Source organism: Ictidomys tridecemlineatus, chromosome 4 (genome assembly GCF_052094955.1).
Source record: "Ictidomys tridecemlineatus isolate mIctTri1 chromosome 4, mIctTri1.hap1, whole genome shotgun sequence".
Classification (NCBI taxonomy): domain Eukaryota; kingdom Metazoa; phylum Chordata; class Mammalia; order Rodentia; family Sciuridae; genus Ictidomys; species Ictidomys tridecemlineatus.
Genome location: NC_135480.1, coordinates 112,301,739 through 112,846,928, shown reverse-complemented (window position 1 = coordinate 112,846,928; position 545,190 = coordinate 112,301,739). Strand labels below are relative to the sequence as shown.

Sequence of the window (545,190 nt, the reverse complement as noted above, 5' to 3'; positions counted from 1 at the left end):
AATAAAATATACTTTGATTTGAAATTTTTTAAATTTATTGAGACTTGTTTTATTGCCTTATTTTGAAAAATTTCCTGTACACCCTTGAAAATGATGCATAACCCTCTGTTGTTGGGTAAAGTGTTCTACAAATGCCAACATGTCAGCATATTAGTGTTGTTCATGTAATCTACATCCTTAATAATTTTCTGTTTGCTCCATCAGTTATTAAAATACCATGTTAAACTCTACAATTATAATTGTGAATTTAAACAGTTTTTCCTTGAAGTTCTATCAGCTTTTGCCTCATGTACTTTAAAACTGTTATATTAGGTTATATTAGTTTCCTTCCAACTTGGAGGATTGCAATGTCCTATGATGAATTAGCCCTTTTATTTTGAAAAAGCCCTCTTTTTCCCTGATAATACTCTGCCCTAAAATCTACTTTGCTTGATATCAATATAGTCACTTCAATTTTATTTTAACTAGTAATAGCATGATATAACTTTTCCTATTCTTTTACTTTGAATCTAGTTTTATCTATATATTTGAAGTGGGTTTTTTTATGAGCAGCCCGTGATTGGATTTTGCTTCTGTGATCCAACCTTAACAATATCTGTTTTTTAATTGAAGTGCTAGAACTATTTACACTTAACTGGTAATTATGCTTGAAACTTTCATTTTACTATTGGTTTTCTCTTTATTCTACTTTCGTTTCATTTTTCCTCTTTCGATGGCTCATTTGTTTTTATGATTCTATAGGAGGGGCCTCTCACATGATAAAAGGGTCAATTCAATATAGGGCACTATAATCCTATGTATTTGTGAGCCTGATATATATTAATAATGTTTGATATGCTATATATAGTATGTTAAAATGTGTATGCACAATGATTTATTGTTTTTTAGGGGTTTCTTTAAGGCAAGTAGTACATCTCTTTAACTTACTACACAGTCTACCTTCAAATACCATTTTACTACTTCACATGAATTGTAAGAACTTTATTTTAATCTCCTTCTTCTTGGTCTTACAAATTATTTTTGTCATACATTTTCCCCCATACATGTTAGAAATTCCACAGCACATTGTTATTATTTTTGCTTAGTCCACTACCTTTTTAAGGGTTTTAAAAATAAGGGGAAAATGCCTTTTTTACTTATCCACACAGTTACCATTTCCAGTGCTCTTTAGTCATGTGTACAGATCCAAATTTTCATTTGGCACCCAAAGTTTTTTAATAGATATATTTTTTATTTGTTTTAATTAGTTACACATGATTTAATAGATATATTGTAAACTCTAAAATACATTATATTTTTGTTTTGCATCTCTTTTGTGGGGAGCGGGGATTGCTGCGAAAGAAAAGTATATGCACCTTGTACTTACTAAGCAAAGCATGCAGCTATCACTGAGCTACATCCTCAGCTCCACATTGTCAATTATCTTCTTTTTTCAACATATTTTATTGATGCATCATAACTGTACATATTGATGGGATTTGTTGTTACACATCTGTACATGCACACAATATAAAAGTATAATTTTACCAATATCAACACCCAGCGTTCCCTGTCTCCCTCAGGTTCCTTCCTCTACTGGTCCTTTAAACACACTTAAGCAATAAGAAAAATATTTTTATTGATCTGTGAGGCTGCCATTTCCAGTGTTCTTCCTTCCTTCGTGTAGATCCTGATATTCATCGGGCCTCATTTTTGTGTCTGCCTGAAGGACAGGTTTGCTGGTGATAAATTCTTTCAGCTTTTAGAGATCTTAAAATGTCATTTTTGAAAGAGAGTTTATTTGCTGAGAGTAGAATTGAAAGGTTCTATGTTGTTTTGTTTTGTTGTCAATATTTCAAATACACTGCTCCGATCTCATTTCTAACAAGAAATCTGCCATTGTTATCTTTGTTCATCTGTATATAATGAAGCATCATTTAAATTTTGTTTTTATCATGTTTTGATTAATTTAACCATAATGTGCCTTGTGCTTTGATTTAGTTTCCTTCATGTGTTTGGATCAATGGACTTAATGTTTTTATCAAGAATGTAAGGAAAATTTCTAGTCATTTTCTCCTGCTGCACACCCACTCCTTTCCTTCAGGGGCTCTAATTACACATATATCATTCTGCTTGAAGTTTTCCCATTGCTCCCTGATGTTCTGGTTTGGTTCTGTTTTGCAGTCTTCTTTTAATGTTAAGCTATCTTGGATAGTTTCTATTTCCATGATTTAAAGTTTGCCATCCTTTTCTTCTGCAATGTCTAACTTGCTATTAATCTGATTCAGTGAATTTCTCATCTCAGATATTGTGACTATTATAATGACTACAACTGGTAAGTTTTGACTGAATGCCATACATTTCATGTTTTATTTGATGCAGTATAGTTTTATATTTCTATAAATATTCTGTAGCTTTGTTCTGAAATTCAGTTAATCTGATCCCAAGTTGGTTTTTTTTTAGTTTTTGGCTGACACAACATCTTTGTTTGTATGTGGTGCTGAGGATTAAACCCGGGCCGCACGCATGCTAGGCAAGCGCACTACCGCTTGAGCCACATACCCAGCCCCATGATCCCAAGTTTTGCTTTCACCTTAGTCTGGTGGTATCAGAGCAGCATTTAATCTAAGAATAGATTTTTCCCCATTACTGAAGAAAAACCCTTCTGAATATCTGAAAACACATGAATTATGAAGTCTTCCACTTTGGCAGACAGGAATAGAATCTGTTGTTACCCCGGTGTTAGCTCTGAACGTTGACCTCTCATCCTTTTGTATGATTCCTGTCCCCACTGCCCCTCCACTGTTCTTTAGTAGTTTACTCACATGCATTCACTTACCTTTATTCTGGTGAAGACTCAGAGGGATCCTTTGTAGATCTGCAAATGTCTTTCCCTCCATGCAGCTCTTTTCTCTTGGTACTTTCCTTTACAAACTCAACTCATCTTCTCCCTACACTCCCAGCTGTGTCTTCTCAACTCAGGGACATCTTCAAATTTTTCCTGGTTTCTCCCTCCCTTTCCCAAGCGAGACTTCCACCAAAGCTCTCTCTATACTGTAAATTGATGCAATCATAGGACACTCCTCACTTCCATTAATTTCTCATTTTTAAGAATTACTTATCATCATTTGATTTTCAATTTTTAAACTCATTGTTTCTTACATTTTGTTTCATTTTTTAGATATTTTGGGTGGGATGGCAAACTGGTCCTTGACGTTCCATTCTGGCCAGAAATCAAAGTCTTCATTATTTGCTATTGAACCTTAGCTGTTATATATGCCAAACTTGCCTCCGTTGGTTAAGTGCTGCTACTTGACCTCAGCCTCCATACATTCCCCATCATCCCCATTCAATGAGAAAGTTGCTTTCTATGGTTATATCTTCCACATGCATCCTCAGCCTACAGAAAACAGCTGCTACAATACACGATACATCAGGCTCCCTTCTCTGAGGTCATATCTCAGGGATTTAGGAAATGGAGTGCATTTGGGCTCTCAAGGACATATTAATGGTTGTGTAAATGGGTCACACATTAAATTTACTACAACATTCTTTTTCTTGCTGAACTAGTAGGATTTCTTCTTATCCACATTTTTCTCATGCTATTTAGCATCTCAATTTCAATTTGGCATAGATTCTACTAGACTAAGTTTTAGTAAACTAAACAAAAAAAACATTAAAATCACTACTATCTATTTCAACCAGCACATTATTCAAAATCTTTATGAAGTGAGTTCATATTAATAAATTTAATCAAATCTAAAATTTTATTTCTCCCCTCTGTTCTCATCCTGCCCCTTATCCATTATTCTGCTTATTTCCTGGCTTTTGACAATATAAATTAGAAAATCCTTATATTGACTTTGTAATATCCTCTGCATATCTTCATATTTGATTTTAGGGATAGATCAGGAAAGTGCTTAATATAGTACATGGGGAAAAATATTGGTTTCCACAACCATGTTAAATCCTTTAACAAGGTAATTACAGATATTCCATCAAGGAAAAAAAAAAACTCTCTTTGATGAAGAAGGAAGGAAGGGTTCCTCCTGTTGAGACTTGGGAATTGATTGCTCTCAAATGTCCCCAAACTAATTTTTTGTATCTCACTCTCAGTCAGTGCCCATTCATATAACAATTCATATGAATTCAACCTATCTTATAATTCAGCATTACACTCGGAGTTGGATTTTTAGCTATTGCAGCCTTGTGGCTACAACAGGGACAATAGAAGCTATCTGATTATAGGATAGTCTAAGGAGCTAAAATTTTTAACTTTTGACTTATCCTTTTTTTTCCTTTAAAACTCATAGCAGAAGGGCTGGGGTCCAGTTCTATGGTAGAGGGCATGCATGCAAGTCTGGGTTTGAATCTCAGCACCAAAAACCAAACAAACAAATAAACAAAAACAAAACTCCCAACAGAGTGAAAAGCAGCAAGTTCAATTCATAGTACTTGCATTCCCCAGCCCCTCCCTGTGGGAGGCCACCAAAGCCTTGAGCAGGTCAGTCAGGTGAAAATTTAGGTAATGTTTCATCACTGTCTGTCATAGGCTACCAGAATCCCATCCCTTAATGCTAATTGAAAATCATTGCCTTGCCTTCAAACACAGGCATTTCAGCTTTCCAACCAGCAAGTCTCCATTTCCTTGAGGAGCTGTTGTTGGTCAACTTTCCAAGTATCAATAATGCATCTGTCAGGGTCTTTAGGTGCAAATAGCAGGATCTATTCTATCAACTTAAGAAGAAAAACTTAAGAATATTAGGTAACTCATAGATTCTCCTGGAGGCCAAGAGAGCCACGCTCTGTAAATAGGTAGCCAGAAAAAATGTGCAAATCCTTGGCCTTGTAACAGTTTACTGGATATTTGAAACTCCACCTCTGCCACTCCCAAAGATAGGGACCTCTTCAACCACACCTGTTTCAAGACTGATCACTCTTGTGTGGCTGTTCCCTCATATTGCTTACTTCCAAATCCAAGTCCCACGAAGGAGTGTCTGATTGCCAGAATCTGACTATATTATTTTACTCTACCTACATAAGCTCTGCAATTGTTAATTTTCTAGCTTCTATATTGGGAAAAGGGTATTCATAATATGGGAAGTTATCAAAATGCAAGGAGAAGTTCATAATTATGGAATTTATAGCCATTGTTAGTGTACACTTAGGAGTTAATGCATTTGTGTGTATACACACGGTAATTTCAGTTACCCAAGAGCTCTCAACTTTGGGGATCAATGAAAACCTCAGTTTAAATTTTCAACCCACATGCTACTTTCCTTCACTAAGTAAAAGTGTAGATGACATGGAAAGAAGCCAGATCAGCCCACAATACAGTCTTGCCTGAGACAGGAAGCCTACATCTGATGCCAAAAATTCCCCTCCCCCTTGGAAATTCCATCACTTTGTCACCATGCAATATACCTCAGTGACCCTTGCTGCAATCTTGCGTACTAGGTCCTCTATTTATAAAACAGAATTTCTGGGTAGGAGAGCCCTGGCAAATATCAAGCTCTCTCTGTGCCAAGATAGGATTAGGGTTTTCTGCCTCTTGGTCATACCAATTGCTCTTAGAAGAGACAGAGGCAAGCGGTGGCTAAAATTATAGTGTCCAGCCCCACCTGAGCCCCAGCAACCAGCCCATTATGCCCCCTTTTAGAAGAGCTAATGTTCCCTGCCCCTTATGGGGGTCAGGTGGCTGAGGACTGAAGCCAGGGTTCTTCTGATGGTGATGTGGACTCCAGGGTTTGCAGCGGAAGCAATATCACCTGGGATTAAAGGATTGCCGCCTCTTTAAATCTGATCTGAGTTATTAGTAGGCTGTTCTTTGGCCCATTCTTCTACCATCATTCATTCAGGACTATCATTTGATCCAGAGAAATAGATCTCTGGGTTCAGGAGAATCTTTCCTAGTGAGTAGGCCTATGTGGAAGGATCATCATTAGCAAGACACATTCATCAAATACCTTATTATCATCTGCTCTGCCAGGACTCTATAAAAGAGAAGCAGGAGGCACAGCTCTTGTCTTGGGGGCACATAACTCAACACAGACATGGGGGCTTGGACAGTTCTGAAAAGGACGAACATGTGGCGAAAAAGAAGAACAGGAAGCAGCTGACACATAGAAGAAGCACCAGCTATGGTGCTGACATCAAACCCTCTGTGTTCCCCTCCATCCAGGTCCTCATGAGCTCATCGGGGAGCTATTTGAACAGCCTCCTCACTGTGTCTCCACCTTCAGCAGCTCCCTTCCTGGGTCCACCCTGTGCATACATTGTCTTTTACTCAGAAAGCATAGGGACCCTCCCCCCACCCGGCTTCCAGGAGACTTTCTTAACCTTTTGGTTAAAATTTTCAGAGCCTCCCACAAAACGCAAAATAAATTATAATCTTGTGATTTGCTAAAAATAATGAAAAGCCATTTATAATTTAGGAAATCTTACAGTTATATTTTATTGATTCATACAGTACCTATGTCCATTCAAAATGATACATATTTAAGTAGGATTTTATTTGTTTTGCCCAAGGACAACAGATCGTGGCCTATTAGAATTTCAGGAATCTCTTTTTCTTGTCCCATTCTCCATTGGAGTTTCTACTATCCTCAGTATAAAGTTGAAATCTGTTACAATTTAGTCACCACTTATCTTTCCAATTCAACATCCTGTACTCTTGTTTGCAGCCATTTATCCCATTTGGATAGTCATTCGTAAAGCGTGGGGCGTCTCCACATCCACACTTTTGTTCATACTGCTGATGTTCTGAGAACCTCTTCCTGCCACTCTCTCCCTCCCATCACTAGTTACCCAAAGCTTCCCCATAGTTTGGAACCATAACTTAAATGCCACCCATCATCCAATAATCTGTAGATTTTGTTAAGAAAACATGGATTTCCTGAGTTCTTGGCTCCCAGTTCTTTACATCTGTGACAAAGCCCAGGAATCTGTATTTTTTAATCTCCCCTAATAGTCTTCATGGACCACAGATTTAGGAAACACCTTCTAGAGCTACGGATTTTAGACTGCTGGATTTCATTATTCGGATGACTTGAACATGTATGCGTGTACATCACAAAGAGGAACTCACTGTAGCTGCCAACTTCATATTTTGCTTAGTGAGGATATTATAAAACATCAGAAGAAAAGGACATTGCCCTTTATATCTCCAGGATAAAAGAAAAAAATAACGTAACTCCATTAGCATTACTTTAAGGAGCCCAGTGCATGGGCATAGCCCTGACCCAAGTACTGAGAAGTGGAGAGTGTGCAGTCACAGACTGGAAGAGGAAGCACAGGGTAAGATTCACCAATTAGGAAACAACCAAACTCCATTTCAGGAAATGGTAAGGTCAGAGCAGGAGCTGGTTCTCAAGACCCAGGCATGCCTGGACCTTGGAGGAAGGACGTCATAGAGAAGGTAGAATCCTAGCTGAATCGACTAATGGGAACACCAGAAGGTGGGGGGAGCAAAGTGATGGTGAAGGGGCAGCCTGAATTCACATGGGAAACCAAAGAGCCTGTCCTCTCAAAAGAGAGCTTCATTTGCCTTGTCCTGAGAAGGAACTGAACTAACCAGGTAAAGAGGGAATAGAGGCAGATTTCAGTTTTATCAACGGAACTCTAAGTTTGAGCTCTGTAACTCTGCTGTGTACTTTCCGTTTAGCCACCTGCATGACCTGAGTGGAAGTGTAGAAGAGCAGAAAGTGCAGGGGCCAGGGTCTACGCCCAACTCTGTGTGGATGAGTCACATGGCTTCACTGAACCCCAGGTTCTTTGTCTGGATGTTGGGAGTAACATCTCCCTCCCAGAGATGTCAGACTTAGATAAGATTTGTGACTCAGCTCCACCATGTCCCCTTCTGTGAACCTATACAGATCCCAGCCTTCTGATCCCCTGGTCAGAAACCATCATGTGGCCCTTTGTGCTCTAGCATTCTACAGACCAATTTCTAACCCATCTTTTTTTACATGCTTCTATCCTTGTACTAAACTAAGAGCTCCTTGGGAAAAGAGCTGTCTTACTCATGTTAAGTTCTAATACTTAATGTTCCGGCTGACTGGCACAACCGAAAGGTAAATAAACACCCATTGGATGACTGAAAGAATTAATGCATTTTAAAACACAGGTAAAATATAATAATTCATATAAATAATATGGTATAATCAATTATATATTGTAATATATGATTATCATAATTATTATATATAATTATATGTCAGATATAATTATATATAACATAATTTATTATGATATAATTAATATGATAAATGTATATTATATAATTATATATTATATAAAATATAATTATACATAATAATTTTATTATATAATATATAGATATTAACTATTATAATCAATTACATAATATATAAAATAATATATTATTGATTATTCATTATACTAATTCATTATAATTAGCATACTAATTCATTGTAATTAGTATAATGAATAACCAATGCTTTATTGATTATCCATTATGCTAATTCATCATAATTAGCATAATGAATAATCAATGCTAATATAACATGTAGTTGATGGTTACTATGATTAATATGTCAATTATATTTATTTTTATTAATATATCAGTATAAATAATGTATATATGTCAACATAGTAATATTATATAAAAATATAGAATAGATTATAATAGATTGTGATATATAATATATATTATATAAATTATACAATAATTTATATCTATAGTATAAATCACTATTAAAATGGAGGTAACCATTTCCACTCCTATGAACTTCCCCTTTGTGGTATTTTCTTATGCTCTTAATGGATGACTGAGTCTTTAAGAACCAACTTTTCCAAGAACAAGGGAGATCTTTCCATCTTCTAAGGTCTTCTTTAATTTCTTTCTTTAGTGTTTTATAGTTTTTCACTGTACAGGTCTTTCACTTCTTTCATTGATTCCCAAATATTTTTTTTTTTGAGGCTATTGCAAATGAGGTAGTTTTCCTCGTTTCTCTTTCAGAGGATTTGTCACTGATATACAGAAATACCTTTGATTTATGGGTGTTGATTTTATATCTCCTATTTTGCTGAATTCATTCACTAGTTCTAGAAGTTTTCTTGTGGAATTTTTTGGGTCTTCTAGGTATAGAATTATATCATCAGCAAATAGTGCTAATTTGAGTTCTTCTTTTTCTATTTGTATCCCTTTAATTTCTTTCATCTGTCTAATTACTCTGGCCAGTGTTTCAAGAACTATGTTAAATAGAAATGGTAAAAGAGGGCATCACTATCTTGTTCCAGATTTTAGAGGGAAAGCTTTCAATTTTTCTCCATTTAGAATAATGTTGGCCTAGGGCTTAGCATAGACAGCTTTTATAATGTTGAGATAAGTACCTGTTATCCCTAGTTTTTTCTAGTGTTTTGAACATGAAGGGGTGCTGTATTTTGTTTATTACTTTTTATGCATCTATTGAGATGATAATATGATTCTTATCTTTAAGTCTATTGATATGATGAATTATTTTTATCGATTTCTGTATGTTGAACCAACCTTGCATCCCTGGAATAAACCCCATTTGATCATGATGCACTGTCTTTTTGATGTGTTTTTGTATTCAATTGGCCAGAATTTTATTGAGAATTTTTGCATCTATGTTCATTAGAGATATTGGTCTGAAGTTTTCTTTCTTTGATGTGTCTTTGCCTGGTTTGGGAAGCAGGGTGATATTGACCACATAGAATGATTTTGGAAATTCTCCCTCTTTTTCTATTTCATGAAATAATTTGAGGAGTATTGGTAGTAGTTCTTCTTTAAAAGTCTTGTAGAAATCAGCTGTGTATCCATCTGGTCCTGAGCTTTTCTTGGTTTATAGGCTTCTGACCCCACTAACCCATTCCCTGGTTTGTACCCAAAGGACTTAAAAACAGCATACTACCAGGACACAGCCACATCAATGTTTATAGCAGCACAATTCACAATAGCTAAATTGTGGATCCAACCTAGATGCCCTTCAGAGATGAATGGATAAAGAAAATGTACACACACACACACACACACACACACACACACACACAATGGAATATTACTCAGCATTGAAAGAGAATAAAATCATGGCATTTGCAGGTAAATGGATGGAGTTTGGAGAATATAATGCTAAGTGAAGTTAGCCAGTCCAAAAAACCAAATGCCAAATGTCTTCTCTGACATAAGGATGCTAATTCATAATGGGGATGGGGGTAGCATGGGAGGAATAGACAAACTTTAGAAAGGGCAAAGGGAAGGGATGGGGAAGAGGGAAAGGGGATAGAAAAGATGGTGGAATGAGATGGACATCATTACCCTAAGTACATGTATGAAAACACAAATGGTGTGACTCTAATTTGTGTTCAACCAGAGACATGAAAAAATTGTGCCCTATTTGTAATATTAATTGAATTGCATTCTTCTGTCATCTATAACTAATTAGAATAAATAAAATTTAAAAATTAAAAAAAGAACCAACTTTTCACCTGATAAGGAAAGTTCGCTAGTAAGAATTAAGGGTGAGGACTGTGACAATAAAATTTCCCCTTAAAGAGGAGCTCCTTGAATCTCTGGGATGATGAAAGACAATTTTCTATATGAAATACCCCTGATATTTTATAAAATCATTTGCAGGAGAAATATAGTAGCTGCCTAGCCATGAACACCCCCATTGAACTGTTACTTTGACAAGAAATAAATCTTGTATTTGTTATCAAGGTGCTAAAATTTAAGGATATGTTATACATGTCATCCTACCCTGATTAGTTTACTTCAATTATCCCACCATTCATTTCCCTTCCACCCCATAAGCCTAGTTTTATTCTCTGGTCTCCCCCACAGCATCCAATCTTTAACGTGCAGCTGTTCAGACATTAGAAGACAACTGCCATGCATCGACCCACTCTTTTTCCTTTTTTCAAACTAAATATCCACAATTTCTTCCTCATATTTTCCATCCCTTGCGTTTGAAATCTGCTTTTTCTCTATGAATATGAAAGATGAGAAGAACTGATTCTTTGGGTTGGCTAGAATTTTTCAAAATGGTGTTATAGAAATTTTGGCTAAATAAAATACCTTCTTAAAAGACAACTTTCTGATTTTTATCCCCTCGATTTCCACTTGAAGAAAAAACCCTGGGTTGATTGATACTCTCACAGTAAAATCAAAGCAAACAAGGATTCATTGTTTGGGCAAAACAGCATCAAGTTTATTTTTATTTTTATTTATATATGACAGTGGAATACATAACAATTCATGTTAACTATATAGAGCACAATTTTTCATATCTCTGGTTGTATACAAAGTATATTCCACTCCAATTTATGTCTTCATACATGTGCTTTAGATAATAATGATCATCACATTCCACCATCATTTCTAACCCCATGCTCCCTCCCTTCCCCTCCAACCCCTCTGCCCTATCTAGAGTTTGTCTATTCCTCCATGCTCCCTTTCCCTATCCCACTATGAATCATCCTCCTTATATCAACGAAAACATTTGGCATTTGGTCTTATGGGATTGGCTAACTTCACTTAGCATTATCTTCTCTAACTCCATCCATTTACCTGCAAATGCCATGATTTTATTCTCTTTTATTGCTGAGTAATATTCCATTGTATATATATATGCTACATTTTTTATCCATTTAGCTATTGAAGGGCATCTAGGTTGGTTCCACAATTGAGCTATTGTGAATTGTGCTGCTATAAACATTGACATGGCTGTGTCCCTGTAGTATGTTGCTTTTAAGTCCTTTGGTTATAGACCAAGGAAAGGGATAGCTGAGTCAAATGGTGGTTCCATTCCCAATTTTCCAAGAAATCTCCATACTGGCTGCACCAATTTGCAGTCCCACCAGCAGTGTATGAGTGAGTGTACCTTTTCCCCTACCTCCTCGCCAACACTTATTGTTATTTGTCTTCATAATAGCTGCCATTCTGGAGTGAGATAAAATCTTAGAGTGGTTTTGATTTGCATTTCTCTAATTGCTAGTGAGAATGAACATTTTTTCCAATATTTGTTGATTGATTGTATATCATCTAAGAAGTGTCTTTTCAGGTCCTTGGCCCATTTATTAATTGAGTTATTTGTTTATTTTGGTGTTTAACTTTTTGAATTCTTTATATAGAATTAGTGCTAGAGATTAATGCTAGAGATTAGTGCTCTGATGTGTAGGGGTAAAGATTTGCTCCCATTCTGTAGGCTTTGTATTCACCTCACAGATTGTTTCCTTTGCTGAGAAGAAACTTTGTAGTTTGAGTTCATCCCATTTATTGATTCTTGATTTGAATTTTTGTGCCAAAGGAGTCTTATGAAGGAAGTTGGGGCCTAATCCCACATGAAAGCATCAAGTTTTGAACAAACAGAATCATATTAAGCTCTGTGATGCCTTGCAGAAACTTGAATTGATTTTTTGCAACTCTGTCAGATTAACCAAACAACCAGTGCACACAGTTCTAAGGTTATTTGGTGCACTGTATAGTCAGCAAACGACAGTCCATAAGATGGATGAATAGCAAAGCCTTTGGTGTCAAGAAGATCGGAGTGGCAATCTTCTTTAAAATCCCTTCTCCACATCTCCCATATCAATAGAATTTTAGCTGGGTGTGTAGCCTCTCAAACAGTCCCAGCTATAGTTTGGATCTGGAATGTCCACTAAAGGTCCATGTGTTAAAATCTTGTTACTGAGCCCACAGTGCTGCTGGAAGGTAGCAGAACCTTTAGGAGGTGGAGCCCAGTGGAGGGAACTTAGGTCATTGAGAGTGTGCCCTTGAAGGGGATTTGAGGACTCAACTCTTCGCCCTTCCCTCTGTTTTGCTTTCCCAGTTGTCACAAGGTGAGCAGCTTCCTCTGTCCTGTGCTGCCACCATTATATACTGCCTCACCAGGGCCCCAAAAGAACAGCCAATGAACTATGGACTGAAACTTCCAAAACTGTGAGCCAAAGTGAACCTTCTCACTTTTTATGGCAAATAATTTAAGAATGAAAAATATCATTTAAAAATGAAATACAACTAAAAAAAATAAAGATACTGCTTAAGACATGAGCAAAAACTAAAAAATATCAAGGAATTGTTATAATATTGATGCAGTTGATGTAATAGAGAAAATATTTGTAAATTATTAAAAATAACTTTTAGAAGAAGACTATATTCTCCAAATTAATGTACAGGTCCAATACAATTTCAAATTGCCAATGCTTTTTTTCAGGTAACTTAGATCAACTAACTTTAAATTTCAAATTTTAAAAAATACAAAACAATTGCATAAATGAAGAGGCTGTAGGGGAGAATTAATCTTACCAATTAAATGAGCATGTATCGTCACAAAAATAGATGAAAACTAAATGAAGTGAAATGAAGCTCACTACAGACCTAAAAATACATAGAAGCTTGGAACAAAATAGAAGTGTCATTACAAACCAGTGAAAAAATAGATTGGCTATTTAATGAATACTTATCCATCGGGAAAGAAACTGCCCACCTCATGTGATACACAGAAAAGTATAATGCACAGGTAATAATTCATTCAAAAGAAACATTTAAAACGTATAAAAGAAAATAAAGAGTTTATAAAACAGAGTGAAAAGAAAAACCACAAACTGAAAAAAATGGCAACATAATTATGACTCAAAAAACAAGGATTATTGCTTGTAATATGTAAGAACTACTCAAATCGGGAAAGTGGAAAAAGGACGTACATGGACAATTCTCAGAGAAATAAATCTGAGCAATAAATATGTGAAAATATGCCCTACCTCACTAATAAACAGAGAAGTGCAAATTAAAATGACCACTAAATACCATGTCACACCAATTAAATCGCAAAACATTAAGCCTGATAACACTCTCATTCACTACTGTGAATAGGTACACTTTCCAGATCGAAAAACTACCAGGTACTTGGTAGTACCTACTAAGCTGGAGATATGAATGAATAACAGGCGGTTCTTCTGGGTGGTGCTCTAGAGAAACCTGCAAACATGCTCAAGCAGACACACCCAATCATCTTGTCTAGATTCTCAGTGATCTAAATGTGTTTGACCATTGCTTTGATATGGCTCTTGTCTTATTCATGAGCTCGGTAAACAGTAACTTCTTACTCCAGAAATTTAAGTTCTTAAATTCTTGGCAATGCCTTGTATTATTTCTGATAAACTTCTTCATTTCAGAGTCTGTGCCCACCCCTGTCCTGGTTGCCCTGAGCTGATAGTTTTCCTTCCCCACACCCTTCCACCATGATGTTTTGCCTCACCTTGAGCCCAGAGCACTGGAGTTGGACTAAACTTTTAAAACTGTAAGTCCAAAATAATTTTTTTCTTCTCTATTAAAAAAAATTCTTCACTTCAAACAACTTAGAAATACAGTTTTTCCAATAAAAAAAAAAAAGAGGTCAGGTCCACACCTGAAAACTTTAAAAGTCCAGCAGTTGGTAATGCTATTTACAATTTCCAGTTAATTACCAGGTGCGTCATTTACATAGATGGTCCAACATTATCCTCACTTGAGGAAAATTCCCCAACAAGAAAGGTAGAGAGAAAGCAAACTAAAGAAGGAAAGAAGGCAGAAAAACACAAATTCTTCCCCTTTTAGCCCCAAACTGGCAGCTGTGCATGGGACTTGGGGCCTGTTAGTCTGCTTCTCCAGAGAAACAGGATCACAGGACACTTTACATATATGTGTAGATATTTTGTGTAGTTATATATGGTATATATGGTGTGTATCGTTATCTATCTTTCTATTTATAGGTGGGAGGAGGGAGAAACAATATAAATAAAATCTCCCCTTTGCATCTGTTCCTCTGGAGAATCCTCACACGCACACACACACTCTCTCTCTCTCTCTCTCTCTCTCTCCACACACACACACACACACACAGAGAGAGAGAGAGAGAGAGAGAGAGAGAGAGAGAGAGAGATTTTAAGGAATTTTGGGTTATGCAATAGCAAGGACTAGCAACTTCTAAATCTGCAGTCCAGGCTGGCGGACTGGAAATTCAAGCAGGATTTGATGTTGCCGTCTTGAATTTGAAGGCAGACCAAAGGAAGAACTTTTTTTCCCTTTCAGGAATGACCTCAATGGTTTTTCTTAAGTCCTTCAACTGATTGGATTGGGCCCACCCATGTTATGAAGATAAAAGGCTTCACTCAAAGTCTATTGATTTAAACATTAACCACACCTAAATAATATCTTCATAGCAATGTCTAGACTGGTATTTGATCAAACAACTGGGTACCATGGCCTAGACAAGTGGATACACAAAATCCACCAGTATAGAGCCTCACCATTATTAATGTCTGAAGGGGAGAAAATACGATTTTTGTTTAATTCTAAGTTTGCAATTTAAATGGATTCTTGCTACAAAAGAGATTAACAAGAGAAAAACAAGCAAGAAAAACAAGCACATATTATTAACATGTGCCATGCTCATCATGGAAGAGAAAAGTGACTTGGGGCAGTGGCTTAGAAGGCTGCCTTAAATAGTATTTCAACAAAGAACAATAAATCTCAGAGAAGTAACAAGACAAAGGAAAGCAGTCCCAGGCCTCAGAGGCAGGAAAACTGTGGGAAGGTAAATTTATGGGACGAAAGTCTGCTGGCAGATTCCTCTGGCGCCACGTCCCTGAGCTGAACAAGCATTGTAAAAAGACTGTGCATTTAGTCTTTCTGTGAGAAAAAGGAGGAGGGACACAGAAAGACCTTTTGTCTTTGTGAATCTCTGTCCTGCTTTTACACGAACACAGAGAAGGGCGAGGGTTCTCCTACATCTTGATTGCCTTGCATTCGACAATTTGGGCTGATATTTTATATTTATGTTACATAAATCGGGAAAGAGATGTTTTGATTTCTTTTGGGTCCCACTAAGCAAACACACAGCATGTACTCAGCATTAGGTACTTTTCTAATCACTTTACAAATTCTTATAACAAATCCCTGGGGTGGAAGTTGAGCATCCCATCCCTCATCTGAAAATCTGAACTTCAAAATGCTCCAAAATCTGAAAGTTTTTAATTCCCATGTGACAGCCTGAGTGAACTTCACATGGTCAAACTTTGTCTCACACACAAAATTATTTACAGTATTATATAAAATTATTGATAGGTTATATGTGTAATGTGTGTATGAAATATAACTGAATTTCACCTTTAAACTTGGGTTCATCCCCAAGATATCTCATTATGTACATGCAAATATTCCAAAATCCAAAACACTTTTGGTCCAAGGGAGACTCCATGTATATTTACTATTATTATGCCACTTTTCAGAGAAAGAAACTGAGGCACAGAAAGTTAAAGTTATACAGCTAGGTATGCCCAAGGTGTGAGCGCCTCTTCTTAACCTTCAGACTATGCTCTTTCTAAAAGGATCAGCATATTCTTTCTGTAAAGGATAGACAATATCTCTTTTAGACTTTGTAGGCCACATGCAATCCCTGTTGTAGATTTTCCTTCTTTCTTTACAACTCCTTCAATATGTAAAACTATACTTAGTATGTGATCAATACAAAAAACAGAGGTCCAGGGCTGGGGACTGTAGCTCAGTGGCAGAGTGCTTGCCTAGCATGTGCAATGCCCTGGGTTTAATCCCCAGCACCACAAAACAAAAAACAGGCCCAGACTTCACCCACAAAAGATTTGTATCTTTTATCTTTTATTTAGAAGGTCTGGCAGTTATATGCACCTTTAATGTGCTTGTAGGTGATTTTGTGGTGTTTGTTTTTGAGCCGAGTCTCACTGTGTTGCCTAGGCTAGCCTCAAACTCATGATCCTCCTGCCTCAGCCTCTGAATCACTGGGATTACCAGTGTGCACCACTAAGCCTGGCTTCAACCTGTATTATTGAGCTTCTGTCTGAGGCACACACAAGTGAGGAAGGCAGACATAATCCTTGCCCTGCAGTTGGCCACCTTGTCAGAGAGACCAGGCTTTCAACATGAGAACTTCTTCAACCTGGAGCTTCAGACCATTCAGGACTCAGCCCATGTGGACTGTACTCCTGAGGTGTCAGGAGCTCTTCGGGCCAGCAGGATCCACACGCAGGCCCTGCTAGATTTCTGCTGCTCCCTCACCGTTCATGTCGTGATTTGCATCTATTATTTTAATACATAGGGTTCTGGGATCTTCCATTCCACTTTGCTGTCCAACTTGATCTCCATTTCAAATCTGCCATAAGCCTGAAGGTGGTATGGTATGATTTAAAAGGAATTCTACAGAGTGTGTGTGTGTGGAAATGGCCTGAAGTAAATTCATGTGAGATGTAGAATTTAAAACCAAAACACCTCATTTGTCTTCTGTTAACTGTGGTCACTTCTATTCATCTTTGGTAGTCAGGTTTTCATCCATTTTCTTTCAGTTCTGAATAAACCAGGTAAAAAGACCCCACATAGCTTTCTGAGGGTCTTATGAAGGTGGCTTCTAAGCAGAGTAAAGTACCTGGTTATAACTTTCTAAGCCCTTGCTTTACCCAGTCTGCCCTAAGGCTAGCTTTGAAAATCACCAACTTCCCCTTTAAAATGTGTACATTAATTATAGCACATATGTAGTCTACACTCTCATCCAACTGAGGGACAGAAAGGAACATCTTTTCATTCGACTTTGTTTGAACAGACAGTCTGGGGAGTGAGGTCAAACAGACAGAGGGACCTCACTCTGCTGGAGATGCTTCCAGAAGAGCTATGTGCAAGTCAATTTCTTCTCAACCCAGGGCTCTTTTCCCCTTGACTGTAGAATGTCAGGGTCATCTTATTCTTTTATCTTCATGTAAAATCCCTAAGTGCTCAGGACACAATGGCCCACAGTGGGGTCATGGTAACTTGGCTCTGTCTGGTTGTCTTTGTAACCTGACCTTTATTCTTTGTCTGCAATATTCACCTGGCTATTAGTCAGAAGGTACAGCCCAGGAAGGTAGCCAGTGGCCAGTGCCTGACATGCTACATTAACTGCTTGTTATTCACTGAAGGTAAGTGGTCAGTCTGTCCAGGAGCGAAGGGGAGAGCCTGCTTTTAGTTCCCTCTCTTTAAGTTTTGCTGTTTCCACTACAAACAACATTAGCACCGAAACAAAACAAAAACCAATATCACAGCATTCCGTTTCTGTGCTGCTAGTTCACTATCCTTTTCACCAATTAAATTTTTAAGAACTTCCTCTTCTTCCACCCAATCTCATTTTAACCTTTTCTCCGTCTTTTTTTTTTTAATTAAAGCATCAAAGGTGTACGTAGTAGCTGGGTTTATCCCAACAAAATCATACACACGTGGAATCGGTCCCCTGCCCCACTACTAGTCTTCTCATTCTTTAATCCATCCTTAATTGGTGCTTTCCACATACATACAGATCTTCTCCTAAACCTGTTTTGAATTCAAACTATGTCTTTCTCTTGCCTCAACCCTCACTTGCCTTCTGCAGAACAACAAAAATATCAAACCTTTATCACGGCATGTATACCTCCTTTCTTCCCTCTCCCTTCTAATTTCTTTGCTGTTCTATATGGTTCACATCTGAGCCACATTTCTCTCTTCTGTATCATTCTGTTTCCTGTTACAGAAAAAAAAAATACACTGTTGTGATGGAAATGGAGCTAAGAGATTCACTGGCCCAATCTCCTTAGTTTAAAATGAGGAATCTCAGGCCGCATGACAGCCACCACTTTTAGGCAGGTAATTGGTGGAAGCAGGATCAGCATTCCCGTGTGTGTCCTGACTGCCATTCTGCCCCAGGCTCTCTCTGCACAATCAAGGACTGGATTTAGAAGAATGGGATATGCTGAGAAAATGTGGGAGACTCTTCCCAGTGCTCTTCCCACGCCTCTGCCCAAAATAATTCGCCATCTCTCATCTGACATCAACACCACTTTTGTCCTCAGTAAAGGGTATCACTGTCACCTTGTCCCATTCACTTATTCATTATTCCTTCAGCAAACATTTCCAGGCATAGACATGTAAATAAGTAATGGAGACACTGGAGCCCAGCAGGTATTTGAGGCAAGTCAGGTATCTTAAGATAACTGAGAAGAAACTTAGACCTGAAACTATATGGATATTCAAGGAACTCCAAATAGTTTAGTGTGGCTGGATCATAGTGCGGGTTGAGGAGTGGGATGGGATAGGCAAAGTATATAAATCCAGGAATAGGAAGCAAGCAAATCATGAAGGCCTCATGAGTCTTGCATGGAAATCTAGACATTACCTTGCAGTGTATCAGGAGCCGTAAATGTATTTGAGCTTTAGAGTTATGTATCCAGATATGTATATTAGAAAGATTACTCTGGGGGAAGAGTAAAAAATGAATGAAAAGGCAGTGAGACCAAAGGCCACAAGACAAATTGGCAGGGTACTGTAACACTGAAAATTAATGAGGGTCCAGATAGACATGAGAACCAGCAATTGAAGGTATATTTAAGAATAACTGATGGCATTTGGTAGCAATTTGGATGTGAAAATATAATAAGGAAAGAGGATTTGAGAATAGTACCCAGGAGGGGAAGAAAAAAAATCATCTCAAACTTAGGTACCTGTGGGACATCCAGCTGAAGATATCTAATGGACAGATGGACATAGTCTCTCAAGAGCATGATCCAGATTGAAGATGCTGAATTTCAGACTCATTGTAAAATGGATCATAACTGTAGTTTTGGAGAAGAATGGAATTATCCCATAAACAGAATATTAAGGCTGAAAGGGCCAACATTTAAGGTGCAAATCAAAGGAGAAGATTTAGAGAGTGTGGAGGAGAACTAGGAGAGTGTGGGTGTGGAAGAGTTTCAGGAAAGAGGTTGCTGCCAATGATGTGCAAGGAACTAGAAGAATAGATTTGAGCATTAGAAAATCACACATGACCTAAGTAAGAACTCTGACCCCTGGGGTCTTGGGAGCAAAAGGCCAAATGTAGTAGATTTTACAATGGAAGGGATATGAAGATGTGGAGACAGGGAATCTAGGCAACTCAAGAAATTCGGGTTTAAGGGGAGAAATGAGAACCATAGCAGGAGTGCAGAGGCAAGATCAACAAGTTCTTCTTGAAGCAAGACCACACCCTGGAGCACTTCCCTAAGGTCTATGTTCCCCCCAACTCAGAGACACTTAACTAATAATAAATACAGCTTTGGCCTTCATCTTCAAATTTAATGGATCACCACAGATCTCTCCATGGCCATTAGTACACTCTTAAAAACTTCCCAACAGATCAATCCTTAAAATTCCTCTTCATATTTAATCTTTGTCATTTACAAAAGCAAGAACCATACGTTTATCCATAGGTTCAATGCAATCCCAATCAAAATCCCAGCAAGCAATTTTGAGGATATTACCAAACTGATTCTAAAGTTTACATGGAGAGGAAAAAAGAATAGCCAACATACATTAAAAGAACAAAGTTGGAGGACTGACACTTCTCAATTTTAAGACTCACTGTTGAAACTACAGTAATCAAGACAATGGGATACTGGTGAAAGAATAGACAAAATGGAACAGAAATGGACCTGCACACATGTAATCAACAGATCTTTGGCAAAGGAGCAAAGGCAACACAATAGAGAAAAGATAGTATTTTCAAGAAATGGTGCTGGAATACCTGGACATCCGCATGCAAAAACATAAAAGGAAGAAAGAAAAAGACCATTCACAAAATCTAACTCAAAATGGATCACAAACTTAATATAAAATGTTAAACATAAAGCTCCTAGAAGGCAAAATATGGTTACCTAGATAACCTGACATTTGGCAATAGCTTTTATATGACACCAAAGGCAGGACTCATGGATCAAAGAATTGAGAAGCTGGATTTCATTCATTAAAATTAAAAACCTCTCCTCTGTGAAATACTGTCAAGAGAATGAGAAGATAAGCCACAACCTAGGGGGAAAATGTTTGCAAAAGATGTAACTGATAAAAGACTGTTATCAAAATATATAATGAACTCTTGAAACTCAGCTATAAGAAAACAAAACAAAAAAAATAATTAGGGGCTGGGGTTGTGGCTCAGTGGCAGAGTTTGATCCTCAGCACCACATAAAATAAACAAATAAAATAAGTAAAAGGTATTGTGTCCATGTTCAACTAAAAGAAAAAATTTTAAATAATAATTAAACATGGCCAAAATACCTGAACAGACATCTCCCCCAAGAAATTAATATAATTTACATTTAGCCATATGAGATACCCAACACCACATAAATTTTAAAAATGACAGTCTAATACACACCTATTAGGATGGAAAAAAATCCCAAACACTGACAACCCCAAGTGCTGACAAGGATGGAGCAACAGGAACTCCTATTCATTGCTGGTTGGAAAGCAAAATTATATGGTCACTTCGGAAGACAGTTTAACAGTTTCTTACAAAACTAAAAACACTCATACCATATGCTCCAATAACCATACTCAGAAACTGAAAATTTAGGTCCACACAAAACCTGCACATGAGTGTTTATAGCAACTTTATTCATGGTCGCCCAAACTTGGCAGCAAACATAATGACCTTCAGTAGCTGAATAGATGAACTGTGGTGTATCCAGATAATGGAATATTATTCGGTGCTAAGAAGAAATGAAATGTCAAGTCATAAAAAGACATGGAGGGAACTTCAATGCATATTCTCAAGTAGAAGAAGCCAATCTGAAAAAGACACAGAGTGTGTGATTCCAACTACATGACATATTGGAAAAGGCAAAATTATGGAGACATCAAGAAGGTCAGTGGTTACTAGGGGCGAGGGGAAGGGACAAATTGAATAGGTGAAGCACAGAGAATTTTAAGGCAGTGAAACTACTCTGTACCCACCATTAGGATAAAATTTCTCCAAACCCATAGGACACACAACACCAAGAATGAATCCTAACATAAACTATGGATTTAGGTGATAACTATGTGTCAGTGTAGGTTCATCGGTTGTAATAAACGTTCTGTCCTGATGTGAGATGTTGATAGTAGGGAAGACTGGTAGGCAAAGGAGCACTCTCCATAATTGTCATTCAGTTTTACTGTGAACCTAGAACTGCTCCAAAAAATTTAGTCTACTTTTTAAAAGTAAACAAAAAAATGTAAAGCAAACAAATAAATAAAGCAATTACCAAGTAGACAAGATGGTAGTGATTTTCTAACCTCTACTTTCCTAAATGTTATAATTTAGACCATATGAAATTATGTTGTTATATCATGTGCATGTCCAAAAATGTAACCACAAATCCCATCAATATGTACAATTATTATACACCAATTTAAAAAGTGAGAGTGGAAAAAAAACAACTATGCTATCCCTCTATAGGAAATAGCAAAAAAAGCCCTCTATTTGAGGTATTGAGACTATAATGATAAGTTAGTAAACTGTGGTGCAAGATACTGATTTGACATTTCTTGGGGAATCAAATTTGGCTGAAGATAGGAGATCAATGGTAGTGTGACCTGCCAGAGATTATGTCTTCTCATTTGTTTCCACTTTTTATAGAAAGACTCACATAAAATACCTTGGACCCACTAATGTTAGCTTTTATTGGAGAGGGTGGAGCACCTTAAAGAATGAACATTCACCGTATAAGGAAGGTTGGATTCACAGTGAGTGGTCCCTTTTTCTTAGGGAAAGGTGTAGCAGAATCTCTCTGCTCCCCTTAAAAAGGCAAAATCATCCTCAATGCACTGAAGGGGGTTCAGATAGCTGGGTGAATAAAGGAAGACTGGTCTTAAGGAAGAGTTGTTTTTTTTTTTTAATTTTGAGAGCTTAAAGAAAATAGATGTCTTTGTTCAAAGGGAAGTCTGAAGTGGAGGACATAAGTTGAGTCTTTGAAGTAAGTGCATTGAACTTGGCTGGCATTTTAGGATAGCATTTTAGAACCCAAAGCAATGCCTGGAATAGGACCTTCAGACTCACCTTGTTTTGCCTGGCTCTTGCATGTTACTACCTGGCCACTAGGCTACCTCCCAATGTGCTCTTTAGGGAACAAAACTTTCTAAAACCTCTCATCTCCATGCAAGTCTGATGCATGCCCACGCTGGTGCAATGAACATGACTAGTCCTGATTGACTTCTGCTAACAGGAAACAACCTGCTCTATACAACCATGAACACTGGTAAACACTGTGGCAGAGCCTCAAAGCCATATTTTCTAGAGAAACTGACTCCCTAAAATTTTAAATCAAATATATTGAGAGACACTTTAGATAGCTTTAAAAATCATTCACATTGAAATATAATTTATATATAACAATATAAGCTTAATATTGTATTTTCATTCTGATGACCCTGGATATAACTTGCTGTGGGTGCTGATATGTGATCTCAATGGTCATGGTTTTTTTCATGGGTGTTTACTTTTCGAAAGCTCTATGGCACCTAATTAATTTGCCTGTCATTCCCTCTATCAGTTATAATCAATTTTTAAAAGTAGTCACAGGGACTAGTCTGGATTAAAATAGTAACATCTTTAAACAGAATGGATAGAAGCATAGAAGTCTCAGAAAACTTGCCATGAGACACATAATGGGGAGGTGAGTAGTTCTTTATTTCCTGGAATTAATGATAATTAATGGGAGGCCTTAGTATTCACTCTCTGGGAACAGATGGAGGCATTTGGTTTCATTCTGAACAGTGGTTACACGTGGGGAGATTCTGAGATTGTTATAATCTGGGAAACTGTGCAATTCAGGATGCATCATAGTCACAGTAAAATCAATTTCTAGACTGAAACCAAGACTATAATTACCATTTGGCTCGAATTATCAAAAGATGGGTTCTAAATTCTTATTCATTCATTCACTTATTCAACAGAACATTAAGAGCCTACTATGGGTTGGGGACTATTCGAGGTATCGAGATTATAATGATAAGCAAAAGCAGATAGGTTGTCTGCCATCAGGGCCCTTCCAGCTGATGGGAGACAGAAATTTAAGCAAGTACACATACATATATACTTACAAACCATGTTAAGTAGTTCAGAGGCAAGATGAACAGCAGATGAAAGGATGGCCTGGTTTGTGAAGTCTGTGCTGGTTTCCCTGAACTAATAAAGACCGAGCTGAGAGATGAAGCATGAGTAGGGATTAGCAGGGAAGGAAAGATGGAAGGAGGATTCCTGCAGGAGGGAATGGCATGCACAATGAAGAAACAGAGCATGGTACTTCCAAAGAATTGAGATGTGGTTGGAGTGCACAAGAAAGGGGGAGAGTTGTAGAAGTAGGAGCTGGAAGGGTGGCCAATCCAGGTAATGCCAGGCTTTGTAGCATTTTGGTCTTTTAAGAACAACTGGAAGCAACAGATGTGTTTAAAGGAAGAAAGTAATGTAAAAAGAGTTATACAGACAACTCTTCTTGGATTACCATTTGGAAAGTAGATTGCAAAAGGAAAAGAAAGAGTAGATGTGGAGAGACCAGTTATGCAGCTACACAGAAATGCAGATGAGAGAAAATGAAGCTTTGAAGTACAGTGGAGGTGCAGAGTAGGTACATTGGACACAGGAGAAAGGGTTGAGAATGCTTTCTGGATTTCTGACCTGTGTAACTGGAGAGATGATTATGCCATTCACAGAACGATTTACCTTTGTTATCTTTTTTTTTTTCTTTTTAAGAAGGAAGGAAGGGGGTTAGGGTTGTGGCTCAGCGGTAGAGCAATTGCCTAGCATGTTCAAGGACCTGGGTTCAATCCTCAGCACCACACAAAAATAAATAAATAAATAAAGGTATTGTGTCTAACTACAACTAAAAAAAATACATATTTAAAAAAAGAAAGGAAGGAAGGCCAGGTTGGGGGAAATATTGTGAGTTAAATTTTGGATGTGGAGTTTTTGATACACTTTTCAACAGCTAAGTATTCATGTTGAGTACACAGCTAGATTATCTTTGAACCTGGGGCTGTGTAGAAAATGCCTCAGGAAATAAATACACATTATAGAGAAAATAGAGGACCTAGAGAACTGCAAGAATTTAATGACCTTGTACATGAGGGTGAGCCTTCAAAGAAGCACCCCCTCTGCAAAATATGCCAAAGTGGGAGAAAAGAAGGAAGGTCATCAGATCCAAAGAGAGAGGACTCAAGAATGAGGGGTGTTCAGACATGCAGAAGGTCACATAAGTTGAGGACTGGGAATTGTCCCTGGCTTTAAAGTCATTGCCAGGAGCTCGCCACTCTCTCGTGAGTGTGCCTGTGTGCGAGTGTGCCTGCGTGCGAGCCGGTAAGCGGCGCCCGGGCAGCCCAAGACTTGGGGGCGGTGGCGGTAGCTGCGGCGGCGCTAACACCTCCCACCATGGACAGCTTCGACTTAGCCCTGCTCCAGGAATGGGACCTCAAGTCTCTGTGTCATTGTTTCAGAGGCAGACCTGTGACCGACCAGCAGAACAGGCCCAGCGGCCCACCGGCGTGGTAGACACATCACCCCAATTGGAGGAAGGGCCCAGCTGCCGCCCGCAAGGTAGGCAGAACGCGCGTCCTAGAGAAGGGGCCCAGCGGCCCGCTGGCCTAGTTGAAAGATCACCCCAATTGGAGGAGGGGCCCAGCTGTTACCTGCAAGGTAGGCACACCACGTGACCCAGAGAAGGGGCCCAGCGGCCCACCAGCGTGATAGACAGATCACCCCAATTGGAGGAGGAGCACAGCCACTGGCCGCGCCTGCAAGGGAGACTTTGCAACTATACAAGAGCAATATAAATATATAGGGGGAAAATTCAATAACACAACAGTTTCACCAAGCAGAAAGAAACGCGAGCAGTATGAAAAGACAAAGAAAGAAAGGACCACAAGCAATGCAGGTCAACTCAACTTTAGAAGAAATAATATCTGCAGCAGATGGAATGTCAGATAAAGAATTCAGGATATACATGCTTCAGATGATCTGGAGTCTCAAGGAAGACATTAGACAGCAAAATCAGACAATGAAAGATCACTTCGACAATGAATTACATAAACAAATCCAAGAAGCAAAAGATCAACTATACAGGGAGATAGAGGTTATAAAAAACAAACAAACAGAAATCCTAGAAATGCAGGAATCAATAAACCAACTTAAAAACTCAAATGAGAATACTACCAGCAGAGTAGAACACTTACAAGATAGAACATCAGACAATGAAGACAAAGTATTTCAACTTGAAAAGAACATAGACAGCTCAGCGAGACTGTTAAGAAACCATGAGCAGAACATCCAAGAAATATGGGATAACATAAAGAGACCAAACTTAAGAGTTATTGGGATACAGGAAGGTATAGAGGTCCAAACCAAAGGAATGAGCAATCTGTTCAACAAAATAATATGAGAAAACTTCCCAGACTTGAAGAATGAGACAGAATCCCAAATCCTAGAAGCCTACAGGACGCCAAATGTGCAAAATCATAAGAGATCCACACCTAGACACATTATAATGAAGATGCCCAACATACAGAATAAGGAGAGAATTTTAAAAGCTACAAGAGAAAGGAAGCAGATTACATTTAGGGGTAAACCAATCAGGATAACAGCTGATCTTTCAACACAGACTCTGAAAGCTAGAAGATGCTGGAATAACATATTTCAAACGCTAAAAGAAAATGGGTTCCAACCAAGAATTCTGTATCCAGCAAAATTAAGCTTCAGGATGGAAGATGAAATTAAAACCTTCCACAATAAACAAAAGTTAAAAGAATTTGCAGCTAGAAAACCATGTCTTCAAAACATCCTCGGCAAGACATTACAGGAAGAGGAAATGGAAAATAACAATGAAAACCAACAGTGGGAGGTAGTACAGTAAAGGGAAAAAATAATCAAAAGAGGAAAAACAAACCATGTTAAGTAACATAAATAAACAAATATGGCTGGAAGAACAATCCATATCTCAATAATAACCCTAAATGTTAATGGCTTAAACTCACCAATTAAGAGACACAGGCTAGTGGAATGAATCAAAAAAAAAAAAAAAGATCCAACAATATGCTGCCTACAGGAGACGCATTTGATAGGAAAAGACATACATGGGAAAAATCATATCACTCAAATGGACTTTGGAAACAAGCAGGAGTGTCCATACTCATATCAAATAAAATAGATTTCAAGCCAAAGTTAATCAAAAGGGATAAAGAGGGACACTACATACTGCTCAAGGGAACCATACACCAACAAGACATAACAATCATAAATATATATGCCCCAAACAATGGTGCAGCTATGTTCATCAAACAAACTCTTCTCAAGTTCAAGAGTCTAATAGACCAACATACAATAATTATAGGAGACTTCAACACACCTCTCTCACCACTGGACAGATCTTCCAAACAAAAGTTGAATAAAGAAACTATAGAACTCAATAATACAATTAATAACCTAGACTTAATTGACATATATAGAATATACCACCCAACATCAAGCAGTTACACTTTTTTCTCAGCAGCACATGGATCCTTCTCAAAAATAGATCATATATTATGTCACAGGGCAACTCTTAGACATTATAAAGGAGTAGAGATAATACCATGCATCTTATCTGATCATAATGGAATGAAACTGGAAATCAACGATAAAAGAAGGAAAGAAAAATCATGCATCACTTGGAGAATGAACAATAGGTTACTGAATGATCAATGGGTTACAGAAGACATCAAGGAGGAAATTAAAAAATTTTTAGAGATAAATGAAAACACAGGCACAACATATCGGAATCTATGGGACACAATGAAAGCAGTTCTAAGAGGAAAATTCATTGCTTGGAGTTCATTCCTTAAAAAAAGAAAAAAACAACAAATAAATGATCTCACACTTCATCTCAAAATCCTAGAAAAAGAAGAGCAAAACAACAGCAAAAGAAGTAGAAGGCAAAAAATAATTAAAATCAGAGCTGAAATTAATGAAATCGAAACAAAAGAAACAATTGAAAAAATTGACAAAACTAAAAGTTGGTTCTTTGAAAAAATAAATAAGATTGACAGACCCTTAGCCATGCTAATGAAGAGAACAAGAGAGAGAACTCAAATTACTAGCATACGGGATGAAAAAGGCAATATCACAACAGACACTTCAGAAATACAAAAGATAATTAGAAATTATTTTGAATCCTTATACTCCAATAAAATAGAAGACAGTGAAGGCATCGATAAATTTCTTAAGTCATATGATCTGCCCAGATTGAGTCAGGAGGATATAGACCACCTAAACAGACCAATATCAATTGAGGAAATAGAAGAAAAGCCATCAAAAGACTACCAACTAAGAAAAGCCCAGGACCGGATGGGTATACAGCATAGTTCTACAAAACTTTTAAAGAAGAACTAATACCAATACTTTTCAAGCTATTTCAGGAAATAGAAAAAGAGGGAGAACTTCCAAATTCATTCTACGAGGCTAACATCACCCTGATTCCTAAACCAGACAAAGACACTTCAAAGAAAGAAAACTACAGACCAATATCTCTAATGAACCTAGATGCAAAAATCCTCAATAAAATTCTGGCGAATCGGATACAAAAACATATCAAAAAAATTGTGCACCATGATCAAGTAGGATTCATCCCTGGGATGCAAGGCTGGTTGAATATATGGAAATCAATAAATGTTATTCACCACATCAATAGACTTAAAGATAAGAACCATATGATCATCTCAATAGATGCAGAAAAAGCATTTGACAAAGTACAGCATCCCTTTATGTTCAAAACTCTAGAAAAACTAGGGATAACAGGAACATACCTCAGTATTGTAAAAGCTATCTATGCTAAGCCTCAGACTAGCATCATTCTGAACGAAGAAAATTTGAAGGTATTCCCTCTAAAATCTGGAACAAGACAGGGATGCCCTCTCTCACCACTTCTGTTCAACATAGTTCTGGAAACACTGGCCAGAGCAATTAGACAGATGAAAGAAATTAAAGGCATAAAAATAGGAAAAGAAGAACTTAAATTATCACTATTTGCAGATGACATGATTCTATACCTAGCAGACCCAAAGGGTCTACACAGAAACTATTAGAGCTAATAAATGAATACAGCAAAGTGGCAGGATATAAAATCAACACGCATAAATCAAAAGCATTCCTGTATATCATTGACAAATCCTCTGAAATGGAAATGAGGACAACCACTCCATTCACAATATCCTCAAAAAAATTAAAATACTTGGGAATCAACCTAACAAAAGAGGTGAAAGACTTATACAATGAAAACTACAGAACCCTAAAGAGAGAAATAGAAGAAGATCTTAGAAGATGGAAAAATATACCCTGTTCATGGATAGGCAGAACTAACATCATCAAAATGGCAGTATTACCAAAAGTTCTCTATAGGTTTAATGCAATGCCAATCAAAATCCCAATGACATTTCTTGTAGAAATAGAGAAAGCAATCATGAAATTCATATGGAAAAATAAAAGACCCAGAATAGCAAAAACAACTCTAAGCAGGAAGTGTGAATCAGGCGGTATAGCGATACCAGATTTCAAACTATATTACAGAGCAATAGTAACAAAAACAGCATGGTACTGGTACCAAAACAGGCGGGTGGACCAATGGTACAGAATAGAGGACACAGAAACCAATCCACAAAATTACAATTATCTTATATTTGATAAAGGGGCTAAAAGCATGCAATGGAGGAAGGATAGCATCTTCAACAAATGGTGCTGGGAAAACTGGAAATCCATATGCGACAAAATGAAACTGAGTCCCTTTCTCTCACCATGCACAAAAGTTAACTCAAAATGGATCAAGGAGCTTGATATCAAATCAGAGACACGGCGTCTGATAGAAGAAAAAGTTGGCTCCGATCTACAGACTGTGGGGTCGGGCTCCAAATTCCTCAATAGGACACCCATAGCACAAGAGTTAATAACTAGAATCAACAAATGGGACTTACTTAAACTAAAAAGTTTTTTCTCAGCAAAGAAACAATAACAGAGGTAAATAGGGAGCCTACATCCTGGGAACAAATTTTTACTCCTCACACATCAAATAGAGCCCTAATAACCAGAATATACAAAGAACTCAAAAAATTAGACAATAAGATAACAAATAACCCAATCAACAAATGGGCCAAGAACCTGAACAGACACTTCTCAGAGGAGGATATACAATCAATCAACAAGTACATGAAAAAATGCTCACCATCTCTAGCAGTCAGAGAAATGCAAATCAAAACCACCCTAAGATACCATCTCACTCCAGTAAGATTGGCAGCCATTATGAAGTCAAACAACAACAAGTGCTGGCGAGGATGTGAGGAAAAGGGTACACTTGTACATTGCTGGTGGGACTGCAAATTGGTGCGGCCAATTTGGAAAGCATTATGGAGATTTCTTGGAAAGCTGGGAATGGAACCACCATTTGACCCAGCTATTCCCCTTCTCGGTCTATTCCCTAAAGACCTATAAAGAGCATACTACAGGGACACTGCTATATCGATGTTCATAGCAGCACAATTCACAATAGCAAGACTATGGAACAAACCTAGATGCCTTTCAATAGACGAATGGATAAAAAAAAAATGTGGCATTTATACACAATGGAGTATTACTCTGCATTAAAAAATGACAAAATCATAGAATTTGCTGGGAAATGGATGGCATTAGAGCAGATTATGCTAAGTGAAGCTAGCCAATCCCTAAAAAACAAATGCCAAATGTCTTCTTTGATATAAGGAGAGTAACTAAGAACAGAGTAGGGAGGAAGAGCATGAGAAGAAGATTAACATTAAACAGGGACGAGAGGTGGGAGGGAATGGGAGAGAGAAGGGAAATTGCATGGAAATGGAAGGAGACCCTCATGGTTATACAAAATTTCATACAAGAGGAAGTGAGGGGAAAGGGAAAAAAACAAGGGGGAGAAATGAATTACAGTAGATGGGGTAGAGAGAGAAGATGGGAAGGGAGAGGAGGGGAGGGAGGATAGTAGAGGATAGGAAAGGCAGCAGAATACAACAGACACTAGTATGGCAATATGTAAATCAGTGGATGTGTAACTGATGTGATTCTGCAATCTGTATACGGGGTAAAAATGGGAGTTCATAACCCACTTGAATCAAAGTGTGAAATATGATATGTCAAGAACTATGTAATATTTTAAACAATCAACAATAACAATTTTAAAAAAATAAAAATAAAGTCATTGCCATCCTTCACAAACTGCTTCAGTGAAGTGGTGGAGTACAACAAGATTAGAGTTAACTAAGCAATAAGTGGAAAGGAAAGAAATGGAAACTGTAAGTACAGACAACTATTTGGGGGAAGAATGGATGGGAAAGAAAAATGCATGACTAGAGATAAAGGTATATTTAAGATGGTTATTCCTTACAATGGGAGAATTGATATTTAAATATTTATGAAATAGAATTTTACTTTGGCCCAAGATAGAGTAATAGGGACCAGATTTACCCTCCTGCCTGAAAAGACAAAAACAACAATCAGACAAAATACAGGTGGATGTGCCTTATCTGAAATTCTTGGGATCAAAACTGTTTCAGACTTTGGAGTTTTGGGGTTTTGGAATATTTGTAAATACATAATGAGATACTGGGATGGATCCCAAGTCATTGAGGCAAAAGCCAATTATGTTCAAATACTTCATACATACAGTCTCAAGATGATTTTATACAATATTTCAGTATGCCTGTATTTTGACTATACATGAGGCTAGGTGTGGAATTTTCCACTTTTCAGGGTCATGTTGGTGCACAAAATGTTTTGGATCTTGGAGCATTTTCAGATTTTGGATTTTCAGATTCAGAATACTCAACCTGTATATGAAACAAAGGTTTTCCAGATGTTGGAAATTGGAGAACAAAGGACAGAGGGCTCTGAAAGATGAGAAAATAAGCATGTTGAGTTATGGATTGCCCCAATTTACTACCTTGAGAGGGTTTCCAGACTGTGGTGCAGAGAGGGGAACTCCATCCAGGTGGATTTCCTGAAATAGCCAAACAAATTTTGCAAAAGGGTGAATGTTATTTCAACACTTATTATAAAGCTACAACAATTAAAACAGAGTGGCACTGGCTTAGTGATGGAAAATAGATTGTGAAACAGAATAGTGAGTCCATAAATAGAAAGTCTAGACATATACAGACAACTGACTTTTGACCAAAATCTAAAGGCACTTAGTGGAATAAGTATAACTTTTTTCACCAAATGGTTATGGAACAATTAGCTCTCAGCACACAAAAAGAGAATGAAAGTAAACAACTTTGATCTATTCCTTGCACCTTTACAAAATGATTTAAAATAGATCAGAAACCAAATTAATATCTAAAGCTGTAAAACTTCTAGAAGAAGACAGGATAAAATCTTTGTGATCTTCAGTGAGACAAAAATTTCATAGATATGATACTAATCCATAATAATAAAGCTTCTGCTTATCAAAACACAGCTAAGAGAATGAAAAGACAAGACAAAGATTAAGAAAAAGTATTTGCAAAGCACATGTTTGATAATGGATTTGTACATAGAATATAAGAACAAAAAGAAATCTCAATCCTAAGAAAGCAAGCAACCCCATTAAACATGGCCCAAAAGATTGAACAGTCATTTCACAAAATATGGTACACAGACAGCAAAAGGCCACATGAAAAGATGCTCAACATAATTAGTCATTAGGGAAATACATATTAAAACCACAGTGAGAAACCACTACAAAACTAAAATAATCACAAGTAAAAAGAGTGACCACCCAAAGTGCTAGTGAGAACAAGGAGGAACTGGAACTCTTGCCCACTGCTGGTAGGAGCGAGAAATGGTGCAGACACTTGGAGAAATGGTTGGGCAGTTCCTTAAAAAGTTAAACATAAGTTTATCTTTTAACCAGTCATTACCCATGAGAAAAGAAGAAGACATATTCATTAATATTCTAATCAGGCTTCATTTGTAATAGCATAAAACTGGAAACAATGTCCATCAGTGGGTAAATGTATAAATAAATGTTGTTTTTCACACACAATTAGAATACTGTTTAGCAATTTTTAAATGAACTATTTGTATACACAACATGAGTGAATCTCTAAATAATTACACTGATTAAAAAAAGAAGTCAGACAAAAACAGTACATAGTATATAATTCATTTATATAAATCTTTAGGAAACATAACCTATAATGACAGAAAGCAGATCAGTGGTTGCTTGGGAATGTGGGGCAGGAACAGGGAAGGATTAGAAAGGGGCAAGAAGAGACCTTTCAGGATGATGGATATGTTCACAATCTTGACTATGGTGAAGTTTTTTACATGTATATACTTATATCAAAAGCTTATCAAATTATACACCTTAAATATTTCAAATCTGTTGTATGTCACTTATATATCAATAAAGCTATTTAAAATAATGCTTAGAGGAGAGATGCAGAGTTTAAAGAGGAGGGAATGAGAAAGTATAGTCTTTAAGGTAAGCTTCCAAAAATTGGGGAAGAAGTAGTTCTGCTTCGGGGTATGAACACATCTTCAGTAACAGGAGAAATAAAAAGGGAACATGGGGCAGATGTGTGGGCTTGTCGGCTTGGTAACAGGGATTTGAGGGAGTCCCATCTAAGGCCTGTTTTAAATGGAAAGCTGAAACAAAATCACCTGCCAAGGGTGAGGAGGAGAAGGTGGAAATGGTCACTGCACATGAAATGCAGTGTGTCTAGAAAGAGGAAAATGGTTTCCATGAAGCATCCAGGACACAGCAGAGGCTGCTCAGCCTGCAAGGATGGTGGTGCCCTGTGCTCTTCCACGAAATTTGATGAAGAAAATAGTCCAGGTCACCTGGGATTGGAGATTTTTCTAGACGGAAATGGATAAAAACAGAAATGGAAGGAAGTCAAGGTATCAATGTAGTATAAAATCTAAGGTGAATAAAGAGTGAAAGGAAGAGAGGAGAAAAATAATATTTCATGACAAAATAAGCCTATGGAATGGAGGTTTTGTAGGCATTTAAAAATAGTTGTAGGGTAAATAGTTGAATTAAGAATGGGAAGAATTGAAAGTCATGATCCAAGAATAAGATGTGTAAAAATCATTTTCAAGGTAGGTAAGTTTCAGATGTTGACAAGGTTCCAAGTGTGACTGTGAACTTCGACAATGCTAAGGTTTCTATGTGGTATATGTGTGTCCCGAAAAGATTTGTGTATTGAAAGGTTGGTTCCCAGTTTAGTGGTGCAGAGGTGGAGAGGAAACTTTAACAGGTGCAGATGAGTCCTTAGGTCAACTGGGAGCATGTCTGTGGTATGGATTGTTGGACCCTGACCACTCTCTGGCTACAATGACTCCTGCCATTGCCATCCACCATGAGGTGACACAACCAAGGCAAACTCTTGAAAGAGCCTGCTTCAACTGTCAGCTTCCAAAACTGTGAACAAAATAACAAAATAAACTTCTTCATATGTATTCCACCTCATGTCTTTTGTTATAGTAACGAAAAATGGACTGTTACAGACCTCAAGGATGACTTACCTTATGAGAATGAAATTTAAAAAGTCAATATAGATGAGTTATTTTAAATATTATTTGGATATTGTTGATGTGCCCCTGTCTTTTGTCTTTTTATATCCTTATAAATTGATATTTGATGTAGAAGTGTGATCAAGGTTTGGCTTGATATTTTTTTCTTTTGCAAGATTTCTTCGTATGTAGTGTTGTGTATTTATTAGGACTTACGTAAAGTTTGGTTGTCACTCTGTGATGCTAAGATACACTGGTGATCATCACACAGATTCATTAATTCAGTAAGGTTCTGAATGGCAATATTAAAAATCAATCATTTTGGGCTGGGGTTATGGCTCAGCGGTAGCACACTTACCTGGCATGCATGAGACACTGGGTTCGAGTCTCAGCACCACATATAAATAAATAAATAAAGATCAATTAACAAATATTTTTCTAAAAAAATCAATCATTTCTTGTTCAATTATTATCATATTTAAAGAGAAACTTCCCCTCATCAACTATTTAGTTACCTGAAAGCATATTTCATATAGGATAAATGCCTGATGCTTTCCTTTATTTATTAGTTTTCAAAATCATGACTTGATTTCCTAGCATCCTTCATAAAATGGTGAATGACTTTTATTGTTAAAATTCTGAACACATGGATTTACACATATTTGATGTGTTTCACCGTATTGCACTTCTCTTTCTTACTGACACTTGCATTGTTTACTTTCAGTAAGCGAAAGCCTCTTTGAGTCAGCTTGTGTGTCCGTAGGTGTCCATTCCACATGAACTAGCAGTGTGCCATGGCTTCACTGCTCTCTGTACTGACAGGAGGATCCAAGCACACTTATACAGGTTCTGCCCCAGACCTAATTATTTAAGATAAAATATATCGTGAGTTCATATTGATGTCAGTGACTTAAATGTTCATGGAAACAACGCATCTAGTTTACAAATAAATTGCAAAGGGGGAAATTATGGAAGAGAAAGCTATAGATAAAAAGAGACTCAAGGACATAGCAGCTCTTTACTTAGGCTTAGCCCTTCTTCAGCCAAAAATAGCTCTATTTTGCTACCCATCTTCTAAAATTGATGTGGCTGCTTCTGAAAGTCCAAAATTAATAAACCAAAAATAAAAATACCTTTTTCCAAATCTATAAAATTTTACTCCTTAGTTTTATTGACATAAATATAATTCAGAAAATATTGAGAATTCCAAATTGACTGGTTTAAAAAACATCTGAGTGATTTAACAAGATGGTGGAGGCCATTGCTATATTTGCCAATTCATGTTTTTTTGCACAAAACTGAAAAAAAAATGTGAATGTCTTAAATATGGCCTAGGAAATATGGACACAAGAAAACTCTCCTTGGGAATAAAAAGAAAAGATTTTACCTTGATCAAAGGTAAAAAAAAGGGGGGGTGAGGGGGGTGTACAGAATGGAGACTCAGTTTTCACTTTTTTCTCCTAAAATCTACAAAGTGATAAAATTATTAGATAATATGAAAAGTTTCCATATTTCTATGTACATTATAGTACAAGGAACCTCTAGGTTCTACTGAAAACTCTCTGTATATTATTTCAACAACTCTGATTTAATGCTGATGGATTCTGAAGTTTTTCATGGCTAAGCCCTCACTGTTCTCTTGGGAACTAAGTTGTCTGCTCTTGAACTTGACTTGGGACTTTGCACTTGACTTGCCATAAGTAATTGAGATATGCCAAGGTATAATCATGACATCTTGCTTTTGTGCTAAAAAGATCAAAAGCTGGGCATTTATCCTCACATATTCCCAAAGATCAAAAGAGAGTCAAATGTTTTAGCCATGGGAATATGACTCTAAATAACTTTAAATTTGTACTTTGTGTTTTAGCATTTGTAAAATTGTCAAAGATTCACTTTGAGCACCTATTTACAAATCTTAAAGAAGTAAAAATTAAGGTGCATTGAGCATTGCAAACTCACCTGAATTAAGCTCACAAAAATTCTGTTGTTTCTGAAATAGCTTTTATTCACCATTATGAATGAAGCCAGCTGCCTTTGCAGCACTCTATAAGGTATTTTAAATAGAATCTGACACCAAGCCTAAAACTGGCTTGGTCCTGGAAAATAAGTTTTCCAGCAGCCTCTGTGTAAAAGCCTTTTTTAGAAATATGCACTCATTGAAATCTCTGATTCCTGTGACCACACACTGTGTGCCAGGGTCCAGACAAGCACAGGAGCCTTGCTAACAAAAGCCAGTGTTTGCCGTCCTTAGAAAGCAATACAGAACAACCAGCTCCAACACATGTCAAGTTTTCGTATATGTGAATGAACACCCCTTCTTGCTTCATATTTGCGTGCAAATACGTCTGTTTTGATTGGACATTGTGTGTGTTTAATTGTGCTTTATTCATAGTAACTTTTTCATTTTTATGGATTTTATTTGCACTGAACCCAAACTGAAAACAAAGTGCAAAAACAAAAAGAAAGAAACGGCTGAAAGAGAAACCAAAAAAGAAGAGAAGGTGGATGAGGAACAGGAACAGGAAGATTAACTCTGGGACTATGAGGAGAAGAAGCAAGATCCTGGGGCCAGAGTCGGGGCAGAGCACTAAGGCTCCTTGGACTTTAGGTGTCACTCCAAGAATGGCTGAGAAGCAGCATCATTCACATCTGTAGCTAGGAGAGGGTATTTAGCATTTCAGCTATCCCTGAATATTCCTGGGTATGCAACAGAAGAGATGGCAGGGGCCCTGGACTCCGTGTTAGTACTGGTGGGTGGGTGGAGGCCTTGGTCATTTGCATTTGAGGATCAGACTGTACCCCAAGCTGTAATGGCATGCTGTGACAGATGCCCCAGTTTCAGTGATATGGGAGCAGAGGCAAGGGGCACCTGCTGGGGAGGCAGAGGGTAAGGGGCCTGCCTGCCTTGATGCTTTGCCCTAGATTAGGTTTGGCCTCCTCATAAGTAAGTGTAGGTCTATTTGGGGGATAAAATAGACCTTCAACTATGATAAATAGCTGTGCAAGTGGCCTAACTACATTAGGTCTCAGTTTCCCCACCTCCAAAATGGAGACAGTAAGAATACCTCTGCTAAGTGAGTTAATACGACGATGTAAAGGCCTTAGTGCACTACCTGGGATACAGTTGGAAAGAAAGTCCTTTAACAGTGCCTGGCTTATGCATAGTCAGGATACATTAAAAAGACTCTGAAAATTGCTATTTTAGACTGAGCGATTTATATGTGTAAGGAACCAGGTGTTTGGAAAGAAAGGCCACCTGAAGGAGAGAAGCCCTGGCAGAACCAAGAGGGTTTGGCTCAAGGAAGTTGATTTCAGATCTCAAAGGGGCAAGGACTCGGCCTGACATGCCTTGAGGTTCTTGGCAATGGTTTTGAGCAGGTGCACGGTCGCCACTCGGCCTGCCCCAAACTGTGTTCTCTCTGGCAGCCAAGACAAAGGAATGAACTCTAGACCTCAGCATCCCGCAGGAGACATGACACATGTCTTGATGAACAGGGTACATTCAAGGCAACTCTGAGAGCCCTTGTTACATTCTTGAGCTGCAGGAGAAGCCGCCACTGGGTTTCGGTTGTTCTTGGCCTCCTCACTGACCTGGGGCACTATTTCCTCCTCCTTGCCTCTCCTCTCCCCCATGCCTCCCCCACCTTCTTTAAAAAAAAAATGTTTAAAGGGTTTTGTCAGTGAATGATCTTATTCATGAAGCAGGCATGATGACAGTTCACAGAGCTAAATGGGCACTTAACTGTGTGTCTAATAAATCCGCAACAAAAATAAACAGAAGGGAAGAGGGTTTGGGAAAGAAAGGAGGCAGGTTGGCAGGCATAAAAGGAGCCTGTCGTGGTGATTTACACAGATCCCCCTCCGCAGACAGTGTCCGCCCCGGCACCTCCTGGATACACCTGACCTGCAGTCCCTATACTTGACAGCTCAGAGCAGCCATGTAGAGGCCAACTCTGGAGCACACCTGGATGGGGCACAAACAGTGGGTGTGAAAGGCAGCAGGAAGGCCACTCTGTCCACTGTCATCCACTGCCTTCCACTGCCCATTGGTGAGGCAAGGTCAAAATGCAAAGAGGCAAAACAAGACTGGTACTGAGCTATACCTTCCCTTCGGTATCCACGCCCAGATTATAAATGGCATTACTAGGATCTTTCTACTCACCCCAAACTACCCTCCACCCAGGATTTGGGAGACAATCTGGGATTAGAGACATATTCAGGTGAACTTAACAAACACCTGTTGTTCCAGTGTTAATCACCCTTCCAGGTGCGCGAGGGGCCTACTTAAGACATTAACTGTCTCTTAGCTGGCCCAGCCTGGCGAGGGCATGCTTAGGGATGTATCTCCCATGAATCACCTTCCTTGCCCAGAAAGAACTCCATTTCACAGGGTTGAGGGAAGGTGACTGGAATCCCTAGCCCACCCCAAACTTACTAGGTTATAAATTTCTCCAATAAATATTTAGCTTGAGGGCAGAGACACATGATTTTGCCCTCTCTTTTCTCTCTCTTTCCCCCAGAACATCCCTGCAGTGCTAAATAAGACTAGGCACAAAATAGATGTTGAGGAAATGCTTGGTGACTTGCATTATAGCTGATACTGCTCATTCTTCTGTCCCAAGCATTCTCCTTCCTAAGGGCATGACTGCTCTTGTTTCTGACCTTGGAAGGCCTTGGGGACCTATCTCAAGACACTGCCATCTCTCCCAGCTTCCACTTCTAAAAAGTGGAAAGGATGACTCTGGCTACTGTCCTCCTGAGTTTTCAGATCTGACTCCAGTCCACAAAGCTGAGCCCCCAGGTACAGCACAGAGCTTCTTGCATTTGCCCCTTCAGCCACTCCACAACACTTAGACTAAACTCATCTCCCCTCAGCCACCCCCTAACATCAAGGTCAAACCAGCCTCTTGACCCACCACTACTGCCCTGAATCATTTTGGTCTACACAGGACTTTAATTTTAGACAGAGGTTTTTCCCCAGGCTGCCTACTGCAACAGTATATAGGGTCCCCTCGAGGGACAATCCTGCAAGGGCATCTTCAGAGCCCTGTCAGTACCTTTTCTAAAACTAGCACAGTCATATGTATGAATTAAATCCCACTACTATGTATAATTATAATGCATAAAAGTTTTTAAAAATAGCAGACGCTAAGAAAAATTCAAGTTTTTTAAAATAGCAAACTCTAAAAAGTGAAAAAAACAAACAAAATGAGCCCAACGGGTGGCAAATTGCCCCTTGCCCACAAAGGCCTCAAGCACGGACTCACCGACCACCCTTGGTTCTCTTTGCGGCTTGCCTTGGGAAGACTGGCCCAGCCTTATTTCCCTTGGGTGCTATTTTGCTCTGCCATCCTTTTTGTCTCTGGAAAGTCCTGGTAATGACCAAGTCTCAAGAAAGGCATTTTATGATTGGGGGCCTCAGACTTTGTGACAGCTGTACCCACTACTCTGCTGAGAATGCAAACCTCTGGACCACCAAGAAAGAAATGGGCAGGAAACCAGGAGAATCCAGGTCTTCTAATTGCTATGTATAGGCCTTTGGAGACCTCAGCAGAGAAAAAGGAACTGGGAACACACAAACTAAAAAAATAGCCTCAAGGAATTTACGCTCTAATAGGGAAACAAAAGGAATCCAAGTCCTCTTTGGAAAGATGGCAGAACCACAAGGGCAGTTACAAAATGTGCATTAAAAGGAAGAGATGAGAGAGGAATTAACAGGTTGGATTGGAGAAGAGGCAAAGTTAATTGAGGAACACATACAGGAAGAGGTGTCTTCAGAGTATTAGGCTAAGAGGTGCAAGGAAGAGGAAAGGGGAGGCAAGCAGGAAAAAGGACTTTGTTTCTTGGACATGGAGCCTCTCAGAGCTGAATTCAAAGGGTCTACAGAAGAAGAGGGATGCCTCTGTGCCTGGAAAGGATCCAGTCACAGCAAGGGCAACGAAGGAAGAGCAATGGGGGGCTTGGAAGGGAGATATTAATACCAAGAGCACCAGGCCCCCTGGGCTTCAGGCAACACAGATGGTGAAGTGCACAGAAATCGTGAGAAATGAGTTTTTGTGCAAAGCACATTTCAGTTAACCCTGCTTCTTGCCCCTCTACAGTTCCTTTCAAATAGAATGGGGGTAAGATTGAAGTAGCACCCACAGAAAATTTCCAGAGGATCCAGCAATTAAACTAGCCATTGACTTGGGTAGGGGAATAGGGAGAACTCTGGGACCGTCAGTCGCGCAGACTGTGTGGAACTGAGTGATTGATTGCTACATGCCCATTTTCTGTGGATTGAACAATCCCAGAGTAGGCTGATATAACACTACTTTTATTTAGTATAGACCTCCAGACACTCCAGTCCAATTCCAATCCGAACCCAGCCCTTGGGCATGGGGCAAGGCCACACTGAAAATTTGAAAGGTTGGGATAAGGACAGTCAACTCTACACAGTGTGGAAGGAAATAAAACTCATGGAGGACTCAAACCTCCTCTTCAAGACAGTTCTAGAAGAACTCAAAAGTGACCTGTTCAAGGCTTATTTCTTTAATTTATCAGTACATCATAATTATACAAAATAGTGTGACTCATTGTGGTATTTTCGTACATGTGCATATATGTCTGTGTAAGGCACATATTTGTGCACTCAGGAGGATTGCAAGTTCAAAGTTAGCTTGAACAACTTGGCAAGACCCTATCTCAAAATTAAGAATTTGGACTGGGGGGATAGCTCAGTGGCAGAGCACTTGCCTAGCATGTACAAGGCCCTGGGTTCAATCCCCAGTAAAGGAAATAAAGAAAATCTGCCTTCTGATAGGCTGGCTTCTGATAGATGTGTTCAAACTAGTTTGAGGGCTCTTGGCTCATACTTTGAGACATATTTGGTTACTGTCTGTGTCAAACAAGGGCTCAGTGTTGTGTTTTTAACACACCTTTGTAGTTGACATGAAGCAATCTGGAGTGCACAGTGCCCCAGAACATGAACTCAGAGGCAAACTTGGAAGCTTGCTGATGGTCAGGAATCTACACCAGAAATCCTTTGCTCTCTGACAGAGAGATGCATGGAGTCAGGGAAACCTCTTCCCTCTGAGCCCCTGCACTGGGACTGCCGGCCTGCCGGCCACAGGTCCGTGTGCAGAAGAAAAGGCATGCCAACAGTGAAGACTCTGTAGACATCTGGCACCCGACTTGGTTCTCAACACAACTCCTCAGTGACTGTGGGACCCGGGGAAAGACATTTACTTCTTTCTGAATTCTGGACTTGTGTAAAATTGTAAGAAGTGGCCCATTTCACAGCCCAACAGAACAGCAGGGGACCAAAGTGTGTGGTAATGTGCTCACTTGCCATGCCTCCCAGAGCAGAGACATTCCTAAAAGACAGAAGGCCAAAGTCTCTACCTGGTTAGCTTCTCAAAGCAGAGATTTAAGGCCTTTCCTCAGTTCTCTCTCCTGCTCTGGAAAACTTCAAAAATTGGCCAATGATGGAACCCTCAAATAAAACCCTAAACTCTCAAGGGTCACCATCCTATGCCAGAAAAGGGAGAGAATGCTTTTATTTAGCAAGGCCTACAAAAAGAGGTGACCACAGGAGAATGAAAGTCACAAGTCTTCCAAGAAAGATGAGATGCTAAGAGACAGAGGAGTTCACTGAATACCCAATTACAGATCTCACATGGAATAATCTCCAATTCACAACTCAGAGGAAACTTGTGAAGTTGGTTCTGGATGTCAGTCATAAGCCTTAGGAACTGGAGACAAAATGGAAAGATGCCTTTGGAGAAGGAGCAGAGCTTGGTTTGCAAGCAAGTCACAGGCAGAAGGGAACCAATTGCAAGAGGCCTAGCCCTTCCCTCCAAAAAAAATAGGACTATCATATGATCCAGCAATCCTACTAGTGGTGTATCTCCAAAGGATATGAAATCAATGTGTCAAATAAACATTAGCACTTCCTGTTCACTACACTCTTATTCACAATAGCCAAGATATGAAATGAACCTAAGTGTCTATCAACTGATGAATGGATAAAGAAAATGTACTACATATACACAATGGAATACTATTTCAGCCATTAAAAAAAAAGGAAGGAAATCCTGTCATTTGTGACAACATGGATGAACCTGGAGGACATTCATATTAAGTGAAATGAGCCTCATTCACACAGGAACTCTAAAATAAGATTAGAGAACAGAACTGTGGTTAACAGAGGCTAGGGATGAGGACTGATGTATCATTTCTGACAAGGAATAAAATGTGGGTTGGGTGAAGGATACAAACTTTCAATTAGACAGGAAGAATAATTTCAAGAAATGTATCGTATAACATGTTGCCTAAAGTTAATAATCTATTATGTACTTGAAAATTGCCCAAGTAGATGTTAGGTGTTCTCACCAAAAAATAAATGGTTAAGTATGTGAGGTTATGCATATGTTAATTTGCTTGATATAGCCATTCCACAATGTATACATATTTCAAAACATTATACACTACAAATAGATTCAATTTTCTTTTGTCAACTAAAAAAAGTATGTGTGGGTGTGTGGGATATAACTCAGTAGTAGAGCCCTTGCCTAGCATGTGCAAAGTCCTTGGGTTCAATCCCCAGCACTTCCAAGTGTGTGTGTGTGTGTGTGTGTGTGTGTGTCTGTGTGTGTGTGTGTCTGTGTGTGTGCACACGCGCATCTGTGTGATCCATCCTGGCCCTTTTTTGAGTCACAGGGCGAAGTCATGCAGAGCTGAGGCTAGAGGATAAGCTGAGAGCTTGTAAGAGGAGGTAACCTTGGGCTGGGCCTTACAAAACACAAGGAAAGATAATCCGAGGTCTTAAATTCACCAGTGAAATACCTTCAACCCCTAGGGCAAGAAACAAACTAAAGAGGATGAGCCAGCGAGTAAAAGCTGGAAGTCAGAAACACCTGGAACCAGGCACTCAGGAATACCAGCATGGGTGTACGTACACAGAGATCCCTGCAGTGACAGTCACAGTCAAGACAATGCAGAAAACGACACATGAGGGCCCAGGGCAAGAGGCCAAAAGGCAGCATAGGAAACCTCCATCCAAATAAAAAAGTTGTCTGGGGTGGGGTGAGCAGGACAGAACAGCTCCTGAGGAGTTAGACTCACCTGGCACAGATCCATCCACCTTCTTACCTTGGCCACTGTGCACACTCTGGCTCATTGTCACACCACCTGTAGGAAGATCATAAAGCTGTACTGTGGGGTGGGCTGCAGGTGAAGCAGACAGCACTGTGCTGGCTTGGGACAAGCAACCTCATACAGGCAGCTAGGTGTGGTCTGTGTGAACTGGTTCTCAGAGGCCAAATCCTTTGTCTATTCACAAGAGTTCAGAGAAAGACTGCTTTCTCTTTGTTGATTTCTATAGCAAAGAGGGCGAAGGCACTGCGTTGGCAATGTCAAAACTGCAGTCACTTTCTGATTGCTTGCGTTAACGGAAAGAAGCAGGCAGCCAGATGATGGAAAACATGCAGATCTTTCCTGTTTAACTTTGTAATGAATTATTTGATTGTTTCACAGGACTAGTAACAGGTTCTGCTTCCCAGTTCAAGCCCATGTTAAAGCTAGCCAGTATTCTCCAGGCCTGCAGCGTGGCACACTGACTGTTAATAAGTGGCTGACCATCTGCATTATACCCTGCAGGGCACCACAGAGAAAGGACTCTAAAGGTGACCCCTGGGGAATCAAGTGTCAGAGCAAAAAAGTGGAAGAATCAGACAAGAAAAAAGGCAAAGTCCTCCTCTGAGGACATCTGGTGGCTACCTTTTTCCTATACTTATTAAAAGTAGGACATCAATTTTAATTAATTAATTAATTATGTTGGTGGTAGGGATGGAACCCGGGGCTTTCTTTGCACTTGCTAAGCACACACTACCACTGAGCTACACCCCAGTCCATCTGGGACATCACATTTAAATTTAAAATCACAGAACACATCTAGCCAAATTGTTCTCAAATCTTCTTTTATCAAAAGTTGCAAAAAAAAAAATCATGCAAATGGGCACTTACTAAAGAATAAATGGAAGGACAAATAAGAATCCAATAAAAGTGATTACCTACAGGGGATAGGACAAAAGTGTGACATGTGTTTATGCTGTTTTGAATTTTGAAGGATGTAAATTTATTACCTCTTTAGGAAAGTAAAAATTTTTAGAGTTGGAAACCAAAAATGTCAAGTGGCTGACCGCGGAGATGCTCTGGTGAGGAGAGCACAGCACTCTGCTCCTTCCTCGATCCAGGGTTTGGCACTGTTTCCATGTTCCTGCACCTGGGCCAGTGGCCTGGGCTAGTCTCATGTCATAGATGGGGAAAGAAAGCTCTGAGAGTCAGTGCTGTCTCCGGTCTCTCCTTCCACTGGACACATTCAGGTAGGGTCACATACACTCCCCAGAAGAAACAAAACACTTGATCCTTTTGAAAGATTTATTTTTAGTTAAAAAATAAAAGTTATCTTAACATATCTGCATTTGCAGCTTCAGGGTTGGCAACTTATGGAAGCAAGAAAAACAAGGCTTATCAGTTTTTGGGTCACCTGACCATTTTATAATGGGTACCAAGGCACACGTGTCTCCAAATAAACAAACGGGATTCAGAACATTTCTAATAACTCACAACTCTCTTACTCTGAACTTTTTTGTTGTTGTTGTCATTGTTGCCTGTGCTCATCACCCCACCCCACCCCACCCCGCAAAAACAAAACAAAACAAAACAAACAAGAAAAAAAAAACATTAAATTCTCTTTTAAAACTACAGAAATAAGTGCTGAGTCAGCAAGGATCCTGGGCAGGCTGCCCAAGTGCCTCCATCTCTCTTTGCTTTGATGACTGGCTGCCCGGGGGTGGCAAGGAGGAGGCAGGGGCCACCTTCCTCTGCACACTGGCATGGCGCTTGTGACAAAAACAGGCTTCTGGTACCCAGCCCCATTGCCATCACCCTAGATAGGACAGGCAGCTCCAAAGCACTGTCTCCCTTAATCAAGGGCATCCGTGGCTACACAGCCTTCCATGAAGAGAAAGGACTAAGACAAGCAAGTCTTCTCAGATGCTTGTGATGGAGACAGCACTGAGAACTGTGGGAGGGAGGGAGGGAGGTGGCTCTCCTCTCCCCCAGTTGGTTAGAAGTTTTTCTTCTCCTAGTCTCCCTGCCTTCTCTCTCTTCCCTTCTTCCCAGTCTCCCCCTTCCCCCAAAAGAGTTTTATTTTAGCTTAATGGTGGGGGTTCAGAAGAGGCTACTGGTGACTCCTGGGGCTGGCCTGGTGGCTGTGGCTCTGCCACCTCCAAGGGGACATCGTGTGCTTTTGGTTCCTGTGCTTCCCAGGGCTCCTCCTGTCCCTGAGAGGGGTCCAGCTGCTCCTGACTCTGGGCCTGGTTGTTCAGTTTCTCTTCAGCTTCAATCTCTTCTGACGTAGGGATAGAGTTCTTCTTGGGACGACCTTTTGGCTTTGTGGGAGCTTCCTGTCCACCTTTCAGAACCTATAGGAGAGGAAAACAAGTGACTGAGTCTAAGAAATAACTCCTTCCCTCCGCTCTTCTGCTCTCTAGGATGACTTTACACAGCATCTAAACCCTCTCTTAGGGCTGGTGATGTGGCTCAGTGGTACAGCACATGCCTATCACATGAGAGACCCTGGGTTCAATGCAAAAAAAAAAAAAGAGAGAGAGAGAGAAACTCTAAATTCTCCCTTCCCAGCAGCAAAGTTACAGGGTGTGGCAAAATGTATTCTAAACCTCTCTCTTCTGGCCTGCAAAAAGTGCTTCATTCAAGCTTGATGCATTTGTAGTCAATATCATATATTTTAGCATTTATAACATGATTATAAACTCATTAAAATCAACCTCAGTAAGGGAAAAAAATGAAAAATTAAATGTCAATATGGTAACTATCACACTAACAAATCAGAAGGGTAATATTATTTGTGGCAAGCAGGAAAATATAAGTGTAAACAGTACAACCTTTTCAAGACAACGTAAGAATTCAAATCAAAGCCTTTAAATGTGCATCCCTTTTTTGACCCAAAGATTCCTTAGGATAAATTCTAAAAAGTCATCTAAGACTAAAACAAAGGTTGATCCACACAAATATTCATCATAATATGGGTTATAACAGCAAAAGTTGGGGTGCGTACTCATTCAGCCACATAATTGAGTAGGTAATGTAATATATCCTGAAGAAAGAATACTTGGTAACCATTACAAATATTATACAGGAGAGTGTTTAATGACACGGGAAATACTAAGAATGTGTTTTTGTGAACAACAGGTCATCAGATAAGCCTAGTTCAGTTTGGAGACAAGACAACCATATACCACCTAGTTTGCAGTACTAAAGTCATGCATAATTTTTATCTTTTTTCTTTGTGTTCTTTCTGTGTCTTCTAAATTTTCAACAAGGATCATGTATGAGTATTTTTGTTATCATGAAAAGAAAGATGTTATAAAACAGAGTCTTGTATTGTTCAGAGAAGTAGTAGGACATAGCAGAAAGTCTTGTAGCTTTGAAGGTGGGAAAACTAGGTGAAATTCTAACTCTGCCACTTATCAGCTTTGCCTTTGGAAAAGCCCTTTAAAGTCTCTGAGCTTCAGTTTTCCAAATACATAAAATGGAAACAACAATGCCTTATCTCACAGAGGAAAGATGAGAGTGACCCACACAAACTGGATATGAGAGATCCAGAACTGTAATTGTATGGTAGATTTCCTCTGAGCAGAGCGTGCCTCTTCCTGGCTGACTTCTTCTGGAATCCTGCCCTGTTCCCCTAAATAAGTCAACCTCTCTCCACCATGTACACTAGGAGTGCTTTTCATGAGATGCTGTCACTGTTGTGTTTACTTGCCTGCCCCTCACCACTAAGTCCCTGCTCATAGCAGGCATTCAAAGACTGTTACAAAATAAACCAACTTTTCTCAATAATCATTTCCATAGAATTGAAAAAGGATATAAAGCATGCAAAAGCACACTCTAAATGAGCTTTGATGCCATCAAAGGACTTTCACACTTTTTATCCCAATTGTGACCTTCCTAGGAATCCTATGAGGTAGGCAAGGATAATTTTAAAAATATTTATAATTTACTTTGAAATATAACATTCCCTCCTCTGCTGGCTCCAAATTTCAGTTTGGTATAGTTCCTCCCAAAGCCCCTTTTTGGCAGCTACAAAAAGGGGCTTTGGGAGGACTTGGATTCAAGAGAAAATTAGGGATGAGAGAGATTTTTGCTACTTATGTATAGTGTTAGTCATAACACCTGTGATAAAATACCTGAGATAAACCAACTTATAAAGAGGAAAGGTTATTTTGGCGCATAGTTTTGGAGGTTTCAGTCCATGGTCATTTGGCTCATTGCTTTTGGGCCTGTGGTAGCACAGTACATCATGGCAGGAATGTGTGGTGAAGGAAGTCATTCACCTTGTGGTGGTCAGAAGCAAAGAGGGAGAAACAGGAAGGATCTGGGGACCCAATGTCCCCTTCAAGGGCATGCCCTGATGATCTGACTTCCTTCCATTAAGCTCCACCTCCTAAAAGTTTCACCACTTCCCAACCCAACCAAGCTGATCAGCAAGTCTTTCAGGGACATTCCAGATTCAAATTATAGCACATGCCCCACTTAATGTTATCTTCTCCATTTGCATAGAAGCTCCTTGAACGCCAATCCTGTATCTTTCTTGTGAACACTTAACTTCCAAGAACTTTCTAGGCAGTCACTAAATTATTATTAACTATGTCTCTTTCTTTCAAGAGCAGCAGAAGACCTTCAGGTGCTAAACTTTTAACAATGCTATAGTAATTCGTCAAACCATAAGCTCTTTTTGTGATATAATTCACATGTCATATATTTTGTCTTTTTAAAGTGTACAAGTTAATGACTTTTAAGATAGTCAGAATTGGGCAACAGTCAGTGTATGCATCCTGAGGTCTCCCAAATTCCTTGCCCTCAGCCCTAGGCAACCACCAATCTGCCTTTTTTCTTTATAGAGAGGGCTGTTCTGAACACTTCACACAAATGGAATTGTAATACAAAGACTTCTGTAATTGGCTTCCTTCACTTGGCATCGTGTTCTCATGGTTGATCCATGTTGCAGCATATGCAGGAAAATAATACCTCATTTTATGTATATACCACATTTTGTTTATTCACTCATCAATTGATAGACATTTGGGTTACTTCTACCTTTTGGCTAGTGTAAACAAAGCTGCTATAAACGTGGGTGTGCAAGTATCTGTTTAAGTCCATGCTTTCACTTTTTAATTATTATTATTATTTTATTTAATTTTTATTCTGATTTGTTATATGTGACAGCAGAATGCATTACAATTCATGTTACACATATAGAGCACAATTTTTCATATCTCTGGTTGAACACAAAGTATATTCACACCATTCGTGTCCTCATACATGTACTTAGGGTAATGATGTCCATCTCATCCTATCATCTTTCCTCCCCCCATACCCTCTTCCCTTCCCACCCCTCTGCCCTATCTAGAGTTTGTCTATTCCTCTTAACGCTTCCCCTTACAACCCCACTATGAGTCAGTTACCTTATATCAGAGAAAACATTCAGCATTTGGTTTGGGGGGATTGGCTAACTTCACTTAGCATTATATTCTCCAACTCCGTCAATTTACCTGCAAATGCCATGATTTTATTCTCTTTTATTGCTAAATAATATTCCATTGTGTATATATACCACATTTTCTTTATCCATTCATCTACTGAAGGGCATCTAGGTTGGTTCCACAATTTAGCTATTATGAATTGTGCTGTTACAAACATTGATGTGGCTGTGTCCCTATAGAATGCTGTTTTTGAGTCCTTTGGGTATAGACCAAAGGATGGGATAGCTGGGTCAAATGGTGGTTCCATTCCCAGCTTTCCAAGAATTCTCCATACTGCTTTCCATATTGGCTGCACCAATTTGCAGTCCCACCAGCAGTATTGAGTGTACCTTTTCCCCCCCATCCTCACCACCACTTATTGTTGTTTGTACTCTTGATAGCTGTCATTCTGACTGGAGTGAGATGAAATCTTAAGAGTAGTTTTGATTTGCATTTCTCTAATTGCTAGAGATGTTGAACATTTTTCATATATTTGTTGATTGATTGTATATCTTCTTCTGAGAAGCGTCTGTTCAGTTCCTTGGCCCATTTATGTCACCATCTATGCCTAGTGTAAACAATGTTGCTATAAACATGGGTGTGCAAATATCTGTTTAAGTCCATGCATTCACTTCTTTGGGGTATATTTCCAGAAACGGAATTGTTGAATCACATGGCAAATCTATGATTAACATTTTTAGGACTATTTTTCCAAAGCAGCTGCACCATTTTACATTCCAACTAACAATATGTGAGGATTCCAATTCTCCACATCCTCACCAACACTTGCTATTATGCCTTCTTGATTTACAGCCAGCCCAGTGGGTACAAAGTGGCATCTCATTGTGGTTTTGATCTGCACTTTCTTCCCTGATGACTAATGAAGTACAGCATCTTTTCATGCACTTACCAGTAGGTTGTATATCTTCTTTGAAGAAAGGTCTATTCAAATCCTTTACTATTCCTTCTAAATTTGGATGTCATTTTATTATTGGGTTGTAAGTGTTCTTCAAATTTTCTGGACACATGTCTTTATCAGATATAAGATGTGCAAATATTTGCTCCCATTTGGTGGGTTGTCTTTTCACTTTTTTGATAATATCCCTCACATCGCAACGGTTTTTAATCTTGGTGAAATCCAATTTAATATTTCTTTTGTTACTTGTGCTTTTGGTGTCATATCTAAGAAGGTTTTGTCTAATGCCAGTTCACAAATATTTACTCTTATGTTTTTTTTCTAGTATTTGTATAGTTTCAGCTCTTATAATAGATCTCTGACTCACTTTGAGTTAATTTGTGTGTGTGGCTGTGAGGACAGCCAAAGGTTCTCAATAAACATCGCCTATTAGCTGTGAATCTTCTCCATCTATTTGAATCCACCCAAAAAGCTAACACAGAGTTGTGAAGGGACCTTTAACAAGGCATAGATGCTGACAGAAACCACCTCTGGGGAGAAGAGGTCCCCATATTCCTTTTCAAGTAAGTCAGTATCTGATTTTGATTTCAGCATGAGCCCAGGCTTTTGAAAGCACCTAAATGTGCCAAGGTGGAATTTACATGTTGAAAGCAGCTCCACTGGGTATGAAAGAGGTTATACAAAAGTAAGTTGCCCCATGGAGTAATCAAGTTAGAGAAGGGCAGGTCTAAGGAAGCCACCTAATTGGCAAAAGAAAGTCCAGCCCAGCAATTAGAGAACACCACCCACACAGCTTGGATCAACCCCACCTGGCTATTTTCCTACAGCACAGGGAAAAAAAATCAAAAACAATCAGACCATTTTCTAAATGGAATAAAACATTCCAGTGCAAGCAATAATTAGGAGATAACTACCCTCCTGGCTGCTTTCCACACCGACCTCTGGCCCCCTGTCTTCCAGCACATCTGAGACATGCAATTATCTCAAAACCGCCCTGCACCAGGAGCTGCACACATGCATGCACCCTGTGGCCCTCCTCTCAAAGCCCTCCTCCCCATTTATTCCTCTAGGCGATTTGTCCCCTTAGTTCAGAGAGGCTAGACAACTCCTAACACGAGAGGCCACACGCTTCCCTCTGCCTCTGGGAGCAACACCCAACACACCACCTACTTTTATTAACGATGCCTGCTGACAGCTCTCCTTCGAACTCTAAAACTAGGCATTCAAATGTTCTGCTGCTGAGCATGTCAAGATGGGACCTCCTGCCTCCTTCTGGGGGTGTTTGGGTCTGGGACAGGCAGTTTGATTAGACAGTACAGAATGTCAGGGCTGGGAGGAAACGTTTTCCTCTCTCCCTTTTCAGAGAGGAAACATCTGACAGAAAGGGGTTGTCAAGGTCAAAGAGTGAGCCCAGGGAAGAGCTGGGATTTGAACCCAAAAACTCTGACCATTTGAATCCAATACCCTTATCAGTACTTCATTCTGAGTAATGTGCAAAGACACGTAGAAGGTTCACTGTTTAGTCTGTGTCTAATGTTTATCTACAATTACCCAAGCTCCCTCAGACTCCAGGCAGCAGTAGGCTGCTGAACTGAGCCACTTTTTGCTTCTTTTTCTCCCTCTCTTTCTGTAGCTTTATAGAAAAGTGACAGCCATATAACTGATAACAATTTCTATAAAGCTGAGAAACAAGTTTGGATTCTCCAGCATGAACCTCCTCCCATACCATTACTGCTCACATTAGCTGACTGTCCCAGCCTGAAGATGGCATGTTCCATTACACCCCAAGCAGGACACAAATACCAAGGCTCTGACAGACAAAAATCCAGGACGACTCTAAACCAAAAGAAAAAGCACAAGGTCTCGGAAACCTGTAAGATCTACTTTCAATCTATCTATGTTGGCCTTCAAAAATCTGGATTCTCAGCTGGGTGCAGTGGTGCACATCTATATCCCCAGCAGCTCGGGAGGTTGAGGAAGGAGGATCATGAATTCAAAGCCAGCCTCAACAAAAGTGAGGTGCTAAGCAACTCGGTGAGACCCTGTCTTTAAATAAAATACAAAACAGGGCTGGGGATGTGGCTTAGTGATCAAATGCCCCTGAATTCAATCCCCAGTACCCACCCCCCAGGGAAAAAAATTTAAAAATCTGGATTCTGTAGAGATACGCAATTTGTAGACAGATAAATAACAACAATAATGACAATAATAGCTGCATCCTGTGTTGTAAGAATCTAAATGTTTTCAAGAAATTAGCTCAGTTACTACTATAGCTCTGTGAGGTGTATGTGAAGGATTTTACTGATGAGGCGCACTGAGGTTAAGTAACCTATCCAAAATATATAGATAGCAACCAGTAACAATGTCATGGAATTATTTGCTATCTGGAGACTTTTAATGCAAAAGATAACGATGGTGCTTAGTGTGTGGCCTACCCAAATTCTGTGAGTGGGATAGGAAGACCTATCCATTTGGATCCTTTTGAAGAAGAGAATTGTATTTTAAAGCTGGAAAAAAGACCACTAAATAATGAGACGCTTTCAGCCTATTGTGAAACACTGTGGATCCTAATGGAACTAATGCCAACAGAAATGGAATAGAGGGTGAGTGTCCCATCTAATGTGCAAGATTAAATTTACCCAACCCGCTATAGGTTACAAATGCTGACCAGTCAAAACTAGTCCAAGATGCTATCTTGGTTTTGGCAGCGTTGTCCTTGGCAGCTGTGTGAATAAGTCTGAGAATCAAGTGCTAATCTTTTTCCAGTTCCAATTAGGTTACTAGCCTTGAGACATCTTTATTACCCAATTATCTTTCTCTTTTCCTCTCAGTACCTGAAGAGATAGCCTTGAAAGAGGTTTACCAGCAAAATATATGAAGCAATTGGTCTCAACAATGCTCTGCTGTTCTGAGGGAGGCAGAATTTAGACTTCCAACTGAACGAAGTCTTCACATATAGCCCACATTTTGAAGTTCTTAAGCGTCCCCAAGAACTTCTGCCCCTTTTTTCTGCCTGTGATTCCCTTTTCCACCTTCACTGAGTCTCAGTTTAGATGCTGCCTCTTCTATGAAACACTTCTTTCTCTGTTCTGACTCTGAACCCTCTCTTAAGTGTTCTTGCTGTTGCCCTGATCAGTCTGGATAATTTAAATTTCAGGTCTGTTTCCCCCACTTGACTGAGTACCTTTCTAATTCTATTTTTTAATTGGACAGATTCATAGCTTGTCTTTGCATTTCCACTGCCCGATGCAATGAAGTGCTCAATAAATTATCCCCAATGGAACTGAAAGCTCTTGTTTCCTAAAGGAACCTGAATTTGGTGGGTCCTGATTTTAACCCTCTCTGAGGTTAAATCTGCTGAGGTCCTTCCATCTTGACCTAGACGGCAGAGATAACCATCAACCACCAGCCCACAACTGTGCCCCAGCAGAGTGGCTGGGGAAAAACAAGTGACATCAGAGGCTCAGGCACACGCGCACCGTCCTGCGCGTACTGGGCGGTACTGGCAGAGCGGGCTGGCTGTCAATTCGTTAAGCATCTGACTCATGAGAAGATTGCTGATAACCAATTTGAACAATGCCTCTGCTACTCAGGAGACATTGATTTCGATGACGATGATGATGATTGACGAGGAAGGAGGTGGGTGGTGGAACTCGAAGGGAAAACACTGAAAGGACTTGCCCGAAATCAGTCAGGGAGGGGCAAGCATGGGAACACGGTTGGCCTTTCTCACTCCCAAATCTGGTTCTTCCAGAGAATAATCCCCCAAAAGGTTTCCACCATAAGTTATATGTGTGTAGCCTTGTACAGTTTTTGGAATGGCTATCTAACTGAATCTCACTTGTCCTTCAATTTCATCTTCTCTGAAATTCACTACCTCTCCTCTGAACTCATGAGCTTATCAATCTATAACAACCAGCACTTACTCAAAATGTACAACCTTACTGCTTCTCAGACCTTCTTTCTCCAACTAGATCATGAATTCCAAGACAGCTGGGGTTATATTTTATTTCATTTACCTCCTATAGTGCTCAGGACAAAACTTGGTTCATAAGAGACATCAAATATATACTTGTTTCATAAGATATATTATAGTTTATACATGCAACTGGCTTCTGCCTTACTTCCTGCGTAATTCATGAGCCAAGTCACCTCTATTGAAAAACCCTTGCAAAAAAATCTCAAGATCAGGTTCTCCCAGAAGGAATTATGTGACCTTCTCACAGATTCCTTTCTAGGAATATAATAGTTGCTGCTTGTTGGCTTTTCCCCTGATTTTCCCCATTCATGTTTATTTGCATTTTATTTACTTTGGATATTTTCCCCTTCGTTGCTAAGAGACAAAAGCAAGAAATAGCAGAACTAAAGGTTTAATAAAAATATTAATAGACAAAAACATGCATTTGAGAAAAATACCTTCCACTGATTTTTTTTTTAAAACTGAAGAGAGAGACATCTCAGTTATTTGATTATTGTGAAAAACATCATGTCCCAGCCCTTGAAACACCAGGAAATGTGGCTTCTGACCAGAGAGATTAGCAAATTAGAATTTCATAAGGAAGGCATAGTTATGCCTGGTCCATCCAGGAGGAAAAAGAGCCATTAAAATTCAGTGAGATTGTGAGTGAGGCCCTTGTCAGATTACATAGGTACCCAGTATCTAAGGATAGAACAGGGCTTCTTCCTTCATCCCACTCCTCCTTTCTTCTCTGGGCTTGTGATTTATAGAACTGGGAAAGGTAACATTCAACTACTTTTGATATTTTGGATTTAACATGGCTTTTCAAAAAAAGACAGGAGAGGGGGTGGGAGGATAAATAATAATGAAATAAAGTTCCTCAAAATGTAGAGTCATTTAGTCTCAGTACATGTAAAAATCAAAGATGAAAATGCTTATTTGCAAGACACTACAGCCATATTATGTAAGCTGTGATCATTAGACCATATGCTTCCTAATTACCTGGGTGCCTGTTAACATGCCCATTCCCAGCCTTGTCACAGGCCTCTGGAATCAAAACCCTGGGAGAGGGCTAGAGCCCTGCATTTTCACCTGCTACTCAATTAACTCTGACACCCGCCAAATTTGAGGATCCCTGCTTTAGAAGACAACAGTAGCAGAACAGATGTGCTTTCTCTGTCACTATAACCAGAGGGTACTGATTTCTATTCTTAGCTCTTGGTGGGGGAAGAAGGAAGTTATTTGAAGAGGCTAGCAGGTGGGGTTCAAACTAGCAGCTGAGAAGCTTGTGGCCTTCTTTGATTTCTAAGGAAACTGTGAAAAAGAATATCCCCCTTGTTAAGAAATCCAAGTCAAGTTCAAGCAGCCTTCCTCCTAGCCAGCATCTTAGAAACCCTTCCCATCTCACAGCCCAAACCTTCCTGCCTCCCAACAGCCCCATGTTAAGAATTCTTCCCATCAAGATGAGCACATGGTTAGAACCACTCTCTCCTCTCTTACCATTTTCTTCCATTTCATCCTGCGGTTCTGATACCAAGTCTTCACCTGCAGCTGAGTGAGTCCCAGAGACTGGGCTAAGTCCAACCTAGAAGGCACAAGATACAAAGGAAGGATGAGGAAAATGGGAGAGGGCAAAACAGACAGACAGGGGTCCTGCTAGCTCCAGGAACGTGCTACCAAAACTCAAACCTGCCCCATTAAACCAATTCTTCCTTAAAGGGTTTTCCTTTCCTTCCAAGAATCCTATGGAGGAAACTCTGGGAAACAGAGAAACAGGTGTCCACACCTAAGGACACCTGGGGCAGGACCCATGCCAGAAACATCCTCTGTCTTCCATGGACTTGAAAACATTGTCTTATTTTTTGTTTACAAGGTCCTTTTCCTAATCCAATGGTCTTTACTCTGATCCTCTACAAAATGTGAACTCTTACCCAAAATCCAAACCTGAAATGAAAGGTAAGGCATAGGTCTATGGCAATGCCTTTCCTGATCCAGTTCAAGTTATAGCTCCCCTGACCTGTGTCCTCTGCCCCCTCCCACAGACCAACAATCACCACAGTGGCCCCGAGTTCCCGACTGTCCTCTAATCACTTCACAGGTTATTTCTCTCTCTAACTCAACAGCAACTCCTCCACTTTGTTTTTATCCACAAAAGTACATCTCACATTGCTAAATCCAGAACCAGTGCTCAAAAATACAGTGGCAGCCCTAAGCTGTTATAATGATTACATTGTTTTAAAAAAAATTAAACATTATGAAATTCCAAATGAAATGTTAATTCCTTAGCCCCTTCTGTTTTCCACGCTACTGCTCATCATGATCCTGCATTTCTCTGTGCCTTTCTGACAAGCCCTAAAAGTCAAATCTGTTCCCAGAGAGTGTGCAGTTAGGGCAATTTGCAATAACACAGTGACCTGAGCACACACCAAGCCCCTGCTGTGTGCTATCATATATTTTTCTTTCACCACACTGTGCTGTTGGTATAATTATTCCCATTTTATAGATGACAGATTCAAGGCCTGAAGAGATATTAAAATCTCTTACAACTATGACCAAAAGCTGCATGCCACCTGAGTTTTACAAAGGCTTAATTGAACAGTCGTGTTCATTTGTGTCTGTACTGTCCGTGCCTACCTCTGTGCCACAACATCAGAGTTGAGTAGTACTGACAGACCATATGACCCATAAAGCCTGAATATTTACTACCTTGTGCTGTACAGAAAAACTTTTCTGACCCCTGGTAGATGATCCTGGTGTAATAGGTAGAGATAGGATTCAAATCCACTTATGTCTGACTTATGCTACCTCTTGGACGAGGGCTTGTTCCCACTCATAATAATTTTGTACAAGTTGGATCTGTCAAAGGGAAGTTCAGGGAAGCTACACCCTAGGGAGGAGCAACCAACCCCAGTGGAGAAAATGGAATGAGAAGGGAAAGTTTGTAGCTAGGCTCCCAGCCTCAGTCTTGCTCAATATGTGGATAAGAGTGGAGGTCTACCTGAGCACCAACAGGAAGGACCACCTCCTGAGTCAACATCAGCCACCTTCCTGCAGCTCCAAGCCTGCTCTGTGTAAAGCAGCTCAGGCAGTGACCACTATTTTTTTTTAACCACTACTTTTTGAAGGTCCCTAGGTTCCTAAAAATCCACTTGTGGATTTAAGGCCCACTGTTTCCCACAAGCCTGAGCCATGGGTAGCCTCAGATGCAAGTTCTCAGTTGCAACCTTCTCTACCTGATCAGATCTAACCATCAGCAGCACCCATGGGTACTGGCCATGAAGGTTCAGGATGGTAACTCAGGTGCTAGCTACCTAGCCCCCCTGTTCTGCCCAGAGTGCACAAAATAAGTCTCTTATAATAAAAATGGAGCCTGCCTTCAAGGGACTTCAGAGCTTGTCTTAAATCTTTATTCCCATGTAGCCAGTCATTCCTGTAGAGGGACTACCAGCAGCCAATAGTTTTATTGGAAGTAATTAACAGACTGAAGCCAATAAATTCCCAGCACCAACAAAACTTCGCTCTTCTAGTTAAGAAGCACTGCATCCCAAGCAGTCATTCATTAAGAACCAGGAATCCAGGAGGGCCATCCCACAGACTTCAGGACTCCAGGGCCTTTCAGGGCTCTGTGTGCCTTCCCCAGTGTGGGTCACCTGAGGCCATCAGGTGCATTAGTCAATGGAAGATTCACAGCACTGCCACTGCATTAGCAAATGGTGTTAGCTCACTTGGGAAAAATGCATCCTTGACTCACTCCTGGCTACAGAAACACACTTCACTGTCATCAGCTTTCTCTCATTACCTGCCACCGTTACAAATTCTCACTTCCCTGCATATTCGCTTAAATGAAGTCACCTAGGAAACTAGAGAAACAAACACAGAGGAGGAGGGCAGGAGCTGTGGGAGGAGGGAGCGCTCATGGCCCTGGTCACGTAGGGAGGTAAGGAACATCAGAGAGGGCGGGTTCAGGCCAGTCAGATGGTGTCCTCCTCCCCAGGCAAGTGAATCAATCTTGTGTAGGTCACCTAAGAGATGCCTGGGCAGGTATCAGGAAGTCCCAAGAGGTTTATTAAAACTAACATTTCTGTAAAAACATTCTCTGGCTTCTGAAAAATAAGCCTAAAATTTTACACATGTATGCTGACTCTCCTAACTAATGATGCCCCCGTATTCTGGCTGCACAAGTCCATGAGGCTCCCTGTTACCTGCTGAGGGGATCAAAACAGTCACTTAATATTGGGGAACCAATTCACCAATTCACAGTCCTGTCTCCACTGTCCACCCAAAATGTGCACATCCCAAACAGAGCTCCATCTTTTCCACCAAACCCAACCCGTCCACAGCCTTCCCACTTGAGTGAACAGCATCCCCATTTACTGATAATACTTGCAGAGAGTCCTCTCCTTGCATCCTCACCTGTCTGGGGTGGACAAGTACTTCTGTTTCTGGAATTTCTTTTCCAGGCCCATGAGCTGCAGCTCAGTGAAGATGGTTCGACTGCGTCGGGGCTTCTTCTGCCGGGGCGTGGGCTGCTCTGTCTCTGACTCGCTGCTGGCTAGAGCCTCACCACCAGGGCCCTCAGCAGAGGCAACCTTTGTGGCTGGGTGGTGGGATAACACAGGGGTGATTCCCGGGGTGGTGGGGACCAGGTGTGAGATGACCGTGGGCTGCCGGGTGATCACCGAGAGGAGAGGATATGCCCGAAGGGAGGGGGAGCCTGCAAGACAAACAGGGAGGAAGGTCACTGCCAGGAACAGGAAGCAGAAAGAGGTTGGGAAGCCAAAAAGGACCACTTGCTGAGACCTGTCTGACGGTAAGGTCTCCTGCCCACGCGTAGATGTAATGAGGAAGGGGTGCAGAGAAAGCAACTCGAGACCTACAGCTGCAGGGTGTGCAGGCATCAGGGAGATGTGCTCAGCTTGGTGTATGAAAACATCCATTTCCCTCTCAGCCAAGAAGAGGTTCTTGCTAGTGCTCCGGTTTAAAGTAAACCCATTCCCGACCTCTTAAATTCTGGTTTCATGGATACAGGTCAATAGCAACAGCAGATGAAAAGAAATAGTCAGAAAAAGCTAGAAATGCACACTTTTGAATTCCAAAGTAGATGTAGTCCTAGAAAGGTTAAGTGACTTGCTAAAGATAAAACAACTAGGAAAAATCAGATTGAAGGAGACAGACTAAGTTCTGGTTTTTTGATCCTATCCTGCTAGCACTGCATCATGAATCACTTGGATACAACCTTTAAAGGAAGGGGACAAAGAGATTTTAATTCATATAAAAACTTAGCTTAACTATGACGAGCTGCCTACAGCACGGTGTTTAAGAGGGTCCTCAGGCAGGGTCAGAGCTTAGCTGAGGAAAGAATAGTGAGGCTGATAAACAGTGTCTGCCATAAACATGCAGGGGGACAGTGGTATGGTGCCACTCCTGCTTAAGGAATTTCAAAGCAAGAGTATTTTTCCTTCCAACAATAAATCTTTAAAGTTCATAGAAGACCTCTTTCTTTTCATTATTTATCAGCATCAAGTTTTAAATGTCTTGATCATGATTTATGTACCATTTTGTCCCTCTGGTCCTCAGTTTTGTCACATGAATAGTGAATAAGAAAAGCTACTTCCAAGGAAGACTTCAAACCCTAATACACTCATGCCAAAAAAGTACCCATCTTCCCATTGTTTGAGAGTTGATTAAAATTAAAAGACACAGGGCTGCCCTGGCAATGGACTTCAAGGCCAAGATCACAAGAGCCAACCAACATCCATACTGGTTTGGGCTGAAACTGACTAACATCATAGAAGCCTCCGGGAGCTACTTGTGAACCAGAGGTTCTTTCTGGCTTGGCATTGCTCTTCTAATTCATTCCCATATCTCTGTTCTGGATACCAGTCTTACTTATTAAAACAGATAAAACCTTTTCTTGTTCTTTGAGTATCCTTCTAGCAAGCCCAGGAGAAACCACAAAGTTGTTGAATAATGATAAATCACCAAATGCTACAACTTCCATTAACTCTCCAGCCAACTCTGAAACTTGAGGTTTTGTGTTATGGATTCTTTTGTTAAAAAATCATCTGGGGAATACTACTTTATAGCAAGAAAATTAGGATATGGGGCTTGTGGTTTTAGATCTCTCAGCATACAACGTGAGTTGACATCAAGTGAGAAAAAAAATCTCTGAAAGCTTACACAGGCAGAAGGTATTTCTCATCTAAAATCACGTTACTCCTTTAAGTTTGCCATTTCTTTCAGAATAAATTTTATCAGACCAGTTTATAATCTAGAAACTCAGGATTTTACCAGGCTAGGAAATGGCTAACTGCTATAAGAAAGGCTTTTTATCACCTTTCTCTTTTGTAATCTTTTCTGGCCTATCATGGAATACTATTTTGAAAATGTGGTAATATCTAGTGTTAGCAAGGATGTAGGGAAATAGACACTCATATATTGTTGGTAAGAGTGTAAAATAGTGTAATCTTTTTTAAGAGGAGAAACTAAGCAGCATCCCATCTACACATCCATCTGCCCATCCATCCACCCATCCATCCACCCATGCATCTAGCTTGCCAGCCATGTACCTACCATCCATCTATCCATCCATCTACCTGCTCATCCACCTATCTATCCATCCATCCATCTGCCCACCTATCCACTCACCTATTCACCACCCATCTGCCCAGCCAGCTAGCCAGCCTGGCAACCATCTATCTACCATCCACCCACCCATGCATCCATCCACCCGGCCCACCAGCCATCCACTTACCATCCACCAGTCCATCCATCTACCCATTCATCCACCTATCTTTCCATCCATCCACCCAGCCAGACAGACAGACTGCCAGTAATCCACTAATCCAGCCAGATATTAACAGGCAATTTCATAGCTTGAGTTCTACTTGCCTATGTGTACAAAGACTTATAGACAAGCATATTCACTGCATCCTGGTTTATAATAGTGAAAAAGAGGACATGACTCACATATCTATTAACAGGAAAATGATGAAAAACAATGTGGTATATTTATGGAATGGACTAAAACGTAGCCATTAAAAAGAAATATCTATATAAAGTAATATAAGTAGATAAGTACATATATAAACTAATATAAGAATCTATCTAAAATATATCATTAAAATAGAAAAAAGTATGATGTAAGTCAATTTGTATTATCATAAAAAGAATGTGTGTGTCTGCATTTATTAAAGGCATTTTTTAAAGCTCAGAAAACCAGTTACCAATCTATTAACAGTGATAACCTCTGAGAAAGTGGTGGAAGTAAAATATATGAAAAGGAGTCTACATATAATGATCTCATCCTGTGTTCAATCCCGCCAGGAATATTTACTGAGCATTTTCTATGAGCTATACTCTGCTCTGGAAGCTGGGGATTCAGCAATGAATAGGGTAAAGTTCCACCTATAGAGAGCTTACAGTTAAATAGAGATGACAGACAACAAACGAATAAAAAATAATATAATGCCAGAGAGTGATAAATTCTATGAAGAAAAAGTGAAGTGAAATGTGGAGATGGGCAAGTAGTGGGAAGGCAGGTACTTGAGAGAGAGGGGCCGGAAGACCTCTGTGAAAAGGTGATCTTTCGGCAGGTCTGTGACTCTCTGCACAACAGAGCCTTGAGAAGACACAGGGATGAGTTCCCCAGGAGAGGACCACCACACGCCAAGCCCTCCAGGGGGAAGAAGCCTGGCTTCAAAAAATAGCCAAAAAGCTGAAATAAGAAAGGGCACAAGTTTCAGGATAGAAATTCTGGAGCAATCTTCTAAAGTTAGCTCATGAGGGTCAGGGCAAACAACTGATTCGGGGGAAAAAAAAAAATCACTGGCAAGAGTTGAGCCAGGGAAGGACATGATCTGATTTATGTCTGTAACAAGCCTTGCTGCTACTGTGTGGCTGGGACTTCAGGAAAAGAGTGAAGGGCAAGAAACCAGCAAGGAGGCCAGGCCATCTCCCAGGCTAGAGAGGCAGCAACAGTGGCAGTGAGAGGCAGTCAGATTCAGGGTATACTTTACAGTTTAAGTGAGGAGAATTTGTAGAAGGACTGAATGTTGTTGGGGGCGGGGGATACTGGGCAATGGCTAGGATTTTGGCCTTATTGCTGGAGGAATGGAGATGTACCTTAGTAAGATAAGAAAGGTTGGACAAAGAGCAAGATGGAGTAGGAAAACCAAGATTTTTGTGCCAGACAATGTGTTATTATACATCCTGGATGTGTGGAGGAGGTAGCTGGATAAACCAGTCTGGATTTTGGGGATAGAGAGGGGTTGGACACAGCTTTGACTCATGGACTGTATGTGGCATTTTGAGCCATGGGATTGTGTGAGATCACCTAGGGAGTGAGTGGAAGAAAGAATAAGTGATCCAAGGATCCAGGCCTGGGGCACACCCACATCTGAGGTCATAAGGAGGAAGAAGAGCCAGTCTTCCTGGCTGAGAAGGAGAGAACAGAGAAGCAGGAGTAAAGCCATCATACCCCCGGGCCCCAATACCCAATGATACTTGGGTATTATTTACATTTTGTAACATCTATGTTATTTTTTTAACTTGAAAAAAAAAAAAAGGAAAGGGGCTGGGGGTACAGCTCAGTGGCAGAGCACTTGCCTCACATGCACAAAGCCCTGGGTTCATCCCCAGCACCACAAAAACAAAAACAAACCAAAAAAAAAATTAAATGAACTTTAAGGTTTTGAGTTTCATTTTCTTTCTAAAGCTCTAATAGAAGTTCTATTTGTCAAAAAAGAATTATCATTTACTGATCCTTGAACCTACACCTAGTTAAAATTTCTAAAAAGCTGGGCAAAGAAAACCAATGTAAAAATCCTTGAAATGGAATATAAAATATGTTTAAATTTCTGACACCACTAATAAAACATATATTACATGTTCTCTTGGGTAAAAGGGACTCTTAGTCACTTCTAAATCAAAGAATCTAAAGCATTTCTTTTTCTTCATGTTGGGAGACATTTGGGTTCTCATGCTACATAGAATCACACCCTTTTCTTTCAAATAAACATGGTTCAATGTGGAGAAATTGTAGTCTTTTCTACAAATGGTGCTAGAAAAACTGTACATCCATACAGAAAAAAAAGGGGGGGTCACAGAGCCCAATGTAAACTGAAACCTGTAAAACTTTCAGAAGGAAATCTTGTGACTTTGGGTCAGGCAAAGAATTTTAGCTATAATACCAAAAGCACATGCATAAAAGAAAAAAGGCAAACTGATCTTCACCAAAATTGACAACCTCAGCAGCTCGGGAGCCTGAGGGAGGAGGATCAAAAGTTCAAAGCCAGTCTCAGCAACTTAGTGAGACCCTATCGCTAAATAAAAAATACAAAGGGCTGGGGATGTGGCCCAGTGATTAAGCACCTCTGGGTTCAATCCCTGGTACAACACAACAACAAAAATTAACATTCTTTTCCCTGAAAAAGATACAATTAAGAAAATGAAAAAATAAGCTATAGAGTAGCTATATTTTTGCAAATTTCACAACTGCCAAATGATTTGTATCCAGAATATAGTTATTAAAAAAAAAACTTCTCAACAAAGGACAATCAAAAATAACCCCATAAAAATGTGCAAAAGTTTTTTTTTAATTTTTTTAGTTGTAGATGAACACAATATCTTTATGTTATTCATTTATTTTTATGTGGCGTTGAGGATCGAGCCCAGTGCTAGGTAAGGGCTCTACCACTAAGCGACAACCCCAACCCTGTGCAAAAGTTTTTAAAAGACACTTCACCAAAGAAGATATATAGAGGGCAAATAAGCACAGTGAAAGATGCTTAAGATGATTAGTCATTAGGAAAATAAAACCACAATGAGCTCCACTACACATCTGCCAGCATGGTCTAAAATGTTCTATAAACTGATGGTATCAAGCACTGGCAATGATGGAGAGCAACTGGAACTCTCATACATTGCTGGTGGGAATGCTTTTAAAACAGTGCAACCTTTTTGTAAAGAGAGTTGGCAGTTTCTTATGAAGTTAACCATGCAGACAACCATATGAGTCAGCAAAACCAACCCATAGTGAAAACACAAAAACCTATATGCAAATGTTTACAGCAGCATTATTAGTAATTACCCCAAACTGGAAACAATCCAGTATTCCTCCACGGGGGATGGATAAACAAAATGTAGCATATTCATATGATGAAATATTACTCAGAAACAAAAAGGGATAAAGCTGTGGATAAACACACCATTGTAGCTAAATCTCAAATGCTCATGAAAAGAAAAAGAAGCTGGACTCAACAGCCAGTTGATTATGAGATCTCATTTACATGACATTCCAGAAAAGGCATAACTAGAGATGGAGAACCGACTGCCAGAGGCAAGGGGTGGGGTAGCATAAGGGAATTGGTGGGGTGGGGTGCTGAGACTGTTTTGTATCTTGATGAAGGTAGTGGTTATGCGGCATTTTACATTCATCAAAACATATCTGTGTATTAAAATGTGAGCTTTTACTAAATCAAAGGAAATGAAAAACTATTAATAATGTTTTTAGGCAACTTTTATTTCTAAATATTCTCAGATGCTATGATTTTATATAGAAGGAAATTCCTTTTGGCTTTGGTTTTTGGGTTTTTTTCCCCATGTTGGCAATCAAACCCAAGTCGTCACACATGCCAACCAAGTTCTCTACCATCAAGCCACACACCCATCCCTTGTTAAGTGTTTTAGCTATTTTGTTTTATTACTAAAGTAACACATATTTGTTATAAAAGAAATCCAAAACAATTCAGAAATATACAAAGAAAATTCTCTTTACTCTTTTCAACCCCAAATCTTAAGAGATAAACTTACAGAATTGTTCCTGTTCATACAAACAAAAATGTTTCAAATCTAGTAATATGTATGTTAATCTAGTACAATGATGTTTATTTTGTAAAATGTGTTGCTTTATTTTTTTCCAAGTGAATAAACAATAATTCTAACACCACATATTGACTAGTCCCATGACTTAACATGCCAAGTTTAAGATACAGTAAATCCCCAAAGAAATGAACTTGGAAATTTTTGCTTATCAGAATTTGAAGAGTCTTCTAGGGGAATCTTTATTGCCATAATCCTAAGAATCTCTTGCTCTCTAGAAGAGCCTAACTGGGGAGAGAACCACCCTTGCAAAGGGCAGCCTCATGGGAGTGGGTGGGTGGAAAGCACAAAAAGTGGCCCAAGGTAGAAGAGAAGACAGGATGAGAGAGAGTCAGGAAGCCACATGAACCACGAAGAGGGCATCTATCTGAGGCTGTCATGAGTCTACAACTTTGGAGAAAGTGGAAGCTCTTTAGAGAGAGTTTCTGGCAACATTTTCAGAGGAGTATACTGTGCAAAATCCATGAAAATATAGGATAAAGATCATATCCAAAGCTTCTATAAACACATTTCTATTATCTTTGAATAAAATTTGGTACATACACTGACCCACACGGGACCCTAGAGATTACATTGTATATATACATGGGTCCTTCTGGATTCTGTTCTTTTCTACTGAACCAACATATAGTCCTATTATAAGACCACTCTAATCATTGTGGGTTCTTTAGGGAGTTCTATTATCTGAAAGAACAAGTCCCCCCTCTTTATTCTTTTTACAACACTTTCTTGGCTATAGTTATTCACTTATTTTTCTGGTTGACTTTAGAATCAATGTATTAGGCTCTTTATAAAAGCAAACCCCACTAAAAAATTGATAAGAATTACACTAGCCATTTGGATTACTTTAGGAAATGATCATTCTTTTGATAATCCTGTCCTCTGGTAGTTTGAAAATACATCGCTGGTTATTTAAAAATGGTTTTGGAGATTTATGTAATTTGGTCCCATAAAGATTAAACCTAATGAAAACAGTGCAACCTTTTTGTAAAGAGAGTTGGCAGTTTCTTATGAAGTTAACCATGCAGACACCATATGAATCAGCAAAACCAACCCATAGTGAAAACACAAAAACCTATATGCAAATGTTTACAGCAGCATTATTAGTAATTACCCCAAACTGGAAACAATCCAGTATTCTTCCACAGGGGATGGATAAACAAAATGTAGCATATTCATATGATGAAATATTACTCAGAAACAAAAAGGGATAAAGCTGTAGATAAACACACCATTGTGGCTAAAAACTTAACACACACACACACACACACACACACACAACTTCTGATAAATTATAGTGATTTAAGGCAACATCAGAATCACCAAAGTCTATAGTTCCAAGAGTCTTACTTAACCCAACATTCTGGTGCAAATTTAGTGACAAAATCATACTTTCCCCCCATCAGCTGAGAGAACTCACCTGAATTGGGGAGACACACACAAAGCCTTTATGATGCCAAGAAATATTTTGGGTTTCAGGAGGGCCACCATTGCAAATAAATACAATGACAGCATTTATAATTAAGAAATATAACATCATATAAAGTATAATTTCACTAACTTAGGTTCCAGATATTTGACATGTGCTTCTAAGATTTGGAAAGAATAAGCATGGCTGGAATAAGAGTCAGTGGGTCACAATCATGTGACAAAACACTGAATCTCCTGGAAGGCAAACCCACAGGATGCAGAAAAACGAGACAAAATATACTTTAGCCAGCTGTTTCTTGTCTTTCCACTTTTTAATATATGAGCAGGTTTTCGACAAAATAGCTTTAGCCCAGAGCTTTAATTTCACAAAGCACTTGCACATTACCCCTTCCCATATTCCCACCAAAGCACTGAGTTATCCATATATCTTTTTGTGCCTAAAACCCAATCAAACCTCAGTTTTTAAAAATAGAGAAAAAATGAAAATCAATGCATAATTCCCAGGAATTATCACTATGTGAAAATGTTGACTGAAGACAGCTGCCCCTCTACTCTGGATCATTTACATATACTTGTGAAACTGAAACACATTATCTGCTACTGAGAGGGAGTGATGATGATAATAAACCAGAGATACTGTTTAAACAAACACGTTTCCAGTTGACAAAAAGTAGTGTAAACATGACCACACTGAATTAATTTTCTAAGAGTTGTTTTTCTGCAGCCAATCCCCTTAACCAATGTTTTGCTATAGGATAAATATCACATAACTGTGTGTATCAGGTACCTAGAAATACTTCCCTGCCAAATGTTTGGCCTTTTTAAAAATCTGTTCTTAGATCTTAAAACCTGAGTACATTAGTGGTTGGCTGATGTCGAGGAACATGCAGGGGGCTTAGGGAGATGTGGGACATTTGATGGACTAAATGCAACACAGTCACCCTTCACATAGGTTTTTGCCTCTGTAATATAACTAACCTCAGAATGAAATTATTTTTTTCAAAATCACCTCTGTGCTAGATGCATACATATTCTTCCCCTATCATTCCCTAAATGATAAAGTATGACAACTATTTACACAACATCTTCATTGTGTTATACATGATTAATCTAGGATTGATTTGAAGTTTCTGGGAGGATGTGTCCAGGTTCTCTGCAAATACTATGTCATGTTATATAAGAGACTTAAGTGTCCATGAGTTTTGGTATCTCAGAGAGAAAGTGTCCTAAAACCAATACTTCATGGATACCAAAGGATGCCTGTATTTTCTGATTCTGTAAACTATATGTAAGCTCTAGCATGTGAGTGTGCTTGGGCCAGGCACATGCATCATATTCAGGGTTACTGATTCCTGACACATCACCTCAATTTATGTCCTATTTCACAGTAGAAGCCAGTCCCGTTCAGCTACATCTGTATTTGAACTTCAGAGCTATTTTAATCAGCTTTTGCATCACTGTGACCAAAACACCTGAAAAGAACAACTTAAAGGAGGAAAAGTTTATTTGGGGTTCATACTTTCAGAGGTCTTAGATGGCTGACTCCATTACTCTGAGTCCAAGATAAGTCAGCATATCCTGGGGAAAGGGCCCAGTTGAGGGGAAGAAAACTGCTCATCTCATGGTGAATTCAGGAAGTGGTGAGAAAGAGAGAGAGAGAGAGAGAGAGAGAGAGAGAGAGAGAGAGAGAGAGAGAGAGAGAGAGAGAGAGAGGGGTGGGGGAGGGGAAGGGGCCAAAAGAAGAACAACTCGGAGGGCATACCCCTAGTGACCCACTTCCTCTAGTCATGTCCCACCTTTCTACAGTTACCACCCAGTCAATCCACTCAAACTAGGATGGGCTGATTAGGTTTCAGGTCTCATAATCTAATTATTTTAATTCTAAATAGCTCTGTATTGACAGAGGCTTTGGGGAACAATTTACATCCAAACCATAACAAGAGCAAACAACCAAACAACCGTGTCTGCTCGCGCCTACAAATCTCCTGTGGGCTTCTGTTCCATTTCTCCAAAATACCCATCCCCTAATTGATTCTCCATGCCCATATTTCTGGTTAACGTAAGCAAAGGTCAAAGGCCTGAGTAGATGAGAATCTCTAAAGTGTCATCTTGAATGATTTTTGTCCCTGGAGCATGTGACCTCTACATGTGCAGAAAGCTTCAGAAGGACTCAAGTAACATATACAAAGAATACAGAGGTATGAAGATAGCCTGAAAGAGACTTGGGGAAACAACTAGGTAGTGACCACTGAGTTCCTTAGAAAAAAAATAAATTATAAAATATCCACACCAAGTTATTTCCATGGGATTACATTCCTACCAATTAGCTGGTAATTTTGGATAGAGAAAAGAATAGATACTCTACCACTGACTCTCAAAGTGACTTTGCATAGATTACCAAAACTTTCAATGTCCTCATCCATACAAACTCATCCAGTAACAGTCCTCCCTCCTAAATTACTGTACATTAAAACATGTGAAATGCCCAGTGGGTACTTTATTGCTTTTAGTTCCTTTTCTTTTCCTCCCTTTCTTTTCCTTGCTTGGTGCCCTGTGACTGAAAATCCACATAAAAGGGATTTGTTTTCTTATCAAGAAAGCAGACCTACCTGTGAACCACATATTTATCTCCTTAACTTCTTCATTCATATGCAAAGCAAGAATCAACAACACCAGAATTTGCCAGTTTCTCCTTGCCCAGTGGAGGTCCTCAAATGTACTTGCAACCATGTACTGAAATTGACAGCAACCAGAGAGCTAAAAGAAATCAGTGCAAAGGCTAACCTGTCCAGGCATCCTTCTAAAACAGCCAACACTCCAGAAATAGTTTGGCTTTGCAAATCTGTATTAAAAAAAAAAAAAAAAAGTGCCAGGAGCGTAGAGAGCCTGCTTAGCATGCCAGGTCCATGGCTTTGAACCCCAGTACCACAACCGGAAAAAAAAAAAAAACACAGAACAGCTTGAGAGACCTACAGCATATCCTTTCTCAAGGTCAATAACAGGCAAGAAGAATGGATTTGGGGAGACACCAGATAAAACCAGTTAATTTCTAAAAACTGCAGCGAAGGCAGTTACAGGATAGTTAAAATTACTTTGCCCTGTTTTATGCTGAGAGTGAGCTGAGGAAAGCATGCCCTGAGGATAGGCAGGAACTGATCGTGAAAGTTCAGTGACCATAGGACACGAAAGTGGGGGACAAGAGGAGAGAAGACACAGAGGCTCTGAGTGTTCTTTTAACTTTATGACACACTAAATTTCTGGTCCAGGAAGAGTGAATGAAATGGAGGCACCATATACACACAGGTGATAGAGGGGTGTGGCTAAAGAAAAGAGAAAACATGCTAAGAGGCCAACTCAAAGGCTGCAAAATGTCTTAACAACCTTATTGAAAGGTATCAATCTCATTAAAAGTTGATGAATTCAGTAAAAATGAATTAGAAACATGGAATAAATTTATTCCAAAATCTGCATGGGATTGCTATGATGTGGATGTCAGAATAAACCACCTACTTAAGGGAAAAATAAAATCTTTTCCCAAATCTTAAAAAGGTTTAAAAAAAATAAAGGGCAAAGAGAAGATGAATAGGGAAGAAATATTGGGGAGATTTGGAAAAATAAACAAAATTTGGAAACTAAGCAGAGGACTTCAGAGCAACCCTGGCAGGTTGACTGCATAGACTTTTCAGATTTTTTTTTACTTTGTAGAGACAAGCTCAGTCTTATCACATTTGACCTGCAATCTACCTCTAGTCATCAGGACGGTGTACACCCTCATAAATGCTAGGCTTTTCTGGGAGCTGAGATCAATTAAGTTGGCTCAGCAGAATGATCTCTGGACCTTCTCCAGGCTGCCTAAAATGCCATAACATCCCCATGTCATCATGTACCCTGAGCCTCCACTGCCCCTCCCCCTGAGCTCCCTCAGCCAAGGAACACACTAGAAATGGCATGATCTTTCTCCTCCCAATGATTCTGTTGTCTATATTCACCCACACCCGCTTTCGTCCACACCTCACATGCACTCATGGACAGAAAGCTACACTGCACAGCTGTTGTTTATTACAAAGACAGAATTAATCACTCCTACCTCTGTGCACCCACACTTTCTGTTTGTGTCCTTATTCACCCTTACTTAATTCAAACCTTAAATTACAAGTTGTCTACCCATCTGTTTCTCACCAAATTTCAAACTTCTTTAGGACAAGACAAAAGCAAAAATCTTCCTAGCACACACCATGTGCCTTAAATGGACTAATTTTAATAGGAATCCTGGAGACTCGGTTCTGCGATTGGGTTCAATGGCCCAGGTCACGTCATACTTCAAAGTTTCTGTTTTGTCATCTATAAGATGGCAATAATAATACTTCTGTGTAAGCTTGCTGGAAGATAACAACTGGATAACAAGTATGAAAGTCAGTGAGGAACTAATCCAAAAGTAGCACTAATTTTTTCAAGCACCCATTTAGCAAGCCAACTGAAGTTCCAAATTTTACACAAGCCTCTCTTCACTGAGAAGTCAGAGCCCTGCTTCCTTGTGCTAACCTAACCCTGCTTGCTGCCTCATGCCTATGCTCAGTGATTGCTAGTTAGGGTTCTGGTGTTCATAGGCTCTGAGTTTGCATAGCATTTACTACCAGGAATACCCTGGTTCACTGTCCCCATCATTAAAGAACTCAACTAAACTGTCACTCAGTTCTGCTAAACTTGTAGGAAGAGAGGTGATTCTGGATCTCTGCCCTCAAAAAGCTAATCATCTAATGGGGAAATGAGACATTAAACTAAAAAATAAATAGGAAAACAATGGGAACCATAGGAATTCAAGACAGAATGTGGGTTTTTGAGAGCACACCATCCAGCAATGGAATGTTTGAGGAAAGAAGGAGCTGGGTTATAGGAGGGAAGGAAGGCATGAATTCCAGAGGTATTATCAAGGAAATTCCAGCAGGATCCAGAAACCTACCTGACTGGGGTGGGAAGAAGGGCAGGAGCATATAAGGAACTGGAAAACCCAGCACCCTGGTGGTGACTGCTGGACTTGGAGAACCATTGACAAGTCTGAAGTCTGCCATGTGGGAATGTGTGGGAGAAAAGATGAAGCTTGCAGTTTGAGGTGAAAATCAGATATCTACATTGCAGGGACAATCACAAACCAGTTCTCCCCAGAAAGGCTCTGAGATGGCAATGCAGGTTTTACACAGAACCGGAGTTGAAGGGTTGAAAGTAGAATTCATCTTCCAAAAACAAAGCCTTAAGAACTCCAGAGGACAAAGAACTGGGCCTTGGGGTACATCTTCATCAACAGGGCTGAAAAAGGAAATAGAACCAATAGAAGAGACAGATGTTATCACCTCCAAAGCAGGAACACAAACAAAAGGTACAGCTCAATATCCAGGGCCAAAGAGAACTTCAAGAATGATAAACTTTCAGCAAGGTTACTCACTAATGAACCTTTTGACTTAAGTTTTAAAACAAGTTTCTCCTTTTCCAACACTTACGGACCTATATTCCAGATGAGGAATCTCCCCAGGCAGGCTAGGAAGGTGTGCATAATGCCATGCCACAGAACAAGGTTTCCAGAAAAAGCTCCAAGATAGAACCTTTCTGCAAGTGGCCCCATGGGCACACAGGCCAGCTCCCAGTTACCCAGAAGGAGACTACACTAGGCTAAAGCTCAGAATATCTTATGCCAAAATATCATTTTAAAAATCCAAGCTGACTTCTTCATTCCTTTTCTCTACCCATTCTAATCCTGGTTTGATATCTCTATGGCTTGCCTTAGCTGTGAAGAATTAGAAACAAACTACGTAAAGGAGAATTTAAAACAAAAAACAATTTTCACGAATTATAGAATATCTAATGTAGATAAGATGCCAAGAAATGAGGATAAAACAATACACAAAACAAGCCAGGTCTTTGCCCAGCTTATGGTCTGGCCAAGAAGACAATTAAGAGTAGATCAGGGTTTTCAAAAGAATTTTCAGCAAGAGGATCCATCCAAACACAGGCAGTCAAGGATTCCTCTAGAAAAGCAATATTAAATTGAGTTTTGAAGGACAAGTTTGGCTTAGATGCCAATTCAAGATGAACCACAAAAAGAAACAGTTAATATTTTTAGAGGGAAAGGGGAAATAGTGGGAAATGATGTTGGCTAAACTATATAGTTATACTATATGCACATACAAATATACAATGCATCCCACCGTTATGTACAATCACAATACAGCAAAAGGCCTTTGTGTCTTACTGAAGAATATTTAGAGAACTTCTGATGTTGAAATTGGTTTCCTTGAGCAAGAAGCAGAAACTCTGGAACCTGAAGGCTCTAAGTCAATAAAGTGAGCATTCTCAAGGAAACCATTGTCTGGTGAAGTTCCAAAAAGACAGCTAATGGTCAGAATATTTCCCACTGCTGCCATGATTGGCACCACATATTTCCATCAGGATACTTTGAGGTCATATTTCCAGTTGGATGATTCCTGCTTAAATCTTCTCTTCCTGGAATCCCATAATTCCCTGATAAAAGTGTACCCTTAAGGCAATGCAGCTAATGTGGTCAGAGGAACACAGAATTATGTTGCAAAAAGATCCAAACTTTGGAGAAATGTGCCCTGTTGAAGTGAGGAGGAAAGACAATCTCTGTCTTTGATGGAAGGATCTTGTAGGGTAGAATTAAATACTTCCTCCCTCTTCCTCTCTTATTCAAGTTGTTAAGATCAAGTGGCAACCTGTGTATCCCCAGTCATGAAAAATTGAACATCAGATAAATATTTTCTCATATTTGAGTCTTATTCTGGAAAGCACTTACTATAATAAGAAATAACAGCAATAAAATTTTGCAACACAATGAACATCAATTGTGCAGATAATGGTGTCCAACTGAGCAACTGGGACCAAAGACCATTGCTCTCTATAGGAAAAAGGCCCTGAGCTAACCCTGCACTCAGCCAATTCCACCCACAACTCCATTAAGCTTCTTTAGCCTCTGGTACCTCATTAGGTCTCTCTCTCTCTGAAATTTCCTCATCTGTAAATGAGAAAGTCGATGACTTTTTAAGGTCCCTTTTGGTACCCCAATGCAGCACTATTATGAGTAAAATCCCACTGAGAGGCAATGTATCTTTCTTACATTTCTCAATTCAAAGTGTTTGCTTTGTCTTTCTATCCATCTGTTCTTCTTACACTTTGCATAAGATATCAACTGAACAAATATTAGTTGAAATAAGTGGGCGAAGAATAAGATTATAATACATGTATATAAACTACTCCAGCTCTACTAACTCTTCTCAGTTCACAGGAAGTGGGGTGATAAAACTATTTACTTATCTGATATCCCTACAGGTGATCCAGATTAACTACTGAAGGCAAATGACTCTATTTTGCATAATCCTCACCTTGCACAATTAACACTTTGGAGGCTGTGATTTGTAGCTAATGACATGTTGAAAATAGAACACAGATTTTTTTCTAATCTTGCCTTTGATAGATGAAGCAGAGAGTATTAAACAAAATCACCAAAAAAGTCACTGTCTGATCCAGGACCAGGGCTCAGACTTCCAGAGGAGAGGACAAATGTTCTATTCATGCACTGCCTTTCTAGGCAAAGACCACCAAAAGCTGAGTAATGTTTGGTGACAGGCACTATTTTTCTCTTTCATGTGATCTATTTTACGGGGAGCTTGGGTGTGTCACAGATTCACAGCTGATAATCTGACACATTATCAACCAATCCAAAGAACTTCTATTTGGAAATTTCTACTACACAGGGTTAATACATGCTTTGGAAGAGTGGAGGAAAGAAAAGGTAGACCTGTGACTGCATGATAACCCAGCAGCCCACATTACTGACACTGATTTGCTCACTAAAAACTAATAATGACGATAATAGCAAACACCCACGGTGGTAATGGTCTCAGGAAAGGCCAATCTCTCCAAGAGAAGAGAGTTTCAACAAGCCACTAAATTAAATCATGAGACTCTTAAAATGTCTCCCCTAATCTCAAGGCAATGGAGAGAGAGAGGAAGCAAAAAAAGGAAATGTGTTGAACACTACCACAACATGTCTCCTATCCTAACAGACACTATCCAATGACTACAGCGTGTATCTGGGATTTGACTCATGGCCATCCTCCTTCAATGATACCATGCCACCTTACAAAATTCTAAAGCACAGTTTACCAGGGATCTTCCTTTCTGATACTTTAGTATGCCAGGTAACTGATGTGCATTCATTCGGACCTTGTTAAAACATTCTGCTTCTTCCAGGATGTACCGTGAGCCTCTGCCAAGCATTGGCTTATGCTGCTTAAGAACAATTCATACTTATCTCAGGGTCCCCATAATTTGTGTTACATGGTGCCTAATTCCCAAAAGAAAGAGACAATCAAATAACCTATTGTCATTTCTTCTTAGTTCACATTTTTTTTCATAATAGAAAGCAATATGTCTCAATGCAGAAAAAACTACAGAAATATGTACAGCCAAAAATAGTTATGTACATCCCACACATAGAAAGACCAGCGAAGTCCACAGGTTTCTAAAACCTAAAGGAGTCCTTATTTGGAGAAGCTCTGTCCTGACTGGGAGAAAGAAGGCACCTCAGGTTTCATTCCAGGTAAAAAGAAGGCAAGTAGCTGTTTCCTGGGGAACAACCTGAGCTGAAAAACACGACATTCTGAAATCCCTCTAACACAGAAATAATGACCCCATTACCAAGTCCAAAGAACAGAGCCAAGAGACACACACGGGCAATGAACTCAGATTTGCAGCCAAATGCTCAGGTCTTTTCTCATTTTCCATGAGCCATTTCCCCACTGACCATGTGAGAAGCACAAAGGCATTTTTATAGAACTTGCAACCATTATTCCTGGAGATACGTATCAATATTGCTTTGTGTTTCCCTTAATTAGTCAAGTGTGCTTCCCTAGGTGGTAATAAGCTACCAAATGAAGTAAAAAAACAAATGTAAAAACAAACACCCTCTCCTCACTGGACTGAACTCAGGATTATAGGCTCAAAAATTGTCATGCTCCCCACAAAAAAGAGATACTTGATGACCTTCAGTGTCAAATTTTACTGAGATTACTTTAAAGCATACATTTTTAAAATTTAGGATCTCTTCTACTTTTTAAAATGGATTATAGAACAAGGTTTTAAAAGTCTACCAAAAATGGAAAATTATGAAAATGTAATATAATACTTGAAATATTTTACTTCACAAGTACTATTATAAACTGAAAAGGGCATCACAAGTGTAGGCTGTTACTATGATCTGACACAGTACAGGGGACCTGTAGAGGAGCACAAGCCTTCCTAGAACATACCCCTTCTTATAGTCAACATTAAAGAACCCAGTTCCCACACCAAAAATAACCATGCCCTAGACCACATCCCTTCAACTGCTAGGTGTGTTCATTTCTGCTATTCACTTTCAGCTTAGAAAAGAGGGTTTTTGAAAAAACAATTCATAGGTACCAAAAGCAAAGAGTTTAAACATGCAGTTAGCCCTGCAGGCATGTGTTGCTTGAACTGGGCCATGGCTCTCTCCATCCAGCTGCCCACCGGCCATTTCCTGACAGATCTTGCCTTCTCTCTCTTCCCACACACCTGAGAGCAGATGAGACTTATCCAGGGAAGTATCCCCCTGTACTGTGGAATGAAAGCAGGTAGAGCTTTGACCCTCCCTTGCACTCCATCCATGTTATTACCCCACAACTCAGCAAAGGATTGGCAGAGTCAGGAGCACTGAAATGTCCTTTAAAGTAAAAATAAAGATACTGGCTAGACACACTCCTAGGACTCAAAAATCTCCAAAATTAGCCAGGCACAGTGGTGCATGCCTATAATCCCAGTGGCTTGGAAGGATGAGGCAGGAGGATGGCGAATTCAAAGCCAGCCTCAGCAAAAGCAAGGTGCTAAGCAACTCTGTGAGACCCTGTCTCTAAATAAACTGGGGATGTGGCTAAGTAGTTGAGTGCCTCTGAGTTAAATCCCTGATAAACCCCCCAGAAAAGAAAAATCTCCAAATTAGCCTCAAGCAGCAACAGAATTATAGCATGCCAAAATCTCAGTAGAAAACTTCCATTCCAGAGGAGAAGAAAAACCAGTCAGTCTTTTACATTTTTAGATCTACACTGAAGTTATTAGAGTCAGGTTCAAGTTGTCACTTTCCTAAGGTAACAATTAAGTATAAATTAGTGTTGTTACCTTGTCAACCCACTCACTTACTGGTTAGGGTTTCTGGTTGGTCAGAGTTCAAGGGGGGAAATGATCCACCCCCACATACTAATCCTAAGTATTTTTGGGAGACTCCACAATTTCTTAATACTTTGAACTAGTGAAGAGATATGTAACCCTCAAGTTTCAAAATTCCTCAGGCATAACAGCCAAAGATAATCATTCGGAAACACTGAGTCAAGTCATTTCTCCTGAGAAACTTCTGAGAAAGTTTCTGTAGGAAGAGGCTGTCTTGCCAGATTCCTCCATACCCAAGCACTGTCCCTCCTACTTCTCAACACGTGACTATGTGCTAGTCTTTCCTAACCAACATTCTGGCCTCCACCCCTGACCACACCCTACTCTCTCCACAACAACCAGAGTGTCACCCACGGGTAAACAATCTAAGGCCCAGATACCTGCACAGTTCCCAAGCACTGCAAGACAAAATGGCAGATCTCAATAGTCAAGAGTGTGAAGACTGAAAAAATATAGACTCACTCTACATATGAGGCCTTGGCCATGAACCCATCTGCAGACCAGATGTAAAAGCCTTTCGTTTCCAGAGCCCATACGGAAAATGGAAAGCCCATCCAATCCAATCCTTCTATAAAAGACAAAAATGAAGCAAGGGACAGGAGATTTCTAAAGAAATCCTTATCTCTGAGGTTAGATGAGTCTTTCTGGGCATGGACTTTGAAGAGCCTGAGAAGGGAAACAGAAGCCCAAGTCATATCAGACCCAATAGTTAAGAAGCAACAGGAAACAGCACCATTTGAAAGACTAGGCACATTAGTGGTAAATCAACCACCAATTTACTTCAAAATCAAGGGTCATCTATGGCTTCAGATAATATAAACATGGCACGTTGGCACCTTTTCCTCAGGAAGAGTCCACAAAGAAAGGTGGAAGCTGGGGAGAGGTGTTTTATTAAACCAATTTTCTTTCAAAAATTAATTTTTAAATTGATACATTAAAAACATAAAAAAATTGTATATACTTATGGGATACTATGTGATGTTTCAATACACGTACACATTGTGCAACGCTCAAATCGGGGTAAACGTTATCTTCTCAAATACTGATCATTTCTTTATAGTGAAAATAATCAAAAAAATTGTATAGCTTTTTGAAATCTACATACAGTACATGATCCTTATCTATACTCAACCTACTACACAATACCACACCAGAACTTCTTACTCCTATCTTAACTTAATACCCATTGACCAATCTCTCTCTTCACTATCTCTCCAGCTTCTAGTAACCACCGTTCTATTATACATTTTTATCAGATCAACTTTTTTATATTCCACATATACCCCGAGGAAATTAAATCAACGTTTTGAAAAGAATCTACACTCCCATATTTACTGCAGCCCAATTCACAGTAATTAAGAAATGGAAACAATGTAAGTATTTATCAATTGATGGATGAATGGATAAAGAAAACGTGGTATGTATACACAAAGAAATACTGCTCTTCCATAGAAAAGAATGAGGGCCTAGGGTACAGTTCAGTGGTACAGCACTCGCCTAGCTTGCATAAGGTGCTGGGTTCCATTCCAGTATCACAAGAAAAAACAGTGAATGAAATCCTGCTATCTGCAATTATGTGGATGTAAACCAGGGCTTGATAAACGTCTTGTCCAGACATCATATGCATGGAAGGTTACATTCATTCCTCAGCTTACAACTCCTTGAACAATTTAGGACCAAGAAGAATCTAGGTTCCAGAACCAAATGCTCTGTGATCTGGGAAACGGTTTGCAAGAAGCTAATTTTTCCTAGGGAGAAGGAAAGATACTAAAGGTGATGGGAAATGCATTTAACTGACATGTCAAAAGCCACTATTGCTCATCTGAAATCTCTGGACAGCTATAGGAAAGAAAGTTTTCTGCCTAGGATAGTTCATGACATTCTGTAGGTTTTGCTGAAAAAGTAAGATGAAAGGCTTTTCCTGATGCTTCTGGACTAAGAATGAGTGACCAGGCTGACCCTGTACAACAAAGTCATGGGACACATCAAAGAGTCTGTCTTATTAGGCAATACAAACACGCTTAAAACTCACTACTCTCATCAATAACATCATCAAACCTTTTTTCTCCCTGTGGTGGTGCTGGAGATTGAACCTAAGGAGCACTCTACTACTGAGTTACATGCCCAGCCTGTTTTATTTTTTGAGACAAATTCTTGCTAAGTTACCCAAGTTGGCTTTGAACTTGTGATCCTCCTGCCTCAGCCTCCCCAGTAGCTGGAACCAGAGGCATGCACTCATCAAAGCATTTACTAAAAGCCTGATTATGGAGCCTATCTTAGGGAGTGAACTGAGGGAGTTCCAAGGTACCTAAACCACTCTTGCTCATAAAGTTTATAATGTGGGAAAGGGCATTGAGGGATCATCTAATTTTAAAATGAAAAGATTTGGTTAAATAAAAAAAAATTGAAAGCTAAATAAATTAAAAATTAAAATAACACTATTAAATAAAGGTATAAATAAGCAATATTACACTACTTATGATGAGAAGCTGATGGCCTAGGGCCAAAGAGAACAATGAGTCCATTCATTCATTAATTGCTATCTCATTATTTGGGAGTGCTGTTGACAGTGCTATTGTTCACTTTAATTATTTTTGGCCTAAACTCTTTAGCCCTTGTGAAAATCATTAGTAAGAATGTGTTTGAATTTCTCACTCCTAGCTCAGGTAGTATCTCCACATACCTTTGATACTACTAATGAAGGCCCAGGGTCTTTCTTAAGTGAACATGTGATTACAGTCACAACAGAGTTATAAACAAGACTCTGATTCATGCCTGGCTTCTCCCCACTGCTGTCCTTGGCATGCTGTGCTAGCATTTGATTTAAAGTCATAGGTCAGGTATACAAACACAGCCTTACAGAAGCCTGGGGAGAGGATGTGTGGAAGTTTCTCATCCAAGACTTGGAGAAGATCTCATTGGTCAGATAAGGGCCTCCAGTTGCTAAAGAGCGAGCTGTACTCAGCCAGTTGCTCCAATAACACAAAGAAAGGAAAGCAGAGAAATAAGAAAATAGTTTATTGGCATGCTAAGAAATCTCGCCAGGGTCTGATGTTAGAATCAAAGATTGTGTTAACATAATTCCCTTATCTCAGAAGCTCTCAGAAAAGTCATCTAAAATAGCTTAGTCTCAGGCCTAAATTAAATCATATCTTGAAATGAGCTAAATCAAAGGTCATTCAATTCTCATAAGTCTATAACTAATCTATACAAAACATAATTTCAGAAAAATCATCATTTGATTTTTTCTTATTTAAGTCTGAAAAATATACATTCTCAACTCTAAACTACCACCCCCTTCCTTACTGTAATATAAAGTTCACACTAATACCAAACCTAAATGACTCATGATTTTCTGTCCATTCGACTTGCCCTACAGTCTCTGGACATAAAGAACCACGGCTCTTTTCCAAAGTGCTCCCATCCCACACTGCTTAGGCCCCTCAGCTTTGTGCTGGAACACTCAGGCATCTTTTTAGCTGGTCTCCATGTCCCCAGGCTTTATTTTACAATCTTTCTAAATATACTTTCCATCTTCTCATTCTCTGACTCAAAAACCTTCAAGGACTCCCCAGTATCCAGAAAATAAAGTTAAATTCCAGTCAGTACCCCTGACAAATTAAACTGGGCACCAACTCACTTTTCTGCTCAAATATCTACTCAACCCAGACTGCCATGGAGTCAATGTACAAGAAATACACTCCTCTGTCCACTTTAGCCTCTCTTCTCTACTTACCCTATTCCTACAGCTGGTGGTGACAAGTTTGGCTCAAAAGCCAGGCATCCCTTGCTTTTGATTTTAACTCCACCACTAAATAACTTGTGTGACCTTTGACAAATTTCTTTAACCTCGATAATCCTTGGTTTTTCCACCTGCAAACCAGAGATAATAATAACACATATCTCATAAGGATACCAGGAGAATTAAATGAGATAATCCACGTAAATGCTTAGCCTGGTGCCTAGAAAGTAGCACATACTCATTGCTCACTTTTTAAATTATTAAATTACATTAATTCTTTGCAGTTTTTTAAGGCAAGACTCAAAACTGTACCTATAACTAGGAAATTAAGAATACCTCTTCAAATTTCTACTGCACTTAAATTTCCAAACACAATTTAGCAGTAAATAGCTCTCTGTTTTTTTCAAACTCATTATTCTTGTTTTTTTCTACCTAAAATAGAAGTTTCTTGAGAACATGAACTGTGTGTTATTTTCTGTATCCCCTTTAGAACTTATTTCAGGGCCAAGCACATAACTGGCACTCAATTAATAGTCTCTAACTATCCCAAGTACAAAAATATCTCCCTATTCTAAGCTCCTCTGTCCATTCCATTAGATTCTATAAACTACTTATTTGGCATTTATAAATGCCTTATATCATCATTTAAACTTTGAGTGTTAAAATGAAAGCTCAGCTGAGTACCTTAAAAGGACAGGAGTTCTATTTTTTTATCTGATTCTCTACCGTGGAGGCTTCAATCAAAAAAACCTTGGGAGCTTTTAACAATAATTAATTCCCAGGCCACACTCCCAGGGGTTCTGATTTAATTGAGCTTTGGTGGGCTTGCTTATTTGATTGTGCAGCCAACATTAAGCAGTAACTCATCACCAAGCAGAAACTGTCATATACCACATCCTGGCTGATTCCTGGCTAGTACACCTGTGAACTATAACGAAACTGTTTCTGGATTAATAAATCTATTTTTTTCTGAACTTTCCTTTCCAGGGGCTTCGTCTCATTTCTTACTGTCCTCTTCCTGAATCCACCCACCATATCAGCCCACAACTCAGTTACAGAGTTGCCACTGAAGCTTGGCTCCCCAAAGATGCAAGTGCTATTTGCTGACTATAACTTCAATCATATCTATTCTCTGTCATGCCTTTAGACACTCCGCTCCATGTGGCATGTCACCAGAGCACTGAGAGACTGTGGAATCCACGAACTGCAGAACCAGTTCAAGCCAGTCCAAGAATGTACTTGGAAAGAATCTTGTTATAATTCAAGCTCGTCTATAATGTAGTCACACAGCTTATACCGTACTGAGAACATGATTTCAACAGTCAGGATCCCCAGGAGTTCTGGGTTGGGCACAGTGAGGAGGAGCAAAAGGCAGAGAAGTTCAGTAGACTCCCGGGTACCCCGAAATCAATCCCCCAGCAGCTCACTCTCTCAACTCCACCTACCAGCAGAAACGTGGGAGATTCTTCTCCAGAGAAATAAAATTGCCACAGTAAAAGATCTACTGGCCTTGTATTTATGGGTCCTCCAGTAACAGCCTGCTCCCTGCCTGGATACCCTATGGTGAAGTCTAGCAGGTATACACATCCATTCAGGCACACAGACCTTCCCACTCAGTGGCTTAGAGCTTCACTTTCGACTATGAAGAGACAGTCCAAGTCACTAAACTTTGAGGAAAGCCTCAAACATGAAAGACCAAAATCAAACGAAGGGTGGAGGGATTGGTATAATTACAAACAATTCAGGGAGTAAAAGGAAAAACTGATAAAGCTATCAATAGCCAAGCACAGTGGGGCACACCTACAACCCCAGCTACCTGGGAGGCTGAGGCAAAAGGATCACAAGACCAAGGCCAGTCTCAGCAACTGAATGAAACCAACCTCATTCCCAAATTAACAATAAAAAGGCTGAGGAGGTAACTCAGTGGTAGAGCACTCCTGTGTTCAACCCCTACTACTGCAAAAAAAAAAAAAATGTTTTAAAAAAGAAAGAAAACTATCAGTAATATCCTCCAAGAGAGGAGGAAAAAAATAGACTGTATTCATGTAATAGGATGCTATTTTACAAAAGGAACAATTAGAAAACAAGAATGAACTTTTGAATAAATAAAAATATGATAGCTGAATTTTTCAAAACAAGAGTTAAAAGATAAAGTTGATGAAAAACATAAAAAGTGACTAAAAGTACAAGGATAGATAATATAATATTAACAACAGTACAGCCAATATAAATAATATTAACAATAGTGTCAGGTACCATTATAAACATTTGTATTTACTTATGAATGTACATTCTATTGTTTGGATCTGGAATGTTCCCAGTGGCCCTTGTATTGAAGGCCTGGTTGGTTTCTCAATCTATGGTACTATTGGGAAGTAATGCAACCTTTAGGAGGTGGGGCCTAGTGGTCTAGTGTAATTACAAGGAAGTTAGGCCCTTGGGGGGCATACCCTTAAAAGGGATTTTTTGGGTCTTTGGCACCTCCTCTTTCCCTCTTACCCTCCTGGTGCCACAAGGTAAGAGTCTCTTCTACCACACGCTCCCACCACAATACACTGGGCCTCCACATGCCCCAAAGCAACAGGCAAACCAATCATGGACTAAAACCTCTAAAACCATGAGCCAAAACAAACCTTTTTTCCTTATAAGTTGTTTGTCTTAGTTATTTTTGTCACAGTGACAGAAAACTAGCACAGTACATTTACATTTTCATTTGATTCTTATGACAAGATAACATCAATACCTTCATTTTATAGATGAAGTTATGAAATCCCAGGTAAGTTAAATAACTTGTCTACGGTTCTAAGATAGCACACAGTAGGGTCAGGATACAAAATAATGTGAAGATAAAGGCAAGAAAATTAGTGGATCAACCCAGGACTTAAAATATCCAACTAATAAAAGTTACAAAAAGAAAAAAAAGGAAAAGGAATGGAGTAAATTATAAAAGAAAGAGTGTAACAAAATGTTTCAAAATTGAAGATGATTTAGAACTATACCAGATGCCCTTCACAATGAGTGAAAATAGTTACTGAAAGTGCACAATTATTCTAAAATTTCAGCAAACTGAGAATATAAATAAAATCCTAAAAGTTTCCAAGGAGATGGGGACAAACCAGGCCACATGCACTTTTGATATAATAATACAAGCATCATTAAAGAAAACAACTACTGGTAAAAGTTTCCTTAAGCCAGAACTTAACTTTTACCAGCTCTTCCAAAGTTATCCCTTCCCAAAATGGTGACCGGTGAGCAAGTACTCCATCAAACATATCCCATTGTTGCTGAAGCAACTAAAAGATGTTCTGGTTTTCAAAAAAGATGAGTCTATGGTTCAGTCAGCTTAACTACCAAAACCTTGGAGTATGATGTGGTAGTGGGGAGGGGGTTGTTCCAAAACAAACCGTCAAAAAATTGTACTTGAGTCTGTCTGAGAGAGCAAGAGTGAAAGAGGGGATTATTAGTAAATTGAAGAATTCACTAAAGTGCTCAGTTCCCCCTACATTTAGCTTGCCTTCTGATAGAATATACAAACTACCTCTAGCATCCTTAAACTCAAGACAGGGAAAGGCAGGCAGGATGAAAAACAAGAATCCCGCCCTCAAGAATAGCAGGATATTCCAGAGTATCGTGCCTTTCAGAGCCAAGGAAGTTTTCCCATTCTACTTCAATTTGTGAAACATAAATTATTAAAGGGAGAGAGGTTGCTCAAAATTTACCTGACTCCTCTAAAATCTCTTGCAACGTATGTCCCAGCCCCACTAAGTCACTCCAGATTCTAGATGGTGAATCTAATTCCCCTTTGATTGGGCTGAAGCAACAAAGGTCACTGCCTATCTCTCAGGGGTCATGTTCAAACCTATCAGTGGGAGTTCATGTGGAAGGAAACCCTCTCATTTAACACATAGTCAGAAACACTCATTGAGCCCCTCTGGTAGGCAGAATAGACATGGTCTCTCTTCTCAGGGAGCTTACTCTACAAAGAGAGAGTGGGAAAAAAAATAATCCAATAAATAAGTATGTAAATAAACGTAGCTTCACAAGTATCATGAATGAGATTTCTATGGTTTGGATAAATATCTCACAAAGGTCCATGTGAGATACAAGGACCTTTGTGAGATATTTATCCAAAGGATTTGCCCCTAAAGGGTGCTACTGGAAGCCTCTAGGAGGTGGGGCCTTGTGGGAAGTGCTTAGGTGAATAGGAGTGTACCCTGGAAGAGGAGAATGGGACTCCTGTACCTTCCTCTTTCTCTCTTGTTCATACTGGCCAAAGTTTTGCTATGCCACATGCTCTGTCATAATTCCTCCACCTGTCTCACCACAGGTCCAAAGCAATAGGATCCACCAATTATGGACTGAAAACTCCAAAACTGTGAGCCAAAATAAACCTTTTATATTTATAAATTGATTATCTCAGGTACTTTGTTATAGTAACAGAAAGCTGACTAAGGGCTGGGGTTGTAGCTCAGGGGTAGAGTACTTGCCTAGCACATTTGAGGCACTGGGTTTGATTCTCAACCCCACATAAAAAATAAACAAATAAAATAAGGTTATTTTGTCCGTCTACAACTAAAAGTATTTTAAAAAGAAAAGAAAGCTGAATAATACAGAGATAAAGAGAATTGAGTGATAGAGAACATCTTGAGAGGTTAAGTGAGTGGGAAGTCCAGGATAGATAAGTCTCTACCTTGAGAAGACATTATAGAAGAGATTTGATGGTTGAGAAGACCCTGCCAGAGAAAGACTATTCCAGACAGTGGAACAGCATACATAAAGGAGCAGAAACAGAGAAAATTGCAAAAGTGGATGTGAATGAACACAACAGGAGTTTGGAGAGACAGGCAGGGGTCAGGCCACACAGAATCAGGCAGGTACTGTGAGACCAACACATTGCTCACTGACCATCCTAACCCAGGCTGATTAATAGCTATCTTTCGAGGCACATTAGTGGGCTTGGTCATTGTTTTATGATTCCTTTTTAGATATGTTTATCTTAAATTTGTGTAGAAACAAAATGGTATCCTTAATCAACTCTTCCATGCTCCAAACAAAAGTAGACATAATCAGGATTTTGACACCTGGACATTGGGCTAAATCAACAGATCTGAATATCTCCTCCATTGGCTTTGGGGATACAATGCACTCTCTTGAGCACGGCCTGCACTGCTCTTCCGGCCTCTCTGGTTTCTCCACTCATCGTTGAACCTTCTGTTCTAGTCACACATTCAGTTCTCCAGATATCCCAGACCTTTTCCTGCCCTGTGCTCCCTCAAATGTTCTGTTTGCCTAGTTCTCCTTCTTCGCCTGGTTAGCTTTTCTTTGTACTACAGGCGTTCACTGGGGTACGAAATCCAGGAATGCTTCTTTGACACTCCCCGTCCTCTTCCATTGCAAGCGGGGAAGTGGCCTTCTCTGTGGTTGCAGAGAACCGTGCATACATTTCCATCGCAGCACTTAGCACAATCTATTGGTTATTTCTGTTCATGTATCCAAACTGAGCTTGAATCCAGAAATTGTATCTTGATCCAGAAGTATGCTCAAGGTTTACTACATGAGTAAGTCTATTAAATAAATATAACATGGAAAGTATCTGATTAAACAGCTGTTTATGAAGTGAGGGTGGGTGAAAGCAGGAAGAGAAAGACAAAGAAAAGCTACAAGGTTTATGGAAACTGATCAGAGTGAGGAGTGAGGGAGACTAAAATAAAGGACACTACGAAGCTCCACGAGTGTGTGAGGAGGCAAATGGTGGCCCCATTAAATAACTGCTAGATGTCAAAAGAGAAAGGTCCCTGGGAGAGAGGGGACAGGAAAGAAGATGAGTTTGGTTTCAGACTTGCAAACTTGATTATCCAAGTGTAAACTCCTCACTCTGTCAGATAATCAACTCCTGCTGTCCTCCCTGCTCAGCGAGGGCAGCCTCCTCTTGGCGTATTAGAGAGGGTATTTTATTATGCTCTGCAGATGATCCTTGACTTACAGTGCAGTCAGGTCCCCATACAACCATCATAAATGGAAAATATTATATCAGAAATGCACTTAATACACATAACCTACCAAACATCAGGCTTAGCCTAACTTGCTTTAAATGTGCTCAGAACACTAATGTTAGCAAAATCATCTAACATGAAGCATTTTTATTATTTATTTATTATTTAAAATAAATAAAGTAGCTCCTGTTACTTATTGAATAGTGTACTAAAAGTAGAAAACACGGGGGCTGTGGCTCAGTAATGGAGCACTTGCCTAGCATGTGTGAGAGGCACTAGGTTCAATCTTCAGCACCGCATATAAATAAATAAATAAATGAGTTACTGTGTGTCCATCTACAACTAAAAAAAAAATTTTTTTAAAAGAAAGAAAGTGAAAAACACAATGGTTGCATGAGATAGCTTTTGCAACACTGTAAAGTAAAAAAAAAAAAAAAAAAAAAAAAAAAAGTCCTAAGTCTGAACATATAAGTTGGGGGCTTTCTGTAACTGTAATATCTCCCAAATGATCCATGTCCATGGGAAGGAAATGTTTTTGCCCAAATACTCTGAGGCCTTAAACCCCTTGGGTCATTAAAAGACTGGATTTCACTGTATTAGATGGAAATCACTCTTGGACGAAGTGATGGTCAAAAGGATGCAAAAGACAGATCAAGAGGGTCCGTATATGAATGTATACATAACCCACATATTTTTTGCATACTTCCAAATTGCATTGTTTATGCAGCTGTTCGCAAACTCAGCTTCTCTGTTTATTTTTGTCCTTAAAAGAAACAGAGAAGAGAGTTCTGCCTATTAGGCACAAAGAGATCAAAGGGTCCCCTAACCAGCCTGTGAGAGGGCCCCACTCAAGACTTCCATCTGAGCAGAGATCAAAACGAGACTGCTGCCCTCGGGATGGCTCCCCCACCAGAAGGCCTGGGATGGCACCTGTTGGGATCTTCCTTTCACTGCTCCCACCAAATGGAAGGCTTTGTGCTTTCCTGGGAGTGAAACATGAAATAACATCGAAGCTCTCCAAAGAGAAAAAAGGCGCTCCCACCAGGTTTATTAAGACAACATTACTATCACAAAGCAGGTAGCATCAGGGTTCCTTTATAAGCAAAGGGAAGTGGGGTTAAAAATAAAAGAAGGAGAAGAAAGAAAGAAACCAAAAAGGTCAACTGACAAACTAAAGGTCACCCAGCAATTTGCAGGAGGGACCTGGGAAGTAGGCGGATGGCAAACACTTGCTTTCTCTCTTGGGCCAAGAGGAAAAAGTTGACACCCTCTGTGTTTTCTTTTTCCATCCCTAATATGTCACCCTTTTAATTGGCTCTAACCACCTGAAGCAAGACTCTAGAGTGACATTTATTCCCAGCACCATTTTGGTTGGCGCAGGAAACAGGTGTGCCCTTGTAAGCTGTGAATGGCACATTGTTCATTCCTTCAGCCTGTGGCCTCCGTCACTGCTCTCTCCAAGCTGATTGGGGTTTGCTTCAGGATGTGACAGTGGCAATGAGTGCTATAACAAAAACAGCTGTCTGGTTTGGGGTTTTGATATCCCCTTTTTTTTTTTGGAAATTTCAGAGTGAAATCCGTAATGGATTCTCTCTCATGGAATCTGGGATCTAATTGTGATGTAGAGTAGGTTTCCAGTCCAGAGCCTGAACCCTTGTTTTGGTGCTGTCCTTAAACCCACTGACCTTTCTATGCCTTTGGAAAACAAGTTGTCATGTGATCCAAACTCCAACTGCAGTGGAAGCAACCAAGACTATCTCAGTAAGAAACAGGGTGAGGGCTAAGTTACTGCTTTCCCATCCAGGTACTGAAAATTCCACCTGCAGGTAGCAGGAAATGCTAGTCCATTATATGATAACCCTAAAATGGACAGTGAGGTGGGAAAACACTCCCAGAATGCATTGGCAGGACATGTGGCCAGACCCGGTCAGGCAGGTTGAGAAATGAAAGTCCAAGAGTGAAGGCTTAGAAACCAGGAGCCTAACACAGCCTCCCAGATGGACTGTGAACCATCCAGGGACAGACATGGATTCCACACACTCCTTTAAATATGAGCCAACCCAAGGGATCATGCAATTTCCATGATAAAAATTAAGTTTGCACACTGCCCTCTTACATGCACCCCTGTCCTGTAGAAAAGAAGTAATGGAAAGAAACAATTTCTAAGTAAATGATTAACATTGACTACCATCCCAAATAGCCAACTCTTGACTAAGAAACCTAAAGAGACTGAAAGACAACATCAAGCTGGGAACTGTGTAAAGCTGTGGATCTGCAGGCCAGGTCTTCTCAACAGAAGTATTGCTGCCCATTATTCCAAGGACACCTTAGCTTCCTACCACAGTTTTATTATAATGACTATTTCTCCAAACACGCATTTGCACACAGAAATCATTTGCAAGTGCTATCTCCTCCTCTGAGCAACTTATTTACTGCTTCTGTTTGGTCTTCATTTGGCCTCGTCACTTCCTTCCTGGAAGGTCTTAGTTTTTTGATAGACTTTAAGCTCCTCAAGGACAAGGACTTGACTTGTGGAGTTTTTGTGGTGGCTGTGTGCTTGTTTTGGATCTCTCAGTATCTACAATGGTGTCTTAACCTCCTTCAGACAGTCAGTGAGCAGCTGTTGAGTGACTGATTTCTCCTGCAGAGGGCTCACTGGGAACCTGAGACAAAAGGAGTTAGTTAAACTTCTGACTGCTGATGTCTCTCCCTCAGCACTTACAAACATAGTAGAGGAATCCCTTTAACTTCTGAAACACTGAATTTCACAAAAATGGTTTTTTCATAAGTAGCCCACTTTTCTCTTTATTAAAGCCTATAAATGAAAGGGCACTATTATTGGTCCTTTCACAGAGATAGGGAAGTCGTGACATTCTGATATTAAATGGTCTTCCTATCCTGCACTCATTTTTGCATTCACTTTTCCATTCACTCAAACATCTGCTGGCCACTTGCCATGTCTATATGTCCCGGTACAGTACAGCTGATAGCTTACTACACACTTTCTCATCTAATAACCCTAACGATCCTGTGTGTAGTGGGTATTAGTGTGCCCTTCTCAGAGGTGAAGAAACAAATACTCAGAGTGTCTAAGTAATCTGCACAAGTTAACACACTAAGGGACTGGGAATTCAAACCAAGTCTGTGCCTCCAAAGCTGTAGCTATTATTAACACACAATGATGCCTCTCAAAGAAACCTCAATACAGAATCTGAAAGCAAAGCTTCACCACTCCAGAGCAACAGTCATCTCACAACATCTTACACGCAATAATTCATATTTGTTCAAACACTTCTATGTAAATAGATTGTCTCTGCATGTTTGTTTCTTCTTTTAATCATAAATTGTCTTTGATTGGGGTTGTAGCTCAGTGGCAGAGTGCTTGCCTCACATGCATGAGGCATTGGGTTCCATCCTCAGCACCTCATAAAAATAAAAAAAATAAAGATATTATGTCCATCTACAACTAAAAACAAAATTTAAAAATTAAATTTAAAAAAAGAAGAAGAAAAATAAATTGTCTCCCAGCAGCTCAGGAAGCTAAAGCAGGAGGATTGCAAGTTCAAAACCTGCCTCAGCAATGGCAAGGCACTAAGCAACTCAGTAAGACCCTGTCTCTAAATAATATACAAAATAGGGCTGGGATATGGCTAAGTGGTCGAATGCCCGAGTTCAATCCCTGGTACTCAGAAATAAATAAATAGTCAACCACATGTGGTAGAAATTAGCCTTTATTTCTTCAAATGCTCATTCTACTCATTATAAACCTTCACCTACAAGATGCCCTGGCTAATTCTATTCAAATGGATAAACTTGCATTAACCACTATGTATAAAATGCAGGCTAGAGTTAGTTGCTCTTTCTTCTTTTTATGTGTCTCTTATCACTCTATAATCAATATAACCTTTTTCTGTCCACAAAACTTCATCATCAAGTTATTGAAGCCTGAAATATTTATTTAACCACTCAAAGAAATAAAGCCACTTTATTGTAACCTTGATTGCAATCCCTCTGGTCTCTTCTAGGGCCCACTATTATCTATTATCCAACTTCTTCATAAACCTCAACCACTCTACATTTCTTCAAGCCAAAAGGCAGATGCTCAGCTTTCTTCTGTACTTAAATATGCTTTCTTGACTTATATCCCTATAAACAATTTCTATTTATCCTACCTTAGCCAAGTTTCTGGCAAGTCTATATTATTTCTACTTCCTCAAGTCCCATTAACTCCTAAATTTACTGCAGTGTTGAGTCTGTTCCAATCATTCCAATGAAAATATGTCAACAAATTATTATATTGTGTGTATATATGAAATGTAACAACAAATCCCACTATTATGTACAATTATAATGCACCAATAAAAAATGTGAAAAATGAAATGTGAAAGTCACCAACAACCATTTCTAGATCCAGGAGATATCTGCAAGAGTGCAACGTGGGTTTGCATTTCTCACAAGCTCCCAGATGCTGCTAGTGCTGCTGGACCCTGGACCACACTTGGAGTAGTGCTGCTCTAAACACCTTCAGTCTTTATTCAGTTGAATCCCTCAGTTGCATTTAATCGATTGGTCATTTATTCTTTTTGAAATTTTCTTCTTGAAACTCTTCTGGTTTTCCTTTAATCTCTCTGGCTGGGGTCTTACTTAGACTCCTAATTCTTTTCCTGTTTGTTAAATTCTGGGATTCCCCAAGGTTCCATCCTTGACCCACACCACAGCCCTGGTTTATCATCTCTTGCTAGGATGATAGCTAAAGCCTACTAACAGGCTCTCCTGCCATCAGTCTTGTCCTCGCCAAAGTCATCCTCCACAATGACTCTTCACAAACCCAAATCCAATTATATCATTCCCTTGCTTAAAGCCATCTGGTGATTCTCCAGAGTCTGTAGAACAAAACCTCCATGGAACAGCCCCTCCTTTCCAATCTCACCTCTCAACTCTTTCTCTTTATACTTTAGGTTCTATTAATATTGACCTGCCCCTAGTTTTCCCAAACACATTCTGCTGTTTCAAGTCACTTCATCTTTGGTCACATTTTTTTCCACTTCTCAGAATGTGCCCAGATTTACCCCCAGGAGTCTTATTCCCCTGGCTAATTCTTATTCATTCTGTAAGATTCAGCTCAGGTTTTCACAACCAGAAAGCATTCTGTAGCATCTTCCTGTTCCCTCCTGCTCAGACTGGAATAAATCCCATCCTTTGTACTCCCACAGGACCTCTGTTCCCATTGCCTCTTTGACAGAACTCTCCAGAGCAGTTAACACTGACTTCTAATGTGCTTGTATCCCTTTACAACTCCTAAATTCTATGTGGAAATAATTCATCTTTATAGCTGCTCCCTCAACCTGGCATAGAGGAGGCGCTCAACGAATGTTTTCAGAGCTGATCTAAGCCTCCATTTCTCCTCTACCAAATGAAAGTGGTTATGAGTCACTTCAGCTATCAAGGTCTGTGGTTTCAGTCAAAGAACCAACCCTACTTGGAGAGGAAAAGCTGACTTATTACTGAGCTCGGGCTGTGGTTCAGTTGTGGGTACCTGCCTGGCAGTTCTATTTCCAGTCCCAAGAGAGAGAGAAATTTTTTTTTTCCAAAGAAGGGAAACCCATGTCACTCTAGGTTTCATTACACTGGTCGTACCCTGACCTTCCAAGGGAGCAAAGATGAGAAGAAAAAATATGAATTTATAAAGCAGCAATAAGTCAATACTCAAAAACTACAAAAATATACAGCATTCACCCTAACAGTCTTTACTATACAAATATTAAGTTGAGTTTGTGTAGGTTTAAAAACAACTTGTTAAACATGAATTTGAAATCATATTATCATGAATGTATGTCATGAATACTACAGGTCAAACACAAGGACATTTTTGACACTATATGAGACTATATATATATATATACACACACACACACACATATATAGTGATCAATATATATTTATTTTATCACTAAGTATATTTAGTGATAAAAAATAATTACCTTGCAGGTCAGGAGATCCTCAGCCACCAAGAATTGTTCAATTATATTCATCACAGCATTCAGGAAAAGAAACTTGATTTAGAAATGTTCTGCCTCTGCTAGAGCATTCGTTTTATCCTGCCTGTACATCTCATGGGTCTTGGTTTTGAGGCTGCCTCCCCTAACTGTTCCAAGTCCCAGTTGGATAAGGTACCCCTCAGTACACCCACCTTCCCCCATCATGGAATCTGTCATATGACATTTACTTGTCTCCATCTCCCACAAGAACGAGGGCAGGGACTTAACACTCATATCACAGTCACTTCTCTAGTCCTAGCACAGCACCTGGGGAGGGGTTAAATACTCAAGAAAAAAAAATTAATAAACTCTAGTTGAAATGATAAGAGCTATTAGCTTTTTGTTGTTGTTGTTTTAATCATAAAGTTCAATGTGGATCACTCTATCACTCAAGGGTTAAATTTAATTCACTAAGGTTTTAATGCAAGTACAGGTTAAGAATCTCTTTACTAAAAATGTTTGCAATCAAAAGTGTTTTAGATTTCAGAGTCTTTCAGATCTTGGATCATTTGCATAGGCTTTACCAGTTAAGAATTCCTAAATCTAAAATACTCTAAAACCTGATTTTTTTTTGGGGGGGGGGGGTAGGTGGTACTGAGAATTCAACTCAGTAGTGCTCCATCACTGAGCTACATCCTCAGCCCTTTATATTCTTTATTTTGAGATAGTCTCTCTCTAGTTACTAGACTGGCCTCAAACTTGGCAATCCTCCTGTCTCAGTTTCCCAAAGTAGCTGGATTACAAGTATGCACTGCCAAGCCCAGCTCAAAACCTGAAACTTTTTTAAAGATTTTTTTTAGTTGTAGATGGATGCAATACCTTTGTTTTATTTATTTATTTTTATGTGATGCTGAGGATCAAACCCAGTGTCTCACATGTGCTAGGCAAGCGCTCTATCACTGAACTACAACCCCAGCCCTAAAACCCGAAACTTTTTGAGTAAATGTTTCAAATTTGGAGAATTTCAAATTTCAAGTTTTCAGGTGGTCAATACATTTCTCATGAGGGATGGTACACATTTCTGATAAACGTTTAAAATTTTGATTTTGTATGAAATCCCCCCAAAAAACTTAGTCATCTATACAATTTCCTGTACATAAAAAGAGGCAAGCTAACTCACTAATAATTTTATTTCCAAATGAGTCAACATTTTTAAATAATACTATAAACATTTTTAGAGCATTTTACAGTATCTGCAAGCCTAAGTCAGATTTTTTCCAAAAAAAAGATGTTTAATACGAGTTATATATATATTTGGTGTCTAATTCTTTAAGTTTCATATCACTTCCAACTATGAAAGTTTTTAAAAGTTTTGCAGCTCTTATCATCAATCTTTTGGGACAGCCAAGTGGCAGGAACTACCCTGTCTTTATGAAAGTTTAACTTGAGAACAAAAGAATGGCTGATGTTCCACAACAGGGTGTAAAGCTCTATGAGCTGGATGGACTCTTGCTGGTAATTCCACCAGTCTTTCTTCTGGGGTATCACGGGGCTAAAGGTTCAAGGGTTCCGGTCTTAGAAGACATAGTCATTGTCTACAACTGCAAGTTCAAATCCCATGTCCCATAGCTCTCAGTGTCCTCATCAAATTCCAGCATATTCTATTACTGCAGTTCCTTTTTCATGTTCAAGCTGTTGTGAAGAGTTGCTATGCACTGTTTAACAGCTGCCATATAGCCCCCCTTCCCCCGCCCAATAGGTTACACTTCAGTCTTGTAGATTAATTTGAAATGAACCATTATCCCTCATGATGAAGCACAATCAAAAGGAACTTAAAAGAAATTTAAAAAAAAAACAGCAAACATTTTATGATCCATAAATAAGGACCTAATTTTAAGAATTCTCAATCTGGAGCACATTTTTCCAGATAATATAGTCTCTTAGCTAAGTGTGACATATTAGGAAGTCCTTAGATGAAAAAAAAAAAGTTGTTAAGGGGCTTGGGTGGAGCAGCAACTTCTGAAAACCTCAGGCTTGTAAGGGGGACCCCTAGTCAGGAGAAAGTTGCACACAAGAAGCAGGGGGATGTTAAACAAGAGAAAAACAAAGTGCCTACACAGCAAGAAAAGTATTATAAAGGAACACTATGTAGAGACAAATCTCAACAATTTAGTAAGGTTCAAAACCACATTGTTTTTAGCACCTACTAAGTGCCAAGATATATGCTAGATGCCAGGGATAGGGATTGAGAAAGGCATAATCCTTGCCTGGAGGAATCTCAGAGGCCCATAGAGGAGACAATCAAATAAAAAAGAATGTCAGTTTAGTGTGTTAAATAAGCTGGTGCTGCTGACATCCAGGGAAAGAGGATGCTGGTGTATGATTCTGGCAATCACTATTCTAGATTCTTGCACGTTGTATTCTCTGCCTTTTGTTGCAGAAACATAAATAAATATGTAGATTTTTTTAAAATTTTATTTCACAGACAAAATCTTTTCCAGAGAAGATTCAAGAGATTTGACTCATTCGATGCCTACAGCAAACCCAGGAGCATAGGTGATTTTACACCTATTTCACAGTTGAGAAGGAAAAAGCAGCTTGTCAAAGTTTTTGAGCTGCTTCCCCAGGTCACCAAGTGTATGGCAGGCTGGAAGTTGAATCCTCGTCATCGGGTTACGTTCCTATTAAGTTCTTAAAACACATTTTAAGTATTTGAAGATTTTTCCTGAAGGAGAGGAGAAAGTCAAAACCAATCTCCTGGCAAATGCAGAGCTCACCAGCTCCCGAGGGATTAGAGGAATGAATTTCTTCCATGCTGAACCATAGCTATTTCAGGATGGGAGCACAGGGAAAGAGCTAGATATGGCCCTGGAGGGGTGTGACAGGGAGGGTAGGGGAGATTCCAAGAACATGAAAAGCCTCACACTCAGCCCCAAACACATGGACCTCTTTGCCCACTAACCCAGCCTAATCCAAATAACCTCATTAAGATCTCTCTTGCAAAGCTGCCATTTCCTTAAGAAGAAAAGCCCCAGGACAGTGTGTGGACAAGCTGTGGAGATGCCTGTGCCATTATTTGTTGACACAATAGCAGAATCCCTCAAGCCTGGTGCTTGTCTTGAACACCCCTGGCGGCAGGCGAGCGGTAAAACAATGGAAATATTGTCAATGCCAGAAACCAAGCTACCGGATCTAGCAAGATCTCTCTAGGCTCAGCACAGTCAATTGGGTGGAGAAGAGCTATTTTTTAAAAATTGGACCTCAAATTGTCACTATAGATTTTATTAGTGATTTTGTTTTTCAAATGACAAATAATTTAAATTATGATACACTGAGCAAAAAATATAAGGAAGAGAAGCTTTGGGCTTTCTAATTTAAAAATGAAATGACAGATTCATAGAACTATTTTAGAGAAGTTATATTTAAAGGGCAGAGAAGGACTTCGTGACATCTTTGTTAAGTGATTTCATTACTCTAGGCCTTGGTTTTCTTTTCCATCAAAAAAAAAAATCTGAAAGGACAATAAATTCTTGCCTACCCTAAACCTCTATGCCTTTGCATAACTTCCTATATTATTTCAGAATGTTTCTAAGGTTTATATTTTTAAGCAGAAAAATGTTTAAAATAAAATTTTGTCTTCCACTCTACAAATAAACATGAGAAAGGAATTATCTTACCTACATAATGCAATATCTTTTATTTTCTGCTTCACATGAGAAAGGTTATTTAGTTTAGAGAAGAAAGTACTTTGCATTCTAACTAAAATTACTTAATATATTTGAATGCATTTATTTTGCTAAAATATTTTTAAACCTTCATTGTTAAATTGTAAAGACTTATGTTCCAATGATTTTGACCATAAATGCGTTGAATGACTCTCAAAAAATAAAATAAACAAATCACAGTTCAATTTTTTGGGGAAAAAAAACTAACAAATAAAAGCATTAAAACTAAACCCATGTCCCAAAATAAAAACTATACCTATTTGTGCAAAGAATAGATATTACAATTTTAATTAAATTGTAGGAAAAGCTATTTCATCTGAGTCTTCTACATCATTGATTGAGAAAAAAAAATTAGCAAAAATGTTCAAAGCAGCAATATTCGTAACAGCAAAAACTGAACAATCCCTAAATCCATCCAGAATGAGTCAATAGAGTGCTGTGGGCTTACATATTGTACACCATGCAGCAAAGAAAATGAGTGAGCTGCAGCCGCACATGAAGCAAACAGGAACCTTGGAAATGCGAAACTGTGTGACAGAGAAAGTCACAACCAACACCTACAGTACGATTACACCGATAAATTAAAAAACAAGTAATACATGATTTTGGGATACAAACATGATGAAACTACAGACAAAAACAGTCTGAATGCAGAACTGAGACACTGAGACCTATAACTGGGATAGTGACAGGCATGGGCACTTGAGCAACCTCAGAAGAAATGTTCTTTATCCTAAACTAGGCAGTGGGTGCTTAAGTGTTCACTGTATTGGTACTCTTTATAGACTACTTGTATTTTTCCAATACTTTTACCTATTCAATATTAATTTTTTTTTGGTGCTGTGGATTGAATCCAAGGCATTGTACATGCTAAGCATGCCCTCTACCACTGAGCCACACCCTCAGCCTCAATGTTTCATTTTAAAACATATTAACAATGTGATAAAATTTACCTAGTCATATCCATCCTGGAAAGTGCTTCAGACAGTGAAGTACAATGGGTAAGACTTTGAACTATGTCCCTGTCATGAACTCATTTTGCAAATCTGGACACTAATAAATTCACTCAGACTTATGAGAATTTTACAGCTCCAGAAAAAAACAAAGATGTCTTAATCATTCTAGGGATAGTTTGATATAGCCTAGAAATTAAAAAAAAAAAAACTAGGTAAGAAAAATCAAATCAGTAAAAATTAAAGAAAATCAGGATCACTTTTTAAAAATATTGCTAGGGATCTACTCTTTACCTAGAACTGTACTTTTTAAAATAAATTCTTCAGGAGACCAAGATCCAAATTAGACAACAGAGTTCCCTATGTATGACAAGGTTTAGATTTTTTTCTTCTGCCCCTCCACCCATATATTCTAGTATGATTTTTTTCTATATTAACACTGTAGAAATTTGGAATTAACCTCAATATAGCTATCTCTATATAACTCAGAAAGTTAGCTCTGTCTCCTCTTCCATACTATCCTTCCCAAGGAGATGTCCACCCCTAAGCCCTGCATCTGTTTCCTTCTTTATCTAGTGAGAAGAATTATCATATCTCTCTATGATTGTCATAAAAATTAAGTAAGCTAAGTCACATATGGCATTCATAATATGGCCTGACGTAGAGTAAATATTATAAAAGTATTTCTGTGATATGTGCTGGTTATTGTTATTATCACTATTTTGGAAACTTCATCTTAGATTTAGAGTAAGAAAATCTTTAGTACCATGCACCATGTATACTTCTCTTTGAAGCAGAATTTTACTGACCAACATCAATACTTTCTTTCTCTGCAATTGATCCAATTTCCATTTGTGCAAACCCCTCTCCAACTCCATTTTAGTGGTGCAAACAAAAACCTTAAAATTCTCCGCCTATTGGCTGGGTAAACCCAACAATGCATAGGAAGTTGTAGGCAAATCAGATTAATCTTGCATTGCCCACTCCCCTGTGAACTTCACTGGCTCAAAGGCTTCATCCTGACCCAAGTGCCTAAATGTAAATAAGAAAGGAACTGAGGCACCTGGAGAATCATGCTTCATCCTTCTTCAAATCTGGTATCTCCCAACCATAGGTAAGTTGAAAATCTGTGGGCACAGAGAGATGGCATTTCCACAGTAGAATGGATGATATCAATGAAGTCCTTTATCCATCCATGCAAACTCTTTCTGGGCAGGGCTGTGGTGGTGCGATTGTGTAACTTTTATTTTTATTACTCTTATTTCTAGGGATGGGCAACAAGTTAAAGTCAATTAAGAAGCATATTAACTGCCACCCAAACCTCAAATGAAAAAAAAAAATGTTAGTAATGTTAATATTCCCAACCTCTTCAACTAGGTCATCCTCAGATTCCTTCTGCAAAAACCAGTGTGGAGTGCAACAGCAAAGAAAAAGTCCCCAAACCACTTCTTTGTATTCTAACCATTGTATTGTGGCTGAATCCCAACCACCTTATTGTAAATATTTTTGATACACCTCACTCACCAGGTGCAAAAAAGAACTTAAAGTTATTTCTAGAAAGTCTTGGAAATTTATCCATAGAGCAAAAGCCTGACCTCAGTTTAAGAGAGTCCTTGCAAAATTCCCCACCAAACTCCCACTTTTGGTCCTTTCACACATCAGAGGATGACAGCAGAATTCTGGTCTGTGATGGATCAAAGGAGGTATTTTTGTGGCCTGGAATGACATCATATGTTGTGTTATTTCACAACTGAGGAGCCTTGCTTCCAATAGTCTAGTTCAAGGGTTGGCAAATTTTTCCTGCTAAGGCCGGAAAGTAAATATTTTAGCCTTTACAGGCCATACTGTCACTGTCATAACCAATAACCTCTGCCATTATAGCAAGAATGCCATATTATAATGCCATTAAGGCAATACAAGAACCAGTGCACACAGCTGTGTTTCAATAAAATTTTATGTATGAATACAAGTGAATTTAAATTTCATATAATTTTCACAGGTCACAAAACAGTCTTTAGATCACTTTGTAACTATTTAAAAATGTAGAAACCATGCTTAGCTTGCAGCAGTAGAAAAATAATGGGCCAGATTTAGCTAGCCTCTTTGTCCAGTTGTGTACAAAACACAGTAATAAACACAATTCCCAAAGACCACTCAGCTGCTGTCCCACTAAGTCTCTGTATGTTCATTATATTTTATTTTTTAAGCAATAAATTTATACTCCTTAATCATCCATTCCTCCCCAGAAATTATGGATGTGGGTCTTATTTTATCAATAGTAGAAAATGAGGCATGGAAACATCCCAGAATGAGTCAAGGAAGGACCCAAGAAGAGGGGGGTTTTGTTTGGTTTAGATACAGTTTTGTTGTTTTATTTTGTTCTAGGTGCTTGGGATCAAACTCAGGGCCTTGTAAATACTAGGCAAGGATTCTAACACTGAGCTGTACCCCATCCCACGAAGAAAGGATTTTTGACAGGATTTCCTCTCTGAACTCTGCTTGCACACTACCTCTCCACATTAAGTGCACATTCATTAAGTCCTGTGTGGACTGTATGAATACCATGATTGTATTATAACCCAATCATAATGATCTTTTGTGACCCAGGATGATGACACTCTTTAATGTATCATTAATATATATGATAATAAGACTACATGTGTGGCTCGGCAGGCTGTTGCCCAATCAGAAGTCATTGACCGCTGTTGGTTATGAGGAACGCCTCTGAAAAACAGCACGTACTCCTAGGGCCATTTCTAAATGCAATATCTCTTTTTCTTTTTTTCAGTCCTGGAAATTGAACCTAGGGGTGTTACACCTTTGAGCTACATCTCCAGACCTTTTTATTTTTTTATTTTTGAGACAGGGTCTTACTGAATTGTTCAGGCTGGCAACTATCTTGTGATCCTCCTGTCTCAGTCTCCCAATTCACTGGGATCACATATGTATGTCACCACACCCAGCCATTCTCTCATTTTTCAATTTGTTTTTCTCCTGGGGAAAACAAATGCTGAGCAAGCATCTAAGGATCCACAGTCCTGTAGATCAACTTGTTTCCTTATTCCTGACTCTTCACTCTCCATCAGCCAACATTCCTTCTCCACCCAACCCCCACCCCATTCCTGCCTATTCTCCTAGGGGAAGACAAACACATGTACTTTGATTTTTCTGAATTCATAGGTTTAACAGAATACTCCCCCCAAAATGGCCAAAGACCTGTATCTTCAACTGATTACTATTTCATCAAGTCAGAAAATTCTGACCCTATAGTCTGAGGACCCTGAGTTAGTCAGTTTTACTCTTCACAGATGAATGCTACTCTGCCATAGCCATGACACACCCACGTGTCTTATCCCACCTGCTTCCTTCCACTTGCCCCACTCACCCCTGAACCTAGATGAGGTCACTGGAGATGGCTTATAGGAATTATAAATGGTCCAACCATTTATAATAGTACTACCCTGCTCAGCAGGGCTCCCTTTATGCCACAAAAGGTAAAAGCTACACCAGAGAATTTTCTCATCCTTCACCGATTCCAGTTTTTCATCAGCAGACACAAGACCTCATTAGATACTAGTGATCAGCCCAGAAACACAACTCCAGAAGTATCCATGCAGAACCCCTATTCAGGCAGTGCTTCCACGTAGCAGTCACTCATCATTACCACTTAGAATGGCACCACACACTAATCCTGATGGCAATTCAAAAGCTGTAAAATAGGGACTTCATCTAGAACACACTCTGATCACAGAGCCAACAACATACCAGGAAAGCAATTAATCCTCAAACATCTACTTTTTCCCACACCATCTAATTAGAAAAGGAAGTCGCAGTAGAGTTATTTCTCTCTCCCTCTCTCTCAATGCTCTGAGATAAGAGAATATGAGTACTCTGATTCTCCTCTAAAGAAAAGACTACCTTTAACTCTACTCTTCAAATTGGAAAAGAAATCAGACTTCTTGTTGAGAAGTTCGACCACTTTTCTAAGACAGCTCTTGAGAACCTTACAGTTTCATGATGCAACATTTCCCAAGGGCAATTAATCTTGAGCAACTCTTGTAAAAAAATAATAAATAAATAAAGCAACAAAGCGTGTTTTGTGATGCCATAATGTTGATCTGTTTGTGCCACTCAATTATGAATTTACAAAATTCCAAATTCACATTGTAAAACAGAAAGGTGGGAGGAATGAAGCATAGCAATTCAGGAAGACTTGAACTCAAACACATCCCAGACCACCCAGGCTTCCTTAAAAGGCAGCTGGCGCAATGACATAGTCCAGAAGAGTGCCCTAGAGTGTGTGGGGAGGTTCCTTTTAAAGATTTTTAATTTTGCTTGAGTTTAATTTCACCAATGGCCGTAATTTTTCCCTAAAGGGCTATGCTTCAGTCAACTAAGATGATGTTATTATTATAATTCTTTTAATAGAAGCTATCAATTACTAAGCACTTTGTTGCCAGGAACTATGCTAAGAGCTTTGTATACATTATCTCATTTAACTTACACAACTAGCCTTATTATGTAGTTATTATTATCTTCATTGTACAGATGAGGAAATTGAGTGTCAGAGAGGTTAAGTGATTTATGTAAGGTCACAAAGACAATAAAAAACAGACAAACCCAGAACCATCTGACCAAAACCTGTCTACCAGGATCCTTCCACTAACTGATTCCACGCATTTGATTCAAGGGACATAAACTACAATTCATCTCATCATTAAGCTATTACCTCCTCTACAGTGGTTCCCAAACTTGACTTTTCATTGTCATCACAGAGGAAAGTTTTTAAAAATAGAAATTCCCTGTATTAAAAAAGAAAGAAAGAAAGAAATCTTGTCATGTACGATACAATATGTGAAACTGGAGGATATTATGCTAAGTGAAATATGTCAGATGTGGAGAGACAAACACTGTATGTTCTCACTTGCATGTGGCAACTAAAAAAGTTGATTTCGAAGATGTTAAGAAAGGGAAGGGGGGAATAGGAAAATTGGATAATAGATATCAAAATACATTTAGATAGAAGTTCCAGTGTTTGACGGCACCGTGGACGACTACATTTTAATATTAGACTATTTGGTATTTAATCGCAGCCATCCTTAGACAATTTTTGTAAATTATATATTTTACTTTATAAAGAATTAGAAGAGGGGAGTTCAAAGGCTCAAGACAGAAAGGATAATGCATAAGAAGTGCTACTTTGTGATCTGATCACTAGACACTGCATAGTATATTGAATTACCACACTGTACCTCATAAATTAATACCATTATGTGTCAATCAAAAATGAAAACAAAATAGAGATTCCCAGAATCCATCCCAACCTGACCAGATGTAAAAATATTAGTCTTATATTTAAATGATGCCAAACAAATGGCTAGACCTTTTTTTTTCACTAAACTTAATAATGAGTATTCCATGATAAATATTCCAAGTCTTTAACTCCCAAGGCATTTATTTGGTTGGTTTTTAGTTGTTAAGCATTTTCTCTCCAGTTCATAATAACAAAGGGATGAGAATTCCACCCTTGACTCCCTTAAAAAACAAAGCTTTACTCAATGACTCACAGCTCACAGAAGCACAGTGACCAAAAGAGCTTTAGCAAATGTCACATAGACGAGGACACTGACATCCAGAGGCAATGAGACGAGAGTCACACAACTAGATGGCAACAGGTCTACCGCCTCCCATCTACCTCATTTCCTCTAAAAATCATGCTACCTCTTAAAACTTTTCTGGAATCTTTCAGAAACCCAAATCATCACAGGAAATGAAAGATGACTGGCACAAATCAAATGACTATAAATATGGCATAAAAATTGGAACTTGCTAACACATACTTTATACACACACACACACACACACACACACACACATACATATGTCAATATAAAAGAACACATGTAAATTCCAATTAACATCCGTTTGTGTTATCATAGACAGTATGGAACTTTATATTGAATGAGGCATGAGTTCTAAGCTAAACTCTGCAACTTACTCAGGTAACCTTGTTGCCATTTCTTGACTTCCCTGAGTTTCACTTCTCTCACCTAAAAGGCAGTGGTAATCATAACTATTTTGTATATGATCTCCATTTAGTTGAAATGCACTTATGCATAAAAGTACTTGCACTTGGCAATGGTGGTGGTGGTGGTGGTGGTTATTATTATTATTATTTCTATTTTGCAAGGTCCTAAACAGTAAAACCGTGTTCTGTTTAGACAGCTAATTTATCTAACCACCAAAGGCCTAATCTCCCAGTGGATAAACAAAAAACTAGGACCCTGATAGGATTTTCCTTTTATGCTGTGCTCCAAACTGACTATTGAAAACGTGATTCCAATATACACAACTGTCTAATGTGCTAAGAGCATTAATGAGTTACCATGATATCCAGGGATAACAAAATTAACAACACCCTCTTAAAATCTCCTCTAGGGTAATAGGCCAAATATTTTAGCAAAATTTTTTTAGCCCGTCAAAAGAAGGGACTTAGATTAGAACCATATTAAAATGCCTTCCTCTCTCTCCCTTAGTGAAACTTGCTTAAAATCTACACTAAATATCCTAAATCTCCATTGGTCTTTCTCCAAGTAACCGAAAAAAAAAAAATGATTCAAAACTGAACCTATCAGATGTGTGGCCAGTAAGCAAACTTTCATACTTTGCAGGAAAAAGTTTTTCTTACACATATATGGTTGCAAAGAAGCTCTTTGCAATACAACAGTCCCTCTCATGCATGGGGAATGTGTTACAAGACTCTTAGTGCATGCCTAAAATTGAATATAGTTCCAAATCCTATAGATACTCCTTTTTTGCCCCAAACATACATTCCAATCAAAAAGTTTAATTTGTAGGTTTGGAATGTAGCTCAATGGTAGAACACTTGCCTAGCATGTGTGAGGCCTTGGGATCAATCCCCAGTCCTGCAAATAAATGAATAAAACTTTATTAAATTATGCAGAGCAAATGATTAACAATAATAACTAATGATAAAATAAAACCAATTATAACAACATACTGTAATAAAAGTTATGTGCACGTGGTTTCTCTCTTACATTCAAAATATCTTATTATGCTGTACTCACCTTTCTTTTCCCTGTGATGATATAATAGGGTGCCTAAATGATGAGATAAAATAAGGTGAAAAAGGTATTGTGATGTAGCATTAGACTACTATTGTCTATCATCTGCTTTGGGTGATCCTGGATCACTTGAGACATGACAAAGTCATCATTGTATGAGTAGTACATACAATGCAGATATGCTGCACAAAAGGATGATTCGTGTCCTTAGCTGGATGGAGCAGGACACCATGAGATTTCATCGCATTGCTCAGAATGGTGTCCAATTTAAAACTATGAGCTGCTTGTTTCTTGAATCTTCTATTTTCAGATCTTGGTTGACCTTGGGTAACTGAAACCACAGAAAGCAAAACTGTGGATAAGGGGGAACTATGGTATTTCTTTATAATGTTTCCTCCATTCAAGCACCCAACCTGATTAGTCCATTTTATAAGTCCATTTTATTTAGTCCATTTTATTCTTAAATTTTATAAGAAATAAGGTTTCACTGGAGAAATTCAGAAATTTGATGGAGCAAGCCATAAGCAAAAGTTTCAATCTATTTAACTGATCCCAATCATCTTGGACAACTACACGGACAAGATAGAATGCAGAAAGACCTTCTCCCACAACCAACAAAAGTCTAAACCGTGGCAACAAGGCTGACAGATACATCATCTTTTCAGTTGGCCACATCTTCTAGATGTGGTCATTCATTCCTGATGACCAGGGTTGTATAGTCAAGCACCAAAGAAAGTGCAGAGACCTGGGCTACAGGCCTGGGTAAGATGAGGGTCCTGGAGTGCTTTGATTCATTTGTTTCCTTGCTTAAGTATTTATTTGGGCAAACAGGAGTAGTCTAAGGAGGAGAAATGGTTTAGCAAACTCAGCTGTAACAACTGTTTCTTCCACACTAAAAAGGACTTTGCCTGGGGGGTAGTGGGAGGGGGGGGAGAGACACAGGAGGACACATTCCCCAAAGGCCAAAGTCTCTAAAAGCAATATTTCTAAATTGGGACTATTTTGCAGAGAAAATTAAAATGTCTAGGTTGTTAAGATAGGCTGAATAAAGCATCTGCCACTACAGTTGTCATTATGGAAAAATGTGGTCTAGATTAGCTCTCCAAACAACAAGATGACCATTTATTACCGGTAACAGATATCTCTTTGTGGATCACCATGGTAACAGCTCATCCCTTCCAACAATCCCTGACACCGCACATCGAACAAAGTTTTTAAATCAAATCATGATTACAGACTATAAAGAGAACTTGGATAGATTACATATCAATGTCAACATTCTTCTCCCTATGAAGAAGCTACATTTTAATATTAGATTATCACAGCCATCCTTAGACAATTTTTGTAAATTAAATTGTTAGTACCAATGGATCATTGATCTAACAATAAGGGTAAAATATCACCATATCAGCAAACACTTATAAAAATAAGACACAATGAAAGGCAGTATATTATGGTTTAAAACATCATTAAAAGAGAAAAATCCTAACAATTCTCTTTTGCATGATTATTGATGTATATGGGTGCGACACTTCACGGATACTTCCTTCAAGAGAAAGTGCCCCACTCAGAGACCGGTTATTCAAATGCCAAAGCATTATGTGGGAAACAGCAGTTATCTTAGTGATAAATATTATCCCAAACCAGCCAGGGAAGGTTAATTAAGATCCAAATGCCAATTACTGAAGCCACAGAGGTTGTTTTAATGTAAGCTGTACATGTGACTAATTAAAAAGCATTCACAGAGGGGTCTGTGAATCAATATACAATAGGCTTTATATTTAAAAGCTTATGCTTCGGGACAGAAAGGCTATTTAAGAAAGTCATCAAAAATTCTTCAAGATTAATAGTTTCATGGGTCTGTGTGATCTCTCAGCCTATCACTTTTCAATGTTTATGTTATGAAAAATAGAAAAGAACAAAGAATAATATCATGAACATCTGTGTGCCCATGATCAAGTTTTGTCATATCATAATGCTTAGCCATACTTGCATTAGATCATTTTATTCTTATTAACTAATTATTAGAAAAATTAAAACCTGTAGGTAGCTCTCCCCAATCCTATGCCCTGCCTCCCTAACCTAATATCAGTTTACAGGCTTTCAACCATTATATAAATGGTAACAGATTTATATATATATATATATATATATATATATATATATATATATATATATATATTTACAACTTATTTTTGCCAGCATTATCTCCAAAATTTATCCACATTAACACAAGTGGATCTGGTATTCCTGTTTATAATCACTTTATAGAGGCTTACTGCATACACGCGCACCCACACACACAACACACACACACACACACACACACACACACAGAGCACAATTTATTTTATTCCCTGAAACAGCAGCTACATTGTTTTGACCTAAACAACACAGAAATGAACATTCTATACATGTATCCTTTTGCATACCTACAATGATTTCTAAAGGCACAGTCACAAAAGTGGAAATGCAGAGCTGTGATAAGTTCTTCTACAGCTTTATTCATTGTTGCCAAATTTCTCTTTAAAGAAATGATACCAAATAACCCTCCCTCCACCAGCATTTGAGAATGTCATTCCACATCCTTGTCATAACTGAGAATCCTGAATACTTTAATTTTTGCCTGATGAGTGTGAAATAGTTTCTCACTTTAATTCAGGTTTTCCTGACCATAGTGAGGCTAAACATCCTTCCATTTCTTTGGCTGTCTTGAGCTTCATTTCTGTGAACTGCCTGATTGCAGCTTTTGCCCATCTTTCCACTTACCTTCTTGTTTCTTGCTTATTGATCCCCTTATGGAGATCTCTACATATTCTGTGCCTTTGGTAAGGTTACTTAACTTCTTAGTTTTTCCATTAGTGAAGTGGAAATAATATTTACCTCTTAAGGATGTTTTGAAGCTTATCAAAACACACACACACACACACACACACACACACACACACGCACACACACCCCTAGTCCAGTGCCTATTAATGTTAAGCAATCAAAAAAAAAGTCTATGAAGAGGAAGGAGATCATGGGGAGTCATGGGGAGTAGAAAGGGGAGGGTAAGGGTGAGTAACAAGGGGGTAAAAATTATCAAAATATGGTATATGCATGTATAAATATGCCACAAGGAAACCCACTATTCTGTGTAATTAACATGCATTAATAAAAATAGTATCACTATTATTGTTATACATATGAATAAGAAGGTTTGAAATATAAAGTATTTCTAGCATTCCCATGTTTGTGACTCCCTTTGGATAAATACTGTAGGACTTGCAAAGAGGAGTTCAGAACTCTCCTTGCCCAAGATATTTCCCATAGATAAAAAGACATATTATCAGTATTCTGCTATTTGTAAGTTCCCAGGAGAGAAATGCACAAAGTTGACAACCCAAGGTATCATCTAAACTAAACATCAAAGTTATGCTTTGATGTGACCTTTTTTACAAAATGATCCTTCCTTATCCTGAGTCTAGGAAACAGTGAAGTCACAGAGTAAAGGGAACTCCCAGAAAGAGGAAGTTGGCAGTGACCATCCTAGGAAATACATCCAGACCTTTATAAAATTCGACCAGGTCCAAGGCCACTCCATTCACCCCATGTCACCACTAATCCCTGAATAAAAAAAGTGGATGATTGTATCAATTATCAAAGACCTAAGTTGGGGATTTTTAAACTAGTAATCAAAAGTTCACCACAGAGGCACACTCTGAAAGTACTGAACACTCCCCCATATCCAGAAAAACATGTTCCTATGGACAGGTAGATAAGCTGGAGAAACAAGATAAAAAAAGAATCCCATTAGCGTCTGCTTGGACTCACAACATATTTAGTTTGCGGTGGAGAGCCTTCTAGACTGGCCTCTTTCTGCCGCATCCTGACCTTTCCTTGGAGCAAGTGCTCTTCTTGGCGACAGAAGCCAGTGCAGTCAGGAAGCATAGTAGCTGTGCTCCGGGCTGATCAAGTAGTCCTGACGTCAGCTTCCACTGGCGACTGGCAGAGGCCCCTTTCAGATGTACTTGTACATCATCTAAAGTTCAGAATTATCCTGCTCCGTGTTCAATTTCAACTGACACTACAGAAACCAGAGACTTTCCTTAGTCACTATGGACAGAGACTCTCTCTCCTCCTCTCTTCTTCAGAAAGTCATATGCAAGACTCAACTCCAGCCCAAATATAATTAGACCATCTTGTGAATCTATCTAGGTGCACAGCTTTCTTCCTTACATGCATGCCAAGTTTCCACTTTCAAGAAGCTAAATTGCTACATAAAAATGCCCTGACGATAGTGAGTAATTAGACACTGTAATGGAAAATTAACTGTGTTTTTATTTAGAGCATTTTAACAAGACTTTTTTTTTCTTTATTAAACTGCAATAAAAATAAATTAAATCCTGACGGTTTACAAAGGTTTTTCTGTTTAAAAAAAAAATCAAACACTACCTCTCTTCCTGAAGAATACTTATTTTATTAATGCCACCAAGTTTGCACAAGGTCCTGGTCTGAGCCCCCGTTATTAATAAACCCGAATGCTGATCCTAATTCTGCTCTGTATTGTAGAGGGGAAACCACCATTCAGGCAGCTAAAACAGGGACACTGATGAAGCAGCCCAATGGACTTCTCCACATGTGGGAATCTTCACTAAGATTCTCTCAATTTTTCTCTTTCTCTTTCTAGGTGCTGCTTCCAGGAGAATCATGCCTCTGCATTCAAATGGTTTTTGACCATTCTGTGAGCACCCGAGCCTTCTCAAATTCATGTGAGAAAGCGGCTGGCTAATTCAGCTATGAGTCCACCTGCAGAATCACACCAGCAACACCAACTCAACAAGACTAGAGTGTCAAAATGTATCCCCCAAAGACAAGGCAAAGAGGCTTAACTCTATGCATTCCATCCTAATTCTTGCAGCCCTCTAAATACATTCCAGCCAAGAGTCGGTCAATGGACTTAGCCATGGGACCCACAAAATTCCCTTTGGGGCAGAACAAATGGCAAGTTTGGCAAGACGAACTCAGCAACACCCATAAAAAAACACCCACAAGCCTAATACACATGAGGGAGCCTGCGACCATTTGACCTACATGGCTTTTCATCTCTGTTCCTCCTCCTGCCTGGACTCCAAACAAAGTGCAAATAACACCTCAAAATGTTTTTGGTTTAACATTTATTTAGTCCTCCACAGTGAATGCTAAATGCTGGGCAGTGCTCAGGCTCCAGGAATCTCCCTTAAGGGGCGTCAGTGTGTGTCTATGAAGAATTCTCATTAGTCATTTATTATCTGTGACTAGACAGAAGAATTTCAGAAGCTACCTTCATTTTGCCTGTACAGCCACTCTAGGGGACAATGTGCTACAAAGCTGAATCTGAGCAGCCTCAAGAATTTCAAAGAAACCCTCTCTCTTTTTCCCTGTTTCTTTTCCCTGACTTTGAATCTCTCCTTATAGTTTAAACAACCTTATGTAGTCCGTATTGCTTCTCATAAAGATGCCTGGTAAATGTTAAGTTTGAAAACCTTTTCACTTTGATTCCAGGAGATGCTAAAACTAGCAACTTCACACTGTCCACACTTGCATCACAAACTCAGTCTTCCATCCAGATGTACAACTGGCATATCCATAAGAAATCAGTCTCGTAAAAGAGTTTATACTTACTCAGTTTCATCTGAGTTATATTTAATGAGGCTAATTTGGCAACTTTGCTACTGATAACGCTCTGTAGGTAGAGTTCAAAGAGAAAAACTCCACATGGAAAGCAAAAGTGTTAGATTGTCAAAATGTTCCCCTATCCCAATTTCAAACTGCTCATCATACTCTAAAGAAAAACAAAGGAGGGCTTGCAATGGCCCTCCAAGTAGTTCGATAGGGCTTGTAAAACACCCCAACTGCTAGATTTAAAGACCTAGAAAACGCTGAAAAATAATGGACTCGATGACAATGCAAATATAATATACCAAGAAAATATGTTTGTGTTGATTGAATTATTAAATTAAATGATACTGAAGATGGTAGACATTTGGAGAGACATTTCAACTTGAGAACAAAATTTCTGATCATTTTTCCATTTGCTATGAAAAAAATCAGAGCCACTGCTGATGAACTATTTGTGAGTTAAAACTGACTCCCAAGAGCTCCTCAGCATCTCAGTTTAACAGAGGAGTTACAAAACTTAACAGGTAATGAGATAACTACTCAGCTCCAAATATATTCTGACCCCTGTGGGTCCCTCAATTTATTTACCCTTAGAATGGGAAATGGAGAGGCAGTTCTGAGTAATTGCTAATAAAAGCCTATTTGCCTCTGGCAGAAATACAAATGTGAGTTGATAATGATCATTTTCCCAGACCCCGTTTACATGTCTCCATTAGCATTCCAGTGCTCAACTCTCAAGTTCCCAAGATCCTACCAGTTTTGGTCCCCAACTAAAAGACCAAAAACTGAGCTGAGATTTGGGGAATCACTGGAGCTGACTTCAGGAAGCAGTAGCTGGTTTGTTAACTCCCAACAAAGTCATTTTGCACGTCCACACCTCCTTTAATTTTTCACTGGGATGACATACAATCTTTGTGACAAAAACTCACTCAACAAACACCCTAAAGAACATGTTTCTCGTGGGTCCACCAAAGGATAAAATGTTCTCAACACCACCTCCTAAGATAATCACCCTTCCCCAAATGCCTCTTTTAATTGGCTGGTTGACTGTTCCCCTGGGTATGACTCAAGAGTTTATCCCCGGTGTGTAACCAATATGGAAAAGTCTTACTGATTTCTGAGAATGCTGACAAGGACCACGGTATGGAAAAGTGGACTAAGATTATGTTGAAGCACTAGTGTGACCCTGGCACTTTGGGAAAAAAAAAAAAAAAAAACTTCTACTTGAGGAGATTGGCCTCTATGACCTCTTCCACCTCTGAAGTCCACAGTCAGCCCATAGGAAAAACTGCTGAATGTTGCAGAGAGATTCAACAGAACCAATCTGCCAGAGAAGGGGAAAGAAATTAGACTACAAATTTTTGTAAATTAAGTAAAAGTCACAAGTTATAAAAAGTACAAATCTACACTCACCTCCCCCCCTAAACATGCTTGTGCAAATGTAGGCTCTAAGTATCAATAACTACAATAATTTATAAGCTGATTAGCATCACAGGTCTGTTTATCATATCTTCATATGAAAACCCTTAGGATAAACTATTACATCCTTGTTTTTGTGAAGCAAGTGTACCAATTTCTCCTAAACATTGTTCAAATGTAGAAACTCTGCCTAATTTCTAAAGATTAAACTTCAAGGCAGGATCTTCAAAAATGACCATGCCAATACCTGCAGTCTTCCCGAGCCTAGGAATCCAGCTTCACTCAACCAAAGTTTCTACAAAGAAATATTAATCACAACCAGAAAAAGGCAAGAGTGCACCCTAAAGTTAAATAGCATTGATGTTATCATAGACTACACCTCATTTGAGAGCCCTTTCAATCACTGTCACCATTCTAATGTTCGTGAGAGATGATTACTGATTTCTAAATGGCAGTATATTTCTATTCCAAACGGGGATTACTGTCATCAGATTTAAAAATAAGACCAACATGTCATACACTAAATTAATTCTAAACATATTCCACACCTCACCAATGCCCTCAATAACAAATGCTTTTTAAAAATGGAGGCTTTTTTCAGGATTAGTTATTTACATTTTATTTTAAATTTAATGATAAACTTCCCTTTAGTTTGTCTTAGAAGGAAATAATTCTCTTTCTCAACCCCTATTAAAGCAATTTAGGAGTGAATCAGGGAAACTTAAAAGAATTTGAAAGATAGCTTTCTAGGACTAATATTACTGCCTTTATAATAAGGATGTTTAAACAATGGCTTTTTGAAGATTCCATCAAAGTTAGAGTGCTTAATAATAAATTATGGTCAGTGATTATCTGCCTAATGAAAAATATTTCCATTTCCCTGTTTACTTGAATTCATGCTCTTCTGCCTGAGGAAATTCAGTATTATAAATTGACATTTGGATTACTAAATCTAAACAACAAGGACTGCTTAATTACGTAGAGGTTTTCTAAATGTTGTAGCTTTCTTTCCATCCCAACCATGTGTTCTTATTATACATAATGGTAACTTTTTGAGTTTTGAGGACATTTTAAACAAACATTCACTTATGTTGCAGTTACTTAAACTTGAAGTCAGGAAAAAAAAAACAAATCTATTTCAGTAACTTTAATTCCAATTTAGGCCTTTGATTTGAACCTTTTGTGTATCAATTCTACCAAAAGTGCTAAACATTATTTCTACCCACCAAAAATTTAGTATGATTAAAGATGTCAGCAACTTGTTGTCATTAGTTTTAGTTCATTAAAAAAGATTACATTCATTCAACCTAAGATTTTTTGATCCAGAATTTAACTGTTAAAAAGCCAACAAAAATGCTTTGAAAGTATGGAATTTGCAAAACGCCTGAGAAGTCACTAATGGGATTCCCATGATCTAATACATGTAAGGCTTTAACTGTAATCGTAAACCCACTGAAAGCTTATGATCTGAAAGTATGGACTATTATAGCCAGTTTTTATGAGTTTAATTCCACTCGCAAATCCTAGTTTCTATATTTTAAGTCTCAACTAGAACAAAATCAAGAAACGTTTTGAAAGGATCAATCTAAAGAAAGGAAGCACTGGAAAAACAGGGCAAGAAAATCATTGCCAACATCCACCTTCTGCCACAAACCATGAATGAACTTCTAGAAGCACAAAACTGAGCAAAAATTTAGCTTGAGATATATGTCAGTTCACTTTTAACACTCACAGAACTGCATATGAATCATTATATTTTCCTGTTTCATTTCCCACACAAGGCTCAATAAATCATAAAACTTACTCAGCTTTCACGGGCTGGATGACTATTTTCTGAGCCTATTTATTGCTCTTTTACTGGCATATTTTCTTCTATGATCCAAATCTTTGACTCCTATACTCCAGGAAAAGCCTTCAAATTAATGCAAAGTCATTAAAAATTATGCTGGTACTAAGCCATGCCTAGGTGCTTTGGAGAAGTTATATTTTGCCCTAGAAACATCTCTAATATACAATGACTGCATTGGTTGCACCGAGACTTGGGATTGAAATGAAACCTCTCTTTTTCTTCAAAGGATTTGAGCTATTGTAGCAAATGGTTGTTCTGAAAACAAAATTTAGCCTATTTCTTAAATCAATATATGTGCAAAATATTCATTAAAGGCTCAACACATGTAAAAATAACATCAAGGATATCTATCTTATTACTAAAATTCCTTATTTTTATCTTATTTCAAATATTTCTTAGTTTGTAAAATTTGGTATTACAAGGTTTATTGTGGAATATCAGGCCCATCCTACCTTGCAGACAAATTGTACTTTCAGTGTAACTGAATATAATATTCATTTTATAACTAAATGCATGTAGGAACAACTTGATTTTAAAAAGCTTTACTTATATATATTTATTATAGATTTACTGATTGTCTTATAGGGACTATCCGTAGACTTAAGAGAAAATATGGGATTCCAAGCATTATGTGCTAACAGATTTCAGCCTGAATATTTCAAAATATTCTCTCAAAACTGCTGTTGACTCATCACTTCGCTTTTTAAATGCAAGCACAATTTAATTAATTTATTTCAAGTCAACCATACAACAAACAAGCTTCAAAAGCTATTTTGATTTGAAAGTACTAAATGTTTGCCTTTAATGGAAAGCAGAGTCAATAACTTCTTTGATATAAATTGCTTCAACTTTTTTCCTACACTCATGTTTCCATAGCCTAAATCCTAATAATGTCAAAGCACTTTAAAATTTGGAACTTCTCATAAAGCACTCAAAGATTTTAAAATAACTTTGTATTTATTCTCTATACAAACCTGTAACTTTTTTTCAATATATTTATTAAGTTCTTTTTTTTCTTTCTTACTGGTCTTAGCTCTGGTGGAAAGAGAAAAGCAGATTGGAAGAATGTTTCTATTGTTATTATGATTGGTTTTAGTCACTTGGACCAACAGAATTGATCCCCTCAGCTTATGCCACAAATGCAAAATGCTTCAAAACTACTTTCCCCGGAGGGAGATGATTTTAAGTGAAATGCAGAGAATTCAGGTTTTGTTGTGACCCTCAGGACATTGATTTAATTCTAAAAATTCCCAACGGAGACAGTAGAGATTGGACAAGCTAACTCAAAGTAAAAAGTAAGGCCACCAAGCTCAAGATGAAACCCACAATCCCACTTCCTGAAACAATGACTTAGGCGCTCAATCAGGTCAAGGGTTTGAACTTTCCAACTCAGAGCCACAGAGCAGCGGGGAAGGAGGAAGCATACTTCGAACAGAAGTCCTGGCTCTGCAGGAGCGTCCCGCACCTTGGCAATCCTGCCTTTACTTAATTTCCAATGGTGCGATGAACACCTTGCCTGGCCCTTCCGGGTCAGGTTGCAAACGCCTTTGCAATGCCCACCGCTGGAGAATCTAGTCTCCTTGTAGGAGCGCAGAAAAAACAAACAAAAATCCCTGAGCCTCTTCCTCTCGCTCTCGCGTGGGAAATCAGAAGCGACCCATACTGGTGCGAAAGCTACCGAACTCCACTTATTCACTAGAGGAGCGTCTTACCCGTACAGGAATGCAGGGGCTTGGGTCGCACCACCAGAGACGGGCACACGGAGTAGAGGGAAAGTTTCTCAAAGTAGTCGCAGGTCTCTTTGGAGAGAATCTCGTCGATCATGAAAGTCTTGTAGCGCCGCCTGGCTGCTTTGAGCTGGCCGGGCGAGCTCACCCTCAGTTCGGCGTGGCAGTGCATGGTGAGCCGGGACCAGCGCCCGCCGACTTGAGTGCGGTTGCGAGTGCCCGGCCGTCTCGGTACGCGGGGGCTGGCGCGCGGGCGGGGGCCTCAGCCCCGCTCCTCCGCAGCCAGAGAGGCGGCGCTGCTCGGGAGGCGCGCGGAGGGGAGCGGGCACGGGCGCGCCTGCTGCGCGTCTACACCCACCCGCAGATCAGCATCTTTGGCGAGCCTTTTTGGGACAATGCAGCTGTCAATCAGCGCGCACTTCCTGCAGGGCCAGGTGCGGAGTGCGAGCCTAGGGGCGGTGGTGGCCCACACCCCCGCCCCTGCCCTCCCGTGCCCGCCCGTGCTACCGGAGCGCTGACCTGAGCGCCTAGTGCCCAGCCGCTCTCGTCGCGTCCTCCCGCCTCTTGGTGTCTAGCGCTCCTCTGCCCGGCTCTCTATTTTAAGACACTCGCTTTGGCTCTCCTCCCCGCCCCCCACCCCGGGACAAGCTCCAGGTGTGTGTATGGGGGTGCGCGCGCTTGTGTGTGCGCGTTTTTGCTGGCAGTGCGCACCACCCATCCCAAGGCCAAGACCTCCACCGGTTGCTTTTCCAGGCGGCGAACACCGAGCGCACTTAGGAACCAATCCTGCACCCGCAGGCCTGGCTCCCAATCCAGGTCTCTTGTTAGAAAGAGAGTCCTCACCAAGGGTATACAGGCCACCGCGCAGGCTCCCGCCATGGACCACTGTGCCTTTCTCCTTCCCTGCGTGGACCGTTTCTTCAAGTCCACGGCTTCCCTTCCCTCCTCTTGCAGCCCCAAAGCCCCAACGAGCTCGTGGTCTCGTAGCACGGGGAGTTTGTGACATGGTTGTAAACTTGACTGCTCCACCACGATCACAAACCATAAATGACCATAGCTCAGTCCGTTAACCCAGTAATAAACTGGAAAAAAAATAACAAAAGCGCTCATTCCTTTTTTTTTTTTATGTTTAAATTCTGTTTGTGAAACGTTTTTCCTAGCTGGAAAAGAAGAGCACAGCGCAATTCCAGTGTACTGGCGGACTTTCAAGCCATCAGCACAATTCGGGCTTCTAGCGTCAAAACCTGCTGTCTTCGCAGCTTTCATTCCCGGGTCCCTCGCGACACGATAGGGTCCCGGTAGCCTCAAAAATATTTGTTTATTGAGTAATTTGCCTTCTTCCTTCTGGGCTTCTAATCTCCGAGTCTGCCCCCAATGAATATCTGTTTAAAACTTTTGTTTTCAATCATAATCCTTGAGTTAGGGACCCCAGCTGAGCCTCCGCCTCCCGGGACGTCTCCTGTAACCTGCCCCGCGCACCGCTGTTGACGGAACCCCCGGGGGCACAATAGTTTCCACGGTTTTATCTCGGAATTTGGTATGCGCACGGCTGGAAAGAAAAAGCACGATAGGGACAGAGAATTATAGCCACGGCCGGCCGATGAGATTTCCTCGCCGCTTGTAACCTGAAAGTGAGCGCGAGTCTGAGTTGGCGCTCTGCGGAGCTGCTTGCCCTGGAACCCGCGTAGTCGCGGAAGCAAGTGAACGCGCGTATCTGAGAGGGTGGTTAGACTCAGGGAAAGGAACGTGTCTGAAGGACTGATAATTAGGCACTTAGAGAAAATAAATATTAATAGATCAAGACCTACTCTCGCATTAGACATGGCTGGCAATCCGTATTTGAGGAACTTCATTCCCCAAGTGTTTGTAGGTGCCTCCCCCTCCTATTTAAAATTGTTTTTTATTATTCTCCTTCATTAAGCAGAGTCAGCTTGAGGGCCCATGAGCACTGCCGCCAGGTGTCACAGCGGCGGCGCAACTCCAAACTCCAAGCCCTGGGATCGCCTCATTGGGCCCATGCGCGCCCCCTTCTTTTGCTGTTGGACCCTTCGGCCTGTGGGCTCTCAGGGCTCAAGACTAGGGACGGCTCCCTACTCAGCCCCGGCCCGGCAGTCCCGCAACACTGCCAAAGTGTTGTCCTGGTGGCAGGTGAAGCTGGAACCCGTTGCGCAGTGAGCCAGGGCCGGATCCTAAGGGCGCAGCGCTCTCTCGGAGGGAATTTCTGGATGGTGGGTTTGATTTGCCCTTAGAAAAGGGTACGGCTGTAGGCAACTGCAAATATACAATGTTTGGCAAGGTCTGAGAGCGCATGGAGTCGGAGCGACCCTACCCAGAGACGCGACCGCGAGCTGCGCTCGGAGCTCTCAGGGCCCAGCACCTGGGCAAAAGCACCGCTACTTGATTCTTTGCGAAGGGCTGAGCTTTATGCATTTAGGGTTTGAAGGCCCCTGAGTGTGCTTACGGAAGGGAGCGCTGTGGATCAGTCTTCCTCGCCCTGTGTTTGCTCTATCATCTTTTCCCTCAACTTCTTCTCTCCTGCTCTTCCCATTTCTTGCACTGCCACTAGCTCTCTTCCTTTTCCGGCTCCCAGTTCTCCGGTTCCCCTGTTATTTCCCGCACTTTTGGCCTTCTCTCTGTCCAATTTCTCGCTTCTCTTTTCAACTTTCTCTTCCTCCTTCTATAGACCACTCTTGTTTCATTTTATTTCTTGCTTTCTTCCCTTCTCTTCTGCCTCTTCTCCTCCCCTCGCTCCAAACCGGGTCTGGAGTTGCCGCGGGTGCCCCTGATGGTGGCGCTGCAGTGCAGAAGGCTTTAGCAGCTCTAGAGCAGGGGTCAGCGCCCAAGACCACCGGTCCTGCCAGGTGGAAATCGCCTTCGGACCAGGCTCCGCTCTCAGACCGACCTCTCCTCAGCTTTCCGCATCCCTTAGCTTTGTCACTCAGCCACACGCACTAAAGAAGTAAAACATTTCAACCAGCTCCTTGGATTTTCCATCTTTTCTATTTTCCACTATAGAGGCAAGAAATTTCAGACGGGGTCAGTAGGCAAAAGTTCCCTTGAGTCACTAGAGAAGAGATTCCAGATTTTGGAGTCTGGAACTTCCAGCTCTCCCTACTTCATAATATAAGCTGAAACTCAGGATGGTTTTGTTTTGTGTTTGTTTGTTTCTTTGTTTTTTCAATTTTAAAATGATAATCGTAATACTACACAGGTTGATCTTTATAAAAAATTGTTTCCTTTCACTGGACTGTCCTTTGCATCCCATATTCTGCCTCTTCTGCCCCCAAACTAGTTGGAGATTCATCTCAAGTGTTACCATCATGATAAAGATTTCCCCTACTCCCCAAAGCTGTATTGTCTTTTGCATGGTTATTTCACCCATTGGATAATGAACTCCTGGTGGGGCAACAGCCCCATGCAACACTATTCCTCTTGTATCACCAATATACCCACCTAGCACTTGGCACATGGTCCGTTCTCAGTAAATGTGTCATGAATAAATGAATGCATGACAACTGGGAAAACTAAATTATATAATGTGTTTGAAGGGACATCAAATCTTAATTAGTTGTACTAAATTTGTCCTTCTCTTTAAATGAGTGTCTCCTTCTCTTTCCTTGATAATTTTGGGTTTTTCGCAATGGCATCTAGCCCAATTCCCTTTTTGCTCCCGTTTCCCTCTTTTTTCTCCCTCTCTGCACTCTCAGACTGCAAAGCACTTCTGTGGGAGGAAGCACACCCCAACTGTCAATCACAAAGTAGAACTGCGGTCAGAATAGCCCAGGGTTTTGTTTCCAACATTAATGAAGTGGCTGGAACAGCAAACATCTGCTGAAGGGGCCCAAACCCTTTCCAGCAGCTGGAGACCCACAGACACTTCCCAGCCTCCTGTGACTGTACCCAGGCAGTGTCTGCCCCTGTGTTCCTGGAACACACAGAGAGAGGAAAGCACTGGTCTGCCTTTAGCTACATTTAGGCAGGCATGGAGAGGAGAAAATTTCAGGACTCCCAGAAGACTGCAAGTCATCAGCCCTCCCACCCCCTTCAGTCTAGTACCTGATTCCTGAGGACAAACCCCAGTAGTGAGACAGGAACATAGCCAATACCTTTGCAGTGTTAGAGCTAAAGGCTTTAACAACTAAAAACCAAAGAATAGTTCTTTCCCACCTCACACCCAATAGCTTTACTTTTCTAGAACTCTTGAAATTTAATTAAAAATGGTTTTTACTGATGTATTATAATTACATCAGTGAGATTCATTGTTATGTATTCATACATGCATACAATATAACAGTATAATTTGGTCAATTTTATTCCACTATATCTCCAAAGCAAACTGATTTTAAAAAATCCTAGGGTGACTTTTAAATTGCATATATGATATAAACCTAGAACTTGACTCTTAGTTTTACCATCCTTTTAAAATCTTGAGATATGTGTTGATGTGAATACTCAGAAGTAGCCAGGACATAAGTCTTTTAAGTACAGTAATTCTTTTCCCAACCATCTTTTCTCCAAAGAGGAAAGAAGGGGAGAAAAGCATTTCTTACATTCTCATCAAGTGTACTTAGTAACTTATATTTCAGCCACCAAGTTTTGAAATAGTTTCAGACATGTAAAAGCAAAATAGGGAAAGGCTTGTAAGTTAATATTCCCCTGGGCCCCAGGGCCATGCCAAAACTGCTTGCTGTCTGCAGCCGGGCACAGCAGCCTCGAATAACAAGTTAAAGGAGGTGTACAAGGAGGCCAGCTTATTTTTAATGATGATATTAATTTACAAAAACTGCTCTCATACACTGGAAGGCATCTTTTTAAGAGAGAGCACAAATGCAATCCACTTGACAAATGGTCTTGGGAGTGACTAGCACCTTCTATCCTTTCTCAAAAGCCAGTTTAAATTGAAAAAAAAAAAAAAGATAATGGCTGTGTCTACAAAGCACTGAATGTTTATATAAAGTTGGGGAAATTCAGTAAATCATCCAGATGTTGCCAAATTTTGAGAAGCTTGCTGTACAGATTAAAATTTGAGCATTATTTCTCTTTTTTAATTGTGCTATGCTGACATCAAACAGCTATATTTCTGCCAATATTTTTTGCACCTCAATTATCCCAACTGATGTAGCCGGGAATATAGAATTAAAGCTGTCTGAACTTTATCATAATAGTGTGGAAATACTGGAGAATCACTGGTTTTGACTTGTTTCCCTTCCATCTCATATCCCTTAATTAATAATGCCTCAAAAAGAGAGAAGCAGCAGTGTGAAACATGTGATGGAATAAGTTCCTGGCTGTCTGGGGGTAAGAGAAATGAACTTTGGGAGTCAGGCAAACTTTATGTTTTCCCTACCCAATCACTGAGTAATTTCCCCTGGTCCCTAATCATAACTTGTGAGTAAGGAGAGCCAACTCTCTTTACTCCTTGCTAAAAAATTCTCTCCCCATCATCTTTGTATTTTCAATAAAATGAGCTATTTGCTATCAAAAACCATCACAAAACAAAAACTGCACTTTAAAAAGTAGCAGCCCCAGCCTCTGCTGTTCCATGTATTTGGGCTGGATTTTCTCAATATTCAGAACCCAGGAACCAGCCAAGATTAAGAATGGGAGAGCAGGGCTAGGAAGGCAGGACTATGGTTAACTAAAGAAAGTGGCCCTAGCCACCTAAGGTCCTTAAGTGCCACATAACATCTGGTCCTACAGGCATAGACTCTGCACATCTGTAGGTGTCAATCAGTCTGACCAGCACTTTACAGAGACTGGGTCATTTATGGTTCTCATATTTTTTAATCTGCTGGAGGGAAATAAAAATGCCATAATCCTACATCCACGGGTGACATCTCATCCAAATCATCTCATAAAATATTTCTATTCTCTCCTCGGCCTCAAGCAGTTCTTGACTAAGATTCCCTGTAGTCTTCTCCAATGCAGGGCAAGTTAGCAACCCATGAGGCAGAATTTCAGAGCAAACATGGAATCAGTGGGTCCTTAGCATCGGTTGTTATCAAAGACAAGAAGGCTCCTGTGTCTGCCAACTCAGGGAAAGACTTGTGGAGCCAGTCAGCCTTCTAAACACATGAAAGGGAAGCAACACTCTCAGAGAGCTTTGGATGATTAAAGAAATCTGCTGGCATGATTGTTACTATGTTAATACAGAACAATATTTACCAAGAACATTGGGTGCAGTATGCCAATCAGGGAATGCAATGGTCTCTGCTCCAGGTCTTTAAGAAAGAGGAAGTTTGTACAAACTCCTGGACACAGGTGCTAATCACCTATTTAAGTCTAAGTGCAGAGTGTGTGTGTGTGCACTTGTATGTTGCATGTTTGCCTGTGTTTATATGTGTGTTTCTCTCTGTGTGCCTATGCATGTGTACCTGCTGCCAGCCTATATAGCTTTATGTTGTTTGTTTGCTTTGCTTTTTCTTTCTTTCTTTCTTTCTTTCTTTCTCTTTTGAATGAAGAGAGGAAAAAAGGGAAATTTATCTAAATAACATTTTAAAAGAAACATTTTAAAATGTTATTTAGATAAATTCAAGAGACAGTCTTAATCCTACAGGAGGAATAAAAGAAAGAAAGCTGAGCAAACTGTCCAGACAAAAGTTTCACAATTATAGCATTATTCTGTCCTGGGCTATGCAGACTATGGTCCTTTTCCAAGAAATACTTCACAATTTGAAATATTTCTTACAAACATGAGCTTTTAAGAGAAAGTTGACCTCTGTGAGCTACTTATCAGGAATATTTTTTTATCATCAATGGAAATTAGAGCACAGCAAATGTACTCAAAGCAAAATAGAAAAAAAAACAAAAAATATAGAAATTTCTGGTATTAAATACTTTCATATGAACTACTCCAAAACTAAAGAAAATGCTAACATAGCCTTTTGGGGATAATCTGAGACAAATGAACTCTTGCTGCTTCTATTTTTTTTTTTTTTTGGTCTGCGGATATTTTTATGCAGAGAAATAATTTACTTCACTCTGAGCAGATAGCCTCAAGGACAATTTTTATAGACCTCTAATGTTGTGGGTTTTCCTGCATTACTTTCAAAAGTTATAGGGATGCACATATCTAAATAGGCTGTAAACCACTAAAGTAAATTAATGAAATGGTGCCAATCTCCATGCATTTCAATTACGCAAGCAGCCTGCCTTTTTAAATGGAATTCTAAGTCATCACAGAACAGAGAATCCCCAATTCCGTTGCCAGTCCACATCCTGATACGTTTACTTAAGTCGATTATTGAGTCTCTTAGATTATGTCTATAAAAGCTGCCAAAACATCTGGTCATTTCAATCAGTTCAATAAAAGATTCTGCCAAGTCAGGGGGGGGAAATTAGTCAAATTATTCATCTGTATAGACAGAACAATAGGTTGTTTTCTTCAAGTAGACAGTAAGTGGATATAGCTCCAAAGAGTTCTCTTCTGAAACCAGAATACAGTCCATAATTCCTGAAGAAGGTTGTGATTTTTATCATCTAATGTTTGGGAAGTATTCTGATAGATCTTTAGGCCAAAATTTAATGGGTATGAAGATGACTTATCCATGTCTCTGAGACAATTCTGTGCTCATTTGAATTCTATGTTCTAAAGTTTGGGACCAAGCCAGAACTAAGCCAAACTGGCGTTTGCTAAATGTTGAAAAATAAAAGTAGCAGAACTAGAAATCAGAACATTTTGCTTATTCCCCTGGAACCCTCTGTAATTTATGTGTATGTGTGCCTTCATTTTAACAAAAATTCAATACATGATTTAAACTGCCAAAAACGTATGAATACTCAGCTTTTTATCAGACCCTCTGTGCACGAAATCCTGCTCTATAAAATCAAGATAATATGGTTACTTGATTTCCTCAGTTTCTTATGTGGTATCCTCAATAACTACTTGGAATTTCAAATCATTATCTTTATGGACCATAGAGTCAGAGCCCAAAAGAGAAACAAATACTCAGAAAACGGGAGGGAAAGATGCAGGAGTCCAACATTTTGATTGTATTACCCCACTTTTATTTCCCCCATTAATGTAATAACTCATGGACTCAAAAATCCTCTGATCTTAAACATTCTTTAAAATTTCTTGGTTCAGAAATCTGCACTAGAATACGATCCTCCCCTTGAATAAACCCAGAGGAAGAAGATAAAATTCCCATACTAATTTGGAGCAACATTAAGTACAAATAAGCTACCCATGTCTCATTTTTATGGCTTTTTTCTCTGTGCATAGTTTTGAGGTTTAAAAAAGAGCCAGAGACAATTAGAAACAATTATTGTCATAACAATAATATAAACTTTATGTGAAGGTCTGGGGTGACTCATCTTCATATTGAATGTTTCAGAGGACATGATTTCTGAGACTGAGGTCTGTGTATAACTTGTTAAATGTCTATAGCTTAATTGTTAAAGGTTGCTAATAAACTAGCCAAAAAAAACCTTTCTGTCTTCTTTAGGAGATTAAAACCATTCTTTGTTTCCAGGACAAAAAAAAAAAATTAAAAGAAACTCAGTTTTCTAGGTAGGAGCAAGATGATTTTTTAAAAAGTAAAGTTTTGTTTAGAATCTCACTAGGAGCAGAATCTTGCTTTATTAAAAAAAAAACTGAAGTTTTACTAATTTTTAACCAGTCTAAAGGGAAAATCTGGGGTCCAGAAAAGGAATGATATTCATATATAAAAGGAATATTTTTAGTTTTGATGAGGGCAGGTTGGAAGTTGGTAAGAAAAAGACTTTGTGGAGAATTAGGCAGAAGGACCATGAACAAAGAATGGGATTAACTAGGATGATCAAATATGGCGGTAAAGGGTAGATCATATTTAATTTCTTATAGACAGAGCTAGAATTTGTTTTCCCTCTGTAGGACTAATTACAAAGAGTTGCTTTATTTTGTTGTATTGCTGTTTTTTAAAGATTTTTATTTATTTTTTAGTTATAGATGGACACAACATCTTTATTTTATTTACTTATTTGTATGCAGTACTGAGGATGGAACCCAGTGCCTCTTATGTGTTCGGCAAATGCTCTACCACTGAGCTGCACCCCAGCTCTGATATTTTATGGTTTGTTTTTTGTTTTGTTTTGTTTTGTTTTGTGCTGAGGACTGAACCCAGGGGCTCATACATACTAAACACACTCTACCATTGAGCTATTCCCTCAGTCACTGTGCAGTATGAAGTTTCCTTTCACTTATCCAGTTTGATTTTGCAAAAGCAGGGTTTGCTGCCCTGAAGACAATGGTATGGAGAATAGAAAGAGAGCAGAACATGAAAGAAGGTGTTGAAAAGATGAAAGAGTGTATCATTAAACAGAACACGCCAATCAGCTCCTGAAATCCTCAAAATTATTAACAAATATAAAGAAAAGAACCCACCCTTTAGAATGCACCCACCCCCACACACATCCACACAGGCTAAAAGCCTTCAAATAAGTTACTGTCATGATGACAAACTAAGAAGCCATTTACAAGGTAATATTTTGGAGCACAAAGAGACCCACATAAAAGAGTCAAAATGAATCACATGTTGTTTGTGGGAATGTTACCTGCTATGACATTTCTGGAGGGCAGCTTGGCATTATGTCTCAAACTCAAAATTCATTCAGCAGCCCCAGTCTGGGAACTGAAACCAAAGCTGTGGTTCTTAAATATAATAATGCATATAACCTCTTAGAAGAACATGTTTAAAAACTGTCAGCTCTTGGGTTTCTTCCCTCAGAATTTGTGGGCATGAGCACTAAAAATGTTAAACAAGTAGTCCTCTTGGTTTTGCTTCTGATTAACAATCAGATTACCAAAGAGATAATAAAACTGAAAAAGGCTGTAAGCAGAAATAAATATGGGAGTTAAGATTCCTTAAAACTATAAAAATTTGTTGTTTCACATCTCTGAATCTTTCACTGAAAAGACAATTTCCTTGTCTTTTCAATGAAAGTACATATCCATGTAACTATTGTGCAATTACAGAAGAATATATGCATAAATGGCTTAGACTGTGCCTGTCATACACGTCAATAAATGTTAACTATTACTACTGCAATGCTGAATGGGGAGGAATCCATTTAAATAATAGAATGTATAATACAATTCAATTTTTGAAACATTGTTTATATACACACACTATATATGTGCATATAGAGATATCCTAAAGCATATTCAAATATTAACAGTGACCATTTTTTAAGAATAGAATTTTGAGGGATTGACTTCTCCTCTCTGAAGTTTTAAATATTGTTTTAATATTAAAATGTATCATTTCCCCCCCAAAAAATGTAATATTTAAGTTTAAAATATGTAAGGCTGAAAATATAAAGTGTACTTTAATAATATCTTACATTTGCTTAACACATTTACAGACATTTTTACCTTTATTATTTCATGAATGCCTCAAGCCATTCCTTGAATGAAAAATATGTGTTTTCCTTGAAATAATTCACCCACAGATAAATTTGCAGAGCCAAGTTTCAAATTCAAATCTTTCAAGTCCAAATTCAGCATACCTTCTACTGGACAATGTTTTCTCACTGATCTCAGTTATACGTTTTCAAAAGAAATGGAATTCCATCTTTATGAGTTTCTGTTGTGTGCTATCCATCTCATTTAAAATTTTTAAAATCCTAAGCATTTGATAGCATTGAAATAAATTAAACATTAAGGCTGATGAAAATATATTAAAATAAGGAATCTCAAAATTTAGGTTTCTAGTAGAAACTTAGCCATCTCATGTATTATGAAGCCTTATGAGTACTAGGTAATTTTCTAAACATAGACAGTCCCAATCATCTATTAAAAGTTAACTGATTTCACGAGGGGAAAAAATGAGTTGATAGTAATGCGGAAAGCATAATGACAACGATATTGCTTGGGTTTTCCAAAGTTTTTTAGCAGGTTTAGCTGCTAACCGGGATGTACGTGGAATTAGACGGGATCCGAAGTTAGCCGCAAATTGTCAGGGTCGTGGCATGGCCGTTACTGCCCTCTACCGGGAGAAAAGGAACATGACGCCTCTCCTGCGAAATCGCATCTCCCTCTCTTGGCAAGATAGAAGAACGTCATGAGACAGGCTTCTGTGAGGCGAGTGACTGCTAGTTACTGTTCCAGAACATAAACTCTCAGAAAGTACATTCGGGGGCTCCTCGGCCTCAGCCCTGAGTCAGAAGCATTACTAGTTGCAATTCTTCCCTAAAACGGTGAAGCAGATCAAGGGACAGAAAAGACTCTTTACTGATTCTTTATCCTAGTTTTAGTTTTGATAATTCTCACCATCAAAGATTTGAATTCTCCACCTCAAATAATAGGAGATGATATGAAAGCAGTCAGTGATACAAGTAAAGTCTACACACAAAACCGCAAGACCCAGGACTATGCCCAGAGGTCAAGGTATAAGAGAGAACACAGTATAAGTCCAACCTGGGTTTGTGGACCTCAACCATAACTAACTAGACTTCCCTAAGTAACTCTCAGAGATCTAATTAGTCCATGATGATAAATCTCTATTGATCAACTGGTTACATTTTAATTAACTCCAGTATACATTTGTCTACTCTAGACCAGATTTTAACATTTCCCAGAATTTATAGATACACCTGGTCTCCTTTAACTTAGATTGTAAACCCTCTTGAGAAAAGGGAGTGGAAAGTCTGGCTAAGAAAAGAAAAACATAAAAGGTAAATATTAAAAACAGGAAGAATGTTTAAAAAAAAAGAAACAGAAAAAAAACTCAAAATTTCAAACTATAGACAGAAAATCCTGACCCATAAATTATAAAGCCACTGACAGTAACTTTATAGGAAAATATCTATAGTATAGGAAAACATCTATTTTCTTATATTTTCCAAACAGTATTTCTGGGTATGAAAAACAAGTTTGTACATGACTGCAACAGCCACTCTTCTCCATTTAAAAAAATTTCAAAACAAAACTCCAATTCATGTGACTAACTAAAACCACAAACTACCACAGAACCATGGACAGTCATTAAGACACTGGCCCAAGTGCTACATTCCCAGGGACCCACTAATCAATCAGATAAATGAATTTGTGATACCACACTCTGGAACAATAACCTTTTTTTTTTTCCTGTGCATTGCACTTCATTTTCTTAACTGTGATATAATACTGTGTTGGCGATAACAGTATAAAAATTAAATAGATCATTTATCCAAATATTTATTAAGTATTTGGTTTGTCCCAGGAGCTGTGCTGGCCCAAAGAAATACGGTGGTAAACAGTACATATTCTCTTTCCTCAGAGTAGCAGACCTATAGTGGAGACAAGCAAACTTCCCCCCAGACGATGCTTTGGGAGTTAGTACAGTCTTAAAAGGGATCAGGGAAGGGTTTCAGAACAACTGTGAGCTGAGCTTAGATCTAAAGGAGACTCTAAGTTAGTGAGGGGTAAAGGAACTTGAAGTAGACAATAGATAAAAGAAACACCCAAAAACTAAAAACAAGTGAAAGTGTGTGGTATCCTGGAATCTGCAGTAGTCAAGTGTGGCTGAAGCTTAGTTTTGGAGAGAAGAATGTCAAGAGGGGGAAACAGAAGGAAGTCAGGCCAGATCAAAAAGCATCTTTTAAACTATTCTTTATTCTGGAGATAGAAGTGTTGTAGGATTTGTAGCAGGAGAGTGACATAATCAGCCATGTGCTTCTAAAAGGCTGGACATGATGTTTGTGGAATATGGAGTAGAGGAAAGCAGAATGAGACAGGGAAACCAGATAAGAAGATTCTACATTCATCTGAGTGAGCTGCAGCAGTCTTATTAAGTAATAGAGATGAAGAGAAAGAAGGGATAAAAGTAGTGTTGAGAAAATTGAATAACCAGTCGCAGTGGCTCATAAGGCTGAGGTGGGAGGATCACAAGTTTGAGATCAGCCTCAGCTTAGGCTCTAAGCAAATCAATGAGCCTGTCTCAAAAAAAAAATTTAAAAACTGGGTATGTGACTTGGTGGTTAAGTGCCCCTGGGTTCGATTCCTAGTACCAGAAAATAAAAAAATAAATAAAAGAATACATGAGACTCAGGGCTATTTTAATGTCAGAATATAAAGAAATTAAACTCAAGGAGTGACATCATTTAATATCCAGAATATAAAGAATGCCCACAATTTAATAACAACAACAATAAAATCTTTTTTTTTAAAGAGAGAGTGAGAGAGGAGAGAGAGAGAGAGAGAGAGACAGAGAGAGAGAGAGAGAGAGAGACAGAGAGAATTTTTTTTTAATATTTATTTTTTAGTTCTCGGCGGACACAACATCTTTGTTTGTATGTGGTGCTGAGGATCGAACCCGGGCCGCACGCATGCCAGGCGAGCGCGCTACCGCTTGAGCCACATCCCCAGCCCAACAATAAAATCTTTAATGAGACAAGAGCCAGGCAGAGTGGCACACACCTGTAATCCCAGCAACTGGGGAGACTGAGGCAGGAGAATCACAAGTTCAAGGTCAACCTTGTCAACTTAGTGAGACTTATCTAAAAATTTAATTTTTAAAAAGGGCTGGGCATGTAGTTCAGTGGTCAAGTACCCCTGGGTTCAATCCCCAGAACCACCTTCCCCTCAAAAAAGTGAGCAAAGGACTCAAACGGAATTTTCTCCAAAGAAGCAATACAAATGTCCAATAATTGCAAGAAAATATGCTGAATATTACTAATCACTGGGACAATACAAATCAGAACCACAATGAAATACCCCTTCGTACCTATTAGAATAGCTACAATCAAAGGAAACAGAAAATTACAAGTGGCGGTATGGCTATGAAGAAATTGGAAACCTGTACTTTGCTGGTAGGAAAGTGAAATGGAGCCAGGTGTAGTGGCACATGCCTGTAATCCCAGAAACTCAGGAGGCTGAGGTAGGAGGATCATAAGTTCAAGGCCAGCCTCAGCAACATAGCAAGACCCTCAACAACTGAGAGACACCTGTCTCAAAATACAAAGAATTGGGGCAATAAAGTGCCCCTGGGTTCAGTTCTCAGTATGAAAGAAAGAAAGAGAGAAGGAAAGAGCTCTTATAGAAAAAGTTTTGCCAGTTCCTCAGAAAGCTAAAAATTAGCATATTAACCAGCAATTCAGCTCCTAAGTATATGAGTATATACACACATGCACATATATATACATATGTATACACACATATGTAAAACATAAAAAATCAAAACAGGAACTCAAACAATATTTGTATGTAAATGTTCGTGGCAGCATTATTTACAGTAGCCAAGAAGTGGAAATAACCCAAGAGTCCATCAACAGAAAATTGAATGAACAAAAGGTGTATATACTTTCAGTGGAATATTATTTAGCCTTATAAATTAATTAAGCTCTGATACACTCTATAACATGGGTGAATCTTTTAAACATATTGTATCAAGTGAGATAAAACAGACCAAAAAAGGACAAATACTATATAATCAAATTTATACCAAATATCTGGAACAAGTAAGTGCATAAAAACAAAAAGAATAATGGTTAAAAGAAATCTAGGAAGTGAGGAATGAGAAGTTATTATACAGTGATTGCAGAGTTTCTGTTGGGGTGATTAAAATTTTTGTGAACATTGATTGCGTCATATTGTGAGTAAAAGTTAATAGCATTGATTGGAAACCCAAAAATGGTTGAAACAGCAAATTTTATATTATATATACCCTACCACAGTTTTTTAGAAATTAATGTAATGACCCAAAACCTTCATACTGGCCTGCACGTCTTTAATGGGTGAGTAGCATGGTATGTAAATTATACCTCAATAAATCTGTTAATAAGCAAATGGCAACAACAAAAAAGGAGGGGCTGAGCATGTAGTTCAGTGGTAAAGCTCTTGCCCAGAGAGGGTGAGGCATGGGTTTCATACCCAACACCACAAAAAGATTAAAAAATAAAAATAAAATAATAACTAACAAAATAGCTTCTAGATTTTTGACTTAGAAGATAAATTGACAGGGTTATTGAAGTTGGGTAGTTAAGGGAATAAGGAGTTTGAGGAGGAAATAGTTCAATTTTGAATATGCTGAATTTTAGATGCTTATTAGACTACAAATGGAGTCGTACAGTGTGCAGTTGAGCATATTTGTCTGAAATTTGAAAAAGAAATCTGAATTAAAGGTAAAAATTCAGAGGCTACCAGCACACGTATTAAAGCTCTAAGGGTAAGTGGAATTACCTAGGGAATATGAAAATAGTGAGATAGATGGGAGAATCAGAGAGAGAATCCTGAAGAAAGCTGAGGACATAAGAAGATGGCAGAGTGGATCTAGGACTGAAGCAGAGGAGGAACGGCTGACCAGGGAGCTGGGTGACAGAATCCACCCTCTAAAACTCAGTGATGAGCAGTTTGAGACTTGGAGGGACTTGGAGTTTGGTTACTGAAGCAGAAGATAAGAACAGAATTCCTTGACCCTAAACCTTGACCAGGGTAGGGTCCGAGGGGAAGGATATCAAACAACAGCTGGAAAGAAAAGCAGACCAAGCTCAAACAGAACAGGAGCAGAAAAGACAATGAAGGCGATCACACCATTTAACCCCAATTGTGGCAGGACGGCCATTTTGTAGAGTCCACAGCTAGCCAGTCTCCCTAGAAAAGATTAAATCAACATAGCTTCTCCCCACCTTCAGACAGTAATGGATGAAACCAGAGGGAATACCTCTGAAACAGGTAGTCTCTGTAATTCATTTAGAAGGAATCTGGAGAAGGATTGCTGCTAGCTGAAAGTTCCTGAAACCCCCACCCTTTTCTGTGGACAAGGGGAGTGGGGTGGAGCTGACCTGAGAGCTAATCACTCCTGGAGGGTGCTAACCCCCACCCAGCACTCCACACAGCTCAGTAGGAGCTCAGGTAAAGGCAGGCCAACTGACCTCTTACCCACATCATGGTGATGCCTAACACATGAGCCAAGGCAGGGGCTTCTGTGTCACAGAGCCCACAGAGAGCATGCACCCACAGGCCCCACACTTGCAGCTGACCTCCAAGTACTTAGATAGATAGCACTGTTCTGGAGAAGTCCCAGTGGAGGTGAGTGTGTGCCCACAATTTACAGCCACAGGGAGGGGGAGCTCAGACACAGGCAGGTCAACCAACTGGCTTCTGCACCACAGACCACCCCCAGAGAGCTCACAATCACACGTCCCACACTTAGACAGCCACCAAGCTTTATCACACTTTTAAGAAGGCCCTGTGGAGAGGAGTGGGTGCAAAATGTCCCACAGTAGTCAGTGACAGGCCTGAACCATGCACCCTGTGCTCCCACACCCAACAGAAACAGCCAGCAGATGAAGCGCAGCACCTTCCAAACATGCAGGTTCCAGCCCCTGGGCTGATGAACAAGAACTGGCTGGTGAGAAATCCACAGCAACCTGAGAAGTAGCTCCAGTGCCCCAGCACCTCTAGGGGAATCCACAGTTGTGAAACCCGGAATTACCATTTAATTCAATTCTCATTCAGACACGTGGACCCACAGGATAAACCCAAGGAACCAGCAAAGGACATTACACACGCACGATAACGCTACACCCCAGGTAGAAATTTATAGAGGAACACCCCACAGACACCAACCACTACCCAGTGTGCCTACATACAAACCCACTGACCCATGACTTGTGCATTCCAGAGAGGGCAGAAGTCCTATATTCCCCATAGGCCACCCAGCACCACATCAAACAGAAAACACCTCTACCTTAGACTACCACACCTCTCACACTCTGAAATATAGACAAGGTAGCCCACACTAGATTTGACAGTCCTGTATACTTGCAGATTGTCTTCAGGAGGGCATATAAGACTACACCCCTTAACAGGGAATCACCAGGCTCCTAAGTCACAGACAATTAGGGACCATCTCCTCTAACCCAACAGAAAGCTAGCAGGCATCTAGCCACACCAAATATCAGAAGGGGCCTCCTAGGATTGTATTAGAATAATACAATGGTATTATGATCACTTCCTCAAAACTCAGGGAAACAAAGATAAAACGGAAGAGTGGTGGGAAACGTCTAAAGATCCCAAATCCTGATGAAATCCAAACCTGGAAGACTCAATACAACATTTCTCTACTTCCATATGGATTGTTATAAATAGCTCTGATGTAAGTTCGGATCTTACGTATATTAATTTTCCTTTTGAGTTTATACATTTTATTCTGTTTTTTGATATTGTGCCCTCAACCCATTTGATTGCATGTCTTCTAATGTTTTAAAACATTAACTCAAATCATTCTACCTTTCTTTCCCTAGCTCAGGTTTACACTTGCTCCTCTTCCTCTCTCTTTTCCCCCTTGCTGCTCATGCCTCAACGTATTGTCCTTTCCTGTATTTTCTTTTCTTTCTCTTTTTTCTTTGCCCATTTTTTCTCTCCTCCCACCTTCAACCCCTATATAGTGTAATAGTAATTTTATTATCTATAATAACTTCTTAACCTAATCCAGAACATTACTTCAATTTTGTACCTGAATCAGAGGAACTGTGGATAACATTTTCGACAAGTTTTTCCTCCTAAGTTTTGTTAGTACATAACTTTGCTCTGAGGTGAATACAGTTAGTAGGGTCTAGTATCTTTTCTCAAAGTGGTGCTAATACTGAGAACAGCAGAGGATACATATTGAGTGGGAGCATCAATATTCATCCAGCATTGGTAACTGAAAAGAAATAATCTTACAAAATAGTTCCTTCCTAAAAGTGGAAGCCATAATCACACCAGCAGATAGGTTAATATATAAACAGTATGAAAAAGCAAGGGAACAAGTCATCCCAAACAGCCCCACAACACTTCAACAACTGATCCCATTGTCAACACCATGGAGGAAATGTTAAAGAAAGAATTTTAAAAGTTTACAGTTAAAATGTTCAACGAGCTAAAAGAAGATGTAAGGAATTAATTTAGAAAGTACAGGAAATTAAAGAGCATTTCAATAAGGAGAACTTCTGAAAAAGAACCAACCAGAAATCCTGGAAATGAAAGACTCAATAAATCAAATTAAAAATTCAGTTACAAGCTTCACCAATAGATTAGACCACTTTGAAGATAGATTCTCAGACCTTGAAGACAAAGAATATAATCTTGAAAATAAAGAAAAGATGTTAAGAGACCATGACCAGAATATTAAAGAAATCTTGAATAATTAAACAGATTAAATCAAATAAACATTGGCATATATGAAGGCAATGAAATAAAACTAAAGGAATGCACAAATTTTTCAATGAAATAATACCAGAAAGTTTTCCAAACCTTAGGAAAGAGATGAAAATCCAAATATGAAGGCATTTAGAAAGCTAAATAGGCCAAATCAAAAAAGGTACTCTCTAAGACACATTAATGCTGAATAGGAACAGAAATCTAAAATGGCAAGAGAAAAACATCAGGCCACATTTAGAGAGGTAAGCCAGGGCTGGGGATGTGGCTCAAGCGGTAGCGCGCTCGCCTGGCATGCGTGCGGCCCAGGTTTGATCCTCAGCACCACATCCAAAACAAAGATGTTGTGTCCGCCGATAACTAAAAAATAAATATTAAAAAAATTCTCTCTCTCTCTCTCCCCCTCTCTCACTCTCTCTTTTAAAAAAAAATAAAAATTAGAGAGGTAAGCCAATTAGTATTCAACTGATCTCACAGCCCCATCCCTAAAAAAACCAGGAAGACTTAGAATAATATATATCAAGCCCTGAAGGAAAATGGTTACCAACCAAGGCTACTATATCCAGCAAAACTATCATTCAGAATTGAAAATAAAATAAAACCTGCCATCATAAGCAGAAACTAAAGGAATTCACAATCTCTAAGCCTGCACTACAAAACATACACAATGAAATATTTAATGCAGAAGAAATAAAAAATAAAAATGAAAACAAGCATAGAGATGACTCTCACTGGACAAATAGTTGATTTTTAAAAAATCAAATATGAATTACAAATTTGAAATAAATCAAAATGGCAGAAAATAAAAATCATCTCTCTATAATGACACCAAATGTTGCAGGTCTAAATTCTAATTAAAAGATATAGATTGACACAATGAATTAAATAACAAAACCTAATCATAAGTTGTTTATAAGAGACTCACCTTATAGGCAAAGACATCCATAGACTGAATTCAAAAGAATAGGAAAGGTATTATTATTCAAATTGAGATCAAAAGCAAACAGGAGTAATTTCTCTGGTATCAGACAAAGTAAATTTCAAGTAAAAATTAATCAGAAGAGACAAACTCATTCATTAGGTTAAGAGAATCATCCAATGATAAGATATAATGATTATAAAAATTTATGGCCCAAATATTGGTGCACCAATATATATATAAAATGAACCTGTCTCCATAAAAAGAATCAAATAGATTATAATACAACAATACTGGGTGATTTCAACATACCTCTCTCTCACCATTAGATAGGTTTTAGGGAAACTAAGTGAAGACTCCTGAGAACTAAAAAATGCTATTAATCAAATGAAACTAGTGGGTATCTATAGATTATTTAATTCATTAACAACCAAACTCACTTTCTTCTCAGTGACACATGAAACTTACTCTAAAATAGATATTTTGGAGCACAAAGCAAGTTTTGGTAAATACAAAAAAAATTAAAAGAAAATTTCTCATATCTTATCACATCATTATGGAATAAAATTAAAATTGATGAGATTAAAAAAACAATTTTAACATTGGGAGATTAAATAATACACTTTAAAAAAACTTTTTTAGCTGTAATTGGACACAATACCTTTGTTTTATTTATTTATTTTTATGTGGTGCTGAGGATCGAACCCAGGGTCCCATGCATGCTAGGCAAGCACTCTACCGCTGAGCCACAATCCCAACCCCTAAATCATACACTTTTGAATGATGACTGGATCATAGAAGAAAGCTGAGGAGAAATTTAAAAATTCTTAGAAACAAATGAGAATAGAGATATATCAGTATCTCTAGAACAGAGTGAAGGCAGTTCTAAGAGGACAGTTTATAGCATGTATTGCTTACATTTAAAAAATAGATACCAAATAACAAAATCTAATGTTACACCCCCAAGGCCCTAGAGAAGAACAAACCAACTCCAAAATCAGGAGAACACAGGAAATAATTAAAATCAGAGCCAAAATTACTAAAATTGAGATTTTTTTTAAATTAAGGATGAATTCAACAAAAAGTTAGTTCTTTGAAAAAAATAACCAAAATTGATAAACCATTAGCTAAACTAACTAAAAGAAAGATACAGAAGATCCAATCAACAAAAGTAGAGATGAAAAAGAAGATATCATCACAGACACTTCTAGAATCCAGGGGATTATTATAAACTATTTTGAAAAACTGTATTCCAATGAACTGGACAATCTAGAAGATATTGAAAATTTCCTAAACATATATGACCTATTCAAATTGAACCATGAGGATATATAATATTCAAACAGATTGACAGGAAGCAATGAAATTGAAATAGCAATTAAAAAGTCTTTCAATAAATAAAAACCCAGGACCAGATGGATTCTCAGCCAAGTTCTACTATTAGTTCTTTAATGAAGAACTAATGCCAATCTCCTCAATTTACTGCATGAAAGAGAAAGGAGGGAATACTGCCAAATTCGTTCTATGAGGCCAAAATCACCCTGATACCAAAATCAGACAAAGACACATCAAGGAAAGAAAACTTCAGACCAATATCCCTGATGAGCATAAATGCAGAAATTTCTCATAAAATATTGGCAAACTGCATTCAAAAACACATTAAGAAGACAGTACACCATGATCAAGTGGGTTCATTCCAGGGATGCATGATTGGTTCAACATATGTAAATCAATAAGTGTAATTCACCACATAAATAGAGTTAAAGAAAGAATCATTTGATCATCTCAATAGATGCAGAAAAAGCATTCAACAAAATCCAGCACTCACTCATGTTTAACAATGCTGGAGAAACTAAGAATAGAAGGAATTTCGTTCAACATTGTAAAACCCAAGGCTAACTTATACTGGAGAAAAACTGAAAACATTTCTTCTAAAATCAGGAACCATTCTCACTATTCCTATTCAACATAGTTTTTGAAACTCTAGCCAGAATGATCAGATAAGAAAAGGAAACTAAAGGGATACATATAGGAAAAGAAGACATAAAATTATGTCTGTTTGCTGATGACATGATCCTATATCTAGAAGACGGGAAAAAAAAAAAAACCTCCACCAGATCATTTCTAGGGCTGATAGTAACAGGATACAAGATCAACATACATAAATCAATTATTTTCCATATTCCAATAATAAATCTTCTGAAAAGGAAAATTATTCCACTTACAATAACCTCAAAATAAAATACTTAGGAATAAACCTAACCAAGGAGTTTAGAACCTCTACAATGAAAACTACAGAACACTGAAAAAGAAATTGAAGACCTTAGAAGACAGAATGACCTCACATGTTCTTGGATAGGTAGAATTAATATTGTCAAATGGCCATACTACCAAAAACACTATACAGATTCTATGCAAACCACATTAAAATACCAGTGACGTTCTTCACAGAACTAGAAAACAAAAGTCCTTAAATTCATTTGGAAGAATAAAAGATCCAGAATAGCCAAAGCAATCCTGAGCAAGAAGAATAATGCTGGAGGCATCATGACACAAGATTTCAAATTATACTACAGAGCTGTCATAAGAAAAATAGCATGGTATTGGCACCAAACAGACATGAAGACAAGACCATTGGAACTAAGTAGAAGACACAGATACAAACCCACACTTAATACAGTTATTTCATACTATACAAAGACATCATAACATAAATTGGAGAAAAGATAGCCTCTTCAACAAATGGTGCTGGGAAAACTGGAAATCCATATGTAGTAAAATGAAATTTAGCCCCTATCTCTCACCCTGCATAAAACTCAACTCAAAGTGGATCAAAGACCTATGAATTATACCAGAAACCCTGCACCTACCAGAAGAAAATGTAGGCCCAACACTTCCATCATGTAAGCTTAGAAATCCACGTCCTCAACAAGACTCCTAAAACCCAAGAAGTAAAAATCAAGAATCAATAAATGGGAAGGTATCTAACTAAAAACTGCTTCACCGCAAAGGAAAAAATCAAGAGTATGAAGAGAGAGCCTATAGAATGGGAGAAAATCTTTGCCACCTGTACCTCAGAGCATTAATTTCCAGGATGCATAAAGAACTCAAAAAATTTAACACAAAAAAATAAATAACCCAATCAATAAACGGGCAAAGGTACTGAACAGAAACTTCACAAAATAAGAAATACAAACGGTCAATAAGTAATTAAAAAATGTTCAACATCTGTAGCAATTAGAGAAATGCAAATTAAAACCACACTGATACATTATCTCACTCCAGTCAGAATGGTAATTATCAAGATTACAAGTAACAATAAATGTTGGCAACGATGTGAAAGGAGAGGTTCACTCACATATTGCTGGTGGGACTGCAAATCGGTGCAACCACAATGGAAAGCAGTATGGAGATTCCTCAGAAAACTCAGAATGGAACCACCATTTGACCCAGTTATACCAGTCTTTGGTATATATCCAAATAAGTTAAAATCCACATACTATAGTAACAGGGCCACATCAATGTTTATAGCAGCTCAATTCACAATAGCTAAGCTATGGTGCCTATCAACAAATGAATGGACAAATAAAATGTGCTACATATACATAACGGAATATTACTCAGCCATAAAAAAGAATGACTTTATGACATTTGCCAGTAAATGTATGGATCTGTAGACTATCATGCTAAATGAAATAAGCTAATCCCCCCCCAAAAAAAAAACAAAGGATGAATGTTGTTTCTGATATTTGGATGTTAACACACAACAAAGGTAGCAGAGGGGCAGAATAGGAATTCAGTGGCTTAGAGAAAGAGGAATAAAGGGGAGAGAAGGGGGACAGGAATTCAAAAAAAGACAATAGAATGAATCTGACATAACTTTCCTGTGTACGTATATATTGACATAACTTTCCTATGTACGTATATGTATATACCACAGTGAATCTCCATCGTGTGCAACCACAAGACTGGATTCTATTTAGAATAAGTTATATTCCATGTTTGCATAAATGTATCAAAATATACTCTACTTTCATGTATAGCTAAAAAGAACAAATAAAAGAAGAATCAATGAATGGATGGCATAAAATATAAAAACTTCTACACAGCAAAGGTAACAAGAGCATGAAGAGAAAAACTAGGAGAAGATCTTTCACATCTACTCCTCCAACAGGGGATTAATATCCAGAAGATGCCAAGAACTCAAAAAACTTAGCACCAAGAGAACAAATAACCCAATTAATAAATGGACAAAAGAACTAAACAGACATTTTTTTGTTGTTCTAATTGGTTATACAAGACATAGAATGCATTTTGACATATTATACACAAAAGAAACACAACTTCTCATTCCTCTGGCTGTAGATGGTGCCACAGTCTGGCTGAGCACAAATCAGGAGCCACTCAAGCAGGAACAAACTTTATTTCTGAACTCCACCAGCACACTCCACACACGCTTCCTGGGCACTCTCCCGAACGCCACGCGGCTCCTCCAGGAACCACTAACCGGAAAATCCTTCCTCCAGCACTTCCCCAACCAATGAGAACTCTTCAGGAATCCCCGCGAGGGCTCAAACAGAACTCAACGGGAACTCCACAAGAACTCAAAAGTCATCATCTTAATGGCAATCCTGTATGTGCCCTGATATGTCCTATAAAGAATGGATCTTTTCTGTCCCAGATTAGACTTTGTATAGTAGAAAACAAAGAGAAAACAATAGAGGAAGGAGAAATCCTATCAGCATCTTCGAGGGATACTATAGCATTAACTATATACTGACTATCAGAAAATAAATTAAATACAGAATCTTTAAACATCACAAAAGCCTGTAAAACTGCGTTAAGCTCTACCTTTTGAGCTGATTGTTTGGGTACTAAAAATGTAAAAGTTTTACCAGGGGTAACTACTGTTGCTGTACCATTATTTGACCCATCAGTGAATATATTTGGAGCATTCATGATAGGTGTTTTTCTTGTCATTTTTGGAAAAACTACAGGATGCAAAGACCAAAAAGACAACAAAGGATTAGATGGTAAGTGGTTATCAAATGAAACATTAGATTTACACATGATTATTGCCCAAGTATTTAACTCATTAGCTAACTCATCAATTTGATCCATAGTATATGGAGTAATAATTTTATTGGGAGAAATTCCAAACACTCCCTTTACTGCTTTTATTCCTTAGAGTATTAATTGTCCTACAGCCTCAGGATACCTAGTAAGAATAGTGTTAGGAGAATAAGATAAATGTATCCACAATAATGGACCTTCTTGCCAATGGTGATTTGAGAATGGCATTCATTAGCCCAATGTCTCCCTCTATGGCATCGTGGGCAAATACCCAGTATTCTACTCCTTTGATATCTAGCTTTGTTAAACCCTCCTCCTATGGGGCAATTCCTTTTAAAATGTCCTATTTGTTCACAATTGTAGCATGGTTTTGGCCTGGCATCTAAAGCCTGTTGTACTGCAGCTGCCAAGACTTGCCCTTGTTCATAAATGTCTCTATATAATTTAATATATGTGTTTGAATCTCCATGTTTCCATGGTCTAATGACCTCCTTGCACCAACAATTTGCTTGCTCATAAGCCAGTTGTTTAATTAATGGCATTGCTTGTTCTGTGTCCCCAAAAACTCTGGTAGCTGTTTGAATAAGCCTATCTACAAATTCAGCGTAAGGTTCATTAGCTCCTTGTATTACCTTAGATAACTGACCTTGTAAATCTCCATGTCCTTGTAAAGTCTTCCATGCCCTAACTGCATCTGCAGCAATTTGTGAATATATGGCCGGATCATATGCAATTTGTTGCAGCTGACCCTCATAAGGTCCTTTTCCTAACAACATATCTAGATTTCTCTGAGGATAACCAGCTGCTGCATTTCGCCTAGCCATCTCTGAGCCAAAAATTCCTCATTGGCAACCTTCCATAACAAATATTGTCCTCCATTTAGTACAGATTTACACATGCTAGCCCAGTCTGCTGGTGTCATGTCCAAGTTGGTAATAGATTTGACCATGCTTACAGTGAAGGGTGTTTGAGGGCCATAGGTTGTTACAGCCTCCTTTAACTGCTTCACTGTTTTGAAATCTAAAGCACGGTGAATTCGCTGCCCTCCTGCCTGCTAAAGTACAGGGCATGCTATTCTTTGAGGTCCTGTTTCAGGATCCCATCTATCAACTATGGTGGTTGGGGACCCCAGAGGATATGTTGTCTCTATAGTTGGAGCAGTTGGAGCCATCTGGTGATAGAAAGGTGTTAGTAGCAGCCTCCTGTTGTAACTTTTTTCCTGATAGTTCTTCCTCCTTTAAATTTTCTTCCTCTGTCTGACTAGCTCGAGAGACCTTCTCTTTTGCTTGATCTAACTTTCCCCATGGTCTGAACCTCTAACAATTTACTTAACACTCTTTTGGTTTGTTTTTTACTAATTTCTAATCTACTATAAAGATAACACAACTCAACAAGATAACACAAAACAAAACCGAAACAGAATGAAACAAAAACGGAACAAAAAATTGTTGTATCAATTTTCCTATTTTCTTGAAATGTATTTTCGTGGTCTATCTCTATCTCTTCCTCAGGGCTGAAAAACTTCAAACCTTGAGCCAACCATTGATCCCAGTTTGCCTGAGAAAATTCTAGGGATAGGCAGCTTGAAACAAAAACAAAACAAATCAAAACAAGAACACATTGTTTTTTGAAATGGTCACCCATTCTCTTGCCTTCCCTCAGGGGCAAGCAGTTTCACTTACCTCTGAGCTTCCAGTGTTCCCCGCACGGGCTGCCAAATGCCGCAGTCTGGCTGGGCACAAATCCCGAGCCACTCAAGCAGGAACAAACTTTATTTCTGAACTCCATCAGCACACTCCACACACACTTCCCAGGCACTCTCCCGAATGCCACGTGGCTCCTCCAGGAACCACCAACGGGAAAATCCCTCCTCCGGCACTTCCCCAACCAATGAGAACTCTTCAGGAATCCCCACGAGAGCTCAACTGGAACTCAACGGGAACTTGCTGGTGTCACCTCTCAACCACTACTTCTGGCAAAAATGCCATGTGTCATCCCGACTCGGCTGTGGCCCTCAACAAGATGGTGCAAAATTACTCCAGTAATGTAATCATACGTGTATAGAGGGTAATGTCTGTCCCATTTCACCATCCTTCTCATCTCCACAGTTCCACCCCTTCCCTCACTGCCCTCCACACAAACCAAAGTTCCTTCATTTAAACAGACACTTCTTAAAAGAAGATATATAAATGAACAACAAATATATGAAAAAATGTTCAACATCCCTAGCAGAGAAATGCAAATTAAAACTATATTTAATTTTCATGCCACTCCAGTTAGAATGCCAATCATCAAGAATACAAACAATAATATGTCTTGGCAAGGATATGGAGAAAAAGTTACACTCATACATTATTGATGGGTTTGCAAATTAGTTCAACCACTTTGGAAAGCAGAATAGAGATTCCTCAAAAGACTAAGAATGAAACTTTTATGTGGCCCAGCTATGCCACTCCTTAGTATGTATTCTAAAGAACAAAAATCAGCATACTATATTGACATAGACACATCAATGTATATAATGTGTGTCTATATATGTATGTAATAAGATATATAATATGTTTATATATGTGTAATATATATAATATGTGTGTGTCTCGTGTATATAATAGCAGCAGAATTCACAATGGCCAAGTTATGGAACCAACCCAGGTGCCCATCCACAGATAAATGGATAAAGAAAATGTGGTATATATACAAATGGAGTTTTACTCAGCTTTTAAAAAGAATGAAATTTGGCATTTGTTGGTAAATGGATGGAACTAGAAAACATCACGCCAGGTGAAGTAAGCCAAATTCAGAAAGTCAAGGGTCAAATGTTTTCTCTCCTATGTGAAAGTTAGACCAAAATAAAAGAAAGGCAGATGTGGAAATGCCATGAAAATAGAGGGAGATCTATGGTGTAGAGGAGGGGAACTGTGGAAAAGGGCATAAGAATAGGAAAAAGGAGGAACAGTAGAATGAAATTCACCAAATTATGCTATGTACATGTATGAATATACCACAATGAACTTCACTTTTATGTGTGTGTGTATAAAGCATTGATTTTTAAAAATTATAAATTAATATAAGGAAGACCAGTAGAGTGAGGAAGGGGAACAGAGAGAGTAGGAGAGGAAAAGAGGAAGTACTGGGGACTGAAATAGAGCAAATTATATTCTATGCATGTACAATTATGTCAAATGAATGCCAAAATTTTGTATGAATATAATGCTCTAATAAAACACATAAAAATGGAGAATCTCAAAGTTTATTGATAGCTAAGTGTTTTAGACAAGCAGAGACGTCCACAAGGAAGCCTTAGAGCTAATATAGGAAGCAAAGCAATTTAATGGAAGAACACATTGTAGGGGAAAATTGTGACATTTTTAATATGTCTTATCACTATTGATAATAATTTCCTCTATAATTAAAGAAAGAAAACTAATTGAAGAGAAAGTTTAAATAAGAAGAAAAAGATCTTTCTTACCTCTTTTATCTTTATTCCTAGAGTCCAAGTTGTTTCAAATTAGAAATCTTGGGTTTTATACTCCCAGAAAAATTCTGCCATATGTATCAAATAAGCCTAATCAATTTGCTTATTGAGAGAGAGAGAGAGAGAGAGAGAGAGAGAGAGAGAGAGAGAGAGAGATAAAGTCCCCAAGGAGCAACAGTGGGAGAAATAAGCAAGCAGGTTAATATTAGTTGTAAATTAAAAGAAAAGGAGAAAAATGTCTTTTAATAAAAAATGGTTACACTTTTGTTCCTTGATGCTTAAAACTCCTACAATGGAGAAAAAAATTAAGTTTGAAATAAGTTCTTAAAACCAAATAATGAAATCACATGATTCACCAACCAATAATTTTCCAAATCTGTTGAGTGCAATGGCACATGTCTGTAACCCCAGCTACTCAGGAACCTGAGGAGAATGATCACAAATTCAAAGACAGCCTTGACAACTTAGAGAGATCCTGCCTTAAAATATAAGATAAAAATATCTGAGATGTTGCTCAGTGGTATGGCACCCATGGGTTCAGAGCCCCCATACTAGAAAAAAATAGTTTACAAAACTGATGAAAGAAATAACACTACAGATTCAGGAAACTTGTTGAACTCAAAGGAAGACAAACACAAAGAAGCACAACTAAGTACATCATTGCTAAGTCATAAATACTAAAGATGAAGAGAAATATTAAAAGTGGTTAGGTAAAAAACACATTATTTTCAAAGGAACAATAATAAAAAAGACTAACTTTCAAAAGACAAAAGAAAAAGTTAACTTTTCAATAGAAACAATGAAAGGCAAAAAAGACAATAACAGAATGACGTTTTTGAAATGCTGGAAGAAAATGTCAACATGAGATCCATCCTACAGGAATATTCTTCCAGTGTTTCCAGAGCCGCTCTGGCCTTTTGCAACAACATGAATTAACTAGGAGGAAATTATGTTGAGTGAAATAAGCCAGAAAGACAAATGATTTTAATTATATGTGGAATATAAAGAAGTTGAACACAGATGTATCAAAAGCTGAAGACAAGTACAGAGATAGGAGACCTGCTGGTCAAAACATCTAGTTAGAGTCAGGCAAAAGAAATAAGTATACGGACCTAATGCATAGTGTGGTGACCATAGTTAATAATAATGTAATTTATATTTCAAAAGTGCTAAGAATATAGATTTTTAAATGTTTGTATCACAAAACATGGATGTGGATGTGTTGATTAGCTTTATTCCATATTGCATACATTTACTAAAACATCACATTGTACCTCATAGATATATACAATTAATAGTAAATTAAAATTTTTAAGCTAATTTTTAAAAATATTTTTCAAAAATGAAATAAATATAAAGATATTTTCTATGAAAGCAAGCCTACAGGGTCTGGGGATGCAACTCGGCGATAAAGTGTGTGCTTATCATGTGTAAGGCCTCACCACCACAAAAAATAAAATAAAAAATAAAAAGCAATAACACCAACAGGCTTCATTGTCAAAATAAAATATTAAAATAAATATTAGAGAGTTCTTTAGAAAGAAGGCATATAATCAAAGAAGAAACAGAAATTAAAGGATAGAACAACACAAAAAAGAAAAAATATAAAGAAATGTGGAGTACTTAAAACAATAATAATTGTTTTGGGGTTGAGAATATATGCAGAAGTAGAAATGAAGTAGGACAATTAAAGTATTAATAACAATAATAATACAATAATAGTAATAAAATGAGGACTGGGTAAGGTGGTGCATGCCTACTATCCTAGTGACTCAGGAGGTAGAGGTAGAAGGATCACAAGTTTGAGACCAGTCTGGATAACTTGGCAAGACCCTGTCTCAAAATAAATTAAAAAGAGCTGAGGGTATAGCTCAGTGGCAGAGGGCCTCTGGGTTCAATATCTCTCTCACACACACATAAATTACATGAGAAAGAAAAGGGAAAATGAAGTTAAAAGTTGTAAGATTCTTGTACTGATTCAGAAAAATATGTGACAGAAGTCATTGTATGCCCTGACAAGCATAGAACATTTACTCTCTCATCTTTTACAAAAAGTTTGCCAAACCCTGCTCCAAGTAGTCAACTAGATAAAGACACTCAGTAGTGTTCCATGTCCTTGACTCTTTTTCTGTCTTCTCATTTTAATAACAAGAGAAGTACATTAAAATATTTAAATATAACTATAGAACTCAACAATTAAAATATAAATCACCCTATTTTTAAAGGGGCAAAGAATTTGAGTAGATGTTTCTTCCAAGAAAATATGCAAATGACCAAAAAGCACATAGAAACATCATTAGTCATCAGGGAATGGAAACTGAAACACTAATAGTTGGTACTTCATACTCACTACAATAGCTTAAGTATCAGAGGTAAAAAATAAAAACTGTGTTGAAAAGAATGGGAAGCGATTGGAACCACATACATTCCCAGCCACTGTGGGAAAATAGTTCAAAAGTTAAAGAGTCACCATAATATACATTCAGCAATTCCACTTTAAGTATATGCCAAAGAGAAATGAAAATATGTGCTGGGCTGGGGTTTTGGCTCAACGGTAGAGCACTCACCTAGCACATGTGAGCCCCTGTGTTTCATCTTCAGCACCACATAAAAACAAATAAACAAAATAAAGGTATTCTGTACAACTAAAAAATAAATATTAAAAAAAAGAAAATATGTGAAAATAAAAATCTTGTTTATGCTAGTATTATTCATGATAGGAAAATAAGTGGAAATAACTCAAATGTTCATGCATTAATAAGCTTTCCATAACTTTAACAAAATACCTGAGGAAACTAACTTATAAAGAGAAAAGATTTATTTTGGCTCACAGTTTCAGAGACTTCAGTTCATGATCAGTTGACCCCATTGTTTTTGTCCTGTGGCAAGGCAATACCTCATGGTCGGAGCTTGTGATAGAGCAAAAGAGTTTATTTCATCATCAGGAAGCAAAAGAGAAAGAGGGAGGAAGTGGCCAGGATCTCATTGTCCCCTTCAAGAGCACAATACTAATGACCCAGAGACATTCCACTAGAGCAGGGTGGGGTAGTGCATGGCTGTAATCCCAGATATTTGGGAGGTGAAGTAGGATTATCCCAAGTGTGAGGTCAGTCTCAGTGACTTAGCAAGAACCTGTCTCAAAATAAAATTAAAAGGGTTAGAGATGTAGTGCAATGACAGAGTGCTTGTCTAGTGTGCTCGAGGCCTTGGGTTCCATTCTCAGGACTGACAAACAAAAGGACCTCCCACTAAACTCCATCTCTTAAATTTTTCACCATCTCCCAATTGCACCACCCTAAGGACCAAGCCTTTACACACTTAGGCCTTTGGGGAACATTCAACAGTTTCCTAACTAGATAATTAATATATAAATTGTGTTATATTCATACAATGGACCACTACACAGCAGTTAGAAATAATTAATAAATGTTAGACATGACAACCTGAATGAACTCTGTAGACAAAAGTTTTGAGTGATAGAAGCTGCACATATAGATTAATAGTTATATTCCTATTATTTTAAAGAATAAGCTAAGCTAACCTATAATGAAATAAATCAGATTAGTGTTTACTTAGGCAGATGATATTTTCCAGACAGCATAGGAGGGAGCTGAGGTGCTCAAAGTGCTCAGTGCCTGACTTGGATGCAAGTTAAATGAATTTATGCTTTAAAATTTTTTAAGGTAGGGGCTGGAGTTGTAGCTCAGTGGTCGAGTGTTTGCCTACCATTTGTGAGGCACTGGATTTGACACTCAGCACCACATAAAAATAAACAGATAAAATAAAGGTATTATGTCCATCTACAACTAGAAAAAATATTATTAAAAGAAAAATTTAAGGGAGCTCCGTAGTAGAGTCTCTCCCCAGCATGCTCTGAGTTTAATCTCTAGCTCCACACAAATACACGCCAAAAAATTTTTTTAAGGGATTATAGTAAGATTTGCATATTTTATGTGTGTTTAGCTTTTAAAAGTATTTTTATACCCTTAAAATTTAATGACTAGCCCAAGACCCTGGGTTCAATCCCGAGCACCAAAAAGAAAAAAAAAAGTAAATGGCTGGCTAATTTAGGCAGATAATAAAGTGAGAAAAATATCCTAGAAAGGGGAATATGCTTCAGTTTTGTCTACTGTTGACCTTGATGATGATCACTCTAAACAGTGCTAGGATCCCAGTTTAGAGAAATCTAAAAATAGCATAGTGAAAGAATAAAAGAACCAAATGACCCATATCATTAAAAATCAGAAATAGTGACTAGATGACTCAACCAAGTAAAATAATCCTTGACAAGTATGACAGAATTTTAAGATGTCCCCAAAATTCCTTCTCTACTCACAGTAGCCAGGAAGCAAAGAAAGAGGAAGAGATAAGGGGCCAAGGTCCCTGTATTTCCTCCAAGGGCACATCCACAATGACCTAACTTCCTCCCACTAGGTCCCATCTCTTAAAGATTGAACCACACATCATCCTTTGGGGACTACTCATCAAAACTATAACAAGACTACCAACTCAACGAAGTTAGTGACCTCACAACACGGAGACACAACAAAGAACAGATGAACTGTCCAGTCAAGCTCTACCTGTCAGGGGATCCAGAGAATCATGAGAAGTAAGTCATTGATTTCAACCACTAAGTTCTAGAATGGTTTGCCACCCAGCAATAGATAACTTAAACACTTGTGCCTCCTGGACCTCTTCTGGTCTGGCCTCATAGATACTATTTGCATCTTGCAATGACATGATGTTTTGCAGGTCTACTGCTGCAGTTTAATCAAGCAATTAGGACTCAGTTCAAAGTAAGTAGTTCAGGCTGCATAATCACTTGGAGTCCAAGGGCATTGAGTCTCTGTTCCAAGTCCACTAGTCAAGTGTTATTTTTAAACAGGGAAAATAGTTGATCACAGAAGAGGGTATGACTTTGCCTTGGAGTCTCCTACTGGGGCTTTCCAGAGTTTGCACGTAGCATCTCTGTCTGCAGAGACACAATAATTTTAGATATGCTGGGTTTTATAGTGAAATTGTTGAGGCAATTTGAAACGAAGCCTAGGCTTCTACCAAGAAATTTTTAAAACTACATCACACACAAAATGGACAAATTTGCAAGTTTACACACCTTTAATCCCAGTTACTCAGGAGGCTGAGGCAGAAGGATCACAAGTGTGAGGCCAGGCTGGTCAATTTAGTGACACCATGGCTCACAATAAAGTAAAAGGGCTGGGAATATAACTCAGTGGTAGACCCCCCCCCCCCCGCTCCAGGGTTCAATTCCTCTGTACTGCCAAAAAAAAAAAAAAAAGTAAACTCATAGGCTACCCCATGCATGAGTCAGAGCAGAACACTCAAATATCATATGTAACACTTCAAGAGGCCCAGACTGTGAGCCCTTTCTTTGCGGAGAAGAGTACAAGATACATCGAGTTATGTCTCACTTAACAATAGACATCCCAATATGCCCCAGACCACTAGACCACTTGTAAATTTATTGATGTAGCAAGTGCTTTTGACCCCACCCCCACCCTTTAGTATGCAACTAGAAAAATGTCATCAGGATCAAGGGCCAGCATGATGTTCTGTGGAACAATGAGATGACCTAGTTCCTCCAGGTTATATCATTACTAGAAAGTAGAAGATGTGATATGGCTCTGAGAGAAGATAGTAAAGGTAATACTATTATTCCTGCCCTATGAAGGCAAACTTCTTCTGATTTTTTTTTTCTGATAAAAGTGGATGGGAATAAAATATGCTAAGTCAATCACCAAAACTTAAAGGCCATGTTGATTTGCTCCATCAGAGATGTCATAGCCAAGAACATAGCTGTGTTTGAATTTGCCTAATTAAGTTTGTCCTGAGCTATAAATATTTCCAACTGCTCTCTGGATCTTGAGAAGAGAAAGAAGCCTAGAAAAGATTATATGTAGTGGCAGTATTGTTTCTTATCTTTCTGAGTCTCCTCCTAAAAACGGAAAGAGTAACTAACAGAAAAAAACAAAACTGAAGGACTCAAGCATTTATAGGGAACCTATGTTCCAAAAGTGGCAAGAATCCCAATGAGCTACAAAAGGCAATCAATGGGGACAACTCACCAACAGCACAAGACCTGCATGTTATTGGCACAAGTATGAGGGAATAAAGATGGAAGCAATAGGGTATCTGAGAAGCCAAGAACAAGTGAACCTCAAAATAGTAATTGGCATTCCTTAGAAGGTGTGATGTGTTAACACGCCTAAGAGCAGCTAAAATTGAGTGATCATCCAGTGGTAGGTGGATGCAAGGAATTCAAGGTAAAAACCTAAAAGTCTGCAGTAGATTAATGTCTGTCACTCTCAGAACAGACTCTCTAGGGCTCCCTTCTAGAACAGACCCCACATTGAGGAGACAGTTCTAAAAGTGACATCAAAATTCCATACAACAGGGGCTGGGGTTGTCGGCTCAGCAGTAGAGCACTTGCCTGGTATGTGCAAGGTGCTGCATTTGATCCTCAGCACCACATAAAAATACATTAATTAATTAATTAATTAAAGGTATTGTGTCCAACAATATTTTATTTTTAAAATAAAATAAAATAAAAATTTTTTTAAAAAATTCCACAAAAGAGGGAAAATAAAGACCAAGGAAAGAAAGACCTAGATGAAGTGAAGGGGTGGGGAGAGAAGAAAGAAAACCTCAGAAAGCAAGCCATTAGATCTTTCCTTTCTCTGCCCACCCCCACCACCTCTACCACAGATTCAACTCGGGACTTTACACAGGCTAAGCGCTCAATCCATCATTCAGCTACAATCCCAGCTGTCTCTGCATTAGAACGCAACTGCAAAGTTAGAAGAGTCACAAGTTGAAGACCAGCCTGGACAATTTAGTAAGACCTCTCTCTCAAAATAAAAATCAAAAAGGTCTGGGGATATAGAGCACTTGTCTGGTATGTGCAAAGTCTTGGTTCAATCCTGAGTAACAAAGAAAACAACTGGGAAGGGCTGGGGATGTGGCTCAAGCAGTAGCGCGCTCGCCTGGCATGCGTGCGGCCCGGGTTCGATCCTCAGCACCACATACAAACAAAGATGTTGTGTCCGCAGATAACTGAAAAATAAATATTAAAAAAAATTAAAAAAAAAAAAGAAAACAACTGGGAAAAGAAAAGAAAAAGGAGACACAGGCTCTTTCTCTCTCTGCCCTCTACCATGTGAGGGTACAATAAGAAGATGGCAAACCAGGAAACTGGCCTTTTGAACAGATCTTGAATGTGCAGCTTCCTGATCTTGAACTTCCCTGACTCCTGGACTGTGAGAAACCAATGTTTGTTATTTAGTCCAAAAATAGGAAAGAAGAAAAAAGAAATCCCAAAGGAAGTTTTTCTACCTGAAAGCAATTGAGTACAGTGGTAATTTGAATTCACACATGAAAACTAAGAACATAGGGCTGGGTTGTAGCTCAGTGGTGCAGTGTTGGCCTAGCATATGTGAGGCACTGGGTTTGATTCTCAGCACCACATAAAAAAATAATATAAAGATATCTACAGCTAAAATATTTTTTTAAAAGCCAAGAACACCAATAAGAGTAATTATGATATAATAATAAATATATGCAATATTGCAATACATGACAATGTTATAGTCATTGACAGATTACATAGGTAATGGAGGTCCCAATAAGATCATAACAGAGCTGAAAAATTCCTCTATCTCTTAGTAATGTTGTTGGTATCATAATACCATAACACATGACTCATGTTTGAAGTGACATTGGTGAAAACAAACCTTTTTTTATTGGTTGTTCACAACATTACAAAGCTCTTGACATATCATATTTCATACATTAGATTGAAGTGGGTTATGAACTCCCAATTTTACCCCAAATGCAGATTGCAGAATCATGTCGGTTACACATCCACAATTTTACATAATGCCCTATTAGTAACTGTTGTATTCTGCTACCTTTCCTATCCCCTACTATCCCCCTCCCCTTCCCAAGCATTGGTGGTTCAGTGGTAGAATTCTCGCCTCCATCTACACATTTTAAAAAGTGGGTTGGGAATGTAGCTTAGAGGTAGATCGCTAACCTAGCAAGCATAAGGCCCTGGTTCAGTCCCCATAAATATCCCCCAAGAAAATTCACTATAAAACACAAAGCCAAGAAATGCTGGCAGCAGCCTCATCCTTCTTATATTGGCTATCTCTAGTTGCATCTTTTGTGCTTAATTTCATCTTGTGTTTTTTGTTCATCATGCCCCATAAGTATCAAAATCTATTGCTAATGGTGGCAGTAAAACAAACAAACAAAAAAACACATTGAGTGACTGACCTAAAAACAAAATTTAAAGTCCTTATAAGGACTCTGAAGAGAGAACATCAATGATGGTTACTGCTTGCCAGCCAAGCCTGTCCTATTCCACCACAGATACAATCTTGAAGAACAAGAGTAAAGTGACAGGAGAATCTGCTCATTGAAGCAATGAGATTAACAAAAACTCAGGAAAGACCTATATCAGTTATGCAGAAACATCTGATGATCTGGAATGAACAACAGCACCGCCCTCTCAGCCTCACACCAAAGCAAACAGTTTGTGATGCTGAAATAACAGGCTGGACCCGAATATGATGCTGAATTTATTGGTAGCTCTGTGTAATTTGAACAAAGCATGCATTATATAATATGAAATTTGCCATCTGGGAGTGCTAATGTTAAAGCAGTTGAAGAATTTTTGGAGATTCTAGATAAGCTGACTGTGGAGGAAAACTGCTTGCCAGAGCTAATCTTCAATATGGAGGGTAACTCTCTATTCTGGAAATAGTGCCTGAAGGACTGTCATCCATGAGGAGGCCTGATCAGTGCCAGGTTCCAAGATTTGCAAGGATGGGGCTGGGGGTGTTGTTGCAGACTACAAATTGAAACTCTGTGATCCTTCAAACATAACAATCACACACTGCCAGTGTGGTGCAGGAGCCATGAGATATCATACACAACCCAGATGTCCTCATGAAGTGCTATGCAGAGGGAAGTGGAGAAGCACTGTTTGGAGAATAGCACACCTTTCAAAATACTACTTATTATTGTGGTTTAGATATGAGGTGTTCTCCAAAAGCTCATATGAAACACAGTGCAAAAATTCTCACAGGTGAAATGATTAGGTTATGAGAGTCTTAACCAAATCAGTGTATGAATCCACTGATGTGAATTAATTGAGTGGCAACTGTAGGCAGATAGATTGTGACTGGAAGAAGTAAGTCACTGTGAGTATGCCTTTCACATTTATATTTTGTCCATGGTGAGGAGAGCCCTCTCTGTGCTTCCTAGTTACCATGTCCTGAGTTAGTTTCCTCTATCACACCTCTGCCACAGTGTTCTGCCTCACCTCAGGCCTAGAGCTTTCAAGCCAGATGGCCATGGACTGAATTTCTGAAACCATGAGCCAAAATAAAAACTTTTCCTACTCTATGTTGTTCTTGTTGGGTCTTTTGATCACAGTGATGCAAAAATTGACTAAAGCTCTCAGTTCAGCAGAAGCTCTTGCAGACCTCAACTAGTTACTCTGAATGCTTCATAATATGGTCCCCAACACTGAAACGGTTTTATTAATAAAGAGGAATGTTTATGATACATTATCTGCTTACCACAAAATCTATGATTAAAAAAAGAAACAAACCAAGCCAAACAGATAACAACAAAAACAAAACAAAAAAGCAAATCCTACCATGGACATGTGCATTAGTCAGAGTTCTGTCACTGTCCCCAAATAATCAAGAATATTAATTTAAAAGGAGGAAAGGGGGCTGGGGATGTGGCTCAAGCGGTAGCGCGCTCGCCTGGCATGCGTGCGGCCCGAGTTCGATCCTCAGCACCACATACCAACAAAGATGTGTGTCCACTGAGAACTAAAAAATAAATATTAAAAATACTCTCTCTCTCTCTCTCTCTCTCTCTCTCTCTCTCTCTCTCTCTCTCTCCTCTCACTCTCTCTTTTAAAAAAATAAATAAATAAATAAAAGGAGGAAAGGTTTATTTGGGTTCATGGTGCCAGAAGTTTCAGTCCACAGTCACTTCATCCCATTGCCTTTGAACCTGTGGCGAAGGAGTACATTACGGTGGAAGTTCATGGGGAAGGGAGCTGCTCACCTCATGGTAGCCACAAAACAAAGAGATGGAGAGGAAGAAGGGTCCCAATGTTTCTTTCAAGAGCACACTTTCCTCCACTAGGCAACACCTCCTAAGGTTCCACCACCTCCTGAAATCTCCATGGGCTGGGACCAAACCTTCAACACATGGGCTTTTAGGAGATATTCAAGATCCATATTTCTGAAAAAGCTGATGCCTCTTCAAAAGCCTAGGGAGTTTGGCCCCTAAAGGCCTTCCACTGGGCAGGATGTGGAGGTGGAAGTCAGTGATGATATTAAACCTGGATTAAGGTGTATTTGTACCTTCATTTTTAACCAAAACCAAAAAATGTTTAAAAAGGAAAAAATTTTTAAATAGAAAAAAGTTTATAGAATAAGGATACGAAGAAAAATATTTTGTACAGCATTCAAATGAGTTTGTGCTTTAAGCTAAATGTTTTCAGAAAAGATTTAACAGTTTAAAAATCAAGCACTATTTTAGTGAGGTGCAGTGGTGCAGGCCTATAATCCCAGTGACTTGGGAGGCTGAGGCAGGAGGATTGCAAATTCCAAGCCAGCCTCAGCAATTTAGAGAGGCCCTAAGCAAATTACTGAGACCTTGTCCCCAAATAAATCATTAAAAAGGCTGGGGATGTATATAGCCCAGTAGTTAAGTGCTCCTGAGTTCAATCCCTTGTACCAAAAAAATACATAATTAATTAATTAAGAATTTTATAAAGTTAAAAAAATTACAGTAAGTTAGTTCATTATTGAAGAAGGAAAAATTGTTATAAATTTCAAAATTTAGTGTAGTCATTATATATGGAGTTTATAAAGTCTACAGTCATTTACTGTAATGTCCCAGGCCTTCATATATAATGTCCACTCACTGCCTCACCCAGATCAACTTCCAGTCTAGCAAGCTCCAGGCATGGTAAGTGAACCATTTTTCACTTTTGATGCTGTGTTTTTACTGTACTTTTTTATGTTTAGGTTCATAAACATTTGTTAGTGTATTACTGCTGCCTACAATATTCAGTATAGTGACATGCTGTTCAGGTTTTTGGCCTAGGAGCAATAGGCTGGACATCTAGCTTAATGCACTCTATGATGTGCTCATGCCTCTATACAAACTCTTCCCACAGTTGTCCCGAGATATTCTGGGTCACTGAATGAATCCACGTGATGCTAGAGGGTAATGCACCCCAACTGCACAAGGACTGAAGATCCTGTGCTCAGGACACTCCTGGGTCTTGCCCTACATGTACCTCTTTGTCAGACTATTCACTTGTATCCTTTAAACTATCCTTTATAATAAACCAATAATAGTAAAGGATAAAGCTAGAAGAGAGAGATGGTATAGAAAAAATTTTTTAAATCACATACTTGGTGAGCAGTTTTTATTTTCAAACTGTTTCTTGAGTTCTGTGAGCCTGTAGCAGAGTATAGAACCTGAGGAGGAAGCCAGAGGAACTCCTGATTTATAAGTATCAGAAGCCCAGACTTTAATCACTGTCTGCAGTGGGGCAGACCGTCAGGTTGGAGTGAACACATAACCTGTGGTGTATGTACTACCCCCCTTGTTAGTGTCAAGACTGAATTGTAAGACACCTAATTGGTATCCACTGAGAATGGGAGAATTTGCTCTAACATTTCATGTTTGAAGTGTGTGTGACTATAGAATTAAAAGTTTTCCCTTTTACTAATGATGGACTTACAAAAGAGTTTAAATGCATTTTTTTTCTTTTAACTGTTTTTAAAAATAATTGTATAAAACAATGCATATAGTATAATAAAGAGCTACAACATACAGAAATGTAACATGATATATTTGTCAATTACAGCACAAAGAAGATGGAGGAAGCAAAACTGCACTGGGCTAAGGAAATGACCATAGATGGTAAAGACATAATTATAACACTGGTGTTGCACTTATAATGTTAATAGACATAAAAGCATACAAATAATACTACCACAAAGAGGGAAAAGGAAATGTAGGAGTTATATTGGAATTAAGCTAGTAAAAGTCTGAAACTGATTCTGATAAGGTAAAATTCATATGCTAACTCCTAAGTACTACAAAAAAATTCCCTAAAATATAGTGAAAAAATCATTTAAGAAATTGAAATGTTCTGTTAAAAAATATTCATTTGGGGCTGGGAATGAAGTTCAGGGTTAGAGTATTTGGGTAGGATGCATGAGACTCTGGGTTTGATACACAGCAACACACACACACACACACACACACAAATTCACTTAATACAAGATGGGGAAAAAAACAGTGAAGTAGGAATAGAAAAGAAAATGATATAAGACACAAAGAAAAGAAAAAGTAAAATGGCAGGCATAAATTCAGTGATAGTAATAACATTAAATATGAATAGATTAAACAATCCAGTCAATTTGAGATCCTCCTGCCTAAACCCCAAGAGCCTCTGGGATTACAGGAATGCACCCACCACATCTGGTTGATGGTAGAAAAAGTTTTAATGACGGCCACTTTATTTTTTTTCTTTTGTTGCTTATGCAAGGCCCTAAGTAATGAAGCAGAAAAAGTTTTAATGAAGGCCACTTTATTTTTTTTTCTTTTGTTGCTTATGCAAGGCCCTAAGTAATCAGTGAGACCTTGTTTCTCAATAAAACACAAAAAAAGGGCTGGGGATGTAGCTTAGTGGTTAAATGTCCCCGGATTCACTCCCCAGTGGCAAAAAAAAAAAAAAGTGACACTATCAAAAAAAAATTAAAAGATATCTGAAAGAGTGAAAGAAAATATTTGCTAATAATATAAAGAATGTGTACTCAGGAAGTTTATAACTCAATAGTAAAACAAAAAACAACTCAATTTAAAAGTAGAGAAAGGGGGCTGGGATTGTGGCTCAGCAGTAGAGTGCTCGCCTAGCACAAGCGGGACCCGGGTTCAATTCTCAGCACCACATAAAAATAAAGGCATTGTGTTGTATCCATCTATACCTAAAAATAAATAAATAAATAAATGTTTTTAAAAAAAAAATAGAGAAAGGAGCCACGTGAGGTGTTGCACACCTGTAATCCCAGCAATTTGGGAGGCTGAGGTAGGATCACAGGTTCAAGGTCTGTCTCAGCAACAGGAAGGCCCTCAGCAATTTAGTGACACCTGTCCCAAAATAAAATTTTAAAAATGACTAGAGATGTAACTCAGAGTTAAAGTGCCCTGGGTTAAATCTTCAGAAGCATGGGGTGGTGGAGTAGGGGACAGACTGGGTGTATAGCTCCATGGTAGGGCACTTGCCTAGCGTGCACAGCCCTGGTTCAATTCCCAGGACTGCAAAAAAGAAAACATTTTAAAAATCTTCAAAAAAGAGTAGAAATGAAAAACAATGAAAAGATGTTCAACATCATTAGCCATCAGTGAAAATCAAATTAAAACCACAATGAGATACCAATTCATAACACCAGAATGGCAGCTCTGCCTTCAAAGCCCCTCTATTGGAAATGCCTCTGAAAGTCCAGTTTAGCTGAGCACTTCGATATTCTCCACAGAAGTGAGCAGGGAATAACCCAAGAGACAGGCATCCTATAAATAGTTTTCCCCATTAAGAGGCCAGTGGAATTTTCTTATAGGATCAAGCACATTATGGCAGTTTTCTTCTTTCTTAACATGATTTCTCTCCCAGGAAATTCATAACTCCTGTGACTGCTATCCCAGGAGGAATGAATCTCTGTCACATCTTACAACCAGTTCACCAGAGACTACTAGAATCTCTGAATTCCAGGACTAGCCATAGCTCCAATTCTCTCTCAGGAACTTCCTAAAAACCCCTGTAATTACTTTATAGCATTCCTGATGTAGTCAACAAAGCTGTTTCAAACTGGGCACTGAAATCTCAGTGACTCAGGAGGCTGAGGCAGAAAAATTGCAAGTTCAAGGCCAGCCTGGACAACTTTGTGAGATCATGTTTCAAAATGAAAAATGAAAGGGGCTGGAGATGTAGCTCAGTGGTAGAGTGCCCCTGAGTTCAATCCCCAGCATTGCAAAACAAAACATGTTTCGATTCTGTTTAGAGACAAATTAAAATTCCCCTCACTCCATAGACTCATATTACTTTCATGTGTAACTGCCTGATTTTGATTCTTTTCCACAGCTACATTAGGATTTTTGTGGGTCTTGGGCAATTTGGCCTTTATGGACTTCTTCCATAAAAATACTAAAATTTCTATTTTAAAAAATTAAAATTGTACTAAAAGTTTGCCCTGGCCAGGCACAGTGGCGCAAGCCTATAATCCCAGTGGCTCCAGAGGCTGAGGCAGGAGGATCATGAGTTCAAAGCCAGCCTCAGCAAAAGCAAGGCGCTAAGCAACTCAGTGAGACCCTGTCTCTAAAAAAATACAAAAGAGGGCTGGGGATGTGGCTCAGTGGTTGAATGCCCCTGAGTTCAACCCCAGTAGTGCACCCGCTCAAAAACAAGGTTTGCCCTGGTATGAAGACTTTCATTTTCTTCAATCTGAAAGTTCTTTCTTTCTGATTTTAAAATAAAACATTTTCATGAGTCCATAAGAGTACCATGGGTTCTAACCACTGAGCTATTTGTGCCAATGGATTAAAGTGGCCTTGATCTTTTCATCTTTTATCTCTTTTTCCCAACCTTAGCTCATGGATATTAGACAAAAATTTTTGTTGAATGAGATTAATTTTCTAAACCAGCCTACTCCCCAAAGTTGTTTAAGAATGAAATGGGAGAGAATTTTCAGAAGCAATTTATAAGCTGTGAGTCCCATGCAAATAAAAGAAATCCGGGGGAGGAAAAGAGATGTTAATTTGGGGCATGGAATTCAAGATTTCATCCAAAGGAGGAGGAGCACCAGGCTGTGAGTATCATTGATACAGAAAGCAGGAGAAAACCCAAGAAAAATTTTGGCTCCTTCAATGTTTTGCCGAGGCCTGAGACTACATGATGCTCGCCCCTGGATTTGGACAGCTGTCAGGAAAATCAGCAGGAATCAGGAACAAACATATGTCAAGACACAGGCAACATCAGACTGTGAAAGCTGATCCACAGGCCTAGCTCCACCAGATGGCGGTGTGTCAATGGGGAGCCCGACGGAGCGGCTCTAGGAGGCCCCAATTAAATGACCTTGGGCTGATGCCAGAGCTGGGAAACTGTTTGTTTGGATTGTTGCTGATAATGTTTCTTCTCATTATCTAATGAGGATATTTTTTTTTAATAACGGCAAAGAATACAAAAATTAGTCCTTGCCCACAGTGAGACTATAATCAGGATAGGGAGTTAAGATATGCAAATAAAACGGTAATATTTACTGATATTCACTGTGAACCAATTAAGTCATCATCATTATCACTATTATCAATTACAAAGTACCTCGGATCTTGAGTTGACCTTGGTGAATTTCTTCTGAGACTAGTATATGGAAATTAATGCACTGAATGATATTACAAATTATCTGGAGAGCCTAAGATAACATTTTTATTCCAAGAATATTCCCTAAGAAAGTGGGAAATGTACCACTATGTCAAAGGCTACACCCAGCAGCCAAGCACAGGCCCCACCCTCCCCTCATCAGCAGCAGATAAGACTTGCAGAGAACTCCTGCATGACCTAACAGCCCCATCCTACTCACTTGTGGAGGCTGCCAGGTAGTAACAGGGGCACAGGTCTTGCCATTAGGACACCTGTCTTTGTCTGCTAAGGCTGCCATAACAACCTACCAGATGGGGTCATTCAAACAACACAATTTATTTTCTCATAATTCTGGAAGCTTGAAGTCCAAGATCAAGGTGTTGACAAACTGGTTTCTTCTAAAACCTCTTTCCCTTTGGCATATAGAGGGGTATCTTTTTCCTATGTCTTCACTTAGTCTTCCTTCTGTGCTTATCCATGTCCAATCTCCTCCTCCACCAGCCAGATTGGATTAGGGCCTATCTTGCTTTCACCTAATTATTCTTCAAAGATGCTGTGTCCATATCTGGTCACTTTTGGAGCTGCTGGAGCTTAGGACTTCAATATATGAATTTTGGACAGATATAACATTGTTCGTAGCAACATCCATATTCTTGTCCTGGTTCTCCCACTAAGTGGGCAAGGTACTGGACACTGAGCAAGTCACTCTCTGAACCTCAAGCTTACTGGTTATACTGATGGTACAGGCCTGCAATTCCAGTGACTCAGGAAGCTGAGGCAAGAGGATTGCAAATTCAAGACCAACCTTAGCAACCTAGCAAGGCTCCAAGGACTCAGAGACACCCTGCCTCAAAATAAATATTAAAAAAGAGCTGGGGAGCTGGAGTTGTGGCTCAGTGGTAGAGTGCTTGCCTAGCATATGTGAGGCACTGGGTTCAATTCTCAGCACTACATATAAATAAATGAATAAAATAAAGGTCCATCAATATCTAAAAAATATACTTTATTATTTTTTTTAAGTGTAGAGGGCTGGGCATATAGCTTAATGGTTTGGTGACCCTGAGTTAAAAAAAAAAAAAAATCTTGGATTTTATATCATCTCTGTGGTCTAAAATTCTATGATCACTATAATCAATACAAGTCTGAATTTTGCAAGACCAGAAGCAGGGTGATTTCCAAACCAGTCACAAAAGATTATTATGCAGGGAAACTGGAATGTGTATACACATGTATGTTTTAATATACTCAGATCTATAAAAACAGCTCTTATTAATTTGTTGAGGCCACCTTCCCTACATATACATACACTTGATGCTTTAAAGATAATATAAGATTAAAACACAATAAGAGTATACTTTCTCCAAGTAGGTTGGTAATTTTCCCTTTTCCTCATTTTTTAAAGAAACATATACTTAAGGACCCTATACAAAATCGGTCTCCTCTTATAGTTTCCCTGTCATTCCATCTTCGAGTCCTTGCCCATGTATGTAATATTCTCTCTTCATGGATGATCTGCTCCTTCACCTACCTCAACCCTATTTCTTCAGGGTAATTGACTATATCAAGACTCAACTCAACTGTCATCTCCTGCATAAAACCTCCCCGACATCCCCAGAGAGAGCTCTGCTCTGTGCTCTAACTACATGGCACATGGCATACATTCCTATAATGGTAAGCATAAGTTGTGTATCCCTTATCAGAAGTGCTTGGTACCAGAATAATCTCTGATTTCCGATTTGGTGGGGGTGGGGAAGAGAATTTGAATATATATATAGTGATACCTTGGGGATGAGACTTAAGTCTGAATACAAAATTCATCTATTATTTTTTAAAATTTTTTTAGTTGTTGATGTACTTTATTTTATTCATTTATTTATATGCAGTGCTGAGACTCAAACCCAGTGCCTCACACATGTGAGGCAAGTACTCTACCATGAACTGCAATCCCAGTCTTCATCTATGTTTTACATACTCCTTATACACCAAGCTTGAAGGAAATTGCTTACAGTATGTTCAGTGTGCCTGCATTTTGGCTGCCACTATCACATGAATCAGGTGTGGAATTTTCTACTATGGGATAATGTCATCATGTCAGTGCTCAGAAAGTTTCAGGTTCTGGAGTGTTTTGGATTTTGAATTTTCTGATTAGGGATGCTCAACCATGGTACTTATCAGTGATATTATGAACTGGCCAGACTTATGAAGTTGTTCTTTTGAAATTTCCTGTCTTTGTTCACTGAGCAGGACTCTAGCAGCCACCATACTGGACCTCAAAGTTCAGGCCCACTCAGTGCATCCAGTTCAGGCCTAGTCTCAGTAAGGACAAATTGACAATCATCACATAGAGCTGTATGCTTCCTTTCAGTCCTAAGGGCTAGCCTTATTTTATTACAGAATGTCCCAAGAAGATCACCATAAAGGTGGGGCAATATTCACAAATGTCCCTTCTCCAGAGAATACTGGTAGATAGATAAGGGCAATCCTACATTTATTACCCATCATCGGGGGATTGAATTAAAATCACAAGGGTCTCCTTCCAGCCTCTGCCTGCCCTCTCCTATCCTTAGGTGTGCATCACATAGAGGTACTTAGGTAGCCAGAGATATAAAGTATGCCCAGGTGTAAATCAGGATCCTGAACACTCATATTGTATTTTTCTCTCAATCATCCACATCAATACTCCTCACCTCATTGGAAAATGTGTCAGGAATGGCCTCTAAATCCAGGCTCTGTAGGTAGGGTCTGCACATTTCTCACAGAAGAGGCAGAGAGCTGATTCATTCAAAGTGTTTATGATTATATTTGTTTATATTATATTTGTGCTGATTATAAAAGGAAACCAGGAGCTCTGAAGGAGAGAAGGTGGACCATCTTCTGCCACAAAAGACAAATTACCCAAACTTCTATGCCAGAGTCAAGAACTGGCAGGAGACCATTCTCTACAGAATTAACAGTTAATCAGCAAATAGCTGTGTAACTAAAAGCAAATCAGTAATTCTGGTTCTTTCCTCTATGATAAAAAAAAAAAAAAAAAAAGGTTGAACTCCATGGTCTCAAGATATCTCCTCTAGCTATAGAAGCCTGGTTCTGCTAATACCAAACAAGTTTTTATTTTTTTTTCCCCAGAAAAGAAATAGAAGTGTTCAAGAGGAAAAGAGTGTTAGGTAAGGAATTACAGTCTAACTACTTTCTCTGGATGAAAAGAGACCAAATTCACAGCAAATTGTCTTACCAACTGACTTGGAAAAGAAAAGTAGATGTGAAAATATTTATTTACATTAAAAGTTTTTTGCTAATGAAACTTCTCATTTATTTCTATTAAATAGAAGACTGTGATATTAATAGGCTGCCAGAATAAAAGATAAAACCAGTATCTGTCATTTTTACTCTGAATTTAATCATATATTTTGTACAGTACAAATGTAAAAATATTTTGATGCAAAACTCATAGTACAGAAACATATTAAAATGAAGTAATTATTTTGACAGCTAAATTCCATAACTTGTGTTTTGGGGCTGGTGGTAGAGCTTAGTAGTAAGAGCCCAAGCTTAACATGTATGAAGCATTGGGTTCAGTCCCCAGCTCCAAAAATAAATAAATAAAATAACTTGAATCTTAGGTATCTAAGTTCCATTTCAAAGGACATTCAAGCATTAGACTGTGGGTCAATTGAGGAAAATGTGAGCTAGGAAGGTTTTTATCTGCTCCCTTCTCTTTCCCTGCCACATTCCTTCTTTCTTCTCAGCATCACCATCAGTAGCTTCTCCAGGCACCCATGCCCTCATATTGTCAAGATCTCTTCCTTTTTTTCCATTTCTCCACCTGTTATAATTCCCAACTTACTTTTGCTTCCTCCAAAACATCCAATTCCCCAGTTGATGTTTTCCATCTAAACTAGGTTACCCTGCCCTCCAGTTGCCAAGGGTTCTGATCTTGGGGATCATAATCTAGTTTGATGGTCTCCTAAAAATCTAAGCTCCTACAATGCATCCAAGAAACAGAAAGTTCTCAGCAAAGAGGACAATCCTTCCTGGACAGACTGCCCTGATGAAGCTTGGTGAACAGTTTCTGGACTTTACCTTAAAAGGTTTACTAATAAACAGAAGTGGTTTCTGGGAGAGCGCCCTGACATATGCTCATTAATCTTCACAAACCTTTAAAGAGAGTTATTACCAAGCAGGGTCGTTAGCATCTGCAGTCCCAGCTACACAGGAAGCTCAGACAGGAGGATCACTTGAGTTCACAGGAGTTCAGCCCAGCCTAGGGAGAAGTTTGGAGGTGAGAAGGGCACCTGCCTATGTTGAGCTATGTATTCATCTATTTCCAAGCCAACTACAGTCATTGATCTCTCTGTATGACCTCCAAATCCCTCCTTTTTTTTTTTTTTTTGTATATTTGTTAGTCATCTGATGTGGTAATGACCCTATTCTACTTAAGAAGGTCATGAGAGGAGATGAAGAGCACCTCTGAGTTCAATCCCCAGTACAGAAAGAAAAAATAAATTAGATGTATCTATTAATGAAAAGGGCTAGTCTGTGAGTGAACTGGTCACCTGGAAAAATTAGTTTTGAAGAGGGAATTTGAGCAATAATCATTTATTGAACATTTTCTGCATTCAAGTTCTGGACTAGATTCCAGGAACGTAAAGCTGCATATGTGATGCTCTTAGTCAAATAGAAAAAATATAACAAGTAACAATAGTGTAGGTACCTCATATGTCACTGGTTCATATGCCTATGACAACAGATAAAACTGAATTTGTATTCTATGTACTAAAGTTTTTTAGAGCTGGGCAAGTGACCCATGCCTATAATCCCAGTGACTCAAGAGGCTAAGACAGAAGGATTTCAAATTTAAGGAGAACCTCAGCAAATTAGCAAGACCCTAAACAACTTAGCAAGTCCCTGTCTCAAAATAAAAATAAATAGATAAATAAATAAATAAAGGATGGGGATGTAGCTCTGTGGTAAAGTGTACCTGGTTTCAATCCCTAGTACAAAACTAAAACTTTTTTAGCATCAACTCCTACCTGTCTGCCAGAAATTAGATCTCTGTCTCTTTTTCCTAGGGGAAAGCTTTCTTAACTGGTCAAAAATGGAAAGGAGGGGGTTAAGGACAGAAGACTACAGCAATGAATCATAGCTGTGGGGACAAGCTCCTATGGGGACAAGCTGCTGTGGAACTTGGTGTGGGTTAGAGGCTACTTACTAGGTAAGGCCAATCAGGATATTTTGAGGATATAAAAACAGGGTCATGTAGAAAGACAAAATAAAGAAATTAGAATAGTGAAAAAGGAGAATTCAGAACACAGTAACTGCTGCTAATCAGAGATCAATAAATACATGTTGAATGGATTAATAAATGTATAAAGAAATTAAGAAGATGTGGTACCAGTAACCAAAATACAAAGTTTAGGAGACATAGGCTAGAAGTTAATGAAAGAGAGTGAATTCTGTTTCAAACATATAAAACTTTGAGGTATTCATGTGACATTCAAGTAAAGATATTCAACTAGGCACTGGAAGCCAGGTGCAGTGGTGGACACCTGTAATCCCAATATCTTGGGAGGCTGAGACAGGAGGATTGAGAGTTCAAAGCCAGCCTCAGCAAAAATCAAGGTGCTAAGCAACTCAGTGAGAACCTGTCTCTATATAAAATACAAAATAGGGCTGGGGATGTGGCTCAGTGGTTGAGTACCTGAATTCAATCTCTGATACCTCTCCCCCCGAAAAATATATTCAATTAGATATACAGTTCTGTAAAGTTACAAAAGGATTTCTTGTATATATTTTAGAGATTTGGAATAAACTTTTGAGTCTAAAAAAAAAAAAAGAAAAGAGAGAAAAGAAAAACAGGGTCATAATGTAGTGACTGAATAGTTTTGACTGAACTAGACACAGCATCTGTAAGGTCCTTGCTTAGCATCTGGAGGGCCATCTTAAGCGACAACCTCCATTTTAAGGAAAACATTTTTGCTTTCCCACGTTTCGTTCCCACCCAAGGACATTTCTGAGAAAGGCTCACCACTCTCTCATACCAACCCAACCCCTAACCACCAGAGATTAAGATCCACCCGGCTCTATTCCTGAGCCTGCCCCATTAAAGTCCCGGAACTCAAGCCTGTTTTGCCTCTCTTCACTATAGAGATGGCCTCTCTTCACTATAGAGATGGCCTTTATTCCTCAGCTCTGACAAATAAACTCTCATGTGTATCTCTGCCTGGTCTCCCGTCTCTCATTTCCCACTTACCCATCTCTCTCATTCCTTGCTTTCCCTTCAGCACCTGGGCCCCAACCCTACAGGACCCAGTTTCCCCTAGAGAACTAGGCCGGGAATATTGTCATCTCTAGGGGGAAGTTAGGAGGTAAGAAGGGCACCTGCCTACGTTGAGCTATGTATTCAACTATTTCCAAGCCAACTACAGTCATTGATCTCTCTGTATGACCTCCAAATCCCTCCCTTTTTTGTATACTTGTTGGCCAACTGAGCAGAGAGGTGGAGATGACCCTATTCTACTTAGGAAGGTCATGGGAGGAGATGAAGAGAATAGTGTATGTTTGATGGTCTAAAACTAATGAGAGCAAACTCTGACCACAGCAGAACTGAACAGAGACCACATCAGGGAGTCTGCCACTGTTTGAGGTTGCCTGGGGATGGTCAGTTACACGAGGTAAGAGAACTAGATTTTCAGAGGAATTCTCTGGGGACTTTTCTTTATGCAGGAAAGTGGCTTGATGAGACTCTGAGAACTGGGACCAACCTACGCTGTCCACTCTGTGTTCATGATTTGCAATAGTTAACACCATTTTGTCACCTCTGACCCTGTCTTCATTGCTCTTACTGGCATTTACTCAAGGTCACAACTCAAAAGGAGACTAGAAGGTCAACATTGCCTCCAATAATCCATTCCCCTTCTACTCCCAGGCTTGTCTCCTGAGGCCAGGCTGCTGATCCTGGACAGATGGGATTCCTTCAGCAGAAGTGACCCTAAGGCTCAGCAAGTGATCCTAGGGGGGATTTTTATTTTACTGTTTGCAGCGCAAACAGGATGCCACATCCTTTAAGCAGGACAGAATAATAAAAACCTCACGGAAATGCCAAAGAAGTCCTTGAGGGGAAAAGAAATAGCCTTGATTCCGGAGAAAAGGAAAAATTGTAATAATGTTATTACTCCGAAGAACCCTCTTAGAGGAGTCAGCTGATTTTCTAACACAGAGAGATACAAGTAAAATACCATGAAGCAGACTGAACACCAAAGGGAGGTCCCTTGAAAGAGTTGATATTGTAACATTACTATCCAGATGGCTCTCTCTCTAGGGCAGGCAAACTCTATTGGAGAAGGAAGTGGGTAGGAGGGAGAGTGAGAGAGGCAACATTCACACCAGGCAAGGAAAGGAAAATGTGCATTTAATTTTAAACTGTCCTCCCGGGCTCCCCACTACAGGAACCCAGGAGGGGGAAGAAAGATAGTAACTTTGCACACCCTGCATGTGTGTGTTCCTCTCTCTCAGTACTGTTTATGCAGTTTGTTAATGTTAGCTCAGGGTAGTATATTCTTCAGGGAGAGTCATACCCAGTAGCCTCTTGGAGGGGTTGTTCTATGTCACTGTTAAGGGAGAGAGGCAGGGATGTCCTGTGCTCAAAATATTTTGAAAATCCTGGATTTATAAAATTTTAAATATTTTTTTAACTGTAGATTTTCTAGGTTCCTTTAACCTTCTAGTATACATTGCTATTTTCCAAAAAGGGAAACATGTGGCATTTCCCAAATTTAGATGAAAGGATACTTCTCAGGGAAAGTTTTTTGGGCCTAGTGCTCTAAGGAATGCTGTCTCAGAGCTGCTGTCTTGTAACCCAGATTAATTCAGTCTTGAGATTTCTCTCAGATTTGTCTTTTCTGTTTCCTGCTGTCCTTGCTATCCTGGTCCCAGAAGAGTGGGCTGGGCCACCCTGCTGAGGTCCTTCCAGAATAGAATTCTACTCTGCCTTCTACTGATTCATCTTTACCCAGTTTATCTCATCTGGCTTCAAGATACAGCAAAAAAAATAAATTTTTATTGGTTGTTAAAACATTACAAAGCTCATGACATATCATTGTTCATACATTTGATTCAAGTGGGTTATGAACTCCCATTTTTACCCCAAATACAAGTTGCAGAATCACATTGGTTACACATCCACATTTTTACATAATACCATATTAGTGTCTGTTGTATTCTGTTACCTTTCCTATCCCCTACTATCCCCCCTCCCTTTCCCTCTCATCTTCCCTCTCTACCCCATCTGCTGTTATTCAATTCTCTCCCTTGTTTTTTTTCCCCTTTCCCCTCACAAACTCTTATATGTAATTTTGAAGATACAGCAAAATTATTACCAATATTTCTCTTTTTTTACCTCAAAATAAGAATAAGCAATTCTTGTGTACCAGTTTTGGGCATGGAATTGCTCTGGGCACTTTACTTATGCATTCATCCTTCAGACACCAATAGAGAATTTGTTCCAGGGACCCCTGGATACCAAAATGCCTGGATACTCAAGTCCCTCATATACAATGGTATAGTATTAGAACACACGCACATCCTCCTGTATTCTTTAATCATCTCTATATAACTTATAATACCTCATGCAACACAAATGCTATGTAAATAGTCATTAGTCTGCAATGTTTAGGGAATAAAGAAAAGAAGTCCATACATGTTCAGTGAAGACTTATTTTCCCCCAGCTATGGAAACTGAGGCAGGAGGATTAAAAGTTCAAGGCCAGCCTCAGCAATTTAGCAAGACTCTGTCTCAAAACAAAAAAATTTAAAAAGGTTGGGGATATAGATTAGTGGTAGAGTACCCCTAAGTTCAATCTCTAGAACTGCAATAAATAAATAAATACTACTTTTGATTCACTACTGGTTGAATCAATGGATTCACAACCTTGTGAAGTATGTACATTCTTTACAAATTTTACAAATAGGAAACAGACATGAAATTCAGTAATTCGCCTAAGATCACACAGCTAATAAGCAGCAGAGCCATGGATGGTATGAGTCCAGGCTTTCTAGCTATGGAGACAGGAGGTGCTCATGCTCTTGCAGATTGGCCTGCCTCATTTCTACTTCCTAGGCCTTGCTCATGAAACATACCCAGCCCAGCATGCCCTCTCTGGTATCTTATTTCTCTGCAAATGGGAGGCTTAGCCTGGGCACACCAAGAAGGCCCTAGTGAATCCTAGTAAGGTTTGGACCTGGTCTTGGGCATTAGGGAGCCATTAGCAGATCTAGTAAGGCATGTGACATGAGTAGATGATATTGTTAAAAGTTCTTTCTAAGAAAGAGTGCAGAATAAATTGATTTAAGTTTGACAGAATCAGGAAAGAATAGAAAATAATGAAGATCAAGACATAGAACACTTAAAAGACTATTTTCATTTAATTCTCATAAAAATCTTTTAAGGTCAGTGCACTGTTCTCATTCCCTTTTTACAAAGTGAAGAAACAGAGAGGTTAAAGAAACCAAATGATCCTTCTAGCGAATCAGAATTTGAGCTGAAACTGTTTATATCTAAAGTGATACTCTCTTATAAATTTCCTAACTGCCTCTCTTGAGTGTTTTAATGCTATTCAGTAAATTTTCCTCTGGTCTTAAAATAGTGTATTATTGCTTTAAAATGAACTAGGAGGAGGCAGATTGGATACAGTAAAGCTGTGAGAGGCTGTTGCAGATGACCTATATAAGTGAGCCCTCCTGGGGTCTTTTGTGTGGTTTGTGTGTATGTGTGCTGGGGGTTGAACCGAGGGCCTTGCATATGCTGGGTAAGTGCTTTACCACTGAGTTACATCCCCAGCCCTTTTTGCTTTTTTTTTTTTTTTTTTAATTTTAAGAGAGGGTCTGGCTAAGTTGCCCAGGAACTTGTGAGTCGTCTGCTTTAGACCCCCAAGTAGCTGCGATGGTGCTTGCCAGCCTGCCTGACTTCCAGCCTTATCTTTACTCAAAGGGAAGAAAAAAAAAACTGGCAGGGGAGCAGGTTAAAGAGAAATGACTTGCTTACAGTAACTAGGAATACTTAACAAAGCATCCTGTTATTATTTTGGTTTTTAACAGAAACCTAAATTACCAATTGTATGCTAGGCACAAAGCTAGGCATTGGATGGAAACATGGATAAAGCCACATAAAAATACACTCTTAAATCCACTCCACTGATTGCCTGGAGGGTGGGCAGAAGAAGGCATGGTTGCCTACTTATGATTGGAATGGGAAAGGCATTCTTTCTGCCCCCAAGTATCCTCCTGTTGATCACCTGAAATCCACCGCTTGACATTCCATAGAATCTCCAAACAGGAAATCTTGGGGCTTGGTTGTTAACATTCTAATATTTCATATGCAGAAACTGGGCCCAGAGAGGTTGATTGTTCTAGCATCACACAGCTTGTTACTGGTCCCAGATCTAGAATCTTTAAATGAATCCTACCCTCTTTCTTCTTTGGCACTGGAAATCCTGGAGGGAAGAAAAGGCAACAATTTGACATTCTTAGGTCCTTGGAATTAATTCCTAAAGGCTCTTCTCTGTTCTCAAAAGAAGAACTGCCTAACAACTTTCTTAAGATGTCTCTGACATTCACATGAGAATTCCTTTCTTCACAGCAGGAAGTTGAGATAGTGCTTCTGGTTTTACTCCAAGTGGCAAAGGGACATCCTCCTCAAGAGTACCATCAATGTATCTGCCATGCATTTGGAGAACAATCTCTAGACCTCTTACATTTTTGCAATGTGGGGATAAAACCCAGGGCCTCATCCTTGCAAGCACTCCACCACTAAGTTACACCTCCAGCCCTAGTTTTGTTTATTTGTTTTCATCTCTTTTTTTTTCTTTTTTTTTACAGGCCTCTTTTAAGCATCCAGTGGTCCAGCTACTGTCTTTGCCCATAACAGATGGAGCTCAGGTCACTGAGTCATAAATCTTTAGCCAGGGGCATCTCTATCTAGCCCAGCTCCCAGCCTTGAGATAAGATTTTATTATCCCTAATTTTACAGATAAGGGCCTGAATCCTAGAAAGGTTAACCAATTTGCCCAAGGTCATACAAAGAATAATTAGAACAGTCACTTAAGGCTATTACCTACTTAGAATCCTGGTGACATAGAATGTCAGTGCTGAAAGTGATCTTATAAATACAGTGACCATATTTTCAGAACCCAAAACTAGGACAGTTAGCCTGACAAACCCTAGTGCATTTACAGGGACAGTGAACAGATTATTTGAATTGGTACTGCCCCAGAAAAGGGGATTTATGACTGTGGCTCTAAGAGATCATCCAACCCAATCCCCTCATTTCATAGTTGAGGCATCTGAAGCCCCGAGAGGCTAAATGATTTGCCGGAAGAGGTCGTGGGCAGAAATGTTTTCTGTTTTCTCAACTCCTAAGGTTGAGTCAACAGGGCGTGGGTGGGGGAGGACAAGAAGGGGCCATTGTTCCAGGCTGCTTTCCCTCAAACGGACTGACCTAACCCCACAGTGCCTGTGTGAATCCAGAATGGGTGCGGCTGTCCCCTAAACACCAGAGAAATCACATTTGAAGCCAGATAAAGTTTAGGTTCTTGAATTCTTGCAGGCCCAGGAATAAGGGAATCTGGAGAATTAAAAGCACTTTTTTTTCTTAGTTGTTATCTTCTAAGGTTTTCTTTCCCCACCCCAGATACAGGATGTTGAAATGACAATCCCTCTGCATATTAAATATTGTGTAAATCAAGGCAACAAGTCAAACTGACAAGTATTTAAAAAGGATCTGTATAAACCCTGTTATGAACGAGGCACCATAAATATTTATTATTAAATCCTCAATTTGCTCCTAATCCCTGCTTCATGTCCTGTTTGACTTCATTTTATATTTAGCAAGAGAAAAGAAGGCACACTAAAGAAGCAACTCCAGAGCTCACAGTGAGTCCATTTCTAGCTTCTTCCTTTGGCCTGAAGGCTCTCAATCTCTAGATCAACACTCCTGTTAAAAAATATATATATCCCATGTTTAAAAGTGCATTTTATAGTGTCCTTTTAACTCTGAAACTAACCAAATTGGGACTCTAAGTACCAGATGGAATTCTTCCAACTGTCAGCCTAACCTCTCCTCTATGCAAATGCAGAACTACTCTGCTGATAGAGAAATTGCTTCCCGGAAAACCAATTTCCTCCTTATTGTCCTATGGGCTTCTGTGAGATACCCTGCTGAGCGGGGTGGGGCTCCTGGCCTGCTTATTGCTGGGAGAGAGTGAAATTGCAAAGAACAAGTTGCTGAGATGGAGATTTAGCAGACTATTTGAATGGATATTTGAATGGAAGTTGTGTTCCACATCCCTGGTTTAGACATTATTTTCCTTGATACTTATTTTCCATTGGTCTAGTTGTTTTGCATCCTCCAAGGGCCTGGGGCTAGTGTCCTCAAAGCCTCTCTGCCCACGATGATACTCCCACTATTATCAGGGCTCAACAATTATTTCATTCATTACTTCGTTTGTTCATTTCCTCTAAATTTGTTTCCAAAGAACAGTAACCAGCCAGTCAAGCTCATTCTCTATTCTATTGGCAAAGGATCCAGATGGGGCTGAATGGTGGGACTCTACAGTGTGATCCTAACACACTGTCCAAAATTAGAGCACTTTTCTCTCTCCACTGTCCACCCCAACTTTCAATCTTGCTCTGAATGAAAGCAAGTGACACTGAACTTGAGAAGAGCTAATAAAAACCCGATCTCCCTGATAGCATCTTCTTTAATTATTTAAAGAAAGGGACAGCCTGTTTTAAAACGCTTCCTGTTCCAGTTCTTTTGTTAAACTATCTTAGAGTCAGTGACAGGTTATGGTGCTAAGAGTAGGAAGGGGCTAGCATTGTTGAAAAGTTACACAGGAAAGATACTTTTAGACATAAGAAGAAGGGTAATGCAAAAGACTTTTTGTTTAGATGAAAGTTATGCACACATTTTCTTTGCCAGATAGAAATGATTGAAAAGACATTTTATATATTACAGAGCAGAACTGAGGAGGCCAAGAGAACAATTTTGTATAACGTCTATGGGAACTTGCTGGTGCCTGTGAATATAGACTAATGACCATGAAATTTAGAGTCCGGTTTAAGGACTGGCTCTGCCACTTGCTAGTTGTATGGTTTAGGGCATTTTTGTTGTTGTCATTGTTTTTGTTATTTTGGTACCAGAAATTGAACCCAGGGGCATTTAGCCACTGAGCCACATCCCCAGTCTTGCTAATTTTTTTTTTTTTTTTTTGTGAGTTTAGGGCCTCACCCAGGTTTTAAGGCTGGCTTTGAACTTGTGATACTCCTGCCTCAGTCTCCAGAGCTGCTGGTATTATAGGCGTGTACCACTGCATCCGTTTTTATTTATTTATTTTTAAATTTACCTAGCCCTCAATTTCCTCTTCTATAAAGTAGACATAATAATAGCTACTTTATAGAGGCGACTTAAGGATGAAATGAGTGTAAGGGAAGCATGTGAGAGCTTAGCAAGGACCTAATAAACAGAAAATGCTCAACACATGTTATCTCCCTCTATTACTCCCCCACCTCCACTGGGGATTGAACCCAGGGCCAGGGCCTCATGTTGGTTAGGCAAGCACTCTACTACTGAGTTACATTCTCAGCCCTTTTTATTTCTTATTTGAGACAGGGACTAAGTTGCAGAGGTTGGCCTCAAACTTGTGATCCCACTTTAACCTCCCATGTTACTGGGATTACAGATGTGTGCCACCATCTTAAAAATAAATAAGGCATTGAAAGAATTAAGAAGAAAGTGAGTGACTACCTGAATTCCTAAACTGTTCTGACATTGTTTCTGATAGATTGATTTTCCTGCTAGACTTTATACCCTGGAATATACATTTGAATTCCTAACACAAATTTAATGACCATATACTTGATTAGGATAGGACACTGTGTTCAGTAGAACTTCTAGGTCTTTCTTTAGAGGTCACGAAAGGAAATTCAGATGGAAGCCAGACACTAAGACAGACACACAAAAGATAGAGGCAGAGTTATAGTGTCTGCTCACTAGCTTCATTTGTAAATGTGGTAAGTTAGGTAATCAATTTCCTCTCCTTTTTCTTTTGAAAGAGAAAACTTTAAGCAGACAGAAAAGAGGACTGATGGAGTTAGGTTTGTCTCAGTCTGTTCATTCTGCTGCAACAAAATACTGGAGACTGGGTCATTTATAAACAACAGAAATTGATCACAGTTCTGGAAGCTGGGAAGTCCATAATTAAGGCACTGGCAGGTTCAGTGTCTGGTGAGGACTTGGTCTTTGCTTCCAAGATGGTGCCATATTGCTGCAACCTTAGGAACGAATGAATGCTGTGTCTTCCCGTGGTGGCAGGTTTGGAAGGAAAAAGGGCTTAAACTAATTCCTCCAGCCCTTTTATATGATACTAATCTAATCCATAAAGTCAGATCCCATATGACCTAATCACCTTTTAAAGATCCTACCTCCTAAAACTATTGCATTGAGGGTTAAGTTTCAACAGAATTTTGTAGGGGACACCAACATTTGAACCATAGCAGTGTCCAACTAAGAAATAGCAATAGGAGAATAAAGAAAGAAAGAACAGAAATATAATATTCAGCCTCAACAACAGCCTCCTTTGTGAATTTCTACCCTTGTCTCTGTCCTGGCCTAGTGTATACATCAGACTAATTTCAGCAATATTTGCAAAATGCCTACCTGGGCAAGGCAATATTTAAGTATTGTGGAAAATAATGGGATGATTCATTTTATTTAATAACACTTGTGCAGAGTTTGCTGTGTGCTAGGCACCTTTCTAAAAATCTTATAAATATTAACTTGGTTAGTCTTCAAAACAACTAAGTGAGATGGGTATTTTATTAACCTCATTTACAGATGAGAAAACTGAAGCATGATCATAACAGCTATTTTTTATTAAGTAGCTGTGATGTGGGCAGGGTTTTGATATTTCTTAAAAGTAGTCCTACGAACCCTGTAAAATAAGCTTATTATTATTTGTACTTTAGAGTGGAAGAAACTGAAGTTGGAGGAACTTGAGTGACTTGCTTACAGTCACACAGACTCCAGGTGGCTGAATTCTACCACATCACACTACCTCCTGGATCTCCAAGGCAAGCTTTCTACCTTCAGGAAGTTTAAATGAGACATGTGAAAACCAGGGCAATTTGAGACAGATACAAGTGTCGTAGCAGTATAAGATCCTTCCTCCTCTGTCCTATCACCTCCACCTGTTAGGGTTGAAGCTTCCCTTCTTGGTGGGAAGTGATATAGAAATAATCAGACTTATAGTGAGACATCCCAAGAGTGTCCTCATTCCTGGAGGGTTTTTTTTGTTGTTGTTGTTGTTGTTTTGAGAATTTTAATATTTATTTTTTTAGTTTTCAGTGGATACAACATCTTTGTTTGTATGTGGTACTGAGGATGGAACCCAGGCCGCACACATGCCAGGCGAGCGCGCTGCCGCTTGAGCCACATCCCCAGGCCATTCCTAGAGGTTTTAAAGACAAACAGATGATCCATTCCATCACTGTCACCTTTCTAACCCTTGCCTTTGGGTCTTTATCCCCAACCTTTCTCTGCCCTTATTCTTCCTTTATCTCTTAGCCAATGTGATTGAAAAATAATCATTTCTGGGAGAGAAGAAAGAAATCTCAAAGGAGATAAGAAGAGATCGGTGAGGGGCCAGAGGACGCTAGTGTGGTGCTCAGAGACCTGTTACCTGGAAATTCTGACCTAGGCAGAGGGAGATCACAGCTCACGGTCTGAAGGGGCATGCAGCAGTGGGGTTTCCAGAGCTTGGTTTAGCAAAGCCTTGGCAGTTTGGGGCATTAGGGATACAAGCTGACTTGTCTCTGAGCTGCTATGCCTCCTAGCTCTTTTCCTCTACTCAGTAACCAGAAGTGCAGCAGGTTTGCTCATGCTTCTTTGAAGTCTTGACCTTTGTCCTCTACTTCCTGAATGGATCTGTCTCCCTAGGGCAGGACTGGGCATTCCTCACACCATCCTTTTTGAAGGGGCTGAGGTAAACCTGGCCAAGCCGGTTGGTGCTGGGGTGGAGTCCTGCAGACTGCCCTAATCCAGTGCAATTGTTACCTGGAAAAGCCCGGACTGAATGAGAGAACAGCTATAAATCACGTGGGAACTGCTGATCACATCCTCTTTCCCCACCAGAGGGGCGGAGAGTAGCCCAGACCCTTGGATTGTTTAGGGTGGGGCTGGGAGAGAGAGCCTCCTAGCCAATGCTTAGGGAGGATGAATTCAGATCTTGGGGAAAAAAAAAGACAGCAGGTGGGGCGGAAGCAGGGAGTAACCAGTCTGGGACAATTGCCTGGAATAAACACAATTGTCTGCCACAGGCTTTTCTGTGCCAGCCTAGGCCTGTTAAACTGACCGTGTTTAAAGGGCCAGTTGTGGGCTAACCTAGGCAAGCTGAGATCAGTCTTGCAGCAACAGATCATGGCAATGAACCTGAGATTCATCATGGACTATGAAGAGAGAGGGAAGGAAGTGGTGGGACCTAGAATAAGTAAGTCTAAAGCAAGAGAAAGATCCAGAATGAAGGGGTTGAGGTTTCATCCTCGTATTATTTTTTATTTTTAGACAGGGTCTCCCTAAATTGCTCAGGCTCACCTCAAACTTTCTCCTGCCTTAATCTCCAGAGTAATTGGGATTACTGGAGAGCATCACTACATCCAGCTTGCATTCAAACTCCGACTAATTTATGACTTCTTAGATGGTTCGGCTTAAGAGAAAAAGACCTGACCAGAGACCTTGCAACCTCTCTCCAGATATCTGAGGCTAACTTCAACATGAACCTGTTGCCTTCTCAGCCTCCAGAAGGCACATGCTGCCTGCAGTCACCTCTGCTCGGCCTGTCCCTGTGATCCCACCAGCTTTTACCACCTCCCAAGTGCTATTCTCTTTCACAGGAAACTCGAATCCTTCTATTATTATCTTCACTGCTCTGAAACCCAAACTGTGAAGACAGAAAGATTTAACCATATTAGCATCCACACTTTACCCTCATTTTACCTAGAATGATGTAATGTACCTCCTACTTGCTGGGGGAAATTTACAACCCCCTTCTCTCCTCTCTCTTTAGACCATGGGTGTTAAAAAAGTATCACCTGGATTAAAGGCCAATGGAGGAGGGTACTGTGGTGACCCAGAAACAGCCCTGGAAAAAATGTACCATCCAGATCAGAATAGGTCCAACATGAGGTTGCGTGTGTACGTGCTTGTGTGTGTGTGTGTGTGTGGCACTGGGGGATTGAACAAGGGCCTAGTGCATGCTAGGCAAGTGCCTTACCACTAAGCTATATCCCCAGCTCTCCTGTGATTTTTTAAATTCAGAAATAGTAAGTACAGTTATCCTCTGGCAAAGCCCTTTCCCAATTTCAGCTGGAGTTAGGTGAGAAGCCAGGGAGAGGAAAAAGGGGAGCAGGGGCCTTGAAGTCTCTGGCTGGCTCCTGGTCTCTTTCTCTAACAATCTCTAAGGGAGAAACTGGGTGATCTTCTTTTTCAGTGTAGGAGATTAAACTCAGGGCCTCTTGCACACTAGACAAGCACTCTGTCACTGAGCTATATCACTAGCTTGAGGAGATCTACTTTTAAAATATATATATATTTTTAGCTGTAGTTGGACACAATATCTTTATTTTTTTTATGTGATACTGAGAATCGAACCCAGTGCCTCGCACATGTTAGGCAAGTGCTCTACCACTGGGCCACAACCCCAGCCCCGGCTCTACTTTTATTTCTTCCAAGAAAGAAAGAAAGGAAGGAGGAAAAGAGGAAGGGTGGAGGGAAAGAAGGGAGAGGACTGGAGAAGAATAGTGACAAAACAGCAGTAATAGCAGTGATTATAGTTTGTCTACCTTTTTTCAAGCTGCAGCTTTCAGTTATAGACCAGCCACAAGTAAGAACTAAATAGGGCCAAGGAAAAAGGGGCGGGGGAGAATCATGGCCAAAGTGTGGGATTATACGTTCCTTTTATTCATTTTCCAGCCAAAGACCAGTTTGTGAAACTGCTTATGATTACCTTTTGTTCATGTATCAGGAAGCATGTATTTCTTGCTCTGCTGTCCTAGTGTTTCAGAGTTTTCTTTATATAACGTCTATAAAACATAGGCAAGACAGCTTGAAAGTATGTTTGTAATTTCTTTGAAGGCAAATGTCCACCTGCCCAGCCTAGCACACTGCACACAAGCAATTAATAAATGTTTCTAAATCCAAGACTTTCCACTACTCCCTGGGCTCCTTTAATTTGATTTCACAGTAGTTTCTGTTATGACATTCCTTGGCTGCAACTCAAAATCACCATTACTATGTCCATCTGAAAGCCAGAAGCAGAAGGAGTAACAAGTTTTCTCATTAAACCTTTTTGTGTCTCCCCATTTACCAAGGTAGGGTCTGCCAAGCTGAGGGTAGGCACTAAGATGCTCAGGGAAAAGCAACCTCAAAGTGTTTGACAGAAATTCTAGATAAAGTAGCCTCCTAAAGAACCCGTGTGCCCATTGTAGCACTAAAATGTTGCACAAAAAGGCAAAAACTAAATACAAGGTATGATGCCCAAAAAGGCTTTTGCAAAAGTTTTTTGGTGCCAGCAATGGGGTGTTCCTTGAGGATAGACTCAGCCAATCAGGGATTTTTGTGATGATGTCATACTTAGCAAACAAGTTTTATTGGTGGGAAAGCTCTTAGGTGTTGTGAGGGTGTAGAGTTTCTAGTGTAGCTCAGGGAAAATTGTGGCTTGGTTTAAGGTTCTACTGAATTCCATTGTGCTTATGTTTCCAACCAAGCTGAGCCTGTATTTGGCACTTAGTTAAAATCGAGGAATCAGGAAACTTTCTTTTCCTTGGATGCCCAAAGCTGCTGATTCCTCAATATCTGCTATTTTGATGGTGACATTTCTTCACTGCTGTACATTTCTTTCATAGAAGCCTTAGGATGCTAACCAGAAGAGCCTCAGTCCTTGACAGTGACTAGGAAAAGAGTCCACCACAGGTCAGGATGTAGAAAAGAATCTTTTTGTTGAAGAGGAAGTCAGAGAGCAGGGTACGCATGCTTATATTTCCATCTGATGAATTCACAGGCATGCTTATGCCATAAGTCCACTATGCACAGAGATGCAGCACTAAAAATAGCTCAGAGCTTACTTCCCTCCTTTCCAATGTGTCGTCCCCGGCTCTACTGCTTTTTCCTCCCCCAGACAGAGGCCCTGCTGTCTGCCAGACAAGGCTGGAATTAGCACACCATGTCTGCACAGCTCACATCCCTGATGGTGGAAGCTGAAGCTCTCTCTGCACTTGTGTCCCTTGGTTACCTGAATGCAAGAGGCCGGTCACACCCGCCCTTAACCACAGATTAAAAGGATGTCATCCACTGACTCATTCTCTCTCTCTCACTGTTATTTCAGACAGCAGGCTGTTCCTGCCCCCACCACCTCTCCAGCACACCAGCCTTTCCCTCTGGATAATCCTTCCCACCCTCACCTCGACCAGGAAACCTCAAACTAGCTCCACCTTGCTCCACATCCGCCCATCCCTCCAGTCAATTCTTCTCTCCCAGCTTTTATCTTAGCTACTCTTTTCCCAACTATGGCACACTTAATTATGGCTGCCTCAAATTGTGTTAGTGACTCATGGATAAGTTAATGTCTTTCAGCTTTTTGAGTTTCTATGTACCATCTATATTTGCTCCCCCACTGCTACCCAGGAACATAGTAAAAATAACACTGGGCATGGAATCAAGTGCCCTGCAAATCAAAATGGGGATAATAATACTTATGTTGCAGGGATTTTCTAAAAGATTAAATGAGATAATATATACTTATACTTGGCACATGAAAGCTTGATAAAGATTGATTGAACCTGAATCCCAGAATGTAAATACTGTAGGAGCTGAGGTGTAGCTTAGTGGTAGAGTGTATGTTTAGTACGGGCAATATATATAGGGTTTTAAAGTTTCTCCTTACCTTACATTTTTTTCTATTTCCTCCAATTCCTAGTACCCGTAAGAATAGAAACATATAATAAATGCCAATGGCCCTGGCATAGTGTACACACCTGGAATCCCAACTAGCAGGGAGGCTGAGGCAGAAGGATCACACCTCAAAGACCAGCCTTGGCAATGAAGCCAGACCCTGTCACAAAAATAAAAAGTAAAAAGGATTGGGAAGGTAGCTTGGAGGTAGAGCACCCCTGGTTCAATCCCCAGTGCCACACACACATGGGAAAAAAAAATCCACATGCTTTCATTTTTATTATATCTTTTTGGATCAGAAATCCTTAACAAATAGGTAATCTGGGGCATTAACAACTTACAATGACAATGGCATAACATCATTTGATAATGTAGCCTTCCTATGGCCCTCAGAGGTTGGGAGGGGAAGTGGGAGCCACCTTTAGTGGCACCTCAGGGCCAAGGCAAGCAAAGGAACACATTGGGATGCTCTTCTGTTGTTACTTTCAGCTGACATTCCACTAGTTAATTCCTTTGGCAGTGTCAAGGAATAAAGCACTTGTGATAAGGTGAGAGCTGATAATAACACAAGGGCCAGTCTAACTTGTTTAGCCAGGACTCTTGTCACACCTGCAAAGTGGCCTCCCAGAGATGAAATCCTGCTTCGGCCCAAAGAAAGGTTTTATGTGGGACCAGAAAGGAGCCAGGCTGGCTGGGACCTGCTCAGTGGTAGGGTGTGTGCTCAGCATGTGTGAGGACTTGGGTTCAATCCTCAGCACTAAAAAGGAAAAAAAGAAAGCAGTGAGAGAGAGGCAATGCTGCCCACCATTAAGGTCAGTGAGACACAGAATGAGGTTTCTTGAGTGGAGTGGTAGGCAAGACATCACCTCCTAACCCTGCCCCTTCAGGTCCTTACTGACCTCTCTAAATCTGCTGCTGGGAGACCAAACCACAGAGACTCAGTCTATGGACATCTCACAGATTCCCATTCACCTCACTGCTTGGCACTTCTAGAAAGGAAAACTTCAGAAATCTGACCCTTCAGCTAGGTACAGTGTTACACACCTGTAATCTTGTAATCCCAGCTATCTCAGAGGCTAAAACAGGAGGATCACAAATTCAGGCCAACCTGAGACATTTAGTGAGAGCCTGTCACAAAAATTTTAAAAAGGCTGGAGTTGAAGCTCAGTGGTAGAGCATCCCTGGATTTAGTCCCCAATAATGAGAAAGAAAGAAAGGTAAGGAAAGAAAGAAGGGAGGGAGGGAGGGAGGGAGGGAAGGAGGGAGGGAGGGATGGAGGGAGGGAGGGAAGAAAGGGAGGGGAGAAGGAAGGAAAGAGAAAGAAGTAGAAGAGCCAAGGCTGTCCTGGAAAAGCCGTTCTCCACTGTATACAAGTTGCTCCAGGAAATCCAGCCTTACCAAATCTTTTCAACTTCAGGCACTAATGCCTTCAATTCAAAGGCCTGAGTCCATTCCATTCCTACACCAATGCAGATTGAATTAAGCAAGAGAGAAACTAAAGATCTTTCTATCCTAGTCTTGGAAGCAAGGCCCTAGGCAACCAGGTAACCCCAAATCTGCAAACTCCCTTCCTCCTTTTCCTTGCCTAAAAGGACCAAGCATTTTCCTCCTTGATACACCAGTTCTCCTTCTGGGGTGACACCCATTGTAAAGCCTCACTTTTTGGTGGGGCCTCAATCACAGTACCTCTTGCTAGATCCTTCTCCAGTGGAATTGGACTCTGCTCTCACTATTCCTGGCCTCTTGCTGAGATCCTCATTCAACTATTCCTGTCCCCGGAGTAACTCTAAATTCTTGATGTCTATCATCCCTACCGTGCCTCCATAGGCTGTTTCAGTCTATATCTAATGCTTGGTTCAGTCTGGAGTCTTTCCCACAGCCCTTACCCCTAGTTGGACTGTGGGCCCTTCTAGCAGGCCAAATGCTGTATCGGTTTCTCTTGTCTGCCTTGCTCATGACCATTTACATCACACCAACTATGGTAGCTCCATTTGAAGCAAGTTGCTCAAGACCAACTCCTATCCCCACCCTATGGTCTTGGCTATTCAGTCAGACTTTTCATGTCTGACTGCGCAAATCTGGAAGTCTTCCTAACTTTTTCCATCCTATGTGCACCTTGGTTCTTCTCTCCAACTTGTGGCAAGATCACCCATCTGTTTGATGTTCCTATCGTTTCAGGAGAAGAATCCATGCTGCACTTCCTAGAACGTCAGAAATCCTCATTCCTTCCCCTGGCCAGCTCTTGTCCTGTCTCAGTCAGTCTTCCATCTCCCCACTGCAACTCTGCTTTGACACTATGGTTTGATGTCTGAATAGGTCCCTTAACTTAAAGAACTAGGATGGAAAAAAGGACACCTTCAATCTTGGCCTTGTCTTTGTCCAATTTCCTCATCCTCCCTTATAGCCAAGGCCTTGGTTGACTCCTTTTGTTGGTAGTTTGTTTTGGTGCTGGGGATTGAATCCAGGGCCTAGTGCATTCGAATTATGTGCTGACTATTTTAAAAACTGTAGCAAGCATGCAATCTTATATTCTGTTGTGTGTATATTTTAAAAAAATATCAGTCCTAAGCTTAATTATTTATTTGCCATGCCTTAAACTTTGAGTTTTGGTTGAGAAAAGTTCATCACTGCAAGTGTGCTGAGACTGTACTCACTAAATATCTCATATATCCCTCCCCACCATTTCCAAGTACCGCCTTGCAGTTATAGAAGGAATATGAGTGAGTTCTGGTTAATAAACTGTGAATGAAAATGTCTTCTTTCTACCCCCACAGTGACCTTGATAACTGCAAGTTGAGATGGATCCCTGACCCAACAGATGAAAGAATGTCCTTACTAGCACACACTGAACTTTATATGAATAAGAAATACGTCTTTGATGTGTTAAGTCAATGAGTTTTTAGGTTTAGCATAACTTGACATTAATACAAGATAGAAACCTTAACCAAGTGTGTGGATTTCTCTCACCACTCAAGAATTGGTTTTTAAAGAACTTAAAATTTATACAAATCAAATGTGTTTATTATACAAAATTATAAAATACAGAGGTGGGGGTGTAGCTCAGCGGTAGAGCACTTGCTAAACATGAGCAAGGCCCTGGGCTCAATCCCTAGCACCACAAATGAAATAAAAAACAAAGGAAGTAAAAATCATCTATAATTCTCTTGGTCAGAGATAAATATTGTTAATATTTTGATATCTATACTTTATATTCTTTCTACAATATAGAAATAGAAATATATATGCATGTATGTATACAAACACATATATACATACATTTATATTTACATATGGTCCTGGAGCATACTTTTTTTCTTTGACAAAATATCCTGTCCATTTTCCCAAAGCAATAAATATTATTCTAGAACACAATCCGTAATTATAGTGTAACTTTGCATTATTATGGTACAATAATTTATATACTGTTGGACAGTACTATCTTCCTCCACCTAAATTGCTTCAATAATATTTTTCTCCTTTTCGACATATTTTATCACTGGCTTCCTCTCCCACTCACAGACTGACTCTTAATCATGTACATTCATAGAATGCAAATGAGATAATCCAAAAATAATAAAAGCAGGCATGAAATTCACAATGTGATATTTTTGGATGGGAAAGGAAGAAGCAAAGTTTTTGCAATACATTCATCATCATCATCATCATCATCTTCTTCTTCTTCTACTTCTTCATTATTGTTATTATTTTCATTTGCTTGGTACATCTTAATTTTTATTCTCTGAGTAGTAATAAATGACTTGGAAAAGCAAAGGATATGGCAGAGTAGGAAGCAACAGGAAGCTGTTTGAGTTAGAATTACGCATGATTGCAACAAACAAAATGTAATAACAAACTCAGAACAATGGCTTAAACAAGATAGATGCTTATGTCACTTTCACATAAATGTCTAGAAGCAGGCATTCCCACATTGCACTGCATCAAGTGAGTAGCAGGGTCCCAGGATCCTTCTGTATACTCCCCTGAGTACTTTTTCCATTCCCAAGGTTACCTCAAGAGGTTTCAAATGATTACTTTAATTCTAGCTCTCACATTAATATTCCACCAAGAAGAGAGGATGCAAAGGAAAGAGAAGAAAATATTATTATTTTGGGAGGTGGGCACTGGGGATTGAACCGGGGCACTTTCCCACTGAGCTACACCCTTTTTATTTTTTATTTTGAGATAGGGTCTCACTAAATTTCTGAGGCTGGCCTTGAACTTAAGATCCTCATGCCTCAGTTTCCCCAATCATTGGAATTATAGCTGTGTGCCACCACACATAGTGAAAATATCATTCTTTTAAAATGAATTTTTTGGGGGAGTTGAATATACCAAGTCTACTTAGTCACTTTACCTCTTTATTCTGAGTGATCATGTACTCACATAAAAAATTCAGAGATGCTACTGCTTTAGAAGGAAGAATGGATACCAGGGGACAACCAGCTATGGCTGCTGGAAGAACTACCAGGAGATTTATCATTTTCAAAAGTAAACAATCCAGCCCTTGATTGAGGAGGAGCCAATGAAAGGAAAATATCTATTACATCAACAATAAAATGTAATCACACTCTGGCAATGAACAGATGGGCTAAATAAACACATGTTCCATTCCTAATCCCTGCTGGATTTCTGAAATCAGCCAACTTCTTTGGAGTGAACATGTGCTAAAGGAAAGAATGACTGACTAGTAATCCCTGGAGCATCTTAATGCACACCTGGCTTCATCAGAAGCTGACCACAGTAGTTTATACTGCACATCTAGGCTCAATCCCTGAGAACCTCAAATAAAGAATGTGAGAATAGTGGGGTTTTTGTAGGGAAAGCCAGTCACTGTCACATTCCTGAGGCTTTGCTTTGGTTCCTTCAGCTACCTAGAATCCCTCATCCCTTTTCCATGTGAAGAAATGCTGCTCTTCTTTCTCATTCCTCCAGGTACTACTCAAATCTTGTTCTTTCACCATTTAGTTTGGTCATTTATTCATTCATCAAGCCCTGACAGTCTATCATGTACCAGGCACTGTATTGCATTATAGAGCTGGGCATTGCCAAACTGGATGAGGATGTGCCCTCCGATTACAAATTACACTGATTAGATTGGCTGGTATAACATTTCCCCCAATGTGCTACACTGTCTGACTGTAAAAGAAAAGAGCTTACACCTGATATTTTAATTAGCAAATATTTATAGAATTCCTGCTATGTGCCAGGCGCTGTTCTGTTCTTGTGCATTGAGTGTATTGATTCTTGTAAATTTTATGACAATCCCATGAGTATGTTATTTACTGTCACCCTTTTTATACAGATGACTAAACTGAAGCATGAAGAAGTTAAGTAACTTGCCCAAGGTCAAACAGCTAGTAAGTAGTGGAGTTAAAATGTAATCCAGGGAAATAGGCTATGGAGTGCATGCTGAGCTAAAATACCACATTGTCTTATTATTCAATCTATTCTATATCTGTAGTGTTTAATAGGACACATAGAATGTGGTAAGTCCTCAATAAATGTGTGTTGAGTGGACCTGAGCTAGCTGCTTAACACTGAGCAAGTTATCTTCTTTGAGCCACCGTTTCTACAAAGATAAAAAGAAGTGGGACTGTAAGTACCCTAAGAGCCTGGATTAGGTAAAGATTCTTTTAGTTTATCAAGCCCTTTAAGATAGTCCACCTTTTGGGGACCAAGGAATAGAAGATTCACTTTTTTTTTCTGTACTAGCTATTAAACCCATGGGCACTTAACCACTGAGCCACATCCCCAACCCTTTTTTTGTCTCAATGAGTTGCTTACTGCCTTGCTAAGTTGCTGAGGCTGGCTTTGAATTTGTAGTACTCCTTCCTCAACCTCCTGAGCTGCTGGGATTACAGGTGTGCCCCGCCACACCTGGCTTCACAGATTTTTTTTTTCAGTTGTAGCTAAACACAATACTTTTATTTTATTTATTGATTTTTATGTGGTACTGAGGATCAAACCCAGCGCCTCGCATGTGCTAGGCCAGTGCTCTACCACTGAGCCACAACCCCAGCCCCATGGCTTCACAGATTTTTAAGAAAAGGACACCCAAAAGGTTCTTTCATGAAGTGGAAAGAGAAAGTGCTTTCTTTTTGCTGGGTGCAGTAAGGTACACCTATAATCCCAGAGATTCTGGAGGCTGAGGGAGAAGAATTTCAAGTTTGAGGCCAGTCTCAGCAATTCAGGGAGACTCTGTCCCAAAATAAAAATGAAAAAGGGCTGGAGGTTTAGCTCCGTGATAGAACACCCCTGGGTTTAATCCTTAGTACTGCAAGAAAAAAAGTGCTTTCTTCTTGTATGGAAGTTTCATAACAAAGAAATCTTGATACATTTCACTTTAATATTAGACCTCAGATTGCTATTAGCTGCTCCTATATTTGTAATAGGACACTATAACACTTCTCAGACTTCTATCCTTGGAAAATTTGGCTACAATGTATTATCCCCCAAAGATTTCTCTAAATTACTCTTTCAGATTACACTATAACATGACATTGTTTCCCAAAAGCTGAAGTGTACACAGCACCAGACCTTTGATCAAAGGCCAGTGAAATCTGCAGGATCTGACCAAATGCCAGTTTAGGTCATTATGCTTTGGCCAGTCTCCTGTTCCCTGCCGTGTCAGTTGGCTACATTTGTCTTCATCACCCAGCTCATGCTGCCTGGTAATCAGTGAACTGGCAGGACTGAAGGACGGCTTCCCTGGTGAGCAATGGCTAGGAAAGGATGTTGAGTCGGGCTAAGACTAAAGTAAGGGAGAGCACTAGTGGTAATGAGTTTCCCTAACCTGAAGTCAACAGATTTATTATTTTCTCTGTGATAAGACTGTGCATCCCTGTATTTGAGAATTTGACTACTGTATGTGCTTTTGAATATTTGCTTGGCTCTGAAAGTCCACGATGGAATGGTTTATCATTTTGCTGAGGCAGGAATTGAACAAAAGACTATGAGAGAGGCGTGAAGCTCACAGTGAGTCACCTCACCAGCCAGTGAGCTCAGCCACTCACCCAAGCATCTGGGTATGACTCCATTTGGGTATCTCATTTGTGATCTTTAATTTTCCTGACAGGCCAGTCAGATTTTACTTATTGTCCCCATTTACCCATGACAGAAGTATATGTCCTAGTGTTGCTCATACTTTTAATGTGTTCTTTCCCTCAAAGTTTGGTTTTGTGGGGAGAAGGGCTGGGGACAAACTTTAGGTATGGAGAGTAAGTTCATAGCACATACATTGTCATTAGTATTCGAAGGCTTCTCTATTGACTGATGATGAATCAATTTTTTCCTTCATCCTCAAATTCTACTTTCACTCCCTTTCTCTGCAAATTCTTTTAAATATAGTCTCCTATGTCTATGTGTTTTAATTTACATAAATTATATTATATTTATATCTCATCTCTGTCTCAGTCTCTCTCTCTCTCTCTCTCTTTTCTGTGCTGGGGATTCAGTCAGGGTCTTGTCCCTACTAGGGAAGCACTTTACCACTGAGCCACACCTTCTGTCCTTTTCTTTATTCTTAAACTCAAAACTATATTTTAATATCAATTCATGCCACCAAATGTATATCTTTTTCATTGCTTTAAGCTGCAACATATTCCATAGTATGTATTTTTTAAAAAAATGTATATGATATTATTGGTGCATAATTACATAAAATAATAGGATTCATTGTTAGATACTCATATGTGCACACAATATAAAAATATAATGTGGTCAATATCACTCTCCAGTCCTTTCCCTTCTCTCCTCCATTGTCCTGATCCTCCTCCTCCTCTACTCTACTGGTCTCCCTTCTATTTCATGAGATCCCCACATACTTCCCCCCCCCCTTTTTTCTCTCTAGCTTCCATATGAGAGAAAATACATAGTTGACTTGTTACTTATCCATTCCCCTTTTTATAGACAACAGAACAATTAATGCACACACATATACATAAGTATAATACATACACATGTAAATATATATGATTACTATTATGTGAACATATGTGTTATATTACCTTTTCTATATATGTGAGAATTGATGTGTCATACCAGTTTACTAAGTAGTGCCAGATGGCTTTCCAAATGGTTCTACCTGTTTTTATTCCCACCAACAATGCATACTAGTCTTGATATTATTCATCAAAGTTTTAGTTGATTTGACTTTTTGTATAGTTGGACAATTAATTAAAAATATTAACAAAAAGAAAGGAGAGTTAGGTGACTTAGACTCTCCTGGTCCCCTCACTGATAATTTACCTCTCCTGTCCTTGTTCTATATTCCCTTCAGATTATTCCAGTCCTTGCTGGAGGAAATTTTTCTTCTGAAACTTCTCCCCGAGTTACTTTCTTCCTTTCCATCAGAGTTTTACCACACTTTAATGGAATGTTCATCTTGTTCTCTGTTCTCAGCATCCAAGCTTTCCCTATTTAGTGAGTTTTGATTTAAGATCTGGTTCCTCCACGAATCCCTCTCTAATTTTTCTAGCCTATGCTTGACACCTCTCACTTTGACTATATTTCTCAGACTTGAGGGACTTGTTTATATCCAATTTAACTTTATTTGATGTTCTGTTGTTTCAAAAAGAGATCATCCCAATGGAATGTGTAAGGTTTGATCAACCTCATCCTTCTAGCAGGTCAGTAGTTTTGAACCACAGCCTCATTTGACCCTACTTTCCCATCTTCTTTGGGAAAATCAGATATATGGACTAGGCAGTGTTATCTACCACTAAAGCTAATCTTCCATAGAATTATAGAGAGATTTCACTAGTAGAAGAAATATAAAACAAATATTACACCTACAAAGTATGTATCCAGGCAGTCTTGCAAAATCCCTCTCTCACTGAGTTACATCTTTATTGATTCAGAGTTTGTGGAGCTAACAAGTATGAGCAGGATCCCAGGAGCATCTGTGGAACTCTCTACTGAGCTTTGCCTGTTCCTGGCAGGTGCTGTCATCATTGATCTTTCAACAACCACCTGCTAATTTCTTGAACAACCATCCATCAAAATGAAATGAACTGGGAAGCCAGGTGCGGTGACACATGCCTATAATCCCAGTGGCTTGGGAGGCTGAGGCAGGAGGATTGTGAGTTCAAAGCCAGTCTCAGCAATTTAGCAAGGCAATAAGCAACTCAGTGAGACCCTGTCTCTAAATAAAATACAAAAAAGGGCTGGGGATGTGGCTTAGTGGTTAAGTGCCCCTGGGTCCAATCCCCAGTACAAAAAAAAAAAAAAAAAAAAAGAAGAAGAAAGAAAGAAAGAAATGAACAGGGCAAAGTACCCTTTCCCACTATTGTCTCCTTATACTATTTTGCATTCTGTATTTTCACATAAAAGCCCCACTTTGTAACAAAAAGATAGTAGCTTGACCAAAATTCTTTTTCTTCTTTCTTATAATCAGAATTTTGACATAATTCAGAATGGCATTGGTCTAGCTATAAAACTACATTTCTCAAAGTATTTGGCAGTTGGAGGTTAATGTGACAGTTATTGCCATTAAAATGAAAGACAAAGGTTGTGTGTGACACTTTCAGGAATGATCGTAAAAGGGAAATAACTCAGTTGGCATCCACCGATGCCCTTGTCCTTTGTTCTTCTTCCTGCCTACAATGTAGCCATGATGCCTGAGGGTGGGGGTAGAACAGGTGTCACTTTGGTATCACAAAGATTCAGACAACATGCTCTAAGGGTGGCCCAATAGAGTCTGAGTCCCTGATGACCTCACAGAGCTACCATCACCATCCTGGACTGAATGATCTTCTAGGTGGTTTGTAATGTAAAAAAGAAAAGAGAGAAGGAAAAAAAAAAAAGACAAAACCCTTAAGATTAGTTCAACCACTGTTTTTGCATTTTTGCTATTTATTGAATGCTTGTAAACTCAAATCCTGATTGGTGTTTGTTTACTTTTGCCAAATATTTTCTCCCTAAGAATCTTGCACTGGTTTGAAGTCAGCCTGACAGGAAAACCATCTTAGTACGCTTTAAGAGAGCCTGATGTCGCTTCTAGTCAGAGCCCTTTTAAGAGAGCCTGATGTCGCTTCTGGTCAGTGTCCACTAATCAAGCTTGTGCATTCTGCTGCTTTCCTATCTTATGAGCCTTCTGTAGGTGACAGAGGATACATGGCTTAGGGGTTTGTGGTTTAGAGCTTTGTGGCAGGCCAACTCTTTCTTCCTTGCTCCCGGAGACTTCCTAGCAGGATAGATAGAAAGTGCCACATGCTTATTTTCTTACTCTCCTGAGCAGTGAAGATATGAACATGTGACCTAATTCTCTCCAAAGAGACCTGAAGGGAAAACCAACTGGGAAGACTTTATAATTAAAAAAGAAAAATGGAAACAAATGTCCTTTTGTCTTCCCTGTAAATGATGCCTAGAAATGCTGAGTCATCTTGTGGTCAATGATGTGGTAGGGATGGCAGAACATGGATGAGAAGTTCCTAGGTCCTTGGCATTTCTCCTAGTCACATCACCAACCCTGGATGCTAACAGGCTTTACACATCTGGTTATTATTTATAACATTTTTTAAATCTTTTTTTTTTTTTTTTGGTTCTGGGGATTGAATCCAGGGGCACTCTACTACTGAACTACATTCCCAGCCCTTTTTATTTTTTAGTTTGAAACATGGTCTTGCTAAATTGCTGAGGCTGGCCTCCAACTGTGATCCCTCTGAACCAGCCTCTCAAGTTTCTGGGAATACAGGAATACACCACTGTATCCAGCAAAAAAAATTAATTTTCAAAATTTGACATTCAAACATCATATATATTTATGTGATGTTTCAATACATTGTATAATGTTCAAATCAGATCAGACAGCTTTACGTGAAAACATTCAAAAACTTTTTTTCCAGTCGTTTGTACCATTTTGGATGATATTATGTTATTGGCACTTGAAAGAACTCTAACTGGTGTAGTGATGACAGAATATCTCTGGTCACTCACTCCAGCTTCTAGGTCTCTTTTGATCCGATTCCTCAGTTCCTTAGCCAAGGAGATCTCTGAACAAACTAATTGGCTGGCCATTCCCACATGTCCAGACAGGTCTGAATCCACAAAGTGAACTTTCAGGTTTTGTACTGAGACTCCTGTTTTACAGGCCTGATGGAATCCTCATTTAGTGTTGCAGACTTCAGTACAACAACCACTATGTGGTATGATGTTATTTTCTTAAGTAGTAAAACAGATTTTATGCTGAATGAAAAGTATTTACAAGGAAAACATGATTTTTTTAAAAAAAAAATAAGTACTATATATTTGGGGGGGTACTAGGGATCAAACTCATGGGCACTCAACCACTGAGCCACATCCCCAACCCTATTTTGTGTTTATTTAGAGACAGGGTCTCACTGAATTGCTTTGAGCCTTGCTTTGGATGAGGCTGGCTTTGAACTTGAAATCCTCCTGCCTCAACCTCCCAAGCCACTGAAATTACAGGCATGTGCCACTGTACTGGCATTATACATTTGAAAACTTCATAAACGTCAATTCGTATAGATGGAAGCAAACATAACCCTAAACATTTTTTTTTCTTTTTCTTTTTTTTTTTTTTTTTGAGGTAGGGTACCAGGGATTGAACTCAGGGGCACTCCCCCACTGAGCCACATTCCCAGCGGTATTTTGTATTTTACTTACAGACAGGGTCTCACTGAGTTGCTTAATGCCTCCCTTTTGCTGAGGCTGGCTTTGAATTTGCAATCCTCCTGTCTCAGCCTCCCAAGCCATCTGGGATTACAGGTGTACACCACCAAGCCTGGCAATCCTAAACTTTTTATTAATTAAAATATTTTTAAATAGCTTGCAGAGTTTTTAGGCACAACCAATAGCAAAGAAGATGCCAATTCGATAGATATTTTACTTGTTACAAATAAGTATTGTATTTCCATTGACACACCCTAGTACATCTCCAGATACCATCAAGCCCTCCATATCCCCAGGTTCTGTACCTGCATACTCAAAAACTACAGATAGAAAATATACAGGAAAAAAATTTACATCTGTATTGAATGTGTACACACTTTTTCTTTGCATATTCCCTTACAACACAGTGTAGCAACTATTTGCATCACATTGCCCTTTTTCTAGGTATTATAAGTCATATGGAATAATATATGTACACTATACATAAGTATAAGTATAGAGGAGAATGTGCACAGGCTATATGCATATGCTATGCCATCATCATTTTACATTAGGGACTTGACCACCCACAAATTCTGGTATCAGTGGAGCTCTTAGAACCAAACTCCCACAGATACCAGGGGATGACTGTATTGGCCCCTACTTAATCTGGTGGTGTTAATTTGTGTTGTAGATCAGATGGAGATTACAGGATAAACAGGCTGAGTATTTAATATTTCCATCCAAACCCTCAAGATGCATGCCAATTTTAAATTGTTCTTCCACTTATTTTCACTCTATGGCAAAAGTGTTACTTAGATGGTCAATTCTAAAATTGCTTTATCCAACTCACACAGAATACGCGAATGAAAAGTGAAATTTTCAGTCAATCATCCAAATGTTTTCAGATTCACATGCAAAGAATTGGAATGATTACTTTTTAAAAACTTTTCATAGAGATTTGGGCAACATTGAGAAACATTATTTGTTTTTTGTTCTCCTCCTACTCCCTGAAGATGACACCAAATGACCAAGAGAAAATCTCTGACTTGTTATAATTAAGAGAAAAAAATCTACACATTTGTGTATTACAATCATACACTGTTTTAGAAGATGCTAAATTACCTGAATGATGAAGTTGTATCCCAAGACTACTAGATATAGATTCTGGAACTATCTTTTAGAAGTGATAACCAGTTTAGTTAAAAACAGTGGGTTGGACTGGGGTTCTTCTCCTATCTAAATAAGAATTAGAGGGGCTGGAGTTGTAGCTCAGTGGTAGAGCACTTGCCTTGCAAGCGTGAGGTCCTGAGTTCTATCCTCAGCACCACATAAAAATAAATAAACATATTGTAAAAAATAAATAAATAAGAATTAGACAAATTCTCAGTGAAGCTATTATTAGAAAGCTAATATTACCAATCCTCATGGAGTTCTTTTACTCGATTAGAGATAGAAATCATGAAGAGTACAGCTTTTTTTGATGTTACCACCTCATTTTGGTATTACTAGCTCTTCGAGTCACTGATTCATATGAGACCTTTGTGCAACTCGAGATAGAAATCACGTAGAAGCAAGCAATACCAGCCAAAGGAGGCTTTATTGGGGCTTGTAATGGAACATGAGGGAGACAGGGCCTGAGGTAAGGTTCCTGGGCTGCTGGCTGAGGAGGAGGAGGGTAGGAGGAGTAAAGCCTACATAGACACAAAGGGCAGGTTTGTACAGATGCACAGTAAACTACTGCACACAGTTTCAGGGTTTCTACTCACATCTTGTCAGTTCCTAGCTCTCAGCATGGGGGCGGGGGTGTGTTGGGTTGGGCTACACTAGGCTTAGGAAAGATGATAAAGGTGCTCACTACCCCCACCTCCTGAAGATCACACATAGGTCAAGTTAGGGCCTATTTTACATGAGGGTGTTGCTGGAAAACTTGGGGGAGGGGTCAGCATCTCCTAAACCTGGTCATTGATGGAAATGAGTCTTTGAAAAGCCTTGTATTTGGTGGGAAACCTTAGAGGGGGAATCAGGGTCCTTCCTGTTCTCACTTTGATCCCTATTCAAAAACTCTTGATTTTTTTTTTTTTTAAATTCTGCTAGCAAGAACCCTAAGGTGAGGATGAGTAATTAGTATCCTTGACCAGACCCCAACAGTGACATTGCCATTGTTAAAGTCCAAGAGGTATAGGAGAAAGAACTTCTAAGAATATCAGTACTGTTCAGACCATAGAGGAATTTGCAATTGACAAATAATCGTCATAGAACCAGAGCAGAAAGGAATTCCAAGAGTCACATCATCTTAAATTTTACAAATGAGAAAAAGCATACTTTTTTTTTCTTTGCAGTACCAGGTACCAGGGATGGAACCCATGGCATCGCACATGCTAGGTAAGCATTCTATTACTGAGCTGTATCCCCAGCCCTGCAGTCTCAGGTTTATTGAAGATTCTATATGAAATTTGAGAAATATATTCTGTTTTTTCATCTCAGTGCTCTTCCCAGCATACCATTTGGCCAAATGGCTCCTAAGAAAATAAAGGGAGGGAGGAGGAGATGTTGGATTTTTGTGCATCTATGACGTGCATAAGTTTACTTCTATGAGTAAAGAAAAATAGGAAGAAATTTGCTACAGGTACTTAAATTTCAGAAAAGACTTCACCCAAAATGCTAAAATATTCTCCAAAATAAAAGTATCACTTGGATGAGAAAGACAACTACAAACATCATGATCCCTGTAAGAAATGTCATTCACTCATCCCCAACTTTAGGGTTATGGCAGAGAGCAAATAAAGACAAAGAACTGGGAGGGGCTCAAGGAAGCATGCATTGACCAGGCTTTGAAGCAAGGACAGCTGGTAGAAATGGATGTCACTGTCACTGATCTCCTTAGGAAGGTAAGTCATGCCTCCTGTTTATTTTATGCCTTGTTTAAATATAAAGCAAATTGTCCTTCCTTTCTATTTTATTTTGTTTTTATCCTGTTACCCACAAGTTTATTTTTTCAATAAACTTTAGAATTTTCAGAAAATTATCCAACTCCTGGAAAAAAGACAAAAGTGGGTGACACTTCCTTTTAAATGCCATATGGGACCACTTTAGAATTTAGGAAAAATATACTTATTATTGATTTAGGGTACCATACTTAGTGACATTACTTCTTAAGTCGTAGATCTGGGGTTGTCAGAGATGTAAATAATTTCTGTTATCGAACCAGCTCATCTCAAACATTTATGGCCTTGTTGGGCATAAGTCAGCTTTTAAAAAAATCAAACTTGGCAATTTAAATTGACATTTCTTGTTAGATTGATTATATATACTGAATTTTTGAAATGCTTTCTGAGACAGTCATAACATCTATTGTTTATTAATTAATGAGTTAAATAAAATCTTTGACATGTGGTCCTTTTTTTTTCAGTGTGTGTGGTACTGAGGATTAAACCCAGTAGGACTCCACCATTGTGCTATATCGCCAGCCTTTTTTACTTTTTTATTTTGAGACTGGGCCTTTCTAAGTTGCTCAGGCTGGCCTTGAACTTGCAATCCTCCTGCCTTAGCTTCACAGATAGCTGAGATTGTAGGCATGTATTTATGTGGGCTCCTTTAATATTCACTGCATAGTCATGGTGTTACTTTTTTCAAAATCATCCTTTAAGCCACATTTTTTTCCTTCTAGTACTACATCCAAAAAATATCTTATTGGAATTTTGGTTGGAATTTTTGCCATTTTTCAATTCATTTGGAGAAGAATTTACATTCTTACCATATTGAGATTACTACCCAGGAAGTAGTCTCCTCCCACCTTTCCAAAGAATTTTATAGTTTCCTTCATTTGGATACTGCATATTTTTTCTTCAGCTCATTCTTGGCTAGTTTATATTTTTTGTTATTGTTAATGGGAATTGTTTTAATTTTATTTTCTAACTGGTTTTTTTTAGAATATAAGAAATGTTTTGGGGGGTGTACATTTATTCTATAGTCTACCATCTTACTGAATTCTTATATTACTTCCTTTATTTTTTTACCTTTTTTAATTTTTTTAGATGTTGATGAATCTGTATTTTATTCATTTTCTTATACATGGTGCTGAGAATTGAACCAAGTGCCTCACACATGCTAGGCAAGTGCTCTACCACTGAGCCCCAGCCCCAGCCCCCCTTTTTAATTTTTTTATTTAATTAGTTATATGTGACAGTAGAATGCATTTATGCACTTTTATATATATCATACATAGATGGGATTTACTTTCTCATTTTTCTGTGTGTACATGTTGTAATAATTTAAAAATTTTATTGCAGATATACAATAATTTTATAGCCCAAGGAAGATAATTTTGCTGCCCTTTTGGCAATATTTATAGTTCTTATCTTCATGAAACACCTTTAGAACAGTGTTGAAGAATCAGGCAATGGTAAGCATCTTTTTTTGTGCTACATTATCATAATTCATGTTCTGTGAGGGCTTGGGGGTGTGGCTTGGTGGTAAAGTATTTGCTGGCATGCAGGAGGTCCTGGGTTCTAAACCTCAGCACTTCAGAATATGAAAGAAAAAGTGAAAAGGTGAAATTCATGAAAAGCCTTTAGAGCAAAAGCACAAATTCAACACACAGGGAAGTTATCATTAGTGCAACCTGTCTTGTTACTCATTTCCCTTCTGCCAGTATACCTGAAGCCTGGCTTTCTCTCCTATTGAAGGCAGGAAGGAAATTCTGTTTGAGACTAACGTGTTGTTTAGTTATCATCATGCTAATCTTTCCACAGATAGCAACTGTTAATGTTTTCTGAATTTACCTGGCATCTCAAAACAAACAACAACAACAACAAAAAACTGCTGTTTGAGGGGTGAAAGATGTTTTTTAAAGTTCGAAGTGAACTTGGAGGAGGTGGTTGGACAGGATGCCCCTCTCCTGCAGCACTTCCCACCGGTATGCTGTGGCTGTCCAGGTAAAGGGAAGGGGCCAAACAAGCAGCATTTCTGTTCCTGCCAAATGGCCCTGGTCACTTGTTTTGGACTTGCCAAGGGCAGGGCCCCCACCATAGACTGTGTGGAGCTGAAAGCTGAATACAGAATACTTTTCTGTGCCTCTTGCCTGTGGAGCAGGCTTGTCTGCCCCAGATCACACTTGAATAGATGAAAAGAATCCATTTTTTGCCTTGGCCCAAGGCCTGCAGTGGAGGCCACAAAGACGCTTACAGACAAACTGGAGTGGAAGAGCAGCAAAGAAAGTGCAGAGAAGACTTAGGAAAGTGTAAGAGGAAATGAACAAGAACATTTCCAGCTGATGTAGATTATCAGTTTTTCAAATGGCCCCTGTGCTCCCATTTGGAGAAATGAAATTGCAAAGCAACTAGTTCCAGCCTCCTGTGCTTTTGCTGGAATTGGGTCTCCCACTACTTTAAGGAAATCTAGGTGAAAATCTGTTAGCCCCCAAATTGGGATCCTGGAAGACAAGGAAACATCCTGAGCAAGACGGATTTCTCCCCTGAAGCTGGATTCCAGGAATTTAAGAGTTTAACCAAAAGTAAGAAAAATGCCGATTCATGCATGATAATGATATTGGGAAATTAGCAGTGATTTTTTTTAAATCAGTATGCTTTATTTGGTGGGAAATTGTGAGAACTGGTTCCTTTGTTTAAGAGTTGTCTTTTGGAGTAGCTGGAAAGGCAGGTCCTTATTTCAACTCTAGTTAGAAATGGGATTCTCACAGCTGAGAAATGACCACTTCTAATATACCTATCCCCAGAATACATTCCCAGGGATGTTTAGGAGGGATTAGTCTTTAACTCTTATCCAGGATTGAACAAGGAATAGAATCTGTGTGGGTAAGGGAGCTGGATTCTTCTAGGTCTTGGATGGATTAACTTTTGACTGCTTCTGAACAGATATTTTTGGGGAAAAATAAATAGACTATCAGGATTATAATAAATTATCAGGTCTATAAATATTATTTTAAAAAATTTTTTTGTGATGCTGGGTATGAAACCTCCTATGCTAGGCAAATTCTCTGCCACTGAGCTATACCCCCAACCCCAGGTCTGATTTTGATGGCAAATCCTACATTTTTTCCCTACAATTTTACTTCTACCCTCTTTTCCAATTGCTTGTTTCTCATCTTTGCTGATGTGCATGCTGCCTGGCACCAGTATCTAAGCAGTACTACTGGTACCACCAGGAACCATATCTTTAAATGCAAACCCCCAGGCCCCACCCCAAAACTACAGAATCAGAATATTGGGGAAGGAGAAGGAATGTATCTAATTCTTTTAACCTGGAGAAGGCCTGGGGCTTTGAAGGCACAAAGATCTAAGTTTAAACCATAGTGTTGCAGATTCCTGTGTGATACCAGGCAAATTAATTCAACCTTTGTCTCAGCTCTCTGGACTGGAAAGCAGGGATAATTATACCTACTTGAAACTATTGTTGCAAATATTAAGTGACATATTTATAATTAATGTGAGCGGCTTAGTATGGAACAAAGTAAATGTTCCATGTATGTGAACAATTGTATTTTGTGGAACATTTCCTTTGGTCCATGCCTAGTTGTCAGAAAGCTGCAAATCAGCCTAGTTTATACCTTACCTCTCTGTTCCTCCTTAACCCTTCAATAGCCAGTTTTCCCACACACTCTGTTTTATAAGCAAGGAAGAGCCAGCTGTGATGAGCACTTGTCCTGAATATTTGCCCAGGAAGATCTTCCCTGTTGCTCTGGACTGCTACCTGTGGTGTTCTCCTTGTCTCTGTTCTCTGGCTTTCACTTCCTCAGCCTTCTTCAACTTGGTGGCCTCTTCAGGCTCTGTTTGCTGGCTCATGATCTTCACCTCTTTTTAATGTGCATGCTGTCTTTATTTTGACACTACCTACAATTCTCTCTAAAAGACTCTTCCTAGCTGATGTGATGATAATCCCAGCTATTTGGGAGGCTGTGGCAGGAGCATTGAAAGTTCAAAGCCTGGGCAATTTAGCAAGACCCTGTCTCAAAATAAGTACATTAAAAAGGGTTGGGGATGTAGCTCGGTGGTAAATCCTCCTTGGATTCAATTTCCAGTGCCAAAAAGAAAAAGAAAAAAAAAAAAAAACCAAACAGAAGATTCTTCCTCATTCCTCCCATTTCCTGTGAAACTCTCATTCTCCCAGTGGTAGTGATAAGGTTCCCAATCCCTTGCCAGGAAAGGGTCCCTGACAAACTGCTTTGGAAACCCAAATTCCCTGTGAACAGACACATGCAAAGAAACAGGAAACAATTGGGGTATTTGCTTGAAAATACTGGCCTCCTGATGAGACCCTTCAGTCCTCACTCCATTTTATGAAAGCCTTTATACTTGCTTTTAAACTGCATTCCAGGGGCTGGGGATGTGGCTCAAGCGGTAGCGCGCTCACCTGGCATGCGTGCGGCCTGGGTTCGATCCTCAGCACCACATACCAACAAAGATGTTGTGTTTGCTGAATGTAACTAACTAACTAAATAAATAAATAAATTCTCTCTCTCTCTCTCTCTCTCTCTCTCTCTCTCTCTCTCTCTCTCTCTCTCTCAAAAATAAATAAATAAATAAATAAAAATAAACTGCATTCCACTCCTTTGCCTCTCAAGGCTGGAAAGTGGGTTTGTGTGAGCCTTTTCTGGAAAGAAGTTGGGCTCAGTAAGGTGTGCAAACAACAATTAAAACAGCCTTGTGAACATGACAGTTTCCAGCTCAAGGAGTTGGTTATTAATTGCTCAACACTTGAAATGCTAAATATGTGTGAGTGGGTGGTTGTGTGTGCTCTCTCTCTCTCCCTCTCTCTCTCCCCCCTCCCCTTTCTCATATTTGTTAATTTTCAGTAATTGGGTACTGTCCCCAGGGGGGCAGTGTTGAAAGGAGACATCTCTAGCATAGCTAACACTCCTTAATGGTTGAGTGAACATATAAGTGATATAAAAGGTAGCCCAAATAACAACATAAACTTATTCACTCTTACACCTTAGTAATGGAAGGAGTTAGAAGATAGTATTGTCCTTGGTATTCAGGTGTGAGATTAGAGAAATGAGAGTATTCAATCATTTCCCCCAAGGTTGCTCTCGATGAGTCTCTGGTGGAAACCAACTTCAATAAAAGTGCAATTAGCACTTTTTTGGGGGGGGGGGTGGAGGGGTAGGGAGGTGTACTGGGGATTAAACCCAGGGGGACTTAATCACTGAGCCACAGCTTTAGCCCTTTTTTGTATTTTATTTAGAGTCAGATCTCTCTAAATTGTTTAGGGACTTGCTAAATTGCTAAGGCTGGCTTTGAACTCATGATCCTCCTGCCTCAGTCTCCCGAGCCGATGGGATTACCTTGCCTGCCTACAATTAGCATTTTTAAGTACCTGGTAGCCTTGACATTGCTGCCGTTCTTGAGAAAAATAACACTCTCTCTCTCTCTCTCTCTCTCTCTCTCTCTCTCTCTCTCTCTCTCACACACACACACACACACACACACACACACACACACACACACACACACTCGCTGCATAGAAACAGGAACCTTTATTTCTTCTAGGCTCTGTTTCTCATAGCGTAACTGGTGTACTCTAATAACAAAGCTCAGAGACATATTTGTTGAGTTGAACCAAGTCCTGAATTTGTAGATAAAAAGAGCTATTCCCTCTCTATGGGGATTACAGTGTACCAACTCTGAATTCTGGGGACAATTCATCACAGTTATATTGCTTGGAAGCAAAAAATTGAGGTGTCGATATGGTTAAATCAATGACCATGCAGTCAGGAAGATAAAATGTGATATAAATAGATGTATATTTACAGAGAACCAAACAAATACAATGGGTATGAAACTTTTGAGTAAGATTAATGAATATTTGGACCAGGTCCTGAAGGAATATGCTGAGAACTGAACCCGTTTCCTATAATAAACTGAATTTAGGCAGTAATTAGTACCAGACAGCATTAACTGTGTTCCCAACTCCTCAAGAATTTTAGTCAATTATAAAAGTATAACAGTCCTACAAAAACATGTGTGAACGTTGGAACTTTTCTGGTTTGACCAGCCAATACCCAAGGATTAGGCCTGAGCATCAGATCAGCCTGTGAGACCCTCCTTCGACTTCCAAAGGGAAAATGGGAAATAAGTGCCAGAGAAGTTTTTAAGACACATCTCTACTGAGCTCTCACTTTTTAACTAACCAAAATTCTTAAGCTAAATGGCTGATGTGCTAAGAATCTAGGTTATCATCCAATAGATGAAGGAAATTTATTTTGTTTTGTGGGTTTGGAGATTAAACCCTGTGAATATTAGGCAAATGCTCTACCATTGCTATATCCCCAGCTTGAGGAAAGAGTTCTGATTCTCAGAAGTCTTTAATGTGCACATACCTTTAGCAAAAAGATGATCTACCAGCCATTGCCATAGGGTATTGGGGACTGAATTCAGGGTCTGGCATACTGGCACTTTACCACTGCGATATGTCTCTAGCCCCATAGGACTATTAAAGTATAGCCTAGCATGTGTGAGGGCCTGGATTCTATCCTCAGTGCCTAAAACAGAGAAAGAAAAGAAAAATTATGTTATGACATATGATTATATAAAAATGATGTCATGGATAAATATGTATTGACATGAAAAGCTAAATATATTAAGGGAAAAAGTAGATTGCACACATTATTATTGTTATTATTTTATTTTTTTTTAAAGAGAGGGTGAGAGAGGAGAGAGAGTGAGAGAGAGAGAATTTTTAATATTTATTTTTTAGAGAATTATTAATATTTATTTTTCTCGGCGGAGACAACATCTTTGTTGGTATGTGGTGCTGAGGATCGAACCCGGGCCACACGCATGCCAGGCGAGCACGCTACTGCTTGAGCCACATCCCCAGCCCCTATTGTTACTATTTTAAATATATATTTTAGTTGTAGTTGGACACAATACTTTTATTTTATTTATTTTTACGTGGTGCTGAAGATTGAACCCAGTGCCTTGGACATGCTAGGCAAGCAGTCTACCACTGAGCCACAACCCCAGCCCACACATTATTTTTAATATGATTGTGTTGGCTGTTAAAATATAAAATATATACAGATATGTACCAAAATATTGATAGTAATTATCTCTGAATTTTGATTATGGGTTTTTCTATATACATGCCTTTTCTAATTTTTTAATGAGGAGCTTTTATTGTTTTATCTCCCTTAAAATATTATTTATTTATTTACTTACTTATTTATACATATCAGGGATTGAACCCGGGGCACTTAACCACTCAGTCACATTCCCAGCCCTTTTTATTTTTATTTTGAGACATGGTCTCGGTAAGTTGGTAAGGGTCTTGCTAAGTTGTTGAGGCTGGCCTCACATTTGTGGTCCTCCTGCCTCAGCCTCCCAAGTTGCTGGAATTACTGGCATGTCACCATTCCCAGTTCTCTTTTTAAAATCTTTACTGGTTTCCAAATGGTATAATATATATATTCTATAGAAAACTACATACATTTCTGAGGAAAAAAAATTTCATATAAAATAAACAGAAAGCCATCCTTTCTTCCACCTCCTAAAGTAAGGAGAGATTCATGAGCAGCTTAGTAATTCATTAATCATTCATGCATCCTGTGTTTCAGGAGTTGAATATGGGAATCTAGGTTAAATAAAACCTGTCCTGCCTCCTGAGTTTGTCCATAAGGAAGACTGAGGTCATTTCCATAGTGCCAGGCTATCAGCAAGTATCCAGTGGAGTAGGTATTGTAGTTCTTTTTATTTCATCCTGGGAACATATAGACTATCAAGCTATTCTTTGACATATGACAGTTCTCCTGGCATCTCTCAGGTCACTTCACTGGGTTCCTGCTGTTGCTGGTCACTGGGGCCATCTATGACACTTTAAAATTAGTTACTGACACAGATTCTTAAAAGCATAGCCCAATATATAGAAGTTATTTCTGAGAAACAAAGTCAGTTCATTCTGAAGACCAAGTTTAGAGGTTGTGCACCAGTAGACAACGGTTTATGTAACAGTTTGTCTTTGTTCCTGGAGCCATGTGTGACCTTTCTGCTCTTTCCTGCTGACACCATCTCCAACAGAAAAATACAATCTGTTTAGCTTAATGTCCCTCCTTCCCTCCTGAGCCTTAGTAGAGAATAATAACAGCAGCTGCATGACTTTTACATAACGAAAATACTTTATTTACTTTTGTATTTAATTTATGCATCTGTCCAATGTTTGCACAGCTGTTTGATGTCTGTATGCCCCATAGATTAGTCCTTGCTGATTTCATCTCTCCTAAACTGTAGGCATTGAAAACCAGAGGTACATTCCTGTTCACTTTTCTTTGCCCTGCCTCCAGCTGGTATGGTATCATCTGTGTGGTACCAGGCAGATGAGAATTTAATTAAGAAGGATTCTTCTGAGCTGAGGATGTAGCTTGGTGGTAATGCACTTGCTTAGTATGTGTGATGCCCTAGGTTCCATCTCCAACATTTCCAATAAAAACGCCAGATTTTTAATGTGTCTCAAGAAACTGTACCAGGATTAGGGAGGTGTAGGACGTGAGAGCCAGCCCAGAAACAGAGCTAGTCCAATGTTTGGGATGGAAAAATGGCCCTCTTACTCAAGTTTAGCTGCCTTTCGAACACCAATAAGACCTGAGCATTTGATATGCCAGTGTTTTGCCTAATCAATGCACCAGAGCGTATCTTTAGTTGCTGAATTTGAATATGAATTCATCTTCGATGTTGTTTTCTTGTAAGTCATGGGAAGAGTTAGGGCCAACTGCAGCAGGTGAAAATGTTAACACAAGACCATTTGTTTTCTTCTCTCTAGGGGAAGAAAGGGAGTACAAAGGGGATGTTCTCTTTTGAGGAATTGTCTCCTTCCATGTATTGGAATGTATGGTGGTTAATCAGCTTTCCATTTATATCCACTATCTGAGATAAATTATGAAGATAATTATAAAGGTTTGTTTTGTCTTATACTTTTAAAGGTTCTAGTCAATGATCAATTGGTCTTGTTACTTTGGACCTGTGACAGCACATCATAGCCACAATGGGTGGTGAAACAAAACCAGTCACCTCAAAGCCAAGAACCAAGAGGAAGAGGAAGGGGCTGAGGCCCCATTATACCCTTCAAGGCACATCCCCAATGACCTAAGGACCTCCCACTTGTCCCCACTTCTTAAAGGTTCCACCATATCTGAATAGTGCCAAACAGGAGACCAAACTTTTTAAACACATGGGTCTTTGGGGGGACCTTTAAGATTCAAATTATACCACATGGGTAACATTATTTTTTCTTTTTTCGTACTGGGGATTTGAATCCAGGGGTATTCTACTACTGATGTATTTCCTTCCTTCCTCCCTTCCTTCCTTTCATCAGGGATTGAACTCAGGGCACTCTATCAATGAGTTATATCTCCAGCCCTTTTTATTTTTTGAAACACTGTCTCACTAAGTTGTAGAGGCTGGCCTGGAACTTGTGATCCTCCTACCTCAGTCTCCCAGGCAGCTGGGATTATAGGTGTGCTCTACTCTGCCTGGTTATAGTCTTATCCAGTTTATACTATCCAGCCATCAATATATATTTACCAAAAAAAAGTAACATGTCTTTATTATCATAAAGCATAGACCAAATTTTAGCTGGATTTTGAATCTTTCCATATTTCAGTTTCTGTTAAAGTCAACAGTCTTATACTTGATGAAACATTAGGTCTTCTATTGAAAAGTACACAGAGGTGCACTCTAAATTAACTAAATTATATTTTTTTAACCAGCTTAATTCTATTACTTCTATAGTAGTACTGTATAATGTTGCCATGAGTAAGGGGGTGTTGTTTGCTTTTTTAAAAAATCCATCAAAGACTACAGAGAAATTGAGCCCAGGGGCACCCTTCTACTGAACTACATCCCCAACCCTTTTTATTTCTTACAAGACAGGGTCTTGCTAAGTTGCCCGGGCCGACCTCAAGTTTGTAATAGTCGTGCCTCAGCCTCCAAAATTGATGGGATTACAGATCTGTGCCACTGTGCTCAGCTCAGAGAAATAATTTTAAATTAGACCATGACCTGAGAAAGAAGGAATGAACTAGTAAGTTTGAGTTTGCTATCAACTCTGCTTGAGACTGGCTTTTTATATCACTCTGAGGACTAATGCTGTTTGTTTTCAACATGAAATACATAAGAGGAAAAATTGAGTGGGGAACAGGGGAATAATATTTTGATAGGGTAGTTTTATTGTTTTGTTTGATACATTATGACCCCCAGCCCCCAGTATATACAGGGATCATCCATACTTAAAGTTAAATACAAAATAACTTCTCAAGCTAAGTACATGTGATTTTTCAAAAAAAAAATTAATAAAATACCATATAGGATTTTCTACACAGTTCTTCTCAAGTTGCCTGGGAAACCTTATATCTACTGCATTCAGTGTTAGAAACATAGGTAAATTCTCAGCCAGTATGTATTTTGAATATAGCAGGAAAACACAGATGTTTTAGACTTTCTGAGCTACATTAAATTCTGGAAACTAGAAGCTATAAAAGACAAAATCGTGGGAGGGAAATTGCAGGGAGCACTCTGGAAAAGCAGCAGCTCCAGAGTTGAGTGACCTCTCTTTGATCTCTTGCTTTCCCAAGTCACTTTCCCATGCATTTCCTCAACGCTGGCTTCAGTTCTTTAGATCTAATAAAAGGCTTTGGGGTTGGGAGCATCACCACGTGTCTGAGTAGAGTGCTGATTCAGGCCAGCTTTCAGAGAGGAGTGGAGGATTCCATGTGTTTACAGTAAAATGTGTGTGTGTGAGGGTGTGTGTATGTGTGAGTCTGTTTTCTCATGAGCAGTAAGAACATCTCATGACTATCACAGCCAACAATAAGAGAGTTAGCTTCTTCCAAGTCACTTCAATGAAACACATACTCTAAATAGAGTAGCATGCTTCCTGGGAATAGAGTTTCAAAAAGTTCCTATACCCTACTCCTTTTCCAGACAATTTACTGCTCCTTAAAGATCTAATTATACAAATGTATTTTACTCTGTTTGTACATTAATGCTTTCTTGAACCTCCACATAATTTTGCTTGATAAGAAGCAGAATTAATGGGGCTGGGGTTGTAACTCAGTGGTTGAGCACTTGTCTCTCATGTGTGAGGCACTGGGTTTGATCTTCAATACCACATAAAAAAATAAATAAATAAAATAAAGATATTGTGTCCATCTACAACTAAAAAAATTTAAAAAAAAAAAAAAAGGAAAAGCAGAATTAAGCCAATTGCAACAGCACAGAGATGTAATCCCAGCCACTTAGGAGGCTGAGGCAGAAGGACCTCAGATTCAGGGCCAGCCTCAGCAATTTAGCAAGACTCTGTATCAAAATAAAAACTAATAAATGCTGTAGCTATAGCTCAGTGGTAGACCCCTTGGGTTCAATCCTCAGTATGGAGATGGGGAGAAGCAGAATTCATCTTTCATGCAAATGTTTACATTTTAATGCTTTTTCTTTTATTTTCTGGATCAAGTTCAAATCTGATTATAAAATGGATTGTGTGTTATTCTCATGATGCTGCAGAGTATAAAACCTCAAACAGTAGATGATATACTTTGATGACTGTACAGGTTGTTTTGTGTGTTTTTTTGTCTTTTTTTTTTTTTTTGTCTGTGTGCTAATTAGCTTTCTGTTGCCGTGACAAAATACTTGAGAATAACTACTTAAAGGAGAAAAGGTTTATTTTGGCTCACAGTTTCAGTCCATGGTCAGCTGGCTCTATTGCTTTTATGCCTGTAGAAAGGCAGAAACATCATGATGAAAAGGCATGGTGGAGTATATCTGCTTATGGCAGCCAAGAAATACATAAGGAGGAAGAGACTGTGAACAAGATACAATTCGAAGGGCATACTCCCAAGGATCTACTCCCTTCAACCACCTCCCACCTCCTACAGTTTCTACCACCTCCTGATATTCATTCAGCTATGAGTCCATCAATGAATTAATCTACTGATGAGGTCAGAGCCACCATGATTCAATTACTTTCCCACAGCCTCACCTCCAAACATTTCTGTACTGGGGATATTCCAGATCCAAAACATAACAATTTGTTTTCTTTTGATATAATGAAATAACTGAGGCTGGATAATTTATAAAGAAGTTTATTTAGCTCATAGTTTTGGAGGCTAAAAGTCCAAATAGCATGTGCTGTCTCTAGCACTCCACCTGTATCTTATGATGGCAGATGGCATCATGGTTAGAGCAGATACTAACAGGAGAGCCAGGGTGTGGTGGCGCACGCCTATAAACAGAAGCTCAGGAGGCTGAGGCAGGAGGATTGCCAGTTCAAAGCCAGCTTCAGCAACTTAGCATAGCCCTAAGTAACTTAGCAAGACTCTATCTCAAAATAAAAAATAAAAAAGTGTTGGTGATGTGACTCAGTGGTTAAGCACTCCTGGAGCAGGCTCACCCTCTAATAATCACTTGCGTTTAAGAGAACTAACTCAGGTTCCCATGAGAGTTATTTTAATCCCTTCTAGTATAGCACCACCAATGACCTAACTCTCCCTACGCTTTGCCTCTTTAAATGTCTCAGTAGACAGCTTTGGTGATTTGTATCTGCAGTTCCAGCTGCTTAGGAAGCTGAGGCAGGAGGTTCACTTGAGCTCACAATCTTGAGACCAGCCTGGTTGGGCAACATAGAGAGACTTCATCTAAAGAAAAAAAAAAGGGCTGGGGCTGTGGCTCAGAGGTAGAGCGCTTGCCTGCCATGCATGAGGCACTGGGTTTGATCCTCAGCACCACATAAAAATAAGGTGAAAATATTGGATCCACCTATAACTAAAAATAAATATTAAAAAAAGAAAAAAAAGTCCCATCACCTTACCTCTTTACATTTTTACACTGGGAATCAAGATTCTAATACACGAAACATTGGGAGGCACACTCAAATCATGTCTAAACTGTAGTACTTTGCTACCTAAATTTCCTAAATTTTTCCTGATAATTTTAGAGATGCTGAATGATTTAGAAATGCTAATTTTTGCAGTGTTTAGATAAATTTTAAAAGATATTTATTTCTTGTAGCTTCTCAAAATTTTAGACAAAGAAAAAAATTGGGATAGTAGTCACTGTTAATTTCCAAATTTTATTTCTTCCAAAGCATTTTCATAATAATTAAATCATTCTACCTTTATGATACTTACTCAATAAGAAAGAGAGAAAGCCCATTTTACAGATGAAAACACCACTTATGACTTATGCAAGTTTACATGATGGGGCAAGAAAAAACATGAAAGGGAAGTTTTGCATTTCCTAAAATTTACCATGTTCCTTTACAACATGGTGATTATTTCATTTAGGAATGAGAAGGCACTTCATATAATTTAACTTTAATTTTTCGGTCTTTACTTCTTCAAATCAAGTCTAATTGCAAGGTAAGACTTTCCTATAAGCATTAAATTAACCATTTAATATATACCTTTCTTTGCTAAATCTTGATATTTTCTTAGATGTCCAGTATAGTTTGTTTTGATTTGATTTGGAGTAAATTCCCATTTGTAATAAGTATAAAGATAGATCCATAGCAATACGAAACAGCAGATAAGAAATGAGCAAATAAATTTTGTATTCTGGTAGTACCATCCATTCATTCATTCATTCAATGATATGGTACAATGGGGAATAATCAAAGCTTCTGCCCTTAATGATCTTATATTTTACTAAGAGAGACAAATAATAAATATTGATTACATAACTTAATCCCATAGTCATACGTGCTGTGGGAAGAAAAAAGCAGAGTAAGTAAGTGGACAGAGAAGGCAGAACTATTTTTGTTATAGTCAGTCAAAAGGTTAGTTTAAAAGACTGGAGGGTGAGGTCCCCCTTGCAGATTTGAGGGAAGGTAGGAGGTGGTTGTGGGTGGAGCAGAATGAATGGCAAGAGAATAAAGATTAGAGAAGTGAGCAGGACTGAAGGGACTGGAAAGACCAGAAGGGACTTTGGATTTTATTTCAGTGTGATTAAAAGCTTAGAATCCTAGAGGGTTTTAAGCAGGGAGAATGATATTGTCACACTAGTGTCTTAAAAACAAATTCTTTGGTGGCGGTGTTGAGAATAGGCCACAGAGAGTAACAACTGGAAACAGGGAGATCACTTAGGGACTTTTGCAGTCACAAAGGAGAGTGATCATGGGGAGAGATGTGGTGTGCATAGCTAAGAGGGAGGGAAAAGATTGAGTTCAGGGTTTTTGTTTATTTGTTTTGGTGAGAGAGTGTATGTGTATACGGTGGCGGAGGAGAGGGCTTTACTAGGGACTGAACCCAGATTCTAGCACATACTAGGCAAGCATGTTACCGCTGAGCTACATTTCCTAGCCATTTTTATTTTTATTTTGAGACAGCGCTCATTAAGGTGTCCAGGCTGGCCTTGAACTTGTGGTCCTTCTGCCTCAGCCACCTGAGTAGCTGGGTTTATAAGCATGCTGCTTGTATTGGTTTCAGTTTTTAGGATACAAATGGAAGGATTTGCTGCCAAAATGAATATGATGGTGGAAAGAGGCACGTTAGTTATTACATAGGCAAGACTTGGAGGAAGCAATTTTGGGGCTATTTTGAATATGGACAGTCAAGAGCTCTGTTTTAGATACATTAAGTTTGAGTTATCCAAGTGGAAGTGTCAGTGAGGCAGCTGGATATATGAGCCTGGAGCCCTGGGGAGAGGTTGGGGTTAAAAGTATACATACATCAGTGAGTGGAAGCTATTTAAAGCCTTAGGCTGGAAGAGATTCTGGCAGGATGGGAATGTAGAAAGACAATAGGAAGGGCCCAAGGTCAGAACCCCTGGGCAGTCAACATTTAGAATTCTGGAAGAGGAGAAGCATCCAGTGCAGGAGCCTACAAAGGAGCTGAAGGATTCAAAAATAGGCATATAGATAGGTACATTAAAGATGGAAACAAACTCTTCATGAGAGAATAACCAAAAGTTCTAAATTATTGTGATAGAAGTTAATAAACCAAAATGTGATGGGAGAGGAAAGAAAATGGAAAGTTTATCATTTCAATGAACACATCACCGATTTTTCAAATCGCGGCAAATAGGACTACTAATGTTCCTTAAAATGCTGTCCAAGAGTAGTTTTGTTGTTGTTTTAAAGGGTTCAATGTTGAGAGGCTATTCCTTGGACATTGATATTAGCTAGGAGAATGCTACAGAGAGACAACATGTATTTTTCTTCAAAAACCTTTTTGGTTGTCCTGTTTTATAGGGGTGCAATATTAAGCTGTCCCCTTGGTGGGGGCAGGGAGAGGGGCATGCAGGAAGTAAAGCAATGTCAATTGTCACTTTGGAAAAATTCTTGATTAAACCTGGCCCACTCTCAGCAACTTATTTTTCTTAAGCCAGCTATTGGGCATTCAGTTTGGGGATGTAAATAAACTTCTTCTATCTCCTTTGCTCAGTCTCAGACTCACTGAAACTCAAGGTTAGGTAAGTGTTGCAGTCATTTGTGTAGCTTCCTTCCTGGCTGGCTCCACTTTTCTGCACCATGATGCTGCTTCAGTGCCTATAGGGGGCTGCAATGCAACAGATCTGAGATGCGGGGAGTGAGTCCAGATGTCACCTCCTGGAAGATGACAGTGCCAAGGCCGAGAAAGGAGGCCAGCCTGAGGCCTCCAACACCTTCAGAGAGATGGGGAGTCTGTCCACCCTCTTTCCTGCCCCCTCACCTTGTAAATATTGAATCAAACCATAAACAGCAAATTCAGTTATTTAATATTATTTTATGGTTGAACAGACGTTTTCTTTTTTGGGGGATGTTGCAATTTTTGTGATTTATGTATTTAATCACTGAAGGTGTTATTAGGACAGAGGTAATTGATTACAAACATCTGAAACACCAAGGTCAGATGGCTGCAGAGTTGCCTAGTGATTACAACCTTGAGTTTATATGCAGGTTTAGCAGCAATAAGTACTGATTCATAGGACATTTGGATAGTTCTATTCCAGGAGAGGGAGTGCTGGCTCAGAACAGATTAAGGAGTATCAACACCCTTGAACTTGCTTAAACACCTCTGGCATTTGGAAAACACATGTGCAATACATTTGTTCTTTCTCTGAACTAGATCTAATATAAACAGGGGGATATTTACCACAATGTTTTTAGGATCTAAAGCAAAATATATGTATCATCCAATGTATACATCATTATGGTTTGGATCATAAATGTCCCCAAAAGTCCTATATGCTGAAGGCTTGTTCCCCAGCCTGTGGTGCTATTGGGAGGTGGTGGAATCTTTAGGAGGTGGGGCCTAGTGAAATGAAGTTAGGCCATGGGGGTCTGTCCTTGAAGGAGATGTCTAGACACCAGCCCCTTCTTCTCTCTCCTCTTTGTCTTTTGTTACCTCCATGAGATGATCAGCTTTGCTTCACCACATGCTTCCCGCCATGGTGTTCTACCTTGCCTCCAAAAGCAATGGAGCCAACTGACCTTGGGAACAATGAGCCAAAATAACTCTTTTTCCTCCTAAGTTAAATATCTCAGGTATTTTTTCATAGTGATAGAAAGTTGACACCGAAATTCTAGATTTTTATATATTACCTCTACCACCCAAACCCAACCATTTAACATTCAGTAGCTGCAGCTAAATTTCAGGATTTTATGTAAAACTTCAGGATATGAATGAAGGCATTCCAAAAAGAATGCAATATCATGATCTTAACTGAGAGTAGCCAAGATACTGCAGCCTTTGGCAGAACTTGTTTTCCATGATGATGTACTTTCTTTCCCACACAGACCTCCTCTTAGTATCACAGGATACTTGCATGTAAGTTCACCAAACCGTGGGAGTGATGCAAGCTACCAAATACACACTTGTTCCTCTAAGGCAGAGATGACTCTATGGTCCAAGGGTGAATCCCATGTTGCTGCTGCAATTTGATAAAAGATAATTTTTAAACATAGTTTAAATAATTTTAAACTATGGTTTTACTTTGAAGTTCTCTAGTTTTCATTGTTTGCCTTGGTGTTTTGCTATCTCTTAAGAAGTATCACAAAGACTGTGCATCCCAAATGCATCTATTTTCAGTAGAGGGTTGAGATGTACTCATTGAAAGTTGGTTTCTTTATATTTTTCCCATCTGTTTGTGTCTCTGCACACCTTTTCATTCTGTTTCTTTGGTTCTGTGCTAGGAAACATGCAGAATCTTGTTCTGTAAAGAAATTTCAGTTATGCTGAAACTGGCAGAATAGGATTATTGTTCATGTTCACTCCCAAATTTGTCTCCAGAATGTGGTGAAATCCTGGTTTATGTATGCCCTTGAAACTTTGCTAATTGTAGTCAAGGCCATGTTTTATTTTCAACAACTCCCATTGAAATGACTAAATGCTGAGTGGACCCAAATCGCTGCAGTGACATTAGATGATGCAGTATTTGGCATTAATAGGCTTGAGAATAAGAGTAAATTATACAGGTTAATCACTCTTCTTCTCCTCCAACATTTTGATACAGAATGAGTCATAAGGATTGAAAGATACACATATAAAAGAAAAACAAAATTGGAAAACAGTAGAATATCAAGATGTCTTTCCTGCATTCTGTCACACTGATGGTCGTTGCAGGTGGAACTGCTGCACAGTCTTTGGAGGCTGAACAAAAGGAACAAGAACCAAGGGCAATGTTATCCCAAGCAGGGGGATTCCTGGAAGCTCCTTCACTTGCTTCCAAAATCTCTTTTCAGTCTAGCCATGCACCTTCAGGTTTGCTACTCTTTCACCCTTTCTTGTCTTTACTCTCCCTGGATCAGATATGCCACTTTCAATTTTCTGGTCTATAACTCTGAATGAAGAAACCAACTGAAGGGAACTTTTAGGCATTTCTCCATCCCGATTCTAAATAATAAGCAGCGCGAGTTGATTGCGCACCCAAATGAGCAAGGGAGGGTGAAGGTAAAGAGCTTCCACTTGCGGCAACGCCCCCTTTCCTCCCTGGTGCGGCGACAGTATTCTGGGGTCAGCTGGGAGTGGAGAGGAGCCACTGCCATAGTCTGCGAGGATGCCTTTTCCTGGTGTTGCTAGTGCTGCAGGTTTTTAATTTTTGTACGACAGCACGATGCAGAGGCCGAGGCAAAAGACCACATTCGACCCCTGGGGCAGCATCTCATCCCCAGTCCAGTTCTCGGCTCGCTCCGCCACCCCCTCCTACCCTACTCCGAGGAGGGGCTCCTGCTTGCCCTTCGCCGCCCCCCCGCAGCGCACGTGCGCTCCCGGGACAACAGCAGGCGAGGCCTTGGCGCGCCCCCGCCTCACGGCCGCGCGCGCGCTCCGCCCGCCCTCCTCGCGCGTGCTCGTGCCCGCGGTCGCGGAGGCACGCCTCTTCTCCCTGCTGCGGGCGTCGCGGGTGCGGGAGGAGGCGGAGCGGAGGAGGCGGAGGCTGGGCGGGCGGCGGGCTCTGGCGGGGGCGCGCGCCGGCCAGCGGGGCGGGGGCGGCCGGAAGGCGTCGGGGTGAGGGGCTCTGGAGCCCGAGAACCCGCGTCCCCCGGGGCTGATCCGCCGCGGGAGGGCGAGCGTGGTGCGCGCCGGAGGTGGGGACTTCGAGGCCGCGGCCGGGAGCCCGGCTCCCCCGCCCCCGAGCCTGACGGGGTGGCGAGGCGGGATGCGGCTCTGGCGCAGGGGGAGCCCGGCCGAGCCCCCGCGGCGGCCCTGGGCGGCCAGGCTCTAGGAGCGGCGGCGTCGGCGGAGGCGGGCGGAGGGCGTCGGGCCCGGCCCCGGCCCGCGGAGGGCAGACACGGAGCGGCGAGCGGGGCGCAGCGACGCCGCGGCACGGCGGGGCCGCGGGGCTCGGTAAGGCGGGGGCGCGGGCGGGCCGGGGGCGCCGGTGACGTGGGCTGGCGCCACGGGGAAGGCTGCGGGGGCCTTTCTTTCTCTTTTAGAAAAAATTCTTTTAAAAGTAGAACCTCCTGATCGAATATTATTGAGGGACCATCTCGGGTTTCTCCTGGTTTCTCCTCCCCGGGACTCTTGTGGCCTCCCGGGGCGCCCGGGGCTGCGGGCCCACAGCCTCCCGCGCTCGCATCCCGCTTTTCCTCACGGCCTCAGCGAATGAGGCGTTGGGATAGATTGCTGGCCTGCTGCAGTGCTCTGCGCCCCAGACTGAAGTCAGGCAACAGCCGCGCTCCTCGGGAATGGCTTAGTGGGGGCCTTGGGGACCCAGGTGCTCCCACAGGAGCTCGCGCGTGAGCGTTCCTCTAGGCTGGTCCACTGTCGACAGCGCAGGTCTCGGCCCCCAGTGTGTGTGTGTGTGTGTGTGTGTGTGTGTGTGTGTGTGTGTGTGTGCAGCTGAGCGTGATGTCTCCGCTCCCTGGACTCCGGTGGAGTTTGTCCTCTTATTTTCTAATTGGCTGAAGTTGGCGCTACATGTTGGACGTTAGTGATGACTTAGTGCCTTTTCCCCCCTTGATTTTCCCCGCCACCCCTGCAGGGTGCCTTTCTCATTTTGTTGACTAGGTAGAGTAACTGTTTATGTTAAAGATTTTCATAAACCACACACAGGACAAGGTAGGGAGAGAAAGACATACTTGATTTCTTAGCTCTAGTCTGCCTCTGGACCCTGTGTAACCTCACCTTCTGGGGCTGAATCTTAGAGAAGGAGGGGAGGTGAAGAACAGCAGGATGCTTGGGGTGCAGTTTAATAGTTATCTTATAGGAAATAGAATTTGGATAATTATAATTTTGATCTACACTCAGAATTAAAATCAGCTCTGAAAATGCTTGGGGCACTGCATAATGTTACATGGATAACTAGCAGCTGGGCAGTGGCATTGTTGCCAGCATCTCTTATTTTCCATTCTTTCAGAGTCTTATTTGGCACAGGTTCAGACCTTTTAAGTAAGTCTGAATGGGAGTAACTTTACCGATGCTTTGGTTGCTTTTGTAAAAGTTGTCTATATTTATATTTCTGTGGAAAGAAGAAAAAGCTAATGATGCTGTAGTACAGTGGCTTTGAAAATACCCAGATGTGCCAGTTTGATTCAGTAATTGGATCTTTTTGTGATATTTTTGAATAGTGATGGTTGTAGTTTAATTTTGCATTTTTTCTTATTGCGTGAATTAAAGTTCAATTTAGAATCCACCATTGTTCCTTGGACTTAAGCATGAAGGAAATAGAAACAATAATTGCTGTTAAAACACAACTTCAGAGTTTTCCTAGCACTCCTTGGTGTGTATTCTTTTTCACAGGGTTATTTGTGAAGTTGAGGTATTATTATGATGTGATTTCCATTTTCAGGAATGGACATGTGGACATAATATTGGACATGTGGTGATGTTTTTATACAACAGGATCTGTAATGGTGTGAGGTTGGAATTGTGTTTAAACCAGTTATCCTCCTAACATATCACTTTAGCAGTCATGGAATAAAGCAGCACTTTGGACAGAGACTTGTCCAGACTCCTAGGGTGGTAGCCCAGTTTACTTAGGATCCTGCACCTCGAGGTGGGGGACAGGGTTAAGCAGAAAAGATGTAAGTAGGACAGAGAGGAAATGGTAGTTGAAGAATGTTCTTTCCTTATATAACTGTTTTGTTTTCCAGGGAGAAACTAAGAACCAGTGAGGTAGGCTCAACTGTCATTAGAGCCTTTGATGTTGGTTTGAATTCCAGTAGTAGTTATGTTCCTTTTATTTCCTTTGCCCAACCCCACATAATTTTCCAGTCACCAAAACTTTTCTGCAGTTGGGCTGAGACTTTAATGGCAATACATTCATCTTTCATCTCCATTTCCACACACACACATCTCTCTCTCTCTCTCTCTCTCTCTCTCTCTCTCTCTGCAACAATCAAAGATTTTTGTTGTTGTTGCTAGTTTATTCTTTGGATGACATATTCAGCAGTGTTTTCCCTTCCCAAGCTGATCTGGATATAGTATCTGCAGAGTGTACATAGATACTTTTGCCTATAGATGTATAGATGCGTTTAATAAATGTCAGGCACTAGTAGCTGTTTTCATCATAAGACTGTGGTAGCAAAAGAAAAATAAAATGCACTAAACATAGTTGTATTTTTAAAGGCCAAAACTAGAATCTTTGAGAAACTTTAGTCTCTAACCCATGAATATATAATCTGATGTCCATGGAAGTGGTCAAGAGACAGCCAGGACTTGAAGTTGAGCTGCCTTTGGGGTTCTGTCACTTCATAGATGAGTGCACCTTCTCTGGGCACATCTTTGACATTTTTGAGCTTGTTTTCCTTATCTGTAAAATAGCAATCAGAAAGCTTGCATTGTCTTCCTCATAGTATTGTGAAGGATCAGACAATAGTAAGAATGTGGAAATGCTTTGTATAGCTGTTTTCATCTGTTTAAGATTTTACTGTCATTACATATAAACTTAGTATTGAATAGACTTATTTCACTTGGCAAATTGGCCTGGTAAACTGTTTTATTTATTTATTTTTGCAGTGCAGGGCATTGAATCCAGGGTCTCATGCCTACTAGGCAAACACTGAACTACTGAGCTACATCCTTGGTCCTTGACAACTGTCTTAAATGTTTTAACAGCAATTTTAAAAATGTAGATAAAGGACAAGAATGCATTAAATTTCTTCCAGTTCCAAAATTTTGTGATTTTTATCTCATTATTGAGAAAATTCCTATATGTACAGTTTTAGACTCTTTGGAATTTTCAGTTATATTGGGACAGGACAAATTTATTGAGATTTTTTGAGATTCTTAAAAGTTCCAGTTCATAATACCCAAGGAAGTTACAAGTTAGAATGTGTGAATGGTAAAAACTGTTTTGTATTTGTCTGCATTATTTAGTGGGATTGGCAAAATATAGGATGCAGACCTGAATGGCTCATGAGCTAGAAATGATTTAAAAATTTTAAAGTGGTTGAAAAATCTCAAAAGAGTAATATTTCTTGATGTGCAACTTATGTGAAACTCCAGTTTTAGTGTCCTTAAAGAAAGTTTTATGGGGACAGAGTCACCCTTACTTGTTTTTGTTGTCTGTGGCTAGTTTGGTGTCCAACAGCAAACTCAAGCACTCTTGAGAGACAGCATGAACTGGAAAGCCTAATATTCATTATCTGGCCCTTGACAGAAAAAAATTGTCAACTCTGATAGGACTTCAGATGTTTTGCTTAATTAGTACACATAATATTTCCTGTCATAGCAGTATAAAGTTAAGAGCTGTGAAAAGGTATAATTTTTATTTTGGAACAAGAGAGAATTGGATTCAAATGCTAGCAGTGATGTTTATAAACTTTGGTCCTGGAAAAACTGTCATCTTGGTGCTTCAAGTACCTTCATTGTCATCAAGGAATAGTAGTACCTTAGAAGGTCTTAGTGAGGTTGAAATGAACCGGGTCAAGGCTTAACAAAATATCAGGCAGTTTAATAAGTACACAGTAAGTGATACATGATGATTGTAAATTCTAGTCTAACAGCATGCCTTAAGTATTGTATACTCTACCTTTGTCCTTAGCTGAGTAGTGTGCTACTTGTTCTGAAATTTTCTTCTTTACTGAAACCATTAATTAATAACTAATAATTGGAATAACTTGAGAAATTTCCTATATGTTGTACTATATATTTATTAAATACCTATATATTTCAGATAATTAAGAATGAGATATATTTATTAAATACTATATATTTATTAAATACCTATATATTTCAGATAATTAATAATTCTGTTATTCACAGATCCTGGTTCTTGGTAATTTCCTGGTAATGTTCTTAAGTTTGCAGGGTAAGTTTAAAAACTACTTTTATTCTAATACTGGCTTTTTTTCCTTAATATTTAAAACTTTTTTTTTTTAGTTGTAGATGGACACAATACCTTTATTTTTATGTGATGCTGAGGATTGAACCTAGTGTCTCACAGGTGCTAGGCAAGTGCTCTACCACTGAGCCACAACCCTAGCCCCTGGCTTTATCTTTTTTTTGAGAAAGATATGTGGGAAAACCCTCTTTTAATTAAACTAAGTCTAGATAACCTTCCTGGTGTGTGTAATACACTCTTCAGTCTTCCTTATGATTTACATTAACCTCTGGAACATCCTCTTTTAGAAGAAATAATAAAAGCTATTGTTCCCCCAGTGGTAGACATAGTTTACTATTTACAGATTTTGATATTAAGTCCCCCTCCCCTTTTTTTTTCTTAAGTATTTGGCTTAAATTACTTTACAGTTGAGAAATTTGGTGTGCTGCTAGACCCCAGATGCTGATTTATTTAATCCCAAAGGAAGAGTGAGCAAATAAAAAAAGGCCATTGTTCTGACTGAGTTAAACAAAACAGAATTGGGGTCATTGTGACTCTTGTAGGCCTACAAATCATGTGGTTCTTGTGGCCTTAGATGATGCTTAAATGCAGTGGGATGATCCTGGTAAGGTAGTAGGGGGTGTAAAATTCCCACACTGTCTTTGGTAGAATAGTGCATTGGAGACAGAGGGGTTCTTCCATGTAGCCATAGAGCCCTGCACTAGAATAATACAGGGCTCTAATTTAACCCCTTTAAAAAGGAGAGATCTAAAGAAAACACAAGTCAAGATGAGATTGTATTTTCTTTTGAGGTTAAAAAACAAACAAAACCAGAGGTTTCCTATCTGGCAGATGAAAGTTGAACAGGGATATTCCCTACAGTGGTATAATGTAGATTGTATAAAATAGATAATTACAAATTTTCAGTATACTTAGACAAGGGGACTTTCCCTGGTATTTAAGAGAGGTTGTCTTGGGCTGGGGATGTGGCTCAAGCAGTAGCGCGCTCGCCTGGCATGCGAGCGGCCCGGGTTCGATCCTCAGCACCACATACCAACAAAGATGTTGTGTCCGCCGAGAACTAAAAAAAAAAAAAAAAATAAATATTAAAATTCTCTCTCTCTCTCTCCCTCTCTCTTTAAAAAAAAAAAAAGAGAGATTGTCTTAGAGGGACAGGTAAAAGGAAGTGAGAAATGGGATGTTTGGCTTAATTTCTCATGAGAAGGATATGTACTAGAATATTCAGAGTGGATGTAAGATTTTGATTTTTAGGGGCATCCAATTATGGATGGCTTTCCTTATGGCTTTCTGTCTTTTAGAATATTTTATACTTTGAATTGTCATGTCATTAACATTGGAGTTTGCATGGATGGAAACATTGAAAGGAAATGCATATGTGACTCAGCCCTTTGGAAATGTTATGTGTGTTCAAATTGTCCCAATAGGCACCATACTCATACTCAGATTTTCCTCCATTTGTCCTAAAACATTAAAGGTTTTGTTATCTGGAGTTTAGCCTCAAAGTTGTGGGCAGGCCATTTGACTGCACTGTTGTTTTATTCCCTTGTGTTCCTCTTTTCATTGGAAAGATAAGTAGTCAAAAGGTCTCTTAAGATGAGTAGTATTTTCAGTGATTTTGAAGAACATACCATGTCAAGTTCAGTAATTACCTAGAATCTTAAAGGCAGACAAAAAAAAAAAAAGCATTTTTTAGTAGGAAAAGGAGTTTTGAACCTGGTACTGGAGGACTTGGGTATTTGTCTTGGCTGTGCTATAAACAGTCTGTGACTTAAGTAATTCATCTCTCTGACACTCATTTTTCTCATACATAAAATGGAGGGACAGATTGGAGGTCTCTAAGGTCCCTTTATGTTTCAATGCCATTATTATCATTTTGTCTGTGATGTTGGGGATCGAACTCAGAATCTCAGGCTTGCTAAACAAGTGCTGTGTTATTGATGTATACCTCTGCCTTTTTGCTAAAAAATTCTGTGATTATTTTATTTTATTTTTTGGTGATACTGAGGATTAAACCCAGGGGTGCTCTCCTACTGAGCCACATCCCAGCCGTTCTTTAATTTTGTATTTTGAATTTGTGATCTTCCTACCTTAGCCTCCTGAACTGATGGGATTATAGGTGTGTGCTACTGTGCCTGGCTAATTTTTTTTTTTTTTTTAAGTAGGGGCATCATCTTGCATTTGCCCCATTTTCTGTTCTTACCCAAGGAGAACCTGACAGGACTTGCTCATTGCTTTTTATCCAGTGGTCATTCACATTCTGCAGCAGTCCTGAGCCCAGTTAAAATGAGGGAAACCAAATTTTTCTTCTCTTTTTTAGAATATTTTTTAGTTGTAAGTGGACACAATACCTTTATTTTATTTATTTATTTTTATGAGGTGCTGAGGATTGAAGTTAGTGCCTCACACATGCTTAGCAAGTGCTCTACCACTGAGTTAAAACCCCAGCCCTCTGTCTTCTCTTTTTAAGTACTGGGGTTTGAAACCAGAGAAGCTTTACCACTGAGTTACATCCCTAGCCCTTTTTTATTTTTTTATTTTGAGACAGGGCCTCACTGAGTTGCCAAGTGTGGTCTTGAACTTGTGATCCTTCTGCTTCAGCTTTTCAAATTTCTGGGTTTACAGTGGTGTGCCACTGCATCTAGCTCCACATCTCTATTATCAGTAGCAATTGAGTACATCTGTGTATTTTGTACCATGCTAAATGTGGTGGAAAATAGAGATGAAAGAAGGTGCCATTGAGTCTCTGCCCTTGGGAGGTGTTCATTTGATTAGGATAATAAAACTATATTAGGAAATAGACTATTACAAAATAGTAGATAGGGAGACAGTTAAATTAATCAGCAGTTTGAGGATTTGGGATGTACTATTGGAGAAGATGCTTTATGGTCTTGTGAGTTTGAACATACATAAGATGAGTTTGTAGACTGCCTCTAAAATTTGATCATTCTCAGAGAAGCAACAGCTCTGATCAACCTGTTGATAGTGCACTCTCAAGGCTAGATTTTCATACTCATTTTGTGTAACTGCTTAGTTTACTAGATGAAAGAAAAAAGCTACTTACTTCAATTCAGTACAGATGTGTTCAGGGGCATCCTTTCTTTTGAAAAGCCAAGCACGTGAGAAGTGACAGGAGACCAAAGTGACCCTGAGGCAATAAATTTGTGCCTTGAATCTCATCTTTCTGTTTTAAGGCTTTAAACCGTACAATTATTTATTTCCTAAATTATTATTCCATGTTTATTAGATCATCTCTTATAGTAGGCACACATAGCTTATGTTACAGGTAGTGTGATAACTAATTGTCCACTGGATGCTATTGCCCCAAGATTTCCTCAGGTTTTATTTGAAGGAATAAATAAAAACTACATTGTTTAGAGACTACATTTCCTAGCCTCTCTGTTCAAGCTGCATGTGGCTATGTGACTCAATTTTGGCTAAATGGATGTGAATGGAAGTGCTATGTAAGGTTCGTGGGTCGTGGCCTTAGAAAGAAAGCTAATTTCTTTCTACTTCCTCCTTCCCTGTTTTGTGATGAGAATGTAGGATGTTAACATGGTACTGGGTCCAATTACTCTACCTTCTAGGTTAGAGCAGGACTCTAGAGGGAGATGGATGAATGCAATAGCTTCCTGCATAATCTCTTGCTCATTTTCTGTTGGTGATTAAGTGAGAGAGGAATAAAATTCTGTCTTTTAAGATATTAATACTTTAATTGAATAAATCACTTGTCTTAAATCATCCTATCCTCCACATTATGAGCCTTTCTACTATGGCCCAATTAATTTTTTTTAAACTTTAAAAAATTTGTTATTAGTATTGTACCAGGGATTGAACACAGTGGTGTTAAACCACTGAGCCATATTCCTAGCCCTTTTTATTTTTTATTTTGAGACAGGGTCTTGCTAAGTTGCTAAGGGCCGCAAAGTTGCTGAGGCTGGCTTTGAACTTGCTGTCTTCCTTTCTCAGACCCCTCCCCACAGCTGCTGTGGCCTTTTTTTTTTTTCCACCAGAAATTTTCAGTAGTTGTTTCTATTTGTTGACTTTCCTTCCTTACCACTGATTCTTTCTTTGGCCAGATCTATTTGAAGTCTTGTTCTGTTACTCTGTTGAAATTGTTTTTATTTTTTAAAAATGTTTTTGTAGTGTTGGGGAACCCAGGGCCTTGTGCATGTAGGCAAGTGCTCTATTACTGAGTTACTTTCTTAGCCTCTGAAATTGGTTTTAATCAAAATGTGTAATGGCCTATATCTTGCCTGAGCTAATGGCCATTTATTTCAGTGTCTATATCTTATTGATCTCTCACCAGCATTTCATACTGATTACTACTTCTGACCCCTTAGCTATGCATTTTTATTTCTATATTCTTTTTTGTGAGTTTATCTCTACCCCTCTTATCTCTACCCCTTTCCTTATCTTCACTTGAAACATGTCCCTGGGCTCTAAAGTAATTCACCCATTTTTCTGATTGCAGAGATCATTTATATGTAGAAGAAGTTCAGATTGTTGTCTCTAGTACCCTTTGAGTGCTGGGCTCCTTCTATTTCACACCACCTCTTGGCATGAAGAAAGTAGGACTATAAGTTCTTCCTTTGATTTCCACTGTCCTTAACCTCTCTCCTGCCTTCATAATCTCAGTGAGTGGCACCATCATCTGCCCACTTGTGGAGGCCAAAACCCCTGGAGTCATCCTTGATTTTTTTTTTTTTCTTAGTCATCTCATGTTAGATCTAGTCAGCTCCATCTTTATTTAGAATCTAAACTGGACCTGATTCCGTGTCTTCTCCCCACCCATATTAAAACCTAAGCTAATTTCTTTTCTCAGTATCTACCAATACTTTTCCTTTTCTCTACTGTTTTAAAAATTTTTTTTAAACATATGTATTTTTTAGTTGTAGTTGGACACATACCTTTATTTATTTATTTATTTTATGTAGTGCTAAGGATTGAACCCAGGCCCTGAATGCGCTAGGCCAGTGCTTTACTGCTGAGCCACAATCCTAGCCCCCTTTCCTTTACTCTTGATGTCATCCTTCCCCTCATTTTCCCAACATAGGAGCCAAAATAATGTTAATCAGATTTTAACATTCTCTTATTTACTAGCTTTTCACTACACACTATACTAAAACTTAAGAAATTTTTCATGGAAACAAAACTATCATCTTGGTCATGTGTGAGGTTTATTATATATTAGTGATAATCTTCCAGTGGAGTTTTGTCTTTAGGGATCTTTTGTAACTGCCAGGAGACATTTTTGGTTGTGACAAGTTGGAAGAGGGGGAGTTTCTACTGGCATTTCTCAGACAGAGGCCAGGGAGTGTGTTGAGCATTCTACAATGTTCAAAACAACTTCCAACAGTAAAAATTTGTGTTGTCCAGAATGTCAGTAGTATATGATCTGGTTTCTGGCCTCCTTTTCCAACCTCATCTTTCTTTGTCCTTCTTCTGAAGTCAAACCGATTTCCTTTTCTTTTTTTCTGTAGACTTAAATTTTTTTTTTAATATGCATATATTTTTTGCATTGAATCCAGGGCCTTGTGCATGCCAGGCAAACACTTTACTATTAAACAATACTCACAGCCCTTGTAGACTTAAATTTTAGGCTCACAGCAAAACGGAGTAGATGGTGCAGAGATTTCCCATATAGTCCTGTCCTCACACATACATAGCTTTATCCATTATCTATATTTCTCACTAGAGTGGTACATTTGTCACAGTTGATGAGCTTAAATTGACACCCCCAGTCAGTAGTTTATAGTAGGGGTCACTCTTGGTGCTGTATATTCTGTGGATTTGGGCAAATGTAAAATGATGTATGTCTACCACTAAAGTATCATGAAGTAGAGTTTTGCTGGGTAAAAAGCCCTCTGTGCTCTGCATGTTCTTCCCTCTATCCCTTCTGTACTCTGGTAATCACAGATCTTTTTATTGTTACTATAGTTTTGTCTTTTCCCGACTGTCATATAGTTGGAATCATATACTATGTAGTTTTTCACATTGGCTTCTTTCACTTAGTAGAATACATTTACGATTCCTCCATACTTTTTTGTTGCTTGATAGTCCATTTCTTTTTAGCACCAGATGATATCCCATTGTCTGGTTGCACCATAATTTAACTGTTTACCTGTGGAAGGTCAACTGGGTTGCCTCCAAGTTTTGGCAATATAGATAGAACTGTGATAAGTATCCATATGCAGGTTTTATGTGGACATAAGTTTTCAAGTTTTCTGAGTAAATACCAAGGAGCACAATTGTTGGATCATATAGTAAGGGTATATTCAGTTTTGCCAAATACTGCAAAATTATCTTCCCAAGTGGCCATTGTTATCAGCAGTGAATGAGAATTCCCATTGTTTACATTCTTGTCAGCCTTTGGTAGTGTTTGTGTCCTTAATTCAGTCATGCTAATAGTTGTGTATTGGGTGACATTCTTTCTTTCCCTTGAATAAGATAAACACATACTTTGTAAGGGATATGTACTTGCTATTCTTTTTGCTTAGAATGTACTTATTTATTTTGGTGCTGGAAATCGAACCCAGGGCTTCATGCATGTCAGGCAATTGAGCCACATCCCCAACCCCCTTTTAGGTCTGTGTGTGGTTGCTTTCTTCTCCCCGAAGTGGGGGCTCTTTCTTTTTTTGTTTTGGTGCTGAGTGAGCCCTATACCACTAAGCTACATCTCTAGGTCCTAAGGGCTTTGTGATTGATTACCTGTATATAGCACCCCCATCTCTCTCTTCCATATCTTGTTTTATCTTCTTTTTTTAATATATATTTTTCAGTTGTAGTTGGACACAATACCTTTATTTTATTTGCTTTTTTAAATATGGTGCTGAGGATTGAACCCAGGGCCTCTCATGTGCTAGGCGAATGCTCTACCACTGAGCCACACCACCAGCCCCTTGTTTTATCTTCTTCTTGTTAGCTTATTATTTATTTGTATATGTGGTTAATGTACAATGACCGTCTCTATAAACTTCTGAAGGGGCAAGCACCTGTCAGGGTACCTGCTATATTCCTAACATTCCTCCTTAATAAATACCTTTTGATGATAGAAAGGTGCCTGAGTCTCTTGTAGGAATAGAACAGGGTTTTTTAGCAATTGTGGAAAGTCAGAGGACCTGACTAGAAGTGATAGAGAAGGTTATAATTTTCTGGAAGGTGGGAAAAAAAGTTTCCACCTTATCAGACAGTGTTGCTTCAGTCTAAAGACTGAAATATTAAAGTAATTTCTTTTGTGGAATGGAGGAATTCACCCTCATGTTTTTTGTGAGGAGGCAGATAGCAAAAGAATCAGCTGATGGGGCTGGAGTTGCGCCTCAGTGGTAGAGCGCTCGCCTAGCACGTGCAGGGTGCAGGGTTCGATCCTCAGCACCACATAAAAATAAATAAATAAAGGTATTGTGTCCAACTACAACCAAAACAAAATATTAAAAAAAAAAAAAAAAAGAATCAGCTTGGGCTGGGGATGTGGCTCAAGCGGTAGCGCGCTCGCCTGGCATGCGTGCGGCCTGGGTTTGATCCTCAGCACCACATACAAACAAAGATGTTATATCTGCCGAAAACTAAAAAATAAATGTTAAAATTCTCTCTCTCTTAAAAAAAAAAGTTGTCAACCCCCAAATAATAAATATTAAAAAAAAAATCGGGCTGGGGATGTGGCTCAAGCGGTAGCGCGCCCGTCTGGCATGCGCGCGGCCCGGGTTCGATTCTCAGCACCACATACAAACAAAGATGTTGTGTCCGCCAATAACTAAAAAATAAATATTAAAAAATTCTCTCCTCTCTCTCTCTCTCTCTCTCTCTCTCTCTCTCTCTCTCTCTCTCCCTCTCTCCCCCCCCCTCACTCTCTCTTAAAAAAAAATCAGCTGATGGGAGCTTCTTTTTAAATTTATTTTTTAGTTGTAGTTAGACACAACACCTTCATTTTATTTATTTATTTTTATGTGTTGCTGAGAATACAACACAGGGCCTCACACATGTGAGGCAAGCACTTTGCCCCTGAGCCACAACCCCAGCCCCCGATGGGAACTTTTTAAGGATGAAAAGTTACTTCAGGGTTGAACTGTCTCATACCATTTGTCTCTTGGAGATTAGTGAATGCCACATTACACAGGCCTCTAGGGAATCTGTGGCCTAACCTTTCTTCAAACTTTGGGAAGTGACCACCTACCCTTACTTTTTTTCTTTTTCTTTTTCTCTTTCTTTCTTTCTTTTTTTTTAGCAATGTAAGATATAAGTATTTTGTTTTTTATTAACATCATGGTTTCTTGCCATAGTGAAGAGTAAATAAAACATTATGGTTTAATAAAGATTTTTCAGAGGACCTAGAGATTTTTTTTTTTGGTATATTAAGTTTCTGAAAAAGGATTCTTACTTTTAAAATAAAATTACTTATTCTGTTAAATTGGAACATACCTCCCTGCATTTTCAACACCAGATGGATTTGCTTTATTTTTTGCAAGATAGCTCTATAAATGTCATTTGAAAGATGGCTGGTTCTCTTATCTTTTCACTAGCCTTTTCTCTTTCCAGGCTAAATGTATTAATTTTCTTCAGTTATTTCTCATGTGACAGGGTTTTTAGATCCTTTTCAAGGCCTATCCCTAACACTTTTGGGACTGGGGCAAGAATACAAATGGAAGTCTGTATGCTATGTGTCTGAAAATTTATAAGTTGTAAATCAAGCTGAGAAAGATGTCCTGTTGCCTGCCTTAACAAACAAAGCTTCATAGTGACATAGGTCAGAGTTAGAGGATTCAGATTCCTCTGTTCTGCTTGAGAACAGGGTAAAGTGCAAGGAGGGCCCCAGTATCCTCATCTATTCTCCAGGCTCCTTATATATGAGGAACTTTATGGGACTTGCATATATTTTTGTCATCCCCCCACATATCATTAAGACAGCAGATCTTTGACCAACCATTGGTCTAGGGTGATATATATTAGTGGTGGGGATGTCTACCCTTGGAAAAATCAACCCAGAGAAAAACAGACCTGGAAGCAAGTAAGAAATTCTGGGTTCCTGCTCAAGATGAGGGCCTGTAGGCTGTATATGAGCACATTGTCAGGTCCCAAGAACAGCTGGCCGCATGATCAAGGTATGAAAGAGGAAGTCCAAAGTATACTTCTCTAAAGCTTGAGGTCTAGGGCAGGACCCTGTTGCTTAGGTCCAACAAAACATTATTCTTTCTTAGTCAAACTGAATTTGACCTTGTTTGCCAGAGTCTTTTTTGGGGAAAAATGTTAACTTTCCTCTTAGAGTGCTTCAAATTATAGCTGGCATTTTAGCTAGAGCTTCCTAACTGATGATGCAGATGGGCCAGAAATACTCATTCTCTTAAATCATCACAGAGAACTGTCAGGGACAGAGTGTCAAGAACTTCTAGGTTGATTGGGTTTGGGTTCCAGCAGCATGACCTATTTACCCCAGGGTGCCTGTACTAGTACTGTCAGTTTTGGTATATATCATAAGGAAAAAAAAGATTGGGAAATCCTGCTCTAAATTGATATGTGGTGACTCTGCAGGTCTCATCGTACCAAGTATTTTATGTACAACTTTAAAAGTATTTTTTTATGAGCCTTATTTGGCCTAGCTGACAATATTGGAGGTGTCAAAGTAGGTTTCATGCTCTTATTAATAAGGAAATAAATCCAGGTTAAATGATTTTTTTCTAACAACATATTCTCAAGTAGGGCAACTCAAACTAGAACTCTATTCTTTTGGCTCTTATTTTGGTATATTCTCTCTACTAACCCAAATTATGTTCCTTGTGCCTTTATTTATTTATTTATTTTGGACCACTTATAACCTCTGATTCATTTGGAGACTTGGAGGCAGTCCAAGGTCCCGCTTTACATTTAATCTTTATTAAACAATATTATTTTTTTTAAAGAATTTTTTTAGTTGTACCTTTATTTTATTTATTTATTTTCTTATGTGGTTCTGAGGATCAAACCCAGTGCTTCATACATGCTAGGTGAGCACTGTACCACTGAGCCAAAACCCCAGCCCAAACAGTATTATTTTTATGATACGCAACCAGTTGATCCAGCATCTTGAAACTTGATTCCATATATTACCCATTTTTGATAGCTCTCTTCCTGGACTACTATTATATTTAGTTATTACAGTGATATTTGTCTGAAATGATTATTCCAAAGTCATTTTTAGAAGGTTAAGTTATTATTATTACTAAGGTAGGAAAACAAGGAAAATGTATTTTTTTCATAAAACAGTTATAAAATTCTGGCAATGTAAATGTAAATTCCCTTTCTTTTTATTTAGTGCCCATTTTGGACTAGTCTTTACAAATGACCTTTTAGTTGAACCTTGTATCAACACTGGGAGCATTCTTTTGTAGGAAGGGAACTAGGCCTGGAGAAATGTAGTTACTTGCTCAGGTTTTCCCATCTAGGTTGTGGGTTGTTGCAGAATTTGTATCTGGATCTGTTTAGCCTTAAAGTACCTGTATCTTCCTCATACTACTTTATAATGAAAAAGTGATTTCTAAACATTTAACTTGGCGTGGCAAAAGAGTGTTTTCCAGAATTATGTTCTTATCATTTACAGTAATGAATTCTTGAATATTACTCATGCACAGGACAACTTCCCTCACTAACAAAGAAATATCTGGTCAGAGATGTTAGTAGTGCCAAAGTTTAGAGACCCTGTTAAGAGTTTTGAGAAGTCAACGTTTTGCTTTGTGTATATGCCACTTGTATTTTTATTCTTTATCATGGTGACAGATATTAGAATACATGGAAGATTCTGAACTTTTTTTGTGCATCTAGTTCATATTCTTAATTTGTCCTCCTTCTTTCATCCCTACTTGGGAACAGGTAATAAATGATTATAGAGCATGATATTTATTCCTTCCAACTCTTTTATTGCTTCCTGAGGATCAGGGATTTAATGCTAAAAGGCTTTCTGAGTGGTGACGGTTAGACTTCTTACGTTTTAGTTCTTATTTTTATTATAACATTTGATAGGAAAAAGGTATTTTGAAACATGCAGCTAAGCTGGCCTTTGTGTATTGACTCAATAACCAGTTTTAACTTTTGTGAGAATTTATTTATTAGTTAAAACATGGATGTAAAGGAATGATTGTTCAGCATTCTAGTATGATTTTCTTTTTTGGTACCAGGGATTGAAACTTAGGGGTGCTGAACTGCTGGACAGGGTCTCAAAAAGAAAAAAAAAGTTGCTTAGGGTCTTGCTAAGTTGCTGAGACTGGCCTTCAACTTGTGGTCTTCCTGCCTCAGCCTCCTGAGTTGCTGGAATTACCCAAAGCTTGATTTTGTGTCCCTGTGGCCCAGATTACCATAACCACCTCCTTACATTTAATTTTCATTGTGTCATTTTGAGTGTTCAAGAATTGTCAGAAGTTTTCAGTTTCATACTGTACAAATTCAACTTATTTGGATTTAGTGTCATTAAATGGGAAATAGTTGCGTTATCAGTATTACCAAGTTATTATTAATGCTAGCAGTTATTTTTGATATGCTAGTAACTATTTCAAGCCCCTCACATGTATTATCTGGTTTGAATTCCCCATGTTATAGTTACTTACATTTTTTTGGTGATAAAATATACATAACAAATTTTGCTGTCAATTGTTTTTTTGTGTTAAATTCAGTAGTGTTAAGTATTTACATTGTTGAGCAACAAATATCTAGAGTGTTTTCATCTTGCAACAATAATTGTTCTTTTTCTTTTTTTGCTAGTAGCTATCCTGATAGTTGTGAAAGGATGCCTCATTGTAGTTTTGATTTGCATTTCTCTAATGATAGTGATACTGAACATTTTTTCATTTTGTTGGGTTTGTTTGCATTTTATCTTTGCAGAAAGGCCTTTACCCATTTTAAATAATTTTTTTTTGTGGGGGATTGTTGAGTTGTAGAATTTGTCATATGTTCTAGTTATATCCATCTCTGATTTCATTTTGTCCCATTCTGTGGGTTGTTTTTTTCTCTATTGATAGTGTCCTGTGTTTTTGATGTCATATGCAAGAAATCATTATCAGATCCAGTGTCATGAAGTTCCCTGTTGTCCTTTAAGAGTTTTATAGTTTTAGTTCTTATATTTAGATTGTAGAACCAATTTGAGTTAATTTTTATACCTAGTATAAAGGTCCAATTTATTTTTATGTGAATGACCTGTGTTTCAAGTAACATTTCTGTAATTTTTTTTTCCCAATTGAATGGTCTTAGCACCCTGTCAAAAATCATTTGAGGGGCTGGGAATGTAGTTCAGTGGTAGAGAGCTTGCCTAGCACGTGTGAGGCACTGGATTTTATCCTTAGCACCACATAAAAATAAAATAAAGGTATTGTGTCCATCTACAACTAAAAATTTTTTTTTGAAAAAAATCATTTGACAGTTGGGAGTGATGGTACATGCTTATAATCCTAGCTGCTTAGGAAGCTTAGGCACGAAGATCACAAGTTGGAGTCTAGCCTGGGCAATTTAGTGAGGACCCCGTCTTAAAATAATAAAAGGGGGTTTAACTTAACTGGTGATATAACTCAGTGGTAGAGTGAATCTCTGGGTTCCATTCTCAGTATTTAAGGGTAGTAAAATCCTTTGACTGTATGTATGAGTACTCATACTAATTTTTAGATGAGGTGATTAACACTGAGATATGACAGACAATATTCAGATTTTTTTTTAAAAAAAGAATTAGTTCACTCTGAAGTAATTTATATTTGGAACAGTAAAATGAGGATGGTTTTTAGGGATCTTCAGGGTTTTTTTTTTTTTGTGTGTTGTAGTCTTCCCAGGAGAAAATATCAGTAACTTGGTATCCCAATTCTGATAGGTTGTCAACCCTGTGCAATAAGCCAGTGATTTTAAACTCTTTGATCAATAAAACACCCTTTTACCTAAAGTGTTAGATGGACCTTCAGCATTTCTGTTGATTATTAGTAATATATTGTTGGGATTTAAACTTAAATCTTAAAAATCTTAAAAATCAATGTACATTATGTACTTGGGGGTGTGTGTGTGTGTGTATGTGTGTGTGTATGTGTATGTGGTGCTTGGGATTAAACTCAAGGCTTTGCACGTGATAGTCAGGTGCTCTACTAGTGAACTAACATACACACCCATCCCTTTATTTACTTTTTTTTTTGCAAAATTTGAAGATAATCCAGATTCATGTCATTGTTCATTGTGTTAAAAACAGCATATATGATTTTAGAGTTTGTGCCTGTTATAGTTTTTAAAAATACTTAATAATGCATGAGAGTGCCTTCAAATCAAATGTTTGCAGTAGGCCTCAATCTCTGCCATGGTGATCAGTGAAACAAATGCTATCTTGTGTAAGTATATTTGAGGTTAATCCTGTGATTATGAAGAACCATTTTTTCTCTGTGCAGAGTTAACTGAAGTGTTAAAGAACAGATGTGAAGATCTTGTCTTTTTTAGCGATGAAACATGGGCTAATTGAAAAACTGAACAACTAGTTTAGATGGACACTTTATCCCCCCTCTCTCCTAAGGTTATAAAGATGCAATGTCCAAAGACATTTCATTTTTTGTGTGTGTCCTGAATGGTTAAAACATAAGGCCAATTTATATCTTGTATTTTAAGATACTTAGATTGATAAAGAGATCACAATTTTTGTCATTTGTTTTAGAGTAAGAATTTTATTCTTGGAGATTTGTTCTAAGTATGACAGCAGCATTTGTTAACTTGTAGTGGAAGATAGTAATTTTTGGTTTTAGCATTCATAGATAAAGTAAGGTCTTCAAGAAACAAATTGTACAACCCTCCATACAAAGTCTTTATGAGCTTACTGTATTTATAATTAAATGTGCTATTTTTTTAAAGCTTTGATCATTGTCTTGTTGCTTTGCAATGGCATTAATAATTTTGTTGAGCCCAAGATGTTTAAAAATTGATGTATCTTAGTGATGTGGTGATGTTTTATATTTAGCAATAATAAGAAATACTCTTACTCAGGATATATAATACAAGTTTTAAAAAAGGTTTTAGTTTTTACTTTGGTTTATCCATTCATCTATTGAAGGACATCTAGGTTGGTTCCACAGTTTGACTATTGTGAATTGAGCTACTATAAACATTGATATGTCTGCATCACTGTAGTGTGTTATTTTTAAGTCCTTTTGGTATAGACCCAGGAGGAGTGGGATAGCTGGGTCAAATGGTGGTTCCATTCCAAGTTTTCTAAGGAATCTCCATACTACTTTCCGGGTTGGTTGCACAAATTTGCAGTCCCACCAACAGTGTATGAGTGTGCCTTTTCCCCTACATCCTTGCCTGAAGTTGCCTTTTTAACAGTTGCATCATTAGTATTCTGTGGACCACTTAATTAGATGTTTAAATCAAAATTACTTTAACAGAACAAATTGATATTTCAACTTTGATCCTGGTAGGAAGCATTTTCATACATTTATTTGCTTAATAATATTTCCTGAAAACTGTCTGATGAATTCCTCACTATCCAATTGCTGAACATAGGAGAGAGCTGGAAACAGAAAAAATATATTTTTGAGTTTGTTATGTGAAAATAGGAATTTATTTGAAAAATGGGTGCTTTGTACAGTTTGATCAATTAAATGTAATCAATCAAAGGTCCTGGTTTTCTTTTAGTCCTTCTTTCTTTCTTTGACATAATACCTTTATTTTGTTTGTTTATTTTTATGTGTTGCTGAGGATCGAACCCAGTGCCTCATAAGTAATAGGTGAGCACTCTACCACTGAGCCACAACCCCAGCCCTTCTTTTAGAATTTCTGTGTAATCAAAATGGGAGCCAGGCTTTTGCATGTGAAGAATTGATTTCATATAACTGGAGTTGTTGTGCTATAGGCCAACCTCTTCAAAGATATGAAGGGAGTCTGAACAGGAGCAAAGTCTTAGCAGATCTTTCAGATTACTTTTAGCTAGCTTTGTAACAGGAAAAATATTATGTTATTCTTAGTTTCTAGGGTTATGGATTTTAGTAGATGCAAGACAGCTTATTGGTTAAATGATCCTGAACAGGCAACAATGGTTTGGAAGTACTTCTGAGTAACTGAATTTTATGCAGTAAAATCTGAAATAACTTTTTTCTTTTTCTACTTTAGATTTTTTATTTTTATTTTTATATTTTAATACATGTATATTTTAGATACTGATAGACCTTTATTTTATTCATTTATTTTTATGCAGTACTGAGAATTACATCCAGTGCTTCACACGTGGTAGGCAATGTTCTCCGACTGAACCACAACCTCAGCCTCCCCAGACCTTTTATTTTTATATAACTCAGTGCAGAGCCAATGTATACTTAATTTCATCCACCACATTTCTGTATTTTTGGATCCTTGCCATTTGACCTTTGTCAGTTTTTGCTGCTTTCAGCTATATTTCTCTTCAAGATCATTAAATTAAAACAAAATAAGAAATTGGACCCATTTTCTTTGGGGAGTATGGTGTTTCTCTCACTACTGGTAATGTAAGTTTTGAGTAGTATTTTTAAACATCTACAAGTGTTTTTTTTTTTTAATTAGAAATTGTTGTAGAAAGTTCTGTGTGAAGGAAACTTAAAACTTTGTACTGGGAAAACCCTTTCATCCTTTCATGGTCATGATCCAGTCACTTTGTGTTTATGTAGGAGTGTGTAGTTTTGCTGCTAAAACACTTATTTCAGATGTTCATGGACCTTGGTTTTGGGGATTAGTTACTAGCTAGTTTTTTGGGAATAATTCTTTTATGGTTAATTATTCAGCTATAATAACTATTATGTTAGGCTAAAATATATTTTTGAGTTTGTTATGTGAAAATAGGAATTTATTTGAAAAATGGGTGTGCTTTGTACAGTTTGATCAATTGAATATATGCTTAAAGAGTTAAGTGTGTAAATAAAGACACTATTGTTTGTATTCTGTTATACTAAGTAAGATTTTTTAAAAAATATTTATTTTTTAGTTTGAGGTGGACATAATATCTTTATTTTTGTGTGGTGCTGAGGATTGAACCTAGGTCCTCATGCATGCTAGCCAAGCACTCTACTACTTAGCTACAAACACAGCCCCACTAAGATGTTTATTAGTTATAAAATGAGGAGTGATCTTTTTAGGCTCTTAAAATGTCAAAACTTTGATTCTTTATTTAGCTATATTCATTATTACACTTTAAGAAATAACTTTTAGATTTATAACTATGTATAAAAGCCTACAATAAATTTCTTTACTTTTTTTTTTGATCATGTATGACTTAAATAGAGAAAGATAACAAAGATGAGAAAAACTCTTGAGAAATAAAATCCACAAAAGTGGGGCTGGGGCTGTAGCTCAGTGGTAAAGCACTTGCCTTGCATGTGTGAGGCACTGGGTTCAATTTTCAGCACCACAATAAAGATAAAAAAAGATACTGTGTGTTCATCTACAACTGAAAAATATTTAAAAAAAATCCATAAAAGCTTTCAAATAATGTTATATAAGAAGTATAATATTTATGATAAGAAATCTTAAGGCCATTTCTGTCAGTGCTGTTGTTTGTGTTTGACTAGAATTATCATTCCTTTATGCCCAGGTAAACAAATTATTTTTTCCACAAAAGAGGTTTAATAATTTATGGATAAACTGTACATGAAATACTGTGGCCCTTTAGTTGACTAATGCTCATGCAGTCCTCAAATGTGAAGGTTCAATCAGCCTAGTTATTGCAGCCCATTTCATTGAAGGAGTGGGGACAAAAGTCTGTTTGTAACTACTGTGGAACTGAGTACAAAGATGCCAGTGACCTTTGAACTTCTGTGGCTGTGCATCTGAACAAGGAATTGTTTGAGAATTAGAAAAGCTGCCAGTATACTTTCTCCTTGTTTTCTGCAGAATTGTTGAATGACCCTGGCTCCAGAAAAACAAAGCAAAACGAACCAAAAAAGCCAAAAAACTTCACTGGAGGAAATTCTTAGTCTCAGAAGAATCTTGTGCCTGCACAGCAAAATCTAATTAGATATTCATATTCTAAAGTGATAGTCATTAAAAATATTGTTGCTACTTTAAAAAATGGGAACATTAATTATTGCCATGTTATGCCTTGACAAGGGTGGTAGAAGCCTGTAGTTCCCTTCTCTGTAATTCTTGTTGTATTTGTATTAAAACTGTCTTGTATCTCTAATGGCTGAAAAGTCCTGTATCTGGGTCACACTAATTCCTTGGCTTTCTTTTACATTGTTTAAATGTTGGGCATTATTCTGAGAATGAAATATTTGTCATAGAATGAGTGAAATCTACAGGAAAAGTGGTTTTGTGTGAGAACGTTAGGACTAAAGATATTTGCAGTACTTTTTTTTTTTTCCCTTCCAGAGTGGTGGTTAATAAAAATCTCTCCATATGAGCTTACCATAATACTGTATTTCTTTTGCAGATATTATATTTAGATACCTATCTGCAAATGATAGAGTAGCTCATCCTTTGAGTATACATCTCCTGTTTGCACTGGTCAGTGATCAAATTAGGCCCAGTTTACTAAGTTTTCTTTCAAATTTGTTGTCCTTGGAATGGCTTGAAGAATCAATACTGCTTTTTCTGGTTTGAAGAGAGGATGGTCCTGGTTTATATTGTTGCATGTCTCTCTTGCCCACGATTAGTAAAATAAGATGTTTGTCGGGCTGGGGATGTGGCTCAAGCGGTAGCGTGCTCGCCTGGCATGCGTGCGGTCCGGGTTCGATCCTCAGCACCACATACCAACAAAGATGTTGTGTCTGCCGAGAACTAAAAAATAAATATTAAAAAAAAAAAGATGTTTGTATTTGAAATTAACATGCTAGTTTATCACTAAATAATTTATGTGCTTTGAAGTGTTTCCTCTTTTTCATCAATAATGCATTTTTGCATATCTTTTCATATTATTTTAGGAGATTCTCTTTATGAGTATCCACTGCCATAGTCTGACTTATACATTATGATATATTGCAGAAATTTATGATCATATTGCTTAACTAGAGTTATGAGATTGAGGCTATGACTTCATTAGCATCTTTGTCTTGATAAGTATTAAGGGTTAAGGTGGGAAAAGTTAGTATGAAAGTTATGATAAGAAAGTGGTTGACTTCATAATAACTTTTTGAAATGTGTTGACATATATATTAAAATACTGCCAGAAGTGGTAGTGCATGCCTGTAATCCCAGCAGTTTGGGAGGCTGAGGCAGGAGGATGGCAGGTTCAAAGCCAGCCTCAGCAACTTAACAAGACTCTAAGAACTTAGTGATATCCTGTAGCTCAGTGGTTAAGCGCCCTTGGGTTCAATCCCTGGTACCAAAACAACAACAACAACAACAACAAAACCCAAACCTTATTTATTAGAAATTTAATAAAATCATAGCCAACTGGTACTTGGTGAATTTTATTCAACATACTCATAGAAAAAATTACTTTGGAAATTCAGCCTTGGGTCTTGATTTACCAGCTTATTTTATGAAATATAAACTGGAACAGGTTCTTTAAAATCTTTGTGCTTTTGTGTTCAGTGCCTAAGACAAGTAGATCTCCAGGAACAGGTTACTTGAGACCAGTTCCTCAGGAGACAAAGGTGTGAGGTAGAGGGGACTACAGCTGTGAAGGGAAGTGTTTGGCTCTTAGGGAAAATGGGTGTGAAAGAATGGGAGCTTAGATCCTGAAAGGGATGAACAGGGACACAGAAGATAATATATTGCTGCAGATGAACAGCTTTTCAGACTCTCGAAAGGATATGAGAGAATGGTGTCAGAACTAGCATCTATAGGCATCACATGGTCTTTATCTGGTGGAGGAGGCAGGAAGCCTTAAATGGTTCACAGATTTAAGAAACAGAAGTTAACTGCCTTGGGTTAATCAATGTGTCATTCATTCAATTTTTGCTTTGGCATATTTAAAGTCAATCCTGTGATATATATTTAACTTCATTTCGATTTTAATATAATAGGTGTTTGAGAACAAACACACCATAATACAGAAGAGAAAATATATTTGACAAAATGCTGTAAAACTGCCAAATAACACTTAGTAAATTGAAAATTCCCTTTTAAAAAATCTAGCATGAGGCTGGGATGTAGCTCAGTAGTACAGTTCTTGCCTAGCATGCCTGCCCAGGAAGACAAAAAGAAACAAAAAACAAACTAACATGAAATGTGTTAATTTATTATTTTATAAAAAACAATTTTTGAACTGTCCATTTTATTAAAATAGTTTATTTAAGGAAAAGATAAAGACTGAAGAATGTGGGAAATACTGGCTAATTATAGCATTATTCTTACCTATTGTGCTAAGAGGAAAAGTTTGTGTTCTGATAATTAAGTATTGACAGAAAAGTGCCACATTACAGTTAGCCCTCTGTATCTAAGGGTTCTACAACATAGGATTCAACTGTTTGGATCTAATCTGTTTGAACGACTAAAAAAAAAAAAAAAATTGTGTCTTTACTGAACACGTTCAGACTTTTTGCCTTGTCTGTATTCCCTACATTATAGCATAACAACTGCCTACATTGCATAAGGGGTTATAAGAAATCTAGAGATGATTTAAAGTGTATGAGAGGATATATGTAGGTTATATGCAGATGTAATGCCATTTTATATAAGAGACTTGAATATCTATGGATTTTGGTATTTGTAGGGGTCCTGGAACCAGTTAGTTTCCTGTGCATATTGAGGGTTCACTGTACTTGATTTTATGAAATGGTCAAAGCTAAGTTAGTTTGGGTGAATCAAATAATCTTTGGTTCAGAAAAGGGCAAGCTGAGAATTTATTGCTTATTTTGGAAAGAAATTATCAGGAAATAAATACTATCTTCAAGATTCAGGAAATTCTATTTTTTCGAGATTCATTATTGACTTGCTAAATCTACTTATTCAGTTCTTTTGTAATTTTCTTTCTAAAAGATTAAAATTGGAATTTGAAAGGCAGACATTCTGGACATTGGTGTGTAGCTGCTAGCTGAAGAAATGGAACTGGCCTGGCCTTTAAGTGTTTCAACTTTAACATTTCCCTTCCATGGTAAATACTAGCAAGAATATTTTGGAAGACTAATAGAGGAAGGAGATCAGGGAGGGAGTAGGAAAGAGAAGGGGGGGTACTGGGTATTGAAATGGAGAAAGCTTTGTTATGTGCATTTATGAATATGTCAAAATGAACCCTACCATTATGTATAACTATAATGGACTAAAAACAATGCTTTGGAAAAATAGTTGCCCAGAATTGTACCACAGAGAATTTCTCCTAGTGCCATGAGTCACAGACTTGTAGTTGTTAAAGAAATGTATTCAATATTAGCAAACATACCAGCTGTAGCAGAGATTCCTAGGTGCTTAGGCCTACTTTTGATTTTCCTTTCTAATAGAGCTTAAATTTTATTAAAGTAAAAATGTGCCTGGCTAAGAAGTCTTCATATTTTTTAGCTTCTCTTTTAGCTGGGGTTAGCCATGTGACAGTCCTTGGTCAGTGGGTGGAAATTTTTGAATGAAGTTTTTGGGAAATTCCTTTTCAACCCAATTTTTTTTTCTTCCTTTCTAGAAATTAGACGTAATGCTGAGCTATAGCAGTATTCTAGAGACCTTCAAAGAAAGGCCTGGAAATTAACAGTACTCAACCTTCATACAGTGTATGTATGTGTGTATATACAAATACTTACATATATGTATGCATACACACATATTTAGCAAATTGAATCCACAGCCTCATGTATTCTAGATAAGCACTCTACTATTGAGCTACATCCCTAGCCCTGTACAGTGTCACTGAACTGCAAGACTAGTGTCAACAAGTGCCTCTCAACTCAAATTTAGGAGAAGAATAAACCCCTATCTTGTTTACTATAATTTGTACTTCCTTTTACATGAACCTGAACACTGTCCCTCATTTACATGCCCATAATAATATACTTTTTTGGAGATCTAGATTCTTCTGCTTATAATTTAAGTAGGGATTTTTATGTATAAATCTAGAAGACCCTGGAATTTTTAGAGTTATTTCTGTCTGTTAGACTTGATTTCACCAGCTGGATATCCAAATGGATGAATATTGGCTACTGCTGGAGAGTTGAGAAATGCAAAGAAATATGCTAAAAATAGTCTGTAGCATTTTCCACTGTCATTTCATTTTCTCTTATAAGTTTAAAAAGTCCTTTTTATATTGTGGTCACTAGGATTTTTTTCTTTTTCCTTCTTTTGGTTGTATTAGGGATCAAACTTAGGGCATTGAATATGCCAGACAAGTGCTATATCACTGAGCCACATTCCCAATCCTTGGTCACTAGTTTTTTCCCCACATATTTATATTATGAATATCTTTTCCTACTCTCTGGGTTACTTTTTCACTTATTTAAGTTATCTTTTGAAAAGTAGGTCTAATGTAGTCTGATTTATCATGTTTTCCTTTATGGTTGCTGCTTTTATGTATACTTTAAAAAATCTTTGTCTATTCTAATGTCACGAAGATGATCTCACATATTTTCTTCTATAAAAGTCTTATTGTTTCACCTTTTATATTTAATTCTGCATTCCTTCTGGAATTGCTTTTAGCATGGGATGTGAGGTGAGAGTCACAGTATGTTTTTTTCCAGATGAATATTTAGTTGAGTCAGCACCATTAATTAGAAAAATTATACTTTCCTCACTGCACTGCAAGGGTCACCTTTGTTTTAAGTCAGGTAATCATATATCGTGGGCTGTGGGCTGTGGGCTGTGGGCTGTGGACTATTTCTGGGCTCTGATTTATTTTGTTCTATTAATTTTTCTACCTGTTTTTAAATACCACACTGTTCCACTTCTTATAACTTTATGACAGGTTTTGTTAAGTGTTATTAGTGTTCTCCAGCTTTTGTTCTTTTTTTTTTTTTAATGGTTTTCAAATGCTAGAGGAGTTTTTACCATGTTTTGGCTTTTTTATTTTTATTTTTTCCAATTAGTTATACATGATAGCAGAATGCATTTTGATTCATTGTACACAGATGGAGCACAACTTTTCATTTCTCTGGTTGTACACTTCTACATGTGTAGTCATACATGTACCTAGGGTAATGATGTTCATCTCATTCCACCATCTTTCCTACTCCTATGCCCCCTCTCCTTCCTTTCCTCCCTCCCCTTTGCCCAACAAAAGTTCCTCTATGCTTCCCATTCTCCTCACCCCCATTATGGATCAGCATTCACTTATCAGAAAGAACATTCATCCTTTGGTTTTTTGGGATTGACTTACTTCGATATTCTCCAACTCCATCCATTTACCTGCAAATACCATAATGTATACCACAGTTTCTTTATCCATTGATCTGTTGAAGGGCATCTAGGTTGGTTTCACTGTTTAGCTATTGTGAATTGAGCTCCAGCTTTGTTCTTATTTAAGGGGATCTTAGCTAACCTTGGGGATTGTTGATTGGTTAAGGAGAATTACATTCATTTTGTATGCCCCTGAGTTGCACCATATATATCCCTCAGCTAGCTGACTTACATGTTGGTATTAATCTACTTGCTGTCAAGAGAACTCAGTTGGGATCTATAACCTTTTAATGGTCTTTCAAATTTGAGTAAATAGAAAATAACTTCTTGGTTCACAAATAATACATCATTTTAAAATCAGAGCTCACTTAGCATAAATCACTGTAGTGTTCAATAGTCAAATATTTAGATCAGATGTGTATATTTAATTGCTCTGATACTTAATTTTCTCATTTGTAAGTAATTAGCTATTTTGTATACCATTATGACCAGCTCTGTAGACTTGGTGTTTGGGAATTAGTTTGCTTCAAAAACACAAAACAAGAATAGTGACTGCATCCATCTGGAAGAGTGAATCATCTTTGCATGACATTTAAAGGCAATGATTTGGGCTGGGGATGTAACTCAGTGGTAGAGCGCTTGCCTAATGTGTGGGAGACCTTGGTTTTGATTGTCAGAACTACAACAAAACAAAACAAAACAACCTAATTTTGTCAATCTGAAGAAGTTTCTCCTTAATCTTCCTTATTTCCCCATTCCATTTAATTTTGATTGAATAGAGGGGAAAGCATAAGGTTTTTAAGTAAAATAATTACGATTTATTGACCATTTGTAATTTTACTTACTTTCTTTGGGAAGTGGAGAATTGGAAGGAGAAAGAGAAGTAGGGCTGGCTGGGGTAGTGGCTCAGCGGTTGAGCGCTCACCTAATATGTTCGAGGCCCTGGGTTCGATCCTCAGCATCACATAAAAATAAATAAAATGAAAGTATTGATCCAACTACAACTAAAAAATAAAATTAAAAAAGAAGTAGGGAGCTTCGTGGATGCAATAACTGTGTGTTCCAAATTTCCGTATGACATGTTATATACAATGCATTTAAAATTGTGATTATTGTAGGAAATTGAAAATATGATTGCTGTAACTTTGGGGAATCCCTTTTGTATTTTTGAAAACAGGGAACCAAATGATCACAGATCTGTGTTCATACGGATTATATGAGTAGTTTTTCTTCCCCTTTCACTTAACAAGTGATGAGTTTTAAGGTAAATAGGGTTCATGCTTGATTCACAAGTTAAAACTGAATGCCAGGCATATGAAGCCCTAATCACATGCTTATTTACTTTTAATTATAAGTAAGGAATGCATCTTTTCATTTAGAATGTAATTTTAGTAGAATTAAACTTGGACAGTTAAAAATGATGTAATTATATACTATTTTAGTTAAATTAACTATCCAGATTTGCTGTGATACCTGGCATTTGCTTATACAACTATATTGTGAACGGAAGTTCTTCTTTATTAGCAGATCAATGACATGCTTTTGTCTAAAGATTTCAGTGACAGCATTTATTAAACAGATATTTATTGAACATTTATTGATTTTCAAACTGTGTATGCATTGGGAATAGAAAAATGAGCAAAATAGATGTGATTCTTGCTGCTACAAAACTTTCTTATCAGAGAAAGTTTATAAGATTTTTTACTTGTCCTAGGTGAATTTGTTTGCTGGTGACAATATAGTGCTTCTTCCTTACGTATGGGGGATACATTTCAAGCCCACAGTGTATGCTTGAAACTTCCAATGATACTGACCCCTTTGTACTTTTCTGTGCATACTTACGATAAAGTTTAATTTATAAATTAACACAGCAAGAGATTAACAGCAACAAATAATAATAAAGAACACTTTTAACAATGTGCTATAATAAAAGTTATGTGTACCTGATCTCTGACTTTCCTTCTTAAAATGTTTTATTGTACTATATACTCACTCTTCTGATGTCAGAGGATATAGTGCCAATGTGATGAAATGAAGTGAGGTGAAGGAGGTTATAGTGATTGTCTACTACACAAGGATTATTTAACATAAGCATTGTGATGCTGTGACAGTTGATTTTTTTATATGAGTGCAAGCTTTTTAAAAAATATTTATTTTTTGTAGTTGTATTTGGACACAATAAGTTTATTTTATTTATCGAGGATTGAACCCAGGGCCTTGCAGGCACGAGGCCAGTGCTCTACTGCTGAGCCATAACCCCAGCCCCCGTGGCAGTTGATCTTGCAACTGAGCTGGCTACTAAGTGACTAATGGGTAGGTATCAGATACACTGGGCCAAAGGATGATTTGTGTCCCAGGTGGGACAAAACAGGATATCATGAGATCTCATCATACTTCTCAGAGAAGTGTGCATTGTGAAAGTTATGAATTATTTATTTTTAGAATTTCCCATTTAATATTTTAGGACCGTGGTTCACTGTCAATAACTAAAACCATGGAAAGCAAAACTGTGGGTAAAGGTGGGGGGACTACTGTAAATAATTTTTGATTGCCCTGTGAATACAGGGCAAGAAGTTTCTCCTTAACCTTCCCCAGGCTTTCTGTTCCATTTAAGTATAAAGTTCTGCTATTTTTCCTCAACATGTAATTTCATTAATGGTTTATAACCTGGCTGGATTTAGCCTTTTGCATTTTTTAAAAAAATATTTGTTGTTGATAGACCTTTGTTTTATTTATTTGTATGTGGTGCTGAGAATCAAACACAGTGCCTCACACACGCTAGGCGAACGCTCTTCCACTGAGCCACAACCCTACCCCTCTGCATTCTTCTTGCAAAGCATATTCTCTGAAAATATTATGGCTTTTTTATGAGTGCTTGTAGAAGTAAGGACATTTAAAATGAATATGTTCTGCATGTTTCTTACATGTTGTGCTTCCTATATACCATTCTTTCTGCTTGCATGGAAAAACAGAATTATGTATCTACCTATCCATACATTATGGCTATATTTGGTAACACAAACTGTCTTTATATATAGACATGATTTGTCTACTTAAACATCGCTAAGTTCTTGTTTAAGAAGTAATGTATTAGGCTGGGGATGTAGTCACTGGAAGAGCTCTTGCCAAGCATGTACAAGGGTTCCGGGTTTGGTTCCTAGCACCATAAAAATAACCAAAACAAAAGAAGCAATGCAAATTAATAAATAGGGCAGAAGTTAGAATTGATCTTTATCTGACAATCCCTTTCCCGAAAGTACATCTGGGCTTGTTTATTTGCATAATTGCACTTTTTTTTAGGAGGTAGGTATTGGGGATTGAGCCCAGGGGTCTTATACCACTGAGCTAGTCCTCTACCCCAATTTAATATATATATTTATTTTGAAACATGTTCTTGGCTAAGTTGCCCAGGCTGGTGTCGAATTTGTGATCTTGCTGCCTCAGTTTCCCGAGTAGCTGGGATTATAGGCATGTACCACTATACCCACCTCTATAATTATACTTTTATACCTTTCAGACCATTTTCAAATTTGTCTACTTCTCTCCATCTCCATTGCTACCGTCCTAGTTCTGATAGGTACTGTCTCTTCCAATTATTGTGGTAGCCTCCTTATTGCTCGCTTTCCCTGAAACTTAATCTTATTCAGTTCATTTTTCCTGTTTTTGTTTTTGAGATGGGGTCTTGCTATGTTGCTAAAGCTGCCCTTGAACTCCTGAAACAGTCTTCCTGACTCAGCCTCCAAAGAAGTTGAGGCTACAGGTGTTCACCACCCTGTTGGCTTCCTCCATTTTGAATCGAGAATAATTTTACTGGGGTACATACAGAATTCAGGGAGCTTCTTTGTTGATGTTTCCTGGTTGAGTTTACAGTTTGGCCATAAAGGAGTTAAGCATGCCCAGCTTTTATGTTTAAACTGGGCATTATAGCAAGGAGGCAGCCTTCTAGAAAAACTTGGTTCTGTTAAAGCTTAATTATTATTTACCTCTATGTTTGCTGGCAAAATAACCATGTTTATGGTCATATAGTCTTGCTTTAATGCAAATTTGTATAATAATTGTATGAAAATACAAATACACTTGAACCTAGTTCCACTTATATATTTGAATTTGGAAGACCTGTTGTGTCCTTTAATAACTTATTTCTGTGATACTTTCCTGGGGTATTTTGTTACCTTATAGTGTTTGCTCCTGATGCTTCAGCCTCCGAACAAACTGAGATTATAAGCATGAACCACTGCCCAGCAAAGATACTATCATAATTAGTTAAGAGGCAACAGATTAGCAGACCATTCATTGTTGCCCCTTGGCCAGTTTTTTTGAGAGTAGATTTTGGTGAAGTTGCTGTGTTCTTCCATTGCCAAAAATTAGACATGACTGCAGAAGCAAGTGAAGCTATTAAACTGGAAATGGACCAGATAGTGTGATAGTAAAATTGTTAAAGATGATGAAAGTATACTGTTAGATGTGAAGTTAATTTAGAATAGTGGGGAGGGAGAAAAGGAGAGGGGGCATGGGGGTAGGAAAGATGGTGGAATGAGCAGAATATCATTACCCTAGGTACATGTATGACTGCACATGTGGTGCAGTTCTACATCATGTACAACCAGAGAAATGAAAAATTGTGCTCCATTTGTGTACAGTGAATCAAAAAGCGTTTCTGCTGTCATGTATAACTGATTAGAGCTAGTAAAAATAAATTTAAAAAATTTAGAATTGGTTCTAAACTATTCATTGTTTCCTTTTTTGTGATTGTGATGATACAACAAAAATGTTTTTAACCTTCAGTATTTTCTGCTGTTGTTGTTGATAATATTTTGGTTATAAATATAGTTCATATATTGATGTGTTTGAGTATGATCATTAGCCAAGTTTCTGTCAGATGTCATTTAAAAATGTAGTTGCATTTAAATATTGAATTAAAGCAAATGAGATGTCATTTTCTGTGTTTTCATGATTACATTTCTATGTATTTATATAGTCCACTGAAGTTTACCTTTTCTTCCATGCGTTTTTTACATTCAGAAGCATGTATCCTTCTTACTCAAATTATTCAAGATTTTGTGATGTGCGCTGGTGGAAAATGATTCATTTAATGGAATTGTGTTCCTGTCAGGCTTATTAGAGCATGCGCATTTCACTGAAGGAAAGATTGCTGAGAAAAAAGTCTACACCAGACAAAAGTAATGGCATCTTGGCCAAGTTCTTTATCTTATCACTATGGCCTTTGGAGTTACTTAGTGGTGCCTGATCAAGATAGGATCAGTTTTCTTTCTTCTTTTCTGTTGATTCCCTTAATTAATACCTAAGAAAAATCACAACAAGCTAATTTAAATCATTGGGCAATTTCCGGATCTTAGCCAAATTTGAGTTTGGGTTTTAGCATGCTGTCTTTTAAAACATTGTTACATGTGTAAATAACTTCTTAAAAGGCCAAAATAATGTAATAGAATTTTTGTGTTGCTTGTGGATGTATTAAATGATGTATTGAATGGTGTAATTTTTTTGAATGGCAGTTTAGGAATATGTATCAAGAATTTTGAGTTTTACCCAGCAGTTCCACTTTCAGGATTCTGTGTATAAAATGTACAAGAAGATTTGGCAAAGATGATCAATGTTAATATTGTATCTATAGGCAGAAATTTGGTAAATCAAAATATCCCCCAAAATAATTATGGTTAATTTATGTAAAAGAATGTTACTTAGCCATTTTAAAGTTTATTTCTTAAGCCTAGTAATAAAAGAAAATCCTGATCCTATAAAAATGAATTGTCAATAATCAATAGCAATTAAAAACCCAAGTCCTGAGAGTGAGAATGTAGCTTAGTGGTAGAGCGCTTGCCTAGCATGCACAGGCCCCGGGCTCAATCCACTAACACTTCAGAAAAACAAAACAAGTAGATTTTTGTCTATACAGGTCTAGCAAAATCATCAAAACACATTGAATTCAAGTACAATATATAAAGTTACATATCCTAAATTATATATACATACATATTTACACATATTCACATGATACGTATGCACAGAAAAGTAACAAAAACATAATGAATTGTATTTATATTCTTTTATAAGTATGCACATGCGTAGAAAAAAGTCTGTTTAGTTAAATTATGAATAATGACTAGAGGAAGTGAAAAGGCACTTTGAAGCAAATCCTATTTGAATTTTGAATAGTGAGATTGTATTAATAAATTACTAGTAATTAAAAGTAAGTGATAGGGCTTAAGATGTGAAAGCCCTTGGGTATTCCCAGCTCTTTGCCAAAAATAAAAAATAAAAATGAAAATATTCCCTGAAACTTAAGATTTCCTTTTGTAAAGAAAATGTTTTTAAGATAAAAGCAGACCGGGCATAATGGTGCAAATCTATAATCCTAGCGGCTCAGGAGGCTGAGACAGGAAGATCTTGAGTTCAAAGCCAGCCTCAGCAAAGGCAAGGTGGTAAGCAACTCTGTGAGACCCTGTCTCAATAAAATGCAAAACAGAGTTGGGAGTGTGGCTCAGTGGTTGAGTGTCCCTGAGTTCAATCCCTGGTTACCTCCTACCCCCCCCCCCCCCACAAAAAGAGATAAAAGCAGTGGTGCAGGGTGTGATAGTGCATGCCTGTAATCACAGTAACTGGAGATGCTGAGACACTGAGGGCAGGGTGATCTCAAGTTACAGGCCAGCCTGGGAAACTTAGTGAAACCCTGCCTCAAAAAGAAAGATTGGGGGATGTAGCTCAGTGGCTCAGTGGTAGAGTGCCCCTGGGTTCAATCCCTAGTACCAGGGTTGCCAGGGATATATAAGCAGTGGTTATCTGTAGAAGTTAAAATAATTCTGATTTTCTTTGTATTTTTCTGCATTTTCTATATTTTTTTTCCCATGAACAAGCCATTATTTAATAACCAAAAGCAGTAAGATTTTTGATTTTTTAATTTGGTGCTAGGGATTAAACTTAAGCCTCGTGCATGCAAAGCACACATTGTACCACTGAATTGTACCCCAGCCTTAAGATATGAGTGTATATGTATAATTTATATGTTTTATACACACACACACACACACACACACACACACACACACACTTTTTAAAGTTAAAATCATAGGTAGTAATATAGTTTGGGTTCAGTATTACCTTGATTCAGATCCAGGCTCTAACATTGACTAGTTGTGTGACTCTGGAGAGGTTGTGCTCACAGGTTTATTTTTGAAAACTAGTAAAATAGGGCATATGCAACTTAATTTCTTCTTGCTTTTTTCTCTTTCTCCCTCTCTCCTTTTTTTTTTTTTTTTTGGCACTAGGGATTGAACCAGGGGTATTCTATCACTGAACCACAACCCCAGCCCTTTTTATTTTTTATTTTGAGATAGGGTCTCCCAGGCTGGCTCTCAACTTACTGATCTTCCTTTCTCAGCCTTCAGAGTAGCTGGGGATTACAGACATGTGCAGTCATCTATGGCTCTTGTCTTTCCCTTCAATGCCATAATCGTTGATTCTTCAAAATGAATGAAAATCATGAAAGTATTTACAGAAATACAAATGTAGTAAGAAGCAAGACAGTTGAAAGGCTCATGATATGATAGTTTCAGAAATAATTCTGCTACAGGATAGAAAGTGAAATTTTTTTCACTAGAGTAAAACAAAGCAGTGTGTGATTTTCAGTTTTGATGAGGGCAGGAGGCAGGAATGAAGCCTCTGTGTTCAGTTGGAAACCATTATCAGTCAGCAGTAACTCTTTTTTTTTTTTTTTTTTTAAGTTTAGTCGATGAAAATTTGCCCACAAGTTCAACCTAGTGAATTCTTTTAAAGCTGTATTGTAGATGAAGTGTTGTCTTTAATCATCATGGCTATCAATATTAAGAAATAAAAAGTATTCAGTGTTCCAGGCTAATGAGTCTTACAGTAGTCATTCAATACATAAAATGAAATATCTTCATTAATTTCAGAGATTATATTTCAGGAGCATAAGATGATTAGGGGAAATAGAAACTAATATCAAATTATAAAAGCGGTTAATAACTAAATTTTTCTTACATGTTAGAGAATACAGACATTTTACATTTTTCGTTTTGTAGAGGAGGTTTGTCAGACTTTAAAGAGGAACATTAATTGTTATCAAACAGCTAGCTAAGGGCTGGGGATGTAGTGTAGTGGTAGAGCACTTGCCTAGCTTGAATGAGATCCTGGGTTTGAGGTCCTGGGTTTGATCTCCCGCACTGCAAATAAACAAGGCAAGAAAAACCAAAACAAAGTAAACAAAACCACATATAAAAAACAAAAATCAGCTAGTTAAGTGGCAAAATAGAATCTAACCCTGGCTGTCTTGTACTTCAGAGTGTTGTTATTGCTGTCTCTAGGTGTTTTCATAAAAAGTAACAATTTATTTTTAAAGGGCCACAAGCTTCAGTGGATAGTAAATGTTTCTGTTTCAACTTTTGTTTCCTTATTTAGTCATATTTCTTGAATGAGTAAGTTGGATTTTGCTATGGTTGTCTTTCTTCTTACGTTTGAATTGTAGCCCTTCAAGAATGCATATATTGAAAAATAGTTTTGAGATAGATTTTCATGTGGTAGAGAATGAGCCTACTTTTGGGAAACCACTTTGCCTGTGTGACTGTGAGTTAGCAGCAGTGTCTGCGCTTGGAGGCTGCAGTTGTGACCTGGCACCAATATCTCATTTCTGAAGTGTCTGATAGTTACTGAAATCGTAGGCTTTTTTTTTTTTTTTTTTTTTTTTTTTTTTTGGTACCAGGGATTTAACTTAACCACTGGAACCATATCCTTATCCCTTTTTTATTTTGAGACATGGTCTCACTAAGTTGCTTAGGGCCTCCATAAGATGCTGAGGCTCTTTGAAGTTGCAATCCTCCTGCCTCAGGCTCCGGAGCCACTGGGATTATAGGCGTGTGCCAGTAGGCTTGGCGAAGTCTCACTTTTAATACCAGTTCATAGTGCGTTCAGTAACTGAAATCCCTTGGGATTGATCCCTCTAAATTCTTTTCTACTCTGGTATTTGTTTTTGTTATGTGATTTTTTTTCCCCACAAAAAAGCTGCAAATCTCCCCTGAATGTTATCTTTTCAGTGAAAACAAATGTTACCACTGTATAGTCTGATCAAAAAAATGTTTTTCTCAATAGTGTCTTTATGTGTAGATACATATACCGGTAAGTATCTATCTCTATATATTTTTCTTCAGTACTGGAAATTGAATCCAGGGACTTATCTTCCACTGAGCTATATCTCCAGCTAGTGTCTTTATTTTCTAACTTGTCATGTACAGATAATCTCCAATTTATGGTGATTTGACAGTTTCCGATTTTAGAATGGGGCAAAAATGATATACATTAAGTAGAAACTGTACTTGGAATTTGGATTTTTTCCTGGACTAGCAGTGTGTAGTGTGATACTCTTTGCCATACTTGGCATCAGCATGGAGCTGCATATCCTGGTCAGCCATGTGATCACAAGGGGAAACAAAACAAGCTATACTCCATAGTTGCTGTGTTGCCAGAGTTTTTTGGATATTGTATTTTGTTTTCACAATCTACCATTTCTACAAAAATGCCCATCTGTGTGTATTCATGAGATATTCCACACTTTGTTATAAAATAAGCTTTGTCTTACATGAGTTTGCTAAACTGTAGGCTAATCTAAGTGTTTTGAGCATGTTTAAGGTACTGAAGCTAAGTAATGATATATATGGTAGGTTAGGTATATTATGTGTGTTTTCAACTTGTGATATTTTCACTTAAGTGCATTTCTCAGAACATAATCCTATGGTAAGTCAAAGTTCCTCTGTAGTTGCTTGGCTCATTGTAGACTGTCTAGGCAGTTTTGTGCAGTTTTTAAGGAATTCTTGAGTAGGTCTCTTTTGAATGTTTTCTTTATCTGTTGGAAGTTAGTTAACCTCCTTATCTAATTCAGTGTATTCTTGTCATCTTTGTATCACATTTATTATGAGAGCTAATCTGATTGACATTTTGTTTTCCCTTTGGTTTGTTAAATGACCATGTTAGAGAGCAAGTGGACTCCAAGCTCCACAAGGGCAAAGACCATGTCTGCTTTATTTACTGTATACTGTGTGGGTCCTGGTGATGCATGCCTGTAATTCCAGAAATTTGGAAGGCTGAGGCAGGAGGATCATAAATTCAGGGCCAGCCTCAGCAATTTAATGAGACCCAGTCTCAAAAAAAAAAAAATAAATAAAAGGGTTGGGAATGTAGCTCTGTGATAGAGTACCCCAGGGTTCAATTCCTATACCAGGAAAAAAAAAAAAGGTAACATTTCATGTACAGTGTCTGGCACACAGTAGACATACAGTAAAATTAAATTCTCAAGGATTTGGCTAAGAATAATACAGCAGAAAAATCTCAGGGTCATGGTTATCTTCAGCCTGAGTTATCAGCAGTATTGACCAGAGTTGGGTGCAAAAAATGGAGGAGAAGGAAGATTCAACTAGATTTTAGAAAGTATGTAAGAAATTAGTAATAGTGATAATCATATTTTTGAAGACATATATTCTGGGCTCTGTGTTAGGAGCTTTACAAGTACATCTTATTTTAGAGAGTCCAGATAGTATTACCACATCAAAAGAAATAATCAAGGGTAGGAAAATATTCTCATTAATTTAGGAGGAGGATGAAGGTGATTTAGGTGCAAGAGAGTTACTTATAAAGATGCTTTGTGTAGTTATTGAAGTGTTGGTGAAAAATAGTAAAATGATTTTCACTTAGATTTTGATTAGAAGGAAATTTAAAATATTTAGATAATCCAAATTTAAAAAAATTAAGATAATGAGAGTCAAGACATAAAAACATTTTAATCTCATCCCAAGGAATTCAGTCATTCTTGGTATAAAGCGATGTGAGGCAGATATTGTAGAATGTTAAGTTTATACAGACTAAAAGAAAATGAGATGGATCAGATAAGATTTCAGAGTTTCCTTTTAATTGGATTCAATGAACTTGATCAAATTGGATCTAAATGACTTTCAGAAGGTGGGTTTTTTTTTGTGTTACTAGGGATTGACCCCAGGGATGTTCTACCACTAAGTTACACTTCCAGCCCCCCCCCCCTTTTTTTGAGATAGTGTCTTTTAAAGTTGCCCAGTCTGGTCTTCATCTTGCAATTCTTTTCTCCAGTTTAGTTTCCTGAGTAGCTGGGATTATGGGTATGTGACATTGCTTTTATTAAGTAAATTTAGAATTGATTTTAACTGAAGATAGGATAAAACAGTAATAGAAAAATTTCATTAACTCAGTTTCATTTCAGGACCCATAGTGGATGTAGCCCACTCTATGCCTTGTCTCTCTTTGTAACACTTCAGTACTCTGTTATTTGTAGTTAATATGCATACTTTTTCCCATTTTGCAATTGCAAGATTTTTTATCTTCTAGAAAGCACTTTTATCAGAATGCAAAGGTTGTGCTTATAAATTATGCAGAGTTTTAGTATGTTAAGATGACCTTCAAAAGATGGATGGAAAATTGCTGTATCATGTCTTTTGTATTTTATGAAAGAAAGTCTTTTTCTTCCTTTAATGTAAAATTGGAAGATGAAATAAACTGATTTTTAAAGATAAATTTCTTTGAAGGCAGATTAGTAAAATTGGTACATTTTTCTTCTGGAGGAAGTATTGTCAGAATAGTTTTATATTTGTCCTCCTTTGATGTGTGTATGCTATTTGTGAGGTCTTTTTAAAATCTTTAAAAAAGTCTCATAGGTTACTTTGAAGTCATGAAACAGGAAGTATGAATGCTTGAGAAGATAAAACTATGAATGAACTTAATTAATCAACTTAAAATCTCATGACTTCTGGCAACTTGCCTTGAACGATGAATAGAACTGGATCTGCACATCATTTGCATTTTTAATGTACAGACACCCTTGGTCTTTAACCAAGGTTTGTTTACACAGGAATGTGATAATTTTCTGCTTAATTCTGAGAATTGTGGAATAAGTGTTTTGTTGCTGGTTTTAGTTTCATGTTCATTATTAACCATTTGCTGGATGCTAAAGCTTTTTGGACTTATAGGAGGATGATGAATAAGATTCAGCCCTAGCGCTTCAGTATTGAAGGTCCTACTAGTGAGGAGAAAAAGAGGGTCTCCTTGTGGGAAATGCTGTCTTTGAGCTGAAAGTGAAGTCACCCACCGTAAAATGCTAATATGCTACACTCCTTTTCTTATAAGATCCTTTTTAGTAACATGGTTTATGGTAGAAATAAACTCTGATAGGACACAAACAGAGGCAATATTATAAAGTCCTATCCCCGTGTTATGATTGATCACCCTGAAGAATTAATTTGGAATGCTCACAGAGGTAGAGGATTGAGTGAGAATTTGCTAAAATGGATGATACCAAAAGTTTTATCTCAATATTCAATTGCCACTAATGATCTATGGTTAAAAATAGTCCCAGTGCCATGGGAGAGCATGATTTTCATGTCCCTTAGTTCCTTAAATAAGGTTAAGTATTGCCCTGTTTCTTTGAAGTGGTGGTTTATTGCTTTGTCTCATTTTTTTCCCCAGAACCTCTTTGGTTTATTTTCTATATGTGTGTTTCATTGTGAAGTATTTCTGATCCATGAACCAACTTCTGCAAGCTCAAGATGACTTTGATATTTTAAAAAACTGTGATCTTGGGCTAGGTTGTGGCTTAGTAGTAGAGTGCCTGCCTAGCATGCATGAGGCACTGGGTTTGATCCGTCATACCACATAAAAATAAACAGATAAAATAAAGGTATTGTGCCCATTTACACTAAAAAAAATATTCAAAACAAAACAAAACCAAAACCAACTGTGATCTTCTTGAAGGCAGGGATTATATTTTATTGGTTTATGCCCAGGAACTAGTATAGTACCTTGTTCTAGTGTGCTGTAAATAATATTTTGTTGACTAAATGGATGATAGGAATGTTGTCAAAGCTTTAATGAATATCTGAGTAGATTAAGTGCTTGATTTTATTTTATCTGTGTAAATGTTATGAAATAACTTCCAATAAATTAGTTAGGCACAATATCTGTTATATCATTGTTTATAACTGTAACAACAACTGCACAAATACTGTTAGTTAAGATCAAGAATTATGCATATCATCATTTGCCTGCTTAATAGGAAAATGGGAAAATAATGGTGATGAGCCAATCTGATGAGGAGGCAGTGAAATTGTTAACCTCATACATGGTTGGAGGCTTTATAAAATGGTTAACCCTTTTATAAAATGCATAAAAAATAACTATGAACAACCATCAGAACAACTATACTATATGACTGAATGTTATAATTTTAGAGACTAATGAAATAGTCCAAAGTAAGGAACTGTACGAACTAACCGTGTATATAGAAATGTTAATTTCAGATTTATTCAAGTTGAAGATTTGTATTACACCTCGAGTAAGTTAATTATTTGTCAGCCTTAGTTTTCTTATTTTTACAGGGAAGATTATACAAGTTGAGTATTTTCAATTCAAAATCCAAAATATCTCCAAACCTGAAACTTCCTGAACTCCAACATGATGCCCCAAGTTGAAAGTTCCACACTTGACCTCATGTGGTAGGTTGTAGTCAGAATGCTTGACTTCATGTAGTAGGTTGTAGTCAAAATGCCGGTACACTAAAAATATTGTATTAAAATTACCTTCATATTGTGTAAAAAGATGTAGTGAACATAAATGAATTTTGTGCTTAGACTTGGGTCCTATCCCAAGGATACCTCATTGTGTATATGCAAATATTCCAAAATCTGAAAAAAATCTTAAAACTGAAAAACTTCTGGCCTCAAAAATTTTGTATAAGGGTTTATATTCTCAACCTGTAGTACCTTCCTCATAGAACTGCTGTGGGTAATAAATGAACTAATACACATGAAGTGCTTCACAAAATGTCTGGCATTTGTAAAGCTCTCAAATTTACTGCTACTGCTGTTGTATTTTAGTATTAATGCACATGTTTCATTTCCTGGAGACTTTATTATGTTATTGTGCCAGGGATTATGTTAAGAGCTATGGGAGATAAAGTTGTGGTTTTGTTCACAAGGAACTTATAATTCATTTGATGATAAATATAATATATTGAGAAATAATTTTAATTATAGATTCATGTGGTAAATGATGCAAGAAAGTTACAAAATGCTCTGAGCTCTAATACAGGACAGCATGGATTACTTTGGGTTTATAGGGTTAAGAGGATATCCAGTGAGTTTTGACGGATAGTTGAAATTTGAGTTAAAACTATGGAGAATGGCATTTCATGGGGCCTGTGAGAAAAGCGAGTGGAGGAAAAAAAGCATATCTCAAGTAGATATGGGGTGTAAGGCTGAGGAGAGAGCATCCTCAAAATGGGATGGTTTGATTGACAAGTTGAGGAATTTTTATTTTATTCATGTAACACTGGTAAGTGAAGGCTCTTTTGACCTGATAAGAACTAGTTTAGGAAGACTGAATAACTACAGAGTGGTTTGGTGAAGGAAGCAGAGATGGGGAATGGAAAGACTTTTTGTTTCTCCATTTGTTCATTCAGTTTTTCAAAAAACGTTTGTTGGGTTGGGAATGTAACTCAGTGGTAGAGTACTTACTTACCTGGCATGCATGAGACTCTAGGTACCATCTCCAACACTGAAAAAATATTTACTTTTGCATATGGGGTGCCTGGCTTGTCTCACCTTAATCATGGCCCTATGTGTGAAACAATTGTGATTGTAAACTTTCTTTTATAATTACTTTGTATTTTTGTCAACCAAATCACACATGTGATTGTGAAAAGCAGTAGTACTGTAAGGCTTTTAAAGGAAACAGTGGTCTCCTGAGCCTGTTTCATCTCATCTAACATAGCCACATTTTCTTTCCTATTTCTGTCTGTGGAAATAACCATGTTAATAGTTCCTTTAGCTTTTCTCCACTGAGATTTAGCACCTTGTTTCTAAATGTGATGCTTTTAATGGTAGTTCTTGGTTTATTATATTTAAACATTAGTTCATTTAGACTTCATTGAGTTAAATTTGAGTTAAAACTATGGAGAAGCCATACTTTTTTTGGGGGTTGGTTACTGGCTCTTTTTAAAAAAATACATATTTTTTTTGTAGATGCTGATGGACCTTTATTTTATTCATTTATTTATATGCGGTTGCTCAGAATCAAACTCAGTGCCTCAAACATACTAGGCAAGTGCTCTTCCACTGAGCCACAACCCCAGCTCCTGCTATTGGCTCTTTTATTATTTAGTAATTAAGCCAAAATTATTTTTGTCTTAATTACTTTGATGGGCCTTTATGTAAGAGCTTGGTACATAGGCTTTATTTTAACTAAATTCATCAGAATATTTAGTTTGTTTAACATGTACAGTATCAAAATTGACTATGTTCTGGAGATGTCATTTTTTCCCCCTTGCTTTTCCATGCAAAAGAAAATCTAATGAAATTTTAATGAAGTGTAAATTACTAGGGACCTATATCCCTTAATTAAAATGTTTAAGAAAATGTTTTTCTTAAGTTCCTTTATTAAATGTAAGCTATGTGTCAGGTATTGACATATGCTTTTTGTGCACATGATCTCATTTATTCCTTACAATTTAGAGGTGCCAGGATTCCAGGGTGTGGAAAAGTTAGAGAAATTAAATAAATTGCCCAAAGTCACAATGTAGATAAACAGTGGAAGAAGAAGTCACTTAGGAGTGTCTCCTATGTTCTGAACCACTAAGTTAAGCTTTACACGGCCCTGTCATTTGATTTCCCAGATTTCTGCAGGAATGATCCTTTTAAATGCTATCATTAAAATTTACACAAAATTGCGGTTTGCAGACTCAAACTTTTTAATTAATTCATGTAAAAGATAGGAAAGATTTGCATGAATTAATTAAAGAAGAAAATCCAACTAATCACATTATTTACACAAATCTTTAACACTTAAGGCCCTATGACATGTATTTCAAGGAATTTTGAGATAAATAGGATAGTCTTGGCCCTTAAGAATACTTCAAGTGGAGTGCCATAAAGTAATACAAATGTCCTATGAGATGAGTAAGTTAGGTACTGTGAGAATTTGTAGAAGACACCAGGAAGACTTATAGAAAAGAAAATGATAGGCCTGCTCAAGGAAGGGATAGCACAGTTATGGAAGGGTCATTTCAGTGGGAATTTAAAGAGAGGAAATTTTGGGGGTGTGTTTGTGGAACAGCATGTAGGTTAGTTTGACTAGAAAGTTTCCGTCCCAAGTTCACATACCTAGTAAGTGCTAGAATTGGAAGTGGAATCTCTAGCAGTCAGACTCCAGAGTCTGCAGTAATCACTGTCATTCAAAACAACTATATAGTTACCAAGAGTCCTGCCTGTCTGGTCACCAGTAAGGCCAGATTCTGTAAGGAAGCTGAGAGCATAGGGGAAATTATTTATATTGTAAAAATTCTGGAGGGATCACAGGGAAGAGATTAGAGAGGAGGGGCAGTAATGGGGAAGGAAAGTGATGGATTCATTGAGGGATTAGTGCCCTCCAGGTTCCTAGTGGATTTGCTTTGCCTCTCTTTATTAAAGGAAGCATTCAAATTAGGTCAAGAACTTTTCTTCTGTCATAAATTTAAAAAATGCTACTTTCAGTACAATCTTAGTTGTTTCAAGGTTAGTACTGTGTTAACAATAAAAACTAGTATTATAAAAAGACAAATTGCTAGACAAATTGTAGCTCCTGTCTTTAAACAGAATTGCACAGCTGTGTTTTCAAGAAGGTTCATTCAGGGAAAGATAGAAAGCATATTATCTGTAAAGAGATGTTTCAGGAACTTAACAGTGTCCAAGTATTTCAAACCTAGTGATGAATAGGAAAGAGTTTGATTCTGTTAATTTTACCTGTTGTTGGCCACTAATAGGGGAAATTCATTTGCAGGATAAAATCCTTAATAAATAGAATTGGAAAGTGAGATACAGACATTAAAAACTTAATATTTATGCTTAGACTTAATTCTACAAACAAGTTATGTGCAGTTAATTTGTAAGAAATGGAGATTACAAACAATGGTTCCTGCCTTGGACTTCATGAGGTGAGAGAAGAAATTTTTACAGACAAGATAGAATTACAGTGGTCTGAGAAATTACAAAAATGTTATGTGATCTTCCAGGGGAAGAAGCTATCTTAAAAATAACTGTGTGTCAATACTAGACCTTAAATTATACTACAGAGCTATAGTAACAAAAGTGGCATGTTGTTGGCACAAAAATAGACATGAAGACCAGTGGAACAGAATATAAGACACAGAGATATACCCACATAAATACAGTTGTCTCATACTAGACAAAGGCACCATAAACATACATTGGAGAAAAGATAGCTTCTTCAATAAATGGCGCTGGGAAAACTGGAAATCCATATATAGTAGAATGAAACATAAACACATATTGGAGGAAAGATAGCCTCTTCAACAAGTGGTGCTAGGAAAACTGAAAATCCATATGCAGTAGATTGCAATTGAACCTTTGTGTCTCAACTTGCACAAAACTCAACTCAAAGTGGATCAAGGACCTAAGCATTAGACCAGAGACCCTGTGCCTACTAGAAGAAAAACTTGGCCCAACTCTTCATCATGTTGGCTTATAAATGGACTTCCTCAATTAGACTCCTAAGGTCAAAAAGTAAAATCAAGAATTAATAAATGGGATGGTATCGAAACTAAAGTTTCTTGTAAGCAAAGGAAAAAAATCAATAATGTGAATAGAGAGCATACAGAATGGAAGAAAACCTTTACCACCAGCACTTCAGATCATTAATCTCCAGGATATACAAAGAACTCCAAAAACTTATCACCAAAACAAACAACCCCACCCCAAACAACCCAATTAATAGGGCAAAGGAATTGAACAGGCACTTCACAGAAGAAATATGAATGATCAAAAAATACATGAAAAAATGTTCAACATCTCTAGCAATTAGAAAAATGCAAATTAAAACGACACAGAGATGCCACCTCACTCCAATCCGAATGGCAATTCTCAAGAATGCAAATAACAATAAATGTTGTCGAGGATGTGGGGGAAAAGGTGGTTCATTCATACATTACTGGTAGGACTGCAAATTGATGCAACCACTCTGGAAAGTAATATGGAGAGTCCTTACAAAATCTGGAATGGAACCACCATTTGATCCAGTTATTCCACTCATTAGCTTATCCCCCCCAAAACATAGAATACTAAAGTGACCCAGCCACATGAATATTTATACCAGCTCAGTTCACTGCTGCCAAGCTGTGGAACCAACCTAGGTGCCCTTCAACAGATGAATAGATAAAGAAAATGTGGTATATAACACACAATGGAATGTTAGCCATAAAGAAGAATGAAATAATGGCATTTGCCAGTAAATGGATTGAGCCGGAGACTGTAATTCTAAGTGAAATAAGCCAATCCCCCCAAACCAAAGGCTGAATGTTCTTTCTGATATGTGGATGTTAACCCATAACAAGGGAGGGAAGAGAGGGAAAATATAGAAGTTTATTGGATTAGACAAAGGGGAATGAAGGGAAGGGAAGGGGGATAGAAATAGGAAAGACAGTAGAATGAATCAGATATAGCTTTCCTGTGCTTATATATGAATACAGGACCAGTGTAATTCTACGTCATGTACAAACAAAAGAATGGGATCCTAATTGGAATGTGTTGCACTCCATGTATGTATGTCAAAATATACCCTATTATCATGTATATCTACAAACAACAAATAAAAAATAACTCTCCTACTTTCTCCTGAAGCAGGAGGATTGCAAATTTGAGGCCAACTTGGCAACTCAATGAGATCCTTAGCAACTTAGTAAGACCCTTCCTGAATATAAAGTGCCCCTTGGTTTAATCTCTAGTACCACAAAGAACAATTGTGAGTGTATGTGTTATAGATGTTTGGAAAAAAATTTCTTTTTTTTTATTATTATTTTTTTTATTGGTTGTTCAAAACATTACAAAGCTCTTGATATATCATATTTCATACATTAGAATCAAGTGGGTTATGAACTCCCATTTTTACCCCAAATACAGATTGCAGAATCACATCGGTTACACATCCACATTTTTACATAATGCCATATTAGTAACAGTTGTATTCTGCTACCTTTCCTATCCTCTACTATCCCCCCTCCCCTCCCCTCCCATCTTCTCTCTCTACCCCATCTACTGTAATTCATTTCTCTCCTTCTTTATTTTCCCATTCCCCTCACAACCTCTTATATGTAATTTTGTATAGCAATGAAGGTCTCCCTCCATTTCCATGCAATTTCCCTTTTCTCTCCCTTTCCCTCCCACCTCATGTCTCTATATTTAATGTTAATCTTTTCTTCCTGCTCTTCCTCCCGCTCTGTTCTTAGTTGCTCTCATTATATCAAAGAAGACATTTGGTATTTGTTTTTTAGGGATTGGCTAGCTCTACTAAGCATAATCTGCTCTAGTGCCATCCATTTCCCTGCAAATTCCATGATTTTGTCATTTTTTAGTGTTGCGTAATACTCCATGGTGTATAAATGCCACATTTTTTTTATCCATTCATCTATTGAAGGGCATCTGGGTTGGTTCCATAGTCTAGCTATTGTGAATTGTGCTGCTATGAACATCTATGTGGCAGTATCCCTGTAGTACACTCGTTTAAGGTCTTCAGGGAATAGTCTGAGAAGGGCAATAGCTGGGTCAAATGGTGGTTCCATTTTCAGCTTTCCCAGGAATCTCCATACTACTTTCCAAATTGGCCACACCAATTTGCAGTCCCACCAGCAATGTACAAGAGTACCCTTTTCCCACATCCTCGCCAGCACTTGTTGTTTGACTTCATCATGGCTGCCAATCTTACTGGAATGAGATGGTATCTTAGGGTGGTTTTGATTTGCATTTCTCTGACTGCTAAAGATGGTGAGCATTTTTTCATGTACTTGTTGATTGATTGTATGTCCTCCTCTAAGAAGTGTCTGTTCAGGTCCTTAGCCCATTTGTTGATTGGGTTATTTGTTATCTTATTGTCTAATTTTTTGAGTTCTTTGTATACTCTGAGGTGTGAGGAGTAAAAATTTGTTCCCAGGATGTAGGCTCCCGATTTACCTCTCTTATTGTTTCTTTTGCTGAGAAAAAACTTTTTAGTTTGAGTAAGTCTCATTTGTTGATTCTAGTTATTAACTCTCGTGTTATGGGTGTCCTATTAAGGAATTTGGAGCCCGACCCCACAATATGTAGATCGGAGCCAACTTTTTCTTCTATCACACGCAGAGTCTGATATCAAGATTTGATATCAAGCTCCTTGATCCATTTTGAGTTAACTTTTGTGCATGGCGAGAGGAGGGGATTCAGTTTCATTTTGTTGCATATGGATTTTCAGTTTTCCCAACACCATTTGTTGAAGATGCTATCCTTCCTCCATTGCATGCTTTTAGCCCCTTTATCAAATATAAGATAGTTGTAACTTTGTGGATTAGTCTCTGTGTCCTCTATTCTATACCATTGGTCCACCCGCCGGTTTTGGTACCAGTACCATGCTGGTTTTGTTACTATTGCTCTGTAGTATAATTTGAAATCTGGTATCGCTATACGCCTGATTCACACTTACTGCTTAGAATTGCTTTTGGTATTCTGGGTCTTTTATTTTTCCATATGAATTTCATGATTGCTTTATCTATTTCTACAAGAAATGCCCTGGGGATTTTGATTGGCATTGCATTAAACCTATAGAGAACTTTTGGTAATATCGCCATTTTGATGATGTTAGTTCTGCCTCTCCATGAACAGGGTATATTTTTCCATCTTCTAAGATCTTTTTCTACTTCTCTCTTTAGGGTTCTGTAGTTTTCATTGTAGAAATCTTTCACCTCTTTTGTTAGGTTGATTCCCAAATATTTTATTTTTTTGGAGGATATTGTGAATGGAGTGTTTTTCCTCATTTCCGTTTCAGAAGTTTTGTCGCTGATATACAGAAATGCCTTTGATTTGTGTGTGTTGATTTTATATCCTGCCACTTTGCTGAATTCATTTATTAGTTCTAGTAGTTTTTTTGTAGACCCTTTTGGGTCTTCTAGGTATACAATCATGTCATTCGCAAGTAGTGATAATTTGAGTTCTTCTTTTCCTATTTTTGTGCCTTTAATTTTTTTTGTCTGTCTAATTGCTCTGGCCAGTGTTTCGAGAACTATATTGAATAGAAGTGGTGATAGAGGGCATCCCTGTCTTGTTCCAGATTTTAGAGGAAATGCCTTCAAGTTTTCTCCATTTAGAATGATGCTAACCTGAGGCTTAGCATAGATAGCTTTTACAATGTCGAGGTAAGTTTCTGTTATCCCTAATTTTTCTAATGTTTTGAACATAAAGGGATGCTGTACTTTGTCGAATGCTTTTTCTGCATCTATCGAGATGATCATATGGTTCTTATCTTTAAGTCTATTGATGTGGTGAATAACATTTATTGATTTCCATATATTGAACCATCCTTGCATCCCAGGGATGAATCGTACTTGATCATGGTGCACAATTTTTTTTGATGTGCCTTTGTATCCGATTTGCCAGAATTTTATGAGGATTTTTGCACCTAGGTTCATCTGAAATATTGGTCTGTAGTTTTCTTTCTTTGAGGTATCTTTGTCTGGTTTCGGAATCAGGATGATGTTGGCCTCATAGAATGAATTTGGAAGAGCTCTCTCTTTTTCTGTTTTCTGAAATAACTTGAAAAGTATTGGTATTAATCCTTCTTTAAAGGTTTTGTAAAACTCTGCTGTATACCCATCCGGTCCTGGGCTTTTCTTGGTTGGTAGTCTTTTGATGGCTTCTTCAATTTCATCCATTGATATTGGTCTGTTCAAATTGTGTGTATCCTCCTGACTCAGTCTGGGCAAATCATATGACTTAAGAAATTTATCAGTGTCTTCACTATCTTCTATTTTATTGGAATATAGGTGTTCAAAATAATTTCTAATTGTCTTCTGTATTTCTGTAGCATCTGTTGTGATATTGCCTTTTTCATCCCATATGTTAGTAATTTGAGTTCTCTCTCTCCTTCTCTTCATTAGCATGGCTAAGGGTCTGTCGATCTTATTTATTTTTTCAAAGAACCAACTTTTAGTTTTGTTAATTTTTTCAATAGTTTCTTTTGTTTCAGTTTCGTTGATTTCTGCTCTGATTTTAATTATTTCTTGCCTTCTGCTACATTTGCTGTTGTTTTGCTCTTCCTTTTCTAGGGCTTTGAGATGAAGTGTGAATTCATTTATTTGTTGGTTTTTCTTTTTTTTGAGGAATGACCTCCAGGCAATGAATTTCCCTCTTAAAACTGCTTTCATTGTGTCCCATAGATTCCGATATGTTGTGTCTGTATTTTCATTTATCTCTAAGAATTTTTTGATTTTCTCCTTTATGTCTTCTGTAACCCATTGATCATTCAGTAACATTTTGTTCATTTTCCATGTGATGTAGAATTTTTCCTTCCTTCTTTTATCATTGATTTCCAGTTTCATTCCATTATGATCAGATAAATGCACGCTATCTCCACCCCTTTATATTTACTGAGAGTTGCCCTATGGCATAATATATGGTCTATTTTTGAGAAGGACCCATGTGCTGCTGAGAGAAAAGTATATCCACTTGATGATGGTTGATATATTCTGTATATGTCAGTTAAGTCTAGGTTATTGATTGTGATATTGAATTCTATTCTTTCTTTATTCAACTTTTGCTTGGAGGATCTGTCCAATGGTGAGAGAGGTGTGTTGATGTCACCCATAATTATTGTGTTGTGGTCTATTTGATTCTTGACCTTGAGGAGAATTTGTTTTATGAATGTCGCAGCACCATTATTTGGTGCATAAATATTGATAATTGTTATGTCTTGTTGGTGAATGGGTTCCTTTTAACAGTATATAATGTCCTTCCTTATCCCTTTTGATTAACTTAGTCTTGAAGTCGATTTTATTCGATATGAGGATGGCCATCCCTGCTTGCTTACGAGGACCGTGTGCGTGGTATATTTTTCCCCAACCTTTCACCTTTAGCCTGTGTATGTCTTTTCCAATCAGATGTGTCTCCTGGAAGCAGCATATTGTTGGATTTGTTTTTTTAATCCATGTTACCAGCCTATGTTGCTTTATTGGAGAGTTTAAGCCATTAACGTTTAGAGTTACTATTGATATATGGTTTGTACTTCCAGCCATGTTTGATTATTTATCTTTTTAAAAAAAATTTAGTTTGTTTCTCCATGATTAGCTTTCCCCCCACCCTCTGTCCTTACTGAGGCACTTCCCACTGATGGTTTTGGTGATTGTTTTTCATTTGTTCCTCGTGTAGTGTTTTGCTCAAGATGCTTTGCAATGCTGGTTTTCTGGCTTCAAATTCTTTTAGCTTTTGTTTATCATGAAAGATTTTTATTTCGTTGTTGTACCTGAAGCTTACTTTTGCTGGATACAGAATTCTTGGTTGGCATCCATTGTCTTTCAGTGTTTGAAATACATTGTTCCAGGATCTTCTCGCTTTCAGCGTCTGTGATGAAAAATCCGTTGTTAACCTTATTGGTTTACCCCTGAATGTAATCTGCCTCCTTTCTCTTGTAGCTTTTAATATTTTCTCTTTGTTCTGTATATTGGCTATCTTTATAACAATGTGTCTTGGCGTTGTTCTACTGTGATTTTGTGTGCTCGGTGTCCTGTATGCATCTACAATTTGTATATCCGTTTCCTTTTTTATTTCTGGAAAGTTTTCTGTAATTTTTTCATTCAGCAGGTTACTCATTCCCTTGGTTTGAGTCTCTATACCTTTCTCTATCCCAATGACTCTTAAATTTGTTTTTATTTATGTTATCTCATATCTCTTGGATGTTTTTCTCATGATTTTTTATAAGCCTTTCTGAGTTGGGTACACTCTTTTCAAGATATATTTTGTCTTCATTATCTGACGTTCTTGCTTCTATTTGCTGCACTCTGTTAGTTGTATTCTCATTTGAGTTTTTAGTTTGGTTTATAGTATCCTTCATTTCTAGAATTATTGTTTCATTTTTTTTTATAATCTCTATCTCCTGATAAAGATGCTTAACTTCTTCTTTTATGTGTTTATGTAATTCATTTTCAGTGTGTTCTTTCACTGTTTGAATTTACTGTCTTGTATCCTCTTTAAGGTTCCATTCCATCTGTCTAAGGTATTCCTTGAGTTCTTTATATGAGCATTTTTCTGATGACTCTTGGTCTTCTTAATATTTAGGCTGTCCTGCATTGTTTGTACTCCTTTTCTTCCTTGCTTTTTCATGCTGCTCATGTTACTTCTTGTTCTGTTTGACTGCTGAGTTACTGTTTACTCCTATAAATTTATTTGATGCTTGGAAGAAAAGGTATTAGAAGGGAAGGGAAGAAGTCACTAAAGAGAATGAGAGTGAGCAGGTAGAATTCAAGGTAGGGGGAGTAAGAAAATTGAAAAGAAATGAAAAGACAAAAGAAAAAAAATAGAAAATAAAATTTTTTTTAAAAAAAATTAATAGTAATAAAAAAGAAAATGAAAATTAAATAATAATAATAATTAATAAAATAAAAAAGTGAAAATAAATAAAAAACCAAAAAAAATGAAAAGAAAAAAAACCAAAACCCCAAATTAAAAAAAAAATTAATAAATGCAGTCTTAGAGTTTGATTAACTTCTCTTTCAGTAGGTGGAGCTGTGCCCACTGGGCCAAGCTTCTCCTCTCAGTAGGCGGGAACCAATCACTGTGCAGCAGCTCTTTCTCCCAGGTTGGGCGGGTCTCCAATCCTGAGTGCCTAGGGTCTTCTCTTGTGTCTAGTCACTTCCCCACTTTTTCTCAAGCCAGGCCCTGCTCACCGGTGACTCTCACCAAAATACTGGCTACATGCCAGGTCTGCTGCTCCTATGAGCCCTGTTTTCATGAACGCCTGGGCACACTCTCCCTGTTTGCCATTCCCTCAGACCCTAAGTTTGTAGAGCTTGGGGCTGAGAACCCCCAGCGAATTTGCTTGCCCTTCGGTAGCCACGTCCCCGGTAGCTGGTGCAAGAGACCTCAGTTGTCAGCACTGGTGGGACCGGTAGCTGGGAGTTCCACGCCGCGAGTCCCATGCCACTCCTGATTCCCTCGGTCTGGCTATCGCGCTCAAGGGAGAGCTGGGAGGGGCCCTTAAGTTTTCCCCGCTGTGTGGAGAGGGATGGCTAGGGGATTACACACCTGTCACCTCTGGTTTCAGTAAAGTTCTGGACCCATGAATTAATACAAAAATAAGTTGTTTATAAGAAAATTAGGTAAGATATTTTGGAAAGACTCAATAGAAGTGGGTCATTGAAGAATTTGCTTTTGGATTGAATGTGGGCAAGCAATTGTGACCTGGGGCTGGAATTTTTAGCTCAGCCGTAGAATGCTTGCAGAGCACATATGAGGCACTGGGTTTGATTCTCAGCACCACATACAAATGAGTGTTATGTTCGAATTCGGGAACCCCAAAGACCACCAGAGATCCAAGATCGATGCAAGTAGGAAGGAGGTGTTTATTGCGAGCTAGCTGGGTCCTCCACATGCATATACAGCAGCTGGTGACGCTGAGAGGCCGAAAAAAATTTCTTAAAGAGTGGCATTTGAGTTTATTTTAGAGAGATGACTGTTTTTAGCAGATCAAGGATGGAAGGAAGGATTTTATGGGTTAATTAGTTAATTTAAGTTGACACAGGTGAAATAGCATAGAACATATTTGGAAGATGACTGGAAGTCTATGTTGGTAATAATGTGGGATGGCACTTGAAGTCATTTTATTTTACCAGAGCTGATATCATTCAGTTTGTATTTTTGGGAGGTTATCCTAGGTTGACTAAGAAGTGGTTGGTGTGATGGTAGTTAGGAGCATGATATTGGGAGTCATTTCTCCTGGGTCACCTCCTGGCTATCTCACCCTGGCTAATTTAAGTAATCTGACCAATCTTGAGATTACTCATCTACAAAATGAGAGTAATGATAGTACCTACCTTCTAGATCTGCTATGAGGAATAAACAAAGTTATGCAGTAGATTGCTGATCTCTCAACACAGAAAGATGTTAACTATAAAACTATCATTCTAAGTGAAATAAAAGAATATCATTCTGTGCTGGGGTTGTGGCTCAGTGGTACAATGCTTGCCTATCATGTGTGAGGCACTGGGTCCGATTCTCAGCACCACATATAAATAAATGAATAAAATAAAGTCCATCAACAACTATGAAAAAGAAGAAAAAAATATCATTCTGTTAAAGGGCAAAGGTTCGAGGTAGAAGGACCACATAGAAAGTAGGAAAGTCATCTTTTACTATGTAATAAGCTATATTAATATTTTAGAGCTTTAAAATTTGTGAAAATAATATTTCATTTTAATATAAAAATCTTAATTGTGTTTGTTTACTGTGTGTGTTTAAAATATAGTCTACATATAAAAAGGCAATCAGTTATTTTGTAGCCCCCTGGTTAATATTGTGGTCTTCTTCTCATATGTTTTTTTTCAAAGTTACAATGTTTTAGGCCATATAATATTTATTTAGAAGTTTCAGTATTTAAGCAGATTTTGTATAAACCAAGTTTCATACATGTTCAGAATCTCAGTTCCAAATGTCATAGAACTATATGAATGTGGTTGAGTAACAAACATAGCAAATAGAATGATCCTTGTTGTCATTACATACATTTGAATTCTGGCTCCTTTTTTTAAAAAAATAGTGTCATGGGGCTGGGGTTGTGGTGGTAGAGTGCTTGCCTGGCATGTGTGGGGCACTGGGTTCAATCCTCAGTAAGCACCACATAAAAATGAAATAAAGATGTTGTGTTCAGCTTAAAAAAAAAAGATAGTGTCATGATTTTTATTTTATTATTATTTTTTATTGGTTGTTCACAACATTACAAAGGTCTTGACATATCATATTTCATACATTAGATTGAAGTGGGTTATGAACTCCCAATTTTTACCCCAAATGCAGATTGCAGAATCACATCGGTTACACATCCACATTTGTACATAATGCCCTATTAGTAACTGTTGTATTCTACTACCTTTCCTCTCCCCTACTATCCCCGCTCCTCTCCCCTCCCATCTTCTCTCTCTACTCCATCTACTGTAATTCATTACTCTCCTTGTTTATTTTCCCATTCCCCTCACAACCTCTTATATGTAATTTTGCATAGCAATGAGGGTCTCCCTTCAATTCCATGCAATTTCCCTTTTCTCTCCCTTTCCCTCCCATCTCATGTCTCTGTTTAAAGTTAATCTTTTTTTTCCTGCTCTTCCTCCCTACTCTGTTCATAGTTGCTCTCATTATATCAAGGAAGACATTTGATATTTGTTTTTTAGGGATTGGCTAGCTTCACTAAGCATAATCTGCTCTAGTGCCATCCATTTCCCTGCAAATTCCATGATTTTGTCATTTTTTAGTGCTGCGTAATATTCCATAGTGTATAAATGACACATTTTTTTAATTCATTCATCTATTGAAGGGCATCTGGGTTGGTTCCATAGTCTAGCTATTGTGAATTGTGCTGCTATGAACATTGATGTGCCAGTATCCCTCTAGCATGCTCTTTTAAGGTCTTCAGGGAATAGTCCAAGAAGGGCAATAGCTGGGTCAAATGGTGGTTCCATTCCCAGCTTTCCAAGAAATTTCCATAATGCTTTCCAAATTGGCCGCACCAATTTGCAGTCCCACCAGCAATGCACAAGTGTACCCTTTTCTCTACATCCTCACCAGCACTTGTTGTTTGACTTCATAGTGGCTGCCAATCTTACTGGAGTGAGATGGTATCTTAGGGTGGTTTTGATTTGCATTTCTCTGACTGCTAGAGATGGTGAGCATTTTTTCATGTACTTGTTGATTGATTGTATATCCTCCTCTGAGAATTGTGTGTTCAGGTCCTTAGCCCATTTGTTGATTGGGTTATTTGTTATCTTATTGTCTAATTTTTTGAGTTCTTTGTATACTCTGGATATTAGGGCTCTATCTGAAGTGTGAGGAGTAAAAATTTGTTCCCAGGATGTAGGCTCCCTATTTACCTCTCTTATTGTTTCTCTTGCTGAGAAAAAACTTTTTAGTTTAAGTAAGTCCCGTTTGTTGATTTTTGTTATTAACTTTTGTGCTATGGGTGTCCTATTAAGGAATTTGGAGCCCAGCCCCACAATATGTAGATCGGAGCCAACTTTTTCTTCTACCAGACGCAGAGTCTCTGATTTGATATCAAGCTCCTTGATCCATTTTGAGTTAACTTTTGTGCATGGCGAGAGAAAGGGATTCAGTTTCATTTTGTTGCATATGGATTTCCAGTTTTCCCAACACCATTTGTTGAAGATGCTATCCTTCCTCCATTGCATGCTTTTAGCCCCTTTATCAAATATAAGATAGTTGTAACTTTGTGGATTAGTCTCTGTGTCCTCTATTCTATACCATTGGTCCACCCGCCTGTTTTGGTACCAGTACCATGCTGTTTTTGTCACTATTGCTCTGTAATATAGTTTGAAATCTGGTATCGCTATACCGCCTGATTCACACTTCCTGCTTAGAATTGCTTTTGGTATTCTGGGTCTTTTATTTTTCCATATGAATTTCATGATTGCTTTATCTATTTCTACAAGAAATGCTGTTAGGATTTTGATTGGCATTGCATTAAACCTATAGAGAACTTTTGGTAATATCGCTGGGAGGGGCCCTTACGGGAGAGCTGGGAGTGGCCCTTAAGGTTTCCCGGATGTGTGGAGAGGGAAGGCTAGGGGATTACACACCTGTAGTCGCAGGTTTCAATGTAGTTATGTCCTCTGCTGCAGTCTGATGATGTCAGTTCTCTGCCATGGTGGTATCTCTTGCAAATGGCGACAGTTCGTTTCCCTTTGCCGGGTGACCAATGCAACGAGTGGGTCCTTACTGTCTCTCCCAAGCCCCATTTCAAACCTGTTGCCACTACCTATGAAGGCTCGGTAGGCATTTACCTTTGTATGATCAGAAGGGCTGACCGGTTGTTTCAGCCGGATGGATTAGTGCTGAGTCACAGGTGTTTGTCTGCGGGAAGCAGGCGAATGGGAGCTTGAATTCAGCCGATCCGGGCTCAGTGTGTGTTCTGAGAGGCCCAGACACTTCGCCCCAGATCCACGTCAGCTCAGCATTGCCTAGTGATCCTGAGCAAACAGAATTTAGGTTGTTTACGACTCCCTATGCCCGCACAGCTGAAGAGGTCAGAGACTTGATCTCTCCGCGCCCGCCGCCATGTTGGAATCCGTGTCATGATTTTTAAAGAAGTTACTTAATCTTTTTTGAGTCAGTGTTCCTAATGAGTAAAATGGGAATGATATTACCTGGCTTCCATACAGTGTTGGTATGTGAATTAAATTATGAACATATATGTATCATATAGTTGGTATATAATAAATGGGGCATAGTATTTATATGCATAGACTACTGTGTGCATGTGTTTTTATAGTTTGATAATTGTTATATATTCTAATTTTCCAAAAGCATTTAGCAATATTAGTTTATATTTAAGAATTCATTCAGTTTTCATGAAATCTGTCTACTTTTTTTTTTTTTGTGGTACTGAGGATTAAACAGGGTCTCACCCATGCTATCCAGGTACTCTACCACTGAGTACCTCCTTACCCCTTTTTAAATTTTATGTGAGGCATGGTCTTGTTAATTTGCGGGGCCTGGTACTGCACTTGTGATCCTCCTTGCCTTAGCCTCCCAAGTAGCCAGAATTACAGGTGTAAGCCACTGTACCCAGCCTTAGTAATTTCTATATAAATAATTCATGTAGATTAGGAATTCAGTGATTTTTTTTATTATTCTTTGCTCTTATTTTGGGAAATTAACTATATCAAGTTTATTTAAAGCTAAATTTGTTTTGCATTTTTATTTTAGTAAGCACCTTATTTTGTATTAATGTGTCATCTAAAACAATACTTATTAATATGAGAATGAGACATCATTCTGCTTTTAAAAATTAAAAAAAAATTAAGTTGTATATTTTTGAAGTTCTATAATTTCCACACATGCTAGGCTTTATACATGTTTGGAAAGCACTCTACCACTGAGCTGTATCCCCAGCCCCTGTTCTCACCTGCTTTTTGAGACAGGGTCTGGTTAAGTTGCCCCAATTGGCCTCAAGGTTGATATGCCTTCTGCCTCAGCCTCTAATGTTACAGGAACCTACCACCATACTCTAGCCTGTAACTGCATTTTTTTTGTGTGTGTGTGTGTATGTGTGTGTGCCAGGGATTGAATCCAGGGTTGTTTAACCACTGTGCTACATCCTTAGTCCTTTTTAATTTTTATTTTGAGACAGTCTCACTAAGTTGCTTAGAGTCTCACTAAGATCCTGAGGCTGGCTTTAAACTTACAAACCTCCTGCCTCAGGTGCCTGAGTTGCTGGGATTACAGGCATGCACCACCAAGCCTGGTGAATTGTAACTGCATTTAAAAAGTTATACTATGGTTGTGTTTGAATATCTTATGTATCTTAGTGTGTGCTAAACATACAATATGGTTTAGTGAAATGATATGTTACAGTTTTTGAGTTTTTTACTTTTTGAGTAGATATCTTTATTAGGTAATCTTTATGTTTCTTAAGGTTTTTATTATTTTTTTCCTTAATTTTTCTTTTTTTGTTGTAGTTATACTCTTTAGATGCTTTTATAATGTTGTATCTCTCAGGTGAGATAACTAGGTTCATTGCATGAAATACAGATTTTAATAAACCAAGAGACAACAAGAAGGAAAAAAACATTATTTCTCCTGAGTCTTCTGAATATGAATTAAGAGTCAATAAGTTGTACATAGTGGTCTTATGAAAACAATGCTGCAATAATGACAGATAAAAAAACACCCAGTTGTTTACAACTTATTTCATATAATAACACTTAATGGCAGTATTCTGGTCATTACCTATAGAAAAGGAACTACTTAGAAACTTCCATTGACTCTTGATATCCTACTCCTTTCTCTGCTCTGTGATAAGAAATGTTAAAAAAAATGGTTAAGAAGAATCAGTGGGTGAGAAAATGCACTAGACATTGAGGAAATAATATGAAAAACAGTTAATTTTAATTTTGCCTTAGAATCATCCAGAATGACCTGTTCAGGAATTTTGCAAATTTCATTAGGATTTGTGCAAATGTAAATGTAAATATTGAATTCTTTTGATAGTTTGCTCTCTCAAGCACTATACACAGCAGTATACTGATGGCAGCTGCTGCAACAGAAGTACCATTAGAGCTATAGTATTGTACTAAAATGTATAGCACTGGAAAATAGTAGCAGGGAAAGCAGTCAAAAAGGTAGCAGTCAGAGTTTGTTTAGAGGAAGTCACTTGAAAAAACTAACCAAAACAGTGCATAAGGTGCTCAAGAGGCACTTGCTTAGCATGCATGGGGCCCTAGGTTTTATCCCTAAACCACCTGAAGAATGTATGCTTTATGTGTATGAAAACAATGTATTCTCTTGGTTTCTGTAGATATAAAAATAAAGGTGATTGGTTACCAGCGTTGGTTTTAAGGTTAAGAATAAAGACTAGGTAAGTAGAATCTTATTTTCTCATTTGTATACATTTTTACAAAACTAGAAAAAAATCCAGCTGATAGTAGGCTAACAAGTTATAAAGTTTTCACTGTGCTATACCTAAGTCACCTGTGAGTTAAATAGCTCTGAATTTTTTGAAATTTCGTATTTATCTTTATAATACCCATATCTTTTATATAATTTATGTATCATAATATATTCATTTTATGTAAATATAACAGTGTTTAAAATTGACCCTCCAGGAAGATGTTCCATTTGAGTAGAAATTACAGGTGATTTGATAGATAAATACTTGGCTATTTAACACCAAGCACTCCTGCCCTCTGTCTACCAAAGTTCTTCATTAGACAGCAAGTGGAGACTCTGTACTCCAAAAAACAAATAAGGCTGATTTATTTTTTTCCAGTTAAAAATATGAACTATCTTACTAGTGATTTCAGAAGTTGGATATGGAATACTATAGATTGGTTGTATGGTTTCGGTAATATGAACAAATATTTTTTAAGCTGAAATAGATAAAATTTATATATAGGTAAGTAATATTGCATTCTAAATGTGAAGAGAGTTAACTCATTTGGTGAAATCTAACTTAAAATTCTTAAAAAGCTTCAAATAAGATTTGTCAGAACCATTGAACAATATATTCTTTTTCTGCTGACAGTATTTTTGTCATCCAGATTGTGAGTATACAAAATTAAGATGGTAAGAATAGCTGCCTTTTAGTGGTTTCTCTTTGGAAGAACACATTGAGACTCATTGGTACTCTTCAGAAAACATGTTTTTCATTGTAATCTCTTATTTTCAAATTTAAAATTATTTTTGAAGAGTTGAAATATTGAAATGGTTCAAAATTCAAAAGAAATTTAATTGTTTAAAATATCTAGAGATATTTTAAGCACTGGCAAGTGTGTGTGTATAATTATTATATATTTCCTTTACCTCCTTAAAATAGAAATGGTAGCTTATTATATATATTTCAAGGAAGAGATGAACTTTTAATTTTTGTTTTGTACTTTGGAATAAAAAGTTTTTATATGTTACATAATTCACAATCTGTATGAAATGTGTCTCTGTCATCTTTTTTTAGGACTGCCTGGTATTCTGTTGAGTGTAGATGTCCCCATTTTTTTTTTTTTTTGTACCAGGTATTCAGCTTAGGGGAGCTTAACCACTGAGCCACTGCCTCAGCTTCCCGAGCTTCTGGGATTACAGGCATGTGCCACTGTTCTTGGCATGTCTCTATTTCCTACCCTGAAACCAATGGTTGGTGTTAGACTTCTACTAGGTTGTTGCATAGTAGTCTTCACTTCATAAAATATCTCAGTGTTGAGAATCATTTGTTTCTCACTCAACCAGAAATGTTATAGAGTTATAAAAAGAATGAAGACGAATGTTGGGGAGCTGATTAAGGAAGTGTAGTCTTGAGGCACTTTCTAATGATGAAAGGTAAGGACTGGCAAGAGGTTAGGAAGAGTTGTTTGTATGGATAGGCAAGGCCTCCAGGAGGGTAGGACATTAAACTGACTTGGATGAACAGGCTTCTGGGTAAAAATCAGGGTCTTATGGTGAGGGAATACTGAACACAGAGTCCCTGGAGAAGAAGTGAATGAGGTCTACAGCAGAACTGGATGGAGAACTCTTGTGGTTGGAATTGAAGAAAGTGAGAGGAGACTGGCAGGCACCAGAGCACTACTGTGTCTGGAGTAATTGAAACAGGTGAGTGATATGATCTTCCTTAGAGTTTGAAAATATCTCTGTCTCTGCTAGGCAGTGGAAATCAGGAGCTCAAGTAGAAGTTGTTGCTAATTTAGACAAAAAAAATTACAGCTTGGATTGTGGTGGTAATAATGGAAAAGAGAGAACTAGATTTGGGGTGTGTTTTATAAGTAGAGCAGTTGGGATTTGCTCATAAGTTTTGGATTTTGAGGGAGAGATGAGCTTTCAGTTTTTAAGACATGCTCTGTAATGGTAAAAAAGCAGAATGTTAATTTATAAGCAATTTGCTCTATGATTTTAGTAGTGTTGACTGAAGGTCACTTGTCCACTTGAGTTGATTTTTTTGAATATTGAGCAAATATAGAAACTGGCTCTTGAATCTCCAGTCCTTTCCTATATGGTTTCTACCACTGCTTTTTTCTGTGGTAGAAATCCTGGTTCTCCCACTGCCTATTGTCTTGTAAGCCCTATTCTGGCCTCTAGCTGGGAACATCTGCCCTTATTCCACCAGCTATTTCTTGCTCTCTTTTTCTACATTACTGTCCTGTGTTCCGATGCTGGGATGTACAGATGCTTCTTTATCAGTAGAGCAAGAGCATTGCAGCCCATCCTGAACTGTGGTTAGAGGGTGATATCACAATTACCAGGGACCTTTGAGATTTGGGTGGCTGAAAGCAGTGGAGTATCAGCTGTCAGAATTTCTGCATAATCCTATTATTTCTGATTTTGTGTAGTTAGATAAGATAAAAAACCATTTGTGAACTGATCTTAGGTTTATAAACATCTTTTAATACAACCATCACATTTCAATTAGATTGATTTTTTAAAAAAATTTTTTTATTTACAGACGGATGCAATATCTTTATTTCGTTTATTCATTTTTGTGTGGTGCTGAGGATCGAACCCAGTGCCTCACATGTGTGAAGCAAGTGCTCTGCCACTGAGCCACAACCCCAACCCCACAATTAGATTGATTTTTATAATCACATCATGTTATATTGTCTTCCAAAGTCTGTAGTTTTCCTTAACCAGATACTGTACTTCAATAATATCACTTACTCTTGGGTTTCTTTGTTATATAACTACTGCCCAAGGGTACTCTGTGTGTGTGTGTGTGTATGTGTGTGTATTTCCTTTTTCTTATTGGAAGAGCAGGCTCAGTAGTGGTTGTCTTCTCACTCATACACTGTAATTTTGTGCATGGTGCTCTTTTATTTAGCCACTCCTGAATTCCGGCACAATTGGTACAAACTCACTTTTGCTGAAGAAGATTGAAGTTTTCAGAACAGATTATAGATATTTACACACATAGCCTCTAAGGGTAGGGACTCAGGAAAGAGTATAGGAGGAGCTTAGTGGATGTAGGAAGAAATTGTGGAGCAGGTGAAGTCTGTGGTAGGTGCTATGTATGTTAAGTAGTTGAATTAGTAGGGGAATGTTTGGGAAGTAGCCATAACCAATGATCACAAGATTGGCAATTTAAAGCCACAAAGTTTATTCTTTTAGAGTTCTAGAAGGCAGAAGTCTGAAATGAAGATGTTTTCAGGGCTGCACTCCCTCTGAAGGCTGGAGAGTTGTATTAGGGTTCTCACAGAAGGGGATCTATTAGAATCAACTCACATGATCAGAAGTTGGATAGTCCCATAATGGCAGTCTGTAGGCTAGAGAACCAAAGGAACCAGTAGCTGCTCAGTTCAAGAAGCTGGAACCTCAGAACAAGAGCGACCAATAAAACAGCCCATGTCTGACCTGAAGGTCTGAAAAGTCCCTGAAGAATTGCTGGTTAGAGTCCACATTAGAAAAGTGAAGGAGCTAGAGTCTGATGTCCTCAGTCAATTGGTTGCAGCAGTAGACACACCCACTCAAGAAGAATTGAACTTGCATCTGCCATAGCTTTCTCTTTTTCTGATTGTGTTGTCTCCTTACCTCACAGACTATTGGATGGTGCCACCCACATTCAAGGCTGATCTCCCTACTCAGTTTGCTGTCCTATGTGCGGATGATTGGGCTCTGGAAACCATAGATGAACCTAGAATTCTCTTAATCCTAGGCATCTCTCAATGCAATCAAGTTGACCATCCAGATTAACTCTCAAAAAGGTTCTTTGCCTCTTCTATCTCCTGGGTGTTCCAGGTGTTCTTTGACTTGTGACTGTATCTTTCCATCAACGCCTCTGTCTCCACATGGCTTCTCTTTTTTATGTTTATTCCTTCCTCTCTCTTTTAAGGATGCTTCTCATTGAATTTAGAACCCACCTGTAATTCAGGAAGATTTCATCCCAAGATCTGTAACTTAAATCTGTAGAGATCCTTTTTCCAAATAATATAATATTCGTAGGTACCAGGTATTAGGGCGCAATGTTGGCACCACATTTTTGGACTTAGTTATTCATTTTTTAAAATAATGTGTTATATGTATATTGTTGGTATTGTCACAGGGCTTTCTTTAAATCACTGTTCAATTGTGTATTTTGAAATCAGATAGTTTACAGTTATGAAATAGCATGGATCAACTAGATAACATTTGAAAAGTAAAAGAAAATCTTAGCTAAACACTTCAGAATTAGATAATTTGTGAAGTAATTTCTCCTGAATTGTTGCAGTATCATTTTTTGGGGTCTTCTTTTAAAAAAATTTGAAATATTCAAATATCAAAATGTTCAATATTCAATATTCAAAATGTTCAAAATATAAAATATTCAAAAATCAGCATGCCAGCTCTATTCTATTTCCCAATCTTCACATTTTGTTTAAAAAAACAAAGCATCACATATGTAGTTGAACTCTGATATTATTTTCCTTTCCTTTTACCTATGAGCAATCATTTTTCTGAATTTAGTACATTGTCATACTCATTCATGATACCCTCTCCATTAAGTATATAGTTCCATCCATGAACAATATATAGCAGCGTGTAGCATGCATAAAACTGTATATTGTGCAGTATTAGGCTATGAATACACAGTACATATACAGAGACACATGTTTGGATATGTGAGTACATATGATTTTAACAAAGTTTTAAAATTTAGATTATTATATTGATACATAGTATCTGGGTTCCTTTTGACATAATTATACATACAAGGAATTTGATTGGTCCCCATTTCTCCTCCTCTTTCTTATACCCTTCCCTCCTTCTCTTTTCCCCTCCTCTACCCCACTGATCTTCCTTTTACACCTTTATTTATTAATTTTTGGTTGGTACTTTTTTACATGTACATAAAAGACACTCCCTTTGGTACATTTAATATGTCTGTAACATGATTCTGTTAGATTAATTTCATATTTCTCTCCCCTCCCTTCTTCCCTTTTCCTTTTTCTTTTACTCCTCTGATGTTCTCTGTATCTTTGTGATCTCTTCCTCATACTTCTTTCTTTTAATTTTGCCTTAACTTCTTCATATGAAAGAAAACATTTGACCCTTGATCTTCTGAGTCTGGCTTATTTCACTTAGCATGACTTTCTCTATTTCCATCCATGTAAAAGCAAATGCCATTGTTTCATTCTTTTTTATGGCTGAGTGAAACTCCATTGTGTATATGTACCACATTTTCTCTATGCATTCATCTGTTGATGGGCATCTGGGTTGATTCCATAATTTGACTATTGTGAATTGTACTGCTGTAAACATTGTAGTGACTACATTGCTGTAATATTCCGATTTTAGTTCTTTTGGTTAGATGCTAAGTGTGGGATAAATGGATCACATGGTGGTTCCATTCCTAGGTTTTTGAGGAATATCTACAGTGCTTTCGAAAGTAATTGTACTAATTTGCAGTCTCACCAACAATGTATGTATGTACCTTTCCCCCACATCCTCACCAGCATTTATTTTTATTCATATTTCTGATAATTGGCATTCTTACTGGAGTGAGATGAAACCTTAAAGTAGTTTTGATGATTTTCATTTCCCTGATTGCTAGAGATGTTGAACATCTTTGTGGTATTTGTGTTTCTTCTTTTTAGAAATTTCTGTTTAGTTCTTTTGCCCATTTGTTGATTTGGTTATTTATTTTTCTGGCATTGAGTTAGTTTGTTTGGTACTAGGGATTTAACCCAGGGGTGCGTAACCATTGAGCCACATCCCCAGCCCATTTTTGTATTTTATTTAGAGAGAGAGTCTCACTGAGTTTCTTAAGACCTTGCTAAATTGTTGAGGCTAGCTTTGAATTTGTGATCCTCTTGCTTCAGCCTCCCGAGCTGCTGGGATTACAGGTGTGCACCACCACGCCCAGCTGGCATTGAGGTTTTTGAAAATTTTTAAATGTATTCTGGATATTAAACTTTTGTCAGAGGAGTAGTTGGCAAGATTTTTTCCCATTCTGTTGACTGTGTTCATCCTTGGGTTTTCTTTGCTGTGCAGAAGCTTGTTAATTTAATGGTATCCCATAGCACCTCTAAGGTTTCTGGTCTAACTTCTAAATCTTTGATCCATTTTGATTTGATTTTTGTGCAGGTAAAAGATAGGGATCTAATTTCATTCTGCTACATATAGATATCCACTTTTTCCAGCACCATTTGTTAAAAAGTCTGTCTTTTCTCCAGTATGTTTTAGTCCAGTTTTTCACTGACATTACCAAAAAACCTGAGAAGAACAATTAGAGGAGGAAAAATTTATTTTGGAGCTCAGGATTTTGGAGGTCTTAATCCATAGATGGCTGTCTCAGTTGGTTTGGGCCCAAGGTAAGGCAGAACATTAAGGTGAAAAAGTCGTGGAGGAGGAAAGTAGCTCAGGACATCCCACCAGGAATCAAGGGGTGGGAGGAGAGAAAGAGGGAGCGTTGCTTGCCCACGTGCTCTCCTCACTGTGGACAAAATATAAATTCCCTGGGTATGCTTGGAATGCCTGATCAACCCAGCTTCTCCAGCCACACACTACCTACCTACAGTTCCTATTCTGTTACTCCCAATCAGGATTAATGCACTGGTTAGATTAAGACTTTCTTAACCCAATCATTTCACCTCTAACCTTTCTTGCATTGTTTCACACATGAGCTTTTGAGAAATACTGCATATCTAAACCATAAGATATTTTTTGCACCTTTATCAAGTATCAAATGACTCTGTGTATGTGGCTTTGCCTTTGTGTCTTTTGTTCCATTGATCTTTATATTTACTTTGATGCTTTAAAAAACAAGACCCAACTATATGTTATTTGCACTTTTCAGGAAAAGACAGACTCAGACTGAAAATGAAAGGATAGAAATTGATATACCATGTGAATGGGATAACAGAAGAAACAATGGATAGATTTGATACATAAAAACCACAGAGATCTGAAAAGCTGCTGTGAACTTAATTGATCCAGAGGCTATATCACAAACTAGTATTTGAAATGTGCTCTGTTTTCTCAACTAGAAAATGGAGAGCTGCGATGGAAGCTATATTGAAGTGGCCACACTCCAGTTGCTACTGTGGGAGCCCAGAAGATCATAGCAGACATTTCCATATTGCCCCAGCTAGTTCATAGGTGTACCTAGCAGAACTTGAGTGAAACAGTTACAGAGATATTGTACCCATTGGGATTCAAGTTAGAAAAATGAAGGGAGTCCAGCTTGCTTTTCCCCTTGAGTCTGGCAGCTCACATGATCAGCTTGAAGAGCATTGGGAATATGAGCAGGTGAATGTGAATACACTTGGGGACTAAACTTGTGAAGATTGTGTTCATGGATATCAGAATGTGGAGGATTTGGTTCCCTTGCCCTATGAGCCTCTTGGGCGTCTCCTCTTGGGACTCTCCAGACTTTTCAGCAGAGATTGGCACCTACCTGGGCTTTAGAGGTGTGTTGATCTTATTTGCCCAGAGCAGATTTCACCAAACAAAGCCCCTAAGACCTTATTAGACCAAAATCCCAATGGGAGTGTATTTCTGGTCTGTGCAGACAAAATTTGAATTGACAATAGTATACATTCCACTCTACCTTATACTGATGAGAATGGAAGTTGAGAGCTATTTCAACCAGCTGCAGTGTTAGGTTCCTCCAACTGTTAACTTGGTGAGCAACACAAAGAGAAAAAGGGTTTAATAACATTCTGGTAGACTGTTTTGACCACCTCTGTGGAGACAAGTCCTTCATTTACCATTAAGGGAACCCTCCCCTCTTTTTGTTGTTCTTGATGTGCTGATTGGTATTTGTCTCTTTTCCCCTCATTTTTAGCATTTAAAAACTGTAGATGTTTTTCATTGCCTTGTGTTTTGAGGGTTAGAGTTTTTGGTTTATTGTGGTTTGGTTTTGTTTGTCTCTCTTTCCTTTCTTCTGCTAACAGCCAAATTTGCTTGTTCTTTCTCTTTCCCTTTGTTTTTCCTGTTTTTTCTCCTCTTCCTTTGTAACTGCCACCTGTTATATTCCTTCTGCTTTCATTTTGAACATTGTAAACCCTCTTCTACCTTCCTATCACATTTTTTTTTCAGTTAATGAACTGTTTTTTTTTAATCATTTTTTAGAGCTAATTAGTTTATGTAAATCCTGCCCTCACCATTCTTGTTGCAATTACTGCTGTTGTGGAAGACATAGTTGACACCTTCAGTGTGCTTTTATGCCAGATAAAGTTCATGGTTATTTTTTAATTTTTGTTGTTGGCAATTGCTAACCCACCATTCCTGTTTTTGTGGTAATTAGTTTTATAGATGTTAGAGTGGGAACTTGGTATTTATTTTAATTCTGTATATTGTTTGCATCAGTTGTTACCTCCTGTTTGTTTCCCCCTTTTCTGTGGATTGCTAGAAGCCTTTAGGGACTCTTTAAGTTCACACCAAGTATATGGATAAACTTCCGAGGGGGTTTCGATCTAGATTGCTCTAGGACACTTTGGCAAGAGAAGACGTGTGCCCTCAAAAGGCTCACACTTAAGAGTGGAAGAGAAATCCATCCCAAAAGATGCAGCAAACACAACACAGGAATAAAAGAAATATGAAAATACAAGGTGAATAATACTTACTAAAGTTCATAATTCACCAGCAACTGACTCCAAAAGTATTAAAGTAGATGAAATATTAGATAAAGAATTCAGAAGAATGATTATAAAAATGATAAATGAATTTCAGGAGAACATAGAAAAGCAGCCAAATGCATTAAGGAAATTAGTACAGACTACGAATTTGAAATTTAATAAAAAGATAAAGATAGAGAAAGAACTAAACAGAAATTTTGGAAGTGAGAGACACAATAAATCAAATAACATGTTCAGTTGAAAATCACTCTAATAGAGTAAACCATGATGAAGACAGAATTTTATTGCTGGAAGACAAAATGGCCAGTCTTGAACATTCAGACAGTATTTTAAAAAAGAAAAATAGTATCCAAGATTAGAATATACAAGAACTCTGGGACAACATTAACAGACCAAATTTAAGAATCACTGAATTGAAGAAGGTCATGAGATGCAGGTTCATGGAAAAGATAACCTCTCTAGGGAAATAATAACAGAAAAATTTCCAAACATATAAAATGAGATGACCATCTAGATAAATGAGGCATTCAGAACCCCATATTGACAAGATCAAAAAAGGACCTTTCGACAACACATTTTAATTGAAATACCTAATGTAGAGAACACGGATAGAATTTTAAAAGCCTCAAGAAAAATGTGAGGTCACATGAAGAGGGTAGCCAGTCATAATTAACTTCTAATTTCTTAGCACAGACTTTAAAACCAAGCAGGCTTGGGATGATGTGTTCAAAGTCCTGGAAGAAAATAACTGTCAACTAAGACTACTATATCCAGTAAAACTATCTGTCAAAATTGAAGAAGAAATAAAAACATTCTAAGATAAGAAAGTAAAAGAATTTCTCACTATAAGTTGGCACTACAGAACTTATTTTTTAAGTATTTATTTTTTAGAAGTAGTCAGACACAATACCTTTATTTATTTATTTTTATGTGGTGCTGAGGATCGAACCCAGGGCCTTGCATGTGCTAGACAAGTGCTCTACCTCTGAGCCACAATCCCAGCCCCCAGAACTTATTTAAGTAGTTCACACATTAGAAATAAAAAATAAACTGCACATCTCACAGATGAACAAATGTCATTTGAAGTATAGTTAAGCAAATGAGACACAGTCAAACATAAGAAATTAATAAAAATGGCAGGAATTAACAAACATCTCTATAATAACAGAATGTAAAAATGGTCTCAACTCTCTAAAATAAAAGACACAAATTGGCAGAATGCTTTAAAAAACAAGACCCAACTATATGTTATTTGCACTTTTCAGGAAAAGACAGACTCAGACTGAAAATGAAAGGATAGAAATTGATATACCATGTGAATGGGACCCCCAAACAAGAGATAGAAGCTCCTTTCATATCTGTCAGAGCAGAATTCAAATAAAAATTAATTAGAGTGCCAAAGAAGGTCACTTCATACTGGAAAAGGGAACAATCCAACAAGAAGATATACCTATAGTAAATATTACACAATAAATAAAATGTGGGCACACCTAATTACATAGAAGAGACACTACTTGAATTAAAGCCTTAGAGAGACCCCAGTACAAAAATAGTGGATGATTTCAACCCACTTCTGTCACTAGTATGTGATCTAGACATGAACTCCATGAATTCTGTAAAGACTCTTTGAACCTGAAAAATATTTTAAATAATATTTTAAATAAAATGGACCTAACAGATATCTGTAGAATATTTCATCCAACAATAGCTGAATACACCTTCTTGTCAGTGACTCATGGACCTTACCTCTAAATGGATCCTATTTTAGGCTATAAAGCAACTCTTAGCAAATACAAAAAGACTGATATTGTTCCTTGTGCCTTATCAGAACATAATGGAATGAAATTAAACTCCGGGACACTCAACCACTGAGCCACATTCCTAGCCCTATTTTGTATTTTATTTAGAGAAAAGGTCTCACTGAGTTGCCTAGTGCCTTGCTTTTGCTGAGGCTGGCTTTGAACTTGTGATCCTCCTGCTTCACCCTCCCGAGCCACTGGGATTACAGGCATTTGCCACTGTGCCTGGTGAATGATAGACAAAACCAGGGAAGAAATTTAAAAATTCTTAGACTCCAATGAGAATAGTGATAGAACATACCATAACTTTGGGATGCTATGAAGGCAGTCTAAGAGGAAAACTTATAGCTATAAGTACATAAAAAATAAAAAAATCAGAAAGATCCAAATAAACAACCTAATGATGCATCTCAAGGCCCTTGAATAAAAAGGACAAACCAATTCCAAAACTAATAGAAGGAAGAAATAATTAAGAATAGAGATGAAATCAATGAAATTGAGAATGAAAAAAAGATATAAAGGATCAATAAATTGAAGAGTTGACTCATTGAAAAGATAACATTGGTAAGCCCTTAGCTAAACTAACCAAAAGAAAAAGAAGACCCAAGTTAATAAAATTATAGATGAAAAAGGAGAAATCACCACAGACATCAAAGAAATCCAGATGATCATTAGGGAAAACGTAGAAGAAATGTATACATTTCTAAACAAATACAACCTACCAAAATTGGATCAAGAAGACATAGAAAACCTAAACAAACCATAACCAGCAATGAGCCAGAAGCAGTAATAAAAAGTCTTCCAACAAAGAACAGCCTAGTGCCAGATGGATTCTCAGCTGAATTCTACCAGATCTTTAAAGAAGAACTGATGCCATTGCTCTTTAGATTATTGTATGAAATAGAAAGGGATGGAACAATCTCAAGTTTGTTCTATGAAGCCAGTATCACATTCATATGAAAACCAGATAAGGATGCATCAAAGGAAGAAAACTATAGACTAGTATTCCTAATGAAATGAGATATGAAAATCCTTAAAATATGAGCAAATCATATTCACCAGTATGTAAGAAGATTGTACATCATGACCAAGTTCGTTTTATCCCAGGGAAGCAATCATATGCAAAAAAATAAATGTAATTTCTCACATAAATAGAATTAAGGACAAAAATTACTCAGGCATCTCAATAGATGCAGAGAAAATCTTCAACAAAATTCAGTACCCATTCATGTTAAAAGCACTGGGTAGGGATAGAAGGAATATACCTCAACACCTTAAGGCTATGTATGAAAAAACCCAAAGCCAATATCATAGTGCATTAGGGAAAAATTGAATGTGTTTTCTTTAAAATCTGGACTAAGACAAGGATGTTTACTCTTACAATTCCTATTTAATATGGTACTAGATATTTTAGCCAGAGAAGTTAGGTAAGATAAGGAAATACAATGGCTAAAAATAGGAAAGGAAGACATTAAATTATCATTTCTATTCTAAGAAGATCCCAAAAGTGCCACCAGAAGACTGCTAGTGCCAATAAATTCAGCAGAGTAGGAGGTTAGAAAATCAACATAACAGAAGTCAATGACTTTACTGTATACCAATAATGAATTTGTTGTGAAAGATATCAGGAAAACAATTCCATTCACAATTGTCAAAAAACATATAAACAAAAAAAAAAAAAAACAGAAAGAAAAGGCAAGACAAAAATCTAGGAATAAATCTAACCAAGGAGGTGAAAGTCCTTTACAATGAAAACTATAGAACACTGAAGAAAGAAATTGAAGAAGACACAAGATGGAAAGATCCCATGTTCATGGATAGGCAGAAATAATACTGTTAAAATGGCTATATTACCAAAATCAACATACAGGCAATTCTCATCAAAATACAATTACAGGGCTGGAGATATAGCTCAGTTGGTAGAGTACTTGCGTCACATGCAAGTACTTGGTTCAACCCTTGGGTTCAACCCCCAGTGCGGGTGTGTGCGCACAACCCCCCCAACTCCCAACCCCAACATAGTGACATTCTTCACAGATCTTGGAAAAACAGCCATAGAATTTATTGGAAGAATAAAATATTCAGAATAGCCAAAGCAATTTTAAACCAAAAAGCAGTGCTAGATGAGTCACAATATCTGAGCCAAAATTATTCTGCAGATCTATAGTAATAAAAACTGTATGGAACTGGAATATAAACAGACTCATAGATCAAAATTTTGTACAGAAGTCATAGGATGCAGTTAGTTACCTAATTTTTGTGGTCTCAAAAACAAACATTGGATAAAAGACAATCTTCTTAAGAAACAGTGCTGGGAAAACTGGTTATCCATATGTAGAAGAATGAAATCAAACCCTTAACTCTTACCCTGCACAAAAACAAACTCAAAGTGGGTCAAAGACCTAGGAATTAGACCAGAAGCTCTGCAACTCCTAGAAGAAAACATAGGATCAACACTTCAAATATGGGTACAGGCAATGACTTTCTCAAGAGGATTCTTGAAGCTCAAGAAGTAATGCCAAAAGTTAATAAATGGATGGCATCAAACTAAAAGTTTCTGCATAGCAAAAGAAACAGTTAAGAATGTGAAGAGAGAATCTGCAGAATGGCAGAAAATCTTGGTAGCTATACTAATGACAGAGGATTAATATCTAGAATGTATAAAGAACTCAAAAAATAGCCAAAAAAAAAAATGCCTGTAATCCTAGTGGCTTGGGAGGCTGAGGCAGGAGGATTGTGAGTTTAAAGCCAGCCTCAACAACAGTGAGGTTCTAAGCAACTCATTGAGACCCTGTCTCTAAAAAAAAAACAAAACAAAATAGGGATGGGAATGTGGCTCAGTGGTTGAATGTCCCTGAGTTCAATCCCTGCTTACCGCCCCCTTCCAAAAAAAAAAAAAAAAGAATAAATGGACAAATGAATTAAATATTAACTTTTCAAATGAATAAGTTCAAGTGGCCAAAAATAAAATATGTGAAGAAATGTTCAACATCATTAGCATTTAGGGAAATTCAATTCAAAACTACACTGAAATTTTATCTAACACAAGTTAGAATGGCAGCCATCAAGAATACAAATAATAAGAGGTTTTCAGGATGGTGGAATGAAACCAAGAAAGCAGATAGGTAGCTTTTTCATAAGTGAGGTACTGGAAACCTCAGGGACACTAAATCCACAGGATAGAAACTCTACTTCCTCAGATCCAAACTGGTTTGACATACAACATGAAAAAGCAAGGGAACAGATTGCTCCAAACAAACCGGGATTCTCCAGTAAAAGAATCCATTGATACTACAGGAAAAAATGTCAGAGAAGGAGTTTAAAATGTACAGAGTTAAATTGATCTGCGAAGTAAAGGATGGTATAAGAAATGATATCAAAAAATATAAGAAGTGAAATCACTTCAATAAAGAGGCAGAGATTCAGGGGGGAAAAAAGCAGAAATCCTTGAAATGAAGGAAAAAATAAAACAAATGAAAAATTCAATAGCAAGCATCACCAACAAACTAGACTACTTGGAAAACATAGCCGCATAAACAAAATATATAATCTTGAAAATAGAGTTGACTATGGAGAGAAGATATTAAGAAACCATGAACATAACTTTCAAGAACTGTGGGATAACATGAAAAGACCAAATTTAAGATTTATCAGGATAGATGAAAGCGTGGAGATACAAACCCAAGTTATGCACAGTCTTTTTAATGAAATATCAGAAAACTTTCCAAACCTAAAGAATAAAATGGAAAATAAACTACAAGAGGTTTATAGGACCCCAAATTACAACAGACCCACATCAAGGCTCAGTATAATGAAAATGCCTGACATGAAGGATAAGGATAGAATTTTAAAGGCTGTGAGAGAAAAATATCAGATTACATGTAGGGGGAAACCAATTTGGATCTCAGTTGATTTTTTAACACAGATGCTCAAAGCTAGGAGGTCCTGAAGAACATATTCCAAGTTCTGAAAGAAAAGGAATGCCAATCAAGAATCCTATTCCAGCAAAATTAAGCTTCGGATTTGAAGATGAAATAAAAACCTTTTATGACAAACAAAGGTTAAAAGAATTTGCAACTAGAAAGTCTGCACAATAGAACAGTCTCAACAAAATATTCCATGAAGATGAAATGAAAAAAATGAAAAAGTTAAAACCAGCAAAGGGAGGAGTTCCACTAAAGGAATAGTCGTCAATCAAAGAAGAAAGTAATTCAAATTAAAAACTAGAAATAAAATGACTGGGAATGCAAAATCATATCTCAATAATAACCTTGAGCAGTATGGTCTAACCTCATCAATCAAAAGACCCAACAATATTTTGTCTCTAAGAGACTCACCTCATAGGCAAAGACATCCACAGACTGAAGGTGACAGGATGGGAAAAAACATGTCACTGACATGGACCATGTAAACAAGCAGTGGTTTCCATCCTTATATCAGATAAACTGGACTGAAAACAAAAGTTTGTGAAAAGGGATAAAGAGGGACAATTCATACTATTTAAGGGAATTATAAATCAACAAGACATAACAACTGTAAATATTTTGCCCCCCAAAATGGAGCATCTGTGTACATCAAACAGAGCCTTTTCAATTTCAAGAATCTAATAGACCACAACACATTAATACTGCATGACTTTTACATGCCTCTGTCACCACTGGATAGATCCTTTAAACAAAAACTAAGAAGTGGTAGAAGTGAAAAATACAATTGATAATTTAGACTTAACAGATGTATGCAGAATATTTCATCCATTGATGAATGATTACACTTTCTTCTCAGCATCACAGAGATCCTTTTCTAACATAGACCATATTATGTAAGCTATCATGAATTTTGGCATATAATTATAATGTTACCTTAATATATTTTTAGCATCTATAGGGTTATTTTGAAAGATTTCCATTTCCATTGATATTAATTTTTGTGTTCTTGCTTTTTCTTGATTAGACTTGTTTGATTTTCATCAAATTTTAGCTGTATTATTTCTTCTCTATTTCATATATTTCTGCTCCTACTCTTTATTTTTTTCCTTTCTACTACATAATTTGAAGACAACTTTATTGTTATTCTAGCTTCTTTCTAATACAGGTAATTTAAGATATAAATGTTCATCTGAGTACTGTTTCATTTCACAGATCCTGATTTTAAGTTTTTATTATCACTTAGGTCAAAGCGCTTTTTATTTACTTTTCTTGCACTTTCTTCCTTGACCTCTGAGATATTTATAAGTGTGCCTTTTAATTTTGAAATAGTTGACATGTAAGGATGGGGTTCTATGTATATATCTTAAGGTAATTGATTTCTAATGTAGTAAATCATGCAGGAAACAGTCTGCATGATTTCACGTAAAGAAAAAGTAATGGAAATGCTTTTTATGTTGATTATATTGGTTACATACATATGAAAACTGATAAAATTGCATACTTTAATAAATATGTATATCTTTTTGAAATTCAGTTTTACCTCAATAAAGCTATGGGGGAAGAAAAGAATACAAATAATAATAAATGGTGAAGAGAATAGCAAAAAGCACTTTTATATTGCTGGTGGAACTGCAAATTAGTAATTGTAAATTAGTACAAACACTATGGAACTCAGTATGGTGTTTTTCAGAAGACTAGGCGTGGATCTACCATTTGACCCAGCTATACCATGCCTTGGTATTTTCATTGTATAGTGACAGATGCATGTCCACGTTTATAGCCTAATTATGGAACCAAATCAGTCTAGGTGTCTATCAGTGGATGAATGGATAAAAGAAATACGGTGTATATACACACAGTAGAGTTTGCAATTTTTTTCATTGCATTGAACAGTCTCTTTTGGGTGTTTCCTTGTACATGTGTGCGTGACTTCTCTGGGGGATTCTAATAGTGAGTTTGTGGGTTGAATAGTATGGGTAATTTCAGCATTGCAGATTTTAGACAGTGCAATCTATAAAGATTGATTGTACCAAATTGTATTTAACAATGTGTATTTGTAAATGGGGAGAAAACAATTTTGTCATTGTGTTTTCAATGCTAGAAGTTGGTTAGGTCACAGATCTTTTTACTACAGAAGCCTTCAAATATATACAAAAGTAAAGTTAGAATATAATGAGTTCCCATGTATTCCTCACCTAGCTTCAACGGTTTTTATTACATAACCAATTTTGTTTTATTCAAAGCCACCCCCACTATGCAGAATTATTTTGAAGCATATCTCTGATATAACATGATTTCATCCTATTTCAATGCATATCCCTAAAAAAGGGCTCCTTTCTTACTAACATTGATATTTACTTAGCATAAATTTTTTATTGTAAAATAATTTTCATATACCAAAATGCATGTCTTACATGTGTACATTTTGATAAATACAGCTTTACAGATGAATATTTTTGAGTTATTGGTACCTCAATCAAGATATACAACACTTTGATCACTCCAACTGGAAGAAATCTATGCAAATCCGGCCCCTGTGAAAGAGAGGAAGTGAAGAAGATTGCATAGGAAAACCTCAGACTAAAGTGCAGTTTCTGAAAGTTTTTCTAAAGTTGGTGGGGAATCTGTGAGAGAACTCACATGCTTCTCCCAAGTAGTCTTGCCTTTATATTCTCATGACTTTGAGTTGTTGACCAATAACAACTTGTGATAGTGTGTTAGTAATCTGAAGGATATCCCCTGCCATTCTGATTCCTTGTTATTCAAACACTAATCTAGGTACTGCTGCGAAGGGATTTTTCAAGGTATAATTAAAGTCCCAAATCAGTTGGCCTTAAGAAGATTATCTTAAATTTAATGACATGGACCCTTTAAAAGGAAATATTCTGAGCTTGTTTGCAGAGAGACTGGAAGATGAGAAGGGTGTCATGCATATTGGTCGAAAGGGATATGTGACAAGGAATGCTAGTGCCTTTTGGAAGTGTAGTGTTCCCTGGCTGACAGCCTGTAAGGAATCTCCAGCTTACAACTACAAGGGACTGAATTTTGGCAACAGCCTGGATACAATTGGAAGCAAATATTTTTCAGAGCCTTCAGATCGAGTGCCAAGACTGATTGAAACCTTGATTTTGGCCTTGTCAGATCTTTCACTAATATCATTAATACCATTAGTGATCTCATTAAACGATTAGGGTCATGGCATCAGATAAAAGTTTTCCAAAATTATAACTTTTATTTGAAAGTTTAAATTTTATCATTTGTAATGAATAGTGGTAATTGTTTTCCTTTAATGACAGACTCACTTCATTCATTTTTAAGAAAATATCTGCCATGTCTCATTATTTGAGATACCCTAATTTGTCTGTCCTCCTTTCAAATAAAAATGGTATTTCATAAAAATGGAGCTAATTCATCTTGTATGTCAGTCCACTCAGGTGCTTTGTTTTGAGATAATATTCCATTGTACATTCTTGTATAAAATGGTATATGTCTACTTTCTGTTTCACCACACAGGATATCAAAGACTTACATGTATTCAGAGGTCAATCTGAGATAAAACTAATGATTTTTCTACTTCATGAAGAAATTAGATTTTGTGTTTTGAAAGTATTGGTGACTTACTAGTACAGTTTAATATGTTGTCTTTATTCATGCTTGCATCAACATTTTTCTTTTGTTTTTCCACCGTGAGTACAAATAGCAACATAGTAGTAAAGATTGCAAGTTTTTATGAAAAGAGTTTACTTGGCAGATCCCTGAAGGGTCTTGGAATCTTCAACTATACTTTGAGAACTGCTGCTGCCTACATCTTTACCAGCATTCCTACAGTAAGGTTTTTTTTTTTTTTTTTTTAACCTTTGAAGGAAGTATACAGTTATATTTTGTGATTTAATTTTCATTTCTTAAATGACTAATTGAATGCCATTTTATTTTAGATGCATATGACATTTTATTTTAGATACACATGACAGTAGAGTATATTTTGTCATTATACATATATGGAGTATAACTTAGAATCCCATTTTTGAGGTTATACATGATGTGGAGTTATATCTGATTGATTCTACTATCTTTCCTATACCCATCCCTCCTCCTTTCCCTTCATTCACCTTTGTCTAATCCAGTGAACACTTCCCTTCCTCTGTTTATTGTGTGTCAGCATCCACATATCAGAGAGAACTTTCGGCCTTTGGGATTGGCTTATTTCACTTAGCATGATAATTTCCAGGTCTGTTCATTTACTGACAAATGTCATAATTTCATTCTTCTTTATGGCTGAATAATATTCCATTGTTTTATATTTACATGTAACATTAAAAAAACCTGTTCATCTGTTGAAAGCCACCTAGGTTGGTTCCTTAGCTTAACAGTTGTGAGTTGAGCTGCCATAAACATTAATGTGTCTGTGTCATAGTAGTATGCTGATTTTGAGTCTTTTGGGTATATGCTGAGGAGTGGTATAACTGAGTGGTTCCATTCCATGATTTGTGAGGAATCTCCATACTGCTTTCCATTCCAGAGTGGTTGCACCAGTTTGCAGTCCCACCAACAATATGTGAATGAACCTTTTCTCCCACATCCTTGCCAACATTTATTATTACTTGTATCCTTGGTTGTTGTATTTGCTCTCATTTGAATGAGGTAAAATGTCAGTGTAGTTTTTTTTTTAATATTTATTTTATTTTTTAGTTTTCGGCGGATACAACATCTTTGTTTGTATGTGGTGCTGAGGATTGAACCCGGGCCGCATGCATGCCAGGCAAGCACGCTACCGCTTGAGCCACATCCCCAGCCCAGTGTAGTTTTAATTTGCATTTCTTCAATTGCTAGAGATGATGAACATTTTTTCATATATTTATTGACCAACTGAATGCCATTTTATAGTATTATTGATTATTTGGATATCCTCTTTGTAAAGTGCCAGTATGTTTTTGAAGTGCCTTTTCTAAACTCTCTGATGGAAGTAGTCCTGAAAAGCCTAGCTTTAGACCCAGTGCTCTTATTATATCCAGTGGGCATCTGGAAGTCAGGAAAAAATGTCATTTTAAATAATTACAAATAAAATTATAATTTTGTTTTCAAAATTTCTACTGTTTTTCATTGTTATTATTTTTTAAGTTTACTGATTTTCTATTTCATTACTACTCACCTCCACCATGCACAGTTTTTTTTTTTTTTTTTTTGGTATGGTGCTGGAAATTGAACCCAGGGCTTTAAAAGGCAAAACAAGTCCTCTACCACTGAGCTACATCCAAAGCCCTCTTTTTTTCCCCCACTTATTTCAATTTTGCCTTGTCTTCCTTCCCCTTAGATTATGTATATAAAATAGATGACTGATTTTAATGCATTTTCTTTTAAAATTTTGGCAATGAAAGCAACAAATTTCCCTCTACACACTGTGTTAGTTGCATCCTACACATTGCGATATAGTATAGTCTGGTTATTATTATAAAATATTTAAAAGTTTTCTTTCAATTTCTTTTTTGACCAATTGGTTATTTATGGTCTTTTCTAGATAACTTACTGTTATTGATTCCTAATTTAATCATGTTGTTATCACATATTTTACTTTGTGAAAATTCAGTGTTTTGAAATTCGAGAGCTGGTTTTTATAGCATAATGTGTGCTTTACTCTGGTGAACGTTCCATATGCTTTTGAAAAAAATTTGCTGAAATTGGGTGTAGTGTTCATTGATGTCTGTGAAAGCAAGTTGATTTAATATTATATTCTTCTATATCTTTAATTCTTTTTGTCCAGGATTTTCTAGAGTGGGAAGTGGGGTTAAATTTTCTGGGTATGGTATAGATATTATTTCTCTTTAATTTTTATCAGTATTTACTTTTAATGTCTTGAATTTATTTGGAGTACATACACTTATGATTATTATGATTATTATATTTCCTTGAGGAGTTAACATTTTATTATTTCCAAATATCCTTTTACCTTATGTAATACTTTTTTCTTGAAGCCTTTCTACTTTGTTGTATACTGATAATACTAACTTAGTCAAACAGCTTTTCTATGTTGGTTATATTTTTCTGTCCTTTTACTCTTAACCTGTCTGTACCTTTATTTTTAAAATCTATTGCTTGTTAACACCATATTTTTGGATAATGCTTTTTAAAATCCAGTTTGGTGATCTCTGTATTTTAATTAGAGTGTTTAGTTTACTTTTATTTATAGGAGTTGTAAATTTCAAGTCATTGCATAGTTTTTTTCTATTGGCAGTATTTTCTGTTTACTGTGGCTTAGTTATTTTTTATTATAAACTAGTACCTGATCTTTTGTTATCTTTCTTGAAGTATTAATTTTGTCTCTAGTGAGTAGTTAAGTTACTAAGTGTTCACATTGAACATTTAGTATTCGTTTTATAATGTGCCATTGTGGGTTAGTTTTGCCTATTCCTTTAGTTTTGGAACATAGTCCTGACTCCTAAGGTATACACTACAAAGCCTGAAGTTTTACTCAGCAGTTTAGTTTTTCTTGACTCAAATTAAACACTGTTTTCCTGCAGTAGACAGCCGCTGAGATACTGTTTGACTGTTTTTTCAATGATTTTTGCTGGCTTTTGGTTGTCCTTGCAGATTGGAAGCAAACCTTTATGGAACCAAGATTAATATGAAGGAAGTTGGTTATATTGATATTGATATCAATACTTGTGGGCAGTAAAGAGGAAATGGGAAGAGAGAAGAGTTCACAACTTTAGGAAAGGCCTTTCTCTGCTGCCTCTGCAGAGAATTCTGAAATAGGGTGGTCCTTCACAGTTGTCTGTAGTAGACATATGGGCCAAATCTTTATGTCCCTTTATTAGATGTATAGTCACTTGCCACTTAATGATGGGAATACATTTTGAGAAATGTGTTGTTGTGTAATTTTGTCATGTGCAAACATTATAGGGTTTATTTACGCAAACCTAGATAATATAGCTTGTATAGCTTACTACACACCTAGTATACAGAATTATGTATGCTGTATTTATATGTGATTGGCAGTGCAGTAGGTTTGTTTGCAACAGCAGCATCACAAACACATGAGAACTGCATTGAACTACAAATTTTTAATGTCTATGATATCATTAGATGATAGGAGGTTTTCAGCTACATGATAACCTCATGGGACCACCCTCAGATGTACTGTCTGTTGTCCACTGAAATGTCATTATGCTCATGACTGTACTACTACTTTTATAGTCACTCTTCAGTCTTTTCAAGTAGTTTTCTCATGTTTTGTCTAGTTGATAGTTTTTAAGGCGTTAGAGATACAGAGTCTGTTATAGAAGTAGAAGCTCTTCCATCTTTAATAGAACCAGAACTTTCCCTAGGTTTTTTAAAAAAAACTTAAAGTTATATTTAATTTGAAATTATTTATATTTTGACTGTGTGAAGATATTCCAGGTATTGTGTATTTACTTAAATTACTTTTTTCATAGTGTATTTAACAGAAAAGTTCCTCTGTACTGAGGTTTCATCTGTATTTATGTGCCGTTTAAGTATTAAAACTTTTATTTCATTTGTATTGGTTGAATGTTACATTTTAGTATCTTAATTTGATAGATTTTTACATTTCCCAAGTTAGCCAATCATTGAATTGGTTTTATATAATATAGTATTTGATACAGTTCCTATTGAAATGATCTAACTCAAAATACACACCCTCACACACGTGTACATATATACATATATGTATACATATACATATATATCTATTATTGGGAATGGAACCAAGGCCATTTAACTTCTGAGTGACATTTTCATGTTTTTTTTTTTTTTTTTCCCTTTTTGGGAGACAGGTTCTTGCTCAGTTGCCCATGCTGACCTTGAACTTGTCATCCTCTTGCCTCAGCCCCCTGAGTAGCTGGAATTATAGACATGTACCATTGTGCCTAGCTACCCAAAGTTATTTCAGTCTTATTTTTCTAACAGATTTTACTCTCAAATATTACTTATGAGAAAAATATTTTAGAAATATATTCTACTTTAATTTAGTGTAACAAATTTAGAGCAGACAGAAATGCCTAAATGAACCAATTGTTTGTTTTCCTGCCATATTCTAACAAAAATGCCTTATATTTTGTAATCAAATAAAAAAATAAATAGAACAAACTAGTAAATATAGAGTACAATTGCATTATATCCATTTGCTTGTGTTCTCATTGTAAACTCAAAAATGAAAGCTTTTTCGGGGAGAGAAGGTGAAAGCTTCCTTTTATCCAGGTTCAGTAGCATCTGGAACATTTCCTCAAAGATATATATTAAGGATTTGGAAAAATTTAGTAATTTATTTTAAAGAATGTTTTCTAAAATAATCTGGATTGGTCAAGCAGTATAATGTTAAACTCTAGGCTTATTTCCTCAGCTTTGTATTATAGTAGTTATTTCCTTTAGCAGAGTGCCACCTTATGTTCCAGTTCTTTAGTAGCAGTGAGCTGCATATTATTTCATTTAGCAGCTTAAAAATATTTTGTTGCTTGGTATCTGGCCACATTAATGTTACACCTGTGTATCTCATAATATTCAGATGGCCTGTTCTAGCAAAGTTGATAAAAATTAAAATCTTCTGGTAAGGTAATTTTATTCTTACCCTGAAATTTCTGCTACTGTTTCTCGTGTCTTTGGAGAGTTGAATTAACATTTTGTTTTGTTGAAAATCAGCTTTTACTTCTTTAGCTTGCTTTTTTTTAAAAGAATGTTTGATTATTAATCAAGTTTTTATGTTAGATTTTTAAAGGCCAATAAGGAAGTCTATATTCATAAAACTAAGAAGGTATCTCCCCCCCCCAAATTATGCCTGGATCATATCTTTTAAAATGTCACTTTCCTTTTCCCACTATTATTCATGTCTTTACCCAGCTTTCAACCTCTTCCTTTCATATATTCTGAAGATTTGACTGCTTTTATTATGTTTTTCCTGGGCTTCAATGCTCAGTCATGGATTGTTTGGGATAAAAGGAAAATGTAAGCAACAAAAAACAAGCACTCTTCTATTCCACTGATACCACAGATTAATGACTAAGCTTTTATGAAGTAGGCTAATGGTAAATTTTTAGCATTTAAATATTCTAAGCAAGCTAGAGATATAGAATAATTGAAATTGAATATACTAGAGCTATTCTGGTCAGTAAGGTCTCCATGAGCCATATAGTGACCTTATGAGTCCTGGAGTTGTGGCTGCTCAAAATTAGGATGTGTACTGTGAGAGGAAAATTCATGCTGGATTTAAATACTTAGTATGGCAAAAGAATGTGAAATACTGATAATTTTAAAATACTGATTTCATGTAAAATATTGTTAATTTTAAAATACTGATTTCATGTTGAATTTGTAATGGCTTGAAATTTTTTATTTATTATTTTGGGTTATGTCATGAAAATTAATTTTACTCCTTTGAGAAGTTTTATTAATGTGGCCACTAGAACATTAAAAATAATGTCACATGCACTGTAGGACAACATAATGTTGTGCTTAGACTCTTGATAATTAAGAAGATACTGCAGTTTCCTTCAGGTTTTTGTTAGAAATGAAGAATCTTTTTCCTTTCCACCATAGTGAATCAGACTGCATTTTAACAGGATTCCCATATGATTTAGTTTGTACATTAAAGTTTGCAAAGAAGCATCACACTATTATATTATTAAAAGGTAAGTAGATATCCTCGTGAAATAATGTTTTTTTTGTATAGTTAGTTGCCAAAGATATTGCATTCAAAGAATGTTAAAAAAGTAGCTTGTAAATGATATCATTGACAACATATTTTCCCATGTACATTTTTATTTAAATGTATGGCATTAGAAATGAAGCTAGGCAGTCCCTCATTTCCCCTTTTTGTGGGACTGGGGATTAAATCCAGGGATGCTTTACAATTCAGCTACATCCTCAATCTTTTTTTGTTGTTTGTTTTGAGATGGGTCTTGTTAAGCTGCTGAGGTTCTCACTAATTTGTTGAGGCTGGCCTTGAATTTATGACTGTCCTATCTCAGTCTCCCTAGTCACTGGGATTTCAGGTATGTGCTGTTGTTACCAGCTCCTCTTCCCCCTTTTGTTATAACTTTATTCCCTGGATATAGCTGTTCTGCAGCATACAGAAATCTCTTTTCTTTGAGATATATTTATACTTTACATGTCATAGAACTTGGTGTATTTCGGTTTCCCATGTCTTTTTGGTGTAGGAGGGAATAGCATTTGGAATGAAAAGATCAAGATTTAAGTTCTCGCTTTCTGACTTTGTAGCAATGTGTCTTAGGGAAAATTGTTTAATCTGTCTGAACCTGAATACTAAAGAAAAGATTAAGATGTCAGCTTTCATATACTTACTGGTAAAATTTGACCAACTAAATTACCACATTATATAAAGTCCCTTGTGATCCTTCTGTAACTCCTAGGTTCACTTGTCATATTTCTTGATAGTACCAGGGGGGAATATGCTGTTGAGTAGCAGAAAGCCATATAAAAGAGACCATGCCTGCTTAAATATTTGATTAATGCTGACAAGTAAATATGTGTTTCACAGGGTGTCATTTTTTCCTCTTCCCGCTCTATAAACTCTGGCATTAGCTGAGTTGTCAGTATTCCAGAAGTCATTGATACCACAATGGCCATCAATAGGACACTTTGGGTTATGAACCTAGTGCAGAGAAGGCCAGTGACTTCGTGGGATCATGGAAGGAAAGAAGAGATATCAGGGCCTGCAATAAAACTGTGGGCACATCTGGAAGGAGCAGAAGGAAGTGGTTTTGGAGCACAGGGTCCCTTGCACACTCCACCGTCAATGCCAGCTTTAGGCTGAAGCTCTCCTGCCTGTACTTCTTTTTTTTTCCATTTCCTAGAATTCATCCATGTAGGATGAATACAGAGAGCCCCAGAGCTGAAACACACACACACACACACACACACACACACACACACACACACACACACACACACAAATGCATACATGCATACACACACAGTAACAATTCAAAACCTAATTCTGGTTTTAGGAGGGAGAAAAATTGAAATGTAATTTCAACCCATCCTCTTCCATGTAGAAATCAAGTTCATTTTCTGATTACTTTAATTTTTTTTTTTACTAAATGGAAATTTATGATGTATTAGTGAAATTTTGACTCCTTAAATAAGACTTCATGGTTTTGCATTGACTTGTGTATATGTGTCTGTGTGTGTATGTGTGTGCATGTGCATGTGTGACAGCAATGTAATTTTATGATTTTCTTTATATAGTACTGGGAAAATTCTATGTACATCACTGTCTTCAGTTTCCAGGCTTCTTTTTTTCTTTTTTATTCTGTGAACTTTCTCCTTAGTAGAATGTATAACATCTTCTAAGTGACTGGGCTTAAGACATGGTCTCACCTTCAATCACTTCGGGAACTTTTAATACATACTGATGCTATCTGCTTGCCCTGTAAAATCTTATTTAGTTGGTAAGTCTTAGGTTTTGGTCTGTTTTAAAAGCATGTCAGATAATTTTTAACTTGTGGTTAGGCTTCAGAACTGTTGTAACATTCAGTTCAGTTTTATCTGTTAAGTAGTTATTGTAGAAAATGAATATAACTTGGAGCAAATATGTTACCTTTACAAATTCTACACAGAAATGTTTGTTAGACTATAACCGGCGAAGGAATCATCTAGGAGTTATTCAACAATGCAGAATTCTGAGGTTTAATTAATTTTCTAGTTCTAGTGTTGATCTGAGAAAACTGAATTTTTAGTGGCTTTGAAGGTTATTGTGATGCAGATGGTCCATAAGCCGTTGCATGATATCATTCTGGATTCTCATCAGAGCAAATGTGTTTATTGAGGAGTCTGTATCTTCTCATGCTGAGGTAAAAATTTAAATATATATATTTTTTTCACTTTGCTAGTGTTTGTATTAGTTTTAAGTTTTCTGTAATGGTTTCTTTCTATACTAATTATTAAAAAGCTGGAGAGCTGGGACTGGGGTTGTGGCTCAGCGGTAGAGCACTGGCCTAGCATGTGGGAGGCCCTGGGTTCGATCCTCAGTACCACATAAAAAATAAATAAATAAAGATATTAAAAATATTAAAAAAATAAATAAAAAGCTGGAGAGGGCCGGGGTTGTGGCTCAGTGGTAGAGCGCTCGCTCGCCTAGCATGTGTGAGGTGCTGGGTTTGAGCGTCAGCACCACATAAAAATAAATAAATAAAAATAAAGGTATTTAAAAAAACTGGGGAATTTGATAATGTTTTCCTATTTCTGTTAAATACTAAGTGATGAGATATGAGTTGGGGTGTGATTATAGTTCACAATTTACAATTCTATTTTAATTGAATATTCCTAGTAGTCTTATTTGGGGCCAGAGAGTAACTTTTACATCATCCTAAATGGAACACATAACCGAATAACATTTGGGCTTTCCTGTTAAGAATGCTATACACATTTTTAAGTTAATAAATCCCTTCTAGAAAGCATTTTAAAATTTTGACTGGAAGTGAGAGATGATGACCTTTTATTTTCTGTTGTATTTTACTAAGACCAAAATTATTTTTCTTCTCTTTGTTCCCAAAGCTTATTAATGTATCTTCTTGTGACTATTATAGTTCTCAAAACTCCTGATCCCCTGCTGTACAAGGACCCTTCCTTTTGTCTAAAATTCAACTCCATTGTTAACATTTTGTTTTGTTCATTTTATGTTCTCCTGGGTAAGCCAATGGCACGTAAACATTCTAGAGGGATTTAAACTATTATCTCAGTTAATGATACTCTGGTTTTAAATGTTAATCCATTTTAGACAATGTTCCAGATACAGGAAAAACATATTTATTGTTAAACGATCCGGTCTGTCTGGTCTAGTTTTCGTAAGCAATTCATGCAAGTTCTGTAGCTATAGTCTTTATTTGTCCAGAATATAATTCCTTTTTACTGTTTGCTCATGAGCTTTAAAAAGATGTGACTGAAAGCAGGCTTGTCAGCCTTTATTTTTTCATGGCAAAGTGTTACAGAGCCCTCTGTTTGAACCTTAAGTTTGAAGCCTAAATTATGTGGGATTTAGAATGAACACTGTATATGTGGGTAGTTAATATGAATATTAATAATATCTGGATTTTAGGATCTTTTTATTTATAAGTGGGAGCATGTCTCTTTTTTTCATTCTGGGAGACTGAATGTTAATTATTATATGGCAGAAAATAAAGCTATGGTCTGGCCTGTAAGAACTTGAGGTTAGGAGTCTCACTGCCTATCTTTACAAATAATATTCTAAGGTTATTGAAGTTATCAATCAAAAATTATAAAAGTTTGAAAACTTGGAGAAATGATATTTCCATGCCAGATTAATTAGAGAGTATAACCAGTCTAAGAGGTTGCCTGAGAACGTGATTTCTGCTGCTGGGTGATTTGAACTCTCTTCTGTACTTTGTGTGAAACAGATTACGCTACAGATTTCAGAAAAAGCCAAAATATAGGTTTAAGTTTAAGCTTTCTTATTTATCATTTGTGAGAAAATTTACAGAAAGGGTGCTACAGCCTAAATTCAGTAAAACAAGAAGGACAGATGGAAAAGATATGCTTTATAAGTCCTTCACCATTTTTATAGTAGATAATTACAACTATCTAAACATTATGGATTAAGTATGAGAAAATAATGTTTGTATCTCTGTTCCCATTTATAGACACATGAAATTTCTATTTATTTCTGGTAGGAAAATACAGTTTCCAAAATATTTCTTTTGAAAATAATGCTTTAAATAGGAAAGGTAAAGAATCTCAAAAATTCAGCTAACACTTTTCAAGAGTGTGATCTGCATTTGAGATCTAGTTAGTGTGTTTGTGAATGAAGCCCAGTGTGGCCAACAATGAGTTGATATGCAATATAAAGGGCCTCTTCTTGCTTTGCTTGGTTCTGAGGGTCACACTAACTCCAGGGCTCCCTGAGACTTTATCCGTGTCTCTTATAGAGTCTACAGTGAAGTCCAACTAATTTCTTTGATCAATTCTGATTTCTTCTCCTTCCTACCACAGAAGTTCTTCTCACTGGCACTCCTTAATAAGCATTCCACATGCCTCTATGACAACTTCCAGGAGGCTCTAACCTGCTAACACCCACCTTATGTTATCATCAGGTCTTAACATTTTGTTACAAGGAAGTATAATCCTGGAAAGTGTTTAAATATATAGATTTTTAAATTTTGACATGAGATGAGGTTTCTTCCTGTACCTTACCAGCATACATTCAGAGAATATTTTCCTCGGTCCCCTTCATTTCCAGTCTGCCTTCTTTTGGTAGTTTTCCCTTTCTCTTTCTGTCTCCTCTGTCTTGCTTCATTTTATAGTTCATACATTGCCATTTATTATTTATATAAATTTATATCTCTGAGGGACATGTTCTCCGGTGATGACACTGAACTAATTTAGAAGGACAGATAGAATTTTGTGTAGGTGTGTGTGTGTGTGTGTAGGGGGGGAGAGGGCGAGAGCGAAACAGTGAGATATTGTGATGGAGGATATCTCATGTGAAAGGTATAAGGAATTACCATTATAAGGAACATGAAATGGCATGGTAAGAGTGAAGAACTATAAGCAGTTGCTATGGCTGATTGATAGAAGGGACAAGTATGTAAGGACCAGGTCATGCATACCATATAAGGAAGTTTATATTTCATTCTTTTGCACTGGGGTACCATCATTAAGTTTGTATATGTTCTCAGTACTAGCTTTATAACAAGTAGATGTTACTTAATAGGCTAAATACTCCACATATTTAAAGCCATATAATGATAGTATTCAGAATTTGAATTTAGTGTTGGCAGGTTTTAAAAGTAGATATCAAAGTTGGTTTTGATATTTTTGTAACAGTCTGCACAGTAACAAGAAAATTTTATTTTAGCACTGACTGTGTTGTAGGCACAATGCTAAGTCCATTGTACATATTGTCACATTTAATTCTTCCAGTGTCTTTTTCAAGTTTGTGGTGTGTTTCCGGTTTTGCAGATAAAGAAATTGAGGCTTAGGTTAAGTAGTTATGCCCCACAGTAATCATATTGGGATTTAACTCAGGTTTGACTCCCAATCTAATTCTTTTAGCTACTTTGCAAAGCTTACTGTAATGATAAGTGTTTATCTATATGTATATCGACATAGGCTTTTTTCTTTTGACTGGAGTAGTTATTTAAAAAGTGAGACTAGGGGCTGGAGTTGTAGCCCAGAGGTAGAGCACTTGCTTCGTACTTGTGAGGCACTGGGTTTGATTCCCAGCACCACATATAAATAAGCAAATAAAATAAAGGTCCATCAACAACTTAAAAAAAATATTTAAAAAAAGTGAGACTAATCTTCCATGACTATTCAGTAGTTATTTTACTAGTCATTTTTAAATTTAAAATTTTCAGATATCAGAAATGAAGAATAATATTGAATTTGTTCCTTTTTTTTGGACTGTGTTTTTCTAGGGAAGGTGGAAAGATATTTTAGAAGCATTTATTATGTGATTGATGAAATATAAATTGTAGAGCATATATGTATGTAGTTATAAAGGAAGATAGCTCTAGAAAATGCTGACAGCAGGGAAATACTTTTCATATTGAACTTAAAAAACAAAACAAAACAAAACAAAAAAACCCATTAGTGCTTGGGATTTAACATTTTGCTACCCTGGATGCAGTGTTAATTTTTGACAAGACATAGACCGTGGCTGACTCGGCCCCAAGAGTACCTATCTTCAGTTTCTTTATTGACTTTTTATATTCTTGCTTCTAGTTATTCATGACAGTTTTATTTTCAGAGCATAGAAGAAAGTTTTCTGGATTAATTGAAGCAATAGCTAAGAAGAAAGGAGGAGTATAGGTTTTGATATCAGACATGGTTCATAGTAGTGGACAAAATCATCAGAATTTAGAAGCTGGTTAATATAAGGTAAGTCTAATTAAAATACATAGCATTATGCTTAATAATAGAACATACTTTCTTTTCAAATTCTTTTGGAATATTATGAAAACTGATTGTATGCTTGGTCCACAAAAAGATCTTCCAGTAAGTTCCCCCAAATAGAAATAGTTGAAGTAGTATTCTTGGTCATATTATAATGTAGAAATTAATAATTATGAAAAAAACTAAGTGTAAAACAACAACAAAAAAATCACTATCACCTGGAAATTTATCTTTCACTAGTCTTTGGACTAAAGAGGAAATAAAAACATAGGAAATTATAATAAAATAAAATGTATTAGAACCTGTGGGAACCTAGCTAAACCATATGTATAGAAATATTATTTGCATTAAATATGTACATTAATAAGCAAGAAATAACTGAAAAATAAATTACCCATCAAACTCAAGGAGAGAGAAAAAAATACCAAAATATAGTATCTAAAGAGACTAGGAGGAAATGATTAGCAATTGATAGACTGAATAACAGCTCCTCGATATGTTCATAGCTAGATCCTGTGATCCTTACTTTACATTGTGTATTAGTTTACTACAACAATAACCACTAATATGGTGACTATTTACATTAACCAGTATGGTACAGTTGTCATATATCATGAACCAGTATTGATATACTGCTGTTAACTAAAGCCTGCATTTGAAATTCTTTAGTTTATTCGATTTTCTGTTCTAAGATCTCATCCAGATACCATTATTTTTAGCTATTCTGTTTCTGCTTGCTTGGGGTGGTTTCTCAGGCTTTACTTAGTTTTGTTGACCTTGACAATTTTGATTAGTCCCGAACAATTATTTTACAGAATGTTCCTTAGTTTGTTTTTGGCTGATTTTTTTCCCCCTCAGGGTTATGTAACCAAACTATGGATTTGCCCCTTGGTGAGTATGAAACCAAGAAGTGCAACCACGAATAAAAGATTGAAATGAAGAGGTTTTTTAGAGGTTTGAGGGTACAGCTCAGTGGTAAAGCCTTTGGCTAGCTTTAGGATGCAATGTGGGAGGCCCTGGATGCAATCCCCAGTACCACCAAAAAAAGGAGGAGAGGTTTATTGCTTGTACATATCAATAAGAAGTAAGAGGAGCAGTATTGGGGATCAGTTCCCAAATCCATATCTCCCTGAACAAAGAAAGCAAGAGAATTTTATTGGGACAACTTATGCATATTCATATTGGGTAGGCTTGTTATCACAAGTAGAGGTGGGTGCATATTCCTCAGCATGTTCAAAAAATGGCAGGTGGGAATGCCTGCTGGGTAGAGAATTTTGCATTCTAATGAGATTCTAATGAGCAAAGTTCACTCTAGGTCACCTACAAGAGTGAGTAGAGTGACTCAGGGATTTGGCTGGTTTCTTGTGGATTTCTCCAGAGGTCTTATCTGAAATGGCAGAACAACTCAGAAGAGTGCTAGCAATCATTTAGGGGGCAGTAGTTTTTCCCCTGTCTCTTTTCCCCCTAGAAGTGCCTGCCTAGCAGCTAACATTTAGACTAAAGTTAGGGATTTGGGGAGAATAATGATTCTCTTTTAAAAATTGCTTCTTGAGGTACAAGTGTGTAACAAGGTAAATATTTTTACTTTTCATCATTTTATAATTTTTATTTGAAAACTCATTTAAAACATACTAACCTATTTTCCCTTCACAGAACTGTAGACTATTCTTTCCTCTTGTTTCCTGTTCTTATTTGATGCTTCAATTCATCAGCCTTATAATGTCAATTAAGATTTGTCATTTTGGCTCCCACAGTGCATTAATGTCTTTCTGAAATAAATCTATTTTTAAATAGCTTATGTAACATTATAAAAATGTTATACTGTTAAGAATGTTATCTATATCATGAAATTTAATTCAAGATAAGGGGAATATTTTTAGGAGTTTTAGTCCACTATTTCAGTAATGCAGAATTCATTTAATGCAGTTGAGAGGCCTGCAGTATCTTCTAAGGGCCCTGTAAAGACACCTTGGATTACTGTCGTAGTCACTTTTCTCCATTAACTATGACCGCACCTGCTGCCAGATGCAGGGAATTTCATTACTATATGATGTCGTTTGCCTTTGGCACATTGTTCTAACAAATTAAAGATTAAAATTTAGCTGCTATGCAAAACCACATCCTTTGTATCAGTTTAAATACCTATTGGACTTTTTTTTTTTTCTGATTTAACTGAAGAAGCAGTGATTTTTGTCCATTTTTAGTGAAATGTGAATCTCATTGAGCACGACAGCATATAAGTGTCCTAGGGACATCTCTTGATTACTCTGTCTCAGTTGACATAATTTAAATTTCAAGCAGTAGAAAGACCAAGTGACTTTTCAAACACCAAAACATAACAGAATTTTTAATTATACTATATTGTATTTTAAATGTAATGTCAAAAATATGTTTTTATATATAGTATATATTTTTAAATGTTATATATATATTGCTTGGGCAATAAAAATTAAGACACTATGTATATTTTTGTGAACAACTAGGTAAAGGTAAATTAAAACTTAGGTCCAAATTAATCATGTTTTATAGATCAAATAAGGTTTGTTTCTTTATAAATATAAATTGAGCAATTATTTTGCCCCCCAAATTAAAACTTTGTTGTTGCCATCTAGGGGTTTTGGATCATCATTATTTATGTACATGTGATACCAATGAAGTGTCCTACAGCATTTTGTTTGAATAAGCGTGTCATACTTTTATTGCCATCTAGCATATTCCAATTGTACTATATCATTATGGACTGTTGTAGTGATAACATTTGGCAACTGTGGTAGATTTTTGTCACTTATATAGCAAATGTTAATAAAGAAATAAGTGTAAATTATATTGAGTTAAATTAAGCATTCTGGGGTCTAGGGATGTGGCTCAAGTGGTAGTGCGCTTGCCTGGCATGTGTGCGGCCCGGGTTTGATCCTCAGTACCACATACAAACAAAGATGTTGTGTCTGTTGAAACTAAAAAATAAATATTAAAAAAAATTAAGCAGTCTGGTTAGTAATGGTGTAAATTATATTAATGCAAATATAGTGAGAATAATTTGCCTCAAAAGTCTTGATTCCGAAGTAAAAAAGTCAAGAGAAAATAGTTGACTTCTTTCAGATTGCTAGAGCTTTGTGCCAAGAAAATAGAATTTGTTGTATGTGTACTATATTACAAACGTCAAGAAATCTGCTCTCATTTCCCATAGTGAGAGCTTTATTTATATATTAGGCAACTAGTTGGAGGGGATAGCTGATAGTCACGTTACTATTTCCACTCATTGAAGTCTCTAATAATCATATGTGGCTAATGAACAGTCCTTCCATATTTGAGTTGATCATTTCTGAGATACATGAGTTTAAAATGGCCATTTATATAATTTTAATACTCATTATTTAGGAATAATATTTTATTTACTGTGTATTTATCATTGCAGAGAATAAAAGCAAGTTTAGGAATCAGTCTTACTTAATATGATTGTGCACTTCTCTTATATATATTCTGAGGAACATTTTGACTTTTGATGTATGTAGACATCATTGAGATGAAAAGGGAATGTGTAACTTCTGTTGTGCTAGATGCTCAGAATTTTTGATGGTAGCCATTTTATTTGGTAGAAAGATTTGACTGGCCATAGGAATATAAAGCAAATATTGATAAGTGTTTTTTAAAATTAAGAGTTTGGGGTGATGTGAGGGAGGGATCATGAGGCAAGGAATGAAAATGGCCTGTAAAAACTGAAAAAGGCAAGGAAACAGATGGATTCTCCACTCCATAAAAACAGCCAGCCATATTTACACCTTAGCTCTAGCCCAGTGAGGTTGATTTATTTTTCTGACCTCCAGGACTGTGGAGATAAGTTTGTGTTGCATTTTTTAAAATATTTTTCTTTAGTTGTAGGTGGACACAATAACTATTTTATTTATTTATTTTTATGTGGTGCTGAGAATCAAACCCAGTGCTTCACATGTGCTAGGCGAGTACTTTACCACTGAGCCACAACCCCAAACAAAGCCATAACTGCAACCCTTGTGTTGTGTCAAGCCACTAAGTTTTCAATGATTTGTTAAAACAGCAACTGAAAACTTAATATAACAATCAAAGCAGAAATTAATACACATAGAAAGAACTGAGTATTAGGATATGTTCCAAGTGTTTTTGTATATATGAATTCATCAAAGTTTTCACAATAATCTTATAAGGTAGGAACTCTGATACCTAAACTGAGGCACTGAAACCCTGACTCTAACCAGATCCCAAGGAAATCCTAATCCTTGGGTTAGGAAAGAGAGAAAAATCAGAATGGAGGGCTTGGGGTTATAGCCACCTTTGGGTTGGAAGGACAGCAGCTTGTGCATTGGGATTTTTAAAACTGAGGTTTTTAAAAAAATTTTTTCCAAAAAATTCACTTGGTATAATGTGATAATTTGATTCACATCTGAATAATCTTGTGTCTTTATAAATTATTCACTAAAAACAAAAGGTCTGAGAAAATATAGTTGTACTAATCACTTAAAATCTATGTAGCTTTGCATATAGAGTATTAATAAGGGTGTAGTTAAAAAAATGTCAACATTACCATTACCAATAAGCAGAGAAACATTACACTTGATGTATAATTTTATCTTTAAAGGTGAAGGTTGCTTGATGGAAAGGGTTGTAATGAAGGATTGAGGCTGTGATAACAGACAAGGAAAAAAGATTTAGTAACAAGGAAGTACCATTCAAAAGCAGCAAAGCAGCATGAATGTGCATTGTATAGTATTTGGTTTATGTTAGTGAACTTTGTTAAAGTGTAAACAAACACACTTTGTAAAGCACATTAACATGTAGGAAGGATTGTGGTGTGCAATTTTAGTTTTATAGACATCATTCCCCTATTTATCGGCCTTGTGTGAACTCATTCACATCACAGAAGAGATCATACTTCAGGGATAAATTTGGGAAGTATTTTAGTGGGTTAATACATAGTCCCTGGAGTCAGACCTCCAGCCCCACCTGTATCCTTGGGGGAAATCAAATTTTATACTCGCTTCTTTTGTATTTTTGAAAATATTTTGAAAGTATTTGAAAACAGTATTTTTGAAAGTATGTAGGAAAGTAGAAAGAAGAATGCTTTGGATTGGCAAATAATTTGAAATTTTCTCAGTGAAGGAGATAGATTAGGTGTTTCTTCACAAGTAACCTGAGAGGTAAATATCAGTTGTTAATTGTGTAACCGTGATCAAGCATCAGTTTCCTCTTATGTAATACAGGAACAGTGTTGTTCCCTTATCACATCCTGGGTTCTTGTGGATTCCATAATCAAAATGAATTTTGATTGAAAATTTACTGTAGAATGTTAAGATAGAAAGAAGAATATATGAATTTGTAGGATTTAGTTTTCTTGTTGACTTCAGAATAGATGTTTTCCAAAGTTTCTTCTAACTGAAAATATGGGAATCTATGAAATCACCATGTTAACTGTGTTTAGTTCCATTGTTTAAAGTTCTTGAGTTCTCTGACACAAATGTTTCTTTGGCCCTTCATTGTTTTCAGTGGTAGGTGGTCACTGTCTGTCATATGCATCAGATAATCAGGGAAATGTTCCATTTAATTTTTTTTTTTTTAAATTTGAGATGGGGTCTCACTGTGATGACCTTCAACACTTGGACTCAAGAGATTCCCCTACCTAAGTTGCCTGCATAGCCGGGACTAAAGGCATATGCTATTAAACCTGATTGCAGTGATCTAATTTTGGAAATATAATCTAGCAAAAATTTCAGTAATAGCATAAGAAATACCTCCATATTGACTCACAAATGAGATCTGAGCAGTTGAGCATCCAGTCACCTTGGTGTAATTTCCAGAATGTTTGGGAAAGAATATTGGTATCCTTACTTATATTCTAGACATTCTGGTTAATGATTTATGTTTGTTTCATTTGTGAATTTTCAAAGAATTATATAAAAACTTTTCAGTTTATAGATGGTGTGTCATTTTCTAAAAAGTACATTTTGATTAAATTTAATTGTCTTCATTTAATAAATTGATTTGTAGTTTTCAGTTTTATACTTTTAGAAGTTGCTATTGGAGAAGAAAAATTATTCTTATTTTTCTTTGCCATTTCTTCTGTTGCTTTATTTTTCCCCAGAACTTTTTATAGCTTTATTTTTTCTTTCATGAGATTTGTAAACCACAAATAGAATCAGTATTTCAGTTTTGAAAACCTATAGTTTTGACCTTTGTATATTTTTTTGTTTACAGCTTTCTAACCCATTTCTGACCTAAGAATTCAGGCCCTGTCCAGGCTTCTACAACAAAGAATGTCTGGGTATATTTAGTGTCTTACTTCCTTTTCTTCTCAATTCTACTTCCTTTTTTATGCATTCATATTGCTCTTAGCTGACAAAGACTCCAAGTCATCCTGTCCCATCTTCTCTAGTCTTAACCTTCTTTTGTGCTGCTGAGTTGAACTGACTTAAGTTCTAATTAATTTTCATCTTGAGGTTTGAATATTCAACAAGCTTGATACTCTCAAAGATAATTTGCTTTATAAAAATTGTTAGTCAAAATAAATCTGTAAGTAGGTTTAGAGTTATTGTTACTAATCAGAGTATTCATATCCTTAAACTCTTTTGGGGCAGGAAGATAAAAAGACTGAGAGTCTCTGTTCTAAAGCCATTTTTTTGAGGAAATTGTCTTAGTTTCTTCCTTTGACAACATACAACATAGTACGTATGGCAACACACTTTTATTGTAGCATACTTATTTCTTGGAATGGTTTGTACCTGTTTTATTATTAAGCTCTTTAATGTTATACTGTAGTTATTGTAGGATTATAGTAAATTCAATTCTGAATGCTTCTTGTTTTCTTAAAAATTTAGTTCCCTGAAATCTGTTTTAGATGCAAAATTCCCACCCTTCTCTTGGTTTTGTTTCTTTTTTGTCACTTGTCATTTGTTTTCAAATGGGAGAGTACTTTAAAAATAATAGGCTGCTATACTAGTTTAAGGTGATATTTTTATTATTCTGGTATATAGTTTGTATTTTATAGTTCATATTTGATTTTTTGGTGGTGGGGGTACCCAGGATTAAACCCAGGCACTTAACCACTGAACCACATCCCCAGTCCTTTTTAAAAAATATTTTGAGACGGGGTCTCACTAAGTTGCTGAATCTCACTTTGCACTTGTGATCTTCCTGCTTCAGACTCCTAAGCCACCAAGATAACACGCTTGCACCATCGTACCTGCCTATATTTAATATTCAAAAACAACAGAATGTTTGATGGTGATCATTGCCTGGTGTTTAGAAGGCAGTCAGACTAGTCCATGAATTGTCTTTTTCTTTGCTCACTGAAGAACTGATTGTTAGTTTGTGAATACTAACAACATTCACATATTTCATAATAAATAGAATTTTGCATCTAATATTCTGATACTTTCAGAATCTGTTGCCATTGTAACTTTGTGGTATTTTCTAAAGCGTGGGTCAAATAATAACAATTTTCTTGGAGTGGGGAACAAGAAAAGGACTAGTTCTCCTTAGCAAAACTATGTTACTTGGGTCCCAAATGTTGAACTTCTAGGCTCATGAAGGTTTTTAATTTTTATTCCTCTACTTTATATCACAAATCCATGTATTCTTAGATATGTATCCTGTTATGTTAAATCTTTCTCTGGCCTCTTAATTCCTACTAGTCATTTAATCTCTAGCATTTAAGAGTTAGTATAAGCCTGGCATGGTGGTGCATGCCTGTAACCCAGCGTCTTGGGAGATTGAGGCAGGAGGATCATGAGTTCAAAGCCAACCTCAGCAATAGCAAGGTGCTGAGCAATTCAGTGAGACCCTGTCTCTAAATAAAATACAAAATAGGGCTGAGGATATGTGGTTGAGTACCCCTGAGTTCAATCCTCGGCACCCCACACCCCCAAAGAAAAGAAAAAGAGTTAGTGCAAGATGTTATTTTAGTTATGTTTAAAAAGAGTTTATTTTTTTACAGATACATGCTGAATTATTTTAAGGGTAACATATCTGTGATTTGCTTATAAAATCCAGCAAGATGGCAGAATGGAAGTAGACATGAGATTTGCCATTGTTAATTTTTAAAGCCAGATAATGGACACCTGTTGGTTTGTAATTCTGTTTTTTGTACTTTTGTATGTTGTTGAAAATTCCATAAATAAAACTTAAAATATTTCAATTAAATGGTATTTGAATACATACTAAGTTTTAAGGAGTGTAGTCATTGCTATGAAGGAAAACATCAGAATATTTAGCACATACCTGAAAAGATAAATATAAAGTATTGAGTTAAATAAATGAGGATTTTTATTCCTTTTATAAAGGAGTTAAAAAATTTATTTATTTATTTATTTATTGCATTACAATTCTTTTTTTTATTGTTCAAGACAATACAATGATCTTGACATATTTTTTAGTAGATCCATGAAGTATCTTTCTTTTATTATACACTCCCCCCAACCCTTTGACCCTAGGGATTGAACTAAAGGACTTGCACATGCTAGATAAGTGTCCTACCTCTGAGTGTACATCCTCAACCTTTTTTATATTGAGACAGGCCTTGAACTTGTAATCCTCCTGTCTCAACCATGTGAGTAGCTGGAATTTCAGATGTGTGTCACTGTGCTTTATGTAGGTTCTGTTTTTTATCACACACTTTTTACAGATTGTGTTTTAGGTAGGTGCTTTATGTGTATTTATTTTTTCATTTAATCACTTGAACTATATGGGAGATATGATTATTAAGAAAATTAAACTAAAGAAATCTTAAATAAATTTCCCACGTTGATGCAGGTAGTATGTGGCACATAGAAATTTAAATCATGAGTTCAAATTCATTACATTAAAAAACTAGCATTTTGGGCTGGGGATGTGGTTCAAGCGGTAGCGCGCTCGCCTGGCATGTGTGTGGCCCGGGTTCGATCCTTAGCACCACATACAAACAAAGATGTTGTGTCTGCCTAAAACTAAAATATAAATATTAAAAATTCTCTTAAAAAATCTAGCATTTTTTTTTTAGATTGGGATGGAAACCATGAACATTCAAGAGTAATACTATTGTTTTCAGTTGCTACATAAGTCATAATTTGAATATCATATGTAATAGTGAAACAGTATCACTAAACAATATTAGTTCCTTTTTTAAGACATATTTCTTTAGTTGAGTTGGAGACAATAACTTCAATTAATTAATTAATTAATTAATTTTTATGTGGTACTGAGGATCAAACCCAGCACCTTGCATGTGCTAGGTGAGTGCTGTATTACTCAGCCACAACACCAACCCCTTAGATCCCTTTTAAAACATGTTTTTCTTACCACAAAGGAATCATGACAAAACTTAAAGATTTGAATTGACAAATAAAAACAAAATATTTCCTTGCAAGTACAATTTGAGCAATCAGAAAAGGTACTTTGCATTTATTTTTCATTTTGGAAACATCAAATGAAAAGTACCATATATAAAAATATTGATGTCTGGTTCTATCAGACTCAGAAGAAATAGGCAGATATTCAGTTCTTGACTTATTATCATTAAATATAAATACAAATCTGTCTTTTTGGAGAACTGTCTTTAATAACTTCTTCCTTTTTATTTAATTCAATGAGGCACCTTATTAGTATTTTTGCAGTTGATAAAATTCAAATTTCCCAAAGAAGGAAAATGGGAGAAGTGCCTCTCTGTTTCAAAAAATAAATGAGCAGATAGGAACTTAGTTCTCCTTTTTATGAAAATAAAATTGAAGAATTATTGATACAAACAGAAGCAGTATACTTATATTTTTAAAGCAGAGAAAATTAATGTTTAGAAGTATAATGATTTTAGTTTGTGATACTTAAGGATGGGATGATTGTGATTTAAGAAAACAGTACTTTTATAAGTAGTTAATTGTTCTTTAATAATTCAAGTAACCAGTGTCTTTGTTGATGTCCATCTTTAAACCTGCCACCCTCTCTGGGTGATTTCAGAGGAACAGGCAGAATAAGCTAAAAAGAGATTGCTAAAATGTTTATATCTCAAATCAACTTACAGGAGAGTGAACTATCCATGGAAGGATGCTGGTAGATAAAACAGTAGGCTGAAAAGATTTGATTTATTGGTATTTCTTCAGCTACTTGGGTAGGAAAACTCTAATAAATTTTATGCAATACCCTGAACTTTTTAAAGCATGCAGCCTAAATTCTGCCAGTTTTTCATCTTGACCCTCCCTGACCTCTCCCTAGCCGAAGTGGGTCAGCTTAGATAATTTGCTTTCTCCCCTTATTATTATTATTTAATTTTTAATTTTTAAAATTTATATATGACAGCAAAATACATCACAACTGTCATTACATATACAGAGCACAATTTTTCATAGCTCTGGTTGTATACAAAGCACATTCACACCAATTTGTGTCTTCATACATGCACTTTGTATAATAGTGATCATCACATTCCACCATCATTTCTATCCCCATGTCCCTTCCCTTCCCCTTTAACCCCTCTGCCATATCTAGCGTTCTTCCACTACTCTCATGCTCTCTTCCTATCCCACTATGAATCAGCCTCCCTACATCAAAGGCATTTGGTTCCCTGGGATTTGTTAACTTCACTTAACATTGTCTTCCCCAACTCCATCCATTTACCTGCAAATGCCATGATCTCATTCTCTTTTATTGCTGAGTAATATTCCATTGTGTATATATGCCACATTTTTTTTAATCCATTCATCTACTGAAGGGCATCTAGGTTGGTTCCACAGTTTAGCTATTGTGAATTGTGCTGCTGTAAACATTGATGTGGTTGTGTCCCTGTAGTATGCTGTTTTTATGTCTTTTTCTCCCCTGATTATTATTGTTTACATGAACATTTCTCACTGTAGTAGCATTGGGAGGAGGTCCAATTGCAGCAGTGAACAGGAGTACCATATGTACAGTTCAGTTTTTGCCATGACCATTATTTTCAAGGGCCCTAAATTTCTGAAAGCAATGAAGCCTTCTTCCTCTGATTATAGCATTTTCAATAAAACTTATACCTCAAAAAATATTATTCTCAACATCATGTTCAAGAATATTCAACCTTCATTATCCTTACAAAAGCTTTGAGTAAATAATTTGTGACATAAGTTGTCCCTAATTTTCTATAATAATATATTAATTAATTGTGTCTTACTTCCTTTGGTCCTGTAGATTTCCTTTCAGATAGAAATACTGTTTTGTGGGGCTGGGGATGTGGCTCAAGCGGTAGCGCGCTCGCCTGGCATGCGTGCGGCCCGGGTTCGATCCTCAGCACCACATACCAACAAAGATGTTGTGTCCGCCGAGAACTAAAAAATAAATATTAAAAATTCTCTCTCTCTCTCACTCTCTCTCCTCTTTCACTCTCTCTTTTTTTTAAAAAAAAAAAAAAAAAAAAAAGAAATACTGTTTTGTTATCCAATGGGCATTCAAAAAGGTGATTGATTCTGTTGAGGTTTATATATTAATGCTTTACTAGTGTTTTTGTTATTTTTACTTAATCACTATTTAAATGATGTCTTTTAGTAACCTTAAACTCATTGCTAGAAAATTGTAACTTGTTTCAGATTTTACTAACAATTGTATTATTTTGATTTGCTTTATCTGTAGATTGATGTAAAAATGAATAGTCTCAGACAGAGCAGACAGTTGCTCAGATAGTGAGAAGGATTTTCTAAGATATATCAAAAACTTTATTTTATTTTTGGTTTGGGGGATTGAACCCAGGGCACTCTACAGCTGAGCTACATTCCCAGCCTTTTAAATTTTATCTTGAGATAGTGTCTCACTCAATTGCCTAGGCTGACCTCAAATTCGCAGTTCCTTCTTCCTCAGCTTCCCAAGTTGCTGGATTACAGGCATGTGTTCACTGTGCCTGGCATAGATCTCAATTCTAATATATCTGATAAGACAAATTTTTTTTGGTTATTTATTGGGTCTGCCAGTGGTATTCTGAAGTTAATACAATGTTCTTGTTCTGTGTACCCCTGGCTAGGTAGATATATGAGTTGTTCTCTGTGGGCTTTATAATTTTATTTGGAAGAATATGGTAATGCTGATGTCATGTTCTTTTTTCTCCTTGCACAATAGTACCTTGTACTCTTGAGTGTTAAAGTATTTCTGGGATAAATTTTGTGAACTTACTGAATTGGACAGTAAGTAGATATAGTCTCTGCACTCAAGTAGATACTGTGAGCATTGAACTTATTAATATGATTTGTTTCTTAGAATTTGATTCTTTATAGGTTGGAATGGAAAATATTTAGAAAAGGAATTGAATTCTTTAGTCCTGACATAAATTTATTTAATTATTCTAAGATTCTGACATGAAAAAAAATCTATTTAGAGAGTTTCTTAGTAATTTATGTTTGTTTTTACTTTTTAAAAGAATTTACTTTGGTCTGTATAAGAATATTGTCTTCTTTAAAATGCACATTGCCATTATTTTTGAACTTACAGTCCCTGTTTCTGGGACCTATTTTTTTTTTTTTTGTCAAACAACTTTAATTTTTCAGTATATGTGACTGAAATATACATGTTTTCAATAAACATTTGTTATTGACTTCTATTGGATGGAAAAACAGCCTCCAGCTGTTCAGGAGCCGAAAGTAGAGTGGATCTTCATGCTGTTAAACAGCTAATACATTTTTTCATGTCAAAATTGAAGAGTATGAATAAGTTTTTTTTAAAAGCAATTAACTTTTTATAAATACCTTTTATTTATTTTTATGTTGTGCTGAGATTCAAACCCAGTGCTGCACACATGCTGGGTGAGTGCTCTACCACTGAGCTATAACACCAGCCCTCAAAGCATAAATAACTTTAAAGAAGGAAATAAAAATCATCCAATAATCTTTGTTTTTAGTTTCCCAAACTTTTAAAAAATGTACATGTATATTAAAAATACTGTTTTTCTTGGGCTGGGTTCTGGCTCAGTGGTAGAGTGCTTGCCTAGCATGTGTGAGGCACTGGATTCAAATCTCAGGACCACATACAAATAAATAAAAGGAAACGTCTATTGACACCTTAAAAAACAAATAAATAAATAAGACTGCTGTTTTTCTTAAAAAGGAAATCACATTCTTTATAGTGTTTTCTAATTTTTTTCATTTACTGATACTAAATACACTGTAGAGCAGAGGTTAAAAATTATGTTAAGGCAATCTATTTACACTGTCATAGTATTTTTCTTAAATATTTTATGACATGAATTTTTTTTTTTTTTTTTGCGGTGCTGGGGATTGAACCCAGGACCTTGTGCATGAAAGGCAAGCACTCTACCAACTGAGTTATATTCCCAACCTATGACATAATTTTTGAATGTAATAATTGAGCATAGTTGATCTGTGATCTAATGGAAGAAATACTGAAATTATGTATTTATTGAAAGTAATTTTCTAAATCAATAATAAACATTATATACTTTTCAAACCTGAATACCAGAAGTTCTGCTTTTAATTTTTGCTTATTGAATTGAAAGTTAAAAACAAAAAACAATTTCAGTTGGATATTCAGAGAACTTACTGATACAGTTGTGATGTTTTCAGTTACTTGTGGTCAGCCTGGGTCTGAAATATTACGCGGAAAATTCCAGAAATAATTTGAAAGCTTTAAATTGTGTGTAGTTCTGAGAAGTACAATGAAATCTCTGGCCATCTTGCTCTTAGGGTTATGAAATTGACACTGTGTTATAGGAGTGCGTATGTTCAAGTAGCCCTTATTTTATTTAATAATGGCCTTAGAGCACAAGAGTAATGATGCAGGAAATTTGGATATGCCAGAGAAAAACTGTAATAGACTTCCTTTAAGTGAAAAGGTGTATAGAAACAAATCACACCTTGAAGTTACTAAGATCTATAGTAAGTTGTTGTTAATCTCTCACTATGCCTAATTTATAAATTAAACTTTATCACAGGTATGTATGCATAGAAAAAACATAGTATATGTGGGTTTTGGTACTCTCAGTTTCAGACATCCATCCATTGGGGTCTTGGAACCCATGCAAATAAGGGACACTACTGTACTTTGTAACCTTTGTATTAATGCAGTATGGGTAGAAGATGAGCTTTTTGTTGTAATTGTTTGTCTCCTTCACAATTATTAAAGTATTTAAATAATCAAAACATTTTAACTTAATTGGGATTTGTTTCCTTTTATTTACTAGATTACTATTCTCTTGTAAATTGTAGAAATTAGTATTTTAAAAAGCCAAAGACTTATAGATTAGATATTTCTAAGTTTTTATATAACTACAATATTGAAAAGATTTTATGGTTTTAGTCATGTTGATGATGATCATGACTGTCATTTATTGAGGACCTCTGTTGTGCCATATGACACTTTTATTATATGTGTTGTTTCTTACCCATATCTTAACCTTACTAAGTTGTTATTTTTCCTGTTGGAGATTTTCAAACTAAGACTAAATTTAAGTTACTGAGACTATAGTATTTATAAATGGCATAGTTGAGTTTTGAGCCCAAGTCCATTTGGTTTTAAATTAGGTCCTTGTTATGGAAATTTTTTTATAGATTTATAAATAGCGTTTTGAAATTGAACATATTTTTTAGGTATACCTTCCTGCAGTGGGAATGGTGTGTTGTTAAGGTAGTCATTCAGAAAATTTATTTAGCTTTTTTTTTTTTTTTTTTTTTTTTTTTTTTTTTTTTTTTTTAAAGAGAGAGTGATAGAGGAGAGAGAGAGAGAGAGAGAGAGAGAGAGAATTTTTAACATTTATTTTTTAGTTCTCGGCGGACACAACATCTTTGTTGGCATGTGGTGCTGAGGATCGAACCCGGGCCGCACGCATGCCAGGCGAGCGCGCTACCGCTTGAGCCACATCCTCAGCCCCTTATTTAGCTTTTTGAATACGTCAAAATTAGGTTTGTTGTTCAATATATGTATATAATATAGCAAAATCTTCTCTAGTATAAAATATTCCATTATCTCATCAGGTAGACCTTTTCTCTTATGTTTAAAGTGACTAGTACAGGATTGTGTTAAATCAATTAGATTATTTGATATTTTTTGAAATAAATTTGCCATACTGTACGCAAGAATTGTTTGCCCTTTAGATATAGCTGTGAATTAAAGCAAATCTCAAATCTAGCATACATTATTATTCTATAAAAACAAGGAAATAGATTTAATTATTCCAATGTAGGAAATATCTACAAAGATGATTGTCAGAAAAATAAAGACATAAATAATCTAACATTTACAATGAATATTTAGCTAGTATAAAAATGGTTAATGAAAGATGACATTTGTGCATTATGAATTGTTTTGTATATTTGTAGGAAACTCTTTAACATGACTAAAATTAATTTTAAAATACTTAGAATAGAATAGAAATGTAAATTAGAATAGCAATTATTCTTAAATAATTTCTCTTTCCAGTTCATTTACTTGGTATATATCTATATTATACACAGTGTACATTGTTCATATTTAGAATATAACTTCTGAGGAGTGTATTTGATATATCTCTGTTTAGAGTCATAGTTGTTGAACATTCTGTGGATAAAGTCTGGTGCCATTTAAAGAGACATGGACTGTATTGAATAATTTTGATAAAAACTGTTCCTTATTATGGTGTGAGAAAAGGAACACTGAAATGAGAGTATCAAGGCTGGAGTTCTATTCCTGCTCGGCTGCTGCTTTGCTGTGTGATCTCCTGTGTGTGCTTCTTCCTTGTAGTAAACCTAATACAAACTGTGTTCAGACACATCTAGTACAAATGAGGAATGGGATAAAGAATTGAATGTAAGTCAGCAGCATCACTCCCAAATCCCTAACAGAGTAAAATAACTGAGACCAGGAAGTTCAGGCTAATCAGCTGAATGTGGACCAAAATGGAAACCATGGTCTTTCAACAGAAATAATATTCTATATGGTGGTTTTGGACCAATTTTTGAAAAGTATTTTTGTTTATGTTTTAGGTGCTGGGGATCAAACCCAGCCCTACACATGCCAGGCAAACATTCTGCCATTGAATGAGCCACATCCCCAGCTCTTGAAAAGTATTTTCAATGCAAATTTATGAGCCAAGTAACTCTGAACAGGGTAATTATGCTAAGCCTTGGTTTCTTCACCTGTAATATGAGGAACATGATGGCTCCTACCTCATAAGGTGCATGTGAGAATTAAGAAATCATCATGAAAAGGGCTTGGCATATACAGTAAGTGCTCAGTACTTGCTGTTGTTATTATTGCTTTACTACTGCTACTAGAAAGGTTGAAGCCACTTTCAAGCAAAATTTATTTTGAAAACAATTCATTTTAAGTTGGGGTTCCTCCTTTCCACTACAGGGTTAAGCATTTCTCCTTTCTTTACCTTTTTAAACTCATGGGTGGAGGAGGCAAGAATCAACTGGTTCTAAACTACTGCTGGTGACTTCTTGTAAAATGTTTCACCAAAGCTTATTGGAGAAGTGAAGCTTGCTCAGTGTTTTAAACACATCAGGAATAAAGAGGTTCAGAGCCATCCTGTGGTCTTTAGGAGTATTTGGTCCTGCTGACATTTCGTACCAATTTAGGTTGTTTTTGCTGCTGTTTTGTTATCATCACATGTATTACAATGAATTTTTATCTTACATCTATCTGTGAAAGTAACATAGTTTTCTAGAAGAGAAGCTTGCTGGGCTAAAAAGATGTGCTTTTTATATTTTGTTAGATTTTGTGAAGTTGTCCTAAACAGAGGTTGTACTGGTTTAAACTTAAACCAACATTGCATTTTTATTTTCCCATATTTTCTTCCAGTTTGTTGAAAACTTTTATTTTGTTTATAATAATCTCGGTAGTCTGGTAATCTTATTTTTTTAATAACATGTCTGTCACAGTGAAATATTTTTTAATGTGTTTTAAAATTCTCTCTCTCTCTCTCTCTACACATACACATACACACACATACACATATAAATATATGCTTTGCCTATTTATCTTTTGGCTTATTATATCCTAAGAGATTTGTAGGAATTTTATATATTTTAAACAATTAAACCTTTGTGATATGTTCCAGTTTTTTTCTTAGTGTGTTTGAATTTTGGCTTTTTTCATAATGTTTGTTGTTGTAACAGAAGATTTAAAAGTCTTCATATAGTAAGATGAATTTTATAGTTTAAGGGCTTTATTGAATTATTCTTGGAACTTTAACACTGTGAGATAATAAAAAAGCTTTTCCATGATATTCTTTTAAAAAAATTTTATTAGTTAGTGGATCTTTATTTTATTTGTTTATTTATATGTAGTGCTGATAATTGAACCCAGTGCCTCACACTTGCTAGGCAAGTGCTCTACCACTGAGCCACATATTTTATATTTAAATTTCTGAACTATTGGGCATTTATTTTAATGGACAGAGTAAAGAAGGATTAAATTTAATTCCTCTCCAGAATCTTTGGAAGATGATAAGGGATTTATGAGATAGAACTTAATGGTCCTTTCATTTTGGAAATGATTATTTAGGTCAGAGTTTGCTATGGATTTGTTTGGGGTAGGAATTATCAGACTATTTTACAAGATATTTCCATGTAAAATGTTCAGAAAATTTTTCAAATCACTTGCTATCAAGAACAATTTGTTTTCTAAATCTGTTTCTGGCATTGATAATAAATTTTCCTTTTAACAACAAAACTAAATCTATATAAAATTTCAAAACAGCACAGTATGTATTATGCAAGGTATAGTTTTATGGAAATTTAAGGATGTTGTATAAGCAAAGTTAGCTTGAAGTTCATTTTCTGTATTTTCAAGTGTGAAAATTTGAAGATAGCCAACTAATGTACCTCCCCGACCCCCACCCTTCAGTGGACAGTCAGGACTCAATTGCTGCTCAATTGAAGACAGATAATCTTGACAACTGACATATCAGTGGTTGGCACCAACATGCCAACATTTGTGTTATAGACAGTGTCATAGATGCTGTAATTTTCACTTTGTTTCCCAGTTAGCAATTTTATTGCCACCATTGATGCCTGTAGCTTAGATATGTAGAAATTTTGCTTATTTTTATATTTTATGTAATTGTCAACATATTTCAACTTGTGACATTTATGTTTTTCTTTATTGGACAGTGGACAAGCTGGGCTTTTCTGTCTTCTTCTGGATACCTGAGCAGAGGTGTACATGGCAGTTATTATGAGAGGAAGGAAGGACTGGAGTAACATTTGGAGGCATGAGTAAAGTGGGCAGGTCTCTAGCCAAGGCATATCTCTATTAACTGTGATCCTCCCTGAGATCTGTAACTGTGCCTCTCATTGTGCCTGGCCCAGGAGGCCTTTATGTGAAGTTATTTTTTCTAGTTTTCTATTTAACTTTCTCAATTGTGAGATCACCTAATGATACAAATAAAAGTGTGCTCTCTGAAAACACTTAGTTTCAACTTACCAACTAAAAACTTTGAGAAGAGAAAAATAGTTATTAAAAGTGAATGGAAACCCACCTTCATTTGGACTCTGCTTTTGGGTATCTAGGTCACAGAGCCTTAGGCAGTGGGAGGGTCTGAGGTGTGACAGGTGCGCAGCCAGACGCAGTGAGTGTGCTGCCCAGGATTTCCTGTCTTACCTTGTCTGTAATGAAGCCAGCACCATAACCTACCTCTGGTGTAGCAGCCACATATCTGAGTGTTCATCAGAAGAGCTGAACTACCTGAATATTGATGTTCTTTATCCCATGACCTGAGGATTAAAATTTTAAATACAAGATGGAGATGGAAAGTGAGAGTAGTATCTCAGGAGATGACAGTGTCTTTTGGTTGGATTCTGAAGTTATAACTCAACTGACAGATGGTGAAGAAGGAGAAAGGGAAGAGATTTTCAGGTAATTAGAAATTTGTTTTTCTCACTCTCTTGTTTTCATTGTTTGTCCCTCTGCCTGCCCCCCTCTTATCCATCTTCTGCATTTTAGTCTGTTTTTCAGTAAGACTTTCCTTTCTTTGGGAAAGGTTTGGGGTGAGGGGAATAGGTTTCAAGTTGTATCTAGCATTCCTCATTCCATAACTTGCCCTGAGCTTGTAAAATGCATTTTCAATGACTTGTTAGAACACCAGGAAGAGAAGGTGTTAGACAGGTTTTGTAGTAGCATTTCAGGAATTTCAAGTAGAGACTCAGAATGAACTGCTACCCTTTCCTATGTCTGATTTGTATCTAATACATTTGATCTGAATTTGTATCTAATAGACTTTTCATCATCTTTTTCTTAGAATGTGTTCCTGTGTGTATGTGTGTGTGTCTGCCTGCTGGAGGTTGTTGTCTTTTGTGTATATGTGAAACATTTTGATTAAGTAAAATTTGGTTTTTATGGTTTTGATCCTTACTCCTGTCTCTGATCTGATATCTTACTCCCTTATTACTCTACTCCCAAGTCTTTCTGTATTTTTTAAAAACTCTCTTGTAGTAATTTACAGTTAAAGTTTTCAAGTATACCTCCTGGGTAAGCAGCCCTGAGAGTTAAGTGGCATTGTTTAGCAAAGAGGTCTTACTATCTTATAGAAACAGTGCCAGTTTATTATTTCTGTTGAACTATTACAGTATTTAGGAGGCAATATTCTTGCTCTTCTTTTTCATACTTGATGCTTTCGGAGGCATTAAAAAAATCTCTGGATGAAATTTAAAGTTTATGCTACATATTATCACTGCCACCCAAGTGGGCAATTAAAAATCTTTTACAATTTTATGATGACTGCTTGGGGTATGATTTTCAACACATACTGTCTTTATGTTTATTGTTCAAAAAGAGTCTCAAGTTCAAGGATTACTTAATCCAAAGTTTATCTTTTAAAGTCTGTTTTTAATGATAGGATGAATTAAATATTAGGAACTCTTGGTAACCATATTGAATTTGTTAATTAAGGGTTAAAATAAATGAGAAGTCTATTTAAAAATTTAAAAGAATAAATTGATGTTCAAAGTATGAAAGTGAATTTTTTCATTAGCACATTTTTTGTCTCAGTGTTCTTAATCTCCCATAATTTCATTAAACCTTTCATATTTGATCAAATCTTGAATCTTCCAAGATGTTCTGATGTTACACATGATCCTCATTTTTAATATGGTCTCTCACTAGCAGTATTTGTTTGTTTTATTTGTATTGAAACTGTTTAACCTGATTTGTTTAAGTTATTTTGGGATATTTGTCAAAGGAAAAAACAACTTGGAACTTAATTTTATTGCTGCTTTACAACAGATTTGGTACTGTAATGCTAGATTTATTTGTGAAGCACCTTCAGTCTCTCTGGGATTTTCTTTTGACACTTAAAAGCAAATCTGTGTAAGATTGAGTTTGTCTTTTCCTGGGGAATATATAACAGCATATTTATTCTGAGAAACTGAGCTAGAATTTGCATTGTTTTAGGAAATTATGATACCACAGGAATTTCTTTTCTGTTTACAATTATATTTCCTACCACCATAACTCTCCCGAACCGAATATGTCTTTCAGATTTGATCTTATTTTATATACAAATGCCAGAAAGAGATGTGGGTAAAGCCTGATTTCATGCAGTGTTTCTTACCTGTTCAGCAGTAAGGCACGAGGAAATGTGGCTGCAGAGGGCTTTCACAACATCTACAGTATGTCCTGTAGAAATGCACAACAGAAAAAATGCACGTGGGTGTAGAGAGTGAAGAGTTGGATAGGAGGAGCTGCATTTGTAACTTGGGAAAACTAAATAGTAAACTCGGTGTTGTATGAGAGTTGTTTTATAAAATTATTTTAATTAAAAGATATACAACAGAATTTTAATGTGTGTTTAAAATTTGTGCTAGTTACCTATTAATTCAAACTGTTACGTTGGTTGTGTTTGTACACATGCACAAGTGTGCACTCACACAGTTAATGAGATGAGGGCAAAACATTGTGCACTCTTTCCCCGAATAGCTTCTAAGCTAGGTTTTAAATTTACTCATAGCACCATGTCTCATAGCTAGGAGAGGGAAGTCATCCTGCACATAGAAGGTAGGTTCCTGTAGTGCCAGCCTCCACTGTTTTGGGAGGAAGTATATTGTTCTTTAGTTAATATTTGTTCATTAACTTTTAGAATATCTTTTATGTTTGGACATAATTGAAGGAAAAGATATTCTTATTTCTAGCACTGTAAGACATTGCCTAGTCTCTGTCATGGCAGTCATTCAAAGTTTTACTACTGACTCGCAGATATCTCATTTTCTTTTTTAAAATTGATTTTATTTTTTTGAATGCATGACAGCAGAATTCATTACAATTCTTATTACCCATAATGAGCACAATTTTTCATATCTCTGTTTGTATATAAAGTATGTTTACACCAATTCATATCTTTATACATGTCCTTTGGATAATGATATCCATCACATTCCACCATCATTGCTAACCCCTGCCCCCTCTCATCCGTGTGCCCTATCTAGAGTTCCTCTATTCCTCCCATGCTGTGATTTCTCATGTGCACTATGAAGTTAATAATCTGTTCTTATCACTCTGGTAGAATAGTTCTTAGACTATTTAGACTCCTTAGCATGTAATAAGTAGTCTTTAAGAACATTAGAGGATTCCTGTAAACAGGAAGGAGCAATATAAAGCAGAAAATAAAAAAAGTATTAATTCTTCAAAGGTTGAACAATTTCTCCCCTTCTACCCTCTCCCCACTCCACTACAGAATCTTGCTGAATTGCCCAAACAGGCCTTGAAATTGTGATCACCCACATCAGTCTTCCAAGTAGCTAGGTGGTACAGATGTACATCACCACAACTGGCTTAGAAATAAAACCTTTATTTAGGGGTTATTATATGCAATGTCCTAGGCCAAATATGGTAAATACAGTAATTTATTTGTCAGCTGCTTATCAAGCTTATAAAGTAAATATTTTTTTATTTTCCAGATGAGGAATTTATGGCTCCGTGAGTCACATACTTCACATAGTAGAGTCAAATTTTAGTTAAATTAGATATTTTAGTTTTTTTCTTATTTAGTTTTTTTAATTTGTTCTTTTTAGATATTCATGACAGTAGAGTGTGTTTTGACATATTTTGACATACATAGAGTATAACTTATTCCAGTTAGGATCCCATTCTTGTGGTTGTACACAATGTGGAGTTAAGTTGGTCGTGGATTCTTATGTGAACAAGGAAAGTTATGTCTGATTCATTCTATTGTCTTTTCTTATTCCCATGCCCTCCCTTCCCTTGATTCCTTATTATCTAATCCATTGAGCTTCTATTCTCCCTCTCCCTACACTATCTTATTATGTGTTAGCATCCACAATATCAGAGAGAACATTCACCCTTTGGTTTTTGGGGACTGGCTTATTTCACTTAGCATGATATTCTCTAGTTCTATCCATTTCATGGCAAATGCCATAATCCCATTTTTCTTTATGGCTGAGTAATATTCCATTGTGAATGTCTACCACATTTTCTTTATCCATTCATCTTTTGTAGGGCACCTAGGTTTGTTCCATAGCTTGATATCTTGGTTTTCAAATTCTTTCTTTGAAGCTTTTCTTTGCACAGTGATGTATAGAATCTATATGTTGATAATATAAAAGTCATGAACACAATATTGCCTTAATTTTAAAGATTCAATTTCTAGGCCTGATGCCTAATATCATTAATTTTATAATATCATCTTGTTTAATGTTCTTTAATATCATGATATTGGTTGATGGACAATCTGACATTTGAAACAGGGATAATACAGTGCATAATTGAACTGTGTTTTTACAATTTGTGTACTTTTAATTTATAGAAGCCCAAATCCCTCAGTCATGTTTTCACTTGTATCTGCTTTTAAGAATCAGTTTTAAGTGAGAAGAGAAACTTCTAATCATCCAATTAAGCTGGATGATTTGCTGATGAGCATGCTTTAAATTTTGGGGGAATTCCTTTAATGGTTTGTAGCATTATAGGACTAACATTTGATGCACTTGGTTGACTGAGTTCTTTATTACTTCTCTTCTTACTTGGAATGATGCAACAAGTTAGAAGATACTACTCAATCCAAATAGATAATAAGGGCCTGGAAAATAGTGTTAACATTTCTCGTGGGTTCTTGCTTTCCTCTAGGATGATTACTTTAATGGCTAATTCACCTGGAAACTCTGGAAGCTCTTTCATAGATCCCTGCTTTTATTACTGTGACACTTCTGTCTCCTGCAGAAATTCTTGATTTTGGGATTCCCAACCAGTTTTTATAAGCATCGGAAAATGGAGAGTTGTATTAACACTTAACCATGTTAAAAAATATATATATATATATATATTTATTTAACAATATCACACCCAGGACCATTGTATGTGGATTGTTCTTCATGGGCATTTCACTCTTAATAATTCAGTTATGTACAATATCAAAAATGGTGTGTACTTTGCCAAGGTATTTCTTTGCTTTATAACCTTGAAGATAAGATCTTGGAGTTAGTTTAGTTAAATAGTTTTTAGTTGTGTTAAATATTCTTTTAACACACTCAATATAACTTTATTAGTGTTAGAAAAATAATGATTTTAATTGTAATCAACAGAGTTGGATGGGAACATCCCTTAATCTTTGAAAATTTTATGCAGTACTGGAGTTTAGCCATTGGTCTGTCTTTATAATTTGTGAAATGAATCTGTCTTAACCATGAGGCATGCTTGTACAAGACTTTCCTGGTATTTCAGTAATTAAGCCCTGTGGGATGGAGTCCAATGTGGGCCTTTCTTAACATCTGTCTATTTGAGTGTTTGATGTTCAGGAGGGGTCTCAGAGCAGAGCAACTATATTAAACTATATATGATTTCCTGGTTTATTAAATTGGTTATTTAAATTTAAAACCCTTATAACCTATTTTTCTTTGATCTTTGCATTCAGCTTAAATATTGAAGTTACCCTTAAGTGGTCACTTGTACTTTCAACATTATTAAATTAAAATCTATGACACATATAATTTTTTTAAAGTTATAGTCGGACACAATTTATTTATTTATTTATTTATTTATTTATTTATTTATTTATTTATTTATTTATTTATATGTGGTGCTGAGGATTGAACCCAGTGCCTCATATAAGTGAGGCAAGTGCTCTGCCGCTGAGCCGCGATCCCAGCCCCAAATCTCTGACACATTTGAAGTTCTGTTTATAAATATGATATAGTCTATGTTTTCTTTTTAAAATAAAATTTATCAAGTGACTAACTTAGCAAGGTTATCATCAGAATAAGCAAAACCTTCTTGGAAACTTAATTTTGGAAGTTTTGCTATATGTTTACTTTTCATTGATGATTAATTTTCCCTTCCATATTCATTTGAATTTTCTCTGTTATTATTTGAAATCAACTAATTTTTCTACTCTATTTTTTTCCTGTTTTAACTCCCTTTTTCTCTTCTCTTCCCTTCCCCATCAAATAAGATCTTTAGGATATTTTACTTTCATTAGTTTTCAATTCTGTCCCCCTAAGATGAGACTTTTGAAACTCTTGCTTATCCCCATTCACCTCTACCCGTAGACCTTAGTTTTTTTGTTGAGATACTGTAGTATTTTCTTTTTATCATTCATTTAGATATAATTATGTATATCATCATTCAGCACTTATTATTATTTCTTCTTATCCTCAGTACATCCTATCTTAAGGTGTCTGTACCAGAACATTTGTTACTAGGTTGTTAGTTTGTTGAATATTTTTTGTAGATAAGTTCTGTGGGTGATGTCTTCTGACTTCTTGTATACACTCAAATAGCAATCTATTTCATCTTTTCCTTTGTGTATTAACTTTACAATGCTCTAACATATTTGAATTGAAAATCATTCTAAAAGGAGGAAAGGTTTATTTTGGCTCAAGGTTTCAGTCCATGGTCTGCTTTTATCAGTCCATGGACTGCTTTTTCAGCCCATGACCTGCTGCTTTTGGGCCAGTGATGAGGAACTACATCATGGTGGAGAATAAATAGGTGGTGGAAAAGACTGCTTACTTAATGGCAGCTAGGAAGCAAAGAGGAAGACAGAAAGGGCTAGGGGTCTCAATATCTCTTTCAGGCACACACCCACAGAGACCTAAGTTCCTTCTACTGGGCCCAACCTTCTAAAGGTTCTGCCACCTCCCAATAGTACCACAGGCTGGGAACAAGTCTTCAATCTGTGGGTCTTTGGGGATGTTCAGGATACAAGTTAGCAGTTTGTAGCTTGTTCTTTCTGCCTGAATATGTGTAAGCATCTGTTAAATTTATTACGTATGTTTTGTCATCCATTTTCAACTGTGAGTTCAGTGATTTTTTTGGTCTACAGAGTCAAATTTTTGTGTTAAAGAAGAAATTTTGTTATTTACTATTAGTAATTTAGTTACTGCCTTCTTTCTATAAAAGTTTTCTCTTTGTGGAACCTGTTTTTTTTTTTTTCCTTATTAGGTCTCCATAATCTTTTCTTTCTTGATAAATTTCTCTTTACATTTTTACTTTGTGGTTTGAAGTATTTTTGTGCTTGTTTCCTTCCCTTCTTCCTTCCTTTGTCTACATTGAGGATTGAACCCAAAAGTGCTTAACCACTGAGCCATATCCCCAGCTCTTTTTATTTTTTAAATTTAAAAAAAAAATTTTTTTAAAAATTTGTGGGGTCGGGCTCCAAATTCCTTAATAGGACATCCATAACACAAGAGTTAATAACAAAAATCAACAAATGGGACTTTCTTAAACTGAAAAGTTTTTTCTCAGCAAGAGAAACAATAAGAGAGGTAAATAGGGAGCCTACATCCTGGGAACAAATTTTTACTCCTCACACTTCAGATAGAGCCCTAATATCCAGAGTATACAAAGAACTCAAAAAATTGCCAATCAACAAATGGGCCAAGGACATGAACAAACACTTCCCAGAGGAGGACATACAACCAATCAACAAGTACATGAGAAAATGCTCACCATCTCTAGCAGTCAGAGAAATGCAAATCAAAACCACCCTAAGATACCATCTCACTCCAGTAAGATTGGCAGCCATTATGAAGTCAAACAACAACAAGTGCTGGCGAGGATGTGGGGAAAAGGGTACTCTTGTACATTGCTGGTGGGACTGCAAATTGGTGCAGCCAATTTGGAAGGCAGTATGGAGATTCCTGGGAAAGCTGAAAATGAAACCACCATTTGACCCAGCTATTGCTCTTCTTGGACTAATCCCTGAAGACCTTAAAAGAGCGCACTACAGGGATACTGCCACATCGATGTTCATAGCAGCAAAATTCACAATTGCTAGGCTGTGGAATCAACCCAGATGCCCTTCAATAGATGAATGGATAAAAAAATGTGGCATTTATTCACCATGGAGTATTACGCAACACTAAAAAATGACAAAATCATGGAATTTGCAGGGAAATGGATGGCACTAGAGCAGATTATGCTTAGTGAAGCTAGCCAATCCCTAAAAAACAAATACCAAATGTCTTCTTTGATATAATGAGAGCAACCCAAGAACAGAGCAGGGAGGAAGAGCAGGAAGAAAAGATTAACATTAAACAGAGACATGAGGTGGGAGGGAAAGGGAGAAAAAAGGGAAATTGCATGGAAATGGAGGGAGACCCTCATTGTTATACAAAATTACATATAAGAGGTTGTGAGGGGAATGGGATAACAAACATGGAGGGAAATGAATTACAGTAGATGGGGTAGAGAGAGAAGATGGGAGGGGAGGGGAGGGGGATAGTAGAGGATAGGTAAGGTAGCAGAATACAACAGTCACTAATATGGCAGTATGTAAAAATGTGGATGTATAACCGATGTGATTCTGCAATCTGTATTTGGGGTAAAAATGGGAGTTCATAACCCACTTGATTCTAATGTATGAAATATGATATGTCAAGAGCTTTGTAATGTTGTGAACAACCAATAAAAAAAAAATTTGAGACAGGGTCTTACTGAGTTGCTTAGAGCCTTGCTCCGTCTTCTTTTTGATTCTTCCAAATTCAAATAGAATAATCATTTTTAAGGCTTCTTCATATTTGGATCTATCTATGTATCTATCTATGTATTTATCTATCTAATAAATTTAGGGTTTTTTTTTTTTTTTAGCTTTCAGTGTACTTTATTCATTTAGTGTTCATGTTTTATTTCTTCTGACTGACCAGAGCATGTGCTTTCAACTGCTGAGTAAAACATACTTGCACTCTGTGCCCGCATCCCATGTTTTCTTCATAATCCAATGTTATATAATAGCTTCCGCCTTGCTTCTTTTAGGTACACGCATCTTCCTTGGAACCCTTAGTTGCCAGTCAGATTTCTTTAAAGAGTAATTTCCCAGTTGTTATTAATACCTTGCAAACAAGCTTCTTTTTTATTGTGGGGAGGATTGAGGTGTAGCCTACTTGAACCTCTGTTTTTCTTTATTGGTTTACATGATCCTCACTTGCTTTTAGTCTTCCAGAAGTTTATCAGTCTTTGGTTTCCTGAGGCCAGCCATACCATTCTATTAGGGATTCCTTTTCCCTTTTTTAAACCTTACTAATTTTTCAGAGATGTGGAAGAGAGAGTTGTGTTGGGAGGGAAGTTGCATTGCTGAGTTTTTTCTGGCACTTGAGATGAATATTCTCTGAAGGAAATATTCTGTGAGGCAGAATCTTAGTATAATTCCTGTCTGGTGGGTCTCTAGGGAGGTGAGTGGCTGCTATGTGGTCCTTTTCAGGCTGGAAAGTGGAATCTTCTATGAAAAATGGTCTACTATCTCAGACAGTGACTGAGAAGTGGCAATGCAAAACAGGGCTAATCACAGTGTATTGAGCAATAACCAGTTAGAAGATATACTAGAAAAAAATGTACCAAACCAAAAAGATAAAATGTCAGAAATACAATTAAAAAGGATCTTTAAAATCTATGTAAAAAATAAAGGAAATTCTTACTAAAGAACATACAAGAAGTCAGGAACAAATGAAAAATACCTTTTTCAGAGCTAAAACTATGCAGCATGATAATGGTACTAGTTCAAGCTAATTTGAAATTTTCATGTGATAATAAGAATGATTTTTTAAAAAACTAGATGATTCATCTTGAAATAAATTGATAGAAATAAAGAAAAGAAATTGAGGGTAGGGATAGAGGACTTTGTGGTATAAAGTCACAGTAATTAAAATCTATGGTGCCAGGACATGAGGAGAAATCACTTTGGGTAGGATGGAAAGCACACACATACCCACATTCATAGGAAAATTTAGCTGTGGTACAGTGAGCTTCCCTAAACCAGATGAAACATTAAATACTATTCATTAAATGAAGGCAGGGGGAGATTGGATATACATCTGTGGAAAATAAATAAACCTAGAATTCTACCTCATACCTAAGACAAATGATAAATGATCAGAGATGTAAGTATATTAAATGACACCAAAACATTTTAAATATAAAACTTGGGAAAATGGAGAATTTAAAAAATATATATCATATTACACATACGTGTGTGTGTGTGTGTGTGTGTGTGTGTGTGTGTGTGTATTTTTTCATAGTACTGGGGATTGAAAATAAAAGAGTTGAGGATGTAGCTCAGGGATACAGTACCCCTGGGTTCAATCCCTAATATCACAGAAAACAACAACAACAACAACAACAAAACAACACCCCAAACTAGCAAAAGAGCTCTCCATGTTGATGGAAAATTCTACAGGAAATATTAGAAAGAAGCAAGGCTCACAAGAGTACATAAACACAATAAGGAGTAGCATATTTGCACATTGTTTTTAGACTTTTCTTTGTGTTGATATTTTCTTTTATATATGAGTAATTTAAAATTCTGAAAGAGTATAAGGAACTGATTACTGTGGGAGGAGGTAATTTAATGGGTAGGACAAGGACAGATTGAAGATTATGATGTGATGAAATTTTTTTATACTATATACCTTCTCATGTCTTTTAGATTTTTGTGCTAAAATTGTAATGCCTACTAAGAATTATAGTATATCAGATATTTTCAGTTCAAAATGACCAAAATGCACTTCCAACTGGCTTCAGCAAACTTTTTTGTCTTTTCACCACAAATACAGCTATCCCCAGTGTTATAAGTCTGTTTTTTTATTTTCTAGGAATACTGGAAATATTAGGTTTATGTAAAACCTTATTAACCAGTATTAACTAGCCAGAACAGAGCACCTATATTTTAAAACTCTTAGCAGTCTAATTTACTAACATATTCTGAAGTTAGCATATTAGTGATTATATTCAATGATGCCAGGTAATGGCTTTTATCAGCTACAAATACACTGACACACACAGAAACTTTGCAGCTTGAGTTTTACTACTTCAAGCACAGGCAAAACGAGCAGAGAACACCAAGCTCACCAAGTTGGCCACATTGCAAAGAGCTATTCCTCTCGCTAGGGAATCGGAGACACTCTTTATGAAGTCCAAAAGTGACTAACAAACCGAACTCTCTATTGTCTCTGACAGAACCAATGCCTGTATGTATCTGCCAAGCATTAGACCCTAAACCAGACTTTGACTCATTGTTGCCACCAGTGGGGAATAGCTTATTGCCACAACTGTCACAGTAGCAGAAGCAAACTTGATAAAGAACAAGAAATACACAAAGCACAGAATGGGAGAATAAAAAAGAGGAAGGTACAATTTTATTGCTGCTTGTAATTTGCTCCAAAGATTAAGAAAAGATGTGCCTGGGATGTATAGTCATTGAGATATAATTCTGGGCAATGTGGTGTATTTCTTCAAAAGGGAATTCACTTGGATATCTCTGTGGAATGTCAAAACTATTAAGTATAAGTTTTTAAAAGACACGAACAAGAATCTCATATAAATAAAATGAATGTGTGTCAAAGATTCAATTGTTTAAGTAATTTTTTAACAGGAGAAGCTGCAAAATGGAAAGGACCATGATCTTTGTATTTGAGGGAAGTGTTTTTTTTTTTTTCTTGTTTGATTCAATATATCCACCAGGTTCAATTAGGAAGACGTTTTATAGAAAAGTCTTATAAAAATGTATTTGAAACTACAGGACCAATATTTGTCTTTAATTATAAAAGCATACAACAAAAGAGACAATAAATAGATACTAAGTTTTTATGGAGTTGATTCATTATTTCATGGCACAGTAATATATAAACATAATTTTTGTAACTATTAAACTAATGTGTAGCATTTACCAATAAACTTTTACTTTATACTTATTGAAGTATAACTTGCATATAATAAAGTCTACCAATTATAAATGTACAGCTTGGTAAATTTATACATATGTATGTACCCAAGTATACACCCAAGTAGTAACAACACAACACAATTTATTTATTTATTTATTTTTTATTGTTGGTCGTTCAAAACATTACATAGTTCTTGATATATCATATTTAACAGTTTGATTCAAGTGGGTTATGAACTCCCATTTTTACCCCATATACAGATTGCTTAATCACATCAGTTACACTTCCATTGATTTACACATTGCCATTCTAGTGTCTGTTGTATTCTGCTGCCTTTCCTATCCTCTACTATCCCCCCTCCCCTCCCCTCCCCTCCCCTCCCCTCTTCTCTCTCTACCCCCTCTACTGTAAATCATTTCTTCCACTTGTATTATTCTTCCCTTACCCCTCACTTCCTCTTGTATGTAATTTTGTATAACAATGAGGATCACCTTCCATTTCCATGCAATTTCCCTTCTCTCTCCTTTTCCCTCCCACCTCTCATCCCTGTTTAATGTTAATCTTCTTCTCATGCTCTTCGTCCCTACTCTGTCCTTAGTTACTCCTCTTATATCAAAGAAGACATTTGACATTTGTTTTTTAGGGATTGGCTAGCTTCACTTAGCATAATCTGCTCTAATGCCATCCATTTCCCTCCAAATTCTATGATTTTGTCATTTTTTAATGCAGAGTAATACTCCATTGTGTATAAATGCCACATTTTTTTTATCCATTCATCTATTGAAGGGCATCTAGGTTGGTTCCACAATCTTGCTATCGTGAATTGTGCTGCTATGAACATCAATGTAGCAGTGTCCCTGTAGCATGCTCTTATTAGGTCTTTAGGGAATAGACCGAGAAGGGGAATAGCTGGGTCAAATGGTGGTTCCATTCCCAGCTTTCCAAGAAATCTCCATACTGCTTTCCAAATTGGCTGCACCAATTTGCAGTCCCACCAACAATGAACAAGTGTACCCTTTTCCCCACATCCTCACTAGCACTTATTGTTGTTTGACTTCATAATGGCTGCCAGTCTTACTGGAGTGAGATGGTATCTTAGGGTGGTTTTGATTTGCATTTCTCTGACTGCTAGCGAAGGTGAACATTTTTTCATGTACTTATTGATTGATTGTATGTCCTCCTCTGAGAAGTGTCTGTTCAGGTCCTTGGCCCATTTGTTGATTGGGTTATTTGTTATCTTATTGTCTAATTTTTTGAGTTCTTAACAGACACTTCAGAAATACAGAAGATAATCAGAAATTATTTTGAATCCTTATACTCCAATAAAATAGAAGATAGTGAAGGCATCGATAAATTTCTTAAGTCATATGATCTGCCCAGATTGAGTCAGGAGGATATAGACAACCTAAACAGACCAATAACAGTTGAGGAAATAGAAGAAACCATCAAAAGGCTACCAACTAAGAAAAGCCCAGGACCGGATGGGTATACAGCAGAGTTTTAGAAAACCTTTAAAGAGGAACTAATACCAATACTTTTCAAGCTATTTCAGGAAATAGGAAAAGAGGGAGAACTTCCAAATTCATTCTATGAGGCCAACATCACCCTGATGCCTAAACCAGACAAAGACACTTCAAAGAAAGAAAACTACAGACCAATATCTCTAATGAACCTAGATGCAAAAATCCTCAATAAAATTCTTCGAATCGGATTCAAAAACATATCAAAAAGTTGTACACCATGATCAAGTACGATTCATCCCTGGGATGCAAGGCTGGTTCAATATACGGAAATCAATAAATGTTATTCACCACATCAATAGACTTAAAAATAAGAACCATACGATCATCTTGATAGATGCAGAAAAAGGATTCGACAAAGTACAGCATCCCTTTATGTTCAAAACTCTAGAAAAATTAGGGATAACAGGATCATACCTCAACATTGTAAAAGCAATCTATGCTAAGCCACAGGCTAGCATCATTCTGAATGGAGAAAAATTGAAGACATTCCCTCTAAAATCTGGAACAAGACAGGGATGCCCTCTCTCACCACTTCTGTTCAACATAGTCCTCGAAACACTGGCCAGAGCAATTAGACAGATGAAAGAAATTAAAGGCATAAAAATAGGAAAAGAAGAACTTAAATTATCACTATTTGCAGATGACATGATTCTATACCTAGCAGACCCAAAAGAGTCTACAAAGAAACTATTAGAGCTAATAAATGAATTCAGCAAAGTGGCAGGATATAAAATCAACACGCATAAATCAAAGGCATTCCTGTATATCAGCGACAAATCCTCTGAAATGGAAATGAGGACAACTACTCCATTCACAATATCCTCAAAAAAAATAAAATACTTGGGAATCAACCTAACAAAAGAGGTGAAAGACTTATACAAGGAAAACTACAGAACCCTAAAGAGAGATATAGAAGAAGATCTTAGAAGATGGAAAAATATACCCTGTTCATGGATAGGCAGAACTAACATCATCAAAATGGCAGTATTACCAAAAGTTCTCTATAAGTTCAATGCAATGCCAATCAAAATCCCAATGGCATTTCTTGTAGAAATAGATAAAGCAATCATGAAATTCATATGGAAAAATAAAAGACCCAGAATAGCAAAAACAATGCTAAGCAGGAAGTGCGAATCAGGCGGTATAGCGATACCAGACTTCAAACTATACTACAGAGCAATAGTAACAAAAACAGCATGGTACTGGTACCAAAACAGGTGGGTGGACCAATGGTACAGAATAGAGGACACAGAAACCAATCCACAAAACTACAACTATCTTACATTTGATAAAGGGGCTATAAGCATGCAATGGAGGAAGGATAGCATCTTCAATAAATGGTGCTGGGAAAACTGGAATTCCATTTGCATCAAAATGAAACTGAATCCCTTTCTCTTTCCATGCACAAAAGTTAACTCAAAATGGATCAAGGAGCTTGATATCAAATCAGAGACACGGTGTCTGATAGAAGAAAAAGTTGGCTATGATCTACATACTGTGGGGTCGGGCTCCAAATTCCTCCATAGGACACCCATAGCAAAAGAGTTAATAACTAGAATCAACAAATGGGACTTACTCAAACTAAAAACCACAACACAATTTAGATAATTTTTCTAGCCTGCCACAAAACCTTGTCGCTCCTAGTTAGTACCTCTCTCAAACCATTATTCTGACTTCTGTTATGATCATTAATTTTGCCTATTCTTGAACTTTATGTAAATAAAATTATAGCACATACTTATGTCTGGCTTCTGTTGCTCAATATCTATGAAATTTAGCTACTTATTAAAAGACAGCAATAGTTCTGTGTATTTTGTGAAGAATAGTAAAAGTTAGGTATTGTTGATGGATATATTTGTTACTATAATAAGTAATTGCATGTACTACTAAGAATATGTTTCATTCTTTTTCCGTATTGACTAGATAATCAGTGATCTTGCTAAATTATCTTATCAATTCTGTTGTTTGTAAAGTCTTAGGTTGTCTGTGTACAAATCATGTTATCTTTAAATAATGAGAATTTTTATTTTCTTATTGCATTTTTATGCCCTTTCTTTTTTTTTTTTTTTTTAAACTTAGTAGGACCTTACGTACAATGTTGTGGAAGACATTCTTTTCTTATTCATGATCTCAGTTGTAAAGCATTCAGTATTTCACTTTTAAATATGTTAACTATGTTTTTCAAGTAATGTCCATTAAAATACTTTTAAAATTCATTCACAGTGGGCTGGGGATGTGGCTCAAGTGGTATCTCGCTTGCCTGGCATGTGTTTGGCCCAGGTTTGATCCTCAGCACCATGTACAAACAAAGATGTTGTGTCCGCTAAAAACTAAAAAATAAATATTAAAAAATTCTCTCTCTCTCTCTCTTTAAAAAAAATTCATTCACAAGTATTAAATCTTACCTATTGAAATAATATGTAATTTTTTTCATTTTTTAATAGTGTGGTCAATTACAAGGATTGATTTTAGAAAGTTAAGCCAACTTGCATTTTTGACCAAAACGCACAGGGTCAATATATATCCTTTTTGAATATTACTGAGTTTGATTTGCTAATATTTTGCTTAGGAGTTTTATTTTATTTTATTTTTTTTTAGCTGTGTTCATGATACTAACCTGCAATTTTCTTTCTTAGTAATATCTTTATCAACTTTCATTATAATGATTGGCTTGCTACTTTAGTCAGCCTTTTGATGCTATGACCACAATATCCAATAAGAACAGTTCAGAGAAGGAAAAGTTTATTTTAGTCTCATGGTTTCAGAGGTACCAGGTCCATAGATGCCAACTCTTATGCTCTTGGCTCAAGGTGAGGCAGCACATCATAGGGTTAAGTGCCCAGTGGAGGAAAGCTCCTCAGCTTATAGTGGTATAAGGAAGTGGAGAGGGGCTACAGGGAAGATGTACCCTTCCAGGGCATGTCCCCAGTAACCCAACTCCTCCAGCCACACCCCACCCGCCTATAGTTATCACTCAGTCCATTCAAATAAGGATGATTAGGTCACAACTTGCATAATCCAATCATTTTAGTCTAAATATTGCTGCATTAGCAGGAGCTTTTGAGGGACAGTTCAAATCCAAACCATAACACTTGGCTTTATTGAATGGGTTGATAAGTATTTATTTTTATGTTCCAAAAGAATTTATATAAGAATTTTAATTTTTGTTCCTTGAATATTTTAAACAGTGGATTAGTGAATCCAGTTGGGCTTGGAGTTTTCTTACAGGTTTAATTTTTTTCATAGTTCTGAGAATAAAGGTTTTTTGTTTTGTTTCTTGTTTCAGTTTTAGTGAATTGTGTTCTTCAGGTAATTTTTTAATACTGTACTGCATTGAAATAAAATTGATCATAATAATCCTGAGAATCTTTTTGTCCATAGACTGTGTAATCTTTTTTGTCTGTAGACTTTCTAGTTTTAACTCTTCTGTTTTTTCTTGATCAGTCTTGTTTAAGGATTACTCATTTTACTAGTCTTTCAAAGAATCAACTTTTGTCTTTCTTTGTTTCCTTTATTGTATATCTGCTATTTCATTATTAATTAAAAATTTTCTTTACATTTTCCTTGAGTTAGTTTACTATTTTTTTTAGCTTGTTGTCATGGAAAGTTAGTATATTGATTTTTAAATTTGTGTTATTTCCATTGTTAGGCGTTTATAGCTATGAATTTTGCTCTAAATAGTGGTTTAGGTGTATCCCACACATTTGTATCTGTTCTATTTTCAGTATCATTCAGATAAAAATATTTTCTCATTTCCACTGTGATATCATATATTTGATATGAGTAATTAAGAATTGTGTTTCTTGAGTTCTAGACATTGGGAACATATCTAGTTGTCTTCTAGTACTTGATTTTTTAGTGTGATTCTGTGATTGTTACAAAGTATGTAATTCATAGTTTAAATTCTTTGTATTTGTTGAGAGTTGCATTGTCTAGCATTTAATCTCCTGGTAAATGTCTTATGTGAGCTTGAAAGAATGTGCATTCTCTAATTGTTGGATTTAATGTTCTATTGGAATTTTTGAAATTGGAAAATTGTTTGTATCTGTATATCATGATTGTTTTTGCTTATTCTACCAGTTACTGAGAAGGGTTTGTTAAAATTTTCAGCTGTGAGTATGGATTTATCTACTTTTCTTTTCGTTCTTTCGAATTTTGCTTTATGTATTTTAAAAGCCATTATTTGTTGCAGTACTGGGGATTGAATCCAGGGCCTCACATATTAGATGAGTGAGGGGCTTCCCAGTCCTTTATTTTGAGACAGGGTTCTCACTAAGTTGCCCAAGCTGCCCTCAAACTTGTGATCTTTCTGCCTCAGCCTCCTGAGGGAGTAGCTGGGATTACAGGAATGTACTACCATGCCTGGGTCTTTTCTTTTAAAAATACTTCTTTTGTCTCTGTCTCTATTTCAATATCTCTCATTTATTTCTGAGTCAACAATTTTGACATGTGAGACATTTTATTTAGTTACTTTTATGTTGTCTTGTACAGTTTTCCTCTTTTTTTTCTTTTTATAGTTCAGTATAATTATTTTCTACTCTTTTCTAGTTTACTAACCTCCCTTTAACTACGTCCATTTAACTCCATCTAGTGAGTTAATGTCAGATAATTTTCAGTCTTAGAATGAACATTTGTTTTTAACAGATTCCAATTCTCTTGTTGAAATTCATTTTTTATCTCTTTTTACTGATTTTCATATCTTAAAATCTGTTTTTCTCTTTCATTTTATTGAATGTATAAATCATAAATGTTTTAAATTTAACTGAAATTACCAGTTTGTGTATCTCTCCCCTTGCTTTGCCCTGGCAAGTAATTACTTGTAATCCATCTGATCTTGGAGAGGGCTTTCTTTCTATAGAGCAGAGACTAGTTGGTTGCCTGCCCTGAAACTTCACTTATATGATGTATTCTAGAAAATATGATTTTTGCCTTTTCTTCTTGTTGGACTGGTGTGGTTCTGTTTATAGCTTAGTACATCATAATAGAAGCTGCATTATAAGTAATACAAGTAACAGTAAGTGTTGGTGAGGATGTGGGGAGAAAGGTATTGTCATACATTGTTGGTGGGACTGCAAATTGGTGTAACCACTATGGAAAGCAATATGGAGATTCCTTAGAAAGCTTGGATGCAGTTTTCCCACTCCTCTGTCTACACCAAAGGACCTAAAATGAGCATACTACAGTGACAACAGCCACATCCATGTTTACAGTTAAAACTCACAATAGCCAAGCTATGGAAACAAGCTCAGTGTCCTTCAACAGATGAATGGATAAAGAAAATGTGGTATATAGTAACATGGGATATTACTCAACCATAAAGAAGAATGAAATTATGGCATTTGCCAGGAGATGAATGAAACTAGAAAATATCATGCTAAGTGAAATAAACCGATCCCAGAAACCAAAGGCCAAAAGTTCTCTCTGATTTGTGGATGCTAACCCCAAACAAGGGAGGCTGAGGAGGGGAATAATAGAAATCCTTGGGACTAGACAAAGGGAAATGAAAGAAGGAAGAGTGGAATAGAAAAGGCTGTAGAATGAATTGGATATACCTTTCCTAGTCTTGTATTTGTGTACATGACCAGGGTAACTCCGCATCATGTACCACCACAGAATGGAACCTAAATAGAATAAGTTATACTGTATGTATGAATATTCTGCCAAATATTAAAAAAATAGACCCTGCAAATGCACCATAGCCATTTTAACATCCCTTTCTGGTAAGGCTCAAATCTGAATTAATTGTGTATCTCTCTGTTTTGCTTTTGTTTCCCCAAACCGCCCCCCCCTACCTTTTTTGTTAAAGCATGGCTCATAATGTTTACTTGATATAAGAAGAGTCTGGGGAATGTTTTTTCCTCTAAAGAGAGCTAATTTTTCCTCTAGAACTTCTGATCTTGCAAGGCTTAGTTTTAGACTTATTGGAGTTTTTTTTTTTTTTTAAATTTTATTTGTCCTTCCTCCTAAGATACTGCTTTTGTAGGGTTTGAGTTGAGGGCTCAGGGTTTTTAATGCTCCTCTATCTTGGCAGGGTTTGTCAACTTCTGTCTTCTCAATGTTGCTGAACTGTTGTGTCTACTAGACTTTTTATTTAGTTTCTTATGGTTTTCTTGGTGTCTTTGACTACATACTTGTAAACTTGGGAAGCTATTAATGATTTAAGAGGCTCTTTCTCTATAAGTCTTTTTTTACACCAACTCCTCATCTGGTTTGATTATCCCTATGTATAATCTATACCTCCTCAGCCTGCTGAGATTATTTTATTATGCTTGGCTGTCTTTTCTGTCATTGATTCAGAAATTTCTTTTTATATAAAATAATGATTAAATGTGGAATTTACTTCATTGGGCTTTCCTCCTTTCAAAGATTATAATCTTTGGGCACCCAGCATTTCAGGAGGCTGAGGCAGGAGGATTTCAAGTTTAAAGCCAGCCTCAGCAACTTAGTGAGGCACTCTGTCTCTAAATAAAATATTAAAAAAAAGGCTGGAGATGTGGCTCAGTGGTTGGGTGCACTTCTGGGTTCAATCCTTAGTACCAAAAAAATAAATTAAAAAAGGGTACAGGGGCAAGTGATGGGGTCCACACCTGTAATCCTAGTGGCTATAGAGACTGAGGCAGAAGGGTCGTGCCTTCAGTGCCAGCCTGAGTACCTCAGCGAGGCCCTAAGCAACTCAGTAAGGCCCTGTCTCTAAATAAAATATGAAAAAGGGTTGGAGATATGACTCAGTGGTTAAGCACCCCTGGGTTCAATCCTTAGTACCAAAAACAAAACAAAACAAAAAACAAAAAACAAACAAACAAAAAAACCCCAAAACAAAAAAGATTATAATCTTGGGAATCTCACTTGGATCGATTGCTTTCCTGTACCTTTGTACAAATAGTTTTATGTGTTGTCCAGCAACACAGAATTGTTCTCATTGAGAGCGCTGGTTTAATGCTCTCTGCTCTATAGATTGGTACTGGAAATACCTTATTTCTTCTTCCTCTTGCAGTTTTACTAAGCTTAGCACAGCTCTGTAGGTATTGATGCCAAGTAAATAATAGCTGTTGGAAATTTTTTCTTGCTTTATATTGTGTTTAATAGTTAAAAATTATTTCATATATATAATTACCATCTATCAAAGAAGTTAAATAGCTCTAAGCCATATTTTTATCTCCTGGAGTAAATTCAGGTGTTTGGTACATCATAAGAGATCTCTGAAAGCCGTAGGAATGTAGGGTTGGTGCTAACCACTTTAAATTGCTGCTTCTCTTCCTCTTCTTCCTTCTCCTGCTCCTTTTCCTCCTCCTCTTCTTCCTCCTCCTGCTCCTTTTCCTCCTCCTCTTCTTCCTCCTCTGTTCTTTTTAGTTATACATGACAGTAGAATCTATTTTGACATATTTATATAAACATTGAATATATCTTATTCTAATTAGGATCTCAGTCTTGTGGATATACATGATGTTGAGGTTTTAAGTTCTTTTAAGTAAGCCTAAAATCAAACACAATTTTTCTCCTCTTTGAATTGTGTTTATTGGAAAGATTTCATAGAAATGAAAATTCTTATCAGCATCTCTTGTTTTAATTTCTAGGAAGATGAAGTCCTCAGTACATTCTGAAGAGGATGATTTTGTTCCAGAACTGCATAGAAATGTTCACCCTCGAGAGCGGCCTGATTGGGAAGAAACACTTAGTGCAATGGTAAATCAGTTTTATACATATGTACACTGTACTTATACAAGTAAAAGGAAGTGGGGAAGCATACTCACAGAAGAAAGTGCAATTTTTTTTTGCTTGTTTATTCAGGAAATACTTTTTGAACAAATACTTGAATCAAATAAAAGGAACTGGGGAAGTATACTCACAGAAGAAAGTGCAATTTTGGGGGGCTTGTTTATTTGTTCAGGAAATACTTTTTGAACAAATACTTGAATCCAGGCACTGCTCTAGATTCTGGGGAGAATAATAGGGTTATAGAGTGGTAGGATATAGTGTGAAAGAATATGGCTGGTTACATAGGGTGGCCACAGATTGCCTCTATGAGGAAGTAAGATTTGAGCAGAGGCCTGAAGGATGTAATGAAGTAAGTACTGTGTTATTTGGGATCACATCATTTTAAGCAGTGGAAGAACAAGTTTAAGACTATGACAAAGGATTAAAAAATAAGATGGAAGAAACACAAGTAACACAGTGTAACTGAAATTGAATGCTTCAGGGTAAGAAGAGGAGGAGATGAAGTTGAAGAAATGGTTTAAGTAGGTAGAAAGCAGATCCCATGGTTTCTTGCAATCCACTGATAAGGACTTCGTTGTGTATGCAGGATTTTAGTCAGTTTTTATGAAACCATAACCAAAATACCTGACAAGAACATCTTAAAGGAGGAAAAGTTTATTTGGGACTCATGCTTTCAGTCACTAGACTGCTGACTCCATTGCTTTGTGCCCAAGTTAAGGCAGCACATTGTGGGGGAAGGGCCTAGGAAAGGAAAGCTGCTCAGTTCCTGTGGGATCAGGAAGCAGAGAGGAAAGAGGCTGTAGGGAAGATGCACCCTTCCAAGGCATGCTGCTAGTGGCCCATTTCCTCTAGTCACATCCCACCTGCCTACAGTTACTACCAAGTCCATTCAAACTAGGATGGACTGACTAGGTTGCAGCTCTTATAGTACAATCATTTGAACTCTGAATATTTCTTCAGTAACACCAAAGCTTTGGGAGGATACCTCATATCAAAAGTGTAACATTGAGCGAGATGGAAGCTACTGAGGATTTTGGGCTGAGGAGTAACATGATCTGGCTTGAAATTTTAAAGGAAATCTTAGTTTGCATTAAGTTCAGGGAGCAAAAGAAGAAGTAAGGAGACTATTTAGAAAAGTTGTTATAATAGGAGAGCAGAGTTGGTAGCTTGAATCAGGATGGTAGTAAATATGGTTAGAGTTGTTTATTAGATTCTGCATATATTTTAATGGATAAAAACGTGAGCAAAGAAATGTGAGATAAATAGATGTCAAGGATGACTTCAGTTTTTTTTTGTTCTTATTAGCCAGAAGAATGGAATGTACATTTACTGAGTTGCTAGAAAAGTGGTTTTGTTGAGGATTTTTTGAAAAAGTCAACAGTGTTATTCCACAAGATATGTTTGAGCTATCTGTTTAATTTCTTAAAACTTTTTGTGATTTAGGTTTATTATTATTAATTTTTTTGTGGGAGAAGACATTTTACATAATTTTGGTTAAAAAGTTAGTATCTCTATCATCAAAATTTAATGTAAATGTTCATCTATCATGCTGATCTAAGAGACTTTTTATATTTCAATTTCCTTTCATTATGATAGGTTCTATAAATACTGATGTCAGGTCATAAGCATATGATTTTAATTGAGCATTTTCATCACTTGGAAAGTATCTGTAGGGTTCTGTTTGAGTCTCTTCTTTGTATTTACCTTTTTGCATTAATCACTTCTAAGTGAAGGTTAAATGAAAACTCCTTGATTGAATTATTAATTGGAGTTTGCAATATTAAAATTTATTTTGTACTTGCATTGTGATCTGAACAATCCTACTGTGCCTGTAGTTAGGTTGAAAAATATAATCACTGCAAATTTGTATGGGAATGAAAATTCTCCCTTCTTATTTTAACATTTGATAGCTTCGCAAGTATATACAGTAGCTTGTGATTACTTATAATTCTAAGAATACTACTTGTCATTCAGATAACTTGATCACAGTATTTCTTATATATAAGCTATGTTTTACCTTGCAATTTTAGATTAAGTTCATTGGGAAATGTAAAATCTGTAGCAAAAACTAGTTACCAACGCACTTTAGTGTTCAGTAGTAGAAGTTAAAAATATGTCAAATTAAGCATTTATCTGCTCCACACAGATTTTTATCAAAATTAGTAATAATGTATCTTAGTAGATTTCAGATCATGTTATACTGAATTCATGTTTTTTTCATGTTGTTTGTGAGTGTTCTCTTCTGTAGATGTACCATGTTCATAGGGGGCTAACTCTTTAACCACTTCACACTTAGCATTGCCTCCTCACTAACAACTGAACCTAGTAAGAGTCGATGAAAACCATTTTAAATCATTTATCCTGTTTTTCTAGTTGCCTATTGATGTTACTACCAATGTCCTCAATCTTTTGAGCAACTACTTTCACCAAAAGATTTATATAGTAAACCAGTTTGTTTTTTCTGGATACATTTATTTGACTACTGCTATAAAACATAATTCATCATTGGTAAATGGCTTTCCTTGCTTGACTATGAAATGTGTTACTTAGAAATTTGCTTAGGTTATAATGTTATCATTTGGTGCTTTTGTGAAGAATTCTGCATGGTGATGTACTCTGTTTTAGAATTTAAAAAATTTTTCTGAGTGTTGCTTTCCTCTGAGTGGAGAATATTATGATGAGTGCATAGTTTAGTAATGTTGATGTATCTGTCTTCTATTCTTTTAGCATTCCTGGAATGTTACTTCATAATAAACACAGTGCTTTATCACCTAATTTGATAACAGGATAATTGATATTACTCTGTTCATTGCAAGTGTGACATTCAGATTCCACTTATCTCTTCTTATTTTTACATGATGTGTTTGTATTATTAATTTTTTAAAATGTGGTACAGAAATATATGTGGAAACTGAAACATTGAGTTATGATTTAATACTGCAGTTTATAGTGTGTCAGGCAGCAGTGTAAATTGATGAGAGTGACACATGGTCTTTTTTGCACCTACTCATCTTTCTTATTATAGCACGAAAGTGGCCATAAATATACATTAAAAAATGAGCGTGACTGTGTTCCAATAAAACTTTTATTTATGGGTACTTGATATTTTAGTTTCATGTAATTTTCACCTGCCACAAGATACTCATTCTTCTTTTGATCCTCCCGCCCCAAAACATTTGAAAATGTAAAACTACTTTTAGCTTAGGGCTTTATGATGAGGACAGGTGGTGGGCTGTATTGCCCTAGTTATTTGGTCCCTTCTTTGTCATACATTGTAACTTAAGAGATAGGCTTAAATTGAAAGGCTTCCCTAAACCTTCTAGGGAGAAATTAATTTAATTTTTCTTCTCATACTATGCTGTTCACATTTGTAATATAATGCTTAACTCATTGTATTAGTATAATTAATCATGAATTTGTCCATCTTCCCAGTGGCCCTTTGGGGAATGGTAGAGATCATTTTGTATTCATTTTATTTGGTTAGAAAGAGGATATAACCATGTCTTTTATACAAATGTAGAATGAATACATGCCAAAGATATTTAGCTCGATAATTAATGAAGGAATTATTCAGGTGTTAAAACTGGTTCAGAGATCCAGAGCACCTTTTATAGATCTATGTGCTAAAATACATGCAAATGGATGTAAAACTGGTCAGTTTTGCTGAAAATAATTTGCATTTCTTATATATAGAAATTATGTGGGTTATTTTTATCAGTTTTCTATAGTTCAACTTCCATCTCCACAGAGTTGTAAATAGTCAAAAGACAAACAAAATCCCATAACCCTTATTGATTCAGGTAATCCTGAAGCTGCCACCATTCCATGAAAGGATAGTCAGAATATTTTTTGCCCATTTAAATATCTTTCACAATTTTTCTCTATAAATTTTATTACCTCTGCCAAATACACTGAATGAAAAGAAACTTCACATTATTTTTTATTTGGTGGTTTGTTCTCTTGTATTAAAATGCATGCAATATACATGTGATATTGTTGAATTCCATACTGATTTATCTAAAGCAGCTATGGAAATTACTGTTTATATCAAATTTTAATGCCTTGTTATCTTCTTATTTTTACATTGCAATTTCTTCATGTGTAAGCTCCTTGAGGAGCTGTCATCCTTTCATTAAAGAAAACAAGTATCACAATCAATAAAGAATGCATTCTCAGATTGCAGAAAGTGTACAGGAAAGGATATAAATGAGATTATAAAGCACTATTTTACTAACCTATCTCTAGAAAGTTGTGTTCATTTTAAACACTAAGTAATAGCAGAGAAAGTTTGGGACCATTCTGTGAATAATAACTTAAGTGAAATATCACTTTGAGAGAGAGATTAATTCTTTTTTTAAAAATTTTTTAGTTATACATGGGCACATATCTTTATTTTGTTTTTTTATTAATTATGTGGTGCTGAGGATCAAACCCAGTGCCTCACATATGTGAGACAAACGCTCTGTCTCTGAGCCACAACCCCAGCCCAAGAAATTCATTATTAAGAGAAACTCACATAAAATGTTTCCCCAAAACAATTCCATGCAGCTAATTTTTTAGTGTAGCAAAGTTGGACGTGGTGGGGCATGCCTGTAATCCCAGCTGTTTAGGAAGTTGAGGCAAGAGGTTCTCCAATTCAAAGCCAGCCTCAGCAACTTATTGAGGCCCTAATTTACTCAATGAGACCCTGTCTCTAAATAAAATACAAAAAAAGGCTGGGGATGTGGCTCAGTGGTAAGTGCCCCTGCATTTATTCCCCAGTACCAAATAAATAAATAAATAAATACATACATACATAGGACTTAAACGTCAAATTTTTCTGCTTTGTATGGTGCAGCTAGAATATTAGTTTTTTAAAAAAATATACGTTATTAAAAGAGAGCTAAAAAATTTGAATTTTAAGAGTGTAAGGAATTTTATATACAACGATATTAAAAATCAAAACAGCAATAAAATCCTAAAATAGGGCTTTGCCCTTTTGTGGTTTATGATTAGGTATTCTTCATAAATCTATAATCAAATAAGTATTTTAAGAAATCTAAGCCGGGTGTAGTGCTGTGTGCCTGTAGTTTCATTTATTTCTGAGGTTGAGGCAGGAGGAACACTTGAATCCAGAAGTCTGGGCCAACCAGGGCAAAATAATGAGAACCTGTTTCTTAAAACACCCCCCCCCCTCAAGAAACAAACAATAAAGAAATCTAATAAAAACTTGTAGAGTTTCTCTAAATTACTAAAAGTAAATTATTTTCAACTATTTAATATTGAAGTCATTCAGTAAGTACATAGTAAGGTTTTTTTTTTTTTTTAATTTAAAGTATCAGGGACTAAACCCAGTCAACCACTGAACCATATCCCTAGCTTTTTTTTTTCTTAATTAAAAAAAAATTTTAAGACAGGGTCTCACATCACAGGATCTTTTAAATAAATAGTAACATAAAAAAATCTGAAAAGTATATGTGTCTAAGGCTCTTTCATGTTTTGATCATTGTAGGGCCATCATAATGATGTTTCTGTATTCATTTTATTTTTAATATTGAAAATGGTTTAGTAAAGACTGAGTTTCATGATATGTGTATGCATTGGTGTTTCATAATGTGTGTGGAAACTGAAATGCTATTCAATTGGGATTTAATAGTGTAGTTTGTGGTGTGATAAGCAGTGCGAATTGATGTGAGGGCTTTTCAATGTTCTCAGAATGGATCCTGCTAATTTTCAAAAAAAATTTTTTTTTGGGTCAGTACAGTTTCCTTTTTCATCATTAAAGTTAGTATGTGGTTAGAGTTCAGGTCTAAAACCCAGTCATGTTTGAGCACATAAAGTTATTGATAAATGGTTCTGGCTGAAAATGTTTAGTATGCTAATAACTGGAGTCATGAAAACAAGTGATAAAATTTCAACTTCCAGATTATCAATTTTTTTTAAAGTATGGAAATTGCCATTGCTCAGCTTTGTCAACTTTATTTATACCCTGCGAATACTTACCCCTACCACACATATGCACATGCCCATACTCAAACTCAGTTACTTCTGAAGATTACTTCCTGAAGATTTTCAACCCTGCTTCTCTTATTTCCTCCTCAACTGGTGTCTGTACTCTATCTGTATGCTTCCTCTCTCTCAGTTCTTTGCTGTTATTGCTATGCAGATGATGTCCATATTCATCATATTCTTAGTTCTAGCCCCATGAGCATTCATTTACTACTTAAAGGATTTGTAGCAACCATGAACTACAGATTTTCACTGATCTCATCTCTGCTCTTCCCTGGAATGAGTCTCCGTATTTAACTTTACAGTTAAAATTTTTGTTTTTCTCAAATGTTCCAAGCATTCTTTCCCATCAGGGCTTTTGTATTTGTGTTCCTTTGCCTAGAAAATGCTTTCCCCATATTATCTGTAAGGCTTGTTCTCTCACTTCTAGTGGGTCTCTGTTCAGATATTAAGTGCTGCCTTTACTTACCATCTTAAACGATTGATTAAAAATTGATAATCTGGAAGTTGAAATTTTATCACTTGTTTTCATGACTCCAGTTATTAGCATACTAAACATTTTCAGCCAGAACCATTTATCAATAACTTTATGTGCTCAAACATGACTGGATTTTAGACCTGAACTCTAACCACATACTAACTTTAATGATGAAAAAGGAAAACTTCTTTCTCTTTCATACTCTGCTCTAATTTTCTCCATAGTATTTACACATACTAAATATTTATATGATTATTAGCTTTCTCATTAAGTTACAAGCTCCATCAGGACAGAGACTATCATTTCTGGTTGGTTACTGCTTTCATCTCTGTGACTGTCACAGCAAATTATCAGTAAGTATTTGTTGAATAAGTGAAGTTTTCATTCTTTATTCAGATTGAAGACTTCCTTTTCCTTGAAAAATGCCTTGACTTTTCCTGCTTCTTTATTTCATTTGTTGGACATTAATATGTACTTTCTAATTTATTTCCCCTTTATTTTTTTTGACAAAAGTGAGGCAATTTGTACATTTTTCTCAGATTGTCACAAGTGGCCACTTGTATTTGGCCACTTCCCACTGTATTGCTTATGACCAAAAGAGGAACTAAAGTTGATAGAACATGGATTATTTCTTCCTGAATAATCTTGAAGAAATATTGTGTTTATTGCTCCTTGGACAGATAAGTATCCACACTCTATAGTACTTACATTGATTTATTCTATCATCAACTTATACAAACATTAAGTGCTGCCTTTACTTACCATCTTAAACGAACTAATAACCTGCTCTTCTTTCTCTTTCATACTCTGCTCTAATTTGGAGTTTGCATAAAAGAAAAAAAATTTTGCAAATGTTCTGAAAATGAGGATCTTTAGCATTTTTATTATAGTGTGATGTGTAATAGTGTATTTTTGATTAATGGGTGATTTTTTTTAATATTGATTTTTTTAGTTGTAGTTGAACACATAACCTTTATTTCACTTACTTATTTTTATGTGGCGCTGAGGATTGAACCCAGATTCTCACACCTGCGAGGTGAGTGCTCTACTGCTGACCCCAATCCCAGCCCCTTGATGGGTGATTTTTAATTCAGAGGAATTGATGATGTTTATCATTTTACAGTCTATGAAAGCTGAATGTTTTATGTACTGTTGCTTTGTGAATAATCACAAATGCAATCATTGCTTAATATACAAAGTCTGGGTTTTGGATATTTGCTAGTACACTCAAAGCTGTTCAATAAACAACTACAAACCTTCCTTTACCTCATCCTCTTCCATCGTGCATCCTATGCTGGCTGAAGATTGTGGAAATTCTCTGGTGTGAATCAAGTAGTGCTGATTATTGAAAATAAATTAATGCAATATTGAGAGTTCTGGAGTATATATTAAGTGAATTGAATGAAATTGCTAATTTTACAGGTCAAAAGTTTTGGAAATTAATGGTTCCATACAATTAAGCCTAAAATCTGTTGAACTGTTGAACCAGTGCTTAAACTTGTTGTCAATTAGAGAGAAAACTACATTTCACATATTATGCTATATAAGGCATAAGTGAGCTGCATGTTATGTGTATGAGAGAATTCATTGTACAACTTTAAATTTTTTAAAAAATCTTTTTGTTTTTAGTTGAACATGGACACAATACCTTTGTTTTACTTATTTATTTTATGTGGTGCCAAGGATCAAACCCAGTGCTTCATGTGTGCAAGGCAAGTGCTCTACCCCCAAGCCATAGCCACAGCCCCTAAATTTTTTTTAAACTTACAAAATATTCAAGGAAAAAACTATATAAAATATATAGTTGGAGGAATATTGCTTCTTTAATAGATATTTAATATTTAATATTAATATTAAATATTAATTATTAATATTAATATTAAAGAAATTTAATATTTCTTTAATAGAAATTTTGCCAATTAACCATATCATTCATTTGAGGTTCTTACTTTTTCTGTTCATACTTTTATTTCAGAATTTATATTTTATAGTATATGAGTATTATGCAGATTTTACTAATAGATCTAGTGTATAAAATTATGCAGTTGTAAAAATTGATCAGTATCATTTTCTAGCAGCATTGAAGACTGACAGTAATCTGCCTTAATAAAGTACCTATAAAGATAATAGTACACTATCTTAAATTTTTCTAGGAACCTTTCTATAAAATGTGTGATAAAATCACAGGCATTATTGGAACCAAATATCTTCTGAACACATGGAATTCTTTAATGATCAGGGCAAATGGGAATGAGGTGAAAAAAAAGGATGAATCTCAATTATAGAAAAAGTATTTCTGTATAATTTAAAAGTTTTACTAGTTGGGCACAGTGGCATATAATCCGCAGCCCAGGAAGCTAAGGCAGGAGAATTGCAAGTTCAAAGCCAGCCTTAGTAGTTTAACAAGGCTCTAAGCAACATAGTGAGATGAGACCCTATCTCAAAATAAAACAAACAAACAAAAACACAAAAGGTTATTGATGTGGCTCAGTGTTAAGCCTCCTGAGTTCAATCACCAATATCCCTCCACCCCCAAAAGGTTTTGCTAATAATGTAAGTGTGTTAATTTTTGGTTGGTAATCTAGCTATTATAGTCTAGCAGAGAAGCTATAGTAATCATACTAATGGTGCTTACTAATAAGTTTTCCCAAATTACTTTAAGCATTCATTGCTTCTGAATAATTTTTCCCCTGATGTTAATTGCTCTCTCTGAGGAGATATTTTCTAGTAGAAGTAAACCTGAAGGTAACTCTTTTACTGTAAAATAGCTAGTTTTATAATCCCTTTTAGAAATCATATTTGTTAGTTTCTTTTACTCTGATCTTCTTACCTTTTGTTCCCAGTCAAAACAGAATTGGATAGGAATAACTATGTAGTTAACTTATGTGTATTTGTATGCTTTCTGAATTATTCAGTGATTTAAATCTACCTGTCCCCCTCTTTGATTCCTATTTCTGGTTTTTATCATTTCTACATTGGTGATCCTGAGTAACTCATTGGAGGATGTATTCTTGGGCCCAGTCTGTAGTGCTCAGACATTAAAACAAGAAATATACCCTTCTTTTCCACTATTTTTTAGTGCAGAGATCTTGAGTTTTTTTCATATATTTGAAGCATCTTTTAGTAAAATTACTATCTTGTTATCAAGTATGATGTAGGTCAATAATGCTGAAAAAATATGTCACAAAGATATTCTTTAAGGTTCATTGTAGTGATACTGTTACTTATAATAATAATATAGCTTTAGGAAATTTATCTTTTCTATGGTATTGAGATCATTATTATTAAAATTTTTCCCTATTTGTCTCTTCCTTGGAAAGGAAGGAGTTGACACTTAGAGCAATTATAATTTAAAAGTTTCTATAAACACAGGTCATGTCAGAGATTCCTTGATGTGTTTCCTGTGGTTAAATTGGTTGAGCATAGAAATGGGTGGGCCTGTCATCTTTTTGTGATAGCATAGATTTTGTATAAAAACTTCACTTATCTGGTTGATCCTGTGTATGTGTGCAGTTCTGTGAATATAAAGACAGTTCATACATTTTTTTTCCTGTTGTTTATTGTGTTTTGGTAGTTTAGGAGACCAGAAAATTACCTGTATCTTTACATTCTAGGCAGAAATGTCCCTTTTCGTCATAATTATCAAGAATCATATTGTATATCACTAGTCTTAAAATGCTTTGCCCTCTGTCAAATGTTGAATACAAGTGATACAGATAATGCAATAAATGAAATTTGAATCTGCTGAAGAGAATAAAAGTGAAAACTGTCCAAAAATCATCATTTTCTCCCTCTGGCTTATTTTAAGATGTTCTTTGCTGGTGTTATATACGAAGATGACTTTGAGTATGACTTTCCCCATGCATATTGTAATGGGGCTTTCTGTTCCTTGAAGAACAGGACTTTCTTGGACCGCTGTGGTAGTAGTATATTTTTGAATTGATTTAGGTGTCCTTTGTGAATGGTTATTCCAGGATATTATTGTCGATTTTCTGTAGCAATTTCAGATCCCTCTTAAAAAAAGTTCTTATTTTGGAGAGAAAGAGAGAAAGAGAATGTGTGTGTGTGTAAAATGTATATATGTTATTTGGCTACTATTCCTTATCAAAATATGAGGGTATTTTATATAAATTAACCTGTGTTATATATGTAACTATTTCTTCAGGTTTTAGTAATGAATGTCATGGATCTGGGGTTGGCATTTTCTGCCATCCTGATCTGTCTTCTACTGCTGGAAGCTGATCTCTATATTTCTGATTCAAATCTTTATATTTCTGAATTTCTTGTCAGTGGACTTATGGTGAGGTTTGGCAAATAGGAGGTGCTGGTGGAAGAGGAGGGTAGGAAGAGGAGATTTCTCCTTCTCTTTTTCTGATTTGTAAAAAAGAGTCTCCAGGTTGGTTCTGGTTTCCTCAACTTACTGATAATTTGGCTCAGTGATTAACAAAAAAATCTCTCTTACTATATATTTAACATGAGTACATTTCATTATGGAAACTTTTTTATTCTTGTTCTTTTTAAATTGACTATAAATGTGAATATGCAGTTTTGCATATTGGAGTTATATAGATTTATCTAATCTCATTTATTTATGACAAGTTGTTAGGCGTATACAGATAGTTTCTGTAAGGTAATCTGCAAAGGAAAAGCTTGCTTGCTTTTTCTTTCTTTTCTCTTCCCTTTCCTCTCTCTTTAGCTCTCCTTCTTTTTTTTAATTATTAGTTGTTCAAAACATTACAAAGCTCTTGACATATCATATTTTATACATTTGATTCAAGTGGATTATGAACTCCCATTTTTACCCCGTATACATATTGCAGAATCACATTGGTTACACATCCACTTTTTTATATACTGCCATACTAGTGTATGTTGTATTCTGCTGCCTTTCCTATCCTCTACTATCTAGCTCTGCTTCTTAATCAAAACAAACATATAGAATATGCAGAAAAGTGAAAAAGAGTCACCCATATAATTCCATTTCATATAGTGATGGCATTACATTGGTATATTTCCTTTAAGGCTTCTTACAATGCAGACTTTTAAAGATATATAAGCATATTTTTCTTACATAGATGTCTTTGAATTGTTAATTTTCTTTGTTTATATCACTTTGTTGATATACACCCTTTTTCCATTATGTCTGAGAATATGATTTTTTTTTTTTTTGGTGGTGCTACAGTGTATTGAACCCAGAGGTGCTCTACCACTTAGCTATATCTGCAGCCTCATTTATTTTTTATTTCAAGATAGGTCTCATTAAGTTGTTCACGCTAGCCTTGTACTTGTGAATCCTTCTGCCTCAGCCTCTAGAGTAGCTAGAATTATCTGTGTGTTGGAATACAGACATATTATGAGTGGTAAATATGATTTTTTATGATTGGAGCAATGTACAGTTTTGTATATCCTTTTTTCTACTTATAAGCATTCTACCTTATTATTAAGGTGCTGTAATACAGAGAGAACTGAGTATTCTTTGTGCATCATGGAACATGTCATACATAGGTAAAGGAGTCAGTGGATTCACTGGAAGGAAGAGATTTCTGGAGAAGTCTGGCTGTGGACATAGTATAACGACACCTTAGAAAGGGGAATAGAAAATTATATTTCCATTGAGAAGAGAATTCTGCTTTCCTCTCCTTAAAGGATAAGAACAGTTGTATTGAGAATTGCAAAGTGAGATAGAACAGCTTATAGTTTGTATGTTTAGAATACAGGGTTGCAAGGGAGAGAGGAAAGTTGGCTGATATACTGAGTCAGATCTGGATCCTTTGCACTGGTGACCTATCCCTATCCCACCTGCAGAATTTGCACTTTCTTCCAGGTTTTGCCTTCAAATGTGAGCAGCTATATTTCTGCAGGGGGTTTGGGAGCATGAAGTCAGTACATTCAGTGGCGTGCTGGAGGCAAGAGCTTCCAAGGTATGGTATCATGGTCCTGGGAAAAGAGTTCTGATTGCGTGAGAGGTAAAGGCGCATGCAAAGCCTCAGATCACTCAGGAATTCCTATGGTTTTAGAGGTCCACCTTGATAATACTTGTTTTCTGTTGCTATATAAGAAATTACAAATTCAGGGGCTAAAAACAATACCTGTTTATTATCTCTGTAGTCTGTCCAGGCTGAACTGGGTTCTTTCCTCAGGGTCTCATAAGGCAAAAATTAAAATTGTCCACTGGATTGGGTTTTCATTTGAAGGTCTGTGGAAGGATCTGCTTCCTGCATCATTCAGGTGGTGAATGTAGTTCCTTGTGATTGAAGGTCTGAGATGCTTGTTTCTTGGCTGGCTCTCAGTGGTGACCCATTCTAGTGGTGTCCAAAATTTCTGCTCATATGGCCCTCTCAGTCCTCAAAGTCAGTAGCAATCCCTCATGCTTTAGATCTTTGACTTTCTTTTCTGTTACTGGCTGGAGAAAACTCTGCTTTTGAAATTTTGAAGTGTGATTAGAGTAGGTCCACCCAGGTAAATTTTGTATTATAAGAGATTTAAATTACATGCGTAGAAACACTTCACAGTAATACCTTGATTGATTGTATAACGGGCCTGGGAGAGAATTTTACTTTAGAATTTTACCGATGAGTGTTGTATATTTTTTTCTGATTTTTAGGCTTCATAATATATCTATAGTTTGTGTTGACATTTGTTGGTAGAAATTAGAGAGACTCTAGACACTTTAGATTCACTAATAATCCATGAAACTGATTGCTCAGAAGAGGTGGGGGAACTAATTTATGTAAGTAGTGTATTGTTGTTGATATTAAATGAAAACAGTAATAAACATTTAATGATTATAAAACACCATGTAAAATAGGACATTTACTTTCTGTTCTTTTAATTAATAAGACCCTGAATTTGTTATATATTTTTCAATTTGATGAATGTCTTTATGATGAGGTTTACTTTTTCTTTTTACTATTATCTTGCATGGAATTACTCAGAGTATGGAGATCCCCAAATTACTTGCCCAAAGGATTTAATAACTCTTATTTTAATCATAAATGTTTAGTGTCTTTTGTGCCATATCTTTTCAGTGTTAGAAGTTGTTAGTCTCATGTTTTGATAAGGGAAAAAATATCTCTCATTGTTCTATTTTTTCACTTTTTAATTTCATTATCTTTGAATAGTTTATGTGTCTACATTAGACATAGTAGTTTAGTGATAAAAATTCAATTTAATTCAAATACTGTGACTAATGTACTATGTAAATCAGTATTTCTTTCTTGGTCTCTGTTTTCTCAACAGTGAAATGGCTGAATCACATGTCTTGTAGCCCTATGATTATTCATTAACCATGCCATATACCCCATTTTTCCCCCTTAGTTAAAAATCTGTAATCCTTGCTGTTCTGTTAATACTTGTCAATATGGAGTTTATAGTACTTTTTAAAATTTTTCCCCTATTTTAGTTGTAGATGGACACAATAGCTTTATTTTATTTATTTATTTTTATGTAGCGCCAGGGATTGAATCCAATGCCTCACACATGCCAGGCAAGCACTCTACCACAACCCTGGCTCTGAGTTTATAGTAATTTGAAGGAGGTAGTCATATACGTAAATAATATGGAGGGGCTGAGGACTGTGGGGGTACTGACAGTAGAGGTTGCCAGCTTTCTGGTTCTGTATCAGAACACCAAGCATTAGATTATTGCTATATCACTTGTAGTTACCCAGTCAGTGTCAGTGCTTTACTTGAATATGGGATCAAGTGAATAAGCAATTGGAGAAATTCTTTGAAGATCTGTACTAGTGGAGGAATTGTCGGATTTGGGGAGCATGGTAAGGGTTAGAGAACTGTAAAATATTGCCAGTTCTTTTTTCTGGAAGTTTTCCATTTCATATTATGTTTTCTTAAAATGGATGAAATTGTCTCTATGTGGTTTAACTTGTTTATAGGGAAAAAATGCTTCCCTTGTTATAGATGCCATATTTTTCAAGATTGCAGTAGTTTTTCACTGTAGGAATATAATTTTGGCTTATATTAAGATTATGGTATTCTTTCAGATCTCGTTACCTAGATTCTTGTCAAAATGTACTCCCTACCACTATCCTTATGTAACGAAGTTTTGAATGTAAATTGAGGACTTTAATTTTTATTCTCAATGAACTTCACATTCATTTTAGTTTGACTTTGCAGCTTATTAAAATCTCTTTGAATTCTATTACTCATGGTATTAGTATTTAGTATCCCTTTCAATTTTCTTCTCTATGCCATATATTTTTGTCTTTCATAAGAATATGAGAAAGTTAGGGACAAAAGAGCCCTGTGACTTGCCACCTTCTTACTGTTGTATGTTAGTTTGCAATAGTTAAACACTTATTTAACAATCTTTGGTATTTAATGAGCTTTCAATTTAACTGTATTAATGCTGAACTCTCATGTATAGGTATATTACAGAGGACTCACTTACAGGCTTTACTATAATCAAGATTCAGTACCTCATGCATTTGTCACTTCTGTTATTCTAGCTACTTTATTTAAACATACACATGCATACAAACATAGGCACACAATAGATATGAGTAAGGGCTTCAACTTAATTTGTTTGATTTTATATTTGTGTCTCTTATTTGGAAAACCTTAGATTTTAGTGACATTAAACAACTCCTTGTTTACTTTAATTTTTAAAATTGTTTTAATAATTTCAAAATAATGCCAATAATACCGAAGACAGTTTGTTTCATCTCCAGGCTATATCATGTGAGGGATATATCCTAGAGATGAAAGTAAGGCAGTACTCTGCCTTACTGTCATTTGAGGTAATTACTTTCTGGGTACATAAGCCACTAAATTATAAATAGGTTCATTAGTTTTATTTGGTTTATTATTTTTAGGGACTGCTCTTTTTTTCCATTTTTATTTTATTTAAATTTACAAACATTTAAGACATTTTCATGGCCCCCAAATCTGACCTTCAAAATAAAGCTTTTTGAATAAGATTATTCAGGCCTACCTTATCTTCTCGGCCTATCTCTTTCTTTGCTTCCAGGTTAACATTTTAAATTAGTGTTTGCCTTATCTTCCCTTTAAAAAATAATAAAACAGATTTTTAAATTTCCTCTTTCTTTTTGGTCTGTGCTAGGAATTGAACCTAGAGCCTAGTGCATACTAGGTAGACACTTTACCATTGAACTAGGCACTCAGACCCTTGTATTTAGTCTCTTTTAAAGGCTAACCTGGTAAAGACTGTTCCATAGCAATAGACTGAAATCTTCCTCATTTATTTTATAGTTTTGATTATTCCATTGTGTAGATGTAGATGCAGCATCTGTATTCAACTGTTCCTTTACTGATGGACAGCTATGTTATTCCCATTCTTCTAGTTAGTAGAAATAGTCCTGTGGAAAATAGCTTTACATATTTGACATTTTGTACTTTTGCTAATTTAAGAAGACATTGATAAACAAAAGAAAACAAAACACCAGCATTATTTTGGTAGGATTTGAGACAGCAGAGGTAAATGTTTTTAATTTACCATTCTTAACCAAAAGTCTTGCTAGACATTGTTTTTTTTTTTTAATTTGTACTTTTTAGATATACATGACAGTAGAGTGATTTATACATACAGGGAGTATAAATTCCTGTTCATGATGTGGAGTTACACTGGTTGAGTATTCATATATGGACATAGGAAAGTTATGTCTGATTAATTCTAATGTCTTTCTTGTTTCCACCCTCCTCCTTTCCCTTCATTCCTCTTTATTCAATCCTATGAACTTCTGTTCTTCCCTCTCCTATCCCCTTTATTGTGTGTTAGCATCTGCATTGTCACAGAGAAAATCCAGCCTTTGGTTTTATGGGATTGGCTTATTTCACTTAACACGATCGTCTTTAGTTCCATTCATTTACCAGCAAATGCCTTAATTTTATTCTTCTTTATAGCTGAGTAATATGCCATTGTGTATATATACCACATTTTCTTTATCCATTCATCTATTGTAGGGCAACTAGTTTGGTTCCGTAATTTTTGCTAGACATTCTTATGAACAGATATACTGAGTTTTTTCAGATAATTTATCTTTTTTTTTTTTTTTATTGATTGTTCAAAACATTACAGAGCTCAAGACATATCATCTTTCATACATTTGACTCAATTGGGTTTTGAACTCCCCAAATACATAATACAGACTCACTTCTGTTACATACTCACATTTTTACATAATGGCATATTAGTGACTGTTGTATTCTGCTACCTTTCCTATCCCCTACTATCCCCCCTCCCCTCCCCTCCCCTCCCATCTTCCCTCTCTACCTCCTCTGCTGTTGTTCAATTCTCTCCCCTTTTTTTTTCCCCCCCACCCCCTTGCCCCTCATAACCTCTTATAATTTTGTGTATCACTGAAGGTCTCCTACCATTTCCATATGTTTTCCCTTCTCTCTTCCTTTCTCTTCTTATCTATTATAATTATTTGATGTTTTTCCCCCATTAATTTTAATTATAACTAAGGTTGGACGATAATAATAGATTTTCTATTATTAAATTGCCCTTGAATTTGTGGAACATTGAATTTGGTTATAAGTTTTTTTAATAAAATGATGAATTTGGTTTGCTATTTTATTTAGGATATTTTATGCATCTTTATTTAATAATTCAGCCTGTGTTTTTCTACTCTCATGCTGTTGTGTTTTTTTCTCATTTAATTTTTTCACTTACTTTTTTACAAATGTATTCCTTACATACAGAGAAGTCACAAATCCTGTATGTACAGCTTGTTGAATTTTGCTTATGTTTTCTTCTTATATGACCATCACCAGGAGTTAAACAAAGAACTTTCCTTGAAATTCAGAAAGCTATCTTTAATGCCTCCTAGCCAATTAATACCTTTCCTGTCACAGATAACCATGCTCCTAAATATGGTGTCCTAAAAATGTACAATTTGAGTCTGGATTCTGTTATGTATATAATAGAATTTCATTTTGGGTTTGGAGTTCCTGTGGTGGTTATTTATCTTCAAGCATTGTTTAATATTCTTGATGGCTATTAAAATATTCCCTTTAGAGATGTGCTCATTCAGATCTTACCTTTTTCTTTTGCTGGGTTGTCAGGTTTTTTAAAGTTGCTTTTTAGAAGTTTTTTTTTTAAAAATAAACTATCATCTGATATTTGTGTTTTCAGTTTCTTCTTCTAGACTCTCATTTGTCTTTTCATGAGGTTAATGACTTCATTTAATAAACAAAAATTCTTAGCTTTAGTAAAATACAGTTTATTAATATACTTTTTTGATCATGGTTTATTTTTTTGTGTATGTACATTTAAGAAATCTATATGGGGTTGTAGCTCAGTGGAAGAGTGCTTCCTAGCATGTGTGAGGTGCACCGAGTTCAATTCTCAGCATATAAGTAAATAAAAACAAAGGTTTGTGAACAACTAAATAAAAATTGTGTGTGTGTGTGTACAAAGGAATTTATGTGTACCCCAGTGTTATTAAGGTATTTTCTAGAAAAACAGTTTCACCTTTCACCTCTCTTTGAATCTGATGTGTATAAGGTGAGGGTGGGACAAGATTCATTTTTTTTTCCATATAGAAATCCGATTGACTTAGTGCATTTACTGAAATAACTGTCTTTTTTTTCCTGACAATTGTACTGATTTCTTTTTTCACAAATTAAATAACCACATTATTAATTGCCATATATTGAATTTTCTCTTAATTGGTCCCTTTGTTTAAATTTAGGCCAAAACTCAACTATCTTAATTATTATAATTTTATAGCAAATCTTGACATCTGGTAGAGAAAGTTTTCCAACTTTGCTCTTTTGATATATCTGTGATTTTCCCCTACATTTCCATATAAATTTTTAGAATGAGCGTGCCAGTTTCACTGATGAATCTGTATATAATTTTGAAGGAGAATTGATTCTCTGACATAATTGCATTTTTCAGTCTATGCTAGTCAGGTGTGTGTGTGTGTGTGTGTGTGTGTTTGTGTTCATTTAGAGTTTTTAAAATTTTTGAACAACACTTGAAATTTTTAGTGAATAGATCTATTTTACTTGTTCAGACTGCTGTTACAATACCTTATACTAGGTAGTTGATAAATAACAAAACTTTATTGGTCACAGTTCAGGAGACTGGCAAGTCCAAGATCCAGGTACTAGCAGATTTGAAGTGTGATGAGGCCTGTTTCTTATAGATGGTGCATTTTGTGTGTCCTCACATGGTAGAAGGAGCCAAGGGGATCCCCAAATTCTCTTGTTTAAGCACTGCATTCATGAATGCAGAATGCTTATGATCTGATTACTTCCTAAAGCCCTCGTCTCTTTGTAAAAACCGTTACCTCAGAATTAGGTTTCACTGTGTGAATTTTGGGGGGGGGGGCGCACACATTTGGACCATAGGAAGGTCTTTCATAATTGTTTTTACATATATTTCTTGTTATTTGATATTTTCTTCAATTCTGTTGTAATTGATTTTGTTGTAAAATTTTATTTTTTGCTTGTTTATTGATATAATATAGAAATGTACTTCATTTTTGTATATTACCTTATGTTTACTGACCTCAACATATTATTTAATTATATGAGTTTGTAATTTCTTTTGTATTTTATGTGTGCCTAATCTTTAGTTTCTTTCAATTTCCTGATTGTGTTAGCTAAGCACTCCAAAATAATGTTGGTTAGATGTGGCAGTTATATGCATCCTTCTCTTTTTCTGAATTGAGACAAAACTTTTAAGTATTCTGTCATTAAGTATGATAGACCTTCAGTGTTATTTTTTTTTCTTTGTTCTTTTGGTACCAGAGATTGAACCCAGGGTTTGCTCAACAACTGAGCCACATCTCAGACCATTTCTAAAATTTTGTTTGTTTGAATCAGGGTCTCGCTAAGTTGCTGAGGCTGGTTTTGAATTTGCAGTCCTCCTGCCTCAGCCTCCCTAGCTACTGGGATTACAAGTGTGAGCCACTGTGCCTGGCCCTTTAATTTTTTTTTTTTTATAATCACATTAAGGTTGTTCTCTCCTTGTTCTAGTATGCTGATTTTTAATTTTTTCAGGAAGAGTGTTTGAAATTTTTTGTGTTTTCTGTTTCAGATATAAACATATGTTTATTTTTTTCCCTTTTGGTTAATGTGAAAAGCTACATTGATTTGTTGTTAGATGTGAAACCAACCTTGCATTTCTGGTATAATCTGTTTGGTCATGGTGTTTTATCTTTTTTATATATTGTGGTGTCAATTTGCTAACTTTTCATATTCTACTTAAAAATTTTTTACACCTAAAGTGGAATATAGAAACTTACCACTATCTAAGTCCTATTATCTACCTCTTTTATGTTATTGTTTTTATATCAGTGGTGTTATAATTTTTGCATTCAACCAGCACATATATTTTAAAGGCTTTAAGATTATTAGTCTCTTACAGTTACCTAATTATTTACCACTTCTCTTGCTCTTCCTGCATATCAGAGGTTCAAGTTTTACTTTACCCCAAATATTATTTTCTTTGCACCCAAAGAACTTCTTTTAGTATTTTCTTTTTAAATATTTTTTATAGTACGTGGACATAATACCTTTATTTTATTTATTTCTATGTGGTACTAAGGACTGAACCCAGTGCCTCACACATGCTAGGCAAGTGCTCAACCAACTGAGCTATAGCCCCAGCCCTGTATTTTATTTTTAGAGGCAATCTACTGAGGACAGATTCTTCTATTTCTTATTCTGAGTTTGTACTTCATTTCTGAAGAATATTTTCTCTTGATTCAGTTTTCTGAATTCAATTTTCTCTCAGCATTTTATAGATGCTCTACTGTTTTCTAGTCGTGGTTTGTGATGTGAAATCCATGATCATTTATGTCTTCACTATCCTGTAGATATGATGTGTTGTGTTTCTGGATGTTTTTATGATACTTCCTTTTTGTTTGATTTTCAACAGCTTGATTATGATGTTTGAGTTCATTTTCTTCTTGCTAATATTCTCAAACCTGTATATATATAATCTTTCAACAAATTTGTGTTTTTAGGAATTATTTCTTCAGAAGTTTTTTACTGTACCTATGTGTCTCTTCTCACTTTTAGAGACTTCAAAAATATGAATGTTAGGTTGTTTCTTGTTGTTCTATAGATATTTGTAAGTCTGTTCATATTTTAAAATCTTTCAGAAAATTTTAACTGTCAGTTCTTCTGGTTGGATAATTTCATTTTTTCTATTGTCAGGTTCACAGACTCCTTTTCTTTGCTCAGTTTTGCAGTTGAGTCATGACCATATTTTTATTTATATTTTTCATTTCTAAAAACTTCATTTGGTGTTTATGTATAGTTTTTATTTTTCCTAAGAGTATTTTATATTTTCGTCTTCCTTTTGCTTTCAATACCTAATGCAGCAAGTTTATGATATCTGTTTGATGTCTTTGTCTGCAAATGCCTTGATTTCATTCTTTGTATTTTCATTATCTTTGTCTGACTAGTCCAATATCTGTTTTTATCTCAAATTTGGCATTTCTCAGTTGTCTTTTCCTTTGGCAGTTGCTCATTTTTTTGTCTCTTTTTGCTATTGCTAATAAATTTAGATTGTGAATTAGTCCATTTTTGTTACTATAGTGAAATAACTGAGGCAGGCTAAGTTTAAAAAGAAAAGAGGTTTATTTAGCTCACAATTTTGGATGCTAAAAGTTCAAATAGCATGACACAGAGATTGGCTAGGATTCTCCCTTGACTGCATTACCTCATGGCATATGGCAATTGTGAGCGCACATGTGGGAGAAGAGATGATATTTTTAACAAAGGAAGCCAAAGAGGTTGGGGTCCCACAGTCTTTTCTAAGAATGCTCATAGATGCTCCCACAATCTATGATCTCTCTCTAGACTCCACCTCATAAAGGTTCCATTCTACCTCTACCACCAAATTGAGGACTAAGTTCTCAGACATGAACCTTGTGTGACATACCACATCCAAACCACAGCAGAATATGTTGTGGATATTCTGATATTATTTTGTAAGACTTTGATTTCTATAGAAATACTTTGGGGGAATATTGACTTTTGTTTTACTGAGCATCAGCCTAGTTAGGTTCAGATTTGAAGTTTCATCTGGATATTTTTAAATGGTGGTACTGTAGTTTGGGTGTTGATTGTCCTCCAAAGGCAAATATGTTGAAGGTTTAGCTCCTAGCATATGACACTGTTAGGATGTGGTAGAAACTTCAAGAGGTACATGTGGCCTAATGGGAGGAAGTTAGGTCATTAGGGGCTGTGTCCTTGAATGGGATATTGGGACCCCAGCCTGTTTTTTCTTTCTTTGTTTTCTAGCCATCATTAGGTAAGCAGCTTCCTCCACCATATGTTCCCACCATGATGCTCCCCCCTACCACAGGCCCAAAAGCAATAGGTCCAATCAGCCATGGACTGAAACCTTTGGAATCATGAGGCAAAATAATACTTTCCTCCTTAAAATTATATTATCTTGGGCATTTTGTCATAGTAACAAAACAGACTAACACAGTGGTTTCAACATTCAGTTTTATACTGCTTGTTGTGGTCATATCAAGCTTTTTCTTGGTGGGGATTTTGCACACATTCTTTGGCTGGAAAGATGGGGTTTTCCCTCTTGCACTGTACATATTTTTTACTGATTGGGCTTTGTCAAGTCTATGAGAGAAGATTAAAAAATACCAATAGTTGACCCTACAGTAATATAACAGGGTCCTCTTTCATTGTTTCTCTGTTCTGAAGAGTGGCCACAGACACTGATACATTGTGGTTCTGGTTCCAATCTGTTCTGGTGCTAGTCTAGATGAAAAGAAGGGGAAAACCTTCTTGTCTGTTTTCCAACACTCAAGGTCATTTTTTTAGACCATTGGCCAGAAAGTTGAGTGCCCCTAAGAATTTTGCTGACCATGTCTGCGACCCTTATCCCTTTGCAGACTGTCCTTAGGTCAATTCTGGAAAGTAATAGTGGTGGTGGTAGGGGCATCCAGTAATCGTAATAGTAACAGTAATAGTATAGTGGGGGAGGCACCTAGGAAACACATTGTCTTTGTATTAAGCACACTGTCCTTCCTTCAAGGTTTGACTTTGCTCCCCAACACATCTGATTTATTTATTTTAGAGTTTGCAGGTAGTTGTGAATTTTTATTTTATTTCATATGTTTTTTCCTCCAGTTTTTAGTTGTAGTCAGTGTAACAGCCTTTTTGAAATAAACTTTTCAGGATATAGAATTCTTTGCTGACAAGTTTTGAAAAGTACTTGAAAGAACTCAGTTCATCTCTTCTTCTTTTTATTCCCCTTAACATAATTTTTTATGTGAATAAGATTCTCTCTTATAAGTGGTTTTTAGTCATCTGATTATGATATATATTAGTTTGATTTTGTAAATGTTAATTATACTTTGAATTTACTGAGTTTTCTGGATCATTGTGTTTATAATTTTCATGAAATTCATAATAATTCCATTATTTCCCCCAATATATATCTTTGTGTTCCTTTTTTCCTTCAGTGCACCTGGCATTCTCCCTTACCCTCTTTTTTTTTTCATTTTTGCCTTCAGTTACACATATTAATACTATCATTGTAGATATTGTATTTCCATCTTTAGTAATCCCACTAATTTTAAAATAATTTTCTTTTTTCATTATGTTTGCTTTCTCTTTCCCATTAATGAGTATATTGAACATACTAAGTGTTTCAACATTTTTTATGCTAGTTTTAATACTTTTGTTATTTGTGGGTCTTTTCTTAGTTAATGGATTTCTTCTTGATTATGCTTTTTATTGGCTAGATTTCTTAGGCTTTTCTTTATTATTAACTGATAGCTCAGAAAACACTCTCAGTCCAAATTTTGTCCAAATGAGAGTTCTTTTTATTTAGCTAGCTGGTGACTGCTCCCTTGCAGGACCTGAATTGTCTTTGCCAGGAACAGCGCTGGGTCGAGTTTCATGGGGTTTATAAAGGGGAAAAAAAACCTCATCCTTGAAAATGTAGGTGCAAGCAAGCAAGCAGGATACAAGGGCTGAAAGAGCAGTTAGCAGAGCGAAAACAGACAAGCACATTTGTGAGTATATGAAGTCCAAAAAAATAATTTTTAACATCTTAGAAAGAGCTTAACATTATTTTCTGTAACACCACATAATTCTATTATCCTACTTATTAATATCTCATAACCTATATTCTATAGTTTATAATCTATAATCTGTATTGATTAATCTCAGACTATAATATTCTTGTGTATAAGGAATGGAAAGTTATTTGAGGTTAATTTTTATATAAATAGTTTTGTTAGCTTCACTTCTGTGGGGGTATCCTTTATAGCCTAGTCCTAAGTTCTGTAGAGTTTTAAAGTGTAGCCTGGATTCCAGTGGAGGCTATACTTTCAATTGCTTTCTTTTTGGATTACGGTCCTTGGCTATAGTTGGAGGTTCTTGTTAGCCAACAGCTTGGGTAAACATGGAGCTGACTTAATGGCATTTATTTTCTTCTAAGGCACATGGTCTCTCATGTCTTCTCTGTATTCAGATTGAACCTTAGTGTTTTCAACAGTTGGCTTATACATTGTATACAGCTTTTCTTTTTCTTGTGGTTCTGGGGTTTGAACCCAGGTCCTTGCACATGGTAGGCAAGCACTCTAGCACTGACCCATGTCGCAGCCCTTTTCTGCTTGTTTTAAGTGGAGATTTTAGGCTAGTACTAGTTGGTACATAGTCTGGTGGTTTTGACACCTGGGGATACCTGGTAATAAAATAGGTTAGAAAACATACTCCTCCCCCCAGTAAAGTAAGTGAACTAATCTTCGCCTACTTCTTGATGACCTATATACTACTACCCACACGAAGATATAAAATATTGTTTAGCAGGCGATAAGGTTTTCCTTATACTCTCACTAGTTGGATGTAACACTGTTCTTCTTTGTGGAATAATTTACCTATTCTTTTCCTCTTCCTCCTCTTTTTCCTTCTCCTCCCCCTTTTCCTTCATTGTCATCGTCGTCTTCTTTTTCTTTTTTCTTTTTTGTATTTCTGGGAATCAAACCCAAGAAATACAAAACACTCAACCAAAAAACTATCCCAGCCCATCCTATTCTTGAATTTTGCATAAATGTAATAATATGAGATTTTGAAAAATTTCCCCTCTGTTTTTGTCATCATCATCATCATCATGATAGAAACATATATATACATAAATATATGTGTGTATATATATGTATGTATACATACATATATGTGTGTGTGTGTTTGTGTACACACATACACATTTTTTTTGGAAGGGGTAATGTGGTCGTGCTGGGTTGACTGGGCTGGCCTTGAACTCCTGGAGTCAAATGATCCTTCTACTTTAACCACCCTAGTAGATGACACTGCAGGCCCTTTGTTCTTCATGCACTATAATAGATTTATTCATGTTGTTGAATGTATTCAGAATTAGCATTTCTCCAAGTAAAAAACTCTGTTGCATAAATATATCATAATTTATTCATCTATATTGTTTAATGTATATTTATATTATTTATTTGTCCTTTATTCAGTACTACATTGTCTTAATTAGTTTAGTTTTATAGTAAGTCTTGCAATCAGGAGATGTTTCAGTCTGTTTTGTATTGCTCTAATAAAATACCTGAGATACTGAGTACTTTGTTTTTTAAAATTTTTATTGGTATGTTATAATAGTAGGATTTGTTGTTACTATTCATAGATATATACAATAGAATAATATAATTGGTCATTTTCATTTCCTGACACTGGGTAATTTGACACTGGCTCATGGTTTTGGAGGCTGACAATCCAAGCTCAGGCATCTACATCTAGCAAGGGCCTCATGCTGTACCGTAATATAGTGGATGGGATCACATGACAGGAGTGTGTACAAAAGAAAAAGAACCATGAGAGCTTAACTTACTTTATGATGTCCCATTCTCATGGGAACTAATCAAGTCCCATAAAACCTAATCTACTCCTGTGAGAGAGCATTAATCCCTTCCGAGGATGGTGCTCCCAATGACTTAATCACTTCCCACTAGGTGCCACCTTTTTAAAGGTTCCACCACCTTTCAATACTGTTACATTAGGGACAACCCTTTAGTTCATGAACTCTGAGGGACACACCATATCCAAATTATAGCAAGATGTAAGACGTTCGATGCAAGGTTTATAATTTTAATGGCAACTTTTAAGTATTTTGGCTTAGTGATAGGTCAGATGGAATATAATAAAATGTATTGTGCAAAATAATGAATAAAAATACCTGCTTAAAGTGTGAAATTATGTTCAACTCATTTGCCTTAATTATAAAAGAAAGGTGAAGAAGTAATCTTATCAAAGGAAGATAAACATTAAGAGAAAATAGGTACTCTAATATATAGTGGGTAGCAGTGTAAATTAAATCAAGCTTTTTGGAGCACTTTATATTGGTATACATTAAGATACAAGGGTTTTAATCATAAAAATTTTTATGATAAAATCATAAAAGTAGAGTTATTAAAATGAAGAAATTTTTTATTTTCCAGAGCAATTTAAAAATGAAAGATAAAATCTGTATTTACTTTTCTAGTGTAGTTAATAGTAATGAGTTTTCTGACCATTTTTTCTGAAAGGAGCCAAACTTTAAGGTTATAATGGGGGTTAAATATTAAATACTAATAATTCATGGGCTCTTGCTCAAGGAATTTGTTGTTTAAAGAATGGAAAAGTCTTTGGAGATTGACATAAGACAATTTGCAAGAGATATGAATGAAAATACAAAGTATTCCTATGTACTATACAAAGGATGAATCCTGTGAAAAATTAATCAAGGGAAATACCAACAATTGGCATAGTTATTGTTGTAGACTTAAATGGAGTAAATATATTTTAATTAGATTCTATAGATAGAGTTGTATTGATCGGGTAATGAACATATTAGTTGAATTACACAGTGAAAAAGAAAGATATAAAGGTAAATGAAAAGAAAGGCGAGGAAACAAAAATCATTTTATCTGTTAATTCCCTTAAGCTTTCTCCAGCATATCCTATGTGTCTGATATTTATAATTCAAAGGTGATTTCAAAGGAAATCATTTTATTGCTGGATCTAGATAAGTGGGGAGTTAAATGTAAATGACTTATGCTTCAATGTGTTTAATGTGTGGCTGATTGCTTTCTTTTGTCTTTTTTTCTATTGAAGAATGATGCGGCTTCTGTGTGGCTGATATTACAAATTCTATTTTGGAAGCAAAACTAAATAATGATTATGAAATGAATAAATAGGTGAAATTGCATATTTTCTATGCATAAATATCACTTAATGAACTATTTTCTCAAAAATGACTTTTAATCTTTGGGAATAACAGAATAAAATGACTTAAACTATGGCTTTTAGTAGAAACTTAAGATAGTTTTAAGTATGTAGGGGAAAATATTAGTTTATTAGGTGATTGAGTAATAGAGGACTATATTTCCTTTTAATTTTATTTTTTTAATCTTAAAAGAATAAATGATGTAACTTTGTTATGTTAAAGTGGACTATATTTATTTAGCCACAAAAATATATATACCCAGTGGCCAGGATGTGCTTGGAACATCCTGGGCTAAAAAAAAATATTATGGACAAAACATACCTACTAAAAGATGGGTTGAATTGTTGTTCAAAAATATTTCCTGGATCCTCTAAAAGCCTCCTGGACTATTATTTAGTCTGTTGTCCTAGTTATCACCATTTTGTCTTAGTCAGAGGTTTCCCTGTCAGGTCCCTTTGCACAGCCTGTTGATTGACCTTTGGGTTGTATTTCTACCTACAGTCCAGTTAGTTGTGGTTGCAGGTGTATAGTCCATGATATATTTACTTCAGTTGGATTACATATAGGCTGGACAGGTTTCTTATTCTCCCTTGAGGTCAGCAAATCTCATGTATTAGGGACCCTGGTTTTTTCAGCATAAGCAGCTTATTTTCAAATGAAAGTTAATGTTTTAAGGGGCTGGGGATGGCTCAAGTGGTAGCGCGCTCGCCTGGCATGCGTGCGGGCCCGGGTTGGATCCTCAGCACCACATACAAACAAAGTTATTGTGTCCGCCAAAAACTAAAAAATAAATATTAAAAAATTCTCTCTCTCTCTCTCTCTCTCTCTCTCTCTCTCTCTCTCTCTCTCTCTCTCTCTCTCTCTCTCAAAAAAAAAAAAGAAAGTTAATGTTTTAATTTTTAGTCTACCAAATAGAGGCATCACTGTTTACCAACCCAGTCCAGTGGGGCCTTTTTTATTCTTTCATAGTAGTTGACTTTCATGAATAACTTATAGCATAAGTAGTAAAAAAATCAACTCATTAGAAATTTTAATAGTAATTAAAGCATCGCAAGCCTCTTATGTCAAATAAATTTTGGTATGCAAACATTCACAAATGGTGAAATGGTATTGCATGATATTTTTTTAAAACAAACAAAAAACTAAAAAGGTGATCCAAGTTGTTGTTTCATAATATTACATGAAAAAGTCCTTTCAGTTGACTAACTGGAGAAAATACCATATTTATTTTTTCTTTAGAAATACATTGTATACTTATTAATTCTTAACTCATTATTTTCTTTTAGGATATTGATTATCATTAGTCAGAAATGTCATGTCACTTTAAACAACACTGGTAGTCTACAGTGCTGTTTTGGCATCCATCTTTTGATGTTTCTAATCATTGTGAAATCTTTTTTTTTTGTCAGTTTTCTTCTCTTTTCTATTGTGGGTAGAAAATGAAAACTATGGAATTAGTATAATCAATGAAATTAAAATGCAGACTACAAAGGTTCTGTCCTAGCTTTAAAAAATACTTTCTTGAAAGATACAACGTATTGGGCAACATAATATAAAAGCTGGGTGATGAATTATTTCACTATGGGATTAGCCTTGTAGGTCAGAGGTCAGCAAATCTTATTTGCTACCTACCATGCTGTATTGGAGTGTGGCCATGTTTGGTCATTTTTGTGTGGTTGCTTTTGTGCCACTATAGCAGAGTTGAAGAATGGTAGGTATAGTGTGGCCCACAGCCTAAAATATTTGTCAGCTGCCTTCAAGAGAAAGTTTGCCAATCTCTTCTAGGTGATTCCTCAATTTTCCTTTTTCTTTTAAATATTTTTTATTTTAGTCTTTTAAAATATTTTTAGCATGGTGGAGAATAATCAATGAATGATGGTGAGTACTGATGAAATAATAATACCTAAGGGTATTTAAAAAAAACGTTCTTAGACAAAGGAAAGATAATACAAGATCCTATCTTATATTTATAAAAAGGTTCAATATAATCTACGTGGAAAATGTGAGATAGAATTTTATTTCATCGCTAAACAATATAGTACATATTCTTTTTCATTGGAAGACCTCTAAAAGAATAAAAGACTTCTAAGAAGGATTGAATCATGAACTATCAACTCTTAAATAGATAAATTTGCTAAGGAAAAAAAAACCCTTAAAAACAAAAATCAGGTGTACTCTATTGTGAAAGCAAGGGCTAATTTATATAAGTTCATAATAGCTTCCTCATATCTTTGAAAAGTTTTCTTTTTTTAAAAAAATGCTTATTCAAACTAGTTTGGTTATTTATTTTTTCCCCAAAATTGTTTTTGAGTTTGTGATGTAACTCAGTGGTAGAATGCTTGCCTGGTATGCACCAGGTCTCCATCTGTGTGTCTTTATTACACACATACACACATTCTCTCTGTAGAGACATTCTCTCTGTCTCTCTCTCTGACTCTCTCTCTCTCTCTCTCTCACACACACACACTTTTAAAGAAAATTTTTTTGTTTATATATGATAGCAGAATACATTATAATTCTTATTACACATAGAGAACACAATTTTTCATATCTCTGGTTGTTTACACAGTTATTCACACCAATTCATGTCTTAATAGTTGTACTTTGGATAATAATGATCATCACATTCCACCATCATTAATAACCCCATGCCGCCTCCCTTCTCCTCCAACCCCTCTGCCCTATCCAGAGTTCATCTATTCCTCCCATGCTCTCACTCCCTATCCAACTATGAATCAGCCTCCTTATATCAAAGAAAACATTCAGCATTTGTTTTGGGTGGATTGGCTAACTTCACTTAGTGTTTTCTTCTCTAACTCCATCCGTTTACCTACAAATGCCATGATTTTATTCTCTTTTATTGCTGAGTAATATTCCATTGTGTATATATGCCACATTTTTTTTAATCCATTCATCTATTGAAGGACATCTAGGTTGGTTCCACAGTTGAGCTATTGTAAATTGTGCTGCTATAAACATTGATGTGGCCGTGTCCCTGTAGAATGCTGTTTTTAAGTCCTTTGGGTATAGACCAAGGAGAGGGATAGCTGGGTCAAATGGTGGTTCCATTCCCAAATTTCCAAGAAATCTCTGTACTGCTTTCCATATTGGCTGCACCAACTTGCAGTCCCACCAGCAGTGTATGAGTGTACCTTTTCCCACACATCTCGCTAACACTTATTGTTGTTTGTATGCATAATAGCTGCCATTCTGACTGAAGTGAGATGAAATATTAGAGTGATTTTGATTTGCATTTCTCTAATTGCTAGTAATTAAAACCCAGGAAAATTGTAATTTTAAGAAGAGATTATGAAGTCACAGTATATTTCTATAAATATAAAGTGAGCAGAACCACTAAAATTAACTACAATCCATTTTTTAAAAAGTATCAATACTAAAGGAATCCTCATAAGTTGTTTGTCTTTATTTTTTGAAGGCACGAGGAGCAGATGTTCCAGAGATTCCTGGAGATCTTACTCTTAAGACATGTGGCAATACAGCGAGTATGAAAGTTAAACACGTGAAAAAGTAAGTATAACTTTGGAGTGGGTTCTAAATGCATTCCTATAAATGGAAGTCAGTTCTGTAATTCTGTTAAAGCTTTTATTTAGATTCCTATAAATAAGCTCTTACTATGCATGTGTTAAATTATACTGTTAAGCCTTAAATTGTGACTCAACAATTAATGGAAATAGGCTTGCAGATTATCTGCTTTTCTAAAAATATATTGTATTTTTGATCTTGAAATGTCATTGTCTATTAGGTTGAATTTGTTTAATAGCAACAAACCAGGCATGCCATTTTTGGTACTTTTAATTTATGTGGTCATTCATTTAGAAAAGTCAGCTCTGTTCAAGTTATTAGATCACTAGATGTCACGTTTGCCTGATAGATGCCGCTAGTTGGCTGTTCAGTGAAATACCTGAATCTTTCCCATGCATCTTTAAAGAGAGAAACTACTTTTTACTTGGTAAAGGAAGGTTAGGTAGCTAGCTATGCTTCATGTATAAGTAGAGGAAAGATCAGGATAAAAATGTTCATTCTGCATTCAGGTCTACTACTCCAGGACTGATGGGCTGTGACAACATTCACAGGTAAAATCCAGTTTTGTACTTGATGTTGTGAATGCTGCTTCTGGTTAGAAGCTGACAGCTCACAGTTAGTTTTCATAATATTCACCTAAAGTAGTTTTTCTGTAGTCACTGACTTGGATCAAGATTAGGAGAGGATAGTGATTTATTTTTAATTTTTAATTTTTGGTTTAGATCTGTGTGCTAAATGTAATATTTTTTGATCGATGTCTCTCTGAGAAGATTTGTATGGATACATATGGCTCATATGCATGTGCTTATTATTTTTGCTTGCATGAACTCTTTAACCTATTGTGTGTTTTCCCGAGACTTGGTAATTTTGACTCTCCCACTATCTTATTTCATATTTATTTTCATGTACTTCAGGTTACCCTTCACTAAGGGTCACTTTCCGAAGATGGCTGAATGTGCACATTTCCATTATGAGAATGTTGAATTTGGCAGCATACAGGTATATTTGAAATATTTCTTACATTGTGAATTAGGATAACTGATATAGGTGATACTTTGAAATAGTTTTTCTAATGATGTCTTATTGATTCTGTTCTGTTGACTAATTCTTGATGTCAAGTTGACACAGAATATGAACTGTCACAATAACATGTATCAGTTAAGAAAAATCAATCCTTTCTTCCTTGTTTTTTTTCTTTGTTTAATCTTGTAGCATGTCCATATGCTCATAGGTTTATGTAGTAATTTTCCATTCTGAAATGGTATAATTTTGCTAATATTATCTTTTCTCTAAATTTTGATATTGGGTAAATTAAAGTATATTCATTGATTTTTCATTTTCAAAAGTGCCTCATCTATTCTTAACCTTTATATTTACATGTAATTATAGAATCTAAATCATTGGTATCCATCAAGCTAAATACTTTGCTTATTATAAGTCATTGATATCTTAATGTGAAAAATTATGAGAAAATTTAAAAACTAAGCAAATTGTGGTTACTTTAAAAATTATATTTGCTTAGGGGAACAAAAACCATTCTTTGTCTTATTTTTGTTTTTCAAAATACGCTAATAGGAAAAAACCATGATTTCTACACATTATAGAAAGGTTTGTTTTCACCTTCTGCCAGTTTCCCTAACCCCACCCTCTTTCCAAATGGAAACTAAAAGTAATTACAGTATGCTATTTTTTGTGATTTTTATTTCATTAACAAATTAGATGGATTTTGTTTTACAGGATTTATGAAATACAGGACTATTTCAGATAAATTAACAGTTTAAAAGGCATTAGAGATTTATAATTTACTACTCAAAGTAGTTTTTTTAATGTGTATATTCTTGAGATGGTTGTTATAATGATAAATGTGTTAAGTTTGGGCTAATTAAGAAAATGCTTATGAATATATTTTTCATTTTTGTGATTTAAATATTTGAGTGTTTTAGTTTATACAGCTCACAATTTATGTAATTTATTTCCTAGTAAATTTGCTTTGCTTGGGTTTTTTTAATCTTTACAAGGTTGAATGAGCTCTTTTGGAAGCAATAAACATAGCAAGAAGTTCTAGGGAACATCATTGTGCTTCTTAGGAAATTTGTGACCTTGGGCAAGCAACTTAGCCTTTCTGTGTTTCATTTACTTTTTTTTTTTTCTTTTTCTGATGAATGAGGTTGTACTATACAATGTATTTCTAAAACTTTCATTGTTTTATGATTAAAGGATCTGCATTATTGTGTTTATTATGTTGAAATTGTGGGAAGAAAATAGACATTCTGAATGGAGTTTGGCTGTCTTCTGAGGCTGTATTAAATGCTTATTATTATGGCTTAGTCATCTTAATCTTATGGGGGAGTACATCAGGTATGCTTCCAGTGAACAGATCTGTAATCATTTTTCACTTTTCCCTCTATACTCACTTCTACTTTTAAAAAATTACTATAGTTTCTTGGGCAAAAGACATGAAAGACCTGACACAAACTCAGTTTGTGACCCTCCAAAATGAGACATGTGAGTGAGATATTTCAGGATTGTGTTGACTAAATAGGAGGCTTCTGGTGTATGGGAGTAGTAGTTCACAGGAAACTAGCCCAGCTGCTCCTTGCCACTTCACTTCAGAATCTTCTGTCTTGGCCATACTCTGGCACAAATCTCCTGAGAAATCCACTCTCCAGCCAGTTTTGCCCTGCCATCTGCTCTGTATTTGGAGTTTGGCCTCTCCATACCACATATTCCAATTCTGTTGCCTTCTGCTTCTGGTTGGGTTTAGCCTATGTCAGATTCCATCAAGAAAAAAACCACTAGTTTCTATGAATTGAATTGTTTAGTAAAAGAATTGTAAGAACAACCTGGCTTGATTTACATGTTTATATTTCTTTATTTTGGTTGCAATTTTTGCTTTAGCTAACATATGATTTTATATTTTATGGCCTGATTGGATGCCATTTCAGAAAAAGCAAAAACAGTAATACTACCCTCCAAACAATTCTATATTTTATCTAGTACAAGTAGTTAAAATAAGGTTCATGTAACAGTTCATATTCTTTACATTTCGTACTATAGATAAATCCTAGCATGTTTGATTCCAAACTTATTTGTGGAAATGAATCGTTTATCACCCACTTATTTTCCATACAAGATTGGAAATAACATTCTGAGGAGAAAACAAGTAAAAAAACTTCATAATATATGTTTAGAATAGGTCATTATTCTTTTCTTGGGGAGCTTGGTTATATACCAGTAGATTATTCATGCTGTCAGCTGGCCAACTCAGTTGTTGCCTTTTAATATGTCCTATATGTCCTAATTCTGGGACATTTTTTTTCCCCCTCAGTGCTGAGGATTCAACTCAGGTCTTTATTCATTCTAGACAAGCACTCTGCTGCTGAGCTAAATCCCCAGCCCTGGGACATTTTTCATTCATAAACTTTGTCTTGGTTTTAACTCTTTATCTTAGGAATTTCTCTTAGACTAACAGATTTCTTCATATTCATAGTTCTTTCTTTTTCTCAGATCATAAAAATTTTCCATTGCAGTTGGCCATCATGCTGTAGTATGACAGAAATGCCAATAACTATTAAATATAAAAATATAGACAAAATAATCTTTAAAATTAAGGGTTTTAGTTATAAAGTAAAAAAAATTCTTAATCCTAAATTTTAGAAATTCCAATCAACAATTTTATTTAGACTAAAAGCTAGCATTTCTTATTTTAAAAAATCAGATAGTAAGTATTTGGGGTCAGTACTGTCATTGCTATGCAACATACAAAGAGCATTTTCTTGACCTCCTCTTTGAATTCTTATCTTGTATATCCAGCCAGCATCCTTGCATCTTTCCTTGGTTGCCTAATAAGCATCGCAAACTTAGCATGCCTGGAACAGTGTCTTCCCAGATCTGTTCCTCCTGCTATCCTCCTTCTTTTTACATTGCAACCTTATCCTTTCACCTCATGAGGCTAGCCAAGGAACTTGAGCATTTTTTTTTTTGTCAATCATTATGATTTAAATCTGAAATGTGCCCCAAAAGTTAATTTGTTGAAAGCATGTTCTCCAGTGCAGTGAATTTCAGAGGTGGGGCTTTAAACAATGTTTAGATCATAAGGGCTCTGATCCTGTCAGGCTCTGATTTCATCAGCAGGTTAATCAATGATAGCTGAATAGACTACTGGAAAGTGGGACAGAGGAAGTAGGTCATGGGGGCATGCCCTGGAAGGGTTTATCTTCTCCTTTCCTCTTTCTCTTTCTCTCTGCTTTCTGGCTGCCATGTGCTAATAAGCAGCTTTTCTCTGCCATGCCCTTCTGCTGTGATGTTTCTCCCATCGAGCCAGCCAGTCATGTAGAGACCAAATCCTCTGAAACTGTGAGCCAAAATAAATCTTTTCTCCTGTAAGCTATTTTTGTCAGGTATCATCTCAGTCATAGTGATGAAAAGCTGACTAACACATCAGTCCTCAAATCCAAGCCCTCAGCATATTTTTTGTCCTTGTATTTAAGGTATATTCAGGGTCTGATCATGGCTACCTAACTCCTTTCTACTATCATTTTAGAACAAGGTATTTTCATTTTGGAAGGATTGTTTCAATAGCGTTCTATAGTTGGTATAGCACCAAGAATGATTCTTTTCAAATGAAAATCAGACCGTGTCACTTTTTCAAAAAGTTATTTTTCATTTTACTCAAAATAAAAGCCAAATTTCTTAAAAATTCCAACCAGGATTTGTAAGAGCCTTACCTTTCCCACTTTATCTCTTCCTCACCCCTCAGGCAGAATCTCCAACTCCCTGGCCTCTTTGCCATTCCTCCATGTGTATAGCCTCTCTTTAGGTATTTTGTACTTTATTTTCTTTGCTTGGAAAGCTCCCCCCTGTATAGCCACATGTCTTGCTGCTTCTCTTTTAAAAATATTTGTTCCAGTGCTATCTTTTTAGAGGCACCTTTCCTACTAAAGAACTTCATCATAGGACTCTTCATTTCCTCCCATGCCTTTCTTATACCATTTAGCTTGTTAAATATTTTATTATTTATTCTCTCTCCTCCTCCATCTAGGACAGTGCCACACTTAAAGTCATTCATTAAATATTTGTTGAATGAATGAGATGAATGGATGAATAAATTCATATTTAAAAATAGACACAATTGGCTTTAAAAATGTTCTTTTATCATTTCATCATTTAAAATTTGCTCTTGTATAATAAGAATATATGTTTCTTGTATAGGAGTATTTACTATAAAGCACTAATTGTGGGATGATATATTTTCAAAATATATAGCATAATCTATAGATATAGCTCTAGTAATACTATGTATTTAGCTATATCCTTAAAAAAATATGGCTGAAATTCTGTATACAAGCCCTAAAACTTGCTGAAATTATATCTTGTGTATATTTTGTCATTTCAGTAATTTGGAATTACCTCTTTTTTCATACTACCTGGTATTTCATTTTTTATTGTACTAATTTAATCAGTTCCCTGTTGCTAAATATCCCAGGTTTTATTGATATGACTGTATCTATTAAATAAAATCCTGTAAGAGAGTTTCTGGGTTGGAGAGTATGTACATTTAAATTGTTGACATTTGTTGTTAAGGATTTTATTTACTATTAATCCAGTAGTTCCTGTTATTCACTGGGAATATGTTCTAAGACTCCCAGTGGATGTATGGAAAGTACAGAACTCTGTATATACTGTGTTTTTTTCTATATATTTGTTTAAGTAGTCATCTAGAGATGAGCAAGAATGAGAGAAGGTGGGGAGCATATAGGGAAAGAAACTGTAAAAACAGTCCCTAACTGGGAATTGACCCAGAAGTACCAGTCTTCTTCTACATTCCAGGAAGAAATCTAACATGGTCTTGTAGATTTATGGGCACAAAGCATGTTCCCAAAGTCATACATATACCCACAAGATGCTCTTATGTTCAGTTGACCATTATTTGACTGCCCACTGGTGGCAAGTAGGCCAGGAAAGGCAAAATGACCCAAGTATGCAGGTGCATGCCCTCAATTTTAACACTGTATAGTCATATGACTTCCCCCAAACAGGCAGCAGGTATACAAAGAATTGTAAGGATTACTAAAACACCTTACTGCTGAAAATTCCCAACCCCCTATATTGACAAAAGCAGAAAGCTTAAACATTTTGATGCATTTTGGCCCCTAGCTGATCACCTCATCCTCCTTCAGGGTGAATCTCATTTTCTTTTGCCTTTCCCTCTCCTGATAATAAACTTGCCCTAAATATAGTTTCTGTCTGCCACATGTACTTCTGTACCAGGGTAATGTTTAATCTTGGACATTTGCATTCAAGGGCTGAGAAACAAATCCTAGCACTCCACAGTTGATTCTTAATCTCTGGTAAAACATCTATGCCTATGATAAGGTTTAATGTAGAATTTAGGCACAGTAAGAGATTAATAACAACTAATAGTAGAATATTTAAAATAAAAATAAAACACAATTACAGCAATATGCTGTAATAAAATTACCAGCACCACTACTCTTGTGCTTTGTGGCCTTTATAAGGGAAAAATAAAAATTACTAAAACACAGGCAATGCCATACCATGACAGTTGATCTGATAACTGACAGCTACTAAGTGACTAATGGATGGGTACCCTATATAGTGTGAATATGCTACACAAAGGAATGATTCACATTATGGGTGGGCAGGACAGCGTGAGATTTCATTGCATTATTCAGAATGTCATGCAATTTAAAACTTAAGAATTGTTTATATCTGGAATTTTCCAGTTAATATTTTTGGAACTTAGTAGACCATGGGTAAATTTGAAATGAAACTGTGGAAAGAAAAACCTCAGACAAGAGAGGAAGACTACTGTATGCAGTTCAGTGAGATAGTATCTTTCTTTACATTCTTTTCAGTAATAGGTGTTGTTCATCTCATTTTTGTCCATATAATATGTGAAATATGACATCTTATTTTAATTTATATATCTTTAGTTATGAGTGAAACATCATTTTATGTTTATTGACCATTTGTCTTACTCTTTTTGTTAGTGGCTTGTTACATCCTTTGCTCATTTTTTTTAAGTTATCATTATTTTTGCAGTTTTTCTCTCTTTAGGACTAAATAAACCAACAGACTAAAGGCTTGAAACATATATACATGTATATCCACATTTAATATATAGCAAAGATTATCATTTTCGTATTTATCGGGGAAGCTGGATTGGCTAATATGTGTTAGTCAACAGATCATCCATTTGAAAAAAGCAAAGCATGATTGTGCCTTATAAAGATCTCAAGGTCTCTAACCCCTCATTTTAGAAAGATGGATATTTGAGTGATGAAGGGAACCAGGAAGGGTCACACAGATAAATATAGAAGAGCTGGAATTTGAAAACAAGCAGTCAGTCTCTAAAGTACCCCAAAGCCTGTCTTTTTTTTTTTTAACTTAATACCTGATAATGATTCTCAAGCCTGTGCATATTTTTTTGGGGAGACTGGCAGCACAACAAATGTGTTCAAATCCTATTTCACCTACTCTCTAGTAGTGAACTCGGGCAAATCATCTGACTATCCTGTTGAAAATTTTAGTTTAGGACCTTCTGTGTTAAAATGTGGTGTGAGGTGGTGTTATTATGCTGAGGGGAAATGGTGGTGGTAGGTAGTATATTCTCATTATGCCATTTTGACCACTGGGGAGATGGTCAGTCAGTCTTGATCTTGTTTCCTTATCTTCCCGCTGAAAATGCACTGCATTTCTAGACTAGACAGGAATACTAGGTAACAGCTTCTGTTTCTTCTAGCTGAGATTGTGATGAATTGTGATCTCTGAGGTTGTGACATGGTGAAGAGGAAAAAGAATATAATAGCATAGGGAGGAGACAGTTGTTCTTCAATTTCCATGGAGCATGAATAAGTTATCTTTAAAAATTAGTACACATTCCTCAGAATATACCAGGAGCGGCCATCAAGTACATCAACTCTGCACAGCTAACTTAGCTTGTCGAACACTGTTCATGATACGGTTAGAATGTTCATCTCTTGTGTCAGTCCGCAATTGGCGAAGCACCATTGACAGGTTTTACAGGGAGACTTTGTTCTTGCACCAATACTTCCTTCAAGGACAGAGTCCCTAAGGTTCCTGTTTTTGTCTCTGTTGTGAGTTTAATATGTATATATCAGTTCAGCTAAAGGGAAGGGTGCTTAACTTTTTAATGGCTTTTGAGATTTTTTTTTTTTTTTTGGTGCTGGGGATTGAACTCAGGATCTTGTACATGCAAGGCAAGCACACTACCAACTGAACTATATCCCCAGCTCTTGTTTTGAGAATTTCTAAAGATTTAAGCTCTTCCCCTAGTTTGGGGATGGAACAAAATTAAACTTGTTTGGGGGAGAAAATTAGTACAAATAAAAGAATTGCTCTTGTTATGGAGAATAGATTGTTACAATCTGTTGTTAGATCTTTATATCTCTTCAACACATTCTCCTATGATATGTGCATTAGAAATATTTTTTTTACTAAGATTTTTTAATTGTTGCATCTGTGTAGTGATACTGATCTATATGCTGTATTTGTCTACTAACCTGAATTTAGAGTTTTCATTGAGTCTTCCTTCTTTTCCTTTCCTGTCCTGTCCTGTCCTGTCCTGTCCTGTCCTGTCCTGTCCTGTCCTGTCTTTTCTTTTCTTTTCTTTTCTTTTCTTTTCTTTTCTTTTCTTTTCTTTTCTTTTCTTTTCTTTTCTTTTCTTTTCTTTTCTTTTCTTTTCTTTTCTTCTCTTCTCTTCTCTTCTCTTCTCTTCTCTTCTCTTCTCTTCTCTTCTCTTCTTTAAAGAAAAATTCTGGAATAGTCTGTAAAAATTGTAATTACCTGTTCTTTGAAGGTTTAGTAGAATTTTTCTGTTAAACCCTTTTGGGCCTGATTCTTAATTGGGAATTTAATCTTTACCATTTCAGCTTATGATTTGATCATTGGTATAGTTGGGCTCTGTCTTGTCTCCTTAGGTCAATTTTTATTATTTATATTAAGATTATCTCAAAATTTGTTAAGAAGCAAGCATCAAGCTTTCTTCTGTCAAAATGTAGCTATTCATCCTAATCTTATTTTCCATGACTAATTTTTGAAGATTAATATTTATTATGAACTAAATATCACATATAAATGCATATAATTTTGTACTCTGTTCTATTATACTGATTTGTCAGCCCCTAACCCATTATATGGTTTTGATACATAGAGCTTAACAAACTTAATAGGAGTAACTCACTACCCTTAAACAATTTAAATTTTCTTCTTCTTCTTTTTTTTTAGTTTATTTACTTATACTCATGTAAGTTTTTTTTTTTCCAAGTTCTAAATAAAGAGATAGAAGAGGAAGACCGAGAGAAGTACAGAAATTTGTGATGGTACTTTCATTTAAACATTGCATTTATATGTGAATTTAAATGAATTGACATCACAATTTCAATGTAAGCACAAAATACCATACTCTAGTTACTAAAATTTTGTTCTTTATCTCAATAAAATTTTAATTTTTATAAAAAAAGATGATCTCTTCAGTGTTGCTTTTTCAAGTTTAAGGGTTATAAGTTATGCAAAATATATTCTTAAAATTAAATCTTCTTCTTCTCCTTCTCCTTCTCCTTTTCCTCCTTTTCCTTCTCCTTCTCCTTTTCCTTCTTTCTTGTATCAGGGGTTAAACAGAGGGGACACTTAACCACTGAGCCATATCTCTAGCCTTTCAATTTTTTTTTTTTAATTTTGAGACAGGGTCTCACTAAGTTACTAGGGCTTCCCTGGATCTCGTGATTCTCCTGCCTCAGCCTCCTGAACTGCTGGGATTATAGGTGTGCACCATTGAGCCCAGCTGTATTTGTTCTTTATTGAACTTCTTCCTGGTATAGTGTTTTTATTATCCAGAAAATAGAGATTTATTCACATATTATAAAATGCTTTTCAGTAAGAAAGGGGAAAACAACAATAGCAGCAGAGAAAAAAGCAAAAATCCCAACACCTGTTGTAACACACAAAGAAACAGCCAGTTTATTCAGCTTCATCTTTGCAGCCTTAATCTCTTCTTGCTGTGTTTTATGTTGTACTGCCATCTAGTGTGTAGAATGGTATAATGAAGATGTTTTATTTACACTTACTTTATCCCCTGGTTGGTTATCTAAAGCCATCATTTAATGTCTTTCTTTTTATCCAATTTCATATAAAGCAGTAAGTTAAGTTAATCAGAATGTAATAACTCTACTTTTGATAGAAATAAGGCAAATGAAAAGCATCAATTTAATACCTGCATCATATTTAAATAAAGCAATCGGAATTATTAAAAAAAAAACAAATTATAAGCCAGTACTTACTGAATGCTTTCTGTGAGCCAGGCATTAGAGTAAATACTGTTTTGTACATTGTCTCAACAACAGTTTTAGGTAAAGAAATTGAGGTAAAAAGTGTTTAAGAACTTCCTCTAGGTGGAAGCTGATGTGTGGTGGGCCTATGTTTGAATCTGGGCAGTCTGATCCTAGAGCCACTTATAAATGTGCTTTTGTAGTGCTACAAAATAAATGGACAGAATTATTATTTTAACAAGAAGGACTAAACCTTAGTTTTGAAATATCCTATATCTTTAAATGTAATTGAAAGTTAAAAATTATAATGTATACATAATATTGCATTATAACCTGTGTCATTTTAAGTAAATTCTGTAACACCTCTCTAGTCCTCAGTTTTCTCATTTGTCATATAGGAATTAATAGAGCTATTCCAGTTATGTTACAGAGTACTGTGAGAATCAAGTTGTATAACTAAAAAATAAACCATATTTATTAATATTTATTAAATAATATAATTATTTAAAAATATTTAGAGAAATGAAGAAATTCTGAGGTAGTACTTTAGTAAAGTCAAATCATCATCTGTCCATTGTGGAAAGTCACACTTGACCTGGTAACCTGAGGGTAATGTCAGGATTGAGCAGTGGAGATGTCTTCTCTCAGTGAAGCTTTCCACCAAAAATAAAAATGAGTTAATGAATGAAAAGGTTATTTCCCTTCATTTGTTAGTTTGCTGGGTATGGTGGCAACCATCTGTAATCCCAGCTACATGGAAAGTTGAGGCAGGAGGATTGCCAATTCAAGACAAGCCTAGGCAATTTAGCAAGACCCTTCCCAAAATAAAAATTTATTCTTATTCAGTGGCAAAAAGCCCCTGGGTTCAATCCCCAGTACCTTGGGGTGGGAAAGGAGGATAAGATAATTGCAGCAAGATAATATGTACTATTTAGATTTTTTAATGTTAGTTATTAGTTAAAAAATTTAAATAGTACATATTACGTGTACAGCTATTTGAAAAAAAAAACCATGCTAATATTTCATTATTCTCACTCTGAACAAAAAGTTTAGTTTTCCTCAAAATCCAAAGAAAAAATTTCAGCTGTAATTTTTCTTTACATTCTGTAGTGATCCTCCTTCTCTTGCTGAGAAGTCTTTGTCATTTGCAGAAAGGACTTGTAATAAAAAGTTCAGGTTGTAAATTATCAGTGTTGCTGTCATCTAAGTCTGGATTTTTAACTGTGTTTCATTTGAGATTTAGTTCAGGAGTTAGGGGTGTAAAAGTAGTTGAATTATGATAAAATTTACCTACAGTGGAGTCACAATTACACATACAGATCACTTATAGAAATTTAACTGAATAGCCTTGAAAAATAGTGTTATTATGCCTGAAACTGAAGAATCTGAACTGTTACCCTATTATAAGCTAGCAAATTGTCTTGCTGCAGTTATAGACAGATGCAACCCCCATTTTGATTCCTTCCAACAGAAACAATGGTCAGGGATCAGGCCTTTTATGTACTCATAGAGGAACTCATGTTGATATCTAGGTCCCAGATCTCCATGGAGTGATGTGGTGAGGCCAACATATAACCTGTGTGTATGGTAGAATTTTGTACCACAAGAGAGAATTTTGCAATTATGAAACTTTGGAGCTTATTTAGGATAGCTGAACCTTCTGCCCTGTCTTCTTTCCCAAGATGAAGAGAGGGAAATTTGTTCTGGAATGTGTATAGATAGTTTCTAGAGAAAAGAAATAAAGGTCTCTTTTCACACATACCTTAGAATATAAACATATGGCTTGGGAGAGAGATTGAAGACTCTGTGGAAGACTCCCTTAGGTTGCTATTCAATCATCCTTTAACCCATATGCCAGTGACTGCTGAGAACCCTGAAATGCAGAATTGTGAAGATATTCATGAAGCACTGTTTCTTGACAAGTATATGCTCTGGTGTGAGCATCAGTAAGATGAAAAATGTGATTCTGCTATTGTGTCAGATAATCTCATTTTCTATGTAGTCTTGATACTGTGGATACTACACTGAGTTGAAGGTGTTTCTAGTGTTTAAAGATGAGCAGATCAGACACTTCATCTGGTGCTCAGTTGAGGAACACTATTCTGTTTCAGTTCTGGAAGGAAAACTAACTGTTGAGTTTATTAAAATGCTCACATCCAATCCTTAACAGTCTGTGAGCCTGTCTACTCAGGACACTGAGGCAGGAGGATCACAGATTCAAGCTCAGCCTTAGCAACTTAGTGAGACCCTGTCTCAAAATAAAAAGGCTGGGGATGTACCTCAGTAATGGAATGTTTTTAATGTCTAAAATGTTTGAAGTCCTTGGTTCAATTACCAGTATATTAACAAACAAACAAAAAATCACCACATAAAACAAAGTATGCTTGAGGGAATGAGATTCAATCCTTCTGTCCATTCTATCACGTTAGGATATAGCACACAGTACTTTCACCTTGAACTTGCCAGTCTACAGAACTGGGAGAAGTAAATTTCTGTTAATGAATTATCCAGTCTGAGGTATTTTGTTACAGCAGACTGAAGGGACTCCAGTCATCTGGGAATACCTCCATTTTTCCCTCTATGGGAAGGATACTTTTTCTGGTTCTAGGATTCTTGGCTTCCATGTTTTGTCCTTTATCATTTTGAATATATCAACCTACTGTGTTTTGCATACCAGAGTTTTTAATGAGAAATCTGATGAGGACCTTATGGGGAAATTACGATGAACCCTTCCTCTATTTCAGCCTCCAAAGTGTTAATACATGCTCTACAGTGTCTTACGGAACAGAGAATTTTGTTATAGTATCACAGTGTGTGTGATGTGCTGCCATACTTTGACATCAATTATTTGGAGTTGGAGAAAGGAATTGAATAACTTGAGCATATAGATATGATAAGGTCTTTTAAAGCCAAATATTGTAGATTTTTAGACTTGAAAATTCCCTTGAAATTTTAATTCAAATCTCTAAACAAGTAAATATCAGTCTCCATACCCAATGAAGCAAAAAGCTTTAGGAGTTCTGTCTTATTCTTAAAGTTGAAAAGGTCTAGGAGCTCTACAAGGGAGATGACCACTGGGTGTTATTCCCAGGTGTAGCTGAGCCATTTCTTGTTTTGACCTCAGAAGGAGCCATTTTGAAGGAATTTCAAACACTGGATGATATATATCAGGGTGGCTGCAGCTGGGTTTTTGTCTTTAAGTATAGAAAGCTCTTGGTGGTGACCTGTTGGACTCTCGATAGGGTGTTTGGTGGTTGGCAGTTGGTGGTTGTGGTCTTTGAATATTGGGTTTTTTCTTTTTTTAAAATCTTGTTTTAGTTTTTATTTTTGGTTTATTGTTTTGGTTATTCATTTATTTTTTTAAAGTTATCATCCATAGTTGGTGTTCCTGCTTAGGATGTGTAGCAAGAGTAGTCAGACTACTGTAGTGTTGCAAGGACCTAGCTCCTCTGATGAGATGGCCTTCATGGACCATTATGAGGTCCTGAGGACCACTAGGGATGATGGGTTGGCCTGGTGAAACTAGCCTGTCATCTCCTCACTGAGGCTGAGGTGCATGGTGAAAGTCCTGTCAAAGGTAGCGGGGAACTTCCTTGTCCTCATCAAACTAGATATAATGATGACCCTGAGCCATCCAGATGTGATCCAGCTGTTACAGATAATTGAAACTCTTGAAAATATCTATGACATGATGCAGCATGCAGGTGGAGAACAGCTATTTCACATCTCACATGGTGGCATGCAGGAGGAGGAGAACTGGAGATTGTTCAGGCAGATCACATGTGTTGTGTGCTGCTCCCTCTGGAAGATCATCATGTATTGAGACCTGAAAACTAGAGAGCATCATGGTAGATGACAGAAGCAACATCAAACTCACTGACTTTGGCCTAAACATCTGGTTCACCCCTGGGAAGAAGATGAACAGGTTCTGGGGCAGTCTTCTGGACTTGGCCCCCAAAATCATGTGGCAGAAAGTATATAAGGGACCCCTGTGGAAACTGGAAGGATCCTTAGGATACACAGGCTTCATCTGAAACATGCAGCCTGTCCCCTGGCTTATCTGCTGCTAGAGTATTAGGTATGTTACCATTGCTACAACAAACTTTCTGTTGACCAGAGACACCCAGGTATGGGTCATAATCCAGGTCAAACAGGATTGTCATTATTGTGGGGTCTAAGTTTGGAGTTGATCACTATAATGATAAGGTGATAACACTCACACTGACTCAGCCACAAATCCATAATGATTTCCTCTACTGTGAACTTCTCTATGGTGTCCATGGTCAGTATTTCCCTGATGAGTCTTTGTGCTTGAGTGATAACATGGTGAGGAATGTTGTGCTTTGTAAACATGATCCCCTTCACTACCTCCTTAGTTGTGGTCCCCATAAATGGGTGGCTCCCTGTCAACATAAAATACAGAATGTCATCCAGGCTCCAGATGTCTACTGAAATGAAAGAAAATAGGCATGACACAATAAATTTGCAATCATTATAGAACTATAATACAGATGAATGAAAAATAAAAACTTCCTGTGTCCCTTTGAATTATGTTGATTAGTGGGTGGGGTGGTGTATTTTTACTATGCTCTACTGATTTTCATTTTCCATGTAGAGAAAGACTTTTAAGCACATTTGAAGTCTTGCTGAACAGAATTGTGTTTTTAAAATGTTAGTTTTGATTGGTTTCCACGGTGATAGAAAAGTAAAGTCAATACATGGAACATAGCTCCAAAGATAAGATTTGGAAGGAATTAAGAATGTGGTTGTAAAAGTCCTGTTTGCTATTCTTAATAGAAAAAGAACTGAGATATTAAGTTGAAGGAAGTGACAGTTGTTACTTCAGTCATTGAGTTCACAGCATAAATTTCTACAGGCAAGCGTATCTCAGTCTTTCATCATTTATATTCTTGTCACATGTGATTCAGGTACTGCACAAAGCATATCAATATAAAGATTTGTATATAGGGTCAACACATTGTATTTCATGATTTCTTGGGTTGGCTCAGATCAGATGGGCAGTTTGCCATTGATCTCTTTTGGGTTCTCTCATGTAGTCATAATCTCCTGGGTTTGTAGTTGTGCATATGGTGCTTCACTGGTCCTCTCTGTGGTCCTTTTTTTCACATGTCATTTCATCCTTCAAAGTCCTTCCACAAGCTCTCTCTCCAGTAGGACAGGATAGACCTTTTATGTTGAGGCTTAATGCCTTAAGTAACCAGCCAGGCATGATGGTGCCTGCCTATAATCCCAGTGACTTGGGAGGCTGAGGCAGGAAGATCACAAGTTTGTGAGAGGCCCTACGTACCTTAATAAGATCTTGTCTCAAAAATGGAAAGGGCTAGGGAGGTGGCTCAGTGGTAAAGTGCCTCTGGAGTCAATCCCCAGTGTAAAAAAAGTAAATAACTGGGAGCTGTTAAACCTTTTAGTGACTAATTTTGGAAGCCCCAGAACTTGGTTTCTTCACAGTAATGTTTTCTCCTATGATATTGGTTCAAATATTCATAAGCATACCATGGATTGAAAAGGTGGGGGCCTAAGTTCTTTTTTGGGGGGTTGGGGTATACTGGGGATTGAACTTGGGGGCACTCGACCACTGAGGCACATCCCACATCCCTAGCCCTGTTTTGTATTTTATTTAGAGACAGGGTCTTGCTGAGTTGCTAAATGCCTTGCTTATCTGCTGAGGCTGGCTTTGAACTTGAGATCCTCCTGCCTCTTAGCTTCCTGAGCTGCTGGGATTACCGGCTTCTGCCACATGCCCAGCTAGTGCCTAAGTTCTGACTTCAGAAAAAAGATTGTGGTTATTTTTGGCCAAATGAAATATTAGTCATATAAAAATATTGGTATATTCCTTTTTCATATAAATTTTAGATTCACATGCAGAAATTCTGTTGGGGAGGAAGCTTTTGAAATTTTTATAGGAATTGCATTTAATTTATAATTAATTTATAGATGAGGGATAATTACTGCTTTTACCATACTGAGTTTTCAAATCCATCTGCATTTAGTTACATTTTCCTTCATATCTTTCAGTAATGTTTGGTAATTTCCTTTGATATTCTGCATACTTTTTATTTAGTTTTTTTTAAGGTATCATGTTTTTTATCACTAATTTAAATGTAATATTTTTTCAGTTGCATTTTAAAATTAGATTTTACTGGTAATAGGAATGCTATTTTACGTTTAAGAATTTATTTTAAAAATAGCTTTATTGAGTTTAATTCATATACCATAAAATTTATCTATTTAAAGTATAAAATTTACTGGCTTTTAGTATACTCAGTGTTTTGTAACCATCACCAAAGTTTAATTTTAGAGCATTTCCTCACTTCAGAAACAAAACTGTACCATTAGCAGTCATACTTCATTCTTCTGTTGACTCTGTCCTTTTTTCCTCCAGCCCTACGCAGCCACTAATCTACTTTCAGTCTCTATGGATTTCTGTATTCTGGAAATTTCCTATAAATGAAATCTTACAGTATGTGTACTTTTGTGACTGGCTTCTCTTACTGAGCATAATGTTTTCAGAGTTTATCTACCTTACAGTATGTGTCAGTACTTCATTGCTTTTTTATCATGGAATGATGTTATATTATATGGATATGTAGTACATATTATACATTTAAAATTTAACATTTCCGAGAGACTTCTAATTTAGGGAAGATGAAGATGAAGTACAAGTGAATAGAGAGCACTAAAACAAAGCCTCACATATATAGTCAATTGAATTTCAGTGAGGTTGTCAGCACCCTTCTGAAGAAGACAAGTGTTTCAACAAATGGTAGTGGGAAAACATTGTATTCACACATGCAGAAGAATGAAGTTTGAGTTTTACTTTACATCATGAGCAAAAATTAAAATGTATCTAGAACATAAATGTAAGAACTAAAACTATAAAATTTAGAAGAAAATGTAGAGTCAGATCTTTTTGATGTTGGGTTCAGCAATGACTTCTTAGGTGGAACATCAAAAACAAAGGCAACAAAAGAAAAAATAAATTGGAATTATAACATCTTCTGAGTTAAAGTCTGTTTTATATGATATTAGCATAACCACTCTGATCTCTTTGGTTTTTCTTTACATGGAATATATTTTTCCATCTTTTCACTTTTAATGTATTTATATCTTTGGATCTTAAGTGACTCTTGCACACAGTGTCCAGTTGAAATGTTTATTTTTAATCCTTTTTCTGTTCTTTGCTGTATTGTTATAGAAATTAATCCATTCACATTTGTAGTAATTACTCTAAAAGAAGGATTTACTTTAGTTCTCTTTACTGTTTTCTGTATGTCTTATAGTTTTTGTATCTCATATTCTCCATTACTACATTCTTTCATATTTCTTGGAATTTTTTAGTGACATGTTTTGATTTCCCTTCTTGTTTGCTTCCATGTACCTTTTTTTTTTATATGTTATTTGTGGTCACCATAGTGACTACATATAACACCCTGAAGTTTTAACAGTCTCTTGAATTCATACCGACTCAACTTCAGTTATATACAAAAGATCTACTCTTCACAGTTCTGTCTCATTCTTTCAGTTATGGATGTTACAAGTTATATCTTTATATATTATGTACCCAATAACAAAAATTATAATTACTTTTATGCACATGTCTTTTAAATCATTGAGTGTTGTGGTTTAGATCTTTAATGTCTGTGAAAAGCATGAAAATATGTTCCCCAATGTAACAAGGTTCAGAGGTAGGGCTTTTAGGAGCGTTACTGGAGGAAGTAAGTCACGTGAGCATGCCTTTGGCAATTATATTTTGTCCCTGTCTCCTGGGGCTTTCTTTTTGCTTCCCTGTTGCCATGAGCTGAACAGCTTTCCTTTACCACATCCTTGGACTTGGTGTTCTGTCTCACCTTGGGTCCAGAGCCATGGAGTTGGCCAATAGTGAGCCCAAAATAAACTTTTCTTCCTCTTAAGTTGTCCTTGTCAAGTATTTTGGTCCCGTTGAAGAAAAGCTGACTAACACAGGAAAAAAAACAGAAAGTGGAGTTCCATACCAAAATTTTAATAAAACTTGTGTTTGTATTTGCCCAGGTATTTACCTTCATTGGATATTTTTATGTCTTTACAGGGATTCTGTTTACTCTCTAATGTCCTTTCACACCAACCTTTGAGACTCAGTTTTCTTGTAGGATAGGTCTAGAGTTTTAGTCAACTCCCTTAACTTGTTTTCCTTTTTTTTTTTTTTTTTTTTAAGATTTTTTTAGTTGTCAGTGGACCTTTATTTTATTATATGTGATGCTGAGAATCCAACCCAGGGCCTCACTCATGCTAAGCAGGTGCTCTACCACTTAGCCTCAACCCCAGTCCCAACTTGTTTTTTTCTGAATGTCTTAATTTCTTTATTATTATTATTATTATTATTTATTTTTTACTTTTCGGTGGACACAACATCTTTATTTTATTTTTATGTGGTGCTGAGGATCGAACCCAGAGCCCCACACATGCCAGGCGAGCGCGCTACCACTTGAGCCACATCCCCAGCCCTATTTATTATTTTTTAAAAATATTTTTAGTTGTCAATGGACCTTTATTTTATTTATTTATATGTGGTGCTGAGAATCAAACACAGTGCCTCACACATGCTAGGCAAGCGCTCTGCCACTGAGCCACAACCCCAGCCCCTCTTCTTTATTTTTTTAAATATGAATCTTTTTTGTAGATGGACACAACACAATGCCTTTATTTTTATGTGGTGCTGAAAATCGAACCTGGGTCCCACCCATGCTAGGCAAGCACTCTATCACTGAGCCACAATCTCAGCCTTTCTTTATTTTTAAAGTACAGTTTTGACAGGTATAGAATTTTCAGTTGACAGTGTTTTTCTTTCAACATTTAAAATATATCATCCCATTGCCTTCTTGTCTCCAGGGTTTCTGGTAAGAAGTTCACTTTCAATTTTTTTTTTTTTTTGTACTAAGGATTGAACCCAGGGCCACTTAACCACTGAGCCACATCCCCAACCCTTTTTTATTTTTTATTTTGAGACAATCTCACTAAGTTGCTTAGGGCCTTACTCACTCAGTTGCTGAGGCTGAGTTTGAACTTGCAGTCTTCCTACCATAGCCTTCTTAGTTACTGGGACTACAGGCATGTGCCACAGTACCTGGCTTGTTTCTAATCTAATTGAGGATTGCTTGTTTGTGACCAGCAGCTTCTGTCTTGCTGGTCTTTCTTTCTCTTCTGTCTTGCTGTTCTTTCAAGAGTCTGTCTTTGATTTTGTCTTTCAATAGTTTATCATGTGTCTTGGTATAGTCTTTTTGGGTTCACCTTGCTTGGAACGCATCAATGTTTTGGATGTGTAGATTCATTAATTTGGAATTATTTTAGACATTTTTTCTTTCTCTTTCTCTTTCTTGGGTTTCTGTAAGATGCATGTTGGTTCACTTGATGGTGTCCCATAGGTCTCTTAGGTGTTATATAATTTAAAAAAAAAAGTTTCTTTCTGTTATTCAGATTGTATAATTTTAGTTGTCCTATCTTTAAGTTGCCTCAGTCCTTCAGGGAACCCCTACACAGATGGAAGAGAACAAGCACAGGGATTTGTGAATAAGTCTAAGTCTACTCCTTCTGTACCCAGGAACCAGATCTCTACTCTGGGAATGTGGGCTGCCATCATGAAGTCTACCGTGCAGCCCCATGTAGTTAGAGCAAGGGCAAGTGAAAATACACAAAACTTTTCTATGTTCTTGAAGTTGGCTTTTTCTTGACTCAGTGCTCTCTGGCTATTATAATCCTTTACTGTTTTCTTGAATACTAAGAAAGTTGGTTCTGAGAGAATTTGTTTTCTTCATGTTTCCATAGAGGGACTGAAGCTGCCGATTCACCATTTTGTGGACACCATTGGGCCATCTTCTTTTGCTTTTAGTTGTATGTGTGTGGTGTGACATAATATTGTCCTCCTCTTCCTGGTTTGAAAGTTATGTATTTTTTTTCTATTTTAATGGCTACCATTACAATTTTAGTTTGAATAACTAATTTAAAGTTGAAAGTATATCAGTATATTTGCTGCTTCTGTCATGGAGTCCTAGCACTTTTATTTTACGTACCATCAGTCTTTCTTGTCTTCTTTATTAGTGTTGCCCCTGATGATAGCTCCATCAGGTTATCTCCCTGAATTAATTGTTTATTTTTTATACGGATAAATTTATTTAGATGTATAGTTATTTGCTGAATTCTTTGCTCAGTATTTCTGCTTTACATTTTTATTTGTTCTCTTGGAATCCTTTTTCTTCTTCTCAAGTGCATATTTTAGAAGTTCTTTCAGCAACGTTCTATTGGTAGAACTCTGTTTTTGTTCACCAAAAAGTGCTTTCTTTTGCATGGTAGTTTAAGTATGAATAAACGTGGTAAATTTCCTTTCTCAGAACTTCAAGATATTCTTAACCTGTTCCATCTGTTACTGTGGAGAAGTTGGATGTCTTTTATTTACTTAGATATTTACCATTTCTAGTGCTGTTAATTCCTTCCTGCACTGCTCATTTTTATCTGGTGTCATTTCCCTTTAGCTTGAAAAACTTCTTTAGTTTTTGTTGTTGGGATGGTCTGTTGAAGGCAAATTCTCTTAGCTTTTGTTATTTGTGAATGTCTTTATGTTGCTTAAATTTCTGAAGGTTGTTTTATGGGACATACTGACAACTATTCTTTTAGCACTTTAAAAATCCTTTCCCTTTGTCATCTCCTCTCTCATGTTTCTGGTGAAAATTCTGCTGTCATTGTTTCTCACTTTAGTAATATGATTTCTTCTTTGCATACTGAAAGATTTTTCTCTTTAGCTTTGTTGTTTAAAAGTATGATTATGATATTTTAATACTGAATTATTTGTCATATTTGGGACTTACTGAATTTCTTGAATTTGAGGTTGAGATATTCATGAATATCTCATAAATAGTACTTCTGCCCTATTCATCTTTTATGTCCTTTTGGTACTCCAGTTATACTTATGGTATTCTGGTATTCTCAGAGATCTGAACTATCCTGTTATTTTTGTTTTTTCTTTCTTCTTCTTTGTGTTTTAGTTTGTATACTTCTACTGATCTGTTTTCAAATACATTCTGTTTGGTTTGCTGTTAATATCTGATACAATAATTTTAATTTCTTTTTAATTTAACTAAGTTTCAATCTTTGTTGAATTCCCATGTGTTCTTTTGACTACTTGAGTACCTTATATATATATGGAATCATACCGTATTTGTCATTTTGTGACTGGCTTATTTAGTATTAGCATGGCAGTCTTCAGCTTGACCAGGCTGTCGCATATCTCTGAGTTTTCATTCTTTTTGGTTCACAGTTCTTTTGTTTAGTGCTTTAAATATATTGACTCACTACGTTCTGGCCTCCAGAGTTTCTGATGGGAAGTCTGTTGATGATCTAATTGAAGACCCCTCTTAGATGTTGAGTTGCTTTTCTTGTCGTCCTTTCAAGATTTTCTTGTTCACTTTTGAAGTTTGATTATTAGTGGCTTGTAATGGATCTCTAAGTTAATACTACTTGGGATTCATTGTGGTTGTTGGATGGTTATGTTCTGTTTCTCATCAAATCTAGGAAGTTTAGGATTTTTGTTTGCTCATAACCCATAACCCTCTTTTATTCTCTATTCTTTTCTTGGGACTCCCATGTATCTATGTTGGTCCACTTGATGGTATCCCATGGGTCCATTAGGCTCTCTCTTTTGCTTTCTGTTCCTCAGATTTTATCATTTTGATTGTCTTCTTTTCAAGTTCACTACTGTTTTTGTTTTCTATTTGCTCAATCTACCTTTTTTCTCATGAATTTTTCATTTCATATATTGTACTTTTCAAGTACAAAATTTGGTTTTGGCTTCTTTTTATGTGTTTTTTAAAAAATCTCTTTATTGATAATTTTGTTTATACAATGTTTTCTTGACTTTTTCCACATCTTTCTTTAGTTTTTTTGAGCATAATTGAGATAGTTGTTTGTCTAGTATATTTGTCATCAAGTTAATTCCTGAAGGATCAGAAACAGTTTTGATTAACTTACTTTGTTTTAATGGATTTAACTTTTCCTGTGTTTTTATATGGTTTGTGGTTTATTAATTTATTTTATGCAAAATGGACAATTTAATCTAATAATATGATGACTCTAGAAATCAGACCCCTCACCCCTGTTTTTTTTTTGTTGTTTGTTGTTATTGTTTTTATTTGATTGTGCAGGCTGGCTCTATCCCAAGGATCAACCCAAGGTATAAATATATATCTAGTTCTTTTCTAACTCTGTACCTTTGCCTGGGCATTTATAGTCACTTTGTAATATTCCCCGTGTAAACAATTGCTTCTGAATGTTATATTCTTTTCTGTCTGCTTCCCATAAGGGGAAAAAGAGAATAGTAAAGAGAGGTGGAAAAGAAAAATGATGGTGGTCCTTTAAATCCCTCAGAAGTCACGTTAGCCAGAATGTTGGGCTTTCTACAATGCGGAGAGGCACAGAAATGATAGCCACACATCTCTTGTTCTTACCTCTGTGATTAGAAGCAATAGTCAGTAATCACAGCATTGGTCCCTATATTTGGAGGAAGGTCTTTTTTTGCCTTTCCTGACTCCTGTAAGATATGTGTAGGCTGCTTCAGAAATAAGGGCACAGCTGCTGCAACTGGGCTAGGAGTGGGCGATAGGTAGCTGCTAGTGTGTTAGGAGCTGATTTTGACAAAAATGAACCACAATTTCCCATCCAAGCCTTTCCATGGAAGTTGCAAGTTTTCAGAGTTCCAAAATAGTTTTTATCTGACAGATTCTGCTAGTGTACTGTTGCCCAGCTGAGGAGACAGATTTTTGATGCTTCCCACTCTACTGTTTTTCTAGAATCTTCTCCTTCTTCCCATGTGTTCTTGTATATTGTGTACCTTTTCATCTGAATTTTAGAATCTCTGTCAGACTAATTAATTTACATTCTCTTACTATTTTTGTATCTGGCCCATTTCTATGTCTTCTTTATTTTACTGTTTTATCTTGTGACCATGGGTCACATTTTCTTGCTTCCATTTGTGTTTTGTAATTTTTTTAATGCAAAATGTCTGATGTGAAAACTAGTTGAGACTAAAGTCAGTGATATTTATTTCTAAGAAAGGGCTTATCCCTTCCTCTTGGTCTTCACATGTGGGAACTGAATCAGATCTATTCTTTGTGGCAGCTTTAGTTTGAGTGAATTCATCATTACCTTTAAATATTTTGAAGATAAGGTCTGGAAATTGTGTTCACAGGGAACATTGAAGACTGGTGAAGATGCTGAAGACATCTTTGTGTTTTACCACGAAGTCACAGTTCTCTGACTATGAGACATATGTCACCCTCTGTGCTTTGCAGCCTGGTTGCTTCTTCTCTGAGTCCTTTCCCTAGTTTTCTGTGCTACAGGAGGACTTGGAGGTTGGCTGCATTAAACCCTGTGAAGGTCTGGAATGTCTCCCTGGGGGTTTTCTCAGCTTTTCTGTGCCTTCCTTCAGACATTAGCTGTTTGTTTATTTATTTATTTATTTATTTATTTATTTTGCAAGTTTTTTAGAACTTTTATTTGATGTAGAAAGAGTGAGCATGTTCTCCTTCACTGGATGTCTGTCTTGGGTAATCCATTCAAGGAAGATCACTTAGTCCAACTTAATGAAGCCTATATCCTTCGCATACTGACGGAAACACTGCCGGCATATGTTGAGGCCGTATTTCCGGATCAGACCATGCCCGTTTGAACATACACTGCAAGAGCAAGAACCATGGCCAAATTTTTGCGGGTGGCTCCAATAGAGCTGTTGGTGACCCATCTTGCTTTCAAGGGTGCAACAAGGCAAAAGGCAGACATTAGCTGTTGATTGTCCTGAAGGCCTCAGGGAAAAATCTCTCAGTTCTTCTGTCCTCTAGTTTTACAGTCCTGCTCCCAGTCTATGGAGATTATCTGCCCTCATTTGGGGGAGGCTCCCCACACTTTATTGGTTCCTTTCTCTTTGTTTCTCCTCTCTTCCTTAGCATTTGATATACTGCAGCTGCTGAATGCTTATGGAAATCAATTGATGGGTGGGTGTCAATTCTGCTTCAAGGTGCTTATGGTAATTTTATTTTGTCACTTTAGTCTGTATGGAGTCACTTAGGATTTGGCTGGTTTTTCCTTACCTAACTAAGGCAGATTCTTGGTCCTATGGCATCTATGCTTGGAATTCAGGACCATGCATGAATCTCTTCTCTCTCTCTTTTTAAAATTTATATATGACAGCAGAATGCATTACAATTCTTATTACACATATAGAGCACAATTTTTCATATCTCTGATTGTATACGAAGTATATCACACCAACTCATGTCTTCATACATGTACTTTGGATAATAATGATCATCACATTCCACCATCATTTATAACCCTCCCTTCCCCTCCAACCCCTCTGCCCTATCTAGAGTTCGTCTATTTCTCCCATGCTCCCTCTCCCTATCCCACTATGAATCAGCCTCTTTATATCAGAGAAAACATTCGGCATTTGGTTTGGGGGGATTGGCTAACTTCACTTAGCATTATGTTCTCTAACTCCATCCATTTACCTGCAGATGCCATGATTTTATTCTCTTTTATTGCTGAGTAAAATTCCATTGTGTATATATGCCACATTTTTTTAATCCATTCATCTATTGAAGGGCATCTAGGTTGGTTTCACAGTTGAGCTATTGTGAATTGTGCTGCTATAAACATTGATGTGGCTGTGTCCCTGTAGTATGCTGATTTTAAGTCCTTTGGGTATAGACCAAGGAGAGGGATAGCTGGGTCAAATGGTGGTTCCATTCCCAATTTTCCAAGAAATCTTCATACTGCTTTTCATATTGGCAGGACCAATCTGCAGTCCCACCAGCAATGTATGATTACACATCCTCGCCAACACTTATTGTTGTTTGTATGCATTATAGCTGCCATTCTGACTGGAGTGAGATGAAATCTTAGGGAGATCTTGATTTGTATTTCTCTAATTGCTAGTGATGATGAATATTTTTTTCATATATTTGTTGATTGGTTGTATATCTTCTTCTGAGAAGAGTCTGTTCCGGTCCTTGGCCCATTTATTGATTTGGATATTTGTTTTTTTGTTGCTTAGCTTTTTGAATTCTTCATATACCCTAGAATTTAGTGCTCTATCTGATGTGTGAGGGGTAAAGATTTGCTCCTAAAGTGTAGACTCTCTATTCACCTCCATTTTGATCCATTTTGAGTGGAGTTTTGTGCAAGGTAAGAGAGAAAGGATTAATTTCATTTTGTTGCATATGGATTTCCAGTTTTCCCAGCACCATTTGTTGAAGAGACTATCTTTTCTCCAATGCATGTTTTTAGCACCTTTGTCTAATATAAGATAATTGTAATTTTGTGGGTTAGTCTCTGTGTCTACCAGTCTGCTTTGATGCCAGTACCATGCTGTTTTTGTTATTATTGCTCTGTAGTATAGGTATAGTGATGCCACCTGCTTCATTCTTCCTTCTAAGGATTGCTTTAGCTATTTCTGGGTCTCTTATTTTTCCAGATGAATTTCATGTTTGCTTTTTCTATTTCTATGAGGTATGTCATTGGGATTTTGATTGGAATTGCAGTAAATCTGTATAGTGCTTTTGGAAGTATGGACACTTTGATAATATTAATTGTGCCTATCCAAGAGCAAGGTAGACCTTTCCATCTTCTAAGGTGTTCTTTGACTTCTTTCTTTAGGGTTCTGTAATTTTCACTATGTAGATCTTTCACCTCTTTCGCTAAGTTGATTTTATTTTATATTTTTACTGTTATTATAAATGGGGTAGTTTTTCTCCTTTCCATTTCTGAGGATTTATCACTGATATACAGAAATGCCTTTGAATTATGAGTGTTAATTTTATATCCTGCTACTTTGCTGAATTCATTTCCTAGTTCTAGACGTTTTGAAGTTTTCTGGTGGAACTTTCAGGGTCTTCTAGGTATAGAATCATATCTCAGCAAATAGTGCCATTTTGAGTTCTTCTTTTTCTGTGTGTACCCCTTTAATTTCTTTCATGTAATTACTCTGGCCAGTGTTTCAAGAACTATGTTAAATAGTAGTGGTGAAAGAGGGCATCCCTGTCTTGTTCCAGTTTTTAGAGGGAATGCCTTCAATTTTTCTCCGTTTAGAATGATGTTGGCCTGGGGCTTAGCACGGATAGCCTTTATGATGTTGAGATATGTTCCTGTTATCCCTGTTTTTCTAGTGTTTTGAACATAAAGTGGTACTGTATTTTGTCAAATGTGTTTTCTGCATTTATTTAGATGATCATATAATTCTTACCTTTAAGTCTATTGATGTGATGAATTGCATGTATTGATTTTCGTATATTGAACCAACCTTGCATCCCTGGGATGAATCCCACTTGATCATGGTGCATGATCTATTTGGTATATGTTTGTATTTGATTTGTCAGAATTTTATTGAGAATTTTTGCATCTATGTTTATTAGAGATATTGGTCTGAAGGGTTTTTTTTTTTTTTAATCTGTCTTTGCGTGGTTTTGAAATCAGGATGATATTGGCCTCATAGAAGGAGTTTGGAAGTGCTGCCTTTTTTTCTATTTTCTGAAATAAATTAAAGAGTATTAGTATTAGTTCTTCTTTAAAGGTCTTGTAGAACTTGGCTGTGTATCCATCTGGTTCTGGGCTTTTCTTGGTTGGTAGACTTTTGATGGCGCCTGCTATTTTGTCACTTGCAATTGATCTGTTTAAATTATGTATATCATCCTGATTCAATTTGGGCAAATTATATGACTCTATAAATTTGTCAATGCTCTCGATATTTTCCATTTTATTGGAGTATAAGTTTTCAAAATAATTTTTAATTATCATCTATATTGCTATAGTGTCTGTTGTGATATTTCCTTTTCATCACGTATGTTAGTGATTTGAGTTTCCTCTTTCCTTCTCTTCTTTAGCATGGCTAAATAAAGGTCTGTCAATTTTATGTATTTTTTCAAAGAACCAATTTTTTGTTCTGTCAATTTTTCAATTGTTTCTTTTGTTTCAATTTCATCGACAATCTAATAGAATACAGTGTAGTATCTCTATTTTTTTAATATTTGCTAAGAGTTGCTTTGTGGCATGGTATATGGTCTATTTTAGAGAAGGATTCATGTGCTGCTGAGAAGAAAGTAGATCCTCTTGTTGAAGGATGAAATATTCTATATATGTCAGTTAAGTCTAAGTTATTGATTGTATTATTGAGTTCTATCGTTTTTTGTTCAGCTTTTGTTTGGAAGATCTATCTAGTGATGAAAGAGGTGTGTTAAAGTAACCCAAAATCATTGTGTTGTGGTCTATTTGACTTTTAAACTTGAGAAGAGTTTGTTTGATGAACATAGATGCTCCATTGTTTGGGGTGTATATATTTATAATTGTTAAGTCTTGTTGGTGTATGGTTCCCCTGAGCAGTATGTAGTGTCCTTCTTTATCCTTTTTGATTGACTTTAGTTTGAAGTCTACTTTATTTGATATGAGGATGGAAACCCCTGCTTGCTTCCACAGCCCATGTGAGTGTATGATTTTTCCCAACCCTTCACCTTCAGTCTGTGGATGTCTTTTCCTACGAGATGAGTCTCTTGGAGGCAGCATATTGTTGGTTTTTTTTTTTTTTAACACAATCTGCTAGGCTATGCCTTTTGATTGGTGAGTTTAGGCCATTAACATTCAGGGTTATTATTGAGACATGATTTATATTCCCAGCCATTTTTGTTTAGTTTTGGTATTTAACGTGACTTGGTTTCTCCTCTGATTAGATTTTCCTTTAGTGTTATACTTCCCTCTGCTGATTTTCATCATTGTTTTTCATTTCATTTTCTTGGAATATTTTGCTGAGGATATTCTGTAGTGTAGGCTTTCTAGTTGTAAATTCTTTTAGCTTTTTGTCAGGGAAGGTTTTTATTTTATCATCAAATCTAAAGCTTAATTTTGCTAGATAGAAGATTATTGGTTGCCATCCATTTTCTTTCAGAGCTTGAGTTGTTCCACAATCTCCCGGCTTTGAGGGTCTGGGTTGAAAAGTCTGCTGAGATACAAATTGGTCTCCCCCTATATGTGATCTGATTTCTCTGTCTTGTGGCTTTAGAGATTCTATCCTTATTTTGTATGCTAGGCATTTTCATTATAATGTGCCTTGGTGTAGATCTGTTATAATTTTGTACACTTGGTGTCCTGTAAGCCTCTTATATTTGGTTTTCCAATTCGTTTTTCGTGCTTGGGAAATTTTCTGCTATTATCCAATTGAAGAGATTGTGCATTCCTTTGGTTTGAAACTCTGTGCCTTCCTCTATCCCAATAACTCTTATATTTGGTCTTTTGATGCTGTCTCATAATTCTTGGATATCTGTTCATGGTTTCTTACTCTCTTCACTGTGTGATGAACTTTATTTTCCAGATTGTACTTTGTCTTTATTATCTGATATTCTTTCTTCCAAGTGATCTAATCTGTTGGTTATGCTTTCTATTGAGTTTTTTATTTGATTTATTGTATCCTTCATTTCAAGGATTTCTGACTTTTTTTCATAATCTATATCTCTCTCTTGAAGTAATCTTTTGCTACCTGTATTTGCTTTCTTATCTCATTATTGGAGTGATCAGTTTTTGCATGTATTTGCTCATTTAGGTCATTCTTTAATTCACAGATCATTTTAATTATGAACCTTCTGAACTCCTTCTCTGACATTTCATCAACTTTGCTGTCCATGGGTTCTATTATTATAGTATCCTGGTTTGTTTGGGGCACTTTCCTCCCTTGTTTTTTCATGTTTATGTGTCTTCCTTTCTTGCTGTGTGGATCTGAGACATTACAGTTTTTTTCTCTATATTCTTGTATTAACCATGCAGATTGTCTGTACCTTACCTTGATGTTGGGCTTCCAGACCCTGCTGGTGTCCCTCAATGTATGCTACTGCATCCTGGACCTAGGTCCTGTACAAGTTGACGTGGGTGGATATGGGCAGCTGGGTTTGACCTCCCATGGTAGTCTGTTGCTGGGAAGGGGCTGTCTTGTGCCAGAGATGAAGCTCTGGTGGGTGTCTGCCCCTGGGAAGGATGGACCAGGCCTACTGTGAGCCTAGGTCCTGCGTGGGTTAGTGGTCTGAATCTCTTCTATCTCATGAAAACTTTGTAACTTTTTGAAACACAGGCCATTTATAGGTTTGTTTTCATCCTTAATTCTTTGATTTTTTTAAACTAGGGTTTTTTAGTTAATATTGCTTATTTTGGTTATTATGAGAATGAACATTATTCTGTGAACTTCTATTTAATACCTGAAGTTTTTAAAAGTAGCTTTCAATGACACTGCTTTCCTAAATACAGAAGGTATCTTTATCAACCTTGCTTTTCTTTTAGTATTAACGACAATGATATGTTACATTTATAAAGTACTTGTTGAATACCAGTTACCTTGGTGATGCTTTCTAGCATCATCATATTTAATACCCATAAATTTGAGAATAGGCATTATTATCATTATTATGTCATCCCCATTTTGCAGTTGAGAAACCAAATAGGTATGTCAGTATCATAAGTGAACAGCTATAGGCACTTTCAAACTTGGGGTTCAAACTTGGGGTTCCTTTCTGGAACAGATTTGCAAAGTCACACCCAAAGATATGGTAGCTATGTAACATAAATAAATAAAGTAGGTATATATGAAAAATAACAAAGCAGGTGGCATGATGAATGATAGTTAAGACTTAGCCAAGATGCTGGCACAAAATAAAGAGTAATCAGCTCTGTGGCAGACTCTGTTGGAGAATATATGCCTCATTTAAAGGTGAGGTCACTTCTCAACTGTAGGTAGTTTTTACCTACGTGAGAATGCAGACCAATTCCATACTTTTCAATACAAGACAGAAATCTGTATTTTTTACACGAGGACCCTTAGCTTCTATATGTTGGCTACTCTTTCAAATAAAAATAAAATCCAATGTACAGACCCACATGCTGAGTCCAAAATTAAGAAACATCTGAAGGCTTAACCTGTTCTCTGGGCAGCCAGTTACCAATTCCCTGTAATAGAGTCTGAGGTCTTTTAAACTGTTAAGTCATGCTGCTTCTTATTGCCCCGTTTAAATACCTTCCTTTCATATGTGCACTAAATAAATTGAGGAAGTGAAGACCTACTTTTTAGCTAATGTGTTTTATTTACTGCAAATGTATTTTATTTACTGCTGTTATGCTGTTGTACCCATTTGGATAAAAACTGCAAAGGCAACCTACAAGTTGCCTACAAGTACATTGTTTTGAAATCCTGAATTCTTCATTTATCTGCCTTGAGTGGTAGAGTTCTGATATAAGGCATGTCTTATGGTAAGTTGATGTGAGGATCCAGGTATTATTGAATACTTAGTTAATTATTTATTAATCATGACTTTTTCTCCCTTTCTTTTGTAACATAGCTTTCACTTTCAGAAGAACAGAATGAAATAATGAAAAATGGCTGTGAATCTAAAGAGCTGGTCTACCTCGTGCAGATTGCTTGTCAGGTAATTCTGAATTTGTCCTCCACTGCATATAAAGTTAATAAGAATTATTTTGAGTAATCACCAAATTCCTTACTATAGTGTGTTTCTCACATTGCCTCAAGGATTATAATCTATATAAAGATACTTATATTGAAGTGAAATTGGGCTATAAATAACTATTGTAAGAAAATAAGATGGTATTCTTAAAAAGAAAGAGAGAAGTGTGTTCATACAATAATACATGGAATGCCCAATTTAGGTTGCAACTTGCATATCTTCTCTTTGCATTTTTTAAAGGTTCCTAAGGTTTTGGACACTTATAAGTAAATAGAGATTGTGGAAGTATAGGTGTTGAAAACAATATAAAATAAAGTAAAAATTTTTCCCCCAGTTATATTGACATTTCTACATGTACCCACTTCAATAGAATCAGTTTAGTAGAATCAGAATACAACTTTAAATAAAGATACTTCTCATGAGAATGATGTCATTTTTTTGCATTTGAATCAGATGATGTATAATTTCTCATTTTTCTGAGTGTACAGGTTGTAGAATCACATTGGTCATGCAGTCATGTATATACATACAGCAATAATAATGTCTATTTATTCTGCTGTCCTTCCTTCCCCTCTATCCCCTCCCTTCTTCTCCCATCACTTCTCTCTACCCAATTGATGTCATTTATTGATCACTATGTTAGTTGAGTTAACTGTTGATCACATATCATGATGGGGAGATTTGACCACTTGTCTCTGCCTCAGCTACTCCCTTTTCTGACCAGGACAGTATTCCTCTATAGTGTCACAGGAAGAAAGTGCATGTGATTTTGAAGAATCTGATGCTTATATCACATGGGAAATACTTAAATTCTTAGTTCTGGTGACTTTAAGGAAAACTTTTCAAAATAAGTGCTTTTATTTTTAGGTGCCAGAATTTGGGATTGGAAATCAAATTTAGCTTGAATATAGAGTCAAAATATATCAAAGTCACGTTTTTCATATATGTTTTGTTGCATGTCATCTCAGTTTGAAGGAGTAGGCAACTCTGAATTACTAAATTTCATGTCATATTTCATAAAATGCTGTATTTAGTAAGTTGTTTTTTTCTCTGAATTACTAAATTTCATGTCATATTTCATAAAATGCTATACTTAGTAATTTTTTATTGTGAAGTTTTAATAACAGGTCTGTAAATGTAAATCTTATGAATTTTCTCTTTGCTATAGAAGCAGTGAAAGTTGGTGATACTATAAATTCAGTACCTCCATGTATTTTACTATTTCATTTTAGTGGATAGGTGACAGATCCCTTTAGTCTTGGTGATTTGTGTACCTTTAAGCTGGAAATTCGATTCTAGAAGTGGATAGGCTGAATGTGAATAGAAGATCTGGTGATTAATGAGACCTGGGGGAAAAGAAGTAAGGAAATGAAAGTCATGGAAGAATCTCACATAGGTCCTTGATGACCTGAAGTATAGTTCTATTAAGAGAATGAGAATGTGGACGTTGGTAAATTGATTTTTTAGGTGAAAATATTGAAAAATTCTGTCCTGATAAACTGTTGCTAATAGATGAATGGAAATCTTTTTCTAGAGTACATGTTTGGTATGTCAGGAATGAATTTATTAATTCCTGTACAAGCTAACACATTTTAGCATCTCTTCTCACCATTTATTTCCATATGCTCAGAGAATGCAGATATTTTTATTCTCATTAGCAAAACATAATCTCAAAAATATCTATGCTGTTTCACTTAAAAGGCAAACATGCTGTTTGGGGCATACATTAGAATTTATAATTGTTACTCAATTGTACTTCCATATATTAGTGACCTAGATGTTAGATAGTTTCCTGATTGTAAATATTCTATTCAGCTGCTTAAAAAATTGCAGATTGCTTGGTGTACTATTTATAACATCAAAGTAGTAATTTACTACATTATAATAATGCATATATTATAATAATAATATAAGCATTATTATTCTTCTCTGGCTCACGAAGTAATCTTTGAAGCATTCCCATGGGGGGTGTGTGTGTGTGTTTGTGTGTGTGTGTGTGTGTGTGTGTGTGTGTAATCAGTCATAAGCCCTATTGTAAGCCCAAATCATTTTTTTTAATAACTAAGACTCACAAGCAAACCCCTTAATTTTGCAAATGGGGAAAATGAGGTCTAAAGTCCTGTAGTAGCTATCCTCAGCTGCTAATATGGCATATTAGCAGTGGGAGCTTCTAAGGACTTCATTTTCCTGCCTGCCAGTTTTTTTCTGTCTCTCTATGGAATTTTCAGTCTAGAATAGATTTGAAAACTCGCTCAGTCTCCAATTAAGATGGCCATTAACACTGATGTTATCTATCTGTTCTAGAAGCTATTTATTTACATATTTTATCTCTGCTAACTTCTAATTTTTAATAATGTACAGTTAACATTCTTTTTATATAACCACACTTCTTGTTCCTTCATCTTAACCTCCTCTTTTCTTGTTCTGTTAGCTTAGATGACGACATATTAAATGTCTTAAGATCTTTTTCCCTTCTGGAGAATAAGTGATTCTACTTTCAGTAGACCTTATTTTTGAACCGTTCATTATCTTTTTGTCTGCCCTTTAAATTTTTTCTTCTTTCTAAATTGTGAACCCAGCAATGTAAAGACTGTCTTTCACACTGAATGGACCCAAATTCAGTAGGCACTTTTTTATCATCTGCATATCTGGCACACACACACATGCAGCACTTCCTTTTAATTCTTAAAACAGCTCTGTGAGGCAGATAGTCTGGTTTCCATTTTACAGAAGATGAAATAAAGACAACAAATGTTAATACCTTCCACAAGGTCATGAAATTAAAGAGAAGGTTTTATCTAGGATTTGAACACAGCTGTAATGTTTTTCCTACTCTTCCACCATTTTCTAATAACATGATTTGTACTTGGTTTGGCTACTCTAAAATCTTTAAGTATATCTCAAATGTTAATGAAGTCTTAAGAAATGCATATAACTGACAAGTCTAGTTTCTTTGCATGACTTCAGCAGACAGGATCTCCCCTCCCCCTACACCTTTCAGTGGAGCCTTACATTCTAGAGTCTCTGAAGGAGCTAGTTCAAGCCAACTGGATATAATTCCAGGCCAAGAGACTACAGTCTTAGAAATACAAAAATATTTAATAACTGGTATAGCACAAATCCAAAGCATTAGAACAGATACTAGTCACACAAGTCTAATTTAGCTGTATAGGTGTGTCTCAGCTGAATATTAACCATGGATAAATCGCTGTCAGATGTCTTAAAGAACAGGTCATTAATGACCTGTTTGATCAACTCCTTCCCTCTTCTACTAATCATTATTTAGAATAAGTTGTCTTCACTAATATAGGCATCATAAAATAGCCTCAGCTTTTTCATTTCCTCTTTAATCTTTTCATTCTACTTATAAGTATCTGCTGTGTCAAACAAATAAACTTCTGTGGATGAAGAAACACGATCTAGTTTGTGTCTTGATGGTGTTTTGGGTAGGAGTCCTTTTTATTCCGTTTACTTTTCTGAAAATCATGCTATTTTCTTTGCACATCCTGTACTTCACAAGAAATAATGTGTTTAGTTTGAAAGTAGTGAAATTATTAAAAATCCTAGGAAATTCAAGAATATGTCATGAGAGAGGTTTCTGCCTTTTTTATCTTTCAAAAATAAGTAAACATGAGCTTTTAAGTATTAATTTTAAAGTGACAAATTTAAACCTATTTATTCAAACACATGCCCTGATGAAAATCCTGTTTTGATCTCTTCTTTCTCTGAGTGTAGTTTTTTTGTTATATGAGTAATTGTTGTTTAATAAAATAATACTTTATCATTTCATTATTAGCTTTAGATTAATTGACATTAATTTTTCTTATTCAAGTTCATATATGTTTACTACATTTATATTTTAACCAGAATTCATCAATATTTAAGCACTTATTTTTTCTGTAGATTATTTAGTAAGTATTTACTGTAATCTCAAGGTTCCTTTATGTTATGGTAGATGGAGAAAACAGTTGGTTTCAAGGGAATACTTCCTTGTCTCAAAATATCTCCCATACTCCAATGTTCCCATGCTTGAAATTCCACCATCAGAAATGCATTCCTTGGTATTAAATCTTTCCTTCTCTACTGAGTCCATTTAAAGAATACTGTTATGTTAGGAGCAGGGAAACTGTTAACAGCCTCTGTGTATGAGCATAATACATAGGCAGATTGCCAGCATTTTTATTTAAACTTTATAAAGCTTCTGTGAAATATAGATGTTACTCCCAATTCAAAGATGGGTAAACTATTGCTCACAGATGTTTAATAATTCGCATAAGGTTCTGAATTTAAGGTTAGATGAGGTTAGGATTTGAATCAGTTCTTTTTTTCTCTCTTTTCACTGAACTTTATACATTTAAGGAGATAACAGAGCATTAGTTATTTTTCAGGTAATTTCCCCAAGACAAAAAAATTTCCCAGGACAAGGACAAAGACTGTTCTCAGAAAGCACAACAAGTGGTTCCTTTTCTCTCACCTTTATTCCTTAGCCTTGTCAAGAATGATTTTTGCCTATGATTTTTGCTAAGTGAAATAAGCCAGTCCCTCAAAAATCAAAGGTCCATGTTCTCTCTGATATTTCGGATACTAAAACACAATAAGTTGGGGTGTGTGGGGTGGGAGAAGAATAGAAGGTCATTGGATTAGACAAAAGGGAATAAAGGGAAAGGAGAGGGAATGGGAATAGGAAAAACAGAATGAACTGAACATAACTTTCCTATGTTTATGTATGAATATACCACCAGTGAAACTCCACATCATGTACAAACACAAGAATGGAATGTTATACTCCATGTATATAATATGTCAAAATATACTCTACCATTATATATATCTAAAAAGAACAAGTTAAAAAATTATTTTTGCTACCCTTGGATATAGTACTTGGTATAATAATTAATATTAAAAATTTATAACAAATAAGATTGAGGCAAGTGCATATATTAAAGAGTTTTGTTCCTTTTCAAAGTTATTAATCATTTAAAACACTCTGATTATTTACTTTATTTGAGTTGTTTAGAAATTGGATACCTAAGCATATATTTTTTACATTTGAAATTTAAAATTAAGTGCTAAAAAATAAAGTTAGGTGTTTAAAGCACAAGGTGTTTATTTTTAGAGTTTTACTCAGTAAATTTAATCATTTTAAGTAATTTTCAAGTAATATGTTAAGATTTTAACTTTATAAATGAAAATATGTATAAGAACAGACTTTTTACTGGCACAAAAATATTTTTAAGAAATTGAAAGAAGTCCATTCATGGTTATATGAGGAAATACATTTGAAATCTAATCCCCAGCATTTATTTTTGGAGCTCTGGAAGCATTCACATGGTTAGTTATTTAAGTTTATTCTTTGAGTAAGACTGCTTGGGTGAAAGAAAGGATGCTTTATTTTTTAAAAAAGTTAATATATATTGTTAGAGCAGTTTTATATTCATAATAAAATTGAGCAGAAGGTACAGAGAGTTCCCATGAATTCCATGTCCTGACACACTTAAGAGTTAACATCCCACACAACAGTGTTTGAACCTACACTGACACATCATTATCACCCAGAATTCATAGCTTACCTTAGGGTTCATTCACTCTTTGAGTTGTCTGTTCCATGGGTTTGGACAAATATATAATGACATGTACCCATTGTTATAGCCTCCACATAGTTGAAGTCATATGATATGTAGCCTTTTCATATAGGTTTCCTTTATTAAGTAATGGTATTTAAGATTCCTCCATTGTCTTTTTGTGGCTTGAGTGCTCATTTCCAATTATATTATATCTTGCAGTATATCCAGACAATGGGCCATTGTCTGGATATACTACAATTTATTTATACATTTACCTACTGAAAGACATCTTAGTTGCTTCCAGGTTTTGGCAATTATGAATAAATTTGCGATAACTGCATGCAGGATTTTGTACTAACATAAGTTTCCAATTCATTTTGGTAAATATCAAGGATTCCAATTGCAGGTTTGCATGGTAAGAGTATGTTCAGTTTCTACAAAGCTACCAAATGCTCTTCAAATTAGCTGTACCATCTTTCGTTTCTACCATCGATGAATGAGGATTCCTGCAGCTCCACATCCTTACCAGTTTCTGTTATTGTCAGTGTTTTGTATTTTGGTCATTCTAATAAGTATCTTGTTGTTTTAATATGCAATTCCCTAATGTAATAGAATATAGAGCAATTTTTGTATGTTTATTTATTTGCCAGCTGTAGATTTTCTTTGGTGAGGTGTCCAGATCTCTTGCCTTTTTTTTTAAATTGAGTTCTTATTCTTACTGTTGAGTTTTAAGAGTTCTCTGCATTTTTATCTGTCTGATTTAGTAATAAGGGTAATGTTGGCCTTGCACAATGAGTTAGGAAGTGTTTCCTCTGCTTACTTCTGAAAGAGATTGTAGATAATTGGTATAATTTCTTCTTTAGATATTTAGTAGAGTTTGCTAGTGAATCCATCAGGGTTTGTTGCTTTCTGTTTTGGAAATCTGTTAAATGTTGATTCAGTTTATTAAATAGAAATGGGCCTATTTAGATTGTCTTATTTCTTCTTGTATGAGTTTTGGCATGTTTGTGTCTTTCAAAGAATTGGTCCTTTTCTTCTATGTCATCAAATTTCCAGGTATAGAGTTGTTCATAATATTGTTTCCTTTTTAATGTGATCTGTAGTGATGTCCCTCTCTCATTTCTGCTATTTCCCATCTCCTCCCTTTTTAGTTAACTTGGCTATAAGTGTGTCAAATCAGTATTTTCGAAGAATCAGCTTTTGGTTTTGTTAATTTTCTCTATTGATTTTTTATTTTCAGTTTTACTGATTACTGCTCTAATTTTTACACTTTTTCCCCTTCGGCTTACTTTGGATTTAATTTGCTTTTCTTTTTCTAGTTTCCTTATGTGAAACTGAAATGTTTTATTTTAGATGTTTCTTCTTCTCTAATATATGCATTCAGTGTTATACATTTATCTTTAAGCACTACTTTCACTGCATCACACAAATTTGGATAATTTGGCTATATTTTTGTGTTCATTTAGTTCAAAATGTTTAGTAGTTTTTCTGGAGATTTCTTCTTTTCTCATGTTTTATTCAGAAGTGTGTTATTTAATTTGTAAGTATTTTGGAATTTTTCAACTATCCTCCTGTTACTGATTTTTAGTTTAGTCCCATGTGATCTGACAGTGGACAATATATATCTCAATTCTTTTAAGTTTGTCATAGTCTGTTTATGCCCTAGAATGTGGTCTGTCTTCATGAATATTGCAGGTGAATCTGAGGTGTATGTATAATCTGCTGCTGTTAAGTAGTCCACAGATGTCAAGTATGTTCTATTGATTTATGATGCTATTGAGTCAACTACGTCCTTGCAGAGTTTCTTCTTGGTAGATCTATCCATTTCTGACATAGTATTGGTAAAGTGTTCAGCTATGATAGTGGGATTATCTATTTCCCCTTGCAATTCTATTAAGTTTGGCCTCATAGTATTTTTATGCTCTGCTTTTAGGCACATACACAATAAGAATTGTTAAGTTTTTCTTACAATGTTGATCCTTTATCATTATCACCTTTCTTTATTCCTCATAACATTTCTGCTCTGAAGACTCCTCTGTCTGAGATATATACAGCTACTCTTGTTTTTTAAAATTAGTGTTAGCATGCTATACCTTTATCCATTTCTTTCTTTCAGTCTATTTGTGTGATTGATGGATTGATTGCAGTACTGGGGATCAAATTTAGGCATGATCTACTACTGAGCTATATCCTCTACTCATTTTTTAGTTGTAGATGGACACACTATCTTTATTTTATTTATTTTTATGTGATGTTGAGTACTGAACCCAGTGCCTCACACATGCTATGCGAGCCTTCTACCACTGAGCCACAACCTCAGCCCCTTCTCTTTTTATTTTGAGACAGGTTCTCTCTAAGTTGCCAAGACTTGCCTTAAACTTGCATTCTTCTGCTTCAGCCTGCCAAGTAGCTGGGATTATAGTTGTGTCCCACTGCATTGGACTGTGTCTTATATTTAAAGTGAGCTTCTTGTGGATAAAGTGGTTTTTATCTTGTTTTTGATCCAATTGAACAATCTCAGTATTTTAATTGATGTGCTAGACCATTGATATTTAAAGTGGTTATTGATATAGCTGGATTAATATCTACCATATTTATTGTTGTTTTCTATTTGTTGCCCTTGTTCTATTCTTTTTTCTTCTCTATTCCCCATCTTTTCTGTGATATGATGGGCAAATAAAAAATTGTGTATATTTAAGACATAGAACATGTTTTGATGTGCATATGCATTCTGAAATCATTATCACAATCAGGGTATTTAACATATACATCACCTCACCTTGTGTGTGTGTGTGTGTGTGTGTGTGTGTGTGTGTGTGGTGAGAACACTTAGATCTACTTCAATTTCATGTTTATAAAAACTTGAGCAATTTATATGACTCCATTTCTTCTCCTTCTCCTTACTTAGCATTATCAATTATATATTTTAAAAACTTCCCTTAGTTGTTTCTGTGGATTTTTCAATATACACTTACAACTAATTCAGTTTTTCTTTCAAATAATTGTATTCTGCTTTACAGGCTGTACAAGTACTTCACTTAGTACAGTCCTAATCCCTCTCCCCCATCCATTCTATTATCACTGTCATTATTTCACTTTTATAAAGCATGTATACATAAGCATATATACATATATACATAAATAAATACATTACTTTTATTATTTTGAACACATTCTTATCTGTTAGCTCAATTAAGAATAAATAAAACAAAAGTTTATTTTACTTCTACTTATTTCTTCTCCAGTATCTTTTTTTTTATGTAACACAGATTTCTTACTTATATAATTTTCTTCCATCTGAAGAACTTCTAGCATTTCTTGCAAGGCATGTATACTGTCTGCAACTTTTTTCGAATTTTTGTTTGATGAAGTCTTTTCTCCAGTTTTGAAGGATAATTTGATAGGATACAGAATTCTAAGTTGGTGGGGTTTTTCTCTCAAGTCTTTTAATTATTTTATGCCATACTATTTTTTGTTTCCATGGTTTCTGAGGATAAGCTTGGATGTTAGTCCTGTCTTTGCTCCTCTAGCTAAGGTAGATTTTTCCTCTGACTTCTTTCAGGATGTTTTCTTTATCTTGGATTTTCTCAAGTTTGAATTTGATATGCCTAGGTTGACATTTGATTGCTTTGTATTCTCTGAGTTTCCAGGGTCTGTGATTTGGTGTCTACATTAGTTGGGAGAAATACTTAGTCATGATTGCTTCAAATATTACTTTTGCTCCTTTCTGTATTTCTTCTGTGTCTGATTTTCCTGTAAGGCAACTTTTACACCTTTTGTAGTTTCTCCACCATCTCTGGGTAATGTTTCTTTTCCCCAGTCTTTTTCCCTTTTACTTCTTAGTTTTGGATATCTTCAAGCACAGAAATTCTTTCCTCACCTGTGTCCAGTCTCAAAGATGTTACAAGTGTATCAGAGATGTTCTTCATTTCTGTTACAGTATTTTTTATCTCTAGCATTTCTTTTTGATTCTTTGCTAGAATTTCGAATTTTCTGCTTATATTAGTAATCTGTTTGTGCATTTTTGTCTACTTTTTCCTTTTAAAGCCCCTAGCATATTAATCATAGGTCTTTTAAATTCCTGATCTGGTAATTACAACATTTCTGCCATATCTGAGTCTTGTTGATACTTGTTCATTCTCTTGAAACCTTTTTTCTCCTTTTCATTTACTTTGTACTTCTTTGTTGAAAGATGGACATACTAGATGAACGAAATTGCAGTAAGGAAACCTTTAGTGTCCTGGTGGTAAAGTATTGAGGGGAAGAGAAGCATTCTATAGTCTTGTGGTTAGGTCTCATTTTTTTAGTGAGCCTGTGCTCATGAACTGTGGTCATGTGCTGATCAGTTCCCTTCCCAGCAAGTGGTCAGTATTACTAGAGTGAGCTGGATGGAGTTCAGGGTTCCCCTACTGTTGGTTTTCAGATGGAGTGGGGATTCACCTTTCCCTCAAGTAATTTAGGCACTGATAAAACCCCAACAGATCAGGCTACAGAAAGACAGTTTCTTCTGAGGGCAGGCCTTGTTGAAAAGAATGTAAATACTCTGGCATCTTCCAAGAGTTCCTTTTCCCCTTCCCCTTGCTGGAAACTGAGGAGATTTTTCTGATATTCATTGTGAGGACCTGGTAGAGCTTCTGAAGGTAAGATTCACCAGGGTATATGATTGCTCCCCGAGATTGGACTCCATGGAGTTTTAACTCAGTCTTGTCATCCCTGAACCTCTAGAAACTTATCAATTACAATTTAAGTTTTCCTACTCCATCTCTGGTAAAAGTCTATCCATAGATTTTTATGCTGGTGGATTTCTACTCCAGTTATAATGGTTATGATTTTCTGTATTCACCTGTCTTTCCCCAATTTGAGGGACAGCAGTTTGCCCTGCAATGCATCTAAGATTTGTTGGTTTTCAGTTTTTTCAGCTTTTATTTGGAATGGTGACTTTTAAGTTTCTTTTATGCCAGATCAGAAACCAGAAATACAACATGCTTTTGCAATCTGAAAAACATGATCATTTCTGAAACGTAACTGAATCAATATTATTTTCATGCTGCTTCACATTTTCATATGATACTTGGTAAGACAAAGCCAAAATGAGCTAAAAGTTGACTGGTCAAATAAATACAAAGCATAACACAATGTATTTTAAAACCTTTTTAAAAATTTGTTTTAAATATCTGTATAGGAGGATTGTCCCAAGGAAACAAAACCAACCATTTTAATTAAATGATTCCATTCTGAATTTTTTGTTTATTTCACCCTAAATACTTAGCATTTATTCCTCCTGTATAGCTACAACTTCATCTTGTTTCCAAATATCTCTCCATTCTTTCTAAAACCCCTCTCCCACCAGTTTCTGGTAGTCACCCTCTGTTCTCTGTTTCTCTGAGTTTCATTGTTTGAGATTCCACATATAAGTGAGAACATGAGGTGTGATTTTTTTTTCTTTTGGCCTGGCTTATTTCTCTCAGCATAATGTTCTTCAAGTTCATACTTACTGTTGCAAATGACAGAATTTTCTTCTCTTGTGGGGCTGAATTAATATTTAATGGTGTGTGTGTATGTATATGTGTGTGTGTATATATATTTATATTTATATATATATATATATCACATTTTTAAAATCTATTCATCTATGGATGGACACTTAAATTGTTTCCATAATGTGACTATTGTCACAAATATCTCTCCATTCTTTCTAAAACCCCTCTCCCACCAGTTTCTGGTAGTCACCCTTCTGTTCTCTGTTTCTCTGAGTTTCATTGTTTGAGAATATAGTACTACAACGGAACATGGGAGTGCAAGTATTTCTTTGACATTTTGATATGTATATAAAATACATAGGATATATACCCGATAGGCTATGGGAATGTCAAACCATATAGTAAATCTATTTTAATTTTTTGATGAACCTCCATAGTTTTATATTTCCACTAACAGTATAGAGGTGTCCCCTTTTCTCCAAATCTTTACCAGAACTTGTTGTCTTCTGTCTTTTTAATAATAGACATTCTAATTGAATTGATGTATCTTTTTATACTTTTCACTTATATTTCCCTGATGATTAGTGATATTGACCATTTCTTTATAAATCTGTTGGACAGTTGTATGTCTTCTTTTGAGAAATGTTTGTTTAGTCTGTTGCCCATTTTAAAATCAGGCTATTATTCTTTTGCTATTAAATTGCTTGATAATCCTATATAATCTGGAATTAATACCTTACCAGAAGTACAGTTTTATAGTTTTGATTTTGAGTATATTTCCAGTCTCGGTAATAGAAAATGTTTGTAATAACTAGTCAATCAACTGATTTTATTTTTCTTTAATTTTAGGAAGTATTCTCTGACCCAGAGTTATTTTATGCTTTTTTTCCCCATAGGTTTAAAGTCATGCACTATTTCACTATCTAACAGTTATTCTCAAACAGAGTCTGTGGACTTTGACCAGTAGTAGGAAGAGGATTAATGGAAAATTCTATCTTATTTTCCATTATTGACCTTTCAGTATAATATAATTCACTAGAGTGTTATGGAGTTTAACTATTTACTATCGAGTTAATAGAAACTTCTTATTAGAAAGTATAAAGTCTTGAGAGCTCATGTATAATGGCATAATTTTGAGTGGACATACTTTATAGACAGAGTTATGAAAAATGGTGTTTTGAATGGATAATTATGATCGTAATGCATTCCACTATTGTCATGTAGGTAAGAAATTTTAAAAAAAGGAAAAAAAAAGAAAGTATAAAGTCTCAGGAAGAAACTACCATTATAAAATAAAGCCTGATACCAAAGCATTTCCAGATAAAGATCAATTATATGAGTGTTTCTTCCCTACACATAGGGCAAAAGCTGGATTGTTAAAAGAAGTTATGAAGATTTTCGGGTACTTGATAAACATCTTCATCTCTGTATTTATGACCGAAGATTCTCCCAGCTCTCAGAGCTTCCCCGTTCTGACAGTCTTAAGGACAGTCCAGAGGTAAGCAGAAGTGATCACTACATATTGTATATGAATTAGTAGAAACTTTTGTCTGTATGCTAAATAAAAGTTTATGTTGAGCACTTAGAGTTGTTCCTGGGATTACATATCATTTCTATTTCATAACAGAAACATTAGTAGGATGTTTATAGTTAAAATTGGTTCAGTGTATAATTTTATAAGGAAGAAAGTCCTCATAATGATAATATGTAAACAGGCATTATATGTTAGCAACCATTCTTCAAATAGCACATGAGAACATGAAAAATTAAAAATGTTTACTTCCTAGTAAACAGAAAATCTACATTCAAACAGTGCTGTTTGATTAGTTTATAATGGCAAGTTGTGTGTGCACATGTTCCATTCCTGCTAAATATTTCTAGCAAAAAAAAAAAAGTTTCTTTTTTTAATTTAAAAGAAAATAAATTCTTTATAGCATTAGTCAACAAAAAATTTTTTTCGGAGTCAAAAATTGGGAGGAGTCTTTGAAAGTCTTTGAAAGCAGAATTTTTTTTTCTTTAAAAGAACAAGCATTAGACTTTTGAGCTGCAGTTATAAATCCTAAGAGGAATAAGATTTATGGGAACAGAAAATATAGCTTAAAACCCATATAGGATGATTCTAGAAGGTAGGTAAATTAGAAGTTTTACATGCAAGTACTGAGTGAACAGAATATAACCGAAAAGAATGTACATCAGAAGGCCTTTGAATGTATGATTGCTGTCCTCTGAGGGGAAGTGAGTTATAATATCCATGAATAAGGACAGATTTTTGTAAAATTGGATAATCAGAAACTTTGGGAAAGAACATATGATCTTTTATTTTTAATAATAACCAATCTGAATAACTGAAGTACATATAAAATGAAAATATCTAAAGAGAGAGTTAGTGAGCTTGAGGTCAAGTCAAGTCATTTATAAGAATATGGTCCTGACAAGGGAATTTTAAGGTGGTAACAATGTGTATAAAGCATTGGATTTGTTTGAATAGAAAGCTGTTTAGGGAGTAGAACATAAAGAGGTACTGTTGATTTGGAGTATGGAGTTAGGGATGTTCAAGTACAACTTTCCAAATGCAAAATTCTAAATAAAAGGAAATATTTTATCTAGCTGATTATTAACATGAAAAACAATAGTGCTTGAGAAATAAGTTATTTACAAACAATAGGCACTTTATGAAGTATTATTATTAAAAGAATATTAGGTTAAGATGGCTGGGTTAGTTTTAAAAAACAATATCAAAAAGGGCTATAAGCTTTACCTCTTGCATTATTTATTCTATTAGCTATAAATTATTTGTATCTGTACTAAACAAAAATATAACTAACATTTAACTTTTAAAAAAAGAATATTGTCCTGAAAGGGACAAAAAATTAAAAAGTTTTGAGAGTATAGTTGAAAATTGTGGAGAATGGATCCAGAGCAGTTCCTATTAATAGGGATTATAGGAGAACAAATCAGATAGGAAGAAATAAAAATAAAATAAAAATTAATATAAAAACTTCCCCATAAATAAAGAAAACAATATTTTCAGATTCAGAGGGCCCATGAGTGCTACCATATAATGAGCAAAAGAACTTGTCCACACACCAAGAAGCACTGTAATGAAATTTTAGCATGTCAAAACATAGAGAAAAATCCTATAACTATCCATAGAACAAGAAGCAGAATTTTTTTTTCTTTAAAAGAACAAGCATTAGACTTTTGAGCTGCAGTTATAAATCCTAAGAGGAAGTACTTTTAAATTTAAAATTAATTCCAAGGCAGTTTAAGTAGGTAGGGCAAAGAAGAGCCATCATCAGTCATGGAGGGACTGATCCTGCATTAGAGGCTTAGGGATGTCTTAAAATCACAAAGATTGCTTCTTACTACAGAAAACCTAGAAGTTTCCGTATTCATTTCCTATATCTGCTTATTTCTTCATTTTTCTCAGACTCTAAAATTTCATGGACAATGTGCTATTCCATGGGGTATGATCATTCATGAACATGGCTGCTCCTACCTGGCACAGGCATGGAAGATTATAGAGAGTCTTGGAGAATAGGGTTTCTGGAAATCAGGGGAAAGCTAGGCAGAATAATCAAATATGGATCTGTAATAAACTTTTTTTTTACATTTTCAATACAAAAATAGAGCAGTAAATAACTTCTAATGTTGTAGAATGACATAACCATTGATAATAAGGGGTAAAAAGTTAAAGCCCTGGGTCTGAATCATTATGTCAGTGCCCATAGTTTCAGTGGCAGTCCTCTGTGAAATCTTCTGTAACCATTAAAATGCTTCAAGATCTGTAAACACACCTCTACCCCACCAATAAACAGTTCACTTCAGAGTTTCTCTGCGAGAGAGTACAATATCTTTCCTGTGAGTTATACTGAACTTTTTCTTTGCAGTCAGTCACTCAGATGCTCATGGCTTACCTGTCACGCCTTTCAGCTATTGCTGGTAACAAGATCAACTGTGGGCCTGCCCTTACTTGGATGGAGGTATTACCTAATTCACTTCTTATGAAAATTTATTTTAAAGTTATTTACTTAAGAAATTTAATATTAATTTGATAGTTGAGTATCAATAATCAAAAGAAGTGGAGTTCTCATCTGGGAGGATGGATATGTGATACATAAAATGTTTTTCATCTCAAGTCTCCTTTGATAATTTGTGAAATGAGTTTTAATATATTTTATGAATCTTCATACTTTTTTGGTATTCAGAGTATTAATGTTCACATTGAGCAAACTATATATTTTTTAGTTTACTTAATAATTGAATTTTGTGGTAAAGGGAATTGAAACTGGGGGTGCTTTTACCATTGAGCTGCATTCCTAACCCATTTTATTTTTTATTTTGAGACAAAATCTTGTTAAGTTACTGAGGCTGGCTTTGAGCTTGCAATTCTGCCTTAGCTTCTCAAGTTGCTGTGGTTACAGATGAGCACTACCTTGCCCAACTAATAATTGAAAATGTTTTTCACTTATTTACAAACAAGTAATAGCTATTTTAAAGGATCTGATTTAAGAGTATATTGAGTGAAACATTATCCTGTAGGTGCTGGGGTTGTGGCTCAGCAGTAGAGCACTTGCCTAGCACATGGGAGGCCCTGGGTTCGAACCTCATCACCACATAAAAATAAATAAAATAAAGGTATTGCATCCAACTACAACTAAAAAATAAATATTTATAAAAAGACCAGAGAGAGGAAGAATTATGCTGTATATGTGTAGTAAGAATTGTAATACATTCCGCTGTCATTTATTTTTTGAAAAAATAAAAAAAGAAACATTATCCTGTAAATATGTTAGATATTTGTGCTTAATTTGCATATAGTTATGTATTTTCTACTCCCAACGGAAATTGGGAAGACAAGAAGGAAAGTAGAAAGCATATTGAACTGTTGAAAGCAATTGTACTCTTGACCTTGACTTTTCCATTACATACTATGTGTTTTTGTAATTTATGTTTTCCTATCTTATGAAAGATTGAATTACTTTTTCTTTGTTTAACCTCTTCCAACTTTAGCATTGAAATAGTGTTGAAATGATGTATGTTAAATGCCATAGCACAATGACTATCATATATTAACTATGTACTTGTGTTTTTTAAAAGACTTTGAATCATTATCTGTCTAAATAAAATTGAATTATATTTTATAAGTAGTCAAAGAAACTTGTGCAGGTTCCATGTCTTTAACCGTCTCATAGTATGTGTGCTTCATTACAGATTGATAATAAGGGAAATCATCTTCTAGTTCATGAGGAATCATCCATCAACACTCCTGCTGTTGGTGCTGCCCATGTTATCAAGAGGTACACTGCTCGGGCTCCAGATGAATTGACATTAGAGGTAAATAATTATGCATTTTGTTCTTTAGTCCCCGTTAACTTTCTAGCCTTATGCTTAAGTGTTTTAATCATTTACTTAATTTTAACAAATTAAAAGCACCAGGTATTTCTGAAGTCCTTTATCTTTTGGCCTGGAAACTTTTCTATTTTTGTTTAAATGATCATGTCCATCCTTTAACACTCAGCTTCAGCATCTCTCATTTCTTCTAGAAAGCCATCCTTGGTATCCCTCACCTTACTACATGCAGATAACACCCCCAAAAGTTGGAATGAATGTCATTCAGAAAAGCTTTCATGGCTTATATATGACATATCAGTTATTACATTTAATCATAGTTTTCCTCCTGTTTGTTTCAGTGGACCTCTTGATAGCAGTATCTTTCTTTGTGTTTTTAGTGCATAAAAACGGTGATACCCAGTAATACCTTTTAAAAATGTTTGTTTAAAGATTGAGTTAAAGGACCAGATGGAGGGTGAATGAATATTTTCTTGATCAGATGCAAAAGGAGAAGGGAATTACATTTCTTCCTCTAAAACTATGTCTCAGGTGGTAAAAGACAAATGCTAACAGTTATTCAATTTAAGATAGAAGAGTATCAGTTTTTACTGTCTAGCTTCTGAATAGTTTTCAAACTACACTCTTAGGTTCTGTACAGAAAGAACTGCAGGTCTTCAAAGATATCATATCTCTTAGCAAATATGACTATGAAGATAGCTTAGTCATGACTTGAGAAGTCAGAGTAAATATGTAGGTTCCTAAAAATGTGTATATTAGTTATAGTGCTCTTAAGTATTAAATTTTGTTTTTCATAGATAATAGCACTTGTTTTGATGGAAGAATATAACTTCTATGAAATATATTACTTAATTATTATAATTAAAATTATTAAAATACTCATGTAAACTCACTAGCTTGCTTTTTACAATGAAGAAAGTTAGGTCTATAGTGGAGTGTTGGACTATAGTGGGTTGTTGAAAGGAGTTGAATTGTCATCACATTTTGTACTTACTAAGAACAATCCATCTTGGGCCTTTCCTATATGATTAAATAAGATATATCAGTATAATGGCTTGCACATGGCAATATAATGGTAACATTAATGGTATTATTGTTTTAAATATAAGTATTTGAAACTTCTGTAAGTGAATTCTCATTGCTTCCAGTGACAGTGGTTACAAAGTACATAAGTTCTACAACTTAGCATGGGGTTATACCCCACTGAACCCATTTTAAGTTGAAAATACTGTTAAGTTAAAAATATATCAAACATGCCTAACCTACTGAACATCCTGGCTTAGCAACAAGGGAATTGTAGTTTCTCAGTTGTCTGCCCTTGTGACATGACTGATTGGAGGTGTGGCTCCATGTTACGCAGTATCACAGAAGAATATTATACATATTACTAGCCTGGGAAACAATCAAAATTCAAAATTTGAAGCACAGTTTCTACCAAGTGCATATCACTTTTGCACCATGGTATAGTCCAACCCAATATACATAGGAGTCAGTATTTTAAAGCATAACTGATGATAATGGTATGATACCTAGCATTAAAAAAAATCTTCATCTAAAATCTAGCTTTCTGACATTACTGCATATGAGTTACTAAGATCACAGTTTTTGTGTTGCTTAACATTTTTTTTTAGAACTTTCCTTAGCAAAAAGTAAGATTATTAAATTACTTTAAAAGAGGTAATATATTTTTCCAGAAATTATTAGCCAGAGCATAAAATAGTACTCTGTCCTTTTGTGCAGTTCAAATTTAAACTCTAGGTATAGCAATTGATTTAAAATTGAACTAAAACAATTTTACTAAAATTTTGATTCTTTTAGGTGGGAGACATTGTTTCCGTTATTGATATGCCCCCCAAAGTGTTAAGTACATGGTGGAGAGGCAAGCATGGGTTTCAGGTAAGCAACAAAAATTAGGTATGGAAAAATTCTAAGAACAGTGCCGGGTTTCTGTTCTCTCGACTAAAAGGCTCAGGGGTCACTCTAGTTAAACTGGGCTAACTGGGCTGCACGAAATAACCACACAAGAGACAAACACCTTTTTCTTTGGGGTCGCTGTGACCTGCAGACCCTTAAGGTCGGCTCCTCTGACCTTAAGGGTCTGCAGAAAGAGAGAGAGGGAGAGCATGCGCTGACCCCTTTTATTGAGGAGAAGCTATTCAAATGAGGCAAGGGGTCAGGTTTCAGGGGGCTGAGTCTGTCTTCATGATGTCCATTGTCAGCAGGTTGACTGACACCTGGGTAGGCCACACCCAAGGGCACAGTAAGAGAAGGGGACACACACAAGGCACTTCCATGGAAGATTCTATCCTAAACAGGGCAAGGGGTTATATTACAAAGGAACAGGTGAGCATAGCTCCACCCATTGGGCTGTAGCAAGACACACCCATTTCTGTGACTGAGTGCCTCAGCACCCAGCTGGGGAGTGTAACTCAGTCACCTGTAAGGTTGGCCTCCCACAGAACACTTATCTGTATGTCATTAAAAATCCTATTTCTAAGGTAGGATTAAGGTGTACTGCAAGTGGACTTTGTCATCAGAAATGTTGTCTTTAAATGGCATTAAACCTGGATTTCCTTGTCCAGTTGCTTTTGTGGTTTTGATTTGTTTTCTCCCCCTTCTTTATCATTCTGCCAGTGTGAGCAGGGTCTCAGGTCTGAGAGCTGCTTTTAGTATTAATTTGTTTTTTTCTGGGAAGTGGGGGAGGTGGTGTTCTAGGGAGTGAACTTAAGAGCACTCAACCACTGAGCCACATCCTAAGCCCTGTCTTGTATTTTTACTTAGAGACAGGGTCTCACTGATTTGCTTAGTACCTTACTTTTGCTGAGGCTGGCTTTGAACTCGAAATCCTCCTGCCTCAGCCTCCCAAGCTGCTGGGATTACAGGCGTGGACCATAGCACCCAGCTTAGTGTTAGTTTTAAATCATCATTCATGTATATTTTCTTTTTAAAATATACTTATTAAAAAAAGTCAGTTTGATAAAATTTTTCTATAAAAAATCATTATAACTCTTGTTAGAAACTTACTATATTACAGAACAACAGTAGAATCTAAAGTCTTCTCATTTATATTTTCCAGATACATGAAAATTGTTTAATTTAAGACTTTACAATGACATCTTTTAAATTAACTTGGGACTAATTTTCATAGAATGGAATGGGGTTTCTTTTCTCTTTTAAAATTGTCCATAAAGGAGACTCTGAAAAAGCTTTAAAATTATGTTCTTAATCCATGGTGTGTATGTGTTTGTGTGTGGTTTCCTTATAAAAGTATAGTGAAATGCTACACAAGTAAACCACTTTCACTACAAAGTCAGAAATTTGATTACTAGAATATAAATATTTTGAGCTTGACATATTTAAAAATCCTGATTATTGACTGTTCATAAAATGTATTTTATAAATGAATATTAATACCATTTAAAACAGTTAATTGTGGGGTCTGGAGTCAAATTGCCTGAACTATAATCATGTATTATCTTGGGCAGATTATTTAATGATCTGTGTCTCTTTTTCTCTATTTGTAAATTGGGGATTGCAGACAATATTTTTTCAATGTAGACTTTGTCATGAAGGTTAAAAGTATGAAGAGGAAAGTATAAAGTACTTAGACCAGGCCAGGTGTGTGTGTGTGTATGTGTGTGTGTGTGTGTGTGTGTGTGTGTGTGTGTGTGTGTGTGTGTGTGTGTTTTGCTCAATAAATGTTGATATAAAATTTAAATAGTTCTGTTTTTTATTTTAAAAATTTAATTTTATCTATACATTTCTAATTTAAAAAAAGCATATATAGCAGTTTATTTGCAGTCTTTGGAATTGAATTTCTTTTTAAAACCAAAAGGTTCCACTTAAAATCTCTGTACTCCTTCTCAACATTTTAATTTTGATTATAAAAATAGTAGCAAGTTTGTCTTTATTTGTGTAACCGTTATTTATTGATCAATGACTGTATGCTAGGTATAGACTTATCTTCCTAATTATTTTATTTAGACCCACACAAGTAAGTCCATTACCTAAACAAACTAATTTTCTTAAAGTCATAAATTAAGTATTTTAAAACTGTTATAACTTAGTTTAGTGCCAAAACACATTATTTAAATAAAAACAAGTGTTTTAAATTCAAGGAGATTTCTCTATCATTGATAATAAAACTTGCTCCTGTAGGAATGTTATTTTTTGTATTAGTTTCAGAAAGGCAATGGTGTCTGTGTCAAGGTGGAGTGTTCCTGTGAGAACAGCAGTTGATGTGGGGGTCCCCATAAAACCAGCAGCAAGACATTTTTAAATGTCAAAACTTTTTTTTTTTTAAAGGAGTCCAATATTTTAAGGAAAGAATCCACCTGGTTCCCTATGCCTTGCAGTCCTACACACTAGTCCATTTGTAAGACTGCAAGGGAAGGTGGGAGTTGGGAGACTTGTTGAGCATCTGCTATGCACAAAGCATTTGGCATTTTACATGCAGTGTGTTCTTTAATTTCAAGAAACTTCCAGATAATTTTTATCTCCTATTTTTATGGAGAGAAGGCAGTTTTTGAGAAGTTTAATAAACTGTCAGGATGTTAAATGAGTCTCTGTCCCATTGCCTGAAGAGCACTGAGCATGATTTCTACATTCATTCTCAAATTATTAACTCTCTTCACTTCAGTTTTCTGTGCTGTAGAAAAGAACATCTTTCCTTCCCAACCAGGGAGGATTGTGGTAAAGATTAACCAGCTGAGGGCTACAAAGCATACCTGTTTACTGGTAGAGACTGAGTGTTAGTTAAGATTTTATGTAATGATTAATAAATTGTATCCTGGAGAAAAGCTCCTCCTCAGGCAACTCTGAAGTTCCCTACTCTTGATAGGTATTTAAAAATTCTGAAGATGTGTTCCTCCTGAGATATCCTTTAAGAGTGGAAGATAGTCTTAATTATCCATGTATATGATAACTGTAATCTGTAGCCCTTTTATGTCCTGATTTTCTATTTTAAAAATCATGAAATAATAACTTTTTCTGATGACTCTCATACTTTTAATTTTTTAACTAGTAAAATGGTTAATCAAAGAGAATCTCATATAACCTGAGCAGGAGAAGAGGTGTCAGCATAGCTGCCCTGATTAGTTTAAGTCAGCCCACTGGACCTCTAGCCCCATAGTGCCTGCCTAGGTGGATTCCCTGAGGCCTTCTGTAGTAGCTCAGAGGACCTCAGCAGAGCTAAAAACCACAATTTATGTATAGTGGACCTTACCTTTATATAGTAGATATATTACACCAAAAGCTACTTTAAACTTTAATTTTTAAAAGCTAGTTCACAGTGTAAAAGTATTAGAAAAACATGTTCTTTAAAGGGGCATTTTTTTTCTTTCTTTTTTTTTATTGGTTATTCAAAACATTACAAAGCTCATGACATATCATCTTTCATACATTTGATTCAAGTGGGTTATGAACTCCCATTTTTACCCCAAATACAAGTTGCAGAATCACATCGGTTACACATCCACATTTTTACATAATACCATATTAGTGACTGTTGTATTCTACTACCTTTCCTATCCCCTACTATCCCCCCTCCCCTTCCCTCTCATCTTCTCTCTCTACCCCATTTGCTGTTATTCAATTCTTTCCCTTGTTTTTTTTCTTTTTTTCCCTTAAAGGGGCATTTTTATGTGAGCCCTTTCAAAAGGTCAATATTAAATTTCTCTAATGTAAATTATATCTTAATTCTTGCTATTTCATAAATTCTGAGGTAGGTGGGTCATATAAATTCAGAATGCAAACAGTCATGCTTATTTTATAAATATGTGTGTGAGATTTTATTTTTCCTATTATTGGGCATGGCTGTTTTTCTTTCATTTGTCTGTTAGATACTGTTATAGTTTGCTAGGGCTGCTATAATAAAATACCACAGACTGGGTGGCTTAAATAACATAATTTTATTTTTGCACAGTTCTGAAAGTTAGAAGTTCAAAATCAAGATGTTGGCAGAGTTGATTTCTTCTGAGGCCTTTCTCCTTGGTTTGCAGAAGGCTGTCTTATAACTGTGTCCTCACATGGCATTTGCTCTGTTCATGTGGGTGTCTTTGAGTTCTTATCTCCTCTTCTTGTAAGGATAGTAATCCAATTAGATGAGGACCCACCCACTATGACCTCATTTAGTCCTCACTAAAAGCCTTATCTGTAAATACAGCTATAGTTCTGAACTATGGAAGTTAAGAATTCAACAAAAGAATTTGGGATGAATACAATTTAGCTTATGATAGGTGCCACTCGACCTGGATAAAAGTGGGTTGAACCACTTTTAGGGCTGGGCTGAAGTTCCTTGGGCTTCATGGCCCAGCTGGATTCTCCTTGGAGGTTGTGGAAGGGTTCCTAGAAGAGTGTAGTCTTAAGTATGTGTCTTCTGGGGAGAGGATTCTTCATGTGAACCAGTGAAACCTCTCTCAGTGAGCTCAGGCTAACTGGCATGGAAGAGCATACCTCAGTCAGCCAGTTTGACTGACTTTGGTTATATGCCAATTCTGCAAACTGGGCTCTGACTGCAGACCACAGAGAAGGATGCACAGTGGTGCAGCCTGTCTTTCCTCATGGTGCAGAGGAGATGAGGGGCTTACTTGGCATGGGGGTGGCCAGGGCAGTGGTCTTCCTGGAGATCCAAATCTTTGGGTGCCAATTGGGAGAAATAATTAGGGAGCAATAGCATGGGCTGCTACTTCCCATGGTAGAGGCAGAGTCCACTGAGCTGTTGTGTTCTGAGCACTGATGAGGAACTTTCTGAAATATCTGCATTTGCAGCTCTGCTCAGCCTCATAGGTTACGACCTGTTACTTGTACACTACTTTTTTTCTTTCAACAAGTTCCCACACATGTGTTGTCTCCTTTCTCACTTGCCATTAAGACCTGGCATGGTTCAGGTCTCCTTGCGGAAGCCTTTCCTTTATATTGCTATGAACTAGTGCTGTGCAATTGCTGTGTTGTGATTTTCTTTAGTATTTGAAAGTATTTATTAGAATTTTTTAAAATAATAAATAGACCCGATTTTTAGTATAGGTTAGTATATATTACAAAATAATTGAGCACATAGTTCATGGAGTTTCATAGAGTTATTCCTCCTACAATTTTTCTATATTCACATCTTACTTAACAATGCAATGAATAGAATTGGCAAATGCTGACCTTTTTCTCATGTCAGTTGTTGGCTGTGTTTACTTGAAGTACGTGGTAAGCAGTGTTTCTAGAAAAGTGGTCTGAGGATCACTCAGACCAGAATCATAGATAATAAAAATGCAACCATAAAGCCTACCCACAGTTACTAGAACAGTTTTGGCTTTGCTTATTGTTATAATTAATGAACCAGTATATCACTATACTGTTATTAACTATAGACCATCATTTACATTAGTCTTCATTCTTGATGTTGCATATTCTATGCATTTTGACAATTGCCCAATGACATATATCCATCATTTTATTTTCATACAGAATTGTTTACTCATCCTTCAGTTATTCTTCCATGCTTCACCAGTTCATGTCACTCTCTCTCTGAATTCTGGTAAACACTGATCTTTTACTATTTCCATAGTTTTGCCTTTCTCAGAATGTCAGATGGTTGTCATATGGTCTTTTCAGATTAGCTTCTTTCACTTAGTAATTTGTGTTTAAGATTTCTTTCATGTCTTTCCATGGTTCTGTAGCTCCCTTTTTTAAATCACTAATATTTGATGTTAAGGATAAACCATAATTTATTATCTAATCACTTATGGAAGGAATCTTGATTGTTTCCATGTTTTTAGCAATTATGAATAAAGCTGCTGTAAACATTCATGTGTAAGTTTTTATGTGAACATAAGTTTTCAAGTCCTTTGGGTAAATACCAAGGAGGATGATTGCTTATCACATAGTAAGAATATGTGCTGTTTCATAAGAAACCACCAAACTGTGTTCCAAAATAGCTGTACCATTCCACATTCTCACTAGCAGTGAATAAGAGTTTCTGCTACCTAGCGCACTCTCATTGGCATTTGATAACTGTCAAGCTTTTGAGCGGGGATGGGTTTAGCCATGTTAAAAGTATTTAATGTAGTTGCATTGTTGCTTTAAATTACAAATAAAGTTAGTCCACGAAATAGCATTTCTGAATATGCTTAAGGGTACATCTCTGCTATCTTCATTATTTTGTTACCAATAAATTATAATATTCTCTGCCACTAATTCTCAAATTGTAGTGTGCATGAGAATCAACAGGGGAACATACTAGAAAGAGCGAATGTCAACCTGGGTCTGGAGCACAGTGATAAAGTGTTTGCCTTGCATGCCTGAGGCTCTGGGTTCCATCCCTAGTAACAAACATATAGACACACACACACACATATGAGAGAGAGGGGGCGGGAGGGAGGGAGAGATTGATTAAATCTCAGGACCTAAACCCCAAAATTTCTGTTTAGGTAGTTTTGGGGTAGGATGTGAGACCTTCTATGTATTTTTATCTATGTGTGCTCTAGGTAAACTGCTAGTTGACTGATGGTTGGTAAAGATCAGCATTTGACTAAGTTCTGTTTAGTGTACCTCTTCCAGACCATAATTTAGCTTGGGGAACAGAAGGATAAGTTCATCCCTGTGTTTAAATTATACCCCAACTTTCTTTCTTTTCTTAAGCTTCTGGGAGTAGGAAGTGTGAAATTATATTAACTACAGTAATTTGAAATTCTGAAATCTGTATAATTGCCTCTTAAGGAATATATTGACTCTTTTATCTTTGATTTTTGAGATGTTTCATTATATGATAAACCTTCTTCACTTTATTTTCTTTGATTTGAAAGTCACAGGCATTACTCTCAGACTTGTGCTCCTATATGTAGACTGTAGTTGGAAATGTGAGGTAAGGCCTCTGAGAGCCATTTTTCTTAGGTTAAAGGCATAATACAAATATAATGTTAATGTTTTTGAACATTATTTATTTCTCTGGTGCAGTTTTATGAGTTTTATTTGGGAACCACTGGCATCAGAATGACCTGATAAATGTGGATATTTTTCATCAGAATCTTAGGGGCAGGGGCACAGTCTAAATTTTAACAAGTTCATTGGATTATTCTTACATATGGAATGTGGGAACCACTGACTCAGCCTCCTGTTTTTTATCCTTTGCAGATAGAATGAGCAGCCAACAGTACAGCAGTTGTTTTGTTGTCCCTCCTCACAGAAAGTCCTCCTTAAAACACATTTGTCAGGAAATTAATCTAGTGGCTAAAATCCCACTTGGAGATTAACAGAACAGATGAAGGTCATATTTTGTGGATTCTCCACAAGATGATCAAGATCAAGTATTTTACTTTTCATAGTTAACTCAGAATGTTGTGGGGTTTTTTGTTTTTATTCTTTTCATAAATATCAGAGAAGTAATTCTTGGACAATAAAAATTTCCTTACCACAGGAGTTGAATATGGTTAAAAGTCTTCTTTATTCAAAAGGGAAGACAGCTGGGACTCTTTAAACTGTAATATCCAGGAATATAAAGCTGTACCTTTTCATTACTTAAAATCAAGTAAAGCAAAATATTTCCTCTCCAGTTAAGTAATGGGACATCATATTATGTAGTAAATTTTCATAATGTTACATGAATTGAAGAAAAAAGGGAATGTATGACACTAAAAATAAAACTGATTACAAACACTTCTTGAGTGTTTCTTACATTTGCTATTCTATGTGCTTTCCAAATTAACCTTTTATTCCCATACTTCATGAAGAAGGTGCTGTTATCTCATTTTATGAGTGGAGGAAATTGTAGCATAGAGGGGTCAAACAGCTAGCTCATTATTACCCTTCTCTTTAGTGCAGAGTTTACATTGAAACAGGCATTCTGGTCCAAAACCAGATCACAGTAGTAATTTAATCAACTATTTTGAAACTCTGCCTTGTATGACTCATAGATTTCTATAGTAGAAAAGATAATAGTGGTCTATCTGGTTGTAATCTGTCATTTTACAATGTTAGAAATCTAGAAACAAAGAAATTTAGATAAATTGTTTTATTTCACCAAAACAGTAACTAGATAGTATAGCCAGGATCAAAACACAGGGTGAAGTCCAGTTTTGTGATTTTTCCTCCTGTAAATCATAGAAATGTGTACGTTTTCATTATTGTTCCTGATGTTTTAATTTTTCTTTTAGTTCCACTGGCAGTGGGTGTTTAGAGATAAATTTCCTAATGTTAACTTGATAGCATGAGGATATATCACACTTTTTGTTAACTTGATAGCATGAGGATTTATCACACTTAAACATTGAGTTTCATAAAAGCAATTGACAGGATCGCTAGAGATAGTAGCTTTTAATCTCATCACATAATGTACTCCCTCTTTATGATACTTTCTGAAATCCCTTCTTGTGATTCTGAAATAAAATCTACAAATAATATAATTACCTAGATGCATATACAATTTTGTAAAAGTCTATGTAAAGTTTCACATGTAATATAAAGGATAAGTAAAAGGAAAGTAATTTTTGTCCTTAAAATATGTGATAAATATTTAGATATAAGTATTTGAGACAACTACTTGAAAACCATATTAATGTTGTCAAGGCAGACTGACAATATTAACATCAATCAGACAGTAAAATAAACCCATTTATAAGAGCATAAAATATGAAATACTTAAGGATATATCTGGAAAAAATATCTGAATTTTAAAAATATTTCCAGAACCTTTCTGGGAGAAATTAAAGAAGGCCCAAACAAATGGAGAGGTATATTATGTTTATGGGTTGGAAGTCTATATTGTTAAGATGTCATTTCTTCCCACACTGATACCAATCAGAATCCTAGCAGATTCTTGTGTAGAAATTGACAAGCAGATTAAATAATTCATATGGAAATGCAAAGGACCTAGTTAGAATAAAGGAACCAAAACAAATTTGAAGAACAAAAGTTGGAGAGCTAGCAGTATTGAAGATTTACTGTAAAACTACAGCCTAACTAAAGTATAGGATCAGTGGAAATAGAGATAAGTAGATTAATGAAACAGAATGGAGTCTAAACATAAACCCATACATACATAGACAACTGATTTTCAACAGAAGTATAAAATCAATTCAGTGAAGAAAGATGGTCTGTTTTTGTCTTCAAAATAAACTTTATTTCTTGCAGAGTCTGCAAAAATAACCTAAAAATTGATCATATGCCCCTATGTAAAGCACAAAAAAGAAAACAATTGTGGTTTGGGATGAGGCAAAGATTTCTTAACTGCAACATCAAAAAATCAATTCTCTAAGAATGTATGGGAAGTGGGAAAAAGTAGTTGGCATTTCTAGATAATAGATTGAATTTGCATTAGTTTGAATCTCCTCAGCAATGTAATTTTTCTCCAGAAACATATGACATTCAAGTTATGGATGTATACTAGTGTAATTTGGGGAGTTGGCTGGGATTGCTATGGCAGAAGATTAATATTGCAAGGAAACTAAGGGAATTGATTTAGAAGCTCAAATGATCAACCCCAGTGTTCTTACTGGATAACAACAATAAGAATATCAACAAATAAGATCCAAAGGGACATAGTACCCTGGGAGGAAATAAATACAGGAAGGAAGGGAATGGGGCATCTAAATTTTAACTTCAGTTGTCATGGAATATAAACACTAGAAACCTGGGAGTTTTAACTCCCTGAGGCCAAATAGTTTCAATTGATGGTATGTCTCTGGGAATAATACAAGTACTTGACTAAGCTTTATAAAAATATTTTGCTCTGTTAATGGCCTTAAAATTTTACTAGTCATAATGAAATAAAAAAAATTAGAGTAGAAGTTTTTCTAAAAGTCAGTGATAAGCTCATTGTTTTTTATCTTGAAATTTATTTTTAGGTTTTGATTGGTTGAATCAGAGGGACTATTGTTAGAATTAGGCACTATTGTTGAGCAAGGATTCCTTTCCCTTCCTACTGTCATCAAAGCTCTTGGCTTAAATTTTATTCCAATAGTTTTCTATCTAACATTGCCTCTAAGTTGCACCAAAATATTTTTCAGTACACATATTGTTGAAGCCAAACTTGATTTTTTTCCCCCTTTGAGTATCTTCAAGGTACTCAGGAGGTTCCCCTTACATCACTCATTATTGTCCTAGAGCCAGAGGGTGAGCTGTAGACTTGCTTGACTGCTGGAAAGCAATTATAGGATCTCTCAGTGTTGCACAGGCACAGGACCAAATGGATAGCTATAAATTAATGATGAGCATGAGCCCATTATAAAATCTTTGTGAATTTTGTAGGATAGCTATTAAACCCAATCATTATTAAGAATAAAAATATGAATATTTTCAATCAATGAATTATATTAGAATCAAATCTTTTGGGTAATTATTTTACAATATTTTACTGTTATATGTACTCTTGAGGTTCATTCCATCTAATGAATTTATATGGTACAATACTATATAACAGAGTGCTGTTCTGCATCTTCTCAATTCTGTGCTCGGTTGTGTCCCGTTGATAGTTTAAAACCAGCTCAGGTAGGAGTATTTGCACCATGAACACTGGCCAAACCTGTAAATCAAGACCTTTTCCCCCAGGGAGAGCCAGCTGTTAAACTCTACAGGGATATAATAGTCTCTCTAGCTTCTTCTCATTTTATCTCAAAGACCTGAAGAAAAAACTCAAATGAAGGCCCTAGTTCCTTCTGGTAAGCGCCTCTCTTATAAGAACATAGCCTTATCACTACATTCTTCTTTTCTGTTTGTTATTAAGTTTTTGTTATATACTTCTCTACCATCATGGGCCCCAGGTGATGGCTTTTTCTCTCCTTTGCTTGCTCTTCCTAGAGTTGAATCTCATTTTGACCCCTGATTATGTACCAAATTCTTCTCTCCCTTTCTAGCACTGCCGTAGGAAGAATAAGATATGAAACAGGATGACATAGTTAATAGATAATATTGCCAGAGTTTCAGTCACTTTTACCATTGGACACTGAGTTTATCGGGATTTTGTATATTTGGCAAAATATTAGGTTAAATATTCAGCATAAAAGTCTAAGTATTCATTAACTGCGTTTTTAGGGTTAGCCATTCTTCTATATGATATCTTCAACAGAACACAGTTTTATTTCTCATGATGAAAATTTTATAAAAGGGAATCTGTTTGCCTTTCACAAGTTTTTTTAAAAAATATTTTTGTGTTCTTTTTTTATGTATCTTTGTTTATTTATTTTTACGTAGTGTTTTAAGTAAATTGACTGTTAGCAATGCTCTTGGTTTCAAGACATAGAAAAGTGAAGAGAAAAGCTGATGTCAGTAGTTTAATGATGATAAGCAAAAATCCTAGAGATCAACATGGCCTTTCATTGTGATCAAATGATGACTGCTGCAGACAACCCAGTCATGCCACCTGCATTTACAGCAAAAAGAGACAAGATAGGAGTCTAGAGTTGCGCCTATGTGTGTCTCGAATTCATCTGAATGCAAAGAGTTTGGGAAACTGGATATTTGCTTTAACTAATATTTAATAATATTACATTTTATAAGAAAGGGAGACAAGAGAGCAGGGATTGGGGTTAGGTATTGGATGTGCCTGCAGTAAAATTCCATGAAGTATACAATAACATCTTTCCTACATATCTAAACGTAATATATTGAGACAATTTAAAAGATGAGAATATAACTAATGTGTATGATATAATTCTTTGAAGAAATTCATTAAACTTTTTTCAGTCTTTGTGAGGGCCTAATGGAAAACTAGTTTTTATTTATTGAAAGGTATTTGAATTTAGAAACTGGTCTCTGTGCTTTCACATAAACTTTTGAGGTGTAAGAGTTACTCCTGATGTGACAAATTAGGAAATGAAGCAGTTTCCTCCAGATCATAGAATATAAAAAACTTGTGTAAGGCAAGTTTGCACCTAACCTTTTGTCTATGGAAAATTTCAGTTTTGCATAAATTAAAATGAATTAGAATTTTATGGAAAGAATGACATTTTGAGAGTGAGGAAACTTAAGGATACACACATGTGTTATGTGTCACTTACCTGTGTATTATGTTTTATACCCATTTGATGGAGCAGCTAGAACTCTCTAGGTCTTCAGTAATATACTGGCATAATAACAGATAACATATGATGATGAGCGCTTACTACATGCACTCATCAAATGCATTTTACCTATGCTAATCACTTAATTATCATAAAACCCATATGAGATAAGTATTATCATTATCATGTATAAACAGAAAAACAATCATGGAGTGTCTAAACTACACATCCAGCCTACTAAGTGGTAGATTTAGGACTAAACCCACATCCTTTACCTTGAGACAATGCTGTTAACCAGTGCACCTCAGACCCTCTCACAGAACTCATACAAGAGAAAATGAGAAGGATTTTTCATTTTCCTACCTAGTTCCAACCAATCTTGGAAGCATTCCCCGTTTATTGAAATAGAAATTTGAATAGAATGTGTTACATAATTTTATCAATAAAACAAATACTGAAAGCATAATTTTGGAAGGCAGTGCATATAGGAGCTTTAAGAATACCAAATACAAATCTTGCAAGCAAAACTGATAATCATTTAATAACCCCTTTTCAACTCATGATAACTGGTTATGTCCTCATAATTTTAAGAAGTACCATAGAATATTGATCTAGAAATTGAAATAAGAATGCTGCAAATGAGTGTGTGAAAATAATCCCACACAGATGGAAATTATACAGCTCAGAACTTTGTGATGAGTCATGCTCTTGGAAGACTGTTCTATTCTTCCCAGAGTCTGTCAACAGAGGGGAGATACAACGTGATGTAGTTTTCATTTTTCAGCTTTAACATCTGCTGCATGGCAGCCCATTTATATCCCTATCTAAGGAAACATCTATAAATATTGGTAAAGATTTCCTTTTTACTTTTTTTTTCCAGACTGTTTATCTCTGTATTTATTCTATTAGCCTCACAGTATCTCTGGATGATCTGAAACTCAGAATTTTGTTAGTATAGCTTATTAGGATCCTACCAAAAGCCAATAGGCAATTCTGTCATAAGGTCAATGTGGTGTGTTCTTGGAAGCGAAAGTATCTGGCTGCTGAAATTCTTCTCTCTCACTTTCTGGCTTATCCATGTACTTCTGGCTCTTTACCAGCAGTGAATACCAGGATTCCATGTACTTCTGGCTGTTTACCAGCAGTGAATACCAGAATTTTAAATGAGTGTTTCAGAAATCCATTTTTTTAAAAATTATGTTCTTTTATTTCATGAAACATGTATGAAAGTGAAGAGAAAATTCACAAATAATTAGTTTAGTGTTAAATTTTTAAAAACTTATAAAGAAAGTAATAAACCTAATGAGTTGGCAACAGAAGTGTCAGCACAACCAGATTTGAGATTTCAGCAAAGTGAATTATTAAACAGTAAAAAAAATTATCTGTTGCCTTGTAGCATTTTAATTGTAATAGAAGAAGTTTGGGGGAATTAAAAGCTAACACTAAAAAAGCAGACTTAGATATTTGGATAGAGAACCCTGCATAAGTCTGTATACTCATAGCAACAGATTGTTTTATTATTTGTTTGTGTAATTGACATCATCTGCTATTCAGAATCTTGGAATAATAGAATCATTTGGGAGGGACTGTGGAGTACATTACTGGAACTGAGTTGGCAGTGTTCACATACTGGTTTGTTTGCTAGTTTGGAATCTGTATTTGTTGCTTTTCTTTAGGTGGGACTCTTCCCTGGACATTGTGTTGAGTTAATTAACCAGAAAATTCCCCAGTCGGTGACCAATTCAGTGCCAAAACCAGGTGAGTACACATTTTCATTAATTTGGTATGACCAGCTGCTCACAGGTACAGATAGATGTTCGATTCTAGTCAAGTACATGGCTTGTTTGGCTGTTCTTCGAATTTATTTATATAATACGTATTCTTAATTTTACATGATTTTAATTTTAAACACTGCCTAATTTCTGTTGCTCATTTTACAAAGTTGTTTATGTATATTCTAATGTTTAGACAACTTTAAAGAATGTGTGTTCCACTAAGCTTTGTCATTACTTGCTTTTATGGTTACTATAGGAGGAATATACTATATACTATAGGAGGAATGCAGCTTATTAATGAATAAAGTGATTTTAAAAATAAGTTTAAAGATCTAACATGGGCATCACAGGCTTGGTGTGATCAATTGGAAGATAACAGTTGAAGGGCATGTATATTTTATCAGTGCCTGTGAACATCAACACTGTTTGAAGCAGCATTTTTTATTACTTATATAATTTATAGTGCTATATAAATATGTGGAATATATTTAAAATAAACAAAGCAGTGTTTCAGGGGATTAAAAAAAGCAGCAAGAAAACTGGGATTTTTGTATGTGTTGGGATGATTTAATCTGGGCAAAATTCTGTAGAGTGTCTTGTCTGGAAATGTTCGATCCAATGTAAATTTTTAAAAAGAAAATAAAAATAGACTTAAAGATTTTAAACCAAAGAAGTAATTGAGTTTATTTTTCCTAGTTATATTACATTTCTTCTGTCCTTTCTGGTGAAAGGAGAAGATTTCTAAGCCTCAGAATTTAATTGAACTGCTTAAAGTATCTTCAGAGTTTTGTACAGGCCTATATGTAAGGGGAATTACAGGGGGAAAGTTCATTCTTTCCTTATTTTGTATTTTCTCATTTCTGCTCACAAATCATAAATTTGTCAGTCTTTGTAAAGTATTTAAGTAAAGGTGAAGGGAAGTAACTCCTTTCAAAGCTTATTTCTTTATTGAAGATTAGGTAGTCATTGTTCCAATTTCTCTCATAGGATTTATAGGCAGATTAACTTTATTGCTTAGTAAAGAAAATACTTCAAAATAGTGTTCTCTGCACTTCTACTTGACCCAGGATTCTCATTTGTTTTCAAGGCAATTTTATTTTGCTTTGGTATTTTTATTAAAAGACTGTGCATATTGCTCAGTAGACATTTGTTAATAATTGTGATGAGTGTGAGTTTCTTTTTTAAAAAATATGGCACTAGTCACTTAAAAAATAACAATTTGGGGAAATATAATTCACATACCATGCAATTCACTCTTGAAGTGTATAATTCAGTGTTTACATAATTGTACAACTATTATTACAGTTAATTTTAGAACATCTTTATTACTCCAAGAAGAAATCCTGTATCCATTAGAGACACTTTTTCCCCATTCCTTTCTTCCCTCACAGCCCAAGCAACCACTAATTTACTTTTGGTCTTTATAGCTTTCCCTCTTTTGGATTTTTTTAAAGGTGGAATATACAAAATATGGTTTTCTGTGTCTGGCTCAAAAGACCACTTAGCATAATGTTTTCAGGGTTCATTTATGTTCTAGCATATAATAGTACTTCATCTCTTCTTTTAAATGGATGAATGAAAGTACCATAGTTATTTATCTGTTCATTGTTCATTTGCAGTTGTCTTCATTTTTGAATGCTGCAGTATTCATGTATGAGAGTTTTTGTATGGACATATGTTTTTGTCCCTCTTGGGTACATGTCCTACTAGAAGTGGAATTGTTGAATTATATTTAACCTTTAGTTACACTTTTACACCATTTTACAGTTCTACCACCAACATACAAGAATTTTAGTTGTTCCATATCCTCCTTCCCTCCCCCGCCCTCTCTTGTTTTTCTCCAGTGGTGCTGACAGTTGTTCTACCACTGAGCTATATCCCTATCCCTTTTCTTTTGAGACAGGGTCTCACTAAGTTGATCAGGCTGGCCTTAAATTTACAGTCTTTCCTACCTTAGACTTCCAAATGGCTGGGATCAAAGGCATGTGCCACTGCTCTCAGCTGCCAGCCCATGCTATTATTTGGATTTTTTTTTTAACTTTTGCCATCTTTCTAAGTGTAAAGCAGTATCTCATTGTGGTTTTGATTTGCATTTTCCTGTTGGCTAATTATGTTGAGCATCTTTATAAGTGCATATTGGCTTAGTATATCTTTTTTGGAGAAATGTCTGTTCAGATCCCTTGCCTGTTTTTAAATTGGATTATTTGTCTTTTCATTATTGAGTTTTGTTTTTTGTCTGGTCCAGGTAAAAGTCAGTTATCAGTTAATAGTGATTTATAAGTATTTTCTCCCATTTTTGGATTTATCTTTCACTTTATTTTTTTAAGTTATTTATTTGTTTTAATTAGGTATATATGACAGCAGAATGCCTTTTGATTCATTGTAAACAATTACAGTACAACTTTTCATTTCTCTGGTTGTATACGATGTAGGTCGCACCATATGTGCAGCCATACATGTACCTAGGGTAATAATGTCCATCTCATTCCACCATCTTTCCTAACCCCATACACCCTTCTCTCCCTCCCCTTTGCTCAAAGTTCTTCTATTCCCCCCCCCCCATTATGGATCACCATCCACTTATCAGAACATTCAGCCTTTGGTTTTGGGGGGATTGGGTTACTTCACTTAGCATGATATCCTCCAACTCCATTCATTTACCTGCAAATGCCATAATTTTATTCTCTTTTAATGCTGAGTAATAGTTTATTGTGTATATATATACCACAGTTTCTTTACCCATTCATCTGTTGAAGGGCATCTAGGTTGGTTCCACAGTTTAGCTATTGTGAATTGAGCTGCTGTAAACATTGATGTGGGTGCTTTACTATAGTATGCTGATTTTAAGTCCTTTGGGTTAGACCAAGGAGTGGAATAACTGGATCAGATGGTGGTTCCATTGCAAGTTTTCTAAGGAATCTCCATACGGCTTTCCAGGGAGGTTCTACAAATTTGCAGTTCCACCAGCAATGTATGAGTGTGCCTTTCCCCCCACATCCTCATTTATTGTTGTTTGTATTCTTGATAACTGCCATTCTGACTAGAGTGAGGTGAAATCTTAAAAGAAGTTTTGATTTGCATTTCACCTTTCAATTTCTTGATGGTATCCATTGAAGCATAAAAGTTTGAAGCATAAAAGCATAAAGTCCAGTTTAATTTTTCTTTTTTTAATATTTTTTAAAAGTTTTTAAATAACCTAGTGCCACGAAGATTAACTTTCATAGTTTCTTCTGAGAGGTTTATGGTTTTAGATTTTTCAATGTAAGTCTGTGATCTATTTTTTGGAATTAATTGTCATATATGGTGTGAGGCAGAGATGCAACGTCATGTGGATTGTTCCAACACTGCTTATTGATTGTTCATTCCTCATTGAATTGTCTATCCACCCTTGTAGAAAATCAGTTAACCTTAAGTACATGACTTTATTTCTGGACTTTCAGTTCTATTCCATTGATCTGTATGTCTTATGCCAAGAACTACCCTGTATTGTTTGCTGTGGCTTTGCAGTAAGTTTTGCAATTAAGAAGTGTTAAGTTCTGGAGCTGGGGTTGTGGCTTACGGTAGATCCCTCATCTTGCACGTGCGAGACCCTGGGTTCGATCCTCAGCACCACATACAAAAATAAACAAGTGAAATAAAGGTGTTATGTCCAACTACAACTAAAAAAATAAAATAAAATAAAAAGAAGTGTTAAATTCTAATTGATTCTTCTTTATAAGGGTTGACTTTTTTTTTCTGGATCCCTTCCAGTTGTATATGAATTTTAGGATCAGCTTTTCAGATTCTACAAAGATAACTGGGATTCTGATAGGAATTTTATTGAATCTGTAGATCAATTTGTGAAGTTTTATCATTTTAATATTTAGTCTTCCAATCCCGAATATAGACTGTTTTTCTTTTTATTTAGAGAATGTTAATATCTTTCAGTGTTTTATAGTTTTCAGAGTATAGATTTTGTATATCTTTTATTGAATTTATTTTTAAATATTTTTTTATGCTCTTGTAAATTGTTTTTAATTTTATTTACTTATTGTTCTTTGCAGATACATAGAAATACAGTTTTTTTATCCTGAAACCTTGCTGAACTGCTTATTTGTTCTATTCATTATTTAGTGAATTCTTTGGTATTTTCTATATACAGAATCATGTCATCTATGAATAGCAATCTTTTTACTTCTTTCATTCCATTCTGGATGCCTTGTATGTATGTATGTATGTATGTATATCTGTATGTATTTATTTATTTATTTCTTCCCTCCCTCCTGGTTTCCCTCTAATACAATGTTGAACAGAAGCCTCAGGTGCCAGCAATCTTAGTGTGTGCCTGATCTTAAAAGAATCTAGTCCCTCACCATTGAGTAAGGTGTTTATGGATACTCTTTCTTTTTTTCAGACTGAGGAAGTTACCTTCTATTTCTAGTTTGTTGACTGTTGTTTTAAGAACAGTGTTAGATTTTTTTCAAAAACAGTCTTCTTATTGAAATCATTCTAGGTTTTTTTATGGTTACTTTTTGATGCTACTAAAATTTGATATCAAAATTTTTTTTGTGATTTCTTGTGCATTGTTTTAATCTATCTTCCCCTAGGTATAAGTTCATTAGTCATTACATATCATCTTTGACATCTTTTACTCAGAAATGTCCTATAAACTGAGTTTTTAAAACTTAAAGTAAATTTTAATGACAATATTAAACTATTATGAGCTGGGGTTTTGGCTCAGTTGTAGAGTGCTTGCCTAGCATCTGCAAGTTACTGGGTTCAATTCTCAGCACTATATATAAATAAATTAAATAAAGGTCCATTGACAATTTTAAAAATATTGAAAAAAAATTTTACTGTTACCAATCAAATACTTTTTCTTATTTTGAATGGGGAATTGACACATATAATAATAACCTCCAGAAGTTTTACATTGGGAGATAAGCCTCCCAATGTTATTGATAATATTAGAAAGTTATTGATAATATTAGAAAGTAGGTTTGAATTTGAAGACCTACAAGTCATCATTAATTCTAAGTTAGCAATTAGTAAAAACAAGTACTCCTTCAAAAGCTAATGTTTTATTTTTTTTGTGAACAGTATTGTAGAGTTGGCATAGGGAAATGTGCATTCTTAATACATTTTAAAAAGGATGATGTAAATTCAATCAGCCTTGGGCTTGTTTCACACTTTAAAACTGTCTTTGCCTACAGTATAAACAACTTGAATGTCCTATTTATTTTTAACATTGCCATCTGTCACTGCTAGATGCCAAATCTAGAAGATGCAGCTATAGTTTGAGACTGAAAACTTAAAGCTCCCCATACTATTACACAACAAGGGTAATAGGAAAAAAATTTCCTTTTAAAGCTGTTCTTTATGTTCTCAATATGTTCAATTATTTGTGTTCATAAATAAAATTTGAGTCACCATGTCCTGACCAAGATAGCAAGTATCCGTGGTGCCTTAAGAATAAAGGTGAGAGAAAGAGAAGAGGAAAAAAAAGCAGAAGAAAGGTAGCAGCTCATAAGAAATTGGCATTTTATTCAGGTACCATAGGGCATGGTAGGAGAATGTATGGTTGAGGTTGTGGTAGAAGAATGTGAAGTTGAGGAAGATGAAAGGGGAAGGAATAACACACGTTTTTCTTTGTGTTTATATTGCTTGGAGTTTACTGAGTACCTGTTTATTGATATCTTTCTTCAGGTTTTGGATGTCCTCAGCTATGATCTCTTCAAATATTAAATTTTTTTTTTTTGGCGGCAGCAGGGAGAGGCAGTACCAGAGGTGAACTCAGAGGCACTCAACCACTGAGCCACATCCCCAGCCCTTTTTTGTATTTTATTTAGCAATGGGGTTTCACTGAGTTGCTTAGTACCTTGCTTTTGCTGAGGCTGGCTTTGAACTTGCAATTCTCCTGCTCCAGCCTTCCAAACCACTGGAATTACAGGCTTGCACCACCACACCTGACTCAAATATTTCTCTTTGTCCAGTTGTTGTTCTCTTCTCTGTTACATATCAATTATTTTCTTTAATACTATCTCACAGATCTTGGACTCTGTTCTACTTTTTTTTTTTCACTATTTTCTCCCTATCATTTCTTCTTCTCAGTTAATATACTTTCTGTTGAAATTTCTTCAAGTTCAGTGATTCTTTCCTCTGCTGTGTATAATCTTCTGTTAAGCCCATGTAATGAATTCCTCAATTCCCATATCATAATTTTTATTGCTGGGATCAACATTTGTTCTTTTAAAATAATTTCCACGCTGGCATTCTATATCTTTCCACATCATCTAAGACATGAGATGGGTGGGGAATGTGAAGGGGAGGGAGAAGAAAAGGAGAAAATTAAAGCTTACTTTTGAGACAGAACTTCTGGAAATGAAAGACTAAGAATTTAGATAAATCTTTTCTCTGAGAACAGATAGAATGTTTAACAGAAATAGAAAAATAACTCTTTGAAGCACTGGAACGTTAATAAACAATAAACAATTGCTGAGCTAAGGTGAAGCAGAAGAAAAATCCTGGGGGTGGGATGACTCCCAGCATTTGGGGAAATTATTCCCCTGTAGTGTCTGCTGATGGAGCAGAGGAAGTCACAGTGCTAAGGAAAGGGAAATTGGGGTTCAGATTCCAGTGGGGCAGTGTTAACTGATAAATGCCCTGAACATTGCACTGGAATTTTTGTGGAAATTGACCACTGAGTCTAAACTGATTTTTAAATACATATGGAAATGAAGACTCAAGAATACTCAAGAACAAAAGGTTGGAAACTTTATTGTAACATATATTGACTTATTGTAAAACTTCACTAAGACACTGATATAAATGCCAGAAATGAACGTCTATTGACCAGTGAGACACAACATTGTCAAGGAACAATCTTGTATATATGTAGACACCTGATTTATGGTAAAGGTGGCATTGCAGGGCAGCATTATTTCCATAAAGGGTCCTGAGTCACTAGACAACTGAACATAAATGAAAGAGAAGCCTGACTATAACTCCATATGCAAAAATCCTTTCCAGGAGAGTTACAAATCTTCATCTGAAAGGTAAACAATGAAATGTTTGAAAGATGATTCATTAGAACTGGGTGAAGTGGCATGCCACTATGATCCTAGCAACTTGGGAAGTTGAGGCAGGAGGATCACAAGTTCCAGGCCAACCTTGGCATTTTAGTGAAACCCTGTTTCAAAATAAAAAAAGCTTGGATGTAACTCAGTGCTAAAGTGCCCCAGGCTTCAATCTCCAGTATCTCAATGACAAGAAAAAGAAATCTTTCTAGTATTTGTTTTTAATTTATTTGTTTGTGGTGCTAGGGATCAAATCCAGGGCCTTGCATATGCTAGTTAAGCACTGTATCCCTGGGCTGCATCCCCACTATAGTATTCCTTTAAGGAGTAAAAAACAAAACAAAAACAACAAAATTCTTGGTAGTATTCTTTTAAGAAATCAGTGTTTCAATACCTTACTTTCTTTGTCATTTTATTTGCAATTTTTATAATTATGATTTTTTTCCCTTTATTTTTATTTGCTTACTTCTGGATTGTTTCTCTTTCCTTTGTGTTTCAGTTTCCATCCATTTGCTGCCTTCTACCCATATTGTTTGCATGTCATTTCAGTGTGAAATGCGCACATTTACATATCCAGTGAAAGAGGTCCAAGTTCTTATGTCTTCTATATGGATTGTTATACTGAATATTCTTCCCATTGCACATATGCGAACTTGTGTTCTGGAAGCTGATATTTGTAAGAATCAGATACTGGAATCAGTACCCTAGGAGATCTTAGGAGTACAAGAATGCCAGTCACTGAACCAAGCGCTTAACGTAAATAACCCAGGTGCAATGAATTCAAAACTCAGAATTCTTTACATGTAAACTTTATGTGATATATAGTTTATTGTTATCTCTTTCAAAACAATCATTTAATGTATTTTTTATTACAATAGGACCAAATAAAAATGAATTTCCACAAGGACTATATTAATAGCGTAGAAATTAGTGCAAATGATGGGTTAAATTGAGGATAAAAAGAATTGCTTAATGAACCCACTTTATTTGCAAATTTGTCTTCATTGATCATCCTTTCTAATGTCTCCTTAATTAAAAAAAGCCTTTCAATTTTTCCTCACTAGGTACAAAGCATAACTTCTAGTAGTACTTCTAGCCATTCTTCCTTTTTATTTTCAGTTGTAATCAGTCTCCCTACATACTCAGCTAGAATCTACTTGTTTCTTGAAAACATGTCACTTGGTTTCAGAGTTTTCCCTTTGCTCCTGATGTTTGTGCAGCCTGAAATGCCCTCCCCCTGCCTTTTTGTTTTATTTTGTTTTCTTGTACTGGGGATTGAACCTAGGGCCTCATGCATGCTAGGCAAGCATTCTACCAGTGAGCCATATCCCCAACCCTTTTCTGTTTTGAGACATGATCTTGCTAAGTTTTTCAGGCTAGCCTCAAACTTGCAATCTTCCTGCCTCAGCCTCTGGAGTAGCTGGGATTACTGGAATGTGCCTACTTCTTCCAATGCCACAGCTTGAATTCTGCTGTGTATTTCAGTACTTAGGCCATGATCCACTTCTTCTACAAGAGTTTCATTGACTCCTCTCTCTCTAATCCTCATCAAATCCAATAGCAGTTTTTTTACTTGTTCACTGAAATGTGCTGTCTCCTCACAAGTGGCAAATATAGCTCATTCTTTATTTCTCCACAGGAGGTATATTCAGTGAATTCACAATTACTGCCTATTGAATCAATCCATCCGAATATTTACTATTACAGTTTTAGAATACAACTTATATAACCCTTCAGAAAACTTTAGTGATTTCCCTCTGTTCCAGAATTACTTACAAATTTCTATTCTAGAATTGAAGGTGCTCCACAACATTGGAACTAATTTATTTTTGTTGTCTGTTTTCTCCCATTTCTTGCCTATATCAGCTTCAGTAACGTGTTTGCTTACTCCCCTCCCAGAATGCTCTGGGCTTCCGAGTTCCTTGCTCATGTTTTTTTCTCCTGTCTAAAATGACTGACCATGCCCATAATGAAGGCTCCCAAGGGCCACTACTTCACACACTTGAGTGCATTCAGTTCACCTGAGAGACCTTATTCAACTGTGGATCATGATTCAGTAGATCTAGAATGAGGCCTGCATTTCTGATAAACTCCTAGGAAATATCAATAATATTCATCCTACCTGTGATTTGGCCTACAGTAGCCATTGTTTATATCACTCAGTTGGGAATAATGTATGGCAAAAATTATCTCATTTTGAGTTTGATAATTTACTTACTGTGTGTCTTTTATCTGCACCAACATTCTTCTGCTTGTGGGCAGATACTCCATTTTATACAAATTTGCACCTTTTATGCATGATAGATGTTCCCAAAGAATTCTGATTGGTAAGTAATTGAAAACATGTGATTTCCATTATAGTTATCACAAATGCTTCCTAATCCCCCATCTATCTTTTGATATAGGAGCCGGGCTCAAATCAGTCTTATGGCTCAAAGAGACTTCCATCTTTGGTCATTTCTAGTGTTCATGCATTCATTAATCAAATTATTTATCTGTTTTTTAAAAGATTTATTTTTAAAAATATTTTTTTAGTTGTATTTATTTTTTTATGTAGTACTGAGAATTGAACCCAGGGCCTCACATGTGCCAGGCAAGCACTCTATCACTGAGCCACAACCCCAGCTCCTATTTATCTATTTTTAATTTTAATTTTTTTCAGTGTTGTGTATTAAACGTAGGGCCTTATATATACTAGGTAAGTGATCTCTTATTGAGCTACATACATCCCAGCCCCTTGATCAGGAATTTATTGAATGCATACTAAGTGCTATGGCTAAAATAGTGAGAACAATAGATAGAAATTCTGCTATTATGGTGTTTATATTTCAGTGTGACGAGAGGAAGAGAGGTAAATAAATAAATGAAATAAATGGTATGATTATCAGTACTATGCAGAAAAATAAAGCCAAGAATGGTGTAAAAACTGGGAGGTGCTAGGATGTGGGTCATGTGGGGTTATCATTCAGGAGGGCATTGTGTTCAAGGAAGGCTCATTAGAAGGTTACTTTTGAGCAAAGACCTGAAGAAGATGATGAGGGAATAGACACATATACCTTGGGGAAGGGCTTTCCAGAAAGGGATTCCATAAATATTAAGATAACTGACCTGGATGTATGTCCAGCTTATTATAGGACCAGCAGGAAGGCCAGGTTGGCTGAAGAGAAACAATATACAGTTAGAAGGAGAGAGGGACCAGATCTTTCCTAGGGCCTGGGCACTTTTGTAGGGGTTTTGGCTTTTATTTGGAATTACATGAGAAGGCAGTGAAGATGTGCTGAACAGAGTTGTTGCTTAATCTAATTTACCTTAAAAGGATCACTTTGAGTACTAAGAATAGGCAAGGAGGAAGATGTAAGAAGAGACACTGGCAGTGGCTTAGACCAGTATGGGAGCCAGGAACCCATGAGAAGTGATCTGATTCTGTATATATTTGACTATGAAACTAGAAGAATTTGCAGACGTAGTACAAAGGGTTTGAATCCTTCAGGTAATTTTTATAATAGGATGACTGGATATAGCCATTGCCTTTCCAGTGAATTATTTTGTCCCTGCTATCCCACAGAGATAATTTTTAGTCCTTCACAGGTGGGTACTGTACAAACATTTCATTAAATATGAGAGAAAAATGACAAATGACTCCTCTGCCATAAACAGTCACAAGATGACACAGCATAATGCTTTTTCAGTCTGACATATTTTTAAATTTTTTATTTTGAAATAATTAGTCTCAGAAGAAGTTGGAGAAATAATACAGAAAGTTCTCCTGTAATCATCCTTCTCCTTCCCCATAATTTTACATCTTACATAATCATATAGTATATTATCAAAGTCAAGAAATTGACATTGTCACCATATACTTTAACGAGAATATGGGCCTTATTACAATTCCGTCAATTTTTGCATGCACTCGGTTTCTTAGCGTATATTTTTATATGACATAGAGAACAGTCTTTCAAGTTTTAGGTAAGAATTATTATTAAATAATTCTCCTATACCCAAGCAAATTATTGTGGAATTTAGTTGTTCTTATCCATGTTTACACCTTAGATAATATTAGGGGCTTATGCGTTTTATTAAGCATTCCCAAAATGACTTTTCTACATTATCTTTATTTGCCTTCTCCATCTCTCTTTCTATTCTTTCTCTCTTTTCTTTTTCCTTTGCCATCTCTTGTCTATGTTTAGTTTTGGCCGAAGGAAGTGGGTTGGGAAGTAGTGGTATTTTTATCTTGAAATTAAAGAACAGTGGATTTGCCTTTTCTACCATGAATAAATTTTAATACTTCGTTTTCTATTCAACAAAAACAATAAATCCAAAGCTGTTCCATTGGTGAAAAATTAACATGTTTTGTTTCTGCCACATAATAGAATTCTCTGTGGTCTTTTAAAATCATATTTATTCATTGTTTTCCTTATTGTGGCCTACCATTTATCAACAATTTTATATTCAGAGCTATGATCAGAGAGGAAGGAAAGAATAAATTCAATCAACAGGGTAAGATTTTGGCTGGGTATGATGAGTATTGCCTGGGTCTCCCAATTCTGCCAGTTACCAATTGTGCTGCCTTGGCAGATTGCTTACCCTCTCTGACTTGTTTTTTTCATCAGTAAGATGGGATAATAGTTGAATCAACTTAATAGAGTTTTGATGAAGAACTTTTTAAGTACTTAGAACTGCCTAGCACATAACATTATAACAATAATGATACAACATCATTTTGCTAATTAAAGGCAAATAATATCTGAAGATGAAATTTACATTGAAATTAGTAAAAAGTCATTTGGAACAGAAAATATGTCAGTGTTTTCCAGTTCATTTATTTATTTAATTCTAATAGAGTTAGTACAATTTGTTAGTGTTTTTGTTTAGCTATTGAATCTCTTCAACATACTGCATTTATACAGATAAATGGTAAGACTGTTTTAAAAACTAACAAATTAAGATTTATTGAATACTAATTTGATAGTACTTGCCCAGAATTTTCTCTCTTGCTGAGAAATATTTCTTTTAGAGTAAAAGAAGTCTCTGGGTACCCCCCAGGTGGAGTTCAGATACACACACTTAACTGGACAGTGGACAAAGGACGAGTTCACACTCAGGAAAATTTATTTAATTCTGGATTTTAAGTACCAAAAAAAAAAAAAAATTACTTTTTTCCCTCTAGTGGATACACAAGAAATTGTCCTCGGAATTTTTCACACAGAAACTGTAAATTGATACTTAAAAAAAACATGTTAGTGGAATAACAATTGCAGTTTGATATCAGCAAAGATATAAAAATGGTTGCTTTATTTACTTGTTGCTGTTAGTTTAATCCTTTTACTAGCAATACTTCCTACTTGATCACTCTCTTTTAATTTTATTGGGACCTCATATGCCACATTTTTATCGGATACACTGTGTCACACCTACTTAGCAAATACAAACAACTGAACAGTGTAAGTCACTTTGCAAAAGATGAAGGACATAGTTACAGGTCAGTTTCATAGGAGTGTTTTCTGAACAGGAAACATTCACCTGTGTGAGGTGGGTGGGTGGAGCCACACTGGTGAAGCCTGTTCTACAAGGGAAGCTTAGACTGGGGCGGGTCTGTAGTGTTGCTGAGCAGTACATGCTGAGAGAGGAGGAGTGAGCTCCTGAAGGCAGAGTCCTCATGCTGCTGGCTCCAAAACAGGCCGAGATCAGAGCCAGGAGAAGTGCTACTGAAAGGGGGCCTGAAAAGAAAGCTGGCACCTGCAAGTGCTGTGGGGACCTGCCTTAGAACCAACCCATGACCTGCCTTGGAGCCATCTGTACTGGATGAGGTTCGATCCTGTGTGATTATGATTCCTTCTCTCTGCTTTTGCATGGAATGCAGACCTGTGGTGTCCTGTTGAGTCTACTGCTAAATACAGTCACTTGGAATAATTTTAAGATTTGGTCCTAAACTTGTGCCACAGCAAGAGGTAAGAAGATCTCAATCACTTATACAGATACTTGATTGAGACAACATTCGGGATATTTTGCTGACACTATTTTTAGATTATATTTGGGCACATGTTACCTTGGTTATCTAGGTGTGTGGTTCATTATTTAATTATCTGGAAATTGTATAATTGAGGATTAATATTTGTCTTGTTTGTAGAGAGTTGATCACTTCTTGAAATAGGATCTTCTTAATTGTACCATGTAGCTATTATTTTCCTGGTCACTTTTAGGAAATGCCTGTTTTGCTATTTTCAGTCAGCTTATTTCTTAGACCTGAGGTTAATATAACAAAAGTTTTCATGAGTAAAAGAACATACATTTTTCCCTTAAGCAACCAGTGTGTGTATCATGTTTAAAACTTTTTTTCTGGGGGCTAATAATATTTAAATATTGATGAATAGAAAATAGGCAGTGCTGATTTACTTAAAAGAATTTGGCCAACTCTGTGAAGAACCTGCTCCAATTAGCATAAGGAAATAACACTTGTGTCTTTTTTATTCAAGTATAGGGTTCCCCTACCACTGGCTTGCCCCCATAGGCATTGGCAAATGTAGCCATCTCTATCCTTAAAAGATTTTATATTAACTGAGAGATTTTTCTCCTAGGATAGGATTTCATATTAATGTGGTGCTTTTATAGAACTTGATAAATTGCTTTTTATTATATTATTTCATTAAAATTACATGGAGACCAGTATCTTCTTTGAGTCACAGATTAGCCCTTTTACAAAGTTGAATGTTTTTCTTTTCAAGATTGTTGTACTATTGTTTAAATGATAAGTAGTATTTTTTATTTTTAAAACCATCAGTGAGGGAATTTCAGTATTTAGAGTCATTTTTCATAGCCAGCTTTCTTTTTTAAAGCACCCATCACTCATGTGATAATGTTTTGAAGCCATAATTTTATTTTTGTAAGTAATACTCTATTATATTCAATAGAAAACAGCAGAAATCTAAAATTACTTATGTTAAATTTACATGTGAGGAGATTATAGGAGGAAAAAGTAGAAATGATCCTGTGTCTGTCTGTATGCTTCCTAGTGAGCTCAAGTCTCAATTTGGGATACATAGCTAGATTAGATAGCTATGTAATCTAAAGCTGAGTCAGAATCCTGAGTTAAAGCTGAGTCAGGATCCTGGTTAACCCAATATCAAGGGGGATTCTCCCAAGTTTTTATACAAAAAGTGAAAAGAGAAATTCCTGTGGTAAAAATAGTTCCTATTTCCTGACACTTGTAGAATTAAGTGTTTGGTATGTATCATTTCATGTAAGCATCATAGGAACCCTGAGTGACAGTTGTTATTCCCATTGGATAGTGAGGTACTTGAGATTTCAATAGGTAATTTGCTTAAGATCTTGGCAACTGGAAAGTGCTTAAGGACTGGATTTTAACCCCCAGGCATATCTGACATCAAAGTCTGTGTCCTATTCACCATGCTAAAGGTCAGGTATTTGGTTGAGCCTGGTTGTAGGACTTTTACCTTTAAAGCAACTGCATTATCATATCAGTCTTGTACTCTACAAATATAGAACCTCTGCTCTCCACTTCCTGCCAAAAAACCCCCAAAAACCCAAAGCTAACAGGAAAAACCACTGTGATCATGCCAGTGTTCCACATCAAACTTCATAGCTTAATAAAGTGCAGAGGATTATGTGACATTAAAGTGAATATGATAACATTTTAATCTAATGAAAAAAATCTCCAGAAAGGGAGTTTTCACACCATTAAGATTGAGGTTGTAAATTTTCATATTTCTAGAACTTAATGTAGTATTTTGCTAGTCCTGTTACCTTAGATGTACCTGAATTTCTATGCGGTTGCTATACTTTAATTTTTAAGAGAAAATGCAAACAAATGTCCTCCTGAAATAGTACTACTTTTTAAGCTTCTTATCAAATAGTACTGGTTCATGTTAGTAAAATAAGAGACCAAACAATTTAAAACCTTTTTAGCAAATTTAAAAATCTGTAACCTGTATATTATATCCCATTCTAGTGTTAAAATACTTTTAGCGTCAGGAATTTATATCTACCTCATGTTTCCTCCTACTCGCCTCTGGCAAAATGCAAATCTTCCTTTTGTTCTGTTTTTAGAAATGAAATTAGTCATAGTCTTTTATATAATAACTGAGTTGGTAAAGTCACCAAGTTACAAAAAACAACCCATACTTTGTTTTGTAGAATTGAGGGAAAAAACCTCTTTTATGTATATTTTAATTTGTAGTCCAAAATCTTAAATAACAATCAGTGAGTATCATTTTGAGCAGGAAAAAGTAAAGCTTATTTATAAATATCAACCTAAAATCATATATGTTAAATTTGAGGCTTCTTTGATATTTGTATCAGGAATACGTACCTGTAGAAAAGTAAATAAGTAATGTAGATCAATAAGAGTCTTATCTTATTAACCATATGACCATTTTCCCAAGGAACACAATTTTTAAAGCTCTAGCAGGTGCCAGTTCTGTGTGGTCACTGTTTGTATACTCCTCTGGGAAGGGCAGCAGCATGATGTTGCTTTGATTTCATTCTTAACCCTGAAGAACAGATACCGTTTTATTCAAACATTTTAGGCATATACTCATCATGATTTGTGCTAGATATTTTGAAGAAATTGAATGTCTTTTTTCTGCTTCTCTTTTTCTCAGTGAATTGTTCTTAATCTTTTCTGTGTATGGAAGTGGAAGTTTTTTTTTCTAAAATTTTACTACAGATTTACTTTCTAGACCTCTTAATATTAAGTCATTCATTTGCATTCTGGTCAGTAATGTCTTTTGAAATAGCTCCCCTTCTCCCTCATCAGTAAATGGAGGCCTGTTTGAGTTATGTAACTGTTAATAGTATTCCTATTATTTAATCAAGAGCCATTACTGTCAATGCCACTTTAAATTTAGCATCCAGTGAATGTGGCATTTCTCAGATACCTGGATTCCTCCTTTTAAAGTTGGAATGTTCAGCTATCAAATGGTTACAGTCATCCACATTCCAGAATCTCAATCCTGGGCTGGTCACAGATATTTTCTCTGCAGCAGCCTCTTGCAGCTGTTACCTGCATCAATTAGAGAATTGTGGGGTTTTTTTCCCCTCTTACTTACAAAATTGTTTATGATATATCAAGCAAAAGTGGTTCTGTACTTTCTTATTCCACAGTAATTTCAATGGTCTATTAAAATTGGAGTGTTAGTTTATCTAAAGAATATTTTGGACATATGCTTGAGAAATGAGAGAATGGAATTCAAAATTGAACAATAGTTGTATCCCTGATTTAAAAATTAGAAGCTAAATTCAGGGTTCCTAAAGAGAAAGTGAGAATTTTGAGTATTGACCTGATAGAATATAAGTTGCTACAAGTTCAGAATTTTATAGATAAAATGTACCTTGTTTTCCTTGTACTACAGGGAATTCCTAAAATCTAGATTAATCTTTGGGGTTGGGGCTGGGGCTCAGCAGTAGTGCACTTGCCTAGCATATGTGAGGCACTGGGTTCGATTCTCAGCACCACATATAAATAAAGAAAGAAAGGCCTATCAACAACTAAAAAATAAAAACAAAAATTTTAAATGAAAAAAAATTATTCTTTATAATATATCTGGCATTTATTAGTAAAAACAATATTATAATCAATCATTGTATTGTTGGCTAAGAACTTTCAAGTAAATAAACCAAAGGAATAAATGACAGTATATCATATTGCATGATTAACAACTGTGAATGTCTTTTACTATTAAAGATAGTTCAGTTATGCATCAAGTCCTGGAAATAGTTATGTTATGTAAATTAGTTATATAAAGACTCCTTATTACCATTTTAATCATTTAGGAAGCAAAATAAATATATAAAATAATATAAAAAGTTCTAAACCTAATGTACTAGACATTAAACAATAACCCTTAATCGTGATTTTTTTATCTTATATTCTTATATCAGCTTTTAGCAAGATGATTTGGAAAGCCAGATTTTTGTATGTGTGTGTGAAGTATTAAATTATGTCTCTTTAATTCTCCTGAAATGTTGTTCTAAAGCAAATATATTTTCCACAGACTTAGAACTTTCTGGGCTAATGAAATATGAAATTTCATATTTCCTCAGAGTACTTAATGATTTCTAAGACATTTTCATTGAAATCTAGAATCCACATTGCCTAGTTAAGCTTCTCTATTGTTCATATTATTAAATAAGGTCTAAACTGTTTAGACCTGGGTCCCATCCCCCTAATCTCTCACTGTATATATTTGTATCTTTTAGAACCTAAAACAATCTAAATGCTAAAACACCTTTGGTCCCCAGTATTTTGGATAAGGGACATTCAACCTATTTTGTCTTTTTATTGAAAAGTCATAAAAACTTTCAAATACTAGGTCATTGGATGAAATATGTATTTTAAAAATTTCAATAGAATTACTGAAAGTCCAGTCTTGGGAAGGAAGGAATACTTTGAGAAGGGTAGGCAGGGATTTAGGCTGTAGGTGTCCAGAGCTGAATAATTGTATCAGGAAATTGTTATATTATTCGTTTTAGAAGGTTTATTTTTATCAAAGCCTTTAATTTTATAAAAGAGGAAAAGTCCTAAGAAGTTCTACATTTCTGTTACTGGAAAAAGTGTCTCTGGTTCAGTTCCTTTAACTAATATTTGAGTAACATATCTAGAAATTTTTCCTTAAAAGATCTGTAGAGTTACTATTCAGTCACAGTGTAATTTCTGAGTCCATTTATTTGCAAGTGAAAGTTTTGTTGGTTAAATTTAAACTAATCTAGGGGCTGGGGTTGTAGCTCAGTGATAGAGCATTAGCCTCACACATGTGAGGCACTGGGTTCGATTCTCAGCACCACATTAAAAAAAATGAATAAGTAAATAAAATAAAGATATTTTTAAAATATTAAACTAATCTATATATTCAAAGGTATAGACTACATAATAATTATAGGCAGTTTTCCAACTTAAGTGCTGACCAAGCTTGTTCGATAACTTTTATTTTTCAGTTTCCCTCTATTTTTCAGCTCATATGACCAATACATGCTAAACATAATTTTTATATCTCTTGCCAATATTCCTTTTAGTAAGTTTGAAATTATTAAGTAACAGTTTGTTTTAGTTATTTAAGATGTAAATGTCATTTTTTTTCTTTGCTGATATTTCAAACCTCAACAACCTATCCTATCCCAGTTTTCTCATTTTTTTCAGACTTTTTTGTCTATGCTTATACACTATAGAGTTCTTCTATATTTGTATTCCTTTATAAGAAATTCAGTTCTAATGTTTACAGTTTATTTCTAATATTTACTACAATTTTTCAGAGGGAATTTTACCTGGACTTGCAGATTTTGTTTAAAGAAAAAAAAAAAAAACCTCCACCCCCCACCCCATCTCCTCCTCTCACTCCAGTACTGGGGATTTAATTGAGTCTCACTAAATTGCTGAGACTGGCCCCTCAAACTTGGGATCCTTCTACCCCCGTTTCCTAAATCACTGGGTTTATAGGTGGGCACCATCAGGCCTAGCCTTTTGTTAAATTGCCATGAGCCTTCTCAAGCCTCTTGCATTCACTGAGTCTCATTGAGTATAGTATAAAAGAAAAGTATAAAAGAAAGTAAAGTATAAAGTATAAAAAGGAAAACTTCTAAAAGTGGGTATAAGTTTACCACATCTCCAAACTTAAAAACTGAGTAGAGTTGAGGCAGGAGGATTACAAATTCAAGGATAGCCTTGGCAACTTCCCGAGGCCCCGTCTCGAAACACACAAAATTACATATAAGAGGTTGTGAGGGGAAAGGGAAAAAAAAAAAAGGGAGAGAATTAAATTACAGCAGATGGGATAGAGAGAGAAGATGGGAGGGGCGGGAAGGGGGGATAGTAGAGGATAGGAAAGATAGCAGAATACAACAGTTACTAATATGGCATTATGTAAAAATATGGATATGTAACCGATGTGATTCTGCAATCTGTATATGGGGTAAAAATGGGAGTTTATAACCCACTTGAATCTAAAGTATGAAATATGATATGTCAAGAGCTTTGTAATGTTTTGAACAACCAATTAAGAAAAAAAAATTAAAAGGGCTGGGCATGTAGCTCAGTTAAGCCTCCATATTTAGTCCCCAGTACTGGTGTATATAAGGGTGAATGACTTAAAAATTAAGCAAGATAAGCTAAAAAATTGTCATAATACATGGAAAGAAATTACTTGATAAAGATCAACACTGGTGCTTTGTATATATCTTACCAATTATGAATAGATTTTTGTGTATATTTAAGGTTTTTATCCCCAAACCCCAAACATATTTTAATGGTGAGATGTAGTAAAAAAATCTGTTTTGGGGAAGTGGGGCAGGGGTTTACTGGCAATTGAACACAGAGTTATTTAAACACTGAACCACATCCCCAGCCTTTTCTTATACTTTATTTAGAGACAGGGTCTCACTGAGTTTCTTAGGGCCTTGCTAAATTGATGAGGCTGGCTTTGAATTCGAGATCCTCTTGTCTCAGCCTCCTGAGCTGCAGGGATTTCAGGTATGTGCCACTGCACTCGGCAATAAACACAATCTTTTTAAAGTCAGGAACAAGATAAACGTTTTTTGGAGATCCAGTGAAATTAGAAAGAAACAGAAGGGTTGGAAATGAAGAATGAAATCTGTTTTCTTTGCACATTTATTAATCCAAAAGAATCTGAAATCTAATTGTAAGTTATAATAACATGGGTCATCAAAGGTTCTAAGTAAAATATAAATAATAAACAATAATGGCCACTAACATTTATAAAGTTTTTCTCACACTAAGTGCTGTACAATTTTAACTCATTTAATTATGACCACAATTCTATTGAGTAGTTACTGTTTTTAACTTTTCATAGATGAGGAAATGAAGTATTAACAATTTAAGAACTTGGTCTATAATAGCACAGCTAGAAGCTGCAGTAATAAGATTAGAAGCCTAGAAGCCTGATTTCTGAGTATACTCTTTACTTTGATGTTCATTGAATTTCTCTGTACTAGTAGTAAGTTAAAAGAAAATGTAACTTAGAAAATATTTATTTATAATAGCAAAAAAGTCATAAAGTTCCCAAGATTAGCACTAACAAAACTATATGAAACCTTTATAGAAAAAAATTAGATTAATTGAAGAACTAAAAGAATTTTAAATAAATGGAGAGAGATGTATGTTCATGTATGTGCTTAATATTATAAAGAATTCCATTGTCCTGCGACATAATCTATAATTCAGTGTAGCTTCGGTGACATTTCCAAAAGGTTTTCCCCCTATAATTTGATAAACTGATGCTGAATTTCATATGAAATAATAAGGGCTAAAAATATGAAGACATTTTTTAATAAATAAGTGAAGGGACTTATCTTTCCAGATACTGTTATAAAGTATTGATACAGAGAAAATGATAGAATAGAGAGAACTCAAAAATGAATCTCTTTCATACTGTATGCATTTTTCACATAAAAGAGGAACACTTTTAAAATATCAGTAGAGAAATGATTATTCATCTAAGGTTATAGAATAATTGGTTATACATATGGGAAAGTAATAAAATTATATCTCTGTACTTAATACATAAAAAAGTTCTAAGTCAGCAAAAAAACAAATAAACAACAACAACAACAACAAAACACTTGAAAAAGAACATGAAAAGGGGTCTGGGGTTATAGCTCAGCAGTAGAGCACTTGCCTTGCACATGTGAGGCATTGGGTTCAATCCTCAGCACCACATAAAAATAAATAAAATAAATAAAGATATTGTGTCCATCTTAAGAAAAAGAACATGAAAATGGAGAATTTTAGAAAAAAAGAAACATTTATGACTATGGGTTAAGGAAAATATTTTAACATTGAAATCATATCTAAAAACGTTTTTAAATTTGTGTGATGAAAGATAAGCCACAAGCTTAGAGAAGATTTTTGAAGTATGTTAACTAACAAAGGATTCATTGCCCAGGGAAGCACTTATTAGCTCAATGCAATGTTGGTTGAAATAACAAAATCCTGGGAGGTTTAAGAGACAGTAGTACATCAGAAATATAAATTATATACTTATAAAGGAAAACTTAAATGGAGTTAACATGAATATCCTGAGCCACAAGTGCCATTGATAAATCTCAGATACATAATGTTGCAGAAAATGTGATATCATATGATTTCATTTCTGTAAATTTTAAAAACACAAAAATGATAACCTGTATTGCATATTGCTTATGGCTATATATGCACATATATAGTTATAATTTAAAAACATGATGGGGTTGATAAATACTAAATTGAAGATAAAGAGTCTCTTTAGGGAGAATAGGATTAAAGGAGAGGTACACAGTGTCAAATTGCATCTACTATGGTTTACTTTTTAAGTAAAAAAATAAATGTGTAGGGGAATAAATCTGGAAAATAATATGGTAAAATGTTAAGGTTCTTAAAAACTAGATAATTGGGTACATTGATAATCATCACATTATTTTCTTGAACTTTTCTGCATAATCAAAGTATTGAGTAATTTTTCAAAGTAATTGTATCTATATTGGGGTCCAAAATTTTCTATCAGTTCTCATGCTCCTTAATCTCTAGGGCTGTTATACCCCAGGCCTTTTTCTTCTAGTCATGTTTTCTAGTTAATTTGTCCAGAAAAGGTCTCTGAAGACTTATGTTACTATGGGGCTAAGTACACATTCTAACAGCCTTTTAAATAGTAATAAGGAAAAAACTAAGAAGAGCACAGTGTACCTTTTGTGTTAGCAATCTTTTCCTTTTCTTTAAAATTCACTTTTTAGACTTTTGAAGAACAGAAATTTTAGAATGTTAGTCCTTCAATTTGATAGTTGTAGAGAAAAATCCTTTCTCCATATTAATTAGTGTGAATAAATACTATTATACTTTAAATAAAAGCAAGTTTATGAAATTTTAAATTTAAATTCAAATCTTTTTGTGTTTATTTAGAATAAAATATTTTAAGATATGCAGATTTGGGAGATTATAAGACAGCCTTAAATATCATGTAACCTGGTTGTGTATATTTATATCCCCTTCTATTAAATTTCCCCCAAAAGTTCTATGCTGTGTTCATAGAATTTAGTAAAGGAGGATATTGTATACAATGTATGAAAATCTATTTGAAGTTAAACATTACAAACATTATACTCGAACTTTATATCTTCGGTTTAATCAGAACAACCTCTACAGGTTTATGTGCCCTCACTACCACACTTTAATTTTGTCTGCTTGACTTTCTGAATTTATTGCAGATCTCACAACTTGATGCATATAATCAAATAAACTTAATGCTGAGGCCATTATCTAGACACAAACTCTCTTCCTTAGTAATTAATTAGAAATTAATCCCAGCCCAGACTTGTCCTACATTAGTCTAGAAGATTTCTGAGAACCAATTTAAAGAACTCTAGGGAAAGTATTACCAGAATACAAGACTACTTGGTGACTGCTGGAGAAATATTATGCTCATATAATTAAAAACCCCAGTGTCTCACTTCCATGTCAAGGTTCACTGTGGTTTACAGAGCTGTATGTTTTTAGTATCTCCTATAAACTGGTTATTGGTATCATAAAGATTTACCTTGAAGATAATATGTTGTGTGTCATACTGCTAAAGCCTGTAACTGCCAGAAAAACTGGTCTGGTAGGGTTTGTCTCAGGTCTATAAAAAGATTGCAGATATAAAATCTATCATGGCTCAGTAACATGAAAAAAGATCATGGCACATGTTGCACTTTATTTCTAGAATAGAAAATTTGGATCTAAAATTATATGATTTGCTTTTGTCTTGAGTGTCATTTTGCACTTTATTATTGATTTTCTTTATCTATGGAATACCATAGTTAATTGTTTTAGTCTCGAATTCAGCATATTTGATGGACCTTAACCCCCACAGCCTCCCTTCCCATACTGCATGTCTGTTTCTACATAGAAATGGGTTTGTAAGTACTTAACCATCTAAAAGCAAACTTCAGCTTCTTCAGTAGAAGTTTTCTAACAGAATTGAGAGTATTCTGTGTTTCTGCTCTTCAAACAGTAGTAACAAGTAATATTGAACAAGAAGGCAGTCGGAGGGAGCAGTGCCCCTGTTCAAAATTTCATTTTGGATATTTTTTTTTTTGTGTGTGTGTGTGTGTGGTGCTGGGGATTGAACCCAGATCCTTATGCAGGCAAGGCAAGCACTCTACCAACTGAGTTATATCCCCAACCCTCATTTTGGACATTTTAATGCTCAAGAAATGGAAGAAAATTTAAAATGAAGAAAATTAATGAGAGATTTGTATTTAGAATTATTACTAGATTTTCAAATTTAACAATAACTAAATTTGAATATTTTATTAGTATAGATTTTCAGTGCAATGAATTATACTGTCTTAAAGGATAAATGATTATTTAGTTTCAGATGCCAGAGTCTCTCTATCACAGAGTGTCAGTTTATAACTTCAGTAACAGCAACTCCAAAACTATGCAGAACATGGTTTAATTTTCTTCAACCATAGACTTTATAGATAATCACCATCATGACTATGTATAATTTTATTGTCTCAGAATGGGATATAGGTTAGTAAGAAAGGATCCTATCCACCACTCTCACTCCCAATCCTATCCACAACTCTCACACCATTGTTTTTTGGGGAGGGTGGGGGGCTGGAGGTAGAAGTAAACAGGAGAAAGGTGGCCACACAGAGTAGGATCCAGGGGCTCATATTTATCAGGACTGTTTCCCAGAGTCCTTCAGTACCGAATGGAGGTAAGTTTTCCTAGTGACATCCTCCACTGTCTTAATTTTGTGCTTTCTTGCAGCTCTTAATTAATTAGGTCCTGTGTTACTATCAGAAAAATAAGTGTGAGTAGTCATCACCCTAACAGGGAAAGATAGCCAACTTTCTTTGTTCTTGGGCCAAACGTACCAAACCAAGAAGCAGAGTTAAAGCAATCTAATATCCTGGAAAGACCAGTTGTACACAGGCTGCCCTCTGACTAATGGTATTTTAGTACACATAAGAGTTTTTGTTGGATGATCATAATTAGAGATCTGTTTCCATCCAATTATCCTGAATTGTGAAGGTCAAAGTATAATTAATTCCAGTGGATAATTCAAAATTTAATATTGCTAATTGATGTGAATAAAATAAGAATCTACCTTTTTCTACTGTTGAGAAATCCAGTTCAATATGGCAGACTACTCCTGCAGTTTTTTTCAATGTTTTAAGCTGTATTTGTGCTAAAAATTGTGACTTCTTTCTTTGGGGGAATGTTGCTATGAACTCATGGATTTTTATTTATTTGATGTTTTATAATTAAATATATTTATTCTTTATGATGATTGAATCATCCCAAGTGTGACGAGGGACGATTGACTAGCCTTGACTCTTTAGCATGGTACACTAGTAACCATGGTCACCTTGCTTTCTGTTACAATAAGGTTTCCCATTCACCTCTTGTGCTTTGCCTGCTGCTGAAGTGGAGTTAGGCATTTCTCCTAGTAGTCTGGGTTCATTTTAGTCAGGAATGACTTAGAAACCCAGATCTGAGATATCTGTCTCAGATATATCATTGTTGCTAAGCTTTGTCAATGGATAGAGTTCAGAGGAAGTGTGTGAGCTTTCATTTTGAATTCATGTTGACATTTCTAAGTCAAGTTAATATTAGAGAGTTTTGTTCACCTTCTTTGATTTTATTATTCTTTCTCTCTTTATCTTCAATTTAATATTTAGCATCCCCACTCTCTCACATATTAGAACATCTTTTCTAATAATAATTTTTGGTTTATTTTGTGTGTGTATTTTTTTTGTTTTATAATTGCGTTCAACAGTAAAATAGTTGAATGAAGTTAAATATGACTGTGCTTCTTTTCTCTTTAGACTATATCCCATAAGCATGTAGTCAATTGACTACATACATGTATTTAAGATATTTTATCTCTGTTGACTATGTTTGGTTTGATATTATCGGGTACATATTTTCAATATTAGATTTTGCTTTTTTAATGTTTTTAATTTATTTTTGAACATGTAGTAGGAGCACTGACATAATTCAAAAGCCAGACTACTAAACACACACACACTCACTCAGCAAAATCTTGCTGCACCTTCCATTGTTTCCCCACCATACATTTTACCCTTTATATTAGTTTCTTTTGCAAAAATTAGCTCTTAGGTGTATACATACATGTGTGTAAAATTGTGTGTGTTTGGTATATGTACTCCTCATCCTTTTATATGTTAAATATACTTTTATGTATTTTTCTTTTTGGACTTAATATATCCTGAAGATTATTCCATATCACAGTATAGATTCTGTTTTAAAACATAATGAGAAGCAAAAGGATATCGGTAATCCTCTATGTGAATGTGTTATACTTTATTCATATATAATTAATAATTAATTAATTAATATACTAATTAGTATACTTTTGGGCTTCTGATGCATATATTGGGTTATTTTTAAAGTAACTGTTTTAACTATTTGGTATGTTCTTATTGCATAAAATCCAAACTCTCTGTACACCCTTCTAGAGTCTATAGAAAAGATACTTCTGTCTGCAAATAGTGTTTCCCATGAGATAAAAAGAAAAGAAATGGATGGCAAATGTCTGATCTGACCTCTACTTATAGAGCTGGTAGCCATTCTAAGCCATAAGTTATGGTTGGCTCACAGCGTTCCCTCAGAGTCTTCATCTAGTCAGGAGATTTAATCTTTGGATTACTCAGCAATCTATAGTAGGCTTACGTAAGACTCCAGTAATCATTTGCAAATTGAATAGAAGGATTGAGGTCACCTGGCATACTCTTTAATCCTGCAATTGATCTCTGAGCTCATGGTATTTGCTGTGGGTTGACTTATCTATTTTCCCTATAGGCTGCATTTATCAGTAAAAGTGGTTTTTCGCAAAAAATTGTTTGCTTTCAATTCTTGTACTATTGTTTTTCTATTATATTAATCATTGCAAATATTTTTTTCCAAATATTAACTTGCTTATTTCTTTTCTTGATCTACAAAGGACTTAAGGTGATACATTTAGTGTACTGTAGACATTGACAGTCTTTACACTCTTTCAAGTCTTACTTATTATGAAGATCTCCAAAGCAATATATATTATGTAAAACTCAGGTCCTTCTTGGAATTCTGTCACATCTTTAAGTGTGCACAGGAAAATGGCTGATTTACTAAACTTGATTGAAAGATCATGGATTGTAACACTTAAATTTGTTCACAGTCCCATCAAATAAGACCACAGGCTGGTGAGAAAAAAGTGCAAAACTATGAAGTTTTTAATAACACATCTGTGAACTAAAATGCTGAAATTTTCCTGCAAGTTATGAAGTGTATACGTAATAGATTGTTTTGCAGTCAGCATATGAAGATGTATGTTTCTTTTCACACTATGAAAATGTAATTTCTTAATGGATCTCAATCTTGTGATTGTACATCATATGGAGTTTCACTGATGATGTATTCATATATGAACATGGGAAAGTTATGTCTAACTCATTCTACTGTCTTTCCTATTCCCATCACCATTTCCCTTCCCTTTATTCCCCTTTGTCTAATCCACATCATGTATGACCACAAGAATGGGATCCTAATTAGAATGTTATACTCCACATATATATAATATTGTCAAAGTACACTCTACTGTCATGTATATCTAAAAGGAACAAATTAAAAATTTTTAAAAAAAGAAAGTTTAATTTCTTGCCACTACTAAAATATTTTCCCTTTATTATTATTTTTTAGTATCTAAAAAACACGGCAAGCTCATTACTTTCTTACGAACATTCATGAAGTCTCGTCCAACAAAACAGAAGCTAAAGCAGCGAGGGATTTTGAAAGAGCGGGTGTTTGGTTGTGATCTTGGGGAGCACCTTCTGAATTCTGGCTTTGAAGGTAAAAATAAAGTCTATAAGCTCATAATATTAGTTCCTGAGTTCTCCATATTGGTTTCTTACAACCAGTTACAGAATATATTCGGCAAGTGGTGTGTGTTTATTTTTGTTCAACAGTGAGTACTGAGCTTTCTCAGGGACTTTTCTCAGTTTTGGGTAAGAGTGGAGAAGTTCAAACATTCACATTGGTATTAGTGGGGCTTGTGATCTGTTTTGGAAGAATGTTATTTGCACAAAAAGGCCACAGCAACATTGTCACTTTGCATTTTTCTCGTGTCTATCCAGATGGCTTTATTAGCCAGTTTTCCTGCTCATTTGGTAATTAAAAAAAAAAAATCTTGATTTTCTTTGTAGAAAAAACAGGCATACTTTTGAGACTATAAAATACTAAAACCATCCTTCCAACTTTGATACCTAAAGATTTATATTCTTTTCTCTATAAATTAAATTCTGAATTAAGACTTTAGTTGAGTGAATGGATGGAGGAGATGAATGAATAGGAGGGGAGAAAAAAAGGGAGTTTTCTTTGGATATTTTAAAATAGCATTCTCCTGCATTATCCTTTTTAGTCAGCATATTAAGGAAATATTTGCCTGTGCTGTTGATGAGTACCAGAAATAGATTATTTGTGAGATTCTTAACCAATATGAGACAGACCACTAGTGGAAACCAGTGGTAAATACCTTTAGTAATATCAATTCCAAATTAAATCCTTATTCACTTCTTAAAGAATTCTAGTGAACTTAGAAGAATTTAATACAAAACTATATCTTGTTTTGTGAGAGAATAGACAAAATATTATCTTAAACAGATCTTATTCACATATTAATGTCAACTTAATATACTTCTTTAAAAAACAAAAAGACAAAAAACCCTGATGATTATTTTTGCAAATGTCAAAATGCACATGAGAAAATCAACCAGTGAGACTATCAGAGAACAATTGTGGGGGGAAAAAATCAGAAAATATGGGAGACATTGAGCTTTACTACAATATTCAAAACTAGAAGGAGGAGTTTTGTGAAGAGAATGAAATATAAGAATGAAAAATAGCTGAGAATGTTTAGAAATAATTACTACTATAGGTAAAAAATCCATTATGATGAAGAATGGCTTTAGAACTGTATTATAAAGAAGGGTTATTTATAATAACATATTAAAATAATAATATATCTGAAAAATTAATTTCTACATTAAGTCACTGAAAAAAAACCTTCCAAATTTTTAAGAGAGTTAACTACTTTAAAAGTATGGAATTGCCAATGTGAATTGATTTTGTTTTGAGGTTAAAAAAGGAAAAAAATTTCTCAGATTTAAACAAAAAAATAAGGGAAGAAGGGGCTTCAAACATATGTATATGTTTTCCAAGTAATGAAAAAACACAAATGTAGAAGAAAGGCACCATGAATTAGGAAAAATAACCGTTTTATGGATATGATGAAATGCTGTTATCATAATGTGTGAAAATATCATTAGACTTTTTATTTTATTTATTTATTTACTTATTTTTTAAAATTTGTTTTACTTAGTTACATATGACAGTAGAGTGATCTTGACATATCATATATTTGAATCAAATGGGATATAATATCTCATTTTTCTGAATATACAGGTTCCAGAATCGCATTGGTCATCCCTAAGTAAAAGAAAAAAAAGCATATAGCTATCATAGGGTGATAGAAAGTAAACAAAAGACAGAAGCATGTCTACTCTCATTTGTAATCACAGAAATGTTCTTAAGCAATTTTGAAACACCATTTTACATTGATAAACATTTTTAAAATAGCAGAGCTTTTTTTTTCTTAATTGTGGTATTTAGGGCCATTAAAGATAGCAGTGACTTTTATCAATGCATAAAAATTATTGGCTTCAAGTAGCTCTAAATTAATACAAACTTTTTGGGTAGCATTTCATAGCAAGAAACATAATGAATTTTACAATTTCCCTTTCTTATAGCAATTCTACTCCTTAGGGATTTATCCTAGTGTAATAATTAAACAGAAAAAAAAGTGTTCATTATATAACATTATAAATGAAAGCAAAAAATGTTGAATACCCAATCTTGGAGGAAATTTTTCTACAATTTGTGAAGTCATTAAAAATTATGAATTTTAATAGTATAGAAAAATGAAAATGTTATGTATAAACAGTAGATTAACAAAACTTCAAACTATAATATTTAGGGATTATATAAAATGTTAAAGTATTAGAGTCAGAGAATATCTTTGTGATTTTTTTTCCCTAATTCTCCTTTTCAATTAAAAGAGGGGGGAAAAAAGCTAGAATAAATTAGAAATGAATTAAATAGTCTTGGAAGATAAAATTTTCTGCTCATGTCCTGTCCAATAGAGAAAGTCTATTATTAGAAAAGAAAAAAATTTTACACTAGTATATAATTGAACTTTGTTAAACGTGAAGAGGCAGGAACTATTAAGACTGAAGTAAGATATATTCTAGTTGGCATATTAAAATAATTTCCTATTTCACCAGGGGTGATGAAAAATAAAGAACAAAAATTCACATGAAATATTCATATAATATTCAAATGAGGTCTAAATTAGCAGGAAAAGAGAAACCTTTGAAGTGTATTAACTAAAATTTTAATTAGGAAAGAAATTGGTTTTTCATATCAGAATTATTTAACTTTGATTTAATAAGTATGTGAGGAATTATCTTAACATTTTGAGATTTCACATATATTGTATATAATCTGTACCTATAGTCACATTTTGTGTATACTTACGTGCGTGCGTGCGTACACACACACACACACAGACTTTTTTGGGGGTGGATGGGTACCAGGGATTAAACTCAGGGACACTCAACTACTGAGCCACATCCCCAGCTCTATTTTGTATTTTATTTAGAGATAGGGTTTTACTGAGTTGTTTAGCACCTCACTTTTGCTGAGTCTGGCTTTGAACTTGTGATCCTACTTCCTCAGACTTCTGAGCTGCCAGGATTATAGGCATGCGCTACTATGCCTGGCACATAGAAACTATTTTAACATTTAAAAATAACTGGAATTGAATATGTATTATGTATAGTATTTTAAACTCTGGGAAGAATAATATATCATTACATACATTTTATATATATAAATGTATAATCATATAATGTATATAATCATTCTCAAAATTGTTGTTTTAATTTAGACTTTAAAATATAGTCAAGTGCTGCATACAGGCATTTTGACCAGTAATGGACCACATACATAACAGTGGTTTCATAAGATTATAATGCAGCTAAAATTCCTATCACCTAGTAGTGATGTGTAGACTTCCAAAAGTTTAAGGGCTGGGAAGTTAACTCAGTAGTAAGGTACTTTCTTAACATGCACAAAGCCTAGGTTCAATCCTCTGCACCACCAAAACAAAACAAAACTTCTGGTACAACATGTTACTCATGTGGTTTTGGTGATGCTGATATAAACAAACCTACTGTGCTGACAATTGTATAAAAATATAGTACATACAGTTATAATTATATGTACATAATAATAATGATGATAATAAATGACTGTTACTGGTTTATGTATTTATTATACTATACTTTTATTATCACTTTAAAGTGTGCTCCTTCTATTTATTAAAAAAATGTTTACTGTAACACAGTGTGTCTTGTTGTGTGTTATGCCAGCATATTCATCTCACATTGACTTTGTCTTTTGATTGTATCATTTTCTCTTGTGCTTGATGTAATCTCATGTTGTTTTGTTTATCATGTTTCCTAAGTGTACAGTAGCCACTGCTAATGACAGTAAGAGGCTACATTGATTCATCTGGAAAAAGATTGAGTGATTAAGGACTATGAAGTTGATAACGTCAGTGATACATTGCTTACCAGTTAGGTATATCCCATCCTACCATAACTGCCATCTTGAAGAACAAGAACAAATTGATGGAATCTGCTTCAGTGATGGGAAAGGGACTAAGAAAAATTCAAGAATGGCCTGGATCAAATATGAAGAAACTTCTAGTGCCCTAGATTGAAGACCAGGCACACAGAAGTATATCCCTTTTAGCACCATGACAGTCATGGCCCCAGCAGTTTGTTTGCAATGTTGAAGGAAAAGGTTGGACCCCACTACAATGTTGAACTAACTGGTACCTCTGGGTATTTTGAACAAATCATGTCTTACATAATATGAAAGTGGCACATCTGTGAATGCTGATGTTAAAGCAGCTGAAGAATTTTTGGAGATCCTAGATAAGCTGATTATAGAGGAAAACTACTTGCCAGATCAAGTCTTCAATATAGAAGAAACTTCAATATTTTGGAAACCATGCCTGAAGGACTTTCATCCATGAGAAGGCCAAGTCAGTGCCAGGTTTCAAGGCTTGTTAAGAATGGGACAGCAGTTGTATTTAGGGGTAGTGTTGCAGGCTATGAATTGGAAGCCTTTCAGATCTGTCACAGCAGTATGCCCAGGGCTTTCAAGCATATCAACAAGCACACACTCCAGCATGCTTCAGGAGCAAAAATATGTCATGCATAGTCCAGATGGCCTCGGGAAGTGCTGTATGGAGAATCACATACCTTTCAAATTGTTACTTATTGTTGGTAGTGCTCCAGCAATTCTCTGTTATTGCTGACCTTCATCCTAATATCAAAGTGATGATTTTTGCTCTAAATGCCACCTCTTTGATCCAACCAGTGGATCAAGGTGTTATAGCAGCTTTCAAGGTCTACTACCTGAGGAAGACTTTGGGCCAGGTTATTGCTGCAACCGAGGAAGACACTGATACTGTTCTGGAAAGATTATAGCTTCTATGACTGTATGACCTTATTTGGGGTTGAGGTGATGTCAGTAAGGAGTGTAAAAATGGCACCTGGAAGAAGACACTCAAAAAGTTAATTCTGACTTCAAAGAATTTGACAAGGATGAGGAGTTGCAAAAATCAACAAGGCTGTGGTTGAGATAGGAAACACCTTTCTTTAGGTATGAATGAGGATGATGTTGAGGAGCTCCTAGAGGTGGTTCCTAAGGAATTGACAATCAATGAGGAGTTGTTGGAACTGGATCAGATATGCACAGCTGTAGAAGAGGCAAGAGAGAAGGAAATTGCAGAGCACCCAAGAAAATTCACAATGAAGGATTTAGAAGAAGTATTTGCTGACTCCTTATAAAGATTGAATCCATGGACCCCAATAAAAGTTTTTATTAACAAAGAGGAGTGTCACATGCATTATCTACTTATGAGCAAAACTATAATGGGGGAAAAATCCAAGGAAATAACATGAACATATTTCTGAAAAAAATGATGCCTGCTCAAGAAGAGCTCCAAGAAGGTCCTTCCAGAGGGATTCCAGAAGGCCTCAATATCATAGGGGATGATGACTCCATGAGTGATGTTGTTCTAGAACACCTTCTAGTGGGACAAGATGGGGAAGTGGAAGATAGTTATGTTGATAATCCTGACCCTTTGGAGGCCTAGCCTAGGCTACTGTATGTGTTTATGTCTTTATTTTTAACAAGAAAGTTTAAAAACTGAAAAATATGTGAAAGTAAAAAATTTTAGATAGAAAAATAAGGATATAAAGAGAAATATTTTATACAGTTGTGCAGTGTATTGTGTTTTTAGCTAAGTGTTACTGTACAATTGAGAAAGTTAAAAAAATTTTAAAGTTTATAGAGTAAAAAGTTACTTTAATCTAAGGTTAATTTATTAGTAAAGAAAATTTATTTTTATAAATCTCAGGTACAGTATATATAGTCTTCAGTAGTGTACTCTAGTGCTTGTAGCCTTCACATTCACCCCACTCACTCACTGACTCACCCAGAGCAATTTCTAGTATTGTAAGCTCCATGCATGTAAGTGTCCTCTAGTAGGTGCACATTTTATACCATATTTTAACCTTTTTTGTGTGTAGACACATAAGTATTCACCCTTGTGCTACAATTGTGTATGGTATTCAGTGTGCTAATATGCTGGACAGCTTTATAGCCAAGGAGTGCTAGGCTATATTATATAGCCAAGGTGTGTAGTAAGCTGTCCCATCCAGATCTGTATATTAGGTATACTCTATTGTTGGCAAAAAAAAAAAAAAGGAAACCACCTAACTTTGCATTTCTCAAAATGTGTCCTTATTGTTAAGCTCCAAATGACTTGTGATGTCTTTACCCTAAACAAGATAGACTTTTCATCAGATTTTTCCGAAAAGAAAGCACATTCAGAATAATGATTTTTCTAAAGTGACTCATTCTCTGAATTGTGTTCCTAGTGAATGATTATAGTGAGATTACCTTGTTACACTTTCTAAAGTTTTGAGCACCTCCCAGTTCGAGCAAGAGACAACCCTGACCTGTTTCTTCTATAAAAAATATTTTAAGAAGCTGAGTGTGGTGGCACATGCCTGTAATCCCAGCAGTTCAGGAGGCCGAGACAGAAGAATATAGAGTTCAAAGCCAGCCTCAACAAGGGTGAAGCACTAAGCAACTCAGTGAGACCCTGTCTCTAACTAAAATAGGCTGGGATGTGGCTGGGGATGTGGCTCAGTGGTTGAGTGTTCCTGAGTTCAATCCCCAGTACCAAAAAAATAAATAAAATAAAATGAAAGATGTTTTAAGAAATCACCTACAAACCTGACAAGGCAGTTTTCTTTTTATTCTTTAATTTGTGGTACCTGGTGCCAGTGTTCACTCAGAATGATCTCACAGAGTTTCACTTGTCACAATGTTTATAATCTAACTGATTAAAGATTTTATATCACAGTTACCTATAGAACCAAATTTCTAAAAAAATTTTGCCCACAGAGTATTTTTATGTGTAGATTAGATTAATTTGCCTTCTGCATGGGGCATTCTTAATTATAGAATCAAAATGGTTTTTTGTTACATTGATTTTTTTTGGTATCGTTTGCTGTTGTGCAACCTTGCCTAGGTGAGATCATTAATATGAGCCCACATTTTCCAAGTTATTCTGCCATGCTCACTAACTTTCAGAGATTAATTCAGCAAATTTGAGTTGGACCTTAGAAATTTTATGTATGTTTCCACTCTTAATAAGAATGATAAATGAGGACAGATGCTAATATCTCATTTCTTCTCAACAAATGAAAGATTTAACTACAGTGTTTGCATAGTCCCTAATTACAACAGAATCCATTCCAGTGGAACAAAGTTTTAAGTATTATTGATTTTTATTCATAGGACTTGTTTTATTTGCTGCACATATTTAAAACAGGATTTCCTTAAAAGTTTGAAATTAGATTGCTAATAAAAAAAATAGAACTTTGGATAAAATAGGTAAAGTTAGGTTTGGTAAAAAAGATATTTTAAAACCAAAGAAGAGGAAACTCTGTTTGCCTGCACATATGTATATATCTGTTTCGGTTTGAAGTTATTCATTCCTTTCAGCAAGAGACCTTTTTAAACTATTGCATATATGCAAGAATATTATAGTCAGAGCACAGTAGAAAGAAACAAGCCCCAAATCACCCCAAAGTTAATCCTCTAGGTAGTCATAATTTGTTAACCAAGAATCATGATGCTTATTCTATATTATACTACCTTTTGTGTTCTTTTTTTAAAAAAATAATTTATTTTTTTTTTTAAAGAGAGAGAGAGAGAGAGAGAGAGAGAGAATTTTTTAATATTTATTTTTTAGTTTTCGGCAGACACAACATTTTTGTTTGTATGTGGTGCTGAGGATCAAACCCGGGCCGCACGCATGCCAGGCGAGCGCGCTATCGCTTGAGCCACATCCCCAGTCCCTTTTTGTGTTCTTAACCTGGAAGCCACCTCGTCACAAAAAAAAAAAAAAAAAAAAAACAGTTCTTTTTCATCTGTTCTGGCAAAACCTACTTGATGCCTAACAGACAGAAGTGACTTAGTAAGAAGACAGTTGGTAAGTGAGATAGTGAATGAATGAATGAATGAATGAATGAATGAATGAATGAAGAGAAAAGAACAACAAAACCATGACTGTCAAAAAAAATTAAAGGCCAATTTTTGTTATACTTATTCCTACTTCTGTAAGCCACAATTCTACTTAAAAGGATTACTAGTTTTTATTTAAACATTTCCTCTTATTCAGTTGTCATGTGGTTGTATAAAAAATCAAAACTGTATTATTTGGTACGCATGGGAATAATTTTTAGTCAAATATTCTCTTGGAGGTTTCTGATGTTCTATTTTGACTGGGGTCATTTTTTTCATGTGCATTTGGCTCATTTGTTAAATGATTGTGGGTGGGAATGGCTATTAAATCATTTATCTTGCTTAAAATTTTAAGTAGTTATCATGCAATTTTGTTTATTAAGTTTGATGTGATTGTTTTGTAATCGTTGAGTTCTTTTAGTTAAGGAATATGAAATGTAAAGGAGCAAAGCAGAGAATGGGGTGCACTGGTGCATGCCTGTAATCCCAGTAGCTCGGGAGGCCAAAACAGGAGAATCTTGAGTTCAAAGCCAGCCTCAGCAATTTAGTGAAGTGCTAAGCAACTCAGTGAGACCCCGTCTCTAAATAAAATACAAAATAGGGCTGGGGATATGGCTCAGTGGTTGATTGCCCCTGAGTTCAATCCCTGGTACACCCCTCCCCAATAAAAAGAAGCAATGCAGACATTTCCCATGAAGTATTATGTCCATAGGGGTTTTCACATTATCCAGGGAAAAATCTTTTATTCTGTATGTTTTCAAAATTTTCCTACTTATTTGGGAGAATATTAGCAGGTATGAATCTATTATCAAGTGGATGTAGAAATCTAGTGAATGTGATCCTTTTTTGTAAATGGCAGCTTATTTTGAAAAAAAAATTTAATGTATGCTAGGAGAGCCTAATAATATGGAAATAAAATCCTGTGCTTGTAGAATTTTCTCCCATAGCCAATATTTTGGGTACCTGGGTAAGTTAGCATGCTAATTTGGAGCATACGTAAGAGAAGCATTTTTAAAGAAAAATAATTAAAGCTCTGTTTTTTATCTTTCTGTAAGTAATTATGTTAATTATTCCAGTAATCTCTAACTATATTTCATTTAAAGTAGGTGACAGGAAATATTTAACCCCTAATTTTATTATTCTACTGCTAGTTTATAGAGTAGAAACCTAAGGCAGAAACCTAAGGTTATCATTCATAGAACAATATCTGAAATAGAACTCAAGCTCTTATAAAGATACTTATATTTAACATTTCATTTACACACAGATTGCTTACATCAAAATCTGTCCACAAAAAAATGCCCAGCAGTTCTGCTGCTCTTCATCGCCAGTGCATAAGCCGGGGAAGCACTACATTGCCCTAAGTTTAAAGCATTGACTCTGTGCTTGGATTGTTTGAGTCAGGATCTTAATTCATCACCATTTCCTGTTTGCCCTTGGGTAAAAATGTCATCACAGAGGCAGTTTCTTTTCTGTAAAATGGGGATTACAATAAGACTTTGCCATAGGATATTGGTGAGAATTAGAGCATGTACATTGTAAAGGCACTCCACTTGACAGTATGAAGTGGTCTGCACTATGAACTGCTGTTTAGTTTTTTAATCAAAGAGAAGAAGCTCAAGTTTTAACACAATTTATAGGATTTGACAGGATTTAAAAGATAGATTATAAGAAAGACCAGCAAAAAAAAAAAGGAAAACCAAAGAAAAATGTGATGTAATAATAAAGGAATGACTTATTTATATACTGAGAATGAAATACATTAGCTAAAATTCTTATTAATTTTAGTATGTTAATTATCTCATTTGTTTTATTTGCCACTCTGAATATTTCATCTTTAGTCTGCGTTTTGCAGACCATATAATATTCTTTGAAGTGTTTCTTCTCAGAAATTTTAATTAACATTATCAAATGATCATAGTCACTAAAGCCTATAAATTGACTAGTCTGCATTAGAAAATGAAGAGTTTTCACATCTCAGCTATTATAAAATTGTGAATGGTTATGAAAATTTTTATTATATATTTTAAAAGTTCTACTCCAGACCAGAGACCCCCAAAATAGTCATTCAGATATGTATATTCACTAAGCTAACCAGAAAGTACTTTCTATTTACCCTTAAAGTTCTCTTTATGAAAACTGGATAATATCAAGTAAAAAATAAGTAAATTTAGTGTAAAGATAAGCATGGAGTGAGAAGATTACATCTATTTGAAATTGCTTTGACCTTTGCATTCTGATGATATTTTGCTTATTTAATAAAATTAGAATTAACATTAACTATGAGAAATAAATCTTTTTAAGAGGTGAAATATTGTAGCACTTAAAAGTAACTTGTTGGAATAAGCATTTGACTTTGTATATCCATTTACTGTGTATGAAATTCAGCCAAACAGCTGTATTTTTATTTTAACCAGTTATGGTGTTAAGGTTGAATAGTTCACCTTTCTGTTGTAACATGAGTCAATAAATTCACTGCAGAAAGCTCTGGAGACTTTCCTGTGGAGCTATGAACCAAGTCAGTCTTGATTATTTAGGAACTACTAATGTACTTTGTGTGTGAAGTTAAGTACACATGCCCTCATCATTTTTGTAGTGAATTAATCCTCCCTCCCCTTTTATTATTAATTTACAAATTTTATGCTTCTTATTAAAATAAGACATTTTTGGTAATTTGCATTCCATGGAATACTACCAGTTTTATCTGTGTATATGAAATTTTTCTTTAGTTCCCCAGGTTCTCCAAAGCTGCACAGCATTCATTGAGAGATATGGCATTGTGGATGGAATATATCGTCTTTCTGGAGTTGCCTCCAATATCCAGAGACTACGGTAATAACTGTCCATGGCATTTTTATTTTTATTCCTGATTAGCTCATTAAAATGCAATTATTTCAAAACTGAGTAACTTACATTGATAATCATAATTTTGTTAAGATAGTTGAGATAAAATAGGATATAATATCCATATTGTTGTCTCTGTATATTTTTTTATCCATATTGTTCTCTCTTTTTTTAAAGTTTTTTATTCTAATTTGTTACATATGATAGTGGAATGCCTTACAGATATTACACATAGAGCACAATTTTTCATATCTCTGGTTATATACAAAGTATATTCACACCATTTGTGTCTTCATACATGTACTTAGGGTAATGATGTCCATTTCATTCCACCGTCTCTCATACCCCCATTCCCTCTCCCTTGACCTCCCACTCCTTTGCCCTGTCTAGAGTTTGTCTATTCCTCCCAGGCTTCCCCTCCCAACCCCACTATGAATCAGCCTCCTTATATCAGAAAAAACATTTCGCATTTGGTTTTGGGATTGGCTAACTTCACTTAGCATCATATTCTGCTAAATGGCATTTCTTTATCTGTAGTGTCAGAGAACCATGCACCTTAACCTCTTCAGTACTGTATTGTGTATTTCTTTTCCTCTTTGTGATGTTTGAAGTTATTAACAAATGAGTCTGAACTCATAACAACAATGGGGGTAAAATTTACATTATAATAAATTATTCTTTGGTTCTTAATTAAAATTGATGTGAGTGAAACCTTTTCTAATCTCCTTTGACCCTAATTCAATAGTGTATGTTTATGTATGAGATAAAAGTAGTGATATCCTCTATATAATACAAATTTTATTTTTGCTTACCGCTTGGATTCTGGGCTATTCTTGATATACTGTTATTTCTTTTTCACTGTGATGCATGGTAACTGCCACTATTCTGTAGAAATTTTACTACTTTAATTAACCACAGAGCTCATCTTTGTTTTTAGGAATACATGTTAGAAAGCACTTAAATCAGTTTTTATACTGAAGACTATTTACTCTTTAATTTCAGACATGGTAAATTTCATATTTATATTGTCCACACACATTAATTCTTCAGATGATAATTAGCTTCATGCCTATGAATTAATATTAATTAACCTCCTGGAGATTAAATTTAATTTTCCTTAGAATTTAGAGCACAATTTTTTTTAATATTTTGTTTTTAGTTGTAGTTGGACACAATACCTTTATTTTATTTATTTATTTTTATGTGGTGCTGAGGATCGAACCCAGTGCCTCAAATATGCTAGGTGAGCACTCTACCACTGAGCCACAACCCCAGCCCCTAGAGCACAGCTTTTATTTCACTCACTCTAATATTATAGATTTTACTGTCTATTAAAATTTGTTATTTGCTAGGAATTGCTTTATATTGTTTCTGGCTTTCTTATCCTGCTTGAGCTGTATACTACTTGTAGCTGAGGAGTTTCTGTCTCTAGTTGTAGACGAGTTGCTACTCAACCCTGGATTCTGGAGTTGCCAAAGTATTAGTTATTCAAACCATCAGAAATTTGGAATCCTGCTTTCAAATTGATGTGCTGTAAGAGCTAGTCTTTTGAATGCATTTCAGAGGTCATTAATATTAAAGCTATGCCATTAATTTCTGTTTAGAAAGATGCTTATCTTGTGATAATACATCCACTTACTGCTGAAGTCCAGATATAACTTATGTAAATTTTAATAATTTGAAGAAAATAGCAATTCACTGAGGTAAAGTTGAGTGTTTTGGGCCAGAGATTATTTCCATTTTAATATTAAAGCTATGCCCTTAATTTCCACATAGATATCTCTCTAATAATAATATATCTGGTTACTGCTGAAATCCAAATATAACTTAACATGAATTTTAATTTGAAGAAAACAAATCTCAGACTCACTGTAATTAGAGGAGAACATTTTATATTGTTGCTTTCAGGATTTAAGTCATGTATTTGCTTTTCTCAGTCACATAATTTTGTTTTGTCCTCATCCATCTGGGTCAGCCATGAATTTGACTCCGAGCATGTCCCCGACCTGACGAAGGAACCTTATGTTCAAGACATCCATTCGGTGGGCTCCCTCTGTAAGCTGTACTTCCGAGAGCTCCCAAACCCTCTGCTCACCTACCAGCTGTATGAGAAATTTTCTGTAAGTATCAGTCATACTTGACTCAAAGTCTTGGTGTAGAGCTCTGCTATTTTTTTGTTTAATTTATATGATGTTTGGTTTGGTCCCATGTAAGAAACAGTTCTGTGACTTAAATAGCCCCTTAAAACATAACAAAACAAAAAACTCACCAATTATTGCCAGTTAGTCTGTGGTGATGATTGCTGTTTTCATTTTATCATTCTTTTAGTTCTGATTCTGAGCCACTGACCTTACCACCTGTGTTTTTAAGCATTATGATTTAGTAGATTCCAATGCTGACATTGTGTGAAAACCAAGTTTACATCCTTCAGGCTCTATTGTGTTTCCTTGTCATTTAGCATCAAAGAATAAAGTGAGTTAATCTTATAATCTCAGAGGAAAAACAGAATGATAAATGAAGAACTCTAATTTTTACCAGCAAAACCTACTGGTTTATTCTGTTATGAACTGTTGTTACAGGATGCCGTTTCAGCAGCAACAGATGAAGAAAGGCTGATAAAAATTCATGATGTTATTCAGCAGCTCCCCCCACCACACTACAGGTGAATCACATTGGTGAATATCCACCAGAGGCATGTCAGTTGATTTGTAAAAATGTTGGTTTTTCCCTTCCTTTGGGTTTCTAATTACTTTAATTTCCTTGAAGTTCCACTTCTCTGGAATGGATTTTATTCATATATGTTTCATATATGAGGTTTTGTCTGTTTGTTTTTTCTGTTAGGTTTATTGTATTCTAATTTTGTCTTGCTGCTTTTTTTTTGGTAGTGGTGCTAGAATTGAACCTTGAATCTTGCACATGCTAGTAAGGTGCCCTCTGCCACTCAACTAGACTCTCTTGTTGCTACCTTTTAAACCCCAGTTTGATTTATATGTTAGTTTGAATTCTCAGATATATTTTTGTTTATGTCTGAGAAGACCAGAATAAAATTAAGGATTGCTTTGCCATTTAGTGAAAGAAAGAAAACAGTTGAAACCTTATATTTATAGTATGCAAAAAGAATTAAGACATTTTTAAAATTCAATTGTTAAAAAGAAATTAAATTTAGCACATATTCTAGTACAAATAAGTAGTTTAATGCTGATTTATTTTCAAAATGACATTGCTTATATATCATTTTTTAAATCAATACTCTACTCAGCACTAAACCAACCTAACATTTTTTTAATCTGTACTAAAATCAGACCATATTTTAAAATCAGCACTCTACATGCAAATGCGTAATGGGCATGATCGAGAAGATAATCTAGCATTGACTTACTGTTCTTTAATGTCTTAGGAGAAATTTGATAAAATTAAAGGGATCTAAGAATCCATTGAATAGTGAAAAAGGAAAATTAAGGAGCGTTTATGACATAAGCCAAAGAAAATTGATGTATTTATACTGTAAAGGAAAGCCAGGGAGATAAGTCTGATTAATACAGAGTTATTTAAAGAATATTATTGAGGGAGAAGACATTCTTTATTAACTCGTCAGTGAAAGGAACCTGGTGCAAGGTAATAGTGGCTTTGATAGGTTGGCTTGAGTTTGGAACTTCCAAATCCATCCCTTACTACCTGTGTGATATCTCTAAACACAGTCTTCATATTCATGAACAGAATACTGATAATTTCTTTTCCCCCTCCTCCCACTTCTCCTCTTTCTCCTTTTTGTTTTTCTTCAGTACAGGGGTTTGAATCCAGGAATTCTCTACCTCTGAACTACATCCTCAGTCTTTTTTATTTTTTATTTTTTCACTTTGTTTTAATTAGTTATATATGACAATGGAATGCATTTATGCACTTTGATATATCCTACATAGATGGGGTATAATTTTTCATTTTTCTGATTGTATATATTATACAATCATGCAGTCATATATGTACATAAGGTAATAACGTCTGTTTTATTCTACTATCTTTCTTATCCCCATATCTCCTCCCCTCCCTTCACTCCCCACTACCTAGAAGAACTCTGTTCTTCCCTAGCACTCCCGCCCCCCTTATTGTGAATTAGCATTCACATATCAGAGAAAACATTCGACCTTTGTCTTGGGGGATTGGCTTATTTCTTTTAGCATGACATTCTTCAACTTCATCCATTTACTAGCAAATGCCATAATTTCATTCTTATTTCATATTGCTCCCCTACTATCTATGTAGTCTTTTCTATTAAATATTAGGTATCTTTCCTTCAACATATTATATATTGAATACCTATCTGACTATATGTTTTTTTTAATATTTTTTAGTTGTCCATGGATCTTTATTTATATGTGGTGCTGAGAATCAAACCCAGTATCTCACACATGCTAGGAAAGTGCTGTGCTCTACCACTAAGCCACAACCCCAGCCCCGACTATATGTTTTTTATATATAATTTATTACCTATTCAGTATGTAACTTCTCTAAAACATGAACTTCTTAAGGTCATAAATTCTGTCTTGTTTATCATTATATTTTCAGAATAAAGCCTTGAACATAATAAGTGTTTAATAATATACATTGCATGTGTATTTTATATGTTTTGTACACTATATATTCAGTTGCTTGAATATATAGTGTACAAAATATATGTGTGTATATTGTAGATCCTAATATTACCCTCTTTACCTGAATCTATATTACATAACCATAGTAAGCCCAACCTGAATTATATATTGCTTATTATATATCTGTTCTACTCTACAATATATATAATTTTTTGTTACATACTTCTCATTTTGTAATATTATAGTTTCTTCTATATAATTTATACGTATGTGTCCTACTTTATATCTTTTGATTCAGGCTTTTAATCTAATATTTTAACACTTACATGTTTTAATTCCTTAAATGTTCTTGAAAAATATGATTTTAAGTGTTCTTTCATGTTCCCCTAATTTGATTTTTGATCAACGTACTACTGGTTTTTTTTTTTCCAATTTTGAATATTACTATGAGGATCATCCATTTACATGTAATCTAGACTTTTTTTCAGGATAAAAAGCTAGCAGTGCAATTCTGAAAACCAAAGTATACTAACATTCTTATTCTCAATATAAAACAGTCCCCAGTTGTATTCCAGGAAGGTTTATGCAGTTTCCACTCTCAACTGCTGAATATGAAAGTGCTCACTTCATGGGGTCCTGACTAAAATTCTCCATTAACTTTTAAAAACGTCTTTATAATCAGATGAACTAAATAGGTATCTTTGGTTATTTTAATTTTTTATTTCTTACATTGTCTTTTAGACACATTTCTACATAATCTCCAGGCCAGGTCACTTTTCTTTTCTCTTTTTTTGTTTTTTAAATTTTATTTATTTATTTATTTATTTATTTATTTATTTATTTATTTATTTATTTATTTATTTATTTTGTGTGTGTGTGTGTGTGTGTGTACGTATTTTTTTGTTTTAAGACAGGGTCTCACAAAATTGCTGAGGGTCTTGCAAAGTTGCTGAGGCTGTCCTTGAACTGGTGATCCTCCTGCCTCAGCCTCATGAGTTGCTGGGATTTCAAGTGTACACCACTGTGTCCAGCTACGACAGCTGTCTGTGTTTTTTATCTGATTATATACAGGAAGGACAAAAACTACCATAAATGCTGTTGAAGGAGCAGGCAGTTTCAATCCATGCTGATCTTGATTTGAATCCTGTCATTGCCATTGCTTGTCTGTATAATTTCAGGCTCCTGTCATTGCCACTGCTTGTCTGTATAATTTCAGGCTAGCCTTGACTTCTCCCTCCCTGCAAAGGAGCTGGGAATACTGTATGTGATTAGACTATGAGAATTAAATGAGATTCCCCCTGACAAAACAGGGTTCCCAGTCCAAAAGCTATCTTCCTGCTCCTCCCAAGTGCTTGTTAGGCCCTCCAGAATCTTTGTGGCTCATATGTAGACCACAATTTTACTTTCATTGCTGTTTCTAATAATAAAATCTTATATTTCTGTCTTTCATTTGTTGTTTTTAATAGTTTTAATCCCTATCCAATTAGATATAGGGACACTGAGATGTGATAACTGATAGATAATATTTGTGTGTGGTTGCTCAAATATTCTCCCCTTGATATCTGTTGGAATTTTTATTTTAGGCCTTTGAAACATTTTCATGGAAGTATTTAAATCCTTTCTTATTAGTTGTCTATTGCAAGTAAATATTATATCTTCAAAATGTCCTTTGTTCCAGAAAATAGCTTTTGTGGAGAATTCAATTCTAATAATATTTGAACTTAGTAGGCAGCAAAAAATGTGCTTGGGTTTGTATGGTCTCTTTCTATTGAAAATTTACAAATCAACTAGTGGCTTTTATGCTATATACTGCTCCATAAAGTCTTTGTCTGTTAAAATGTTGTATTTCATTTTTTAGAACACTGGAGTTCCTGATGAGGCACTTGTCTCTTCTTGCGGACTACTGTTCCATCACAAATATGCATGCAAAAAATCTAGCAATTGTCTGGGCTCCAAACCTGCTTCGGTAATTTGCATTGTCTTATGACCTTTAATAGAACTAATTGTTTTAATTCTATTACTAGAACCAAAAGTGTAATTCATCAGTGTTTGTTAAGGAAAAATTTAAAGAGGAAGGCAAATTATTTCTTTTATTAGCATCTCCCCAAAATAGGTGTATGGGGCTTAGCTAAGTTACTATAAAAGTATGATTTCTTTCTCTGATTTGCCTGTGATTTACACATTTTTAAAAGATGTTCTTTATGACTGTTCTGTTTGTAATTGATGGCAATGTTGTTTACCTCACAGATCAAAACAGATAGAGTCTGCCTGTTTCAGTGGAACAGCCGCTTTCATGGAAGTAAGGATTCAGTCTGTGGTTGTTGAGTTCATACTCAATCATGTAGACGTGCTCTTCAGTGGCAAAATCAGTGCAGTCATGCAGGAAGGGGCAGGTATGACACAGACAGATTTTATTTGCTCCTGGAAACATTTATCTAAACTTCTAAAGGATGGAAAACTTTGTATTGCTTGTCTCAATTAAAATATGGCATTAGAAGACAGTGAATTTATGTCCATTTTTCATAATCACAAATTGAGTTATTTTGTGTGAATACAATGAACACTATATATTAGACCTATTGTGATCTAAGTTCATGACATATAAAACAAGTCTTGGCACCTTTTATTGATGTATATTAAGGTACTTTGTGGAGCAGAGAAGAAAAATTTCTTCCAAAACTAAAAATGCCTTTTGGTTATCTTTTAAGAAGGGAAAATAAATTATTAAAGAAGTTGGGGGGGGGGCTTTGGTCTGGTTATGTCACTTTGTGTTTCTCTCTGGATGTAAAGTGCTTTGGTTATTGCCATTTAAAGGACCTGAAGGAAATATGATACAACACTGATTGGCAGATAGAGGATAGACAGGTTGATACATGCTAAAATTGTTGACTACATCATTTCTTTCTTTTTCTTTTTGAAGCTTCTCTGTCAAGGCCCAAATCCCTGCTGGTATCCTCTCCATCTACCAAGCTGCTGACATTGGAGGAAGCCCAGGCAAGAACACAGGCCCAGGTCAATTCTCCAATTGTAACTGAAAATAAATATATTGAAGTAGGAGAAGGACCTGCTGCACTTCAGGGGAAATTTCATACCATAATTGAATTCCCACTTGAAAGGTAAAATTTATTAATTCCTATTTAAGAATGTGATTTTCATAGTCATGTGCTATTGCTTCCTTTTAGTTTTCTTTTAGTTTTTTTCTTTCTGAACTTTTTGGAGGTGCTAGGGATCAAACCCAGGGCTTTGCACATGCCAAGCAAGCACTCTACCACTAAGCCACATTCCAGGTCTGTTTCACATTTAATTTTGTATTATAGTATTCACATATTAAATTATGGGCCAGTCCCACAAACTCTGTTTATCTGAATGTGAATGATGCTTAACACTTCAAAAGGAATGATAAGAATTAGTTTTGCAAAAGCATCACAGAATAATGTCATAAAAAAAAGGTCATTTGGGCAAAAATGATGCACTATTTATGTGGTGCGGATTTTTTTCTCCAAGATACGTTTTTTAGAAATTTGTTTAGAAGTAAGCTGTTTTGGAACAGTTTATTCAGAAAGTAAGTGGATAATGACTTGCTTGAAATAGGTTCCATGTTAAGGTTCAGATAGGTCAGTGGTTCTTAAAGTATATTCTCTTGGCCAACAACACCAATGTCACCTAATAGCTGTAGTAATCCTCCAGCCCCATTCCAAGCCAACTGTACCAAGAGCTCTAGGATAAGTCCTTTGACAAGCTTTCCAAGCAGTTGTGATGTTTTCAAAAATTAGAGAACCACTGTAGTGTGCCCTTTCAGTGTCCTTTCCAGCTCTGAAATTCTCTGTACCTCTAAAGAAATGATAATAACATGGTTTCTGTATCTTCTTTACTAGGTTATAGTAGGAAGACTAATGTATGTAAAAGTTATTTTTGATGTCTCTGCTACTCCTTTGGCTATTGCACATGAATGTAAGGATCTCACTTCTCTGGATGGGGTTGTACTAATAATAATGCATTAGAATGTCTTTTTCTCATATTTTATTATACTCCTCTAACTTCCTTTTGCTTCCCATGACTAAAAGAGCAAAAAGTTGAGACATACTCTTAGCATCTTGGTTTTATACTTTAGCTCCATAATTTACTCAAGATCTTCCTTATAGATTGTATTTAAAAGAGTAGATACTGGGGTGTAGATAGACTTGGGTTTCAAACCTGACTCCATCACTTACTACTTTTATAACTTTAAGGAAGTTACTTGAATGACTAATTTCTTCAGCTTTACAATGAGAATATGATTATATCTTAATATAATTATATCTGATTTAAAAGAAATACTATGTATAAGGTGTTTAATGCAGTGTTTGGCATTAAATGTATACTAGTTTTTTCTTTTTTTGTTCTTATTCTCTCTACTCATAACTAAAATCATTTTATTCAACTGTGTTTTATTTTTGGAGGTCTGAATAGTTCTATTCGCATTTGTGTCTTATTCTTACTTCATTGCAGCTTGTGATGTTGGCTCTAAATATGAAGATATGCATAAAAATGATCTTTGTGAAACTGGTTACTAATAATCAAATCTGTTCCTTTAAGTTCCATTTCATGCTTTAGCTGCACTGTGTTGCGTGTACCCTGTAGAAGGAGGGGGCTTGTTTATTCTTTCAGCTGTGCCTCTCCAGGTTGTTTGGTTTGTTTTGTTCTTTCTACTGTTTGTTCATTTTTTTTCTATAAGATAGACTCTTGGCTGTCTTAACATTGATTAATTATTTTCTGTCTCATAGAAAGAGGCCTCAAAATAAGATGAAGAAATCTCCTGTGGGCAGCTGGCGTTCATTTTTCAACTTGGGGAAATCATCATCAGTCTCTAAGCGGAAGTTGCAGCGTAATGAGAGTGAGCCTTCAGAAATGAAAGCTATGGCTCTCAAAGGTAAGTGCCTTCCCACAGCACTGTTCTGTGGCTGGCAAGCATTTTGTCTACTAAGTCCCCTCTACTGCCTAGTAATAACCTTTTGTTTTTCTGGGCACATTCTCCATGTGTTGTTATGATAGGCTATCCTTTAATATGTACACAGTTGTGTGGTCCAGGTGGATTGTCTTCGTGACCATTTCTTTATCACCAACCTGAAATCATATGTAATACAAAGAGGGACCCAATTTCTTAAGGACACCATGTAGATTATATGTAGGATGAAGTGATTAAAAATTCAAGCGTATTGTAACATAGCTTATATATTATTAGTAATAAACAAATACTGCTATACTAGTTTTTTTTAATTGATATTTTTGTAACTTTGAAAAATGACAAAACTATGTTTCAATATGTCTTTGAGGTTTATATCTCTTATAATCAAATATAGTTTAAAATTCATGTTCTGATAATAGTTTCTGAATCTAGAAAGGATTTTTTTCTTAGGTAATGTTTGCAGTGTAATGTTCAGTTCATTTAATTCATCATTCATTCAGTTTGTAGTCATGTACCAAGCGTGTCTTAGGTATTTTGATAGCAGGCCCTATAGATAGAAAGAAAATTAAGGTAGCATACTGCCTATAGCATCTTAATTGGAAAGTCCCATGTATAAGGAAATAAATTTCAGTGCATAATCATAGCTATTGAAGCAGTTTTGTATAAGATATCTATGATAGGCATTGTCTGATCTTGTGGGGCAGGGCTGGTAGTAAGAAAATAGATTTGAATATTGAAGAATAAGTAGGGATTTCACCTAATCAACAAGGGTCTAAGAATTGGGTTTCAAGCATAGGTGCAGGGTGAGAAGAGAAGCAGATTACAGACACAATTCTGAAGAAAAGCAATCATTAAAGGACTATAAAAGGAAGAGTTGTCATGAGAATAGAGTGAGAAGTGGTCAGGAAAGTAGGCAAAGAACAGGAGGGTTGGGTGATATCTCCATTAGGGAGAACAGGAAAATGGAAGTGCCCTCAATGCCACCAATGGATGAGAGAGGATGGAGGTGTCTAGTAAATAAGATTCACCATATGTAATTGAAATTACTGTAAGTATTTCCTAGGCCTATTGTAAAAGACTAGTACAAATCAAGTGACTTAAAACAACAGAAATACATTCTTTTACTGTTGTCAGCAGGGCTGTGCTCCAGGGAAGAATCCTTCTTTGCCTTCCTTGCATCTTCCTGTTCCTGATGGCTCCTGGCATTTCTTGGCTTGAGGCAGCATCACTCTGTCTCTGCATCCATCTTCACAGGGCTTTCCCTGTGTTTCTCTGTCTTCTTGCAAGGACACCAGTCACTAAGGGTGGGGCCACTGTGAGTCTAATGTGATATCATCTCTGGATATCATGTTGGTCTTTAGGAAATACACAAGAAAAGTCTTTTAGTTAATCTCTATGCTCAAGTTCATGATCCTTTAGAAAAGAGAGTTGAACATGGGACACCATTTGAGAATAGTACAACACTTTATATAGTAAGGTGGTAAATTGAATGTGACTCTTAATCTGTACAGCCAACCACTCTTGGAAATTTAAGCATGTGTTAGGAAAAACAGTGATCCCTTTAACTGTATAATATGTGGCAAAATTAAAACTAAACACTTTTTGGTTTTGATTCTTCAGGTGGCAGGGCAGAAGGGACCCTTCGCTCAGCAAAAAGTGAGGAGTCTCTTACTTCTCTTCATGCAGTTGATGGTAAGACTGAAAGAATCAATTGTTTTATTCCATGATAGCTTGCATAAGAGAACATGAACATAGCAATTGGGTGTACTTTATAAATATATACTTAATAAATAGACTATTGATTATCATTTCCAAGAATTCTAGTATTTAGTATTGTTCAGATTACAATTCTTTGCTGTTCTAATATGGCAGCAGTATTTTGGCAGGATTACTATTTATTTACATTAAAATGGCTAAAATGTTTTAAATTAACCATTTATATTGATTAATGCCTAGTAAAAACTGGGATTACAACTGTCTCCTTCTTTAACTTTCACAAGTGGGAGCTTAATGTTTGCTACAAAATATAAAGTGAAGCATTTTGATGTTTAGACCAGTTGTCTTGCAAATTGCTTAACCTGACCTTAAATTTCATAGAGCAGATTGATTATAGCTGGTCTCATTGTCCCAGGATAATTAGCACTTGGAGAAGCAATGTAAAATGGATCTGTTTAAAATTGGGACCAAGATTTCATGCTAACAATGAAAAAGGTTTTATTGCAACATAACTTGACAAACAAAACTAAAATATTAAAATAAATGTGTATTATATTGTTTATTGAAGTTAAATTATAGTTGCAACTATTTATTAAACCAACATTGACTTGGAAGAAGATACAATATTTTTTGACAAATGTAAGAACTTTATTTGATCCTTGATTTGTGCTACAGATTATAAAGAAGGCCCTTTCTACAAAAGTAATCAAAAACTACATTAATTTTCCAAGGGCTTTTCTTAATCTGTTGATATTCAGATCATGTGCTTTTCAAGTATCCCTGTATCATCATCATGATCAATTTTCTCATCTTCATTTATTAACCTTTCTAACTGCCAGATCTTCATGGACCAGTGATTTTCCTTGTGATTCATAGTGCTCCCACATCACTTTATCTGAGTGGCTGACAATCTTAGAAAAGTTCTCCAAGATTTTTAATTAAACTGTAGTCAGCATAATCTATTAAAACAATGCAATGGGCTAGGTTCATGTCAAGTGGAAAATAATATTTGGGTCAAGATTACGTTTTTAAGTGGTAGATATGTCAGTATATATATTTATGTTAAGATAGCTTCTCACTTCTTATATTACATTTTCACTATGGCAATTAAAAGTCTAATAGAATAAGTGGTTTCATTTTTACCAGTTGGACTTTTAGCAACATCATAAAATTGCATAATACTACCACTCCCCAGGGCTCTACTTGAGAAACTGAAGGCCTAGTCTTATAAATTTAAAAAAAAAAAATGAAATTAAGTGTTCGAAAGGAATCATTTAAGTATATGTTAATGCTATTTAATCAAGATTTTTTTTTTTTGAAATTTGGGTAGCATAGGATATTTCCTCCAAAGAAACAACCTTTTTTGCTATTTTATGTCCAAAATGCTATCTAAAGTGATTTATTTTACCTTACAAGTCATGTGTGAGGCTAATGATACAATAAGACACAAAGAAATGAAAAACTTGCCCAGAGTCACACAAAGAGTCAGTGTTGGACCAATAACAATTCAAGAGTCCTGGTCCTTTTTCTTATCAAAACCATGAAGCACTGCATTCTCCCTCTGATTATATGAAATGTGCTTGCTATTTAGCGTTTGGTTGGGGAGTTTTGTTATTGCAATGATCTGTGTGTCTTGAGACAATTTACAAAAAGAAAATGAAAAGTTGCATTTTCTTACCTAAATGGTGAGTTACTGCTATACCAAGTAGGTGGCTTCTCATGGCATTATATATCCTGTGACATTCATACTTTGACATTGTTGTCCATTTTTACTAGGTGATTCCAAGCTCTTCCGACCCAGAAGACCCCGATCTAGCAGTGATGCCCTGTCTGCCTCTTTTAATGGAGAAATGCTGGGGAACCGCTGTAATTCCTATGATAATCTGCCCCATGACAATGAGAGTGAGGAGGAGGTAGGGCTGCTGCATATTCCAGCTCTCCTGTCTCCTCATTCAGCTGAGGATGTTGACTTGAGCCCTCCAGATATTGGAGTAGCCAGCCTGGATTTTGATCCAATGTCATTTCAGTGTAGTCCCCCTAAGGCCGAATCAGAATGCCTGGAGAGTGGTGCTTCCTTTTTAGATTCATTAGGATACTCCAAGGATAAACCATGTACCAGTAAAAAGGATGTAGAACCAGGTGGTAGCCAGTCTCAGACTCCAGGAAGCACAGCAAGTTCTGAACCTGTCTCTCCAGTTCAGGAGAAACTGAGTCCATTCTTTACCCTGGACCTAAGCCCAACTGAAGAGAAGTCATCCAAATCATCCTCATTTACTGAAAAGGTCGTCTATGCTTTCTCTCCGAAGATTGGACGAAAACTAAGCAAATCGCCTTCCATGAACATATCTGAGCCAATTTCAGTGACCCTTCCACCTCGGGTGTCAGAAGCCATCAGTACTGGCTCAAATACTGCAGCTCAGAATGCATCATCTCCAACCTGGGACAAAAGCCCAGAAGAAAGCGATGTCACAAATAGATCCCCCACCCAAATAGTAAAGATGAAAACAAATGAGAGAGAGGCCCAAGAAGGATGTGAACCTGAAATCCAGCCCCTGGACCAGGTAGCTGCCGAAGAAATAGAGTTGCCAGGGAAAGAGGAGCGGTCTGTCTCAAGCAGTCAGAGTAAGGCTGTAGCTTCTGGACAGACTCAGACAGGTACCGTTTGTTTTCCTCCATTCTTTCTTTAAATTAAGAGGGATCTTCAATCTTGTAAATCCATCTGTGCCTTTTAAGAGAAAATTTGCTCCACAGGTAGCCTTTAATCCAGGAGAATGCTTCTCTGAGCATTGGCAGATGGCTCAAGCCCTACATTAAAGTCAGTCAAACAAAAACTCCCCAAAGAGCTTGTAGTCCTGCTTCAGACCATCACAAAAGTCCCTTACCTGTATGGACAGTGAGAATTCCTTGATAATTTTTTGTACAACTTCATAGCTCTTGAATCAATTTTCTCTTCTAATGAATATCATTATTGTAGCCTTACAAGTTAACAGCCTATACCATCCATTGTGAAAACTAGCCTTAGTAACAATCCATAAGCCTTGAAGCTTGTGTTCTAAGCAATCTTTTCTGAGCCCCCTCCCCATTTCTATAGCAATTCAAGAGGAGCTTGCAACCTTTAAGCACTCTTAGTTTTCCTTCCAAATGAGATGTATTTTCTACAGCATTTGCATGTGGGATAGAAGATCATGGATTGCCATTTTGAAATATGGAAGGCACCTGTTTTTAAATAATCAAGTGGGGAGTGTTTGGCTTTCCGTATAGGATAACGTAAGCTACCTTTTCATTCTCATTTTTTTTCCCAATTTCCCACTAGGAGCAGTTACCCATGACCCCCCTCAGGAGCCTGTTCCTGTCAGTTCAGTCTCTCTTATCCCACCGCCACCGCCTCCGAAAAATGTCGCCCGAATGTTGGCGCTAGCATTAGCTGAGTCTGCGCAGCAAGCCTCTACTCAGTCACTGAAGAGACCAGGGACTTCTCAGGCTGGGTACACAAATTATGGAGACATAGCAGGGGCTACAGCTGAAGATAAACTGCCCAGTCCCTACTCTAGTATTTCTCTAGATAAGGCCTATTTCCAAACAGATCGACCAGCAGAGCAGTTCCACCTCCAGAACAATGCACTGGGAAACTGCAACCAGCCTCTCCCAGAGACAACAGCTGTTGGGGATCCTACTCATACCAAGGTAAATGAATCTGGGGAGCAACTCCACCAAGTAGACTTACCAGGAAACCATCTACATCGAAACTATTTATCTGGGGACCCAGAAAAGGCCAGAATTACTTTAGTTCCCTTAACAGACTCAGAAAAGTCTGATGATCATGTAGGTTTCCCTGAAGACCAGGCTGGGAAGACCACTGTGGCAACCATCCCCTTCGTAGAGCAGGACCAGTCTGCACTCCATTTCTACAGCGAGGATCAGTCTCCTGCCTACCTTGGTGCAAGTGTGGATCAGCCCCATCACCCTTCAGAACTTGCAGACCAATCTTCCATGCCTTCAAATTTGCCTAGAGACAAAAGCTGTCCTCTTTCTGGGTCCCCTGAAGAGAATACCAGCACAGCCACCATGACTTACATGACAGCGACTCCAGCAACAGCTGAAATAAGCACCAGGGATGCCAGCTGGGCTGTGAGTGAACAGCCCACTGCCACTGGGTTTGCTGTTGCTACCCTTCAGCGCACACACAGAAGTCATCGCCCTCTCCCCCCGCCTCCTGCCCAGAGGACCACAGAGCAGCTGCCAGTCGCGGGGCAAGTACAAGCTGCAACCAGTATAGGACTGAATAATTCCCACAAGGTAAGAAGGGAGGAGGTTGGTGAGATGAAATATGCTTTTCCAAAGGTATGTCATTTTTCAGCAGGGTGTGTTGTTATCTTTGATAACAACTGTATTTGAATACAACATAATTTTTAACACTTATGGCAGGTTTCCATGAAATACTTCTGGTTTGAAGTTAGGGTTCTGCCTTTGCCTGGCTGCTGCAGCAGTTACCATATGACTACAATTTTATACCTGGTACCTTTTCTTCCTACATTTCTTTATGGTTATACAAAGGGATAACATGAGACAAACTGGGCTTTAGCTGTCATGCATGTGGGGTTTTTTTGTTTTTTGTTTTTTCCCTTTTGGAAATCCATCACTGACTCACCGTGACTTTGGGCAAGTCATTTAACTACACTATGCCAATCATTCCCATTTACTCAATGAAAATGCCTCACTCTGAAGATATCTCTGCCTGTTTTAGAAGTGTGGAAGATTTTAGTACATTAGGATTTTTTGTTATTTTTCTCAACCTTAACCAGCAGATTGCTCCATAGTCAAGTATGTATTTTGAAGAGAGAATGTTATATGCAAAATGCTAAAAGTTGTAACACAGGTTTTTTGTTGTTTTTTGTTTTTTGTTTTTTTTGTGTGTGGTCACCTTCAACTGAAAGGACTTAAATTTGTGGTCCTTCCTTGGAGGATGCTAGTTCTAGCAATTACTTTTCAGAGAGAGCTTATTTGCTTATTTCTGTGAGGATTGTATTTGGCCTGTGGGTCTACAAATGAGTTGGTCAAAGGTAGGGAGAGAGATAACCTCTGACTTGAATGCCACCTTGGACAAGTCACTTTTGTATTCTTCCCTGTATTAGGGGTTCACAACTTCTCACTGTGTCCAACTGTGAATCACTTCCAGATGATGGAATCAATTATATTTATTGAATAAAATGTTCTTGATGTTGAGACTAAGCTAGAGCAGTATGGCAAATGTTTATTTTTAAGCTTGACAGTGTTATTTGACAAACCTTTCGGTCTTCACATTAAGACATCATCATAGGCAACCTCCTCTCATATTTAAAACCCATCACAAATGGAGAAAACCCTGAACAGTTCTCCAAAGATGGTAATATACCAGGTAGCAGCATAGGCTCCTTTTCCTGCCAGTGGGAACAGGTCCAGTACAACTGCATGGCTTGGGAAGGTTCAAGCTGCTACCTAAATAGCCTCAGTTTGTGAGTTACAAATGTAATAGCATTTGATTTCATAAGGGGAGTGTAAAAAAAATGGACTCATAATATTTTCATTTTTGAATAGGTTCACGGAGTAGTTCCAGCTCCAGAGAGGCCACCTGAACCTCGAGCCGTGGATGACCCTGCACCCATCTTTGTCAGTGATAGCTGTGCAGCTGCTGCTCAGTGTCCTATGGTTACTACTACTCTCCAGCCAGGCCTGCCTGAGAAAGTGCGGGAGAGTACCAGGGCCCCACTGCTCCACATGCGAGCCGAGTCCTTCCCTGGGCACTCCTGTGGCTTTTCTGCACCAATGCCCCCCACCAGGACAATGGGGAGTAAGATGGCTGCCGCCATGCACTCCAACAGTGCAGATGCCACCAGCAGTTCAAATTACCACTCCTTTGTCACTGCGTCATCAGCCTCAGTGGATGATGTGTTGCCTTTGCCACTGCCTGTCCCACAACCTAAGCATGCTTCTCAGAAAATAGCTTATTCCTCCTTTGCTAGGCCTGATGTCACCGCTGAGCCCTTTGGTCCAGAAAACTGTTTGCATTTCAATATGACTCCAAACTGCCAATTCCGTCCCCAGAGTGTACCTCCACATCATAATAAATTGGAGCAACACCAAGTGTATGGTGCCCGATCAGAGCCACCAGCCTCCATGGGTCCTCGTTATAACACCTATGTGGCCCCGGGAAGAAACACGTCTGGACACCACTCCAAGCCGTGCAACCGGATGGAGTATGTTTCTTCTTTGAGCTCCTCAGTTAGGAATGCTTGCTATCCTGAAGATATTCCACCATACCCTACCATCCGGAGGGTGCAATCTCTCCATGCTCCCCCATCTTCCATGATTCGTTCTGTTCCCATTTCACGGACAGAAGTTCCCCCAGATGATGAACCAGCCTACTGCCCAAGGCCCCTGTACCAGTTTAAGCCATATCAGTCCTCCCAGGCCCGCTCAGATTATCATGTAACTCAGCTTCAGCCTTACTTTGAGAATGGACGGGTCCATTACCGCTATAGTCCATATTCCAGTTCTTCTAGTTCCTATTACAGTCCTGATGGGGCCCTGTGTGATGTGGATGCCTATAGCACAGTACAGTTGAGGCCCCTTCATCGCCTGCCAAGTCGTGATTTTGCTTTCTACAATCCCAGGCTACAAGGCAAGAACTTGTACAGTTACTCTGGTTTGCCTCCACGCCCGCGGACCAACATGACTGGCTATTTCTCTGGTAATGACCATAATGTAGTAAACATGCCTCCACCTGCTGATGTAAAGCACACCTATGCCTCGTGGGATCTAGAGGACATGGAAAAATATCGAATGCAGTCTATCCGGAGAGAGAGCCGTGCACGGCAGAAGGTGAAAGCGCCTGTTATGTCTCAGTATGACAACATGACCCCAGCTGTGCAGGATGACCTGGGTGGGATCTATGTCATCCATCTGCGCAGTAAATCAGATCCTGGGAAAACTGGACTTCTCTCAGTGGCAGAAGGAAAGGAGGGGCGGCACCCAGCCAAGGCTATGAGTCCTGAGGGAGACGACCGCTTCTATAGGAAGCATCCAGAGCCAGAGTTTGAAAGAGCCCCCCACCATGGAGGGTATGGCAGTATACAGGCAGAGAAGCCAACCCTCCCTCAGAAGCAAAGCAGCCTTAGGAATAGAAAGCTTCATGACATGGGTTGTAGTCTCCCAGAGCACAGGGTGCATCAGGAAGCAAGCCATAGGCAATTATGTGAATCAAAAAATGGGCCACCGTACCCCCAGGCAACTGGCCAGTTAGATTATGGGCCCAAAACAATTCCAGACACTTCTGAGCCAGGCAGCTACCATAATTCTGGAGGGAAATACACCACAGGGCAGGAGTCCTTAAGATTGAACCACAAAGAAGTGAGGCTCTCCAAAGAGCTGGAGCGGCCCCGAGCCAGGCAGCCACCTGCCCCTGAGAAACACTCCAGAGACTGCTACAAAGAGGAGGAGCACCTCACTCAGTCAATGGTCCCACCCCCTAAGCCAGAGAGGAGCCATAGCCTAAAACTTCATCATACCCAGAACATGGAAAGGGACCCCAGTGTGCTATACCAGTACCAAACGCACAGCAAGCGCCAGAGCAATATGACTGTTGTGTCCCAATATGACAACCTGGAGGATTACCACTCCCTGCCCCAGCACCAGCGAGGAGGCTTTGGAGGCGGGGGCATGGGAACATATGTGCCCTCTGGTTTTGCCCACCCACAGAGCAGGACATATGCTACAGCGTTGGGTCAAGGGGCTTTCCTGCCCACAGAGTTGTCCTTGCCACATCCTGACACACAGATTCATGCAGAATGAGCCCCGGGAGCAATAGAGTTGAAGCAGCCTCTGCTGGACAGTGGACTGTTCTATTTTTTTCAATAACCAAAAAAGATTAAAAAAAAATCTACAAAACCCCTGACCACGTTAAAAAGAAAATATAATAAAAGTAAACAAATCACCATCCTCCCCGCCCTTTCCTGCTTCATTACCACCTCTTTCATCTATAGACTGTGTCATTTTTGTCTTTAAAAGAGATCTGAATGATTGTAAAGCACTGTGTTGAAAACCTAGTAAAGAAATTTGTCACAGACCGTACTTGCCATATAGGGCTAATTTATAAGAGCCTGAGGACTGCCTTTAACTGAATTTAAATTTAACTTTGTCTTTTCTTCTTAGCACTTGCTACCTAGTTCAGAGCAGTTTACATCTATTTCCTGGTGGGTTTTTGCATTTACTGTCATGTTTCTACGCCCCCATCAGTGGCTGCACAGCCTGCCCACATGGACACTTCTTTCCATTATCACTTCATTCATCTTGACCGAGAAGGGGCTTGTGTGTTATTAAATTATTTTTTTAGTCATCCTATATTAATAATTTATTAACTTTTGGTTGTATGTTAAATTAGAGTGGAGAAAACTCCCTTATTCAGGTAAGTCAGACAATTGGAGCATTATAATTAAAACATAAAGAAATTTAAGACTTTAAACATTCAGTAGTCTCTTCACAGTGAGCAAGCTCATGTCACCCCAGGAGGAATTTTTCAAGTTAGAATTTAGGGAAATATCCGAGGCAAAAGAATGTGAAATTCTTATTGTCAATTAACTTTATTAACACCAGAAAGCTGTATCATTGCTTTTCATGTGATGCCTGACTGCAGATTCCCCCCACCCAATAATATTTAGTAAATTGGGATTCCAGTAAAATGTTAACAGTACTTGTTCTTCTAAATTAGCAACCTTTTCCCATTAAAGAAAAAAACAGCGTTTTATGACTATTTTCAGGAATATAGATTTATGTGATAATTTCTGTTTCTAAACCAGAGTATATGTTCCCTAGGAATTCTTACAGTAACTGCAAATTATCTGTACTACATGTCATTGTTGCAGTAACTACCAATTACACAGCCCCATGTCACCAGTTAGAGTTCCAGCAGCTACCATAATGTTCTAAGGAGTCACTCAGTATTTGCTTACTCTGTATTCATATGATCACGGTCTTACTGTAATTATCATCCACACCAGCATTTCAGGTATAGCTCTTTATAACTCTGTAGACATGTTAAACATGTTTAATATCTAGGACTTTCTTTTGAAAGTTCATTCCTTATCAGAGTAGGAACAGAACATCTGTCTAGCCTAACTCTACTCTTGTTTCCCAGCCCACCCACCACAGGTCCACCAGACTAGCAGAACAGTCCTATATTTACTGTGTGAGCTAAGATTGTCATTCCATTCCATAACTTGTGATAATACTTGAGTTTTATACATTCACATATTGTAAATGTTCAGCTTATAAAATACACAGGAGATTTTATTCCATTTACTGGATGGTTGCTGCTCTGGCTTTTTAGAACTTGGAATTATCTTTTATTTAGAGCAAAAGAAGAAATCTTTTAAGAGGCTAAAATTATGCTGCTATTATTGCTGTGAAATTGTGTAAAGATTAGGATTCATGCCGGTCCTCTTTTTTTAATTTAAAAACGTGATTACATTTTAGGGGTTTATATTTAGAAAACAAAAAATTTCAGAGCAACATATTTATATCTGAAAATACTCTATAAGGTTTTCTTTTGTTCCCCAGAATTGATCAGAGGAACCAGAGTAAAGATCTTGAAAACCCAATATGTGAAATGTCTGTAGAAGTTTAGGCCTTTACATTAAGAGTGCAGGCCCAACTGATGTTAGAAAATGTTTATGTTAGAAAACCTGAGAGGATGCTTCCATCTGGCACACAAACATATTGGGTGCTACATTGAAGAGTTGGATCTCTGGTGAATATGCAGCACTAATTTTTTTTAACCTTATTCATCTTTTTATCAAGTAGGCAATCCCTTGCTCCTTGGAGATCATACCAGCCCTGAAAGTTCTCACCAGCAGTCTGGATGTTAGCAAGAGGGGGCTGGTGTAACTAGGAGACACATGGCTTCAGTAACTGAGGGCCCAGAAAGAAGTAGTGAATGAAGTCCAGGCCAATTTTAATACAATTTGTTGTCACACACACATTGTTTATTCCTGAAACTAAAATCAATTTTATAAATATGATGTTTAATTTCTCAGAACAACTTCTTTATTAATAATGTCCTATGGGTTTGGAAATATCAGGTAAATATTTTGAATATAGAAAATTCAGATTACTGGTATAAGTGTGAAACACAAACTTTAAATAAAATCTATAGTTTAGTTAATTATGTAGCAACAGCCTTAACTTTGGATTTAGTTATTTGAAAGACTTTGCCCACATCTTTTCCTTCCTAATATGTGGGGTAGAAATCAGATGGCAAATCACTGTGAGCCAGGTTACCTCAGCATTGTTCACCTTTGTGTGTGACTTTACAAATACAGTAATTGAATGTTATTACTTTCAGACGTTGACATGGAGCATTATGATCAAGGAAGTGGAACTGCCTTATGCATTAAACCCCTAATTTATTGAGCCATGTCTCCAGATTTTATCTTTTTGAAAAAACTCTGATTCCACAGTTCAGTTTGATTGAAATAAGTATTCCCTGGATGTCTGGCTAGGGACTCTAAGAGTCCCAAGGATGCCATATTCTTTATAATAAACTTAATCTGAGCCTTATTTCTTACTGTATAAATTTCCTTTTCATTCACATATTTTAAATGCTCAGTTTGAAGAACTCCCTGGGATGGTCCCAAGGGTAAGGCCTGCACAATTCCTTAGGAAGGCAACGCATTTTTAAATATTTAGGTCAGGTTGAAAAATTCTAGAGCTACTTCTGTGAAGAAGAGGGACCATGAACGTGAGTTGGGATAGAAGAGTGGGTATCACATTTGAAGCAGAAATAGATGCTTATGATGTATATTTGAAATTTGCCCCTTTAGTTCAAGAAGGAGCCTGTAAAATCCATTTATCTGTTCAATCCCTATAGGTCACCTATTCAGTATGTTGGCAAAGTATGGTCTGAACAGAGAGTGCAAGGAAATGAATAAGAAAGTCAAAGTATGTCAGAAAGTTTCTTCCAAATGGTTAGAGGCATGTGATTGTCAGTACTGTGTAATGGAAATGTCAGGAATGATGTATTTTTAATATGTGCAAGATAATGTTGGTGTCCACAGAGGGTCTTTTTTTCTTATCTGATTAGTACTGTTAATGTTCAAAGAATAAAAATGATTGTTTTACAGTTTAGATTCTGAGATAGCAAAACCTGATTTTTCAACCATGACCTGCATGAGAGAAGCACCCTAGGAAGTCTTAGATCATACTTTTGATTTCTTTAATTTATATAGTGTTTTTTTATGTTTTAATATTTTTGTGAACTGGTGTAAATTGTTAATGCATATAAGCTTGTGTATTTTTGTAAATAGTTTTGTGATTTATTTCTTGCCCCATATGTAAATATTTAGAGTCTCATTTCTTCCAAACTTATTTGAAGCTGAGTTGTGGGTTTGGGGTTTTGTTTGTTTTCTTGTTTGTTTGGGTGGGGGGTGGGGAGAAGGGATTTTGTACTTGGAGATGGAGATATCTTGTGGTTTAAAGCAAATGTCCCATGAAAGCAATTCAAATATCAACAGAATTATTTCAGGTTAAAACAGACTTTCTTGTGTATGTGTTTCTTTTTTTGATCTTACATGAATTATAACTGATTCGCGATTGATTTGGGATATTTGAACCAGAAGACAGATATTTGTATGACATAACCTCTTATACCAATTATTTGAGGAGGGATCCTGTTTCTGTCTGTGCCACAATCCACTGCCTGACTAAATTCCCCACAGCTCTAACATTTAACTCTTCAGAACTAGAGAGGCTTCATGATCTCTTGTGGAAAGTCCAGGCAAATGTGATGCCCCTAGTGCTCTTAGAAATATGTGCTTTTTTTCTGTGGCCTGGCACCCAGTGTGCTGACCCAAGGAGGTCAAATTGGCCTCTTAACTCAGAATCCTCCGAAAGGGTGTCTGAATAAAAAACATTTTTTAAGATTCTCATATAGCATATCGGATGTCCTATCTTCAGAGTAAAATACCAATAAAGAATGATCCTCTAGACTTAGCCATATGTGGTAAACTGCCTTGTGGATATTCAGTAGAGTCTGTATCCATGAGATGAATTACTATAGATCTGAGCCAAGTGCCAACCTATAATCCACTGCCTAACAGGCTGTCCAGTCTTAGCCCTGTGCCAGTTGTCAGATATTTCAGTATCAACCAAGATTTGGGGGCAGGAAGTGACAACTCGCACTCAATATTTAGCTATTTTAAAACTACTTTTCCTACGGGGAGTCAAAAGTTACAAATCGTTCTTCATTTGAAAAAATTAAGAACCCACCCCTATTGGTCAGTAATCAGGAAAGCAGCCTGTTTAGTCGGAAAGCCACTCATCTGTCACAGGCCCACAAGCCCCACTTCAAACCTAAGCAACAAAACATCTGCTTCAGCAAATGCTCCCAGACTTGAATACATGTTCTCATAGAAATGGTTCAGGTGAGATTAAAGACACCTATGAAATGTTCACTGGATCTTCCAATTTTATGGGACTCTGCTAGTCATTCCAACTATTTCATCACCAAATTTATCTCATACTGATGAACATATAATAACTATCCCCTAAAATATGTATTTATCACTAAGGAATTGGTGAAAAATGACACTAGTGGTGTTTGAGATTTTAGTCTTTTTTTTTTCAATATTTTAAAGTCTCTTCATAGCACATTTCAAGCCACAAACTTTGCTGCCAGTATACATAAAGATTCATTACTTATGTTTCTCATTTATGTCTCTAGATGACTATAATTTAGTGATTCCCTCGTGGACATATTTGAGATAAAAGGAGTGTTTGTTTTTATACCGAATGCTCCCTCTTACTATCAAAATCCTTTTTTCTTTTTAATACCCTTCTTGGCATTGTTTCTTTTATTATCTATAGACTTCCTCTAAACCATCCTCTCCCTCTTTGTGGTTCTAGTCCCTCTTGGAAATCACACAATTAGGTCCTCAAAATGGCAAAAAAAAAAAAAAGGAAGTTCTGAACTGGGCACTTGAAAGGTTGTCCTGAACTTCGCAAAAAGGCCTGTTGTTTTTTTACTTCTAACAAGTACTCTAATAGCTGAGTTGTATAAAGTGAGATATTAACAGTTGTTTAGAAGGGAGAATGAAACAGACTTTATTCTGTTGTGAAGCATTCAGTCTGGTTAGGGATTACAGCTAGTACATTCAGTTGCTTTTAAGCCATGTGCTGTTTCAAATATTGTGTGTGAAAAGTAGAAATAGCTCTGGGAACCAAGATACATCGTGCCTTCCTATCTCTCCAAAGCTTTTACAAGAACTTGTGTCACAAAATCAGCTTGTTTGACTTTGTAGTTTTATGTATTTTATCAGTTGTAGGCAACAGCATAACAATGTTTTTAAGAGCTGAGAATAACTCTGTGCTTACTGACAGTGCCAGACACCAGTAAGCTTTTTGCATCTTCTAACTCACTGATTGCTCATAACCCATTGATTTATAGATGAAACTAAGGCACACAAAGATTGGTCAACTGTCACACAAATAGTGACATAGGGTTGAGACTTAGACCTGATACTCTAATGTAATGTATGCTCTGATAAAAGCAGATTTAGTGTTGGATAGTTGAATCCTATCTGCTAATTAGTAATTGTAACCCCCTTACTAAATTACTAACCCCCTCTGAAATGATTTCTAACATGCTCACTAAGCCATAGCTGTTTTCATCTCTATTCATCTCTAAAAGGGGAATAATGAGACTGTAGTAGTACCTAAGGGCTGCTATGGGAGTTAGATAATAGATACTTCTAAACAGGAGAACAAGGGCTGAATAAAACTTAACCAGAGTTTTTACTATGAATTAGTGCCAGACTATGCAACAGTTAAAAGGAAAAGGGTTAAATTATACGTAAATAATTCTATCATTAAGAATTTATTCAGGATCAACTTTTTTTATTAGAGCTTTTATGGTTATACATAATAGTTGGGTTCATCCCCAAAAACTCATGCATGCATAGAAATCTTTTTCAGTTCATGATCCCTCTTTTTCCCCTTTATCCTTCCTGCCTCCCCCTCTCCTTCCTCTAATCTACTGGACTTCCTTTTACTCGTCTATTAATTGATTGGTTCCTTATGTAATCTTATCCTTCCCTTCCCCTCTCCTTTATTTTATTTCAGCTTCATTACATGAGAAAACATTCTGACCTTTGAGTTTCTAAGTTTGTCTTATTTCACTTAGCATAATATTCTCCTTTTCTAGCCTTTTACTGGCAAATGCCATAATTTCGTTCTTTTTAATGACTGATAGAACTCCATTGTATGTATATACCACAATTTCTTAATCCATTCATCTATTGATGGGCATGTGAGTTGACTACATAATTTAGCTATTGTGAATCATGCTGCTATAAACAATGATGTCACTGTGTCACTATAGTATGCCAATTTTAGATCTTTTGGGAAAAGACCCAGGAGTGGGTAGTTGGGTCATATGGTGGATCCATCCCTGTTTGGTTTTTTTTGTTGTTTTTGTTTTTGTTTTTGTTTTTTTTGATAAATATCCAAACTGCTTTCCAGAGTGATTGTGCTAGTCTGCAGTCCCACCAACAATGTACAAGTATTCCTTTCTCCCCACAACCTCTTCAGCATCTATGACTGATTGTATTCTTGATTATTGCCATTCTGACTAAAATGAGATGAGCTTTAATTTGTATTTCCCTGATTGCTAGAGATAGTGAACTTTTTTTCATGTATTTGTTGACCATTTTTGTTTTTTCTATTGAAAAGTTTCTGTTTAGTTCTTTTGTCCATTTATTGATTGGGTTATTCGGAGTTTTTGTTTGGGGTGTGTGTGTGAAGTTTTTTGAGTTCTTTGTATATTCTGGATATTAATCCCCTATTAAAGTAGTAGTTGGTCAAGATTTTCTCTCATTCTATAGGCTGTCTCTTTATGTCCTAAATAGTGCAGAAACTTTTTGGCTTAATGTCACGCCACTTACTGATTGTTGGTTTTATTTCTTGTGCTTTGAGGATCTTGTTAAGGATGTCTGTGCCAGGATCAATGTGATGGAGTGCTGAGGGCCAATGTGTTTGAAAGAAAGAAATTGAAAGGTTTTATGTGGTTGACATGACTTGCAAGAAGCAAGTCTTGGTGGTTAGAGAAGCAAGACATAATTTAGTGGTTGATGCTTGACAATGAGTCTTCGTGATAGAAGAGAACACCCTTGCTTACCATAAGGTCCAAGTAAAAAATGTTTTATTACAGTTCTGTAGTGGAAACATTTATACAGATGGCATTAATTATAAACTATTCAACAGTGTACATTCTGCATTAGAATTCTGTTATCCATTGATAAATTATCTCTGTTATCCATTGATAAGTTCAGGGGAATGGTCTTAGGGACTTCTGAGCTGTGCCTTTTCGGCTAATGGGCATTGATTTATTCATGCATCCTCTTTCTTGTGTTGCCCCATTTGCTCTAGGCTTATCAACTACATAATGTGGCAGGAATTAGGAACTGCTGCAGAAGAACAGTAGTGAGACTAACAGTTTGGATATTTTACAAAACAGTTTCTAAAGAGAGATGGCTTTGATTATCCATTTGGGGATGCTACAACAAAATGCTTTTCCAGAAAAGAGGCTATAGTGATTTTACTGATAGTAGCGAATAACCCTAAAAATTAATTGCTAGATGTACCATGTACCAGGCTATCTAATTGTTTTGCATATATTAATTTTAACTTACAAGTTTTCCTAATAGTTATGTGAGATAGCATTCTTACTTTTTAAAGTCCCTTTACAAATAAAGAAGCTCAGGCCCAGGAAGTGGAATTAATGTGCCTGAGCCCATACCTCTGAGGTTCAGTGGGATTTGAACCCCAGCTCTCTAACTGCAGAGCCTGCAATTCCTATCACTGTTAAACTGGCTCAAAGTGTGTCTTCAAAGACCAGGAATCCATGAACAAACTTGCCTGGAGGGAAAAGACACTGCTGATGATTTGCAGGGAATTCAAACCCTCCCCAAGTCAGCATAGGTTGGGTTTATGCTGTAGTTGACACCACTGAAATCTCAGTACCTTGACACACAAAACAGGTGTATTTCCTATTATGGGTCCTGGTGACTCCAGGGAGGAGTCCTCTTTATAGCCCCTTGCAGTCCCTTACCTCGTTCCCTGGAAACATGATTCCTAGGACAATGTGTCAAGGGAGGAGAGTATTAGAGGGACTGGTGGGAGTAGTTAAAATACAGCCCAGAAGTGAGGCGAGTCATTCCTGCTCCCAGTGCATTGGCCAATGAACCTCCAGGGCCTCTCTGACCACAGGAGAAAGTGCAAGGTCAGCACACTGGACTACATGCCTGAAAAGAGAGTCAAGCTGCATAGCTGTGTGCAGCACTGCTGTCTACCATGCCAACCCGCTGTCTGCTCAGATTCTCCCACTGCTTTGATAATGGACAACTATAGTATTGTGTGGAAGAATAGTGCTTTAGCATTCTGGCAGCAGAGAGCAGTGATTAAAACCTGAGACAAGCTCAGGAAGTAAAAGTTCTTTGGGCAACAGAAACTGAAGGACTGTAGGTTTTATCTGGCAGTTTGCTTGGCAAGATATCTCTTGGGGACCTTTGCCTTTTGGTAAAAGGTTGGCCTCATATCCACAAATTTCTGACTATAGCTTGGAGTAGAAAGAAGCTTTTGAAAGCAAAGAAAGGATGTGCCTGCCTACAGGACTGAAGAAATGGAGAAAGGCTTGCTAAATCTGAGTGCTGCTTGAGACCCCAGTACCTCCACCCTCCCTCTGTTTCATCATCACAATCTCATGGGTCTCCATGCTAATGCATGTGATCAGAAACCCTTTGTATGGGTACTGGAATAAATCAGATCATCTTCAATAGAAAGAATGAATTCCATCATTTGTTTGGTGTACTTTCATACATTACAAGCACATTTGGACTACTTGTAGTCTTGTCCCTCCAGGCAAGTTGTTCATGGATTCTGGTCTTTGGTTGATGGTCCCAGAAGGGGAAAAAAAATAGGTTTAGACTATCCACAACTCAACTGCTGGAGTGACTAAATCCTGTAGCATCATAAAATTTTTCTATAGGAAGTCTGCTTTGAGAAATGTTTGGAATGTTAGGGAAGAAGAGTTACTTGGAGAAGAGGAAGGATGATGTTTCAAGTGTCCAGAAAAGAATTTTCCCCCATATTCACACATACTCTATAAAGCATCTTAGGATGTAGAAATGAGAAGATGTAATGGGAATACTTTTTCTTCCAGGCCATAGCAACTTGGGAAGAGAAAGTAGAATCAAAGGTTTGGATAGCTTTCAACAAACCTATAGAACCTACATACCAAGAAATGATAAAATCTAGGAAACACAAAAGAGTTAATTCCTGAATGATCTACTTCTCTGGGATACATGAGTTTCAGAAGATAACACTGATACTTCCCAGACCTTGCAAGATAAAATTACTGAGAGTCCAAGGCCCTAAAGTACACCTTGGTCCCAGGAATCAGAAGAACTCTTTGGAAGTAGTTGCCACAACTCTGCATTTCATGATTGATCCTGTATGGATGCTCCGCTACCTGGGTGTTTTCTCTCAGTGCCAATGAGCAAGCATTTTATTCTGATTATGATAAGAGATGGTTCTTTCCTATCAGTATTTATTATTATTTTAGAGGGCCAAAGGCTATGTGGCTCTTTGATTTTTAGAATTCTTAAAAAATCTAAAACATGTAGGAATATCTTCCTTTAGATTGTCAAAAGCATCCAATGTTGAAGTCAAGGCAGTTTTGGTAACACTAAAATCACAAGTGAGTGATCCAGGATAATGTACTAATACCATTACTCTCCTACTTCAAGGTGAATCTCCTTGGCCTTCTGGAGTGATTACGTCTTACATAGATGGGCACCTTTGGTCCCCTATCTAAGAGAGTGGGACTGATAGCCAGACAAGTCCAGTGACCTATGACCCAAGAAGGTACCTAGCCACCTGCTATGGCACCTCCTGAGTTCCCCAGCAGCACATTCAGCTACCTTGTAACACACTCTACAGTGAAAGACAGGAGATTTGAGAGGGTGCAGACAAGCATGAGAGTTGGCCTAAGTATGTACATGGCTCTCAGAAGAAATGGACTCAGATTTGCACCAATGGATCCTAAATGGTGGAAGCAATCCAATGGATGATCATTAAGTAAGAATGTTACAGGAGGGACTGAAAACACTGGATAGGTAATTGTAGCAAGCCTTCCAATGCTGAGTTTGTGTGATAGTTATGGCATATAGCTTGTGTCTCCTGGAAGTCATTTGGGCACCACCTGCCTGCCCAGTGAAAACACTGTTTCCCCATCTGGACCACTACTCTTCCCTGTCTCCCTTCTTGGCACCTGCACTCTCCAAAGATTTCCAGTAGCACATAAATTAAATCCATCCTGTTCAGCCTGGCCTGTAGGATCCACCTCTATTTCATCTCTCAGTTTCCTTGTATAAGCCACACCCCTGGTCTGGAAGGCTCCTTGTATGGGAGACCACCTCTTCACTGAGATCTCAAATCATCAGATGATCTTGATGACCGAATCTGAGGCAGCCACTTGATCACAGCACCTCTTAATTCTCTATCACTTCTCAGAGTTATTTATTGGTTAGTCTATTTCTTCACTTGTTTGTAAGCTCCAAGACAACTTGACATGCGGTATATGCTTAAATAGATTTTTTAAATATATAAATTTAAGGAAGAAAGAGGATCACAGGAAACAACAAAATTTGTTAGTTTTCCTAAGCTCAACCCTATAGGAAAGAAATGTCCTTTGTAATCACAAGGAGTCCTTTCAGATAGAGATGCAGCTGCATAGAAATTGGTATTTTGGAAAGCCACCAGAGGGTGCTGTCCACACACTTTTTTATTCAGTGTTCAGTTGCTCAAAAAGATTCACTTAGCTTCCTAATATGATTGGATAGGTGACTCAGTAAGTGATTCCCTGTGATTCTTCCTTGTCTCTTTCCACTCCACCTTTGCAGGAGCAGTTTTAAGAACAACAACCTGGCCGTCGATGCTGGGAGCTGATAAGTGTTAGCTCATAAGCTACTTTCTTGGACCCAGCCCTAAAAAAAAGAAAGGTAAAGTTGAATAAAAGAATGGCCAAGTTGAATAAAAATCTGAAGAACTCAAGTGGGACTTTGCATTCAATATGCAAGTCCATAATATCAAAGGACTATTTCTTGTATTTAAATTCCTAAATATTCTTTATTGTTATTTTTAGAAAGCGGCATAAAACATCTAGACACCAGTTTCTCTAATTTTGTATGCTAGCCCATGCAGGGCTCTGAGAACCCCAGAGTTTTCAGACTTGGATACGCATGAAACTCCTCTCAGAGCTTTGTGAAAATACAGATTCCTATGCTTGCCCAACTGGACTGACTGTCCTCTTCATGGGTTACAGAACCTGTCGGGCTAACAAAAACTTCTCAGGTGATTCCATTTCATCCATGATTTAGGAGCTGTTCTTCCTGGAGAAGATCTGTCCTTCTGGTACCTGTGCTTTAACTTGGCCCCAAAGCCGCAGCATCCAAGTTTTGCTTCATGGAACTTCATATTTCTAAGAAGTATGCAGCATTGAACCACAGAACATGATTCACAGAGCATTTCCACAGAAGACATTTCAGGAAACTCATTGAAAATGATCTAGTCTAGCTATCAGAAATGTTCGGTTTTGGTCATAGCTTCTTTTTAAATAATCAAGTGATTTAATCTATTTATACATACCTAGTTCCACATCAAATTTGAGGAAGTACACCATGTAACTTTGATAACTCACTGTCTCCTGAAGTCTTCATTGCACTCTAAAAGGGAAAGAGTGACTAGCTATCATGACCCCCCAGGACCATCGAGGAAGAAAGAGAACAATCTATGAGAAAATACTCTGAAAAGAGTGAAATACCATTAATTTAGCTTGTTTTCTGTTGCTATAATGGAATACTTGAAATTAGATAATTTATAAAAGACAGGTTTATGGGCTCTGGAGACTTGGAAGTCCAAGAGAATGATGCTGTTGAGGGCCTTGTGCTGCACAACCTTGAAGCTTGTGTTCTAAGCAATCTTTTCTGAGCCAGGTGAGGAACCTGCTTCTTGCCCCTTCCCCATTTCTGTAGCAATTCAAGAGGACCTTGCAACCTTTAACCTTCATGATGGAAAGCAGAAGGGCAAGTGGGCACACATAGAAGAAGGAAATGCAAAAGGCAATCTGACTCTATAATAAACACTCCAGCAAGAGCAAACCTGGTCTCTCTGCAGAGAGAACTCTCTTCCATAGGATAGTATTGATCCCTACATGGGCGTGAATCCCTCATGACCCAAATGCCTCTTTCAGGGCCCACCAACTCAACATACACTGGGAATTAGGCCTCAACATGAGTTTTGTTGGTGACAAGCCATATTCAAATCAAGAGAAATCATTTAAGTGAAAGGCAGTGGTAGGTCCAGTGGGATGTGAGAATTAGTCTACTAGCTCCACAGAATTGAAAGATTTTCAAACTGACATAGCTGACATCTGTAAGGAAGATAAAACAGTTAGCTTTAAAAGTCAAATAAGATCACAAGGCTTATAAGAGAAATTTCCACTCATTATGCAATTTTTACTGCCCAGAGAAAAACTTTTCAACCTTTCAAGTAATTGCTTCTGATATTTTTACCAACCTATTTCTAAATGATGCGCTGTACTTGAATTCTCCATCTTAGACATTATATTTTGACTTTCTAATAATGGATACAAGGGCAACATTCTCTTGGTAGTACAGTGCCAGGTTATTGCCCCAGCAGTACACACATAGTGTTTTAATCAGTTTTCTATTACTGTAAAACATACATGAAATAATTTTGGCCCACAGTTTTAGATGTTTCACGTTATAATTGATTGGCTCTGTTGCTTTGAGCCTGTGGCAACACAACATAATAGAAGCTTGTGGCAGAACAAAGCCATCCCCTCATGGCTGGGGAGTGAAAGAGAGGAAAAGGAAGAAACTGGAGTCCCGAAATCCCCTGTAAGGGCACACTAAGAATGATATAAAACCTTCTACTAGGCTCTACTTTTTAAAGTTTCCACCACCTCCCAATAGCTCCAAGGTGGGGGACCAAGCCTTTTACACCTGGGCCTTTGGGGACATTTTACATCCAGACTGTAGCATGCACAAACATGGAGCACACTTTTCTGTCTTCATTTTCCTATTCATGCCACAGTACAGAACGCTTTAATCAGTATTCAGTATTTTCTATGTACCTATTACTGCATCCTTAGTCTGCTGTGGAAAGTAAATTTCATCTGAATATCAGCTGCTCTCCATTTCTTCATGCTTTTTTTCACTGGAAGCAGGTAATTGTTCTCTCCTGGGCCTCCATGTGCCCCATCCTGCTCAAATCCAAAGTGGTTGTCATTTAGGCCTGCTTCACAGCTGCAAGGACTGTGGGCCCTTCTCCCAGGGACAACCCCTTACTTCCTGGATCTCATCTTCCTCTTATTCCATGTCCTCTTTTTTATGAAAAAAAAAAAGGTGCAAGGGAAGTAAATATTCCAACTTGCACATCTGAAGATAGATATAGATATAAATAGATATACTCTTACACTTCTTGAAAGTTTGGCTTAATATAGAATTCTAAGTGAAAATTAAATCCCCTCACAGTAATTGACAGTATTGCTTTTTTTCTGAGCGTGGTGGAGTGGTGGTATACTGGGGATTGAACTCAGGGGCACTCAACCACTGATCCACTCCCTAGTGCTATTTTGTACTTTTTATTTAGAGACAGGGTCTTACTGAGTTGCTTAGTGCCTCACCATTGCTGAGGCTGGCTTTGAACTCGAAATCCTCCTGGCCCAGGCTTCGAAGCTGCTAGGATTGCAGGTGTGTGCACCACGTCCAGCTGATGGTATTGCTTTTTGTTCTCTGTGGCTAACCTAGCTGTTGAGAAGTCAGACACCATTCTGTTTTTTGATCATTATAAATGAATTGTTTTCCTCTTTGGAAACTTGTGAGCATCTCTTTCTTCCAGGTGTTCTGAATTTTAAGGATGATGTACCTTGGGTGAATCTTCTCCCTGATTATGTTGGTCACTCAGTGGTCCTTTCAGTCTGTAAATGTATTGTCTCCATTTCTGGGGATTTAAAGAATTCATTTTATATATATGTTGCTCAGTGATCTGAACACCTATTATTTGGATGTTACAATTTCTGAATTGATCCTCAGTTTCACACACACACATACTTCTGATTTGAAGATTCTTTGAATAGGAAAGACTAGTTAGCTAATGAAGCCTGTGATTGGGAGAATATTATCCCCCTAAAAATGTGCATGCTCTAAATCCAGAATCTGTGAACTTATAGGTTATGTGGCAAATCAGTTCATCTTAAAATGGGGAGATTGTCTGTGGGCCCAATGTCCTAATAAGCATCCTTAAAACTGGAAGAAGAGGGTCAAAGAAGAATATGTGAAATATAAGCAAGGCCCAGGGAAGCTGTGTAAGAAGAAATCAGCTCACCATTGCTAGCTTTGCGGGTAGAGACAGAAATGTGGGGCTCCCCTGGAAATTGGAAAAGGCAAGAAAATGGATTCTTTCCTACCTATCCAGGAGGGATCACAACCCTACTGATGACTTGATTTTAGCTGAAGGAGACTCATGAGCAGTTTTTGAAGTTTAGAGCTGCAAAACAATGAATACATGTTCTTAAAACACCATATAGCTATAGAAAAGAAATATATTTGCAAGTTGGGGACCCGAAAGTATTATTGCTAAAGAAATAGAAAGAATCAAAAAAGCCAGGAAAATGTTCTCAAGACTCAAGATGAGGAGAAAAAAGAGGCCTCTGGAATTGAGCCAGACCCAGGCTAGATCTGGGGTACCTGCTCTGGCCCAATTTTAGTATATGCTGCTTTCTCAATAGTACAAAGGCACTCCAATGGAGAGAAATTTGGGGGTTCTGATCCTAATCCTTAACATACTTGATCGCTTTTTCCAATAATTTTGTTATGGCTTACCTCAGACCTTGCCTGACTCTGCAGGAAAAAGCAAGGGACCTTTAGGATTCACCTGTGTGCAGTCTCCTAACCTAACCTTTAGGATTCACCTGTGTGAGTTTCCTAACCTGTTTCTATTAGTTTGGGTGGGATCTGAGCCAACTGACTGAGGCCCTCATCCAACATCACCAGATTTCCTGCACTTTCTGAAGCGTTTGGATCAGAGAACAGAGTTTGCAGGATTTTCCATCTTGAATCATTTTCATGGAAGCACATATATAAGAAAATATATATTCCTAGGATTTTGACTTTTTAAAATTAATTTTTAAATGAAACAAATAGAAAATTTGCATACTTATAAATAAAAAGTATAAAAAGTAAGTGAATGATATAAATTTTATGCAATTATAAAAAGGACATTAACATTAAGAATTAATATTTTCAGTGAATTTTTCTAAAAGCCCATCTTCTGACTCCCCACCATGACCCAGGATTTACCATTTTTCACTTCCATCCTTTTTTAAAATAAAACCTTTTTTATTGTGAAATATTACACTTTGAAAAAGTGCCAAATAAGTTTTATTCCAAAGTTAATGCCCATGTGAACATCTTCCAGGTCAACAGAAACTGCCAGCAACCCCAGGAGCCCCTTTCCATCACCAGTCTCTCTGACCACATCCCATTTTTCTTGATTTTGAGGAGCGCATTGCATAAGAATGTATAAAGGAGGATAGGATTTTTTTAATTTAAGGTGTTGCAGGTATCTTTTCCAGTTATGTGACTTATCTTTTCCTCTCTTAATGAGATCTTTTAAGACTCGATTTTAATGTAGTCATATTTCATTTTTCCCTTTATGGTTGGTCTTTGGACTTCCGTGTAGGATATTTCCTTCTGAGTGAATAACACTTTTTAGTATGCCCCTCAGTGTGGGCCAGCTATGGATTAATTCCCCTAGTTTCCATTTATTTGAATATGTTTTCATTCCACATTATTCTTACAGGTATTTTCAATGGGTGGTTATTGTTTTCTTTCCATTATATTCTGACTTATATTGTTTTTATTTAGAAGTCAGCTTTAGGTATAATTGTACTATTTGAAGGTGTTTTGTTTTGTTTTGTTTTTTTACTACCAGCACCCCAGGCTACATTTAAGATTTTCTCTTTAATTTTGTTTTGTTTTTTAGTGTTTCTACTATAATGTTCTTTGATGTGGAGATGAAATATTTACACATACATGTATATATTACAAATTTTTAATGCTGTTGGCTTAGAGTTATGGAACTTCTTAAAAATATGACTTAATATTTCTCAGAAGTTTTATTAAGTTCTTAGCCATTATCTCTCTAAATATAATCTCTATTTCATTTTTATTGCCCTCTCCTGAGATTTTAAGTGTATGAATGTTAGATTATCTCACTATATCATCTTTGTATTTTACTCTGTCTTCTGTATATTCACTTTTTTTATTTCTCCAAGCATCATATTGGGTATTTTTATACCAGTCCATAAGTTCAATAATTATCAGTTTAGCTAATATTATTAAACATCAATTTTAAAAGTAGAATGTGATTTTCAATTCTGGGATATCCCTTTTAAAAAATATTTCCAATACTTTGCATAATTTCTCAATATTGTTTTTTGTCATCTTACCCATACATGCATAAATATTTTAAAGTCTATGTCTAATAATTTCTAATTCTGGAGTCTTTTTAAATTTGTTTCTGTTGCTTAATTTTTCTCTTTGTTTTCTCCCTGCATACTTCTTATTTCTTAAAAATAATGCTGAACATTATTTTTGAAAAGTTGTTTGCTAAAATAATTTGAGGATTAGAATAATATTACCTACTTTCTGAGAAGATTTGTGCTTGCTTCTATTATGCATCTAAGAAGGCCAATACTTGGTGCTACCTTAACCCAGTTTCAGAGACCACAGGCTTGAAGCTGAATTGCAGTCTCCTTGAAAGCAGTCTTATTTCTTCTCAGTCTGCTCCTAGGTGCACCCTTTAATGATCCCAACCCAAAAGGTAGTGGAGTCAGCAGGACCTCCCTGGCTCACCCACCTGTGGTGAGTCTGCACTCTGATCCAGTTGCACCAAGCCCTGCTATATGCCCCTCAGCTTCTCAACCACTTACCTAGAATCAACACTCCAAAGAGAAAGTATCTTCAGTGTGGAGAGCAGTGACAGAGAATGGGAGAGCAGTGTTTGATATTGGGGTCTCTGATGACCTCATGCCTGGTGCCTGGGAATGTTTCTGTGCAAAGTGGCAGGATGCCTAGCTGCTATGGTAATACCCTCAATGAGGAGGCTCTGTGCTAGATTCTTATCAGCCTCCATCATCATCTCAGACACTGTTCTCCCATTCTGCCACTGCTTTCCACATTCAGCTGCTGGAATCCCCTCTGACCCTGCCTAAATCTTTTCCTAGTAATATACTGAGATTTTGTTAACTCACAAATAAGACCTAACAATTCCTCTAAGACCAGTATTGTTTTTTTTTTTTAATTTTGTTCTCACATGGGGCATTCTAAATTGTTAAATTCTCCATAATAAAAGCATGAGTCCTCTTAGGACTTTGAGCAGAGGGGCTTTAACCACCAACATTTTTTTAACACTTTATATCAGATATTATCTATTAGATGGGAGTTGTATCTGAAAATACTTAAGAGATAGAAAGAGAGACAGTGGAACACAAAGAAGAGCAGAAGAGTTTAAGGTAATCAGCCTCCAGTTGCAGACCTTTGGTTTCAGGCAACAGATTTTGTTCTTTATATATTTTTTTAAATGCTCTAATACTATGTCTCCTATATGGTCCTTTCCCAAGGAATCATATTCATTTACTACATTTCTCTTGAAATTATAAAAAATATACCTTTATTCTAAAAGTGAAATAAACATCAAACCTTAATTTAGATTTAGATTTTCCAAATCAATTTGGAAAATAACTGGAAATATTTTTTGGAGCTAAAAGAAGTTCCTCTGAGCTCCCCTTCATTACCTGACTCATTCATTAAAATGCGTCATTGGTCTTTCATTGGTTTCCTGTGCTAGGGCTTTGAATATTGGGAATGTGCTCTTCCTAACCTCAGAGAATTTATAATCTAGTTAAAACCAGACAGGTGAAAGCCATCTAAAGTGATAAATATGCAAAGAACTGTGTAATGAAATGTACATATATTATAAAGCTCAAATCACCCAATAGCAAGAAAGAACATTTATGAATTATTCTGCTTCACTGATTGTTTATTTATCAGAAAACTTCATGTCAGCTCATAGTTATTGACTACATTGGCTTCCTCTGAGAAATTAAAAAGTATAAACACGGTAAAATCTAAACAGTTCTATTTATTAACAATGAGTAGGTCCTATGACCTGAAAGTAGCATAAAGTAATAAGCCAGAAGAAAGCAGGCACAGAAGCCAGACTGGCTGGGGAGGAATCCTGAGTTAACTGCTTATTTGTTAGGTGACCTTGGTTAAGTCATTTGACTTTTCTCTCCCTCTGTTTACTGTTCTATTTCATAGAACATGGCTGTGCAGAACAAATGTGTTCATGTACATAATGCACTTAGAAGAAGTTCTGGCACATGGTACAGCACTCAGTGTAAATTTTTATTTTTCTTAAGGTACAATCCTGGTTAAACATTTACTGGGAGAATTGAAGTACTGGACAAATAGGAAAATATTTTATGAATTATTACCACAGCATACACATAGAGAAAGGGGAAAATCCATTCAATTCTCATTCAAAAAGACATTCGAAACAAACACCTCTCTGCCCCCCCTCAAATGTGAGGAGCAGAAAGCAGTTTCTACTTTGTTCTTCCAAAACACCTTTTTTTTTTGTTTTTATTATACTCACACTTGAAAAGGTCAGCTAGTGGTATTTCTTACCAAAGGCAATTTTACCAGAATAATTTTTTAAACTTTCTTCATGAGCAGAGATTTGAGCCTTTGAATAGGATCCAGTTATATCCACACATCTGAACAATTGCTGATAATACAGCTCTTTTTCCATCCAACTAGATCTTTCTTCCCTGACACTAACTAGGGCATTTAACTCTGGATATTGTATACATCTCATTATGACTATTGAGTACATATGTTAAATAGCCTGGGATAACATTTGCATAGAGCCATATTTACCATCACTACCCACCAGAACACTCTATCCTGTTAAAATATAAATTTATTTAACATGGGCACCAAAAAAATTCTTTCTTAAATATTAAGCACCATTCATTGGACAATTTGCTTCTGCCTAGTCCTTTAATGCAGATATTCCTGAAGATTTTAACCTCAGACCTCTTTCTGTGTGTCCACATTCTTCCTGAGAAATTGCTACTGCCCCAAGGATTTCTTTTCTTATTTATTTCAATCTTTGGTCTCAGAAGGGTCTTGTAGGTTCCAGAATTGTCATTGCACCTTTCTTCTGGACAGCTCTCATTTGCATAGCCTGCAGGTTCCTCAACTCAATATGTTTAGAGAAACTAGTACATTTTCTCCCCAAACTACTACTCCTTCCAAATTCCCTCATTATTATCCCTTATTTACTCAGTCACTCAATCCAGAAGCTATTGAATTGATCTCCTCATATTGCTTTATCCCTACTATAGTGTCTTAGTTCATACCCTCATCATTCTCACCTGGAGTCCTATAATAATTACTTGTCTGGTCTCCAACATTAAAAATTACTTAACCTGATCATGTCATCCATCTGTTGATATTCTTTAATCAATGGTGTCAGTGTTTTCAAACTAAAGTATGCATAAGAATTTCCCAGAGAATCAGTATGTGGATTCCTGGATCCCAACCACAAAAATTCTGATTCAGTAAATCTGGGATAGGACTCAAGAATCAGTGTTTTTTTTAATATACATATCACACTGCTCTGAGGCAGGTGGTCTATGAACCACATTCTAATAAGCACAGCATTGAGGGTAAACTCATTTCCCACAGGCCAGCATGAATGTTCACTATTTTCTGGCATGTATCCACTTCTCTAACATTATCTATGCCTGTTCTCCCCTTCATGTTGTAAAGTCCAGTATTCAAGGTCAAAGACTAGAATGGCATTCAGCCAGGAGCCCAGGAATGCCTAGATTTCAATGGCTGCTCATTCATCTTCATTTTGAGGATCTATTCTCAAGCTATAACAGGTAAAAAATTTTTGAAGTATCATTCTATTAATAAGCTCAGACCATGCCCAATACCCTTGAATTCATGTTTCTCACAAAACTGAAATGCTGAACATGGCTTAGCAAAATATATAGAGCAGCAAGCAAGATATCACATCTGGGTCAAAAGGTGGGATAGACTAAGTCTACAAAGCTTACTCTGAATTCATTTGTTCAGCTGGTGAGCCCAGCTGGCTGTTATAGTTTGGATCTAGAATGTTCCCAGAGGTTTGCTTGTTGAAGACTTAGTCCCCAGCTGGTGGTGCTATTGGGGGGTGATAGAAACTATAGGAGGTAGGGACTAGTTGGAGAAAATAGGTCACTGGGTACCTACCCTCCCTCTTTTTCTGGCTACATGGGGTAAGCAGCTCTGCTCCATCACACATTCCCTGTGACATTGTTATGCCTTACTACAAGCCCCAAAACAGTGAAGCCAAGTAACTATGGGCTAAAACCTCAGAAATTAGGAGCCAAAATAAGATTTTCTCAGGTGTTTTGCCATAGTGGTGGAAAGCTGACTAGCCCAATGACTTATTCCTAAGGACAAGGACATATAAGAAAAAAGAAGGATGGTGAGTCTGTCTAAGGAAAGGACCTTATGAGAGAGTGCTTACTATCCAGAACACAACTTTTAAAAGAGTTACATTTTCTAAGCCACAGCAGCTACTCTCTAATAAAATGTGGCTGACTTCTTCTTCACCTTGAAGAAGGGACTTGGAAGGGAATGTTGGGAGAAGGCTGGAAGCCATGAGAGAAAGCAGAGTTTCTCTCCCTAACACTTGTTGCTCCTTGGTTGCTGGAGGCATGATGGCATTAGAACCACCCATGGACAGAGCCCCACACCCCATACCATTCTAGACTCTGGAAAGCAAGGAAGAAGACATGTTTGGACAAAAAGTGTTTTTTGAAAAATTATAACTTTTGATTTAGGAATGAGACCAGGAAATATGGATTACATCTTTCAAAGAATATAAGTGAATTTTAAAACAATAAATGAGGTTTTTTTTAGGGTGATGTGTCCTCTACAGTGTCATTAGAAGTCCCATGATAACTGATCAGTGAGTATTCATCACATTAGGTCTTCATTCTCTGAAATATAAACATAGTCACTGAGAAATTACTCAATACTGGCAATAAGAGCTCCAAAATGACTTTTGAGAATTTGGATGTATGAAAGGGAATGTATTGTGGGAGGCCATCCTCGAATGTGATTTGAGTTACCTCCCTGGCTGGGTGAGAGACGCTTAGACACAGCTGTGTCAGAGCTATTCCCCACCCTTTCTCAGCTCCAAGGGCTTGCCCGTGCAGAGGCCTGTCTGGGCACTGCCCCGAAGACCCAATCGTCGCCCCTGACCTTGGGATGCTGTCCCCCTTAACCTTCATTTGATGGGATTTTCCCTGGAATTTTTTGTTCCCCAATAAAAGCCCACTCCCTGGCATGTTCTCTCTCTCTCTCTCTCTCTCTCTCTCTCTCTCTCTCTCTCTCTCTCTCTCTCTCTCTCGCTTGTCTCTTCTGTAAACCTCACTACCTCATTAGGTGGCTGGAGGCGGGAGCTAGGAGAAGCCATCCCAGAGCTGGTTTTAGGTAATGACAAGTCTCTTTAATTTAAAGAGCAATTACTCATGAATCGAACCTTCTTTCATGAAGCCAGCGCTGGTTACGTGGCAGAATGTATATCTGAAGAGCAGAAACACATAGTAGGTTTAAAAATGAATATTCTACCTACTCACTACTGTCTTTAGTGACTCTTCATTCAAGATAGGATATGTCTTCTGTTATGGGTTAGATATTCAGTGTCTCACAAAAGCTCATATGTGAGAAAAATGCATGAAAGTTTAGAGGTGAAATGACTGGGTTATAAGAGTCTTAACCTAATCAGTGTATTAATCTCCTGATAGGGATTAACTGGGTGATAACTGCAGGCAGGTAGGGTGTGGTTGGAGAAGGTGGGTCATTGGGGGGCATGCCTTTGATGTATATATTTTGTCCCTGGTGAGGGGAGTGTCTGTGTGTGTGTGTGTGTGTATGTGTGTGTGTTTCCTGATGTAATGTCCTGAGCTATTTTCTTCTGCCACACTATTCTGCCATGATATTCTGCCTCATCTTGGGCTCCAAAGAATGGAGTCAGCTGCCTATGGACTAAGACCTCTAAAACCATGAGTCTCCCAATAAAATTTTTCTTCTTAATTGTTTTTATCAAGTCTTTTGGTCACAGTAGAAAACAAACAAAACCCTGACCAAAATCATCTCCCTAAAACATCTTTCTTCCAGGTAGGAGCTGAAGTTCACTGGATAGGCATGACCTGCATTCAAATGGATCCAAAATTCTGGTTGACGAAACAAGGGACATCCCTTGGAGATGGACATGCCCTGGGAGAACTGACTGTGCCTAACCTCATGCTGTCTTTTTCTTGGTCTTAGCCTCATGAGTCTTCCCCAGTCACATACACACACACACACACACACACACACACACACACACACACACACACACATGAAAATAGATATATATTTTAGTTGCAGATGGACATAATACTTTTATTTTATTCATTTATTTTTATGTGGTGCCCCAGTCTTATGTAACGGGGAAATCTCCATTATGTCTCTTGGTCAGGCCTGGCATTTAGGAAGAGATGAAACAACTGGCTAGTGGCAGCTTCTGGGGAAAGTTGGAGTGTTTGAGATAGAACAAGGAAAGCTGTAATAACCAACATACAAAATAAACATATTAAAGCCAAGTATAAGATGCTGACCAGAAACTGCCATGCTCAAGGCACACCTGCCTTGGTGGTTATTATGACTTAGATATGAAGTGTCCCCCAAAAGCTCATGTGTGAGACAACTTCAGAATATTCAGAGTTGGATTATCCAATGATATGAATTAATTTGGCATTGACTGTAGGCAGGTAGGGTGTGACTGGAGGAGGTAGATTATTGGGGGTGTGACTTTGGGGTTTATATTTTGTCCATGGTGAGTGGAGCCCTCTCTTTCTGGCTCCTTCTAGTCATGTTCTGAGATGCTCTCTTCTGCCTTACCTTGGGCCCAGAGCTATGGAGTTAGCAGACCGTGGACTAAACTCTGAAACTATGAACCAAAATAAAATTTTCCTCCTTTAAAGTTGTTGTACTCAGGTATTTTGGTCACAACAATGCAAAAGCTGATTAAAAAGTAGTCTTTGTGTAACTTTAAGAATCTTAGAGGGCTGGGGATATAGCTCAGTTGGTAGAGTGTTTGCCTCACATACACAAGGCCCTGGGTTCAATCCCCAGCACCACCAAAAAGAAAAAAAAAGAATCTTGTGTTTTTATAATGTCACTTTTCCATTAAGAGAGACATACACTACACTGAGAAGAGGGATAAAGAGGGCTAAAATTAATTTTCTGTAGAGACTCTGGAATTGCATTACATGTATAAAAACAATTTGCACACACAGAACATGTGGGACAGGCTGGCTTCAGCCTTTCTGCAGTGCATTTAACTTTGTCCCTGCTTACCTACCCACTGCCTCCCAAACAGCACTGGGGTAGTAAATAGAAGACTGGTATGTCCAAGTCAGCCTGCACCACTGTCAGCTTGTCTCTAATAGGCAGGGACTCAGCCATTCCTGCAAAGAGCCCAAGGGAAGAGTTCCTGAGTCTTTCATATTCTTGGTTACCTTCCTCACTGCCCTCAGTGATTTAGATAGCATCTGATTTGACCATTTCCAGGGGTTGTGTAACTTCCAGAAAGGAGATGAGAGGGGAGGAGAAGAGAATGGATAAGCCCTGGAGCCTTACATATACTACAACCTTTGTTGATTTTTTTTTGTGCCAGGTGTTTTATATGTACCTAATTAAGTTATTGCCACAACATTGAGACAGGTACAGTTATTACCACTTGCAGATGCAGCCAAGAGAAGTCAAATTAAATTGCCCTGTATCAGTCTTTCTCAAATCTTTCAGTGCATCAGATTACAGAGTTATGACTTAGTAGATTTGGAATGGACCAAGAGTGTGCATTTCAAACCAGATCCCAGGCAATGCTGGTGCTGTTGGTCCAGGACACATAGTTAGGAGATGAACACGCTGAGATTCAAACTTAGACCAGTTTCATCCGCATGCAAAGCTTATTCTAATATACCTTTGTGATCAGGACATCATGGACATGAACTTCAACTTGGAGCCTTTAGGGAAGCCTGTATTGTGGGAAGCATTTAGTTTTATATGGGTGTAGGGTAAAAGGAAGGACTCAGTTGTGGTAGTTGGAGGCACTGGGCCTACTGGATGTACCATATCCCATGGGGTTTGATGACCATTTCTAAGGAGTCCCCTGGTTCTTGCCCTAGTGACCTGGGGTTAGGTGAAAGGTTTACTTGTTCATTCATTCATCACTGACTTGTTCTCGGAGTTTACTGTGTGCCAGGATTGCAACAGGTGCTAGGGAGGCCAAGATGCCCACAGTTCAGTGGGAAACAGATGGAGAGGGTTATCCTGTGTGTGACAGTGGGGCAACACACAGGGCAGGGCTCCTGGAATTGACACAACCTCTAGAGGGTCCCGCCACATTCCAGTCTATCTAATTTCTTCAAAATTAGAACTCCTTCCAGTTCTAATTTTGAAGAAAAACCTATCCAGGAATTTAGGAGGTGTTTCCCCAGAGTCAGAAACCACACAGTGATGTATACAGGAATAGTTCAATATACAGTATCATTACTTATAGGGGATTAGCTACGGAAAGGCAATCAAACAGAACTCTAAAGAATATCCTAGGGCTGAGAAAGAGTAGCTAGGGGAGAAATAAACTTGCCAGGGGATACCCTTCTCCCAGCCTGGAATTCTGACCTCTACAGAGCACGTGCCTGAAGCAGCCCTACATGGTGGAGAGGCTGTCTGGTTTGCCCTGGGCCAGTTGTAGCAAGCAGGAAAAAGCAGGTGGAGCTAGCAGAATTCCAGGTTTCTCCATTCAGTACCAGCAGACTAAGGTGGGGTTCTGGGAATCAGGGGCCAAAACCTGCAAGCCCTCTGGGGATCAGGGTAGGGGACAAAAGCCAGGAATCCAACAAGGATAGGCAACAACACTACCTGGAGCCTGAGCAACAAGTTTTGCATGCTCCCTTTTAGCAGCCACAGGCAAGCAGAAACAGAACCCAAGGGCAGAAGCCCATTCTTTCTTCACTATTCTTCTGTGACCTCTCCCACAAAGCTGAATGAACATAAAGCCAATCTGCAAGGGAGAGATGTTTACAAGGTCCAGCATTATTATTATAGAGCAAGTCAATAAAAGGTCGCGTTTTACTCAGCCTTTTCACTTCTTTTTTTTTTTTTTTTTTAGCCTTTTCACTTCTGTGACCAAAGGATCTGATAAGAATAATTTTAAGTAGAAAAAGTTTATTTGGGGGATTTCCGAGGTCTTAGTCCATAGATAGCCAACTGCATTTCTCAGGGCCTGATATGAGGCAGAACATCGTGGCAGAAGAGTGTGGTGGAAGAAACCAGATATGGACATGGCCACCAAGAAACAGAGAGACTCTACTTGCTAGATACAAAATATATGCCCCAAAGGCAACCCTCAAAATCCACCTCTTCTACCCAGCTACAGTTACCTCTAGTTATCCCTATCAGGGGATTAGCTCACTGATTGGGTTAAGGCTCTCATAAATCATTTCACCTCTAAACTTTCTTGCATTGTCTCACAAATGAGCTTTTGGGGGATGTCTTATATCTAAACCATAACATTCTGTTCCTGGCCCTCAAAATCTCATGATAATTTCACAATGCAAAATATATTTAGTCCATTTTCAAGAGTCCCCATAGCCTCAACAGTTCAAGCACTGAACAAAAGTCCACGTTCAAAGTCTCCTCTGAGATTCAAGGCAAAATCTTAGCATGATCCCCTATAAAAATAAAAAATAAGTTACATGTATTGAATATATAAAGGTATAGTGTAGACATTTCCATGTGGAGAAATAGGAACATAGAAAGGAGGGATTGGACCAAAGCAAGATAGGAATCTGGCTGGACAGGCAGAGTGAGACATTTACCTCTGCTGGAAGATGGTTAGGGAGTCTTCCATGAAATACTTTCTATTCTATCTTGGAGAACCCATAGAAACTGGTCTGAGGAAGGTGAGAAAAAGCCCTTTAGGCAGAAGTAATTCACACAAAGTTGCAAAGTGGTAGAAGAAGAAGATGGCTTTTCCCCTAGAAGCTCTTCAGGAGTAAGAACTGGTGATATTGAGTTCTTTCTCCAGGAGGAAGTCCCATTCAGCAGAGAATACCATGCCTTTGGGACAAAATGGAAGACAGGAAGGTGATATGTAAGCCAGTTTTACCCTCCTCTATCCTGCTGCTGGGATCCTCTTGCTTCATATCCTTCTGGTTGCCAATCCTTTCTCCTAGCTCTGCCTTCTCATGTTTCAGAAGTTAATTTCTGACCTTTAATTTCTCTCTAGTAGTTTGGGAGTCTCTAGGTGAGCTTAATAGAAGGTGATTCTTAGCACCTCCCCCTTCTGTCCTTTCTTGATTTGTGGTTTGTTGTGATGAACTTCTGATGCTGCCAATGCTAAAGCCAATGCCGATATCCACCAGAGTGAATACCCATGAGAGCTGTGTCAATGCTGCTGGTACCTTCTCTCCAGGGCACTGGTGGAAACACACCCAATGTGACCACCATTATGTCTAGAGAGTGTGGGTGGGTTGCTAATGCCCCCCAAAATTCCATCTGTCTTAGTCTATTTGGCTACTGTGATGTCTACCAAGACTGGAAAATCTATAGACCAGAAATTTATTTATTTTCTTACAGTTCCTGAGTGTAAGATATTGAAATTGCTGGCACCAGAGCCAGGCGCCAGCAATTTCAATATCTGGCAAGGGGCCATTTCAAGATGGTGCCTTGAATGCTGGCTAGCAGGACACTGTGTCTTCACATGGCAGGATGTAGAAGGGCATAAAGAAAACAAACTCCTTCCATCAGGAGCCTATATGAAAGCAACTAACCCCGTTCACAAGGGAAGAGTCCTCATGACCTAATCACTTATTAAAGGACCCATCTCCTAAAACTATTACATTGGCAACACCTGCATTTTAGAGGGGACACATTAAGACCAGAGCGCCAATTGAGGCTCCTTCTACTTGAGAAAAGTGTATTCAGTCTGCATCAGAGATGGGACTAAAAGCTCTTGCTCTGTCTTGTCCTAAGGATTTCTGTCCCTTCTCCCCCAATACCACCTGTGTCTTAAGCAAAATTTATGCCCTCTAAAGAGTGAGTTCCATTCTAGGAGGCTTTCAGTTTTCTTACGATAACAGACCATGGGTCTTATCTCATATTGGACCTCCATACTTTTGGGGGTAGTTGCCCAGGGCACTGTATTAAGGATACTATGTGCAGATCTGGAACAACTAGGAAAATATAATAAATTTGCATGATTAATGGAAGCATCTCTGAGAATTGGGCCTTGAATAGCCCCCTGCCTCAAATCATGTATGCAATGAACTCAAACAGGACCCCTTCTATATGTAGTTGCTTTATTTTTCAAACAGGAAATATAAAGCTTGTTTTTATATGAAAACTGTTTTTGTTTGTTTGTTTACTAGGGAACCCAGGGATGCTTTCCCACTGAACTACATCCCCAGTATTTGTATTTTATGATGGTTAGGGAGTCTTCCATGAAATATTTTCTATTCTGTCTTGGAGAACCCTTAGAAACTGGTCTCCTCATAGAGACTAGGTCTCCTCAAGTTGCTAAGAAGGCTATGATTTTGAAGCTGGAGTATGAGTCAGAACCATCACCCACAGCAGCCAACTGTAGGTGGGAGCATCCCAATTCTTCAGAGCAGTCGCTGCCTCTTCATTTCACTGAGGCATCATGCACCCAGAAGTCACCTGGAGGGCTTTTCTTTGGGTGCCACTGGTACCCGCTGCCACTGCCACCATTGCCACTGCTGCCACTGACCCACCACCCACTGCCAATGCTGCTGAGCCACTGCAGCTGCTGCTGACCCATTGCCCACTGTCACCAACCCTTACCACTACCGCTGCCACCACTTCCAGAGCCTGGGGGGCCAGGGTGCCAGCAGGTTTGCCACCAACACCATCTCAGGGAATAGTTGCCTCTGTCTGGGGATGCTGGCCAGGACCTGGAGATCCATTGTCAGGGTGCCTATAGGTTTGGCAATGCCTGGGGTTTTCCTGCTGGGAGTGCTGGTGATTGCCATCTTGCTGCTGCTTCTCAGGATTGCTTCTTCATGTGAGTGTATCCCTGGTGGTCTCTCTGCAAATTGGAGTGGCATTGAGATATTGGGACTGCAACATGGCTGAATCTGGGATATCTGAAGCCCAGATCTGTGGGATAGTGACTGGGTCTGAAAGGGCTGGTCTGGGCCTGGCAATCCTGTGAGAAGTCAGAGAGAGGGCTGAGAAACTTTTGAATGCCAATGGAGACACTTGTTTAATTTTCCATCAAGATTTATTTTATTTTTTTCTTCTCTAACATCTCTACCATATTTGGAGCAAGGTATTTTTTCATGCATCAGTTTGTTGAAGATAGTGAATATGAATGGTGTTTTGCAGTTTTGTTGTTGTACTCTTTTTTTTTTTAAGAGAGAGAGAGAGAGAGAATTTTGAATATTTATTTATTTATTTATTTTTAGTTTTCGGCGGACACAACATCTTTGTTTGTATGTGGTGCTGAGGATCGAACCCTGGCTGCACGCACGCCAGGCAAGTGTGCTACCGCTTGAGCCACATCCCCAGCCCCTTGTTGTTGTACTCTTATATTTCAATTTTTTCTTTGTATGTATTTTTCCTCTTACTCATCTGTTTTCCTGGATTCTATTTCTACCTTTTCTCCAGCCAACAGCTAATCTCTGTCAGTTCCTCTGCCACTCTTCCTGTGTATTTTTTACTTCTAGCTTCTCTCTTCCTCCTTCATGAACATCACTTCCCACACTACTTCTGTTTTCTCTGTGTCCACCATTTGAAATTGAACACCCTTTTAGCAAATTTTCTGTTTATATTGTAGACAGTGATTGAACTCATCATTTCTGTTTATTGTGAGAAAGCAGTAGTTGCTTTAGGAGCTATTAGGTTTAAGGCTATATATTGTTTACACTGGATGCTATTGATATTGGTGTCTCTCTTCAAGGCAAGGTACTGGAAACCTTCAGGGACAATATTAGTCTACAGAGCAGAATCTGTAATGTCTCAGATCCCTACTTCTGTATGGGAAAACATACAACATGAAGAAACAAGAGAACAAATTGTCCCAAAAAAACCAAGATGATCCAGTAACAGAATCCACTGACATAGTAGAAGAAATGTCTGAGGAGTTTAGAATGTACATAGTTAAACTGATTTGTGAAGTAAATAATGCTATAAACAGTGAACTCAAAGAGAAAATACAGGAAGTGAAAGATCACTTCAATTAAAAAAAAAGCTAAAATACTTGAAATGGAGAAATCAATAAACCAAATTATAAATTCAGTGGAAAGCATCACCAACAGACTAGATCACTTGGAAGACAGAACCTCTGGCAATAAAGACAAATATATAATCTTGAAAATAAAGTTGACCATGCAGAGAAAATGGTAAGAAACCATGAACACAACTTCTAAGAATTATGGAATAACACGAAAAGACCAAATTTAAGAGTTATTGGGCTAGATGAAGGAGCCGAGATACAAACCAAAAGAATGCCAATCTTTTTAATGACATAATTTCAAAAAATTTCCCAAAACTAAAAAATGAAATGAAAAACCAAATATAAGAAGCTTACAGGAACCCAAATGTACAAAATTACAGCAAACCCACACCAAGGCACATTAGAATAAGAATGAATAAAATGCAGAATAGGATAAAATCTTAAAGTCTGTGAGAGAAAAAAAGTCAAGTCACATTTAGAGGGAAACAAATTCAGATCTCAAGTGATTTCTCAACCCAGACCCTCAAAGCTAGGAGGTCTTGGAATAATATATTTCAAGCTCTGAAAGAAAATGTCAGGAATTTTATATCCAGCAAAATTAAGTTTCAGATTTGAAGATGAAATAAAAACCTTCCATGATAAACAAATTTAAAAGAATTCACTAGAAACCTGCACTACAGAATATTCTTAACAAAATATTCCTTGAGGATGAAATGAGAAAAAAAAAAGTGAAAACCAGCAAAGGGAGGAACCACCCTCAAGGAATAGTCAATCAGAGGAGAAACAAAGCAAATTAAAAACCAGACATAAACCAAAATGGCCAGGAGTACAAATCATATCTCAATAATAACCTTGAATGTTAGCCTAAACTCATCAATCAAAAGACATAGACTGGCAGGTTGGATTAAAAAATATGACTCAATAATATGCTGTCTCCAAGCTACTCACCTCAGGGGTAAAGACAGTGGATACAGACTGAAGGCAAAAGGATGGGGAAAAAAACGTATCACTCATATGAATCAAGTAAACACACAGGGGTTTCCATCCTCATTCAGATAAAGTGGATTTCAAGGAAAAGTTAATCAGGAGGGACAAAGGACATTTCATACGGTTTAAGGGAATTATACATCAGCAGGACATAACAATTGTAAATATTTATGCCCCAAACAATGGAGCATCTACATACATCAAACAAACCCTTCTCAATTTCAAGAATCAAATAGACCACAACACAATAATACTTGGTGAATTTAATACATCTCTCTCACTACAGGACATATCTTCCAAACAAAACTAAATAAGGAAAGTATAGAACTAAATAATACAATGAATAATTTAGATTTAACAGATATATATTTAATCCATCACCAAGCAAACACACTTTCTTCTCAATAGCACATGAATCCTTCTCTAAAACAGACCATATCTTATGACACAAAGCAACTCTTATTAAATACAAAAAATGGAGATGATATCCTGAATTCTATCAGATCAAAATGGAATGAAATCAGAAATCAATGATAAAATAAAAATAGAAGCTATTCTAACATATGGGGACTAAATAATACACTATTGAAGGACAAATGGATAGTAGAAGAAATCAAGGATGAAATAAAAAAAAATACTTAGAGGTAAATAAGAATACCGATACAATATATCAGAATCTCTGGAACACTATGAAGGCAGTAATAAGAGGAAATTCATTGCATTGAGCTCATTCATTACAGGAATAAAAAGTCAACAAATAAATGATCTAACATTACATCTCAAAGCCCTAGGAAAAGAAGAACAAATCAACCCCCCAAACAGTAGAAGACAGGAAATAATTAAAATCAAAGCTGAAGTCAATGAAATTGAAACAAAAGAAAAAAATTGAAAAAACAAAAAGTTGGTTCCTTGAAAAAAATAAATAAAATAAATAAAACCTAGCCATGCTAATAAATAGAAAAAGAAAATTCAAATTACCAAATTATGTGATGAAAGAGGAAATACCACAACAGACAAAACTGAAATATAGAAGATAATTAGAAACTATCCTGAAAACTTATACTCCAATAAAAGAGAAAATATTGAAAACATAGACAGATTTCTATATATTTCTGCCCAAGCTGAATCAAGAGGACATACACAATTTAAACAGATCAATTTCAAGTAATGAAACAGAAAATGCCATCAAAAGCAAACTAATCAAGAAAAGCCCAGGACCAGATGGATTCTCTGCTGAGTTCTATAAAACCTTCAAAGAAGAATTAACACCAATACTTCTCAAAGTATTTCATGGAATAGAAAAGGAGGGAACCCTTCCAACCCTCCATTCTGTGAGGCTACTATCTATCACCCTGTGCCAAAACCAGATAAAGACACACCAAGGGAAAAAAACTTCAGACCAATGTCTATAGACACAAAAATTCTCAATAAAATTCTGACAAATTGCATAAAAAATATATTAAAAAGAAGTGCACCACAATCAAGTAGGGTTCATCCCAGAAATATGTTGGTTCAACATACAGAAATCAATAAACATAATTCATCACATCAGTAGACTTAAAAACAAGAATCATATAATCATCTCAATAGATGCAGAAAAGACATTTGAGAAAATATAGCACCCCTTCATGTTCAAAACACTAGAAAAACTAGGGATAGTAGGAACATACCTCAACATCATAAAAGCTATATATGCTAAACCCAAGGCCAACATAATTCTAAATAGAGAAAAATTGAAAGCATTCTCTCTAAAAACTGGAACAAGACAAGAATGCCCTCTTTCACCACTTTGATTCAACATCATCCTTGAAATTCTAGTCAGAGCAATTAGAAGAAAGAAATAAAATAGATACAAATAGGTAAAGAAGAACTCAAACTATTACTATTTGCCAGTGACAGGATTCTATATTTAGAAGATCCAAAAAATTTCACCAGGAAACTTCTAGGACTAACAAATGAATTCAGCAAAGTAGCAGGATATAAACTTAATACCCATAAATCAAATTCGTTTCTATACATCAGTGATGAATCTACTGAAAGAGAAATTAGCAAAGCTACCTCATTCACAATAGCCTAAAAAAATAAAATAAAATACTTGGTAATCAACCTAACAAAATAGGTGAAGGACCTCTACAATGAAAACTACGGATCACTACAGAAAGAAATTGAAAGAAAGCCTTAGAGGATGGAAAGACCTCCCATGCTCCTTGATAGGCAGAATTAATATTGTCAAAATAGCCATACTGCCAAAAGCATTACACAGATTCAATGCAATTCGTATTAAAATCCCAATGACATTGTTCAGAGACTAGAAATAGCAATCATAAAATTCATTTGGAAAAATACAAGACTCAGAATAGCCACAGCAATCCTTAGCAAGAAAAATGAAGTAGGAGACATCACAATACCAGACCTTAAATTACACTACAGAGCTATAGAAACAAAACAGCATTATATTCGCACTGAAACAAACATGTAGACCAATGGTACAGAATAGAAGACACAGAGACAATCCCACATAAATACAGTTATCTTGCACTAGACAAAGGTACCAAAAACATTCACTGGAGAAAAGATAGCCTATTCAACAAATGATGCTGGGAAAATTAGAAAGTCACATGTAACAAAGTGAAATTGAACCTCTATCTGTCACCCTGCACAAAACTCACCTCAAAGTGGATCAAAGACTTAGGCACTAGAACAGAGACCCTATGCCCCATAGAAGAAAAAGTAGGCACAAATCTTCACCATATCAGCCTTGTATCTGACTTCCTAACAAGAATCTTAAAGCTCAAGCTATAAAATCAAGAATCAATAAATGAGATAGATTTATTGATTTATTAAGCTTATTTTCAGCAAAAGAAACAATCAGTAATGTGAAGAGAGAGCCTACAAATTAGAAGATAATCTTTACCATATGCATCTTGGATAAAGCATTAATCTCTAGGACATATAAAGAATTAAAAATACTTAACACCAAAAAAATCCAAATAACCCAATCAGTAAATGGGCTAAGGAACTAAACAGACACTTCACAGAAGAAGTAATACAATTGATCAACAAATATATAAAAACATGTTGAACATCTCTAGCAACTAGAGAAATACAAATCAAAATTAAGATTTCATCTCACTCCAGTCAGAATGGGAATTATCAAGAATATAAGCAACAATAAATGTTGGAGAGGATGCGGGGGAAAAAGGTACATTTGTACTTTGCTGGTGGGAATGCAAATTGGTGCAACCATTATGGAAAGCAGTATGGAGATTCCTCAGAAAACTTGGAATGGAACCACCATTTGAACCAGCTATCTCACTCCTCAGTTTATACCCAAAGGAGTTAAAATCAGCCTACTATCAAGATGCACTCACATCCATGTTTATAGCAGCTCACCTCACTATAGCTAAACTATGGAACCAACCTAGGTACCCTTCAATAAATGAGTGGATAAAGAAAATGCGGCATATATATATGATGGGATATTACTCAGCTTTAAAGAAGAATACAGTTATGGCACTTGCTGGTAAATGGATGGAGTTGGAGAATATCATGCTAAGTGAAATAATCCAATCCCAAAAAACCAAAGGCTGAATGTTTTCTCTGATATGTGGATGCTTATTCACAATGGTTGTGGCACGGGGGTGGGGGGTGAGGCTAGGGAAGAATAGAGTTATTTTAGGTTGGGTAGAGAGGAGTGAAGGGAGGAGAGGGGGTATAGGGGTAGGAAAGACAGTAGAATGAAACTGATATTATTACCTTATGTACATATGTGACTGCATGACTGATGTGATTCTACAACATGTATAATCAGAAAAGTGTAAAATTATACTCCATTTATGTTTGATATATCAAAGTGCATAAATGCATTCTACTGTCACGTGTAACTAATTAGAACAAATTAAAAATGCTAAAAAAAAAAAAAGATGTAGCTGGAGTTTTTACAAAACCAGACAGTTCAGGGCTGGAAAACAAATCTACATTCAGTCAGGATTCTGAGGAAGTGGTCTTTGGGTCACTCCTGACATGGTGCTCTCTACCAACAGGTGCACTTTGCTACACTGCTCCTGGCTTGATGCCCACAAAAATGCAGGCAGAGAAATAGATGCACATATGTGAACTGAACTGAATTGTTTTCAGTGGCTGGAAGACAGAGGTGGAGGCACCAGCTCAAACTCTTACCCTCTTACCTTCTACCTTCTATCCTGACCACACTAGGGAGGACAGCTATCCCGACCTCTGCAGGGACCAAGTGGTGGGCTTCTGGTGCAGATGACCTGGGAGAGCTCTCCAGAGGGTGGATTTGCACTGCTGCTGAGCATCAGGAAGTCTATGGCATTAGTCCTGCTGGGTCTGCCAAGCTCCTTCCCAGAAGTAAGTAGAGAGAAAGAATTTGGCCTTTGGGTATAATCTGGGTATTTAATCCTCTTTCCCACATTCTCCTAATGTGCTACATTGGGCAAGCTCCTGAGTTTGGTAACTCCTTGTTGAGGTGGGAAAACTCCATGCGATTGTAAGAGGACTACAAGAAGTGAAATATGTATGCACTCCACATAGTCACAGGCACAGACTAGTGTTCACCAAGTTGGCTGAATTGATACACTGGCCTGACCAGAAATGAGGATGGTCGGAAATGACAATCTCTACATTCTTTTTAAGAATGAGGTGTGCTTTCTTAATGGCTTGAGCTTCCAGAGTGTGATGGGTGTTCTCTACTGCTTTTGTTCACTGTTCTCTCAGTGTCTTTGTGTAGAGAATCACTCCCTCCTACCACCCTGTGGGTGACATGGGGGCACTGCCATGGGAACCTCTGGAGGACATGGAAACTGAGTCAGAAGTTGTTAGCCCCAGTGAACTCTCACCACCCTTGCTTGGGAAGAGATGAGGGCATTGGCTTGGAACAAAGCTCTTTCCCAGAAAACAGGGACAGGGCATGACTGAGCAGTCGACACCGTGGGGAGGGTACAAAGGAGCCTGGAGACACAGAGCCATGGGAGTCACATTAGAGGATCAGCTTTCCTTGACTAAGAGCTGCAATACCCAGGTAGGCAAAGAGGAGGCAGGGAGCTAGCACAGCACTGAATGCTAGAGGACCTCTAAATAGAGGAAGTGGGAGAGAGGGGATAGAGCAGGGCAAGGTCATGCCTTGCTCGGATTCATCTGGCCTGGGAGAGATGTGGAGCTTTCATCTGAGATGGGGCTTGTCTCTCTCAATCTGAAAGCTTAGTAATGGAAAGTTGGGACAGGGGTCAGGGCACAGAGGAGGCTGGCTGGGTCTCAGTTAAACTCTAGGGCTGGGGTGCTCCTCCATTGCTAAAGACTTCAATTCCTTTTGTCAGGAACAAGGACATATTAGGAATCTTTAAGGGAAATGAGTTCAATGGTTTGGAGCAGGGCTTGCTTCTTGTTTCCTAATGGCTTCATCTAAATATCTCTAGGAGCTCCTGTCACTGTTGGTATCCAAGGAGTTCCTGAAAGGAGAAACACCCACAATTCCCTCTCCTCTACCCCAAACTGTGCTGGGTGCTAGGGCCAGATCCTGCACCAGAGGGTCTCTGGAGAGTCAGGGAGAGTGTTGGGGACTGCTGCTCAAGCCCTGCTGCTCAAGCCACTGGTCTTTGTCCAGCATCAGTGGAAGAAGCTGCAGAAGGTAGAAGTGGGGAGGAGAGTGAAGTGATGCAGTCTGTCTCCCACCAGTGTCCTGGATGAGCTGTGGCCCTCTGCAGAGTGCCAGATCATGAGGGTGGGGCTTCTTTATCCAGGTCTCTGCAGGCCAGGTTTGAGTAGTTCTTCCCTCAGGTTTGCTCTTGGATTCAGAGACTGCACCATCCCTATGGCTTCTCCTAAATCCAGCCCACACCTTTGCAAATATCCCTTTTATTAAACTATTATATCCCCATTTGAGGGTGTTTCCAGCTCAGATTATGACCAACAATGGGGTGGTCTTTCTCCAGGATTCTCAGAGATGTTTTGGGTTAAGTCCCTCTTGCAAGTAGGGGCTTTAGCAGATTGATTACAATTGTGTCCCTGAACTACCCAGCTATGGCTTTGGGTACCTCCCATCACCTAAGATTCACTTTTCTCATTTTTCCCTATAAAATGGGGACAATAAATGGCCCCTCCTTTGTGATTTGTTATGTAGGTTAAATGATGGTCAGGTACCAAATGTTGGCAAAGACTTGGCTCAGTGACCTTGACCTGGCTTCTGCTAGCCTCCAACCCACCTCCTCTAAATCTCTTCCCACTGTCAGAAGGTGAAGTGGAACAGGCCTCTGTAGAGGCAGCTGTCAGCTATCCCAGGCCCTGATGAATGAATAAGTGTTAAATCATTAATGTAGCTGGAAGCAGCCTAAGAGAATCAGCACAGCCCACAATGTGCCCATATGTGAACAGACGATTGTTGCCTCTGAACTAACACTATGGCTAAATGACAGTCCTCCTGAACCAAACCCCACCAACTCACTGCCTTTCCCAAAATTAAGTACAAATTGTCTTTTAGTTTGAGCTTTTAGAAGCATCTCCTAAAATGTGTGATTATAGCCCAGCCTTAGTATTTCATGCTGTGTGGACAGGCCTCTCCCTCAGTGATTCAGGTCAAATTAAATAGGAATTCCCAGACAGACCCTAATAATAAAAATTATCCTTATTAAGTCAGTGCTGCCACCACTACTTCTGTTTAGATTCTGTGTTTTTGTTTTTGCTTTTAAATCTCTTAAGCAATGGTCCAAATAATGAATGAGAAGAAGACAATTTCCCTATTTTCTGCAGATAGGGTGTCCCTCAGGGTGGAGCCAAAGATCTACTGGAGCAACAGATGAAGGGGCCTTACCCTGGGAGAAATCCAGAGCCCTGTCTGATACTTCCAGTGAGTCAGGTCCCCAAATGCTTCTGCCAGGCTGGAGGAAGCCCTGCACAATTTGGATCCTAGTTAATACCAAGATGAGAAAGAGTGAACTTGTTTATTGCTTATTACCAGGAGACACTTTGTCTTCATACAGGGTTGACAGTTTCTGAGTTCTGTACCTGGATTCCCAGACTCACCATAATGTGGTGATAGGATCCTGCTCATGGAGGTTAACTGGAGACTGTTGCCTAGCTCTGGGGACTATACCCATATGAGAATGTTCAGCCCTGATAAACAGCTCAAAGGAAAATACTAACCCTGTTCCCCCAAATCCTGGGATTTGGGAAGGCAGAGGATCTCTTCTTGAGAAACAGTCTGGTTTTTGGAAGGAAGGAAGGAAGGAAGGAAGGAAGGAAGGAAGGAAGGAAGGAAGGAAGGAAGGAAGGAAGGAAGGGTACCAGAGCAGAGCATAATAGAAAAGTTGCATGGAGACCAGGGACCTGTGGGAAAGCTGAGGAGAAGAGCCAGTGGACTAGGATACCCAGTTCAGGCTCAGGGTTGGCCTGCAAGTCCGGGAGCCAGCCACTTGTTATGCATCCAGCTGCTTCTGTTCAGAAGGTCCCCCAGACAGCAGTCCCTGACTCCTGGAAGTCATTTCCTGAAGCTGATAATGAAGATGACGCACTTGGAAGCTTGGTAACTCGGGCGTGGGGTTGGGGTGGGAGTAGGACATGGGGGCCGGTCATTCATTCCAAACCCTGCAGCAGCGCTCATCTCCTGAACCGGACACAGGGCGGGGCGCAGAGGCAGGGAACCCAGAGGCCACACCAAGAGGCGAGTGCTTCTCTCTGCAGAGCCTGAAAGGTCTGCTGGGGCCCGGGACTGCTGAGCGATGAAGCCCCGTGCTGTGATAAAAGGGAGCAGAGGAATCTGTCTTTGTCTCTGCTGCCCTTGGTACTGACGACCTTGAGGAGCCTCTGGTTTCTCCTGTCCCAGATTGGTTTCCATGGGAACCAGAGTGGCAGAAAAACCACTTTGCTGAGGTGAAATGCCCCAGGATGCCATGAGTACCTAGGGGGAAAACCACCAGAAAAAAATAAAGCATCTAAGAAATTACCCTGCCGTGCGCTTCCTCATAGCAGGAACCATCTCCTCTGAAGTTTCAGTTCTTTAATTTTATGTCCCCAGGTTAGATTAGGCTGCAGATGATTCTCATAGTCCTCTGAATTTTTGTTATTTAAATAGTACTGTCTTGTGTCTGGCAGGTGTATGATGATTGCTTATTACATGAATTCTTGCGTGAGGATTGGGCCTTGATAAAAGTAAGCAATTTAATGTCCTCTTGATAAATCCAGGTAACAACATATGGCTTTTTGAGTTCTAGTCTTTCTCTGGATTTGCCACCTGAAAAAGTAACATCATGACAGAGTCACAAACTGCTGCAGATAAGTTTTATTTGAATTTATCAGGAGAGAGAGAGAGAGAGAGAGAGAGAGAGAGAGAGAGAGAGAGAGAGAGAGAGAGAGAGAGAGCGCACAAATGGCATAGTTAAGAGTGGTCACTTACAACTAAGCTGATCTAACTGAACTTTTTAGAGGGGACCATGGGCAATACAAGAGGATGCTGGACAATGGACAGACTTGGAATGAGCAGTCTCTGAATTTTAGTTCCTATTGGTTTTCTCAAGATCATAAAGCAAGACTACAGAGACAGGGTTCAAATCCTACCACTTGGAAACTGTGTGCACCTGTTCAGGGCGCCTGGCCTTTCTCCATGTCCTCATACTGAAAGTGGGAGAATAATAGATTCTGTCTCACAGAGTCAGTGTGAGTATTAAATGAATCAATATACGTGAAGTGCTAAGAATAGCAGCTGCACAGTGTAAGTCTTAGATATCTTATTATTATCATTATCATACTTTGTTCATTTTGAGATATCTTTTTTCCCATTTTGACATTCCTGAAGTTTAAAGTTCTTTTTCTGTCATCTTGATATGCAAAACAATGCTGTTTCCTATAATAGATTGTGTTTTAGATTCACTGAAATTCATCACTATTATTGTGAATATTTTCAGCACAATGTTTAATAAACAACAAGGATTCCATATGTTTTGAAAAGAATATATTCTCTCATTCCTAAGTAAGGCCCAGGAGTGAGTCTCTCTAGGCTTTTCAATTTTTGACTTCTGTGCCATCCTGAATATTAGTGTGGGCTTGGCCATGATCAGAATGGAAACTCATATAGCAAATGACTTTAGACGGGTGATCATCTTGTTTCCTTAGCTATTAGGCCAGCTTGGGTAGGTAGATTGCCTCGTTTTGCATCGTTCTGGCAATGAGAGAGAATTTTGTGTCTGTATTGATCAGAATTCTCCAGATAAACAGAATCAAAAGGATGTGCAAATCCAGACAGATTTATTTGAGAAAATAGCTCACATGATTGTGAAAGCTGGCAAGTCTGAAACCCATGGAGGGGGGTTGAGGTAGCAAGTGGGCATCAGGCTGGAGTTGATGTTGCTGTTCAAATCTGAGGACTGCCTGTTGCAGAATTCCCTTTTGTGCAGGCCAGGTCAGACTCTTTCAGACCTTCTGTGGAGGGGATGAAACCCACCTACATTATGTAGAACAATATGCTTTACTCAAAGTCTGTTGATTAACATTTTAATCTCACCTGAAAAACATTTTCACAGAAAAATCCAGAATGTTTGACCACATATCTGGGTTCCATGGTTGAGCTGGGTTGATCCAGATGTTGCACTGCTGAAGACCAGCCTTAGTTGGGGAAGTTCATGCCTTCCCCATTGTGAAGTCTTGGGGGCTAAACTCTACAATGCCATCTTCATTATCCACACAACAACCTTGCACCATATGTAGGAGGTCTTCAGTTTTTAGATGAAGAAATGAAAAATCAGAGTTTCAATGACTTATTAGTAGATAACTCTGGGAAATTACCTGATGCACTGTTCCAATCCAGATTTATCTGCCTTTCATGCTTTTGTAGGGTAGTAGTAATTATTGTTCTTGCTCTTGTTTTATTACTATATTTATCACTTACTCCTACTATGTTTCCAACACTGTTATAAACACTTTTCAAAAATTAAATCTCTTAAATTAACTCCTCATCCTAATCATCCAGTAGATAGATGTCATAAGCAGGTCATTTGAAAGTGTGAAATGCTCTCAGTCAGTTTTGCCTGGGCATAGCCTCTCAGGAGGGCTCCAAGCTGCCTGGTGCTGGTTATTCCTCCCACCTGCCAAACTTCTTCACTGCTGTTTTCACTAAGCAACTGATGAATGTTTGCTCACAGTGGAAATGCCTGTTCTGCCGTGTTTGAACCTCATCTGCTCTTAGCACCTTCTAATGCTTCTGAGATTAACGCCTATTTTAGCTTCTCATGTTTGATGGGACAGGAATCAAGGATGTCATCAACACCCCAGGTTCTCTCAGACCCACCATCCTACATTTTTACTTTGTGTCTTTTCTTTCATTGACCAAGGTTCAACCCTTCTATCCTTGTCACCAAGGATGAGAGATCTGGATCTCATTAACAGGACCTCTGTCTTATTTGCTCAAGGGCCCAAGCCCTGAAGTGATTTGGGAACTGAGAGGTTTTCCTCCTTAGTCTGGCTCCAGTGAGGAGAAAATATTTCAGGCAAAGTCCATTTGTCTTTCTTGTTAGATCAGAGCTAGGTGTTGAGGGAGTCACAAAAACAAACAAACAAAAAACACGGAAGTACTACCCGGATGCCAGGCCAGGCCAGTTGGTGGACAAAGCCTTCATTTCATCCAGAGGATACAGGCCATTATTTGGTGTGAACAAAAAAAGACATGCAGTGGGACAAGGGGAAAATGGGGGCTGGGTTGAGTAAGATGCCTAAGGGGATGGTGACTTTTCTGGGAAATGGAGGATAAACTGGAATTTAAGAAAGCAGAGATAAGGGAGAAGAACAGGCAATGAAGAAAATCAGGGACAGTAAAGTGCAACACGGAGAGAGGTTCTCCACTGTGGTACTGCCAATGAGCTCTCCATCTCACCCCTTTCTCTTCCTTTGGGCCCTCACTTCTGATAATCGTTTACTGTTGTGCTGCTTCTACTTTCTCCTCTCTAGAAGATTCAGTCACGCATCACTTAACAACAAGGACACATTCTAAAAGATGTGTAGTTTATGCTATTTTGTCACTTTGTAAATATTGTAGAGAGCACTAGCACAAATTAAGATGGCTATAATGTCACTAGTCAATATAATTTTATGGGGAGATATATATATATATTTATACATATATATATCTATATATAAAATTAACCCATATATACACAAATATTTTGACCCATATTTTTAACACAAATACTATTAACCCATATATACACAAATTATTAACCCATATGTACACATATGTATATGTGTATATATGTGTGTGTGTATATACATATATATGTGTGTGTGTGGGTGTGTATATATGTATTTTCTGTTGACAAATATATGATTTTCTGTTGACAAAAATGTCATTAAGGGGCTCATGAATGTATTTTCTTTCAGCAGTGAAATATGCTTAAGTCTCTCACATCTTAAAATAATAGCATTCAGAAACTCTAGAATCTTCTTTGCCCCCCACTCCATTTCCCTTCAGACCCCCACTACCCTAGTTCTCATGTTCACTTTGAGAGTCAATCTTCTGGAAGACAATGTGTATCAACTTTGCATTGCTGTGACCAAAAAACCCAACAAAAATAACTTAGAGGAAATTTAGCATGTGCACATGCCTGTAATTCCAGAGGCTCAGGATTACATACCTGGCACTCTAGCCAACATCCCAAGCTCTTATCATCTTCCTTCACAAGCTGACCTCTAGGTCCAGGGCCTTTTTCTTCCAGACCTTTGCTTACTTCATTCCTGTTTATCCTTCAGAACTCAAGCCCAATGCCATTTCCTTGAAGAATCAGTTGGGAAGTGCCCAGTCTGTTCTCCTGTTCTAAATTCCCTCATTGGGCTTTGTTCAGAGTGGACCTCAAAATGCTAATTCAACACTAATTGCAGAATGACCTTTTGGTGCCTCCCCCAGCCCCCAGAATGAGAACTGCCATCCATCTGCTGTCACTTCTGTGTTCTAGAATATGTCCTGCACATTCTGAGCCCTCTGTGACTCCCCAAATGTCCCAGCCCTTCTCTCCTGCCAGTGTCTCCCTTGAAACCACAAATCTGGTCATTGCAATTTCTCACTTCAAAATCTTGGGAGACTTCAAATTATTCACTGTTCCTCTTGTCAGTCTTTTCCACTTGGATGAAGGGGTCCCTAAGGAGGTCATACACAGCAGCTGGTGTCAAGGATGAGGATTTTCTGAAGTTTCATATTTCATTTTAAAAATTCATGGGATGTTTACATTCTAGTCTATAATTCTAACTCCCTAAAATATAAAAATGTGTCCCCATAAAACTCTACAAGGATAACAGGTGCTCCCAGAATTGCCTCCCAGCCAGTGCCAGGTGCTGACATACCATTATGCCCACAATGCACACCTGGAGGTATAAGTAGCCAACTTGAGAAGTGTAAGTTTGATGTCCCATATGGCAGATGCTGCTCATGTTCTGGGCACAATTGCAGTGGACAGGTTCTCTTCTTGATAACAAGTTTCTGCCTCTAGCCCTTACATCTCTCTGCTTATCTGCCTAAAGGCTTTTTCTTCAATGCAGTAAGAGCTTGCTCAGATAGAATGCAGGGCTGCCTTGAAATGGTGGGAACTTACAGTCCCCAGGGCAAAAAGGGTAGGAAAACTAATGTGGGAAAAGAATTGGTGATAACTATCCCACCTTCATTTAGTTGAGTAATTCTGAGCCATATTCTGCATCACACTTGGAAGGATCTCCAGTGGGACAGACTTCAGTTGTTCACATTCTACAATACAGCCTGTATGGACTTCCCTCCCTTCCCTTGTCTATTCCTCTCTACATTTCCTCCCTGTGTGTTCTGGGATCACCACCTGAAGAAATGATCAATGTGTACCCAAGGCCTATTCTCAGCCTCTGACTTTGGGGGAACCCAAACTAAAAGTTGGTACCTGAAGTAGATGTAGGAAATGGCAGTTGAGGATAAAGTTCTTAAATGGAATTGTGCTGGGTAAACAGTGAGCTAGTTTTCTATCACTGTGACAAAATATCTGAGATAATCAACTTAAAAGGAGGAAAGGTTTATGTTGGCTCACAGTTTTAAAGGTTTCAGTCCATGGCGAGTTAGCCCTGTTGTTTTGGGGCCTATAGTGAGGCAGAACATTATGGCAGGGATTACTTGGTGGATCAAAGCTACTCACCAAACAACCAGGAAGAAGAGAGATGGGTGGGAGTGGGTGGGGGGAACCAGAGTTCCAATACCTTTCAAGGACATAATCCAACTGACATAATTTCCTCCCACTAGGTCCCTCCTCCCAAAGGTTCAACACTTCCCAGTATTGCCACAGGCTGGGTCCAAGCCTTAAACACAGGGGGGCCTTTGGGGAACATTCAAGATCCAAACTATGACTGGGTGTGATGGCACATGCCTGTAATCCCAGAAGCTCAGAAGGTTGAGGCAAGAGGATCCCAAGTTCACAACCAGCCTCAGAAATTTAGCAAGGCCCCTAGCAACTTAATGAGATCCTGACTCTAAATAAAAAAGGGAGGCGGTTAACAATTAGTTAAGTGCCACTGGGTTCAATCCCTGGTATCAGAAAAAAAAAATTCACTCTATAGCAGGTGGAAACACCACTTCGTAAGTGGCATACAGGGTAGTAAGAAGTACTGACAGAAAGTGTGTGCTGGCTTGAGACGAGATACAAATGTAGAGGACTATAGCAGCTCATGCAACAACTCTAGCATGTAAAAGGCTAGAGGAGGGGGATGACAATGACTGTGGAGTTGGCTGGTTTTGTTCACCACACTAGGAATATTGACAATGGAGAATGATGGATTCAAGTTTACCAACTCTCAACTCAGGGTAAGAATCAGTACAGCAGGTCTCCATGGCAGTATTAAAAGAGCATCTCATCTCCTACTTCCATGGAACAGCCTGAGCTAAAAATGTAGTCAGGATTTGATCATAAGGGTGAAGTTACCTGAGATTGAATGCACAGCCCCTGTGAATTCCCCCATGTTAAAGTTTGAGCCCTGATGTGGAAGGATGGAACCCTAAGACTTAGGATGACTCATCAGGTGGGTCTTCCAGGAAGACTAGGTCAAGACATAGTTAGACACGCTGGAGATGTGTAGGGGGTACTGCCTGTGGACAAAGAGGGGGAATTAAGCAGAAATGGGTAGAGGGAGGCTTCAGTTATTATGCAATCTGACATTGATACAAGGAGAGGGAGGAGGAAGTTGGGCCAGGCAGGAAGATCCTCAGACTGCAGGCAGCTCAGAAATCTCTCGGTGATCCCAGTTGCGGCTCCAGCCCTAGACCGATCCTAGAGGAGCCTATTATATCCAGGCATTGTCCCGGCACTCCTGTAAAACCTGTGGATTTGCTTTCAAATCACCTCCTGCTGGAAACTTAACTTCATCCCTTGGGACTGGTTCTGCCATGGTAGAACATTGCAGAGGTGTTTAAGTAAGTGGCAGTAGGTCATCAAGCAAGTTGCTGATCCAGGGATTGATTCCAAGTTATCTGCTCCACGACACACTTCCTTAATCACTGACCTATATGACATTGAAGTAGTGTTGCTGTTAGATATGTTGAGCAAACCCTGCAGGGCTGGACTCTCGCTAATATAATAGTAGAGGTAGGATGTACTTGAAGTTTTGGCTGTACCTGGGACAAGGCCAAAAGCCACAAGAGTCCAGACTGACTCCTGATGGGGATGAGAACCACAAGAAATGACAAATTTCATAGTTGTATTATTCAGGTTTTCATCACTGTGACCAAAATATCTGACAAGAACAGCTTAGAGGAGGAATTTGTTTTGCCTCACAATTTTAGAGAGAATTCAGTCCATGGCAAGATGGTTCTAAGGCAGAAGCATCCAGGTGGAAGAGTGTGGTGAAGGAAAACTGTTCAGTTCATGTTAACTGGGAAGGAGGGAGAAAGAGGGGGCGGGGAATGGACTGGGGAGAAGAAAAGCCCTTGCAGGGCATGCCTCAGTGACCTACTTCCTCCAGCTAGGTCCCACCTCACTGTAATCCATTTAGGTATCAATAGATTAATCTACTAAATGGATTAGTCCAGTGATGAGGTCCGATTCCCATGATTCAATGGTTGTTTAAAAACCCAACATCCGGGGATCATGCTTTCAACAAATGAGCTTTTGTGGGGGGACATTCCAGATCCAAACATCTACAGTGGGCAAACTGAGGCCATCAGCAAAGGGGGAAATGCAGAGCTCTGTGAGCTCAAGGTGGTCTTTCCCAATCCTCTGGCTTATAGCAATGGCCATAATCAGTTCCAAGAGCCCTGTTGCAACCCCATGCCATTTCCCCTAGTTTGAAGACAGCATTGTGCTCCCAGAGCCAGGATACTGTGTTGTTCCTGCACACTCTTTTTTAGGACAAAACTGAGTTTTACTTCTGAGTTGATATCCTGTTGAGCTGTTGGCTAAGTTGCCCCCTCTATGTGGTAAGACAGGGCACCTCTGCAGTGGTCCCCAGATGGAGGCAATTGAGCAAACAAGGTGAAGTTCTGAGCATAACTGGTCTCATGATGGCTTCTGACTACTAAGGTTAGGCTGCATTTTCATCCTGGATATTTTAAAAACGAAGCAGTCCCCATCCACGTACATGCACATACCCTGCCAAGAAGGATAACAGTATACCTGCATTTCTCACACTATAGTCTTCAGATTATCAACATCAGAAAGACATAGGATGTACTTTTAAAATGCATGCTCCTAGGCCCACACCAGACTTACTGGGATTCTTGAAGACTGCATCTGGTCATCTGCATTCAGAACATTCTCCAGGTGACTCTCATACATTCCAGAATATGATTATAGCTATGTGAGGAGACTCAGAATGTCAGCACCAAAGGGATACTAAAGGATCATCCAGCTAAATGCCTCCATTTTACAGACAAAGGAACTGAGTGCTTGAGATGTAGTATGACCTCTCTGAGCTCATGTTTCTTGATTACTAGTCCAGTGCATACAACAGAATCTTTTTAGTTATTAACATGTTAATGTATTGATTGACTTTTCATATAATTTCCCCCAACACAGGGATGGCCAAATAACCTAAACTATCATCATTACTCCCTCCAAGGTATCACATGGGCTGAATGAAGTGGGCATGGGTCCCAGATTTAGCAAATCAAAATACAAAACTGCTAGTTCAATTCAAATTTCAGATAAACAATAGGGCTGGGGCTGTAACCCAGTGATAGAGTGCCCACCTCCCATGTGTGAAGCACTGGGTTCCATCCTCAGCACCACATAAAAATAAATAAAGATATTGTGTCCAACTACAACTAAAAAATAGTAAAAAAAAAAAAAAGATAAATAATAGAAAATGTTTTAGTGTAGTATATTCCAAATATTATGTGGGATATACTCATGTTATAAAATTATTCATTATTTATATAAAATTGAAGTTCACTAGGAATTCTTAATTTTTATTTACTAAATCTGGCAATTTTAGTTGAAGGAAGTTAGTATTCCTCTTAATGCCATGAGAGAGCTTTGACCATCTCCTCCCAGGACTGTCCTTGAGACTGTCTTTTGAAGGGGTCTAAGCTTGAGATGCTATAACAGAATACTATAAATTAGTATATCTAGGTAGTTAAAAAAAACAAACATTTATTTCTCTCAGTTCTGGAGGCTGGTAAGTCCAAGACTAAGAGACATCAATGGACCCTGTGTCTGGCACTGGCCAGTTTCCTAATTTGCAGATGGCTCTCTTTTCCTTGTGTCCTCACAGAGTGGAGAGATGGATCTTTTAAATTTCATCTCTTCCTCTTTTAATGCAGACATTAATCCCACACTAAGAACCTCACTTCCTGACCTCACCTATAACTATTTACCCTTTAAAGTCCCCATCATCATTCTCAAGTTTAGGGTTTTGATTTATGTATTTTGCGGGGAAGCTAACATTCAACCTATAGCAGAATGCAAACATCCAATCAAACATAAATGAAGGAAGAAAGCAAGGAGGATGGGGAAATAAAATCAACTCACTATGAAAGAGAAAGAAATTCTAAGAAGCAGAGAGGTGGGGGAGCTGGGGAGTGGGAAGCAGCACAGGGTCTTCAGCCAACAGCCTCCGTCTTGGTGGCCACTGACATTCTTGTTCACCATGAGGCGGCAGGGGGAGGAGAAGGAGATGATGGGGTGGGAAGTGGTTATTTAGACAGCCAAATCCAAACATGTCAGATTCACTCTCTTGCTTCCCACTTTCCTGGGGAAGGGGTTCAGATGTGCAGGCCTGCTGGCCCTCTGCAGAGCCTGTTCAACAATTAAGATATAATACTGCTCTGCTCAGTGTGCATGTCTGCCAGGCTTGCAACAGTCTGGAGGCTGAGGTCATTGTTTTGCTCCATGACCATGGCAAACAATTTTCTGGGGGCTGTTTTGCTTTAGAATAATTTATTATATCCTTCTATTGTGGCTAATTTCCATGTGTTCCCTCGTATTTGAAGAGTGTATTCATCACTGTAAAGTCGCTGTCCAACTCATGGGCTGAGTGCCTACAGAAGTAGAAAGAGAATCCATTTCTAAAGGCCCTTATTGGTCTCAGTCCCAGTGAAATTGGAACTTGATTCAACCTCACAAACTAAAGGGGAAGGGGGCCTACTTATTTTTCTAGAAAGAATGCTTCTAGATTCTCCTCTGTCCTGTGTCTAGGAGTAATAGGGGAGCTGAGCTTGTTAGCTACGATGGGCCCTCAGCCACAGCACCCTGCACACTGAGTGTGAAATGTGACTGGTTTCTGTAGCAAAAGGGCCCACCTTAAAACCCTGAGTGAGGACCTGAGTAGACCAAGTACATGGTACATGTTCAGTAAACGAGGGCAGAATGAGCGAAGGAACGAAAGGCCGGGGCATGCTGGGAAGGAGGAAGGAGTAAAAAGAAGAGGCATACTAAGAAGGAAGAGGGAAGCAGGCTCTCCCAGTTACGGGAGTGTTTGGCTTAGAGGAGTGGCTGAAAGCACAAGGCTGTCAGGCAGTAGACACCTGACTTGCCTGACCCAAGAAGTTCTTAGAAAATCAGTCACAATGGGAAATGCTGGCGTGGAGAAGTGAAAGAGGGACAAGAGAGACCAATAATGAGGGGGAATGGGCAGGGACATCTTTATTTGTGGCTAGTTATTGGGGAGAGCAAACCTGCGGGAGAGCAGGGTGGAGAGAGAAACTGCACATGGTCCCCAAGTTAAAGGGGAGAGAAGTTCACATTTGTCACAGACCATTGAATGAAACCTTTCCCTTGAGCTCTCGGTTAATTCTTGGACATTTCATGAAGTAGTTTGCATTATTCTTCAGCACAGAAAGAGACTGAGGATGATTCTGGGCCTGTCAGGCTGAAAGGTTTTTCTCCTTTCAAGATGGAGTGGACACTCAAAGTGCAGATGAAATGCTTCCTGCTATGCACCTGTGTGGTGTTTGAAGAGAAGGGTGATGTGTTACCTTGGTGTGGGACGTTTGTGTTGGGCACATGGTTTTCTATTTATAACTGATTGGAAATTAGTGAGTAAGGCAAGGGTGCTTGTAATCAACTTAAAGGTCAGCAAGGACAAGTAAGGTAGAGAATTATAAAGATCGCTGTGACTCTTGGAAGATGGTGTGTATCTTAGTGTCAATTTCGTAAACATGGGAGTGAAAATGTTACCATCTGTTGTACCCGTCTGTGAAGCCAGCAGAATTTTTTGCTACTGAAACCTTAAGCACAACTGTCCTAGCTTTCACGAGGAGGGCAGGGTGATGAGTCACGAGCTCCGTAGAAGTGAAGAGCACTGACTTATAAGATACAAAGGTCATCTTTTAGCAAATAAAATGAATGAAGTGGAACAATTGGAGACATTTCATTGAAACTCCAACCAAAGCAGCTTTTGCCTTATCTTCCAGAATAAGCCCTTCTAGGCATAGTAAATATAAATTATGGGGAATGGGGCAGTGATATAGGAATCAAATTTTACATTAACTATAAATAATTAAGTTCTCTTCCCAGGGCTAGCTTCTTAAATTTTCCTGCCCTAGATCTCATATTGCAAATGGAGCCAGTAGTTTCATTTGATACACCTTGGTGCCCACCAGCTATTTCCTAGGATTCAACTGTCTTTTCTGCAGTTGAAATGGAAATGCAAATCTGTAAGGAGAATATGGAAATTTACTCTTTTAAGCTAGCTACATGTCAGACATTACAATAGAAACCAATGAGGTGACATGGAGTTTAAAAAGGATGCTTCAGAAATGAAAATAAGCTTTTAAATGGGCAGTGGAAATCAAAAGAAATTGCAAAGCTACCATATAAAAAGAACTCATTAGGAGAAAGTCGGAACAGCCTAGATGATGTGACATGTAGGAAGAAAGAAACCTCAGCTGTATTCAGAGTGGGGTGAGGATTGGAGGACTAAGACAGACTGTCTTGTGTGGCCAGCCTAGGAATCAGAAGGGTCCTAGAAGCAGTGGTTGTGTTGGTTGGTACCTTGGGAGGTGAGGTGGGGAGGTGTTCTTTCTAGCATATCATCCTGGAAAATGCTAGAAGGTGATGGTACTATAGACATCCTCTTCTGGTTCCCCTACAGACTCATCCTCCTCTCTAGTTGAACCACTGAATGAGAGAGCTCCTTGAGGGTCCATCCTAGCTTAACCTCTACCCATTCTCTACTTTCTTCTAGGACAATCTCATTTCAATTCAACTTCAAATCCAACTTACATATCAATGACTCTCAAACTTGGCTCTCCCCATTCTCATCCTTGGAGGTCTAGATGTGTACATTTGAATACTTAATTTTGAGTGTCCTCAAATGCAAACATGAAAATTCAGGAGTTTAATTTGAAGCCAAACTCATGTTACTCTCCCCACCCCAAATTAGATTCTATTGTAAGCTCAGTGAATGACCAGTATCCATTGGATTCTACAAGCCAGGATGTCTGAGCATTCTTCCTAACACTCCATCTCCCTGTCTATTTATTACTTCTCTAACATTTTTTCTCAAATCCATTGACATCTCTTTAACTCCACTGACTTTTTGGTCCAAATTACCATTTCTTGATCCTTCCAATTCTTTCTACATTATCAATCAGAGTAATTGTTGTTAAACAATGAAAATCTTTCAGTAGTGTTCCACTGGTTTTAGGTGACTATCAAAACCTTCATGGCCATGACAACTCCTGGTGGCCCAGACTAGTTCTCCAGCTGTCTCCCCAACCCTTTCCCTTTGGTCCTTCCCTGCAGTCCAGCCATGCCCCCACCTGTACTCCAGCCACACCCTCTCCTGTGCATCATTCTTCTCAGGAAGTGGGAGCCTTTCTCCAAGTTATTCAGGCACTTGAAGGGCTGCTTTCACCCCATCATCCCTTATCCTTTAGATCTCATCTCAAACACCATATTCCCAGCCCACATAAGATCCCTACTATATACTTTCATTGTAATATGTGTACTTCCATTCATAGGGCTAGTGAAAGGCTAAGCCAACATTGTGAATTCACTTTGTGTCAGTCTTCTCAGGTCTCCTCAATGGATTATTAGGTCTCTTCTGCTCCCATCCCAGCCCTCATGGCTGGACTTTATGTCCTCACCTCGCTGAGCCTGGGTGCTGCAACAAGGTTGCTCAGTATTGGTGTGAAAATGTAAGGACTGGACTCCCTATTTATGCAGAAAACCCCTCTGTGTATCAGTTGGGAAATGCTGCACCATGGTGGCCACTTGTAACCAGTAGCTAAGAGACGGCAGAGAGAGCCCTGCAGGCAGCAGGCTCAGGACAGTCCTCTCTCTCTCCAGGTCTGTGGATCAATGGCTAATGACCACCATTTCTTTCTTTCTTTTCTTTTTTTCACTTGGAGCATGCAAAAATTCTGGGAACTGTGTTCAGAGTTGTAACAAAAGAAAGAGGGAACCCTAGATACAATCTCCACCTGTGTGTCAGCAGAGGTGCTCAGTAAACACTCTCAGAAGACTCAGAATGGTTTTCCTTATATGGGGATCTCTGTGTACAGTGTGGACCAGGAGACTGAGAGCACAGAGGACTAATTGTTACCAGTCAAAAGCAGCTCCTCAGAGGTTACAATGTAGGCCATGGCATATTCTACTATGAAAGTGGCACTTATAGGGCAGGTGGAAGTTTTGCCTGAAATCAGCCTTGTCTTTTGATGACACATTTTAGATGTGTCAATCATTAATATTGATTGTAGGGAGAATCATCAATTTTGGAGACTAAACCTGTATGCTGAGTCTTATTTTTTTTCAATAATTATTCAAGAAGGTTCTCATTAATTTTTACCTGATTCCTTCCTCTAATGACCAATAAAATAAGTGTTTGTCCTTATCTATAAAATAATGATGCTTCAAACAAACAAACAAAACAATCAGTCAATGAAATGAATCAGAGAAATCTGGGTGGAACCCTCTGTGGAGCTTGTTTACAGGCTCCGAAAGAGTAGGGATGGCATCTTTTTATTTTATTTTATTACATTTTTCTGGATCCTGGAAGATACTCTGAACACAGGAAGAACTCAGTGCCCATTAAGCCAGAGAATTCAAGTTAAGTTTAGCCTGGATGGATGGCCTGGAAAGGCTCTGGAGATTCCATTTGTAAGGGACCATCCACCAGTTTTTCCATCCTTTTTGTTTGTTTGCTGGTTTTGGCTTTTTCAAAAGAAACCATCTTCTTTTCATGGCAGAGAGCAAGTCAAACTGGCCACAGGCTGGTGTGCTGGAGGGGCCCTTCGAGGGGAAATCTAGCAGGGAATAGAACATTATGCATGAAAGGTAGATGGAGCAGAAGGGCAGAAGGCAGCCAACAGGGATCTGTGACTGTCATTGGAACTAGTGATCATGAGGCGGAGGTGGGAGACAGGGGGTGAGTTAGATTTCATTGATCATCACACAGAGCCATCCGGCTTTTCAGATGGTGCACGCATGTCACACAGAGTAGCAAGCAGTCCTTTGCAGAATGAGATTTGCCTTTGAAAGTGAATGTTTCAAGGTCCTTGGAAAGATTTTTTTTCTCTTGCAGATGCTGCTTATTCTAAATGGATGTGAAAGTAGCTATCAAGGTCAAGGCCATGTAGCTAGAAGGCTTTCTCCATGTTCTTAAGTAGGATTCAGGGAGTCTGCTCTGCAGGTGCAGGAGGGAAGTGATGTAAGTGGACATGGCCCATGGTTGGTGGCACTTGGAGAGGTCCTTGAACCATCTAATCAGCATCTATGCATAAGGGGTGTGTGAAAAAAAACTTAGGATGAATTTATGCAGAGTAGCTCAGAATTACCCCTGAGTTGACCACTTATAAATATTTTTAAAAATATTTAGAAGTGTCAGTGGCATTGAGATCTTAAATGACAGGGTTGAGTACAACTAAACTGAGCAACATAGAAAGTACCCCCATGCGACCCATGACCTCGGACCCCCAGGATAAGGGAAGGGCTATGCCTCTGGGCCCACACCATCTCAGAGTGAAATTGCATTTTGGTCATTCTCTGAAAAAAAATCTTTCTATTGCTATCCACTGTACTTGGGATGAAATCCAAACCCTACTCTGAGGCTCCCAGCCATGGGCTGAGTCCTCTCTTCCTTCTTTCCTTTCTCCCCAGGACTGCAGCAGCATCCCTGGACACTTTTCGGTTTACAGATACACCCTGATTCTTCCACCTCAGACTTCTAAACACACGCTGCTCCCTCTGCCTAGAATCACTCTCCCTGGCCATTTTGCCCAGTGAGGACACTCCTCCTCATATTTCAAGTCCTGTCAGGCTCTTGAGAGGGCCAGCCCCTGCCATGTTTCCTGCTCTTCTTGAGCTCAGTCCCCTGTCTGTGTCTTTCATAGCCTTTACTATAAACTGTGATTCTTTCACTTGTTTTTCTGTTTCTATCTCTCCCTGCTCCCCATCAAACAGTAAATTCCATGGAGGCAAGAGTTTATATCATCTGTGCTAGGGTCTAAATATCCACTCCCAAATTCATATGTTGAAATCAAACCCCTAATGTGATAGTGTTAGGAGGCGGGGAACTCTGAGAGGTGATTAGGTGGTGAGGGTGGAACCCTCATGAATGAAATTATTGTTCTGATAACAGATACCTGAGGGAGGCTTTTTTTTTTTCTTTTGCTACACAAAGTCATGAAGAAGCTAGCATCTGTGAGGAACTGGCCCTTGCTTAACACTGCATCTGTTGGTGCCTTGATTTTTGGACTTCTCAGCCTCCAGAGGATAGAGCAATACATTCCTGTTGTTTATAGATTACCCAGGCTGAGGTATTTTGCTATAGCAACTCTAATGGACTAAGTCTTGGACACTACTGAATCTACGATGTCTATTTCTGTTTCTGGAACATAGTCGGTACTCAATAAATATTTGTTAAATGGTGATACGTGTATGAAAAATGAAGCAATGAGAAGTCAGAGATGTTTGGGACATTATATGGAACTGCCTATCTTCCCTTCCCTTCCCATGCCTTGCCCCTGCTTCTCTTTTTGGTGCTGAGGATTGGACCCAGAGCCTTGCACATTCTAAGCACAAGTTCCACCACTGAGCTATAACCCCAGCTGGTCCTCTGTTTTCTAATATATGGTTTTCAACCTTTACTACAATGGAATGCCGGGCAGGGCTTCACTGGGCCCAAAGGAAATGGTAGGATGAATGGCTATTGGATTAATACCCAGGTTCTTCTGTGGTGTGAGATTCTGGGAGACAGGTAAACAGAAACAGCTCCCCCAGAATTCTATCCTTATATACCAAAAGGATACGAGAACCCCTGAGGATGGGGCAAGTTGGTGTGGAGTATTGTAGCCCCGGGGAAGGAGCAGAAAGCTTCTGCCAGTGCAGCTCTTGAATGAGAATCACCCAGGGAGCTGCAGGAGCCAGTTCTCACCCATCAGGGTGCAGTCAGGGTACAACCACTTGCCCTTCTTTCCCAGCTGTACGCATGAATAAGAGCCAACGGGCTCCCCTCTGTGAGGGGAACAGATGGTGGGTGAATTCCTGAACGGCCTTGGTTGCTCCCTTCTCCAGGTAATTACACAGTGAGGAAACATTATTGCCTCTAAGGCTCAAGTCACACAGGGCTGGCTGCAGTGTTTCCATGAGTTTGTTTATTTTAAGAGGCCATTTGGATTATAATGGTGGCTTCCAGGGAGTGCACACAGAGGGATCCTAAATGCATATAAATGTCAACTATTTTCTTACTATAAGCAACCTCATCCCACTCAGTCCTGGCTCTCTCTACTTAGCTGTTACCACTTGATAGAAGGATGAAGTTCAAAGTGCATGCTAAGGTACCTAGATTCTCAGTCATTTCTCCCCTGGGATTTAGGCCTCTGCCACAGGAGCCAAGGTTTTTGAATAGCAGCTTCAGAGTAAAAGTAAATAGTCCCTTAGGGGGAGGAGGGTTCTCTATAGGCATTTATTTATTACTCACAAGTCAAGGAGCCTTATTGCTGAATTCTAATACTGTCTACAGAGACATCTGTGGTGAGTACATCAGTGCTGGCCTTCTGACTGGCTCAACTGGAGCAGATCTTCTGGGTCTGGATGCATTTTCTGAGGATGATGTTCTGATTTTTGCTTTTCATCATGTATGTGTGTCTAGTTCTCTTTTCCAAACTTCGATTCATGCTTGACTGGTGAATATATCCATTTAGGGATTTCCTTCCAGTCCCCCACTCCCAATATTATATATCTCCATTCTGAATTTCTGACCCTGAAAAGCATTTTCAGTGCAATCCCCAGGCAAGGCACAGATAGACCCACGGGGAGATGGTCGGCCACTCCCCGACCTTCCTGCCTGTCTGTGTCTTGTGCTTTCTGTCATCTCCAGGAAGGCAGTAGCACCCTCAGAGTCACCTGGTGATTTTCCCCCCCTGCTGCTGACTGAGGGACTGTGCACCTGCTGTTAGCTTGGTCACATGTGCTGATTGCTTCTGGATGGTTACAATGATGGGTAGATCTTGGAGAGATGTGGAAGACAGGAACACATTGGACCCTCCAACCTCTGGCCATATTTCTTCTCATGCTAAATCAAAGTCTGAAGGGCTGCTATATCTTTCCAGGCTAGTCTAAGTAAGGAACTTCTAGATAGCCAGTTGTCCATCTGAACTCTTAATATTGTCAGTGGGTGACTGGAGCAGAAGAAAACTCCACCGTCAAACCTCTGCCAATGGCATTTTCAACAGAAAATTTCAGTCTTCATTCGAGGTGTCTTGAAATCCTTTGCCAACATTAACTATCACATCTTCCTCTGGTCCCTCCCCAGGGTTTGACAATATCAACCATTTTCCAATTTTGCCATGAATATACACCATTATAAAGTGGATATTTTGAAGTTACTTGTTACATAGAGAGTGTGGATCATGAACATTTAACATAAAGAAGAGATTAAACTTATTTTAGGGCAGAATGAATGAGCCCAATGCATGAACCCATACTGTTTGCATTGTCTGCATTTGTTGCCATCTTGAACTGTGTTTTCCAACAGAGAATGACACCTGAGGCAGGAGTCTCAATCTGGGTCTGTCCTTTCTACCTTTGCCCATATATCCATCTCAATGCCGATCCAGATGTTGACACTCCATTTTTAGATTAACAAAACAAGAAGAATCAGTTTGCTCAAACTGGCAATGCATTTGAATGGGAAACCAGTGACCATTGATTTTAAATGAGAAAGAGCTCTATAAGGTCAAATTCTCTTTATGGGCACTAAATATTTAGCACTAAATTTTTAGACGTGTAATGGTGTGTTTTTTTCCACAAGAAGATTGGCAAATCCTATACAAGGGGGAAAAAACTCGACAGCAGCTTAAGGAGATGTCATTAGTAAAAACCAAGCCAAGCAGTATAAGTGGTTTCTCCCTGAAAGCAATTCTTCCTCATCTAATCTCTTTTCACAGCTCATTTGTTCTCTGGGAATCAGAAAAAGGTGTTTCCTAATTATCTTGCCACAGGAGAACTGAGGTGGCGGATGGAAGCCAGAGCTCTACAGCATGGCACAAATCTGTTTGATGCCATTGGGAGAGATGAGGCTCTCCTTACTGCTGTGGCTGGAGCCCAGTGAGTGGCCATAGACATGGGGTATTTATGCAGGATAATGTCCTTCCACATTTATTTGGGAGATGCTTGCCTCTCATCTGTGGTCTTAAGCAAACTTAGGGAACCTCTCTGAATCCCTTGGTAACAAGGGGCCATTGAGACCTCCGTAGTGCTTTGAGAATCAAGCATCCAGAAAAAGTACCACTGCTGGGTACTGGGTGCTCAGTCACCAGTACACAGGCAAAGAAGTTTCCAGAGAATAGTTTTAGAAGACAATGGGCAACTTTTTCTTTTTAATCAATATGAGCAATATAAGTTTCTGTGGTTCTTATCTCACATAAGAGACAAGGTAGGCCACGGTATAAGAAGAGTAAATGAAGGTACCCAGTTGTTGGATAAGAAACAGAGAAGGTGTTCCCCAGGCATATAGGGGCTCTTCTCCTTCTCCTCAATCAGAGTTAACTGCTTGAGCCAGGATCTTAAAGCAACAGAAGGAAATGGTGGAAGCGGGCTCCCTGGTTGTTCAGATGGCCAACAGGGGAAACATCTGAATGAGAGAGGATGGGCAATGTCTTTTCTGCTCTGGCCCAGAAA

The 545,190-nt window shown here is 37.0% G+C and overlaps 3 protein-coding genes and 1 non-coding gene across 12 annotated transcripts; 2 read left to right on the top strand and 2 right to left on the bottom strand.

The window, feature by feature from the left end:
- Nucleotides 1–44,706: 44,706 nt before the first annotated feature.
- Nucleotides 44,707–114,950, bottom strand: Barx2 (BARX homeobox 2). Its single transcript, XM_005330737.5, has 4 exons — nt 114,426–114,950; nt 58,177–58,477; nt 55,264–55,348; nt 44,707–45,769 (listed from the first exon to the last, which is right to left on the bottom strand). Exons 1-4 carry the CDS (start codon nt 114,610–114,612, stop codon nt 45,497–45,499), a joined length of 846 nt encoding a protein of 281 aa, XP_005330794.1. The 5' UTR covers nt 114,613–114,950; the 3' UTR covers nt 44,707–45,496.
- A 79,392-nt stretch (nt 114,951–194,342) lies between these two features.
- On the top strand, nt 194,343–491,665 carry Arhgap32 (Rho GTPase activating protein 32). Of its 9 annotated transcripts, XM_078047319.1 has the most exons (25): nt 210,479–210,860; nt 298,600–298,730; nt 316,802–317,546; nt 337,890–337,998; nt 368,130–368,221; nt 368,746–368,787; nt 369,151–369,235; nt 398,952–399,038; nt 411,479–411,616; nt 414,009–414,101; nt 415,333–415,455; nt 417,289–417,366; nt 431,129–431,210; nt 457,976–458,125; nt 468,736–468,838; nt 470,826–470,970; nt 471,430–471,512; nt 475,298–475,405; nt 475,687–475,832; nt 476,360–476,555; nt 478,203–478,348; nt 480,005–480,076; nt 481,877–482,755; nt 483,414–484,396; nt 485,675–491,665. In XM_078047319.1, the coding sequence occupies exons 3-25, from the start codon at nt 317,431–317,433 to the stop codon at nt 487,925–487,927; spliced, it is 6,309 nt and encodes a 2,102-aa protein (XP_077903445.1). In that variant the 5' UTR covers nt 210,479–210,860; nt 298,600–298,730; nt 316,802–317,430; the 3' UTR covers nt 487,928–491,665. The 9 variants fall into 9 exon arrangements, with proteins under 9 accessions (XP_040141480.2, XP_077903447.1, XP_077903445.1 ...); XM_078047321.1 differs by lacking the exon at nt 417,289–417,366 and having other exon boundaries at nt 210,478–210,860; XM_078047323.1 differs by lacking the exon at nt 316,802–317,546.
- LOC101964023 (small ribosomal subunit protein uS14) lies at nt 392,060–392,343 on the bottom strand. Its single transcript, XM_040285548.2, has one exon. It carries the CDS (start codon nt 392,327–392,329, stop codon nt 392,159–392,161), a length of 171 nt encoding a protein of 56 aa, XP_040141482.1. The 5' UTR covers nt 392,330–392,343; the 3' UTR covers nt 392,060–392,158.
- Nucleotides 491,666–511,450: 19,785 nt separating the features above from the next.
- Nucleotides 511,451–511,523, top strand: Trnav-cac (transfer RNA valine (anticodon CAC)). Its single transcript has one exon. It is a non-coding gene; the product is annotated as a tRNA-Val (tRNA).
- Nucleotides 511,524–545,190: the final 33,667 nt, after the last annotated feature.

What these genes read in the sequence shown, in the direction of transcription:
- Barx2 (XM_005330737.5), bottom strand. Translation starts at nt 114,612, where the DNA reads ATGCACTGCCACGCCGAACTGAGGGTGAGCTCGCCCGGCCAGCTCAAA. An exon ending in TACTTGTCCACCCCAGACAG is followed by an intron (nt 55,349 to 58,176) that starts GTGAGGATGCAA and finishes TGTGCCTTCTAG; the next exon opens with GTTGGACTTAGCCCAGTCTC. An exon ending in GGATGAAATGGAAGAAAATG is followed by an intron (nt 45,770 to 55,263) that starts GTAAGAGAGGAG and finishes CCTCTCCTATAG; the next exon opens with GTTCTGAAAGGTGGACAGGA.
- Arhgap32 (XM_078047319.1), top strand. Translation starts at nt 317,431, where the DNA reads ATGGAGATGGAAAGTGAGAGTAGTATCTCAGGAGATGACAGTGTCTTT. An exon ending in TTGAATTTGGCAGCATACAG is followed by an intron (nt 369,236 to 398,951) that starts GTATATTTGAAA and finishes TTTGTAACATAG; the next exon opens with CTTTCACTTTCAGAAGAACA. An exon ending in CAATTCAGTGCCAAAACCAG is followed by an intron (nt 431,211 to 457,975) that starts GTGAGTACACAT and finishes ATTATTTTTTAG; the next exon opens with TATCTAAAAAACACGGCAAG.
- LOC101964023 (XM_040285548.2), bottom strand. Translation starts at nt 392,329, where the DNA reads ATGGGTCACCAACAGCTCTATTGGAGCCACCCGCAAAAATTTGGCCAT.